We start from the raw sequence: 450,080 nt of genomic DNA on the forward strand, positions 1-450,080 counted from the left end.
CTGTAATGGACCTACATTTGTCTTAGCCAAATGTTTCCTTTTTACGTACCTATAGAAGCTTTTACAGTCCGTTTTTATATGTTTTGCTAGCTTACATTCATATTCTATTCTCCCTTTATCAGTTTCTCCTTTGCTGTATTCTAAAATCCTCCCAATCCTCAGGTTTACTACTATTTCTGGCAATTTTATAGGCCTTTTCTTTTAATCTTATACAATCCTTAACTTCCTTTGTTATCCATAGTTGACTGACTTTTGGGGTTTTTGTGCCTTGAAGGAATGTATTGTTGCTGTAAACTATGTAATATTTCTTTAAAGACTATCCATTGTCTATGTACTGTCATACCTTTTAATATATTTTCCCAATCCACCTCAGCCAATTTGCCCCTCATACCTTCATAATTTACTTTGTTCAAATTTAACACCCTTAACTACCTCACTTTCAAACATAATTTAAAATTCTATCATATTACGGTCACTCGTCCCTAAATGTTCTTTTGCAACATTATTAATTAGTCCTTTCTCATTACATAAAACCAGGGAAGCAACACACCATCCTGGAGTCATGTTTACTGCCGCAGAAAGGCCTGTCTGATCCCATGATTATCGAATCCCCTATCACTATTGCTATTCCACTCTTCCTCCCTTCCTGTGCAGCTGAGCCACCCGTGGTACCACAGACATTGCCCTGGCTGCACTCCCCCGAGGAACCATCTCTCTCACCAGTATCCAAGATGGAAGCCGATTAGCAAGCAAGATAGACTCACTGCCTGCCTGCTTCTCTTAGACTGCCTGGCAGTCACCCATTCCCTCTCTGCCTGCATGCTCCTAACCTGCGGTGAGACCACCTCCCTAAACGTGCTTTCCACGTAGTCCTCTGTCTCGCGGATACACAACAGTGACTCCAGCCACCGCTCGAGTTCTGAAAGCTCAAGCTTCTGCAGCCGGTGACACCTCCTGCAGATGTGTTCATCTAGGATACATGGTGTGTCCATGTCTTCCCACATACCGCAGGATATACATTCCACTTGGCTGAGCTGACCTGCCATAACATAATTTTAAAAACTTTTTATTACAATGAGAAGTAGAATAACTTAGTTACTCATCAATCAGTTTCTTCCCCTGTATCAAAGGGAGGGGCAGCTACTGGAGGCTGAAAAAAGGGTAGGAGAAAGAAAGGAGGCCCTCCCTCACGCACCAAGCTCCCACTTTACACTCTGTGCACTGATATTTATTTTCTTCTTAATTTACAGTTCCCCTCCTTCCCAAACTCCCTCAATTACCAAACTCCCTACTTAACACTCTGTGCCCTCCAGCAGCACTCAGTACAGATAAGCAGCAGAGAGTCCCCTGAATTTATATTCTGAAAACAACGCTGTGTCAGCTCTGCTAGAGCTCTGCTACAGCTCAGAAACCAGTTTAAGCTAGCTACCTAATTAATTAGCTACAGATACTCAGAGTGTTCGTATACCCCTGTTTAAAACTGCAAGAAACCTAACTTACCTCTGAACTGAAACAGGAATTTCAATTAATCGCTACCTGTAAACAAAACAAAAACTAGTCTTGAGAGATTAACCCTTAAAATTCACTCACTTACCAAACTCCCTTCTTCACACTCAGTGCAGTGCAGTTGCTACTTTTATTCCATGAGCAACAAGTTTGCTCATAAGTCTGTTGTGTGGCACTGTATCAAATGCCTTTTGAAAGTCCATGTACACCACATCAACACTCTATGTTAATTCCTCAAAAAAACTCCAGCAAGTTTGTTAAACATGATTTTCCTTAAGAAATCCGTGCTGGCTTTCCTTAATTAACCCACATTTGTTCAGGTGACTATTAATTTTGTCCCAAATTATTTTTTCTAGAAGTTTCCCCACTACCGAAGTTAAACTGACTGGCCTGTATTTGCTGGGCTTATCTTTACACAACTTTTTTCCCATCTTTATTTTGTAACGAAAGTGCTTCTTGTTAATTTTTTTTGAGGACTTGGGTTTTAAAAGTGAAAAGGATTCCATAAATGCTGGACTTTGTTTTTTTTTTTAAAAGGTCATTGGAAGGTCTTTTGGACTTGGTTTGTAAACAACCCTTACTGGAAGTCATCTGTCTTCATACAAGTACCCAGCAGGGGCTTTTTAACCTGGGGAGGAAGTTTACAGAGAAGTGACAGGTCAAGATTTATAGGGGTCAGGAGGCTTAACTCCTGAGTTACTGTTTTTGGTTTCACTTTGGACAGTGAGTGGGGCATGGACAGTGTTTTGAAAGGAGTTTAAGAATCAACCCGCCGAGGACAAAACCCCAGCTTAGCCTTTTCCATCTCTTTGATAAGCTCTTAGAATCGAGTGTAAGAAATAGAGAAATTGATGCTGCATTTCTCCTGAAAGGCCTGCCAGAAACCCCTGCTGCCACATTTCTCTGGGAAAACCTGCCAAACTGATCTTCAACATCGCCGAAAAGAACTGTTCTAGAAAGACTCCAGTGATTGCTGTCTACACGTATTTGGGACGTCAGAATAAAGGGACAACTGACATCTTTCCACATTGTTTTCTTCTTCAAGCATTAGCAAACATTTGGCCAAAGTTTTTTTTGTCTTCTTTATGTAACAGAGCTCTAAAGAGAAAATCTCTTTCAGTTAACTGGTGCGTGTGTGTGTGAGGGGCCAACGTAAAAGGGAACTTTCATATTTCAATCTGTGTGTTAATGCTTTGCTTCCTTACTGATGAAGTTTTGTTTTATAATAAACTTATAATTTTGTTGTTTATTAAAGAAACCTGGTTGATGTATTTCATTCTGGGTTAAAAATAGAGTCGATAATTGACCGTATCGGTAACTGGGTACCCATTTAAACATATGTTGTGACCTGTGCAGAAGTAGAACTAGGAAAAACAGTGCACTCCTCCCACCTCAGTCGTAACATATAATTGGGGTCTCTGTGTGGGATAACCCAACGCTGAGTACCTACAATTGTAAGTGAGGTAATAATAATTGAAAAGAGAAAAAAACAGGTTTCTAGTGCATTTAAGTAAGGTAAACACTACCAAAATGTCTTTGTCAGTTGCTACAACAATCTTTTTTTTATTCATTCATGGGCGACGCTGACCAGGCCAGCATTTATTGCCCATCCCTAATTGCCCTTGAGAAGGTGGTGGTGAGCTGCCTTCTTGAGCCACTGCAGTCCATGTGGGGTAGGTACATCCACAGTGCTGTTAGGAAGGGAGTTCCAGGATTTTGACCCAGCGACAGTGAAGGAACGGCGATATAGTTCCAAGTCAGGATGGTGTGTGACTTGGAGGGGAACTTGCAGGTGGTGGCGTTCCCAGGTATTTGCTGCCCTTGTCCTTCTAGTTGGCAGAGGTCGCGGGGAAGGAAGTGTATCCTTGAGTGATTTGAGAAACTGAACCAAGGCTCGGCAAAAGGATTTGGCAGAATTGTTGGTGTTAGAGTTAAAACCAGGATCTAAGAAAGCAGACATAATTGCAGTAATAGCACAGCACTTGCAATTAGAAGGCAAACCACATGGACATACAGTTGAATTAGCTAAAATTCAGTTGCAGATGAGGCTGCTTGAACTTGAGAAATAAAAATATCATTGGAAAACCTTAAGCTTGAATTTTAAAGAGAAAGTGGAAGAGAAGGAAGGGAATTTGAATTTAAACAGATGGAACTAAAATGAAGTGGTGGTCTTGACTCCAGTGAAAATTTTGGTGGGATAAGATCTGACTCCAGCCCAGGACCCAGTGGAGAGCTGTTTAAAGTTGTACAAGTCCTCCCAAAATTTGAGGAAAAGGATGTAGAGGCAGTTTTCATTTCTTTTGAAAATATAGCCAGAGAGATGAAGTGGCCAAACGAAAGCTGGACACTGCTTATGCAAAGCAGGTTGAGGGGCAGAGCTCACGACATTTATGCCATGCTTCCTGATGAGGCTTCTGCAGATCAAGAGATGGCAAAAAAGGCTATTCTCGCTGCGTATGAGTTGATCCCTGAAGCTTACCGGTTGAAATTTCAGAACTTCCGGATACAGTCTGCGCAGACTTATATAGAATTTGAGAGAGTAAAGCAAATTAATTTTGATCACTGGATGTGGGGGCACTAAAGGTAGAGGCCACGTATGAGAACCTTAGGGAACTAATTCTCTTGGAAGAATTTAAAAATTCGCTCCCTCCGTTAGTAAGAACCCATGTAGAGAACTAGAAAGTTTCAACTGCCAGACAGGTAGCAGAAATCGCTGATGATTATGAGCTTGTTTATAAGCCCAAACCCTTTGTCCATCACCCCCACAAACCCGAGAAGGTTAGAAGGTGGGAGGGTGAAAGGAAGGCAAGTAAGTGGAGACAAGAAGGGACAGTTGGGAACACCCCGGGATCTCCTCCTCGGGCCTGAAAGGAAGCTGCTGAGGGTGGAATTGAAGTTCGCAAGCCGAAGTGTTGCCATTGTCACAAAGAGGGACACCTTCATGCAGAATGCTGAAAGTTGCAGGGTAAACCCATGAGACCTATTGGATGCACAATGTCAATGTAGAGAAAGGAGCCTGGACCGAGAGTACGACAGATCAGGTTGTAGCTTTGACTGCCTCTGTAAGGCCAAGTACAAAAAACGCTGAGAGTGTGGGGGACGTGAACAAGATACCTGAGAATTATAGGGAATTTAAAAGGAAAAGTAACTCCCTATCCCTGAAGTGAGGCAGGTAACCCTATAGTTGTACTTGAGGATACAGAAGCCACCCAAACTCTTTTGCTGAGAAAAGGCATAACTTTTCCACCAGAGAACATATTGAATGCCAAGGTTTTAGTGAAAGGTATTGGCAGAGAGTATATACTCATACCTTTGCATCGGGTGTACTCAGAGTGTGACCTAATATCTGGAAAGGTAACTGTAGGAGTTGTTCATAGTTTTCCAGTAGACAGAGTTGACCTACTCCTGGGGAATGATTTGGCCAGAGCGAAGGTAGTAGCTTCTCCAGCAGTCACGGAAAAACCAAGTGAAGTCAAAGAGACAGAACAGTGGCAAGAAAAGGTTCCAGGAATTTTTCTTTCATGTGCAGTGACCCAAGCAATGGCTTCCATTGTCGGTGGTAAAATTGGCACTGCAGTCGGATAGTCGAATATTTGAAACTTTCTCTGGGGATTTGGATAATCCGAAGGAAATGTTTAATAAGTCTTCTCTGCTCACAGCTCAGCAAGCCGATCCAGAGTTAAATAAAGTGGCAAAATCAGTTCTAACTGAAGCTGAGGCAAAGGGAGTTCCAGAAGGCTACTATATTAAAAATGGGATTCTGATGAGGAAGTGGAGACCTCCTCGCAGACCGAGGGATGAAGAATGGATGGTGGTTCACCAGATAGTGGCACCACCCAAGTATCGCCAGGAACTATTAAGGAAAGCCCATGAAATTCCTATAGTGGGACATGTGGGGATCCGGAAGACCCAATCACGTATAGTGTGTCGGACATTGTGTCGTTTTGTAAAACATGCCATATGTGCTAGATTGTGGGAAAACCGCAGCCTGCCATAAAACCGGCACCTCCAATTCTCATTCCAGTTTTTGGGGAACCATTAGTAGGATCTTAGTAGACTGTGTAGCACTGTTACCGAAACCAAAAGCGGGACACCAATATATACTCACTATCATGGATATGACTACTTGGTTCCCAGAGGCCATTCCCTTGAGAACAATTTATACTAAAGTAATTGTAGAGAAGTTAACCCAGTTCTTCACGAGATATGGATTACCGATTGAGATTCAGTCGGATCAAGGTTCCAATATTATGTATAAAATTTTTCAGAAAGTTATGGGTAATTTTGGTATAACACAGTTAAAGTCTTCAGTATACCACTCAGACACAGGGGGCTTTAGAAAGGTACCATCAGACCCTCAAAACAATGATCAGGGCATATTGTCATGAATATCCCCATGCTTGGGATAAAGGGCTAGAATTTATTTTGTTTGCCACTAGGGATTCACCTAATGAGTCTACAGGTTTTAGTCCTTTTGAATTAGTTTATGGACATGAGATAAGAGGTCCTCTAAATTAATTCAAGAAAGTTTTTTTTGGAACAGAGGGATAAATCTTCCATGTTAGATTATGTATCCGTGTTCCGGGACTGGCTCCCGAGAGCCTGCAAAGTGGCTCAGGAACACCTGAAAGCTTCCCAAACAACCATGAAGAAATGGGCAGACAAGCATGTCAAGACCCGAACATTTCAACCAGGGGATGAGGTGTTAGTATTACTGCCTTTACAGGGTGAACTGTTGAAAGCACAGTTCAGTGGTCCATATAAAGTGGTCAAAAGAGTTGGTAAAGTAAATTATTTGATTGACACCCAAGATCGGCAGAAAAAGAATTGGCTGAGTCATATCAATATCTTGAAACAATATCATCACCGGGAGCAGGATAAGCAAGCACAGGTATGTCAGGTAGTACGGACAGTGAAGAATGAAAGGGATAGTGAGGATGAGGCAGAAGGAAACCTAGACAATTCTGAAATTGAACCTCCTACTATCTGGTTAGCTAATACTGAATTGTTAGGGAGATTAGACATTATGCTTTCATATTTAGATGCAGAACAACGGAGAAGACCTAACAAGGCTACTCATAGCATTTAAAAGAGTCTGTAGGGATAAACCAGGATGTCCAACCTTAGCCATACATGATGTGGTTGTAGGGGAATCCTTTCCCAGAGAAACAGGCCCGGGTGAAAGCAGAAATCCAATACGTTTTGGAAAACCACCTAATTGAAGCCAGTCAAAGCAGCTGGAGTTCACCAGTGGTATTAGTGCTTAAACCTCATGATTCAACTAGATTCTGCATGGACTACAGAAACGTTAATGCAGTAACAAAGGCAGACTCCTACCTAATCCCTCGCTTTGAAGACTGTATTGACAGAGTGGGCAGTGCCACATTTCTTACAAAAATAGATTTGTTAAAGGGATACTGGCAGGTTCCTTTAACACCCCGAGCTAAAGAAATGTCAGCCTTTGTCACACCAGACAGTCTTTTCCAGTGCCATTCGGGCTAAAAAAATGCCCCAGCAACTTTTTAGAGACTGATGAACCAAGTGGTAGCCAGTGTTCCTAACTGTGTAGTTTACCTTGATGATGTGCTGGTATACAGTGCTGGCAGCGCAGTGGTTAGCACCGCAGCCTCACAGCTCCAGGGACCCGGGTTCAATTCTGGGTACTGCCTGTGCGGAGTTTGCAAGTTCTCCCTGTGACCACATGGGTTTTCGCCGGGTGCTCGGGTTTTCGCCGGGTGCTCCGGTTTCCTCCCACAGCCAAAGACTTGTAGGTGATAGGTAAATTGGCCCTAGTGTAGGTAGGTGGTAGGGAATATGGGATTACTGTAGGGTTAGTACAAATGGGTGCTAGTCGGTCGGCATAGACTCGGTGGGCCGAAGGGCCTGTTTCAGTGCTGTATCTCTAAATAATAATAATAATTTTAAAAAACAGTGACACTTGGAAGGACCACTTGAAACAAGAAGAAGCTCTGTTTAGAAAATTATAATCGGCTGATAAGTGATAAACCTTGCCAAAAGTGAATTTGCAAAAGCGGGAGTAACCTACCTTGGTCATATAGTAGGGCAAGGACAAGTGTTGCCAAGAATAGCAAACGTACAAGCTTTGTTGGAGTTCCCTATCCCGAAGACTAAGCGAGACATCATGAGCTTTTTGGGCATGTGTGGTTTCTACTGTTAAGTTTGTACCAAATTTTAGTACTATAGCTGCAGATTTGCTACAAAAAAAAAACCACGGTAATGTTGTCAGGGGAGTGCCAAACATCTTTTGAGAAGCTGAAAGCCATTTTGATTAATAAACCAGTGTTGGCTGCTCCAAATTTCACTAAGCCCTTCAAGGTAGCAATTGATGCTCGTGACCAGGGGTCGGTGCAGTCCTGTTACAAGATGTTGAATCGGGCATAGAAAGACCAGTGGGATACTTTTCCAAAAAGCTAAATCGACACCAAAAAAAATATTCAACAGTGGAAAAAGAAACCCTAGGTTTATTCCAAGCTCTTAAGCATTTTGAAGTCTATGTCTGCCACAACTACAGAGAGACACTGGTACATACTGATCCTAATTCCCTAGTCTTTGTGGAAAAATTCAAAAACCAGAATGCCAGATTATCGCTATTGAGTTTACTATTGCAACCTTTTCACTTAATGATAATTCACATTGAGGGAAAAAATAATGTAATTGCAGATGCTTTGTCTAGAATCTAACTTTGCTTTGAGCTATTTGAGTGCAAAGATGGTACAAAGCAGAACTGTATTAGCTATGGGTAAAGAGTGTGTGAATGTGTTTTAATGTTTTTCATCCTCTGTTTTTTTTCCATACTTTGTAATGAAAAGTATTTGAAAATGGCATTCCATTCCTCCATGGATGAAGTGTTATGGAAGTCCTTCCATTTTTTGAGGGCTTTTTTATTTATTTAATTTTTATTTTTTGAGCTATAAAACTGAAAAGAATTCCACACATGGTGGACTTTGTGTTTTTTTTTTTTAAAAGAGTTCATCAGAAGGTCTTTTGGACTTGGTTTGTAAACAACCCTTACTGGAAGTCATCTGTCTTCATACAAGTACCCAGCAGGGGCTTTTTGACCTAGGGAGGATGTTTACAGAGAAGTGACAGGTCAAGATTTATAGGGGTCAGGAGGCTTAACTCTTGAGATATTGTTTTTGGTTTCACTTTGGACAGTGAGTGGGATATGGACAGTGTTAAAACCAACCTGCCGAGGACAAAATCCCAGCTCAGCTTTTTCCATCTTTTTGAGAAGCTCTTAGAAGCGAGTGCAAGAAATAGAGAAATTGGTGCTGCATTTCTCCTGGAAAACTTGCCAAACTGATCTTCAACGTCACCTAAAAAGAATTGTTCTAGAAAGATCCCAGTGACAGCCGTCTACGTGTATTTGGGACGCTAGAATAAAGGGACAACTGACATCTTTCCACATCTTTTTTTTCTTCAAGAATTAACAAGTATTTGGTCAAAGTATTCTTTTTTGTCACAGAGCTCTAAAGAGAAAATCTCTATTTTTCGGTTAACCAGCGTGTGTGTGTGTGAGAGAGAGGGGCTAAGGTAAAAGGGAACTTTCATATTTCAATCTGTGTGTTAATGCTTTGCTTCATTACTGGCTAAGTCTTGTTTTATAATAAACTGATAATTTTGTTGTTTATTAAACAATCCTGGTTGGTATGTTTTATTCTGGGATAAAAATAGAGTCTATGATTGGCTGTATCGGTAACAGTGTAAACATTTAAATATATGTTGTGACCTGTGGAGAAGTGGAACTAGGAAAAACAGTGCACTCCTCCCACTTCAGTTGTAGCAATTTTTTAAAGTCATCCTTTGTTTGTTTCTAAAAATTTCCCAATCCTCTGGCCTACCACTAATCTTCGCAACATTCAAATTTTGTTTCCAAGCATCTTGAGACATTGTTAACTCTGTTAAATGTGCTATAGAAATGCAGGTTGTTGTTGACTGCTGGGCTGGTTGGAGATTGATTATTCTGTTTAAATAAGATCAATTGAAGTAGGAAGTAGCACTGTTTGTTACACTACAATTGATGTTCACATAATGTTTGAACTAAGGGGCACTGATAGTATCTGAACATTATGGAATAAAGCAGTTTACAATTTGATCGACACTTTCCTGGTCCAGTTTAACTCAGTCTTTCTCTGAAGAGATTTAGGAAATTCAATTAAAAATAAAAATGATATACAATTCAGATCATAAAGAGATGTTATTGGCCTGGACTTTGCGGTGATAATGACAGTGAAAATGTCACCATTCGCTGTTATTACTCCATTGAAACTGACAGCAACTTCAGGAATCTGAGAGATCCACAAGTTATTAGTAGTGATTCTATGTTCCTAATGAGGCTGCACTGTTAAAATCCTGCCAGACTGCAATCCCTAAGCAATCAGTGAATTGATGACATTTTCCACTCTGTTACTCTCATTATAAAAACCCTTGAAAAAGTTACACCTCCTCTACATTACCACAAACTGGGAGCAGTTCACTGCAAATTCTCTGCATATTACTTACAAACTACTTAAACTCTGCATATTTCAAATTACTTACACTGTCTATTACTTACAAACTGCATATTACTTACAAATTATGGTGTATTACTTACAAACTCTGCATATTACAAATTCTGCATATTACAAATTACTACACTATATTACTTAGAAACTCTGCATATTAATTACAAATGAATTACACTGCATATTACTTTCAAATTACTTACAAAACTGTATATTACATACACACTCTCCTTCATATTACTACAAACTCTGCATATTACTTACAAATTACTTACAAACTCTATATTACATACACACTCTCCTTCATATTACTTCAAACTCTGTATATTACAAACTCTGCATATTACTTACAAATTACTTACAAACTCTATATTACATACAAACTCTCCTTCATATTACTTCAAACTCTGTATATTACAAACTCTGCATATTACAAACTCTGCATATTACATACAAACTCTATATTACATACACACTCTATATTACATACACACTCTCCTTCATATTACTTCAAACTCTGCATATTACAAACTCTGCATATTACTTACAAATTACTTACAAACTCTATATTACATACACACTCTCCTTCATATTACTTCAAACTCTGCATATTACAAACTCTGCATATTACTTACAAATTACTTACAAACTCTATATTACATACACACTCTCCTTCATATTACTTCAAACTCTGCATATTACAAACTCTGCATATTACTTACAAATTACTTACAAACTCTATATTACATACAAACTCTCCTTCATATTACTTCAAACTCTGTATATTACAAACTCTGCATATTACTTAATTACTTACAAACTCTATATTACATACACACTCTCCTTCATATTACTTCAAACTCTGCATATTACAAACTCTGCATATTACTTACAAATTACTTACAAACTCTATATTACATACACACTCTCCTTCATATTACTTCAAACTCTGCATATTACAAACTCTGCATATTACTTACAAATTACTTACAAACTCTATATTACATACACACTCTCCTTCATATTACTTCAAACTCTGCATATTACAAACTCTGCATATTACTTACAAATTACTTACAAACTCTATATTACATACACACTCTCCTTCATATTACTTCAAACTCTGCATATTACAAACTCTGCATATTACTTACAAATTACTTACAAACTCTATATTACATACACACTCTCCTTCATATTACTTCAAACTCTGCATATTACTTACAAATTACTTACAAACTCTATATTACATACACACTCTCCTTCATATTACTACAAACTCTGCATATTACTTACAAATTACTTACAAACTCTATATTACATACACACTCTCCTTCATATTACTTCAAACTCTGTATATTACAAACTCTGCATATTACTTACAAATTACTTGCAAACTCTGCATATTACACATAAACTCTCTAAACTTTACAGCAAACTTTTCTCCAGGAAAAGTTTCGCCGCCTCACACCTCCTGGCGCGGGAGACACGCGGATTCCCGGGCGGAGCCGCCGATTGGCCGAGCCCAGAGGGGGCGGGGCTGGACCCGGAAGCAGGCGGAGCCGCCGATTGGCGGAGCCCAGCGGGGGCGGAGCTGGACCCGGAAGCGCGTGTCTCCCGGAGCCCCAGGAGTGGGGAGGGTTCGGAGGTTGTAGTCACGGAGGGGATTGTGCGGTGGCGGAGTTTGCATCCTCACCCTGCAGTAATGCAGAGCTTCTTCCCCGTCCTCCTGCTCGCCCTGGCCGGCTCCAGCCCCGCTTTGCGCACCCGGCTGCCTCGGGAAGATGCTGCAGGGAAGCTGGAGCCGGCGAGTCTCCGGGAGATGTTCCAGGAGTTGGAGGAGCTGATGGAGGATACCCAGCTGAAGTTGCAAGGAGCAGCTCGGCAGGTAAACGGCCTCATTTCAGCTATACATCAAATGCACCCTTTACCAGGGCAATGCTGCCCGTGTATTCTGTCATTGCCGAATTTATAGATATTTGCAGTTTCTAAATTACATTGTGTTACAATCCATTAGCTACATAAAGCAGTCCTGACTGCATTGAGATATATGTGAGATATCATTGCAACTGAACTAAGTTGCAAAATGTGATCTTCATTTTACATGAAGAAGGAAAGGAATGGAACCAATTGTCCAATGTGTATTTACATCCCAGGTTTTAATTGTCAAATTCATCTTTTTGGTAATAAGTTCGCAGTAAAAGATCTGCAACAAGAAACCCAGTGCAGTTTAAAGTGGGGGAATTCTATCTCACTATTTGTTTTGCCCTCTGCTCACTTTATATCTTTGGCTTTCTCCGAAACAAGTTTACTCAATTCTGTGTGTATGGATTGTAGCCATAAAGACGGGGCTAAAGTCGGGGCGAGTCGAAGAAACTTAGTAGTTGGCAGGAAAAAAGACAGAAGCGCAAGGGGAGAGCCAACTGTGTAACAGCCCCGACAACCAATTTTATCTGCAGCACCTGTGGAAGAGTCTATCACTCTAGAATTGGCCTTTATAGCCACTCCAGGCGCTGCTTCACAAACCACTGACCACCTCCAGGCGCTTACCCATTGTCTCTCGAGATAAGGAGGCCAAAGAAGGATTGTAGAGAGAAGGGGGATTCATGCAAGGATTTGGGAAGCAGTTGGGTTAACTCGAAAGAGTAAGATTTTCCCCCCTCTTTTTGGTTTTGGTATCTTTCCAGCTGGTGTTATCCCGAATCCTCTTAAATCCTCCGAAGTTTCTTTTAAACAAGTTTGATTATCTATTGGACTTACTCGAAGCCAGGAAATGCTTTAACAAGGAGAGTTGTATTGTTGGCATTCTGAGTGAATGAGATTAGTTATTTAAAACCTAATCTTGAAAGTGTAGTTCGTTGTCTGAAAAAAGGAAAGATGTCTTAAGATTAATGTACAAATGCTGTGTGTGTTGATGTGGACCAGCTCTTTATCCTCCTGTTCAAATACCTCCATTGGTTCACCCCCTCCCTACAACCCTCTGAGATCTCTGCACTCGTCCAATTCTGGCCTCTTGGGCATTCCTCATTTTCGCTGCTCTGCCCTGGGTGGCTGTGCCTTCAGCTGTCTCAGTCCTAACCTCTGGAATTCCCTCTCCAAGCCTCTTCCACCTCCTTTAAGATGCTGCTTAAAACCAACCTCTTTGACCAAGCTTCTGGTCACCTGTCCTAATATCTCTTTATGTTGCTCAGTGTTATAATTTGTTTAACATTCTTGTGAAACGCCTTGGGATCTTTTACTATATTAAAAGCACTATATAAATTCAAGTTGTTGTTGAAACTGATTTCAAATGGTAAGGATGCCATGGTGTCACCTGTAGCTGAGTGGGTAGCACCCTCTCCTCAGAAGGTCCGGGCCCACTCCACAGAGACTTGAATATGCAAACTCGAGGCTGACACTTTAGCACCAAGCCACTTTAGGAGATATTGGGTGACAGGTAAATAAAAGGATGAGATATTTAGGGAAGGAATTCCAGAGCTTGGGACCTGAGCAGCTGAATGTATGGGTGCCGATGGTGCAGCGCTGGAAATCGGAGATGTTGCAGAGACCAGAATTGGAAAAACGTGGAGGTGTTGGAGGAAGTTACTGAGAGATTTCAGTAATCATGATCTTTGTTCCTGCTCATTATTCCACTATTAACACACTCTCTCTGGACTAATGCTTTGTCTTTCAACACGAGCATTAACACACTCTTTGCCTTTGTGCCCGGACAGCTTTGTTATTTACTGCGCTCTGTCCTATCACACACCTCCCCTTTTGTTCTCTTTCCCACCATTTCCCCCTCTCCACCCCACCCCCTTCACTTGCTTAAAACCTATTACATTTCTAATATCTGCCAGTTCTGATGAAGGGTCACTGACCTGAAACATTAACTCTGTTTCTCTCTCCACCGATGCTGCCAGACCTGCTGAGTATTTCCAGCGCTTTCTGTTTTTATTACCTTTGTACCTGTGTTTTGTGCAACTGTTTCTTAAAAACCCCAAATTCTTGGGAGTTTTAATATTGATCTTTTGAACTTGCTTTTAAACTTACAAATAATTCTAGATATTTTTGAACTGGGCATTAGAAATGATTAACAAGAGTAGGAGTCATTAAAAGTGACGTCCAACATCCTGTCTCAGTTGACTGTTACATTTACTTACAGAAGGTGATACTAAAGTTCTAGATCGATGTAATTACTTATAGTTGAATCAAATGATGAAATTCTAGCTGCATTTCAAGTTGAATGAAATGCTGCAGTTACAAAGTGCAGATTAAGTTGTCATTTTGAAATAATGATACAGTGTACCTGTCTGCGGTGAGCATTGGCTGTCAGCTCGGACCATAATTTTAGCGAGAGGTTAAAATCAGTGTCGCTGTCTACCTTTTCATGATTCCTGTAAACGTAATTCATTCACAGACACGTGTCACTGTATCACAGAACTGATTTGTTTCTCTAATGCAAAGTAATTTCCACATAGAGAAGTGTGAGGTGGTGTATTTTTGGTAGGAGAAATGGGAAGGCAATGTACTCCTTGGAAAATAAGGGTCTGAATGGAATAGAGGAGCAGGGGGATTGGGTGGGGGGGGGTTACAGATACACAAGTCACTAAACAATAAGGCCATAAAAAATGAACAAAGCACTTGGGGTTTATTTCTAGAGGAATAGAATTAAAAAGCAGGGATGTTATGTTAAACCTGTTTAGAACCTTGGTTAGACTTCACTTGGAGCACTGTGCACAGTTCTGTTCTCCATATTACGAAAACAGCATAAATACACTGGAGAAGGTGTTAAAAAAAAAATTACAGGGATGATCGTGGAATTGAGAAGTTATACCTATCAGGAACAACTGAACAGGCTGGGCTCTTTCAAAAATAGAAGTCTTGAGGGCAGAACTAATAGAGGTCTTTAAAGGTTAACATAGAGGAGATGTTGCCAATTTTTTTATTCTTCCGCAGGATGGGGGCATCACTGGCTAGGCTGTTAGTAAGGGAGTTCCAGGATTTTGACCCAGCGACAGTGAAGGAATGGCAATATAGTTCCAAGTCAGGATGGTGTGTGACTTGGAAAGGGACTTGCAGGGGTGGCGTTCCCATGCTGTCCTTGTCCTTCTAGTGTAAAGGTCGTGGGTTTGGAAGGTGCTGTTGAAGGAGCCTTGGTGAGTTGCTGCAGTGCATCTTGTAGATGGTACACACTGCTGCCACTGTGCGTCAGTGGTGGAGGGCTGCTTTATCCTGGATGGTGTCAAGCTTCTTGAGTGTTGTTGGAGCTGCACTCATCCAGGCAAGTGGAGAGTATTCCATCACACTCCTGACTTGTGCCTTGCAGATGGTGGACAGGCTTTGCGGAGTCAGGAGGTGAGTTATTCACCACGGGATTCCCAGCCTCTGACCTGCTCTTTTAGCCAGATATTTATTTGGCTACTCCAGTTCAGTTTCTGGTCAATGGTAACCCCCAGGATCTTGATAGTGGGGGATTCAGCGATGGTAATGCCATTGAATGTCAAGGGGAGATGGTTAGATTCTCTCTTGTTAGAGATGGTCATTGCCTGGCACTTTTTTGGCACGATAACTTGCCACTTATAAGCCCAAGCCTGAATGTTGTGCAGGTCTTGCTGCATTTGTACACGGACTGCCTCAGTATATGAGGAGTTGCGAATGGTGCTGAACATTGTGCAATCATCAGCGAACATCCCCACATCTGACCTTATGATTGAGGGAAGGTCATTGATGAAGCAGCTGAGCTCCTGCAGTGATGTTCTGGGATTGAGACGATTGACCTCTAACAACCAGAACCATCTTTCCCTGCGCTAGGTATGACTCCAACCAGTGGAGAGTTTTTCCCCTGATTCCCATTGACTCCAGTTTTGCTCGGGCCATTTGATACCATACTCGGTCGAATGATGCCTTGATGACGAGGGCAGTCACTCTCACCTCACTTGTGAGGGGAGCCCAGAACAAGGTGCCATCATATTCGTGTACACTAATAAATCCAATCGGGAGTTCAGGAGAAACTTCTTCACCCAGACAGTGGTGAGAATGTGGAACTCGCTATCACAGGGAGTGGTTGAGGTGAATAGTATCGATGTATTTAAGGGGAAACTGGATAAACACACGAGGGCGAAAGGAATAGAAGGATATGCTGATGGGGTGAGAAGAAGAGGGGTGGGAGGAGGCTCGTGTGGAGCAGATGGACCGAATGGCCTGTTTCTGTGCCATGAATATCGTGTAACAGCTATAGTCATTTTTGAGCATTGGTTTTAAAACTGAATGAACTGTTATTAAATGTATAATGGAACAGGAGGTGGAAAAAGTTAACCCAACTTGCGTCAGTCAGGAATGTTCATGTATACAAAGAGACATCTTTTCAACAGAGGACTTGCTGAAACTCCAGGCAGCAAGCCAGAATATTCTGGAAGAAATTTCACACCACAGGGGACCAGGGTGAAGTGTAAACATAGCTCACCGTCTATATTTCATTAAGCTGTTCAACGTAGAGATGATGCTTGAAATGGAAAAAGAGAGAACTTGCATTTATATAGCACCTTGCAGATCATCACATCCCCAAAGCACTTTACAGCCAATGAAGTACTTTTTGAAGTGTTGTAATTTAGGCAAGTACAGCAAGATCCCACAAACAGCAGTGAGATAATGACCACGCAATCTGTTTGTGATGTTGGTTAAGGGATAAATATTGGTCAGGACAGCGGGGAGAGATCTCTTACTCTTCAAAACAGTGCCATGAGATCTTTTACCTCCACCTTTGGGGTTTCTGTGTATCGATGTGTAGGCTCTTGGAGATGAGGTCTGATGTGCTATCCACCCTTTCCTGTGCCCCATCCCCTTTTTTCCTTCGACCCTTCCCCCTCGCCCAATCCCTTACTGCTCGCTGACTGCTTTAGTTCATTACATTTACACAGAAGGAAGATGTTGTTGTATTCCACTTGAAATACAGCTTGACAGGGTGAGACAGGTTAGTTGCTAAACATTGCAACTGTCCTCCAGATCCTAGACTACCGACAGACAACAACATGAGAGATCCACTAGTCTCTTGATTTAAAAATCAAAAGCGTTTTTTCACCTTTAACTGTATTGAGGTAGTAAGTGAGTACTTTGCATCTGTCTTTAGTAAGAAGAAGATGCTGCCCAAGTCATAGTGAAATAGGTCATTAAGACACTGGTTGGGCTAAAAATTGACAGAGGAGATATTAGATAGGCTGCACTTAAAGTTGATAAGTCACCAGGACCAGACGCGATACATCAGAGGATACTGAGGGAAGTATGGGTGAAAATTGCAGAGGCACTGGCCATAATTTTCCAATCCTCCTGAGATACAGGGGTGGTGCCAGAGGACTGGAGAATTGCAAATGTTACATCCTTGTTCAAAAAAGGCTATAAGGATAAACCCAGCAACTACAGGCCAGTCAGTTTAACCTTGGTGGTGGGAAAGCTTTTAGAAACAATAATCTGGGACAAAATTAACAGTCACTTGGACAAATGTGGATTAATTAAGGAAAGCCAGCATGGATTTGTTGAGAGCAAATTGTGTTTAACGAAACTGAAAGTGTTTTTTGATGAGGTAAGAGAGGGCTGATGAGGGTTGATGTGTTGTACATGAACGTTCAAAAGGCGTTTTAGGGCGGCGCAGTGGTTAGCACCGCAGCCTCACAGCTCCAGCGACCCGGGTTCAATTCTGGTTACTGCCTGTGTGGAGTTTGCAAGTTCTCCCTGTGTCTGCGTGGGTTTCCTCCGGGTGCTCCGGTTTCCTCCCACATGCCAAAGACTTGCAGGTTGATAGGTAAATTGGCCATTATAAATTGCCCCTAGTATAGGTAGGTGGTAGGGAAATATAGGGACAGGTGGGGATGTGGTAGGAATATGGAATTAGTGCAGGATTAGTTTAAATGGGTGGTTGATGGTCGGCACAGACTCGGTGGGCCGAAGGGCCTGTTTCAGTGCTGTATCTCTGAACAGAACTAATAACAGCTTGTCAGCAAAGTTGAAGCCTATGGAATAAATGGGACAGTGGCAGCATGGGTACAAAGTTGTTTGAGTGACAAGAAACAGGGTGTAGTGGTGAATGGTTGTTTTGCAGATTGGAGGAAGGTATACTGTGGGGTTCCCTAGGGGTCGGTGTTAGGATCCCTGTTTTTCTTAATATATATTAATGAGCTAGACTTGGGGTGTGCAGGACACAATTACACAATTTGCAGATGACACACAACTTGGAAGTGTGATAAACTGTGAAGAGGTTAGTGATAGATGTCAAGAGGACAGAGACAGGTTGGTGGAATGGGCAGACATGTGGCAGATGAAATTTAATGCAGAGAAGCGTGAAGTGATTCAGTTTGGTAGAAAGAACAAGGAGAGGCAATATAAATTAAAGGTTACAATTCTAAAGGGGGTGCAGGAGCAGAGGGACCAGGGAGTATATCTGCACAAATCAATGAAGGTGGCAGGGCAGGTTGAGAAAGCAGTTAATAAAGCATATGGGATCCTGGGCTTTGTAAATAGGGGCATAGAGTACAAGAACAAGGAAGTTATGATAAACCTGGATAAAACACTGGTTCGGCCTCAGCTGGAATATTGTGTTCAGTTCTGGGCACCACCACCTTCTTTGGCCCCCCTTATCTCGAGAGACAATGGGTAAGTGCCTAGAGGTGGTCAGTGGTTTGTGAAGCAGCGCCTGGAGTGGCTATAAAGGCCAATTTTAGAGTGACAGACTCTTCCACAGGTGCTGCAGATAAAATTGGTTGTCGGGGCTGTTACACAGTTGGCTCTCTCCTTGCGCTTCTGTCTTTTTTCCTGCCAACTGCTAAGTCTCTTCACATCGCCACACTTTAGCCCTGCCTTTATGACTGCCCGCCAGCTCTGGCGATCGCTGGCAACTGACTCCCACGACTTGTGATCAATATCACAGGACTTCATGTCGCGTTTGCAGACGTCTTGAAAGTGGAGACATAGACGGCCGGTGGGTCTGATACCAGTGGCGAGCTCGCTGTACAATATGTCCTTGGGGATCCTGCCATCTTCCATGCGGCTCACATGGCTAAGCCATCTCAAGCACCGCTGACTCAGTAGGGTGTATATGCTGGGGATGTTGGCCACCTCAAGGACTTCTGCGTTGGAGATACGGTCCTGCCACCTGATGCCAAGGAGGTAGCGAAGATGGCATGAATTGAGACGTCGCTCTTGGCTGACATATGTTGTCCAGGCCTCGCTGTCGTAGAGCAAGGTCCTGAGGAAACAGGCTTGATACACTCGGACTTTTGTGTTCTGTGTCAATGCGCCATTTTCCCACACACTCTTGGCCAGTCTGGACATAGCAGTGGAAGCCTTTCCCATGCTCTTGTTGATTTCTGCATCGGGGGACAGGTTACTGGTGATAGTTGAGCCTCGGTAGGCGAACTCTTGAACCACTTCCAGAGCGTGGTCGCTGATATTGATGGATGGAGCATTTCTGACATCCTGTCCCATGATGTTTGTTTTCTTGAGGCTGATGGTTAGGCCAAATTTGTTGCAGGCAGCCGCAATCCTGTCGATGAGTCTCTGCAGACACTCTTCAGTGTGAGATGTTAATGCAGCATTGTCAGCAAAGAGGAGTTCCCTGATGAGGACTTTCTGTACTTTGGTCTTTGCTCAAAGATGGGCAAGGTTGAACAACCTGCCACCTGATCTTGTGTGGAGGAAAATTCCTTCTTCTGAAGATGTGAACGCAGGGAGAAGAAGATCCCGAACAGTGTAGGTGTGAGAACACAGCCCTGTTTCACGCCACTCTGGATAGGAAACGTCTCTGATGAGGCACCACTATACTGAATTGTGCCTTTCATACTGTCATGGAATGAGGTGATACTTCATAGCTTTGGTGGACATCCGATCTTTTCTAGTATTCTGAAGAGACCACGTCTGCTGACGAGGTCAAAGGCTTTGGTGAGATCAATGAAAGCAACATAGAGGGGCATCTGTTGTTCGCGGCATTTCTCCTGTAGCTGGGGAAGGGAGAACAGCATGTCAATGGTGGATCTCTCTGCTTGAAAGCCACACTGTGCCTCAGGGTAGACACACTCAGCCAGCTTCAGGAGTCTGTTTAAAATGACTCGAGCGAAGACTTTCCCCACTATGCTGAGCAGGGAGATTCCACGGTATTTGTTGTGGTCACCCTGGTTCTTATATTGATGATATTGGCATCGTGCATGTCCTGTGGTACTGCTCCCTCATCCCAGCACAGGCAAAGCAGTTCATGGAGTGCAGAGAGTATAGCAGGCTTGGCACTTGATTATTTTAGGGGTAATGCCGTCCTTTCCAGGGGCTTTTCCGCTGGCTGGAGAATCAATGGCATCACTGAGTTCCGATTTTGTTGGCTGTTCATCCAGCTCATCCATGTTTGGCAGAGACTGGGCTGCATTGAGGGCGGTATCAGTGACAACATTTTCCCTGGAGTACAGTTCTAGGTAGTGCTCCACCCAGTGGTCCATTTGCTTGCGTTGGTCAGTAATTGTGTCCCCTGATTTAGACTTGAGGGGGGCGATCTTTTTGATAGTTGGCCCAAAAGCGCTCTCAATGCCATCATACATTCCTCTGATGTTTCCAGTGTCAGAGGCCAGCTGAATACGACTGCACAGGTGTTGCCAGTGGTCATTTGAACAGCGCCTGGCTGTTCTTTGTGCAGTGCTTCTGGCTACTTTAAGTGCTACGGATGTTAACTCGCTGGGGGCTTTCTTGTAGTTCAACAGTGCAATGCACTTAACGGCTATGACAGGTTCCAGCTCTTCAAAGTGAGATTGAAACCAGTCTGCATTCCGCTTCACATGTTTGCCAAAGGTGGTCATTGCTGAGTCATAGATGGCGTCTCTGATGTGGGCCCACTTGGTCTCTGCATCTCCTGTAGGAGTGTTTTGAAGGACTTTTTCAAGTGAATTTCGAAACTTATGTAACAGCTGTGGATGAGAAATTCTGTTCGTGTTGATGCACGGGTGGCCCTTCTGCTTGGAGTGATGCAGCTTCTTTGGTTTGAGTCTAACCTTGCTGCACACCAGGGAGTGGTCGGTGTCGCAGTCCGCACTGTGGAAGCTGCGTGTGATTTGGACACTGTTTATAGAGGCTCGCCTTGTGACGATTAGGTCCAGCTGGTGCCAATGACGTGATCTTGGGTGCCTCCAAGAAACCTGGTGACAAGGTTCAGTATGAAAGAATGAGTTGGTGATGCAGAGGTTGTGATAGGTACAAAACACAAGCAGTCTCTGTCCATTCTCATTCATCCTTCCAATGCCATAGTGATCTCAGGATTACTGCCAGTGCCACGTGCTAGTCAGAGTAGAAATAGCAGGGTATATCGGATGGATAAGTGGCTGACGAGATGTTGTGAGGGGGAGGGTTTTAGATTCCTGGGACATTGGGACCGGTTCTGGGGGAGGTGAGACCTGTACACACTGGACGGGTTACACCTGGGCAGGACCGGGACTGATGTCCGAGGGGGAGTATTTGCTAGAGTATTTGGGGAGGATTTAAACTAAAATGGCAGGGGGATGGGAACCTTTGCAAGGAGTCAGAGGAGGGGGAATCAAAGACAAGAACAAAAGACAGTAAGGGGAATAAGAAAAGTGATAGGCAGAGAAAGCAACGGCCAGAATCAAACAGGGCCACAGTGAAAAATAGTGGGAAGGGGACAAGTAATGTTAAAAAGACAAGCCTTAAGGTTTTGTGCCTTAACGCGCGGAGCATTCACAATAAAGTGGATGAATTAATCACGCAAATAGATGTAAATGGGTATGATATAGTCGGGATTACGGAGACATGGCTGCAAGGTGACCAGGGATGGGAAATGAACATCCAGGGATATTCAGTATTTAGGAAGGACAGACAAAAAGTAAAAGGCGGTGGAGTTGCATTGCTGGTTAAAGAGGAAATTAACGCAATAGTGAGGAAGGATATTATCTCTGACGATCTGGAATCTGTATTGGTAGAGCTGAGAAACACTAAGGGGCAAAAAACGTTAGTGGGGGTTGTATATAGACCCTAAAACTGTAGTGGTGATGTTAGGAATGGCATTAAACAGGAAATTAGAGATGCATGTGATAAAGTAACATCTGTAGTTATGGGTGCATTTAATCTGCATATAGATTGGGCAAATCAAATTAGTCACAATACCATAGAGGAGGAATTCTTGGAGTGCATATGGGATGGTTTTCTGGACCAATATGTTGAGGAACCAACTAGAGAACAGGCCATCCTAGACTGAGTATTGTGTAATGAGAGAGGAATAATTGACAATCTAGTGGTGCGAGGCCCCTTGGGGATGAGCGACCATAATATGATAGAATTCTTCATCAAGATGGCGAGTGACGTAGTTGATTCTGAGACAAGTGTCCTGAATCTTAGTAAAGGAAACTACGAAGATATGAGGCGCGAGTTGGCCATGACAGATTGGGAAACGTTACTTAAAGGGATGACGGTGGATTGGCAATAGCAAACATTTAAAGAGCACATGGATGAACTGCAACAACTGTTTATCCTTGTCTGGCGCAAAAGTAAAATGGGAAAGGCAGCGAAACCCTGGCTTACAAGGGAAATTAGAGATAGCATTAGATCCAAGGAAGAGGCATATACATTCGCCAGAAAAAACAACATACCTGAGGATTGGGACCAGTTTAGAATTCAGCAAAGGAGAACCAAGGGATTGATTAAGAAGGGGAAAATAGAGTATGAGAGCAAGCTTGTGAGGAACATAAAAACTGACTGTAAACGTTTCTATAGGTATGTGAAGAGAAAAAGACTGGGAAAGACAAATGTAGGTCCCTTACAGTCAGAAACAGGGGAATTTATGGGGAATAAAGAAATGGCTGACCAACTAAATGCATACTTTGGTTCTGTCTTCACAAAGGAGGACACAAATATCATACCAGAAATGTTGGGAAACACAGGGCTTAGTGAGAGAGAGGAACTGAAGGAAATCAGTATTAGTAGAGAAATGGTGTTGGGGAAATTGATGGGATTGAAGGCCGATAAATCCCCAGGGCCTGATAATCTACATCCCAGAGTACTTAAGGAAATGGCCCGAGAAATAGTGGATGCATTGGTGGTCATCTTCCAAGATTCTCATTAAAGCCTTGGTTCAAACATGGACAAAAGGGCTGAACTCAAGAGGTGAGGTGAGAGTGACTGCCCTTGACATCAAGGCAGCATTTGACCGAGTATGGCATCAAGGAGCCCTCGCAAAACTAAGGTCAATGGGAATCGGGGAAAACCCTCTGCTGGCTGGAGTCATACCTAGCGCAAAGGAAGATGGTTGTGGTTGTTGGAGGTCAATCATCTGAGTTCCAGGACATCACTGCAGGAGTTCCTCAGGGTAGTGTCCGAGGCCCAACCATCTTCAGCTGCTTCATCAGTGACCTTCCGTCAATCATAAGGTCAGAAGTGGGGATGTTCGCTGATTGTACAATGTTCAGCACCATTCGTCACTCCTCAGATACTGAAGCAGTCCGTGAAGAAATGCAGCAAGACTTGGACAATGTCCAGGCTTGGGCTGATAAGTGGCAAGTAACATTCGTGCCACACAAGTGCCAGGCAATGACCATCTCCAACAAGAGAGAATCTAACTATCTCCCCTTGACATTCAACAGCATTACCATCGCTGAATCCCCCACTATCAACACCTAAGGGTCACCATTGACCAGAAACTGAACTGGAGTAGCCATATAAATACCATGGCTACAAGAGCAGGTCAGAGGCTAGGAATCCTGAGGCGAGTAACTCACCTCCTAACTCCCCAAAGCCTGTCCACCATCTACAAGGCACAAGTCAGGAGTGTGATGGAATACTCTCCACTTGCCTGGATGGGTGCAGCTCCAACAACACTCAATAAGCTCAACACCATCCAGGACAAAGCAGCCCGCTTGATTGGCACCCCATCCACAAACATTCACTCCCTCCACCACCTACGCACAGTGGCAGCAGTGTGTACCATTCACAGGATGCACTGCAGCAATGCACCAAGGCTCCTTAGACAGCACTTTCCAAACCCGCGACCTCTACCAACTAGAAGGACAAGGGCAGCAAATACATGGGAACACCACCACCTGCAAGTTCCTCTCCAAGTCACACACCATCCTGACTTGGAACTATATCGCCGTTCCTTCACTGTCACTGGGTCAAAATCCTAGAACTCCCTTCCTAACGGCACTGTGGGTGTACCTACCCCACATGGACTGCAGCGGTTCAAGAAGGCAGCTCACCACCACCACCTCAAGGGCAATTAGAGATGGGCAATAAATGCTGGCCTGGCCAGCGATGCCCACATCCCATGAATGAAAAAAATAAATTCTATAGACTCTGGAACAGTTCCTACAGATTAGAGGGTAGCTAATGTAACCCCACTATTTAAAAAGGGAGGTAGAGAGAAAGCAGGGAATTATAGACCAGTCAGCCTGACATTGGTAGTGGGGAAAATTCTCGAGTCCATTATCAATGATTTTATAGCAGAGCACTTAGAGAACAGTGGTAGAATCGGGCAGAGTCAGCATAGATTTACGAAAGGGAAATCATGCTCGACAAATCTTCTAGAATTCTTCGAGGATGTAACTTGTAGAGTTGATGAGGGGGAGCCAGTGGATGTGGTTTATTTGGACTTTCAGAAGGCTTTCGGCAAAGTCCCACATAAGAGATTAGCGTGTAAAATTAAAGTGCATGGGATTGAGGGTAGTGTATTGCGATGGATAGAAAATTGGTTGGCGGACTGGAAACCAAGAGTAAGGATAAATGGGTCTTTTTCCAAATGGCAGGCAGTGACTAGTGAGGTACCGCAGGGATTGGTGCTAGGACCCCAGCTATTCACAATATATATTAATGATTTAGATGAGGGAACTAAATGTAATATCTCCAAATTTGCAGATGACACAAACTGGGTGGGAGGGTGAGTTGTGAGGAAGATGCAGAGAGGTTTCAGGGTGATTTGGACAAGTTGAGTGAGTGGGCAAATACATGGCAGATGCAGTATAATGTGGATAAATGTAAGGTTATCCACTTTGGTGGCAAAAACAGGAAGGCAGATTATTATCTGAACGGCTATAAACTGAGAGAGGGGAATATGCAGTGAGACCTGGGTGTTCTCGTACACCAGTCGCTGAAGGTAAGAATGCAGGTGCAACAGGCGGTAAAAAAGGCAAATGGTATGTTGGCCTTCATAGCGAGAGGATTCGAGTACAGGAGCAGGGAGGTCTTGCTGCAATTATACAGGGCCTTGGTGAGGCCACACCTGGAATATTATGTGCAGTTTTGGTCTCCTTATATGAGGAAGGATGTTCTTGCTATAGAGGGAGTGCAGCGAAGGTTTACCAGACTGATTCCTGGGATGGTGGGACTGACGTATGAGGAGAGATTGAGTCGGTTAGGATTATATTCGCTGGAGTTCAGAAGAGTGAGGGGGGATCTCACAGAAACCTATAAAATTCTAACAGGACTTGACAGGGTAGATGCAGGAAGGATGTTCCTGATGGTGGGGGAGTCCAGAACCAGGGGTCATAGTCTAAGGATACGGGGTAAACCTTTCAGGACTGAGATGAGGAGAAATTTCTTCACCCAGAGAGTGGTGAGCCTGTGGAATTCGCTACCACAGAAAGCAGTTGAGGCCAAAACACTGAATGTTTTCAAGAAGGAGTTAGATATAGCTCTTGGGTCTAAAGGGATCAAAGAGTATGGGGCGAAAGCGGGAACAGGTTACTGAGTTGGATGATCAGCCATGATCATAATGAATGGCGGAGCAGGCTCGAAAGGCCGAATGGCCTACTCCTGCTCCAATTGTTCCCCAGCATCCATAGCTTTTTGAGGGAGTCTCTGCTTTCCATTGCCCTTCTGTGTGGAAAACATCTTTTCTAATTTCACTCCTGAACAGCTGAGCTTTAATTGTAAGGATTCCGCTTCGCCTCCGCCCATCCCCAGCTTGTTCTGGACTCTCCACCAATGGAAATAGAGAGAAAAACGTATCAATTCCATTATCATTTTCAAAACCTTGATTAGTTTACCCTCCATCTTCTGAACTCAAGGGAATCTAAGGTCTAACTGAACTGTCTAGATTATTAAGGAGTCATTCTTTCCATTCTCAAACCGGTTATGTCCAACAGTTCTCTAAGATCTCTGCTCCTCGAATTCTGGCCTCTTGCACATCCCTGATTTTAATCGCTCCACCATTAGCAGCCGTGCTTTCAGCTTCCTGGGCCCCAAGCTTGGGAATTTCTTCCCTAAACCCCTCTCTCCTCCTTTTAAGATGCTCTTTAAAACCTACCTGTTTGACCAAATATTTGTCCAACTCTAATCTGCGAATGTGACTGGTGTCAAATTGTATTTGGTGACACTCGTGTGAAGTGCCTTGGGATGTTTTGTTGTGCTAAAGGTGCAATGTAAAATGCAGGTTGTTGTTAAACACAACTTGTATTAGACCAGCACCTTTCAGTGTGGGAAGTTGGTCTTGATGGGTGAAGCAGCATCATCCCTCAGCCTTTCAAACTCGAGAGAATAGAAGCCAGGTGTGTGTAACCTTTCCTCATCACTAACTTTGATCGACTGAAAAGAATAATTTGTTTTCTAAATGTAACCACAGATGGAGTCGAAGCAAGGGAGGCAATCGCGTGATCTGGAGAGATTGTCCGACAATGACAAGAAATTCAACGCACAATCCATGGAAAGAATCTTGACCATCCATTCTTGGCAGGAAATGGAGAAGGTAAGCTAACCATTACATTTTTACCTCGCTGGGACAGAGCTCCAGGGACAGTCATAGTTTTAAATTGCTAGATTTGGTCGTAAGGCTCTTTTGTTGAGGTCTGATTTCCCTTCTACATAAGGATCTCCTTTTGCATGAGCTTTGGCGATTTGAGGCAGAGCTGTGAACTGGAGGCCATTTGGCCCATCATTTGTGCCATCTCTTTGAAAGAGATATCCAATCAGTCCCACTCCTCTGCTCTTTCCCCATAACCCTGCAGACTTCTCCCCTTCCAATATTTATCCAATTTCCTTTTGAAAGTTACTATTGAATCTGCTTCCACCGCCCTTTCAGGCAGCGCGTTCCAGATCACAACAACTCGCTGTTTTTAAAAAATGTTTCTTCATCTCCCCTCTGGCTCTTTTGCCAGTTATCTAAAATCTGTGTCCCCTGGTTACCGAACCTCCTGCCACTGGAAACAGTTTTTCCTTATTTACGCTATCAAAATCCTTCATGATTTTGAACACCTCGATTAAATCTCCCTGAATCTCATCTGATTTAAGGAGAACAACCCCAGCTTCTGCAGTCTCTCCTTAGCAATGAAACGAATCAGCAGTTACTCACTGTTTTGAAAGTGTTTAAGTGAGGGATGTTGATCAGGACATTGAACTCCTTACCTGTCTTCCTGTAGCATCATGGGAACATCGATCTTGCCCTGAACCGACAGGTCTGGCCTTGATTTAATCTTTTATTCCAAAGGTATAGCACCTCTGACAGCACGGTGCTCCCTCGGCACTGCCCCCCCCCCCCCCCCCCCCCCGCTTGACGGAACAGCCCTGTCCCTCCTCAGCAGCACAGGGACATTGGCCGAGATTGTGCTCAAGTCTGTGCAGTGAAGCTTGAACCCACTGCTTCCAGAATCAGGCCAGAGCCTCACGCTTCCCTCACGCTTCAATCTTGATGTATCCAATAATTAAAGGCCTTTCAAGATGTAGAAAGAACTTATATTTCTATAGCAACTTTCGCATCTTCAGGATGTCCCAGATGGCTTTATTGACGTAATTTTGAAGTGTAGTCACTGACATTAGCAGTGTCGGTCTAGATATTGTGGCCAAGTGCCTGAAGTTGGACTTGAACCCACAACCTTCTGACTCAGTGACCTGACAGTCTACCTTGGCTCTTGTTTATACTGTTATTTAGTAAATCGGACTCTGGCCAATTGACAGCTCGTCATGGATCTTTCGGAGCAGTGTCACAGTTCATCTGTACAATTGGCTTCAGGTTCATCCAGGACAAAACCAAAATTGTTGGCGTTAGTCTTGCTTTTGTCCTTTCTCTGCATCTGTTAATAAAGCCCAGGATCCCGCCAGCCTGTTTACCACCCTTCTGAACTTGCCCTTCCACCTTCAATGATTTGTGTGCTGACACCCTCAGGTCTCTCTGTTCCTGCATCCCCTTTAAAATTGTACCATTTAGTTTATATTGTCTCGCCTCAGTCTTCCCGCCAGAATGTATCACTTCACACTTCTCTGTGTTAAACTGCATCTGCCGTGTGTTTGCCCATTTCACCAGCCTGTCTGTGTCCTTCTCAACTCTGTTATTATCCTCCTCACTGTTTCCGACATTTGCAAGTATTATGCCATCGACAGACATAAGCAAGTCCAGCTCATTAATATATAACAAAAAGAGCAGTGGTCCCAGCACTGAGCCCTGTATTGGTGAGGTTTTCGATAAATTCTACGGCTGGTTGCAAAATATCCAAAATGTTTCTCTCCCCTTCAACCCTAAATGACTCCGTTTATTTTTCCATCCCTGTAACATGCGGTAACTGCACAAACTAACCCAGGATGTATCTTGTTGGCCCGAGCTGAAGTGCCGATATAGTTTATCATCCTTTTTCCCTGTTTGTCATCACCAGTACAGACTTCTGATGTGCGTAACGCTTTGTTTATATTCAGTGTGTTTCTCATTGTTAGCACACTGAGTCAGGAGGTCGTGGCTTCAAGGCCCTTTCAGACGCCTGAACGCATAATCCAAGCTGACACTCGCAGTGCAGTTACCGGGAGAGTGTCGTGCTGAAGGAGGGGCAGTTACTGGGAGAGTGTCGTTTTGAAGGAGGGGCAGTTACTGGGAGAGTGTCGTTTTGAAGGAGGGGCAGTTACTGGGAGAGTGTCGTGCTGAAGGAGGGGCAGTTACTGGGAGAGTGTCGTGCTGAAGGAGGGGCAGTTACCGGGAGAGTGTCGTTTTGAAGGAGGGGCAGTTACTGGGAGAGTGTCGTGCTGAAGGAGGGGCAGTTACCGGGAGAGTGTCGTGCTGAAGGAGGGGCAGTTACTGGGAGAGTGTCGTGCTGAAGGAGGGGCAGTTACTGGGAGAGTGTCGTGCTGAAGGAGGGGCAGTTACTGGGAGAGTGTCGTGCTGAAGGAGGGGCAGTTACCGGGAGAGTGTCGTGCTGAAGGAGGGGCAGTTACCGGGAGAGTGTCGTTTTGAAGGAGGGGCAGTTACTGGGAGAGTGTCGTTTTGAAGGAGGGGCAGTTACTGGGAGAGTGTCGTTTTGAAGGAGGGGCAGTTACTGGGAGAGTGTCGTGCTGAAGGAGGGGCAGTTACTGGGAGAGTGTCGTGCTGAAGGAGGGGCAGTTACCGGGAGAGTGTCGTGCTGTCTTTCAAATGAGACCTTCAAAGATCCCACAGCCATTATTTTGAAGAAGAGCAGGGGAGTTCTCCCATGTTGTGGGGCCAATATTTATCCCTGAACCAAGCAATTGCTAAAAACAGATTATCTGGTCATTTTCATGTTACTTGTGGGATCTTGCTGTGTGCAGATTGGCTCCTGCGTTTCCTCCATTGTGACTTTAAAATTATATCATTGGTTGTAAACGACTTCACGATGGTCTGAGGCTATAAACAGAACTATAGAAATGTACGTTTTTGTGAGAAAAAAAGCACAAAGTCAAAACACTTTGGGATTCATGATGCTGACAGTTCCACTCAGACAGTGTGTTCTCAGACGAGAGCAAGATTGCAGGAGAGGATTGATGGCTTCTGTGGTCACTGACCTGCTTTCTGTAGTTGGCCTGAGGCTAGGTTTTACTTTATTATTGGAACTAAACCATGGTGAGCTGAATCAGGTTTTTGCAGACGTGAGCAGTACATAGTTGAGGTTGGAAAACATGTTGCACAGTCTGGCAGAGAAATAAAACTTTGGAAGCTCCTCCTACTCCTGAGTGTTTCCACTGTCAGATGATGGATCACCTGCCGTGTGAAAGCAAGAACCAAAGTTACTCTGGGGAGCAAGGAGTTTGAAGAATGTTTTGGAAATTGTTAAAATTCACTCATAAATGAGAAGAAGCAAGGAACTTGCATTTCTGTAGCGCCTGTCACAACCTCAGGATGTCTCTCAACACTTCACAGCCAATGAAGCAATTTTTGAAGCGTAATCACTGCTCTAATGTGGGAAAGTGGCAGCCAATCCGTGCACAGCAAGATCCCACAAACAGCAATGAGGTGATGAGCAGATAATCTGGTTTAATGGTGTTGGTTGAGGGATAAATATTGGGAGAACTCCGTTTTTCAAAATAGTGCCCATGGGATCGTTACATCCACCTGAGGGCAGATGGGGTTTTGGTTTAACGTATCATTCGAACAATGGCACCTCTGATAGTGCAGCACTCCCCCAGCGTGGCGTTTCCCCAGTGCTGCCCCCTCTGACGGTGCGGCGCTCCCCCGGTGCTGCCCCCTCTGACGGTGCGGCGCTCCCCCGGTGCTGCCCCCTCTGACGGTGCGGCGCTCCCCCGGTGCTGCCCCCTCTGACGGTGCGGCGCTCCCCCGGTGCTGCCCCCTCTGACGGTGCGGCGCTCCCCCGGTGCTGCCCCCTCTGACGGTGCGGCGCTCCCCCGGTGCTGCCCCCTCTGACGGTGCGGCGCTCCCCCGGTGCTGCCCCCTCTGACGGTGCGGCGCTCCCCCGGTGCTGCCCCCTCTGACGGTGCGGCGCTCCCCCGGTGCTGCCCCCTCTGACGGTGCGGCGCTCCCCCGGTGCTGCCCCCTCTGACGGTGCGGCGCTCCCCCGGTGCTGCCCCCTCTGACGGTGCGGCGCTCCCCCGGTGCTGCCCCCTCTGACGGTGCGGCGCTCCCCCGGTGCTGCCCCCTCTGACGGTGCGGCGCTCCCCCGGTGCTGCCCCCTCTGACGGTGCGGCGCTCCCCCGGTGCTGCCCCCTCTGACGGTGCGGCGCTCCCCCGGTGCTGCCCCCTCTGACGGTGCGGCGCTCCCCCGGTGCTGCCCCCTCTGACGGTGCGGCGCTCCCCCGGTGCTGCCCCCTCTGACGGTGCGGCGCTCCCCCGGTGCTGCCCCCTCTGACGGTGCGGCGCTCCCCCGGTGCTGCCCCCTCTGACGGTGCGGCGCTCCCCCGGTGCTGCCCCCTCTGACGGTGCGGCGCTCCCCCGGTGCTGCCCCCTCTGACGGTGCGGCGCTCCCCCGGTGCTGCCCCCTCTGACGGTGCGGCGCTCCCCCGGTGCTGCCCCCTCTGACGGTGCGGCGCTCCCCCGGTGCTGCCCCCTCTGACGGTGCGGCGCTCCCCCGGTGCTGCCCCCTCTGACGGTGCGGCGCTCCCCCGGTGCTGCCCCCTCTGACGGTGCGGCGCTCCCCCGGTGCTGCCCCCTCTGACGGTGCGGCGCTCCCCCGGTGCTGCCCCCTCTGACGGTGCGGCGCTCCCCCGGTGCTGCCCCCTCTGACGGTGCGATACTAGGAGTGTCAGCCTGAATCCTGTGCACAAGGCTCGAGTGGAATTTCAGCCTAGAGCCTTGGTACTTCAACCCACAATGTCCTGGAACTTAGTCTCATTTCAATTTCTTCGTCAGTGGTTTGTTCTTTTTGTATTTGAATCTTATGTTCCCACAGGTTTGGAAAGGGCTGTTCCTCATGCTGTCACCTGACCAGTGGACACTTCCCAAATCACAACACTGGAGCCTGTTCATCTCAGCAACTTTGGATGGTAATTAACAGGAACATCCATTCAGCCCCTCGAGCCTATCCCACCATTAGATCCTGGCTGATCTATAACTCAACTACACTAATACAAAAGCAAAATACTGTGGATGCTGGAAATATTTGCACCTGCGCACAAGCTTTGTGATGGTTGTACGAAGACACCCAAATCCCATTGCTCTTCCACAGCTCCGAGTCTCTCCCTAATAAAAACACAATCAAACCAAACCTATCGCTCAGTTCAAAGTGATGGCCTTGAGCCTCTTCATATTACACTCCATCTGCCCTAGTTTTGCCCTCTCAGTTCGACTTCCTGTGTCTCTTCGTAATCTCGTGCTCTGATGCAATGTTTGGCGAAGCTACATTTAAGTTGTTCCCTCAGAAAGAGCAGTCTTCAACATAGTTACAGAGACATTATAGCTCAGAAGGAGGCCATTTGACCCATCAAGTCCATGCTGGCTCTCTGAAGAGCAATCCAGTCAGTCCCATTCCTCTGCTCTATTCCCGTAGCCCTGTAAGTTTATTTCTCTCAACTGCCCATCCAATTTCTTTTTGAAATCATTGATTGTCTCCGCTTCCACCACCCTCGTGGGCAGCGAGTTCCAGGTCTTTACCACCCGCCACGTAAAAAAGTTGTTCTTCCCTTCCCCCCTGCATCTCTTGCCCAAATCCTTAAATGTGTGTCCCCTAATCCTTGTACAATCAGCTCATGGGAACAGCTTTTCTTTGTCTACCCTATCTAAACCTATCAGAATCTTGTACACGTCTGTCAAAACTCCCAGCAATCAATTTCCTTTGCTCCAAGGGAGAACAACCGCAGCTTCTCCAACCTAACCTTGTAACTAAAATCCCCCATCCCATGTTGCAGACTCTCTGACCAAACTTCAACCCTTCGATTAGCATTGATTTAACTGAGAAGGAGAAGGCCATGGAAGTTTGTCTCCTTGATTTGCTAACGTGCAAAAAAGAGTGAATGTTCAAAGTGAACTAGTCACAACAGCAGTAAACTGCAATTGAAAAAAAAACACCCGAAGCACCCACTGGCAGAAATCTGAAATGAAACAACACAGATTAACCTTTTTGAATAGTTGAATGGCTTTTGGAAGTTGCATGTTTGTAAACTGTCAAAAATGATTTGTCTGCACAAACTCACTGTGCCTGCTAACTTAGTGTCATCTGCAAAATTGGATATCAAACTCTATTTAAACTTTATGGTTGGCTCCATGGGGTCACTGTCCAATCACCAATAACAAATAACCTGGAACACTCACCCAATAATATGTTTGAACAACAGAGTAAATTTTCAGGACTATTTTGTGGTGAACACAGTACTTTCACATTCCAATTTGTTTTCCCTTCTTTCGTTCTGGGAACAATAATCTGTGGCTTGTCACGGTACATGTCTTGTGTCAGCACCTTGTTCCAATGTGTAGTTTTATGATTTATAGCCTGGGGGCTGAGGGTCCCTGTTTGATATGGGCCCCACACAGTAGTAACCAGAGGATTGGGACATTCATCCCATCCGTCTAGACTGGATTGGAAGTCATGTCCTAGGGAATTCTGCACAAACACTCCTCAGCAAACATTTCCCAGTGCCTCACATTTGAGCTAACTCATTGTTTAATGCTGTTAGAATAACAGAAAATGCTGGTTATACATTTCCAGTAGGTAAATCACGATCTATTTGCTGTCTGTTAAGTCGGCCATTTAGCCCTACCAGCCCACTCCACTATTCAACAAGATCATGGCCGATCTTCTACCTCAACTCCACCTTCCCACACTATCCCCATATCCCTTAATTCCTTTTGTAAGAAGATAACGTAAAGGGAAATATCCCCTGATGGGCCAGATGTGACCAGTAATTCTCTCCAGGGTTCTGTACAGGAGCCTCAGCTTTTCACTGTGTTTATTAACTTGGATGAAGGAATAGAGAGTTGTATGTCCAGGTTTGCAGGTAACACGAAGTTAGGAGAGACCGCAGTGGAGATGGGAGCAGGAAGGTACTTTGACAGATGAAGTGAGTGGGCAAAACTATGGCAGATGACATTCAATGTGAGAACATCCACTTTTAACCTAAAATATAAACTGGAGTATTTTCCAAATGGTGAGAAACTAGGGACTGCAGAGAAGCAGAAAGATTGGGGAACCCAGTTTGTGTCTGACTGTCTGTCTGTCCCTCTCACTCTCTAGCACTCTCTGTCTGTCTCTCACGCAGTGATTTCAGTTCTTGTGCGCAGCCTTGGAGAGAATAGGTTCCACTGTAATTATATGAAGCATGGCTTCCTTTTGAATATGTGAACAGTTTTCTCATCATTGTCCTATTGAACTATTTAACAGCAAGAGAATTTTGTTCTTCTAACAACATGTTTGACAGGATTTTTGTGCACTTGGCAAAGATGGCTGCTTTCAAATTTTTTTTAAATGTGGGATTAAACTTTCATGCAAGGCTGCCAGTTATTTGCTGTTTTACTTTACCACAAGAATTTATCCACAGTCTCTCAGTCTGAGGCTGTTGCCATGGAGCTGGCTGCTGATCTGCTTGGATCCCTCCATTTAAATCCTGCCTTCAGTCTGGCCACTGAGTTGTAAAGGAAACATCCAGATACCGGAGACGGTGCAGAGAAAGGCTATGACATTGAAGCCTGGTGTAGGGTTCCCATCTCGGCACATATTCCTGGAGGTTTCATAACCTGACCTCCTCCCTTCAACTGCCTCTCACCCCCCACCCACACTCCCAGCAGTTCAGAGAAGGTTCACTCAATATTCTGGGGATAAAGGACTTATGAAGAAAGGTTAACAGGTTGGGCCTATATCTGTTGGAGTTTAGAAGAATGAGAGGTGATCTTATTGAAACATATAGGACTTGGTGAAGTGCAGCTCACCACCACCTTCTTGAGCAATTAGGGATGGGAAATAAATGCTGGCCTAGCCAGCGACGCCCACATCCCATGAAAGAATAAGAAAAGATACTGGGATGATGTTTCCTCTTGGGGAGACTAGAACTAGGGGGCACAGTTTAAGAGTAAGACGGAGATGAGGAGACATTTTTTTTCTCAAAGGGTCGTTAGTCTGTGGAATTCTGTTCCCCAGAAAGCAGTGGGGAGTGGGTTATTGAATTTATTCAAGGCTGAGTTAGATAGATTTTTGATAGACATGGGAGTCGAAGGATATGAGGGGCAGGCAGGAAAGTGGAGTTAAGACCACAACCAGATCAGCCATGATCTTGTCAACTAGTGGAGTGGGCTCGAGGGGCCGAATGGCCTACTGATGCTCCTGTGTTCCCGCAATTGGTTTCCCGATACGTCCATCCTCACAGCACCCCACCTTCCTGAAGCCAATCAGAAAGCGCACAGCCTCTTCATTTACCTTATTGGTTGATTCTTGACGCTTGAGTCACACAGATCTTTCCCCATCTCCAATACTTTTATAACGAACAGAGGGTTCAATGAAAATAAAAATATCCATTTGTTTTAATTTCACCCTCTGGTGTTCTGCTTGCAGCGGAGTCGCGGAGATTAATCTACAATTCCTGCAGCATTGGCAAAGGGACTGAGTTACGAGAAAATGTCGGGGGAAAAAAGGTTAATAAGTAGTAGAAAATGATCATTATTTGTGTTACGACCGAGGCGGGAGGAGTGCACAGTCTTTCTCTAGTTCCACTTCTCCGCAGTCACAACGTATATTTAAATGTTTACCCAGTTACCGATATGGCCAATCATGTACTCTATTTTTATTCCAGAATAATATACATTAACCAGGTTTCTTTAACTGATTTTGTTAATTATAAACATGTATGTAAAACAAGACTTATCTAGTAAAGATGTAAAGCATTAACACACAGTTTGAAATATGAATGACTTTTGATGGAAGAAATCCTACAGTAACTTCTAAAAAACCAGCAGCCAAGATGACCGCAATTTGGTGCATTGCTGCAGTGCATCTTGTAGATGGTACACGCTGCTGCCACTGTACGTCGGTGGTGGAGAGAGTGAATGTTTGTGGATGGGGCGCCAATCAAGCAGGCTGCTTTGTCCTGGACGGTGTCGAGCTTCTTGAGTAGTGTTGGAGCTGCACCCATCCAGGCAAGTGAAAAGTATTCCATCACATTCTTGACTTGCTCCTTGCAGATGGTGGACAAGCTTTGGGGAGTCAGGAGGTGAGTTACTCGCCGCAGGATTCTTAGCCTCTGACCTGCTCTTGTAGCCATGGTATTTATATGGCTACTCCAGTTCAGTTTCTGGTCAATGGTAACCCCTAGGATGTTGATAGGGGATTTAGCGATGGTAATGCTATTTGAGATGGCCATTGCCTGGCACTTGTGTGGGTGAATGTTACTTGCCACTTAGCAGACCAAGCCTGGATGTTGTCCAGGTCTTGCTGCATTTCTACACAGACTGCTTCAGTATCTGAGGAGTCGCGAATGATGCTGAACATTGTGCAATCAGCAAGTGCCGCTTGATAGCACTGTCAATGACACCTTCCATCACTTTACTGATGATTGAGGGTAGAGTGACAGGGCTGTAATTGGCCGGATTGGATTTGTCCTGCTTTTTGTGTACATGACATACCTGGGTAATTTTCCACATTGCAGGGTAGATGCCAGTGTTGTAGCTGTACTGGAACAGCTTGGCTAGAGGCGTGGCAAGTTCTGGAGCACAGGTCTTCAGTACTATTGTCGGAATATTGTCAGGGCCCATAGCCTTTGCAGTATCCAGTGCCTTCAGTCGTTTCTTGATATCACGCGGAGTGAATTGAATTGGCTGAAGTCTGGCATCTGTGATGCTGGGGACTTCAGGAGGAGGCCGAGACGGATCATCAATTCGGCACTTCTAGCTGAAGATTGTTGCAAATGCTTCAGCCTTATCTTTCGCACTGATGTGCTGGGCTCCCCCATCATTGAGGATGGGGATATTTGTGGAGCCACCTCCTCCTGTCAGTTGTTTAATTGTTTACCACCATTCACGACTGGATGTGGCAGGACTGCAGAGCTTAGATCTGATCTGCTGGTTATGGGCTCACTTAGCTCTGTCTATTGCATGCTGCTTACGTAGTTTGGCATGCAGATAGTCCTGTGTTGTAGCTTCACCAGGTTGACACCTCATTTTGAGGTATGCCTGGTGCTGCTGCTGACATGGCCTCCTGCATTCATCATTGAGACACACTTGGTCCCCCGGCTTAATGGCAATGGTAGAGTGGGGGATATGCCGGGCAATGAGGTTACAGATTGTGGTTGAGTACAATTCTGCTGCTGCTGATGGCCCACAGCACCTCATGGATGCCCAGTTTTGTATTGCTAGATCTGTTTGAAATCTATCCCATTTAGCATGGTGGTAGCCCTCAAGCTGCCAGAAGCGCGGCTACTGGCAACACCGATGCAGTCATATTCAGCTGGCCTCTTACACAGGAAATATCAGAGGAATGTATGATGGCATTGAGAGCTTTTGGACCAACCATCAAGAAGATTGCCCCCCTCAAATCTAAGTCAGGGGACATAATCACTGACCAATGCAAGCAAATCGACCACTGGGTGGAGCACTACCTAGAACTGTACTCCAGGGAGAATGCTGTCACTGAGACTGCCCTCAATGCAGCCCAGCCTCTACCAGTCATGGATGAGCTGGACATACAGCATCGGAACTCAGTGATGCCATTGATTCTCTAGCCAGCAGAAAAGCCCCTGGGAAGGACAGCATTACCCCTGAAATCAAGAGTGCCAAGCCTGCTATGCCTGTGCTGGGACGAGGGAGCAGTACCACAGGACATGCGCGATGCCAATATCATCACCCTCCATAAGAACAAGGGTGACCACGGTGACTGCAACAACTACCGCGGAATCTCCCTGCTCAGCACACTGGGGAAAGTCTTCGCTCGTGTCTCCTTAAACAGACTCCAGAAACTGGCTGAGCACATCTACCCTAAGGCACAGTGTGGCTTTCGAGCAAAGAGGTCCACCATTGACATGCTGTTCTTCGCCAACTATAGGAGAAATGCCACGAACAACAGATGCCCCTCTACGTTGCTTTCATTGATCTTACCAAAGCCTTTGACCTCGTCAGCAGACGTGGTCTCTTCAGACTACTAGAAAAGATTGGATGTCCACCAAAGCTAAGTATCATCACCTCATTCCATGAGATTAAAGGCATAGCGGCACCTCATCAGACCCCTTTCCAATCCTGAGTGGCGTAAAACAGGGCTGTGTTCTCGCACCTACACTGTTTGGGATCATCTTCTCTCAGCCACGTTCAAGTCTTCAGAAGAAGGAATTTTCCTCCACACAAGATCAGGTGGCAGGTTGTTCAACCTTGTCTGTCTAAGAGCGAAGACCAAAGTACGGAAAGTCCTCATCAGGGAACTCCTCCTTGCTGACGATGCTGCATTAACATCCCACACAGAAGAGTGTCTGCAGAGTCTCAGACAGGTTTGTGGCTGCCTGCAACGAATTTGGCCTAACCATCAGCCTCAAGAAAACGAACATCATGGGGCAGGATGTCAGAAATGCTCCATCCATCAATATTGGCGAACACACTCTGGAAGTGGTTCAATGGTTCACCTACCTAGGCTCAACTATCACCTGTCTCTCGATGCAGAAATCAACAAGCGCATGGGAAAGGCTTCCACTGCTATGTCCAGACTGGCCAAGAGAGTGTGGGAAAATGGCGCACTGACACTGAACACAAAAGTCCGAGTGTATCAGGCCTGTGTCCTGAGTACCTTGCTCTATGGCAGCGAGGCCTGGACAACGTATGTCAGCCAAGAGCGACGTCTCAATTCATTCCATCTTCGCTGCCTCCGGAGAATACTTGGCATCAGGTGGCAGGACCATATCTCCAACACAGAAGTCCTCGAGGCGGCCAACATCCCCAGCTTGTACACACTACTGAGTCAGCGGCGCTTGAGATGGCTTGGCCATGTGAGCCGCATGGAAGATGGCAGGATCCCCAAAGACACATTGTACAGCGAGCTCGCCACTGGTATCAGACCTACCGGCCGTCCATGTCTCCGCTTTAAAGACGTCTGCAAACGCGACATGAAATCCTGTGACATTGATCACAAATTGTGGGAGTCAGTTGCCAGCGTTCGCCAGAGCTGGCGGGCAGCCATAAAGACTGGGCTAAAATGTGGCGAGTCGAAGAGACTTAGTAGTTGGCAGGAAAAAAGACAGAGGCGCAAGGGGAGAGCCAACTGTGTAATAGCCCCGACAAACAAATTTCTCTGCAGCATCTGTGGAAGAGTCTGTCACTCTAGAATTGGCCTTTATAGCCACTCCAGGCGCTGCTTCACAAACCACTGACCACCTCCAGGCGCGTATCCATTGTCTCTCGAGATAAGGAGGCCCAAAAGAAAAGAAAAAGAAGAATATAAAATAAATAAATACTTATTAAATCATTACTAAATTGTTATAATTAACTATATGGTCCCTAGTGCTGGATTCCTACTATAAATATTAAATGCTAACTAAATACAGTAATTTCCTCCCTCTGGTTTAGTTACTCTAGTTATTCATTAGTTAATTAGTGTTTTAATGAATTTTTACCAATGTTTTATTTTCAAATTCAGTACAAATTCCCTACCAGCCAATCAGGTCACAGCTTTCCTGTGATGTCACTTTTCAGGTTTTTATATTTACCGGTCTGGAACTCCGCCCTCCGAGTCTTTTCCGTGAATGTCGCAACACTTTATTAACCCCCGGAATAAAATACACCAAACCAGGTATCTTTAAACAACAAATTAACCATTAATAAACCAAATCTTAAACATTATTGCGATACATTTATGTCTGAAGACCTTATAACTTATTTATCCTAACCCCCCATGCGCACATACATACATTCAAAAATCAAGGGTTAACTGGTTTTAAAATGGTGTTTTTTTTTTAAAAAAGAACTGTTTCTTAGAAATAAATAGCTGGGTTGTAAGTGCTGCTGAGTTATGTTCCCAATTGGTGAGGTGTCCCAGAGTAGAATAATCAGATTCCACTCGAAGTCTTCCGTCAAATTCGACGAATAGTTTTTAAGGAATATGAATTCAAAGTACAGGCATCACACTGTTTTTTTCAACGAGGAGTATAGCAACTATTTGGATTTTTAAATTGGCAGTCTTTCTGTAGAAACTTTACTGATAATTCCAGCAAACACAAACCGACAGAGTGTCAGTCCTGAAGCAGAGACTTCTTTAGAGGTTTGAAGTAAAACAGAATTTACTACCTCCGACAATGAAAATGTTCTTTCCAGCATTTTTTTTCCTCCTTGGGCAAATACAGTCTGAGCTCAATGTAGACCCTACACTGTTAAATTGATGCATTTACAGAGCATGGCTTGTCTCTCCTGCTGTTGCCTAGGAAACAGGCTTGTTGCGAGCACACTATCCTCAAATAACCTAAAATCTTCTCTCTCTCTGCCTTAAAGGCACCCTATTTCTAACAGAGGAGAAAAAAACGTTCCTGACATCTTTCACATCCTCAGGATGTCCCAAAGTGCTTTACAGCCAATGAAGTACTTTTTGAAGTGTAGTCACTGTTGTAGGAAACGCAGCATCCAATTTGCACGCAGCAAGCTCCCACAACCAGTAATGTGGTAAATAACCAGATAAGCTTTGAGTGATATTGATTGGGGCACAAATATTGATGAGGACACTTTTAATAGTACACAGGATCTTTTTACACCTGAGAGGGCAGATGGGGCCTCATCTGAAAGACAGTTCCAACACTGCAGCACTCCCTCAGTACTGCCCCCTCCGACACTGCAGTATTCCTTCAGTACTGACCCTCTGCCAGTGCAGCGCTCCCTCAATACTACCTCCACCAGTACAGCGCTCCCTTAGTACTGACACACCGCCCCCCCCCAAGGGTGCAGCACTCCCTCGTCTGCCTGGATTTTGTGCTCAATGTCCCTGGAGTGGAATTTGAACTCACAACCTTATGATTCGGAGGTGAGAAGACAACCCACTGAGTCATGATTGACCCAAGTAAAGAACTGAACACAGCTGAAGGCGACTGAACACGGATTGAAGACCAAGAATAGTCATCAGGAATCGCAGTTAAGAGGGTGTAGGGCAATTGGACCAGGCTGGGCAAACGTAATTCAGACCTCATTTTAAAGTCATACAATCTGTCCTAATTTTCATATTTCCAGTGAATTTCTGCCAATTTATATTGAAACAGCCAATGTAAACTTGTTACACTAATTACAGCAGTGAAGGCTATTCAGGTGGATGTGAAATATCCCACAACACTATATTGAAGAGCAGGGGAGTTCTTCCTGGTGTCCTGGGCCAATATTGAATCCCTCACTTACATCACTAAAACATAGATTATCTGGTTATTTCTCTCATCGCTGCTTATAGGACCTTACTATGGGCACATTGGTTTTTATGTTTGCTTGCTAAACCACAGTGACAGTGAATCTCACTGGCCATGAAGTACTTTGTGAGGACATGTAGATGATGTGAAAGGTGGTTTAATATATTCAAGCTCTTTCTAAGAATAGTTACAGATGTGATACTGAGATTCAAACAATGAAGGGATCAGTTCCTCACCATACACCGACTTAATTGTTAACATCGTGGAACCGTTTTCATTTGTAGCCCAGATCTTGTCAGAAACCTAGTTAAATAAACTGAACAACCAATGTTCCATGACCTGGAGCATAATGTTTTGCTGCAGTCTGTGAATGTTCTGTACTGAGAGCTGACTCTCACATTTCAACAAGTTGCATTTACTGCTGCCCTCCCACCCCTGCCCTGTAAACACTGTGAATCTTACAAATTCATCATCCCCTTGATTGAGAACATAAAAATTAGGAGCAGGAGTAGGCCACTGGCCCCTCAAGCCTACTCCGCCATTCAACAAGATCAAAGAACAAAGAACAGTAGAGCACAGGAACAGGCCATTCGGCCCTCCAAGCCTGCACCGATCTTGATGCCTGCCTAAACTAAAACCTTCTGCACTTCCGGGGACCGTATCCCTCAATTCCCATCCTATTCATGTATTTGTCAAGATGTCTCTTAAACATCGCTATCGTACCTGCTTCCACCACCTCCCCCGGCAGCAAGTTCCAGGCACTCACCACCCTCTGTGTAAAGAACTTGCCTCGCACATCCCCTCTAAACTTTGCCCCTCGCACCTTAAACCTATGTCCCCTAGTAACTGACTTCCACCCTGGGAAAAAGCTTCTGACTCTCCACTCTGTCCATGCCGCTCATAACTTTGTAAACCATGGCTGATCTGATTGTAACCTCAACTCCACCTTCCCGCCTACTCCCAATAACCTTTTGCCCTTTTGCTTATCAAGAATCTATCTACCTCTGCCTTAAAAATATTCAAAGACTCTGCTTCCACCATCTTTTTTTTTTAGATTAGAGATACAGCACTGAAACAGGCCCTTCGGCCCACCGAGTCTGTGCCGAACATCAACCACCCATTTATACTAATCCTACACTAATCCCATATTCCTACCAAACATCCCCACCTGTCCCTATATTTCCCTACCACCTACCTATACTAGTGACAATTTATAATGGCCAATTTACCTATCAACCTGCAAGTCTTTTGGCTTGTGGGAGGAAACCGGAGCACCCGGAGAAAACCCACGCAGACACAGGGAGAACTTGCAAACTCCACACAGGCAGTACCCGGAATCGAACCCGGGTCCCTGGAGCTGTGAGGCTGCGGTGCTAACCACTGCGCCACTGTGCCGCCCTTTTGAGGAAAGAGTTCCAAAGACTCACGACCCTCAGAGAAAAAATTTCTCATAGAACCATAGAAAAACTATGGCACAGAAGGAGGCCGGCCAAAAAAACTAGCCGCTCAATCGAATCCCACCTTCCAGCACTTGGTCCGTAGCCTTGCAGGTTACAGCACTTCAGGTGCATGTCCAGGTACCTTTTAAAAGAATTACAAGATTAAAGAATCATCATCTCTGTCTTAAATAGGCGACCCCTTATTTTTAATCAGTAACCCCTCACTCTAGATTCTCCCACAAGAGGAAACATCCACCCTGTCAAGCCCCTTCAGGATCTTATATGTTTCAATCAAGTCGCCTCTTACTCTCTTAAACTCCAGCGGATATAAACCTAGTCTGTCCAATCTTTTCTCATAAGACAAACCCGCCCATTCCAGATATTAGTCTAGTAAACCTTCTCCGAACTCAGTCCAACAGCAAACCGGTCTAATTATTTCACTGCTTCTGTGCGGACACCCCTACATATAGAAGCTTGTAATAGTTACGTACACACTAATACTTCTATAACATAGTATTCTGGTGCTCTACTGTTCAACCTCCCATCTTAATAAGTTGAGTTATTCCTAAACTCTACTGCTTGTGTCCTAACTCGCACAAAGTCCCGTTCACCTCTCACCTCTGTGTGCACTGACCACTATTGGCTCCCAGTGCAGCAATGCCTCGATTTTAAAATTCTCATCCTGGTTTTCAAATCCCTCTGGGGCCTCACCACTCCCTACCTCTGTAATCTCCTCCAGCTCCACAATCCTCCTCTAATTCTACTCTCTTGAACATCCCCAATTTTAATCGTTCCACCATTGGTGGCTGTGCCTTCAGTTGCCTAGGCCCCAAGCTCTGGAATTCCCTCCCTAAACCTCTCCATCTATCTCTCCTCCTTTAAGACGCTCCTTAAAACCACCGCCTTTGACCAAGTTTTTGGCCACCTGTTTTAATATTGCCTGATGTGGCTCGGGGTCAAATTTTGTTTAATAATTGCTCCTGTGAAGTGCCTTGGGATGTTTTCCTATGTTAAAGGTGCTATAGAAATGCAAGTTGTTGGCCTACGAAAGTGTGTTCTGCTGTCATCAGTGATTCCTGGGCTATAAACAGTAGGACGAGTTTGTACCTTTTGGCTGTAGTTAATTAATGTCACAATGAGTGGAATTGTATACCTGCAGGAATGTATTGTTGATGAGGATTGCAAGGAGGACCATTTCTGCCAGGTAGACATTTTGGAATCAAAGTGCCTTTTACGGAGAGCACAGGAGGAGGCAAGTACTGTCAATGATTGTGATTCTTTTAAATTCATTCTCGGGACGTGGGTGTCATTGGTAAGGTCGTTATTAATTACCCTTCCCCAGTAGCCTCAAGTGATGGGTGTTCTTGAACTGCTGGTAGCGGGCTAGATACCACTGAGGGGTTTGTTAGGCTACTTCAGAGGGCAGTCAAGAGTCAACGATGTTGGTGTGGGACTGGAGTCACATGTAGGCCAGACAGGGTAAGGACAGCAGATTTCCTTCCCTAAAGGTACATTCTTGGCTTTTATGACAATCTGGTAATTTCATAGTCACTTTCCTTTCAGATATTTTAAACCGTCCTGGGCTCATGTTCTGTGGATTACTGGCCCAGTCACATACTACTATGCTACATAAAGTACACAGCAATGAAACAGGCCATTTGGGGTTTATACATGACACAAGTCTCCTCCCATTCCATCTACCTCATCTCAGCCTTTCAGCATCTCTTTCTATTCCCTTTTCTCTCATGTAATCATTTAGTTTCCTTTTGAAATAGTTGTGGCATTGCCAATATCACCCACATCCCAAAAATAAATTCTTAATGATTTGTCATCAATATTAATACTGTTTCCTTTGTTCTAGAAGCTTTCTAATTGTGTGTGAGCCGTCAATTTGTTCTGAATTTTCTTAGAATTGCACTCGAGATGGAGAATGTTACTTGGATCATTTGTGTATCTGGGGACAATGCAGAGCTACTGCAGAGAAGGGACAAACTGGCTCCATCTGCGAGCAGCAACGTGACTGCAGTGCGGACCTATGCTGTGCCTTGCACACCTGTGAGTTACACACACAAAAACCCAATGATTCTATTTCAACTCCCCCCTGCTTACACAACTTCCAAAATGTGAAAATACTGAGCATAATTGTCAGCTCTAGCAAGCATCAGTTTAAGAAATTATACAATATCCAACATGCAGATTTAGCTCAGATAATGTTCCTGTTACCAGGTGTACCTATTAATCAGTCTGAGGTAACGAGGTTACTTATTATTTATTGGTGTGTGGTTACCAGGTGTGACTCTCGAATGGGTCTGTCTCTATTATAGAAGAATAATGCCATTTAAAACTATTTGCTTTCCAGACCTGGAGATGGAATTTTTTAAGCAGCTGACAATCTACAAAGTTCCCACTCCAAAGAGCAATTAGACTCCGATTGGCCTCTGGCTATGCCAGCTTACAGCAATTAAACTCTGATTGGCCTCTGGCTATGCCAGCTTACAGCAATTAGACTCTGATTGGTCTCTAGCTATGTCAGCTTACAGCAATTAGACTCTGATTGGCCTCTAGCTATGCCAGCTTACAGCAATTAGACTCTGGCCTCTAGCTATGCCAGCTTACAGCAATTAGACTCTGATTGGCCTCTAGCTATGCCATCTTACAGCAATTAGACTGATTGGTCTCTAGCTATGCCATCTTACAGCAATTAGACTCTGATTGGCCTCTGTATGCCATCTTACAGCAATTAGACTCTGATTGGCCTCTAGCTATGCCATCTTACAGCAATTAGACTCTGATTGGCCTCTAGCTATGCCATCTTACAGCAATTAGACTCTGGCCTCTAGCTATGCCAGCTTACAGCAATTAGACTATGATTGGCCTCTGGCAATGCCAGCTTACAACAATTAAACTGATTGGCCTCTGGCTATGCCAGTTTACAACAATTAAACTCCGATTGGCCTCTGGCTGCGTCAGCTTCCAGTAGTTAAACTTAGTTTTAGTAAAGGAACAGGCCAACCCCCCAAGATACATTATATGTTGTATGATATATAATGCTTTTGTCCTCATAAACCTGCTCAACATCTAACCTGGCATGAACAACAAATGGGATCTGTTTGTAAATATGCATCTCCTTTAGTAATTGTGAAAAGTTTATACGTTAGATGGTTGTGTTGCGAGCGGTTTGAGTATTTGTTAAATAACCTGAATCATCACTGACGTTGCGATCACAGTGATGCTGTCACAAAGTCTCTGTTAATTTTGCTCAGATCTCTTGTTTCCTGTGTGCACCCCATTGCCCACTAAGGGCCAACCCTGCCATGATCCCACGCATCGATTGTTCGATCTCGTCACTTGGGAGTTGGAGCCGGAAGGAGCTTTAGACCGCTGTCCATGCTCCAAGGGGCTGATGTGTCAACCTGAAGGGTAGGTGGCTCTGCGTCCAGGATTGGTTCAGAGTTTGTACAGAGAGAATGGGCCTGTTTTAACTCACTCAAAACACATTCACTTACATGGGGTGAAAGCATTATGGGGTTTGTCTCCTACTTTTGGCACATAAACAGAGACGAGCTTGAAGATTGTATATTGAATAAGCAAGAAGTGACCATAATCACTATATTCACCTTCAACAACCTGCTGTCTGTCGGTATCAAATCTGCTTCCCTCATGTTCCTTTTGGGCTGTAGCTGTAAAATCTGTTAATCCTGAACATTACTTTCTTTTAAAATCATGCTTTTGCCCTCTGAGAGACTTTTAAGTTGCACGTGATATAGTATTAACATCAGGCTGCTTATCAACTGTAAAGGCAAGATAATTTTTGACATACTGCATAACATTCAACACAGTTAAAACTGGGCCCAATATCTGTCAGCTATGGCTCAATGGGTAGCACTCTGACCTCTGAGACAGAATGTCATGGGTTCAAGTCCGACTCCAGAGATTTAAACACATAATCCAGGCTGACACTCCCAGTGTAGTAGTGAGGGAGCACTGCACTGTCAGAGGGGCAGTACCGAGAGAGCGTCACACTGTCGGAGGGGCTGTACCAAGATAGCGATGCACTGTTGTGGGGGCTGTACTGAGAGAGCACTGCACTACTGGAGGTTTGATACGGAGGGAGTGCTTCACTGTTGGAGGTGCCTTCTTTTGGATCCCACCGTGCAATATGAAAATTCGAATTAAAAAAAAAAATCTGAAAATAAAAAGCTGGGATCAGTAAAAGCGACCATGAAGCTGTCAGATTGTTGTTAAAGCTCATCTGGTTCACTAATGCCTTTCAGGAAGGAAATCTGCCACCCTTATCCGGTCTGGCCTGTAAGTGACTCCAGACCTACTCCAATTTGGTTGACTCTTAACTGCCCTCTGAAATGGCCTAGCAAGCTACTCAGTGGCACGAGGCTGGGTGTTAAATGCTGGCCTTGCCAGCATTACCAACATCCTGAGAATGAATGTTTAAAAATGACCACAAAACTCCTTAAGGTAACAGACCTCAGAAAATAAAAAATAGATTTAATCATTTAACTAAATTCCCCCTAAAGTTTCACACTGATCAAACACCAAATTCATTCCAAATTCTGACAATTGAGCTATTCACTCAACAAAATTACACTAGACGGATGTTTAAAAGCATTTGCCAAACATTTCAACCCTGGCTGGTGATTGAAAACTTGTACATTTTCGACAACATCTTGCATTTACATAGCGTCTTTAACAGAAATGTGTCTTGAGGCGCTTTACAAAGGTGAACAACAGTAACTGTTTATAAACTCTCAGTCACACCACACTTTTATGAGGGCCAATGAGAGGGTGCAGAGATTTACCAGAATGGTTCTGGGGATGGGGGATTTTAGTTACAAGGTCGGGTTGGAGAAGATGGGGTTGTTCTCCTTGGAGTAAAGGAGTTTGAGGGGAGATTTGATTGATGTGTACAAGATTATGACAGGCTTAGATATATTTGACAAGAAAAAACTGTTCCCATTAACTGTTGGTACAAGGGCTAAGGAACACAGATTTAAGGTTATGGCCAATGGATGCAGATGGAATGTAAGAACGAACGTTTTTATGCAGTGGGTGGTAATGACATGGAACTGGCTGCCCATGTGGGTGGTGGAAGCAGAGACAATGATTTCAAAAGGAAATCGGATGGGCACTTGAATAAACTTGCAGGGCTATGGGGATCAAGTGTGGGGGTGGGACTGTCTGGATTGCTCTGCGGAGAGCTGGTCTGCACTTGATGAGCATAGTGGCCTCCTTCCATGTTGTAAATGACTTTATGATTTGAACAGTTGTTGCTACCTGTAATTTCAGTGACATTTATTGTGGAGAATTTGTATCTTTAGCTGGGAAATGGGATATTTGTTGAGTTGCCATCCAGCAATATAGAGCAGCCAGATGTAGAGGAGGTAGCTCTGCCCTTCCATTCCGATCGAGAGATCTTTGTTGGGCAAGGGTATCAAGGGATATGGAACAAAGATGGGTAGAGCTGAGGTTGCAGATCAGCTATGATCTGATTGAATGGAGAAACACACTGGAGGGGCAGAATGGCCTCCCATTCCTGTGTTCATGTTTTGGGGTGTCTCATATGTGGGGAGATGGTGGCGTAATGGTAATGTCACTGAATTAGTAACCCGGAGGCCCAGGCTAATGTCCTGTGGATACCGGTTCCAATCCCACTATGGCAGCTGGTGGAATTTAAATTCAATTAATTAATGAAAATCTGGAATTGAAAGCTAGTCTCAATAATGGTGCCATGAAACTATCATGGATGGTTGTAAAAAGCCATCTGGTTCACTAATGCCCTTTAGGGAAGAAAATCTGCCGTCCGAACCTGGTCTGACGTACACTTGACTCCAGCCGCACAGCAATGTGGTTGACTCTTAACTGCCCGCTGAAATTGCCTAGCAAGACACTCAGTTGTCAAGAGAAGTTAGGGATGCGCAACAAATGCTGGCCTTTCCAACGACAACCTCATCCCATGCAGAAATAAAAAAAAGCACTATGTATATTTTGTATATAAAAAGTTTGTGTACATTATGCAGAGGTTGGTTAACTTTTTTTTCTTTCACACTCTCTCCCTCAGTAAAGCCTTGCTATCCGTGTGTAAAGACTCTGACATTGAGCAGGGGGTGTTCACTACAGACCCCCCTCAGTACATGGAAGAGCTGCCGTTCCTTCGACTCGTAGCCATGGAGGATCCTGAGGATGGGGAGAGTCACACCTATGCGATGCCAGATATGGAAGAATTGTGGGCTGTAGACAGCGCTGCAATAGATTCAGTTAAAGGTCTCTAAACAAGAGGACCCCATAACAATATGAGTATCGAGTGGAACATTCTGCGGGAACCTGAGGGTGAGGGAAGAGAATAGGATCTGATTGACACAGGCAACATTGCTCTTCAGTTCAAAGCAGGTTTCTGTCAACCTCTCACTCACGATGACCTTTCTATAATCAGCCTTTCCGTGCAATAAGAAAAGCAAGAAGCTTAGAGGCTTAATAATGGTTTATTTTTACAATCTATTGAAAAAACTGTATTCTATTTGGGATTCTTTCCGCCCTTTACTCTTTGTAACTTCTCTCTTTAGTCACATGGGCTGTAACTCTGCCCCATCTGAGTTAATAAGGTGAGCTAGAATTCTTTAAAGTAGCACAACAAATACCAGCATTGGACAATGTCATATTTGGAGCATCGCAGAATATCAGCAGCTTTCCTTTGCAAGAATTTAACACTGATCAGTCATCTCCATTTCTCCAAATATATTTCCAAAAACAGCATCAAGTTGCCAACAAATTGCTGCTTTTCCTAAAGAAAATATTTTGAGAGAGTCTGTAACAGTTGCATTAATCAATAAAAGGCCACCTTTCAGCTTTGACATTGGATGATGCCCTGGTGTTTTACTGATAGAATAAACACAAACGAACCATTTGGCCCAACAGTCCTGTGCTGGTGTTTATGCTCCACGCGAGCTTCTTCCCATCCCTCTTCATCTCATCCTATCACCATTCTCCCTCATGTGTTTATCTAGCTTCCCCTTAAATATATCTATTTGTCTCAACCACTCCTTGTGGTAGCAAGTTCCACATTCTTACTACTCTCAGGGTAAAGAAGTTTTTCCTAAATTCACTATTGGATTTATTAGTGACTATTTTACATTGATGGCCCTAGTTTTGGTCTCCCTCATAAAGTGAAAACATTTTTTCTACATTTACCCCATCAAAGCCCTTCATAATTTCAAAGACCTTGATCGGGTCACCCCTCAGTCCTTGCTTTCTTTAAAAAAAAAGTTCAAGAAAGCCTGTCAATCTAACCCCTCAGTTCCAGTATTTTTTTTTTTTTGCATCTTCTCCAGTGCCTCTATATCCTTTTACTAATTTGGAGACTAGAGCTGTTCACAGACTCCAAGCGTGGTCTAACCAAGGTTCTATACAGGTTTAACATTCCATCCCTCTAAAAATGAAGCCTAAAACTTTGCTTTCTTTAATAGCCTTATTAACCTGAATTGCCACTTTGTGAATCTGATCAAATTTTATTATACATAGAAAGCAGAGTTCAATTGAACAATCTGATTAAAAAATTGGTTAATGACCAGTGTAAGAGACCGGTTTGGGCCCCCAGATTAACGTCTCACCTCCACCAGTGCTGGACTCCGCAGGACAGGAGCCAGAGTGTGGACCCACAGTGTGAGCTCCAATCAGAGAATGAAACTCGAACCTGCAACTCCCAGAGCCCACCAAACAAGGCAAGCTAAATACCAGTACGTGGCAAACTGGAGAGAATCTCAGACTACTCTGCTATCCTTTTTGTTCCTTCTACTTGTCTCTCTGTTTACTTCCTAATTCCTTAAGGCACTGGTGCACGTTGTGGCAATTGGCTGGCATAGGTGGGCACTCAAATAATAGCAAACGTAGCTCAGTGGGAACCCCATTACCCCTCAGTCAGAAGTCGTAGGTTCAAGTCGCACTCCAGGGAACTTGAACACATAATCCAGGCTAACCGTCCAGGGTCACGCCATTTATCATCTTGCATCCATCCACGAGTACAGACTGTGTTAGTTTAAGGTCTCATCCGACAGACAACACCTTTGATAGTGCAGCTTTCTTTCAGTCCCATTCCAGAGAGTTGAGCACAAGTGGACGTATTGCACTTAGATTTCCAGAAGGCATTTGATAAGGCACCACATCAAAGGTTATTGCAGAAAATAAAAGCTCATGGTGTAGGGGGTAACATATTGGCATGGATAGAAGATTGGCTAGCTAACAGGAAACAGAGTAGGCATAAATGGGTCATTTTCTGGTTGGCAAGATGTAATGAGTGGTGTGCCACAGGGATCTGTGCTGGGGCCTCAACTTTTTACAATTTATATAAATGACTTAGATGAAGGGACTAAAGGGATGGTTGCTAAATTTGCTGATGACACAAAGATAGGTCGGAAAGTAACTTGTGAAGAGGACATAAGGGGACTACATAGAAAAAGTGAGTGGGCAAAGATCTGGCAAATGGAGTATAATGTGGGACAGTGTGAAATTGTCCACTTTGGCAGGAAGAATAAAAAAGCATATTATCTAAATGGTGAAAGATTGTAGAGAGCTTGAGATGCAGAAGGATCTGGGTGTCCTAGTGCATGAGTTGCAAAAGGTTAGTATGCAGGTACAGCACGTAATTAGGAAAGCTAATAGAATGTTATTGTTTATCACAAGGGGAATTGAATACAAAAGTAGGGAGGTTATGCTTCAGCTATACAGGGCATTGGTGACACCACATCTGGAGTACTGTGTACAGTATTGGTTGTCTCATTTAAGGAAGGATGTAAATGCATTGGAGGCAGTACAGAGAAGGTTTACTAGACTAATACCTGGAATGGGCAGGCTGTCTTACGAGGAAATTCAAATCACAAGAAGTTTATTAGAACAAGTAGCTCTTGAGACAGAAACTATAAAATCATTTAATTTGGGAATGGAAGAGGAGATGGGGAAAGACAACGATTGGGTAGCTGAAGTTGCAAAGGGCACAGGTGGACAATGCAAATGGTGCCACTGTATAGGAGCAGCAGCAGCATCAATAGTAACTTTCAAAAGGAAATTGGAGAAATTTGCAGGACTGAAGAAAGCAGTGGAGTGGGACTAATTGGATATCGTTGCTTGGCAGTTTAGAACTTGAGTATTGCTAAAAGAAAAATGCTGTCTAAGCTTTTTAAATTGCACTCATCAGGACAGACACAAAAATGCCAAATTTCAAAGGGAGCAACAATTTATTCTGCATGAGAAAAGGGTGCTGATTGGTCGAGGCATTGCTATGGAGAATGCACCAGGGAACTATTGCTCCTATGCTTTTATTTAATTCAAAAATGGTGCAACGCCTGGACGTGTGTCTTTTGCCTGCAGAGGACAGATCCCTGTGTATGAATATATGTAGTTTCTAGCAAACATATGTGAGCCACATTGCAAGCCCACCTGATAATCTTAAATTAGTTGTTAGTGTAATTCTTAGTACACTCAGGATTGTTCAGTAAGTGCTGACCAATCGCGAAATCACATCTAACGTTAGACACTGCAGTCAGACTTTTGCAAGTATGGGCTGGCTGAGCATAGTCAATACTCTACCCATTGCAAACAGCCGAAGGGATGCGTTGTTTGATACAATTCACCAGTTGTTGGGACGTATGGGCTTTGTACCTGGAATCACACCAGCACTGCAAGTCATATACCACATTACTGATTGTGTGGTAGGCAAAACGTTTTTTTGGCTTGACAGCAGCATCCTAATTGGATAGCTCTTTCAAAGGGCTAGCAGAGGCACGATGGAACAAATGGCCTCCTTGATTGTAATCTGTGTTCTCTCCCCATTGTTAAAGGGTTTGCTCTTTGAGAGGAGCTAGAAAATGCCTGTTGTTGCCCTTGTTTCAATCCAGTGATTTCGTCTTCTGTCACAGGTACATGGTTGGTGTCAGGTTGAGCGCGAGGAAACGGACCTTTTATCAAAGTTTCCACTGACTAAAACAGAGAGTAACAAAACTAAATAACAATTGATCCCACATAGGAGGAAACAGTGACACTGAAATTCATGTCATATCATCCGTCTGTGTTCTGTTCATTTCTCAGTACCTACCATACACCTTTTAATGTCTTTTTTATTTGATGGACCATTAACAGATCCGTCTAAACACGCAGCAGCATTGAACCAACTCTCCCTTCTGATGCATCTCTTTCCCATCTCAGAGTCCTTCATCTCTACCAGCTCCACCTGCACTTATCCTGACATCTATTTGTATTGTTAAAATTAGCTCCCAACGCCCCCACCCCCCACAACTTGCTCTTCTCCGCCAGGCTAAGCTTTCACACCCAGCCATCCTGCACCCGACCCCCACAAACCGGCACCAACCCTGCCCCAACTCCAGACTCAGTTCGGCATTGCTGGGGGGTAACTGCACTGGTACTGGATAGAGTCCAATCCTTACAGTCAGCTCTGACTGATGTCAGCTGAGGGTCCACCTTGAGACTGAACAGGAAAGTCTTTGTGGGGTGGGGGAGGTGGTGGGAGACACTCCAGTGTTGCCTCAATGGTGTAGGGTGGAACAGGCTGGTAAAGTCGTCAGCCCCTCTGGTGACACCAACACCTTCAGGGGAATCGAACCCACACAGTCACCTATGTTGCGGGTGATTTCCACTTTGGTGAGAGGAGTCACAGGTTCTGTATGCTTTTTATACGTGTCTCACCCTCACCACCACTCTTGAGATTTGAGGGCCATCCAGGTTCCAAGGACTCACTGACAGGAAGAGTGCATCTGCCTCAGTAACTCCTTGCAATTGGCGAGAGCTCACGTGTCAATCGGCCATTGTATTCATGAGATTGTAGCTGACATAGCCACCCTCATCTCTGTTCCCAGGGTTTCACTATCAATTTTCCCTGTTGAGCCTGAGAAAGTTTCCCGGATGCTTTCCACCTTCAGAAGCCATGTTGGGGAACCTGTCGGACACAACCTCCAGTTGTTGAGGCTTTCTCGTGTATTCAACACAAGGGTGACCTCGAGTCTGAAACTGTGGATTCCAGAAATCCCTTCTACCCATCCAGTAATGGCCAAGGTAGAGAACATCCAGAGTGCGCCCGCCACCCAGCTTCACACTTCCCTCATTGGCCTGTGGACGGGTGAATGCCCCCCCCCCCCCACCCCAAACCCGGTAAAATACCAGCTGAGGCGTGTAGGTGATAGGCATGGCCCCCACCCCATCTGATTTTATGCCATTCCCACCCCCGGGAGATATAAAATTCTGGACAGTGTGCTCCTAGGGTTGCTGTTAGCCACGTTCAGGATGGATGCAGAATGCTGAAATGAAGATGCTCCCTTGTAACTCCTCTTCAAGTGACAAGGCATTTTCCACTCACCTGGTTGTCTCCTGGGCTTTGTGGAGAGCATTTCGTTTGTTTCTTTTCCTTATTCCGGGGGGTCTTTGGGTGTCAACAAACTGAGTTCTGAAGTATGCCAAAAGTTAACACTGCTCAGGAGCAGGGGAAAGGCATGTGGGCGTGCACTGCAAAGTTAGGTCATCTAAAAACTGTCTTAAAAGGGAGGTTATGCCTCAATATTTTCCCAGAAAACTTGTGCCGATGCATCCCGATAATTAGGTCCACATGCGCACCACCCCCCCACCCCTCCCAATTCGACCCATCAATGTTTAGGAATTGACTTCTTATCCAATCATTTTTGGCTCAGTCACTAAATTCCAATCTACTGAGCACAGCACAGCCTAAATGAATGGATCAGCTCCCTACAAATTAAAAGGGGTCACAGTTAGCGCTGTTGCGAGACTGGGGGCCATTTTCGTTCAAGCTGCAACAACATAGAATTAGGAACGCTGGACAAACCACCAATAAAGTTACAAGTCATGGTCAAATGTTGGGGTTGTGGCTGCCGGTACAGAGCTGAACTGGACAGCATTGGACACTGGGCTCCGAGGCCCTGCGTTCAGATAAAATCTACACAGCAGAAGTGGAAAAGCAGTCACCTTGGAATTATCAGAGCCTGAGTGAACTCCTGGACTAGTTCTGATTGACAAAGGAGGTCAGGAAGGAATTTCCTGGATTTTTATTTCCCCAAATTGGCCTGGATTTTAGAAATGCGTTTTACACCACCTCTCTCAAGGTGGGGAGTCTATATATTGTGATGGTCAAGGCAACACAGTTGAGAAAGACTGGCTGGATGGACCAGAGAATGCTCCCTTGTCCACATTTTTTGTATGTTTTAAGAGTCATGTTATTTCAATGACTTAAATTTGGTAAATTTAACATATGAAAATAAATGAATATGAACAAACTTACTGTGTGTTTCCTTATTTGTTAACGGATCATAGCAAGGAACAGAAAGGGGAAAAGTGAGCTGTGCGATAGGGAGTGCAAACTGGGGAACTAAGGTTCCCCTTTTAAAGGGCTGTAGTGACCCCACACCAATCACACCTTCCGCACATTTGTTTCAGAGGGTGATGATTCTGACAAGTCAGAATAACATAGCACAAAAGGAGGCTATTCAGCCCATTATGCCTATACTGGCTCTTTGAAAGAGCTATCCATTTAATTACGGTTCCTCCCTGTAGCCTGGCTTATTTTCCCCTTTTCCTCTGCAGCCCAGAGCTGGATGAATCACTCAACAGAGTGAGTTTCTAAACAGAAGGAAGATGGAAAGAGGTGCTAATTAATGAAATATTTCAATAAATAATCGCAGAGAATTAAGTAGATCTAGGAGTGTAAAAGTAACAAAGTAGAGGATACCAATATTAAAATGATCTAAGCTGCATTAAATACATACAAATCTGGTATACATAAATAATAAATAGGAATTAGAGTATTGCTGAAAATAGAGACATGATGTTGAAGCTTTTGGTCTTGCACTCATCAGGACAATGCGCAAGAATAACCAATGTAAGGGAAAACACCAACTTATACTCAATGAGAAGAGTGTGCTGATTGGTTGGCAAGTAAACTCTGATTGATAGAGGCATTGCCATGGAGAATGCACCAGTTTACGGTGACTGACAGTTAACTGTCAAGCTTGTTTGAAATTTAAACCAGGCAGCTTGACGCTGGTCACGGCCCTACCCTGAAGAATGAACCAGCGAATGGCTGTCACTTATTCTGTTTAGCTGAAACAGGTGCAATGTTTGTACATATTCTGTCTGCAAAGAACAGGGCCCCGTGTATTAATATATGTAGCTTTCAGTATGCATAAATGCGCCACACTGCGAGCAGCACTGACAATCTTAAATTAGATCAATCAACATTGGATGTGATTCCATGATTGGACAACGTGTGCTAAGAATTACACTGACAACGAATTTAAGATTTCTTCCAAAGAAAACAACCCCAGCCTATCCAATCTTCCCTCAGCTAAAATTCTCCATTCCTAACGACATTCTCGTAAATCTCCCTTGTACCCTCTCTAGTGTGATCACCCTTCCTGTAATGCCATAGCCAGAACTGTACACAGTACTCAAGTTGTGGCTTAACTAGTGTTTTATACAGTTCCAGTATAGCCTCCATACTCTTCTTACAATCTAATTCTCAGCTAATAAAGGAAAGTATCCCATATGTCTTCTCCAAGAACAATCCCAGCTTCTCCAGTCTCTCCACATTACTGTAGTCCCTCATCCCTGGTACGATTCTAGTTAATCTCCTCCAGACCCTCTCTAAGGCCTTGACATCCTTCCTAAAGTGTGGTGCCCAGAATTAAACACAATACTCCAGCTGAGGCCTAACCAGCGTTTTATAAAAGTGATTTAATGAATTTTTTTTTTCTTATCCAAATTGGAAATAACTGGTCCATTTACAATGAGTGTATATGCTTGGGGCTGCAGTTACATTAAATCCCAAATTTTCAGTTCAAAATCTAATACTTATATAGGGATAATTAAACAGAGTATTGTGGCTTTTCACAATATCCAAATACTAGCAACAAAAAAAACTCAAAGGCAGCTTGAATCTGCCACCATAAAATGTAAACTTCAGAATCAAAATAGAATGAATAAATGCTTTATTGGCATGTTACTCAATTGTGAACAGCATTGGGCATGAAAAAATATTTTCAGCAAGAAAAATCTTTTGATGATCTGTCTCATTAAAAATTGAGACATCTCCTGGAAAATCCTAGAGGGAGAAATGGCGATGGAGTTGTGCAGCGGTTGAAGTTTCCACTTCCTAATGCAATTCGGTTAAGTGTGTGAAGTGAATCTAGCCATGAAACAAGCTCATCATTCCAAGTGCTTTCTTTTAATTTTTTTTTTGAATGGTTGAAAATAAATTCACACTTAAGAGGACCTATTATGCCAAGTGAATTAAATACAGCAGAAAATTAAAATCATTCTGTGCTTCTTCATGGAACAAGATTCACGCAACAATGAAACCTTTAGATACAGGGTCACAAAAGTACAATATACATAATTAGAACCAAGACGCCTTTAAAGTTGGTAAAAAACCAAAATTCTTAACAAAGGCATAAAAATTATTGATGCCCAAATACCAACTGAACAGATGAGAAAAAAAGCACCTAAAAATGCAACAGTTTAAGCAGCCCTCTAACACGGTGTGCCTGTGTGTGGCATGCCTGTGGTGTGTGCGCATGTGATATGCATGTGGCGTGCATGCTTGGTGTGTGTGGCTTGTTTGCGTGTGGCGTGCATCATGCCCGTCATGTCTGTGTGGTGTACCTATGTGCACATGTTCGCATACACCCAAGGCAAATAATATTCAATGTCTCCACCCCACACCTAGTAACTCACGCCAAGCTGCAGCTATTGTCGCATTCTGTACATTCACTGAAACGATAGGAGTGCTGGAACCTCAAAATCCACGACCTGGGAGACAAAAGTAAATCAGTTACAGTTATTAGGCCTCTGGCAAAATAAGTGGCGCAGACTTAGAAATCACACGCATAGAATTTCAGGCCAAGTAAAAGTTGCTGACAACATTCATTCATTCGATTTATAATCAAGAATTGCATCTTTACTGCAATTCTGATGGCACTCCATCCCCATCAATTAACCATCAATACCTTCCCTCTCTATCCCATATATAGTACGCCTTCTTAAAAATTCATCAATGAGGTATGTGCACACTTATACGAATAAAATAAATGACGAATTCTTAGGACTGTGCACAGCTTTTATTTAGCTACAAAATCCCCTTTAGGTAGAGGGGTCTAGCATTTCCAGCAAATAAGTGCAGAGTCCACATTATCTTCAATCGTTTTAACCCTATTTTTTTCCCATATCCCTTTAAACTTTACAGTACAATAGACTATAGTGCACAACATGATTCAAAGTCAGACAGTGATCCCCGACTGGGCACTGGGCTTCTGATTGGTGGGCAATAAGCCAATCAGTGCTGGTGTCATTAGGTACGCCTAATGATAAATGGGACAGCCACAGGAGTTCTACACAGCAGTGGTGAATCAGGTTTCACTTCCAGGGACGACCTGAGCTGGGCCAGGTCTCAGTCCTGGCAGGAGTCTTTGGTGGGACCGCCATCCAGATAGATCTTCAGTGCTTTCTCTTTGCGAGGCGAGTAGTTCACACGGTGGCCTGATTTTTGCAGCCGGCTGCTTTCTTTCTTCAGTAGCCCATTGCGCTGTTCCTCGGACATCTCCATCTGCGCCTCAGTCTTGTCCCTGCAGCAGGAGTGGTGCAGAGAAACTAATCAAAAGGCTGCCAGAAATAACTTTAAATTAGAACGATGGACCTTGAGGCTTCATTTTCTTTTCTATGCACCTCAAAAAAGAAACTGTGCAAAGAATTTAGAGCAATTTAATTCTAAATCACTCAACCCAAACACACTAAATGTTTAATCTGGTATTACTACAAACAGCTAAATCAAAACCTGATGGGACAACTGAAACATTCAGCAGCCATCTTCCATCCAAATCCTCAACACATTCTAATTCAAATTCAAAGAAGGTTATGCGTTCAAGTCGTACTCCAGAGACTTGAGCACAAAAATCCAGATTCCCACTCCAGTACTGAGGGAGTGCTGCACTGTCGGAGGTGCCATCATTCAGATGAGGCATTATACCTGTCTGCCTCTCGGGTGAAGGTAAAAGATCCCACGGCACTATTTTGAAGAACAGCAGGGAAGTTCTTCCCAGTGCCCTGGCCAATATTTATCCCTCAATTAACATCTAGTCATTATCAGACCGCTGTTTATAGGAGTTTTCCATGTGCAAATTGGCTGCCGCGTTTTCTACATTACAACAGCGACCATACTGCAGAAGTACTTCATCGGCTGTGAAGCGTTTTGGGACATCCTGAGGTTGTGAAAGATGCTACATAAATGCAAGTCTGTCTTTTTGTATAAAACCAGACAAGGATTATTTCAACAGATTAGTTGTAAGTTGTAGAATTGACGAAATAAGACCACCATGCCATGTTGCTCAGTTTAGTGAATCCATTTACCTGTAAAAGATGACTGCTCCATCATCACAGATGTAAAGCGGCCAGACATTCAGAGTTGAGACTTTAGGATTCCAGTCTAAATCCTGGTGAATTTCCAGCACTGAAATGTCACAGGGAAACGTCCCCCTGCCCTGCACAACACAAGACATGAAGTGGCATTAATGGATTATCAGTGATGTTCGTTCATGTTCCCTTATGTTGATAGAAGTCATTAAACCAAACCGCTAATTTACAAAACTGCAGTTCGTGGAAGCAGCTTATTGAGGCAGAAGACTGGGGATTGGGAGGTGGGAGGCAGATATTTACAAATAACTCATGTCTACTTTTTCCACTAGAAGTAACATGTTACAGCATGACCTCGCAGAGTGAAAACCTGAAAGACAAGGAACCGATGCAATAATGCATCAATATATGATATTCTGATAGGGTGGGATGAAGTAGGGTGGGAGGAGGCTTATGGCAGCACAGGCCTGTTGGGCTGCATGACCTGTTTGTGCTGTAAAATTCTGTGCAATATAATAAGTGACACCATGACCTATAATGAATTGTGTACCAGAATATTTGAATGATTACCTTGAGCCATTCTTTTTAAAAACTACTCACCTTAGCAAATTCTATGTTTTCAATGGGAATTTCACTTATTGCGTGTAACTGTTGAAAACAAAAATCACACATAAAAGATCCTCAGTAAAACACAAGTGGTGCACAAATACTACAGAAGTTTCACCCCACAACTGGCTTAGTCAACTGCACTGATTACCTTCTCCCATTGGGGATTAGATTTAAATGCTGAAGTACTTGCACCAGGTGTCATCAGAATTTGAAAAGGAACAGTTATTAAACAGTGCAGATACAAAATGGACCTTTTTTCCCTTCTAGTAATTTGGGTTTATATAATCTGTATATGTATAACTCTGGAGTACCAGTGGCCACAACGGACAGGTGAATTCCAGAATATCTCAATTTCACACCGCAGGTCAATCAACCAGCCCACTGCACCCAAACCAGACTTCTGAGGCTTATCTTAGCTCCATTCTCTAACCTTTCTGCATTCGGCCTATCAGGCCTGTGCTGGTTCTTTGAAAGAGCCATCTGTTTAGTCCCATTCCCCTGCCCTTAACCAGTTTTAATTCTTTATTTTTCAAAATATTCATCACTTCCCTTTTAAGGGTTCATCATTTTCCTTCAATTACAAACTTGTTTTTGTATCTTCGCAGTCTCCTCTTGAAGAATAATGGGACGATACTGCCTCTAATTCCCTGTGAACCTGTATCAAAGTTTCCTTTGGTTTTCTGATTCACTATACTTTCATATAATCTGCAAATTTCACATCCCTCCATCTAAACATTTGTCTTTTCTAAAGTCCATGTACATTGCAGCGGATTCACTGCATTCCCCCCTCTACCACGTCTGTTACCATCTCAAAGAATCTTACAAGATTTGTCAAACAAGATTGTCCCTTTTGAAATCCATGCTGGCTTCTATTTTCTCTTTAGATACGTGGCAAATTCACTGTGTATTAGAGAGTCTAAAATCTTTCCTACTATAGATGTTAAAATGGCCATAAATTACCCAAATTATCTCTTTTAAAAGCATGCATTAGATTGGCCACTCTCCTGTTCTCCATCCCACATCCACTCTCAAGAGAGCTCCAAAATATCATTTCTAAGGCCTCTGTAATTTCCTCCCTTATCTTGTCACTGCAGAAAAATATCTTGAAACATATTGCAGGAGAAATCTGGAGATTAAATGGACTTTGGCTTCATGTATGAAAGCAGCAAAAATATTTCCAAGCACTTTGGGACTTCTTCGCCATCTTAAAGGCGCTGAATAAAAGCAAGTCGCAGTTGAGTGTACAGATATCGCCCTCCTCCCCCAAACCCACGGCCCACCGGTCCAATACCAAATTCTAACCATCATAACCACGGCTTATAACCTTTCACAACAACCTTTTTTTTTTCAAATTCTTTCATGGGATGTGGGCGTCACTGCCAAGGTCAGCATTTGTTGCTCAACCTTAATTGCCCTTGACTACTGAGTGGCTAGTTAGGCCATTTCAGAGGGCAATTAAGAGCCAACCACAACATTGCTGTGGGTCTGGAGTTGCATGTAGGCCAGACCAGGTAAATACAACAGATTTCCTTCCCCAAAGGACATCAGTGAACCAGATGGGTTTTTACAATAATTGATGATAGTTCATGGAATCATTACTGAGACTAGCTTTCAATTCCAAATTTTTATTTATTAATCGAATTTAAATTCCACCATCTGACATTAGCCTGGGCCTTTGGATTACTAGTTCAATGACATTACCATACACCACCGTCCCCACTAATCAGTGCAATTACTTTCCTTAAAGGACCAGTATAATTCATTTTCCAATTTGTCCAGTGCAAGAATGAAACACAATGCGGCATAAATTGCTGGGAATGAGTGCTGATAGAACACAGTCAACGACAGCAGCAACAGTTTATCGCCTTAACCAATGAGAATAAAGGATTGAGAAAGAAACAAAAGAATGATGGAGGATTAATTAGCGTTAAACCAGGTACAGAAAATGAAATAAAGAGAGGGAAATAAAGATTGGATTGAGAGAGAGAGAAAAAGAGACAGAAAGGAAAAATAAGAAAAATGTAAAAACATTTTAAATTTGACTTTTTGAAATCCCTAACAATTGACTACCTGCAAAAAAATGAGACTGAACAGTTAAATTAACAACTTCCTGGGCCAAAGAGGTTAACTGGCATCACTAACAATTATCACTCGTTAAAAGGGTTAATTACATTGTTAATTATAAGCCTTAATTTTCTGCGGCAGGTTTAACAGGGATTTAAAATGTAAATCCAGCAAGTTCTTAACAGGGCAATGGGCGATATGCTGTTTATATGAAGCTAACAGAGGAGTGGCGTAAATCAACCAGAAAGTTCTGAAGATTCACAACTCATGTCGTATCTCTTCATCCCCTGAACACACTGGCCGACTTGCGAATTAATAAAAGCATGCGTCATTAACCATTATTCTTCCAGCAAGATTCGGCCCATTATCACAGGAGCTCTGCCGTTGGAAAATATTTCAGTATCTAATAAAGCATCGTTACATTCAGAAGGATGTATTCTCAAAACAATGAGGATGACTGCTTGAAGTGACTGACCTTCTCTTTCAGCTCCTCGACGCTGCTGCTCTCCAGGACAATTTCTTGGAAGGGCTCCAGCTTCATGTAGGATGGCCTCCACTGCCTGGTCAGCACTGCCAACTGTGACAGGGACTTCATCTTCTCGGGTTCTGAGGGAAAGACCGAAAGAATATCAGAGAAACTGTAACAGGGGCCTGGTTACCACTCTTCTGTGCTTCAAATTAGAGCGGCACATTATTTAAGTGGTAGAATACTCACCGACAGATCGGTGCCCCTGCAACTGGCCTCGCTATCCACCGACCTCTCACTCACCACCAGTAAACTGTGGGTGTAGCATGTTCTACCCGCAGCACTGCAGCTACTCCCCCAGGCTTACCTCAACAACATCGCCCAGCCTGACACAACTCACCAAGGACAAGTGCAGCAAGACCACGGGAACACTGGCACCTCCAAGTTTCCCCTCTAAGTTGCACATCCTGACCACTCATATAGCACTGTTCCTTCATTGGCAGAGAGTCAAAACCTAGGAATTTCCAACCTCACACCATTGTGGGAGCACCATTACAAGCTTAGCAGCAGTTCAAGAGGGCGGCTCACTACCACTTTTTCAAGGGTCAACAAGAGATAGGCAACAAATGCTGGCCTTTCCAGCGAGGCCCACATCCCAAGAATGAATTTTTAAAACATAACAATGCAATTTCTTAGAGTACTGATTTCTATTTTACTACTGTGCTTATTACAGTTTGCATTTCTCTCCCCATATGCATCTTTATTGACTTATTTTAAAATTTCTTTACAGCATTCACTCCTTTCTTTTCCCAACAGGACAGATGAAGAATGCTCTCTCTCTCTCACTCGAATAATGAGCTATTGATAACAAGTAGTAGCTGAACACCATCACCTCCAAGTTGATCCAGAGGGTTGTGGATGGTCAGTTGTTGACTATATTTAAGGCTGTGATAGATTTTTGATCTCTCAGGGAATCAAGGGATATGAAGCGGGCAGGAAAGTGGAGTTGAGGCAGATCAACCATGATCGTATTGAATGGCAGAGCAGGCTCGAGGCGCCGAATGGTCTACTCCTGCTCCTATTTCTTATGTTCTTAAATCACGCACCACTGTGACTTGAACTCCCTCCCTAACAGCACTGTAGGAGCACCTTCGTCACACAAACTGCAGCGATTCAAGAAGGTGGTTCACCACCACCACGAGGGCAACTAGGAATGGGCAATACACCCACACCCCAAAATGAATTAAAAGATGATTAAAAAGGCCCCGTTATATCGGATTGCCCCAGATGCTGTCATCATTTCCTCACCTGAAGGCTGCACTGACATTTCAGCATCATGTCAAAAACAAGTTAAAGCAAGCAATATTTGCAATGTCAGCACAAACATAGGGCTGATATTAAAAACCAAGTGGGTCAATCAAATCCGGACCAGATGTGAAGCACACACAAAACTGAAAGACTTTTAAAGCAGAAAATAATTTTGCAAGTAGTTACAATTAGATTGGCCCACAGAATTACTGCCCATGATATCTCTAACCAGCCCTAAGTGCCAGTCACCCTACACCCCTGTTCATGTTGACCTGCAGTGGCCCCTGGTTCCCCAAAGCCTTAAGTTTAAAATTCCTATTCCAGTGTTTAAATCCCATCATGGCCTTGTTACTCCCCATTCTAGTAACCTCCTCCAGCCCTACACTACCCTCCACCTAACACTCTTCTACAGCACAGGGCTGACGTGGCGAATTCGGAGATGTGGGGGCAGAAAGAGTTGAGCCATCATCCCACTAATGAAGCCTGTTCCCATGTCCCATCACTTTTTCAAATCATTTTAGAAAATCATTAAATATTGGGAGACCAAAGCTATCATCTTCAGTACCCACCATAAACTCGGTTTCCTAGCCTCTGACTCCATCTCTTTTCATGGTCACTGGATTGAGGCTGAACCTGACTGCTGGCAATTTCAGCATGCTATTTGACCTTGAGCTGAGCTTCCGATCCCATAACCTCTTCATCACCAGGACTGCCTACGTCCACCTCAATAACAATCGCTTGTCTTTGTTACTTTAGACTCAACTATTCCAATGCTTTCGTGGCCGGTCTCCCATCTGGCACCATCAGTAAACTTGTGTTCGTCCAAAATTCTGTTGCCTGTATCGTAACTTGTGCAAAGTACCTGATTACCTGCTGTGCTCGCTGACCTACAGTGGCTCCCAGTCGCCACATCCTTTGATTTTAAAATGCTCATTCTTGGTCAAGTCTCTCCATGGACTCACCGCTCCCTACCTCAGTAGCCTCTTCCAGCCCTGCAACCCTCTGAAATATCTGCGCTCTTCCAATTCTGGCCTCTAGTGCATCCACAATTTCCATTGCCCACCATTGGTGCGGTGCCTTCAGAGCCTGTAAAACGCCTGGGGATTTTTTAAAAAACTACTTTAAAGGTGCTATATAAATTTGTTTATAACAATATAAGTTATTGTTAAAGAAATATTACCATTAAGTGCCTCAAGAAAAACCTCCCAGTTACTGGAGATGTTGATGTCTTCCTCATAGATGTGATAGTCCAGAAAGATTGTTCCAGGATTTTTCCAGGTTTTCTTCCTCAGTCTAAACCTGTAAAAACACAATAGAGATTGTCAACCACAGGAAGCCTGCTTTGCTAGAGAAGATCTATTGCTTCAAGGCATCAACAGAGTAGTAACGTGAAGGCAGCCTGTAAAGCCAACAGATTAATTAAAAAGCGCTCTCTATCAGCGCAGTGAGTCCTGCACTACAGTCTTAATTTACTGGCATATGATCCTTATAAGAAAACTGTCAAGAATGAGGCACCTTAATTTTGTCACATGGACATTAAACTTAAAATTGTTGCTGGGAAGAAAGGGCCCTCGCCGGAAAGACATTTTTTGCATACTAATGGACAGTGTTGGAACAAAGATACCAGTCCCTGCTCCCCCAATACACAGACACACACGGTCAGACCAGTTTAGTCACATGACTAACTGGCCGTTGGAGTTTTTTGAATTTGAACTCAGAAAGCTGTTTGCTCCTGGACTGAAAAGACCTCTCTCCTCTCTGCTCTCATCTCTCTCACCAGCTTCGGAAACCATTGAAGACATATGAACCCCAAGAGAGAAAAGTCTCCTACAGTGAACAAGGTTTAAGAATACTGGGCCCCAACAAAAAGCAAGATTACCGACAAGCAAGGTCTACAGCGAGCTCGAAGCACAGTAACAAAAACCCCTCTTCAGAGATTGCCTCAAACCTTTCTACTTTATTTTTTCTTCTGCCCTTTTCTGTCTCTATTTGCATGTGCGTATCGCGTATGCATCCTAGCGTGGGGCGCAGCGTGTATCCGTAGGCATTAACCAAATTAAAGTTTTAATAAATTTCACTTTTCTTCTTTAAACCTTAAGAAAGCCATTTTGTGATCATTTCTTTGCCTTATAATTGGAAAGCGGTGAACAAGGATTCACAAAGGGGTAGCTCAAAACACTGTTTAATAATTTAATCTGGTTACAAAAAGAACAGGTGAAGGCTGAAAAGAGACCCAGAGACACCTTTCTCACCTGGTCGTAACAAAACAAACAGAATCGCTTTGTTGTCATGTAATTCATTCATATTATCGCAAGATTGCTTGAGGTAATCTTTAATTTTGTTAGTCATGTCTAAGTGGGTAGCACACTTGTGTCTGAGTCACTCCAGGGACTTGAGCAAGTAATACACGCTGACACTTGCGGTGCAGTACTGAGGGAGTGCTGCACTGTAAAAGATGCCATCTTTCAGTAAACCAAAGCCCCGTCTGCCCTCTCAGGTGGAAGTAAAAGACTCCATGGTTCTGTTTTGAAGAACAGCAGGAGAGGAAGTACTTGCCAGTTATGGGTTCTGTCAAAAATGGTGTTCAACGAAGCGGCACATACATTCTGGCCGTTGATGTTGGCTCCACATCCATCAGGTGCCACGTGTATACCCCCACTGCCAAGATCAAAGGCTTCAGTAGTAGGCCGAAAAAGTTGTTGTAACCTGGTGTCCTGGGCTAATATTTATCCCTCAATCAAAAACACTAAAAAACAGATTATCTAATCATTAAACACATTGCTACTTGTGCAAGCTTGCTGTGCACAAATTGGCTGTCCCATTTCCCTACATTACAACAGTGCCTACAATTTAGAAATACTTCATTGGTTGTGAAGCACTCTGCGATGCCCTGAGGTCGTGAAAGTTCGTAGAATCACAGAATAATACAGTGCAGAAGAGGCCCTTCGGCCCATTGAGTCTGCACCGATGCATTAAAGGCACCTGACCTGTCTACCTAATCCCATTTGCCAGCACTTGGCCCATAGCCTTGAATGTTATGACGTGCCAAGTGCTCATCCAGGTACTTTTTAAAGGATGTGAGGCAACCCGCCTCTACCACCCTCCCAGGCAGTGCATTCCAGACCATCACCACACTCTGGGTAAAAAAGTTCTTCCTCAAATCCCCCTTAAACCTCCCGCCCCTCACCTTAAACTTGTGTCCCCTCGTAACTGACCCTTCAACTAAGGGGAACAGTTGCTCCCTATCCACCCTGTCCATGTCCCTCATAATCTTGTACACCTTGATCAGGTCACCCCTCAGTCTTCTCGGCTCCAGCGAAAACAACCCAAGCCTATCCAACCTCTCTTCATAGCTTAAATGTTCCATTCCAGGCAACATCCTGGTGAATCGCCTCTGCACCCCCTCCAGTGCAATCACATCCTTCCAATAATGTGGTGACCAGAATTGCACACAGTACTCCAGCTGTGGCCTTACCAAAGTTCTATACAACTCCACCATGATCTCCCTGCTTTTGTAATCTATGCCTCGATTGATAAAGGCAAGTGTCCCATATGCCTTTTTCACCACCCTATTAACCTGCCCTTCTGCCTTCAGAGATGTATGGACAAACACGCCAAGGTCCCTTTGTTCCTCAGAACTTCCCAGTGTCAGGCCATTCATTGAAGTTGCTACAGAAATGCAAATTTCTCTTCTTCTAATAATTTTTTCAGCGTGCAACTTCTGGTTTGCATGTCCAGACCACAGACTATGGGAGTTCCCCCTTTCCAAAACACAGTGTTCTGCCTTCTGTGCGAAACATTTGGCTCCGTCAACAGAAGTGACTCACTGTGGGACTGAAACATGTCACCAATCTAGTGCTCAATGATTACTGCATTTGCAAAAGACATGTTGTGAAAAGGAAAGAAATTCCAGAAACTAGCCACTTTCACAAGACTTTTCCTTCAGAATTGAGTATGGTCAAGGGAAAAAAACATCAAAATGCCAGCAGCTGTTTAACATGCTACTGAGAATGGAGGGAGGTCAGGCTTTTACAAAATCTGAGGTTGCAGAATTGGGAGGCTGTAGCTCATGGCGTTCTTCAACCCCCTGGCAGAGATACAAAGCAGTTAAATACAAGAGTGACTGATAGGGGCCAGAGGTAAAGTTTTTTATATATATATATAACGAGGGCTGTTCCCCTGCTGTGTTTTCAGAACCAAACTTGCACACTGACCTAAATGAAAAGTAGAGCCTGAAAGGCAAAGGGATAGAAAGAAGTGAGGCAAAGTTTTGCAGATGAGTGAATGTAGTATTGATTGGTGTCAGCAAGTCTATTACAAGAATAAATCATTTGTTCCAATATTTTCGATGTTTGAGACTATGAAACTGAATTCAGCAACAGTGAGTGAGGATGATGCTCTAATTGAGGCAGGATTGCACGTACAAAGCCTCACGTTTTAGCTCAACGTTGAATTCTCCACAATAATGCATTAAGAACTCGAAGTGGAGAATTGGATCTGTATACCACTGTTTTATAACGCTCCCAATCTTCCAGTGATAACATTTGACATTTAGATTAGTTATACCTGAATTGCTAATAAACCTTATTTATCTTCCAGATCATTTACCATCAAAAAAAAACTTTAAAAATATTAATCCAACCAGTGATACTTATTCTCCATATTCTCAGCCAGGAATGACAGAAGGAATTACAAGTTATTTGTAAGAACTTCCCTTCTTTGGAAACCCCTTTGCCAGATCAAACAGAAAATTTCAGCCTTGCTGGTATAGCAGAACTCATTTTAATATAATGTTCACTGTTAAAGATCTTGATGTAAATCTGGCAAAGTAGCAAGAGAAGGATAATATGCTGGAAAAGATATCCATCCAGGCGGTGATCTCCTCTAAAAACAAGTCCTGATAGGCATCCCACTCCTTCAACTGATTACAACATAGGTTAATCCCAATTCCTACCTGTCGATGCTGAGATCTAGCCCACACTGCTCTCTCAGCTGAGGCAGGAGTTCCTCCTTTGATTGCAGCACCGTCATGCCTTTAGCAAACACAGCATCGAGCAGAAATTTACAGGGCTGCAATACAAGAGCATACGTACAGTATACACAACAGTCTTTTATTCAAACACTATTCCGGTGTTGGAATTTCATTAAAGCCTAAAAGTATTCAATAGCCCAGGTTTTTCAGTGATCACAAGATATTTACAAGGTCGTCAGGTATATCCAAAATTACCTCAACAGGACAGAAAAGTCAGACTTTAGAAATATATTTGCTGGTGGGATACCGGTAACAGTATTTATTGCCCATCCCTAGTTGACCAGAGGCATGAAGAGTCAGCCAGTGAGGAACAGGAAGCAGTTACAGAAAAAAAGTCCCCTTTATGAGAGGAAATTAGTGAACCAGTTGGAGTCTTTTCACAACACCCCAACAGCTTTTCACGATCAATCTCTAGGTGCATGTTCACAAGTTACCAGATCTACTGATGAGATTTGAAAACTTGCACTTTGCTAACCAGCGCCAAACCCATTAACTAGCTGCTGTGTCCCCTTGCAATTTGCTTGTTACAACAGGTCATAATTCCATTCTGTAAACATGCCATGCTCGGTGAATCAGAGTGAAAGATTAGTGGCGAGGGAATCATGATTTGCCTTCCTTGGAAAAGATTTACAGCACAGGAGGTGGTCACACAGCCTATCGTGTCCGTACTGGTACTCCCACAATCTCCTTTACTTTTGATCCAACTGTAAGTTAACAATTTTTGCGGCTGCCTGCTGACAAAGATGTAACAGATAGAGCTCACAGGAAGCCACCCAGTTCTGCTAAGTTTTAATTTCTGTGTGCTACTTGGCAGTGTCATGAACTATTACACACAGTATTTTACAGTAGTCTTAAGTAATCAGTGGCACTGGAATGTAATTTTACAGGGGGACGTGAGACTCCCAAATGGCACTGAGAAACGAAAATTGTGAAAACCTCCACCACTTCCTAGGAAAGTGCTTTATGTACTTATATCGCAATTTACTTCAGCTCAATTCTTCATTTTAATACCCTAGTGGGTATTTTAAAATGAAACAGTTGAGGTTGCATTCGCATAATTGAAAGACGCAGATTAAATTTCACTGCAGTTCAGAAAATTTTAGACATAGTTTATGAGGCACTTTGAAGACCGCCAAGTATAGCAAAAAAAACCATGATACAACACAGAAACCATATATCTTTACCAGCTTCTTCTAACATACAACCTTACATGATCAATTGCAGAGATAATTAAAACAACTGCAATGCTTTAATGGAAGTTTTTTTTTAAAGAAAGAGAAAATTACTTCACATAAATTTAATTGCCTTAAGGAATCAGCCATGGCTTAGTGGGTAGCACTCTTGCCCAAGTCAAAAGGTCGTGGTACAGACTTGAGCACAAAATCTAAGCCTCACATTCCTAGTGCTTTCACAGGTTTAAGACAAAATGCAAACTTAATCACATTCACTCAGTGTAACAAAGTCAAAGCAACCAGCCTTACTTACCTCTGGATCATTCACCAGTAGTTGGTACACTTTAACACGATATTCCCCTTTCCTCAGAGCTCTTCCAAGTCTAATAGTCACCTATAGATTTATTTTTAAACATTTCATTAATTTCGGCTCTTAAAACAAAAATTCCACAGCAAATGCTCGTGCCTTGATGTAACTGACTGCCTATGAGAAGCATAACAAGCAAAGACTGGCCTCGCTTCTGTTGTCCTCATTGCAGAACACAACATATGTAACTTCAGACAGTACATCTCCGTGCATGAACACATGCAGCGCTGCCATTTCGGCCTCTGGTAGAAAGAAAATCACTGTCCCAGTGATATAATCCATAATTTTGACTTGATAAACATTCCGTTGCAAAATGCCAAGTTGTGGGGGATAGGTAACTCCTGTTTCAGTTGAAAACTCTGCCGCCTGTATTTTAATTCACACCAAGTCCTGCCCATCCATCACCACCATGTTCGCTAACCTACAGTGTGCCCCATTCCGGCAAAGCCTTGATTTTAAAATTCTCATCCTTGTACTTAAATCTCTCCATGAGCTCACCCCTTCATATCTCCCCTAGCCCTATAACCTCAGATCTCTGTCCTGCTCCAAGCCTGGCCTCTTGCACATCCTCAATTTTCATTGCTATGCCACTGGCAGCCATGCTTTCAGCTGCCTGGACCCTAAGCTCTGGAATTCCCTCCCTAAACCTCTCCGCCTCTCTCCCCTCCTTTAAGACACTGCTTAAAACCAACTTCTGTGACCAAGCTTTTGGTCACCTGTTTTAATACCTCCTTATGCAGCTTCATGCCAAATTTTGTTTGGTAATGCTCCTGTGAAGCACCTTGGGACATTTTACAAATTGTTGTTGAGTGAGGCTGGATGGTTGGAAGTTGTGTTTTTCCTGATGGTGGTGGACATATGCAGCAGTGTTTCAGAGGCAGGAGTAGGGACTGAACTCCTTCAAGGTGTTTACGGCTCTTCTGAAAAACTATGAAACTGTGACAAAAGGAGACACAGGATTTTGGTAAGCATCGGCAGGTTTCTTCTGGATTTCCCCAACTGTCTGGTGTGTCAGTAGGGCAATTTTGACAGAGGTTTCCTCAATTGACTACAGGTCTCTGACTTCTAGCCTTTTGTGTTAGGAGCATGTTGAGAAGGGTGGAAATGTGGAGATGGTGCCGGTAAGGAGTGAAGGAAGTGCTAATGGGCAAGGTAGCCTTTTCTCAACCTAGGTGTATAATCTAACATAAAAGGCAATATCTGCCAGATTCTCTGAATTACAAACCAAGCTATGCACATTTTCGATACCAGTACCACTGCCTATGACATAAGTGACTGTTTCCCATTCATCGTTATCTTACAGAAATAGGGTATTAATACGGGTTGTTAACACAATAAAAAAAAGTAGATTTAGCCTAGTTTTAGCACAAATCTTTAGCAATTTAAAAAGAAACAGCATTTTAAGGTGAAAGCAGAAATAAGTTTCTAGACTGCGTGAATTTATCAGTACAGCCACTCTGCATTCTTGGTTTTATGACAAGTGCGGAATATCTAAGCAATAGTGAATCAAACAGCAACCCACGTGACTTTTTTTTGCAAAGGCAAAACTATTCTCTTCACAGTATTTACATTTATTCTCTCCCTTTTTGAACATTTCCCCTTCCCACACACTACTTACAGGTCAGGGGGTGTCGACAACTTACAGGCGTCTGCTGGCACCTCCCTGCAAAAGCAGGACTGAGATCAGGAAGTGAGTGTGCAGGGAACAGAACGAACAATTTTCAAGAACACTAAAAAGGTTAAGAAGTGACTAACAGAGGTTTTCAAGATGAGCAGTTTTGATGAGTAAATAGGGAAAAAATATTCCCTCTGGTGAGTGAGTCATGGATTCCAAATCATTGGAAAAAGTGCCAGAGGGAAAGTGAGGAGAAATCTTTTGCTGAAAATTGTCAAGATATGGAACGCTCGACCTGAAAAGATGGTGGAAGCTGATTCCATAAATAATTTGAAAGGAGAGTTGGACAAATACCTCAAGATGAGGAACTTAGCACTTTTATCGTAATGAATTGTCCCAAGGCAGCAGCATTATAAAGCAAAATTTGACACTGAGCCACATACAGCAATATTAGTGTAAATGGCCAAAGAGGTAGGTTTTAAGGACTATCTTAAAGAAAGAAAGTAGAGGCAGGGAGGTTTAGGAAGGATATTCCAGAGCCTGACTGCTCTTTCAAACAGCCAGCACAGACACAACAGGCCAAAAGGCCTCCTTCTGTGCTGTAAATTTCATAGATTCTATAAACACTATTTACTGCTTCTAGAAACACTGGTGATTGTAGTACCCAAGGTGGAAAAAGTGGAGTTTAGGCACAGAGCAGCCATGATCTAAGGGAGTGATGGAACAAGCTTGAGGGGCTGAATGATCTGATGCTGATCCTATGTCCCTAGTTCCCATATTAAGAATGTAAACAGAACTTCAAAACACTAACCTACAGTATATCACTGGTTAATAGAATAGCAGCACTGGTGAATTTGGGCAATGTCACTCAGAAAATTTCAATCAGTTTGTTACAATCATTAGTCTTACAAAATACTGTAATGTACTGTATCACCTATAATTATGCTTGAGTATTTATAAACTAAATGCATTAGGAGGAACATATATTTAAAACCCATAGTTCAGAACCCTTACTATGAGAAGCTTGTCTTTGTATCATATGCCAGATTAGGCACTGGAACACAGAGATGCTACACTCAACTTTCCAACAACCCCCTCACCATGGACCAAGAGCAGAGGAGCAGCAGGCGATGCTCGGAGAGATCAGAATCTGTTGACCCTAAAGGAAAGAACAGTGGCTCTGATCGGAGGGCAACTGGGCATCTGGGGCCTCAGTGAACAATGGGACCAATAGTCTAACCCCTTTAAAGGCCTGCTACCCGACCTGAACCACACAGGACCCGACGGGTTCGGGTTGGGCTGGACACACACGGTAAGTGCTCTGCTGGTATGTATTAAAATCTTACCTGAGCTGGGAGTCCAGGATGTCAAGTGGGGAAACTAAGTCTGCGCAGTGAGCAAGTGACATCTCTATGATGTCACCACACACCCGCTGCAGCTTCCTGGAGGTTCCGAGTCGGAAGGTAAGTAAAGGGACGGTCGGGGTCGGGTTGGGCGCGGGGTAAAATTGGAGGGGGTCGGGCTCGGGTCCGCTGTAGTCCGTTCGGTTTCTTTTTCCCCAACCTGAGCAGGTCTTCAATCCCCTTAACCAATCTCTAGGCTAGCCTTCCAAGAGTTTAAACTTTTTTCCTTAAAGAAAACTTCTAAAACTTCCAGTTCTGATAAATGATCATAGACCTGAAGCATTAACTGCTTCGCTTTCCACAGATGCTGAGCATTTTCTGTTTTTATTTCAGATTTCCAGCAGTGTATTTTGCTTTATAAATAAACAAACTTGGAAACACGTTTTTATTTAATAAAAGTGATTTATGACTGAGGATAAAGTCATTTTGGAGCCCTGCAGCACTTCTTTAAGATTACTTAATTCACTAGATGTAAAACAGTTAATGTATAATGACCTTTGTCACTGCACTTAACTGAACAGATTTAGTGGGTAACTTGCATTTCTCACCTTGTTGTCATCGGAGAATGATGAAAGAGTCTCGTTTAATCGAACACTCTCAAACTCCTGGTTGTTAGCATAGACCCGGAAGACTTTAAACTGGGGCGATGGAACTCCAATATATGGCTCTAACTGCTGCTTGAAGGCAGCCAGCGTGATGCGCTTATCAACAAACACCACCAAACCTGGAAAAATAAAGTTAGCATAAAAACCTGGCAAAGAAACATAATTCACTGCATTGCATTAAGCAATTTTAGCCCATTTGTTCAAACCATTTGCTTTCATTTACAACGTTATGTAGACATTGCGATTAGTCAGAATCCCAATGGCATAGCACATTGCTACATAGCTGCTGTATTTTGACAGGGATTCCTCATCACTGAAGACACTTTTAACCTTGCTGACTCTGCTGGTCTACATCATTCAGCAGTCAGCAACAACACCAAAGTAAACTTGCCAGATTTGTAATGGCAATGACCAGGAAAACCCAGTTTAACAAAAACGCATTGATCCAGATTTTGCTGCAGTGGGCATCTTGCACGTGCCCTATTAGTTAGATTTTTTCCTGCAACCTTCAGCTCAAAAACATTTTGTCCTGTAAGTTGCTGATAACAGCACAGTGAGGGTAACAGGGCATCTGGGACCTCAGTGAATGGTGGGATCAACAGTCTATCTCCTTAACAAATGACATTTAAAAATTGAGGGGGAAAAGAAGAATGACAGAGAAGAAAATTGGGTGAATTAGAACCAAATAAGGTCCAGAAAGAGAAACAGAGAGAAAGGTTAGATTGAGATGGAAAAAAACAGAAAGGAAAATTAAGAAAAAATATTTAACAATTTACTACCTACAGGAATGAGACTCCAGAGTTTCAATTGTTCCCTTTCTAGACTGGAGAGATTGAGGGGCATTGCAGGAATAAATCTCATTTAAGAACTTATCCTAACTTTTTGCAGTGTAGTTTAATGGGCCATTGATGCACAAATGCATCAACTTAATTAAACTCTCAGGATGTTGTGGGCAAGCTGCCATTTTCTTGAAGCTAATGGCAGAGAAGCACAGATGAGCTTGATTGGCACCCCATCCAGCACCTTCAACATACACTCCCTTCACTACCAACACACAGTGGCAGCAGTGTGTACCATCTACAAGATGCACTGCAGCAACTCACCAAGGTTCTTTCGACAGCACCTTCTAAACCCACAACCTGTACCACCTAGAAGGACAAGGGCAGGGGATGCATGGGAACACCACCACCTGCAAATTCCCCTCCATCCTGACTTGGAACTATATCGCCGTTCCTTCACTGTCACTGGGCCAAAATCCTGGAACTCCCTCCTTAACAGCACTGTGGGTGTACCTACAGCGATTCAAGGTAGCAGCTCAACACCACCTTCTCAAAGACAATTAGGGATGGGGCAAGAAATGCTGGCCTAGCCAGCAATGCCCACATTCCGTGAAGGAATAAAAAGAATTGCCCAGTCATGAGTGGTGATTCGCAATTCACAGATTATCTCTTCCTCATCACAACTTGCCGATTTACACAGTAATAACAGCGAGCGCCATTTAACTCATTGTTTTTTGGCAGCAACACCTGGGCCATTAACGCACTGACTGTCTGCATGATAACTGGTTCCATGGTCTCATCTGGTTTATTGGGAGGCTGCATTTAAATTGCACTAATGTACGATGCATGGATTTCCTGCAACTGGCAGCATTAGTGCTTTTACCACAGCTGTGTGATACTTGCATGCAAGGGACTGGTGGTGCTAACACACAATTAAAGTGACTCGAGATTGAAGCAAAGTGCGTCCACCAACATATCTCTCTCACACAGTCCTCAGCATGGCTGGTTCTAAAATGACCTGCAGAGTAACAGTTATAAAATGAGAACAAATAAAACACATGGATGTAGACAAAGTCATTCTGAAAATTTGTCAGAAGCAACAAGGCCAAATTTTCTCAATGCTATTCCCTCCTCACAAGAATTTATTCAATTTAGTTAGACTTCCAGTTAGTCTTTGAGACACTGAAATATTTAACCTGAAAAACATATCACTTTTTAAAACATTCACTTTTCATTCAAGTGTATTGAATATAGACATAGCTAAAATTTCTAGCATACATATAAAAACCACCAGCATAATACACACTGCCAACAATAAAGCATTTAAAAAATGTCATTTGGCTACAGCCAATCACAGAACTGAAAGATTAGATTAGAAGACCAAGGCACATTCTATTTGCTACATTAAAAAAACTCCTTTCCTCCATTTAATCACAGCTTGTGGGTGTTACTGGCAAGGCCAAGGAACATGCATAGTATCACTGGAATTTATGGATTTTTTTTGCAAACAGCAGGAACAATAAAGGTAAACATACAGAATTATATTGAATTTACAGCACAGAAACATGTCATTTAGCCCAACAGGTCAATGCTGGGAATAAAAGCAAAATACAGCAGATTCTGGAAATCTGAAATAAAAACAAAAAGTGCTGGAAATACTCAACAGGTCTGGCAGCATCTGTGGAGAGAGAAGCAGAGTTAATGTTTCAGGTCAGTGACCTTTCATCAGAATTGGCAAAGGTTAGAAACGTAATAGGTTTTAAGCAAATCTGAGTTGCAAATGTCTTTCTCGTCATCTTTTCAGAAAAGTCCCTCATATCACTCCCTTATAAGGTGTATTTAGGGGAAGAAAAATGTACTCACCTGGTTTTGTTCGAATTTTAGAAGTATTAAAAGAGTCCCCAGTTACTCAGGTAAGGACATCATATTAAAGGCTATTACGTTGTAATCAACTCTAGATGTAATTAAGGTTTGGCACTCATGCAGATGAAAAGAAGCTTTCATTATTGCCTTTAAGAGCGTTGTTGAAACATTTTATAAATTATTTACTGGGCCGTTTGGGTACCTGCTAGATAATCCTGCTCGATAACTCAATTGTGTAGTATCAATAGTTACTAACTAAAGAGGCCACGATCCAGAAAATACACCTGCAAATTGTGTTCTCCAATCAGTTACAGAATTTACTTTCTCTAGCTGCCCTGTTTAGAAAATGATCATGCATCTAAATCATGGTCAAGTCACTGTACCAGATCATATAACATCAAACATCCCACAATTCAATGGAAACAGCAGCGATGGGCAAATACTTGAGGAACTGAGGGAGGGGGGGGGGGGGGGGGGAGTAGGGGGAGGGGTTAAAAACAACGTTGTGAACCCTTTAGAATTTTACAGCACAGGAGGCGGCCATTCACCCCATCGTGCCAATGCCAGCTCTTTGAATCAGTTATCCAATCAGACCCATTGCCCTGCAAATCTTTCCTTTTCAAGTATTTATCCAATTCCCTCTTGAAAGTTACTATCAAATTTTGCTTCCACCACATTTTAAACAGCACATTCCCAATCATCACAACCTGCTGCAGAAAAACAATTCTCATATCCCCTCTGGATTTTTTGCCAATTCTCTTAAATCTATTTTTTTCTGGTTACCAACCCTCCTGTCAGTGTAAATAGTTTCTCCCTATCCACTCTGGCAAAACCCCTCCACATACAATTTATATAAATTGCAAACATATTCTCAACTGCCTTGTTGACTCATACTTTTTAGTTTTCGAGGTGTCATTGCGTGGCAGCCAAGAGTACAATGGGTACAATACTCCGATAGTATAGGAGAAATGTAGAGGGAATAATGAATTGGCTTTACTAATAAAGGAATAGAGTACAAAAGCAATGAAGTTATACTTTTTTTCTTCTTCTTTGGCCTCCTTTTCTCGAGAGACAATGGGTAAGCGCCTGGGGGTGGTCAGTGGTTTGTGAAGCAGCGTCTGGAGTGGCTATAAAGGCCAACTCTAGAATGACAGACTCTTCCACAGGCACTGCAGATAAAATTGGTTATCAGGGCTGTTACACAGTTGGCTCTCTCCTTGCACTTGTGTCTTTTTTCCTGCCAACAGCTAAGTCTCTTCGACTTGCAGTTTTTAGCCCTGCCTTTATTGCTGTCCGCCAGCTGTGGCGATCACTGGCTTGTGGTCAATGTCACAGGACTTCATGTCGCGTCTGCAGACATCTTTAAAGCGGAGGCATGGACGATCGGTGGGTCTGATACCAGTGACAAGCTCGCTGTACAATGTGTCCTTGAGAATCCTGCCATCTTCCATGCGGCTCACATGGCCAAGCCATCTCAAGCGCCGCTGGCTCAGTAGGGCGTATATGCTGGGGATGTTGGCCGCCTCGAGGAGAAGTTATACTAAACCTTTATAAAGCACTGGTTATGACTCAGTTGGAGTATTGTATTCAATTCTGGGCACCACACTTTCGATACGGTGTCAAGGCCTGCGAGAGGGTGCACAAGAGAATTGCTAGAATGGCATCAGGGATGAGGGGTGTCAGTTACATGGAGAGACTGGAGAAGCAGGGATTTATCTCCACAGCTCAGAGAAGATTAAGAAGTTCTGAAGAAGGGTCAACTGACCTGAAACGTTAACTCTGCTTCTCTCTCCACAGATGCTGCCAGACCTGCTGAGTGTTTCCAGCATTTCTTGTTTTTATTTCAGATTTCCAGTATTTTGCTTTTAAGATTAAGAGGAGATTTAATACAGGTGTTCAAAATCATGAACGGTTTTAACAGAGTAAATAAGGAGAAACTGCTTCCAGTAGCAGAAGGGTCAGTAAGCAGGACACAGATTTAAGGTGATTGGCAAAATAACCCAATAATTTTTTTAAGCAGCAAGTTATGATGATCTAGAATGCACTGCCTGAAAGGGTGGCCGAAGCGGATTCAAAAGTAAACTTCAAAAGGGAATTGGATAAACACTCGAAGGGAAAGAATTTACAAAACTATGGGGGGAAAGAGCAGGGGGTAGTTAGACTAATTGGACAGCTCTTTCAAAGAGCCGGCACAGGCACGATGAACCCAGTGGCCTTCTTCCGTGCTGTATCATTCCATGATTCGCTATGAATGTGCAAATCTTTCCGGAAATACTGTCTTCTAATCCCATCATAGACTGTTCCCTCTTAAAAGAGTTTCCAATCCTATCAATGAGTGTTTACGAGCATTGGACAGCATTTACCACTTGCAAAATAAAAAAGTAAGATTAAATATAGGTTTGCACAAGATTTCAGAGTGATCAGGGCTCTATAACAAAAACACGGAATTCTTCAGTTTCGGTTGTCTTCTCACAGATTAGCTTGTTTGCAGATGCCAGTCCATAACATTAAGTATACTAGTTGATTTCCCTCGTGATTACGATGGATGCACTGTTTCGCAAGGACAGAAATCTCATCATGTAATACACAAAGTATTATTCGGCTGCTATGGTGATGCTGTGACTATAAAAGCTAAATTGCTGTTAAGTAACCACTGGCTGAGGCCTGTGTTTACATTGCTAGTCAGGATCCAAATCAGAATCAAGGTTTGTTTTCTTTTGCAAAGTGTGATTGGTAAGGTCAGTCAGAAACTGCAGATATTCTGCCTCCTGTGCCAACTGAAGCATCTCAACTGCTGGGAGTTTGCCTAATTGGAAATTCCCAACTCACCACCAAGCGTCAAGCAAGCACCCACTCCCCACCACCCCACCCCCCCACCCCCGGCACATTTTCAAAAGCCCCCTCCACGCGCTGTTCACCCCCATCTCTGCAACCTCCCCCAGCCCCATGACACAGATCAAATCCTACACTCCCGCAGCTCCAGGCTCCTGTTTGCCCCTCCTTCACACCCCTGCAGCAAAGTCTTCAGCTGTCTTGGCCCAGTACTCTTACCGAATTTTACTCTCCAATATCACTCCCCAACTTCAAAACTCTCCTTACCATCAGCCACACTACAAGTGCAGTATGAATGCAAACTGCTGCTGTCATGGACAGGGTAGTTTGGTTGGTGAGTAGTGATCATGTGTTTACTGGGGGAGCAGATTAATTTTGGAAAAATTCCGAGGATTCAACTTTTAAATAGGAAAGCTATTTAAGTAGCGGAGTTAAGCAGCAGAGGGGATCTCATAGAAACCTATGAAATTCTAACAGGGCTGGACAGGCCTGATGGCTGGGGAGTCCAGAACCAGGGGTCACAGTCTCAGGGTACGGGGTATGCCATTTAGAACAGAGATGAGGAGAAATTTCTTCACTCAGAGGGTGGTGAATCTGTGGAATTCTCTACTGCAGAAGGCAGTGGAGGCCAAGTCATTAAATATATTCAAGGAGATAGATATATTTCTTAATGCCAAAGGGATCACGGGATATGGGGAGAAAGCGGGAACAGGGTGCTGAATTAGACGATCAGCCATGACCTTTTTTGAATGGCGGAGCAGGCCCAAAGGGCCAATTGGCCTACTCCTGCTCCTATTTTCTATGTTTCTATACCGCAATGATGAAACAAACGGACATCATCTTTCCTTAGTCCAATTTTTCAGTAATTCTGGTATTTTGCTATTACCTAGCACAACTCTTGTTACATTACTCATGGTAAATTTTGAGGGCAGGAGCTCTATATAAAGTGTAATCCACTGTCAAGATGTGGAATCTGGCCTGTCTCTTTAAGGCCACAGGGTCGGTCGCGAATAGGCAGATTTGAGACTAAAAGGGTACTTTCTGTTGTTGGGAGAGTTCTCTCGAGATGGATGGCTGCTTTTAAATCTTCAACTCCTAACTGACATGAGAAACCAGTAGGAAATAACCAGCTTTATTTTCTCTTCAATTCTTTTTAACATCCATGCTGTGATGGGCATGCCAGATATTTATATTGACAGATAGGCAATAACTGTGTTAAAGCAAAATCTCAGGTTTCTCAAGGCATGGTTTATAATTTCCCCATCTGTACTATGCTTTGACATAATTACAAAGGTAAAAAGGTGTTGCTCCTTTCTATAGCACCGGTTAGGAGGCAGATAAGTCCTACAGTCCATCAGCTACTCCGTTAAATGTCCCAGGAAGTCATGGACACTCTCAGACCTATACTACACATTTCCTGCGGTTTAGTAAATTAGAGATTTACATTGCTGGCTACTTGCAACAGCTGCCATTAGTTTTGTGGCTGGTTTATAGTATTCTGTACCTTTGAGAAATGCTGCAAGAATTTTAATTCAATGGAATTAAGGATAACGGAAAGCATTGGAAATCGTGATCATTCTGAATGGAATGTGATCTCTGTAAGGCAGTTTCAATCATGGCCCCTCAACTGATATATGGTTTCTACACTCTGGCTTCTGATGCTCCAAATTCATCCTCACATACGGTACAGTAACTTTAGAGATCTGCTGCAATAACAGAATTTGCATACGAGCAATAACTCAAAAGGTATAATTGCAATCCTAACCACAGACTGTAGCACCTTACAGCAAGTGCATCATTCTCAGAGGCAGGGAACAAAACCCACCTCGAGGAGCAGCCTCCCCTGCCTCTGGAGGCTAGTACTACAGCTCTACACCCAAGGGTGAGGTGTTGCTGTATCAAAGTCGCAGAAAACAAAGGGAATAATGGCAGTTTAATGGGTAAAACCCTCAAAGAACCAGACATTCAGGGGATGCAAAGGGAGAAGCGGGATGTGCCGCTATGCTTGTGATAGCACCCTCCAATTGACTGATCTCAGCCATCCCATTGTGGGGATGTGCAAGTCAAGGATGCAAACTCTAAGTAGACATTATACACTCAGCCCCTCATGTAAGCACCATTCATTCAGTACCAACGGCATAGCTTGCTTGGCTGGGAATGAACAACCTGAGGAAGAAATACAAACTAAACCTTTTTTTTTTAAAGCGACTGGCATATATTTTTCAAAAGCATTAAAGGAACTGTAATGATTTTTAGTGAACACTTAAAGTACTATCACTCCTTACTGAGCAGAGCTTTCAAATAAAGTCAAATTTAATTTGAAATGATTTTGAAAATTAAGTCTCTAGTCCAACTTGGTCCATCAGGATTTGGAGGCTGTCACTGAGAAACTGACTGCATTTAAAATAAACCTGCAGAATGGACATATATTGAAGTTAATTTTCCAATTACAAGAGTGATGTGGTGCATTTTGGTAGGAAGAATAAGGAGGCCACATACTTCTTGAAAAATAAACATCTAAATGGAGTAGAGGAACAGAGCAATCTGGCAATACAGATATACAAATCACAAAGTAGCACACAGATTAATAAAGCCTTAAAAAAGAAAACAAAGCAATGAGATTCATTTCTAGACGGATACAACTGAAAAACAGAGAAGTTACGTTAAACTTGTATAGATTCTTGGTTAGATCACACTTGGATTGTGAATTGTGAACAGTTCTGGTCTCCATATTATAAAAAGGATATAGTGCCACTGGGGAAGGTTTAAAAAAGATTTTGGAATCATACCAGAACTGAGAGCTTATAACGATCAGGAAGCATTGAACAAGCTGGGGGCTCTTTTCTCTAGATGACCCAATAGAGGTCTTTAAGATTATGAAAGGGTTTGACAGGACAGATGTAGAGAAGACTTTTCTACTTATTGCGAGACTGAAACAAGGGGCCATAAATATAATACAGTACCAATAAATCCAATTGGGAATTCAGAAGAAACATCTTTATCCAGAGGGTGGTGAGAATGTGGAACTCACTACCAAACGGAGTAGTCGAGATGAATATCACAGATATATTTATGGGGAACATAAGAAATAGGAGCAGTAGGCCGTTCGGCCTTCTAGTTCACTCCATCATTCACAAAAATCATGGCTAATCTACTGCCTCAAATTCACCTTCCTGCACAATCCCTATATTCCTCCATTCCTGAGTATCCAAAAATCTATCAACCGCTATCCTGAATATACTCAGCAACCGACAGCTCTCTGGAGTAGAGAATTCCAGAGTCACTACTGCACCTGAACAGAGCCGGGACTTGAGACGTTTTGCTAGTGCTGTTGGGAGGGTTTAAACTACTTTGGCAAGGGGATGGGGACCTGAGGATAGACTCAGTTGGGACAAAATCAGAAATGTAAATGGAAGGCAGAAAATTAATGGATGAATCTGGAAGACAAAGGTTAGAAAATTAAAAAAAAAGAGTATGGCAGAGCTCAAGGGTTATCTATTTCAATGCAAGGAGTATAGAAAATAAAGCATATGAGCTGAGGGCACAGATAGACACATGGCAGTATATCACAGCTGTTACAGAAACATGGCTTAAGGAGGGGCAGGGATGACAGCTCAACGTTCCTGATTACAGGGTTTTCAGACGCCAGAGGGAGGGGAATGACAATTTTGGTCAAAAACTATTGTAGCTGTGAGGAGGGATGATATGTTGGAAGGTTCATCAAATGAGGCCATGTGGATCGAGCTGAGGAAGCAAAAAGGGGCAATCACAGTGCCGGAAATGTACTATAGGCCCCCGAAGAGTCAGAGGGAGAGAGAAAAGCAGATATGTAGGAAAATTTCTGAGAAGTGCAAGAACAATACAGCAGTAATAGTCGGGGATCTTAACTACCCCAATATTAACTGGCATAGTTTTAATGTGAAAGGAATCGAGGGAGCAGAATTCTTGAGGTGCATTCAGGAGAACTTTTTTGCCCAGTATGTAGTAAGTCCAACAAGCGAGGACACATTTTTAGACTTTGTTTTAGGAGATGAAGATGGGCAAATGGAAGGAATGACAGTGGGAGAGCATTTTGGTGGTAGCGATCATAATTCAGTCAGTTTTAACATAATTATGGAAAAGGACAGAGATAGAACAGGAGTTAGAGTTCTCAATTGGGGCAAGGCCAATTTTACTAAACTGAGGAGTGATTTCGCGAAAGTGGACTGGAAACAGCTACTTAAAGGTAAATCAGTGTCAGAACAGTGGGAGGCATTGAAAGGGGAGATTCAAGGGATTCAGAGTAAACATGCTCCCACAAAGAAAAAGGGTGAAACGGCCAAATCTACAGCCCGATGGATGTCAAGGAGCCTACAGGGTAAGATAAGGCAGAAAAGGAAAGTTTATGTCCGACACAGAGAACTCAATACTACAGAAAGCCGAGAGGAGTACAGAAAGTAAGTGGAGGGGTGAAATCAAAAAGGAAATTAGGAAAGCAAAGAGAGGGCATGAAAGAATATTGGCAAGAAAAATCAAGGTGAACCCAAAGATGATTTATCAATACATTAAGAGTAAGAGGAAAACTAAGGAGTGAGTAGGGCCCATAAAAGACCAGAAAGGTAACCTATGTGTAGGGGCGGAAGATGTTGGTATGGTTCATAATGAATACTTTGCGTCAGTCTTCACAAAAAAGGGGGATGATGCAGATATTGTAGTTAAGGAAGAGGGGTGTGACATATTGGATGTAATCAACATAGGAAGAGTAGTAGTATTAATGGGATTAGCATCTTTGAAAGTTGATAAATCACTGGGGCCGGATGAAATACACCCCAGGTTATTAAAAGCAAGAGAGGAAATAGTGGAAGGTCTGACCATCATTTTCCAGTCCTCACTGGATACAGGTGTGGTGCTGGAGGATTGGAGAATTGCTAACATTGTACCTCTGTTTAAAAAGGGAGCGTAAGATTGACCGAATAATTACAGGCCCATCAGTCTAACCTCAGTAGTGGGCAAATTATTGGAATCTATTCAGAGAGACAGGATAAATTGTCACTACGGCACAGCTTAATTAAGAATAGTCAGCATAGATTTGTTAAGGGAAGATCTTGTCTGATAACTTGATCAAATTTTTTGACGTAGTAACAAGCAAGATAGATGAGGGTAGTGCAGTTGATGTGGTCTACATGGATTTTAGCAAGGCTTTTGGCAAGGTCCCACATGGCAGACAGGTTTAAAAAAAAAATAAAATCCCATGGGATTCAGGGAATTGCAGCAAGGTGGAGGGCTGTTTCCAGTGGCGTTCCGCAGGTCTCAGTACTGGGTCCCCTGCTTTTTGTGGTATATATATTAACAATTTGGACGTAAATGTAGAGGGCATGATCCAGAAGTTCGCAGACGACACAAAGATTGGCTGTGTGATAGATAGCAAGGAGGATAGCTGTAGGCTGCATAAAGATATTGATGGTCTGGTCAGATAGGCAGAAAAGTGGCAAATGGAATTCAACCTGGAGAAGTGTGAGGTGATGCATTTGGGGAGGTCAAACAAGGCAAAGGAATTAATGGGAAAATACTGAGGAGTGTAGAGGAAGTGAGGGACCTTGGGAGTAAATGTCCACAGATCCCTGAAGGTAGCAGGACAGGTCGATAAGATGTTAAGAAGGCATATGGAATCCTTTCCTTTATTAGCCGAGGTATAGAATACAAGAGCAGGGAGGTTATGCTGGAACTGTATAACTCATTGGTTAGGCCACAACTTGAGTACTGTGTGCAGTTCTGGTCACCTCATTACAGAAAGGATGTAATTGCACTAGAGAGGGTACAGAGGAGATTTACGAGGATGTTGCCAGGACTGGAAAAATGCAGCTATGAGGAATGATTGACTAGGATGGGGTTGTTCTCCTTGGAACAGAGAAGGTCTGATTGAAATGTACAAAATTTTGAGGGGCCTGGATAGACTCTAAGTGAAGGGCCTATTTACCTTAGCAGAGAGGTCAGTGACTAGGGGGCATAGATTTAAAGTGATTGGTAGAAGAATTAGAGGGGAGTTCAGGAAAAAGATTTTCACCCAGAGGGTGGTGGGGGTCTGGAACTCACGGCCTGAAAGGGTAGTTGAAGCAGAAACCCTCATTCAAAAGGAGTCTGGATATGCACCTCAAGTGCTATAATCTGCAGAACTACAGACCAAATGCTGGGAGGTGGGATTAGAACGGGTAGATCGTTTTTTTGGCCGGCACAGGTATGATGGGCCAAGTGGCCTCTTGCTGTGCCTTAAACTTTCTTTGATTCTAACTCTTTGAATGAAGAAATTTCTCATCTCAGTCCTAAATGGCTGACCCCTTATTCTGAGACTGTAACCCCAATTTCTACATTCTCCAGCCAGAGGCAATAGCTTCTCAGCTGTCAAGCTCCTTAAGAATTTTGTGTTTCAACAAGGTTACCTCTCATTCTTCTAAACTCTAGGGAATATAGGGAAGCTCGATAAACACATGTGAAAGAAAGGAATAGTAGGATATTGTGATGGGTTATATGAAGAGGGATGGGAGGAGGCTCATGTGGAGCATAAACACCAGCATGGACCAGCTGGGCTGAATGGCCTGTTTCTGTGTGTGTGTGCAGATATAAAAAGACTACATGGGGTGCAGCTGTTGGAACAGGAAAGCAGCAGGATGCCCACATGTTAGTTCAGGGTCTACAGGAGTACTTTCACTTGTTTGAAGTCAAACTATCCATTATTTACAAGGTTGATGGTGATAGAAAGTACATGGCTAGCAATTCTACCACCAACGAAATATGTATTAAAGTTCCTTTAGTATGCACCCAACACAAAACAGAACATACTTTTCTGTCCATCACCTGATCCATCCTCAGAAGTGCAGTGTTCTGCTTTGAAGAACATGTACCGTGCCAATCCTCTGCACTTCCCGTTCTCGTCATATTCGCTGTCCGTCCCAGAATCTTCTTCTGCTGTGTCCCACGTTTCCTTCTTCCCTTCATTGGCCTTTGAGCGGCGGCTATACGTGATGCTGTGAGAGTCCAGCCCATTGGCCAGGGGGATAGGGGCTGTGTCTGCATTGCACAAAGTGTCGCTGCTATGGCTGGAGCTGAGGATGTCACTGTCCACGGAGCTTGTGCTGCGGTCGTTGTTTATGTCAGAATCTGACCGCTCTTCCGACTGGAGTGGGGTCTCCAGATCGGATGAGGGAATCCGGTTTTCCAGTTCCCTGTTGTCCAAGGAGGCCGACGAGTCCGCCTCTTGTGATGACGACTCGATGGTTTCAAAGTCACTGCCTTCCCCGCTTTTGAGACCATCACCATTTTCTCCCGGAATGCAGGATGACTGCTGTTGTTGCAGCAGTGACAGGTTCTTCAGTTTCTCTGTGCTCTCCTCCAAAATGGCTTCCACAGGTTTCCTCTGCGTCGAGGATCCTTTTGCGCACTCGTAGCTTTCCTCCTGGCTGCCTGGATCCCCTGCGGCTTTTTGGTGAAGATACCTTAGTCCTTGGGACCCCGGCGATTGTTCTGGCAATGAAACATATAGCCGAATGGTATTGGCATGCTGGTCTAGTAGATGCCACAACTGAGACTCGGTGAAAGTCGCTTGATTATCCTGGCTGACTGAGCTTTCAACAAATATCTAGAACACATTAAAACTCTGATTAGCATGGATTTAAATCACTGTTCTGCAGATTCATTGAAAATAAATCAGAAAGCTGTACTACTGCAATACAAATGATCACAAAACCCGTAAAATCTTTTTTTTTTTAAATGCTTGTCAAGTTCCATGTGCTTTACAAAGAATGTCACTTGATAGTCACGCTACTGAGTCAGGAGGTTGTGGGCTCAAGCCTTGCTCTGGAGATCTGAGCAAAAAATCCAGGCCGACACTCCCAATATCAGTACTGAGGGTGTGCTGCATTGACTGAGGTGCTGACTTTCAGATGAGATGTTAAACCAAGGCCCTGCCTACCCTCTCAGGTGGATGTAAAAGATCCCACGTCACTATTTTGAAGGGGAGCAGAGGAGTTCTTCCCTGGCTGATATTAATCCCTCAATCATCATCACAAACGGATTATCTAGTCCTTATTACATTGCTGAATGGGACGCTGTGCGCAAATTGGCTGCTGCGTTTCCTACAATGCAACAGCGATTACATTCAAGAGTACTTCATAGGCCGTAAAGTGCTTTGGGTGTCCTGAGGTCATGAAAGGCGCTTTGGAAATGCAATTCCTTCTTTACATGTTTTCAACAGGATTTTGCAGCTTGTCTGTGGTAACATAGAACAGTACAGCACAGTACAGGCCCTTCGGCCCACGATGTTGTGCCGAACCTTTAACCTACTCTAAGATCAAACTAACTACCGACATACCCTTCATTCTACTATCATCCATGTACCTATCCAAGAGTCGCTTAAATGCCCCTAATGTATCTGCTTCTACTACCACCGCTGGCAGCGCATTCCACGCACCCACCACTCTCTGTGTAAAGAACCTACCTCTGACATCTCCCCGAAACCTTCCTCCAATCACCTTAAAATTATGCCCCCTGGTGATAGCCCTTTCCACCCTGGGAAAAAGTCTCTGGCTATCCACTCTATCTATGCCTCTCATCATCTTGTACCCCTCTATCAAGTCACCTCTCATCCTTCTTCGCTCCAATGAGAAAAGCCCTAGTTCCCTCAATCTTTCTTCGTAGGACATGCCCTCCAGTCCAGGCAGCATCCTGGTAAATCTCCTCTGCACCCTCTCTAAAGCTTCCACATCCTTTCTAAAATGAGGCGACCAGAACTGAACACAATATTCCAAGTGTGGTCGAACCAGGACCTTATAAAGCTGCAGCATAACCTCACGGCTCTTAAACTCAATCCCCCTGTTAATGAAAGCCAACACACCATACGCCTTCTTAACAACCCTATCAACTTGGGTGGCAACTTTGAGCGATCTATGGACATGGACCCCAAGATCCCTCTGTTCCTCCACACTCCCAAGAATCCTGTCTTTAAGCCTGTATTCCGCATTCAAATTCGACCTTCCAAAATGAATCACTTCACACTATTCCAAGTTGAGCTCCATCTGCCACTTCTCAGCCCAGCTCTGCATCCTGTCAATGTCCCGTTGCAACCTACAACAGCCTTCCACACTATCCACAACTCCAGCAACCTTCGTGTCATCGGCAAACTTGCTAACCCAGCCTTCCACTTCCTCATCCAAGTCATTTATAAAAATCACAAAGAGCAGAGGTCCCAGAACAGATCCCTGCGGAACACCACTGGTCACCGAGCTCCAGGCTGAATACTTTCCATCTACTACCACCCTCTGTCTTCTATGGGCCAGCCAATTCTGTATCCAGACAGCCAACTTTCCCTGTATCCCATGCCTCCTTACTTTCTGAATGAGCCTACCATGGGGAACCTTATCAAACGCCTTGCTAAAATCCATATACACCACATCCACTGCTTTGAATTTCCTTGATCTACAAAACATGTAAAAACATATGATAAATCTCTATCTTTTCCAACGCATCCAATTTGAGGTACAAGAGCTTGACTGATGGCTTCCCCAATAGAAATGTGTAATTTGAACTGAAGTGCATCATGTTACATTAACTAATTCAGTACTTGCTATATGGAACTAGCTATCACCCAACTTAATCTCAAATGGGATTACACAAAACACATCACACATTAGTTTAAAAGTATTATTTTCCTTTAGCAAGACAGCATTTTATAATCTGTATTTAATTACTTCATTGTACCATTAATTTTATTTAATTTCACACTCAAACCATGTTACTGTACCCGTCCTGCTGGTATTAAATTGGAATGCCTTACAAATTCTGATTCATCACCCAGAACGGCTGCAGCAATCCAGCTCCCTCCAGTTAGCTCTGCAAAATATTGTCCATCCATTAATTGCAACATTCATATTACCAGCTCACCTTATTGCTCCTGAAGAACCCTTCAGCCTTCAATGTTTTGTTGGGTACAGAGAGTAGCCGCAGGTCATTGCAGCAACGCTCCAGTACAATACGCATAGTCTCAGCAGAGAGTCCTGTGGTCTGGAATAAAAACAGAGAACAGTGCATGATCTCCATCAGGCAACGGCTTTTCAAAAATGTACTTTCTTTTAAAGCTGAGGAAAATCCCGCAAGCTCTTGTTATAATTCTTCAGTATGGGGGTAACAAGAGTGATATTATTCGAAGGATCAACAGGGTAACAGAGGAGCTCGATTGTTACCCTATGCCATCCACCCACTAAAATAGGGGTTGAGGACTATTGAGACCTCATACAAGTTGGTGTATGATTTGCAAACTTAGTCATTTACTCCTACACAATTTGTAATGCAGTAATACACTAGGAAACTATAGTGTATGCTCTAACTGACTTCATGGAATGTGAACAGCTATACTCACAATAGTGCATATTTAACAGAAAATGAAATTGACTATGACTATGACCTATGAAACTGATACTATACCACTGCTGTGTACTATGCTCAAAAGTCAGAGTCATTTAACAGCACAGAAGGAGGCCGTTCAGCCCATCGAGTCCATGCTGGCTCTCCACAGAGCTATTCATTCAGTCCCACTCCCCCACATGATCCCCATAGCCATGCAAGTCTATTTTCTTCAAAGTGGCCATCCAATTGCCTTTTGAAGTAATTGACTGAGTGCATTCAACCATGAATTTCACATCATGAAACTATTAAGCTTTAGAGCAATTCTTTAGAAAATTAACTACTTCTGAGGTGTGAAAATGACTAATTATCTGGTAATGGAAAGTCAAAAACATTCAAAATTCATGTAGTTGCACCTTAATAATGGGAAATTAAATGACATTTCAAGGCCACAATTAATTTGGCATTCCTGGTTTCATCTCGCTCACTATTCCAACAGTTGGATGAAAAGTTTACTGCTAGACAGTGATAACTGTATGATAAACATTCATTGTTTTTGCAAGTTTTTAAAGTATGCTCACTTTACACAACAAACTTCAATCAGACTGACAAAACTGTGGAGTTAAGAACACCTCTGTTTCCACAATTTTTCCAATATAATAGCTTACGTTAACATGTAAGGCATGTTGAAGCAGGGTTAAGTAAATTACCTTCAAAACACTGGATAAATTGTTTTGTTCGATTTTAAATTAATGATGTGAAGGCTTACAGCGCCACTCTCTGGACAAATATCGCTATAGCAAAATACCAAAACAAGCAGAACAGACTGCTCTGGAACTGGCACCTCACAAATTACACCCTAAACTAAAAGTGTGGTTACCCACAAGTGATGTCATAAAATTACAGAACGCAGTTGGTGGTGGTGACAGGGGTGGGGGGAGAAGAGGGGCAGGAAGGAGACAGCTTCCTTGAAAATTAAACTGAAAAACCACACTAGCCCAAACTCACATGGCACTGGGAAATGAGCAGGCAGGGCTTAGTGCAACCTTCAGTTCAAGCCAGGTTAGAGAGTGGGGGGTAACTGGGCTGAGGTGGGGGGGGGGGGGGGTGGTGGTTAGCACGAGAGGGGGAGCAGGAAGCAGGGGGTCGGAGAAGGAGCCCCAGCAGTTCAGGGGAGGTGGGAGAAGAGAGTATCTTTCAGCAGAGCGGGTTTTCTAGCCATGGACAGAGCTCCTGAGGGAAAAGGTTCTGGTGAGGGAGCCTTGGTAAACTCTTGATCAGGTCAGGGGAAGGAGGGAATGGCTGTGGGCTGGGGAGGTGGGTCTGGAGAAGGAGGAAATTATTATGGCTCAAGTTAGGTAACTGCAGTTTTAGAGTTATCAATACTTCTCAAATGACCTTTCAAAAATTAAAACAAAGGTAGCTGACGGATCAAATTTAATAAATCAAGCTCTCTGTTCCAGCTACATACATTCAAAAGCACATGGTGGAAGCAGCGTATAATGTAACAGCTCCTGTGAGAAAAAACATTATTTTTTCATTTATTTAGAGGTACAGCACTGAAACAGGCCCTTCAGCCCACCGAGTCTGTGCCGATCATCAACCACCCATTTATACTAATCCTACATTAATCCCATATTCCTACCACATCCCCACCTTCCCTCAATTTCAACCAGTCATCTCTGTAAATGCTCAGTGCTAACTGACTGGACAACGGAACTTGACAATTTCCATCAGGAAATCAAGGAGGAATAAAAATGGAAGATGAAAAATTCATTTTTCTGTTCATGAATACTATACATTTAACACTCGCAGCTTTGACTCTGAATTTGAGTTGTCTTTGTATATACAGATCACTCAATCTTTACATCAGGTCAGGTTAGCACATGGAATAGGAGGTGAATGTTTCAGCTATCCACCTTGGTCAGAACTGAAAATAAAAACAAGAAATTTGTTCAAGTGTTCAAGCAGCAAAAGGGGATAGCAGGTATTGGAACTGCAAAGGCAACATTAATGGGCTAAATGCTCAGTGTTTTGGCCTGTATTTTCCCCCTCTTGGTACCAATGAACAATCTGAGTTTCCAGCACTTCCTTTCCTTCCAGGGTTTCTGTACTTACAGTTTTGGTTTGGTCTTTTCCCTTAGTTGGGTGTCCCTCTTTTGCCTTTTTAATCACCTTATCTGTTTTGATGTTCTTTATATTTGGCTCACCAAGATGTGCTTTTACACCATTTACCAGGTTCCTGTTTCTCTACTCAGCAGTTCACACAGAGTCCATTCAACCCCCGGCCAACAACTTGTGATTGCAACACCCATATTTTGGCCTTCACTCGAGGAGCTTTCTCATCCTTCAATTCTGATGAAGTCGGCACATGAAACAATGCTGCTCGTTTTCAGTATTTCCTTTTTCTATGTTCATAAACTTAATATGTTTGCATAATGCAGTTATAAAATTAGAACCCATCCCCTGCTTTCTTTACATCAGATCAATGGATTAATGGGTGTTAATTTTAAAAACAAAACTTCAACTGATTCAAACTGAAAGTTTGTTCAATATTATGATTTTAGATTTAGAGATACAGCATTGAAACAGGCCCTTCGGCCCACCAAGTCTGTGCCGACCATTAACCACCCATTTATACTAATCCTACACTAATCCCATATTTCTACCACATCCTCACCTGTCCCTATATTCCCCTACCACCTATCTATACTAGTGGCAATTTATAATGGCCAATTTACCTATCAACCTGCAAGTCTTTTGGCTGTGGGAGGAAACCGAAGCACCCGGAGGAAACCCACGCAGACACAGGGAGAACTTGCAAACTCCACACAGGCAGGACCCAGAATTGAACCCGGGTCGCTGGAGCTGTGAGGCTGCGGTGCTAACCACTGCGCCACTGTGCCGCCCATTATATTTAACCTTTCTGAACAAAATCTTTGTCCAATTTGATGTCCTACAGTCAATATTCCTTACCTATGCCTTCACAATCTGGGCATGTGGGCCATCTGATTAAATCTAATTGCCAATAGTATGTTGGTCATGTATCAGAAGCACTTCTGCTGTAAACCAGATTAAGACTTGCTAAACCTTCCTGTTTTGCAACCAGTCAAGATAGTTCAAAAATCTACATTCAGCTCACTGTGGCAACATCGTTTTCAATACTCTTCAAATTCAAAAGAGCTCACAAAAACAGACAAATGAATTAACCAAATGGCCTGCAGCTCCTACCTGGGAAATGAGCTGTTTGAACTCTGCCACTGTTTGATTAAGGTAGGCACGTACGCTGACAGGCGGAACCATACTTTCTGTCTTCAGGTCTACCACGTGCACTTTCACCATCACTTCTAAAGAAAATGAAATGGATCAATGTGAAATGGGCAAAATGACGGCATTATTGTTCTGGTACCGATGTTGATCAGCACCGTTTTGAGGCCTAGATGCCTAGTAATGGACAGTTGGCAACACACATGCCTGTGTCAGGCGGCTTTGGGTTCATTACAGACTCAATCACATAACCCAGGCCAACGTGTCAGAGCAGCAGCGCCGATGGAGCGCTGCAGGGTGGGAGGGTCGGCGCCGAGGGAGCGCTGCACGGTCGGAGGGTCGGCGCCGAGGGAGCGCTGCACGGTCGGAGGGTCGGCGCCGAGGGAGCGCTGCACGGTCGGAGGGTCGGCGCCGAGGGAGCGTTTTGTCAGCGGAAACGTACGAGAGTGAAAATGGAGTTTTAACTAAGAACAGTCACGGGTTCCAAATAAATTCTCAGCTATTATTTTTGAAACTAAAACAATAACGTGATTTTCCTGGCACTGATGAAAGAAACTTACCCCCCGATTTATACGGTTGAAAAGCTTGATCGGGTTGTCTCGTTTCCAGTAGCAAGTCGAACATATAAGATGACTTAACTCCACCCAGAAGCAGCCCCACTGGGGTATCTTCCTCTCCCTCATATGAGCGTTCCAAGTAATCGTGGAACTCGTCATACTTGACCAAGCGGCAGCAGTCAGGTGGAATTGCCTCTTCTAAATCCATGAGCTTCAAATGAAAGGGACAGAAAGGGATGCTGTCACTAACTATTAATGCACAATTAATTCCAGCAGTGTAGTATAATACAATCTGGTCAGAGATTGATCCTGAAGAACGAAAACAAACTTTAGAAATATACAGCTGAGCAAGAGGCCTGACATGCCTGTGATGGCTCTTTGAAAGTGCAGTTGTGCTTTGACCCACTTTTTATCAGTCACCCTCTACTCTCATCCTCAAATACCAACTCCTTTTAAAATTCTTTATGGAATCAGCTTCCACCATCTTTTCAGCTCAAGCGTTCCAGATCCCAACAACTCAGCGAAAAAATCTTCCTCACCCGCCTCCCAATCTTTCTCCAATGATTTTGAATCCATGACCTCTACTTATTGACTCAGTCACCAAAGGGAACTTTTTTTTTCTTCCCCTATTTACTCTATCAAAACCACTGGTCACCTTGAAAACCTCCTTCCTCAAGTCCACATACCTTGTATGCTATCTCCACAGCTTCCTGTAACGTTTTGTCCTTGTGAACCTCCAGCTTGTTTTCCATCATTATCTGCCTCACGGGATGCATGCAGAACAGCTTGATCTGCAATAGAGAACAGTTTTGAATTCCCTCCTTAAAAATCACACAAACGGTTTAAGAATTAGCCAACATTCTAAGGTTGCTTTTATTTTGGGAAATCTTTGATCTGTGTTGTCCACCGAAAGGTGAGCAGTTGTTACACCGTTACAGCCACATGCAGTAATTTTAGTTAAAAAACCCTTAGATACACACACACACACACACACACAACAGGTAAAAATATTCTTCACACATATATATTTACTTATAAATATCCCCGACACCATTCAGTAACCAAGGAAGTGAAACTACCTTGCTCTCCTCCTTCAAGACGTTCCTTAAATCCTAACTCTTTGGTCAAGCTTCTGATCACCTGTGCTAATATCTCCTTACCTGATTTGGTGTCAAATTTTGTTTGATAACGCTCCTGTGAAGCGCATTGGGATGTTTTGCTAGTTTAAAGGCACTATATAAATGCAAGTTGTTGATGTTGCAATGACCAGAACACATTTGCACATTCTGCTTTTCACCAACACACACACATCTGGATTCCTCATCTGCCACACACAGCTGGTGGCTAAAGTATTGGAAAATGCTGCAATAGAAACACTGAAATACTCAATGGCTCCATTCATTCCAGTTTGCCATAATCGCTTGATAAAATACAATTTCCGTTTAAGTTTTGAAATTTAAATTTTAAAACTTTGTCACCATTTCCTTTTTTTAAAAAAAAAATCAATTGTTTCTTGCAATTATAGCTGAATTGCAAAATTAATCTGCACTCAAAGTGGCACTGTGCAGATTTTCTTCCTAAACTGGCTGTCTCACTGTCTGCTTATCTCGGTTCCCTTGCCACAGACTCCATCCCACTCCCTGGTAACAGTCAGAGGCTGAACCAGACTGTCTGTAATTTTGGTGCCATAACTGACCCTCAAACCACATACCCACACCATCAGAAAGACCACCTATTTCCACATCTGTAACACTGCTTAACCCCTTCCCTGCCTCCATTCATGTGCTGCTGCTGAAACCCTCACCTGTGCCTTAGACTTGACTATTCCAACACACACCTGGCCATCCTCCCAACTTCCATCCTCAAACATCAGCTCATCCAGAACTCTGCTGCCTGTGTCACTACTCACACCCAATCCTATTCACCCATCATTCCTGGTGCTCGCTGATCTACACTGGCTCCCAAGTAAGCAACACCTCAATTTTAAAATTCTTATCCTTGTTTTCAAATCTCTTCATGGCTTTTCCCCTCCCCATCTTTGTAAGCCCCTCCACCCATAACCCTCCGAGGCCTCTGCACTCCTCTACTTTGGCCTCAAGCTCCCCCAATTTTAAATTGCTCTACCATTGGCGGATGTGACTTCAGCTGCTGAAGCTCTGGAATTTCCTCCCTAAACCTCTTTGTCTCTCTCTCCTTTATGACACTCCTTAAAACCTACCCCTTTGACCAAGCTGCCCTACTATCTCTTTATGCAGCCCTGTGTCATATTATGTTTTATAAAGCCCTTGTGGGACTTTTGTGTTAAAGGCACTATATAAATACAAGTTGCTGTTGCAAAATGTTCTGACTCACACTTCACCTTTCTCACCCATGTTTTCTTTACAGTCTTCCAATTTTGGCCTCTTATGTGGCACAACAATCCCCAGATGAGGGGTGACCAGCACACCTATCACCAGGGCTCTTCCATTCTTCATCCAGGCAGCATCAAGGTACATAAACACCATGGGGAAGGGTTTAACCTCAACTGACACTTTAACCAACATTTCAGCAATTCATAGTTTGGACAACGGCATCTTTTTGCTTTTTTTGGTTGGTTTGTTAATTTTCTCAGGTTGTACAACTAAACCTCTAAACCAACTAATCCTATCACAACCTCTGCATCACCAACTCGTTCTTTCATACTAAACCCTGTCACCAGGTTTCATGGAGACACCCAAGATTACGTCATTGGCAACAGCTGGACCTCATCGTCACAAGGCGAGCCTCCATAAACAGTGTCCAAATTACACGCAGCTTCCACAGTGCGGACTGCGACACCGACCACTCCCTGGTGTGCAGCAAAGTTAGACTCAAACCAAAGAAGCTGCATCACTCCAAGCAGAAGGGCCGCCTGCGCATCAAAACTAACAGAACTTCTTATCCACAGCTGTTATATAAGTTTCTAAATTCACTTGAAAAAGCCCTTCAAAACACTCCTGCAGGGTATGCAAAGACGAAGTGGGCCCACACCAGAGATGCAATCTATGACTCAGCAATGACTACCTTTGGCAAACGTGAGAAGCAGAATGCAGACTGGTTTCAATCTCACTTTGAAAAGCTGGAACCTGTCATAGCAGCTAAGCACATTGCACTGTTGAACTACAAGAAAGCCCCCAGCGAGTTAACATCCGTAACACTTAATGTAGCCAGAAACGCTGCACAAAGAACAGCCAGGCGCTGTGCAAATGACTACTGGCAGCACCTAAGCAGTCGTATTCAGCTGGCCTCCGACACCGGAAACATCAGAGGAATGTACGATGGCATTAAGAGAGCTTTTGGGCCAACCATCAAGAAGATCACCCTCAAGTCTAAACCAGGGGACACTGACCAACGCAAGCAAATGGACCGCTGGGTGGAGCACTACCTAGAACTGTACTCCAGGGAGAATGTTGTCACTGAGACCGCCCTCAATGCAGCCCAGACTCTGCCAGTCATGGATAAGCTGGACGAACAGCCAACAAAATCAGAACTCAGTGATGCCATCGATTCTCTAGCCCCTGGAAAGGACGGCATTACCCCTGAAATAATCAAGACTGCTAATCCTGCTATACTCTCAGCATTCCATGAACTGCTTTGCCTGTGCTGGGATGAGGTAGTACCACCAAAGGACATGCGCGATGCCAATATCACCCTCTATAAGAACAAGGGTGACCGCCGTGACTGCAACAACTACCGTGGCATCTTTCTGCTCAGCATAGTGGGGAAAGTCTTCACTCGAGTCGTTTTAAACAGACTCCAGAAGCTGGCTGAGCGTGTCTACCCTGAGGCACAGTGTGGCTTTCGAGCAGAGAGATCCACCATTGACATGCTGTTCTCCCTTCGACAGCTATAGGAGAAATGTCACGAACAGATGCCCCTCTACGTTGCTTTCATAGATCTCACCAAAGCCTTTGACCTCGTCAGCAGACGTGGTCTCTTCAGACTACTAGCAAAGATCGGATGTCCACCAAAGCTACTAAGTATCATCACTTCATTCCATGACAATATGAAAGGCACAATTCAGCATAGCGGTGCCTCATCAGACCCCTTTCCTATCCTGAGTGGCGTGAAACAGGGCTGTGTTCTCGCACCTACACTGTTTGGGATCTTCTTCTCATTGCTGCTCTCACATGCGTTCACATCTTCAGAAGAAGGAATTTTCCTCCACACAAGATCAGATGGTAGGTTGTTCAACCTTGCCCGTCTTAGAGCGAAGACCAAAGAATGGAAAGTCCTCATCAGGGAACTCCTCTTTGCTGACGATGCTGCATTAACATCTCACACTGAAGAGTGTCTGCAGAGACTCAGACAAGATTGCGGCTACCTGCAACGAATTTGGCCTAACCATCAGCCTCAAGAAAACGATCATCATGGGACAGGACGTCAGAAATGCTCCATCCATCAATATCTGCGACCATGCTCTGGAAGTGGTTCAAAGGTTCACCTACCTAGGTTCAACTATCACCAGTAACCTGTCTCTCGATGCAGAAATCAACAAGCGCATGGGAAAGGCGTCCGCTGCTATGTCCAGACTGGCCAATAGAGTGTGGGAAAATGGCGCACTGACACGGAACACAAAAGTCCAAGTGTATCAAGCCTGTGTCCTCAGTACCTTGCTCTACAGCAGCGAGGCCTGGACAACATACGTCAGCCAAGGGCGATGTCTCAACTCATTCCATCTTTGCTGCCTCTGGAGAATCCTAGGCATCGGGTGGCAGGATTGTATCTCCAACACAGAAGTCCTCCATGCGGCCAACATCCCCAGCATATACACCCTACTGAGCCAGCGACACTTGAGATGGCTTGGTCATGTGAGCCGCATGGAAGATGGCAGGATCCCCAAGGACATATTGTACAGCGAGCTCGTCACTGGTATCAGACCCACCAGCCATCCAAGTCTCCGCTTTAAAGACGTCTGCAAACATGACATGAAGTCCTGTGACATTGACCACGAGTCGTGGGAGTCGGTTCCAGTGATTACCAGAGCTGGCGGACAGCCATAAAGGCGGGGCTAAAGAGTGGAGAGTCGAAGAGACTTAGCTGTTGGCAGGAAAATAGACAGAAGCGCAAGGAGAGAGCCAACTGTGTAACAGCCCCCACAACCAATTTTATCTGCAGCGCCTGTGGAACAGTCACTCTAGAATTGGCCTTTATAGCCACTCCAGGTGCTGCTTCACACTTACCCATTGTCTCTCGAGACAAGGAGGCCAACGAATACGACAACGAAACACTTTTTAGTTCATTAATCAAGGAAAAACTGAAAAGTTTTGAAATTAAGTTAATGGATCATTGACTAAAAGAAACAGAGCAGTGAGCCTATATGTAACTCCGGTCCCACACCGACATGGTTTGGCTAATAACTGCTTGTGAAGTGGCAAAGCAAGTCACCAGTTCTATCAAACGGTGGGCAACTATGCATAGGCAATAAATACTGGCCTTGCAGGCACAATTCCAGCCACTGATTATAAAAAAATTCAGTTACAAATTCTAGAACTTGGGTAAAAGCTTGCATGAGGCATGGTTTACAGTTATGTTTGAAATATGTTTTAAGGACTTCTAGTGGAATTATGGACATAGATTCATCTGGAATCTTGACGAGATGCTGAACTTTGTGTTTTTTTTTTAAAAGTCACCAGAAGGTTCCTGGATTTGGCTTGTAAACAAGTCTTACTGGAAGTCTGTGGATAATCACCCAACAGGGGTTGTTTTTGACTTGGGGAAATGTTTACAAAGAAGTGACAGGTCAAGATTTACAGAGGTCAGGAGGCTTGACTTCTGGAACGTTTTTAGTTTCAGCTTGAACTGTTACAACAGACAGTTGGTTTTTGCCAACCAGAAGACGACCCAGCTCATTTCTCTCTCTTGAAAAGAAATCCTGCATTTCCAGTGTGTCAATTTCCTAGTTCCAACTGCACTTGAAGAAACCCCGCGTATCGAATGTGTGGGAACTGAAACCCCTGTTGCTGCATTTCTGCTGTAAGGCCTATCTGAAGGCTCTGTAGCTGCATTTCTTGGAAAGCCTACCCAAACTGATTTTCAACATCGCCTGGAAAGAACTGTCTTAGGAAGATCCCAGTGACAGCCATCGATACGCATTTGGGACGCCAAAACCAAGGACAAGTATTCCGCCCAACTTTGCTTTTTTTGATAACAGCGCTAAACAAAAATTCCTTTTATTTTTCCGGTTAACCGTTGTGTGTATGTGTGTATATGAGGGGCTCAGATAAATAAGGGGCTTTAATATTTCAACTTGTGTATGTTTTACTTCATTATTGGTTAAGACTTGTTTTATAATAAACTGATAATTTTGTTGTTTATTAAAGAAACCTGGTTGGTGTCTTTGATTCGGGGAAAAATAGACCATATGGTTGACTGTATTGGTAAGTTGGCAAATTTAAATATATAATAAAAACAAGAAATGCTGGAACCACTCAGCAGGTCTGGCAGCATCTGTGGAAAGAGAAGCAGAGTTAACGTTTCGGGTCAGAGACCCTTCTTCGGAACTTAAATATATGTTGTGACCTGTGGAGAAGTGGGACTAGAATAAACAGTGCACTCCTCCCGCCTTGGTCGTAATACAGCGAAGGTGTGAAATGGACTGCCGGGGTTCAGGGAACAGATCATTTTTTTTACTCTTTCACAGGATGCGGGCATCACTGGCCAGGCCAGCATTTATTGCCCATCCTTAATTGCCCTTGAGCAGGTGGTGGTGAGCCGTCTTCTTGAACCGCTGCAGTCCATGTGGTGTAAGTATACCCACAGTGCTGTTAGGCAGGGAGCTCCAGGTTTTTGACCCAGTGACAGTGAAGGAACGGCGATACAGTTTCAAGTCAACATGGCGTGTTACTTGGCAGGGAACTTGCAGGCGGTGGCGATCCAATGGGTCAGCTGCTCTCGTCTTTCTAGATGCTAAAGATCACAGATTTGGAAGGTGCTGCTGAAAGAGGCTTGGTGAGTTGCTGCAGTGCATCTTGTAGATGGTAAGCACTGCAGCCACTGTGTGCCAGTGGTGGAGGAAGTGATTGTTTAAGGTGATGGATGGTGTGCCGATCAAGCGGGCTGCTTTGTCTTGGATGGTAGCCAGCTTCTTGAGCATTGTTGGAGCTGCATTTATCCAGGCAAGTGCAGAGTATTCCATCACTCCTAACTTGTGTCTTATAGATGGTGGAAAGGCTTTTGGGCGTCAGGAGATGAGTTACTCGCTGCAGAACTTGCAGCCTCTGACCTGCTCTTGTAGCCACAGTATTTATATGGCTGGTCCAGTTAAGTTTCTGGTCAATGACCTTATGATGGGAGGGAAGGTTATTGATGAAGCAGCTGAGATGACTGGCCTCCAACAATCACAGCCATCATCTTTTGTGCTAGGTATGACTGCAACTAGTCATCTGTGATGTTGGGGATCTCAGAAGCTTGTCGAGATGGTTGAAGGTGGCTGTAAATGTTTCAGCCTTGTCTTTTGCATTGAAGTGCTGAGCTCCCCCATCATTGAGGCTGGGAATACTTATGGACCCTCCTCTCTGGTTAGTTGTTTAACAGTCCACCACCATTCACAACTGGCTGTGGCAGCACTGCACAGCTTTGATCTGATCTGCGGGATTGATTGTGGGAATTATTCAAACGAGAATCAATGCTATTGCAGAGAACGGCAATGGAGGGGTTGTTTTTTCTGGGCTGCTGCTGCCACTGGACAGTAGGAACCTGTAACCTCCTCCAGCCCTACAACCCTTGAGATCTCTGTGCCCTTCCAATTCCAGCATCTTGCATTTTCCCGATTTTAATCAATCCACTATCGGCGATCGTGCTTTCAATTGTTCAAGCCTTAAAGTCCGAAATTCCCTCCCTGAACCTCTCCCTCCTCCTTAAAGGTGACCCGAAAAGCCATCTCTTTGACCAAGCTTTTGGTTATCTGCCCTAATATCACAGTATGTGGCTTAGCGTCAACTTTTGTTTGATGAAGCTCCTGTGAAGTGTGTTGGGATGCTTTACTATGTTAAAGGTGCTATATAAATTCAAGTAGTTGTTGTATTTAACTTTGTTTACATGGTTCAAACCACAACACCACAAATGAATAACTACAAACTATAAAATGCAATTTTATTAACTAAAGAGCAATCCATTCCTTTAGCATATAAAACTGCACAATATGACATCTTTATTTTGAACTAAAGGGGATGTTAAATTTGGACCTGACTACACATCATACCTTGCACGTATTACGTTCAATTTCCCGCTGCCTTTTCTCTTGTTCTTCTGTTTCTTTCTCCTTCTGGACCAGTTGTTTGATGTGCTCAGGAAATTCATGGACCTGCAAGAACTCTATCAATGAAGAAAAATTATGTTCTATACCTCAAAAGAAAAACAGAAAGCTGGAGATTTACTGGCCTTTTTCTTAGCTCATAGTTTCACATTCTGCATGACCAATGTAAGAATTTAAATCAAGTTAATGGATTTCTCACTGAAAATAGTGCAGCGTGGAACAGCAGGAAGTTAACGGGGCCTGGGGCATATGGCCAGAGGGATGAAGCACAAGTCCAAGGAGGTGATAATGGACCTGGTACAACCACAAAAAGAAAGAAAATCTTGCATTTATAGAGTTTTTTTCATGATCTCAGGATATCCAAAATGCTTTACAGCCAATGAAGTATTTTTGAAGTGCAGTCACTGCTGTAATGTAGGAAATATGGCAGCCAATTGTGCACAGCAAACTATATTTGACCAAGCTTTTGGACACCTGTCCTAACACTCCTTATGTGGCTCTGTGCCAAATTTTGTTTTATTATGCCCCTGTGAAGCACCCGGGACATTTTACTATGTTAAAGGCGCTATATAAATACAAGTTGTTGCTGTCATATATGGATTACACCGAGTTCAATTCTGGCCTTACAGTCCTGGAGGCAGTGCTGGAAAGGAAAATAAACTAATATCCAGCTTAATCGGAGTTACAAGGCGAGGACAATGAGTCCGAGATGGTTTACACTGAACAGAAGGTTCAGTGGAGAGGTTATTCACATATTGAAGATCCAAAGGGAATGGAAAAACTGAACTCTGATAATTCCAGAACCAGGAGACACAGACAAAAGCTTAGTAAAAGCAAAGTGCATGGTCTAGTCCTAACTGCTTTGCGCAGAGGGGGTGAATGCATTGAATGGACTCCCCAGAGTCAGATAGTGTGAGAAAAAAACTATGGTAAAATATCTGTGGAAGGGTTGATTACAGACACATTAGATTTTTGTGCCGACTAGATGGATAGTCTTTTCTGATCCTGTTCTTTCCAAGTTCAAATCTCAGTGACTGTTTATAGCTGAAAGACGTTACAGTGAATAAAAATCGACAGGTGTTCTTTTTATCCATGATGCTGCTTGAATAGCATGGCAGAGTGCTTATGGAGCTCAGTTCTGCATCTTTCATCTCGATTCCTATCTGCACAAACCTTCTAAGTTGGAATCGAAAGATCAGAAGTTGCAAATTGACTATAACACTATGAATATTAGCACCTCATGTCAGAGTTCAAGCTCCAGTTTTGACTGGTGTTTATGTCAAGATTTTGCACCAATCAACACTAAGGCAGATGGGAAACTAAAAGGAAATACTTGCATTTATATAGTGCCTTTCCTGACCACAGGACAATTCAAAGTGCTTTACAGCCAAAGAAGTACTTTTTGAAATGCAGTCACTGTTGTCATGTAGGAAGCGCAGCAGTCAATTTGTACAAAGCAAGTTCCTTCTCACAGCACTGAGATACTGATCAAATAATTTTTTTAAGCAATGTTAGTTGAGGATAAATATTGGCCAAGATACCAAAGAATATCCCTGCTCTTCTTGAAGTAGTGGCACAAAACCCTTAATGTCCAGCTGACAGGGCAGACAGGACCTCGGTTTAACTTCTCATCCGAAAGACATCCAGTCATGAATAATTCAGGCATAAATTGTTGCAGGTAGGCTAGGATGTCCCATAATTCAGGGTTCCATTCTTACGGATTAACTAATGAATGACATAATGAAAATTCCATGGGATCATGCTATCCTGATGAAGGATAGCACGAATGTTGGTGGCTGACTACAAGCAGAGAACATAACCTTCATGCAAACCAATGTGATGATCATGCCAAACTGTTGAAGAATATTTATCTTCTTGACGCAAACAACAGAAAAGCAACACTGACCCTGTGGTAAAACTTTTAAACGTACTTAAAATAAATTCACTCACTTGCATTTCTCGTAGATTCCTTTTGTCTGTAAATTAACATATACGCATTGGTGGAGCTGGTTAAGAGAAAAAGTTCAGTTGTTAACTACATAATCACAGCTTTATTCTTACCTATGAATTTGCTGCATTAGATATCATTTAGATTTCCAGTTCCAAACACCTACTGAATTAATATGTGCACCCAAAAACACCTACCATTTCAAACATTCAAGCAATCTGGAAATCTACACCGTCATAGAAACATAGAAAATAGGAGCAGGAGTAGGCCATTCGGCCCTTCGAGCCTGCTCCATCATTCATTATGATCATGACTGATCATCCAACTCAGTAACCTGTTCCCGCTTTCCCCCGTATCCTTTGATCCCTTTCGCCCCAAGAACTATATCTAACTCCTTCTTGAAAACATTCAGTGTTTTGGCCTCAACTGCTTTCTGTGGTAGCGAATTCCACAGGCTCACCACTCTCTGGGTGAAGTAATTTCTCCTCACCTCAGTCCCAAAAGATTTACCCCGTATCCTTAGGCTATGACCCCTGGTTCTGGACTCCCCCCTCCATCGGGAACATCCTTCCTGCATCGACCCTGTCAAGTCCTGTCAGAATGTCATAGGTTTCTATGAGATCACCCCTCACTCTTCTGAACTCCAGCGAATATAATCCTAACCGAATCAATCTCTCCTCATACGTCAGTCCCACCATCCCAGGAATCAGTCTGGTAAACCTTCGCTGCACTCCCTCTATAGTAAGAACATCCTTTCTCAGATAAGGAGACCAAAACAGCACACGATATTCGAGGTGTGGCGTCACCAAGGCCCTGTATAATTGCAGCAAGACATCCCTGCTCCTGTACTCGAATCCTTTTGCTATGAAGAGCAACATACCATTTGCGTTTTTTACCACCTGTTGCACCTGCATGCTTACCTTCAGCGACTGGTGTACGAGAACACCCAGGTCTCGCTGCATAGTCCCCTCTCTCAGTTTACAGCCGTTCAGATAATAATCTGCCTTCCTGTTTTTGCTACCAAAGTGGATAACTTCACATTTATTCACATTATACTGCATCTGCCATACATTTGCCCACTCACTCAACTTGTCCAAATCACCCGGAAGCCTCTCTGCATCCTCCTCACAACTCACCCTATCACCCAGTTTTGTGCCATCTGCAAATTTGGAGATATTACATTTAGTTCCCTCATCCAAATCATTAACGTATATTGTGAATAGCTGGGGTCCTAGCACCGATCCCTGCGGTACCAAACTAGTCACTGCCTGCCGTTCAGAAAAAGACCCATTTATTCCTATTCTTTGTTTCTTGTCTGCCAACCAATTTTCTATCCATCGCAATACATTACCCCCAATCCCATGCGCTTTAATTTTACACGCTAATCTCTTTTGTGAGACTTTTGTCAAAAGCCTTCTGAAAGTCCAAATAAACCATCAACCGGTTCCCCCTCATCAACTCTACTAGTTACATCCTCGAAGAATTCTAGTAGATTTGTCAAGCATGATTTCCCTTTCGTAAATCCATGCTGACTCTGTCCAATTCTACCACTGTTCTCTAAGTACTTTTTTTTTAGATTAGAGATACAGCACTGAAACAGGCCCTTCGGCCCACCGAGTCTGTGCCGAACATCAACCACCCATTTATACTAATCCTACACTAATCCCATATTCCTACCAAACATCCCCACCTGTTCCTATATTTCCCTACCACCTACCTATACTAGTGACAATTTATAATGGCCAATTTACCTATCAACCTGCAAGTCTTTTGGCTTGTGGGAGGAAACCGGAGCACCCGGAGAAAACCCACGCAGACACAGGGAGAACTTGCAAACTCTGCTATAAAATCTTTGATAATGGACTCCAGAATTTTCCCCACTGCTGACGTCAGGCTGACTGGTCTATAAATTCCCTGTTTTCTCTCTACCTCCCTTTTTAAATAGTGAGGTTACAATAGTTATTCTTCAATCTGCAGCAACTGTTCCAGAGACTATAGAATCTTGGAAGATGACCACCAATGCATCCACTATTTTAGGGCCACTTCCTTAAGTACTCTGGGATGTAGCTTATCAGGCCCTGGGGATTTATCGGCCTTCAATCCCATCAATTTCCCCAACACCATTTCGCTACTAACACTGATTTCCTTCAGTTCCTCCCTCTCACTAAACCCTGTGTGGGGACAGAACAATGGGGACATTTAAGGTGAAATAATCAATCAATTATAGACTACTAACAAACTAACCTTGGAGCTACAAAGACAGCTTATCAGAAATAATAAAGTAACTTCAGTGCTGCACAGACAGCTTATCAGTAGAAGCAGACTAACAAGCAGAAACTAACAGGACAGCTGCAGACTGTTTAATAGTAGCCTATTGTATAGCAATCAGCCTAACGGTCCAAGGAGACAGGGGGATGAGAAACTGCTAGAGTAAGGAGGTGAAACAAATAGACAAGGCAGTACCCCAATCAGGACCTGACACCAAGAAACTGCAAAGTTTGTAAACAAATTGGGAACAGAAAGGGGGTGTCACTGATTTGCATGAAGAACTATAAGAAAGCCCTGATTTGGTGAGGAAGGTGGAGGCAGAGGTGTATGCTCGCTTTACTGATGTAACCATTAAGTACTGCAATAAAGTTTCTTAAAGTTATAGTCGGACTTTGTCTCTCTTTGTGCAACTAATGGGATCTAACACCCTGTGTTCCCCAACCTTTCAGGTATGATATTTCTGTCCTCCTTTGTCAAGACAGAACCAAAATATGCATTTAGCTGATCAGCCATTTCTTTGTTCTCCATAATAAATTCCCCTGTTTCTGACTGTCATGGCAGAATAAGAATAGGGAAAAAAATTCGGCTCACAGAAAGGAAGCTAAATAGTGTCAAATGACTAGCGCTGTAAAATCTGACTTTTCAGTTGTGGATTACAATATATAGGGAACTAAAGACTGCTATGGTTATTAGTTGTAATCAACATGAGAGTTCAGATCTGATAAGGATGCAACAGAGGGGTCCAAATTCTGAATGGTTTCGAGCAAATAAATCAGGAGGAACTGTGTCAACTAGCCAGTGAGCAAGAACTAGAGGGCATAAGTTTAAGATAGTCAATAGAATGAAAGAGAAGATTAATAATCTTTTTTTTAGGGACATGGAATGCCTGATCAGAAGCAGAATCTATAATAACAGCTTTTAAAAGGGAAGTAGCTAAACATTTGAAAAGGAAATATTTAAAAGGATATGGGAAAAGGGCAGGGTAATAGGTTCAAGTGGATAGCTCTTTTAGACCAAACAACATCTTTTTGTGCTGTGAGATTAACACAAGTAAAGCCTACATCAAGAAGAGGTAAAAACGCTCTCATTGTCACATTGGAGAGCAGATGTTAATGCCACCTTATCTGTATCACCACATACAGTCGCAAACACCCATTCACTTGTACTTGTTCTTTGAAGGAAACAATCACTGGGGCTATTTACTTACTCAGCTTTATTGAAAGCTTTTTCATGAGAAAGTGCCATTTGAAGGGCTTCACCTTGTGGACAGGAAATTGAAGAGGACTACCATAAAGCAGCCCCTCAACTCAGGAACAAATATTTTGATTTGTATGTTTTTCTAGCACAAACACGGATAGAAATTGTAGCTCTCAACCACTGAAAAATTAGTAAAATTCCATGTAACAAAACTGGAAATTGACTGTTCAGACATCACTAATGAGCACATTTGCTCATCAATTTCATCACAGCCCAAGAACAACCAGCCTCAGTTACTCATGTCAATTACCTTGAATCGGTGTCCTCTGGTTACCAACATTTCTGCCACTGGAAATAGTTGTACTTTATTTACCCCATCAAAACCATTCATGATTATGAATAACTCTATCAAATCTCCCTTCAACCTTCTCTCCTCTAAGGAGAACAATCCCAGCTTCACCAGTTCCTCCATTTAACTTGGGTCTCTCATCCCTGGTGTCATTCTAGTAAATCTCTTCGGCAACCTCTCTATGGCCTTGACTTCCTTCTGAAAGTGTGGTGCCCAGAATTGGACACCATACTCCAGCGGATATCTAACCAGTGACTTATAAAGGTTTCATTTTGTATTCTATTTATAGAGTCAAGAATCTCATGTGCGTTTTTAAACAGGCTTCTCAACTTGTCCTGCCACCTTGAAAGATTATGCGCATATACACCCCAGGTCTCTCAGTTCCTGCAGCCCCTTTAAAATTTTTATCATATAACTTATATTGCCTCCCCTCATTCTTTCCATCAAAATGCATCACTTCACATTTTTCTGCACTAAATTTTATCTGCTGTGACCAGGTGCCTTCCCATTTCACCTGTCTATGTCTTCCTGAATTTAGGATATGTGACAGCCAATATACAAGCAGCAAAAACCCACAAACAGCAATGTGACAATGACCAGATAACCAGTTTTATAGATACTAGTTGAGGGATAAAAATTGGCTGGGACACTGGGCAGAACACCACTGCTTTTCGAATAGTGCCATGGGAATTTTTTACATCGGCCTGAGGGGGTAGACACAGCCTTGGTTTAACAACTGATCTGAAAAAGGGCACCTCCGATAGTTTAGTACTCCCTCAGTGCTGACCTACAACAGTGCAGCACTCCCTCATTACTGAGCCCCGGACAGTGCAGCGCTCCCTCAGTACTGAACCCCGGACAGTGCAGCGCTCCCTCAGTACTGACCCTCGGACAACGCAGCGGTCCCTCAGTACTACTCTGGAGTTTCAGCCTGGATTCTGGCTACTTCAATATATGTTTAAAAAATGGGTATTTAAATATAGAAGCATTTGATTTTATTAAATTCTTTGATCTATATTGTACAGAAGCCTGAGTCTAGCAGACCCTACTGTTTAACCTGTGATATCGTAACACAGCTAAAGACTCTCATGCAAGCTTGCAGCTTGATTAACACAAGCAAAGATATCTAGTTCTATTTAAATATACTCAACTATGAGCAGAAGCATGAGGGCATCAATTTACAGGCCAGGTGTGAGGTTATTTACTTTGACCTGAAGAAAGATTGATCAGAGTGTTTTCTGAATGACAAGACGCTGGGAACTGGGGAGGAGCAGAGATTTAGGGATCCAAGTACAGAAATCACAAAGCTAGTGAACAGATACAAAAAGGGTTAATGGAATGTTGGCCTTTATCTCAAGGGAACTGGAACACGTTACAGCTGTACAGAGCTCTAGTTAGAGCCCATCTGGAGCACTGTGTTCAGTTCTGAGTACACCACAGGAAGGACATACTGGCCTCGGAGGGGTTAGAGTGGAAATTCATAAGAATGATACTGGGCTAAAACTGTTAAATTGTGAGGACAAGCTTCATAGCTAGGCTTGTATTCTCGACTATAGAAGATTAAGGGGTGATTTAGATGTGTTTAAAATGGTTAAAGAATTTGATAGGTTAGGTGGAGAGAAACTATTTTGTCTGGTGGGAGAGCTCAGAACAAGGCAGCATAACTTTAAAATTAGAGCCAGGCCATTCAGGGGTGATGTCAGGAAGCACTTTTTCCACACAAAGAATAGTGGAAATCTGGAACGCTCTCCCCCAAAGAGCTTATAAGGAATTGAAAATTTCAAAATGGAGATTGATAGATTGTTGTTAGGCAAGAATATTTAGGGTTCTGGATCCAAGACCTCGAGGCGGAATAGCTCCTGTTCTTATTGTCCCGAGGGTTACAGAAACAAAACTTTCGTACGGTACTTGAAAACGGAACCCAAGGCAAATAGTTTATATCTAATAGTCCCAAAGGTCCTCAGTGAATAATGTTTAGTGTAGTTACCTAGCAAAAGCACTGGAGTAATAGCCTCTGGTCACTGAAGAGCCACCATACGTTTTCCTAATATCATCTTGAGTAATCTGAAAGGAACACAGTTATTTTCTTACTTCCATTAAAAAGTAGGAGCTATCAAAGTTGCACAAAAATCTTTGGCTGTAAATAGTTAAGTAATTGATCATTACATAGTTAACAGTTAAATCCAGAAAGTGTTTGCTTTGTTAAGCCAAGTTTTTTCAACATAGAGGCGAAGTATTTTAAGAACTCTTGCATGGAGTGGTTGCGGTGGAAGTAAAACCATATTTCACCAGCTACAGCTCCACCAGACAACCTGCTGAGAAAGTACTCAAATTCACAATCACTTTCTCCTGTGTAGATTTTCTGTGAACAAATGAACTTCAAGCATCAGGAACATAGAAACAATTAAACTGATTTCTTAGTTCTCTTTATCTATGTGAATTTGTGTGCATACAGCTGTTTTTTTAAATATCTAGAATTTATAACTTACTATTTACTCAAGTTGTTTCCCATCCTTTTACTTTGCTCCTGCTCACTGTTCTTTCTCTTTCACTGTCACTTGCTCCTCTCACCACCAGGTCTGATATTCCTCAGCCCTATCACACCGGCTTGATTATTCCTCTTCTGCCTCTGTTAAATGTCAGCTAGCTCCAGCTGTCACAGCAAGTGTCAGGAAATACAGCCAAGGTGGGCTGTCCTGCAGTGACAATACTCCAGGATCTCACTGTCCATGTGTGAGCTGGAACATCGAGTATTTGATGGTGGAGGATCAACACAGTCACAAGAGACTCAAACAGGCCAACGTGCACAGTGAATACATGCTCCAGAGATTTAAAGAAGGGAGATTACAGATAACACAATAGTTAGATGGGACAGATGGATCAGGGGTGGTGAGTTTTTTTCAAAAATCCATTCAGGGGACATGGTTGTCACTGGAAAGGCCAGCATTTATTGCTCATCGCTAACTGCCCATGAGGAGGTGGTGGTGAGCCACCTTCTTGAACTGCTGCAGTCCATGTGGGGTAGGTACACCCACAGTGCTGTTAGAGAGAGTGTACCAGGACTTTGTCCTAGTGACAATGGAGGAACAGCTATATAGTTCCAAGTCAGGATAGTGAGAGACTTGGAGGGGAACTTACAGGTGGTGGTGTTCCCATGCGTCTGCTGCCCTTGTCCTTCTAGGTGGTAGAGGTCACGAGTTTAGAAGGTGCTGTCGAAGAAGCCGTGGCAAGTTACTGCAGTGTATCCTGTATATGGTACCACCATCAGTAGTGGAGGGAGAGAATGCTGAAGGTGGTGAATGGAGTGCTAATCAAGCGGGTGGCCTTGTCTGGGATGGTATCAAGCTTTTTGAGGTTTTTGAAGTTGCATTCGTCCAAGCAAATAGAGAGTACTTTCTTTTAAATCTGCGTCAGTTAAATACAGTTCCACATCTAAACTATTAGGTGAAAACTGGCTAACTCCAAAAAGACCCTCAAAGCTTGGGGCTGCACCAGGGCCCAGGGAGCCGGAGCTCGAGGCAGCACAGAGGCCCAGGGAGCCAGAGCCCGGGGCTGCAGCGGGGCCCTGGGAGCCGAAGCCGGAGCCCGGGGCTGCAGCGGGGCCCAGGGAGCAAGAGCTCGGGGCTGCAGTGCAGCACTGCTACTCATATTAGCACCTCTACACAGGATTCCTACTCCTGTTTGCACTCTGGAAACCCATGCGAGGATGTCCCGAATGTGAGAAACTGTCCCCGATTGTGTTCTTCTCCACAGCCTGTGAATGTTACATCTGAGCTCAGTTGTGAAAAACGGCGAATTGAACAAGCTACCGGAGTATGGCTAATGTGCAATGTGAGCCTCCAGTTTTATATGAAACCTGAACAGTACAAGGGGCATAGACAACTAAATTCCTTCAAGATCTTTATTCATCAAATATAGAATTGTTACATATTTCCATTGGAGGAAATGTCAGCCATTGGACTGAAAATATATGATCCTAAACCACACTTAGGAAGAATATTCCATTTATAAATCAAGTTGGAATAATACATAAACTACACCGTGAGATACATATCAAATACTTGCATACCCTGCTGACGTGCTGGTCATTGAAACTGTACCACTGTCTGTCACTGAATGATTTAATACAGGCATAGTAATGTCCGCCAGCGGCGCTCCCTGAATGAACCATAACTGAGAAGAGCTCGTAAATCCAGGTACCCTGAAAAAAAAGAACAGTGATCAACAAACTGGGTAGGGGGAGAAAAGAACCAAAAACTTGTATTTATGTAGCGCCTTTAACACAGTATAACATCTCAATGCACTTCACAGGAGCGTTACTGAAAAGAAAATTTCACATAGAGCCACATAAGGTAGTATTAGGACAGGAGACCAAAAGCTTGATCAAAGAGGTAGGTTTTAAGGAGCTTCTTACAGGAGGAGAGGCTTAGGGAGGGAGTTCCAGAACTCAGAGTGCAGGCAGCTGAAGACAAAGGCCACCAACGGTCATATGATAAAAATCAGGGATGTGCAAGAAGTCAGAACTGGAGGAGCATGAAGCTCTTGGAAGACTGTAGGGCTGGAGGTGGTACAGAAATGGAGCGAGAGGCTATGGAGGAATTTGAAAACTAGGTATTTCTGGAACATTTTACTGCATATTTTAGCAGCTATTGTAATTTTTAAATAAATATAGGGCAAGAGGGTGGACTTCCAATGCTGGGACTATTTAAACTAGTGCAGAGAAAGCCAAGTGGAGATTTAACAGAGGTTTTGTAAATTGATGAGAGTTTTGATAGAGCAGATATCGAAAGAGCAAAGTGCTTTTGGTCGATTAGAGGAAAGCAGTTGACAAATTATATTTTCAACTTGAGTCAAATTAGATTACTTAGAACTAAATTTCAAGTTAACAAAGCTTTCTTTGCTATTCACACAGCAGAGTAATGATTGGAAGTGGGAATAGACATAAACCTGTCGGAATTTGATCACACAAAGGCGGAGTGGGGTGGGTGGTTTACAGGTTGATCAGGGAATTGAAATTGGGAAGTTGGGCTGAGAATGACACATGAAAATTGCTAAGTGAGCATAGAGCAGTGATAAATAAGCCAAACAGGATTTTGGGTTGTACAGTGCATGGAATAGAACACAAATCTCAGGACGTGATTCTGAGCCTATTCAGGGATTAGGTTTATCTCCATGTAGAGTCGTGGGCATCAGGGGACTGGAAAAGGTGCAATGAAGGGCTGCCGTCTGATACCTGGCTTAGACATCTGAGCCATAAGGCAAGGCAATAGAACCCAGGTTTGTTTACACAACTTGCATTTATGTAGCAGCTCCATAGAACCACACAATGATACAACAGCATAGAAGGTGGCCAATCAGCCATCGTGCCTGCTCTTTGAAAGAGCTATCCAATTAGCCCTGTAAATGTTTCCACTTCCAGTATTTATCCAATTCCCTTTTGAAAGTTACTATTGAAACTGCTTCCACCACTGTTTCAGGCAGTACATTCCAGATCACAACAATTTGATGAGGAAACTTTTTTTTTTATAAACACGTCACATCCTTTAGCTGTCAATCACCTTAAATCTGTATACTCTAGTGCCGCTGGAAAGAGTGTGCTCTCATTATTCCGTCAAAATCCTTTAAGGTAGAAAAAAATCCCAAAGTGTTTCCCAGATGCAAAATCAAAAAAATGGATGCGGGAAAAGATCCATGAGGTAGGAGCATAAGGAAATTATAGTGACTCATCTGTGAACAAGTGATTCTCAAATGCTTTTCTTTCAGATTGGCCTCTGCAAACAATGATACATTCCTAGGGTCCTTTGTTGATGTTGACACGCTCCCTGGATGCTGAGAGAAGCAGCTACTCAAAGGCAAGTCATGCCAGTGATGCCAGAAAGATTATTTTAATGAAGCAACAGAAATAATGCACTAGTAAATGAACAAATACAGTAACAGAGGCCCAGATTTTGCAGTATTAATGATGGTGAAACTGGTAACTGTCAGCGTTCGCCGTCATTACTTTTGTAAAATTGACAACAACCTCTGGAGACTGCATGTGCGTAGTAAAATGCGGAAACCCAGATGTTGCTGTCAGCAACTCTGTTTCTTCATAGAGTGCACTATAAAGGTCCCCAGAGAATGCAATCGATTAGAAAACATTGAACTGATGAGAACCTGTCTTTTCATGTATTAGTTCCACTAAAATAAAACTTGAAAAAGTTACAACTTGTTGAATGAAGTGTAACTGGGTTTTTAAACAGCATACGAACTTCGAAATTACTGTTAAACATCCTCACTGGCCCTGAAAAACTCATTTTATATTTGTGTAGTGTAAAATTTCTCCATTATGAAGGAAAAAATACATATTTTTAATATTTTTTCAGAAAATATTAGTTTATGCTATTTCAGCTTCGACCACAATCCCATTTGTACATCCCAATCATTCATTGTGCTTTGCAAAATCTTAGTTAAAAATTCAGTGCATTTTGCTTCCTGGTTTGCTGTCTGAGAATACTTCATTGGGATTGGCTGCTTACCCAACTTGCTGACATCATTGTTGCTGGACTCCTGGAGATCCCCTTGACTTGCTGCCAGATCACAAGATCTTTGTGGGCAGCTTTGTTCAAGGTCAGCGACGAGCGCCTTGGCTTCACTGCTGAACATGAAATCCAGCCAACAATACAAGAGATTTCTTGGAATACTGCGCTCACTATAATGGTATGTTTGGCCCCATGCCACAATGTAAGGACCTCTAGATGACATTTTGAAAATCATTGCTAAGTACTGTGTTAAGTTGTCAAAATTTTACAAACAGATGAGATACCAAATATGTAACGCCCACCATAATGGAGCCTGAAGCATTCAAATCATAAAAGCACCATCAGTTCTGGATGTCAGTTGTGGCTCAGTGGGTAGCACTCTTGCCTCTGAGTCAGAAGGTTGTGGGTTTAAGTCTCACTCCAGAAACCTAAGTACAAAATCGAGACTGACACTCCCATTGCAGTACTGAGGGAGTGCTGAGCCATAGGAGGTATCGTCTTTTGGATGAGGCTTTAAACTGAGGGTCCTATTGGGCTGATGTAAAACATTCTCACGCTTTATTGCAAAGAAGAACAGGAAACTTCTCCCCAGTGTACTCGCGAACATTTATCCCTCAACCAACACTAAAAGAGATTTAGCTGGTCATCATCATGTTGCTGGCTGTAAGTCTGCAGCATTTCACTTTCAACAGTGACTACACTCCAAAAAATACTTAATTGGCTGGAAAGCGCTTTGGGACGTCCAGAAGTCATGAAAGGCACTTTAGAAATGCAAGTCTGTCTTTCTTTTAAATAGTTACAATTCAAGTGCAAGAGTCTGGGGCAGCACTTTTGAAGGAAAGTCACTCTGGAAATCTGTATAGTGCACACCATGAGCAAGTAAGAAGTTTGGCCAGACACAAAACCTTTCACTTTTCACATCCGCATTCCTCTGGGAGAGAAAATCACCAGCACAAACTCCATGGGTCGAGGGGTCGAGTGGTCTATTTCTGTGCTGGAACAATCTAGGATTCTGCTGGACTAAACGTGGAGCAGGAATGTTTAGTTTAAAAAAAAGTCACCAGGGCACAAAGTGACTTTTGCACTTATTTACCACTTTTTCATAAATATTTAGAAAGGACAGGAATTTCCCTCCCATTGAAGTAAATCCCACAGCAAGATTGCTGATCATACCATGTACCTTTTCGTTCCCTGCCTTTGAGGTTTTTTCACCCCCACTGTTATTCTCCAGGCAGATCCCTTCATCCACAACATCATCATTTGAGAAGTCATTGCTCATCTGGTCACTGTGACAACTGCCTTCATTCTCAGCTCCGCTATCTGTGCAGCTCTCAGTCTGCGGAGACTTCTGTGGAAACAAAATGTCTTGCATAAATCTAATGGAATTAGCCTGTTAGCCTCCTGTGCCGCCTCAGCCTTCACTGGTGGCCATGCGTTCAGCGTCTTAGGTTATGCAATACAGAATTTCCTTAGACCTCCCTGGTTCCTCACCCTTTCTCTGTTTGAGACTCCGTTCGAAAGCTCACCTTTTGGTCAGCTCTCTTCCAATACCTTCTCCTTTGGCTCAGCACTCATTCTTAAATTATTACACTTCTGTGAAGTGCCTTGGGAAGTATTTCTCCATTCAGCGTGCTATATAAATGCAGGTTATTGTGCATGCAGGAAATGTGGTCAGGTTGGGTGGGTCACACAGGATCATAATGCATGTTAGTATGTTCACCAAAAAAGTTACCGCATTATCCCAAGAAAAGCATGTGGTGCTGGACTGGTTATCCAGAGGTCATCAGTTGGGTGGCAAGTTGTGGAACTCAAATCAATAAATCTTGTATTTTGTGGACTGGCATCAGGAGAAAACGACCACAAAAGCTGCCAGGTTGTCATAAAAATCCAAATGGTTCACACCCCACCCAGTCTGGGCTACATGTGAAGCTCCTGATCTGCATGTGACTTATTGAATAATATGGCACAGAAGTGGGCCAGTCAGCCCGATATAGTCTGAGCTAGCTCTTTTATCTAATTAGTCCCACTCCCCCTGCTCTTTCCCCTACAGCCCTGCAAATCTTTTCCCCTTCAAGTATTTATCCAATTCCCTTTTGAAAGTTATTATTGAATCTGCTTCCACCACCCGTTTAGGCACTTTTTTGTCACTCCGAAGTGAGCTAGCATGCCACTCAATGCTTAGGATAACTAAGTCCGAGCAATAAACGTGGCCTTGTCAAGAATCGCCCACATCCTGAACAGAAGGGTGGAGAGTTTGGTTGGTGCACTAATCTAACCACAGTCACAAAATATCAGTTTGTAAAATGTGGTGTGTTTTTGAAGGAAACAGCTAAGAAAGTAACTCAACAATGAGGTGCCTGAACATTCCATCAATGGTCCAGTTTGTGAGGCTTTTGCTGACAGGAATGTGTGGGGATAGGTTTGACTAATACCATTTGTTTTCTGAAGCCCGAAGACTAATATTTGTACTATCTGGACACCTAATTGTTTGTTTTGCTGCTCTGTCTTTCTGAATGCAATGCAGTAGAATCACAGTCAAAAAAATTTTAAAACCATGTCAGCTGTTAGTATATGGGACTGGCTGATATAGAATAGAAGCAGCAACTTAAAGTTGCTACATTATTGATGGATAATTACAGTCTAGCTTATGTACTAATTGGAGTATAGTTATGATGGCAGGAATGAAAACAGAAAATTCCAGAAACACTCAGCATTTGTGGGGAGAGAAACATAATTAACACTTCAGGTCAGAACAGTTCTGATGAAAGCTCACCGAGCTGAAAAGTTGGGCTGGATTTTCCCGTGGGCTTCAGGCCCCAATGTCGGGACAGAATAGGAATCCCAAGCCCCCACGTCGGCAGCGAGACCGGCTCAGCAATCTACCAGGATGCTCACTGTCATATGAAGGACAGTGGGCGTGCCCCGTTGTTGCAGACCCAGAGGGTCGGCAGCCCCACCGAGAGGAGGGTGCTGCTGAGGCAGACTGGGCCTGCGAGGGCGCCCAAATATGGAGCTGCCCTCATAGGGGTGGATTCAGATCAATAATTATGAGGGCTGAAGTCATTAGGGCCCCAGAGGGGATTAAAACCCCTCTGGTAGAATCGTTTGGGCTGGTGTGGCCTTTCCTGCCCAATGTCCCATCACTGGGGCATGGAACCTCTGGTTCCACGGTTTGCCACCTCCACTGAGCTGATGCCTATGCATGTTTGGGGGTGGGTGGGGGTGGGGGGTGGGGGGGGGGGGGGGGGAAGACAGACACTCCACTGCTGGCAAAATGGCAGCAAGGCCACAAAATTGCCCCTTATTGGGGCCTTAACAATCTTAATTGGCTGCCCACCTCCATGGAGCAGGCAACCGATCTTATTCCCAACCGGCCCTGGGTAAGTTCCCTGGTGGTGGGAAGGTGTCCGGGAGTCATTCCAACGCAGCTCCCTCCTATTTTCCCAGCCCTCTGCCTCCAAGCCTGCCACGACAGGGCTGGGAAAATTCAGCCTGTTAACTGTTTTTCTTTCTCTACAGATGCTACCTGATGTACTGAGTGTTTCCAGCATTTTTAATTTCAGATTTCCAGCCTCTGCAGTATTTTGCTTTTGGTGTGATGGCAGGTCCTTATAAGCCCCCTGTGCAGGTAAACTCTACCTCAATCCATGGGACAGTTCAGAACATGAAGTATGTCACATCAGAACAGAATGCACAGCACAGAAGCAGGTCATTCAGCCAAGCAGGTCCAAGATTTTTTTTTTTACATTCTGCACAAGTCTCCTCCCACCCCTCTTCATCTCACCCTATCCTTCCATTCCTTTCTCCCTTATGTGTTTATCTAGCATCTTTTTAAATGCACCTATGTCATTCACCACAACCAGTCCTTGCGGTAGCATGTACCATATTCACACCACTCTGGGTAAAGAAAGCATCCAACAAATAGCACTTTACATGCTTGCAAAGACTGAACTAAGTTTAAGCCCTCCCAAAGTTCTGTTAAAAATTCGACAAACACTTTTTCCAAGGTTTTCATGAAGCAAGCAGATATCTTGGCATCTGTTAGATGCAAAACCATCTAATATGGTCTCTTCAAGATAAAAGGACTACACAGTATACGGGATCTCTTAACAGTCTGGATGCTCTCATCATTGGGATCTTTAAATGTCCCTTTTTTTGTGGAAGTTTCATTCAACATCACAAACAGATTATCTTGTCGCTGCTTGTAGGATCTTACTGCACGTGGCACAGTGGCTAGCACCGCAGCCTCACAGCTCCAGCGACCTGGGTTCAATTCTGGGTACTGCCTGTGTGGAGTTTGCAAGTTCTCCCTGTGTCTGCGTGGGTTTTCTCCGGGTGCTCCGGTTTCCTCCCACAAGCCAAAAGACTTGCAGGTTGGTAGGTAAATTGGCCATTATAAATTGCCCCTAGTATAGGTAGCTGGTAGGGAAATATAGAGACAGGTGGGGATGTGGTAGGAATATGGGAAAAGTGTATTAGTATATATGGGTGGCTGATGGTCGGCACAGACTCGGTGGGCCGAAGGGCCTGTTTCAGTGCTGTATCTCTAAAAACTAAAACTAAAAATTGGCTTCTAAGTTTCTAACATTACAACAGTGACAACACTTCAAAAGTACTTCATTGGCTGTAAAACGCTTTGGGATGTTCTGAGGTCGTGAAAGAAACTATAGAAATACAAATTCTTTCTATCTTTAGTTCCTTTACTTCTATGTTTTTTGTTCTTTCTAATTAGAGCTGCTGCTGTTGGCATCTGAGCTGTGTCACTGGGAAGGATCAGGGCTTTGAAACTGTTGAACTGCATCGAATAACTGGGCTTTCAGCATTATTGCACATACCTCCTCTTCCACATCTATGAAAGGACTCATGTCGAGCTCAGCTGGAAAGGTCATTCTGTCATTCAGCTTGATCCTGTGCATCGTGGTATAATCAAAGTCAAAGCGCTTCAGCTGCAGGGTCAGTAAGTATGGGAAGTGCAGGAACTTAAGCCCCTATAAAAAAGAGATAGTAAGTTAAAATCTGTGTACATTTCTTTCTGAAAGCACGCTGGACAGTTTTCATCACTTTGAAACTATTTACCTTACGTGCATCACATTTTTTCTTGCAGCGTTCACAGAAATATTGGTTGGGACCGTCCAAGGTTTCAGGCTGGACAAACGCTTGCAAAGCTTCTTCCTAGTATGTGAGAAGCAAAAAATAAATAAATACAACACTATGGGACCCTACCAGTTGTAAACCTTCTTGCATAGCCTTCAAATCAAATATTCTTTCACCAATAAATTGAGGTTTATATGACGAAGGGAATATGATTGTGTTCATGTAGAGAGCCTGTTTCAATTAATCTGGTTAAGGATAACCAGAGGTCTCAATTTTAAGTTGTGTAAGAGTTGCATAAGGCCAGATCTAGGTTAGATGTAAAGAGGCGGTTCTTTTCAGAGAGAATAGCGGATGTCTGAACAGGCTGCCAGCTCGGGTGGTAAACACCGATTCGCTGAATTCCTACACAGGAGCCGGGCCTGTATCTGGCTGGGATGGACACCACTAGAGGGAGGTACTGAAGAGAATTCTGGACTAGTTTTAGTTTTAGTTTTTTTTTTAAAAAGAGATACAGCACTGAAACAGGCCCTTCAGCCCGAGACTGTGCCAACCATCAACCACCCATTTATACTAATCCTACACTAATTCCATATTCCGACCACATCCCCACCTGTCCCTATATTTCCCTACCACCTACCTATACTAGGGGCAATTGCTAATGGCCAATTTACCTATCAACCTGCAAGTCTTTGGGCATGTGGGAGGAAACCGGAGCACCCGGAGGAAACCCACGCAGACACAGGGAGAACTTGCAAACTCCACACAGCCAGTACCCAGATTTGAACCCGGGTTGCTGGAGCTGTGAGACTGCGGTGCTAACCACTGCACCACTTTTTTGATCACCTAAGTGGGTCAAGAGGACTTTCCGAGATTTCTTTTCCCTAATTGCCCTGGAATCTTATCTGGTTTTTCACCACTATGAGATCACATAGTCTCAGGTGAGGTGTGAAATGTATATATGTAAAAATATATATATATAATATATATATATATATATATAGTGATGCACAAGGTGTCACCACTATGTTGGACAGGCTGGATGGAGCAGGGGCCTTTACCTCTCAGTCATTGTTCATATGTTTGTATTGATCAACCAAAGGTAATATCAGGCCTGAACAATTCTCCTGTGATTCTCATGTTTGATTCTTGGTGGACTCAGAGCAGAATATCTCTCAGCTTGGTTGATATGATCCATTGACTATACTGTTACCTCTAGACTTAATATTCTAATGCACTCCTGGCCGATCTCCCACATTTTATCCTTCGTCGACTAAAGGTCATCCAAAACTCTGCTCCCCACATTCTAACTCGCATCAAGTCCCATTCATGCATCACTCTTGCTTTTTTCCATTAGTTTCATGGGATGTGGGTGTCGCTGGCCAACCCAGCATATATTGCCCATCCCTAATTGCCTTTGAGAAGGTGGTGGGGAGCTGCCTTTTAGAACCGCTGCACTCCATGTGAGGTTGGGACACGCAAAGTGCTATTAGGAAGGGAGTTCCAGTATTCTGACCCGGCAACTGTGAAGGAACTGTGATATTGTTCCAAGTCAGGATGGTGAGAGACTTGGAGGTGATCTTACAGGTAGTGGTGTTAACATGCATTTGCTGCCCTTGTCCTTCTAGGTGGTGGGTTTGGAAGGTGCTGCCTGAGTAACCTTGGTGCGTTGCTGCAGTGCATCTTGTAGATGGTACACACTGCTGCCACTGTGCGTCGGTGGTGGAGGGAGTGAATGTTTGCGGATGGGGTGCCAATCAAGCTGGCTGCTTTGTCTTGGATGCTGTTGAGCTTCTTGAGTGTTGTTGGAGCTGCACCCATCCAGGCAAGTGGAGAGTATTCCATCACAATCCTGACTTGTGCCTTGTCCATGGTGAACAGGCTTTGGGGAGTCAGGAGGTGAGTTACACGCTGCAGGATTCCCAGCCTCTGACCTGCCCTTGTAGCCACAGTATTTATATGGCTACTCCAGTTCAGTTTCTGGTCAATGGTAACCCCCAGAATGTTGATTATGTGGGATTCAGCGATGGTAATACCATTGAATGTCAAGGGGAGATTGTTAGATTCTCTCTTGTTGGAAATGGACATTGCCTGGCACTTGTGTGGCACAAATGTTATTTGCCACTTATCAGCCCAAGCATGGATATTGTCCAGGTCTTGCTGCAGTTCTACACGGACTGCTTCAGTATCTGAGGAGTTGCGAATGGTGCTGAACATTGTGCAATCATCAGCGAACATCCCCACTTCTGGCCTTATGATTGAAAGTAGGTCATTGATGAAGCAGCTGAAGATGGTTGGGCCTAGGAAGCTACCCTGAGAAACTCCTGCAGTGATGCCTGACCTCCAGAAACCACAACCATCTTCCTTTGCGCTAGGTACGATTCCAACCAGCGGAGAGTTTTCCCCGATTCCCATTGACTCCAGTTTTGCTAGGGCTCCTTGATGCCATACTCGGTCAAATGCTGCCTTGATGTCAAGGACAGTCACTCTCACCTCACCTCGAGTTGACTGTGCTCAATGAACTACACTGGCTCCCAGTTAAGCAACGTCTCAATTTTAAAATTCTCAACCATGCTTTCAAAACTTTCCTGGCCTCACCCCTCCCTATCTCTACAATCTCCCCCAGCCAACAATGCTCTGAGATATCTATGCTCCTCTAATCCTGGCCTCTCGAGCACCCCCAATTTTAATCGTTCCAGCATTGGTGGCCATGCCTTCAGCTGCCAAGGTCCGAAGCTCTGGAATTCCCTCCCTTCACCTCTCCGTCTCTCTACCTCACTCTACTCCTTTAAGACGCTCCTTAAAACCTACCTCTTTGATCAAGCTTTTGGTCAGCTGCCCTAATAGCTCCTTATGTGGCTCATGTCATATTTTGTTTGATAATGCTCCTGTGAAGAACCATTGGGACGTTTTTGTTAAGCTAAAGGCACTATACAAATACAAGTTATTGTTCTAAGTGTCAATCAGCTCAGTTAGTGGCTTTTGTGCAACTAATAGGTTGTGGGTTCTAGCCCACTGCAGCACTTGAGCTCATATTCTAGGCTGACGCTCCAGTGCAGTGCCATAGGAATGCTCATTCTCTGAAGTGCCATCTTTTGGATACGTTAAACCAAGGACCTGTTTTTCTGCTCAATTCAATGTAAAACTCCAATGACATTATTTAAGAGCAGGATAGTTTTCCCAATGTACGAGTAACATTTATCCCTCAACCAACATCACCAAAACAGATTATCTGATCATTTATCTCACTGTTTTTGGGAGATCTTGCTGTGTGCATGTAGCTGACATGTTTGCCCAAATAATAGTGAGTACATTTAGTAACAAAAATAATTTATTTGCTGGGACATCGTGACGACATTGACATTATATAAATGCAAACCTGCCTTTCTTTTATTGTTGATTGTCTTGCATACATGTTGTAGTCCACATTCTACAATATTCATCAACACTATTGATTTTTGGTGAATATTTTGCTTACCAATAGTAAACCTTCCTATTTTAGGCATGTAGTATCAGCATAAAACAAGTGCAGAAAAAGTCACTGTTTGGAAATTATACAATTAGACACCGAATTCCCAAGTGAAAAAAGCAGCTTCATTCAGGAATTTCATTAATCCAACCTTGTTGCACAGCCTTATTAGCAAGCGACACTTTTGGGCAACAGAAGTGAAACACCCACCACGCTGTTAAATGCCAGGTTGGAGCCATACGGTCTGATAACCAATGGGATGTCAAGGTATGTATCAATTCTCCAGCTCTCATAGCCACACTCTAGACACTTGACGTAGTCCTTCAATTTTCCTTGGTACAGCTGGTTAATGAGGTCAGCCTGAAACAGGAAGCGGAACTTAAGATTCCTTGTAATAAACACTGAAGCACAGCTGAAATTTAGTGAGATGTAGCTACACTTGCACACATTCTTTAACTTGTCTTCAATTCTACAACAGCAAATTGCAGTGGGAGGTGTGAGATTAATGCTTTTCCCCTCATACCCGCCAATATTAATTAACTAAGAGTCAGGAATCCTACAAGACTGGCTTCACGGAACGTTTATTTAAAAGACAGGTCTCAGAAAGACAGTTTCCAGAAGGATGACGTCAACTAACATTTGTATTTTAAAAACTTATTTCCTCCTCAGGCTTCAGTGGTAACAGATGAAGAAAACAGATTTTGAAAATGGAAAACTTAAAAGGAGGAAAAACACCTTAAAAAAAAACCTGAATAAATAGAAGACGACATTTCTACAAAGCAGCAACCCATTGAAATATTTTTTCCAAAATTCCGCTTCCTTATTTAGCATAGGAACATAAACTGATGTCAGCCGTGACTCAGCAGGTAGCACTCTTGCCCAAGAGTCAGAAGGTTACGGGTTCAGATAACACTCCAGAGACTTCAGCACATAATCTAGGCTGACAGTCCTGCTGCAGTACTGAGGGGGTGTTGCATTGTCAGATGATGCTGACTTATGGGTGAGCCCAAGGCCCCACCTGCCCTCACAGGTGGATAAAAAAGAACCCAGAACAATGAGTCAAAGAGCTGCAAGGGAGTCCTCTGGGTGTCCTGGCCAATATTTATCACTCAACAGACATCACTAAAACAGATTGTGGAACCTAGCTGTGCACAAAACAGTGCTGTGTTTCCTACATTACAACACTTCCAAATGACTTAATTAACTGTGAAGTGATTTGAAATGTCCTGTGGTTGTGAAAGGCGCTATATAAATGTAAATTCTTTCTTTACTGGAATGTTAGAAATCATGCATATCCTTCTGGTTTTCAAAAATACATAACCCAAAAAAGTTTGTTAAAAGTCAAATAAAACTAAATCATACTTTCAAAGCTAAATTAAAGGTTAGTTTGATGGATGACAGCAATTTGCTTTAACTCGATACAGCAATTTCTAACAGCAGTGCTACAACGTACAAAGTCACACCACGGCTGTGCCACAGTTTTTAAACTGCAATTACACTAAATATTAGTAAGAATTTGACGTCACAATAGAAACAGTGTGGAAGATTTTTAAAAATGTTCATCCTCGTCTCCTCCATAGGAACGCAAGAGCAGCAGTAGGCCATTCAGCCCGTCGAGCCTGCTCTGCCATTCAATTAGATCATGGCTGATCATCTACCTCAACACTACTTTCTGCGTGATCACCATAGCCCTTGATGTCATTAGTATCCAGATATCTATCGAGTTCTGTCTTGAACATGCTCAATGATTGAGCTTCCACAGCCCTCTGGGGTACAGAATTCCAAAGATTCACCACCCTCTGAGTGAAGAAATTCCTCCTCATCTCAGTCTTAAATGACCTGCCCCTAATTCTGAGACTGTGTCCCCTGGTTCTAGACTCACCCACCAGGGGGAACACCCTATCCACATCCATCATGTCACGCCCTGTAAGAATTTTGTAAGTTTCAATGAGATCACCTCTCATTCTTCAAAACTCTAGAGAATACAGGCCCAGTTTCCTCAATCTCTCTTCAAAAGACAATTCCATCATCCCAGGATTAGTCTGGTCATCCTCCTTTGCACTACCTCTATGGCAAGTATAACCTTCCTTAAATGACAAGACCAAAATTTTACACAATACTCCAGGTGCAGTCTCATCAAGGCTCCATACAATTGCAGCAAGACTTGTTTACTCCTTACTTAAAACCCATGATGATGGCCAACATACCATTTGCCTTCCCAATTGCTTGCTGCACCTGCAGGCTAGCTTTTAGTGACTCATGAACAAGGATACCCAAGTCCCTTTGGACATCAACACTTCCCAACCTCTCACCATTTAGGAAATACTCTGCCTTTCGGTTTTTTTCGACCAAAGTAGATCACTTCACACTTATTCACATTATATTCCATCTGCCATGTTTTTGCCCATTCAATTAGCCTGTCCAGGTCCCCTTGAAGCCTCCTTCAACTCAGCATTCCCACCGAGTTTTGTGTCATCAGCAAATTTGGAAATATTACATTTGGCCCCCACATCCAAATCATTTACATAGGTGGTGAACAGCTGTGGCCCCTGCACTGATCCTTGCGGTACCCAACTAGTAACAGCGAGCCATCCTGAGAATGACCTGTTTATTCCTACTCTCTGTTTTCTGTTAACCAGTTCTCAATCCAGACCAGTATATTACCCTCAATCCCATGTGGTCTAATTTTGTTTGCTAACCCCGTGTGGGACGTTATCAAAAGCCTTCTGAAAATCCAAATACAACACATCCACTGGTTCTCCTTCATCTATGCTACAAATAACATCCTCAAAAAATTCCAACAGGTTTGTCAAACATGATTTTCCTTTCATAAATCCATATTGACTCTGCCCAATTATATAATTATTTTCTAAGTGTCTAGCTATCCCATCCTTTATAATAGATTCTAACATTTTCCCTACTACTGATGTCAAACTAACAGGTCTGTAATTCCAAGTAAGGCTGGATGTTTCAGATGATAATCAATTAAAATGAATGTGGAATTACCTGTTCAGTTTGCTTCCATTTCTGTTCCAATGCATCAAACATGACCCTGCACAACTCTTGAACATCGTGCTGCTGCCAGGCTAGTAAGAGGGTAACGGTAGTAATTAGACCTTAATAAACCACATTAAAAGTATATTTGTCCCTTACAGCTCACACCTAAAGAGAAAATTAGCCCCAAAATCCGCTAACCTTCACTGCTATCCCAGCCAAAGCTTCGGGTCACATCTGTTGTTTCCACTGCTCTTTTCTTACTAGTTTGTAACAAGACGAACAATCTTTGGAGTTGATACGGAATGCTGATCACTGGATCTTCCTCGCATTCTTCAAACTCCCACCTGTAAATACATTGATACAGGAATAATTCATAATGTACTGGAACAAAACTCCATACATCCAATAGAAAATTAACAGTTAAAAATTACAAGGCCAAAATATTCAGGGCTCAGAGCTCATCCTCTTATGAGACAGCAGCCAAGGAACTCCACAATACTGCTAGCTGAAGGGTTACTGATAAAAGATACAGTTCTAGGTAAGTGCTGATCAAGTATAATTATGACATTCACGTTAACCATAAATACAGTTTGATCAATAAATTTGTTGAGACAGAATAAATACATGCTGCTTTATGAGATGATGCAGTCTGGTGTGGTCATCTCTGGGTCCAAGCTAGGATTACGGCTGAGACTTGGTCTCGCAGGATCCAATATTATAAATTTAACAATTACATGCCCTCAAAAGGTAGTAGAACACAGCAGTTTTCCTCCTTTCTTCCTCTTCCAGACAGTTTACTGGACATTGATAAATGGTCAGTTTAAAGCAGGGATATCAAAACTGCATGTTGTCGGGCATCTCTGGTCCCACGGCCCTGAAAACTGGCCATTATAGCCCAAATAAGATTGTTCTATTTGCCTGTCTAAACTAAAACCTTCTGCACTTCCGGGGACCGTATCCCTCTATTCCCATCCTATTCATGTATTTGTCAAGATGCCTCTTAAACGTCGCTATCGTACTTGCTTCCACCACCTCCCCTAGCAGCAAGTTCCAGGCACTCAGTACCCTCTGTGTAAAAAACTTGCCTCGCACATCCCCTCTAAACTTCGCCCCTCACACCTTAAACCTATGTCCCCTAGTAACTGACTCTTCCACCCTGGGAAAAAGCTTCTGACTATCCACTCTGTCCATGCCACTCATAACTTTGTAAACCTCTATCATGTCGCCCCTCCACCTGCGTGGTTCCAGTGAAAACAATCTGAGTTTATCCAACCTCTCCTCATAGCTAATGCCCTCCAGACCAGGCAACATCCTGGTAAACCTCTCCTGTACCCTCTCCAAAGCCTCCACGTCCTTCTGGTAGTGTGGCGACCAGAATTGCACGCAATATTCTAAGTGTGGCCTAACTAAGGTTCTGTACAGCTGCAGCATGACTTGCCAATTTTTATACTCTATGCCCCGACCGATGAAGGCAAGCATGCCGAATGCCTTCTTGACTACCTTATCCACCTGCGTTGCCACTTTCAGTGACCTGTGGACCTGTACGCCCAGATCTTTCTGCCTGTCAATACTCCTAAGGGTTCTGCCATTTACTGGATACTTCCCACCTGCATTAGACCTTCCAAAATGCATTACCTCACATTTGTCCGGATTAAACTCCATCTGCCATTTCTCCGCCCAAGTCTCCAACCGATCTATATCCTGCTGTATCCTCTGACAATCCTCATCTCCACCAACATTTGTGTCGTCCGCAAACTTACTAATCAGACCAGCTACATTTTCCTCCAAATCATTTATATACACTACAAACAGCAAAGGTCCCAGCACTGATCCCTGCAGAACACCACTAGTCACAGCCCTCCATTCAGAAAAGCACGTATTCAAGGAGCTCACGATGATTAAAGCTGGGGTACACTCTGTTCCAAACAAAGTCCAAATGCAAACCTTGATTACTAATTTGAGATACAAATCAGTGTCGTCAAAGTCTCTCGTGTTATAGCTACGGCACTGCCTCATGCTCTAACTTAGAAAGGGCTGATCACATTCTGCTTCTGGTGATGTATACAGGAATAATCAAGTGGCTCATTACCTGTACAGTGCATTCCTAAACTCAGGAGTCATGAAAAGCGTCTGCAACAAGCTGTTCAGGTAGCAGGTCATAGCTTGATTTACCAATCCAACATATCCTAGAAGAAACAGAATTTCATCAGTCATGCTTGAAATATTATTTCAACTTAACTCACTAAAAATAACTTTTCCCACAATATTTTTTTGAATTCATTCTTGGGATATTGGCATCGCCAGCAAGGCCAGCATTTATTGCCCATCTTCTTCTCCTTGTCTCGAGAGACAATGGGTAAGCACCTGGAGGTGGTCAGTGGTTTGTGGGGCAGCGCCAGGAGTGGCTATAAAGGCCAATTCTAGACTGACAGACTCTTCCACAGGTGCTGCAGATAAAATTTGTTTGTCGGGGCTGTTACACAGTTGGCTCTCCCCTTGCGCTTTTGTCTTTTTTCCTGCCAACTGCTAAGTCTCTTTGACTCGCCACACCATTGCCATATTGCCCATCACCATTACTAAAATTTTGATTGTGCACAATTGAAACATAAATCTACTTTACTAAAAACAGGTCAGGTCATTACTGCATTGTTGGCTGTGGGAGCTTGCTGTGCGCAGATTGGCTGCCACGTTTCTTAGATTACAACAGTGACTACATTTCAAAGGTAGTTAATTAGTTGCAAAGCACTTTGGGATGTCCAGAGGTTGTGAGAGGCGCCATATAAATGTAAGTCCCTCTGTCTTTCACTAAAAATTGAGACTGCTGAGTTAAACCTTAGAGAGATTGCATTTAAGAGGCAGATTTTTGACTAGTACTTTTGTTCAAAGTACTCTGCCATTTTTCGTTTTAAAATACAGACCTAGTGGCCAATTTGAAGTATTTTCTACAATTTGAAATACTAAAAATATCAAATGGGATAGTTGTCTCTCCATCTTCCTCTTCAGCCAGTCCAGTGATACAATTAATAGGATGCACGCGTTACAAAGCACATCATCGACTTCTGTGGGATTTTGAAATGGTCTGAGATTATTTCAGGGCTGCTCAATCTTGGAAAGTCATTCAACAGCTTAATATGTCGCAGTTAGTAGTTGGAAAGAATCATCTGGACTGCCAATAGCACTACCTTGCACAAATACAGACATAGCACATCCAGGCCACACAGAGACCTTCGCCGTGACACTAATTTCCACAGCAGAGAAGCCTGAGGAGCGCAATGGCAGCCGAGGGGAAAACAAAAATAATCTTGAACAACAAAGTTATTCAGAACCAGGAACTATTGATGTTGGCATTGGGGGTACAGGGGGTGGAAAGGAGAATGTAGGGCGGACTTTGAAGGAAACATGCATCCCTGCCCAGACATCCGTTCTGCTACAACTTCAGATGTACCATTTTTGTTGGGATTTTTCAAGCTCTCCGCCAATCTCGGCGGCAACCTTCAAGAACAGTATGGCACACTCGCGAGATGTGCACCGCACAGCCGCCGCAATATTTAGTGCAGCGACTCGTTTACATGGAGGAGGGGGCAGACCACCTGCCCCTGATGAGAGGGGGGGGGGCAGGCGCTCCATCCCCGGCAACGGCATCTTGCACCACCGCGATTTTTAAAGGGCTTCAAGCCTTACAAGTCTTTTCAAGTTTTAAAGAGAAATGTATGTTAGTTACATTTAAAAATCTAATAAAAAGATCGAAGGCCCTCTTCCACCCCACAATGACCAAACAATTTGTTTATTGCCGGCTCCCCCCAAAAAAAACTTTTCTTCCCATTCTGAACTTCTCCCCTCATCCCAAACTTTATTAACTTTGTCCTTCAACCCCTTCCCACCATCCTCTCAGCCAATAGTAAGAATTTTCCCCGCTCCTCCCCCTCCCCACCAGTGTTTCGCCTCGGATCTCCAAATGGAGATCCGAAGGCACGGGACTTCAGGCAACTGGCCGGAATATCGGCATGGGACAGCCGTCATGAAAAGGTGAGTAATTATTCAGTGATTAACATTTATTTAAATTCAGTTTCTGTCGCCAAGCTGTAGGTGGGCCATTACGAGGCCTCGCCATTGCTGGTAATATAGGCGGGGCCCTCCCAGCATCGCAGCCCATCGCGCGCCTCTCTCGGAAGTATTTTCCGGCCCTCCCCCTTTCCCCGCCACAAGCCCACATCGAGGAGCTGGTAAAATCCAGCCCATTGCATCCAGATTTGTCATTTCAGTGGATTTATACAGAAGTTAAGTTCAAATGTATCTCTGGACATACACATTAATGGCTCAGGCATCAGAGGATGAAATGTTTAGGGGCAAAACTGTTTTTCCTCATCAGGAATGCAATGTCATTTGCAATGGATGAAGGTTCTATGGATTCAAAAAAATAACTTTTTAACTTGAGGGGGTTCAAGAAACTCGTAACTATGTGGGTTCTTAGTTTTAACAGCCAAACACTAGATGCTTGCAATTATCCAATAGGTAAATCAATTATATTTTTTTAAGCCTTCTAGCTTTGGGGCCTTCCTCGGTTTAACAACTCATCCGTAAGCAGAAAACGTTTTTTTCACATTATTTGACTTTATGCAATATCCCAAGTGGAAACACGTATACACAGGAGAGAATATAACTTTTTTTATTAAATGATCACATGCAGCAAAACCCTTCCACCACCAGATGATGCTCATACTTTATAAATGAGACACTATGCAATTTCCATCAAGAGCACTACAGAAGTGTCTGTCAGTGCTTTTACTGGCACTAATTTTATTTGCATTACTGAATGGAAATGTCAACCTGCTGCAACTTGGAACCTTGGCATCTCTTTGCACTGAAACCAAATAGTCACCAAGTCACATGATGCATCATCCAACTACAGCTGGGTCTGGGTGTTCAGCATGCTACACTTGGATTTAAATAACTTTGTAAAGAAAATACTTGCATTTATACAGCAGCTTTCACAACTGCAAAGCACTTCACAGGCAATGACTAACGTAATTTTTGAAGTTCAGCCATTGTTGTAACGTAGGAAACGTGGCAGCCAATTGTGCACAGCAAGATCCCACAAACAGCAATATAATAATGACCAGATAATCTGTTTTTGTGATGTTGGTCAGGAGAATACGCAGAACTCCCCTTCTCTTCTTCGAAATAGTAGCCATGAATCTTTTATGCCCACCTGAAGGGGCAGAAGGGGCCTTGGTTTAACAATTTATCGGTAAGCAGAAAAAGTCTTTTTCACATGATTTGACTTTATGCAATATACCAAGTGGGAACTCTTGTATACACAGGAGAAAATAGAACCATATTAACGAAGCTTTGCAGTGTTGCATTATCAGAGCTGCCGTCTTTCAGAGGAGATATTAAACCAATGTCTGTTCAAGTGGGCATATATGATCCCACGGCACTATATGAACAGCAGGAAGTTCTTCACTCACTCCCTCCCCATCCCATGTTCTGTCCAGTATTCATCTTTCAGTCACTGCTGCCAAAATAGCTTAACTGGTCATTTATTTTATTGCTGCTCATGAATATAGCTGTTGACTGTGTGTCAAGAGTAATTTATTAGCTGTGAAGCATTTTGGGATGGCCCAAGGATGTGAAAGTTGTTATATTAAGGAATTTTTTTTTTTAAAGTCATGTGCCTCCTGGAGAATGTCACTCAAACACAGACATGGTGTTTTCTAAGCAGTGCTGTCCCAATATGACTTCATCAGGAAGCTGCAGATCCATACTGATCCAGTTAGAGGTTTAATGGGGTGAAGATTCCTCTTCCTCACTTCCAATTGCTGCTCTTGAATCCCTGTGAAAGTTAACTCCTGGATATTGCATCTTTCGATCTTGCTTCATTGTACTGACATACAGCATGCTACCCACTCACAGTATGGAAAAACCTGGCGCAGGTGGTGCTTCTGAAACAGAGTAAGAAGCTCTTTCCTATAAAGTAAAGTGAAGTTCACTGAATGTTGTAATCAAACAGCAGTATTAATAAGTCAAGGTTTCAGCTATGGAAATCAAGGCAGCATTAGGTGGAAAATATAAAGTAAATTTCTGCTTTGAAGTGAGCAAAGGTACCACACACTCATGTAGGCACATACAAAAAAAACTTGCCGATGATCCTGGTTTGTTATTTAAAACAGATCGAGAAGCAGAAAGTAGTTGAGACTGTGTATTAGGCAATGGGAAATTGTATAATTCTGCTGTTGGTACTTCATCTCCAGTCACAGCACGCCATCCAGGAACAGAACACAATCGTCAGGCTATCGTTAGGAAATAACTTCACCCACTTTCGGTACTAATAGAACCTGGCACAGGTGCAAACTGAATCTCTCTTTTCATGCCAATAACAATAATATATATCTAGCTGAAGAAACTTTAATAAATAAAGTTTTCCACGTACATGGTTGAATTTAAATGAACCAAACAATCACTTTACATGGAAGCATACCCAAGCGATGAGAATAAATATTTAACAGCTGAGAAAATATGGTCTTCCATGATTGAATTGCACCAGAAACTCAAGGTTTCTGGGAATATTCATATGGATAACCCTGATTGTTTCAAGCCCCATACCTTCATTAAAATATATAATTTTAAGCAGGATTTTCATCTAATCAGAATTGCTGAAGTCCATTTAAATATTCACGTTATTGTTCAAATTTCTTCTAAGTAACTTTTCAAAAAAGTTTGGGGCGGCACAGTGGCGTAGTGGTTAGCACCGCAGCCTCACAGCTCCAGCGACCCGGATTCAATTCTGGTTACTGCCTGTGTGGAGTTTGCAAGTTCTCCCTGTGTCTGCGTGGGTTTCCTCCGGGTGCTCCGGTTTCCTCCCACATGCCAAAGACTTGCAGGTTCATAGGTTAATTGGCCATTATAAATTGCCCCTAGTATAGGTAGGTGGTAGGGAAATATCGGGACAGGTGGGGATGTGGTAGGAATATGGAATTAGTGTAGGATTAGTATAAATGGGTGGTTGATGGTCGGCACAGACTCGGTGGGCCAAAGGGCCTGTTTCAGTGCTGTATCTCTAAAAAAAAACATACTGTGAAATAAAGGTTTTCAGACAGAGGAAGTTAGCTGTCCAAAACTCATTCACTTACCAGTTTCTGACTTTCCCAGGACAGGAGAGTACGAGTAGTTCTGACTACTATATTCTCCACAGCCCACAGTGCTTTCCCTCAGCTGAGGGCCAATAAGCCTTTCCTGAGTGCTGTCATCATGTCCACTACTTTCTGCTGTACCAGATTCATCCTGTAGAGATATAGTACACTCAAGTGACATATCTTCCTTCTGGCCTACAAATGATTAAGACTGTCAACAATGAAACAGAAGAGGAAGCATAATAATAATTAAATTATAGAAAGTAAACCATCACTGAATAAAATCAAATTGAAGATTTATTTTTAGTAATGTTTGGTTTTTACATTTTTCCATTTCATAATTAATATTTAAAACAAAGCAGTAATTCAGAAGTAAAGTTGCTGTCTTTTATCAGGTACACTCTGTTCTCCAGGCAAATGAAAGACCATACCAGTTTTAATGGAGTAGCTTTGATGCCAAGGGGACTAGGTAAAGCACTAGTTATAAATCATGTGCCTCTAACCAATAACTGCACTTTTTGATCCTCTTGTGGAATTCTTTTTCCCAGAACACGGGTATTCAAGAAAACAGTAGTTGCCAAGTAAATCTTCCCTCAGTCTCTTCCCCCAATACACACAATCTTTAACAACATAGGCAAGCTCAGAAAACATCTCACTGGGTTTCAGTGATATCGGCAATCTGCACAATTAGGTCTCTCAAGCTCTCAAAAAGCTACACATACAATGAATATTTTGAAGTCTTCGTAAGATTTCTTTGTTCGTATCAGTAGTCACAAAAACTCCAATTATATGAAGACCGTTGTTTTTTTTCCCCCCAAGAGGAGTCTACAGTAACTGGAAAAGCTGAACAAAATTCTAAAAGTTAGTCAGCTAGGAATTAAGCACTGGTGAAAGAGCAAGTCTGCCTACCGATGCAAACTGGGGCTGTTCACCATCTTTATCTGTAAGATGAAGGAAGTTTTTCTTTCCTGGTTCAAATCCAGAATCAGTGAGAGATTTTTCACTAGTGTAATCCAAGGGGCTCTGAAACAGGACAAAATAAAGTTTAGTTTAGAAAATACATGTTAAATGGTAGAACCTTAAAGGGCATGCAAGACCAGAGAGACCTAGAGGTAAATAAAAGCAAAATACTGCGGATGCTGGAAATCTGAAACAAAAACAAGAAATGCTGGAGTCACTCAGCAGGTCTGGCAGCATCTGTGGAAAGAGAAGCAGAGTTAACGTTTCGGGTCAGTGACCCTTCTTCGGAACTCCTAGAGGTACTTGTGAACAAATTTTTGAAAGTGGCACAACAGGTTAAAGCAGTTAAAGTATATAAGACAGATTACAAATTTACAAATAAAGACAGAGTACAAAAGCCAGGAAATGCTAAACCTATATAAAGCACTAGTTCGGCTCCAGCTGGAATATTGTGTCCAATTCTTTTGGAAGGACATGAAGACTTTAGAATGAGTACAGAAGATATTTTCAAGATTGGTCCTCGGGATAAGAGTTATGTGGATATATGGGAGAAGCTGGAGCTGTTCTCATTACAGCAGAAAAGGCTAAGAGGGGATTTAATAGAGGTATTTAAAATCATGAAGAGTTTAGATAGAGTAAATAAAAACTGTTTCCTACAGCTGAAGGGTCAATAACCAGAGGAGACAGATTTAAGGTAACTGGCAAAAGAACCAGAGGCTACATGAGGGAAAAACTTTTTTATACAATGAGTGGCTGAGTTTTGAAATAAGAACATTAGAAATGGTAATGTGACCTTAAATGGGTTGAAGCTTTATTTACACACAGACTGCTTGTTAGTGACTCATCGACTTAATGGCAGTACGCTTAAAAAGTCAACACTTTGAAAATCTAACTTATGTACTGTATCTACACATTCTGTTGAAACTGTGCTATCAATTCTTAAATCCATATCAAATGTTCATCTAGATATGTGAACAGATAATTGTAAGGAGGCTTGAGAAAGAACTGACTTATAAAACTGTCACATGATGGTGTTTTAAAATGAGGAGGTGATGTACTTTAAAAGGTTGCCTATGCAGTGACTGAAACACGAACAGGTTTTGATAAAATGGATACAAAGAGAATGTTTCCACTTATCGGGAAGAGCAAAACTAGAGGCCATCAATACAAGGCAATTTATAAGAAATTTTAGCTGAAGAATGGTGACAATGTGGACCACACCACCACAGGGAGTGGTTGAAGCAAACAGTATAAGATGCAGCATTTAACACAGCTCACCAATGCTCAGTTTCTGGTCCGTCAGGGCCACTCAGCTCCTGATCACATTACAGCCTTGGTCCAAACATGAGCAAAAGAGCTAAACTCAAGAGGTGAGGTGAGAGTGACTGCCCTTGATATCAAAGCAGCATTTGACCAAGTGTGGCATCAAGGAGCCCTAGCAAAATTGAAGTCAATGAGAATCAGGGAAGAAAACTCTCCACTGGTCGTAGTCATACCTTGTACAAAGGAAGATGGCTGTGGCTGTGGCTGTTGGAAGCCAAATATTTCAGCCCAAAGACTGCACAATGTTCAGCACCATTTGTGACTCCTCAGATACTGAAGCAGCACATGCCCAGATTAAGCGAGACCCGGACAACAGTGCTGTTAGGAAGCGAGTGCCAGGATTTTGCCCCAGCGTTGTGAAGGAACGGTGACATAGTTCCAAGTCAGGGTGATGTGTTGTTTGGAGGGGAACTTGCAGGTGGTGATGTTCCCATGCTCCTGCTGCCCTGTCCTTCTCGGTGGTAGAGGTCGCGGGTTTGGAAGATGCTGTCAAAGGAACCTTGGTGAGTTGCTGCAATGCCTCCTATAGATGGTACACACTGCTCCATTGTGCATCAGTGGCAAAAGGAGTGAATGTTGAAAGTGGTGGATGTGGTGCCTTGTCTTGGATGGTGTCGAGCTTGAGTGCTATTTGAGCTGCACCCAGCCAGGCAAGTGGAGAGTATTCCATCACAGTCCTGACTTGTGCCTTGTAGATGGTGGACAGGCATTGGGGGATAGGAAGCAAGTTGCTCGCTGTAGAATTCCTAGCCTCTGACCTGCTCTTGTAGCCACAGTATATGCGTCCAGTTCAGCTTCTGGTTAATAATAACTCCCAACATGTTGATAGTGTGGAATTCTTAACTGGAAGACCGGAGAGGCAGTGGACGTGGGAGGAATCGCACTGAGAGAGGCACCTATAAATCAAGACCTGGGCTCGAGGCCCACACTTGGCTGGAAGACCGGAGAGGCAGTGGACCTGGGAGGAATTGCACCAGGAGAGGCACCTATAAATCAAGACTGGCGCTCAAGGCCCATACTCACCTGGAAGACCAGAGAGACAGGCTGGCTGGAGGTCGGCACGTACTAGGTTTGAAGGAAGAGTGGAAAAAAAAAATCTAACAGTGACATCACAGGAAAGCCGTAAGCTGATTGGTTGGTGAGTAACTGCTGTTACAGTGCCTGTAAATAGCTGGAAAATCAGAAAAATAAGTAGTTCCTGTTTTAACCCTCAAATAGCTATTTAGAAGTGATAAGGTTAGTATTACTAAGGTTTTTAGTTAGTGTAATTTATTACTAATTAGAAATTGCTGCTTGGACAAAGTGTGAAGCTGAGAGTTTGGTGTGTAAGGGAGTTCAGTGACAATGGGAAGGAGGCGCTCCTTTGTCTCTTTTCCTTTTTTTGCCTTTTCAGGCTCCACTATTTGGTTCTAACGTAGGTAGAGGGGAAGAAGCTGATTGGTGAGTAACTGGTAAGCCATTCTACTTATTATAAATACACTAACAATAATTAGTTTATAAAGTTAAGGTATGGCAGGGCCGAGTGGAATGTGCCTGCTGTGGTATGTGAGAAGTCGTGGACACACCATGTGTCCTTGACAAACACATCTGCAGGAAGTGCCACCAATTGCAGAAGCTTGAACTCTGAGTTCTGGAACTCAAGCGGGGGCTGGAGTCACTGTGGTGCATCCGCGAGGCAGAGAACCACGTGGATAGCACATTCGGGGGGGGCGCGGTCACACCACAGGCAGAGGGAACAGGTGACTGCCAGGCAGTCTAAGAGAACCAGGCAGGTAGTGCAGGAGTTCCCTGAGTCAGTCAATCTCGCTTGCTAACCGTTTTTCATTTTGAACACTGGTGAGAGCGATGGTTCCTCAGAGGAGAGCAGCAAGAGCTAAATCCTTGCACCACAGGTGGCTTAGCTGCAGAGGAGGGGAAAGAGAGTGGAAGGGCAATAGTGATAGTTGATGCGTTAGTTAAAGCAACAAGGTGTTTCTGCAGCCACAGACGTGACACCAGGATGGCATGCTGCCACTTGGTGCCAGGGTCAATGATGTCACAGGACATGCTTCTGGGGGAGGGTGCACAGCCAGAGGTCGTAGTCCACATTGGTACCAACGACATAGGTAAGAGAAGGGATGAGGTCCTGAAAACAGAGTTTAAGGAGTTAGGAAAGAAATTAAAAAAGGGACCTCAAAAGCAGTAATTTCAGGATTACACCCAGTGCCACGTGCTAGTGAGCATCGGAATAGCAGGATTAAGCAATTTAACACGTAGCTGGAGAATTGGTGCAGGAGGGAGGGCATTAGATTTCTGAGCCATTGGTATCAGTCTGGGGTAGGTCGGAACTGTACAAGATGGACAGGTTGCACCTTAGCATGACCGGGACCAACACAGGAAGATTCCTTGCAGGAAGATTTGCTAGTGCTGTTGGAGAGGGTTTAAACTAAATTGTCAGGGGGTTGGGAAACTAAGAGGGAGCTCAGATTGGAGGAAAGTAAAACTGGTAACAGGAAGTAGAAAAGTAGTAAGCGAAATTGGAAGGCAGACAAGATGAAGGCAAACCTCAATTAGGATCGGAATAAGGAATAATGTTAATACAAGGTTAAGGGCACTCTATCTGAATGTACGTTGCATTCGCAATAAGGTAGATGATCTGAAGGCGCAAAGAGAGGTAAATGGGTATGATTTAATTGCCATTATGGAGACGTGGTTACAGGGTGACCAGGACTGGGAACTGAATATTCAAGAATATTCGTCATTTAGGAGGGATAGGCGGAGGGGAAAAGGAGGTGGGGTAGCACTGTTAATAAGGGATGAGAACAGTACATTAGTGAGAGAGGATCTTTGATCGAAGGGGCAATATGTAGAATCAGTTTGGGTGCAGTTAAGAAACAGCAAGAACCAGAGCACACTGATTTAAGGCGATTGTCTGAAAAAGTAAAGGGGACATGAAGAAAAACTTTTTTACGCGAGTGGTTAGGATCTGGAATGCATTGCATGAGTGTGCGCTGGAGGCAGATTCAATCAGGGACTTCAAAAGAGAATTAGACAATTATCGGAAGGAAAAAAATTTGCAGGGCTACAGGAAAAAGGCAGGGAAGTGGGACTAGGTGAATTGCTCTTGCAGAAAGCTGGCATAGACACGACGTGCTGAATGGCCTCCTTCTGTACTGTAATTATTCTATAATTCTAAGCAAGGGGCAGCAAACATTGGTGAGAGTTGTTCATAGGCCATCAAACTGTAGTGGTAGTGTTGGGCACGGTATAAATCAGGAAATTAGAGCTGCATGTAGCAGAGGCAAGACGGTAATAATGGGCAGCTTTAATTTACATATAGATTAGATAACCTTAACTAGCACTAATGCTGCGGAGGATGAATTCCTGGAGTGTGTATGAGATGGGTTTCTGGAGCAGTACGTTGAAGAACCAACTAGGGACCGGGCTATTTTAGATTTAGTATTATGTAATGAGAAAGGGCTAATTAATAACCTTGCTGTAAAGGAACCGTTAGGAAATAGTGACCACAATATGATAGAATTCCATATTAAGTTTGAAAGAGATATAGTTCATTCTGAAACTAGGGTCGTAAATCTGAACAAAGGAAACGGTGAAGGTATGACTGGCAAGCTGGTGATGGTGGACTGGGAAAATACATTACAAGATTTGACAGTAGACAGGCAATGGATAGTATTTAAAGTAATATTACATGGTTTACAACAAATATACGTTCCTCTACAACACAAAAACCCAACAGGAAAGGTGAATCAACCATGGCTAATAAAAGTTAAAGATTGTATTAGGTCAAAGGAAGTGACTTATAAGGTCACCAGAAAAAGTGGTAAGCCTAAGGATTGGGAGCAATTTAGAGTCCAACAAAGGAGGACCAAGAGACTGATAAAGAAAGGGAAAAGTCATTGAATCATAGAGAGATACAGCACCCTTCGGCCCAATGAGTCGGCGCCGACCAGCAACCACCCATTTATACTAATCCTACATTAATCCCATTTTTCCCTCTCACATCCCCACCTTCCCTCAATTCTCCTACTACCTACCTCCACTAGGGGCAATTTTTACAATGGTCAATTTACCTATCAACCCGCAAGTCTTTGGCATGTGGGAGGAAACCGGAGCACCCGGAGGGAACCCACGTGGTCACAGGGAGAACTTGCAAACTCCGCACAGACAGTACCCAGAACCGAACCCGGGTCACTGGAGCTGTGAGGCTGCGGTGCTAACCACTGCGCTGCTGTGCACCCATTCATAAGAGATTATGAATGCAAGCTAGCTGGGAACATAAAGGAGGACTGTAAAAGCTTCTTTAGGTATGTGAAAAGGTAAAAATGAGCAAGGAGGAATGTGGGTCCAGTGCAGGCGGAGACAGGAGAGTTTGTGGTGGTAAAGGAGGAAATGGAGGAGAGACAAAACAATTACTTTGTGTCTGGCTTCATGGAGGAAGACACAGAAAATCTCCCAGAATTACTAGGGAACAGAGGGACTTATAAAAAAGGTGATCTGAAAGTAATTCGTATCAATAAAGATGGAGTACTCGAAAAATTAATTGGATTGAAAGTTGATAAATCCCCTGGACCAGATGAGCTACATCCCAGAGTATTGAAGGAGGTGGCTATAGAAATAGTGGATGCATTGGTGGTTATCTTTCAGAATTCTATAGATTCTGGAAGGGTTCCTGCAGACTGGAAAGTAGCAAATGTAACCCCACGTTTTAAGAAGGGAGCGAGAGAGAAAACGGAGAACTACAGAACTGTTGGTTTGACATCAATAGTAGGGAAAAAGTTAGAATCTATTATAAAGGATACTGGACATGGAAAATAATGATATGATTGGGCAGAGTCAACATGGATTTGCGAAAGGGAAACCATGTTTGACGAACCTGTTGGGAGTTTTTTGAGAATGTTACTTGTAGCATAAAGGAGAACCAGTTGATGTGGTGTATTTGGATTTTCAGAAGGCTTTTGAGAAGGTCCCACAAAGGAAGTTAGTGAACAAAATTAGAGCACATGGAATTGGGGGTAATATACTGGCATGGATTAAGGATTGGTTAACAGGCAAAAAACAGAGTAGGAATAAACGGGACATTCTCGCATTGGCAGGTTGTGACCAGTGGGGTACTGCAAGAATCAGTACTTGAGCCCCAGCTGTTCACAATATATATCAATGATTTGGATGTGGGGCCAAATGTAATATTTCCAAGTTCACGGATAACACAAAACTAGGCGGGAATGTATGTTGTGAGGAAGATGCAAAGCAGCTTCAAGACGATTTGGATAGACTTAGTGAGATGGCAAGAATGTGGCAGATGGAATATAATGCGGAAAAGTGTGAGGTTATCCATTTTGCTGGGAGGAACAGATGTGCAGAGTATTTCTTAAATGGTAAGAGATTAGAAAGTGTAGATGTACAAACGGACCTGGATGCCCTCGTCAATAAATCATTGAAAGCTAATATGCAGTGCAGCAAGCAATTAAGGAGGCTAATGGTATGTTAGCCTTTATCGTAAGACATTTGAGTAGAGGAATATTGAAGTCTTGCTTCAGGTATATAGAACCTTGGTTAGACCGCACTTGGAATACTGTGTACAGTTTTGGTCCCTTACCTTCGGAAGGATATTATTGCCATGGAGGGAGTGCAATGAAGGTTCATCAGACTTGTTCCCAGGATGGCAGGACTGTCCTATGAAGAGAGATTGGGGAAACTGGGCCTGTATTCTCTAGAGTTTCGAAGCACGAGAGGTGATCTCATTGAAACCTTCAAAATACTTAAAGGGATAGACAGGGTAGATGTGAATAGGATGGTTCTTCTGGTTGGTGAGTTTAGAACAAGAGGACACAGTCTCAGAATAAGGGGTAGGCCATTTAAGACTGAGAAGATGAGGAATTTCTTTACTCAGAGGATGGTGAATTCGTGGAATTCTCTATCCCAGAGCCATGTAGAAGCTCAATCATTGAGCATGTTCAAGACAGAAATCGATAGATATCTGGATCCCAATGACATCTAGGGATATGGGTTTAGCGGGGAAAATAGCTTAGTGGTAGATGATCAGCCTGATCTGTTTGTTTAGCGATGCAGGCTTGATGGGCCAAATGGCCTATTCCTGCGCCTATTTCCTATGATCCAGCGATGGTAATGCCATTGAACATCAAGGGCAGATGGTTAGATTCTCTACTGTTTGAGATGGTCATTGCCTGGCACTTGTGTGGCGCAAATGTTACTTGCCACTTATCAACCCAAGCCTAAATGTTGTCCAGGTCTTGCTGCATATGGACACAGGCTGCTTCAGTATCTGAGGAGTCGCAAATGGTACTGAACATTGTGCAATCATCAGTGAACATCCCCACTTCTGATCTTATGATGGAGGGAAGGTCATTGATGAAGCAGCTGAAGGTGGTTGGGTCTAGGACACTACCATGATGAATTCCTGCAATGATGTCCTGGGACTGAGAATTTTGACCACCAACAACCTCCAAGAACTGACTACGATGAATTGGGTAGATTAAAAGATATGGTGGTAAATGAACAGTGGGAAACCTTTAAAGAAACAATACAAAATTTTCAACAAAAACTCAGCCAGAAAGACCCATCCGTAGCTCACCTAGGAAGTTAAGAATAGTATTAGCCTAAAAGAAAAGACGTACAATGTTGCAAAACAAAGTAGCAAGTTTAAGGATTGGGAGTTTTCGAAACCAAAGGGCCACCAAAAAGTTGATTTTAAAAAAAGGAAAAAAATAGAATGAAAGTAAACTAGCCAGTAACATAAAAACAGATAGTAAGAGCTTTCATAGGTATATCAAAAGGAAGAGAGTAGCTAAAGTAAACATTGGTCCCTCAGAAACAGAGATAGAGACAGAAGAAATCATCATGGGGAATGAGGAAATGGCAGAGTCACTGAACAAATATTTTGTGTCTGTCTTCACAGTAGAAGACACAAGTTCCAAACCAGAAATAGACAGTAACCTATGGGCTAAAAAGAATGAGGAAATTAAGGAAATTAATAGAGAAAAAGTATTGGAGAAATTTAAGGGACTAAAATGTGACAAATCTCCAGGACCTGATGGCCTACATCCTAGGGTTCTAAAAGAGGTAGCTGCAAATATAATGGATAAGCTAGCTATGATTTTCCAAAATTCCTTGAATTTGGAAATGGTCCCATCAGATTGTAAGTTGGCAAATGTTACACCGCTTTTACAGAAAGGAGGGAGAGAGAAAACAAGGACCTACAGGCAAGTTAGCCTATCAGTCGTTGGGAAAATGCTGGAATCTATTAAGTCTTAATGCAATTAGAAAAGCACACTATGATTATAACAAGTCAAATCCTGTTTGACAAACTGATTAGAGTTTTTTTTGAGGATGTAACTGGTAGGGTAGATAAAGGGGAACCAGTAGATGAAGTATACCTGGATTTCCAAAAGACATTCGATAAGGTGCAAAACAAAAGGTTAATTGGCAAGATAAGGGCTCATGGAGTTGGGGGTGATATATTAGCATGTATAGAGGATTGGTTAACAGACAGGAAGCAACGAGTGGGCATAAACAAAGAATTTTCCAGTTGGCAGGCCATAAATAGTGGAGTGCTGCAAGGACCATTGCTGGTGCCTCAGCTTTTGAAATCTATATCAATGACTTAGATGAAGAGACAGAGAGTAATGCACTTAAGTTTGCTGATGATACAAAGGTAGGTGGAAAGGTAAGCTGTGGGGAGGACACAGAGAGGTTGCAAAGAGACACAAGAGCAAAATACTGCGGATGCTGCAACGACAGCAGGAAGTGCCAGATATACTCAGCAGGTCTAGCAGCATCTGTGTGGAGAGAAACAGAGTTAATGTTTCAGGTCTGTGACCCTTCATCAGAACTGGCAAAAGTTAGAAACGTAACAGTCTTTGAGCAAGCGAAAGAGGAGAGCAGGGGAAGAACAACATGAAGGACTGTGATAGGACGGAGGGGGGAGAGATTAAATGACAGATGTCATGGAACAGATTGCAAACAGAGTGCTAAATAGTTGCAGTGAAAGACAAAGCACGAGACCAGAGAGCTGTTCATTATTCTCAAAGCAGAATAATGAACAGCTCTGTCCAAAAGAAAAAACATGAAAAATCAGTTTAAGACTAGCACATGGTTAAAAAGTAATTTTAAAAAAGAAATATATATATATAAATAAATGAATAAAATAAAGAGAGACAAAAAATAATGGAGCTCATGGTCTGAAATTATTGAACACAATATTGAGTCCAGAAGGCTGTAGAGTGACTAGTTAAAAGATGAGGTGCTGTTGTTCGAGCTTGCGCTGATGTTCACTGGAACACTGCAGCAGGCCGAGGACAGTAATGTGGGCATGAGAACAAGATGGTGAATTAAAATGGCAAGAAAACGGAAGCTCAAGATCATGCTTGTGGACTGAGTTGAGGTGTTCTGCAATGTGGACACCCAATCTGCATTTGGTCTCCCCAATGTAGAGGAGATCTCACTGTCAGTAGCGAATACAGTATACTAAATTGAAAGTAGTACAAATAAATCGCTGCTTCACCCGGAAGGAGTGTTTGGGGCCTTGGATGGTGAGGAGAGAGGAGGTAAATGGGCAGCTATTACACCTCCTGCGATTGCATGGGAAGGTGCCATGGGAAAGGGACGAGGGGTCGGGGGTAATGGAGGAGTGGACCAGGGTGTCGCGGAGGGAGCAGTCCCTTTGGAATGCTGACAGGGAGCGGAGGGGAAGATGTGTTTGGTGGTGGCATCACGCTGGAAGTGGTGGAAATGGCGGAGGATGATACTTTAGATGTGGAGGCTGGTGGGGTGGAAACGAGAAGGGGAACCCTGTCACAGTTCTGGGAGGGAGGACAAGGGGTGAGGGCAGAAGTGTGGGAAATAGGTCGGACACTGTCAAGGGCCCCATCAACAACAGAGTGGGGAAATTCTCAGTTGAGGTAAAAGGAAGACGTATCGGAGGTGCTGTCGTGGAAAGTTGCATCAGAACAGATGCGCGGAGATGGAAAAACTGGAAGAATGGAATGGAATTCTTACAGGAGACAGGGTGCAAGGAAGTGTAGTCAAGGTAATCGTGCAAATCGGTGGGCTTATAATAAATAGTAGTGGATAGCCTATCCCCAGAGATGGAGACAGAGAATTCAAGGAAGGGAAGTGTTGGAGATGGACAATGAGAAGATGAGAGAAGGGTGGAAACTGGAAGCAAAGTTGAAGTAGTTTTCCAGCTCGGAGCAAGAGCAGGAAACGACACTGATACAATCAATGTACCAGAAAAAGAGTTGGGGAAGGGGGTCTGAGTAGGACTGGAACAAGGAACGTTTGACATACCCAACAAAAAGACAGGCATAACTAGGACCCGTACGGGTACCCATAGCAACGCCATTTATTTGGAGAAAGTGAGTAGAGTAGCAGGAGAAGTTATTCAGTTTGAGAACAAGTTCAGCCAGGCAGAGGAGGGTGGTGATGGATGGGGACTGGTTGGGCCTCTGTTCAAGGGAGAAGCAGAGAGCCCTCCAACTGTCCTAGTAGGGGATGGCGGTGCAGAGAGATCGGATGTCCACAATAAAGAGGCGGCGGGCGGTTCAGGACAGGAAACTGTTAAAATGACATAGGGCATCAAGAGTCGCGGAGGTGGGGTGGGGGGGGAGGGTGGAGAGAAGAGACTGGACAAAGGGAGAAAACAAAAAAGAATCAAGATAGGAGGAAATAAGTTCAGTGGGGCAGGAACAAGCTAAAACAATGGATCTACCAGGACAGTCCTGTTTGTGGACTTTGGGAACAAGATAGAACCGGGCTATCCCGGGTTGCAGGGCTATGAGGTTGGAAGCTGCAGAGGGAAGATCTCCAGAGGAGATGAGGTCAGTGACAGTCCTGGAGACATACTAACATACGAATTAGGAGAAGGAGCTAGCCGTTCAATACGGCTGAACATCAAATGGCTGTAACTGATTACTCCACATTTCCACCTACCCGATAACCTTCCATCCCCTTGCTCATCAAGAATCTACCTACCTCATTTAACCTATCTATATCTCTTTGAAGCCTCCTTGTGCCCTCTTCACAACTTACTTTCCTACCTATCTTTGTCTCATCAGCAAATTTAGCAACCTTCGGTCCCTTCATCCAAATCATTTATATAAATTGTAAAAGGTTGAGCCACCAGCACTGATCCCTGCAGCACACCACTCGTTCCATCTTGCCAATCAGAAAATCACCCATTTATGCTTACTCTGTTTCCTGTTAGCTAGCTAATCTTCTATCCATGCCAATATGTTACCCCCTACACCATGAACTTTTATTTTCTGCATTAACCTTTGATGTAGCACCTTATCAAATGCCTTCTGGAAATCTAAGTACAGTACATTCACTAGTTCCCCTTTATCCACAACACGTTACTTCTTCAAAGAACTCCAATAAATTGGTTACACCTGATTCCCCTTTCACAAAACCATGTTGACTCTGCCTGATTAACTTGAAAATTTCTAAGTGCCCTGCTATAACGTCTTTCGTTACAGCTTTTAACATTTCCCCTAAGACAGACGTTAAGCTAACTGGCCTGTAGTTTCCTGCTTTCTGTCTCCTTCCCTTTTTGAATAAAGGAGTTACATTCGCTATTTTCCAATCTAATGGAATCTTCCCCGAATCTAGGGAATGTTGGAAAATTAGAACCAATGCATCGACCATCTCACTAGCCACTTCTTTCAGGACCCTAGGATGACGTCCATCAGGACCTGGGCATTTGTCAGCCTGCAGCTATTTTTGGGTTGTTATTTGTATCCTCTAAAGTGAAGACCAATGCAAAATACCTGTTCAATTCATCTGCCATCTCCTTATTTTCCCTCAATTCCCCAGACATTCTTTCTATAGGACCAATGTTCACTTTAACTCTTTTCTTCAAATATCTATAGAAACTCTTACTGTTTTTATACTTCTCACAAGCTTTCTCTCATACTCTAATTTTTCCCTCATCAATCTTTTAACCATTCTTTGCTGTTTTTCATATTCTGTCCCATCTTCTGACCTGCCACCTATCTTTGCACAATTATATGCTTTTTCTTTAAGTTTGGTGCTATCCTTAACTGTTTTAGTTAATCACGGATGGTGGGTCCCACCCTTGGAATTTTTCTCTCATTGAAATGCGTCTATTCTGAAATATCCCCTTAAATGTTTAACACTGCATCTATATTGGCCTATCCCTTAACCTGATTTTCCAGTTCACTTTAGCTAGCTCTGCTTTCATGCCTTTTTTAAGTTCAAAATACTAGTCTTGGACCCATTCTTCTCTCTCTCAAAATGAATGCAAATTGCAATCGTATTATGATCGCTGCTACCGAGGAGTGCCTTCACTACGAGGTCATCAATTAATCCTATCTTCTTGCACAATACCAGGTCTAGCATAGCCGGCTCTCTGGTTGGCTCCAGAACGTGCTGTTCTAAGAGCATTACGGAGATGGAGCTGCGGGTGAATTCACTGTGGAGCATCCACGATGCTGAGGACGTCGTGGATAGCACGTTTAGTGTGGTGGTCACACCGCAGGTAATGGCTGCACAGGCAGAAAAGGGATGGGTGACCACCAGACGGATTTGTAGGCGTAGGCAGGTAGTGCCGGAATCCCCTGTGGCTATTCCCCTCTCAAACAGATATACCGCTTTGGATACTGTTGGGTGGGGAGGGATGATCTCCCAGGGGAAAGCAGCAACAGCCAAGTTTGTGGCACCACGGAGGGCTCTGCTGCACAGCAGAGGAGGAAAAGGGATGGAAGAGCTATAGTGATAGGGGATTCTATCGTAAGGGGAGCTTCTGTGGCCGCAAACGAGACTCCAAGATGGTATGTTGCCTCCCTGGTGCTAGGGTCAAAGATGTCTCGGAGCGACTGCATTCTGAAAGGGGAGGGTGAGCAGCCAGAGATCGTGGTCCATATTGGTACTAATGGCATAGGCAGGAAGAGGGATGAGGTCCTGCAAAGTGAATAGAGGGAGTTAGGCAGAAAGTTAAAAAGGCAGGGCCTCTAGGGTTGTAATCTCAGGATTACTCCTTGCGCCACATGCTAGTGAGGGCAAGAATAGTAGGATAAGGCAAATGAATGCATGGCTGAAAAGCTGGTGTCAGCGGGAGGGCTTCAGCTACTTGGATCATTGGGATCTCTTCTGGTGCAGAGGTGACCTGTACAAGAAGGACGGGTTGCATCTGGAATGGAAGGGAACCAATATCCTTGCGGGAAGGTTTGCTAGTACTATTCGGGAGGGTTTAAATTAGTCTGGCAGAGGGGTGGGACCCAAAGTAGTAGTCCCTCCGATGAGATAGTTGAAGCAAATGTAGAGGTTAAAGCAATCAAGTCCATGAGGCAGGCCGGGCAGGGGCAGGACAGGGAGCATGGACGGTCTGGTAAGCTAAACTGCATTTACTTTAATGCAAGAAGCCTTACAGGTAAGGCAGATGAACTCAGAGCATGGATCGGTACATGGAATTGTGATAGTATAGCTATTACGGAGGGATGGGCAGGACTAGCAGTTCAATGTTCTGGGGTACCGATGCTTCCGGTGTGACAGAGGTGGAGGTAAGAGAGGAGGGGGAGTTGCACTATTGATTAGGGAGGACATCACGGCAGTACTTAGAGAGGATATCCCGGGGGGAACATCCAGCGAGGTCATATGAGTAGAACTTAGAAATAAGAAAGGGGTGATCACTTTGATGGGATTATGCTAAAGGCCCCCCAATAGTCAAGAGGAAATTGGAGGAATATATATATATATATATATATATATATATATATATGGAAATCACAGATTGGTGTAGGACTGGGACTGCCTTAGTGCTAAGGGATCAGATGGGGAAGAATTTGTTCACTGTGTCCAGGATAGTTGACTGAAGCAGTATGTGGACGGCCCTACAAAGGGCTACACTTGACCTCCTCTGAGCAAATGAGGATGAGCAGGTGGTTGGTGTGTCAGTAGGGGAGCACTTTGGGACCGGTGACCATAACTCTATTAGCTTCAAGATAGTTATGGAAAAGGATAGGACTGGTCCTCAAGTTGAAGTCCTAAATTGGGGGAAGGCTAATTTCAATGGTTTCAGACAGGAACTCAAAAGTTGAATGGGAGAGGCTGTTTACAGGTAAAGGGACGTCTGGCAAGTGGGAGGCTTTTAAAAGTGAGATAGGAAGAGTTCAAGGCCGGCATGTTCCTGTTAGATGGAAGGGCAAAGCTGATAAGTTTAGGGAACCTTGGTTGACGAGAAATGTTGAGGGTCTGGTCAGGACAAAGAAGGAGGCATATGTCAGGTATAGGCAGTTGGGATCAAGTGAGTCCCTCGAGGAGTTAGGAGGGCGAAAAGGGGCCATGAGATTTCCCTGGCAGATAAGATAAAGGAGAATCCTAAAAGATTCTATAAGTATATTAAAAGGGTAGCTAGGGAAAGTGTAGGTCCCTTTAAGGATCAGTGTGGTAATCTACGTGTGGAGACACGGGAAATGGGTGAGGTCTTAAATGAATACTCATCTGTATTTACCGTGGAGAAGGTCCTGGAAGCTAGTGAGTTCAAGGGAGGGAACACCGATATCCTGGAGCATATCAACATTACAAAGGAGGTGGTGTTGGAGGTTTTGAAGCACATTAAGATGGATAAATCCCCAGGGCCTGACCAGGTGTATCCCAGGATGCTATCGGAAGCAAGGAAGGAGATTGCTGGGGCCCTGGCAGAGATTTTTGTATCATCGTTAGCTGCGGGTGAGGTACCGGAAGACTGCAGGATAGCTAATGTTGTGCCTTTATTTAAGAAGGGCAGCAGGGATAAGCCAGGGAACTACAGGCCGGTGAGCCTTACATCAGTGGCGGGAAAGTTATTGGAAGAGATTCTGAGAGACAGGATTTATATGCATTTGGAAAGACAGCATGGCTTTGTGCCTGGGAAATTATGTCTCACGAATTTGATTGAGTTTTTCGAGGAGGTGACCAAGAGGATTGACGAGGGCAGGGCGATGGACGTCGTCTACATGGACTTTAGCAAGGCCTTTGACAAGGTCCCGCATGATAGGCTGGTCCAGAAGGTTCGAACACGAGATCCAGGGTGAGCTAGCCAATTGGATACAAAATTGGCTTGGTGATAGGACGCAGAGGGTGGTAGCGGAGGGTTGTTTTTCAGAATGGAGGCCGGTGACCAGTGGTGTGCCGCAGGGATCGGTGCTGGGCCCTCTGTTGTTTGTCATATATATTAATGACTTGGATGTGAATGTAGGGGGCATGATTAGTAAGTTTGCAGATGACTGCAAAATTGGTGGTCTAGTGGACAGTGAAGAAGGTTGTCTAAGGTTACAACAGGATATAGATCAACTGGGAAAGTGGACAAGGGATTGGCAAATGGAATTTAATGCAGACAAATGCGAAGAGATGCATTTTGGGAAGTTAAACCAGGGCAGGACATATACAGTGAATGGCAGGGCCCTGGGGAGTGTTGTTGAGCAGAGAGACCTTGGGGTGCAAGTACATAGTTCCCTGAAAGTGGCAACACAGGTAGAGAGGGTGGTGAAGGCGGCGTATGCATGCTTGCCTTCATTGGCCGAGGCACTGAGTACAAGAGTTGGGACGTCATGTTACAGTTGTACATAACATTGATTAGGCCGCATTTGGTGTACTGTGTGCAGTTCTGGCCGCCGCACAACAGGAAAGATGTGATTAAGCTCGAGAGGGTGCAGAAAAGATTCACAAGGATGTTGCCTGGTTTGGAGGGCTGGAGTTATAAAGAGAGATTGGATAGGCTGGGTCTGTTTTCCCTGGAGTGAAGGAGGCTGAGAGGGGACATGAGGAGGCATAGATAGGCTAGATAGCCAGCGTCTGTTTCCCATGCTAAGAGTGACTAAAACTAGAGGGCATAGATTTAAGGTGAGAGGGAGGAGGTTTAAAGGGAATCAAAGGGGTAAATTTTTCACACAAATAATAGTGGGTATCTGGAATGAGCTGCCTGAGGAGGTGGTGGAGGCAGGAACAGTATCAACATTTAAGAGGCATCTGGACAGGTACTTGAATGAGCAAGGCATAGAGGGATATGGAATTAATGCAGACAGGTGGGATTAGTATATATAGGCATTATGGTCGGCATGGACGTGGTGGGCCAAAGGGCCTGTTTCTATGCTGTACGACTCTATGACTCTATAAGAAACTATCCCAAAAACATTCTATGAACTCATCTAGGCTACTTTTGCCCATCTGATTCTTCCAGTCTATATGTAGATTAAAATCCCCCATGATTATCGCCGTACCTTTCCAAACATCTCCCATTATTTCTTCCTTTATACTCTGTCCTACCATGTGGTTACTGTTAGGGGGCCTGCACACCAGTCCCACGAGTGACTTCTTACCTTTATCATTTCTATTCTCGACACAAACTGCTTCTACACCCTGGTTTCTTGAACTTAGGTCATCTCTCTCTAATGTGCTAATACCATCATTAATTAAAGCCACCTCTCCACCTTTTCCTAGCTTTCTGTCCTTCCTAAAGGTCATGTACCCTTAAATATTCAGGTCCCAATCTAAGTCATCCTGCAACATGTCTCTAATGGCTATTAGATCATACTTATTTATTTCTATTTGCGCTATCAGTTCATGTGTTTTGTTTCGAATGCTATGTGTAGATACAGAGCCTTTATTTTTGTCCTTTTATTATTTTTGTAACTTCCAGCCTTGACTGCTGATTTATGCTTAGATTTGTACTCTCTGTCCCTTCCTGTCATGGTCAGTTTATCTGTTCCCATATTCATACCTTGCTCTCTTGCCTTGTCTCTCCTCTTCGATTTACCACATCTTCCCAAATTTGATCCCTTGTCGCCACTATTTAGTTCAAAACCCTCTCTACTTCCCTAGTTATGTGGCTCGCTAGAATACCAGCCCCAGCACGGTTCAGGTGTAGCCTGCCCCAACGATACAGCCCCCATTTTCCCCAGTACTGGTGCCAGTGCCCCACGAACAGGAACCAACTTCAACCACACCAGTCTTTGAGCCACACATTCATTCCTGCGATCTTATTTTCCCAATGCCAAATTTCACATAACTCAGGTAATAATCCAGAGATTATCTCTGAGGTTCTGCTTAATCTGGTGCCCAGCTCCTCATACTGACTATGCAGAGCCTTCTTCCTTGTCCTGCTTATGTCATTTGTACCTACGTGGACCATGATGACTGGATCCTCCCCCCTCCCACAGCCTCCCCAGAAGAAAGCAGATTATTAGTCTTACATCATAAACCAAGACTGCTACATTTCAAAGAACCATAAGCAAAAACAGATTCAACATCTTGTACATATGGGAACTAAGCCATTACAAATCACCTTGTTCCTAAACAAAGCTTATCCTACGTTATTAATGAAGCTTATTCAACATTGAATTCAATTTTGAGTATCAAATGAGGATGTTACACATGCACAAAGCAAACAGTGTACACTTCACAGTTTCTAGAAATGCGACAGAAAACAGAACGGCTTAACAGCAGTTTCTTAACTGGATCTTAACTAAGCTGTCTAATGAGTGCTCCTTCAGGAGGGGAATTTCTTCTGAAGCTTTACGTAGCAGAATTGTAAACCCATTTAAAAAAGAATCAAACCCCAATCTCACCAGGCAGTGAAATAAATAACACCTGGAATAAAAAGCTAATATCAGTAATGGTGACCATGAAACTACCGGATTGTCATAAAAACCCATCTGGTTCACTAATGTCCTTTAGGGAACAAAACATACCCAGTCTAGCCTATGAGTTCAGACTCTCAGCAACGTGGCTGGCTCTTAAATGTTTTCTGAAATAGCCGAACAAGCCACTCAGTTGTGCCAAAGTGTAAAAAGCACCACACAGATTGCAGCAGTTCAAAAAGGTAGCGGTGCAATTAGGGAAAATAAATGCTGGCCTTGCCAGCAACATCTACACCCTGTGAAAGAATTTTTAAAAAAATTACGCTACAAAAATATTTCAGGAGAGAAAAAAAGAGCTGCTGCAAGTGCATTTTATTATAAAACCACTTGTCACACACAGAGGATAAAACTTGAGGATCTGATGTCCCCTTCAGAAATTCCAGAAAAGAAAGTTTTAAATGGAAAGAGTTAAGTTCATTACATGGTTAGATTGGAAAACCTGGGGCTGTTCTCCTTAGAACAAAGGAGATTGAGGGGAGCTTAAAAGAAATGTACAATATTATGACAGGCTTAGTTAGGTTAGACAAGGAAAAACCGTTCCCATTAACTAATGGTAGAAGGACTAGGGCAGATTGAAAGTTTTGGGTAAGAGATGCAGGGAGAATATGAGGAAGCACGTTTTTCCGTAGCGGGTGGTAATGACATGGAACACGCTACCCACAAGGGTGGTGGAAGCAGAGACGATCAAAGACTTCAAAAGGAAAACAGATGGCCACTTGAAGGAAATGGACTTGCAGGGCTAGGGGGATCAAGTGAGGCAGTGAAAATGACTGAATAGCTCCGTGGAGAGCTGGCATGGACTGACTCTATGACTTCATGCCCCTCAAAATGCAGAGGAGGAGAAAAGGGACTATGGTATAGCCTGCAAAGATAAAGAGCACATGGAAAGTTAGGAAGCACCGTAACTCAAAATAAATAGGGCAATTAAAGAAGAATTTATTACCCTGCTGTGTAAATATATTATAAAAGGTGAGGTATGCACATACAACAGCCTGTGGCTGGGTTGGCGGTGTCATGAGTGTGGCCATCAGCTTGCAACACAGACAGCTTCCACTTGAGCTCGTTTCACTGGTGTTTCCCAATTGTGATTGAGCCTGTCTGTCTCACTGTTTGAGCCATTGTACATCAAATGCAACAAGGACCAACAGTTTTGATACCCATTGTCCTAAGTTTAACTTTCAAACGCACCTGGTCAGCGTTGTTCAGACCATTGCTCCAGACTAACTCGAAGGTACCATTGACGTAGCCTGCTTTAGACGAGATGTCGTCAAACAGCCGTTTAAGTGGAGTTGATGCAGGAAGGTTTAGGGTGAGCCGCTGAGTGACCGCCTTGGCATTGGTGGTGTCCTGAACAATGCACAGCACCCGTGGTTCATCTGCTGCAGTCTCTGACTACGGAGAAATTTTCAAAAAAGATGCAGCCTTTACAAATCACAGTAGAGAATCGAAAATTCATGACACATTATATCTGTAGCATTTGACAGCATAATACCTAAACAAATGGCAATGATAAAGTTAGCTGAAACAGAAAATATGAGTTCATCACTATCAAATTTTATAAATACTAACAGGCTTGCAATAAAAATTCTGAACAAGCAAAAGAAATCCATTTCAACTACCAGTTCTTTAGAACTGAAGGCAGATTAGAAACCTTGGAGAAATTGTAGAATCACAGTATCACACAGCACAGGTGGTGGCAATTTGGCCCATCATACCTGTGCTGGCTCTTTGAAAGAGCTATACAATTAGTCCCACTCCCCATTCTTTCCCCATAGCCCTGCAAGTATTTTTCAAGTATTTATCCAGTTCCTTTTGAAAGTTACTATTGAATCTGCATCCATTGCTTTTTCAGGCAGCACATTCCACATCAACTCGATGAGTAAAAAATGTTTCCTCATGGTACCTCTGGTTCTTTTGCCAACCGTTTTAAATCTGTGTCCTCCCTTCTGCCATTGGAAACAGTTTCTCCTTATTTACTCTATCAATGCCTCCGGTAAATCTCACCTTAATTAATGTATCCCCTTAGTCGCTCACTTACAAAGATTCTTCACCTTGGTCCACCCACCTGGAGTGCTTGATATTCAAGAAGGGAATCTCCATCACCAGTTTTCCCACCCAAACCCAGATGACACAACAAACAGCAAACTTTATACACAGACTAGTGATTTGCTTCAGTATTATTTGGGAATGAAATATAGATGGATATAGTTCCACGTGTCTCATTAACTAGCGATGGAGACACTGGATCCAGATCTCATTACAAATCCCCAAAACCTGTACTTCTCTCTGATATCAGTTAGGATCTCCACCCAGACACTCAAAATACAACATCCCCACCCCCATCACCCTTGTCCTGTATCTACTCCCCCCCCCGTGGTCAGTGGCCCGACTCTCCTCTTGCTGACTGATAGCCTTGGCTGCAGCTTATCGGAAACAATCTTAAGCACAAGGCAACTCCCCCCTCCCAGGGACTTATGTCTCACAAACCACCTTGTGTCCCCACCCCACCCATAAACATCATTCTCTCGTTCTCCTTGCAGGCAACAGGGTTTTGTCAGTCACACCTCCCCTGCAACCCCCAGTGAACATATCTGTCAGTCTCTCTCTCTCTCAAGTCGTCATCACAAAAATGGCTCTGGCTCTTTCTTAACCCAACAGGGTGCTTCTCAGTTGTTCCTAACAGGGTCTGTGTTCCTTTCTCCCTCTCCGTACAACATTACATACGTGCTCTCTGGAAAGAGACAACGTGGTTTTTGTCGAGATTCATTCCGAGCAGCTCCGTGACACATGACGCTGTACTCTATGGGCTGTTCTCAGGGATGCACACTGAGGCAAACCAACTGCTGCTAGAGGACCATCAGCTTGGTGAAATCGCTCTTTGGTCTGCCTGAAACTTGTTGATTTTCCAGTGCAAAGAGTTGTCCACGCCCAAGTGTTGCAGATGGGCACATTCCAAAGTCCAGGACTACATGCTGAGGGACGCACTGAAGCTTAGGGCAGCCACCGCAAAGGCTCAATGGGGAAAGGCCACAATCTAAACCCTGCCTGCCATACTATACCGAGGGGCTGGTAACTGTAAAACCCCTCTAGCTATATGATTCACATGAAATGCATGTGGTAAATATCATACGTAACTGCAATTGCATTGAGGCATTTCAGAGCACCACAGGCTGTGTGGAAAGAACGAACCATATTACTTTCTGTAATGAGCAATTTGAAATGTTATGGAATGTACTTAGGGATTGCATGAATAAAGCATATTTTCACTAAAATACGTGCTCTCTCCCCTTCCAAAGATTGTCTCTCTTTCCCTTCCGCACAACACTCACTCTCTCTTCCCCTCTGACCTCCGCAAGAGTTTATTTTAAGTGAGATTGTTACCCAGTCACCTCCTGTCACATCGGTCCTCCTTCTCATGCAAATAGGGATGATAAGAATCGACAGCTGTAGCAGTCAAATTCTTGTGTGACTGAAAGCTGGCAGATGGCACAACTGTATAGGGAGCTCAAAGCCCGGCACTGGGCAATGGTAAGGATTGGGAATGGTCACAGAGATTTGCGCCTCTGTCATATTTCTAAATGATTGATTTGGGTTCCATTGAAAAACAAGATTAAAAATCCCCAATGCAATAGCAAATCCTTGACTATGTTCAATTATTTGGTCTCACCTAGCCTGGTCTTAGCTTCAACTACGGAATCAAATCACATTGTACTGCAACAACAAATGGGCATATTTTCAGCAGTAACACAATTAACAGAAGAATATCACTAACCTTACTAGACGTAAACCCATAAATCCTGCAACAAGGGATTTGAGGCTTAAGTGACTTTTACCACAGGTATTTAATTATATGTGACTTTAACTTATTACAATTAGTGCAATTAAAACAAAAGAATTCACACCAACAGTAACTTTAGAATTGGAACAATTATCCAGTACAATACAAGTGCTTTTGCAAACAAACTACGCAGCAGGCAGAGATCTTGTTTACCTTGGACAAGCTCCAGTGTAAACTTTGTGATTGTGACTTATGGCCTTTAGGATGGTGAAGCGGAATAACAGATTGTATACATTTTCAAAGGTCCCCACACCTGCTCTGAATCATGATACAGGCTGCCTTTTCAATACGTTAGCCATTCTGCAACAGCATTGCAAACACTAGAAAATTAGACTGTCCTTTTATAGAAAGATAAACATAACATACTTTTGACACCAATAGTCCACTTAAAACCTGCACTCAGTGTAAGGAACTGTCAGCACGAAGATCGCTGATTTTGAGCAGAAAACCACTTTCCATTATGAAGCTATTGTTGGTGTGAATCCATTTAGTTTAGTTTAGAGATACAGCACTGAAACAGGCCCTTCGGCCCACCGAGTCTGTGCCGACCATCAACCACCCATTTATACTAATCCTACACTAATCCCATATTCCTACCACATCCTCACCTGTCCCTATATTTCCCTACCACCTACCTATACTTGGGGCAATTTATAATGGCCAATTAACCTATCAACCTGCAAGTCTTTGGCATGTGGGAGGAAACCGGAGCACCCGGAGGAAACCCACGCAGACACAGAGAGAACTTGCAAACTCCACACAGGCAGTACCCAGAATTGAACCCGGGTCGCTGGAGCTGTGAGGCTGCGGTGCTAACCACTGCGCCACTGTGCCGCCCCTTTACTTCAATTAGGCTATTCTAAGTCATAAAATCAGCAACGACTTTGTAAAAATCATCAATAAACAGCTAGGTAGGACTGCCTGAAAAGCAAACATCAACTCTGCTGGAAGTCATATTGGACATCTACCAGCATTTCCTTCGAACATTTTCTAACATGCACTTTTGGATGTGTCTGATGTAGTGCTATTTATAGATTAGGGAGAATGTGGAACAGCTACAGATACGATGGTTACACAGCAAGTGAATACACTGTACTTAAATCTCTGCGAGCCGCTTGGCCTAGGGACGCGCAATTGGTTTTCTGTTGTTGTCAATGTCAGTTGGATTCACTGCTCCCAGTCTTGCCCGACAATGTGTTCAATCCGCACTCCAGGACTTGGGCTGACTGTGAAGTACCAAGAGACAGCTGCATCTCTTTAGAAGTTTTGGAACATGTTAGATGGTGTATCTGTTCAGGTGGATATGAATGATCCAGTTATATTATTTGAAGAGGAGCACAGAGGTCTCCCACTGTCCTGGCCAACATCGTCCCCTCAATCAACGTCATCAAACATGCCATCAAAATATTTACTGGTCCTTCACTTAATTGCTGTTTGTGGAATCTTCCTGTGTATAAACTGGCTGCTGCTTTTGTCTACACAACAGAGACGACACTTCCAAATGTGAAGTGCCTGGAGATATCTGTCCAGAGATGTAATCAGGCTTGATCTATGTGCAAGCTTTTCCCTTTTGTAACATAATTGGTAGATTCCACGATTCTCAGAGGAACACACTGAATGAACACTGAAAAATTATTAGCACATTTCAATAGTGTGGCAAATGTGATTGAAACAAATTAAAGATTTTGTCACAAGTGGAATAACTTTAGTACATGGATTGCAGACCCGAGAGGGAAATATTTTCTCTCCAACATACCACATTCCTATGTGACCAGACTGGAGACAAGGAGGCCAAAGAAGAAGACTGGCAGGTATAAGTTTCCAAGCTTCACTCTCTTCAAACATTAGGTGTGAGAGAGTAACCCAAATCATCTGGACCTCACTAGGATGGGAAACACCACACCTCCTTTTTCCCATCCCTGAAGCGAACACTAATAACACTGCAGGGAATAGGATACAGAGTGGAGGTACAGTAGGGGGTGATGCATAGCCAAATATAGAAGAGAAACTTAGTTAGTCTGGAAGGCAGAACAAATATAGACCAGTTAAGGCACAAGCGAATAATGCAAGGCTGGATTGCATCTATTTTAACGCAAGGAATCTTACAAGGCAGATGAATTGAAGGCGTCGATTAACACATGGGAAAGTGATATTATTGCTATCAGAGACATGATTGAGGGAAGGGCAGGACTGGCAGCTCAATATTCTAGGGTATAGAATCTTCAGACGTGACAGGGAGGGGTGTAAAAGAGGAGGTGGCATTGTAGTACGCATCAAGGAGTCAATTACTGCAGTAAGAAGTGCAAAAGGCTTAAAGGGGGTGGAATTCTTAAAATTCATACAGGAGAGCTTTTTGAGCTACCACATACAAAGTCCTACAAGAGAAGGGGCGGTATTGGACCTAATCTTAGGGAATGAAGCCGGACAAATGGGAGAGTGTCAGTGGGGGAGCATTTCGGGGACAGTGACCATAACTCTAAGATTTAAGGTAGTTATGGAAAAGGGCAAAGATGGACTGGAAATAAAGGTACTGAATTGGGGGAAGGACGATTTCAATATGATAAAACAGGATCTGGCCAAAGTGGACTGGGAGCAGCTACTTGTAGGAAAGTCTACATCAGACCAGTGGCAGTCATTCAAAAAGGAGTGTGTTCAGGGCCAACATGTTCCAGTTAAGGTGAAGGGTAGGACCAACAAGTCCAGGGAACCCTGGATGTCAAGGAATATAGAGGATTGGATAAAGAAAATAAAAAGGAGGCTTATGGAAGATTCAAAGGGCTGAAAACAGCAGAGGCCCTGGAGGAGTATAGAAAGTGTAGGGGGTATTTTAAAAAAAGTAATTAGGAGAGCGAAGAAGGGGCATGAAAAACACTGGTGGACAGGATAAAGGAAGGCTATTGATAAGGTCCCGGTGGGAGATTGGTTCAGAAGCTAAGAGCCCATGGGAGCCAGGGCAATTTGGCAAACTGGATCCAAAATTGGCTTAGTGGCAGGAGGCAGAGGGTGATGGTCGAGAGTTGTTTTGCGATTGGAAGCCTGTGACCAGTGGTGTGCTGCAGGTGTCGGTGCTGGGACCCTTGCTGTTTGTAGTGTACATTAATGATTTAGACGTGAATATAGGAGGTATGATCAGTAAGTTCGCAGATGACATGAAAATTGGTGTCGTAAATAGTGAGGAGGAAAGCCTTAGATTACAGGATGATATAGATGGGCTGGTAAGATGGACAGAGCAGTGGCAGATGGAATTTAATCCTGAGAAGTGTGAGGTGATGCATTTTGGGAGGACTAACAAGGCAAGGGAATATACAATGGAAGATAGGATCCTTGGAAGTACAGAAGGTCAGAGGGACCTTGGTGTACTTGTCCACAGATCACTGAAGGCAGCAGCACAGGTAGATAAGGTGGTTAGGAAGGCATATGGGATACTTGCCTTTATTAGCCGAGGCACAGAATATAAGAGCAGGGAGGTTATGATGGAGCGATATAAAACGCTAGTTAGGCCACAGTTGGAGTACTGTGTACAGTTCTGGGCACCACACTGTAGGAAGGATGTGATTGCACTGGAGAGGGTGCAGAGGAGATTCACCAGGATGTTGCCTGGGCTGGAGCATTTCAGCTATGAAGAGAGACTGGATAGGCTGGGGTCGTTTTCCTTAGAGCAGAGAAGACTGAGGGGGGACCCGATTGAGGTATACAAAATTATGAGGGACATAGATAGGGTAAATAGGAAGAAACTTTTTCTCTTAGCGGAGGAGTCAATAACCAGGGGGCATAGATTTAAGGCAAGGGGCAGAAGGTTCAGAGGGGATTTAAGGAAAATGTTTTCACCCAGAGGGTGGTTGGAATCTGGAATATACTGCCTGAAGGGGTGGTAGAGGCAGGTATCCTCACAACATTTTAGTATTTAGATGAGCACTTGAAACGCCATAGCATACAAGGCTATGGGCCAAGTGCTGGAAAATGAGATCAGGATAGATGCCTGATGGTCGGCACGGACACAATGGGCTGAAGGGCCTGTTTCTGTGCTGTATAACTCTATGACTGCAAAGCACTGCAAGCTGATCAACTGTTCCTGCATTAGGTGGCACAACATCAATGCGATTTTTAAGTACCATAGATTATTACAGTGCATGCTGAATGAATAGATTAGGGAGGACAAAGGTCACAATTTTAAGTTGTGTAAGGCCAGAAGGGAAGATGTTGGTCTGCAGAGTGGGAAACCTCCATGCTTCTCCAAAATATTATGGGATCTAGATTAGTTGTCAGGAGATGGTCCTTCTCCCAGGGAATAGCACATCTCTGGAGCAGGCTGCCAGCTTGTGCAGCGGACGCTGATCTGCTTAATTCCTTCTCACGAGAGCTGGGTGTGTTTCTGGCTAGGGTGGACATCACATCCTACAAAAGACTGATCTCAATCGCCTAGATGTGTGACAGGAATTCCACCCCCCAAAATGGCCTGAGTTTTTAAATGTGATTTTGCACCTCTCCCAGTTTTTGGGTGGGTTGGGGAGTGTATCGTGATCCACCAGGTATCACAATTGTACAGGACTGGCTGGATGGACCAGAGGGTTTTTACCCAACCATCATCGTTCACCTGCTCGCATCTAATTCACAATTCCTTTTCCCTCAATGTCTAACTCTCATCCTGTTAAGCTGTAACAGCCATAACAGAGAAATCTGAGCAGTGGATTTACTTTATTGTTTCTTTTTTTAAGTTCTGCATTTTAGGCAACCCTGACACAATGTAGGTTTATTGCTCCACTCAGGGCTCCAGATATTCGAGGCATTGAGGAAGGAAAATGAAAAAGGCAAGTCCCCGTAAAGACTCTCGTGCAAGCATCCTTCCAGTCGCCTGTCTGCCCTTTCAGATATACGAAAGTGCGTGACTGAAAATGGACCAATATAGGCCAGTAAAAGATAAACTTTGATTGTAGTGCAGGGCAGGGCCAGGAGAAACGGGCAGAGATGGTCATGCATCCTAAAAATAATTATTTTAATAAAACCTTTCATGGAAACAATGTTTTTCAAATGATTATCTGACCAAAACAAACTGCTGAGAGTATATAGGCTGAAAGGAAATTTTGTAACATGGGAGGCAAGAGACATCTGTAGCCGACATGATAAAACAAAGGCTGGTTCATAAATCTATTTACAGTAGGAAGGAGCATGAACCTGCACTGAACATGGAAAAACTTTCTTAAATGTGATTTTCTCCAGGTGAATGTGGGACATATGTGCAAAATAGCTTGGCTTAAACAGTTTGGTAAAATTCAAGGGGGACTTCATATTATTATACTGTCTACTGAATTCAAGCAATGGTGGGAAGCACCCACCAAATAAGCGGAATGGAATTAATATGGATTCTGAGATCCTCAACAGCTGGATAGTAGCAGGGAGAAGTTCATCCCAGCAGCCATTTTAGTGGTCCCCTATTTAGTTTTGACTTGCTTAGAAGAACTAACAATCTCAAATTGGCAATATCTCCTGGGATCTGTAATATAGAAATTTAAAAAAAAACTCTTGCACTTCCACAATGTAAATCTGGTTAGTGTAGCAGCAAATGAATAAGGGAAGAGTTGGGAAATAAAGTGCAGCAGGTAGTTTTTCCAGCTAAAGGCTGGCACAAAAGGAAATATAACAGGAAGTTAATTGTCCGTTGGGAGAGCATAGCATCTTTTGGTCAGTTTGCGTTGTTACAGGAAGCATTGTTGGAAGTTTGAAATGATTTGCAATTGCTACTATTGTGCATTCACATGCATGCTGCAAAATAAACCAGCTTATTTGTCATCACCCTCATACACTAAAGTGTAGTTCGGTTTTGCCCAAAGAGACTGGGGAAACACACATTGGGAGCGAGGGGGTGGGGTGGAAAATTGCATAAGTGTGCAGCATCCAGTTTGTATGATGGGGAAGGACACACTGTTTAAGTTCCCTAGGTTACACCATCATATAGGCAGATACTGGGCACTGAATGCCTGCTCAAACATGGAAGGTGCATGGGATCTGCTTATGGCAGTGAATAAACTATGTTAGGCACTAAGCCAAGAGACACCCCATGAGCAATGTTAGAGAAACTTCCAAGCCTTTTTGTGAAGAAGACACTGAGACTAGGATGCTTTGGTGGAGACTGTGTATTGCTTGCCACAGAACTTACTTCTCTACTAACACCCAGCCAGTGCTGGCTTCTTTATATATACATCTGAGTACAATTAACTAATCAACACCCAACACCTGCTCACGCTATTACCTTCAATTATTAAGTATTTACATCCATTAACAGAACTTATTAGACACTAACAAGTGAGACACCCAATACACTTGCTGTCCTCTGCATGACTGGCATACATGAATAAATCTGCAGAACAAAGCCTAGATACGATATTTTATCTTAATTTGTGATCTCCTTGCTCAAGTCTGGGTCAATGGCATACAGCTGAGGTACTTTGCAATTACCAAGTCTGGGCCCAGGGATGAAGTTGAAATACCCAGCTCTGCAATTACTGTGTCCGAGTCAAGAGTCTAATTCCCTTCCCGTCACACCTACCGAGTATCTCCAGTATTTATCAAGACTGCTTGAGAGCAGAAGGTCTCATCATTCTTTTTAAAAAGTTAAACCTGTCTTTTGTTTGCCCTGAAGGAGGGCAGATTATACTTGAACTGAAGGTTGCTGGGCTTTGAGCCTATTGCAGATTCAAAATGACTCGTGCACTTCCAGGTAAGAAGCGGACGCCAACAGGAACACAACTTAAAAGCAGCTAAAAGGCACCAAAACACTATAAACGATCAAAAGGTACACTATAACCTTCCTTTAAAATGTTGCGGGGCGGGGCGGGGGGTGTCTGGCACTAGCAAGTCAGGAGTACACAATGCTTGGAACAGAGAATCTTCCAAAGGTGTGGAGGGAACGAGTGGAGATTAGTGTGCAAACCTTTGGGGCTTTATACAAAACAGGAGCAGTAAATTATACAAATAGAAGCAAGGCATCACTGTTCACCCTGATAGCTTGTTTTTAAATGGGGATACTGCACACAGTCTTGGCTTTTCTAATCAAATTTGAGCTTGTTTCTACACATGAAAAATTATTCATAAATTTAACAGGAAGCAGAAGCCTTTTTGTTAGTATTGTTTAAGATTATCACAGCAACCGTGAAATCTAGGCCATGCCTATCATAGTCAAAATAACGTTGCAGCATGCCGATCATTCACAACCGGTTTACATTTTCCATTCAATGCAACTCCAATACTACCTGGGAGAATTTCTTCCTCATTTCATCAAAGATACTTTGTCTGCAACTCCAGAACATCCCCTAAGATACACAACAGATGAAATTGCAAATTTTGAACTTGAAATGAAATAAAAGTTTAGGTTTTTTTGAAAGGTATGTGTTTGGGAAGAATGAAAGAAACAGGAACTTTCAAAGTAAGCAGAGATCACATTATAGAATGTAATTTTACAAAGTAAAGTTGCAGTAATAAAATTTGACCATTTTCTACAGATAGTAGCTAATAATTTTGCTGCACTAAACTGTCATAGTGAAACTCATTCAACTGCAATACAATTAACCTTGCAATTTATTTTGAATGTTCAAATGCAGTTCGACGAAGTCAAGGTACAAGTTAAAAACTTGGTAACGATAAAATAAGGATTAGAAATGGCCAAACATCATGACACACTGATCAGAATTATCTTACCAGTACAAATTTTGAGATTCACCTACAGCATTATATTTTATGCTTTAATAAATTAATAGGATATATTGTCAAACCACCAAGAATTCAGTATAAAATCTTTGAAATTGGAAAATCTGCATGTCAGAGGTCCAACCTTTGGGAACAGTCATATTTGTCTTATTTCCATTGGAAATCCTTGCATTGAATTTAGTGGCAGCCCAGTAAATGGGAAAGTGTTTAGATTGGTGAATTGGTATTTAAACTCTGCATAAAATGTGTCTGCGTGGGTTTCCTCCGGGTGCTCCGGTTTCCTCCCACAGCCAAAAGACTTGCAGGTTGATAGGTAAATTGGCCATTATAAATTGCTCCTAGTATAGGTAGGTGGTAGGGGAATATAGGGACAGGTGAGGATGTGGTAGGAATATGGGATTAGTGTAGGATTAGTATAAATGGGTGGTTAATGGTTGGCACAGACTCGGTGAGCCGAAGGGCCTGTTTCAGTGCTGTATCTCTAAATCTAAAAAATCTAAAATCTAAAATAATTCATAAGCAAATGTGTCTGCACCTGCAATTTAAATTGGAAAATTTCAATGTTCTTTTTGTTTTATTCCTCTTCAAACCAAACACAAAGTATTTGGATGAAAGCAGGGAATGAATTGTAACAGATGTAAAAAATCCTCTCAACTGACGACTGGCCCTCAAATCTTACCCTGAGCTGATGGTTAAAGAATCCAGTCCAGGTCACATTTGAGCAATTTCAACCTATTAACCTGGGCGAGAGTCAACACTTCAAAATTGTTAACATTCCCAAATAAGTTGTCAACCTCATTCGTTGAAGCTTCATGAACGTGTAAAAGGGGAGAATTTACATAGGTGCTGTTCATATATCCTGCAGTCACAGCACAGTGAGCTCTATATTGCCTAAAGAAAAAACCTTATTAACACTATCATGGATTAAAATGGATTCTTAAAAGCCAGTTTGTCATCCACTCATCTCCCGAATGTAGAATACAAAACCAAACCATACGAAACCTTGAGACTTATCACCACTTTTAATATTGATTTAAGATAAAAACATCAGTGCAAAAGATAAGGCTGAAGCATTTGTAACAATCTTCAGCCAGAAGTGCCAAGTTGATGATCCATCTAGGCCTCATGTCCCCAGCATCACAGATGCCAGACTTCAACCAATTCGATTCACTCCGCGTGATATCAAGAAACAACTGAAGGCACTGGGTACTGCAAAAGCTATGGGCCCCGACAATATTCCGGCAATAGTACTGAAGACCTGAGCTCCAGAACTTGCCGCGCCCCTAGCCAAGCTGTTCCAGTACAGCTACAACACTGGCATCTACCCTACAATGTGGAAAATTTCTCAGGTATGTCCTGTACACAAAAAGCAGGACAAGTTCAACCCGGCCAATTACCGCACTACCAGCCTACTCTCAATCATCAGTAAAGTGATGGAAGGTGTCATCAACAGTGCCATCCAAGCGGCACTTGCTGAGTAATAACCAGCGAATGGCTGTCACTTATTTTGTTTAGCTGGAATTTCTATGTCCACATTTACGTTGGAAACTGCCCCTGCAGAACTTTGTCAAGCTGTGATTAAACCACCGCCCCCAACCTTTCACAGTGGAGGCACTGCAGCGCCATCACTGGCGGGAAGGTGTAATTACAGTGTGACAAGTTTACATAGGCTGTTTCCTTTATAAATGTGACACAGGAATTGATAATAGGAATACTAAAAGAACAGGATGTTTCACTTTTAATTGGCGATTGAGTTGTATCTGCATGGCCTGATCTAACATTTCCCCCTCCACACAAAAAACCCACTTCACCTGAACACTACGCCAGTCTCGACTCATCGGGCGGCAGTGGCTCGCACTGCAGCCTCACAGCTCCAGCGACCCGGGTTCGGTTCTGGGTACTGCCTGTGCGGAGTTTGCAAGTTCTCCCTGTAGCCGCGTGGGTTTCCTCCGGGTGCTCCGGTTTCCTCCCACATGCCAAAGACTCACGGGTTGATAGGTAAATTTGGCCATTGTAAAAAAAAAAAAATTTCCCCTAGTGTAGGTAGGTGGTAGGAGAATTGAGGGAAGGTGGGGATGTGAGAGGGGAAAAATAGGATTAATGTAGGATTAGTATAAATGGGTGGTTGATGGTTGGCACAGACTCGGTGGGCCGAAGGGCCTGTTTCGGTGATGTATCTCTCTATGACTCATCAAAATGGAAGAAATTGATTAAGGATGTGTAAAAGCCTTTATTGCTACATAAATGATTTGAAAGTGAGAACAGAAATAGAATTAACTTTACTAGCAATGGAAAATGAAGGAGTGCTGCAAACAAGGAACTAGCAAACTAAATACAGAAATATGAACAGTTTAGGGAGGAGAAATGGAAACAGAAATTGCTGAAAACACTGAGCAGTTCAGGCAGCATCTGTAGTGAGAGAAGACAGAATTATCATTTCAGATCAATGACCCTCCTCTTCTCTCCAGAGGAGCTGTCAGAGATGCCAAGCTTTCCCAGCATTGTCTGTTTGCATTTCAGATTTCCAACATGCATAGTATTTTGCTTTTTGCAAAAATTGGGAAGGAGGTCAGGCCCACAAGTGGTAAATGTTTACTATAGGTTAACACAAGTTATGGAGACTGGGTTGAAGGAAATAAGCAGAGTGGAATATGAAAAATATATAACAGGAAACACACAGGCGAGGAATCAGAGCTACTACTGCATAGCTCCTTGAAGTGCTAAGTGCAGTCTCCAGTGAAGAAGCCCTGTTATCTCAGCAGAAGTGATAGTGCGGTTCCCAATCATGCAGTACCCCGTTTACACTTACTGATTGAAACAACAATTTTATCCAGCAGTGTTCTGCACTTGCAAATTCCTCTCCCAACAATTGAAATTTAAATGCTTCAGAAGGACCAGCCCTCTAAATATTTTAAACTGAAGGGGCAGGTTCAAAAACTATTCAGGTGGTTCAAGGAACCTCACTCCCCCCACACTCCTCTGCCTACTCAAGTGGCCTGTCTTGAACCTAATCTGACATCATATGGCATTACGCAGTGTAAGACTGACTGCTCCAGCAAGTTCCACACTGCCCTGAGGTCAAATCATGCACTTGACTCCATTTATACTGTTGTAAGGTAAGCTTACACTTATCGTGTACAGGCAAAGGGATAGAACACTAGCCCCTGGGTATGACAGTGAGCTTGTATGAAGCAGTGGTTCCGCAGCACTGTAGAAAATCCTCATCAGCAGTCAACGATGAGGACACCCCGACATTGGCAAGAGCATAGAGAGTAAACTGACGAGGGACTGGAACCTGAGCTACAAGGAGATACCCAGAAAACTGCAGGCATGGGATTAGAAAGGCATATTTCTTCCAATGGACCACGCAAAATATGCTAACATAAGCTCTCTTTACTTTGGTGGTTCATCCAGGCTTTAATTAAGTCTACTGTTGTTTGCCTGAACTGACATGCAGCATCAAGCTATATCTTCTGAAGCAATCTGCCTCACAATATCAAGTGAGCTGCACCTCTTAACTATCAGTACACAACTAACTGAAAAATACTTCATTGTCTGTAAAGCACTTTGGGATGTCCTGAGGTCATAAAAGAGGCAACACAAATGCATCTTTTTGTTTTTCGTTCATTGACTTTTCCAATTTTTGCAGACAGTGTAGGTCTCAAAAAGATCATAATCTGCGAGGAATCTCACACCAGCTTCCTTCAGTGCATGATTCAGATTGATGCATGTAGAAATATCCCCAAAAATTCATTTTAATAAGGAGCTTCGCAAAACAATGCTTGCTGGGTATATGGATCAGAAGTGAGAATCACACAGCAGCTACTTGGGAAATTCTCAGTCGTCTTTTGACCCAATCTCTTACATTGCCTGCCAAAAGAAAATCACTAACGGTACCTACACTGTACAGCAGGGGTTGCCAACATCTCGATTGCGGGCTACTGATAGCTCACGTCAGCCTTTGAGTAGCTTGCATAAAGCTCCTGATTGCTCACTTCATCCTGCCAGCATTAATCCAAGCATCTGCATCCTGACATCACCACGTAGTGACGTCACAATGGGAAAAGCAAGAGGCAGGGGGGGTCCCAGCGGCCAATGCTAAGGGTGCAGCAAACCCAGCAGCGAATGTCAGGGGAGTGAGTGGTGAGCCCAGCGGCCAACTCCGAGGGAACAGCGAAAGGCGGGGGTGGGGGGGAGGTGAAAAGAAGCAACTATAAGTGAAGGGATTCCAACTGCAGTTTCACCCATCATGCTTTGAAACCACCCAGGATCACAGGTATCTCCGAGAAATACAACGTTCCTCGGACTGCTACTCTCGCCGCATCCTGAGATCCACACTCAGTGCTATGCACCGCCATATGCACACACTGGACCTCTCTCTCCAGCAGCACCGTCTCACCTGATCTCAAATCTGTTCTACTCCGCAGTTTCATCTCATCTTACGTCTCATCCGACGCATTAACAAAAAACTTTTTTTCTTCCTTTCAGGTGTTAAGGAACGCAAGCTCCAGCAGCTGATGGGGACTAATGCCCCTCCAGATCCTCCTTCCGCTTCACTTCCCTCTGACCCCACCCCTTCTGATCTGACCCCTTGCCGTGTATTCACTATACCCTCTGACCTCTCCCTCTCTGATGCTGAGCGTTCTGTACTCAGCAAAGGTCTCAGTTTTATCCCCTTACGCCCCCACCTCAATGAATTTCGCGCTCGACATGATGTTGAGCTCTTCTTCCGTCGCCTCCGCCTCCGGGCTCACTTCTTCGACCAGGAGTCCTCCCCCCGACCAGCAGACCCATTCACCTGCCTCCAGCATTCTCCCTCTACCTGGACCCCTCACCCTGGCCTCTTACCCGCTCTTGATCTCTTCATTGAAAACTGTCGGCGAGACATTGGTCGTCTCAATTTCTCTGCCCCCCTCACTCACTCTAACCTGTCCCCCTCTGAACTTGAGGCACTCCGTTCTCTCAGGTCTAACCCCGACATGGTCATCAAACCTGCAGACAAGGGTGGTGCTGTTGTTGTATGGCGTACCGACCTCTACCTTGCAGAAGCTCAACGCCAACTCACAGACACCTCTTCCTACCTCCCTCTGGACCATGACCCCACCACAGAACATCAAGCCACCGTCCAAAGGACTGTCACTGACCTCATCTCCTCTGGAGATCTTCCCTCTACAGCTTCCAACCTCATAGTCCCGCAACCCCGGACAGCCCGCTTCTACCTCCTTCCCAAAATCCACAAACGGGACTGTCCCGGCAGACCCATTGTGTCAGCGTGCTCCTGCCCCACTGAACTTATTCCTTCCTATCTAGACTCTATCCTTTCTCCGCTGGTCCAGTCTCTTCCCACCTACATCCGTGACTCTTCTGACGCCCTACGTCATTTTGACAATTTCCAGTTTCCTGGTCCCAACCGCCTCCTCTTCACTATGGACGTCCAATCGCTCTACACCTCCATCCCCCACCAGGATGGTTTGAGAGCTCTCCGCTTCTTCCTGGAACAGAGGCCCAACCAGTCCCCATCCACCAACACCCTCCTCCGCCTGGCTGAACTTGTTCTCACATTGAACAACTTCTCCTTCAACTCCATGCATTTCTTTCAAGTAAAAGGTGTCGCTATGGGTACCCGCATGGGTCCTAGTTATGCCTGTCTTTTTGTGGGATATGTCGAGCATTCTTTGTTCCAGTCCTACTCAGGCCCCCTCCCCCAACTCTTTTTCCGGTACATTGATGACTGTATCGGTGCCGTTTCCTGCTCCCGCCCCGAACTAGAAAACTTTATCAACTTTGCTTCCAATTTCCACCCTTCTCTCACCTTTACATGGTCCATCTCTGACACTTCCCTTCCCTTCCTCGACTTCTCTGTCTCCATCTCTGGGGATAGGTTGTCTACCAATATCCATTATAAGCCCACTGACTCCCACAGCTACCTCGACTACACTTCTTCACACCCTACCTCCTGTAAGGACTCCATTCCATTCTCCCAGTTTCTCCGTCTCCGACACATCTGCTCTGATGATGCTACCTTCCATGACGGTGCTTCTGATATGACCTCCTTTTTCCTCAACCGAGGATTTCCCCCCACTGTGGTTGACAGGGCCCTCAACCGTGTCCGACCCATTCCCCGCACCTCTACCCTCACCCCTTCCCCTCCCTCCCAGAACCGTGACAGGGTTCCCCTTGTCCTCACTTTTCATCCCACCAGCCTCCATATCCAAAGGATCATCCTCCGCCATTTTCGCCACCTCCAGCGTGATGCCACTACCAGTCGCATCTTCCCCTCCCTTCCCCTGTCAGCATTCCGAAGGGATCGTTCCCTCCGCGACACCCTGGTCCACTCCTCCATTACCCCCACCACCTCGTCCCCGTCCCAGGGCACCTTCCCTTGCAATCGCAGGAGGTGTAATACCTGCCCATTTACCTCCTCTCTCCTCACTATCCAAGGCCCCAAACACTCCTTTCAGGTGAAGCAGCGATTTACTTGTACTTCTTTCAACGTAGTATACTGTATTCGCTGCTCACAGTGTGGTCTCCTCTACATTGGGGAGACCAAGCGCAGACTGGGTGACCGCTTTGCGGAACATCTCCGCTCAGTCCGCAAGCAGGACCCTGAGCTTCCGGTTGCTTGCCATTTCAACACTCCCCCCTGCTCTCATGCTCACATCTCTGTCCTGGGATTGCTGCGGTGTTCCAGTGAACATCAACGCAAGCTCGAGGAACAGAATCTCATCTACCGATTAGGCACACTACAGCCTGCCGGACTGAACATTGAGTTCAATAATTTCAGAGCATGACAGCCCCCCACTTTACTTTCATTTTTAGTTATTTTTTCTTCCTTTTTTTTGCATTCCTTTTTACATTTTTTACAATCTTTTTTTGCATTTATTTCATTTCATCTTAGTTTGTTCAATTTGCTTACCCACTGTTTTTTTCAGGTTGTTTTTCTTCAGGTTTGCACTTGATGTTCAATATTCAGTATATTCACACCTAATCTGTACTAATGCTTTGTCTTTCAACACACCATTAACATATTGTTTGCCTTTGCTCCGTGACCTTTTGGTCAGCTATGTGGCCTGGTCCAATCTGCACCTTCTCCTTTGTTATCTCTTGCCCAACCCCCACCTCACTTGTTTATAATCTGTGACTTTTCTAATATTGGTCAGTTCCAAAGAAGGGTCACTGACCCGAAACGTTAACTCTGCTTCTCTTTCCACAGATGCTGCCAGACCTGCTGAGTGAATCCAGCATTTCTTGTTTTTGTATAAGTGAAGGGGGTTTGCTTGCCTTTTGTGCCAAATTGAGCAGCGCCATCTTTATTACTGGCAGCTTCCTGAGATGTCACAATGCGTTCTTCTCCTTTATCAGAAGTAGCTCTCACTTGGGAAAAGGTTGACGACCCTGGTGTACAGATTAGGGCGACTGGACAATATAGCTTCCCATTTGTAACGGACATCTAGTAAACAGGATAAATCAGGTCAGAACAGATCAGACTGCTATAAGCAGCTTGCATTGTGCATAGTTATCAAAGGGAGCTGGCTAATCATCAGTGCATTTGATCAGAGGATAATTCATATATCCACAACTCAATGGGCAAAATGTTATTTTAAGCTGGTCTCAAATTTTTGTCCTCCAGGTCCAAGATGCAAGTTGAATAATCAGCTTACATTTAAATTGTGCATATCTCTTGTCTTAAAGATCTGAGCAATATTTCCTGTTTCTCAAATGAGAACAAATTACTCTGTCATTCTTCCCTCATGTAATGATAGTTTTGAAGGTAGGGTGGCAAAGCTACATTGTGCTCTAAATGGGTCTGATCAATGAGTTGAACAGCATTAAAATAACCTACTTCAACTTACAACCAAATGACTTTGAAACACTTGGTTAGCTTGCTGTTAGCAGCCTCAAAGCTGCTTAGAAACTTTCAGTGAGCAATTAATCATATCTAAATCTTTTTCAGTTTTGCCCACGGATATTCATTAATGTGTCTGTTTTAATCATTCTATGTGGATTACTTTACATGTATCTTTCTTATCCACAGCTGTTACATAAGTTTCTAAATTCACTTGAAAAAGTCCTTCAAAACACTCCTGCAGGGGATGCAGAGACCAAGTGGGCCCACATCAGAGAGACCATCTATGACTCAGCAATGACCACCTTTGGCAAACATGAGAAGCAGAATGCAGACTGGTTTCAATCTCACTTTGAAGAGCTGGAACCTGTCATAGCCACTAAGCCCACTGCACTGCTGAACTACAAGAAAGCCCCAGCAAGTTAACATCCGTAGCACTTAAAGTAGCCAGAAGCGCTGCACAAAGAACAGCCAGGCGCTGTGCAAATGACTACTGGCAACACCTATGCAGTCGTATTCAGCTGGCCTCCAACACCGGGAACATCAGAGGAATGTATGATGGCATTGAGAGCGCTTTTGGGCCAACCAACAAGTACGCTCCGCCCCCCCCCCCCCCCCCCCTTCAAGTCTAAATCAGGGGACATGATCACTGACCAATGCAAGCAAATGGACTGCTGGGTGGAGCACTACCTAGAACTGTACTTCAGGGAAAATGTTGTCACTGATACCGCCCTCAATGCAGCCCAGTCTCTGCCAGTCATGGATGAGCTGGACGAACAGCCAACAAAATTGGAACTCAGTGATGCCACTGATTTTCTAGCTAGTGGAAAAGCCCCTGGAAAGGACATCATTATCCCTGAAACAATCAAGAGTGCCAAGCTAGCTACACTCTCAGCATTCCATGAACTGCTTTGCCTGTGCTGGGATGAGGGAGCAGTACCACAGGATATACGCGATGCCAATATCAAACCAGCGGTGACTGCAACAACTACCCTGGATTCTCCCTGCTCAGCATAGTGGGGAACGTCTTTGCTCGAGTCGCTTTAAATAGGCTCCAGAAGCTGGCTGAGTGTGTCTACCCTGAGGCACAGTGCAGCTTTCGAGCAGAGAGATCCACCATTGACATGCTGTTCTCCCTTCGCCAACTATAGGAGAAATGCCGCGAACAGATGCCCCTCTACGTTGCTTTCATAGATCTCACCAAAGCCTTTGACCTATTCAGCAAACGTGATCTCTTCAGACTACTAGCAAAGATCAGATGTCCACCAAAGCTACTATCACCACCTCATTCCATGACAATATGAAAGGCACAATTCAGCACAGCGGTGCCTCATCAAACTCCTTTCCTACCCTGAGTGGCGTGAAACAGGGTTGTGTTCTCGCACCTACACTGTTTGGGATCTTCTTCTCACTGCTGCTTTCACATGCGTTCAAGTCTTAAGAAGGAATTTTCCTGCACACAAGATCAGATGGCAGGTTGTTCAATCTTGCCCGGCTAGAGCGAAGGCCAAAGTACGGAAAGTCCTCATCAGGGAACTCCTCTTTGCTGACGATGCTGCAGAGACTCATCGACAGGATTACAGCTGCCTGCAACGAATTTGGCCTCAAGAAAACGATCATGGGACAGGACGTCAGAAATGCTCCAACATCAATGTCGGCGACCACGCTCTGGAAATGGTGCAAGAGTTCACCTATGTCGGCTCAACTATCACCAGTAACCTGCCTCTCAGAGTCAGATAGAGATACAGCACCGAAACAGGCCCTTCGGCCCACCGAGTCCGTACCAACCATCAACCACCCATTTATACTAATCCTACATTAATCCCATTTTTCCCTCTCACATCCCCACCTTCCCTCAATTCTCCTACCACCTACCTACACTAGGGGCAATTTTTTACAATGGCCAATTTACCTATCAACCCACAAGTCTTTGGCATGCGGGAGGAAATCGGAGCACCCGGAGGAAACCCACGCGGTCACAGGGAGAACTTGCAAACTCCGCACAGGCAGTACCGAGAACCAAACCCGGGTCGCTGGAGTTGTGAGGCTGCGGTGCTAACCACTGCGCCGCCCCTCTCGATGCAGAAATCAACAAGCGCATGGGAAAGGTGTCCGCTGCTATATCCAGACTGGCCAAGAGGGTGTGGGAAAATGGCGCACTGACACGGAACATAAAAGTCCGAGTGTATCAAGCCTGTGTCCTCAGTACCTTGCTCTACGGCAGCGAGGCCTGGACAACGTATGTCAGCCAAGAGCGACGTCTCAACTCATTCCATCTTCGCTACCTCCAGAGAATCCTTGGCTTCAGGTGGCAGGACTGTATCTCCAACGCAGAAGTCCTCGAGGCGGCCAACATGCCCAGCATATACACCCTACTGAGTCAGCGGCGCTTGAGATGGCTTAGCCATGTGAGTCGCATGGAAGATGGCAGGATCCCCAAGGACACATTGTACAGCGAGCTGGTCACTGGTATCAGACCCACTGGCCATCCATGTCTCCGCTTTAAAGACATCTGCAAACGCGACATGAAGTCCTGTGACAATGACCACTACTCGTGGGAGTCAGCTGCCAGTGATCGCCAGAGTTGACACACAGCCATAAAGGCGGGCTAAAGAGTGACGAGTCGAAGAGACTTAGCAGCTGACAGGAAAAAAGACAGAAGTGCAAGGAGACAGCCAACTGTGCAACAGCCCCAACAACCAACTTTATCTGCAGCGCCTGTGGAAGAGAGTCACTCTACAAGTGGTCTTTATAGCCACTCCAGGCGCTGCTCCACAAACCACTGACCACCTCTTGGCACTAACCCACTGTCTCTCGAGAGAAGGAGGCCAAAGAAGGATCCACAATAATCTCCCATTCTTTGACCCAACCACTTAATTCGTCCTGGTCTTTTGAATATTATTAATCACCCATTTGTTGATTAATTAGCAACGAGGCTCAATACCATCAGCAGTTTCTACAATATTAGAAGACACTTACATTTCTGGAGTACTTACTACAACTGTACATCAGGGGACCCAGAGCATACTTTTGGTAAACAGCAGTCGCCATTGCCAATTTGCACCAACTGCTTTCGAGTACCAAGGTGATCAATCTTAACCTTTAATTCTAGCATGCTGCTTCTTCTGCATTTAAAGCTTTTTGGAACATATTCAAATACATTCTGGAACTTCAGAATTACATCCACTGGATAATTCTTATGTTGGAGTAAAATATCTCAGCAAGATTTGTAAGACTATTCTAAAATCAGAAATCTATGAAATACGTTAGTGGACCATAATTCCCCAATTCAGGTCTCTTTTTGCATATCAGAATTAGATTTGTCATCCACCAGTTCTCAGGTGAAGTCACTGTATTTTTTTTTATAAAACAGTTCAATTTCTCTTCGCCTCAGCAGACTTCATATATACAGTTCCAAAACCAAATGAGTAAACACTTCCACTTCATACAAAATTATGTATTGTTGCCAGGTTACTTTCTTACTGAAGCCACACATTGCTAAACCCAGTGACAATACACAAACTCCAGGCTGAAATCTTGGCATCTCTCAATCTCTATATTGAGGAGTTGGATGAAGAGACAGAGAGTAATGTACCTAAGTTTGATGATACAAAGCTAGGTGGAAAGGTAAGCTGCGGGGAGGACAGAGAGGCTACAAAGAAATATAGACAAGTTAAGTGAGTGGGCAACAAGATGGCAAATGGAGCATAATGTAGGGAAGTGTGAAGTTGTTCACTTCGGTCATAAAAACAGAAAAGCAGAATTTTTTTTTTAAAGGTGTGAAAATGGTAAGTGTTGATGTTCAGAGACACTTGAGTGTACTCGTACAAGGAATGCAAAAAGTTGACATACAGGTGCAGCAGGCTATTAAGGCGGAAAATGGCATGGCCTTTATTGCAAGGGGATTGGAGTACAGGAATAAAGTCGTCTTACTTTGGTGAGACCGCACCTGGAATACAGTGTGCAGTTTTGGTCTCCAACTATATTCTCTAGAAGTTGAAAGAATGAGAGGCAATCTAATTGAGACATACAAGATTCTGAAAGAGATTGATAGGGTAGAAGCTGAGAGATTGTTTCCGCTGGTCAGGGAGTCCAGAACATAAGGGCACAGTCTCAGGATAAGGGGCTAATCATTCAGGACTGAGATGAGGAGAAATTACTGCACTCAAAGGGTTGTGAATCTTTGGAATTCTCTACCCCAGAGGGTTGTGGATGCTCCATCGTTGAATACATTTAAGGCTGGGATAGATAGATTTCTGGTCTCGCAGGGAATCGAGGGATATGGGAAGCTGCAGGAAAGTGGAACTGAAGCCCAAGATCAGCCATGATTGTATTGAATGGTGGAGCAGGCTCGATGGGCCATATGGTCTACTTCTGCTCCTATTTCTTGTGTACCTAGCATCAACTACAATGCAGAATCAGTCCAACAAAATGATAGCAGCTCTCACTTGCTTGAAAATGAGTCTTTGCTGCCCAGCTGTATCTAGCAGATGTTTTTCCTAAACTGCTAAATTTTCCAGATTCCAGCACCCTGCCTTCCATTACTCTTGACTCCTAACAGAAATCAACAACAGCCAGAGTGACCCAATTTTAACCATGGCTTCACCAAGACGACGAGAGACACCTTCATGACAATGACATGGGTGCTGCTCTTTTGCTTTTAAGTAGCTTGTACTGCAGAAACGTTAATCAGGACGTCACTTAGGCTTCAACCAGAGGTCGGCCTGGAGGATGAAGGACACAATATTCACAATTATCACATTTGCTAGAATCTTCAGTATTTCCATTCTCAACACCATGACACAGGTACAAAGTAGTCCAGTCATGCAGTTCTCAAGTAGTTCAAATAACCAATCAAATCACTAAAACTACAGACTACTTTAATCAGCTTTCTAAAAATAACTGCATTACATTAAAAGTATTTCAGCTTTGCTGACAGCTTTAATTCTCACATCGGAAATTTGGCAGTATTATCAGATTAGGTATATTTTTAACAACAGATAATGGTTATGTATTGAAGCAGGCACTACGTAACTCCAACACCTGCTCACTTGTTTGTTGGGCAGAGTTCTCACCTCCATCAACATATTGTATACGAACAAAAAGCTTTTTTTTATTCATTCATGGGATGTGGGCGTCGCTGGCCAGGCCAGCATTCATTGCCCATCCTTAATTGCCCTCGAGAAGGTGATGGTGAGCTGCCTTCTTGAACCGCTGCAGTCCATGTGAGGTAGGTACACCCACAGTGCTGTTAGGAAGGGAGTTCCAGGATTTTGACACAGCGACAGTGAAGGAACGGCGAGCTAGTTGCAAGTCAGGATGGTGTGTGACTTGGAGGGGAGCTTGCAGGTGGTGGTGTTCCCATGCTTTTGCTGCCCTTGTCCTTCTAGTTGGTAGAGGTCGCGGGTTTGGAAGGTGCTGTCTAAGGATCTTTGATGCGTAGCTGCAGTGCATCTTGTAGATGGTACATACTGCTGCCAGTGTGTGTCAGTGGTGGAGGAGTGAATGTTTGTGCATTGGGTGCCAATCAAGCGGGCTGCTTTGTCCTGGATGGTGTCGAGCTTCTTGAGTGTTGTTGGAGCTGCACCCATCCAGGCTAGTGGAGAGTATGCCATTACACTCCTGACTTGTGCCTTGTAGATGGTGGACGGGCTTTGGGGAGTCAGGAGGTGAGTTACTTGCCTCAGGATTCCCAGCCTCTGACCTGCCCATGTAGCCACGGTATTTATATGGCTACTCCAGCTCAGTTTCTGGTCAATGGTAGCCCCTAGGATGTTGATAGCAGGGGATTCAGCGATGGTAATGCCATTGAATGTCAAGAGGAGATGGTTAGATTCTCTCTTGTTGGAGATGGTCATTGCCTGGCACTTGTGTGGCGTGAATATTACTTGCCACTTATCAGACCAAGCCTGGATGTTGTCCAAGTCTTGCTGCATTTCTACACGGACTGCTTCAGTATCTGAGGAGTTGCGAATGGTGCTGAACATTGTGCAATCATCAGCGAACATCCCCACTTCTGACCTTATGATTGAAGGAAGGTCATTGATGAAGCAGCTGAAGATGGTTGGGCCTAGGACACTACCCTGAGGAACTCCTGCAGTGAGGTCCTGGAACTCAGATGATTGACCTCCAACAACCACAACCATCTTCCTTTGCACCAACCAGCGGAGAGTTTTCTCACCAATTCTCACTGACCTCAGTTTTGCTAGGGCTCCTTGATGCCATACTCGGTCAAATGCTGCCTTGATGTCAAGGGCAGTCACTCTCACCTCACCTCTTGAGTTCAGCTCTTTTGTCCATGTTTGAACCAAGGCTGTAATGAGGTCAGGAGCTGAGTGGCCCTGGCAGAACCCAAACTGAGCGTCACTGACCAGGTTCTTGCTAAGCAAGTGCCGCTTGATGGCACTGTTGATGACACCTTCCATAACACTACTACATGATTGAGAGTAGGCTGACGGGATGGTAATTGGCTGGGTTGGACGTGTCCTGCTTTGTGTGTGCAGGACATACCTGGGCCATTTTCCACATTGCCAGTGTTGTAGCTGTACTGGAACAGCTTGGCTAGGGGCGCAGCAAGTTCTGGAGCACAGTTCTTCAGTACTATTGCTGGAATATTGTCAGGGCCCATAGCCTTTGCAGTATCCATTGCCTTCAGTCGTTACTTGATATCAGGCGGAGTGAATCGAATTGGATTAAGTCGGGCATCTGTGATGCTGGGGACTTCAGGAGGAGGCCGAGATGGATCATCAACACGGCACTTCTGGCCTAAGATTGTTGCAAATGCTTCAGCCTTATTTTTCGCACTGATGTGCTGGGCTCCCTCATCATTGAGGATGGGGATTTTTGTGGAGCCATCTCCTCCGGTTAGTTGTTTAATTGTCCGCCACCATTCACGGCTGGATGTGGCAAGACTGCAGAGCTTAGATCTGATCCGTTGGTTATGGGATCGCTTAGCTCTGGCTATCGCATGCTGCCTCCGCAGTTTGTCACGCAGATAGTCCATTGTTGTAGCTTCACCAGGTTGACACCTCATTTTGAGGTATGCCTGGTGCTGGTCCTGGCATGCCCTCCTGCACTCATCATTGAACCAGGATTGGTCTCCTGGCTTGATGGTAATGGTAGAGTGGGGGATATGCCAGGCCATGAGGTTCCAGATTGTGGTTGAGTACAATTCTGCTGCTGCTGATGGGCCACAGCGCCTCATGGATGCCCAGTTTTGCATTGCTAGATCTGTTCGAAATCTATCCCATTTAGCACAGTGGTAGTGCCACACAACACGATGGAGTGTATCCTCAATGTGAAGGCGGGACTGGGTTTGCCATTGTTGTTTCCGGTGCCTAAGTCGATGCCGGGTGGTCTGTCCGGTTTCATTCTTTTTTATTGACTTCGTAGCAGTTAGATACAACTGAGTGGCTTGCTAGGCCATTTCAGAGGGCATTTAAGAGTCAACCATATTGCTGTGGGTCTGGAGTCACATGTAGGCCAGACCAGGTAAGGACAGCAGATTTCTTTCCCTAATGGACATTCTCCTTTTATGAAATGCACCTCTGGCTGCAGAACTACAATACAACTGCCACTACAAACTAAATCCAATAAATAAAAATCTCAGTAAAACTTTTAGTTTAGCTAAAAGGCTGCAGAGAAAGCAGCATCTATTGCAGTGGATATTCATGGATCTTCTAGTTGCGAGTCCCCTGGCAATCACTGAGCACATTTACAACAACCTGAATTTATAACGCGCCTTTAACGTACTAAAAACTTCTCAAGGCACTGCACAGGAGTAGAATCAGACAAAATTTGACACTGAGCTATATCAAAAATATATTAGGGCAATGACCAAAACCGTGGTCAAAGAGGTAGGTTTTAACTAAATTTTAATTGCAAAATTGAGTACATCAAATTTAGAATTTTGTGCACAGTTCTGATCTCCATATTACAAAAATGATTGCAGGCCTGGAGAAGGTAGAGAAATAATTTACAAGTATGATACGAGAACTGAGAGGTCATACCCATCAGGAAAGGCTCAACAGGCTGGGGCTCTCTTCTCTAGACATAAAGCGGAGGGGTGATGTAATTGAGATCTTTACGATTACAAAGGGGTTTGACAGGGTAGGAAGTCAGATGTTTCCACTTGTGGAGGAATTCAAAATTAGGGATCATAAATATATGACTAATAAATACAATAGGGAATTCAGGAGAAACTTCTTTACATAGAGAATCGGCAGAATGTGGAACTGACTTCCACAGGAGTAGCTGAAGTGAATGGCATTGATGCACTTAAGGGCAAGCTAATAAAGTTAGATAAAATAGAGCGGGAGGCGGCTGATGTGGAGCATAAACACAGACATGAGCCAGATGTGTCAAATGGCCTGTTTCTGTGCTGTGGGTTCTATGCAAGATCAGCACTTGCACAATTTCAGACCACATGAACAAGCTGAACTGTGTCCCAGGATTGCATTCATGACGAAACTCCTCAATAGAGGTAGATTTTGAAATTTAAGATTTTATCTACGAATGCAATACCAAAATAACAGCGACAGCCATACGTGAGCCAAAGGTGTGGTTTTTCCCGATTTGTGCTGTGACCAAGGCCACCAGTGCTGTGCAAATACGTTTTGCCAAAAACTCTTGATTGGCAAAACTGAAAGGTGACCAGATTTCAGCCTCCAAAATCACATTTTGGTTAAAAGAGAACAAAAACTACAAAACACAACTTTCCCAACACAACAGAGGGAAATTATTAAGTTTTACATATATGGAAATGAGGTCTGATTTTTAAAAAAAGCAAACGCTAACATTGACAGTCGACATTCAAATCAAGGAACGGTTCCCAGTGACCTCTGGTACTATTGATCCCATTCAGCTCCTCACAAAATTAAAACGGAATCTGTTAAACAGCACCAAGATACACTGCTTCAAAAGATGTGCGCTATCCAGACACAACCAGCCCAACTCAGCATGTCCAGAAAGGAACCAAATCACGTCTGCAACCTCAGCATTCTGACTCTTCACAGAAATAGAAGGTGCATCCTCAATTTCATATTTCTTCAGTTCAGCAATCACTTTCCAACACCAACTCACGTTAAACAATCTGTACAACTGACAGATCTGAAGTGACCTTGACTTTGCTGTTCAATTGCGATCCATGTGTTATTCTGTATTGCCCAGTGCCAGTAATTAGCAACATAGCAAAATGAAATAAGTATAATTCATGCACAGAGAATGTTTCTATTTGTGGGAGAATCCAAAACTAGGGGTCATAAATACTTGTTGCCCACCCCTAATTGCCCTCAAGAAGGCAGTGGTGAGCCGCATTCTTGAACCGCTACAATCCTTGTGGTGTAGTTACACCCACAGTGTTGTGAGGGAGTTCCAGGATTTTGACCCAGCAACAGTGATATATTTCCAAGTCAGAATGGTGTGTAGCTTGGAGGGGAACTTGCAGGTGGTGGTGTTCCCATGCATCTGTTGCCCTTTTTCTTCCAGGCGGTAGAAGTCGTGGGTTTGGAAGGTGCTTTCAAAGGAGCTTTGTTGAGTTACAGCAGTGCATCTTGTAGATGGTGTATACTGCTGCCACTGTGCATCGGTGGTGCAGGGAGTGAATGTTTAAGATGGTGGATGGGGTGATCAAGCGGGCTGCTTTGTCTTGGATGGTGTCAAGCTGCTTGCGTCTTGGACCTGAACTCATCCGGGCAAATGGAGTGTATTCCATCACACTCCTGACTTGTGCCTTGTAGATGTTGCACAGGCTTTGGAGAGTCAGGAGGTGAGTTACTTGCTGCAGAATTCCCAGCCTCTGACTTGCTCTTGTAGTCAGAGTACTTATATGGCTAATCAATGGTGATCCCCAGGATGTTGATGGTGGGGGATTCAATGATGGTAATGCTGTTGAACATTAAGGGGAGATGGTTAGATTCTCTCTTGTTGGAGATGGTCATTGCCTAGAACTTGTGGTGCGAACATTACTTGCCACTTATCAGCCCAAGCCTGAATGTTGTCCAGGTCTTGCTGTATGCGGGTACGAACTGCTTCACTACCTGAGGAGTTGCAAATGACACTGAACACTGAAATCATCAGTGAACATCCCCACTTCTGACCTTCTGATGGAGGGAAGGTCATTGATGAAGCAGCTGAAGATGGTTGGACCTTGGACGCTACTCTGAGGAACTCCTGCAGTGATGTTCTGGGACTGAAATGATTGGCCTCCAACAACCACAACTATCTTCCTTTGTGCTAGGTATGACTCCAACCAGTGGAGAGGTTTCCCCTGGTTCCATGACTTCAATTTTGTTAAGACTCCTTGATACCACACTGCATCAAATGCTACCTTGATGTCAAGGGCAATCACTTTCACATCACCTCTGGAATTCAGCTCTTTTAACCATGTTTGGATGTATAGAAGTCAGGAGCTGAGTGGCCCTGATGCAACCCAAATTGAGCATTGGTGAGCAGATTATTGATGAGTAAGTGCCACTTGATAGCAATGTCCATGACTTTCCATGACCTTCCATCACTTTGCCGATGATTGAAAGTAGACTGATGGCGCGGTATTTGGTCGGATTGAATTCGTGCCGCATTTTGCGGACAGGACATACTTGGGGAATTTTTTACACTGTCAAATGTCAGTGTTGTAACTGTACTGGGACAGCTTGGCTAGGGGTGTGGCTGGTTCTGGAGCACAAGTCTTCAGTGCTACAGCCAGGATGTTGTCAAGGCTCATGGCCTTTGCTGTATCCAGTGTCTCCAGCCGTTTCTTAATTTTTATTAGTTCGTGGGATGTGGGCGTTGCTGGCTAGGCCAGCATTTATTGCCCATCCCTAATTGCCCTTGAGGTGGTGGTGGTGGTGAGCTCCTTCTTGAACCGCTGCAGTCTTTGAGGATTAGGTACACCCACAGTGCTGTTCGAGTGGAGTGAATCAAATTGGCTAAAGACTGCCATCAGTGATACTGGGGAGCCAAGGAGGAAGCCAGGATAGATCTTCCACTTGGTACTTATGGCTGAAGATGGTTGCAAATGATACAGCTTATTCTTTTGTACTAACGTGCTGGGCTCCCCCATCAAACATGAGGATGTTTATGTCATCTCCTCCTCTGATTAGTTGTTTAACTGTCCACCACCATTCACGACTGGATGTGACAGCACTGCTGAACTTTGATCTGATCCGTTGATTGTGGGATCGCTTAGCTCTGCCTTTAGCATGCTACTTCCACTGTTTAGCATGCACATAGTCCTGTGTTGTAGCTTCACCAGGTTGGCACCTCATTTTTAGGTATGCCTGGTGCTGCTCCCGGCATGCTTTCCTACATTCATTGAACCATGGTTGGTCCCCTGGTTTGATGGTAATGGTAGAGTGAAGGATATGCTGACCAATGAGGTTGCAGATTGTGGTTGAATACAAATCTGCTGCTGCTGATGGCCTATGGCACTTCATAGATGCCCAGTATTGAGCTGCTAGATCTGTTCTGAATCTATTTATTTTGCAGTGGTCGTGCCGCACAACACAATAGAACATGTCTTCAATGTGAAGACCTGACTTTGTCTCCACAAGGACTGTGAAGTGGTCCCAACATAAGAAATAGAAGGAGTGGGCCTTTCGGCCCCTCAAGCCTGCCACGCCATTCAATAAGATCATGGTTGATCTGCCCCAGACCTCAACTCCTCTTTCGTGCCAGCTCCTCAAAGCCCTCAACTCCCCAAGATTTCAAAAATCTATCTACCTCCTCTTTAAATACTTGCAGTGATCTAGCCCCCACAACTCCCTGGTTTAGAGAATTCCAGACATTCACTACCCTCAGAGAAGAAATTCCTTGGCATCTCAATTTTAAAATGAGTGTCCCCATATTCTGTAACTATGTCCCCTAGTTTGAGATTCCCCCACTAGTGGAAACATCTTCTCAACATCTACCCTGTCAAGCCCCCTCTTGTACGTTTCAATCAGATCACCCCGCATTCTTCTAAACTCTAATGAATAAAGGCCTAACCTATTTAGCCGTTCTTGATAAGTCAACCCCTTCATCCCAGGAATCAGCCTAGTGAATCTCTTTTGAACTGCTTCCAATGCCAGTATATCCTTTCTTAAATATGGGGACCAAAACTGTACACAGTACTCCAGGTGCGGCCTCACCAACACCCTGTACAGTTGTAACAAGACTTCCCAATTTTTAAACTCCAACCCCATGGCAATAAAGGACAAAATTCCATTTGCCTTCTTAACTACTTGCTGCACCTGCATGCTAACTTTTTGTGTTTCATGCACAAGAACACCCAGATCCCTCCGTGCTGCACTTTTTTGAAGTCTCTCTCCATTTAAATAGTCTGCCTTTTGATTCTTCCTACCAAAGTGCATGACCTCACACTTTCCTACATTAAACTCCATCTGCCAAGTTTTTGCCCACTTACTCAACCTATCTATATCCGCTTGCAGATTCCTTATGTCCTCATCACAACATGCCTCCCACCTATTTTTGTATCAACAAATTTGGATATATTACACTCTGCCACCTCCTCCAAGTCATTAACATAGATAGTAAATAATTGAGGCCCTAGGACTGATCCTTGTGGCACTCCACTAGTTATGTCTTTCCAGCCTGAAAAAGACCCATTAATCCCATCTCTGTCTTCTGTGAGTTAACCAATCCTCAATCCATGTTAATACATCACCCCCAATACCGTGAGCTCCTATCTTATGCAATAAACTTTCATGTGGCGCCTTATCGAATGCCAATACAGTCAAGGGCAGATTCATCTACGATAGGTATATTGGTGAGGATGCAATCAAGTAGGTTTTTCCCTCGTTGGTTCTCTCACCATCTGCCGCAGGCCATCTAGCTGATATGTCCTTCAGGACTCGGCCAGCTTCGTCAGTAGTTATGCTACCAAGCTACTCTTGGTAATGGACACACCCAGAGTACATTCTGTGCCCTTGCTACCCTCAGCACTTCTTCCAAGTGGTGTTCAACATGGTTGATTCATCAGCTGAGGGCAGCAGGTGGTAATCAGCAGGAGGTTTCCATGTTTGACCTGATGCCATGAGATTTTATTGGGTCCGGAGTCATGTTGAGGACTTCCATGGCCACTTCCTCCTGGTTGGGATGGTGGGTCTGTTCTGCTGGTGGGACAGGACATACCTTGGGATGGTGATAGTGGAATCTGGAACCTTGACTGAAGGTATGATTCGGTGAGTGAGAGTATGTCAAGCTATTGCTTAACTAGACTGTGGGGCAGCTCTCCCAATTTTGGCACAAATCCACAGATGATAGCAAGGAGGACTTGGCAGGGTCGACCGGGCAGGGTGCGTCATTGTTGTTTCCAGTGCCTATGTCGATGTCAGGTGGTCCAGCTGCTTTTATTATTTAACTTTTCTGTAGCGGTTTGATACAACTAAGTGACTTGCTGGACCATTTCAGAGGGCAGTTAAGAGTCAACCACATTGCTGTGGGTCTGGAGTCACATGTAGACCAGACCAGGTAAGGACAGCAGACTTCCTTCCCTGAAGGATTTTACTGAATCAGATGGGTTTTTATGACAATCTGTTAGTTTCATGGTTGTCATTTCCAAGACTAGCTTTTTATTCCAGATTTATTAATTAATAAAACTTAAATTCCCCTAGCTGCTGTGGTGGATTTTGAACATGCGTCTTTGGAGCATTAGACCAGGCCTCTGGATTACTAGTCCAGTAACATTACCATTCCCATAGATCTCTGCACTCTTCCAATTCCTGCATCTTGAACATCCCCAATTTTAATTACTTCACCATTGGCAGCAGTGCCTTCAACTGCCTGGGCCCGAAGCTCTGGAATTCCCCAACAAACCTCTCTGCCTTTCTCCCTTTAAGATTTGCCTTAAAATCTACCACTTGATCAAGATTTTGGTTATATAATTCAGTGTCAAATTGTTTGATAATGTTGTGAAGCGCCTTGAGATGCTGTACTACGTTAAAGGCACTATATAAATGATAGTTGTTATATACAGAGATTTAATAGAGGTGTCCAAAATCATTAAGGGTTTTGCTAAAATAATTATGGAGAAACTCTTTTCACTGGCAGGAGGGTCAATAACCAAAGGACACTGATTTAAGATAACTGACCAAAGTACCAGAGGGCTAGATGAATATCTTTTTTTAACCTGAGTTATGATACTCTGCCTAAGAGGGCAGTGGAAACATTCAATTGCATCTTTCAAAAGGCAATTAGATAAATCCTTAGAACCAGAGAAAAATTACAGCACAGAAGGAGGCCATTCAGCCCGTCGTGTCTATGCTGGCCAAAAAAACTAGCCGCCCAATCTAATTCCACCTTCCAGCACCTGGTCCATTGCCTTACAGGTTGCAGCATTTCAGGTACCTTTTAAAAGAACTGAGGGTTTCTGCCTCCACCACCGTTCCTGGCAGTGAATTCCAGACGCCCACCACACTCTGGGTGAAAAAGTTTTTCCCCATGTCCCCTCTAATCCTTCTACCAATCACCTTAAATCTGTGCCTCCTTGTAATTGACCTCTCTGCTAGGGGAAACAGGTCCTTCCTGTCTACTCTATCTAGGCCCCTCATAATTTTGTACACCTCAATGAAGTCACCCCTCAGCCTCCTGTTCTAAGAAAAACAACCCTAGCCAATCCAATCTTTCCTCATAGCTGCAACATTCGAGCCCTCAACATTCTTGTAAATTTCCTCTACACTCCAGAGTAACTATGTCCTTCCTGTAATGTGGCGACCAGAACTGTACACAATACTCCAACAGTGGCTGAACCATCATTTTATACAGTTGCAGCATTACAACCCTGCGTTTGTATTCTAGACCCCAGCCAATAAAGGAAATTATTCCATATGCCTTCTTCACTACTTTAACTACTTGTCCTGTCACCTTTAGGAACCTGTGGACATGCACTCCAAGGTCTCTCAATCTCTTCTTCTATCCCTCTCAATATCCTTCCGTTTATTGCATATTCCCTCACTTTATTTGCCCTCTCCAAGTGCATTACCTCACACTTCTCCAGACTTAATTCCATTTGCCACTTTCCCACCCACTCAACCAAACCATTGATACCATTCTGGAGTCTACAGCCATCTCTTCACGATCAACTACACGACCAATTTTTGTGTCATCAGCAAATTTCCCAATCATGCCTCCCACATTTAAGTCCAAATCATTAATATATACCACAAAGAGCAAGGGAACCAACACTGAGCCCTGTGGAATGCCATTGGAAACAGCTTTCCATTCACAAAAACATCCATCGAATACTACCCTTTGCTTCCCGTCACTGAGCCAATTTTGGATCCAATCTGCCTTAAAAAGGAGAATTTTGCAGGGCTATGGAGAAAAAGCAAGGGGAGTGGGACTAATTGGATAGCTCTTTCAAAGTGCCAGCACAGGCACAATTGACCGAATGGGCTCCTTCTGTGCTGCATGATTCTATGACTTGTTTCTTTTTCACACTACCTAAATGGAACATCCACTGGATGATGAAGCATAGAGATCAACACAAGTAGAAACCGATTCCAACAAAATTAGTCAACTGACGTAAAAGGTCATCCTTCAGGCAAATATTTGTAACCTCAGTCGGCAATGCCAAGATGCTCCACAGTGCTTTAGCAATGTAGATACTAAAATACACAAACCATTACTTTTAGAAACCACATAAAGTGCATGTTTTAAGATTGTTTGCAGGTCCATTTGGACCAAATTCTTGATTATAAATTGTAAGATACAAGACTACGTACTCCTCAGGCCAACACGGTTTTCAGCGCATACGCAGTGATGTTTGGATGTTGAGTCAAGAGAGTTGAGGAGCAACTAAAAGCTTGAATAAAGAGCTGCGTTTTAAGGAAGGTCTTCAAGGAAGAGGGAGATAGAAAGACAGACCAATTTCCAAAATGTTGGGCCTAGGAGAAGGCAAAGCTGCCAATGTGGGGTGAACTCCAGGGTGGGGTGAAGAGAAATGGATGTTTAACAAGTCATCTGACAGCACAGATGCAGTGCAGAGAATGAGCTAGATGTCGTTAACGTACATGTGGAAGCTAATCCCATCTATGTAGACACGTAGATGAGGAAGAGGGGGCCAAGTGTGGATTCCTTCTGGAAGTGATGGTGTGGGATGTGAAGAGAAATCATTGATAGAGATGCTCTAGCTAGAGTTGGACAGACAACAGCAGAATCAAATTAGGCCGTCTGCCGAGCTGGACATCAGAAGAGAGGGAGTTGCATTGGGACTTTCATTCAGGCCATTTCAGTACTGCAGGAGGAATGTACTTAAAGTATTCAAACAAGTTGCAGGAAAGATGGGCATGGATCTGGGAGACTACAACCTAATAATATTGAGAAGTCATGCGTCACTAATTACTGAGTGATGCAAAGAAGTCTATTAAATATAAATATAACCTCAAGCTCTCTTCATGTGTGTGGACTATCAATTGATTTTAACTGTTGCATCATGCACCTTGGCTAAGTGTGATACTCAAAGTGCTAGCTCATGGTTCTGGTTCTGCCCAGCAACGGCCATAGCCCTGGTAGGAGGCCATCCTGAAGGGCACCACAACCAGAATATAGACCAAGTCCAACTATGCTGTTGAAAACTCAAATGAACTCCATTCAATGCCACTAACCCTAGATCAACTCCTGTTGAGTGTAAGCCACCCATCCCTCAGGAAATGTTCAACAGCATACAAGTTGGGGAGGCGGTGGCGTACTGGTATTGTCACTAGACTAGTAACCCAGAGACTCAGGTATTGCTTTGGGGACATGGGTTCGAATCCCACCACAGCAGAAGGTGGAATTTGAATTCAATTAATAAATATCTGGAATTAAAAAGCTAGTCTAATGATGGCCATGAAACCATTGTTGATTGTTGTAAAAACCCATCTGGTTCACTAATGTCCTTTAGGGAAGGAAATCTGCTGTTCTTACCTGGTCTGGCCTACATGTGACTCCAGACCCACAGCAGTGTGGTTGACTCTTACATGCCCTCGAAATGGCCTAGCAAGCCACTCAGTTCAAGGGCAATTAGGGATGGGCAATAAATGCTGGCCTGGCCTGCGACGCCCACATCCCATGAATGAATAAAAAAAAAGTAAAGATGACTGGAGGATATCTCATATATTTCTAACAACTGGGAAACCATTGGCACAAAACTGCTAGCTTTGGGCACCTGATGAACAGACTTGCAAAGGGAACTAGAAGCTCCATTTCTCCCACATGCCAAAGACTTGCGGGTTGACTGGTAAATTGGCCATTGTAAATTGCCCCTACTATAGGTAGGAGGTAGGAGAATTGAGAGAAGATGGGGATGAGAGAGGGAAATGGGATTAACGTAGGGGTAGTATAAATGGGTGGTTGATGGTCGGCACAGACTCGGTGGGCCGAAGGGCCTGTTTCAGTGCTGTATGACTCTATGACTCTAATGCTGTTACCATCTGACTGAGCACACAAAAATAGTACTCTGTGATAAGGAGCTCAAGACCTAGTCATACAGATGAGCTGCAACAATGGAACAAGCACTTTGAGAACATTCTGGTGAAACAGTAAAGGGAAGGATCTTTTACTGGACGTTGCAACTCTGAAAGGTGGCCCTTCGAGCCCAAGTGTAACTGCAATGTGATAGTAAGCACACTAAATGGTGATACCAATAGACTGAAGGGAAAATTACAACTAATTTGATGCTGTACCAAAATGTCGCATGTGATGCTCTTAAATCAAATTGCTTGCACCATTACCACTTCATCCTAGTGTGAGATGGTTAAGTCAATCCTAATTTAGAAGAACAAAAATGTGCTAATTTGGCCTATATTTACGAACACTGGAACAGGAGGTGGTCATTCAGCAATTCGAGACGGCTTTGCCATTCAATTAGATCATGGCTGATCTGTATCTTAACTCAATAGGGCGGCACAGTGGCGCAGTGGTTAGCACCGCAGCCTCACAGCTCCAGCTGCCCGGGTTCAATTCTGGGTACTGCCTGTGCGGAGTTTGCAAGTTCTCCCTGTGACCGCGTGGGTTTTCGCCGGGTGCTCCGGTTTCCTCCCACAGCTAAAGACTTGCAGGTTGATAGGTAAATTGGCCATTACAAATTGCCCCTAGTATAGGTAGGTGGTAGGGGAATATAGGGAAGGTGGAGATGTGGTAGGAATATGGGATTAGTGTAGGATTAGTATAAATGGGTGGTTGATGGTCGGCACAGACTCGGTGGACTGAAGGGCCTGTTTCAGTGCTGTATCTCTAAATAAATAAAATATCCACTTTAGTTCACTTGCCTAACAAAAATCTATGTTTCACTTTTGACATTTTCAGTTCAGCTAGCCTCAGCAGCCTTATTTGGTGGCAGAGGGTGGGGAGTGGGGAGAAAGACCCATGCAAGATCATGGTGAAAGTTTCAATGTTCTTGCCTTCCATCAGTAAATATCTCACATAATGTTATATTCTATGCACCGTAGCATGTATAGAAGAGGAAAGGAAAATGATCCAGTTCACATTTGATGAAATTCTCCAACTCACATTCAGTTTTATTTAAGATTTCCTAATCCGAATTAGATCTACAAGGAATCTAAACACTTTACAAACACATCGGCCGGCACGTATTGCAAGTCCAGTTGAACATATCTGGGAACTGCCAACAGGCCAAGAGTGACCATTTCCGAACCGAATCCAACATTTAGCTTTCCTTATAAAAGCTACCAACAGAAAACAAATTGGCGAAACGTGGGATACAATGCATTACATTTGAGTTAATTGGACCAATTCAGGCCCTTGCCCTGCCCCTAATACACTTACTAGAGAATCCGGAGCACGACCCTTCTTTCCCTTGATTCTGAATGACATTAACACATCCCCAAAGATCTTGAACATCAGTAGTCCACAGTGAGTTTCCTTATGGATTCCCCACACTGCCAAGACAAGAGGAGCTATGACCTACAAGTCTTTCACACCATAGAGAAGGCCTGGATTACTGTTGAAGGTCACAACAGAGTCTCCACAGTTGGATGGCATCAGCAGCAATTTTCAGCAGCAATATAATGAAGAAACGGTGCAGGAATGCCACAAACCAGCTTTTGGATTCAACGTTTGCAAGACCTAATAAACGTCCATTTTCTTTTTCAGCAGCACTGTTAAGGGAAGCGATACTAGAAGTTTGTAGGAAATTATAAACAGAAAGTTGAAGCAGCTGCCAGACTGGTTCACCTTAAGAAAACTAAAGCCACAGTACTTAATTAACTTCCTTGTTTCATACCATAGATTGTTGTTCCGGCCACTTCCTGGCTCACAAGCCAATAGAATTTAATTTCATTTGCATACTGCCGATCAAAATGTAAACCTTGCCTATTTCAGCATCAGCCTTTGCTCACTTTAACTAAATTGTTATTTGTAAAACAAGGAAATAACCTAAAACTTAGCTTGCAGTGCACGAGGTGACAGCATAGCTCAGTAATAGTACTCTTGCTTCAGTCAGAAAATTATGGGTTCAAGCCCCACTCCAGACAATCTAAGCTGACACTCCCAATGCAGTACTGTGGGAGCGCTGCACTGTGGGAGGGGCAGTACTGAGGGAGCGCTGCACTGTGGGAGGGGCAGTACTGAGGGAGCGCTGCACTGTGGGAGGGGCCGTATTTTGGGTAAGACTTTAAACCAAGGTCATGCCTGCCGGTTACGTGGACAAAAGATTCTACAGCACTATTCCAAGAGCAGAGGGGCTCTTAGAATCCTAAAATGAGAGCTCGGTCATTTAGGAGTGAAATGAGGAGACAGGTTCTACACGAAGGGAAGCAGAAATTTGGAATTCCACACGCTCCCCCACCCTAAACAAGGCTTGGGATGCTGGGTCAATTGATGCATTCAAGAATGAATGAATGCAAACAAGAAAGTGAGAGGGAAAGCAAGGAGAGATTTGTTAGCTATAGGTATCAGGGGATATGGAGCTAAGATACAGATCAGACATGATCTGATTAAATGGCAGTGCAGGCTCCAGGGGCCACTATTTATCACTCAATCAACATTATTAACAATACATAAATTGGTTTATACTGTCCATGGGACCACTCTGTGTAAAAGCTGGATGCTACATTAGTAAAGCACTTAAGGGCATCTTGAGAACATGAACGGTAGCGTATTATTGGAACAGAAATACTCAGCAGGTCTGGCAGCATTTGTGCAGACAGAAACAGAGTTAACATTTCAGGTCTGCGACCTGGTCTCTGTTTCTTAACTCGGTTTCTCGCCACACAGATGCTGCCAGACCTGCTGAGTATTTCTGACACTTACTGTTCTCATTTCAGAGTTCCAGCATCCGCAGCATTTTGCTCTTATTTTAGATTATTGGAAGTTGTTTCTCTTCCTTCTACGTGTTTCAACACAATAAAGGTGCAGGATTAAATGCCTTTGCTGTGCAGTCTCTGCACTATTGATGCACTTGTTATTAGTAGTTTGTTTGTATCCAATTTCTGGTACACAAATAAATATCACAACATGTGACACTTCCCTGGAACAGGAAGAAGATTAAATTGTAACCAACTTTCAGTGATCACATCAGTAACTTAAGGTTTCCACGAAAAAGTCATCACAAATCAGCTGACTGGAATGCACTCCAGTCCTGGCAAGGACACACGTGAGAAAATAAGAAAGCACCCTAAATAATGGGCACTCCACCCACCCCTACTGACTATGAATAATGAGGGAAATTAGAGGGTTCTTAATACAGCTCATTATCTACTGATATCGCAGTATGCTAAGACAGAACAGTGATCCCACAACCAACAGATCAGATATAAGCTCTGCAGTCCTGTCACAACCAGTCGCGTATGGTGGTGGAGAATTAAACAACTAACAGAAGGAGGAGATTCCGCAAACATCCCATCCTCAAAGATGGCAGAGCGCTGCACGAGTGCAAAAAAACAAGGCTGAAGCATTCGCAACCATCTTCAGCCAGAAGTGGCAGATGCCAGTCTACAGCCAACACAATTCACTCCGTGTGATATCAAAAATACAGTAGAAACAGCAAAGGCTATGGGCCCTAATAATAGCAAGGCTGTAGTGAAGACTACTGCTCCAGAACTAGCCACACCCCTAGTCAATTTCTTCCAGTACAGGTACAATGTCTATGTGACAATGTGGAAAATTGCCGAGGTATGTCCTGTCCACAAAAATGGACAATTCAATCCTGTCAAAATTACCGCCCTATCAGTCTACTCTCAATCATCAGCAAAATGATGGAAGGTGTCGTTGACATTACTATCAAGTGGCACTTATTCAGCAACAACCTGCTCACCAATGCTCAGTTTGGGTTCTGCCAAGGCCACTCAGCTCTTGACCTCATTACAGCCTTGGTCCAAACATGGATGAAAGAGCTGAATTCCAAAAGTGAGGGGAGAGTGACTACCCTGAACATCAAGGTAGCATTTGACTGAGTGCGTCATAAAGGAGCTCTGGCAAAATTGAAATCAATGCAAGTCAGGGAAAAAAACTCTCCACTTGGTGTCATAGCTAGCACAAGGGAAGATGGTTGTGGTCATTGGAGGCTAATCATCTGAGTCTCAGGACATCTCTGCAGGAGCTCCTCAGCGCAGTGTCCTGACCTTCCCCCCATAAGTTCAGAAGTGGGGATGGTTACTGTTGATTACACAGTTCCATTTGTGACTCCTCAGATACTGAAGCAGTCCATGCCCACATACAGCAAAATCTGGGCAACATTCAGGCTTGGGCTGATAAGTGGCAAGTAACATTCATGCCACACAAATGCCAGGCAATAACCATCTCCAACAAGAGAGAATCTAACCACCTCCACTTGGCATTCAACAGTATTAACATTGATGAATTCCCCACTATCAATATACTAGGGGTTACCATGGACCAGAAACTGAACTGGACCAGCCACATAAAGTGTGGCTACAAAAGCAGGTTCAAAGGCTGGGAATTCTGTGGTGAGTAACTCACCTTCAGACACCACCCCACCCCACCCCCCCAAAGCCTGTCCACCATCGACAAGACACAAGTCAGGAGTGTGATGGAATACACTCTACTTGCCTGGGTGAAAGCAGGTTCAACACCACTCAAAACATTCAACACCATCCAGGACAAAGCAGTCTGCTTGATTGGCATCCCACCCACCACTTTAAACATTCACTCCCTCCACCACTGACACACAGTGGCAGCAGTGTGTACCATCTACAAGATGCACTGTGGCAACTCGCCACAAGTCCTTTAACAGCACCTTCCAAACCCACGATCTCTACAATCTAGAAGGGCAAGGGCAACAGATGTATGAGAATACCATCTGCAAATTTCCCTCCAACTCACTAACCATCCTGACTTGCAACTATAATCCCCATTCCTTCACTGACGCTCACTCAAAATCCTGGAACTGCCTTTTTAATAGCACCGTAGACATACTGCACCAATTGAAGAAGATGGCTCACCACCAGGGCAGTCAGGGTTGGGCAATAGATTCTTGCTTTACCAGCAATGCTCACATATCATGACCAAATAAAAAGATTCCTGCTGGATGTGATGTTGAGAACTGGGGAAGGGGGAATTAACTTGATTGTGAAAGCCCACGCAGTTGAATAGCCCTATGATTTTATATGCACTGTCTTTACAATGTGTGGCCACTTGGACATAGCGTTGGATACGTCGCTACTATTAGAACTGTACCCCAGCATGAGATGCTGTCTTTTGAAAGGCTAAGTAAAAAGCATAGCAAGTTTAAAACAAAAGTTGCTGGATGTGTAAATCGCCTGGTCAAAAGTCTGGTGCCTAAGATCTAAGATTGTCCATCTGTAACCAACCCCCACTTTTGGAACATCAGATCCACAGCCAACTTGTTCAGGGCTATTCTTGTATCAAATGAGGGCAGGAGGAAACATGTTTTTACACAGCGAGTTGTTGTGATCTTGAATGCACTGCCTGAAAGGGCAGTGGAAGCAGATTTAATAGCAACTTTAAAGAGAGAATTGGATAAATACTTTCAAGGAAAGAATTTGCAGGGCTATGGTGAAGGAGAAGGGGGCTGGGGCTAATTGGATAGCTCTACCAAAGAGCCAGCAGAGGCACGATGAGCCAAATGATCTCCTGTGTCATTCTATGATTCTAAATGCAATGGATTCAAGATGATTTTTTTTTAATGTATACCTCAAGGAATGGCATCTGCAATAACAGAGACAGCAAGAACTTGAATGGTTGGAACATAGTTTAGGTTAATACTTATAGCCTCACTATTAAATATCGCTATTTTCTGGACTGCCCCTAAACCTATGCTAGAATTTGAAGGTTGCAAATTCATCAGCCACTAAAAGCGTAACCTATTCAGGTGCCTAGCAACTACAAGCTCACTCATGTTTTCTCCAGCATAATTGACAGAACTCATCTACTGGCTGAAATCTAAGAGGTTTTCTGAATGAAAGATTAAAAACGTGCGGATGGACGATTTTGAGCGTGAGCAAAAAAAAAGGCAGGAAGGTAGAGGTCAAATCCTATCTGGGTTCCCTGTGAACACACCATTCTTTCATAAAAATATAAACTATAAAGAAAAATATGAAAAGATGACTTTGTTGCACCATTGCAATTGACCATTTTAGGTATGAGGGTGGTAGTGGTGATCAGGAGAGGGGGAGGGAAAATAAGTTATCGAGGCAAGAGAAGATTGCAACCATTTTGTCCCAGGCTGCTTAATCAGCATCCTGCCACTGAATATCACTCTACAATCAACCTGCTCACCACCACACTTTGCCACAGAATGTACTGTCCAAAGAAACACACCAAGCTTACTTTGACAACACCTCCCAGCCCCACGACCTCTACCACCAAAGAACCAAAGCAGAAATATCATGGGAACACCATGAACTGTAAGTCATGTACCCATCGTGTTTCCTTCATTGTCACAGGATGAAAATGCTGGAATTCTCTACCTAACACCAACGTGGGAGCACCATCAGTACAAGCACTACAACACTTCAGAGAGAGAGAAGGCCCACCACCACCACATCAGCTAGGAGCGGCAATAAATGAAGCCTTGCAAGTGACCCATAAACAAATAAAGAAAAAGTAATGCCTGACTGTGCAAGCCTTATCACCCTTTCGTATGCTTCCTTCAAGGCTTTGGCTTTTAGAAATACTTTGCACAAGTGGTACAATTGCTGGGATTCTTAAAATATTTGGTGATAAAACCAAGGAAATCAATGTGAACAAATTTTAAACACTACCTAACTTTGTTTTTGCAGCAGAATCACATTTGGCATCATTCTGAAGGGCAGAATATCCAGATATCCAGTCATCCAGTTATGAAGGACATGGATTTGTCGCAAACTGAACTGTAGTGAGCTGGAACAGAAATTACAAGCTGACTGGCATCAAACCAATGAAGCTACCTCAACCAACACAGAGCTTATGTATCTATCAAACATTTTTATATGGTCCTCAGTTGATTAGGGGAAAAGATTTTGGGTTAAAACAGCTGTGAACGCACATTGCAGCCTTCACAAAAACCTAACCATGCTAAAATGGAAGATATTAAGAGGGGATTGAATGATATTGAGTTAGCAAAACTGTTCCTTCACACCTGGGACACGGATTCAAATTCAGCCCACATTAGTGGGATGAACTTCCTTTTGTTGACTGCAAAAGTGTTTTTAAAAAAAAGAGTCTCACTTCAAACCCAGTTCCTACTGAGTGCAGGCTACTCGCATAAACCGCTCATAACTGAATCGCATTTAAAAGAGCCAAAGGATGAAATGCCACAGATGCACTTCTGAGGTTGGAGCCAAAGCACACTCATTTCGGGGGCAATGAATCCTGTCAGCTCATATTACTAACGCTGTGCCCAAAAAGATGTTGCATTTTCCAACATCAACAATCGTCACCTTAACCAGCGCAGAAGAAAAGCATGAAGTTTAAGCAGTTTTCATAACATTTTACATACCTCAGTTGCATAAACTCATTGAATGAGCAACAGACTAACAGTATCTGGCCTGGAAACTTTACTAACTCTTATACTGATGGATAACAGCAGCTAAAACCACAAGGTTTCCAAAACACATCAGAAATCCACTACTCTTCAGTTTAGGCATATAAAGCTCACATTTTGTGGAATAATTTTACAGGACGCCATCCCAGTAACTTTAGTGCGGTCTGTGATGTGCCTTTTACTTTTATTTTACACAGCACAGAAGCAGCCCATTCAACACAACTGGTCTATGCTGGTGTTTATGCTCCTTGCAAGCTTCCTAGCATCCCTCTTCATCTCACCCTATCAATCTATCTTTCTTATTTCTTCCTCCCTCCTGTGCTGATCCATCTTTCCCTCAAATGCATCAATGCTATTTGCCTTAACTACTCCTTATGGTACCAAGTTCTCAGCACTCTCTGGGTGAAGACAGTTTTCCTAAATTCCCCATTGGATTTATTGGTCACTATCTTACATACATCATAGTTTTGGTCTTCCCTATTGCAGTAACTGAAAGCATCTTTATTGTACACACTGGTAGAACATCCTTTACTAAGCAAAAACCATCATATCAATGTAAGCTTGGACAGATTTACATAAAGTTCTCAGAAAACTTGATATCACTCCCTCAATTTAGGTTTTACCATCATAATATTCCAAAAATTCAAGGGCATCACTTCCTCTCCCCAGATCAATCGTATCGTGCAAAAACACATCCTGTCACTATGTGCAGCCCACAAGGTTCAGGCAACTCAGTTTTAGTTGCATTATAACACCCTGGTTTCTTCTGTTTGAATTTCATGGGCATAGCGATTTGACAAGAACAATCCTTACACTGGCAGAAAAATCCTAAATCAGTTAGTACCCACAGCTAAAGATGTATGCAAAGTAAACACAGATTTAATCTTAATACATGGCCCACACAGTGTGCATCTAAGTGGCCATGAGAGATAGACACCCCCGCCTTAATGTATCTCAAGCTAATCAGAAACAGATAATGATTGTTAAAATCTACACATTTAACATGAAGAAAAATCTGAAATACAAGCAATAGTGATGTTAGACACTCTTTAAAATCTACCTTAACATCTCATGTGGCTCAGTGTCACATTTTGTCTGATTAAGCTTCTATGAAGTGCCTTGGGACATTTTACTACATTAAAGATGCTATAAAAATGCAAGTTGTTGTTCTTGTTAGCAACCACCTTCCCCAAATTCAAAGTGGTCATTCAGAAGTCAGAAACTCATTATGTGCCAAAAAAATATTTGCATGGATATGGTGAATGACAATTTTAAATAGGAAGATTTTGTTCCAACCACTTTAATCATCTAGTGAAGACAACCTGGAAATAAGTAAGGAATTGGTAGATGGCTAAGAAGCAGCAGGTAGCTGTCAGGTGGTGAATGGGAGGGTTGAAGAGGTACTGTGACCCAGGAATTGGTGGTGTGGCCACTACTGTTCCTAATTTAGATTAACTTAGATTCCAAAGTTCAATGCAAACGAGATAAATTCTCGATGATACCAAAACAGGAGGGGCATTTTAAGGAAGTAGGACAAAATATGTAACAGAACGGAACAGTGGTAGATGAAATTTCATATGGGCAAGTGTAAAGTGATGCACACAGGAAAAGAAATGTGCAACATAAGTACTTTATAAATAGGGCCGAAATAGCCAGGTCGAATTTGAAACAGATCTCAGGGTGTTCAGGACTCAGCATGTCCTTACGCTGCACAGCAGCAAACAAAGCAAATAGAATACTGAGCTGCACAGCCAAGGAATAAAGCACCTTTAATATAGTAAAATGTTTCAAGATGCTGCACAGGAGCATGAACAAAATTAACAAGCCACATAAAGATATTAGAACAGGTAACCAAAAGCTTGGTCAAACAGTTGATTTTATTGAGCGTGTTAAAGGAGAGGGGAAGGGGGAAAGAGAGAGAGAGACACACACACACACACAAAAAGGTTTAGGAAGGGAATTCCAGGGACTAGGTAGCTGGAGGCACGGCTGCCAAAGGTGCGGCAATGGAAATCAGGGATGTGCAATGAGCCAGAATTAGAAAAGTGCAGAGATCTTGGAGGGTTTGCAGGGCTGGTGGAGGTTACAGAGATATGGAGGAATGAAGCCATGGAGGGATTTATAAACAAGGATGAAAATTTTTAAAAAGTGTTGCCGGATGGGAGCCCACGTAGGGCAGCAAGGACAGGGTGATGAGTAATTTAGACTTACTGCATGTTAGGATATGGCGCATCAAGAGTTTTGGATGAGCTCAAGTTTACAGAAGGTGCAAGGAGAAAGAACTAGCCAGGAGAACACTGAACTAATTGAATTTGGTGGTAACAAAGACATGGAGCAGCAGATGGTGTACCTACACCCCAAGAACTGCAGCAGTTCAAGAAGGCAGCTCACCACCACCTTCTCAAGGGCAATTAGGGATGGGCAATGAATGCTGGCCTAGCCAGCGATGCCCAAATCCCACGAATGAATTAAAAAAATGGAATGAGACAGGGGCAGAGACAGGCGATGTTAGATGATGCCATGCTTAAACTGCACAGTAACTTATTCAGATCTGATGGCACAGTTTGCTCAATTCTGCTCAATGAGTGATCATGGTAACAATCTTAGATCAATGAAAAGCTGGGCCACTACTAGAAGTTAGAAGCCAAATTTTAGCATAAAGGAGCTGGGTCACAGACGCTGGTCTCCTGGGATTCAAACTAAAACCCCACTAATATAAAAGTAGCTACTGATGCTAAATAATTGATTTCAAATTGTTGTTTATGTTGTGAATGGTGACTGAAACAATTGAAAAAAACGAGGAAATCAAAGGGCTGAAGCCGGAGAGCCATCTTGGCCTGAAAGAGGAAGTAACTACTGAAGAGCTCCATTCTAAACTAAGCAAGCCAAAAACATATTGTAATTTTAGGAGCAGCTAATGTACCGTCCACATTGTTAATCTGCAGAATAGGTTGCCACTTAGCACTATTACTGAATTTTTTGAAGTGTTCAAAAGGGAAACAGACAAAAGAGGTTCCTCATTCCACAAGTTGAAGGATCTGTAATTTACACTGGAGCAGAAGGAAATTAAAATAGTCTGCAAACACTTTGTATTAAGAAGGGTCTCATAAGGAGACAGCAGGATTGATGGTGTCAGAATATCACAAAATCTTCAGGCAGCCATTCGGACCGTTGTGTCTGTGCTAATTTGAATGGCCTTTCTGATGATTTTAACAATGGGCGCGGATACTACGTACCTTAAAGTACAAAAAGGAATTGTTTTTCCTAAAGAATTAAGACCTTCTTTCAAGGCACAAAGGAAAATATCCACGCCACAGCTGTAGGACCTCTGCAGTTACGACTAGCATGTGGCATGAGAGCTGTGGTTTCAATTCCTACTACATATTTGACCAATGCTGATAATTTCAAGACATTTAGCAAAACCAGATAGGATTCCTTTATTTATCGCTCTGGGCTAATTTATCGATTTTGTTCCTCATATCCACATCTGTTGAAGAGGATTTCAGCAGATATGAACAGGTTGTTGAGAGGCTGAACTTTCCCCAATGAATATTTTGCCTACTGTTTAGAGAAGATGCTTTCTGCAATGGTATTGGAACTGTTCTTGGACACAATCCTGCTTTGCTATCAAGATGATCAGGACTTTCAACTTTTCCATAGTCTGTTTTATGTACCAACAGCTCTTCTGCATCTTTCAATTCTACTTGAAACCACACAGCACAAGTCATGACTGGATGATTAACCTTCTCATGGACTGCCCTTCACTCGGTGTCTCCCAAGTAGTATGGCAACACAGGAAATAGAACGTGCAGCCCTTGCTGCCACAGTACAGAGCATTAAAGCAGGGGTTTCCACCTTGAACCCTGGCAATTTGCCTTTCGAAATTAAGAATTTCCATTTCTATGGCACTTTTCACAACCTCTGGGCATGCCAAAGCACTTTACAGCCAATCAAGCATCTCCAATGAGAGATTCTAACCATCTCCTCTTGATGTTCAACGGCGTCAACCATTGCTGAATCCCCCCACCATCAACATCCTGGGGATTACCATTGATCAGAAACTTAAGTGGACCAAGAGCAAGTCAGAGGCTGGGAATTCTGCATCAAGTAACTCACCTCCTGACTCCCCAAATTCTGTCCACTATTTGCAAGCCACAAGTCGGGAGTGCGATAGAATACCCCTCACTCAGGAAACTCAACACTATCCAGGACAAAACAGTATGATTGATTGGCACCCCAACCACCACCGATGCACTGCAGCAACTTGCTAAGCCTCGTTCGACAGCGCCTTCCAAACTCACTACCTCTATCACCTGAAAAGACAAGTGCAGCAGACACCTGGGAACACCACCTGCAAGTTCCTCTCCAAGCTACACACCATCCTGACTTGGAACTATATTGGTCATTCCTTCACTGTTGCTGGGTCAAAATCCTGGAGCTCCCTCCCAAACAGCACTGTGGGTGCATCTACACCACGTGGTCTGCAGTGGTCCAAGGTAGCAGCTCACCACCACCTTCTCGAGGTTAATTAGAGATGGGCAACAAAGACTGGCCTTGCCAGAGACACACACATCTTGTGAATTAATTTTTTAAAAAGTACTTTTGAAGTGTAGTCACTGTTGTAAACTAAGAAATATATCAGCCATTTGGTGCATAGCAAGGTCCCACAGACAGCAATGAGATACATGACCATTTAATCTTTCAGCGAAGTTCAAGAAACTCAACCCTCTTTGTACCACAAATTCTTACTTTCTGGTTTGTTTGAACTTTGCAGACCTGGAGATTTCTTAGTGATGCTGCCTCCCTAATGGATACATCCTAAAATCAGGTCCTCTAACAACAACTTGAGATATACACAAATTAATGGGAAAGTAGAAATAATTTTTACCAACTTCACCTATGATCTATGAAGCTACCTAGGTGATGCACAAACACTCGCTATTGCACTGCCTGATTAATCACCCATTTTATAGCTTTTTTTTAAAAAAAAAATTGATACACAAAACTACAGTGCATTCAGAGAGAAACACAGCAGGAGCAGAGCTTTAAAAAGCGCTCCAAGAACTCTGAGACCAGAGAGAGAGAGCGAAAACACAGCAGGAGCAGAGGCAAGGGGGAAAAAAAATGGAAAAGTGCCATCAGAGTGACGTCACATTCAACAGTGAGAGCAAGGAAACAGAAAGCAGCTGGGGTCAGTATTCAGGTAAGCTTTTAATTTAATTGAAATCAAATATAGGATAAGACCTGATCGATTTATTAGTATATAAACTAAAAACTAAAGCAAATTAAGAAACTAAAGACCAGTCGGAAATTTAAAAAACAAATTAAAATCTAATTATATAAAATAGAGATGCAGGGCCAGGCGATGTGTTGTACCTGCATGATGTGGGAGCTGGTGGACCCCATTGTGGTTCCTAGTGACCACATCTGTAGCAAGTGTTGGTTGCTCGAGGAACTCCGGCTCAGAGTTGATGAGCTGGAGTCTGAGCTTCGGACGCTGCGACACATCAGGGAGGGGGAGTGTTACCTGGACGCTGTGTTTCAGGAGACAGTCACACCCCTTAGATTAATTACCTTGAATTCGGCCAGTGGTCAGGGACAGGAGGGTGAGTGAGAAAGGTAGAGGGATCCAAGAGGTAGTGCTGCAGCTGCCTCAGCCCTTGTCCTTGTCCAACAGGTTTGAGATTCTTGCTCCGTGTGGACGAGAGCAGGAACTGTAGGGAGGGTGAGCAAACTGACCATAACACCGCGGTACAAGGAGCCATTCAAGTGGGGGGGGGGGGGGGGGGGGGAGAAAAGAGAAATGTAGTTGTAATCGGGGATAGTATAGTTAGGGGCATAGACACTGTTCTCTGTGGCCAGGATCCAGAGTCCCGAAGGCGGTGTTGCCTACCTGGTGCCAGGGTTCAGGATATCTCATCTGGGCTGCAGAGGAACTTGGAGTGGGAGGGGAAAGATCCAGTTGTCATGGTCCACGAAGGTACCAATATAGGTAGAACGAGGATAGAGGTTCTGCTGAGGGAATATGAGCAGCTAGGGGCTAAATTAAAAAGCAGAACCAGAAAGGTAATAATCTCCAGTTTACTACTTGAGCCACGAGCAAATTGGCACAAGGTCAATAAGGTTAAAGAGGTAAGTGCGTGGCTCATAGATTGGTGTGGGAGAAATGAGTTCGAATTCATGGGACATTGGCATCAGTACTGGGGAAGAAGGGAGCTGTTCCGATGGGACGGGCTTCATCTGAATCATGCTGGGACTGGAGTCCTGGCGAATCGCATAACTAGGGCTTTGACAGGGCTTTAAACTAAATAGTGGGGGGGGGGGGGGGGTTGTGGGAGAGGGTTCAGTTGCATGGAAAATTAGGAAGTCAAAGTTAAAGGAGAAGGTAGGAGTGCAGGTTAGTGATGAGGCTGATTGTTACCAGAAAATAAAAGGAAGGGACAGAACGTGTGAACTTCATATTGCACCAAGGAATCATACAAGAGTAGGGAAATTTGATAATAGAACAAACATAAAGGCTTTGCATCTGAATGCACAAAGCATTCGGAATAAAATAAATGAGTTAACAGCGCAAATAGAGACGAATGGGTATGATTTAGTGGCAATTACTGAGACGTGGTTCGCAGGGAAACCTGGTTTGGGAACTGAATATCCAAGGGTTCTCAGTATTTCGGAAGGATAGGCAGGATGGAAAAGGAGGTGGTGTAGCTTTGTTAGTAAAGGAAGAGATCAGTGCTGTAGTGAGAAATGATAGAGGCACTGGAGATCAAGACATAGAATCAGTCTGGGAAGAAATAGCAAGGGAAAGAAGTCCCTGGTGGGAGTAATCTATAGGTCCCCAAACAGTAGTTCTGCAGTGGGGCACAGTATAAACCAGGAAATACTGGGGGTTTGTAAGAAAGGTACTGCAATAATCATGGGTGATTTTAATATGCATATAGACTGGATTAATCAACTGGCAAGGGCAGCCTCGAGGGAGAGTTCATTGAATGCATTAGAGATTGCTTTTTGCAGCAATATGTTGTGGAACCAATCAGGGAGCAGGCTATTCTAGATTTGGTATTGTGTAATGAGGTGGGATTAATTAATGATCTCACAGTTAAGAATCCTCTAGGGAAGAGTGATCATAGCATGCTAGAATTTCAAATTCAGTTTGAGGGCGAGAAACTGGAGTCCCACACTAGCGTTCTGGAGTTAAACAAAGGTAATTACATAGGCATGCGGACAGATTTGGCCCTAGTGGCCTGGGCAGGATGACTAAAAGGTACAACAGTTGATGAGCAGCGGCGGATGCTAGAGATATTCAATTTCTCCCAACTAAAATAAATTCCAGAGAGGAAGAAAGATTTTAAGAGGGGGAAAAAACATCCATGGCTGAGGAAGGAAGTTAAGGATAACAAAGACAAAAACTAAGGCATACCATATTGCAAAGGTCAGTGGCAGGCTGGAAGATTGGGAATCTTTTAAAGATCAACAAAGGGTTACTAAAAAATAAAAAGAGCAACGGTAAATTAAGAAAACTAGTGCATAATATAAAAACGGATAGCAAAAGCTTTTATAAGTATAGAAAAGAGAAGAGAGCAGCTAATGTGAATGTTGGTCCCTTGAAGGATGAGACTGGGGAGTTAATAGAAGGGAACACAGAAATGGTGGAGACAATAAATCAGTATTTTGCCTCCGTTATCACGGTGGACAACACTAGTACCATCCCAATAGTAACAGGTAATACAGAAGTTATGGAAAGGGAGGAACTTAGAACAACCATCACTAGGGGAAAGGTACTGAACAAACTATTGGGATTGAAGGCAGACAAGTCCCCAGGGCCTGATAGCATACATCCTAGGGTCTTAAAGGAATTGGCAGCGGAGATAGTGGATCCATTGATTACAATATTCCAAAATTCCCTGGATGCGGGAAAAGTTCCAGTGGATTGGAAAAATGCTAATATAACGCCCTTATTCAAAAAGGGAGGGAGGCAGAAAATAGGAAACTATCGAACAGTTAATTTAACATCTGTCGTTGGGAAATTGTCAGAATCCATTATTAAGAAGTGAGAACAGGACATTTAGAAAGTCAAAACGCAGTCCATCAGAGTCAGCATGGTATTATGAAGGGTAAATCATGTTTGAATAATTTGCTAGAGTTCTTTGAAGATGTAACAAGAAAAGTGGATAATGGGGATCCTGTAGATGTAGTATATCTGGACTTCCAGAAGGCATTTGATAAGGTTCCGCACAAAAGGTTAATACACAAGGTAAGATCACATGGGGTTAGGGGCAATTTATCGGCTTGGATAGAGGATTTGCTAACCAACAGAACAGAGTGTCGGGATAAATGGGTCTTTTTCTGGTCGGCGGGATGTAACGAGTGGGGTGCCATAGGGTTCGGTCCTCGTGCCCCAACTATTTACAATCTACATTAATGACTTGAATGCAGGGATAGAAGATACTATAGCCAAATTTGCAGATGACACTAAAATAGGTGGGATAGTAAGTTGCAATAAAGAATTAAGAAATTTACAAATGGATATGGATAGGTTAGGTGAATGGGCCAAAATTTGGCAGATGGAATTTAACATGGATAAGTGTGAGGTTATCCATTTTGATCGGAAGAACAGAAAGGCAAATTACCCAATGAAGAGAAACTTCAGAGTGCTTCGGTGCAGAGGGATCTGGGTGTCCCTGTGCACGAATCACAGAAAACTAGTATGCAAGTACAGCAGGTAATAAGGAAGACAAATGGAATTTTGGCATTTATTGATAAAGGAGTAGAGTATAAAAGTAGGGAAGTGCTGCTGCAACTGTACAAGGCATTAGTGAGACCGCACCTGGAGTATTGTGTACAGTTTTGGTTCCCTTACTTGAGGGGGGATATAGTTGCATTGGCGGAAGTTCAGAGGAAGTTCACTAGATTGATTCCAGAGATGAGGGGTTTGTCTTATGAAGAGAGATTGATCAGTTTAGGCCTTTACACTCTAGAGTTTAGAAGGATGAGAGGAGATCTAATTGAGGTATATATGATGATTAAGGGGATTGACAAAGTAGACATAGAGAGGATGATTCCTCTTGTGGGGTAATCTAGAACTAGAGGTCATAGTTTTAGGATAAGGGGTAGCAGATTTAAAACAGAGATCAGGAGAAATTACTTCTCTCAAAGGGTCGAGAGTCTGTGGAATTCACTACCCCAGAGTGCAGTGGATGCCGGGACATTGAGTAAATTTGAGGAGACAGATTTTTAATTAGTAATGGGTTGAAGCGTTATGGAGAACGGGCAGGAAAGTGGAGTTGAGGTCGAGATGAGATTAGCCATGATCGTATTGAGCAGACTTGAGGGGCTGAATTGCCTACTCCTGCTCCTAGTTCTTATGTTCTTATTCACACTCTGCAAGAGTAGCATCTGTGCAAAGCCAATACCACTATGCGCCACACTAGACTTGGAGTGTAAGATAGGTGTGAAGGCTCAAATGGACTGATGCACAGTGGAACAAGACACTCTCATTCAGAGAGTCTCTCTCTCTTTCTGCTTCGTTGTGTCAGGTCAGATCCCTACACTGGATTCAGGCTGTATTACACTATAACTGCAGCATCAATATGAAGAAAAGGTACTTCATAATAGAGCTATGGTGTGAATGCACTCTTGATGCATCAGGAATAAAAATCTCATTGATAGGAAAAATATGGACTACAGTTCCCTCAATACTTTTATGTCCTTCCTTTAGCCATCATATCTTTTCCAACTAGCATTGCAAACTTCATGATCAGCTGTTAAAACTCAACCTCAGTATGCATTAAAATACTTTTATAAGCTTTGGTGCCCTAATATAAAATACATGATGAAAATTTTAGTGGCTTGATATGACTCACTGAAATGGATTATGGGATAGGCAGAAAATGTTAGAATACAATCTCTGAATATTTCTCATCAGCCAAAACTATGTTCAGTGAGCCATCAGGACCGTGAATTTCTGATTTACGTCTGAAAAGAACAAAATATCCAAACATTTGATAGCCGGAAACAAGTGCACCAACTCCCAGAAAGACTGATCTATACAACAGAAATCTGACAATTGAATGAATAGTAGCAAAATATAGATCACATTATTGCGTGGGTCCAATTAATGAGGTTTATTCAGAACACATTGTCATTAACCACTGTGCAGGATGGAACAACCAAAAAGACCGAGAATAAGTAGCAATGGGACAGGGAGATCATTAGAACATAGAACGTAGAACAGTACAGCACAGTACAGGCCCTTCGGCCCACGATGTTGTGCCGAACCTTTAACCTACTCTAAGATCAAACTAACTACCTACCCTTCATTCTACTATCATCCATGTACCTATCCAAGAGTCGCTTAAATGCCCCTAATGTATCTGCTTCTACTACCACCGCTGGCAGTGCATTCCACGCACCCACCACTCTCTGTGTGAAGAACCTACCTCTGACATCTCCCCAAAACCTTCCTCCAATTACCTTAAAATAATGCCCCCTGGTGATAGCCCTTTCCAACCTGGGAAAAAGTCTCTGGCTATCCACTCTATCTATGCCTCTCATCATCTTGTACCCCTCTATCAAGTCACCTCTCATCCTTCTTCGCTCCAATGAGAAAAGCCCCAGCTCCCTCAACCTTTCTTCGTAAAACATGCCCTCCAGTCCAGGCAGCATCCTGGTAAATCTCCTCTGCACCCTATCTAAAGCTTCCACATCCTTCCTATAATGAGGCGACCAGAACTGAACACAATATTCCAAGTGTGGTCGAACCAGGGCCTTATAGAGCTGCAGCATAACCTCGTGGCTCTTAAACTCAATCCTCCTGTTAATGAAAGCCAACACACCATACGCCTTCCTAACAACCCTATCAACTTGGGTGGCAACTTTGAGCGATCTATGGACATGGACCCCAAGATCCCTCTGTTCCTCCACACTCCCAAGAATCCTGTGTTTAAGCCTGTATTCCGCATTCAAATTCGACCTTCCAAAATGAATCACTTCACACTATTCCAAGTTGAACTCCATCTGCCACTTCTCAGTCCAGCTCTGCATCCTGTCAATGTCCCGTTGCAACCTACAACAGCCTTCCACACTATCCACAACTCCAGCAACCTTCGTGTCATCGGCAAACTTGCTAACCCAACCTTCCACTTCCTCATCCAAGTCATTTATAAAAATCACAAAGAGCAGAGGTCCCAGAACAGATCTTTGTGGAACACCACTGGTCACCGAGCTCCATGCTGAATACTTTCCATCTACTAGCACCCTCTGTCTTCTATGGGCCAGCCAATTTTGTATCCAGACAGCCAACTTTCCCTGAATCCCATGCCTCCTTACTTTCTGAATGAGCCTACCATGGGGAACCTTATCAAACGCCTTGCTAAAATCCATGTACACCACATCCACTGCTCTTCCTTCATCAATGTGTTTTGTCACATCTTCAAAGAATTCAATAAGGCTTGTGAGGCATGACCTGCCCCTCACAAAGCCATGCTGACTGTCTCTAATCAAACCATGCTTTTCCAAATAATCATAAATCCTGTCTCTCAGAATCCTCTCCAATAATTTGCCCACTACCGACGTAAGACTGACTGGTCTAGAATTCCCAGGGTTATCCCTATTCCCTTTCTTGAACAAGGGAACAACATTTTCCACCCTCCAATCATCCGGTACTACTCCAGTGGACAGTGAGGACGCAAAGAGCATCGCCAAAGGCGCAGCAATCTCTTCCCTCGCTTCCCATAATATCCTTGGGTATATCCCGTCTGGCCCCGGGAACTTATCTGTCCTCATATCATTAAAAATTTCCAGCACATCCTCCCTCTTAACCTCAACCTGTTCCATGCTGTCCTCACAAACGACCAGGTCCCTCTCACTAGTGAATACTGAAGCAAAGTATTCACTTAGGACCTCCCCTACCTCCTCCGACTCCAGGCACAAGTTCCCTCCACTATCCCTGATCGGCCCTACCCTCACTCTGGCCATCCTCTTGTTCCTCACATAAGTGTAGAACGCCTTGGGATTTTCCTTAATCCTACCCGCCAAGACTTTTTCATGTCCCCTTCTAGCTCTAAGTCCATTCTTCAGTTCCATCCTGGCTACCTTGTAACCCTCTAGAGCCCTGTCTGATCCTTGCTTCCTCAACCTTAAGTAAGCTTCCTTCTTCCTCTTGACTAGCTGTTCCACATCTCATCATCCAAGTTTCCTTCACCCTACCATCCCTTCCCTGCCTCATCGGGACAGTCGCAGCAAGTGCTCCCTAAACAACCTCCACATTTCTGTCGTGCATTTCCCCGAGAACATCTGTTCCCAATTTATGCTCCCCAGTTCCTGCCTAATAGCATTGTAATTCCCCCTCCCCCAATTAAATATTTTCCCATCCCGTCTGCTCCTGTCCCTCTCCATGACTATAGTAAAGGTCAGGGAGTTGTGATCACTATCACCGAAATGCTCTCCCACTGATAGATCTGCCACCTGGCCTGGTTCGTTGCCAAGCACCAAGTCCAACATAGTCTCCCCTCTAGTCGGCCTATCTACATATTGAGTCAGGAAATCTTCCTGGACACACCTGACAAAAACTGCTCCATCCAAACTATTTGCACGAAGGAGGTTCCAATCAATATTAGGGAAGTTGAAGTCACCCATGACAACAACCCTGTTACTTCTGCACCTTTCCAAAATCTGCCTCCCAATCTGTTCCTCCATGTCTCTGTTGCTATTGGGGGGTCTATAGAAAACTCCCAACAAAGTGACTGCTCCTTTATCATTAATAAAACCATGACAGCAACTGTGACATTAAAGGCAACATCTAGTCAAACTTCAGGCTGGGCAAATACAGTGCATCAAACCACAGCAAGGAAATGCATACAACACTGAGGCTAACAGCAAAGAATTCTCGGTAGCCGTGGAGTGTCGATTTAGTGGTAGATCTGTGTTTTCTCCCAAGTGATAAAACTGGACGGGTAGGTGAGCTATAATCAGAGAGATCAACACTCAAAGCATTGGTATTCTGTTGACAAACAGTGACGAGAAAGCCAAGGGTCGCTGCCTAAAGCACAATAATTGGGAAGGGAGATGACAAATCGGCAACAAGTCTAACACATTTCACCGCAGAACCTGAAAAAAATTAGAGAACAAATGAAGGAGGATCAGATAATATAACCATTGAGCAAAGAGTGATGGGTGAGGAGATAAATTCCACAAAAACAAATTTTAAAATACACATTTACAGCATTCCCAAAATATAAACTTGCGCAATTTCTAATTGCCTAAAGAGTTAACTTTCATAATCTGTAGATCCAGTTTCATAACAGCTGCACTACTAATTAATGCTCTCTAGGACTACTTTAAGTAACTTGAACACTGTGTCCATAGAGCATTCTAGCTCATTGCAATATACAGTGCAACTGTCAAATGTCTTTAATTTTCACCAGCAGGTGTTTATTCCCATTAAATTAAGTGATCAAAACTGATCAACCACTATCGCACTTGTTTTTGAAACACAAACGCACTATACCAGAGAGTGGTGTGAATCAGGTCCTTGGCCTTCATCCCTCCACACAACACTCGGAACATTGTTTGAAAATATCAAAAGAGTCACCCCAAAATCTCTCACACATACCCCTCCAAGTGACCAAAGTAGCAATGGGAGAAGGGCTGAAAGCAATTTGGTCATACTTTTGACATGGGATGTTGTGTGGACAATTCCATACTTAGACAAACACACACACACGAGAATATATGAGAAATTCAAGTTATCAGACACAAAAAAAATCCTTCCCAATGGACAAAGTATAAATTATGCTTTTATTTTTATGGTGGTGGGCGGTACAGTTACTATTTGGCAATGTATTCAAGGGGTTAAAATGACGACACACTCCATATGAGCAATTATCTCAATCCCAAGATCTGCTTTTTCTTTGCTACACACTCTATAGTCTTTATTAGAAAAATAGATGGGAGCAATTTATACTTTTGGCTGTTTATAGAAAAATAATAAATGCATTCTTCACACACGTTAAATTTTTCTATGAATAGTCAACAAAGGTAACCTTCCCACGTAGTGATTGATGGACTTGACCTGCGCTGAGATAACCATTTGTCCTTATTTGGCAACAAGCGCGTCACAGCAAACAGCACCAGAAGGCAGATTCTAATCAGTATTTTGCATCTCATGTGAAGCTGCCAAGTTATGTGTGCCCTGACTGCTATCTGAGACACCAAACCAGTGACTGAATCTTCTAATCAACAGTTCACAATTCGTTTCGTTCATAAAATACTCTTTTTGCATTGGTGGAATAAGAATGGCAATAGTGAAAAAGGAAAAGAATGGAAAATCAAATTTGCAGGGGTGCTGATGAAATGGACTGCTTTGTCCAAAATGGTGTGGAGCTTCTGGAGTGCTGTTTTGGCTGTAATCATTCAAGCAAATGGCAAACGTTCCATCACCCTGCTGATTTGAGCTTTGAAAAAGCTGGTGATATTTGTGGGTCTTTTGTAGCATTCTAAGCAGTAACCTTAATAGAAGTTGCTTAGAACTAGGCTTATAATTGTTTTAATAAACCAGGTTTTGTTTTAACAACTCTGATGAGTTTGCAGAGTTTCTTTACAAGTTTACAAATCAGTAACAAATGACATGCACTAATCAGGATCAAGTGATTAAATTTTAAATTGCCCCTCCCCAGCACAAATGAGGTTTTGATCGTAATATGGTTATGTTTAAGCTTTTGAAGAGGATGTCAAATGACAGGACAGCAAAGCAGGAGTGAGAACTAGCATACAGCCTGCAGAAACTACAGACAAGTATAAAACACATTCATTATTGTGTAAGCATATATTTCAATTTTAAATTAGGTTAGTATTACAGGTTATAGTTAACAGGGTGGAAGGATAATGTTTCACATCTACAATTCCCCAAGTTAAGTTTGAAATCTCACCAAAGAGTAGGGTAGTGGAATTTGTTTGGGATTGGTACAGGGCTATGGGGAGGGAGTGGGGCAGTGGGATTCATTTGGGTTTGATGCAGGGCTATGGGGAGGGACTGAGGCAGTGGGATTAGTTTAGAATTGGTACAAGGCTATGGGGAAGAGGGAGGCAGCAGGATTGGTTTTGGATAGCACTAGCACAAACACAATGGATCGAATAGCCTCTTTGTGGGCTGTGAATCTATTGTTCTGATACAGGACTATAATTCAGTGGTAAATTAAACTTGAACAAAAGTTTTAAGTAGTACCATACTTTATGTACTACCAATATTACAACGACCTAGCTGAGTAAAATGCTTCACTGTTGTGAAGCAAGCTCATGAAAATGAATTGTGTCAGCTCTTTCCTGAAAAATTACCCAATTTAAAACTTTTTCTACAATGTTTACAAAACTTTGACCTGGAACTTTCCTATCCAAATGCACTTTTTTTGCCAAACAATGTTTAAACAAATGATTGAATTGTTCATCCTAAGGTCTTAAAGGAAGTGGCAGCGGAGATAGTGGATCCATTGGTTATAATATTCCAAAATTCCCTGGATGCGGGAAAGGTTCCAGTGGATTGGAAAAATGCTAATATAACGCCCTTATTCAAAAAGGGAGGGAGGCAGAAAGTAGGAAACTATAGAACAGTTAATTTAACATCTGCCTTTGGGAAATTGTTAGAATCCATTATTAAGGAAGTAATAACAGGTCATTTAGAAAGTCAAAACGCAATCATCAGAGTCAGCACGGTTTTATGAAGGGTAAATAGTGTTTGACTAATTTGCTAGAGTTCTTCGAAGACGTAACAAGAAAAGTGGATAATGGGGATCCTGTAGATGTAGTATATCTGGACATCCAGAAGGCATTTGATAAAGGTGCCGCACAAAAGGTTAATACACAAGGTAAGATCACATGGGGTTAGGGGCAAGTTATTGGCTTGGATAGAGGATTGGCTAACCAACAGAAAACAGAGGCAGGATAAATGGGTCTTTTACTGCTTTGCAAGATGTAACTAGCGGGGTGCCACAGGGTTCGGTCCTCAGGCCCCAATTACTTACAATCTATATTAATGACTGAGATGCAGGGATACGATAGGTATGACAGCCAAATTTGCAGATGACACTAAAATAGGTGGGATAGTAAGTTACAAGAAAGAAATAAAAAATTTACAAATGGATATGGATAGGTTAGGTGAATGGGCCAAAATGTGGCAGATGGAGTTTAACGTGGATAAGTGTGAGGTTATCCATTTTGGTCAGAATAATAGAAAGGAAAATTATTACCCAATGGAGAGAAACTTCAGAGTGCTTCAGTGCAGAGGGATCTGGGTGTCCTTGTGCATGAATCACAGAAAACTAGTATGCAAGTACAGCAGGTAATAAGGAAGGCAAATGGAATTTTGGCATTTATTGAAAAAGGAATAGAGTATAAAAGTAGGGAAGTGTTGCTGCACTGTGGCGTAGTGGTATTGTCACTGGACTAGTAACCCAGATATTGCTCTGGGGCCATGGGTTCGAATCCCACCACAGCAGAAGGTGGAATTTGAATTCAATTAATAAATCTGGATTTAAAAAGCTAGTCTAATGATGGCCATGAAACCATTGTCGATTGTTGTAAAAACCCATCTGGTTCACTAATGTTCTTTAGGGAAGGAAATCTGCTGTCTGTACCTGATCTGGCCTACATGTGACTCCAGACCCACAACAATGTGGTTGACTCTTACATGCCCTCTGAAATGACCGAGCAAGCCACTCAGTTGTATCTAACTGCTACGAAGTCAATAAAAAGGAATGAAACTGGACGGACCACCTGGCATCGACCTAGGCACCGGAAACGACAACAGCAACCCCTGCCCTGTCGACCCTGCAAAGTCCTTCTTACTAACATCTGGGGGCTTGTGCCAAAGTTGGAACAGCTGTCCCACAGACTAGTCAAGCAACAGCCTGACATAGTCATACTCACGGAATCATACCTGACCCAGACAATGTCCCAGACACTGCCATCACCATCCCCGGGTATGTCCTGTCCCACTGGCGCCACCAGAGGTGGCGGCACAGTGGTATACAGTAGGGAGGAAGTTGCCCTGGGAGGAGTCCTCAACATCGACTCTGGACCCCATGAAGTCTCATGGCATCAGGTCAAACATGGACAAGGAAACCTTCTGCTGATTACCACCTACCGCCCTCCCTCAGCTGAAGAGTCAGTACTCTTCCATGTTGAACAGCACTTGGAGGAAGCACTGAGGGTGGCGAGGGCACAGAATGTACTCTGGATGGGGGACTTCAATGTCCATCACCAAGAGTGGCTCGGTAGCACCACTACAGACTGAGCTGGCAGAGTCCTAAAGGACATAGCTGCTAGACTGGGTATGCGGCAGGTGGTGAGGGAACCAACAAGAGGGAAAAACATACTTGACCTCGTCCTCACCAAACTGCCTGCTGCAGATGCATCTGTCCATGGCAGTATTAGTAGGAGTGACCACCGCATAGTTGTTGTGGAGACGAAGACCCGCCTTCACATTGAGGATACCCTCCATCGTGTTGTGTGGCACTACCACTGTGCTAAATGGGATAGATTTAGAACAGATATAGCAATGCAAAAGAGGGCATCCATGAGGCGCTGTGGGCCATCAGAAGCAGCAGAATTGTACTCAACGACAATCTGTAACCTCATGGCCTGGCATATCCCAACTCTACCATTACCATCAAGCCAGGAGACCAATCCTGGTTCAATGAAGAGTGCTGGAGGGCATGCCAGGAGCAGCACCAGGCATACCTCAAAATGAGGTGTCAACCTGGTGAAGCTACAACACAGGACTATCTGCGTGCCAAACTGCGTAAGCAGCATGCGATGGACAGAGCTAAGCAATCCCATAACCAATGGATCAGATCTAAGCTCTGCAGTCCTGCCACATCCAGCCGTGAATGGTGGTGGACAATTAAACAACTAACTGGAGGAGGTGGCTCCACAAATATCCCCATCCTCAATGATGGGGTGCCCAGCACATCAGTGCGAAAGATAAGGCTGAAGCATTTGCAACAATCTTCAGCCAGAAGTGCTGAGTTGATGATCCATCTCGGCCTCCTCCTGAAGACCCCAGCATCATAGATGCCAGACATCAGCCAACTCCATTCACTCTGCGTGACAGCAAGAAACGACTGAAGGCACTGGATACTGCAAAGACAGGTCTACATCTGAACCAGAGGGGGACTAACATCCTTGCTGGCGGGTTTGCTAGTGCTGTTGGGAGGAGTTTAAACTAATTTGGCAGGGGAAGGGGACGCAGACTCCTAGCAGAATAGGGACACAGCTAAAAACAGGAAAGCAAGCAAGTCAGAGGGAATACAGCGGAAGAAAGTTTCAAGACCTCTCCTTTAATGCCAGGAGTATTACAGGTAAAACGGATGAGTTAAGGGAAGGATTGACAACGTGAAATTGTGATATATTAGCCATCACGGAGACATGGTTGAGGGAGGGGCAGGATTGGCAGCTCATTATCCCGGGATATAGAATCTTCAGGTGACACAGAGGAGAGGGTAAAAGAGGAGGGGGCATTGCAATATTAGTTAAGGAGTCAGTTACTACAGTAAGGAGAGATGATACCTTGGAGGGGGCATCAAATGAAGCTTTATAGGTAGAGTTTAGGAATTAAAAAGTGACAGCCGCATTGCTAGGTGTTTATTATAGACCCCCAGATAGTCAGCGGGAAATTGAGGAGCAAATATGTGCGCAATTCGCAAAGGTGTGTAAAAATAATAGGGTAATTATACGAGGTGATTTCAACTTTCCCAACATTGGGATAGTCATCGTGTTAAGGGCTTAGATGGAGTGGAGTTCTTAAAATGTATACAGGAGAACTTTTTAGCTCAATATGCAGAGGGTCCAACAAGAGAGGGTGCAGTGCTGGACCTAATTCTGGGGAATGAAGCCGGACAGGTGGTTGATGTGTTGGTGGGGGAACATTTTGGTGATAGCGACCACAACATGCTACAATTTAAGCTAGTTATGGAGAAATAGACAAGGTGCAAAAAAAGGTTTTGGATTGGGGGAGAGCGAATTTTAGTAAAAGAAGGCAGGATTTGGCCAAGGTAGACTGGAAAGAGTTACTTGTCGGGAAATATACAGAAGAGCAGTGGGGGGCACTCAAAAAGGAAATGGGGAGGGTACAGGCCCAACATGTTCCCTCTAGGGTAATAGGTAGGAGCAACAAGCCCAGAGAACCATGGATGACCAGAAACATTCAGGGTACGATGAGAAGGAACAGAGAGGCTTTCAGCAAATACAAGGATAGCAAATCAACGGAAGCATTAGTGGAGTACAGAAAGTGTAGGATGGAGCTTAAGAAAGCAATTAGGAGAGCAAAGAGGGGATATGAGAAAGTTCTGGCTGGTAAAAGTAGGGAAAATCCCAAGATATTCTATAAGTATGTCAATGGGAAGAGGATAACCAGGGAAAGAGTAAGACCCATTAGGGACCAAGGGGGAAATCTGTGGGTGGAGCCAGAGGACATTGGGAGGGTGTTGAACGAATACTTCACATCTGTCTTCACCCAAGAGAATGAGGATGTAGATATGGAACTTAGAGAGAGAGAGAGACTGTGAGGTTCTTGAGCAAATTGTCAAAGGGAGTGACAAGGTATTGGAAGTTCTGGCAGGCTTAAAAGTGGACAAATCTCCAGGTCCAGATGATTTGAGTCCCAGGATGCTGTAGGAGGCGAGGGTGGAGATTGCAGGGGCTCTACCCAAATTTTTAATTCCTCTCTGGCCAGGGGGGGAAGTGCCAGAGGACTGGAGAACAGCTAATGTGGTCCCACTATTTAAGAAAGTTGCAGAGATAAGCCAGGGAACTACAAACCAGTGAGTCTCTCGTCAGTGGTGGGGAAACTATTGGAGAAAATTATGAAGGAGAGAATCTATCTCCACTTGGAGAGGCAAAATTTGATTCAGAATAGTCAGCGTGGCTTTGTCAGAGGGAAGTCATGCCTAACAAATTTGATTGAATTCAAGAAAGCAAATGCACATGGGATACAGGGTAACTTGATAAGGTGGATTCAAAATTGGCTTAGCTGTAGGAGACAGAGAGTGATGACAGACGGCTGTTTTAGTGACTGGAAGCCAGTGTCCAGTGGCGTACCACAGGGATCTGTGCTGGGTCCCCTATTGTTTTTTCATTTATATAAACGACATAGATGACTATGTGGAGGGTAGGATCAGTAAGTTCGCGGATGACACAAAGATTGGCCAAGTGGTTAACAGTGAGGTTGAGTGTCTCGGGTTACAGGAAGATATAGACGGGATGGTCAAATGGGCAGAAAAGTGGCAGATGGAATTTAACCCTGAAAAGTGTGAGGTGATACACTTTGGAAGGGGTAATGTGACATGGAAGTATTCAATGAATGGCCTGACACTGGGAAGTTCTGAGGAACAAAGGGACCTTGGCGTGTTTGTCCATAGATCTCTGAAGGCAGAAGGGCAGGTTAATAGGGTGGTGAAAAAGGCATATGGGACACTTGCCTTTATCAATCGAGGCATAGATTACAAAAGCAGGGAGGTCATGGTGGAGTTGTATAGAACTTTGATAAGGCCACAGCTGGAGTACTGTGTGCAATTCTGGTCGCCACATTATAGGAAGGATGTGATTGCACTGGAGAGGGTGCAGAGGCGATTCACCAGGATGTTGCCTGGGATGGAACATTTAAGCTATGAAGAGAGGTTGGATAGGCTTGGGTTGTTTTTGCTGGAGCAAAGAAAACTGAGGGATGACTTTATCGAGGTGTACAAGATTATGAGGGGCATGGACAGGGTGGATAGGGAGCAGCTGTTCCCTTAGTTGAAGGGTCAGTTACAAGGGGACACTAGTTTAAGGTGAGGGCAGGAGGTTTAAGGGGGATTTGAGGAAGAACTTTTTTACCCAGAGGGTGGTGATGGTCTGGAATGTACTACCTGGGAGGGTGGTAGAGGCGGGTTGCCTCACATTCTTTAAAAAGTACCTGGATGAGCACTTGGCACGTCATAACATTCAAGGCTATGGGCCAAGTGCTGGCAAATAGGATTAGGCAGACAGGTCAGGTGTCTTTAATGCATCAGTGCAGACTCGATGGACCGAAGGGCCTCTTCTGCACTGTATCATTCTGTGATTCTATGGGCCCTGACAACATTCTGGCAACAGTACTGAAGACCTGTGCTCCAGAACTTGCCGCGCCCCTAGCCAAGCTGTTCCAGTACAGCTGCAACACTGGTATCTACCCGGCAATGTGGAAAATTGCCCAGGTATGTCCTGTACACAAAAAGCAGGACACTGCAACCCGGCCAATTACCACCCTATCAGCCTGCTCTCAATCATTAGTAAAGTGATGGAAGGTATCAACAGTGCCATCAAGCAGCACTTGCTTAGCAATAATCTGCTCAGTGACGCTCAGTATGGGTTCCGCCAGGGCCACTCAGCTCCTGACTTCATTAGAGCCTTGGTTCAAACATGGACAAAAGAGTTGAACTCCAGAGGTGATGCGAGAGTGACTGCCCTTGACATCAAGGCAGCATTTGATCGAGTATGGCCAAGGAGCCCTTGCAAAACTGAGGTCAATGGGAATCAGGGGGGAAACCCTCTGCTGGCTGGAGTCATAGCCAGCGCAAAGGAAGATGGCTGTGGTTGTTGGAGGTCAATCATCTGGGACATCACTACAGGAGTTCCTCAGGGTAGTGTCCTAGACCCAACCATCTTCAGTTGCTTCATCAATGACCTTCCTTCAATCATAAAGTCAGAAGTGGGGATGTTCGCTGATGATTGCACAATGTTCAGCACCATTCGTGACTCCTCAGATACTGAAGCAGTCAGTGTAGAAATGCAGCAAGACTTGGACAATATCCAGGCTTGGGCTGATAAGTGGCAAGTAACATTCGCGCCACACAAGTGCCAGGCAATGACCATCTCCAACAAGAGAGGATCTAACCATCTCCCCTTGACATTCAATGGAATTACCATCGCTAAAGCCCCCACTATCAACATCCTAGGGGCTACCACTGACCAGAAACTGAACTGGAGTAGCCATATAAATACCGTGGCTACAAGATCAGGTCAGAGGCTAGGAATCCTGAGGCGAGTAACTCACCTCCTGACTCCCCAAAGCCTGCCCACCATCTACAAGGCACAAGTCAGGAGTGTGATGGAATATTCTCCACTTGCCTGGATGGCTGCAGCTCCAACAAGAAGCTCGACACCATCCAGGACAAAGCAGCCCGCTTGATTGGCACCCCATCTACAAACATTCACTCCCTCCACCACCGACGCACAGTGGCGTCGTAGGTACACAGTGTGTACCATCTACAAGATCACTGCAACAACGCACCAAGGCCCCTTAGACAGCACCTTCTAAACCCGCGACCTCTACCCCTTCAAAGGACCAGAGCAGCAGATGCGTGGGAACACCACCACCTGCAAGTTCCCCTCCAAGTCACACACCATCCTGACTTGAAACTATACCGCCGTTCCTTCACTGTCACTGGGTCAAAATCCTGGAACTCCCTTCCTAACAGTACTACCCCAAATGGACTGTAGCGGTTCAAGAAGGCAGCTCACGACCACCTTCTCAAGGGCAATTAGGGATGGGCAATAAATGCTGGCCTGGCCAGCAACGCCCACATCCCATGAATGTATAAAAAAAATGTACAAGGCATTAGTGAGTTGCACCTGGAGTATTGTGTACAGTTTTTGTCCCCTTACTTGAGGAGGGATTTAGATTTTTTAGATTTAGATTTAGAGATACAGCACTGAAACAGGCCCTTCGGCCCACCACGTCTGTGCCGACCATTAACCGCCCATTTATACTAATCCTACACTAATCCATATTCCTACCACATCCTCACCTGTCCCTATATTCCCCTACCACCTACCTATACTAGGGGCAATTTATAATGGCCAATTTACCTATCAACCTGCAAGTCTTTTGGCTGTGGGAGGAAACCGGAGCACCCGGAGGAAACCCATGCAGACACAGGGAGAACTTGCAAACTCCACACAGGCAGTACCCAGAATTGAACCCAGGTCGCTGGAGCTGTGAGGCTGCGGTGCTAACCACTGCGCCACTGTGCCGCTGCACTGTGTGTAGTTGCATTGGAGGCAGTTCAGAGGAAGTTCACTAGATTGATTCCAGAGATGAGGGGTTTGCCTTATGAAGAGAGATTGAGCAGTTTAGGCCTTTACTCTCTCGAGTTTAGAAGGATGAGAGGAGATCTAATTGAGGTATATATGATGATTAAGGGGATTGACAAAGTAGACACAGAGAGGATGTTTCCTCTTGTGGGGCAATCTAGAACGAGAGGTCATAGTTTTAGGATAAGGGGTAGCAGATTTAAAACAGAGATGATGAGAAATTACTTCTCTCAAAGGGTCGTCAGTCTGTGGAATTCACTACCCCAGAGTGCAGTGGATGCCGGGACATTGAGTAAATTTGAGCAGGAGATAGATTTTTAATTAGTAATGGGTTGAAGGGTTATGGAGAACGGGCAGGAAAGTGGAGTTGAGGCCGAGATGAGATCAGCCATGATTGTCTGGAATGGCGGAGCAGGCCCGAGGGGCTGAATTGCCTACTCCTGCTCCTAGTTCTTGTGCTCTTACCAAAAGATAAAGCCTGGCTTGGGTATAAAATTAAAACCCAACCTAGGCCTGACCTGACAAGACAACAGCCAACCCGAACCCGACCCGGGCCCCCAGTCCTTTAATTTTTTTTTTTAAAGGCCCGACCTGACCCGAACCCAACATCTGTAGTCGGTTTTGGTCGGGTAGCCAGGCTTTACTGCAGAATGCGGAGTCCGGACTGCACGTTTCCCACCTTGATGTCCTGACTTTTCATTTGAAGATTACTTCCCGGAGCAAGGCAGCACTGTCCAGCCCAACCCAACCCGAGCACAAATGCTGGACCCAGAAAAGAGACCCAACCCCGACGCATGTCATCGGGTCTAGTCGGGTTCGGGTCAGGTAGCCAGCTTTACCATAAGATACCGGGCAGCTGCAGAAACATCCCTGTCTACAGTGCAGTTAATATACACCAGACACCTACTTTTCACCTACAATTCTTCTATACGTTGCATATACATCGTAAAAAGCAGAATAGCATTAGCACTTACTGTTGTTTTCTTTTCTACTATAAACGTGCGACACAAACTGATGGTGCATACGTCCATGAAAATACCACATGCAAACTCCATACCAATCTTTGCAACACCTGCTCTGCAGCTCAACTTAATCTGCAAATTTTCAGTGTCAAACTGATCTTTTGCCTAACCTCAAGGCACTTGTATGATTTCACAGGAAAAAATATTTTTAACTTCCAGAATAAATGCTCTTTGCATATTGTTTGAAAAGCTTGCCTTGTGGAACAGCAGTTAATGGAAAATTAACTACTTGTGTTACGGTTCAAGAAATTAACTTCAGGCTTGTGGCATCCGTATTTATTTTCTGCAGACCATCTGTCGCCTGTGTATTTTTGATAGTGTACTCTGCTTTACCATAAACCTAGATTCCTTATTTCTGTACCCTCCTCCAGCACTATCCCTACATCCCCTCCAGCACTATCCCTACATCCCCTCCACTTCAAACTCTCTTTTCCTACGACACTGATTTTTTTATGCAGCACCTCCCTCCCTTCACCCCACTATGATGGCTGTGCTTTCAGTCATCTAGACGCCATGTTCTGGAATTCCATCTCTTAAACCCTCCACTTCCCTGATCTCATTTAAGGCTCCTCTTAAAACCCACCTATTCAGCCAAGCTTTTGATCACTTCTCCCCATATTTCCTTTTGTGGCTTGGTGTCATTTTCTTGTCTGAATACGACTCTGAAATGTTTTGGAACATTGGCCTATGTTGAAAGTGCTATATAAATGCAAGTCGCTCTTGTCAGCCATGAAAAGAGACAACAGAGGTGATCTTAGAGAGAAATATAAATAACTGGCATTTATATCGCACTTTTTATGTCCTTGGACCTCCCAAGGCACTTCACAATCAAAGAGGTACTTCTGAAGTCTAGTCACTGTTGTAATGTAAGAAATGCAGCGGCCAATTGTACACAGCAAGATCCCACAAGGAGTACTAGATAAATGATCTCCACCAAAGACTAGATGCCCAAATAAAAATTTATTTCCTCAAAATGTAACAGCAGGGTCGTTCAAAAACAAGTGCCAATTTCTTAGCTTGGCCAATTTGCAGTAAAGCAATGACCCACATGTTAAAATTAAACACTGTACATGTATTGATCTCATACAGTCTCCACCACTTAAAAAGCACCCACATTTAAAACAGACAGTTAACCAAACTGGTTAAAAAAGCGCTAACCATGATCCACTTCCAAGGACTAATTTCAAAGTTTCCGGTTATGGCTTCTTAAACACTGTGTATTTTGGGCAGAAACAGCTGCACTAAGGGTTCCCTGCTAATTTATTAGAAGACAAAAACCCGAGAGAAAAAAAAAACTTGGCCAATTTCATTAAATCTCTGAAAATTTCCTCTCCCAAGACACTCAAGCAAGCTCCAGAAGACAATTTTGCTTTGCATTACTTCCTCTCATGGAAATTATTAGGGTGTCCAATGGATTCACTGCCCATCCCACATGTCTCAATGAATTCAAGAAACCAGTTTACACACAATCAGGAAAGACAAGTGATAGTCATTGCTTGCGTTTGATATACCATATCAAAAGGTGTAGCCCCTACCAAAAAAGGCAACTTGCTCTACAGACCTCTGTGCTGCATCTGCAGAGAGTGATCAACATTGCAGTAGCGCATGGAAACATTTAGTATTGGATTCAAACAGCTAAGTATTCTCTTTTTGAAACAAAAACTGGTTTATCACAGAATATCACAACACTGCCTTAGAAACATTTCTTTTACATTTTTTCAAAAAATACTCAAGGTAATCATTAGCCTGTGGCACTTTAGACTTATGTCAGATTGCGTCAAATGCAGCAATGAATCAATTTGTGATGCTGATTATAGTCAGCGAAACAAGTCAGGCTGTACATCAAGGTGGAAAAGCATTTGGCAAAGTCTTTCTCCCCTCGCGGATATATTTAAGACTGCTTCTTCTCAGACCCCTTCCCACTGAAAAAAAAGTAAATCAGAAAGATTATATTAAGATATTACTATGCTTTTTAAAAAAAAATGTTTTAAAACATTTAGTTTTAAAGGAAGTGTTGACCAAACCTACAACTTGCCTTTGGCATGCACGGAAGGAGCCGTGAAGAAATATACAATGAAATGGAAGAATTCTGAATTTAAAAAAAAATCAACTGTTAAACAAAACCACAAGAACATGACCACTTGTACCACGGTCAAAATGGAGTAACGGTCATGTGACCACTCCTGTACTGGAAATCAACAAACCTGTCTACAAGAATGGAACTCATTAATCTCATCTGAAATAGCTTTGGGGAGACAAAAACAAGAAATGCTGGAATCACTCAGCAGGTCTGGCAGCATCTGTGGAAAGAGAAGCAGAGTTAACGTTTCGGGTCAGTGACCCTTCTTCGGAATCTTCAGCTTTGGGGAGAACCTCTTTGAAACTGAGAAGAGTACTATTGCATTAATGACCCATCACCATGAACGAACTAACAAAGGATTCTAGAGACTGACGGACTCACTGCACAACCCAAAATTGAATAGGTGTGAAATAGCACCACATTCACAGAAGGGTCCCCATTCAGACATTAATTAATAGCCATGGTCTCCACATCCTGGTCCATTGTGTGATCACACCAGGCGAGCGAGCCACATGTCTCCCAACAGAAACTCTGATGAATTTTTACCTTAAAAAGGTAACACTCTGGAGAGAGAGGGTGAGATCAACCAATACCTTCAGAAAGCACTCCAATCAGGGGCTGTGAAAGTGATCCAGCCAAGCAAGGAAGAAGCCCTGCTAATTGTACACTTCAACTTGCTGCAGTAGAGAATTTAAAGTGACCAACACTTCCAGTCTGAAGTTTTAAACACCAGAAAATCTACAACACCTCAACAAGTGCAAGACTACAAACACCCAGGCTTGCACCTTTAAAAGAGACCTTCTTCCTGAGAAAATTCAACAGGTTTACTGTAAACCACAAACACCTACCTCACTTTGAACTTTAAACTACTTAGCCTTTTTCTACCTATTCTTGTATATGCGTGTGTGAATGAATGTATGCATGGGTGAGGTTACGACTATTCCGAGAATTGCATAAAAAGTTATTTTTTTTAAACCTACGGGAAAACCTGTCATTTGTCTGTTTATTTGACCCTAAAAATACTCAGGGACTAACTAATTCATAATTTTTAACAAACCATGATCACTGTCAGTTGGAAGGTAAACAGTGGAAACCATCAACACCCCTTTCTACCTGCCCGTAACACATTCATATAACACCTTTAACATAGTGAAACATTCCAAGGCACTTCACAACAGCTTTATCAGGCACCATTTGACACCCAGCCACATAAGGAGATTATAGGACAGCTGATTAAAAGCTTGGTGGAAGAGGTAGCTTTTAAGGAACGTCTTAAAGGAGGAGATAGAAGTAGAAAGGTTTAGGTGGGAATTTCCAGAGTTTAGGTTCTGGGCTGCTGAAGACACAGCTGTCAATGGCAGAGTGAAGAAAATTAAGGAGACATGCAAGAGGCCAGTATCTTACCAACATGTAAAATTGCCAGAATATGGAATCAAATGTTATGCTAATATATGACAAGCATCAGTTGTACCAAATGACATACACCTGGCATCTATCCAACAACTTCAATCTCCCATAACTTGTAAGTATTAAACACTGCCATCTTGCCAGCTCCTGGGAAAAACATTTACGATAAATCTCCAAAACAGTGGGAATAGAAATGGTGTGACATGCCAGAAAATAGAAGCAACTTTGAAATGGCTGTACACACCACAAATTTCAGGGTGTTCCACTGCTAAGCCAAACCTAAGTCTAGATACAGCACCAACAAAATTTGGCCCATTTACCAAACCATTTCCAGTAATAAAGCATGAAATTTGCAGTTTAAAAAATTTGCATTTATATAGTGCCGTTCATATCTACAGGCAATCCCAAATTGCTGCAGCGCCAATAAATTACTGCTTAAGTGTAACTGCTGTCGCTACGCCCACACACAGCACTTTCTCACAAACAGCAATGCGACATGATCAACTGACCGGTTTCTTGTGGTGTTGAATGACAAATGCTGGCCAGGGTACCGACAGAACTCTCAAACTGTTTCCAATGATACCAAAGGATCTTTAACAGCCACCCGAACAGTCAGTCCAGGCATGTGAAAGATAGTATTTGCGACGATACAGAACTCGCTCAGTACTACACTCTAGTATCATCCTAGATGGCGTCCTCAAATTCTGATGAGCTTGAACCGAAGACTTATTACAGAACAGAGTGCCACCCACTGTGCCAACCACATTTATCTGCATTAAATTGTGGGTTCAGAGCTTTATTTTTCAAATTTTTTGCAGAGAGATGGGCAGCCGGAAATGAAAGAATGTGGTCAATTTTTAACCAAGCATGTAGCATCTTCACATTTACCCACAATCAACTTCTATGGAATAAATGAAGCAAACTTTAGGTCATAAAAGTTTATTTCACAATCTGATGTACACTAAACTCATCTTTCAATTCCAACTACACGCTCGGTGTGGGAGAACAAGAGACGTATACCGGGAATGATTTGCAGAACATGAATGACCATAAAATATTATGAATCTGAAAAGAAAATAGTCATACTGCAGGTCTGTTGACCCCACAAGAACACTGCTACATTGTCACCAGTGGCTAATGTGTGAGGAAACAAATAACTTGCTGGCGGCAATGCTTGGAAGCATTAGTAGTGCAGCAAGCAAACTCACATAAAAGTGATGTTTTGACTAGCGGGCGAGACCAGAACTGAGGGCCATAAATATAAGATAGTCACTAATAAATCCAAAAGGGAATTCAGCAGAATTACCCAAAGAGTGGTGAGAATGTGGAATTCAGTACCACAGGGAGCAGTTGAGCTGAAAAGCATAGATACATTCAAGGCGATGCTAGATAAACACGAAAGAGAAATTAATAGAAGGATATGCTGATATGGAGAGGTTAAAAGCAATGGGAGGCGGCTCATGGGGAACAAACACCAGCATGGATCTGCTGGAAACTTGCATGAACATGGGTTTGGCAGCACGTTCGCTGGCATGTCAAACTTTATGGGAAAATTATTTCCACTTTTAAACCTTCCAAAATTTCAAACACTACCATATCCCCTGCATCTTTTTTCAAGAGAAGAATGTCCCAGGGTTGTCAATCTTTCCTCGTATATTATTCCTTAAGTTCGAGGATTAACTATGTACCCCAATAATTATATCCTTTTTGAAATAGGCAAGTCAAAACTGCATGCACTACAAGTGTTGTGGAAATTGACATCTTTCCCACATACCTTTTATTCCTACGTTCATGGGATGTGGGTGTCACTGGCTAGGCCAGCATTTATTGCCCATCCCTAATTGCCCTTGAGAGGTGGCTGTGAGCTGCCTTCTCGAACTGTGCAGTCCTTGGGGTGTAGGTACACCCACTGTGTTGTTAGTAAGGGAGTTCCAGGATTTTGACCCAGCAACAGTGAAGGAACGGTGATATAGTTCCAAGTCAGGATGGTATGTGGCTTGGAGAGGAACTTGCAGGTGGTGGTGTTCCCATGCAGTTGCTGCCCTTGTCCTTCTAGGTGGTAGAGGTCACGGGTTTGGAAGGTGCTGTCGAAGGAGCCTAGGTGAGTTACTGCAATGCATCTTGTAGATGGCAAACACTGCTGCCACACTGTCAGTGGTGAAGGGAGTGAATGTTAAAGGTGGTGGATGGGGTGCCAGTCAAGCGGCTTCTTCGCCCTGTTTGGTGTCCAGCTTCTTGAATGTTGCTGGAGCGGCACCCATCCAGGCAAGTGGAGAGTATTCCATCACACTGCTGACTTGTGCCTCAGTGTTTATGTGGCTACTCCAGTTCAGGTTCTGGTCAATGGTAATCCCCAAGATGTTGATAATAGGGGATTCAGCAATGGTAATGCCATTGAACATCAAGGGGAGATGGTTAGATTCTCTCTCGTTTGAGATGGTCATTGCCTGGCACTTGTGTGGTGCAAATGTTACCACTTATCAGCCCATGCCTACATGTTATCCAGATCTTGCTGCATCTGGACACGGACTGCTTCATTATCTGGAGAATCGTGAATGGTGAACACTGTGCAATCATCAGCCAACATCCTCACTTCTCTTCTAACCTTATGATGGAGGGAAGATGATTCATGGAGCAGCTGAAGATGGTTGGGCTGAGGAACTCCTGCAATGATGTCCTGGGACTGAGTTGATTGATTTTCAACAACCACAATCATCTTCCTTTTTGCTAGGTTTGACTCCAAAAAGTGGAGTGTTTTCGCCCGAATTCCCATTTACTTCAATTCTGCTAGGGCTCCTTGATGCCACACTCGGCCAAATGCTGCCTGGATGTCACTCTCACCTCACCTCTTGAGTTCAGCTCTTTTGTCCATGTTTGGACCAAGGCTGTAATGAGGTCAGGAGCTGAGTGGCCCTGGCGGAACCCAAACTGGGAGTCAGTGAGCAGGTTATTGCTGAGCAAGTGCCGCTTGATAGCACAGTCGAACGACCCCTTCCATCACTCTGCTGATGATTGAGAGTAGACTGATTGGGCAGTAATTTGTCCTGCTTTTTGTGTACAGGACATACTTGGGCAATTTTCCACATTGCCAGGTAGATGCCAGTGTTGTAGCTGTACTGGAACAGGGGCATGGCTGGTTCTGGAGCACAAGGTCTTCAGTCCTATTGCCGGAACGTTGTCAGGGCCAATAGCCTTTGCAGTATCCAGTGCCTTCAGTCGTTTCTTGATATCATGTAGAGTGAATTGGATTGGCTGAAGACTGGCATCTGTGATGCTGGGGCCCTTAGGAGGAGGCAGAGATGGATCATCCACTCGACACTTCTTGCCGAAGATGGATGCAAATGCTTCAACCTTGTCTTTTGCATTGATATACTGGGATCACCCATCGTTGAGGATGGGGATATTTGAGGAGACCTCTCCTGTCAGTCGTTTAATTGTCCACCACCATTCATGACTGGATTTGGCAGGACTGCAGAGCTTAGATCTGATCTGTTGATTGTGGGATCACTTAGCCCTGTCTATCACATGCTTTTTCCACTGTCTGGCATGCAAGTAGTTCTGTGTTGTAGTTTCACCAGGCTGACGCCTCATTTTTAGGTATGCCTGGTGCTGCTCCTGGCATTCCCTCCTGCACTCTTCATTGAACCAGGGTTGGTCCCCCAGCTTGATGATAATGGTTGGGGGAGGGGGGGGGGGGGGGGGGAAAGAGAGGAGAATATGCCAGGCCTTGAGCTTACAGATCGTGGTTGAATACAATTCTGCTGCTGCTGATGGCCCACAGCACCTCATGGTTTTGAGCTGCTCAATCTGTTCGAAATCTAACTCATTTAGCACAGTGGTAGTGCCATACAACACAGCGGTGGGTATCCTCAATGTGAAGATGGGACTGTGTCTCCACAAGGACCGTGCGGTGGTCACTCCTACCAATACTCTCATGGACAGATACATCTGTGACAGGCAGATTGGTGAGGACGAGGTCAAGTATGTTTTTTCCCTCTTGTTGGTTCCCTCATCACCTGCCGCAGACCCAGTCTAGTAGCTATGTCCTTTTGTACTCGGCCAGCTTGGTCAGTAATGGTGTTACCAAGCCACTCTGTGATGGACATTGAAATCCCTACCCAGAGTACACTCTGTGCCCTTGCTACCCTCCGTGCTTCTTCCAATTGGTGTCCAACATGGAGAAGCAATGATTCATCAACTGAGGGGGAGCGGTAGGTGGTAATCAGCAGGAGGTTTCCTTGCCCATGTTTGACTTGATGCCATGAGACTTCATGGGGTCCAAAATCAATGTTGAGGACTCCCAGGGCAACTCCCTACCAACTGTATACCACTGTGCTGCCATCTCTGGTGGGCCTGTCCTGTCGATGGGACAGGACACACCCGGGCATGGCGATGGTGGTGTCAGGGACACTGTCTATAACGTGTGATTCAGTGACTATGAGTACCTGACTAGTCTGTGGGACAGCTCCCCTAATTTTGGCACAAGCCCCCAGATGCTAGTAATGAGGACTTGACAGGGTCAGGTTTGACAGTCATTTCCAGTGCCTAAGTCCATCTGGGTGGTCCATCCGGTTTCATTCTTTTCCTTACACTGTGTAGCGGTTTAATACAACTCAGTGACTTGCTGGGCCATTTCAGAGGACGTTTAAAAATGAACCACATTGCTGTGGGTCTGGAGTCAAATATAAGCCAGACCAGGTAAGGACTGCAGATTACCTTCCCTAACAGACATTAGTAAACCAGATGGCTTTTTACAACAATCGACAATTGAACATCAAGGGGACGGCTGTCATTAGACGAGCTTTTAATTCCAGATTTATTAATTGAATTCAAATTTCACCATCTGCCATGGTGGGATTCGAACCCATGTCCCCAGACCCTTAGCCTAGGCATCTAGATTACTAGTCCAGTGACCTTAGCACATGGCATCTTATTTCTTATACCGAGGTGGCAATGCCTGACCCCTGCGGTACAAATTCATATACTCAGCCATTCTTTTATGTCAGAACAGTTTTTGGATAGTCTTGGGTATGCACTGGGTACAAAAACATCTTCATAGTAAAATTGTAATCTGTTTGCACCTAACATTTACTGTATAAGCAGCTTTTAATCCAGAATACTGAAATATCAGAAATGTTCTGCATGATCATCATACTATTAACTTCTCATTTTATTCCTGCAAATTACTACCAAATATTTTAAAATAACTCACCACCATTTTCCTTCCAATATCTTCCCACCCTGCAGCAAGCAGAATTGAGTGCACAAATACATCACATTTCACGTAATCTCAAATAACTCAAACATTAACTTGATGAAGGGTCACTGACCTGAAACGTTGGCTCTGCTTCTCTCTCCACAGATGCTGCCAGACCTACTGAGTATTTCCAGCATTTCTTGTTTTTATTTCAGATTTCCAGCATCTGCAGTATTTTGCTTTTATTAACTTAATATCATTTTCCCACCTGGTTCACACCATACTGAAACATCCTACTGTGTTTTCTGGCAAAGACACATACTGGCAGAATAACAGTCAAGTTCTGTAAGACCTTGCTATCACATTCTCCCTGTGTGTTATGACAATTAATAATCTAAATGAATTGCAGCGCGTGTTAAATATAGAGGTCGCAGTACATTTTCTTGCCATTGTAACTATTGCCAACAGAACTTCGCATAATGTTACTCCATCCTCACAAGCTGTTTGTAACAAACTGTCTTTTCCCAGTGGATTAACACACCACAACAGGCTTACAGCCAGCTCTCAGTTTTAAAATTGAGGTCACTAAATAGAACAAAGGAACACAAGGGAAAAATGCACGGACATAAAATATGGTCACGAACTGGTCACTTTGAAATTAACTACCAACATTACCAGTGTTCTAGCAATAAGCAGTATTTGGATCAACTAAAAGAAAAATAATTAAAAGTTTTTAAACAAAATTGCTTATTTATTAAAATAAACCCTACAATCACTGTTAAGGACTTCTGACCTATTAACTAGCTTATGTAGTCAATGCACATTAACCAGGTACAAACAAATATAGTGCAATAATACAAGAATCGGTAATTGCTGAAGTTTCCAGCCTCAAGCTCAGAATGAAGCTGAGGCAGCCATGAGTGAAGGGTACATAAAGTTGGGATAAGGTTTATATGACTATTACTTTAATAATATTTAAGGGAAAGCTAGGCGTTTTTTTAAATTAGTTTATGGGATCTGGGTGTCACTGGATAGGACAGCATTTATTGCCCATCCCTAATTGCCCTTGAGAAGGTGGCGGTGAGCCGCCGTCTTGAACTGCTGCAGTCCTTGGGGTGTAAGTAAACCAGCAGTGCTGTTAGGAAGGGAGTTCCAGGATTTTGACCCAGCGTCAGTGAAGGAACGGCAATATAGTTCCAAGTCAGGAAGGTGTGTGGCTTGGAGGGAAACTTGCAGCTGGTGGTTTTTCCATGCGTCTGCTGCACTAGTCCTTCTGGGGGGGGGGGGGGAGGTAAGAGGTCACAGGGTTTGGAAAGTGCAGTCAAAGGAGTCTTGGTGCATTGCTGCAGTGCATCTTGTAGATGGTACACACTGCTGCCACTGTACGCCAGTGGATGAGGGAACGAATGTTGAAGGTGGTGGATGGGGCGCGAGTCAAGTGGGCTGCTTTGTCCTGGACGGTGTCGAGCTTCTTGAATGTTGTTGGAGCTGCACCCATCCAGGCAGGTGTAGGGTATTCCATCACACTCCTGACTTGTGCCTTGTAGATAGTGGACAGGCATTGGGGAGACAGGAGGTGAGTTAATCGCCGCAGAATTCCTAGCTCTGACCTACTCTTGTAGCCACAGTATTTATGTGGCTGGTCCAGTTCAGTTTCTGGTCAATGGTAACCCCCAGGATATTGATAGTTGGGGATTCAGCAATTGTAATGCCATTGAACATCAATGGGAGATGGTTAGATTCTCTCTTGTTTGAGGTGGTCATTGCCTGGCACTTGTTTGGCGCCAATGTTATTTGCCACTTATCAGCCCAAGCCTGGATGTTGTCTAGATCTTACTGCATCTAGACATGGGCTGCTTCAGTATCTGAGGAGTCGCGCATGGTGCTGAATATTGTGCAATCAGCGAACATCCCCACTTCTGACCTTATGATGGAGGGAAGGTCATTGATGAAGCAGCTGAAGATGGTTGGGCCTAGGATACTGCCCTGAGGAACTCCTGTAGTAATGTCCAGGGACTGAGATGACTGACCTCCAACAACCACAACCATCTTCCTTTGTGCTAGAAAAACTCTCCGCTGATTGGAGTTTTCCCCCCGATTCCCATTTACTCCAGTTTTGCTACAGCTCCTTGATGCCATACTCAGTCAAATGCTGCCCTGATGTCAAGGGCAGTCACTCTCACCTCAGCTCTTGAGTTCATCTCTTTTATCCATGTCTGGACCAAGGCTGTAATGAGGTCAGGAGCTTAGTGGCCCTGGTGGAACCCAAACTGAGAGTCAGCGAGCAGGTTATTGCTGAGCAAGTGCCGTTTGACAGTACTGTCAATGACCTCTTCCATCACTTTGCTGATGATCAAGAGTAGTAGGCTGGTAATTGGCCAGGTTGGATTTGTCTTTCATTTTGTGGACAGGACATACCTGGGCAATTTTCCACATTGCTGGATAGATGCCAGTGTTGAAGCTGTACTGGAACAGCTTGGCTAGGGGCACGGCTAGTTCTTCTAGGAGCACAAGTCTTCAGTACTATTGCCGGAATGTTGTCAGGGCCCATAGCCTTTGCAGTATCCAGTGCCTTCAGCCGTTTCTAGATATCACGTGGAGTGAATGTGATTGGCTGAAGACTGGCATCTGTTTGCTGGGGACCTCAGCAGGAGGCCAGGATGGATCATCCACTCATCAGCTTTGGCTGAAGATAAATGCGAATGCTTCAGCTTATTCTTCTGCACTGTACAAAAGACAGAAACTAACAGAAGATATGCTGATAAGGTGGAATGAAGTACGGTGGGAGGAGGCTCGTGTGGAGCATAAACACACAGATCAGTTGGGCCAAATAGCCTGTTTCTCTGCTGTAAATTCTTTCATTCTATGGAATACAACTTTTTTTTGAAATATTGAAATTTTTACGATCAAATCAATCCAAGTAGATTTAATGACTTAGAATCAGAGAGCTTTACAGTACAGGAGGTGCTCACTTAGTTCATCAATTCTGTACTGGCTATTTGCTGGAGCAATTTAAAACTAATCCCACTGCCCACACTCTCCCCACAGTCCTGTTTTCAAGTGCTTGAAATATTTAGATTAGATTAGATTTAGATTAGAGATACAGCACTGAAACAGGCCCTTCGGCCCACCGAGTCTGTGCCGACCATCAACCACCCATTTATACTAATCCTACACTAATCCCATATTCCTACCAAACATCCCCACCTGTCCCTATATTTCCCTACCACCTACCTATACTAGTGACAATTTACAATGGCCAATTTACCTATCAACCTGCAAGTCTTTTGGCTTGTGGGAGGAAACCGGAGCACCCGGAGAAAACCCACGCAGACACAGGGAGAACTTGCAAACTCCACACAGGCAGTACCCGGAATCGAACCCGGGTCCCTGGAGCTGTGAGGCTGCGGTGCTAACCGCTACCATTTCTAAAAGGTGCAATTGTCTCCGTCTCAATCATTACTTGTGGCAATGCATTCCATGCTTATAGCAAAAAAATCCTAAGCACACTCCTTACTCTTAATAAATTGATGATCCCTCATCCTTACATTACAACAGTGGCTACAATTCAAAAGTAATTCATTCACTGTAAAGTGCTTTAAATGTCCAGTGGTCATGAAAAGCACTATATATAAATGCAAATCTTTCTTTTTTCACAGACTCACCAATCAGAGGAAAAGCGCCTTTCCCGATTCAGTATCAAACCCCTTCAGGATTTTATAAATTTTGGTTAAATTTCCTCATAGCCTTCTCTGCTCTAGTGGAAATAGTTCTAGTATTTTAAGTTTCTCCTCAAAACTGTAGTTTCCCATGCCTGGTAACTTCTTGGTGAATTTATGCTATGGGTTTAATGTCCTTTCGCCTCAACATTGATGAAATGGAAGTTTTAGTTAAGCTAAAGAAGTACAAAACAAATAAAATGGATTGCATTTTTCTTATATTAACAGATACAGGATGGCAGTTTTCATGACGGAACCAACGAATGGGAGGGAATTTCAGCTGAATTGGAAATAAGCAAGTGTGGTATCTATTTTGAAAAAGCTGACAAAGCAGAGCCATTGTGTCTCACATCAATAATGCGTATAATAAATTGTGAAGTGCTTTACAATGTTTGGCAACTTTAAAAATCTATGTAGTTACCAAGTAAACTTGGGAATTACCCATACAATCATCTAATAAACATTAGCTAACATGGCTTCAAAAGGGTAAGATCCCATCTGAGCAACATGTTTATGATTTGTGACACTGACAACCCAGTGGTCAGCCATACATAACTGACCTCAGCTTCCAAAAAGCTATACTTCAGCTTCCTGCTGCAGGAATTCAAAGACACTAAGAACGTGGATGAGGGGCTGACGGGTATAAATCAGTGAGTTTGGTCGGGGGGGGAGGGGGGCGCGGGTGGTGGTGGGGTGGTGCAGTGGTGGTCGTGTCCGGATGGAGAGATAGTGAAAGCAATGAGTGAAGTGCTCCAAGTATACATAGACCATAGCAACAGGCGGAGGCCATTCAGCCCCTCAAGCCTGTTGCACTATTCAATGAGATTATGGCTGATCCATACCTTAACTCCCCAACGGCATATTGTACAGCGAGCTCGTCACTGGTATCAGACCCACCGGCTGACCAGGTCTCCGCTTTAAAGACGTCTGCAAACGTGACATGAAGTCCTGTGACATTGATCACAAGTCGAGAGAGCTAGTTGCCAGTGATCGCCAGAGCTCGCGGACAGCTACAAAGGTGTGGCTAAAGATAGGTGAGTTGAAGAGACTCAGCAGTTGGCAGGAAGAGAGACCTCAGCATAAGCAGAAAGCCAAATGTGTAACAACCCCGACAACCAACTTTACCTGCAGCGCCTGTGGAAGAGTCTGTCACTCTAGAATTGGCCTTTATAGCCACTCCAGGTGCTGCTCCACAAACCACTGACAACCTCTAGGCGCTTACTCATTGTCTCTCGAGACAAGGAGACAAAAAAGGAAAGGAATATCTCAACTCCATCCGCCCACCTTGTCTTTATCCTTCTGTAGCTCATGCAATTCTGAACATATATTAATGACCTGAATGCAAAAGAACTCAATGCAAACCAGTCAGCTTAACTGACAAGCTAATGAAGAGTCAAATTTGAAGAGGCAGTCAAGGACATACAAGGAGCAGCTGCACGCAAGATACATAAGTAGACTGACCAGTGACAAATAAAATTCAAAATTCCTAAGTGGATATAAAAGTGGGTGGCATCCAAATACTGTAGAAATAGCAAAGGGTACAGGCTGTTAATGGACTCAGTCCCCATGTTAACTAGAAGCTGAGCACTAGACTTAGTGAAACTCAGGTACTTTGCCAACACCAACTGGATTTAGAGATTAAATTAACACCAGCCTTTATGTGTTATGATTTATCTCTTGCGCACAGTGAAAGAAATAGTGGTAGGCTGGCAATGTTTGGAGACACAAAAGCAGTGATAGACATTTGTGTGCATAAAAAATTAATGCCCCTCATGAGAGAAAACTGGAAGAGGGGCATCAAGGTCAGGCAGACCAAAGATGGAAAATAATGTACAGGGAAAAATGACAATGTATTTTTAAAATGCAGCCCTTGCACATAACTAACTCTGGGCTTCTAAATAGACTTCAGCATAGTTAGCAAATAATGAATCACTATGGAATTGCAACTAGTCAAAAGGGCCAGTGAATTCATTGCAGTTCCAATGCATCCTTGCAGTGCTCAGACTTTTAAAAACACAAATCATACAGAAAACCTATTCCTAGTAAGTACTTTTACTTTCTTTCATGTTTGCAGAACTGTAGTTTATACTGTAGGTCAGAAGCTCCAGTTAACTCATTATACACACCTCTCCTTAGTAAAAGACTCACTGACAGGTACAATGGGCCAAGTGGCCTCCTTCTGTGTTGTAACCATTCTATGACTTGAGAAATTAAGACCAGGTCATTAATACATGTTCATAATAGTATGAGCTAGAGAAGGGTAATGACAAGGTGGGTGAATGGAGTTAAGTTATGGATCAGTCATGATTTCATTGAATAGTGCAACAGCCTTGAGGGGCTGAATGGCCTCTGCCTGTTCCTATGGTCTATGTATACTTGGAGCACTTCACTCATTGCTTTCACTATCTCCGCATCCGGACACGACCACCACTGCACCACCCGCACCCCCCCCCCCCCCCCCTCCCCGACCAAACTCACTGATTTATACCCGTCAGCCCCTCATCCACATTCTTAGTTTGTCTTTGAATTCCTGCAGCAGGAAGCTGAAGTATAGGTTTCTGGAAGCTGAGGTCAGTTATGTATGGCTGTCCACTGACCACTGGGTCGTCAGTGTCTCAAATCATAAACATGTTGCTTAGATGGGATCTTCCCCTTTTGAAGCCATGTTAGCTAATGTTCATTAGATTGTTACAACCAGGTGAGAAAGGTGTCTAGGGGTTCCTTTCAGCCTTCACCTGGTCTTACTGTAACAGGGTTTAATTTTAAACACACCGTGTTTTGAGCTCCCCCTTGGTGAATCCTTGTTCACCGCTTTCCAATTATAAGGCAAAGAAATGAGTACAAACAGGCTTAGGTTTAAAGAAGCGAAATTTATTAAAACTTAAATTCCAATTTAGTTAACACCTACAGATACACACTGCGCCCCACTCTCGCATGCATACACAATACGCACAGGCAAATAGAGACAGAAAAGAGAAGAAAAATAAAGTGGAGAGGTTTGAGGCAATCTCTGAAGAGTTTCTTGTTGCTGTGCTTCAAGCTCACTGTAGAGTCCTTGCTTGTAGGTAATTCTTGCTTTTCGTTGGGGCCCAGTATTCTTCTTAAACCTTGTTCAATGTAAGAGACTTTTCTCTCTTGGGGTTCATGTATCTTCATTGAGTTTCAGTTCTCTGAGAAAGAGATGGAAGCAGATAGGAGAGGCTGCGGCGAGCCAGCCACCAGGGGTCTTTTCAGTCCAGGAGCAAACAGCTTTCTCCCAGTTCAAATTCAAAAAACTCAGGTTGCCCAGCAGGTTAGTCATGTGACTAGTGGGTGTGACCACGTCTGTATATTCGGCCATCTTTGCAGTCAACCTGGAATGCAAGCTCCTCCACCCTCAACGGCTAGAAATCAGAAGTCCATTGTGGATCAAATTGGAACAGGGAGTAGCCCCTTTGTCCTTTCCAAGTATTGTTAATAATATGCAAAAATGTCCTTCCTGCCAGGGGCTTGGCAACCCCTTGTAATAGGCCTTTTCTGCCCAGCAACAATTTTAAAATTTAATGTCCATGTGGCGAAATTAATGTGCCTGATTCTTGGCAGGTGGGGACCTGCATGACAAAATGATTATATAGGTAATTACAGGTTTTACTTTAGGGTAGCTGGTTGGCATCCTTCCATCTATGAAAGATGATGGACAATCCATTTAAGTGGGGTGTCTTTTCTTGGTGCACCTTTGCTGATGGCTGTGAAGGCCAATCCTCGAGAGGCAGGTTCTGCCACTGCTGCTGCTCGTGAAGCTGCCAAGTGACAGAGAGTTGTGAGGGTGGCTACATTTGGGGAATTCGGATAGGGGAGGGGCAGCATATATGTTTATATTTGCAGATAGTGTTCCACACAATAAAGTTTGAAAGCACTAACCTGGAGGAAGGGCAACACCAAGACCAGTGCTTGGAAGATAATGTTACAGTTAATCCCTCTGAGAGAAATAAATTCATTAGTTCAGAACTGACAAACACTTGCAATCACCATTCATTTCATTATAAATTAATGTGCTCAGACTACCCCACTCTCAGATAAAAGGATGCAATGATTTGGGGGAAGAGGGTGGAACAAATAAATTTTCTGCAAGTGTTAACAGATGCAACAACAGAGGATTTTGTATTATGAATAGAGCCTTCTATTTGTTAGGGCAAGCAAACCATGTTGTTCTGGACAGTGTGAAATTGATGCCTTGTAATAAACCCATCGGAACATAAAAGCTGGAGTAGGCCATTCGCCCCCTCAAGGCTGCACTGCCATTCGATAAAATCGTGGCTGATCTGGTTGTGGTCTCAACTCCACTTTCCTGTCTGCTCCCCATAACTTTTGACTCCCTTGTCTATCAAAAATCTATCCAACTCAACCTTGAATAAATTCAATGATCCAACCTCCACTGCTTTCTGGGGAACAAAATTCCACAGGCTAAGGATCCTTTGAGAAAAAAAATTCTCATCTCCGCCTTAAAAAGGAGACCTCTTATCCTTAAACTGTGTCCCCTAGTTCTAAGTCTCTCCCACAAGAGGAAGCATCCTCCCAGTATCCACTCCATCGAGTCCCCTCAGGATTTTATATATTTCAATAAGATCACCTCTCATTTTCCTAAACTCCAATGGGTATAGGCCATTTTTGAAGTGATCTGAAAAAAGTTCCTATTTGCAGCTAAGAGTGTAGTCCAATCAAATTTGTCAACATACAGACGATACAATGATCAAGCCTCTCCTGTCCAATTTATCCACACAATACACAGGTCAACATCCAGCTAACATTCCAACAACTTGGAAAATGTAACGAAGAACAGCCAGATGAAATGCTTCAATGTATTTTGAATGGGTTAATGACAGGAATATAATTAAAACTATTAAAGGCAGAATGTTAAAAGACAGATTGACTGATCCAAACAGCACAAAAATCCAATATCATAGGTCAGCAGCATCAACACAAAATCTGTCCATACAGCATGTTCGTGTAGAATGTAATGCACCAATTGAAAGGGAGGCATGCTAATCACATTGAGAGCTACTTCCACTCAAATGTTAAATTCAGAGAAGGAATTACATGGTGCACAAACCTATACATACATCAACCCAATAAATCTAGTTCTGATGAAAGGTCACAGACCTGAAATGTTAACGCGGCTTCTCTCTCCACAGATACTGCCTGACTCAAGAATTTCCAGCACTTAGTTTTTATTTCAATTAATCTGGTCATTGAGCTACAAAAATACAGAAGTTTAATTCACACCAAGAATAGGGTTTAATTTAGAATTGATTATGTGCCCCAAAATTGAACGAGCACACAATGTAACCTGGGAATTCCAGACTGGAGGGGGGCGCCATAAAAATGTAAATAGTTTGTCATAATACTAACCTTAAACAGCAACATTTGTGGTTGTCAAAATTCATTTGGAATGCATACAATATTTTTGAACTTTATGAAACTATAGCCTCAGTTCAAGAGCAGGCTGCAGAAGCACTAATATAATGAGCATAAACAGAAGTAACCCAAAAGCACTCTCTCCACAGGTGCTTTTTATAGTTGATCGGTAAGGCGACATCAGAGAAACGAGTACACAAGTATCCCCAAAGGAAGCACAACTAATGGAATAATTAATGACGTCTGACTTAAACATAAAGGAAACTCAAAAAATTAATATCGCACGTATTTATCACACACTAATCCCTGCAGTGCCCACCGGTTGCACAAGGAAACTGACTCACTGAATCCTTCCAGCATTGTTTCTATTTCAGATTTATAGCATTTTCCTTTTAGTTAACCACAACCTACATAGAAGTGGGCTGAGGGTGCCACACCTGCCAAAAAGGACTTATCTACTTTAAGTAGAACACCAATCTACAACATCACCACATTCTGAGGGGCTGCCTCTGTCTAACCTGTGCATTCCCAGAGTAGGGCTTGCTGTTGGAGTTGGTGAGCAGCAATTTTATCTATACGACCATAACTCCTACCTGCATTTGATTTTGCACCAGATATCTGGGAATGGGGAATTAGCAGACACAATGGGCCAAATGGCCTCTTTCTGTGGCTATAAATAGCACAAGCAGATTGCAGCTGTGTGCCTCTACCAGGTTCCCCTTTACAGATAGGCGATGACACCTAAACCAGCAGCTTGCCACTGCATCGGTCAGGGGACCGGAAGGGAAGTGATATGACCAGTTGAGAATGATGCACAATTGGGTTGGAGGATAGAACATAGAACAGTACAGCACAGTACAGGCCCTTCGGCCCACGATGTTGTGCCGAACCTTTAACCAACTCTAAGATCAAACTAACTACCTACCCTTCATTCTACTATCATCCATGTACCTATCCAAGAGTCGCTTAAATGTCCCTAATGTATCTGCTTCTACCACCACCGCTGGCAGCGCATTCCACGCAACCACCACTCTGTGTAAAGAACCTACCTCTGACATCTCCCCGAAACCTTCCTCCAATCACCTTAAAATTATGCCCCCTGGTGATAGCCCTTTCCATCCTGGGAAAAAGTCTCTGACTATCCACTCTATCTATGCCTCTCATCATCTTGTACCCCTCTATCAAGTCACCTCTCATCCTTCTTCGCTCCAATGAGAAAAGCCCTAGTTCCCTCAATCTTTCTTCGTAAAACATGCCCTCCAGTCCAGGCAGCATCCTGGTAAATCTCCTCTGCACCCTCTCTAAAGCTTCCACATCCTTCCTATAATGAGGCGACCAGAACTGAACACAATATTCCAAGTGTGGTCGAACCAGGGCCTTATAGAGCTGCAGCAAAACCTCGCGGCTCTTAAACTCAATCCCCCTGTTAATGAAAGCCAACACACCATACGCCTTCTTAACAACCCTATCAACTTGGGTGGCAACTTTGGGCGATCTATGGACATGGACCCCAAGATCTCTCTGTTCCTCCACACTACCAAGAATCCTGTCTTTAAGCCTGTATTCCGCATTCAAATTCGACCTTCCAAAATGAATCACTTCACACTTTTCCAGGTTGAACTCCATCTGCCACTTCTCAGCCCAGCTCTGCATCCTGTCAATGTCCCGTTGCAACCTACAACAGCCTTCCACACTATCCACAACTCCAGCAACCTTCGTGTCATCGGCAAACTTGCTAACCCAACCTTCCACTTCCTCATCCAAGTCATTTATAAAAATCACAAAGAGCAAAGGTCCCAGAACAGATCCTTGTGGAACACCACTGGTCACCGAGCTCCATGCTGAATACTTGCCAACTACTACTACCCTCTGGCTTCTATGGGCCAGCCAATTTTGTATCCAGACAGCCAACTTTCCCTGAATCCCATGCCTCCTTACTTTCTGAATGAGCCTACCATGGGGAATCTTATCAAACTCCTTGCTAAAATCCATATACACCACATCCACTGCTCTTACTTCATCAATGTGTTTTGTCACATCTTCAAAGAATTCAATAAGGCTTGTGAGGCATGACCTGCCCCTCACAAAGCCATGCTGACTGTCTCTAATCAAACCATGCTTTTCCAAATAATCATAAATCCGGTCTCTCAGAATCCTCTCCAATAATTTGCCCACTACCGACGTAAGACTGACTGGTCTATAATTCCCAGGGTTATCCCTATTCCCTTTCTTGAACAAGTGAACAACATTTTCCACCCTCCAATCATCCGGTACTACTCCAGTGGACAGTGAAGACGCAAAGATCATCGCCAAAGGCGCAGCAATCTCTTCCCTCGCTTCCCGTAATATTCTTGGGTATATCCCGTCTGGCCCCGGGGACTTATCTGTCCTCATATCATTCAAAATTTCCAGCACATCCTCCCTCTTAACCTCAACCTGTTCCATGCTGTCCTCACAAACGACAAGGTCCCTCTCACTAGTGAATACTGAAGCAAAGTATTCACTTAGGACCTCCCCTACCTCCTCCGACTCCAGGCACAAGTTCCCTCCACTATCCCTGATCGGCCCTACCCTCACTCTGGCCATCCTCTTGTTCCTCACATAAGTGTAGAACGCCTTGGGATTTTCCTTAATCCTACCCGCCAAGACTTTTTCATGTCCCCTTCTAGCTCTAAGTCCATTCTTCAGTTCCTTCCTGGCTACCTTGTAACCCTCTAGAGCCCTGTCTGATCCTTGCCTCCTCAACCTTAAGTAAGCTTCCTTCTTCCTCTTGACTAGCTGTTCCACATCTCTTGTCATCCAAGGTTCCTTCACCCTACCATCCCTTCCTTGCCTCATCGGGACAAACCTATCCACCAGTCGCAGCAAGTGCTCCCTAAACAACCTCCACATTTCTGTCGTGCATTTCCCCGAGAACATCTGTTCCCAATTTATGCTCCCCAGTTCCTGCCTAATAGCATTGTAATTCCCCCTCCCCCAATTAAATATTTTCCCATCCCGTCTGCTCCTGTCCCTCTCCATGACTATAGCAAAGGTCAGGGAGTTGTGATCACTATCACCGAAATGCTCTCCCACCGAGAGATCTACCACCTGGCCTGGTTCGTTGCCAAGCACCAAGTCCAATATAGTCTCCCCTCTAGTCGGCCTATCTACATATTGAGTCAGGAAACCTTCCTGGACACACCTGACAAAAACTGCTCCATCCAAACTATTTGCACTAAGGAGGTTCCAATCAATATTAGGGAAGTTGAAGTCACCCATGACAACAACCCTGTTACTTCTGCACCTTTCCAAAATCTGCCTCCCAATCTGTTCCTCCATGTCTCTGTTGCTATTGGGGGGGGGTCTATAGAAAACTCCCAACAAAGTGACTGCTCCTTTCCTGTTTCTGACTTCCACCCATAATGACTCAGTAGACAAACCCTCCTCGACGACCTCCCTTTCTGCAGCTGTGATGTTAGTTTTATTTCCACACCTTCGTGTCATCGGCAAACTTGCTAACCCAACCTTCCACTTCCTCATCCAAGTCATTTATAAAAATCACAAAGAGCAGAGGTCCACCTAGGTCTTCTCAATCTCAGTAAAAAAAAAATTTGGTCAGAAACATTAATGGAAGAGATTATTATGAAATGAAAATGGAGTCAATGTGGCAGCAGCTGGTCAAGAAACATTTCCTGGCACATATAGGTGCTGTAATGAATCAGCAAGGAGCTGCAAGAAATAACAAAAGGGATTGTTTTCCTTGTAAGTGAAAGCGCGAACAACAAATTATATATTTCACTCAACTGAAACAAAGTAGAAAACGAAATCTGTATTTAAGTGTTACTATTTAATTCTGAAGTTACAAAGCAGTAAACATCTTTGTGTACAGCACACTAACAGCGAGACTAATGAATTATGCATAGATACTGTGCAAAGGACGAGGCTTTTGATAAACACAAAACATGAAAGGTGCCTGAACACTGCCAAGGCTACATTGTACTTGTATTCCTTCAGTTTCAATGTGGCAAGAAATAAACTACACTGGAATTTATAGTCAGCAGCACTTTGCACTGTAATGGGTAGCAAAATCCAAGGAGCGTTAGCAATGACTCAACAAATAATGCAAATATCAGAAGCACCCGTGGAAGACTCTCATCAACACTGATAACATTACAAACCGGCCGGAACAAACAGAACACGACACATTGCAGCTTTATTCTAGCAAACACGTCTGAGGCTGTTCGCAAATGGAAACATTATCCGACACAAGGGCTCTGCCACATGACAAGAGAGCCTGTGCTCCCCGGCACCCACAGAATAAAGTGCGCAGTAAGGGACCTGCCAACCACATGGCTCGTGTCAATCAATCAACTGCAGACTACAGGCCATTTGGCTTTTTTTTTAGATATCTATATATAGATATGTCTATGTATATATGCATACATATATAAATACACACACATATATAGATAAGAGAGAGAAGCAGAGACTGTCACTCCTCTTTGTAATAATGCTATCATACTGCATTGCCCACAGGTGTGGAGAAAGTTCACTCACACTAATACATACACAATTAAAAGTACAGACAGCAGCACAGCCTCCTCCTATACCCAGGAGGCACAGCATAGCCCCCTCCTACACATTGGGGGGGGGGGGGCAGAAGCCCTCCTATACCTGGGGGAAGCAGTGTAGTTCCCTCCAACACCTGGGTTGGTGAGCGTAACACCCCGCTTACACCCAGAAAAGGGGAGGGGGGCAGCGTAGCCCCTCCACATACTCAGGGGCGAACAGCGTAGCCCCTCTCCCTTACACCCAGGGGAGAACAGCATAGCACCCCCACCCCCAGGAGCTACTTGTCACCAATAGTATCCGCCCTCAAGTAGGCATGAGGTCGGGGGAGGGGGGGGTGGTGGTGTCCTACCTTGTTCCCCACAACACAACAATACAGCATTTATATAGCGCCTTTAAGATAGTACAACGTCCCCCAAAGCCACTTTGTCACAGCTGTCAGGGCCTCACCTCTGTGGGTAGCAGTTGGTTCTCCTCACTGGGCACCATCTCTCGGGGGGGGGAAGGGGAGGGGGGGTAAAGGGGGAAAACAACCCAGGGAGGGGGAGTGGGTGGCGGAGCCGGGCCTCTCAGGTCGGACACATCATTCCGAGACTCGGGGTTACGGCGAGGTGGAGTGGGGGGGGGGGAAGTGGGCCGAAAATAAAATAAAAGCAAGTGACCCACTCAGTGAGAGAACACAGGCCTCACTCACTCCGTCCGGGCGTCCGGGCAACAAGCAAAATGGCGGACACGGGCCAGGGCGCGCTGCGTCAGCCGCCTGACGTCAGTTACGTCACCACGCCGCGCTCCGCCCACCTCCAGGGGCGGTGCTGGCGCATGCGTACAACCTCTGTCCTTCCTCCCACTGACACTCCCTGTTCGGCCCAGGTTCGAGCACAGGGACTTCCACTGGTCTTACTCCACAGGGATTGCACAGCAATATTTGCAAACGGAGAAATGCATAAGGGATGGATGGTTGCACTCACATGTACACTGATGGCACCCAGCTCACCGCCAACCCTCCACTGTCTCTAAATTATTAACCTGCTTGTTGAACATCCAGTACTGGATGCGCAGAAATTTCCTCCAATTAAATTTGGGGAAAACCGAAGTCATTGCCTCTGGTCCCCAGCACAAATTCTGTTGCCTAGCCACCGACTCCATTCTTCTCCCTGGCAACTGTCTGAGACCAAAACAGTCTGTGCGCCACCTTGATGTCATATTCGATCCCCAAGATGAGCTTGCAAACATATATCTGTGCCATTACTAAGATGCCTATTTCCACCTCCGTAATGTTGCCCAATGTGGCTCCTGACTCAGCTCTTCCTCTTCTAAACCTTCATCCATGTCTTTGTTAGCTTGGCTATTTCGACATACCCCCACCTGGTCTCCCACATTCCACCCTCCGTAAACTTGAGCTCATCCAAAACTCTGCTGCCCATGTCTTAACTTGCATCAAGTCCCATTCCCTTATCGCCCCTGTACTTGCTGACCTACATTGGCTCCAGGTCCAGCAACACCTCAATTTCAAAATTCTCATCCTTGTTTAATAAACCTGTTTGAAATCTTCAACAACTTGGACTCTATGATTCTCATTTATGTTGCATCAGGCAACATAAAAAACTTCTCATTACATGGTGGCAGCTGTGGTGAGAAGACAAAATCCAAGATTGAAGACCAAAAGAAAACAGCTTTTAAAACTACCGACAGCTAAAAAAGAGAAAGTTAAAAAAAACAGTGGCCCAAACAGTATTAAGAAAAAAAACTCACCTCCAGCTGTCGAAGACAGAGCTGAACAACAGGCTGCAAATCAATCACTGTGAGTGGGTGAGTCAGTGTGCCTTCGGTAGAGGTACCAAGTTTTAAAAAAAGAGAGAAGCCTTGTAGTCCTTAAAAGACTGACTTTTTTGTCTCTCAAAGGCTCACTGGGGGAGAGTAAAAAATGCAGGGAAGACCCAACTCCTCTCCCAGGCTGATCAGGTCGGCGCCATTACAGGAAGCATCCAACAGCAAAAAGCACCAGAATCCTTCATTCATGCAGCTCACAGCTAGAGCTATAAATGGAAATCATCAAATCATTCCAGCCTGAACAGCTTTCATTCACTCAGCTGAAGTTTGATAAAAAGAATCTCATAAAACCACTCAACTGTGAAGAATTGCCTATAGAACGGCTGCATAAACAAACTCTCCCAAAAAAACCACTTGAAAAATGCTTATTGCACAGCTGGATAAACAGACAGACCAGAGTGCTGGAAGCTAGATAAACAGACAAGCACTGCTAAATACCTGCTGTTGTCAATCAAAACAGCCAGTTTAGAAAACTGAGAATTTTTTCAAGGGAAGGCAGTACAGAATCACAGAACCAAGTTTTAAAGCAAGTTATAAAGCAAAATAACAGCAGGAAGATGGATACCAAACTTCCCAGCATGAACTGGAAGGCCATTGATGTCTTAACTGAGTTCCAATTGCAGTTATGCTTCACAGACCAAGCAATTACAGACCCAGAAAAGCAAGCTGTAAAAATAATGATAGTAATTAGAAATGAGGGATTACACAGAATGAATACCTCAGGCATATCTGAAGAGAACCAGAAAGATCCCACAAAGATATGGAAAGTGCTGGAAGATCAACCCAGTTAAGGGTGAATTTTAGAATTCACTGCCTAGATTTGATGTCCTACAGGCGACAGCCACAGGAATCAATAGACCAGTTCATCAGCAGATGCCATAGTAAAGGCAACAAATGCGACTTCTCAGAAACTGAGCTGGCAGACTGAATAATGGAATTAGTAATTGTATCAACAGCCAATGAAGCATTTCAGAAAGACCTCTTGGGGAAAAAGAAAGATCAGAGCATTGATGCACTGCTGCAAGATGGCAGGAACTACAAAGCCATTGTATCTGGACCACAGCACCTGCAAGCACTAGGTGCAGCCAACAGTATTAGCATGATAAACAGGTCGAAAAGAGGATAACTAAGAAGAGAATAGGGCCCATAAAAGACCAAAAAGGTAACCTATGTGGAGGAGCAGAATAATTTGTGTCTGTCTTCACAAAAGAGGGGGACAATGCAGATATTGTAATTCAGGAGGAAGATAGAGTGTGAAGTATTGGATGTGATAAACATAGGGAGAGAAGATGTATTCATGGGGTTAGTATCCTTGAAAGTTGATAAATCACCAGGGCCAGATGAAATGTACCCTAGGCTGTTAAAAGAAGCAAGAGAAGAAATAGTGGTGGGTCTGACCATCATTTCCCAGTCCTCACCGGATACACATGTGGTGCCGGAGCATTGGAAAACTGCTAACGTTGTACCTCTGTTTAAAAAGGGAGTGAAAGATAGACCGAATAATTACAGGCCAGTCAGTCTAACCTCAGTAGTGGGCAAATTATTGGAATCTATTCTGAGAGACAGGATAAACTGTCACTTAGAATGGCACAGGTTAATCAAGGATAGTCAGCATGGATTTGTTAAGGAAAGATCTTGTTTGACCAACATGATCAAATTTTTTGAAGAAGTAACAAGGAAGATAGATGAGGGTAGTGCAGTTGATGTAGTTTACATGGATTTTAGCAAGGCTTTTGACAAGGTCCCACATGGCAGACTGGTTAAAAAAATAAAATCCCATGGGATTCAGGGAAATGCAGCAAAGTAGATACAAAATTGGCTCAGTGACAGGAAACAAAGGGTAATTGTTGATGTGTTTTTGCGACTGGAGGGCTGTTTCCAGTGGTGTTCTGCAGGGCACAGTACTGGGTCCCCTGCTTTTTGTGGTGTATATTAACAATTTGGACGTAGGGGGCACGATCAAGAAGTTTGTGGATGACACAAAGATTGGCCGTGTGGTAGATAGCGAGGAGGATAGCTGAAGGCTGCAGGAAGATATTGATGGTCTGATCAGATGGGCAGAAATGTGGCAAATGGAATTCAACCTGGAGAAGTGTGAGGTGACGCATTTGGGGAGGTCAAACAAGGCAAAGGAATACACAATTAATGGTAAAATATTGAGAAGCGTAGAGAAGTGAGGGACCTTGAAGTGAATGTCCACAGATCTCTGAAGGTAACAGGACAGGTCGATAAGATGGTTAAGAAGGTATATGGAATCCTTTCCTTTACTAGCCGAGGTATAGAATATAAGAGCAGGGAGGTTATGCTGGAACTGTATAAATAAGTGGTTAGGCCACAACTTGAGTACTGTGTGCAGTTCTGGTCACCTCATTACAGAAAAGATACAATTGCACTAGAGAGGGTACAGAGGAGATTTATGAGGATGTTGCCAGGACTGGAAAGATACAGTTTTGAGGAAAGATTGGATAGGCTGGGGTTGTTCTCCTTGGAACAGAGAAGGCTGAGAGGAGATCTGATTGAAATGCACAAAATTTTGAGGGGCCTAGATAGAGTGGAGGTGAAGGGTCTATTCACCTTAGCAGAGAGGTCAGTGACTAGGGGCCATAGATTTAAAGTGATTGGTAGAAAAATTTGAGGGGAAATGAGGAAAAACCTTTTCACCCAGAGGGTGTTGCGGGTCTGGAACTCACTGTCTGAAAGGATAGTTGAGGCAGAGACCCTCAACTCATGCAAAAGGAGTCTGGATATGTACCTCAAGAGCCGTAAGCTGCAGGGCTACGGACCTAATGCTGGAAGGTGGGATTAGAATAGGTGGATCGTTTTTCGGCTGACACAGACACGATTTGCCAAGTGGCCTCTTTCTGTGCCTTAAACATCCTATGATTCTATGAAGACAGGCACTGCAACATGGCAACAGCAACAAAGAAAGCACCGGAGACCTGTGCAAAAGCAAGCCGATACACAGGAAAACAGACCTGAGACAAGACTCAGAGAGAAGTCGTTCTCAGACAAAAGACGAACAGGCATTCCACATTGTGAACCTGACACATCATGTTGATGACGTACAACAACTGGAAGCTTTCGCCAGTATTAACATCATGTGCCCAAAGAAAGCTGGCAAACATACACTCAAGGCCAAGATTGACATTGGTGCTGGTGCAAATATCCTACCAGTCCGAATACTCAAAGATATGTACCGGAGTCATTGGAAATCAATGATAGAACCGACAACTGCCAAGTTATCTGCATAGAATTGGTCACCCATCCTTTGCAGTGGCACATTAACAATGCAATACCTCGTAGACATGAGTGGACCAGCAGTGGCAGGAGTACCAGGGTGTAAGGACCTCAACATCATAATTATCCATGACAGCATTGTGTTACGACTGCAGCGGAAGCAATGCACTGTCAATTCAGTCCCATCACTCCACAGGTCTCAGCCTATTATTAACGTTTTTCCACCCAACCGAAAAAACAGCCAAATTAAACATTCTAGTAACCCCTGGAATAAAGCAGGTATCTTTAGACAACAACAAATTAACCATTTATTAAAACCACACGGAACCTGCTTGCAAACGGTGCAGTCTGGAAACCCAGCAACAGAACAAATATGTTGTGCCTTCACTTCTGCTCTATAGAGAACCACCAGCAACACAATGGGCCAGAACAGACAGGTACCGCCATGAGACCAAGTATTATTCTCCCAACAAGTTCTTGACCTTGAGCACCAGACCTTCAGACATGGAGGATGAGGAAAGGTGAAGGACACGCAATGTCTTGAGGAGGCAGAGGAGGAATGAGTTGAAGGATTGTCTGTTGACTCTTCGAGATGAGGTGTCGGAACTTTCCAAGAGTGACAAGGCCTCAAAGGTGATCATCCTGAGAAAAGCAGCAGAGTATGTTAGCAGGCTGAAGGCAGAGCAACAGAAACTGAATGCAGAGAGGGAGAAACTTCAGAAAGAACAGCAACAGGTGAGATGCAAATTCCCCAAGCAAGAATTGTCAAACCACTGGGACGATTTATGGACTTTTGAGCCTGTGTATTTGTAAAGTTCATAATCTCTATCCATGTGTAAATAATTTTGATGTTATCAAATTTTATATGATTTTGCTTTTAGCATATGAGACTTATCTTTGGAAAGAAGTGGGGGTAGTGTGTGACTGTCTTTAAGAGCAATGTCCCTTTAAGATCTAAGTATGCAAATGAGCTAAGTGCCAGGACATAATCATGTGACTACTTGCCAGACTCACTCTGCTACTGTAACACCTAGAACAAGTCATGTAAATAGTTAGCTCTGTACTTCATAATAGTTTAGCTGTTTAATAAACCTGTTTGAGATCTTCAGCAGCCTGGACTCCATGCATCTCATTTATGTTGCATCAAACAATATAAAAAGCTTCTCATTACATTATCCCCAGTGAGCTAACCAATATTAATCCCTCAACCAACATGACTAAAACATATAACATTCATGTGAAGTGTTAAATTGTACTATCTGAAATTGGCTATATAAATGCAAGTACCAGTATACCCCTGATACACACGTACCCCTGTTTTCACTATAAATAAGAACAGGATTAGGCCACTTAGGACCTTAAACCTGTTCCACTATTCAGTGAGATCATGGTTGATCTAACTCCATGTACCCGCCTTTGTCCCATATCACTTAATACCTTTGGATAACAAACGTCTATCAATTTCAGATTTAAAATTTACAATTGATCTGGCATCAATTGCCATTTGCGGAAGAGAGTTCCAAACTTCAACCTCCTTTCTGTGTAGAAATGTTACCTAATTCTACTCCAGAAAGGTTTGGCTGTCATTTTTAGACTCTGTCCCCTAGCCCTAGACTCCCCTACTGGAAGAAATAGCTTCTTTCTATCTACCCTTTCTGTTCCCCTTAATATCTTGAAAACTTTGATCAAATCATCTCTTAACCTTCTAAATTCTAGGAAATACAACCCTAGTTTGTGTAATCTCTCCTCGTAATTTAACCCTTAGAGTCCAGGTATCATTCTGGTAAATCTACACTGCACTCCCTCCAAGGCCAATATATCCTTCCTAAGGTGTGGTGCCCAGAACTGCTCCCAGTAACTCCAGGTGTGGTCTAACCAAGGGCTAAAGCATGGCTTCTACCCCCTTGTATTCTGGTCTGCTGGATCTTAAGGCCAGCATTCCGTTAGAATTTTTGATTATTTTCTGTACCTGTTCATGATATTTTAATGATTTATGTGCCTGGATCCCAGGACTCTTTGAACCTCCACTGTTTCTACCTTTTCACCATTTAGAAAGTACCCTGTTCTATCCTTTTTAAATCCAAAGTGGATGACCTCACATTTTATTTTGAAAAAGCTCCAAAACCTACCATATAAGTGATAACGTTAGTACGTCTAAAGTGTGTTTTTTTTTAATTAGTGTAATTTATTAAGGACTTTAAATTGTATTGGGTGGTGTTTGGAGTAGAACAAGACCCCTAGCGTAATTAGTATTTTTTAATTAAAGGGAGTAACTAAGTAATCTAAAGGTAAGTCATGACAGGAGAGCTCAGCCCCGTGATATGCTCCTCCTGCGCTATGTGGGAAATCAGGGACGCTTCCAGTGTCCCTGACGACCATGTGTGCAGAAAGTGTATCCATCTGCAGCTACTGGCTACCTGCATTACAGAACTGGAGCTGCGGGTGGATTCACTCTGGAGCATCCGCGATGCTGAGATCGTCGTGAATAGCACGGTTAGTGAGGTGGTCACACCGCAAGCAAATGCTGCAAAGGCAGAAAGGGAATGGGTGGAGTAAGGCAGGTAGTGCAGGAATCCCCTGTGGCCATCCCCCTCTCGAACAGATATACCGCTTTGGATATTGTTGGGGGAGATGGCTTAGGGGAAAGCAGCAAGAGCCAAGTTCATGGCACCATGGGTGGCTGTGCTGCACAGGAAGGGAGGAAGAAGAGTGGCAGGGCAAGAGTGATAGGGGATTCAATTGTAAGGGGAACAGACAGGCGTCTCTGCGGCCGCAAAAGAGACTCCAGGATGGTACATTGCCTCCCTGGTGCAAGGGTCAAGGATGTCTCTGAGTGGCTGCAGGGCATTCTGAGGGGGGAGGGCGAGCAGCCAGTTGTTGTGGTACATATCGGTACCAACGACCTAGGTGAAAAAAGGGATGAGGTCCTACAAGCTGATTATTAGCTCATTACAACCTTGGTCCAAACATGGACAAAAGAACTGAACTGCTGAGGCGAGGAAGAGTGACTGCCCTTGACATCAAGGCAGCATTTAACTGAGTATGGCATCAAGGAGCCCAAGTCAATGGGAATCAGGGGGAAAACTCTCCGCTGGTTGCAGTCATACCTAGCACAAGGAAAATGGTTGTGGTTGTTGGAGGTCAATCATCTCAGTCCCAGGAGATCACTGCAGGAATTCCTCAGTTTAGTGTCCCAGGCGCAACCACCTTCAGCTGTTTCATCAATGAGCAGGGCTCTGACACAAATTTTCAAATCCTCTCTGGCCACGGGAGAGGTATCAGAGGACTGGAGGACAGAAAATGTGGTAACATCATTCAAGTAGGTTAGCAGGGATAAACCAGGTAATTACAGGCCGGCGAGTCTAACATCAGTGGTAGGGAAACTGTTGGAAAAAATTCTGAGGGACAGGATTAATCTCCACTTGGAGAGGCAGGGATTAATCAAGGATAGTCAGCATGGCTTTGTCAGGGGGAGATCCTACCTAACAAACTTGATTGAATTTTTCGAGGAGGTGACTAGATGTGTAGATGAGGGTAAAGCAGTTGATGTAGTCTACATGGACTTCAGTAAGGCTTTTGATAAGGTCCCGCATGGGAGATTGGTTAAGGAGGTAAGAGCCCATGGGATCCAGGGCAATTTGGTAAATTAGATCCAAAATTGGCTTAGTGGCAGGAGGCAGAGGGTGATGGTCGAGGGTTGTTTTTGCAAGTGGAAGCCTGTGACCAGTGGTGTACCGCAGGGATCGGTGCTGGGACCCTTGCTGTTGGTAATGTAGATTAATGATTTCGACGTGAATATAGGAGATATGATCAGTAAGTTTGCAGATGACACAAAAATTGGTGGTGTCGTAAATAGGGAGGAGGAAAGCCTTAGATTACAGGACGATATTGATGGGCTGGTAAGATGGGCGGAGCAGTGGCAAATTGAATTTAATCCTGAGAAGTGTGAGGTAATGCATTTTGGGAGGACTAACAAGGCAAGGGAATATACAATGGATGGTAGGACGCTAGGAAGTACAGAGGGTTAGAGGGACCTTGGTGTACTTGTCCATAGATCACTGAAGGCGGCAGCACAGGTAAATATGGTGGTTAGGAAGGCATATGGGATACTTGCCTTTATTAGCCAAGGCATAGAATATAAGAGCAGGGAGGTTATGATGGAGCTGTATAAAACGCTAGTTTGGCCACAGCTGGAGTACTGTGTACAGTTCTGGTCACCACACTATAGGAAGGATGTGATTGCACTAGAGAGGGTGCAGAGGAGATTCACCAGGATGTTGCCTGGGCTGGAGCATTTCAGCTATGAAGAGAGACTGGATAGGCTGGGGTTGTTTCTCTTAGAGCAGAGAAGGCTGAGGAGGGGAACTGATTGAGGTATACAAGATTATGAGGGGCATTGATAAGATAGATAGGAAGAAACGTTTTCCCTTAGCGGAGGGGTCAATAACCGGGGGCATAGATTTAAGGTAAGGGGCAGGATGTTTAGTGGGGATTTGAGGAAAACTTTTTTCACCCAGAGGGTGGTTGGAATCTGGAACACACTGCCTGAAGGGGTGGTAGAGGCAGGAACCCTCACAACATTTAAGAAGTTTTTAGATGAGCACTTGAACCCCCATAGCATACAAGGCTACGGGCCAAGTGTTGGAAAATGGGATTAGAATAGATAGGTGCTTAATGGCCAGCATGGACACGATGGGCCAAAGGGCCTGTTTCCGTGCTGTAGAACTCTATGAATATAGGGAGTTTGGACAAAAATTAAAAAGTAGGACCTCAAAGGTAGTAATCTCAGGATTAGTGCCACGTGCTAGCTAGAGCATAAATAGCAGGATATATCAGATGAATATGTGGCTGGAGAAATGGTGTAGGCAGGAGGGATTCAGACTCCTGGGGCATTGGGACCGGTCTGGGGAAGGTGGGACCTGTACAAGCTGGACGGGTTGTATCTGGGCAGGACAAGGACCAATTTCCTCAGGGGGGGAGGGGGGATATTTGCTAGTGCTGTCGGGGAGGGTTTAAAAATGAATGGCAGGGGGATGGGAATCTGAGCAGGGAGACAGAGGTGAGGGAAACAAGGATAGAAATGAAAGACAGAAAGGTAAGAAGCAAAAGTGGAAGGCAGAGAAAACAAGGGCAAGAAACAAATGGGGCCGTAGTGCAAAATAAAACTAGGATGACTAACAATGTTAAAAAGACAAATCTAATGGCATTGTGTCTTAATGCGCGGAGCATTCACAATAAGGTAGATGAATTAACAGTGCAAATAGATATAAACGGTTATGATTTAGTAGCGATTACAGAGACATGGCTGCAAGGTGACCAAGGATGGGAACTGAACATCCAGGGGTATTCAATATTTAGGAAGGACAGGCAAATAGGAAAAGGAGGAGGGGTAGTGTTGTTAGTAAAGGAGGAAATCAATGCAATAGTGAGGAAGGATATTGGCTCGGAAAATCATGACATGGAATCTGTATGGGTGGAGCTAAGAAACACCAAGGGGCAGAAAACGTTGGTGGAGGTTGTCTGTAGGCCCCCAAACAGTAGTGGAGGTGTAAGGGATGGCATTAAATAGGAAATTAGAGATGCATGCAATAAGGGTACAACTGTAATCATGGGTGACTTTAATCTACATATAGATTGGTCAAACCAAATTAGCAATAATACTGTGGAGGAGGATTTCCTGGAGTGTGGATGTGACGGTTTTTTAGACTAATACATTGAGGAACCAACTAGAGAACAGGCTATACTTGACTGGGTATCGTGCAATGAGAAAGGATTAATTAACAATCTTGTTGCGCGGGGTCCCTTGGGGAGGAGCGACCATAACATGATAGAATTCTACATTAAGATGGAGGGTGAGGTAGTTGAATCTGAGACTAGTGTCCTGAATCTAAATAAAGGAAACTATGAAGGTATGAAGTGCGAGTTGGCTATGGTAGATTGGGAAACTTTACTAAAAGGGTTGACAGTTGATCGACAATGGATAATATTTAAAGAATGTGTGCATGAGGTACAACAATTATTCATTCCTGTCTGGCACAAAAATAAAACCAGAAAGGTGGCTCAACAGTGGCTTACAAAAGAAATTAGGGATCGTATTAGATCCAAAGAGGAAGCATATAAAATTACCAGAAAAAACAGCAAGTCTGTGGATTGGGAGCAGTTTAGAATTCAGCAAAGGAGGACAAAGAGGTTGATTAAGCAGGGGAAAATAGAGTATGAGAGTAAACTTGAAGGGAACATAAAAACTAACAGTAAAAGCTTCTAGAAATACGTGGAGAGAAAAAGATTAGTGAAGACAAATGTAGGTCCCTTACAGTCAGAAACGGGGGAAATTCTAATGGGAAACAAAGAAATGGCAGAACAATTAAACACATACTTCAGTTCTGTCTTCACAAAGGAGGACACAAATAACCTCCCAGAAATGTTAGGGAAACAAGGGTCTAATGAGAGGGAGGAACTAAAGGAAATCAATATTAGTAAAAAAATAGTGCTAGGGAAATTAATGGGGTTAAAGGCTGACAAATCCCCAGGGCCTGATAATCTACATCCCAGAGTATGAAAGGAAGTGGCCCTGGAAATAGGGGATGCATTGGTGGTCATCTTTCAAAATTCTATAGACTCTGGAGCAGTTCCTACGGATTGGAGGGTGGCAAATGTAACCCCACTATTTAAAAAAGGAGGGAGAAAAACAGGGAATTACAGACCAGTTAGCCTTACAATCAGTAGTGGGGAAAATGCTAGAGTCTATTATAAAGGATGTGATAGCAGAACACCTGGAAAGCATAAACGGGATTGGGCAAAGTCAGCATGGGTTTACGAAAGGGAAGTCATGCTTAACAAATCTACTGGAGTTTTTGAGGATGTAACTAGTGGAATAGATAAGGGAGAACCAGTGGATGTGGTGTATGTTGATTTTCAGAAAGCTTTTGATAAGGTCCCACATAAAAGGTTAGTGAGCAAAATTAAAGCACATAGGATTGGGGTAATATACTGGCATGGATTGAGAATTGGTTGACAGACAGGAAACAGAGAGTAGGAATAAACGGGTCTCTTTCCGGGTGGCAGACAGTGACTAGTGGGGTACCGCAGGGATCAGTGCTTGGGCCCCAGCTATTCACAATATATATTAATGACTTGGGTGAAGGAACTAATTTCCAAGTTTGCAGACGACACAAAGCTGGGGGGGAGGGGGGGAAGGTGGGGGTGGGAAGTGATTTGTGAGGAGGATGCAAAGAGGCTCCAATGTGATTTGAACAAATTGGGTGAGTGGGCAAATGCATGGCAGATGTGATATAATGTGGATACATGTGACGTTGCCCACTTTGGTTGTAAAAACAGAAAGGCAGATTATTATCTGAATGGTGATAGATTGGGAAAGGGGAGGTGCAATGAGACATGGGTGTCCTTGTACACCAGTCGCTGAAAGCAAGCATTCAGGTGCAGCAAGCAATTAGGAAGGCGAATGGTATGTTGGCCTTCATTGCAAGAGGATTTGAGTACAGGAGGAAGGATGTCTTACTGCAGTTATACAGGGCCTTGGTGAGACCACATCTGGAGTATTGTGTGCAGTTTTGGTCTCCTTATCTGAGGAAGGATGTTCTTGCCATGGAGGGAGTGCAAAGAAGATTTACTAGGCTGATTCCTGGGATGGCAGGATTGACGTATGAGGAGAGATTGGGTCGACCAGGCCTATATTCACTAGAGTTTAGAAGAATGAGAGGGGATCTCATAGAAACCTATAAAATTCTAACAGGACTAGACAGGCTAGATGCAGGGAGGATGTTCCCGATGGCTGGGGAGTCCAGAACCAGGGGTCACAGTCTCAGGATACGGGGTATGTCATTTAGAACAGAGATGAGGAGAAATTTCTTCACTCAGAGGGTGACGAACCTGTGGAATTCTCTAATGCAGAAGGCAGTGGAGGCCAAGTCATTAAATATTTTAAAGAAGGAGCTAGATATATTTCTTAATGCCAAAGGGATCAAGGGATATGGGGAAAAAGCAGGAACAGGATACTGAATTAAACGATCAGCCATGATCTTTTTTGAATGGTGGAGCAGGCCGGAAGGGCCGAATGGCCTACTCCTGCTGCTATTTTCTATGTTTCTATACCTACATTGAAATCCATTTTCCACAGTTTTGTCCATTCACTTAATCTATTCATATCGCTTTGTAATTGTATGCTTCCATTTACACTGCTTACAATGCTGACTATCTTTGTGTCATCGAAAAACTTGGAAAAGTATTTTTCTATCCCATCATCTAAGTCATCAATAAATACAGTGACTAGTTGAGATCCCAACACTGATCCTTGTGGAACAACTCTAGTCACATTCTGCCAATTAGAGTGCCTGCCCATAATCCCTACTCTCTGTTTCCTGCCACTCGGCCAATTTCCTAATAAGGTCAATAATTAGCCTTCAATTCCATGAGCTTCAACTTTAGCTAACAGTCTGTCATGAGGAACTTTATTGAATGTGTTCTGGAATCATATAAATAACATCCAGAGACATTCCCATCGACTTTAGTCACCTCTTCAAAAAATTCAATCAGATTCAGCAGGCATGACCTTCCCTTTACAAATCCACTGGCTCTTTCTCTGATCAACTGACCCACTGTAACCTTGACCCACTGTATCATAGATCCTACTAATGCCCTATCAGTGCCACTTGCACCATTTCAGTTTGGTAAGGGTAACAGTTTGATTCCCCTCTGAACCAGAAATTTGCCTGAAACTCTCCAGTTCTTCTGACAAACACATTAAAAGGTGTTTCACGTACTCTGGTGTCCTTAAGGTTGTTGAAGGTTCATTTTATTTTCACCTCCTCGCTACAGTTATGGCTTTCAAAGTTCATAGACTTGGTTTTGAAAAATTGATTTACATGTGAAACTCAGACTCAACAACATGTGATGTTTTGTGCCTCCTTCAGCTGAGCCTGTAAGCAGTGTCTGATGTACATTTTATTTGATCTTTCTAGTACATTTATCAAAAGGTAATTTGCATAAGTAATTATCATATTCTTATTTCATATTGTTTAGTTGCTTTCGCATTGGTAGGCTGCCGGTTCTGCACCCACCCCCTCCAGCTACAGCTCTTGGAGTCTTAAAGCTTCCCTCAACTCTCTCACCCTCAACTCCTAAATCCTCTGCATCAACTTGTTTCCTTTGTCCAGCTCAATCAAACCTAAAAGGCTGAATTTTACCGGGCCCTCAATGCCACGGGTCGTGGCGCGGTGGCCGGTAAAATTCTGTTGGGGAGAGGCCCGCCTCCATCTGCGACGGCGAGAAGGGCCCGCCGCATAACACCGGCGGCGTGGGGACCTCGGTGCGCCCCTCCCCCAGCCCCGCACCACCTGGTAGCAGGCCCTTCATCTTCCTATACAGATTGCCATTCAATATATTCAAAATAACTTATTTAACGTCCCATGCCAATTTTATGGCCTCTGTTCGGCCTTCGCGTGCCTTCGGAACGCCACACGGAGTTCCGAAGCGAGAACCTGGTGGGGACGGGGGAGGAATAACATTTTCAGGGTGGGATGGGTGGAGGAGCGGGGAAATCAATTTTTATTGGATGTGGGGATAGTGGGAAGGGCAAAAGATTGAAGGTTGGGGGGAAAACTCTGGGTATTTGAAAAATCAATTGATGGTCATTTCAGGCAATGAAATGACCATTGGAGGAGTTGGGGACGGGCCTTCATCACTTCATCTTATATTTAATAAAAATAAATAATGTTTTGCCTTTAAAAATTAAAAATAATTGTAAGGGCTTAAATCCCTTTAAAAATGGCGCCAGATGCCTTTGCCTGGGATGCGTAGGCCATCCCCTTACGTCATCGGGGGCGGGCGCTCCACCCCCACTATCTAAATGAGCCCCCACGCAAAATATCGTAAGGGCACCTCGCCGGCTGCTGAATGCGGGTCCACCACCAAGTTCAAAGGGTGCCGCCGCAGAGCGCGATACCGGAATAAAATTCAGCCCATAGTGTGTGTTCCTGAGACTTCGAAAGAAAGACTTGCATTTCTGTAGCGCCTTTCATGAGCACAGGATGTCCCTTTGCAGCTGCTGTACAGCCAATGATGTACTTTTGAAGTGCAGTCACTGTTGTAATGTCGGAAACGCAGCAGCTAATTTGCAAACAGCAAATTCCCACAAACAGCAATGCCTTTTAGTGACGTTGCTTGAGGGATAAATATTAGCAGGATACCGAAAAAAAAGACTTGCATTTATATAGCGCCTTTCACAACCACTGGAGGCCTCAAAGCACTTTACAGCCAATTAAGAAGTTTTTGAAGTGCATCACTGTTGTAATGCAGGAAATGTGGCAGCCGGTACATGCACAGCAAGCTCCCACGAGCAGCAACATGATAATGACCAAACAATCTGTTTTTAGTGATGTTATTCAGGACATAACCGGACAACAGGACATCACAAACCACTTTGCATCGGATAATTACTCTTTGTAATCAGTTAGTTACTTTGGAAGCAAACAATACAATACAGTAGCATTGACCCACAGACAGTTCATTGAGCTCATGCAAAAACTGGCAAATTAACATGAATATAGATGAATGTGAGGATAAGCAGGCCACAATCTCCTTGGAAAATAAATGCCGAGGTGAGGAAGAGAAAAGGAAACAAAGCACTGGTGACAATTTCTAGAATTGAAAAGTAGGGAACTTATAATACTGAATCTTGGTTAGCTGACACTGTCAACAGTTCTGGTCTCCATATTATAAAAAGGATATAGAGGCACTGAAGAAGGTAAAAAAAAGATTTATTAGAATGATACCAGAGCTCAGAGATCATACCTACCAGGAAAGATTGAATAGGGTGGGGACTTTTTTCTTTGGAAAAGAGAAGGCTGAGGGGTGACCTGATAGAGGTCTTTAAAATTATGAAAAGGTTTGACAGGGTAGATGTAGAGAAGATACAGTCTTACTATTTACAGCACAAAAACAGGCCATTCGGCCCATCTGCTCTATGCTGGTGTTTATGCACTGCATGAGCCTCCTCCCACCTGACTTCATCTCACCCTATCACCATATCCTTCTATTCCTTTCTCCCTCGTGTTTATCCAGCTTCCCCTTAAATGTATTGATACTATTCACCTCAACCACTCCCTGTGATAGCAAGTTCCACATTCTCACCACTCTCTGGAGAAAGAAGTTTCTCCTGAATTCCCTAATGGATTTATTAGTGACTATCTTACATTTATGGCCCCTAGTTCTGGTGTCCCCCACAAAAAGCCCCAGATCTGCTGGTCCTTATATCACATCTACAACAACAACAATAAATTGCATTTATATAGCAACATTCATGCAATAAAACATCCCAAAATGCTTCACAGGATTATGAAACAAAATTTGACACCAAGTCACATAAGGAGATATTAGGATAAAGAGTTAGGTTTTAAGGAGCATCTTAAAGGAAGAGAGAGAGGCGGAGAGGTTACAGAGGAAATTCCTAAGCTTAGGGCCCAGGCAGCTGAAGGCACGGCAGCCAATGGTGCAGCGATTAAAATTGGGGATGGTCAGTGTAGATGGAGAGGGGGGTTGATGACCAGGACATGTCCATGTGCTACTTGCACCAGCGCCAGGGGATCTTCAAACTCCACTAGACGAGGCAGATTGGGCATCTCAGTTTGCTATCTCACGCAAAAGACAGTGGTCGGAATTTTACACCACCCCAACGAGCCGGATGGTGGCAGGGGGCGGGGGTGGCGTAAAGTGGAGCAGGAGGCTCCGGGAGGCTTTCTACGACCGCTCCCACCTCCGCACCCCTTTATGTACAGCGATAAAAGCAGGTGGCTTCTCAGTGTCCTGGAGGAGGGGCCCTGTTCACCGGACACAGGGTGCCTGATGGAGGGCCGCCCCCGCTACCCCAACCACTCCCAGCACCCAAAATGCCCCCCTTCCACCCCAACCGACCACCCTTGCCTCGCCGAGGCCTGACCGATTACCCATGGCGAGGCAACCAAATCCTACTTGTCTTCCCGGCTCCATGTCCTCGGCTGGGCTGCAGTCCCAGCAGTGGCCATCGTTCCCGGTGGTGCTGCTGGGACTATTAGCTGCCGGCTCGCTGATTGGCTGGCAGTTCAATGAGGCGGAACGTCCACCCTCAAGCGGTGGAAGTCCCACCTCGGAACAATTAAAGCCTTGGGGCCTGAAAAATGCCTAACGTGAAATCCCGGCCTGTACCTCTGACAAAGCAGCACTCAGCCAGCACTGCTACTGTCAGGTGGCATTTTTAGAAAAAATACTTCAACCTCATGCCATTTGACTTTTGGCAAATGCTTCATTTATGTAATTCTAAAGAGTTATGTAACTTTATAGAAAAACTTGCATGTATATAGCACCTTTCACATTCCAAAGTGTTTCAGAGCCAGTTAAATACTTTCAAAGTCTTGTAATGTAGGACACGTGGCAGCCATTTTGCACACAGCAAGCTCCCACAAAATGATCATGACCAGATTATCGTTGGGGATAAATATTGGCCAGGACACCAGAAGAGCTCTCCTGATCTTCAGGTCTGGCAGTGGGATCTTTTATGCTCACCTGAGAAGGCAGACGACGGCATCAGTGTAACATCTCATCCTAAAATGGCACCTCAGTACTGGACTTCCAACAGTGCAGCACTCAAACAGTACTGCCCCTCTGACAGTGCAGCACTCCCTCAGTACTGACCCTCCGACAGTGCAGCACTCCCTCAGCACTGACCCTCCGACAGTGCAGCGCTCCCTCAGCACTGACCCTCTGACAGTGCAGCACTCCCTCAGTACTGCCCCCGACTGCTTTTTTTATTCATTCATGGATGTGGGCTTCGCTGTCTCGGCCAGCAATTACTGCCCATCCCAAATTGAGAAGGTGGTGATGAGCTGCCTTCTTGAACCACTGCAGTCCGTGCAGCAACCCCTCAGTACTGTACTGGAGTACGACACTGAAAAAATATATAAAACTAGAGGAAAGGAATTTAATTGCTTGACTATATAATCAGTCAAGATAAGCAAAATGAATAGGTTACAAACCTTTATGCTGCGAATTTTGTGAGGGTGAATTTTCTCCACTGGAAAATGTCACAATCGTTTTTTCCTCTGACGAACATCTTCATTAGAAGCGAACATAAAAGTGGGAAGAATTTCACTTCTGGTGAGTTGGATAACAGGTATCTTTATTATTGATGAGCTCCGTATGGGTTTCGTGTGAGACCCAATGTATTTAGTCCCAGGTCAGCAATTCGGTAAATATTGGGCTGGATTCTATAAGCCCACCACCGAGATCCGCAGGATGCACGCCAACGAGCCGCCACGATTCCAATGGCGGCAGCGCATTTAAATAGCATGGGGCGGGCGGTCCGTCCCCACGATCACGTGGAGGAGGCTGGCTGTCCGTCCCCCGCGATCACGTGGAGGAGGCTGCCTGTGCACAGACGTGACGATATTTTCAAAAGGCTGTAAGCCCTATCGGAATATTTAAATATTTAAAGGTAGATTTAATTACATTAAAAAATTACATTTCTTTTGCGCCTCTCCCACATCCCCCCAATAACAATTAAATTAATTATTTGCCCTTTCCCCCCAAAATACACCGTTACCTTCACACCTTCCCCCCCCCCCAATCTGCACAAACTTTAAACTACGACCCTTCGCACCATCCCCGACACCCAGGATGTTAATTTGACCCCATTTCCCCCCATCCCCACCGGCACTGAGAAACTTACCTCCTTCCCCCTCCCCAACAGTGTGGTGCCTCGTTTCCCCGGACGGGGATCCAAAGGCCTGGGACTGCCGGCTGCCAGGCCGAAGATCACAGCGGGACATGGGGTGGCGATGTAAGTTTATTTAAATTAATTATTTTAATTGATTTAAATATTCAAATCATTAATATTCAGGGCCGGGCACTGCCGGTGTTGAGGGCCATCTTGGGCCTCATCTGGTTCCAAATTCAGGCCATCGCCCACCCCTACCCCCCCAATCCCCCTCCAGCCACGGATCCTGACATCACGAGCTCCTTAAAATCAAGCCCATTTTTTCCAGTCAAAGGATATATTAACTCAAAGTAATTCTTGACCTCAATCATGTGCTACATTGCACATTCAATGCCATTTCTGTAATCTGAGGGAGTGCTGCACTGTCAGAGGGTCAGTACTGAGGGAGCGCTGCACTGCCAGAGGGTCAGTACTGAGGGAGTGCTGCACTGCCAGAGGGTCAGTACTGAGGGAGCGCTGCACTGTCGGAGGGCCAGTACTGAGGGAGCGCTGCACTGTCGGAAGGCCAGTACTGAGGGAGTGCTGCACTGTCGGAGGGTCAATACTGAGGGAATGCTGCACTGTTGGAGGGTCAGTGCTGAGGGAGCTCTGCACTGTCGGAGGGTCAGTACTGAGGGAGCGCTGCACTATCGGAGGGTCAGTACTGAGGGAGTGCTGCACTGTCGGAGGGTCAGTACTGAGGGAGCGCTGCACTGTCGGAGGGTCAGTACTGAGGGAGTGCTGCACTGTCGGAGGGTCAGTACTGAGGGAGCGCTGCACTGTCGGAGGGTCAGTACTGAGGGAGTGCTGCACTGTCAGAGGGTCAGTACTGAGGGAGAACTGCACTGTCGGAGGGTCAGTACTGAGGGAGAACTGCACTGTCAGAGGGTCAGTACTGAGGGAGCGCTGCACTGTCGGAGGGTCAGTACTGAGGGAGTGCTGCACTGTCAGAGGGTCAGTACTGAGGAATGCTGCACTGTCAGAGGGTCAGTACTGAGGGAGAACTGCACTGTCGGAGGGTCAGTACTGAGGGAGTGCTGCACTGTCAGAGGTTAAACTGTGGCCCTATCTGCCCTCTCAGGTGGGCATAAGAAATTGCATAGTTCTATTTAAATGAAGAGCAGGGGAGTTCTCCCTGGTGTCCTGTGCAACATTTATCCCTAAAAGCAACTTCACTAAAACGGATGAACATAGAACATAGAACATACAGCACAGAACAGGCCCTTCGGCCCACAATGTTGTGCCGATCCTTTGTCCTCTGTCAAGGACAATTTAATCTATACCCCATCATTCTCCTTTATCCATATACCTATCCAAAAGCCTTTTGAAAGTCCCTAAAGTTTCTGACTCAACAACTTCCCCGGGCAAGGCATTCCATGCCTCGACCACTCTCTGGGTAAAGAACCTTCCCCTGACATCCCCCTTATATCTCCCACCCTTCACCTTAAATTTATGACCCCTTGTAACGCTTTGCTCCACCCGGGGAAAAAGTTTCTGACTGTCTACCCTATCTATTCCCCTGATCATCTTATAAACCTCTATCATGTCACCCCTCATCCTTCTCCTTTCTAATGAGAAGAGGCCTAGAATGTTCAGCCTTTCCTCGTAAGACTTATTCTCCATTCCAGGCAACATCCTGGTAAATCTCCTCTGCACCCTCTCCAAGGCTTCCACATCCTTCCTAAAATGAGGCGACCAGAACTGCACACAGTACTCCAAATGAGGCCTTACCAAGGTCCTGTACAGCTGCATCATCACCTCACGGCTCTTAAATTCAATCCCTCTGCTAATGAACGCTAACACCCCATATGCCTTCTTCACAGCCCTATCCACTTGAGTTGCAACTTTCAATGATCTATGCACATAGACCCCAAGGTCTCTCTGCTCCTCCACATGCCCAAGAACCCTACCGTTAACCCAGTATTTTGCATTCATGTTTGTCCTTCCAAAATGGACGACCTCACACTTTTCAGGGTTAAACTCCATCTGCCACTTTTCAGCCCAGCACTGCAACCTATCCAAGTCCCTTTGCAGACGACAATAGCCCTCCTCGGTATCCACAACTCCACCAACCTTTGTATCATCTGCAAATTTACTGACCCACCCTTCGACTTCCTCATCCAAGTCGTTAATAAAAATCACAAACAGGAGAGGACCCAGAACTGATCCCTGCGGCACGCCACTGGTAACTGGGCTCCAGGCTGAGTATTTACCATCTAAGACCACTCTCTGCCTTCTATCAGTTAGCCAATTCTTAATCCAACTGGCCACATTCCCCACTATCCCATGCCTCCTGACTTTCTCCATAAGTCTACCATGGGGGACCTTATCAAATGCCTTACTAAAATCCATGTACACCACATCCACTGGTTTACCCTCATCCACTTGCTTGGTCACCTGCTCAAAGAATTCAATCAGGCTTGTGAGGCAAGACCTACCCCTCACAAAACCGTGCTGACTGTCCCGAATCAAGCAGTGTCTTTCCAGATGCTCAGAAATCCTATCCCTCAGCACCTTTTCCATCAACTTGCCTACCACCGAAGTAAGACTAACTGGCCTGTAATTCCCAGGGTTGTTCCTATTCCCTTTCTTGAACAGGGGCACAACATTTGCCACCCTCCAATCACCTGGTACCACCCCCGTCAGCAGAGAAGATGAAAAGATCATTGCCAGCGGCTCTGCAATTTCATCCCTTGCTTCCCATAACATCCTTGGATATACCCCGTCAGGCCCGGGAGACTTGTCTATCTTCAAGTTATTCAAAAACCCCAACACATCTTCCCTCCTAACGAGCACTTCCTCGAGCTTACCAGTCTGCTTCCCACCGTCCTCTTCAGTAATACACCCCTTCTCATTCGTAAATACCGAAGAGAAGTACTCATTCAAAACCTCACTTATCTCTTCCGGCTCAACACACAGTCTCCCGCTATTGTCCTTGACCGGACCTATGGTCCCCCTAGTCATCCTCATATTTCTGACATACGCGTAAAAGGCCTTGGGGTTTTCTTTTATCCTACCCGCCAAGCATTTTTCATGCCCTCTCTTAGCTCTCCTAATCCCTTTCTTCAGATCCTTCCTGGCCAACTTGTATCCCTCCAGAGCTATGCCTGTGCCCTTTTTCCTCAACTTTATATACGCATCCTTCTTCTTCCTAACAAGACTCTCAACCTCTCTTGTCAACCACGGTTCCCTCACATGACCATCCCTTCCCTGTCTGACAGGGACATGCTTATCAATGGCCCCTACTATCTGCTCCTTGAAAAAGTTCCACATTTCGACCGTGCCCTTCCCTGCCAGCATATGCTCCCAACTTATGCTCCTCAGTTCCTGCCTGACAGCATCATATCTACCCTTCCCCCAATTGTAAACCTTGCCCTGTTGCACATACCTATCCCTCTCCATTACCACAGTGAATGCTACAGAATTGTGATCACTATCTCCAAAGTGCTCGCCCACCAACAGCTCTATCACTTGCCCTGGTTCATTACCTAGTACCAAATCCAATATTGCCTCCCCTCTGGTCGGGCAGTCTACATACTGAGTCAGAAAAGCTTCCTGGACATACTGCACAAACACTACCCCATCCAAACTATTCGATCTAAAGAGTTGCCAATCAATATTTGGGAAGTTGAAATCCCCCATAATTACTACCCTGTGACTTCTGCTCCTTTCCAAAATCTGTTTCCCAATCTGCTCTTCCACCTCCCTGCTGCTATTGGGGGGCCTATAGAAAACTCCCATCAAGGTGACTGCTCCTTTCCTGTTCCTGACCTCAACCCACAGTGCCTCAGTCGGCAGATCCTCCTCGAAAATTCTTTCAGCAGTTGTTACACTATTTCTAACTAACAATGCCACCCCCCCACCTCTTTTACCACCATTCCTAATCTTATGAAAACATCTATAACCAGGTACCTCCAAAAACCATTCCTCCCCCTCACCTATCCACGTTTCAGTGATGGCCACAACATCGTAGTCCCAAGTGCCCATCCACGCCTTCAATTCACTCACCTTATTCCTGATGCTTCTTGCGTTGAAGTATACGCACTTTAACCCTTCTCCGTGCCCATCTGTCCTCTGTGACAGTGCTACCTTCCCCAATACCTCACTACACTCTTTGTCTTTCTGAGTGGACCCACTGGTCCCTGGATTACAAGTCCGGTTCCCATCCCCCTCCCAAACTAGTTTAAACCCTCCCGAACAGTACTAGCAAACCTCCCTCCCAGGATATTGGTGCCCCTCTGGTTCAGATGCAGCCCGTCCTGTTTGAACAGGTCCCATCTTCCCCAGAATGCAGTCCAATTATCCAAGAACTGGAAGCCCTCCCTCCTACACCATTCCTGCAGCCACGTGTTCAGCTGTGCTCTCTCCCTATTCCTAGCCTCACTATCACGTGGCGCCGGCAACAAACCAGAGATAACAACTCTGTCCGTCCGAGCTTTCAGCTTCCAGCCTAACTCCCTAAACTCACTTCTAACATCTGTGCCATCCTTCCTTCCTACGTCGTTGGTGCCAATGTGCACCACGACCTCTGGCTGCTCCCCCTCCCCTTTAAGGATCCTGAAGACGCGATCACAAACATCACGGACCCTGGCACCAGGGAGGCAACAAACCATCCGTGCGTCTCGCCTGCGCCCACAGAACCGCCTGTCCGTACTCCTCACCATCGAGTCCCCGATGACTAGTGCTCTCCCATTCTCCCTCCTTCCCTTCTGAGCCACAGTGCAGGACCCCGTGCCAGAGGCCCGGTCACTGCAGCCTGCCCCCGATAGGCCGTCCCCCCCAACAGTATCTAAAACTGTATACTTGTTGTTGAGGGGAACGACCACAGGAGATCCCTGCACTGACCTCTTCCCACCTCTAACTGTTACCCAGCTGCCTTTGATTTGTGGAGTAACGACCTCCGTGTAGCTTCTATCTATCAACCCCTCAGCTTCCCGAATGATCCTCAGTTCATCCAGCTCCAGCTCCAATTCCCTAACACGGTCTGATAGGAGCTGGAGACGGATGCACTTCCAGCAGGTGAAGTCGGCAGGGCCACCGGAGGTTCCCCTCACCTCGAACATTCTGCAGGAGGAGCAATACACTACACTGGCTGCCATTTCTTTTATTCAATTACCCCTTAGTTAAGTACAACTATAGATATTAACAAAAACAGTAAATAGCTTACCTGCTCAGTCCTTTTTGGTTAGAAGAGGAGGGTAAAAAGGGTCTTATTATTAGGTTAGAGGAGGAGGATGGGTGGGAGACACTACATGTGTAGTGGCTCGGGTTTACTCAGCTCCGCACCTTTAAGGAAAATACCTACCCAGGAGTCCTCGCTGCCGACCAGCTTCCGGTTCCTCTGGCGCCAAAAGAAACTCAAAGACAAGGAAAACAGTAAGTAAAACAGTAAGTACTTACTTTTAAAACACAGCTCCTGATGCCTTCACTCACCCACCGAAGAGTCGCTACCTTCTCCTGCTGCTCCGCCGGGATGATTGAGCCATTTATATCATGCTGTTTATGGGAGCTTGCTGTGCACAAATTGTCTGCTGTTTCCAACATTTCAACAGTGACTACATTTCAAAAGTACTTCATTTGTTGCAAATTGCTTTGGAAAGTCCTAAAGTCATAAAAAATGCGATAGAAATGCAGAAATAAAAGCAAAATGCTGCAGATGCTGGAAATTTGAAATGTAAATTGTAAGTGCTGGAAATAGTCAGCAGGTCTGGCAGCATCTGTGTAGAGAGAAACAGAGTTAACATTTCAGGTCTGTCATCAGAACTGGGGTCGCAGAGCTGAAACATTAACTCTGCTTCTCTCTCCACAGATGCTGCCAGACCTGCTGAGTGTTTCCAGCATTTTCTGTTTTTATTACTATAGAAATGCAGGTCTTTTAATAACTGTGATGGGTTTACTGAGGATGAAATTGCAGCCTGCATCTAACTATACCTATTGAAAATCACGCATCGAACAAGAAGCCCCTACTTTCATCATACTCCTGCTCAGCATGGTCCTATGAGGCTGAATGGCTTGTTTCTGTGCTGCAATTATTACGTTATCCCATATGAGCAGTTAATTCGATTCTTTGGAAGAATCAATGGGGTAGTACGGAGTGGGGAAATGCTTTTATTTCTTTGTGGATTCAGATGAACATTCAATGTCTTTGTATAACTTTCATTCTATAAATAAAACATCTTAAAGAGCTGTGGGTTTGTTTGAACTCTTTCAGCAGTACAATATGAACACTGGCCAGAAGGGATCTGCTTGATTTTCTCTGAACACAGGAATGTGTTAGGGGAGGGTCTAAAAATAGGATATTGTGATATAATAGTGGAGAATATTAATAGTCAGATACACTATCAGTTAGATATTTGACTTGAGGGCAAATCAATTTAAATCTGTTTATAAGCAATTGTTTAAATGATTGATACAAGGCTATGGAGGGGATGGGGGAGAGTGAGGCCATGCATTTACTTTAGGATTGATACGGGGCTATGGGGTAGAGTGCAGAGCAGTGAGATTAGTCTGGGATTGATATGAGGCTATGAGGAGAGAGCAGGACAGTGGGATTAGTCTGGGATTGATACGGGGCTATGAGGAGAGAATGGGGCAGTGGAATCATTTTAGGATTGATACAGGGCTATGAGGAGAGAGCGGGACAGTGGGATTAGCTTGGGATTGACACAGGGCTATAGGGAGAGAGTGGGGCAGTGGGTTTAGATTTGGATTGATACAGGGTTATGGGGAGAGAGTGGGCAGTGGGATTAATTTGGGATTGATACAGGGCTATGGGGAGAGAGTGGGGCAGTGGGTTTAGATTTGGATTGATATAGGGCTATAGGGAAAGAGTGGGGCAGTGGGTTTAGCTTTAGTTTGATACAGCTTCTGTGCTGTAAATCACTGTGGCTCTAACTGAGATAAAGTTTATTTTTCTGTATCACTGTTCCAGCTCCAATGACATCAGTTGGAATATTGGATTGCTGGTTTGACAGATTCCAACATATCATCTTTGTTCGTGCCCGTGTTGTTACGAGTGCTTCCTTTTTTTGTTAAATTTTGAAGATTTGTTTTTTAACACTGAAAAGGAGTCCATGGATTTTTCTTTTACAAGGGTCACTGAGAGGTCTGGATTGTAACAGTTACTGGAAGGCAAGTGTCTTCAAATAATTACCCAGCAGGGGTTGTTTTTGATTTGGTTTACAGAGAAGTGACAGATCAAGATTTATAGGGGTCAGGAGGCTTGACTCTTGCGACTTTGTTTTTTGGTTTCTCTTTGGACCGTGAGTTGAGATATGGACAATGGTTTGAAAAGACAGTTGGAGACAGTTAGAGACTAACACCCAACTCAATCGTTGGAGACAGTTAGAGACTAACACCCAACTCAGTCTGTTGCAGCTCTATGAAAAAGCCTTCCAGTTTTCCAACTCTTTGAGAAGCGAGTGTAAGAAACTGCCTGAAACCCGTTGCTGCATTTTCCCTGGAAAGCCTGCCCAAACTGATTTTCAACATCATCTGACAAGAACTGTTCTAGGAAGATCCCAGTGACAGCCATCTATACAAATTTGGGACGTCAAACCAAAAAGGACTTCTGACATCTTTTCATATCTTTTCTCTTTTTCTTCACCGGTTAGCAGGTATTTTGTCCAATGTATTCTTTTTTGTTTCTTTTGTACTAGAGCTCTAAAGGTTAACTGGTGTGTGTGTGTGTGTGTGTGTGTGTGTGTGTGTGTGTGTGTGTGTGTGTGTGTGTGTGTGTGTGTGTGTGTGTGTGTGTGGCGCTAAGGTAAAAAAGGAACTTTTATATTTAGATTTCTTTTTTGCTTCATTACTGGTTAAGTCTTGTTTTATAATAAACTGACAATTTTTGTTGTTTATTAAAGAAACCTGGTTAGTCTGTTTTATTCTGGGATAAAAATAGAGTATTTGATTGACTGCATTGGTAACTGGGTAAACATTTAAATATATGTTGTGACCTGTGGAGAAGTGGTACTGGAAAAACAGTGCACTCCTCCCGTCTCGGTCCTAACAATATTAAACCCAGTTATGTTATCCCTCAGGTACAGAAACACCTCTCAGCCATTCGTGATGGTGTCACCGGTATTGTTGAAAACTAAATATGTTATTTTCAGAAAAATCAGCTGGGGCCTCAGTTTAACCTCGCATCTGAAATGCAGCACCTCTGACAGAGCAACACTCCCTCAGCACTGTGCTGGGAGTGTCAGCCATTGTCAAAGAGCCACAGTCATCAACTGACACATTTCACCATGTAGTAAATATAAAGGGTTTACTCCATTTATTTTCTGATTCTCAAAGGCTTGAGTTGTGTTATGTTGTGTTTGGGAGCTGACAATCTGTTCCCAGTTGGGAAGATACTCCCTCAGCTAATTACTATCTCTCCTGAGACGGGTATAAAACATTCATATGTTCACTCTCTTCCACCACATTTGCATTTAAGCATCGCCCATAAGTAGAAAGATTTCAACAACAACAACAGCTTGCATTTATATAGCACTTTTAACATAGTAAAACATCCCAAGACACTTCACAGGAACAAGTATCAGACACAATTTGACATAAGAGAGATATTAGGACAGGCAAGCCAAAGCTTGGTCAAAGAGGTAAGTTTTAAGGACCGTCTTAAAGGTGGAAAGAGAGGCACAGAGTTTTAGGGAGGGAATTCCAGAGTTTAGGACTCAAGGCAGCTCAAGGCACGGCTGCCAATGGCACAGTGAAGGAAATCAGGAATGCGCAAGAGGCCAGAATTGGAGGAGTGCAGAGATCTCGGAGGGTTGTGGGGCTGGAGGAGATTACAGAGGTAGGGAGGGGCGAGGCCATGGGGGGATTTGAACACGAGGCTGAGAATTTGAAAATTGAGACCTTGCTGCACCAGAAGCCAATGTAAACGGGTGAACAGGACTTGGTGCTAGTTAGGGTACATGGGCAGCAGATGAGCTCAAGTGTATGCAGGTAAAATCATGGAATATCTTTGCTTTGATTCACTTTTGGGAAATTCATCAGGCAATAATGCATATTAAGCTGCAATAATAGTTTGGAAGTGATGCTTTTATTTAGCCCACAGCTCACACAGTTCTTCCTGCTCGCTCAACAATGTGCTTCTACACAGTGCCTTTAGAATAGCACTGTGTGTAGGTGTGGAGGATGGGTACAATGGTATGTATGGTTTGGGGAAACAACCAAAAGCACAGTCACAGAAAGAAAAAACTTACAGTTATGTAGCATAAAGTGAATCAGAGCTTGTTCATTAGTTTGTGAAGTGTAGTCCCTGTTGTTTTGTAGTTAAGTCCAATTTACATATAACAAGGTCCACAAACAGCAAATTAGATAAATAACCAGATAGTCCGTTTTCACAACACTGGTGACATATTTGACCCTCAGATGAGCTTCTGACCACATATCCGTGCTGTCACTAAGACCGCCTATTTCCATCTTCATAACATCGCCTGACTCTGCCCTTGCCTCAGCTCAGCTTCATTCATGAATGGAACTTTCATTCATACCTTTGTTACCTTTAGACTTGACTATTTCAATGCTATTCTGGCTGGTCTCCCACATTCTACTCTCCATAAACTTGAGGTCATCCAAAACTCTGCTGCCCCTGTTCTAATTCAAGCCAAGTCCCAATCACCCATCACCCCTGTGCTCACTGAGCTACAATGGCTGCCCGTCCATCAACACCTCGTTTTTAAAACTCTCATCCTTGTCTTCAGATCCATCCATAGATTCACCCTCTATCTCGGTAATCTCCTCCAGTCCTGCAACCCTCTGAGATATTTGCACCCCTCTGATTCTGGCCCCTTGCACATCCCCAGTTTTAACCATTGGTGGCTGTGCCTGTTCCAGGGCTCTAAGCTCTGGAATTCCCTCCCTAAACCTTTCCACCTCTCTCCTCCTTTAAGATATTCCTTAAAACCAACCTCTTTGACTAAGTTTTAGTCATTCGCCCTAATATCTCCTTATGTGGTTTGGTGTTAAATTTTATTTGACAATGCTCCTGGGAAGCACCTTGGGACATTTTACAACGTTGACATCATTATATAATTCTAAGTCTTTTTTTGATTGTGTTGTTTGAAGGAGGGATGTTGGCCAACACTCTGGGAGAATTCCCTTGCTCTTCCTCAAATGCCACCATAGAACCTTGTCATCCATATGTTTCGTGAATCATCCATAAAACGGCACCTCCAACAATGCAGCACTCCCATTCTACTACACTGAAATTCCTGATCAATCCCTGAAGTGGGTCTTCAAATCCACAGCCATTCTGACTTAAGAGTCCAGTGTACCATACCACTGAGCCATACTGACACTTGGATACGTTTCAAGGAGGGTTTTGAAGATAGAGAGAGATGGGTTTTAAAAAATTCTTCCATGGGATGTGGGCGTCGCTGGCCAGGCCAGCATTTGCTGCCCATCCCTAATTGCCATTGAGAAGGTGGTGGTGAGCTGCCTTCTTGAACCACTGCAGTACATGTGAAGCAGTGCTGTTAGGGAGGGAGTTCCAGGATTTTGACCCAGCGACAGTGAAGGAACAATGATAAATTTCCAAGTCAGAATGGTGTGTGGCTTGGAGGGGAACTTTCAGGTGGTGGTGCTCACCTGCATCTGCTGCCCTTGTCCTTCTAGGTGGTAGAGGTCGCAGGTTTGGAAGGTGCTGTCGAAGGAACCTTGGCAAGTTGCTGCAGTGCATCTTGTAGGTGGTACACACTGCTACCACTGTGTGTTGGTGGTTAAGGGAGCGAATGTTGAAGGTGGTGGATGGGGTGCCAATCAAGTGGGTTGCTTTATCCTGGATGGTGTTGAACTTCATCAGTATCTTGCAGCTGCACCCACGCAGGCCATTGGAGAATATTCCATCACACTCCTGACTTGTGCCTTGTAGATGGTGGACAGGATTTGGGGAGACAGGAGGTGGGTTACACGCCGTAGAATTCCCAGCCACTGACCTGCTCTTATAAATACTGTGGCTACATGGCTGGTCCAGTTCAGTTTCTGGTCAATGGTAACCCCCCAGGATGTTGATAGTGGGGGTTTCAGCAATCGTAATGCCATTGAACATCAAGGGGAGATGCTTCGATTCTCTCTTGTTGAAGATGGTCATTGCCTGGCACTTGCACGGCACAAATGTTACTTGCCACTTATCAGGTCATGCTGGAATTTTGTTCTGGTCTCTCTGCATATGGACAGGGACTGCAAGATGAAAGGACTTTGTGAGAGAGTCTCAAGATGGCAGAAGATTCTGACCATTTACTGGGCACTCCAATCTTTCTCATCACTGTTGGCTGCTCGTGTTGTTGCATAGAGGCAGTGACAGACTCATAGTTGGGAGATATATAGAGTGAACTGAACTACATAATGGTAAGAAACATCATTTGAATGCACAGCCTGACACTTGTAGATTGGAGTTTTGCATAAAGTGAGATACAGATTGATACCTACAGGTCGGAGATAATCAATTGCATTAGATACCATGTGGGTGAATTTCTTTTGTGCCATAGAGCGAGTGTTTACGATAAATGCTTTTTATTGGTTAGTACTGTTACCTGTTAATAATAACACCTCAATCATTCATTTCTACCCTCCCTGTTTAAATCACTCACAGGCATTAATATCTGTTGCCTGTGATGTTCTTGGGACTAAACAGTAAGATTCCGCCAGAGTTAGTAAGACACACAAAACTTCTGCATGTACTTTTAAAACATGGATTCCTCTTATTCCCTTACAGACACCCTCTGCTGGTATATGTGTGTATGGTAGCCTTAAGTGAACAAAATGCACAATGCAATTCTCAATACACTACGTTGCCCACATTAAAGGTATTTTTTGTTTGAGCTGTTTGTTAATGAGTAATTAACAAGAAATGTGCAAACTCCTTCAGGATTAACTCCATTTGCAATTGAGGGATAATTTACCTCAATTAAAGTTTACGTTAAAAGTAGAGGAAACTGGCAGAGGTCCAACAACAATTAAAGCAGTGGACATCTTCATTAAAAATTCTGCAGGAGTCTTTTATAGTTGGCTTTTGAAAACGTCCTCCAACACTCTGAGATCTCTGTGCTGCTCCAATTCTGATCTCTCATCCATCCTCCACTCCCTTCGCTCTACAATTGTGGGCTTTGCCTTCAACCATCTTGGCCTTAATCTCTGGAATTCCCTCCCTGAACCTCTACAGCCAACCTCAACAGTGCTATCAAGTGGCACATACTCAGCAATAACCTGCTCACCAATGGTCAGTTTGGGTTCTGCCAGGGCCACAGAGCTCCAGCCTTGGTCCAAACATGGATAAAAGAACTGAGTTTCAGAGGTGAGGTGCGAGTGATTGCCCTTGACATCAAGGCAGCATTTGACTGAGTATGGCATCAAGGAGCCCTAGCAAAATTGAAGTCAATGGGAATCAGAGGAAAACTCTCCATTGGTTGGAGTCAGACCTAGCACAAAGGAAGATGGTTGTGGTTGTTGGTCAATCATCTCAACCTCAGGACATCACTGCAGGAGTTCCTCAGGCTAGTGTTCCAGGCCCAACCATCTTCAGCTGCTTCATCAATGACCTTCCCTCCAGCATAAGGTCAGAAGTCGGGATGTTTGCTGATGATTGCACAGTGTTCAGGATCATTCACCACTCCTCAGGTACTGAAATAGTCTGTGCTTGCATGCACAAAGACCTGGACAACATTCAGGCTTGGGCTGATAAGTGGCAAATGACATTCGTGCCACACAAATGCCAGGGCTCTCTGCCTCTCTCTCCTGCATTGAGGCTCTCCTTAAACACCAGTTATTTGACCAAGCTTTTTCCCCGAATATCTCCTTCTTTGGCTCTGTGTCAATTTTGTTGTCTGATTATGGTCCGGTGAACGACTTGGGATGTTTCACTATCTTAAGGATTCTAATAGAAATGCAAGTTTTTAAAGCAACTATTTACATAGAACTTATAGCGGGAATACAGGCCATTTGGCCCAACTGGTCTATGCCAGTTTTTATGCGCCACACAAGCCTCCTCTCACCCCTCTTCCTCTCATCCTATCAGCATTACCTTCTATTTCTTTCTTCTCGTGTACGTATCTAGTTTCTCAATATTAGCCTCTGGTAAAGAACCTAAAATAAAATAAAATTGATTTTTGATTGTCTTTTTAGCCAAGCTGTATTACCTAGTGAGAGAGAGGCTGAAACATCTTTCCATTCCCCACACTGGAGTGCAAAATACTTGCAACTACAATGAAAAATGCACTACAACAACAACTTGCACCTGTACGGTTTCCTAGGTACAACAACAACGTACACCTATAGGGTGCCCACAGCAACAGCAACAACCTGCACAAATAGGGTCTCCCAGTAATAATAACAACAACTTACACCTATAGGGTGCCCCCAGTAACAACAACAACTTGCACTTATGGGTCGTCCCCAGTAACCACAAACATTTGCACCTATCAGGTGTCCCCAGTAACAACAACTTGCACCTATAGGATCTCCCCAGTACCAACAACAACTACTTGCAGCTATCATAGTTAACGTTTCGGGTCAGTGACCCTTCTTCGGAATTCCGAAGAAGTTCCGAAGAAGGGTCACTGACCTGAAACGTTAACTCTGCTTCGCTTTCCACAGATGCTGCCAGACCTGCTGAGTGGTTCCAGCATTTCTTGTTTTTATTTCAGATTTCCAGCATCCGCAGTATTTTGCTTTTATTTACTTGCAGCTTTCAGGTGTCCCTAGTAACAACAACCTGTAGCTATATGATATCCCCAGTAACAATAACAACTTGCATCTATAGGTAGTCCCCAGTAATAACAACTTGGAGTTATTGGGTGTCACCAGTAACAATAACTTGCACCTATTGGGTGTACCCAGTAGCGCCCTTAGCCAAGCTGTTCCAGTACAGCTACAACACTGGCATCTACCCGGCAATGTGGAAAATTGCCCAGGTATGTCCTGTACACAAAAAGCAGGATAGGTCCAACCCGGCCAATTACTGCCCTATCAGTTTACTCCTGATCATCAGTAAAGTGATGGAATGTGTCATCAACAGTGCTATCAACTGGCACTTGCTCAGCAATAACCTGCTCAGTGACACTCAGTTTGGGTTCCGCCAGGGCCACTCAGCTCCTGACCTCATTACAGCCTTGGTTCAGACATGGACAAAAGAGCTGAACTCAAGCGGTGAGGTGAGAGTGACTGCCCTTGACATCAAGGCAGCATTTAACCAAGTATGGCATCAAGGAGCCCGAGCAAAACTGGAGTCAATGGGAATCAGGGAGAAAACTAGCTGCTGGTTGGAGTCATACCTAGCGCAAAGGAAGATGGTTGCGGTTGTTGGAGGTCAATCATCTCAGACCCTGGACATTACTACAGGAGTTTCTCAGGGTAGTGTCCTAGGCCCAACCACCTTCAGCTGCTTCATCAATGACCTTCCCTCCACCATTAGGTCAGAAGTGGAGATGTTTGCTGATGATTGCACAATGTTCAGCACCAAAGCACGTTGATGAAGGAAGAGCAGTGGATGTGGTGTATATGGATTTTAGCAAGACGTTTGATAAGGTTCCCCATGGTAGGCTCATTCAGAAAGTAAGGAGGCATGGGATACAGGGAAAGTTTGCTGTCTGGATACAGAATTGGCTGGCCCATAGAAGACAGAGGGTGGTAGTAGATGGAAAGTATTCAGCCTGGAGCTCGGTGACCAGTGGTGTTCTGCAGGGATCTGTTCTGGGACCTCTGCTCTTTGTGATTTTTATAAATGACTTGGATGAGGAAGTGGAAGGCTGGGTTAGTAAGTTTGCCGATGACACGAAGGTTGCTGGAGTTGTGGATAGTGTGGAAGGCTGTTGTAGGTTGCAACAGGACATTGACAGGATGCAGAGCTGGGCTGAGAAGTGGCAGATGGAGTTCAACCTGGAAAAGTGTGAAGTGATTCATTTTGGAAGGTCGAATTTGAATGCAGAATACAGGCTTAAAGACAGGATTCTTGGGAGTGTGGAGGAACAGAGAGATCTTGGGGTCCATGTCCATAGATCGCTCAAAGTTGCCACCCAAGTTGATAGGGTTGTTAAGAAAGCGTATGGTGTGTTGGCTTTCATTAACAGGGGGATTGAGTTTAAGAGCCGCGAGGTTATGCTGCAGCTCTATAAGGCCCTGGTTAGACCACACTTGGATTATTGTGTTCAGTTCTGGTCGCCTCATTATAGGAAGGCTGTGGAAGCTTAAGATAGGGTGCAGAGGAGATTTACCAGGATGCTGCCTGGACTGGAGGGCATGTTTTACAAAGAAAGGTTGAGGGAGCTAGGGCTTTTCTCATTGGAGCGAAGAAGGATGAGAGGTGACTTGATAGAGGGGTACAAGATGATGAGGGGCATAGATAGAGTGGATAGCCAGAGACTTTTTCCCAGGGTGGAAAGGGCTGTCACCAGGGGGCATAATTTTAAGGTGATTGGAGGAAGGTTTCGGGGAGATGTCAGAGGTAGGTTCTTTACACAGAGAGTGGTGGGTGCTTGGAATGCACTGCCAGTGGTGGTAGTAGAAGCAGATACATTAGGGACATTTAAGCGACTCTTGGATAGGTACATGGATGATAGTAGAATGACGGGTATGTAGGTAGTTTGATCCTAGAATGGGTTAAAGGTTCGGCACAACATCGTGGGCCGAAGGGCCTGTACTGTGCTGTACTGTTCTATGTTCTATTTGCGAAACCTCAGCTACTGAAGCAGTTCGTGTCCACATGCAGCAAGACCTGGACAACATTCAGGCTTGGGCTGATAAGTGGCAAGTTACATTTGCGCCACACAAGTGCCAGGCAATGACCATCTCAAACAAGAGAGTCTCTAACCATCTCCCTTTGACATTCAATGGCATTACAATCGCTAAATCCCTCACTATCAACATCCTGGGGGTCACTATTGACCAGAAACTGAACTGGAGTAGACATACAAGTACTGTGGCTACAAGAGCAGGTCAGAGGCTAGGAATCCTGCGGTGAGTAACTCACCTCGTGACTCCCCAAAGCCTGTCCACCATCTACAAGGCACAAGTCAGGAGTGTGATGGAATACTCTCCACTTGCCTGGATGGGGTGCAGCTCCAACAACACTCAAGAAGCTCGACACCATCCAGAAGAAAGCAGCCGGCTTGATTGGCACCCCATCCACCAGCTTCAACATTCACTCCCATTCAGCGGCAGCAGTGTGCACTATATACAAGATGCACTGCAACAACTCACCAAGGTTTTTTCGGCAGCACCTTCCAAACCCGCGACCTCTACCACCTAGAAGGACAAGACCAGCAGTTGCATGGGAACACCACCTGCAAATTTCCCTCCAAACCACTGATTTGGAACTATATCACCGTTCCTTCACTGCCACTGGGTCAATATCCTGGAACTCCCTTCCTAACAGCACTATTGGTGTGCCGACACCCCAAGGACTGCAGCGGTTAAAGAAGGCAGCTCACCACCACCTTTTCAAGGGCGATTAGGGATGGGCAATAAATGCTGGCCTAGCCAGTAACACCCACATCCCAGAAACAAACAAAAAAAAACTTGCACTTATAGAGTGCCCCAGTAACAACAACAACTTGTACCTATAGAGCTTCCCCAGTAACAAAATTTGCACCTTTAAGTCCCCACAGTAACAACACTTCCACCTATACAGTGCCCCTCAGTAACAACAACTTGCACCTGTCGGGTGTCCCGAGTAATAACTTGCACCTGTAGAGTGTTCCCAGTAACAACAACTTGCACCTATAGAGTGCCTTCAGTAACAACAACTTGCACCTATCGAGTGCCTTCAGTAACAACAACTTGCACCTATAGAGTGCCTTCAGTAACAACAACTTGCACCTATAGAGTGCCTTCAGTAACAACTTGCACCTATAGTGTCCCCAGTAACAACAACAACTTGCGCCTATAGTGTCCCCAGTAACAACAACAACTTGCGCCTATAGTGTCCCCAGTAACAACAACAACTTGTACCTTTGGGGTCCCCACTGTAACTACAACAACTTGCACCTTTAGGATGCCCCCAGTAATGAGTGTGAGGGAAGGGAGATGCTCAGTTAAAGACTCTTCATCTCGCCCCGCCCCCTTTCCTGGGGCAGGCGCAGTGCCGGTGGCCGATGTGCGCATGCTCCAGTGGGCGGGGCTGGGTTTTGGCGGGCTGACTTTGTATCGCGTGTTGGATACAGTAACCCGGAGACCAGGAGCCTGTATTAAAGAGTGATGGTAGGAAACAGGTGGAGTTGTAGCGGTGAAGAGTTATTCTCTCTTGTCTTAGATCGAAATATACAGACTTTTAAAAAGAATTGCCTTGAAAAATTCTTGTATCAAACCGCGTGCTGGCAAGTTGCTGCTCAGCCTGGAGATCCAGGAGCTGTTGCTAACAGCAACTATTTCGCAAACTACATCTTTCCTTTCAGATGCTGCAGACTCATTATTTTAGTCTCGTTCCCGGGGTTAGCTGGCTGGGATAACTTCTTACATTATATCTCATTCCATTTTTAAACACTTCCATTTTAAACACTATATCTTTCTCCATGTTTAAACACTAACATTTTAATGCAGGAGTTGGTACTTATTGAAAGTATGTATATATATATATTTTAAATGATGCTACTTGTTTTTGAACTGCTGTTGCTTCTGTCCTTTTTATTCCATGAGCTATAACTTTGCTCACAAGTCTGTTGTGTGGCGCTGTATCAAACAGTACACCACATCAACAGCATTGCCCTCATCAACCCGCTCTGTTACCTCTTCAAAAAACTCTAGCGAGTTAGTTAAACACGATTTTGCCCTGAACAAATCCATACTGGCTTTCCTTAATTAATCCACATTTGTCCAAGTGATTATTAATTTTGCCCCGAATTATCATTTCAGGAATTTCCCCACCACGGAGGTTAAACTGACTGGCCTGTAGTTACTGGGCTTATCTTTATATCCCGAGCTGGGTTTCTGACCCCACATTCCCCTTAGCACAAAGACCACCAATTTTCACCTGGACATCATCACTGACCTTCTGCTTAGCAGCCAGATCAAATCCTCATCCTTTTCTTTGCCACTTTAGGCTCAGGAAATAAATATTGCCTGTCCTATGTGGCCACACATCCCCTGAGGAAATAAAAAGGACTTGATTACTGCAATGCTCTCCTGGCCGACCTTCCCTCCTTCACCTGCTGAAGCTTCAACACAAACAGAACTCTGCTGCCTGTGTCTTTCCTTTACCAAGGCCCTGTTGACCCACCACCACAATTCTTACTGATCTACATTGGCTCTGTGTCTCCCAGTGCCCCATTTTTAAAATCCTTGTCATTATCTTTAAATCCCTTCATGGACTGAACCTTCTAAAACCCAACAACCCTCTGACAAACTCGGTGTTCCTCTGGCTCCGTACTCTCGGTGTGATCCCCTTTCTTTTGTCCCTGTACCTCTGGCTGTGCCTTCATCTAACAAGGGATTCCCTCTCCGCAATTTTCTCTCTAAACCTCTCTACCTCCTCCTTTTCCCTTAAGACCTTCCATAAATCCCACCTATCTGAACAAGCTTTTGGTCAGCCCCAGCTAATCACTCTTGCTTTAGCTCAGAGTTGGTTTTCCATATTTCTCTGTGAACTGCCCTGAAATGTTCTTCTACATTACCATAGCATCTTACAGCATTGTCGGAGGCCATTTGTCCCATCATGCCTGTGCCAGCTCTTTGAAAGAACAATCAGTATCGATATCTATATAAATGATTTGGATGTGGCAACCAAATGTAATATTTCCAAATTTGCCGATGACAGAACTAAGTGGAAATGTGATTTGTGAGGAGGACGCAAGGGGACTTGGATAGGCTAAGTGAATGGGCAAGAATATGGCAGATGGAATATATTGTGAAGTTATCCATTTTGGTAGGAAAAAAACAGGAAAACAGAGTATTTCTTAAATGATGAGAGGTTGGGAAGTGTTGATGTTCAAAAGGGCCTGGGTGTCCTTGTTCATGAATCACTAAAAGCTAGCATGCAGGTGCAGCAAGTAATTAGGAAGGCAAATGGTATGTTGGCCTTCATTGCAAGGAGATTTGAGTACAGGAGTAAAGATGTCTTGCTGCAATTGTATAGAGCCTTGGTGAGGTCACACCTGGAGTATAGTTTTGGTCTCCTTATCTAAGGAAGGATATACTTGCCATAGAGGGAGTGCAACGGAGGTTCACCAGACTAATCTCTGGGATGGCGGGATTGTCTTATGAGGAGAGACTGCAGAAACTGGGCCTGTATTTTCTAGACTTTCGAAGAATGAGAGGTGATTTCATTGAAACTTACAAAATTCTTACAGGGCGTGACAGGGTGGATGTGGATTGGATGTTTCCTCTGACTGATGAGTCTAGAACCAGGGGACACAGTCTCAGAATTGGGGCAGATCATTTAAAACTGAGATGAGGAAGAATTTCTTCACTCAGAGGGTGGTGAATCTGTGGAATTCTCTACCCAAGAGGGCTGTGGAAGCTCAATCATTGAGCATGTTCAAGACAGAAATTAATAGATATCTGGATACTAATGACATGAAGGGATATGGGGATAGTGGGAAAAATTGCATAGAGGTAGATGATCTGCCATGATCTGTTTGAATGGTGGAGCAGGCTCGACAGGCCGAATGGCCTACTCCTGCTCTTATTTCCTATGATCCCATTAGTCCCATCCTCCCTGTACTTTCCCCATAACCCTTCAAGCATTTATCCAATTCCTTTTGAAAGTTACTATTGAATCTGCTTCTACCACCATTTCCGTACACTCCAGATCACAACAACTCATCAGCCATTAATGGTATTTTATAAATGCGTGTTATTTTTATGGATGTCACTCCTGCTTTGAGCAGATGACAGAATTGTAATTTTGAGAATGATGGGAATGAACCAAGGGTGCACAATTAGAAGTCACACCATGTTTGGTGTTCACCATTCTGGACCAGCCAATGAAAAGCCAACCTTGCCCAGATGTAAGGTTTTGCATTTCTGAAAAATATAATTCTTCTTATTCATTCATGGGATGTGGGCGTCGCTGGCAAGGCCAGCATTTATTGCCCATCCCTAAATACCCTCGAGAAGGTGGTGGTGAACCACCTTAAAGTCATAGACTCCCTTATGGCATAGAAGGAGGCCATTCAGCCCATCAAGTCCATGCCAGCTCTCCATGGAGCAGTCCAGTCAGTCCCACTCTCCCGCCCGATTCCTGTAGCCTGCAAGTTTATTTCCTCCAAGTGACCATCCACTTTCTTTTTGAAGTCATTGATTGTCTCCACTTCCACCTCCCTCATTAGCAGTGAGTTCCAGGTCATTACCACTCACTGTGTAAAAAAGTTCTTCCTCACATTCCCCCTGCATCTCTTGCCAAAAACCTTCAATCTGTGTCCCCTAGTCCTTGTACCATCAGTTAATGGGAACAGTTGTTCCTTGTCTAACTTATCTAAACCTGTCATAATCTTGTACACCTCAATTCAATCTCCCCTCAATCTCCTTTGCTCGAAGGAGAACAACCCCAGCTTCTCCAACCTAACCTTGTAAGTAAAATCCTCCATCCCTGGAGCCACTCTGGTAAATCTCCTCTGCACCCTCTCAAGGACCCTCACATTCTTCCTAAAGTGTGGTCACCAGAACTGGATGCAATACTCTAGTTGGGGCCTAACCAGAGCTTTATAAAGGTTCAGCATAACTTCCCTGCTTTTGTACTCTATGTCTCTATTTATGAAGCCCAAGATCCCATATACTTTACTAAGCACTCTCTCAATATGTCCTGCCACCTTCAAAGATCGATGCACATGTACCCCAGGTCCCTTTGTTCCTGCTCGCTGTTTAGAACTGTGCCGTTAAGTCTATATTATTTATTTAGAGATACAGCACTGAAACAGGCCCTTCGGCCCACCGAGTCTGTGCCGACCAACAACCACCCATTTATACTAATCCTACATTAACCCCATATTCCTACCACATCCCCACAATTTCCCTACCACCTACCTATATTAGGGGCAATTTATAATGGCCAATTTACCTATCAACCTGCAAGTCTTTGGCTGTGGGAGGAAACCAGAGCACCCGACGGAAACCCACAGAGTCACAGGGAGAACTTGCAAACTCCGCACAGGCAGTACCCAGAATTGAACCCGGGTCACTGGAGCTGTGAGGTTGCGGTGCTAACCACTGCGCCACTATGCTGCCCACCTTATCCCTTCTGCCAAAATGCATCATCTCATACTGGTCTGTATTAAATTCCATCTGCCACCTGTCTGCCCATTCTGCTAGCCTACCTATGTCCTGTTGTAGATGGTTTATATCATCCTCACTATTTGCCACTCCTCCAAGTTTGGAGTCATTGGCAAATTTTGAAATTCTACTCTGTATTCCAAGATCCAAGTTATTTATATATAGCAAAAAAAAAAGCAGTGATCCTAGCACTGACCCTTGGGGAACACCACTGTCTACCATCCTCCAGTCTAAAAAACACCCACTTACCTTCTTGAATACTACTGAGTAGGTTGCTAGGCCATTTCAGAGGGCAGTTAAAAGTTAACCACATTGTTGAGTCTGGAGTCACATGTAGGCCAAACTGGTTAAGGACAGCAGATTTCCTTCCTGAAAGGACATTAGTGAACCAGATGGGTTTTTATGACAATCTGATAGATTTATGATCATCATTACTGATACTAACTTTATTTCACATTTATTTAATTAACTGAATTTAAATTCCCCAGCTGCTGTGGTGGGAATTGAACTCATATCTTTGGAGCATTAGTCTAGTAACATAACCACTATGTTACCATTCTCAAGAAAATTATAATTAGTTTTGTTCAATTACTATCAAGGTATCAACTGTGGCTCATTGGGTTGCACTCTTATGTCTGAGTCAGAAGGTTGTGGGTTCATAGTACCACTCTGAGAAACTTGAGCACAGAACCCAGGCTGGCACTTGCAGTGCAGTACTGAGGGAGTACAGCATTGTCAGAGGAGCAGGGGAGTTCTCCCTGATGTCTGACATTTATCCCTCAACCAACATCACTAAAACGGATTGGTCATTTTCAATTTGCTGTTTGTGGGAGTTTTCTGTGCATAAATTAGCTGCTACATTCCCTATATTATAACAGTGATGATGCTTCAAAAGTACTTAATTGTCTTTAAAGCACTTTTAGGATGTCCTGAGATCATGAGAGGCATGACAGAAAAATCTTTGTTAATTTTCCAGCAATATGAATCCAAAGCAGGGGAAAAAGAAGCGAAAAGCTAGTTATGCTTCCGTTGTGACATCTTTATCATGGATCAAGGAGGAAGCTGAAGAAGATTTGGTGAGCTGTGTTTCTTTTCCTTGAATATTTAGAAACATACCTGATTGCTTGTGCAGCAGGTTGGTCCTGAGAGTGAGAACTTGCACCTTCCAGCAGACTGCAATTCTGAATGACAAATATCGAGCAATTTTAAAAATACAGTGGCGTAGATTTTGCAGTTGCAATGACAGAAAAACTGTCAGCGTTCGGCTCATTACTCTATGAAACTGACAGCAACTTTTGAAGTCCGCATAGATGGAGTTAAGTACAGAAATGCAGAAGTTTCTGTCAGTGATTCCCTGCTTTTTCATAGGAGGCACTGTTGAAGACCTCGCAGATGGAATCATTTAATTTGACATGAACTACCACTTTTTACACGAATAGTCTCAACCCTTAAAAAAAATTACTCCTTGTTGAATGAGGTGTCATAATTACTGATGAACAACCTCTCTGGTCCTGAAAAACTAGTTTTATATTTGTGGAATGTCAAATTTGGCCTCGTGAAAAATTCCCATAAATTTTTTAAATGGTAATTTTAAAAAATGTTTATTTCAATTTCTACTCACGCCTATGTCCAAATCTTTATTTGGCCTTCTGTAAAATTATAAAACCCGCTTGTTACTTATTGGTTGCTGTCTGTGAGAACTCTTAAGAGTGATTGGCTAGCCTGCTTGATGGCACCACTGTTGCTAGATGCCAGAATTCCTCTATAGCTGGCGCCAGAATGCACATAACATGAGGAAAGGTGAAACCCATGCTAGAGAACTCACTGGTTCTTTGTGGGTATCTCTCTTCGAGGTCAGCGGTAAGTGCAGTCACGTCACCACTGACTGCAAAATCTGGGCCACTGCTTTTAATCTTTTGGCTGCTTTGCCATCACCATTGTGACTTCCCTTCACTGGAAGGCTGGGGTAGACTAGGCTGCAGAGCTCTCTACCTCCATTGTCCAAAACTGCAAGTTGTATTTGTCAGCAGGAATGAGAACTGCTAACTCAACTGTAAACCCTGTTATTTTTCTAATGCTGGTTATTTTTAACAATAGAAAATCTTTTTGACATGAAAACGTTCAGAATTCAGTCACTGGCAAACAGTAACATTACTGTTGCTTTATTTCATTTTGTAAACGCAAGGTTTTTTTCTTTTGTTTCTTCTATTTTTCTCAGCCCATCTGTTAGTTTCCTGCCCTGTGCATCTTCCCCTGTCAGGATGACCAATATGTGATCGTGCATCTGTCGATTGTGCTATGTCACTGGCAGCAAGTATGCAATAGTAACCCTTAAACACTCCCTTATGCTGGCGAAGCTGCAGGTCCCACATTGCATTTCTCCCTGACAATACAGACAGAAACGTTAAATTGCCACTAGGGCAACACATAACACGGAAACGGGCCATTCAGCCCAACCAGTCTGTGTCGGCCTTTACCCTCCACGCGAGCAGATAGTTCTAATCACATTTACCAGCTCTTTTTCCGTTAACCTATCAACCCCTTTTCCTTCATCTGCCTCTCCAATCTAATCTTCATTGTCAACATAGTTTCTGCCTCAGTCACTAACCCTGGGAGTGAATTCCACATCCTCTCAACTGTCTAGGAAGAAGGGAACTGTGTGTTTAGGGAATGGTAGTATAGTGGTTATGTTACTGTACGAACAATCCAGGGGCCTGGAGTTCAAATCCCACCATAGCAACGGGGGAATTTATATTCAGTTAATTAAATAAATCTGGAATAAAGATCTGGTCTCATTAATGATGATCCTGAAAGTACCAGATTGTTGTAAAAACCCATCTGATTCACTAATGTCCTTTTGGGAAGGAAATCTGCTGTCCTTACCTGGTCTGGCCTACATGTGACTCGAGACCCACAGTAATGTGGTTGACTCTTAACTGCCCTCTGAAATGGCCTAGCAAACCAGTTGTGTATCAAGGGCAATTAGGGATGGGCAACAAATGCTGGCCTTAACAAATCCCATGAATAAATTAAAACAAAGTTTCTTCTGCCCTTTCTTCTAACTCTCTGATTATTTAGTATCGTTTCCATGGCTTCTCCTTCTTAACCTCTTAACTACTGGCAACAGACTGCTTCAGTCCTTCCAAAAACCGCAATGTTCACCTTGCTCGTAATGTCATCATAGAATTCCAAAAGATTTGTCAAGCATGACCTGCCCTTCATGAACCCATGCTGCGTCTGCCCAACGGGACAATTTCTATCGAGATGCCCTGCTATTTCCTCCTTGATAATAGACTCAAGCATCTTCCCCACTACAGAGGTTAAGCTAACCGGTCTATAATTCCCCATCTTTTGTCTACCTCCCTTTTTAAACAGTGGCGTCACATCTGCTGTTTTCCAATCAACTGGGACTACCCCAGAGTCCAGCGAATTTTGGAAAATTACCGTCAGTGCACCTGCTATTTCTCCCGCCATCTCTTTTAGTACCCTGGGATGCATTCCATCAGGGCCAGGAGACTTATCAATCCTTAGCTCCATTAGCTTGCCCAACACTACCTCTTCCGTAATAATTTCTATCATATCACCCCGTAATCTGCATTGTTCTAATGAATGGGGAGCCAACTGGTCAAGTCTTCCTTCGTATTTCTATTTGGGAAAAACTTGCATCCAATCTTTTCCAAACCCACTGATTTCTGAGAATTTGCATTCAAAATTCCTCCCTGATGACTGTGTAAATCACTGCAGGAAGAGGGTTGCAGCCAAGCAGAGCTACAGCGTACCAGGTTTGATCCAGGTGTACGCTGTTAGCTGATCCGAGCTAAGAGTTCTGACGAGCGGACCACAGCGGAAAGTGTCTGTCCTTCCCGCAGAAGCTCCCTTATGCCCTGGGCCTTTCCTGCATTTTCTGGTTTTATTTCAACAACAACAACTTGCATTTATATAGAATCTGTAACCTAGTAAAAGTTCCCAAGGCGCGTCACAGGAGCATTAATCAGGCAAAAAAATGTATCGGAGCCACATGCGGAGATATTAGGACAGGTGACCAAAATCTTGGTCAAAGAGGTAGGTTTTAAGGAGCATCTTAAAGAAGGTAGAGAGGCGGAGAGGTTTAGGGAAAGAATTCCAGAGCTTCGGGCCCAGACAGCTGAAAACATGGCCGCCAATGGTGGAGACACACAGGAGGCCAGACTTGGAGGAGGGCAGAGATCTAGGAGGGTTGTAAGGCTGGAGATGATTACAGAGATGGTGGGGTGGGGTGGGGGGGCCCCCGAGGCCCTGGAGAGATTTGAACACGAGAATGAGAATTTTAAAATTGAGGCATTGCCAGACTGAGAGCAATGGAGATTAATAAGCACAGAGGTGATGGGTGAATGGGACTTGATGTCAGTTAGGATACTTTGGAAGAGGTCACATTTATGGAAGGTGAAAAATGGGAAGCCAGCCAGGCATGTGGTGGAATAGAATAGTTACAGCCGGTATAGCATTGATAGCTGTCGAATCCTTGATGTAGGAGCAGAGGAGCAGGAGGAGGCCATTCAGCCCCTTCAGCCTGCTACGCCATTCAGTGCGATTATAACTGATCTGTATCCTAATTCCATCTATTTACCTTGGCTCTGTATCCCTTAACACCCTTAACAAGCAAAAATCTATTGGTCTGTCATTACTTTGTGGGATCTTGCTGTCCTACATTAAAACAGTGACTACATGTCCAAAAGTACTTTATTGACCGCAAAGCGCTTTGGGATGTCCTGAGGACATGAAAGGTGCTACATAAATGCAAGCCCTTCACAGAATCACAGAATTGTTACAGTGCAGAAGGAGGCCATTCGTCCCATCATGTCCGCACTGGCTCTCTGAAAGAGCAATTCCCTCAGTTCCATTCCCCCACCTTCTCCCCGTAACCTTGCACATTCTTCCTTTTCATATAACTGTCTAATTCCCTTTTGAATGCTTCAATTGAACCTGCCACCACCACTTTCTCAGGCAGTGCGTTCCAGACCTTAACCACTCGCTGCGTGAAAAAGTTTTTCCTCATGTCACTTTTGCTTCTCTTACCAAATACTTTAAATCTGTGCCCTCTCGTTCTCGATCCTTTCACGAGTGGGAACAGTTTCTCTCTGTCTACTCTGTCCAGACCCCTCATGATTTTGAATACCTCTATCAAACCTCCTCTCAACCTTCTCTTCTCCAAGGAAAACAGTCCTAACTTCTCCAATCTATCTTCATAACTGAAATTCCTCATCCCTGGAACCATTCTTTTGAATCTTTTCTGCACCCTCTCTAATGGCTTCATATCCTTCCTAAAGTGCGGTGCCCAGAACTGGACACAATACTCCAGCTGAGGCCGAACTAATGTCTTATAAAAGTTCAACATAACCTCCTTGCTCTTCTACTCCATGCCCCTATTAATAAAGCCCAGGATACTGTTTGCTTTATTGACTGCTCTCTCAACCTGTCCTGCCACCTTCAATGACTTATGCACATATACACCCAGGTCCCTCTGCTCCTGCACCCCCTTTAGAATTGTACCCTTTATTTTCTATTGTCTCTCCATGTTCTTCCTACCAAAATGATTCACCTCACATTTCTGTGCATTGAACTTCATCTGCCACCTGTCTGTCCATTCCACCAACTTGTCTATGTCCTTCTGAAGTTCTGCACTATCCTCCTTCAATGCCATCAACAGTAATTTCTGGTCACTCGCTGTTAAAGGATGAAAATCAGGTGAGGATTAAAATAGGAAGGCTTGAGGTGTTGTGGAATAATATGTGCATATGCACAACATGGTACGGAGTTGAGAAATACAGCATTAACTATACCTTACTAACTCCTGTCTATTCAAACAAGCAATACTTGAAGTCGTGCTCTTTTGATTTTTTTCACATGAGCCAAATTTTGAATCCTTGGAACTAATTGCACAGAAGGTACCTGAGTGTGTACAACTGCTGGACCCTGAGGAGCTCAATCTGGACCAAGGCAACACAAAGGACACAAATTCCAATCACTGTAAAAGAAGCAAAAACTCGAAGCAGGTTCAAATTACATCTCACAACGAAAAAGATGAACCTTCCAAAAGGGTCATGAATTTTCCAATTGAAGAGGTCACTGAAGGCAACAGAGAAAGTTCATCAAAGAAGAAGCACAAGAAAAGCAAAAAGAATAAAGAGAAGTATAAAAATAAAAAGAAATGCGGCCAAAGGGAAGAACTACAAAAGCCAGAGAAGCTTTGGCAGCAATGGACTCCCCGGCCTCTTCCTGTATCCATTATCTCAGCTAAAGCCAAAAGGAAAAAGTGCCTTGTGAGGAACTGTTCTTCAGTCAAAGTGAGCGATGAAAACCTTATGGGAGCAAAGCATGAGGAACAGAGAGAGGAAGACAAAACTCCTCAAGCAGTCAACAATCTTCAGTCTAAAAGTAAAATGGTCCACAAGTTCTTGTGCCTCCCAACTTCTCAGGAAAGTCTTTGCAGTCCAGCAAATGAAAAAGAAATGCAGCAGGATGAAGAGACGTATGCAGATTGGGAAGAAGCTTCGCGTACAGAGAAGATAGCCCAGGACACTTTGAGAAAGGGCAGGTCGGCTGTTGCCATTCATTGTGGAATTCTTAACCCTTTTCATCAATCGTCTGCTACCACTTCCACACCAAAGGCATCACTCGATAAGTCATTGCTCAGACACCTTCGGTGTTTAAAGCCCCCTCATAGCCGTCTGACCGGAGTCTCTGGAAATAGAGGATTCACTTGTGAAGAAAAGCTTAATAACCTTTGTCTCAAGAGTAGCAAAGACGTCCAGGTGATGAAAACAAGTCCTGAATTCACTGAGGATTATAGCAATAGCCAAGACCTCTTCATTACACAAAAGAAATTTTTGCCCTCTGTGCAATCTGACAGTAACAGCAGTTACTCAGTGGAGGAGACAGCAGATGAAGAGCGCGATGAGCAGCTGACGTCCGCAGATGCAAAGCGGTTGCGATTCATCTCACCGTCTCTTCCAGAGCCGACTGATTTATGCCGCTGTGGATTACAATCACCCAAAGGCAGGCCTTGTGAGAAAGGAACACAAACAGCCGACTTCTTCAGCTCACCAGCATTCGCTACGTCTCTTCGCTTCTGCCAAAGGGTGAAAGGGCAGCATTGCTCCGAAGAGCCAATTGACCTTAGTCTTCCTTCCAGAATAAGAGCCAAGAACAGCACCCATGTAAAAAACAGCCCTGATTCTTCACCTGTCCAAGAAGGTAACATCAATCCATCTGATCAACACACTCCAGTACTTCTGTCTTCCCTTGAGGCTCAGAATGTTTGCCAGCTACTGCCATTGTCTGCTCATTCAGATGGAAAGAAACAGGGATTGAAAAGCACCTTTGTCATCTCCCAAAACAGAAGATCTGATGATGGGAAATTTGTGCAGACTTTTCTAAATGAGTCCTATTTCTTTAAGGTCAAAGGTCAGGGGAAGCCCAAAGACCCCAGGATGCCACTGGTGAAAAAAAGAGGTAAAAACAAAAAAACCGAAAAGCGATGTGATTAGTCATAGCTGGAGTTCACAGTGTCTTGAATATTTGACAAACATATGATCTGCTTTGTCAAGAACAGCATTCAAGTTTCTTTCACTCCTTTCTGACTATATGGATTCAGTCAGGCCACTTACCTCTTGAAGAGTAATGGGGGATTTGGTGCAAGTATATTTCAGTGTTAGCTTTAGAGCTGGCCAGTAGATACAGCCTGGTGGTATCGTCTGCTGGAATGTCATTCCTTCGCTATGAGCTGACACCAAACATCCTCCCATAATGACAACACAAGATTGAGATGGGAAACTAATCCGACGGACATGAAACTCTGTAGCGCACCAATTTACATTGACACAGGCTCTCAGAAGGCTGCAATGAGTTTCACGTGAAATTAACTGCAACAGTGAGACTCCATTATTTTATAATTATCAACTGAGGTTAAAAAACAGCCTTTAATTCACTCTCTGACACCTATTAATGTTGTTTATAGAGAATATGGAATTGCCACTGTTAAATGTTTTACATTTATTTGAAAGTTCCTGTGTTTCTTTTTTGCTGTTTTCAAAAGCATTTTGGATATTGTACTGATTCACAGTTGTGGTGTGTCAGTGTGATACAGTGATTGTAATATAGACAGTCAGATCTACATGTTGTTGGGATGTTACACCAGGGCCCACATGGTATTCCGATTGTACAGTGGCCAGCTGATGTTTGTTAAAATTTAGTGAATGTGAAATGTGGTAGCTGTATTTTGTATTCAAGGGAGGAGAAGCATAATCAGGGCAGTGCTGAGTGGGTTGCACTCTCTCTCTCTCTCTCTCTCTCCTCTGAGCTAGAAGGGTTCAAATCCCACTCCAGAGACTGAAGCTGATAATCCAGGCTGACACTCCCAGGGCAGTACTGAGGGAGTGCTGCAGTGTTGGAGGTGCTTTCTTTTAAATGAGACATTAAAACCAAGTCCCTGTCTGCTGTCGAAGGTGAACATAAAAGCACTATTTTCAAAGAAGAGCAGGGGACCTCTCGCTGCTGTCCTGGGCCAATATTTATCCCTCAACCAACATCACTATAACAGATTATCTGTTCATTTATCTCATTACTGTTTGTGGAAGCTTGCTGTGCACAAATTGGCTGTATCGCTTCCTACATTACAACAATGACTGCACTTCAAGAGTACTTCAGTGGCTGTAAAGTGCTTTGGGACTGAGGTTGTGAAAGGCGCTATATAAATGCAAGTCTCTCTCTAGTTATACTGATGGCTGAGGTCAAAGTAACAATATGTTTAACTAGTTTTATGCAAGTTTTGATATGTTTAACTCTGTATTTGAATATTTGATTTTTTTTTTAAAAAGCAAAGCAGCTCCACCAAGGAGCCCTCTGGAGTGGGACTTGAACTCACAAAGCAGCTCCACCAAGGAGCCCTCTGGAGTGGGACTTGAACTCACAAAGCAGCTCCACCAAGGAGCCCTCTGGAGTGGGACTTGAACTCACAAAGCAGCTCCACCAAGGAGCCCTCTGGAGTGGGACTTGAACTCACAAAGCAGCTCCACCAAGGAGCCCTCTGGAGTGGGACTTGAACTCACAACCCTCTGATTTAGGTGTGACAGGACAAGCCATTGAGTACAGCTGACACTTAAAGTTAGAATGTGTACATTTCCAAACAAAAATTCCAAAGTAACAGCAATGAAATGGTTTAAAATTATATTCAGAAATCGGACCTGCATAAATGTATTAATTTTTCATCAGCTAATCTGCCATCAATTAAAAATCATGCCCTGCCCACAACTGGAATGTCACATCGTTTAAGGTTGCCACACAAGTCCGTGAGGCAAATCATTATAACCACTGAAATATATCCGTAAAGTATCTGTTTAATTAAATCTGTGAGGGAGTCTAAGTAGCAAAAAGTAGCAGTGATGAGTAACTGTCAGACTATTGAAAAGTAAAACTACCCAGTCATATCAAACTTACCATTCACCAACCAACAAGGTTCCACAAAATCAATCAGATCTCTGAAATAGTTCTTGGCTTGTGAGCCAATTTATAACAATGTGATCCTGCAGAGGGCCTTTCATAAAAGAACATAAAAGAAATAGGAGCAGGAGTAGGCCATTCAGCCCCTCGTGCCTGTTCCGTCATTCAGTACGATCATAGCTGATCTTCTACGTCAACACCACTCCCACATTATCCCCTTATCCTTTAATGCGTTTAGCACCCAAAAACCTATCAATCTTGTCTTGAATATAATCAACAACTGACCATCCGCAGCTCTCTGGGGTAGAGAGTTCCACAGATACACAACGCGCTGAGTGAAGAAATTTCTCCTCATCTTAGTCCTAAATGGCCAACCCCTTATCCTGAGACTATGACTCCTTCTAAATGCTCCAGCCAGGGTAAACAGCCTCTCAGAATCGACCCTATTGCATTTTATAGATTTCAATCAGACCTCTCTCAGTCTTCTGAACTGCAGAGAGTATATTCTCACTTAGGTTCCGTGATTCCTCAACCCTCAGTTGATTTAATGTCCATTCTTTCCCTCTTTCATTTGGTCCCATTATGTCTTTGCTTCCTTTTAATGATGTGCTGTTAATTTTTGGCCTAAGTCATTGATGTCTCTCTTTTTGTTTTGTTTCTGTGAGCCTTAAAGATGTTCTTCGTGGCTTATGGCGTGTATCAGGCAACTTTTCACCAAATATTTGAGGTGGGTTTCCCTTGCTGGGGATATTGATGAATAAAGTTTATTCCCCCTCAGATTTTTGGTAACTGTGATGCACATAGAGTCATTTACGGCACAGAAGGAGGCCACTCAGCCCATCGAGTTCATGTCTGTTCCCCACGGAGCTATGCATTCAGTCCCACTCCCAGCTCGATCCCTCTAGCCTTGCAAGTCTATTTCTCTCAGGTGGTGTCCAACTTCCTCTTAAAGTCATTGATTGTCTCTGCTCCCCCCACCCTTGTGGGCAGTGAGTTCCAGGTCATTACCACTCACTGTGTAAAAAAAGTGCTTCCTCATATTCCCCCCTGCATCTTTTTCCCAAAACTTTCAATCTATGTCCCTTATTAATGAGAACAGTTTTTCCTTTTCTAACTTATCTAAGCCTGTTATAATCTTGTACATTTCTATTTAATACCCCCTCAATCTCCTTTGTTCCAAGGAGAACAAAGCCAGCTTTTCTAACCTAACCTTATAACTAACCTCCATCCCTGGAACCATTCTGGTAAATCTCCCCTGTAGTATGTTGTAGTATTTTAGCCCAGAGTGCAAGTTTTTATATTTCACAAATTTAACCTTTAGCCTACAGGATATTTGAAAATAGATAGCTTTTTATATCGTTTATTATCTTGCTACACACTGTGAAATTATATGCAGGTTTCACCATTAATGTCCTGGAAATGTTTACATATTAATTATGGTATTAGAGGTATAATTTTCTGGAGAGTTAAATTTATAAAAGGCTGTCTAAGTTGATGCATATCTTCAGGAGCTTTGAATAAAATAAAAATCAGGCTAATTCCAGAACAGATGTTAAAATGGTACAAAGTGTTTTTGATAATAAACATTTAATAATATTACGTAATATTTACAGCACAGAAACAGGCCATTCGGCCCATCTGCTCTATTCTCCACATGAGCCTTCGTTCCCCCCCCCCTCTTCATCCCACCCGATCAGCATATCCTTCTATTCCTTTCCCCCTCATGTGTTTATCCAGCTTCCCCTTAAATGTATCGATAGTATTCACCTCAACCACTCCCTGTGGTAGCGAGTTCCACATTCTCATCACTCTCTGGGTAAAGAATCTTCTCCTGAATTCCCTATTGGATTTATTAGTGACTATTTTATATTTATGGTCCCTAGTTCTGGTTTTGCCAACAAGTGGGAACATTCTTTCTACACCTGTCCTATCAAACCCCTTTCATAATTTTAAAGACTTCTATCAGGTCACCCTTCAGCATTCTCTTTTGCAGAGAAAAGAGCCCCAGTTTTTTCACTCTCTCCTGATATGATTGCTTTTGGAAGTAGCAACAACACCTTGTATTTAAACCTCCCAAGGTGTAGAATAAAAAGTGACATAATATTGAAAATATAGAGGTTTTAAGTCCAGTGACACGCTGTATGTGATGCATTTTGTCACAGATATGAAACAATGTTTTTTACAGCTGTGTTCTTCTGACCTGGAGCCTGAAATTTACAGGTAGTTACAATTGCTCTCTAACTGTCCCCAGCTGTTTACAGGCAGCTGCAATTACCTGGATTCAGCCGTGACCTTAAAGGGACAGAACAGGCTAACAGTTGAACATCACAACCATGCTCCAGATTATCTGTGAGCAAAATCACAAGACAGCCACTTCTTACCCATGATTATACACCATCTTCTGCAAGTAATCGCATCTGCTCTGAGCTTTTATCAATTACAGATAATTATCACACTCTTGGTGAATTTGGTTGTGAGGGAGTAGCACTGGAGATGTTGTAGATTTAAAGTATTAGATCAGTGTCAAAGCAGAGCAGGTTAATTAATTCAAAAATTAATTAAATTCCCATTTGTCAAGCTGTTACTTCACTGGTGTCTAAAGATAAAAATACCTATACAACAGGAGCATGATAAAATAATTTAATAGCAAAATACCCCAGGCTATTGATACAGCCTTTTATTTTGTTCATTCATGGGATGTGGGCGTCGCTGTCTAGGCCAGCATTTATTTGCCCATCCCTAATTGCCCTTGAGAAGGAGATGGTGAGCTGCCACCTTGACTACAACTGAGTGGCTTGATGGGCCATGTCAGCAGGCAGTTACGAGTCAACCAGTCTGGAATCACATGTAGGCCAGACCAGGTAAGGGCAGTAGATTTCCTTCCCTGAAGAACATTAGTGAACCAGATTAACAGTATTTAAATTCCCCAGCTGTTGTGGTGGAATTTGAACTTATTTCTCTGGATCATTAGAATCATAGAATGGTTACTGTTTGAAAGGAGGCCATTTGGCCCATTGAGTCCATGCCAGCTCTCTGCAAGAGCAGTTTAGCAAGTCCCACTCCCCCACCCTTTTCCCGTAGCCTTGCATATTTTTTCTCTTCATTGAAAGCACAGTGGTGCAGTGGTTAGCACCGCAGCCTCACAGCTCCAGCGACCCGGGTTCAGTTCTGGGTACTGCCTGTGTGGAGTTTGCAAGTTCTCCCTGTGACCGCGTGGGTTTTCGCCGGGTGCTCCGGTTTCCTCCCACAGCCTAAGACTTGCAGGTTGATAGGTAAATTGGCCATTATAAATTGCCCCTAGTATAGGTAGGTGGTAGGGGAATTGAGGGAACGTGGGGATGTGGTAGGAATATGGGATTAATGTAGGATTAGTATAAATGGGTGGTTGATGGTCGGCACAGACTCGGTGGGCCGAAGGGCCTGTTTCAGTGCTGTATCTCTAAATAAATAAAATTAAATCTGCCTCCACCACACTCTCAGGCAGTGCATTCCAGATCCGAACCACTCACTGAACTTGCCTCCACCACACTCTCAGACAGTGCATTCCAGATCCTAACCACTCGCTGTGTAAAAAAATCATTTCTTCATTTTGCTTTTTATTGTTTTGCCAATCACCTTAAATTGGTGTCCTCTGGCTCTCGAGCCTTCAGAAAATTGGGAACAGTTTCTCTCTATCTACTCTGTCCAGTTGCCATGATTTTTGCCATAATTTTGAACACCTATCAAATCTCCTCTCAACCTTTTCTAAAGCTAACAGCCCCACCATCTTCAATCTATCCACTTAACTGAAGTCCCTCATCCCTGGAACCATTCTTCCTGAAGTGCAGTGCCCAGAATTGAACACAATACTCCAGTTGAGGCCAAATCAGTGTTTTATGAAGTTTCATCATAATTTCCTTGTTTTTGTACTCTATGTCTCTATTTATAAAGCCCAGGATCCTGTACGCTTTATTAATGAATTTCTCAACTTGCCCTGCCTCCTTCAACAATTTTATGCTCATAAACCCTCAGGTCTCTGCTCCTGCACCCCCCTTAAGAATTGGGCCTGTATCCTTTATTTTATATTGCCTCTCCTTGTTCTTCCTACCAAATGTTGCACTGCAAGTCCAAGCTTCTGTGTTACTAGTTCAGTAACGTAGCCACTTTGCTACTGTTCCAGTATCAAGTTTCCATCAAGTTGATGGAAATTGTATCCCACAACTAAATTCCACTTTTCGTTAGGTGCAACATGAAGTAGAATTCCTGCATTTTTAAAGGAAAAAATAAACTTGCATTTCTATAGCGCCTTTCATGACCTCAGGATGTCCCAAAGCACTTTACAGCCAATGAAGTACATTTGAAGTGTAGTCACTGTTGTAATGTAGGAAATGCAGCAGCCAATTTGCCGAGAGTAAGCTCTCACAAACAGCATTGAGATAATTCGGTTGAGGAGTAAATAGTGGCCAGGACACTCGGGGGAACTGCCCGATTGAATTGCCACAGATCTAACCAAGATTCAAAGGAGACATTTTCCCAGAGCACAAGAAGCAAAATCATTGTACGGAATAACTGAATCTTTAGGGTCCCATCCAGTCAGAAAAGGGAACCCCCATTTTAAAAATAAATTGGAAATAGCAATATTGCTCAGCAGAGTTTGATATTAATGGGAGAAAAATATCCATTTATACTTGCATCTGGAGTAACTGTGTTCAGTTCTGGGCACCACACCTTAGAAAGGATACATTGGCCGTGAAGGGGAATGCAACACAGATTCACCAAAATGATACCAGGGTATAAAGGGTTCAATTAAATTAAGGTTCTTTTGACTCAGCTTCTATTCTCTTGAGTATAGAAGATTAAGGGGTGGTTTAACTGATGTGTTTAAGGTGATAACAGTGTTACAGCCAAGTGAGGAGGCGGTCACAATTGCCCCTCTTGTCCTTTTTTATTTACCACAACAGGATTTATTCCTTTTAAACAGTTGTACTTATTACCTCGGTGAGTGTTTTATCTTTTACCTTTAATGTGATTGTGAAAGAACCAATCGGACAAGTTTTCTTGAATTTAAACAAGAAAGAGGTAAGTTTATTTTACTTAACACTCTAACCCTGATTTTAAAAGTAATTTTAAAAATGCTACACATTCACACGAGAATCACACACACATAAATAGATTACAAAGTGGAAAGTAGTGTTTTTGGTTGGATTAAAGCCCAGAATAAATAAAAGCTAATTACACAGTCTGTGGTTGGATGACTCAGTGATTATTTGGCTGGAGTCCTTGGTTGGTCAAGGTGGGCCTGCTTTACCCAGGGTTTTCTTGAAGGTAGAATTGTCTTTAAATTGGAAAGCAAGCAATAAAACTTAAGGGCCTGTTTCTCCTAGCAGAGAGGTCAGTTACCAGGGGGCACAGATTTAAGGTGATTGGTGGAAGGATTAGAGGGGACATGAAGAAAAACTTTTTCACCCAGAGGGTGGTGGGTGTCTGGAATTCATTGCCCAGATCTGTGGTGGAGGCAGAAACTCAACTCATTTTAAAGGTACCTGGACGTGCACCTGAAGTGCTGTAACCTGCAAGGCTACGGACCAGGTGCTAGAAGGTGGGATTAGATTGGGCGGCTAGTTTTTTTTCAGCCAGCGCAGACACGATGGGCTGAATGGCCTCTTTCTGTGCTGTAACTTTTCTAAGGTTCTATCACTGCATCATCTGCTTCAGATCCCAGGCATCCTATGAACAGCATTACAGAAAAGCGGCCAATATTATTAAAAATAAAAACAAATCTGTATGAATATATATTGAACAAAAAATTTAAATATAGCAAACGTTTCACACCTGTAATTTTTCCACTTCATCACAATCTCTACAATTGGCTAGATATTACACATGTGTGGGCAACTTCATACAGTGAAAAGAACATCAAAGATGAGATTAAATGACAAGCTCCTGATTGGACTGGAGGAATTGGTCTCTTGTTCATTTATTAAGCCAGTTGTCGTCACTGAAACTGGGTTTAAAACACACTTTTTCTATTCTAGTTGGTCATTTTCCAATTAAACTGACTTCCTAAATTATTTTTACTCTTAAAGAAACACTTGCATTTATATAACACCTTTCACATTCTCAGGATGTCCTAAAGTGCCAACAGTGCCGTTGAATCTTTTACATTCACCTGGGAGGGCAAATGGGGCCTTTGTTTAATGTCTCATCCAAATACAAAAAAAAAGCACCTTTGACAGTGCAGCACACCCTCAGTAATGCACTTTGTCAAACAGCATTCCCTGCTCTGGAGTCTGACTTGAACTCCTCAATCAGAGGTGAGTGAGCTGCCTGCTGCACCACAGCTTACATCTACTACTGATATCAACAGAATACATTTTAAAATGACATTTATTATTCATCTCTAATTGCCCTTGAGAAGGTGATGGTGAGCCACCTGGCTTGTTAGGCCATTTCAGAGTCAACCACATTACTGTGGGTCTGGAGTCACATATCAGCCAGACCAGGTAAGGATGGCAGATTTCCTTCCCTAAAGGGTATTAGTGAACCAGATGGGTTTTTGCAACAATCTGGTAGTTTAATGGTCACCATTACTATTATTACATTTTATTCCAGATTTATTTAATGAACTGTATTTGAATAGCCCAGCTGTCATGGTGGGATTTAAACTCACATGTCTGGGTCATTAGTCTGGGGCTTTAGATTACTAATCTAGTAACATAATCGCTGTGTTATCATTCCACACAATTTTTTTTTTATTTCTAGTACTTTAGGTAATCTGGGTTGTATATCAGAACAGGAGCATCCAGTCTGTGGTTCAGGAGAACCTTCAAGATGTGGCAGCCCAGAAAACCAGTTCTATTTTTGCTCCTTTTCCCATTCATTGGTTTGTCGTGTTTGAACTCTGGGTTGGGAAGTTTGGACTTAAAGAATGATACAAGCAAAAAAAGGAGGCCATTCGGCCCATCGTGCTTGTGCTGGCTCTTTGAAAGAGCTATCCAATTAGTCCCACTGCCCCTTCTCTTTCCCCAGAGTCCTGAAATTAGCTTGTGGGGAAGTCCCCAGGACTGTACCAATATTTGTAGCAAATTCTGTCTCCCTAGAACCACCCCCTCAACACAAAAATGTTTTAAAAATTCTGATTTCAAAGCACTATTAGAATTCCTCGGGGTCCTAGTGCCTGCAGACAACATTGGTAGCCAAAGCATTACAGTCATTGGCTCATATGAAAGGAAACAACAGGGTCTCTCTGGCTAAATCTCTGCACCTATTCAACTGAATTCAGCTCATAACTTCTGTTCCCTCTACAAGAAACATTGGGAACAAGTCAAGGCCATTCAGCCCCTCAAGCCTCCTCCACCATTCAATAAGATCATGGCTGAACTTTTACATCAACTCCACTTTCCCACCCATTCCCATAACCCATGATTCCCTTAGAGTCCAGAATCTGTCTATCTCAGCCTTGAATCACAGAATGGTTACAGCGTAGAAGGAGGCCATTCATCCCATCGTGTCTGCACGAATTCTCCAAATGAGCAATTCACTTAGTGACACTTCCCCACCTTCTCCCCATAACCCTGCACATTCTTCCTTTTCATATAACTGTCTAATTCCCTTTTGAATGCTTCAATTGAACCTGCCTCCACCATGTTCTCAGGCAGTGCATTCCAGACCTTAACCACTCGCTGTGTGAAAAAGTTTTTCCTCATGTCGCTTTTGCTTCTTTTAACAATTACTTTAAATTTGTGCCCTCTCGTTCTCGATCCTTTCACAAGTGGGAACAGTTTCTCTCTATCTACTCTGTCCAGACCCCTCATGATTTTGAATACCTCTATCAAATCTCCTCTCAGCCTTCTCGTCTCGAAGGAAAACAGTCCCAACTTCTCCAATCTATCTTCATAACTGAAGTTCCTCATTCCTGGAACCATTCTCGTGAATCTTTTCTGCACCCTCTCTAATGGCTTCATATCCTTCCTGAAGTGCGGTGCCCAGAACTGGATGCAATACTCCAGCTGAGGTCGAACTAGTGTTTTATACAAGTTCAACAAAATCTCCTTGCTCTTGTACTCTATGCCCTTATTAATAAAGCCCAGGAATCTGTATGCTTTATTAACTGCTCTCTCAACCTGTCCTGCCACCTTCAATGACTTATACACATATACACCCAGGTCCCTCTGCTCCTGCACCCCCTTTAGAATTGTACCGTTTATTCTATATTGTCTCTCCATGTTCTTCCTACCAAAATGAATCACTTCACATTTCTCTGTGTTGAACTTCATCTGCCACCTGTCTGCCCATTCCACCAACTTGTCTATGTCCTTTTGAAGTTCTACACTATCCTCCTCACAGTTCCAATGCTTCCAAGTTTTGTATCATCCGTGAACTTTGAAATTGAGCCCTGTTCACCAATGTCTAGGTCATTAATATATATCAGGAAAAACAAGGGTCCCAACACTGACCCCTGGGAAACTGCACTACAAACCTTCCTCCAGCCCGAAAAACATCCATTAACCACTACTCTCTGTTTCCTGTCCCTCAGCCAATTCCATATCCATGTTGCTACTGTCCCGTTTATTCCATGAGCTATAACGTTGCTCACAAGTCTGTTGTGTGGCACTGTATCAAATGCCTTTTGGAAGCCCATGTACACCACATCAACTGCATTGCCCTTATCAACCCTCTCTGTTACCACTTCAAAAAAAACCCAGCAAATTAGTTAAACATGATTTTCCCTTAAGAAATCCCTGCTGATTTTCTTTAATTAACCTGCATTTGTCCATGTGATGATTAATTTTGTCCAAATTAATCTTTCTAGAAGTTTCCCCACCACTGAAGTTAACCGACTGGCCTGTAGTTGCTGGGCTTATCTTTACACCCCTTTTTTAAACAAGGGTGTAATATTTGCAGTTCGCCAATCCTCTGGCACCACCCCCGAGTCTAAGGAAGACTGAAAAATTATGGCCAGTGCCTCTGCAATTCCCACCCTCACTTCCCTCAGTATCCTTGGAATGCACTCAGTGACTGAGCATCCATAACCCTGCGATGGAAAATTCCCAAGATTCACAACTCCCTGAATGCAGAAATATCTCCTCATCTCAGTCCTAAATGGCCGACCCCTTATCCTGAGACTATGGCTATCCAGCCAGGGGGAGCAGCCTCTCTGCATCTACCCTGTTGAGCCCTTTCAGCATTGTATATGTTTCACTGAGATCACCTCTCATTCTTCTAAATTCTAGAGAGTATAGGTCCATTCTACTCAATAGCTCCATGTAGAACAATCCTCTCATCCCAGGCATCAATCTAGTGAACATTTGTTGCACCCCCCTCTAGGGTGAGTATATCCTTCCTTAGGTAAAGAGACCAAAACTGTACACAATACTCCAAGTGTGGTCTCATTAAAGCTTTACGTAATTGCAGTAAGACTTCTTTACTGTTATAGCCCAATCCCCTTGCAATAAAGATTAACATACCTTTCGCCTTCCTAATTTCTTGCCATACCTGCATATTGACTTACTGTGATTCAGGAGTGATATGATCTAGGTGATTGAAGGAAATGATAGGGTAGATAGAGAAAAACTATTTCCTCGGGTGGGAGAGTCCAGAACAAGGGGGGAAAGCCTTGAAATTAGAACCCAGGTGTTCAGGGGTGATGTCAAGAAGCACTTCTTCATACAAAGGGTAGTGAAAATCTGGAACTCACTTCCCCCAAAAAGCTGCTGAGGCTGGGGGTTAACTGAAAATTTCAAAACTAAGAACATAAGACATAGGAGCAGGAGTAGACCATTCGGCCCCTTGAGCCTGATCCTCCATTCAATACAATCATGGCTAAGCTTTGACCTCAACTCTACTTTCCTGCCCGCTCTCCATATCCCTTGATTCCCTGGGAGACCAAAAATCTATTGATCTCAGCCTTAAATATATTCAACGATGGAGCATCCACAACCTTCTGGGGTAGAGAATTCCAAAGATTCACCACCCTCTGAGTGAAATAATTTCTCCTCATCTCAGTCCTAAATGATTAACCCCCTTATCCTGAGACTGTTCCCTGTGTTCTAGAATCCCCAGCCAGGGGAAACAACCTCTCAGTGTCCACACTGTCAAGCCCCTTCAGAATGGTGCATGCTTCAATAGGCTCAAGTTACACAGCCTCATATCTTAGGACAACCCTCTCTTCCCAGGGACCAATCTGGTGAACCTTCGCTGTACCGCCTCCAATGCAAGTATATCCTCCCTTAAATATGGAGACCAAAACTGCACACCGTACTCTGGGTGTGGTCTCAATCAAGATTTACTTATTCCTTTACTACAATCCCCTAGTAATAAAGGCCAACATGCCATTTGCCTTCCTAATTGTTTGCTGGACCTGCATGCTAACTTTCTGTGTTCCTTGTACGAGTACACCCAAGTTCCTTGGAATATCAACATTTAAATATTTCACACCTTTAAAAAAAATTCTGCTTTTCTATTCTTACAACCAAGGTGAATAATCTCATACTTCCCCTACATTCTATTCCATCTGCCACCTTGTTGCCCACTCACTTAACCAATCTATATCTCTTTGCAGCCTCTCTGTGCCCTCCTCCCAGCTTACATTCCCACCTAACTTTGTAGTGTTAGCAAACATAGATACATTACTAGAACACATGAAATAGGAGCAGGAGCAGGAGTAGGTCATTCAGCCCTTCGATCCTGCTCCACCATTCAATGAGATATGGCTGATCTCCTACTTCAACACCATTTCCCTGCACTATCCCCGTAACCCTTGATGTTTTTAATATATAGAAATCTATCGATCTCAGTCTTGAACATACTCAACGGCTGAATCTCTACAGCCCTCTGGGGTAGAGAATTCCAAAGATTCACCATCTGAATGAAGAAATTCCTCCTCATCTCAGTCTTAAATGGCTTACCCCTTATTCTGAGACTGTGGCCCTTGGTTCTGGACTCCCCAGCCTGGGACTCTCAGTTTCATCGTCTAAGGGATTAATATAGATTGTAAATAGCTGAGGCCCCAGCACTGATCCTTGCAGCATTCCACTAGTTACAGCCTGCCAACTTGAAAATGCCTTGTTTATCCCTATTCTCTGCCTCCTCTATCTATACTACTATATTACCCCCAACTCCACGAGCCCTTATCCTGTGTATTAATCTTTTGTGTGGCACCTTATCGAAGGCCTTTTGGAAATCTAAGTATCCTACATCTAGTGGTTCTCCTTTATCAACGCTACTAGTTACATCCTCAAAAAACTCTGATAAATTTGTCAAATACAATTTCCCTTTTGTAAAACAATGTTGATGTCTGATCATACTATATAAAATCATAAAATTTTCTAATATTTGTCAGTTCCGAAGAAGGGTCACTGACCCGAAACGTTAACTCTGCTTCTCTTTCCACAGATGCTGCCAGACCTGCTGAGTGATTCCAGCATTTCTTGTTTTTGTTGTGGTCTGCAGTTAAGTTTTCTCTCTCTCCTTTCTTGAGTAGCAGTTTTACATTTGCTAATTTCCAATCTGCTAGGACCAGTCTAGAATCTGGCGATTTGGGAAAATAATGCCCAGTGCATCCTCTATCTCTGCAGCTACCTCTTTTAGAACACAAGCATGTAGGGCATCAGGTCCCGAGGATTTATCAGCTTTTAGTCCCTTAAGTTTCTCCAATACTTTTTCCTCTGCTGATAATTAATTATCTTAAGTTTCTCACTCTTATTAGCCCCTTGGTTACCCGCTAACTCTATTATGTATTTTGTGTCTTCCACTGTGAAGACAGACACAGAATATTTGTTCAACATCTCTACCATTTCCTCAACTGAGATTGATAGATTTTTGTTGGGTGAGGACTATAAGAGACGTAGAACCAAGGCAGGTAAATGGAATTAAGATAGAGATCTTCAATCTTCTGAATGATGGAACGGGTTCGAAGGGATGAATAGCCTCCTCTTGTTCCTATTCATATGGCTGACATGTACCTCAGTTTCAATTCCCCACCTTTACTCCATATCATTTTCCAGACCAGGTGCATTTTACACCCATTTCACTTAAGCTGAATGCAGTTTATAGAATTGTTACAGCACAGGCAGCCATTGGTGTCCATGCCAGCTCTCTACAATAAAAACTCACCTAGTCCCACTCCCGTGTCTTTTCCCCGTAGCCCTGCTAATTTTTTCTCTTCAGATAATTATCCAGTTCTCTTTTGAAGGCCTCAATTGAATCTGCCTCCACCACTCTCAAGCAGTGCGTTCCAGATCCTAACCACATAAAAAAAATTTTTCCTCATGTCGCGTCTGGTTCGTTTGCCAATCACTTTAAATCGGTGTCCTCTAGTTCTGGATCCTTCGGCCAATGGGAAGTTTCCCTCTATCTACTCCATCCGGATTCCTCATGGTTTTGAAAACCTCTATCAAATCTCCTCTTCTCCAAGGTGAACAGCCCCAGCTTCTCCAACCCATCTACGTAACTAAAGTTCCTCAGCCCTGGAACCATTCTCATGAATCTTTTCTGCTCCCTCTCTAATGTCTTCACATCCTTCCTAAAGTGTGGTGCTCAGAACTGGATACAATACCGCACTTGAGGCCGACCCAGTGTTTTATACAGGTTCTTCATAACTTCTTTGCTTTTGTACTCTATGTCCATATTTATAAAGGCCAGGATCCCATATGCTTTATTAACTACTCTCTCAACCTGTCCTGCCACCTTCAATGATTTGTGCACATATATCTCCAGGTCCCCCTGCTCCTGCACCCCCTTTAGAATTGTTCATTTTATATTACCTCTTGTTCTTCCTACCAAAATGAATCACTTCATACTTCTCTGCCAATTCCACCAGCCTGTCTATGTCCTCGAAGTCCATCACTAACCTCCTCATAGTTCACACTGCTTGTCATCTTCGCTCCATCTTCATTGAAAGAATATGTATAATATCCAAACCTGCACAGAGTCTGGCGATGGAGATGACAGACATTTGCTTCAAACTTTTATTTAAAGTAAATCAAACTACATGAAACAGGAGCAATGATCTGCCATCAATGTGTACAGGAAGTGTAAAGAATTGCTCATTATCAGAAACACAAGTTAGTTACAATGAGGGCTTATTGCAACGCTGTAACAAATCTTTATCAACTTTTTAAACAGAAAAGATTACTTTGTTAATAAAAGCAAAATACTGCGGATGCTGGAAATCTGAAACAAAAACAAGAAATGCTGGAATCACTCAGCAGGTCTGGCAGATTACTTTGTTATCTGTCCCAGTTCGTACTCACTGGCTACCTTGACTGATTGGGCTACAACTGGCTCCCTCTGCTTGGGACCAGTGAAAAAAAGTACTGGATTCGTAAGGCATCGCAGGAAGTCCCGAAATGCATTAGAATTCATGAAGTACTTTTTGAAGTGTAGTCACTGTTCTAAGAAATGTAGCAGCTAATTTGCACACAGCAAGATCCCACAAACAGCAATGTGGTAATGACCAGATAATCTGTTTTTTTAAAAAATGATGTTGGTTGAGGAATTATTTTTGGCCAGGACACTGGGCAGAACTCCCCTGCTCCTCTTCCAGATCGTTCCATGGGATCTTTTACATTCACCTGAGGGCAGTTGGGGCATCAGTTTAATATCTTTTCTGAACTACACCACCTCAGTACTGCACTGGAGCATCAGCTGAAATTATGGGACTTGAACCCACGACTTCTGACTCGGTAAGCGTGCTACTCAGTAAGCCATGGCGGATAGTAATAGTGTATAGAGCAAGGAAGTACACAAGCATTCGATCACACTTACAGTTCACATGGTCAGATGCAGCAATGATGAACTGTTGCTGATAAATGTATTTCCATTGGCTACATTGTACCTGATGTTGTAGAGATAGAGACTGATGTGATCTTGGTTAATGAGTTTCTCAGAGACAGAAGTGAATTGGGCAGCATGAAATGGGCTGCCTGTTACAATCCCCACACTGCAGCCTTTGCTAACCAAGCCAATGGAACGGAATATTGGGTGGGCAGTGTAACTTGTGATGTTGCCTGAGGCACATGATATCCAAGAAGCGAGTGAACCAAAATATCAATTTCCGTCACACCCACAACATAAAGAATCCCCCCCAAATAACATGCACTCAAGGAGCTAAATGCTTCGAAACTAATGAAAACATTCGTTACGGGAACATTACACCCTCACTAACAATAACAAATCCAATTCAAACTCAAACTAGTTATGCCTGAAGAGTTTAATCCCCACCCAGTTCCACAAGTGAAAGAATACGTACACTGGGATGGTAATGGGGAGCAATAGGCTGTAGAAACACAAGCTAGCTGTACTGGTACAGCCCTGTGGAAAATCATGATCAAATGTCGCTGAGTATAGCAGCCCAGCTAAAGAGAACAGAGGAACCAGCACCGTTAGAGTTGACAGGTGGATTATCATCACACTGTTTGCTAAATAAACCGCTCCTCGAACAAAAATAGAATCACAATCTCCCAGATTTCCCCCTCCGCCTCTTGTGGATATTCCAGCAGCAATAAGATCCTTTTACTGCTTTGAACTTTCTTCCTCCTTGGTTCTGTCTTCACATTTCCGAATTAACTTCGCATCCTGAGGGATCATATTGGGAATTCCATCGACAACAGGATAGGCTATTCCCAACTCGTCATTGATCAGCTGATTGGAGGATTCCTCGTACCTGCAGAGGTGACACACACAGCGTTTAAAGAAAAAAGAAAGGGAGCTTGTTCGGAATAAGCTGGAGCTGAAGTTGGCTCCTTTTAATCTGGATGAAAATTGTTAAGAGCTGAAATTGAACACAGATCAACAGCGCCCTTCAAAGTGACCACCCTTCGAGAATTCTCAAAACATTTCAAACTTTAAAAAGTTGGAAAAGAAACAATGCACTTGCATTTACATAGTGGCTTTTCACAAGCTCAAGACATCTCGAAGTGCAAGGTGATAATGACCAGATAACGTGTAATTTTTAAAAAAAGTGATATTGGTTTAGGGATAAATATTGGCCAGGACACCGGGGAGAATTCCCCTGCTCCTCTTCATTATAGTGGCTATGGCATCTTTTCCATCACTCGAGGGCAGACGGGGCCTTGGTTTAACATCGCATCTGCAAGACAGCACCCCCAACAGTGCAGCACTCCCTCAGTACTGCACTGGGAGCGTCAGCCTGGATTATATACTCAAGTCTCTGGAGTGCGACTTGAACCCGCAACACTCTGATTCCGAGGCAAGAGAGCTACCCACTGAAACAAGGCTGAAGCAAAAAAATTAAAAAGGAATATGGGGGAATAATTTTTAATAAAAATATTCAGTTTTATTGCAAGCCCCATCCTCTTGATTCATAAAGATATTTGAGGAATTGATCTGCTCAGTGACTGTATCAGAGACACTAACCCATCTGACTGACCTGATGTGTATTTTCATTCTCACTATTCTTCCCCCTGAAGATGTTTACCCCTTGAAGGGGCAGAGTTCCATGGGCACTACTTGGCCTCAGATACCTAACTCTGGAAACCATTAGAGGGATCCCTCTCCCTCTCCGAGCTGATCCACCTTCCTCACAGAGTCACACTGACCCCCAGATTCCCTCAATGACTCTGAGCCCTCTCTCCTCCACTCTCCAAGTCCGGTCCTGAGGCCAGTTCAACCCTCCTCCTGAACCCTCTCAATACCCTTCACTGACCAACCCCAGCCCTGAATCAGAGTGGCCCCATCCCACAATCCTCAATCCCATTCACACAATAGTGCAGTAAAAGGAGGCCGTTCAGTCCATCAAGTCTGCACTAGTTCCTTTGAACAGCAATCCAAATATTTACAACAACCTCACCTCCTCTCACCCTTCCAATCCCCCTCCCCCAAAGCTCCACCCCCAAATCCCAAACCCCCCCTTCCCCAAACACCCACTACCCCAATCCCCCCTCCACAATCTTCCCCACTCCAAATACCCCTCCACCAATTTCCCCCTTTCCCACAATCTCCCTCAATCCACAATCTTCACCTCCCCAATCCCCCCTTCCCCCCTTCCCCCCCTCAATCCCGACCCCTCCCCCACGCTCTGACCTTGCCCGAGGACGAACCTGAGCTGTTTTCGGGACAGGGGACAGACCAGGTACGGGAGGAGGGTCGGGTCCAGAACGGCCCCCGGTTCCCCGGCCAGGCCGGCCCGGGAGAGGTGCAGCAACCGCCGGGCCGCCCCGCGGCTCCCGGTCCCGCAAACAACCCGAATCATTCCCGCACTCACCGCCCAAACACTTCCGCTTCCGCATCCGGGGCAGAGCGCAGCCCCGCCCACTCACAGTAAAAGGGACAGGCACATCATTCTAACCTTCTTGGCTTGTCAATTCATTCAGATTTACCAACAGAAACTAGATAATAAATGTGCAAGAGCAAGTTTAATTAACAGAAAATTATATGTCAAACTGCAGCAAATTGTGCGCTGATGATTCTCTGCTCCACCTCATCACCATCTCCCCCCTGCGCCACCTCACCACCATGTCTCCCGGCTCCACGTCACCGCCATCTCCCCCTGCTCCACCTCACCGCCATCTCCCCCCGCTCCACCACACCACCATGTCTCCCGGCTCCACGTCACCGCCATGTCCCCCTGCTCCACCTCACCGCCATCTCCCCCCGCTCCACCACACCACCATGTCTCCCGGCTCCACCTCACCGCCACCTCCCCCTGCTCCACCTCACCGCCATCTCCCCCTGCTCCACCTCACCGTCATCTCCCCCTGCTCCACCTCACCGCCATCTCCCCCTGCTCCACCTCACCGCCATCTCCCCCCGCTCCACCACACCACCATGTCTCCCGGCTCCACCTCACCGCCATCTGCCCCTGCTCCACCTCACCGCCATCTCCCCCCGCTCCACCTCACCGCCATCTCCCCCCGCTCCACGTCACCACCATGTCTCCCGGCTCCACCTCACCGCCATCTCCCCCTGCTCCACGTCACCACCATGTCTCCCGGCTCCACCTCACCGCCATCTCCCCCTGCTCCACCTCACCGCCATCTCCCCCCGCTCCACCACACCACCATGTCTCCCGGCTCCACCTCACCGCCACCTCCCCCTGCTCCACCTCACCGCCATCTCCCCCTGCTCCACCTCACCGCCATCTCCCCCTGCTCCACCTCACCGCCATCTCCCCCCGCTCCACCACACCACCATGTCTCCCGGCTCCACCTCACCGCCACCTCCCCCTGCTCCACCTCACCGCCATCTCCCCCTGCTCCACCTCACCGTCATCTCCCCCTGCTCCACCTCACCGCCATCTCCCCCTGCTCCACCTCACCGCCATCTCCCCCCGCTCCACCACACCACCATGTCTCCCGGCTCCACCTCACCGCCATCTGCCCCTGCTCCACCTCACCGCCATCTCCCCCCGCTCCACCTCACCGCCATCTCCCCCCGCTCCACGTCACCACCATGTCTCCCGGCTCCACCTCACCGCCATCTCCCCCTGCTCCACGTCACCACCATGTCTCCCGGCTCCACCTCACCGCCATCTCCCCCTGCTCCACCTCACCGCCATCTCCCCCCGCTCCACCACACCACCATGTCTCCCGGCTCCACCTCACCGCCACCTCCCCCTGCTCCACCTCACCGCCATCTCCCCCTGCTCCACCTCACCGCCATCTCCCCCTGCTCCACCTCACCGCCATCTCCCCCTGCTCCACCTCACCGCCATCTCCCCCCGCTCCACCACACCACCATGTCTCCCGGCTCCACCTCACCGCCACCTCCCCCTGCTCCACCTCACCGCCATCTCCCCCTGCTCCACCTCACCGCCATCTCCCCCTGCTCCACCTCACCGTCATCTCCCCCTGCTCCACCTCACCGCCATCTCCCCCTGCTCCACCTCACCGCCATCTCCCCCCGCTCCACCACACCACCATGTCTCCCGGCTCCATGTCACCACCATGTCTCCCGGCTCCACCTCACCGCCATCTCCCCCTGCTCCACGTCACCACCATGTCTCCTGGCTCCACCTCACCGCCATCTCCCCCTGCTCCACCTCACCGCCATCTCCCCCCGCTCCACCACACCACCATGTCTCCCGGCTCCATGTCACCACCATGTCTCCCGGCTCCACCTCACCGCCATCTCCCCCTGCTCCACGTCACCACCATGTCTCCTGGCTCCACCTCACCGCCATCTCCCCCTGCTCCACCTCACCGCCATCTCCCCCCGCTCCACCTCACCGCCATCTCCCCCTGCTCCACGTCACCGCCATCTCCCCCCCGCTCCACCTCACCGCCATCTCCCCCCGCTCCACCTGACCGCCATCTCCCCCCGCTCCACCTCACCGCCATCTCCCCCCACTCCACCTCACCGCCATCTCCCCCCGCTCCACCTCACCGCCATCTCCCCCTGCTCCACCTCACCGCCATGTCTCTCAACTGGATCTGATTTGTCACAACATCCAGTCCTGGATGAGCCGACATTTCTTCCAGCACAATTTTCAAAAGACTGACAACATTTTCTTCAATATCTGCCACAAATTTCATTCCCTAGCCACTGACTCCATTCTCTTCCTGGCCACTGTCTGAGACTCCTTCAGACTGTTCCCAACTGTGGTGTTGTATTTGACCCTGAGATGAACTCCAACTACATATCCACGCCATCAATAAGACTATCTACTGCCAGCTCCATAACATCTCTGCCCCTGCCTCAGCTCAACACATTCACACATCTGTGCCTTTGTTACCTCTAGGCTTGACTATTCCATCGCATTCCTTGATAGCTTCCTTAATCAACGCTCCATAAACTTGAGCTCATTCAAAATTCTGCTGCCCATATCCTGACTCCCACCAATTCTCATTCACACATCTCCCCTGTGCTCGTTGGCTCCCAGTCTCAAAATTCTCATCCTTCCTTTCAAATCCCTCCATGGTCTCGCCCCCTCCCTACCTCTTTAACCTCCTTCAGCCCCACAACCCTCTGAGATCTCCGCGTTCCTTCAATTCTGGCCTCTTGAGCATCCCCAATTTTAATCACTCCACCATTGGTAGGTGTGCTTTCAGCTGCCTGGGCCCTACACTATGGAATACCCTCCCTAAACCTCTCCGCCTCTCTCTCCTCCTTTAAGATACTCCTCAAAACCTACCTCTTTGACCAAGCTTTTGGTCAGCTGCCCTGATATGCTGTATGGCTCAGTGGGTAGCATGCTTATCTCTGAGTCAGATGTTATGGGTTCAATTCATACTCCAGGACTTGTGCATGATGATCTTGGTTGACAATACAGTCCAGTACCGAGGGAGAGCTGCATCATCAGAGGTGCTGACTTTCAGAGGAGATGTCAAACCAAGGTCTTGTCTGCTCTTTCAGGTGGATGTAAAAGATCCCATGGCACTATTTCCAAGAAGAAAAGCAGACTTCTCCCAGTTGTCCTACCCAATACTTTATCTCTTAATCAACATCACAAAAACAGATTATTTGGTCATTTATCACATTGCTGTTTGTGGGAGCTTATTGCGTGCAAATTAGCTGCAGTGTTTCCTACATTACAACTTGGACTAAACTTCAAAAGTATTTCATTGGTTGTAAAGTGCTTTTGGACATCTGGTGATTGTGAAAGTGCCACAGAAAGTCTTTCTTTTTTATGTATCTCCTTATGTGGCCCAGTGTCAAATATTATACAGTCATAGAGTCATAGTTGTACAGCATAGAAACAGGCCCTTCGGCCCACCGCGTCCATGCCGACCATAATGCCTATCTGTACTAATCCCACCTGCCTGCATTAATTCCATATCCCTCTATGCCTTGCTCATTCAAGTACCTGTCCAGATGCCTCTTAAAGGTCGCTACTATTCCTGCCTCCACCACCTCCTCAGGCAGCTCCTTCCAGATACCACTATTCTTTGTGTGAAAAATTTACCCCTTTGATCCCTTTTAAACCTCCTCCCTCTCACTTTAAATCTATGCCCTCTAGTTTTAGTCACCCCTACCATGGGAAACAGACTCTGGCTATCTACCCTATCTATGCCTCTCATAATTTTATATCCTTCTATCATGTCCCCTCTCAGCCTCCTTCGCTCCAGAGAAAACAGACCCAGCCTATCCAATCTCTCTTTATAACTCAAGCCCTCCAAACCAGGCGACATCCTTGTGAATCTTTTCTGCACCCTCTCTAGCTTAATCACATCTTTCCTGTAGTGCGGCGACCAGAACTGCACACAGTACTCCATGTGCGGCCTAACCAACGTTAGGTAGAATTGTAACATGACGTCCCAACTCTTGTACTCAATGCCTCGGCCGATGAAGGCAAGCATGCCATACGCCTTCTTCACCACCCTGTCTACCTGTGTTGCCACTTTCAGGGAACTATGTACTTGAAACCCAAGGTCTCTCTGCTCAACAACACTCCCCAGGGCCCTGCCATTCACTGTATATGTCCTGCCCTGGTTTAACTTCCCAAAATGCATCACTTCGCACTTGTCTGCATTAAATTCCATTTGCCAATCCCTTGCCCACTTTCCCAGTTGATCTATATCCTGTTGTAACCTTAGGCAACCTTCTTCACTGTCCACTATACCACCAATTTTGCAGTCATCTGCAAACTTACTAATCATGCCCCCTACATTCACATCCAAGTCATTAATATATATGACTAACAACAGAGGGCCCAGCACCGATCCCTGCGGCACACCACTGGTCACCGGCCTCCAAACTGAAAAACAACCCTCCACTACCACCCTCTGCCTCCTATCACCAAGCCAATTTTGTATCCAATTTACTAGCTCACCCTGGATCCCATGTGTTCGAACCTTCTAGACCAGCCTACCATGCGGGACCTTGTCAAAGACCTTGCTAAAGTCCATGTAGACAACGTCCATCGCCCTGCCCTCGTCAATCCTCTTGGTCACCTCCTCGAAAAACTCAATCAAATTCGTGAGACATGATTTCCTACATACAAAGCCATGCTGACTATCCCTAATCAGACCTTGCCTTTCCAGATGCATCTAAATCCTGTCTCACAGAATCCCTTCCAATAACTTTCCACCACTGATGTAAGGCTCACCGGCCTGTAGTTCCCTGGCTTATCCCTGCTGCCCTTCTTAAATAAAGGCACAACATTAGCTATCCTCCAGTCTTCCAGTACCTCACCTGTGGCTAACGATGATACAAAAGTCTCTGCCAGGGCCCCAGCAATCTCCTCCCTTGCTTCCCAGAGCATCCTAGGATACACCTGGTCAGGCCCTGGGGATTTATCTACCTTAATGCGCTTCAAAACCTCCAACACCTCCTCCTTTGTAATGTTGATATGCTCCAGGATATTGCTGTTCCCTCCCTTGAACTCACTAGCTTCCATGACCTTCTGCACGGTAAATACGGACGAGAAATATTCATTTAAGACCTTGCCCATTTCCCGTGGCTCCACACATAGATTGCCACACTGATCCTTAAGGGGACCTACTCTCTCCCTAGCTACCATTTTACTCTTAATATACTTATAGAATCTTTTAGGATTCTCCTTTATCTTATCTGCCAGGGAAATCTCATGGCCCCTTTTCGCCCTCCTAATTTCCTTCTTAAGTGTAATCCTACATCCCCTATACTCCTCGAGCTACTCACTTGATCCCAGCTGCCTATACCTGACATATGCCTCCTTCTTTGTCCTGACCAGACCCTCAATATTCCTCGTCAACCAAGGTTCCCTAAACTTGCCAGCCTTGCCCTTCCATCTAACAGGAACATGCCGGCCCTGAACTCTTCCTATCTCACTTTTAAAAGCCTCCCACTTGCCAGACGTCCCTTTACCTGTAAACAGCCTCTCCCATTCAACTTTTGAGAGTTCCTGTCTGATGTCATTGAAATTCGCCTTCCCCCAATTTAGGACTTCAACCTGAGGACCAGTCCTGTCCTTTTCCATAACTATCTTGAAGCTAATAGAGTTATGGTCACTGGTCCCAAAGTGCTCCCCCACTGACACATCAACCACCTGCCCATCCTCATTTCCTAAGAGGAGATTGAGTGTAGCCCCTTCTCTAGTAGGGCCATCCACATACTGCTTCAGAAAACTATCCTGGACACACTTAACAAATTCTTCCCCATCTGATCCCTTAGCACTAAGGCAGTCCCAGTCAATATTAGGAAAGTTAAAATCACCTACTATTACAACCCTATAATTCCTACACCTATCTGTGATTTCCCTACATATATGCTCCTCCACTTCCCTCTGACTATTGGGGGGCCTATAGTATAATCCCATCAAAGTGATCACCCCTTTCTTATTTCTAAGTTCTACCCATATGGCCTTGCTGGACATTCCCCCCGGGATATCCTCTCTAAGTACTGCCGTGATGTCCTCCCTAATCAATAGTGCAACTCCCCCTCCTCTCTTACCTCCACCTCTGTCATACCGGGAAGGATCTGTACCCCGGAACATTGAGCTGCCAGTCCTGCCCATCCCTCAATCACGTTTCCATAATAGCTATAATATCACAATCCCATGTACCGATCCATGCTCTGAGTTCATCTGCCTTACCTGAAAGGCTTCTTGCATTAAAGTAAATGCAGTTTAGTCTACCAGACCTTCCACGCTCCCTGTCCTGCCCCTGCCCGGCCTGCCTACTGGACTTGCTTACTTTAACCTCTACATTTGCCTCAACTATCTCATTGGAGGGACTACTACTTTGGGTCCCACCCCCTGTCAGACTAGTTTAAACCCTCCCGAGTATTACTAGCAAACCTCCCCACAAGGATATTGGTCCCCTTCCAATTCAGATGCAACCCGTCCTTCTTGTACAGGTCACCTCTGCACCAGAAGAGATCCCAATGATCCAAGCAGCTGAAGCCCTCCCGCCTACACCAGCTCTTCAGCCACACATTCATTTGCCTAATCCTCCTATTCCTACCCTCACTAGCACGTGGCACAGGGAGTAATCCTGAGATTACAACCCTAGAGGTCCTGCTTTTTAACCTTCTGCCTAACTCCCTATCTTCACTTTGCAGGACCTTATCTCTCTTCCTGCCTATGCCATTAGTACCAATCTGGACCACGACCTCTGGCTGCTCACCCTCCCCTTTCAGAATGTCCTGCAGCCGCTCAGAGACATCCTTGACCCAAGCACCAGGGAGGCAACATACCATCCTGGAGTCTCATTTGTAGCCACAGAAATGCCTATCTGCACCACTTATGATAGAATCCCCTACCACTATAGCTCTTCCAACCCTTTTCCTCCCCTGCTGTGCAGCAGAGCCCTCCGTGGTGCCACAAACTTGGCTGTTGCTGCTTTCCCCTGGGAGGTCATCCCCCTCAACAGTATCCAAAGCGGTATATCTGTTTGAGAGGGGGGTGGCTACAGGGGGCTCCTGCACTACCTGCCTGCGCCTACTACTCTGTCTGGTGGTCACCTGTGCAGCCATTACCTGCGGTGTGACCACCTCAATAAACATGCTATTCACAACTTCCTCAGCATTGCGGATGCTCCACAGTGAATCCACCCGCAGCTCCAGCTCCGTAATGCGGGTTGTCAGTAGCTGCAGATGGATACACTTCCTGCACACATGGTCGTCAGGGACACTGGAAGCATACCATGGGGCTGAGCTCTCCTGCCATGACTTACCCTTAGGTTAATTCGTTACTCCCTTATTAAAAAATATTAATTACACTAAGGGCTTTGTTCAACCCACTCCAATTTAAAGTCCTTAATAAGCTACACTGAATTAAAAAAAAACACTTTAGTGGTACTCACCTTATCACCAGAGGGTTTTCAACAAAAAAGAACTTTCCCCTTATTTATTAAAAATATTTAAATGCACTAACAGCGGTGACTCACCAACCAATCACCTTGCAGCTCTCCTCTGACGTCACTGTTGTTTTTTTTTTCAAAACTCCGGTGCGCTGGAAGAGGTCCGCTCCACTCCCGGAGGGTAATTTGGACCGATTTATACTCCCATGAGGTATTTTGGGACATTTATACATAGGATATAAAACACAGAAACAGGCCATTCAGGCCAACTAGTCCATGCCAATGTTTATGCTTCACTCAAGCCTCCCTCCCATCTTTCCTCATCTAACTCGATCAGCATAACCCCTATTCCTTTCTCCCTCATGTGGTTATCTAGCCCTCTCCTTAAATGCATCTGTATTATTTGTGTCAACTACTCCCTGTCTGGTAGCGAGTTCCACATTCTCACCACTCTCTGGTGAGTTTCTTCTAAAGAAGTTTCTTCTGAATTTCCTGTTTGAGCTCTTGGTCACTATCTTATATTGATGCCTCGAGTTTTGCTCATCCCGACAAGAGGAAACACTGGTGGGGAGGCGGTGGGGTAGTGGTAATGTCACTGGACTGGTAGCCCAGATGTCCAGGCTAATGCTCTGGGGACATGGGTTCGAATCCCACCAACGGCAGATGGTGAAATTTGAATTCAATTAATAAATCTGGAATTAAAAAGCTAGTCTAGTGTGACCATGAAACCATTGTCAATTGTTGTAAAAACACATCTGGTTCACTAATGTCCTTGAGGGATGGAAATCTGCCATCCTTACCTGGTCTGGCCTACATGTGACTCCAGACCCACAACAATGTGGTTGACTCTTAAAATGCCCTGTGAAATGGCCACTCAGTTCAAGGGCAATTAGGGATGGGCAATAAATGCTGGCCTAGTCAGCGAGGCCCACATCCCATGAACGAATAAAAAAAAACTCTCACTGTGTCTACTCTATCAAAACATTTCATCATTTTAAAGACCTTAATTAGGTCACCCCTCAGTCTCCTCCTTTCGAGAAAAGAATCCCAGCCTGTTCATCCTCTCCTGATAGGTATAGCCTCACATTTCTGATATCATCCTTGTAAATCCTTTTTGCACCTTCTCCAATGTATCTATATTCTTTCTCTAACATGGCGACCAGAATTATTTGCAGTCCTCCAGCTGTGGTCTGACCAAGGTTCGGTACAAGGTTAGCATAACTTCTTTACTTTTCAATTCTATCCTTCTGGAAATAATCCCCAGTGTTTGTTTGCTTGTTTTATGCCCTTATTAACCTGTGTCGCTATTTTTAGTGATTTGTCCTCCCAAATCCCTTTGCTTCTCTAACCCATTTAGACTCTCATTTTCCAAGTAGTACATCACCTCCTTGTTTCTCTTATCAAGTTTTAATACATCCCACTTAATCCATGGTGAAATTCATTTACCAATTATAGGCCCATTCAGCAAGTTTATTAGTGTTCTCCTTTACTTTGTTGCAGTCCTCCTCAGTATCGCCTATCCTCCCCAACCCCATTCGGTGTCATCAGCAAATTTAGAAATTGCATTTTTGATTCCTTTAGAATAAATTGTGAACAGCAGTGGTCCCAGCACTGATCCTTGTGGAACACCACTTCCCACCCTCTGCCACTCTGAATAACTACCCTTTATTCCCCTCTCTGCATTCTGTCTTGAAGCTAGTTAGCAATCCATTCTCGCACTTGTCTCCTGATTCCACATTCTCTGACCTTATTCACTAGTTTATTATCAAAGGCCTTTTGAAAACCTAGATAAGTTACAGCTACTGCTTAACTGTTGCCAACTCTCTCTGTAACCTCTCCAAAAAGATTCAACAAGTTTGGACAAGCAAGACTCTCACTTACACATTGTTAAAGGCACCGTATAAATGTAAGCTGTTGTTGTTAAAAGGGCAGGATCATTCCCTCCCACATATCTCTTTAATTCTGATTTAAATGACCAAAGCCATCCCTCCCACATTTCTGTCCTGTAGTTGAGATTTAAAGGTGCAGAGTTCTCCCACGCTTATATCTGTCCTGTAGTTTAATTCTGTTTTGAAGTGGTAGGGTGTCTCTATGTGCCTTTCTTTTGAGCCGCACCCCCCCCCCCCCACTCCCATTCTCCAACTCAAAAAAAAATGCACCCAACTGTGCCGTGTTGTGATCTCAGTCGCTGAATTTAACACTCAGTGTGTGATCTTCATGCTGCACAAACTGTCTCGCTGGTTTATAAAGTGGGAACCTGCCCTTCTGATGAAACCCAGCCCTTGTTGGTGTGACTTCCCTTCTAAATCACTCCAGTGACATTCCAGGAATCCCACAATTAGAAATAACAAAAGAAAATTCTGGAAATAAGAAGCAGAACCATCTGAAAAGAGAAAATACAGGTTGAATGACCATTAGGAAGGATTATAGATGCAGGAGGCGGCCCTTTACCCTCTTGAGTCTGTATTGTGATTCAATTACATCATTGCTGATCAGTATCTTAATCCCTTCTTGGTCTGTATCCTTTAATACCCTTACCCAACCAAACATTGCATTAGCTTGTTTTACAGACACTGACTCAACTAAAGCTATGTGCTCTTGCTCCTGTGACAAAAGGCTGTGGGTTCAAATCCCCCTCCAGAAACTTGCAGTGTTACTGCAAGAGTGCTGCACAGTCAGTGGTGCTGCCTTTTGGATGAGATGTTAAACTGAGGGACATCTGTCCTTTCAGGGGAACCTAGAAGATTCTAAAATAGATTATTTGGTTGTTATTGCATTACTATTTGTGGGATCTTGCTTTGTGCAAATTGGTTGTTGTGTTTCTTGCATTGCAACCATGACTACACTTTAGAAGACTTCATTGCTTTTAAAGTGCTTCCTGATGTTGTGAAAGGAGCTTTATAGTGAGACTTGAATCCATTGGAGTGGGAGCAGTTCTGGGCACCACACCTTAGGAAGGATATATTGGCCTTGGAGGGAGGGCAGTGTAGATTTACCAGAATGATACCTGGATTGCAAGTATTAAATTGCAAGGAGAGATTAAACAAACTAGGGTCATATTCCCTGGAATTTAGAAGTTTAAGGAGTGACTTGATCGAAGTTTTCACAATATAAAAGGGAATGGATAGAGTAAATAGAGGGAAATGATTTCCACTGGTTGGGGAGTCTAGGACTAGGGGGCAGAGTCTAAAAATTAGAGAGAGAACTTTCAGGAGTGAAACTAGGAAACACTTCCACACACAAAGAGTGGCAGAAGTAGGAACTCTCTTCTGCAAATGATGCTGGATCAATCATTAATTTTAAATCTAAGATTGGTGGATTTTTGTTAAACAAAGGTATTAATGGATTTGGGGCAAAGCTGGGGATATGGAGTTAGGGCACAGATCAGCCATGATCTCACTGAATGGAGGAACAGGTTCGAAGGGCTGAATGGCCTCCTCCTGTCCCTGTGTTCTGCTACTGCTGCCTCAAAGGCGAGAGCTACCTGCTGAGGTATGGCTGGCATCTGAGCTGTGTTTGTCATTGCTCTGCTCCATGGTAACCCCTCTTGCATGTGTGGTGGTGGGAGGACAGAGTCTGTAATTTATTTAAACCACCAAATGAATCCAGCTGCTTCCTTCAACTTGACCTGACACGCTGCCTCTCCCTCTGCCCCAGGATCTGGCACTCACACTGAACAGCTGCAGACACAGTGAGGGCGAGCAGATTGCTCAAGTGCAGCCTCGAAGATCATCTCAAACAGGCTGAGACGCTGGGCAAGAGGTGTGGGGGAGGGGTCCTGTTTAGCTATTCTGATCTCAAGTCCCCACTGCAGAAACTTGAGCACATAATCCAGTCTGACCCTCCCACTGCAGTACTGAGGGAGTGCTGCACTGTCAGAGGGGCAGTACTGAGGGAGCGCTGCACTGTCGGAGGGTCAGTACTGACGGAGCGCTGCACTGTCCAAGGGTTGATGCTGAGGGAGCGCTGCACTGTCGGAGGGTCAGTACTGAGGGAGTGCTGCACTGTCGGAGGGTCAGTATTGAAGGAGTGCTGCATCGTCGGAGGGTCAGTACTGAGGTAGTTTTTTTTATTCATTCATGGGATGTGGGCGTCGCTGACCAGGCCAGCATTTATTGCCCATCCCTAATTGCCCTTGAGAAGGTGGTGGTGAGATGCCTTCTTGAACCGCTGCAGTCCATGTGGGGTAGGTATACCCACAGCGCTGTTAGGAAGGGAGTTCCAGGATTTTGACCCAGTGATAGTAAAGGAACGGTGATATAGTTCCAAGTCAGGATGGTGCGTGACTTGGAGGGGAACTTGCAGGTGGTGGTGTTCCCATGCATTTGCTGCCCTTGTCCCTCTAGTTGGTAGAGGACGCGGGTTTGGAAGGTGCTGTGTAAGGAGCCTTGGTGCATTGCTGCAGTGCATCTTGTAGATGGTACACACTGCTGCCACTGTGCGTCGTGGTGGAGGGAGTGAATGTTTGTGGATGGGGTGCCAATCAAGTGGGCTGCTTTGATCTGGACAGTGTCGAGCTTCTTGAGTGTTGTTGGAGCTGCACCCATCCAGGCAAGTGGAGAGTGTTCCATCACACTCCTGACTTGTGCCTTGTAGATGGTGGACAGGCTTTGGGGAGTCAGGAGGTGAGTTACTCGCCGTAGGATTTCTAGCCTCTGACCTGCTCTTGTAGCCACGGTATTTATATGGCTACTCCAGTTCAGTTTCTGGTCAATGGTAGCCCCTGGAATGTTGATAGTGGGGGATTCAACGATGGTAATGCCATTGAATGTCAAGGGGAGATGGTTAGATTCTCTCTTGTTGGAGCTGGTCATTGCCTGGCACTTGTGTGGCGCGAATATTACTTGCCACTTATCAGCCCAAACCTGGATATTGTCCAGGTCTTGCTGCATTTCTACACGGACTGCTTCAGTATCTGAGGAGTCACGAATGGTGCTGAACATTGTGCAATCATCAGCGAACATCCCCAATTCTGACCTTATGATTGAAGGGAGGTCATTGATGAAGCAGCTGAAGATGGTTGGGCCTAGGACACTGCCCTGAGGAAATCCTGCAGTGATGTCCTGGAGCTCAGATGATTGACCTCCAACAACCACAACCATCTTCCTTTGCGCTAGGTATGACTCCAGCCAGCGGAGGGTTTTCCCCCTGATTCCCATTGACTTCAGTTTTGCCAGGGCTCCTTGATGCCATACTCAGTCAAATACTGCCTTGATGTCAAGGGCAGTCACTTTCACCTCACCTCTTGAGTTCAGCTCTTTTATCCTTGTTTGAACCAAGGCTGTAATGAGGTCAGGAGCTGAGTGGCCTTGGCGGAACCCAAACTGAGCAGGTTATTGCTAAGCAAGTGCTGCTTTATGGCACTGTTGATGACACCTTCCATCATTTTACTGATGATTGAGAGTAGGCTGATGGGCTGGTAACTGGCTGGGTTAGACTTGTCCTGCTTTTTGTGTACAGGACATACCTGGGCAATTTTCCTCATTGCCGGGTAGATGCCAGTGTTGTAGCTGTACGAGAACAGCTTGGCTAGGGGCGGACAAGTTCTGGAGCACAGGTCTTCAGTACTATTGCTGGAATGTTGTCAAGGCCCATAGCCTTTGCAGTATCCAATGCCTTGATATCACGCAGAGTGAATCGAATAGGCTTAAGTCTGGCATCCGTGAGAAGTCTGCCACCAAAACAGGCCCTTCGGCCCACTGAGTCCACACCATCAACCACCCATTTATACTAATCCTGCATTAATCACATTTTTTCCCTCTTACATCCCCACCTTCCCTCAATTCTCCTACCAATGGCCAATTTACATATCAACCCACAAGTCTGTGGCATGTGGGAGGAAACCGGAGGAAACCCACGTGGTCACAGTGAGAACTTGCAAACTCCACACAGACAGTACCCAGAACTGAACCCGGGTTATTGGGGCTGTGAGGTTGCGGTGCTAACCACTGCGCCACTGTGATGCTGGGGACTTCAGGAGGAGGCTGAGATGGATCATCAACTCAGCACTTCTGGCTGAAGATTGTTGCAAAAGCTTCAGCCTTATCTTTTGCACTGATGTGCTGGGCTCCCCCATCATTGAGGATGGGGATATTTGTGGAGCCACCTCCTCCAGTTAGTTGTTTAATTGTCCACCACCATTCACGGCTGGATATGACAGGACTGCAGAGCTTAGATCTGATCCATTGGTTATGGGATCGCTTAGCTCTGTCCATCGCATGCTGCTTACGCAGTTTGGCACGCAGATAGTCCTGTGTTGTAGCTTCACCAGGTTGACACCTCATTTTGAGGTATGCCTGGTGCTGCTGCTGACATGGCCTCCTGCACTCTTCATTGAGACACACTTGGTCCCCCGGCTTGATGGTAATGGTAGAGTGGGGGATATGCCGGGCCATGAGGTTACAGATTGTGGTGGAGTACAATTCTGCTGCTGATGGCCCACAGCGCCTCATGGATGCCCAGTTTTGCATTGCTATATCTGTTCGAATTCTATCCCATTTAGCACGGTGATAGTGCCACACAACACAAAGGAGGGTATCTTCAATGTGAAGGCAGGACTTTGTCTCCACAACGACTGTGCAGTGGTCACTCCTACCAATACTGTCATGGACAGATGCATCTGCGGCAGGCAGATTGGTGTGGACAAGGTCAAGTATGTTTTCCCCTCTTGTTGGTTCCCTCACCACCTGCCGCATACCCAGTCTAGCAGCTGTGTCCTTTAGGACTCTGCCAGCTCAGTCAATATTGGTGCTACCGAGCCACTCTTGGGTGATGGTCATTGAAGTCCCCCATCCAGAGAACATTCCGTGCCCTCGCCACCCTCAGTGATTCCTCCAAGTGCTGTTCAACATGGAGCAGTACTGATTCATCAGCTGAGGGAGGGCGGTAGGTGGTAATCAGCAGGAGGTTTCCTTGTCCATGTTTGACCTGATGCCATGAGACTTCATGGGATCCGGAGTCGATGTTGAGGACTCCCAGGGCAACTCCCTCCCTACTGTATACCACTCTGCCACCACCTCTGCTGCATATGTCAGAGGGTCAGTACTGAGGGAGCGCTGCACTGTCGGCAGGTCAGTACTGAGGGGGCGCTGCACTGTCGGAGGGTCAGGACTGTGGGAGCGCTGCACTGTCGGAGGGTCAGTACTGAGGGAACACTGCACTGTCGGAGGGTCAGTACTGAGGGAGCGCTGCACTGTCGGAGGGTCAGGACTGTGGGAGCGCTGCACTGTCGGAGGGTCAGTACTGAGGGAACGCTGCACTGTCGGAAGGTCAGTACTGAGGGAGCGCTGCACTGTTGGAGGTTCAGTACTGAGGGAGCGCTGCACTGTCGGAGGGTCAGTACTGAGGGAGCGCTGCACTGTTGGAGGTTCAGTACTGAGGGAGCGCTGAACTGTTGGAGGTTCAGTACTGAGGGAGCGCTGCACTGTCGGAGGGTCAGTACTGAGGGAGTGCTGCACTGTTGGAGGGTCAGTACTGAGGGAGTGCTGCACTGTTGGAGGGTCAGTATTGAGGGAGCGCTGCACTGTCGGAAGGTCAGTACTGAGGGAGCGCTGCACTGTTGGAGGTTCAGTACTGAGGGAGTGCTGCACTGTCGGAGGGTCAGTACTGAGGGAGTCCTGCACTGTTGGAGGGTCAGTACTAAGGGAGTGCTGCACTGTCAGAGGGTCAGTACTGAGGGAGTGCTGCACTGTCGGAAGGTCAGTACTGAGGGAGTGCTGCACTGTCGGAAGGTCAGTACTGAGGGAGTGCTGCACTGTCAGAGGGTCAGTACTGAGGGAGCGCTGCACTGTTGGAGGTTCAGTACTGAGGGAGTGCTGCACTGTCGGAGGGTCAGTACTGAGGGAGTCCTGCACTGTCGGAGGGTCAGTACTAAGGGAGTGCTGCACTGTCAGAGGGTCAGTACTGAGGGAGTGCTGCACTGTCGGAAGGTCAGTACTGAGGGAGTGCTGCACTGTCAGAGGGTCAATACTGAGGGAGTGCTGCACTGTCGGAAGGTCAGTACTGAGGGAGTGCTGCACTGTCAGAGGGTCAGTACTGAGGGAGTGCTGCACTGTCGGAAGATCAGTACTGAGGGAGTGCTGCACTGTCAGAGGGTCAGTACTGTGGCAGCGCTGCACTGTCAGAGGATCAGTACTGAGAGAGTGCTGCACTGTCGGAAGGTCAGTACTGAGGGAGTGCTGCACTGTCAGAGGGTCAGTACTGAGGGAGTGCTGCACTGTCAGAGGGTCAGTACTGAGGGAGCGCTGCACTGTCAGAGGGTCAGTACTGAGGGAGTGCTGCACTGTCAGAGGGTCAGTGCTGAGAGAGTGCTGCACTGTCAGAGGGTCAGTACTGAGGGAGTGCTGCACTGTCGGAGGGTCAGTACTGAGGGAGTGCCGCACTGTCGGAGGGTCAGTACTGAGGGAGTGCTGCACTGTCGGAGGGTCAGTACTGAGGGAGTGCTGCACTGTCGGAGGGTCAGTACTGAGGGAGTGCTGCACTGTCAGAGGGTCAGTACTGAGGGAGCACTGCACTGTCGGAAGGTCAGTACTGAGGGAGCGCTGCACTGTTGGAGGTTCAATACTGAGGGAGTGCTGCACTGTCGGAGGGTCAGTACTGAGGGCGTCCTGCACTGTCGGAGGGTCAGTACTGAGGCAGCGCTGCACTGTCAGAGGATCAGTACTGAGAGAGTGCTGCACTGTCGGAAGGTCAGTACTGAGGGAGTGCTGCACTGTCAGAGGGTCAGTACTGAGGGAGTGCTGCACTGTCAGAGGGTCAGTACTGAGGGAGCGCTGCACTGTCAGAGGGTCAGTACTGAGGGAGTGCTGCACTGTCAGAGGGTCAGTACTGAGAGAGTGCTGCACTGTCAGAGGGTCAGTACTGAGGGAGTGCCGCACTGTCGGAGGGTCAGTACTGAGGGAGTGCTGCACTGTCAGAGGGTCAGTACTGAGGGAGTGCCGCACTGTCGGAGGGTCAGTACTGAGGGAGTGCCGCACTGTCGGAGGGTCAGTACTGAGGGAGTGCTGCACTGTCAGAGGGTCAGTACTGAGGGAGTGCTGCACTGTCAGAGGGTCAGTACTGAGGGAGTGCTGCACTGTCGGAGGGTCAGTACTGAGGGAGTGATGCACTGTCAGAGGGTCAGTGCTGAGGGAGTGCTGCACTGTCAGAGGGTCAGTACTGAGGGAGTGATGCACTGTCAGAGGGTCAGTACTGAGAGAGTGCTGCTGGCTTTCAGATGCGATGTTACGCAGGGCTCCTCCTTCTCTCTCAGGGATGTAACTAATCCCAGTACTGCACTCTGAGTGCCTCCTTTACGATTCACACAAGCTGAGGCGGGATGTGCAAATCTTCTTCCAATTTGTTTCATGGTGAGCAATCTTTTGCCTTCAGTTTCCTCTCTCCCCCACCCCGCCTCATTGGGTCACCCTGTACTCTCGGCCCTGCTATTCACAATGAGTAGCTGGAGGACACAATAGGTGGGCAGACTGAAGAAGCACAGGCTGGAAAATCCTTTCAAGCAGATCGGAAGGAAAGTAAAGATGTGTGTTCCAGTTCCAGGACAGTCCGTTGGCCACTTTAAGCCGTGATTTCTGTCCCTTGGAGAGTGGCCAGGCTGCCTCACCAAGGCAGGAGAGAGTTCCTGAATGCCGCCGGGCTTTAAGACAGAGTAAAGGGAGCATTTTGTTGGTACTCCTGCTTGGCTGAAACAAGTAATTTCAGGGTGGACATTGATGCGCCACTGGCAGTATAACTGAGGGGACTACTATATGCACTGAAGGTCAGCCTAGCACCAGTTTGTGTTTGTAGCTTTTGTTTAATTTGTTCTTTAAAAGTGGACAAGGTTGCATTTATTGCCCATCCCTAATTGCCTTCAGGGCAGTTAAGAGTCAACCACACTCAGAGTTGCCAACTCTGATAGGATGCATTCCTGGAGGTTTCATCACATTGTTACGACCGAGGCAGGAGAAATGTACTGTTAATTCAGTCCCACTTCTCCACAGGTCACAGCCTATCAATACATTTTCCCACCTACCGAAAAATAGCCAATTAGATACTCTACATGTCCCCCAGAATAAAGCACACCAACCAGCTTTCTTTAAGTAGCAACAACAACGTTAACTATTTATTAATAAACTAAGTCTTAAACAATAATGAGATAAATCTATATTTGAAAAGATTTTAAAAACTCCTTATTCTTTCTAACCCTCATGCACACACACATACATTCAAAAACTGGTTAAATGGGGAGGGGGGGAGGATTTTTTTTGGTTTACAGCTGTATTTTAGGAATAAAAAGGAATAATAAAATAATTGGGTTTGTCACGTTCTGATAGAACGGTTTCAGTTTGGTGGGGTGTCCCAAAGTCGAATAGTCAGATGCCACTCGAAGTCTCTCTAGGTGAGATTGATGAACAGTCTGAAATGGGTAGGCATTCAAGGCAATTTGACTACAGCAGGCGTCACATAGGTCTTTCAGCAGGGGTGAAGTAACAGGTCTGTTTAGGTCTCACACCAGCAGTAGAAGCTTTCTTCAGATTTCAGGGTCTCCCAAAATACAGGAGGCAGCAGGAACCACTCTGAATGCAGGGATTCTTCAGAGGCAGGAGGCAATTGGAATCTGCTACCTCTGGCATACAGGGGTTTCTTCTCCAGAGATGAAGTCTTCCTCTACAGAGAGGGTCTTTCTCTTGCTCCAGGCAGGTCACAGCCACATTTCAAATGCCTGCTCTTTGTCCAACTCACTGGTTTTTATAAGTGTCCCAAGTGAAAGCAAAAACCTTTCTGAGCAGATCACATGACCAGACAGAGCGTCTCCCCTTGTCATTCAAAGTTGCTTTGAGGAGTTCAAACCCCTTGCTGGTTTCTTTGAAATGGCTTGCTATCTTGTCCTTGTGTACAATCTCAGCTACTTGCTGGTGCCTTGCAGTCTGTGTACATTTCACTCAGTACAAACCCACAAGAATCAATGGCCACTGAAAAATCCTTCTTTTCAGTTTTTAAAAACACACAGAATTCCAAGGTTTTTAGTACAAAAATAAAACCTCATGTAATAACATGACCACCAACCTTTAATAGTCCTGCCCCTGCACACAATTGGTTAGCTGACATGACAATCATTACAGGGCATTGCCTTCCCACAGCCAATTGGAAGCCACACAAGTTATAAATGACCTGATTGGATGATGCGTGACTCCCAGTACAACAGCCTTTCGATCCCGTCTCCAATATTTAAAAAACTCATAAATGAAAGTGTTGGAAGAAAATGGAAAAAGCATACACCATATTTTTCCTTTCGGATTTTTTACTAGCTGCATTGTTCTGGTGATCATCGTTAATTAAGGAGTCTCCGGCACAATCCTGGAGAGTTGGCAACTTCTGCAATGGCACAGTGTGGGTCTGGAGTCACATATAGGCCCAGAGTGGGTCAGGACAGCAGGTTTCCTTCCCTAAAGGACATTAATGAACCAGTTGGGTTTTTCTGATAATTCAACAGCTTCATGATCATTTTTACTGATGTTACATGGCGCAGTGGTTAGCACCGCAGCCTCACAGCTCCAGGGACCCGGGTTCGATTCCGGGTCCTGCCTGTGTGGAGTTTGCAAGTTCTCCCTGTGTCTGCGTGGGTTTTCTCCGGGTGCTCCGGTTTCCTCCCACAAGCCAAAAGACTTGCAGGTTGATAGGTAAATTGGCCATTATAAATTGTCACTAGTATAGGTAGGTGGTAGGGAAATATAGGGACAGGTGGGGATGTTTGGTAGGAATATGGGATTAGTGTAGGATTAGTATAAATGGGTGGTTGATGTTCGGCACAAACTCGGTGGGCCGAAGGGCCTGTTTCAGTGCTGTATCTCTAATCTAATCAAAAAGTAACAGATTTGTGAACTCAGGTTCAATTTGAAATGATTGAAACTTATGACCTCATTGCTGGTGCTCCACTAAGTGGAATGCACTCTGACCCTAGTTTAGGAGTCATAACAGTACAGCAGGAGGCCATTTGGCCCTTTGAGTCCATGCCAGCTCTCAGTAGAACAATCCAGTCAGTCCCAATCCCTGACTCTATTCCCATAGCCCTGTAAATTTATTTCCTTGAAGTGCCCAATAGAGGAGGAGTTGCCTTTATCACAAAAGCTTTCTCTTCCCCATGTTCTCTCTTCCTGTGGCCCTGGTAGATTACTGCCTCCCATCTTTCTCCAATCAGGAGGTCAGGGTGATGTGAATGTAACACCGGCCTGAAAGCACCACGACAAACAGGGCATGAGTAATTTACTATTTGTACTGGCTAGAAAATCTGCACCTTCAATGTTCCCATTAATTTATTTTTATTCATTCAGGGGATGTGAGCATCAGCACTTATTGCCCATCCCTAATTACCCTTGAGAAGGTGGTGGTGAGCTGCCTTCTTGAACCGCTGCAGTCCATGTGGGGTAGGTACACCCACAGTGCTGTTAGGAAGGGAGTTCCAGGATTTTGACCCAGAGACAGTGAAGGAACGGTGATATAGTTCCAAGTCAGGATGGTGTGTGACTTGGAGGGGAACTTGCAGGTGGTGGTGTTTCCATGCATTTGCTGCCCTTGTCTTTCGAGATGGTAGAGGTCGCAGGTTTGGAAGGTGCTTTCGAAGGAGTCTTGGTGCATTGCTGCAGTGCATCTTAACTCCATATAACTCCTAACTCCATATACCTGCCTTTGGCCCATATCTCTTAATATCTTTGATTAACAAAAATCTATCTATCTCAGATTTAAAATTAACAACTGTTCTAGCTTCAACTGCTGTTTGTGGGAGTGAGTTCCAAACCTCTATCACCCTTTGCGTGAAGAAGTGCTTCCTAACATCTCTCCTGAACGGTCTGCTCCTAATATTTAGACTATGCCCCCTAGTATTTGAATCTCCAACCAGTGGAAATAGTTTATCTTTATCTAGCCTGTCTTTTCCTGTTAATATCTTGAAGACTTCGATCAGATCACCCCTTAACCTTCTAAATTCTAGCGAAAACAGACCTAATTTGTGTCATCTTTCCTCGTAACTTAACCCCTGTAGTCCAGGTATCATTCTTGTAAATCTACATTGCACTCCCTCCAAGGCCAATATATCCCTCCTAAGGTGTGGTGCCCAGAACTGCTCACAGTACTCCAAGTGGGGTCTAACCAGGGTTTTGTACAGCTGCAGCATAACCTCTGTGTCTTTATACTCCAATCCTTTGGATATAAAGGCTAGCATTCCATTAGCCTTTTTGATTATTTTCTGCACTTGCTTGTAGCATTTTAAAGATCTATGCACCTGAACCCCCAAGTCTCTTTGGACATCCACTGTACTTAACCTCTTCCCATTTAGAAAGTACCCTGCTCTTTCCTTTTTTGGTCCAAAATGGATAACCTCACACTTGCCCACAGTGAAATCCATCTGCCACAGTTTTGCCCACTCACCTAGTCTGTCAATATCTCCTTGCAATTTTATGCTATCATCTAGAGTGTCTACAAGGCCGCCTAACTTGTATCATCAGCAAATTTGGATCTATGACTTACTATGCCATCATCCAAGTCATTAATGAATTATGTGAATAATTGAGGTCCCAACACAGATCCCTGTGGGACACCACTAGTCACATCCTGCCAATCGGAGTACTTACCCATTATCCCCACTCTCTGTCGCCTACCACTCAACCAACTTCCTAATCATGTCAATAATTTGCCCTCAACTCCGTGGGCTTCTACCTTAGTTAACAGTCTCTTATGTGGGACTTTATCAAATGCCTTCTGGAAGTCCATATAAATAACATCCATAGACATTCCCCTGTCCACTACCTTAGTCACCTCTTCAAAAAATTCAATGAGATTTGTCAGGCATGACTTTCCCATCATGAATCCATGCTGGCTGTCCCTGATTAACTGAAATTTTTCTAGGTGTTCAGTCACCCTATCCTTGATTATAGACTCCAGCAACTTGCCCACCACAGATGTCAGGCTAACTGGTTTGTAATTTCCTTGGTTCCCCCTTTCACCCTTCTTAAAAAGTGGAGTGACATGTGCAACTTTCCAATCTAGAGGGACCACTCCTGAATCTAGGGAACTCTGAAAGACTGTAGTTAGGGCATCTACAATGTGCTCCCCTACTTCCTTTAACACCCTCGGATGGAAACCATCAGGTCCTGGGGATCTCTCACTCTTTAGTTCCATTAATTTCCTTGTTACTGATGATTTACTTATGTTAATTGTATTAAGTCTCTGTCCCCTATCGGCTATTAATTTTTTCGGGGCTTCTGGCAAGTTATCCTCCTTTTCAACTGTAAATATTGAGGCAAAGTAATTGTTCAACATGTCTGCCATTTCCCCATTATCAATGACAATATCTCCAGTTTCAGCTTTTAGTGGGCCTACATTGCTCTTGACCACCCGCTTTCCCTTTATGTAACTATAAAATTTCTTCTTATTGATTTTGATGTCTCTTGCAAGTTTCCTTTCATAATCTCATTTAGTAGCTCTTATAAGCTGCTTTGTGACCCTTTGCTGGTCTTTGTATCGATCCCATTCGGCCGGATCTGTGCTGCGTTTTGCATTTTTGTAAGCCCTTTCTTTTTGTTTTATGCTATCCCTAATCTCTTTAGTTGTCCATGGCTGTTTTTTCTGTGAAGTGGAGCTTTTTGCTCTCGGGGGTATATACTCCCTCTGTATTTCGTTAAATGTTTCTTCAAATATTCTCCACTGTTCTTCAGTCCTTTGACCCATTAACAGATCTACCCAGTTTACCGTGGACAGTCTCTGTCTCATCCCAGTCAAGTCAGCCTTTACCCAAGTCTAAAATTCTAGTAGCTGATTCGTGCTTTTCACTTTCAAACGCTACCTTGAATTCGATCATGTTGTGATCACTATTTAGTATTTAGCCTTTAGTATGGTTTGCTGCACAACATGCAGACGAATAAACCTAACTCACTAGACAGTGATGCCAGGAACTTAGAAATAACTGGAATGAAAGCTCATTGGGATAAGCGGAACCGACAGATCAAAGTTCCTGAATATCCTCCTGTGTGTTTTGTTTAAAGTCCTTTCCACAACAGGAACCTGCACCTTTAATGGAGTAAAACATCCCCTCCCCCAGTTCACAGGAGCATTATCAATTAAAATTTGACACAGGTCAAATTAGGACAGGTGAGCAAAGCTTGGCCAAAGACGTAGGTTTTAAGGAGGGTTTTGAAGAAGGAGAGAGAGGTAGAGAGGTGGAGAGGTTTAGGGAGGGAATTCCAGAGCTTAGGGCCCAGGCAGTTGAAGGCACGGCCGCCAATGGTGGAGCGATTAAAATCGGAAATACTTGAGGCCAGAATTAGAGAAGCACCGAGACCTTGGAGATTTGTGGGATTGGAGGAGGTGACAAAGATAGGGAGGGGCGAGGCCATGGAGGAATTTGAAAACAGGGATGAGAATTTTAAAATTGTGGTGTTGTCAGACTAGAGCCAATGGAGGTCAGTGAGCAGAGTGGAAAAGCCAACAAGAACAGTAGATGGCACTGCAGGACAGAGCCCAATATCAGATGTGTTCAATCTTACCTGATACCCTCTCGGTTCTGCTATCATCTATTGCAAATGCTTTTTGCACCTTCTGTGTTTCTACAGCCTTTTTAATAATATGGAGACCAAAACTGTAGACAGAACTCCAAGTGTGGTCAAACCAAGGTTCAATACAAGCTCAACAAATGTTCTGTGCTTTTCAATAATATCTCTCTAGAAATGAATCCCATTGCTTGGTTTGTATTTTTATGGCTTGATTAACCTGTGTTGCTAGTATCGGCGACCACGCTCTGGAAGTGGGTCAAGAGTTCACCTACCGAGGCTCAACTACCACCAGTAATCTGTCTCTCGATGCAGAAATCAACAAGCGCATGGGAAAGGCATTCGCTGCGATGTCCAGACTGGCCAAGAGGGTGTGGGAAAATGGCGCACTGACACAGAACACAAAAGTCCGAGTGTATCAGGCCTGTGTCCTCAGTACCTTGCTCTAGGGCAGCGAGGCCTGGACAACGTATGTCAGCCAAGAGCGACGTCTCAATTCATTCCATCTTTGCTGCCTCCGGAGAATCCTTGGCATCAGGTGGCAGGACTGTGTCTCCAACACAGAAGTCCTCGAGGTGGCCAACATCCCCAGCATATACACCCTACTGAGCCAGCGGCGCTTGAGATGGCTTGGCCATGTGAGTCGCATGGAAGATGGCAGGATCCCCAAGGACACATTGTACAGTGAGCTCGTCACTAGTATCAGACCCACCGGCCGTCCATGTCTCCGCTTTAAAGACGTCTGCAAACGCGACATGAAGTCCTGTGACATTTATCACAAGTCGTGGGAGTCAGTTGCCAGTGATCGCCAGAGCTGGCGGACAGTCATAAAGGCGGTGCTAAAGCGTGGCGAGTCGAAGAGATTTAGCAGCTGGCAGGAAAAAAGACAGAAGTGCAAGGAGAGAGCCAACTGTGTAACAGCCCCGACAACCAATTTTATCTGCAGCGCCTGTGGAAGAGTCTGTCACTCTAGAATTGGCCTTTATAGCCACTCCAGGCGCTGCTTCACAAACCACTGACCACCTCCACGCGCTTACTCATTGTCTCTCGAAACAAGGAGGCCAAAGAAGAAGAAGAAGAAGATTGTGATGCTAATGATTTGTGATTTTGTGCCCCAATCCCATTTCTCCTTTACCCCATGTAGATACTCATTTTCCAAGGAGTAAGACTTTAAAAGAACTGATTTGATTGGAAAGCAAGGACCTGTTTCCCCGAGCGGAGAGGTCAATTACCAGGGGGCACAGATCTAAGGTGATTGATGGAAGGATTAGAGGGGAGATAAGGAAAAACTTTTACATCCAGAGGGTGGTGAGTGTCTGGAATTCACTGCCCAGATCAGTGGTGGAGACAGAAACCCTCAACTCATTTATAAGGTACCTGGAGCTGCACCTGAAGTGCTGTAACCTGCAAAGCTATGGAGAAGGTGCTGGAAGGTGGGATTAGATTGGACAGTTAGTTTTTTCAGCTGGCCCAGATACAATGGTCTGAATGGCTTCTTTCTGTGCCATAACTTTTCTATGGTTCTATGATTTACATGAGCTGTCTTGTTCATTTATCTCCTGTTCATGCTAGCAGTTGTGGTTCAGTTGGTAGAAATGTGAGCACAAAAATCTAGGCAGCTGCTCCCAGTGCAGTACAGACGGAGTGCTGCACTGTTGGAGGGTCAGTACTGAGGGAGTGCTGCACTGTCGGAGGGTCAGTACTGAGGGAGTGCTGCACTGTCAGAGGGTCAGTACTGAGGGAGTGCTGCACTGTCAGAGGGTCAGTACTGAAGGAGTGCTGCACTGTCGGAGGGTCAGTACTGAGGGAGTGCTGCACTGTCGGAGGGTCAGTACTGAGGGAGCACTGCACTGTCAGAGGGGCAGTACTGAGGGAGTGCTGCACTGTCAGAGGGTCAGTACTGAGGGAGTTCTGCACTGTCGGAGGGGCAGTACTGAGGGAGTGCTGCACTGTCGGAGGGTCAGTACTGAGGGAGTGCTGCACTGTCAGGGGGCAGTACTGAGGGAGTGCTGCACTGTCGGAGGGGCAGTACTGAGGGAGTGCTGCACTGTCGGAGGGTCAGTACTGAGGGAGTGCTGCACTGTCGGAGGGTCAGTACTGAGGGAGTGCTGCACTGTCAGAGGGGCAGTACTGAGGGAGTGCTGCACTGTCGGAGGGGCAGTACTGAGGGAGTGCTGCACTGTCGGAGGGTCAGTACTGAGGGAGTGCTGCACTGTCAGAGGGGCAGTACTGAGGGAGTGCTGCACTGTCGGAGGGGCAGTACTGAGGGAGTGCTGCACTGTCGGAGGGGCAGTACTGAGGGAGTGCTGCGCTGTCAGGCTGCTGCCTTTCAGAGGAGACGTTAAATCAAGGCCACATCTGTTCTCTCTGGTGGACTTAAATTATTACATGGAACTATTTTGAAGATGTTCTTCCAGGGTCCAACATATATCCCTCAATCAACATCATAAAAACAGATTATTCGGTCATTATCACATTCCTGTTTGTGGGATCTTGCTATGTGCAATTTGGCTGCCACGTTTCCTGCATTGCAACAGTGACTACACTTCAAAAGCACTCCATTGACTGTGAGGTGCTTTGGGATGTCCTAGAATCATAGAATGTTTAAGGCACAGAAAGAGGCCACTTGGCCCATCGTGTCTGTGCCGGCCAAAAAACGATCCACTATTCTAATCCCACGTTCCGGCATTTGGTCCGTAGCCCTGCAGATTACAGCACTTGAGGTGCATATCCAGACTCCTTTTGAATGAGTTGAGCGTCTCTGCCTCAACTACCCTTTCAGGCAGTGAGTTCCAGACCGCCACCACCCTCTGGGTGAAAAAGCTTTTCCTCATCTCTCCTCTGATCTTTCTGCCAATCACTTTAAATCTATGCCCCCTCATCACTGACCTATCTGCTAAGGTGAACAGACCCGTCACCTCCACTCTATTCAGGCCCCTCAAAATTTTGTACATTTTAATCAGATCTCCCCTCAGCTTTCTCTGTTCCAAGGAGAACAACCCCAGCCTACCCAATCTTTCCTCATAGCTGCATTTTTCCAGTCCTGGCAACATCCTCGTAAATCTCCTCTGTACCTTCTCCAGTGCAATTACATCCTTTCTGTAATGAGGTGACCAGAACTGCACACAGTACTCAAGTTGTAGCCTAACCACTCATTTATAAAGTTCCAGTATAACCTCCCTGCTCTTATATTCTATACCTTGGCTAATAAAGGAAAGGATTTCATATGCCTTCGTAACCACCTTATCGACCTGTCCTGTTACCTTCAGGGATCTGTGGACATTCACTCCAAGCTCCCTCACTTCCTCGACACTTCTCAGTATTTTCCCATTAATCGTGTATTCCTTTGCCTTGTTTGACCGCCCCAAATGCATCACCTCACACTTCTCCAAGTTGAATTCCATTTGTCACTTTTCTGCCCATCTGACCAGACCATCAATATCTTCCTGCAGCCTACTGCTATCCTCCTCGCTATCTACCACACGGCCAATCTTTCTGTTGTCCGCAAACTTCTTGATCATGCCCCCTACATTTACGTCCAAATCATTAATATATACCCCAAAAAGCAGGGGACCCAGCACTGAGCCCTACGGAACGCCACTGGAAACAGCCCTCCAGTCGCTAAAACACCCGTCAAAAATTACCCTTTGTTTCCTGTCACTGAGCCAATTTTGTATCCACTTTGCTGCATTTCCCTGGATCCGATGGGATTTTATTTTTAAACCAGTCTTCCATGTGGGACCTTGTCAAAAACCTTGCTAAAATCCATGTAAACTACATCAACTGCATTACCCTCATCTATCTTCCTTGTTACTTCTTCAAAAAATTCAATCAAGTTGGTCAAACAAGATCTTCCCTTAACAAATCCACGCTGATGAGCCTTGATTACCTGTGCCTTTCTAAGTGACAGTTTATCCTGCCTCTCAGAATAGATTCCAATCATTTGCCCACTACTGAGGTTAGACTGATTGGCCTGTAATTATTTGGTCTATCCTTCTCTTCCTTTTTAAATATGTGGCTTCCGAGCATTGACATGCTGTTCTCTCTTCGCCAGCTACAGGAGAAATGCCACGAACAACAGATGCCCCTCTACGTTGCTTTCATTGATCTCACCAAAGCCTTTGACCTCGTCAGCAGACGTGGTCTCTTCAGACTACTAGAAAAGATTGGATGTCCACCAAAGCTACTAAGTATCATCACCTCATTCCATGACAATATGAAAGGCACAATTCAGCATAGCGGTGCCTCATCAGACCCCTTTCCTATCCTGAGTGGCGTGAAACAGGGCTGTGTTCTCGCACCGACACTGTTTGGGATCTTCTTCTCCCTGCTGCTCTCACATGCGTTCAAGTCTTCAGAAGAAGGAATTTTCCTCCACACAAGATCAGGTGGCAGGTTGTTCAACCTTGCCCGCCCAAGAGCGAAGACCAAAGTACGGAAAGTCCTCATCAGGGAGCTCCTCTTTGCTGACGATGCTGCATTAACATCCCACACTGAAGAGTGTCTGCAGAGACTCATCGACAGGATTGTGGCTGCCTGCAACGAATTTGGCCTCACCATCAGCCTCAAGAAAACAAACATCATGGGACAGGATGTCAGAAATGCTCCATCCATCAATATCAGCGACCACGCTCTGGAAGTGGTTCAAGAGTTCACCTACCGAGGCTCAACTATCATCAGTAACCTGTCTCTCGATGCAGAAATCAACAAGTGCATGGGAAAGGCTTCCACTGCTATGTCCAGACTGGCCAAGAGAGTGTGTGGAAAATGGCGCACTGACACGGAACATAAAAGTCCGAGTGTATCAAGCCTGTGTCCTCAGCACCTTGCTGTACGGCAGCGAGGCCTGGACAACGTATGTCAGCCAAGAGCAACGTCTCAATTCATTTCATCTTTGCTGCCTCCGGAGAATCCTTGGCATCGGGTGGCAGGACCGTATCTCCAACGCAGAAGTCCTCGAGGCGGCCAACATCCCCAGCATATGCACCCTACTGAGCCAGCGGCGCTTGAGATGGCTTGGCCATGTGAGCCGCATGGAAGATGGCAGGATCCCCAAGGACACATTGCACAGCGAGCTCGTCACTGGTATCAGACCCACCAGCCGTCCATGTCTCCGCTATAAAGACGTCTGCAAACGCGACATGAAGTCCTGTGACATTTATCACAATTCGTGGGAGTCAGTTGCCAGTGATCGCCAGAGCTGGCGGACAGTCATAAAGGCGGGGCTAAAGTGTGGCGCGTTGAAGAGATTTAGCAGTTGGCAGGAAAAAAGACAGAAGCGCAAGGAGAGAGCCAACTGTGTAACAGCCCCGACAACCAATTTTATCTGCAGCGCCTGTGGAAGAGTCTGTCACTCTAGAATTGGCCTTTATAACCACTCCAGGCGCTGCTTCACAAACCACTGACCACCTCCAGACGCTTACCCATTGTCTCTCGAGACAAGGAGGCCAAAGAAGAAGAAGACAACGTTAGCAGTTCTCCAATCCTCCGGCACCACACCTGTATCCAGTGAGGACTGGAAAATGATGGTCAGACCTTCCGTTATTTCCTCTCTTGCTTCTTTTAACAGCCTGAGGTACATTTCACCTGTCCCTGGTGATTTTTCAACATTCAAGGATGCTAATCCCATTAATACATCCTCTCTCCCTATGTTTATCACATCCAATACTTCACACTCCTCCTCCTTAACTACAGTATCCGTAGTTTGTGAAGACAGATGCAAAGTATTCATGAAGAACAGTCCTGTAGTTGTGCAAGGCACTATATAAATGGAGGTCTTTCTCTTTCTTATCTGAACCATGCTTCAGCTTGATATTAAACCTGGTCTTAATTAAGTGCAGGAAATCAACATGTAATTAAGATGATGTTGACCAGCAAAGCAGTTGAAGATCTTCACTGACCTGATATGTTGTGTTTTAATTTGATGTCAGGCGACCCATGGATTGTTTAACACCAGGTCCGGATAGACGACAGACTTGTTCAGTAAAATTCCTTCTTATGATGTAACTCGTTGAGTTAAAAGAAAGAAAACATTTATGCAACACCTTTCCAGTCCTCAGCACATCTCGATATTCTTCACAGCCAATGAAGTGCTTTGAAGGGTAGACACTATTTTCATGTCGGCAAATGCAGCAGCCAAATTGTACATAGCAAGATCCCACAAAAAGCAGTGAGAGAAATAACTCGATAATCTGTTTCAGTGACATTGATTGAGGGATTAATGTTGATCAGGACACTGGGGAGAACTCCCCTGCTCAGCTTCGGAATACTGGCCATGGGATCTTTAACATCCACCTGGGAGGGCTGACAGGGCCTCAGTATAATGTCTCATCCGAAAGACGGCACCTCCAACAGTGCAGCACTCTCTCAGTACTGACCCTCCGACAGTGCAGCACTCTCTCAGTACTGACCCTCTGACAGTGCAGCACTCCCTCAGTACTGACCCTCTGACAGTGCAGACCTCTCTCAGTACTGACCCTCTGACAGTGCAGCACTCTCTCAGTACTGACCCTCTGACAGTGCAGCACTCCCTCAGTACTGACCCTCTGACAGTGCAGACCTCTCTCAGTACTGACCCTCCAACAGTGCAGCACTCTCTCAGTACTGACCCTCTGACAGTGCAGCACTCTCTCAGTACTGAGCCTCCAACAGTGCAGCACTCTCTCAGTACAGACCCTCTGACAGTGCGGCACTCTCTCAGTACTGACCCTCTGACAGTGCAGCACTCTCTCAGTACTGACCCCCTGACAGTGCAGCACTCCCTCAGTTCTGACCCTCCAACAGTGCAGGACTCTCTCAGTACTGACCCTCTGACAGTGCAGCACTCTCTCAGTACTGACCCTCTGACAGTGCAGAACTCTCTCAGTACTGACCCTCTGACAGTGCAGCACTCTCTCAGTACTGACCCTCTGCCAGTGCAGCACTCCCTCAGTACTGACCCTCCAACAGTGCAGCACTCTCTCAGTACTGACCCTCTGACAGTGCAGCACTCTCTCAGTACTGACCCTCTGACAGTGCAGCACTCTCTCAGTACTGACCCTCTGACAGTGCAGCACTCCCTCAGTACTGACCCTCCAACAGTGCAGCACTCTCTCAGTACTGACCCTTTGACAGTGCAGCGCTCTCTCAGTACTGACCCTCTGACAGTGCATCACTCTCTCAGTACTGACCCTCTGACAGTGCAGCACTCCCTCAGTACTGACCCTCCAACAGTGCAGCACTCTCTCAGTACTGACCCTCTGACAGTGCAGCACTCCCTCAGTACTGACCCTCTGACAGTGCAGCACTCTCTCAGTACTGACCCTCTGACAGTGCATCACTCTCTCAGTACTGACCCTTTGACAGTGCAGCACTCCCTCAGTACTGACACTCCAACAGTGCAGCACTCTCTCAGTACTGACCCTCTGCCAGTGCAGCACTCTCTCAGTACTGACCCTCTGACAGTGCAGCACTCCCTCAGTACTGACACTCCAACAGTGCAGCACTCTCTCAGTACTGACCCTCTGACAGTGCAGCACTCTCTCAGTACTGACCCTCTGACAGTGCAGCACTCTCTCAGTACTGACCCTCTGACAGTGCATCACTCTCTCAGTACTGACCCTTTGACAGTGCAGCACTCCCTCAGTACTGACACTCCAACAGTGCAGCACTCTCTCAGTACTGACCCTCTGCCAGTGCAGCACTCTCTCAGTACTGACCCTCTGACAGTGCAGCACTCCCTCAGTACTGACACTCCAACAGTGCAGCACTCTCTCAGTACTGACCCTCTGACAGTGCAGCACTCTCTCAGTACTGACCCTCTGACAGTGCAGCACTCCCTCAGTTCTGACCCTCCAACAGTGCAGCACTCTCTCAGTACTGACCCTCTGACAGTGCAGCACTCTCTCAGTACTGACCCTCTGACAGTGCAGAACTCTCTCAGTTCTGACCCTCTGACAGTGCAGCACTCTATCAGTACTGACCCTCTGACAGTGCAGCACTCCCTCAGTACTGACCCTCCAACAGTGCAGCACTCTCTCAGTACTGACCCTCTGACAGTGCAGCACTCTCTCAGTACTGACCCTCCAACAGTGCAGCACTCTCTCAGTACTGACCCTCTGGCAGTGCAGCACTCTCTCAGTACTGACCCTCTGACAGTGTAGCACTCTCTCAGTACTGACCCCCTGACAGTGCAGCACTCCCTCAGTTCTGACCCTCCAACAGTGCAGGACTCTCTCAGTACTGACCCTCTGACAGTGCAGCACTCTCTCAGTACTGACCCTCTGACAGTGCAGAACTCTCTCAGTACTGACCCTCTGACAGTGCAGCACTCTCTCAGTACTGACCCTCTGACAGTGCAGCACTCCCTCAGTACTGACCCTCCAACAGTGCAGCACTCTCTCAGTACTGACCCTCCAACAGTGCAGCACTCTCTCAGTACTGACCCTCTGACAGTGCGGCACTCTTTCAGTACTGACCCTCTGCCAGTGCAGCACTCCCTCAGTACTGACCCTCCAACAGTGCAGCACTCTCTCAGTACTGACCCTCTGACAGTGCAGCACTCTCTCAGTACTGACCCTCTGACAGTGCAGCACTCCCTCAGTACTGACCCTCTGAAAGTGCAGAACTCTCTCAGTACTGACCCTCTGACAGTGCATCACTCTCTCAGTACTGACCCTCTGACAGTGCAGCACTCCCTCAGTACTGACCCTCCAACAGTGCAGCACTCTCTCAGTACTGACCCTCTGACAGTGCAGCACTCCCTCAGTACTGACCCTCTGACAGTGCAGTACTCCCTCAGTACTGACCCTCTGACAGTGCAGCACTCTCTCAGTACTGACCCTCTGACAGTGCATCACTCTCTCAGTACTGACCCTTTGACAGTGCAGCACTCCCTCAGTACTGAAACTCCAACAGTGCAGCACTCTCTCAGTACTGACCCTCTGCCAGTGCAGCACTCTCTCAGTACTGACCCTCTGACAGTGCAGCACTCTCTCAGTACTGACCCTCTGACAGTGCAGCACTCTCTCAGTACTGACCCTCTGACAGTGCACCACTCCCTCAGTTCTGACCCTCCAACAGTGCAGCACTCTCTCAGTACTGACCCTCTGACAGTGCAGCACTCTCTCAGTACTGACCCTCTGACAGTGCAGAACTCTCTCAGTACTGACCCTCTGACAGTGCAGCACTCTCTCAGTACTGACCCTCTGACAGTGCAGCACTCCCTCAGTACTGACCCTCCAACAGTGCAGCACTCTCTCAGTACTGACCCTCTGACAGTGCAGCACTCTCTCAGTACTGAGCCTCCAACAGTGCAGCACTCTCTCAGTACAGACCCTCTGACAGTGCGGCACTCTCTCAGTACTGACCCTCTGACAGTGCAGCACTCTCTCTGTACTGACCCCCTGACAGTGCAGCACTCCCTCAGTTCTGACCCTCCAACAGTGCAGGACTCTCTCAGTACTGACCCTCTGACAGTGCAGCACTCTCTCAGTACTGACCCTCTGACAGTGCAGCACTCTCTCAGTACTGACCCTCTGACAGTGCAGCACTCCCTCAGTACTGACCCTCCAACAGTGCAGCACTCTCTCAGTACTGACCCTCTGACAGTGCAGCACTCTCTCAGTACTGACCCTCCAACAGTGCAGCACTCTCTCAGTACTGACCCTCTGACAGTGCGGCACTCTTTCAGTACTGACCCTCTGCCAGTGCAGCACTCCCTCAGTACTGACCCTCCAACAGTGCAGCACTCTGTCAGTACTGACCCTCTGCCAGTGCAGCACTCCCTCAGTACTCACCCTCCGACTGTGCGGCACTCCCTCAGTACTGACCCTCCGACAGTGCAGCACTCCCTCAGTACTGACCCTCTGACAGTGAAGCATTCTCTCAGGACTGACCCTCCGACAGTGCAGCACTCTCTCCGTACTGACCTACTGACAGTGCAACACTCCCTCAGTACTGACCCTCCGACAGTGCAGCACTCTCTCAGTACTGACCCTCTGACAGTGCAGCACTCTCTCAGTACTGACCCTCCGACTGTGCAGCACTCCCTCAGTACTGACCCTCTGACAGTGCAGCATTCTCTCAGTACTGACCCTCTGACAGTGCAGCAATCCCTCAGTACTGACCCTCTGACAGTGCAGCACTCTCTCAGTACTGACCCACTGACAGTGCAGCACTCACTCAGTAGTGACCCTCTGACAGTGCAGCACTCTCTCAGTACTGACCCTCTGACAGTGCAGCACTCTCTCAGGACTGCCCCTCTGCCAGTGCAGCACTCCCTCAGTACTGACCATCCAACAGTGCAGCACTCTCTCAGTACTGACCCTCCAACAGTGCAGCACTCTCTCAGTACTGACCCTCTGACAGTGCAGCACTCTCTCAGTACTGACCCTCTGACAGTGCAGCACTCTCTCAGTACTGACCCTCTGCCAGTGCAGCACTCCCTCAGTACTGACCCTCCAACAGTGCAGCACTCTCTCAGTACTGACCCTCCGACAGTGCAGCACTCTCTCAGTACTGACCCTCTGGCAGTGCAGCACTCACTCAGTACTGACCCTCTGACAGTGCAGCACTCTCTCAGTACTGACCCTCTGCCAGTGCAGCGCTCCCTCAATACTGACCCTCTGACAGTGCAGCACTCCCTCAGTACTGACCCTCCAACAGTGCAGCACTCTCTCAGTACTGAGCCTCTGACAGTGCAGCACTCCCTCAGTACTGACCCTCCAACAGTGCAGCACTCTCTCAGTAGTGACCCTCTGACAGTGCAGAACTCTCTCAGTAGTGACCCTCTGACAGTGCAGCACTCTCTCAGTACTGACCCTCTGACAGTGCAGACTATCTCAGTACTGACCCTCTGACAGTGCAGCACTCTCTCAGTACTGACCCTCTGACATTGCAGCACTCCCTCAGTACTGACCCTCCAACAATGCAGCACTCTCTCAATACTGACCCTCTGACAGTGCAGCACTCACTCAGTACTGACCCTCTGACAGTGCAGCACTCCCTCAGTACTGACCCTCTGACAGTGCAGCATTCTCTCAGGACTGACCCTCCGACAGTGCAGCACTCTCTCAGTACTGACCCTCTGCCTGTGCAGCACTCCCTCAGTACTGACCCTCTGACAGTGCAGCACTCTCTCAGTACTGACCCTCTGACAGTGCAGCAATCCCTCAGTACTGACCCTCTGACAGTGCAGCACTCTCTCAGTACTGACCCTCTGACAGTGCAACACTCCCTCAGTACTGACCCTCCGACAGTGCAGCACTCTCTCAGTACTGACCCTCAGTGCAGCACTCCCTCAGTACTGACCCTCTGACAGTGCAGCACTCCCTCAGTACTGGCCCTCCAACAGTGCAGCACTCTCAGTACTGACCCTCTGACAGTGCAGCACTCCCTCAGTACTGACCCTCCAACAGTGCAGCACTCTCTCAGTAGTGACCCTCTGACAGTGCAGAACTCTCTCAGTAGTGACCCTCTGACAGTGCAGAACTCTCTCAGTAGTGACCCTGTGACAGTGCAGCACTCTCTCAGTACTGACCCTCTGACAGTGCAGACTCTCTCAGTACTGACCCTCTGACAGTGCAGCACTCTCTCAGTACTGACCCTCTGCCAGTGCAGCACTCCCTCAGTACTGACCCTCCAACAGTGCAGCACTCTCTCAGTACTGACCCTCTGACAGTGCAGCACACTCTCAGTACTGACCCTCTGACAGTGCAGCACTCTCTCAGTACTGACCCTCTGACAGTGCAGCACTCTCGCAGTACTGACCCTCCGACAGTGCAGCACTCTCTCAGTACTGACCCTCTGACAGTGCAGCACTCTCTCAGTACTGACCCTCTGCCAGTGCAGCACTCCCTCAGTACTGACCCTCCAACGGTGCAGCACTCTGTCAGTACTGACCCTCTGACAGTGCAGCACTCCTTCAGTACTGACCCTCCGACTGTGCGGCACTCTCTCAGTACTGACCCTCTGACAGTGCAGACTCTCTCAGTACTGACCCTCTGACAGTGCAGCACTCCCTCAGTACTGACCCTCCAACAGTGCAGCACTCCCTCAGTACTGACCCTCCAACAGTGCAGCACTCTCTCAGTACAGACCCTCTGACAGTGCAGCACTCTCTCAGTACTGACCCTCTGACAGTGCAGCACTCTCTCAGTCCTGACCCTCTGACAGTGCAGCACTCTCGCAGTACTGACCCTCCAACAGTGCAGCACTCTCTCAGAACTGAACCTCTGACAGTGCAGCACTCTCTCAGTACTGACCCTCTGCCAGTGCAGCACTCCCTCAGTACTGACCCTCCAACAGTGCAGCACTCTGTCAGTACTGACCCTCTGACAGTGCAGCACTCCCTCAGAACTGACCCTCCGACTGTGCAGCACTCCCTCAGTACTGACCCTCCGACAGTGCAGCACTCCCTCAGTACTGACCCTCTGACAGTGCAGCATTCTCTCAGTACTGACCCTCCGACAGTGCAGCACTCTCTCAGTACTGACCCTCTGCCAGTGCAGCACTCACTCAGTCCTGACCCTCTGACAGTGCAGCACTCTCTCAGTACTGACCCTCTGACAGTGCGGCAATCCCTCAGTACTGACCCTCTGACAGTGAAGCACTCTCTCAGTACTGACCCTCTGACAGTGCAGCACTCCATCAGTACTGACCCTCTTACAGTGCAGAACTCTCTCAGTACTGACCCTCTGACAGTGAATCACTCTCTGAGTACTGACCCTCTGACAGTGCAGCACTCCCTCAGTACTGACCCTCCAACAGTGCAGCACTCTCTCAGTACTGACCCTCTGACAGTGCAGCACTCTCTCAGTACTGACCCTCTGACATTGCAGCACTCTCTCAGTACTGACCCTCCAACAGTGCAGCACTCTCTCAGTACTGACCCTCTGACAGTGCAGCACTCCCTCAGTACTGACCCTCCAACAGTGCAGCACTCTCTCAGTACTGACCCTCTGACAGTGCAGCACTCTCTCAGTACTGACCCTCTGATAGTGCAGAACTCTCTCAGTACAGACCCTCTGACAGTGCAGCACTCTCTCAGTACTGACCCTCTGTCAGTGCAGCACTCCCTCAGTACTGACCCTCCAACAGTGCAGCACTCTCTCAGTACTGACCCTCTGACAGTGCAGCACTCCCTCAGTACTGACCCTCCAACAGTGCAGCACTCTCTCAGTACTGACCCTCTGACAGTGCAGCACTCTCTCAGTACTGACCCTCTGACAGTGCAGCACTCCCTCAGTACTGACCCTCTGACAGTGCAGCACTCTCTCAGTACTGACCCTCCAACAGTGCAGCACTCTCAGTACTGACCCTCTGACAGTGCAGCACTCTCTCAGTACTGACCCTCTGCCAGTGCAGCACTCCCTCAGTACTGACCCTCCAACAGTGCAGCACTCTGTCAGTACTGACCCTCTGACAGTGCAGCACTCCCTCAGTACTAACCCTCCGACAGTGCAGCACTCCCTCAGTACTGACCCTCTGACAGTGCAGCATTCTCTCAGTACTGACCCTCCGACAGTGCAGCACTCTCTCAGTACTGACCCTCGACCAGTGCAGCACTCCCTCAGTACTGACCCTCTGACAGTGCAGCACTCTCTCAGTACTAACCCTCTGACAGTGCAGCAATCCCTCAGTACTGACCCTCTGACAGTGCAGCACTCTCTCAGTACTGACCCTCTGACAGTGCAGCACTCCCTCAGTACTGACCCTCCGACAGTGCAGCACTCTCTCAGTACTGACCCTCTGACAGTGCAGCACTCCCTCAGTACTGACCCTCTGACAGTGCAGACCTCTCTCAGTACTGACCCTCCGACAGTGCAGCACTCTCTCAGTACTGACCCTCCGACAGTGCAGCACGCTCTCAGTACTGACCCTCTGACAGTGCAGCACTCCCTCAGTATTGACCCTCTGACAGTGCAGCACTCCCTCAGTACTGACCCTCTGACCGTGCAGCACTCTCTCAGTACTGACCCTCCGACAGTGCAGCACTCTCTCAATACTGACCCTCTGATAGTGCAGCACTCTCTCAGTACTGACCATCCAACAGTGCAGCACTCTCTCAGTACTGACCCTCCAACAGTGCAGCACTCTCTCAGTACTGACCCTCTGACAGTGCAGCACTCTCTCAGTACTGACCCTCTGACAGTGCAGCACTCCCTCAGTACTGACCCTCCAACAGTGCAGCACTCTCTCAGTACTGACCCTCCGACAGTGCAGCACTCCCTCAGTACTGACCCTCTGACAGTGCAGCACTCTCTCAGTACTGACCCTCTGATAGTGCAGCACTCCCTCAGTACTGACCCTCCGACTGTGTGGCACTCCCTCAGTACTGACCCTCCGACAGTGCAGCACGCTCTCAGTACTGACCCTCTGACAGTGCAGCACTCCCTCAGTACTGACCCTCTGACAGTGCAGCACTCCCTCAGTACTGACCCTCTGACAGTGCAGCACTCCCTCAGTACTGACCCTCTGACATTGCAGCACTCCCTCAGTACTGACCCTCCGACAGTGCAGCACGCTCTCAGTACTGACCCTCTGACAGTGCAGCACTCCCTCAGTACTGACCCTCTGACAGTGCAGCACTCCCTCAGTACTGACCCTCTGACAGTGCAGCACTCTCTCAGTACTGACCCTCTGACAGTGCAGCACTCTCTCAATACTGACCCTCTGATAGTGCAGCACTCTCTCAGTACTGACCCTCTGACAGTGCAGCACTCTCTCAGTACTGACCCTCCGACAGTGCAGCACTCTCTCAATACTGACCCTCTGATAGTGCAGCACTCTCTCAGTACTGACCATCCAACAGTGCAGCACTCTCTCAGTACTGACCCTCCAACAGTGCAGCACTCTCTCAGTACTGACCCTTTGACAGTGCAGTACTCTCTCAGTACTGACCCTCTGACAGTGCAGCACTCCCTCAGTACTGACCCTCCAACAGTGCAGCACTCTCTCAGTACTGACCCTCCGACAGTGCAGCACTCCCTCAGTACTGACCCTCTGACAGTGCAGCACTCTCTCAATACTGACCCTCTGATAGTGCAGCACTCTCTCAGTACTGACCCTCTGACAGTGCAGCACTCCCTCAGTACTGACCCTCCAACAGTGCAGCACTCTCTCAGTACTGACCCTCTGACAGTGCAGCACTCTCTCAGTACTGACCCTCTGACAGTGCAGCACTCTCTCAATACTGACCCTCTGATAGTGCAGCACTCTCTCAGTACTGACCCTCTGACAGTGCAGCACTCTCTCAGTACTGACCCTCCGACAGTGCAGCACTCTCTCAATACTGACCCTCTGATAGTGCAGCACTCTCTCAGTACTGACCATCCAACAGTGCAGCACTCTCTCAGTACTGACCCTCCAACAGTGCAGCACTCTCTCAGTACTGACCCTCCAATAGTGCAGCACTCTCTCAGTACTGACCCTCTGACAGTGCAGCACTCTCTCAGTACTGACCCTCTGACAGTGCATCACTCTCTCAGTACTGACCCTCCAACAGTGCAGCACTCTCTCAGTACTGACCCTCCAATAGTGCAGCACTCTCTCAGTACTGACCCTCTGACAGTGCAGCACTCTCTCAGTACTGACCCTCTGACAGTGCATCACTCTCTCAGTACTGACCCTCCAACAGTGCAGCACTCTCTCAGTACTGACCCTCCAATAGTGCAGCACTCTCTCAGTACTGACCCTCTGACAGTGCAGCACTCTCTCAGTACTGACCCTCTGACAGTGCAGCACTCTCTCAGTACTGACCCTCTGCCAGTGCAGCACTCCCTCAGTACTGACCCTCTGACAGTGCAGCACTCTGTCAGTACTGACCCTCTGACAGTGCAGCACTCCCTCAGTACTGACCCTCCAACTGTGTGGCACTACCTCAGTACTGACCCTCCGACAGTGCAGCACTCTCTCAGTACTGACCCTCTGACAGTGCAGCACTCTCTCAGTACTGACCCTCTGACAGTGCAGCACTCTCTCAATACTGACCCTCTGATAGTGCAGCACTCTCTCAGTACTGACCCTCTGACAGTGCAGCACTCTCTCAGTACTGACCCTCCGACAGTGCAGCACTCTCTCAATACTGACCCTCTGATAGTGCAGCACTCTCTCAGTACTGACCATCCAACAGTGCAGCACTCTCTCAGTACTGACCCTCCAACAGTGCAGCACTCTCTCAGTACTGACCCTCTGACAGTGCAGCACTCTCTCAGTACTGACCCTCTGACAGTGCAGCACTCCCTCAGTACTGACCCTCCAACAGTGCAGCACTCTCTCAGTACTGACCCTCCGACAGTGCAGCACTCCCTCAGTACTGACCCTCTGACAGTTCAGCACTCTCTCAATACTGACCCTCTGATAGTGCAGCACTCTCTCAGTACTGACCCTCTGACAGTGCAGCACTCCCTCAGTACTGACCCTCCAACAGTGCAGCACTCTCTCAGTACTGACCCTCTGACAGTGCAGCACTCTCTCAGTACTGACCCTCTGACAGTGCAGCACTCCCTCAGTACTGACCCTCCGACAGTGCAGCACTCCTTCAGTATTGACCCTCTGACAGTGCAGCATTCTCTCAGTACTGACCCTCCGACAGTGCAGCACTCTCTCAGTACTGTCCCTCTGCCAGTGCAGCACTCCCTCAGTACTGACCCTCTGACATTGCAGCACTCTCTCAGTACTGACCCTCTGACGGTGCAGCACTCTCTCAGTACTGACCCTCCGACATTGCAGCGCTCCCTCAGTACTGACCCTCCGACAGTGCAGCGCTTCCTCAGTATTGACACTCCGACAGTGCAGCACTCTCTCAGTATTGACCCTCTGACATTGCAGCACTCTCTCAGTACTGACCCTCTGACGGTGCAGCACTCCCTCAGTACTGACCCTCCGACATTGCAGCACTCCCTCAGTACTGACCCTCCAACAGTGCAGCACTCTCTCAATACTGACCCTCTGATAGTGCAGCACTCTCTCAGTACTGACCCTCTGACAGTGCAGCACTCTCTCAGTACTGACCCTCCTCAGTGCAGCACTCTCTCAATACTGACCCTCTGATAGTGCAGCACTCTCTCAGTACTGACCATCCAACAGTGCAGCACTCTCTCAGTACTGACCCTCCAACAGTGCAGCACTCTCTCAGTACTGACCCTCCAATAGTGCAGCACTCACTCAGTACTGACCCTCTGACAGTGCAGCACTCTCTCAGTACTGACCCTCTGACAGTGCATCACTCTCTCAGTACTGACCCTCCAACAGTGCAGCACTCTCTCAGTACTGACCCTCTGACAGTGCAGCACTCTCTCAGTACTGACCCTCTGCCAGTGCAGCACTCCCTCAGTACTGGCCCTCTGACAGTGCAGCACTCTGTCAGTACTGACCCTCTGACAGTGCAGCACTCCCTCAGTACTGACCCTCCGACTGTGTGGCACTACCTCAGTACTGACCCTCCGACAGTGCAGCACTCCCTCAGTCCTGACCCTCTGACAGTGCAGCATTCTCTCAGTACAGACCCTCCGACAGTGCAGCACGCTCTCAGTACTGACCCTCTGCCAGTGCAGCACTCCCTCAGTACTGACCCTCCAACAGTGCAGCACTCTCTCAGTACTGACCCTCCAACAGTGCAGCACTCTCTCAGTACTGACCCTCTGACAGTGCAGCACTCTCTCAGTACTGACCCTCTGACAGTGCAGCACTCTCTCAGTACTGACCCTCCAACAGTGCAGCACTCTCTCAGTACTGACCCTCTGCCAGTGCAGCACTCTCTCAGTACTGACCCTCTGCCAGTTCAGCACTCCCTGAGTACTGACCCTCTGACAGTGCAGCACTCTGTCAGTACTGACCCTCTGACAGTGCAGCACTCCCTCAGTCCTGACCCTCCGACTGTGTGGCACTCCCTCAGTACTGACCCACCGACAGTGCAGCACGCTCTCAGTACTGACCCTCTGCCAGTGCAGCACTCCCTCAGTACTGACCCTCTCACAGTGCAGCACTCTCTCAGTACTGACCCTCTGACAGTGCAGCACTCCCTCAGTACTGACCCTCTGACAGTGCAGGCCTCTCTCAGTACTGACCCTCTGACAGTGCAGCACTCTCTCAATACTGACCCTCTGATAGTGCAGCACTCTCTCAGTAGTAACCCTCTGACAGTGCAGCACTCTCTCAGTACTGACCCTCCAACAGTGCAGCACTCTCTCAGTACTGACCCTCTGACAGTGCAGCACTCTCTCAGTACTGACCATCCAACAGTGCAGCACTCTCTCAGTACTGACCCTCCGACAGTGCAGCACTCTCTCAGTACTGACCATCCAACATTGCAGCACTCTCTCAGTACTGACCCTCCAACAGTGCAGCACTCTCTCAGTACTGACCATCCAACAGTGCAGCACTCTCTCAGTACTGACCCTCCAACAGTGCGGCACTCTCTCAGTACTGACCCTCTGACAGTGCAGCACTCTATCAGTACTGACCCTCTGAGTGCAGCACTCCCTCAGTACTGACCCTCCAACAGTGCAGCACTCTCTCAGTACTGACCCTCTGACAGTGCAGCACTCTCTCAGTACTGACCCTCCAACAGTGCAGCACTCTCTCAGTACTGACCCTCCAACAGTGCAGCACTCTCTCAGTACTGACCCTCTGACAGTGCAGCACTCTGTCAGTACTGACCCTCTGACAGTGCAGCACTCCCTCCGTACTGACCCTCCGACTGTGTGGCACTACCTCAGTACTGACCCTCCGACAGTGCAGCACTCCCTCAGTACTGACCCTCTGACAGTGCAGCATTCTCTCAGTACAGACCCTCCGACAGTGCAGCACGCTCTCAGTACTGACCCTCTGCCAGTGCAGCACTCCCTCAGTAATGACCCTCTGACAGTGCAGCACTCTCTCAGTACTGACCCTCTGACAGTGCAGCAATCCCTCAGTACTGACCCTCTGACAGTGCAGCACTCCCTCAGTACTGACCCTCCGACAGTGCAGCACTCTCTCAGTACTGACCCTCTGTCAGTGCAGCACTCCCTCAGTACTGACCCTCTGACAGTGCAGACCTCTCTCAGTATTGACCCTCTGCCAGTGCAGCACTCCCTCAGTACTGACCCTCCAACAATGCAGCACTCTCTCAATACTGACCCTCTGACAGTGCAGCACTCTCTCAGTAGTGACCCTCTGACAGTGCAGCACTCTCTCAGTACTGACGATCTGACAGTGCAGCACTCTCTCAGTACTGACCCTCTGACAGTGCAGCACTCTCTCAGTACTAACCCTCTGCCAGTGCAGCACTCCCTCAGTACTGACCCTCCAACAGTGCAGCACTCTCTCAGTACTGACCCTCCAACAGTGCAGCACTCTCTCAGTACTGACCCTCTGACAGTGCAGCACTCTCTCAGTACTGACCCTCTGACAGTGCAGCACTCCCTGAGTACTGACCCTCTGACAGTGCAGCACTCTGTCAGTACTGACCCTCTGCCAGTGCAGCACTCTCTCAGTACTGACCCTCTGACAGTGCAGCACTCCCTCAGTACTGACCCTCTGACAGTGCAGCACTCTGTTAGTACTGACCCTCTGACAGTGCAGCACTCCCTCAGTACTGACCCTCCGACTGTGTGGCACTCCCTCAGTACTGACCCTCCGACAGTGCAGCACGCTCTCAGTACTGACCCTCCAATAGTGCAGCACTCTCTCAGTACTGACCCTCTGCCAGTGCAGCACTCTCTCAGTACTGACCCTCTGCCAGTGCAGCACTCCCTGAGCACTGACCCTCTGACAGTGCAGCACTCTGTCAGTACTGACCCTCTGACAGTGCAGCACTCCCTCAATACTGACCCTCCGACTGTGTGGCACTCCCTCAGTACTGACCCTCCGACAGTGCAGCACGCTCTCAGTACTGACCCTCTGCCAGTGCAGCACTCCCTCAGTACTGACCCTCTGACAGTGCAGCACTCTCTCAGTACTGACCCTCTGACAGTGCAGCACTCCCTCAGTACTGACCCTCTGACAGTGTAGGCCTCTCTCAGTACTGACCCTCTGACAGTGCAGCACTCTCTCAGTACTGACCCTCCAACAGTGCAGCACTCTCTCAGTACTGACCCTCTGACAGTGCAGCACTCTCTCAGTACTGACCATCCAACAGTGCAGCACTCTCTCAGTACTGACCCTCCAACAGTGCAGCACTCTCTCAGTACTGACCCTCTGACAGTGCAGCACTCTCTCAGTACTGACCCTCTGACAGTGCAGCACTCCCTCAGTTCTGACCCTCCAACAGTGCAGCACTCTCTCAGTACTGACCCTCCAACAGTGCAGCACTCTCTCAGTACTGACCCTCAGACAGTGCATCACTCTCTCAGTACTGACCCTCCAACAGTGCAGCACTCTCTCAGTACTGACCCTCTGACAGTGCAGCACTCTCTCAGTACTGACCCTCTGCCAGTGCAGCACTCCCTCAGTACTGACCCTCTGACAGAGCAGCACTCTGTCAGTACTGACCCTCTGACAGCGCAGCACTCCCTCAGTACTGACCCTCCGACTGTGTGGCACTACCTCAGTACTGACCCTCCGACAGTGCAGCACTCCCTCAGTACTGACCCTCTGACAGTGCAGCATTCTCTCAGTATAGACCCTCCGACAGTGCAGCACGCTCTCAGTACTGACCCTCTGCCAGTGCAGCACTCCCTCAGTACTGACCCTCCAACAGTGCAGCACTCTCTCAGTACTGACCCTCCAACAGTGCAGCACTCTCTCAGTACTGACCCTCTGACAGTGCAGCACTCCCTCAGTACTAACCCTCCGACAGTGCAGCACTCCCTCAGTACTGACCCTCTGACAGTGCAGCATTCTCTCAGTACTGACCCTCCGACAGTGCAGCACTCTCTCAGTACTGACCCTCGACCAGTGCAGCACTCCCTCAGTACTGACCCTCTGACAGTGCAGCACTCTCTCAGTACTAACCCTCTGACAGTGCAGCAATCCCTCAGTACTGACCCTCTGACAGTGCAGCACTCTCTCAGTACTGACCCTCTGACAGTGCAGCACTCCCTCAGTACTGACCCTCCGACAGTGCAGCACTCTCTCAGTACTGACCCTCTGACAGTGCAGCACTCCCTCAGTACTGACCCTCTGACAGTGCAGACCTCTCTCAGTACTGACCCTCCGACAGTGCAGCACTCTCTCAGTACTGACCCTCCGACAGTGCAGCACGCTCTCAGTACTGACCCTCTGACAGTGCAGCACTCCCTCAGTACTGACCCTCTGACAGTGCAGCACTCCCTCAGTACTGACCCTCTGACAGTGCAGCACTCTCTCAGTACTGACCCTCCGACAGTGCAGCACTCTCTCAATACTGACCCTCTGATAGTGCAGCACTCTCTCAGTACTGACCATCCAACAGTGCAGCACTCTCTCAGTACTGACCCTCCAACAGTGCAGCACTCTCTCAGTACTGACCCTCTGACAGTGCAGCACTCTCTCAGTACTGACCCTCTGACAGTGCAGCACTCCCTCAGTACTGACCCTCCAACAGTGCAGCACTCTCTCAGTACTGACCCTCCGACAGTGCAGCACTCCCTCAGTACTGACCCTCTGACAGTGCAGCACTCTCTCAATACTGACCCTCTGATAGTGCAGCACTCTCTCAGTACTGACCCTCTGATAGTGCAGCACTCCCTCAGTACTGACCCTCCGACTGTGTGGCACTCCCTCAGTACTGACCCTCCGACAGTGCAGCACGCTCTCAGTACTGACCCTCTGACAGTGCAGCACTCCCTCAGTACTGACCCTCTGACAGTGCAGCACTCCCTCAGTACTGACCCTCTGACAGTGCAGCACTCCCTCAGTACTGACCCTCTGACATTGCAGCACTCCCTCAGTACTGACCCTCCGACAGTGCAGCACGCTCTCAGTACTGACCCTCGACAGTGCAGCACTCCCTCAGTACTGACCCTCTGACAGTGCAGCACTCCCTCAGTACTGACCCTCTGACAGTGCAGCACTCTCTCAGTACTGACCCTCTGACAGTGCAGCACTCTCTCAATACTGACCCTCTGATAGTGCAGCACTCTCTCAGTACTGACCCTCTGACAGTGCAGCACTCTCTCAGTACTGACCCTCTGACAGTGCAGCACTCTCTCAATACTGACCCTCTGATAGTGCAGCACTCTCTCAGTACTGACCATCCAACAGTGCAGCACTCTCTCAGTACTGACCCTCCAACAGTGCAGCACTCTCTCAGTACTGACCCTCTGACAGTGCAGCACTCTCTCAGTACTGACCCTCTGACAGTGCAGCACTCCCTCAGTACTGACCCTCCAACAGTGCAGCACTCTCTCAGTACTGACCCTCCGACAGTGCAGCACTCCCTCAGTACTGACCCTCTGACAGTGCAGCACTCTCTCAATACTGACCCTCTGATAGTGCAGCACTCTCTCAGTACTGACCCTCTGACAGTGCAGCACTCCCTCAGTACTGACCCTCCAACAGTGCAGCACTCTCTCAGTACTGACCCTCTGACAGTGCAGCACTCTCTCAGTACTGTCCCTCTGACAGTGCAGCACTCTCTCAATACTGACCCTCTGATAGTGCAGCACTCTCTCAGTACTGACCCTCTGACAGTGCAGCACTCTCTCAGTACTGACCCTCCGACAGTGCAGCACTCTCTCAATACTGACCCTCTGATAGTGCAGCACTCTCTCAGTACTGACCATCCAACAGTGCAGCACTCTCTCAGTACTGACCCTCCAACAGTGCAGCACTCTCTCAGTACTGACCCTCCAATAGTGCAGCACTCTCTCAGTACTGACCCTCTGACAGTGCAGCACTCTCTCAGTACTGACCCTCTGACAGTGCATCACTCTCTCAGTACTGACCCTCCAACAGTGCAGCACTCTCTCAGTACTGACCCTCTGACAGTGCAGCACTCTCTCAGTACTGACCCTCTGCCAGTGCAGCACTCCCTCAGTACTGACCCTCTGACAGTGCAGCACTCTGTCAGTACTGACCCTCTGACAGTGCAGCAGTCCCTCAGTACTGACCCTCCGACTGTGTGGCACTACCTCAGTACTGACCCTCCGACAGTGCAGCACTCCCTCAGTACTGACCCTCTGACAGTGCAGCATTATCTCAGTACAGACCCTCCGACAGTGCAGCACGCTCTCAGTACTGACCCTCTGCCAGTGCAGCACTCCCTCAGTACTGACCCTCCAACAGTGCAGCACTCTCTCAGTACTGACCCTCCAACAGTGCAGCACTCTCTCAGTACTGACCCTCTGACAGTGCAGCACTCTCTCAGTACTGACCCTCTGACAGTGCAGCACTCTCTCAGTACTGACCCTCCAACAGTGCAGCACTCTCTCAGTACTGACCCTCTGCCAGTGCAGCACTCTCTCAGTACTGACCCTCTGCCAGTTCAGCACTCCCTGAGTACTGACCCTCTGACAGTGCAGCACTCTGTCAGTACTGACCCTCTGACAGTGCAGCACTCCCTCAGTCCTGACCCTCCGACTGTGTGGCACTCTCTCAGTACTGACCCTCTGACAGTGCAGCACTCTCTCAGTACTGACCCTCTGCCAGTTCAGCACTCCCTGAGTACTGACCCTCTGACAGTGCAGCACTCTGTCAGTACTGACCCTCCAACAGTGCAGCACTCTCTCAGTACTGACCCTCTGCCAGTGCAGCACTCTCTCAGTACTGACCCTCTGCCAGTTCAGCACTCCCTGAGTACTGACCCTCTGACAGTGCAGCACTCTGTCAGTACTGACCCTCTGACAGTGCAGCACTCCCTCAGTCCTGACCCTCCGACTGTGTGGCACTCCCTCAGTACTGACCCACCGACAGTGCAGCACGCTCTCAGTACTGACCCTCTGCCAGTGCAGCACTCCCTCAGTACTGACCCTCTCACAGTGCAGCACTCTCTCAGTACTGACCCTCTGACAGTGCAGCACTCCCTCAGTACTGACCCTCTGACAGTGCAGGCCTCTCTCAGTACTGACCCTCTGACAGTGCAGCACTCTCTCAATACTGACCCTCTGATAGTGCAGCACTCTCTCAGTAGTAACCCTCTGACAGTGCAGCACTCTCTCAGTACTGACCCTCCAACAGTGCAGCACTCTCTCAGTACTGACCCTCTGACAGTGCAGCACTCTCTCAGTACTGACCATCCAACAGTGCAGCACTCTCTCAGTACTGACCCTCCGACAGTGCAGCACTCTCTCAGTACTGACCATCCAACAGTGCAGCACTCTCTCAGTACTGACCCTCCAACAGTGCAGCACTCTCTCAGTACTGACCATCCAACAGTGCACCACTCTCTCAGTACTGACCCTCCAACAGTGCAGCACTCTCTCAGTACTGACCCTCTGACAGTGCAGCACTCTATCAGTACTGACCCTCTGACAGTGCAGCACTCCCTCAGTACTGACCCTCCAACAGTGCAGCACTCTCTCAGTACTGACCCTCTGACAGTGCAGCACTCTCTCAGTACTGACCCTCCAGCAGTGCAGCACTCTCTCAGTACTGACCCTCCAACAGTGCAGCACTCTCTCAGTACTGACCCTCTGACAATGCAGCACTCTGTCAGTACTGACCCTCTGACAGTGCAGCACTCCCTCAGTACTGGCCCTCCGACTGTGTGGCACTACCTCAGTACTGACCCTCCGACAGTGCAGCACTCCCTCAGTACTGACCCTCTGACAGTGCAGCATTCTCTCAGTACAGACCCTCCGACAGTGCAGCACGCTCTCAGTACTGACCCTCTGCCAGTGCAGCACTCCCTCAGTAATGACCCTCTGACAGTGCAGCACTCTCTCAGTACTGACCCTCTGACAGTGCAGCAATCCCTCAGTACTGACCCTCTGACAGTGCAGCACTCCCTCAGTACTGACCCTCCGACAGTGCAGCACTCTCTCAGTACTGACCCTCTGTCAGTGCAGCACTCCCTCAGTACTGACCCTCTGACAGTGCAGACCTCTCTCAGTATTGACCCTCTGCCAGTGCAGCACTCCCTCAGTACTGACCCTCCAACAGTGCAGCACTCTGTCAGTACTGACCCTCTGACAGTGCAGCACTCCCTCAGTACTAACCCTCCGACAGTGCAGCACTCCCTCAGTACTGACCCTCTGACAGTGCAGCATTCTCTCAGTACTGACCCTCCGACAGTGCAGCACTCTCTCAGTACTGACCCTCTGACAGTGCAGCACTCCCTCAGTACTGACCCTCCAACAATGCAGCACTCTCTCAATACTGACCCTCTGACAGTGCAGCACTCTCTCAGTAGTGACCCTCTGACAGTGCAGCACTCTCTCAGTACTGACCCTCTGACAGTGCAGCACTCTCTCAGTACTGACCCTCTGACAGTGCAGCACTCTCTCAGTACTAACCCTCTGCCAGTGCAGCACTCCCTCAGTACTGACCCTCCAACAGTGCAGCACTCTCTCAGTACTGACCCTCCAACAGTGCAGCACTCTCTCAGTACTGACCCTCTGACAGTGCATCACTCTCTCAGTACTGACCCTCCAACAGTGCAGCACTCTCTCAGTACTGACCCTCTGACAGTGCAGCACTCTCTCAGTACTGACCCTCTGCCAGTGCAGCACTCCCTCAGTACTGACCCTCTGACAGTGCAGCACTCTGTCAGTACTGACCCTCTGACAGTGCAGCAGTCCCTCAGTACTGACCCTCCGACTGTGTGGCACTACCTCAGTACTGACCCTCCGACAGTGCAGCACTCCCTCAGTACTGACCCTCTGACAGTGCAGCATTATCTCAGTACAGACCCTCCGACAGTGCAGCACGCTCTCAGTACTGACCCTCTGCCAGTGCAGCACTCCCTCAGTACTGACCCTCCAACAGTGCAGCACTCTCTCAGTACTGACCCTCCAACAGTGCAGCACTCTCTCAGTACTGACCCTCTGACAGTGCAGCACTCTCTCAGTACTGACCCTCTGACAGTGCAGCACTCTCTCAGTACTGACCCTCCAACAGTGCAGCACTCTCTCAGTACTGACCCTCTGCCAGTGCAGCACTCTCTCAGTACTGACCCTCTGCCAGTTCAGCACTCCCTGAGTACTGACCCTCTGACAGTGCAGCACTCTGTCAGTACTGACCCTCTGACAGTGCAGCACTCCCTCAGTCCTGACCCTCCGACTGTGTGGCACTCTCTCAGTACTGACCCTCTGACAGTGCAGCACTCTCTCAGTACTGACCCTCTGCCAGTTCAGCACTCCCTGAGTACTGACCCTCTGACAGTGCAGCACTCTGTCAGTACTGACCCTCCAACAGTGCAGCACTCTCTCAGTACTGACCCTCTGCCAGTGCAGCACTCTCTCAGTACTGACCCTCTGCCAGTTCAGCACTCCCTGAGTACTGACCCTCTGACAGTGCAGCACTCTGTCAGTACTGACCCTCTGACAGTGCAGCACTCCCTCAGTCCTGACCCTCCGACTGTGTGGCACTCCCTCAGTACTGACCCACCGACAGTGCAGCACGCTCTCAGTACTGACCCTCTGCCAGTGCAGCACTCCCTCAGTACTGACCCTCTCACAGTGCAGCACTCTCTCAGTACTGACCCTCTGACAGTGCAGCACTCCCTCAGTACTGACCCTCTGACAGTGCAGGCCTCTCTCAGTACTGACCCTCTGACAGTGCAGCACTCTCTCAATACTGACCCTCTGATAGTGCAGCACTCTCTCAGTAGTAACCCTCTGACAGTGCAGCACTCTCTCAGTACTGACCCTCCAACAGTGCAGCACTCTCTCAGTACTGACCCTCTGACAGTGCAGCACTCTCTCAGTACTGACCATCCAACAGTGCAGCACTCTCTCAGTACTGACCCTCCGACAGTGCAGCACTCTCTCAGTACTGACCATCCAACAGTGCAGCACTCTCTCAGTACTGACCCTCCAACAGTGCAGCACTCTCTCAGTACTGACCATCCAACAGTGCACCACTCTCTCAGTACTGACCCTCCAACAGTGCAGCACTCTCTCAGTACTGACCCTCTGACAGTGCAGCACTCTATCAGTACTGACCCTCTGACAGTGCAGCACTCCCTCAGTACTGACCCTCCAACAGTGCAGCACTCTCTCAGTACTGACCCTCTGACAGTGCAGCACTCTCTCAGTACTGACCCTCCAGCAGTGCAGCACTCTCTCAGTACTGACCCTCCAACAGTGCAGCACTCTCTCAGTACTGACCCTCTGACAATGCAGCACTCTGTCAGTACTGACCCTCTGACAGTGCAGCACTCCCTCAGTACTGGCCCTCCGACTGTGTGGCACTACCTCAGTACTGACCCTCCGACAGTGCAGCACTCCCTCAGTACTGACCCTCTGACAGTGCAGCATTCTCTCAGTACAGACCCTCCGACAGTGCAGCACGCTCTCAGTACTGACCCTCTGCCAGTGCAGCACTCCCTCAGTAATGACCCTCTGACAGTGCAGCACTCTCTCAGTACTGACCCTCTGACAGTGCAGCAATCCCTCAGTACTGACCCTCTGACAGTGCAGCACTCCCTCAGTACTGACCCTCCGACAGTGCAGCACTCTCTCAGTACTGACCCTCTGTCAGTGCAGCACTCCCTCAGTACTGACCCTCTGACAGTGCAGACCTCTCTCAGTATTGACCCTCTGCCAGTGCAGCACTCCCTCAGTACTGACCCTCCAACAGTGCAGCACTCTGTCAGTACTGACCCTCTGACAGTGCAGCACTCCCTCAGTACTAACCCTCCGACAGTGCAGCACTCCCTCAGTACTGACCCTCTGACAGTGCAGCATTCTCTCAGTACTGACCCTCCGACAGTGCAGCACTCTCTCAGTACTGACCCTCTGACAGTGCAGCACTCCCTCAGTACTGACCCTCCAACAATGCAGCACTCTCTCAATACTGACCCTCTGACAGTGCAGCACTCTCTCAGTAGTGACCCTCTGACAGTGCAGCACTCTCTCAGTACTGACCCTCTGACAGTGCAGCACTCTCTCAGTACTGACCCTCTGACAGTGCAGCACTCTCTCAGTACTAACCCTCTGCCAGTGCAGCACTCCCTCAGTACTGACCCTCCAACAGTGCAGCACTCTCTCAGTACTGACCCTCCAACAGTGCAGCACTCTCTCAGTACTGACCCTCTGACAGTGCAGCACTCTCTCAGTACTGACCCTCTGACAGTGCAGCACTCCCTGAGTACTGACCCTCTGACAGTGCAGCACTCTGTCAGTACTGACCCTCTGCCAGTGCAGCACTCTCTCAGTACTGACCCTCTGACAGTGCAGCACTCCCTCAGTACTGACCCTCTGACAGTGCAGCACTCTGTCAGTACTGACCCTCTGACAGTGCAGCACTCCCTCAGTACTGACCCTCCGACTGTGTGGCACTCCCTCAGTACTGACCCTCCGACAGTGCAGCACGCTCTCAGTACTGACCCTCCAATAGTGCAGCACTCTCTCAGTACTGACCCTCTGCCAGTGCAGCACTCTCTCAGTACTGACCCTCTGCCAGTGCAGCACTCCCTGAGTACTGACCCTCTGACAGTGCAGCACTCTGTCAGTACTGACCCTCTGACAGTGCAGCACTCCATCAATACTGACCCTCCGACTGTGTGGCACTCCCTCAGTACATACCCTCCGACAGTGCAGCACGCTCTCAGTACTGACCCTCTGCCAGTGCAGCACTCCCTCAGGACTGACCCTCTGAGTGCAGCATTCTCTCAGTACTGACCCTCTGACAGTGCAGCACTCCCTCAGTACTGACCCTCTGACAGTGCAGGCCTCTCTCAGTACTGACCCTCTGACAGTGCAGCACTCTCTCAGTACTGACCCTCCAACAGTGCAGCACTCTCTCAGTACTGACCCTCTGACAGTGCAGCACTCTCTCAGTACTGACCATCCAACAGTGCAGCACTCTCTCAGTTCTGACCCTCCAACAGTGCAGCACTCTCTCAGTACTGACCCTCTGACAGTGCAGCACTCTCTCAGTACTGACCCTCTGACAGTGCAGCACTCCCTCAGTTCTGACCCTCCAACAGTGCAGCACTCTCTCAGTACTGACCCTCCAACAGTGCAGCACTCTCTCAGTACTGACCCTCTGACAGTGCAGCACTCTCTCAGTACTGACCCTCAGACAGTGCATCACTCTCTCAGTACTGACCCTCCAACAGTGCAGCACTCTCTCAGTACTGACCCTCTGACAGTGCAGCACTCTCTCAGTACTGACCCTCTGCCAGTGCAGCACTCCCTCAGTACTGACCCTCTGACAGTGCAGCACTCTGTCAGTACTGACCCTCTGACAGTGCAGCACTCCCTCAGTACTGACCCTCCGACTGTGTGGCACTACCTCAGTACTGACCCTCCGACAGTGCAGCACTCCCTCAGTACTGACCCTCTGACAGTGCAGCATTCTCTCAGTACAGACCCTCCGACAGTGCAGCACGCTCTCAGTACTAACCCTCTGACAGTGCAGCAATCCCTCAGTACTGACCCTCTGACAGTGCAGCACTCTCTCAGTACTGACCCTCTGACAGTGCAGCACTCCCTCAGTACTGACCCTCCGACAGTGCAGCACTCTCTCAGTACTGACCCTCTGACAGTGCAGCACTCCCTCAGTACTGACCCTCTGACAGTGCAGACCTCTCTCAGTACTGACCCTCCGACAGTGCAGCACTCTCTCAGTACTGACCCTCCGACAGTGCAGCACGCTCTCAGTACTGACCCTCTGACAGTGCAGCACTCCCTCAGTACTGACCCTCTGACAGTGCAGCACTCCCTCAGTACTGACCCTCTGACAGTGCAGCACTCTCTCAGTACTGACCCTCCGACAGTGCAGCACTCTCTCAATACTGACCCTCTGATAGTGCAGCACTCTCTCAGTACTGACCATCCAACAGTGCAGCACTCTCTCAGTACTGACCCTCCAACAGTGCAGCACTCTCTCAGTACTGACCCTCTGACAGTGCAGCACTCTCTCAGTACTGACCCTCTGACAGTGCAGCACTCCCTCAGTACTGACCCTCCAACAGTGCAGCACTCTCTCAGTACTGACCCTCCGACAGTGCAGCACTCCCTCAGTACTGACCCTCTGACAGTGCAGCACTCTCTCAATACTGACCCTCTGATAGTGCAGCACTCTCTCAGTACTGACCCTCTGATAGTGCAGCACTCCCTCAGTACTGACCCTCCGACTGTGTGGCACTCCCTCAGTACTGACCCTCCGACAGTGCAGCACGCTCTCAGTACTGACCCTCTGACAGTGCAGCACTCCCTCAGTACTGACCCTCTGACAGTGCAGCACTCCCTCAGTACTGACCCTCTGACATTGCAGCACTCCCTCAGTAGTGACCCTCCGACAGTGCAGCACGCTCTCAGTACTGACCCTCTGACAGTGCAGCACTCCCTCAGTACTGACCCTCTGACAGTGCAGCACTCCCTCAGTACTGACCCTCTGACAGTGCAGCACTCCCTCAGTACTGACCCTCTGACAGTGCAGCACTCTCTCAGTACTGACCCTCTGACAGTGCAGCACTCTCTCAATACTGACCCTCTGATAGTGCAGCACTCTCTCAGTACTGACCCTGTGACAGTGCAGCACTCTCTCAGTACTGACCCTCCGACAGTGCAGCACTCTCTCAATACTGACCCTCTGATAGTGCAGCACTCTCTCAGTACTGACCATCCAACAGTGCAGCACTCTCTCAGTACTGACCCTCCAACAGTGCAGCACTCTCTCAGTACTGACCCTCTGACAGTGCAGCACTCTCTCAGTACTGACCCTCTGACAGTGCAGCACTCCCTCAGTACTGACCCTCCAACAGTGCAGCACTCTCTCAGTACTGACCCTCCGACAGTGCAGCACTCCCTCAGTACTGACCCTCTGACAGTGCAGCACTCTCTCAATACTGGCCCTCTGATAGTGCAGCACTCTCTCAGTACTGACCCTCTGACAGTGCAGCACTCCCTCAGTACTGACCCTCCAACAGTGCAGCACTCTCTCAGTACTGACCCTCTGACAGTGCAGCACTCTCTCAGTACTGACCCTCTGACAGTGCAGCACTCTCTCAATACTGACCCTCTGATAGTGCAGCACTCTCTGAGTACTGACCCTCTGACAGTGCAGCACTCTCTCAGTACTGACCCTCCGACAGTGCAGCACTCTCTCAATACTGACCCTCTGATAGTGCAGCACTCTCTCAGTACTGACCATCCAACAGTGCAGCACTCTCTCAGTACTGACCCTCCACAGTGCAGCACTCTCTCAGTACTGACCCTCCAATAGTGCAGCACTCTCTCAGTACTGACCCTCTGACAGTGCAGCACTCTCTCAGTACTGACCCTCTGACAGTGCATCACTCTCTCAGTTCTGACCCTCCAACAGTGCAGCACTCTCTCAGTACTGACCCTCTGACAGTGCAGCACTCTCTCAGTACTGACCCTCTGCCAGTGCAGCACTCCCTCAGTACTGACCCTCTGACAGTGCAGCACTCTGTCAGTACTGACCCTCTGACAGTGCAGCACTCCCTCAGTACTGACCCTCCGACTGTGTGGCACTACCTCAGTACTGACCCTCCGACAGTGCAGCACTCCCTCAGTACTGACCCTCTGACAGTGCAGCATTCTCTCAGTACAGACCCTCCGACAGTGCAGCACGCTCTCAGTACTGACCCTCTGCCAGTGCAGCACTCCCTCAGTACTGACCCTCCAACAGTGCAGCACTCTCTCAGTACTGACCCTCCAACAGTGCAGCACTCTCTCAGTACTGACCCTCTGACAGTGCAGCACTCTCTCAGTACTGACCCTCTGACAGTGCAGCACTCTCTCAGTACTGACCCTCTGACAGTGCAGCATTCTCTCAGTACAGACCCTCCGACAGTGCAGCACGCTCTCAGTACTAACCCTCTGACAGTGCAGCAATCCCTCAGTACTGACCCTCTGACAGTGCAGCACTCTCTCAGTACTGACCCTCTGACAGTGCAGCACTCCCTCAGTACTGACCCTCCGACAGTGCAGCACTCTCTCAGTACTGACCCTCTGACAGTGCAGCACTCCCTCAGTACTGACCCTCTGACAGTGCAGACCTCTCTCAGTACTGACCCTCCGACAGTGCAGCACTCTCTCAGTACTGACCCTCCGACAGTGCAGCACGCTCTCAGTACTGACCCTCTGACAGTGCAGCACTCCCTCAGTACTGACCCTCTGACAGTGCAGCACTCCCTCAGTACTGACCCTCTGACAGTGCAGCACTCTCTCAGTACTGACCCTCCGACAGTGCAGCACTCTCTCAATACTGACCCTCTGATAGTGCAGCACTCTCTCAGTACTGACCATCCAACAGTGCAGCACTCTCTCAGTACTGACCCTGCAACAGTGCAGCACTCTCTCAGTACTGACCCTCTGACAGTGCAGCACTCTCTCAGTACTGACCCTCTGACAGTGCAGCACTCCCTCAGTACTGACCCTCCAACAGTGCAGCACTCTCTCAGTACTGACCCTCCGACAGTGCAGCACTCCCTCAGTACTGACCCTCTGACAGTGCAGCACTCTCTCAATACTGACCCTCTGATAGTGCAGCACTCTCTCAGTACTGACCCTCTGATAGTGCAGCACTCCCTCAGTACTGACCCTCCGACTGTGTGGCACTCCCTCAGTACTGACCCTCCGACAGTGCAGCACGCTCTCAGTACTGACCCTCTGACAGTGCAGCACTCCCTCAGTACTGACCCTCTGACAGTGCAGCACTCCCTCAGTACTGACCCTCTGACATTGCAGCACTCCCTCAGTAGTGACCCTCCGACAGTGCAGCACGCTCTCAGTACTGACCCTCTGACAGTGCAGCACTCCCTCAGTACTGACCCTCTGACAGTGCAGCACTCCCTCAGTACTGACCCTCTGACAGTGCAGCACTCCCTCAGTACTGACCCTCTGACAGTGCAACACTCTCTCAGTACTGACCCTCTGACAGTGCAGCACTCTCTCAATACTGACCCTCTGATAGTGCAGCACTCTCTCAGTACTGGCCCTGTGACAGTGCAGCACTCTCTCAGTACTGACCCTCCGACAGTGCAGCACTCTCTCAATACTGACCCTCTGATAGTGCAGCACTCTCTCAGTACTGACCATCCAACAGTGCAGCACTCTCTCAGTACTGACCCTCCAACAGTGCAGCACTCTCTCAGTACTGACCCTCTGACAGTGCAGCACTCTCTCAGTACTGACCCTCTGACAGTGCAGCACTCCCTCAGTACTGACCCTCCAACAGTGCAGCACTCTCTCAGTACTGACCCTCCGACAGTGCAGCACTCCCTCAGTACTGACCCTCTGACAGTGCAGCACTCTCTCAATACTGACCCTCTGATAGTGCAGCACTCTCTCAGTACTGACCCTCTGACAGTGCAGCACTCCCTCAGTACTGACCCTCCAACAGTGCAGCACTCTCTCAGTACTGACCCTCTGACAGTGCAGCACTCTCTCAGTACTGACCCTCTGACAGTGCAGCACTCTCTCAATACTGACCCTCTGATAGTGCAGCACTCTCTCAGTACTGACCCTCTGACAGTGCAGCACTCTCTCAGTACTGACCCTCCGACAGTGCAGCACTCTCTCAATACTGACCCTCTGATAGTGCAGCACTCTCTCAGTACTGACCATCCAACAGTGCAGCACTCTCTCAGTACTGACCCTCCAACAGTGCAGCACTCTCTCAGTACTGACCCTCCAATAGTGCAGCACTCTCTCAGTACTGACCCTCTGACAGTGCAGCACTCTCTCAGTACTGACCCTCTGACAGTGCATCACTCTCTCAGTTCTGACCCTCCAACAGTGCAGCACTCTCTCAGTACTGACCCTCTGACAGTGCAGCACTCTCTCAGTACTGACCCTCTGCCAGTGCAGCACTCCCTCAGTACTGACCCTCTGACAGTGCAGCACTCTGTCAGTACTGACCCTCTGACAGTGCAGCACTCCCTCAGTACTGACCCTCCGACTGTGTGGCACTACCTCAGTACTGACCCTCCGACAGTGCAGCACTCCCTCAGTACTGACCCTCTGACAGTGCAGCATTCTCTCAGTACAGACCCTCCGACAGTGCAGCACGCTCTCAGTACTGACCCTCTGCCAGTGCAGCACTCCCTCAGTACTGACCCTCCAACAGTGCAGCACTCTCTCAGTACTGACCCTCCAACAGTGCAGCACTCTCTCAGTACTGACCCTCTGACAGTGCAGCACTCTCTCAGTACTGACCCTCTGACAGTGCAGCACTCTCTCAGTACTGACCCTCCAACAGTGCAGCACTCTCTCAGTACTGACCCTCTGCCAGTGCAGCACTCTCTCAGTACTGACCCTCTGCCAGTTCAGCACTCCCTGAGTACTGACCCTCTGACAGTGCAGCACTCTGTCAGTACTGACCCTCTGACAGTGCAGCACTCCCTCAGTCCTGACCCTCCGACTGTGTGGCACTCCGTCAGTACTGACCCACCGACAGTGCAGCACGCTCTCAGTACTGACCCTCTGCCAGTGCAGCACTCCCTCAGTACTGACCCTCTCACAGTGCAGCACTCTCTCAGTACTGACCCTCTGACAGTGCAGCACTCCCTCAGTACTGACCCTCTGACAGTGCAGGCCTCTCTCAGTACTGACCCTCTGACAGTGCAGCACTCTCTCAATACTGACCCTCTGATAGTGCAGCACTCTCTCAGTAGTAACCCTCTGACAGTGCAGCACTCTCTCAGTACTGACCATCCAACAGTGCAGCACTCTCTCAGTACTGACCCTCTGACAGTGCAGCACTCTCTCAGTACTGACCATCCAACAGTGCAGCACTCTCTCAGTACTGACCCTCCGACAGTGCAGCACTCTCTCAGTACTGACCATCCAACAGTGCAGCACTCTCTCAGTACTGACCCTCCAACAGTGCAGCACTCTCTCAGTACTGACCATCCAACAGTGCAGCACTCTCTCAGTACTGACCCTCCAACAGTGCAGCACTCTCTCAGTACTGACCCTCTGACAGTGCAGCACTCTATCAGTACTGACCCTCTGACAGTGCAGCACTCCCTCAGTACTGACCCTCCAACAGTGCAGCACTCTCTCAGTACTGACCCTCTGACAGTGCAGCACTCTCTCAGTACTGACCCTCCAACAGTGCAGCACTCTCTCAGTACTGACCCTCCAACAGTGCAGCACTCTCTCAGTACTGACCCTCTGACAGTGCAGCACTCTGTCAGTACTGACCCTCTGACAGTGCAGCACTCCCTCAGTACTGACCCTCCGACTGTGTGGCACTACCTCAGTACTGACCCTCCGACAGTGCAGCACTCCCTCAGTACTGACCCTCTGACAGTGCAGCATTCTCTCAGTACAGACCCTCCGACAGTGCAGCACGCTCTCAGTACTGACCCTCTGCCAGTGCAGCACTCCCTCAGTAATGACCCTCTGACAGTGCAGCACTCTCTCAGTACTGACCCTCTGACAGTGCAGCAATCCCTCAGTACTGACCCTCTGACAGTGCAGCACTCCCTCAGTACTGACCCTCCGACAGTGCAGCACTCTCTCAGTACTGACCCTCTGTCAGTGCAGCACTCCCTCAGTACTGACCCTCTGACAGTGCAGACCTCTCTCAGTATTGACCCTCTGCCAGTGCAGCACTCCCTCAGTACTGACCCTCCAACAGTGCATCACTCTGTCAGTACTGACCCTCTGACAGTGCAGCACTCCCTCAGTACTAACCCTCCGACAGTGCAGCACTCCCTCAGTACTGACCCTCTGACAGTGCAGCATTCTCTCAGTACTGACCCTCCGACAGTGCAGCACTCTCTCAGTACTGACCCTCTGACAGTGCAGCACTCCCTCAGTACTGACCCTCCAACAATGCAGCACTCTCTCAATACTGACCCTCTGACAGTGCAGCACTCTCTCAGTAGTGACCCTCTGACAGTGCAGCACTCTCTCAGTACTGACCCTCTGACAGTGCAGCACTCTCTCAGTACTGACCCTCTGACAGTGCAGCACTCTCTCAGTACTAACCCTCTGCCAGTGCAGCACTCCCTCAGTACTGACCCTCCAACAGTGCAGCACTCTCTCAGTACTGACCCTCCAACAGTGCAGCACTCTCTCAGTACTGACCCTCTGACAGTGCAGCACTCCCTGAGTACTGACCCTCTGACAGTGCAGCACTCTGTCAGTACTGACCCTCTGCCAGTGCAGCACTCTCTCAGTACTGACCCTCTGACAGTGCAGCACTCCCTCAGTACTGACCCTCTGACAGTGCAGCACTCTGTCAGTACTGACCCTCTGACAGTGCAGCACTCCCTCAGTACTGACCCTCCGACTGTGTGGCACTCCCTCAGTACTGACCCTCCGACAGTGCAGCACGCTCTCAGTACTGACCCTCCAATAGTGCAGCACTCTCTCAGTACTGACCCTCTGCCAGTGCAGCACTCTCTCAGTACTGACCCTCTGCCAGTGCAGCACTCCCTGAGTACTGACCCTCTGACAGTGCAGCACTCTGTCAGTACTGACCCTCTGACAGTGCAGCACTCCCTCAATACTGACCCTCCGACTGTGTGGCACTCCCTCAGTACTGACCCTCCGACAGTGCAGCACGCTCTCAGTACTGACCCTCTGCCAGTGCAGCACTCCCTCAGTACTGACCCTCTGACAGTGCAGCACTCTCTCAGTACTGACCCTCTGACAGTGCAGCACTCCCTCAGTACTGACCCTCTGACAGTGCAGGCCTCTCTCAGTACTGACCCTCTGACAGTGCAGCACTCTCTCAGTACTGACCCTCCAACAGTGCAGCACTCTCTCAGTACTGACCCTCTGACAGTGCAGCACTCTCTCAGTACTGACCATCCAACAGTGCAGCACTCTCTCAGTACTGACCCTCCAACAGTGCAGCACTCTCTCAGTACTGACCCTCTGACAGTGCAGCACTCTCTCAGTACTGACCCTCCAACAGTGCAGCACTCTGTCAGTACTGACCCTCTGACAGTGCAGCACTCCCTCAGTACTAACCCTCCGACAGTGCAGCACTCCCTCAGTACTGACCCTCTGACAGTGCAGCATTCTCTCAGTACTGACCCTCCGACAGTGCAGCACTCTCTCAGTACTGACCCTCTGACAGTGCAGCACTCCCTCAGTACTGACCCTCCAACAATGCAGCACTCTCTCAATACTGACCCTCTGACAGTGCAGCACTCTCTCAGTAGTGACCCTCTGACAGTGCAGCACTCTCTCAGTACTGACCCTCTGACAGTGCAGCACTCTCTCAGTACTGACCCTCTGACAGTGCAGCACTCTCTCAGTACTAACCCTCTGCCAGTGCAGCACTCCCTCAGTACTGACCCTCCAACAGTGCAGCACTCTCTCAGTACTGACCCTCCAACAGTGCAGCACTCTCTCAGTACTGACCCTCTGACAGTGCAGCACTCCCTGAGTACTGACCCTCTGACAGTGCAGCACTCTGTCAGTACTGACCCTCTGCCAGTGCAGCACTCTCTCAGTACTGACCCTCTGACAGTGCAGCACTCCCTCAGTACTGACCCTCTGACAGTGCAGCACTCTGTCAGTACTGACCCTCTGACAGTGCAGCACTCCCTCAGTACTGACCCTCCGACTGTGTGGCACTCCCTCAGTACTGACCCTCCGACAGTGCAGCACGCTCTCAGTACTGACCCTCCAATAGTGCAGCACTCTCTCAGTACTGACCCTCTGCCAGTGCAGCACTCTCTCAGTACTGACCCTCTGCCAGTGCAGCACTCCCTGAGTACTGACCCTCTGACAGTGCAGCACTCTGTCAGTACTGACCCTCTGACAGTGCAGCACTCCCTCAATACTGACCCTCCGACTGTGTGGCACTCCCTCAGTACTGACCCTCCGACAGTGCAGCACGCTCTCAGTACTGACCCTCTGCCAGTGCAGCACTCCCTCAGTACTGACCCTCTGACAGTGCAGCACTCTCTCAGTACTGACCCTCTGACAGTGCAGCACTCCCTCAGTACTGACCCTCTGACAGTGCAGGCCTCTCTCAGTACTGACCCTCTGACAGTGCAGCACTCTCTCAGTACTGACCCTCCAACAGTGCAGCACTCTCTCAGTACTGACCCTCTGACAGTGCAGCACTCTCTCAGTACTGACCATCCAACAGTGCAGCACTCTCTCAGTACTGACCCTCCAACAGTGCAGCACTCTCTCAGTACTGACCCTCTGACAGTGCAGCACTCTCTCAGTACTGACCCTCTGACAGTGCAGCACTCCCTCAGTTCTGACCCTCCAACAGTGCAGCACTCTCTCAGTACTGACCCTCCAACAGTGCAGCACTCTCTCAGTACTGACCCTCTGACAGTGCAGCACTCTCTCAGTACTGACCCTCAGACAGTGCATCACTCTCTCAGTACTGACCCTCCAACAGTGCAGCACTCTCTCAGTACTGACCCTCTGACAGTGCAGCACTCTCTCAGTACTGACCCTCTGCCAGTGCAGCACTCCCTCAGTACTGACCCTCTGACAGTGCAGCACTACCTCAGTACTGACCCTCCGACAGTGCAGCACTCCCTCAGTACTGACCCTCTGACAGTGCAGCATTCTCTCAGTACAGACCCTCCGACAGTGCAGCACGCTCTCAGTACTGACCCTCTGCCAGTGCAGCACTCCCTCAGTACTGACCCTCCAACAGTGCAGCACTCTCTCAGTACTGACCCTCCAACAGTGCAGCACTCTCTCAGTACTGACCCTCTGACAGTGCAGCATTCTCTCAGTACTGACCCTCTGACAGTGCAGCACTCTCTCAGTACTGACCCTCCAACAGTGCAGCACTCTCTCAGTACTGACCCTCTGCCAGTGCAGCACTCTCTCAGTACTGACCCTCTGCCAGTTCAGCACTCCCTGAGTACTGACCCTCTGACAGTGCCGCACTCTGTCAGTACTGACCCTCTGACAGTGCAGCACTCCCTCAGTCCTGACCCTCCGACTGTGTGGCACTCCCTCAGTACTGACCCTCTGACAGTGCAGGCCTCTCTCAGTACTGACCCTCTGACAGTGCAGCACTCTCTCAATACTGACCCTCTGATAGTGCAGCACTCTCTCAGTAGTAACCCTCTGACAGTGCAGCACTCTCTCAGTACTGACCCTCCAACAGTGCAGCACTCTCTCAGTACTGACCCTCTGACAGTGCAGCACTCTCTCAGTACTGACCATCCAACAGTGCAGCACTCTCTCAGTACTGACCCTCCAACAGTGCAGCTCTCTCTCACTACTGACCCTCTGACAGTGCAGCACTCTATCAGTACTGACCCTCTGACAGTGCAGCACTCCCTCAGTACTGACCCTCCAACAGTGCAGCACTCTCTCAGTACTGACCCTCCAACAGTGCAGCACTCTCTCAGTACTGACCCTCTGACAGTGCAGCACTCTCTCAGTACTGACCCTCTGACAGTGCAGCACTCTCTCAGTACTGACCCTCCAACAGTGCAGCACTCTCTCAGTACTGACCCTCTGACAGTGCAGCACTCTGTCAGTACTGACCCTCTGACAGTGCAGCACTCCCTCAATACTGACCCTCCGACTGTGTGGCACTCCCTCAGTACTGACCCTCCGACAGTGCAGCACGCTCTCAGTACTGACCCTCTGCCAGTGCAGCACTCCCTCAGTACTGACCCTCTGACAGTGCAGCACTCTCTCAGTACTGACCCTCTGACAGTGCAGCACTCCCTCAGTACTGACCCTCTGACAGTGCAGGCCTCTCTCAGTACTGACCCTCTGACAGTGCAGCACTCTCTCAGTACTGACCCTCCAACAGTGCAGCACTCTCTCAGTACTGACCCTCTGACAGTGCAGCACTCTCTCAGTACTGACCATCCAACAGTGCAGCACTCTCTCAGTACTGACCCTCCAACAGTGCAGCACTCTCTCAGTACTGACCCTCTGACAGTGCAGCACTCTCTCAGTACTGACCCTCCAACAGTGCAGCACTCTGTCAGTACTGACCCTCTGACAGTGCAGCACTCCCTCAGTACTAACCCTCCGACAGTGCAGCACTCCCTCAGTACTGACCCTCTGACAGTGCAGCATTCTCTCAGTACTGACCCTCCGACAGTGCAGCACTCTCTCAGTACTGACCCTCTGACAGTGCAGCACTCCCTCAGTACTGACCCTCCAACAATGCAGCACTCTCTCAATACTGACCCTCTGACAGTGCAGCACTCTCTCAGTAGTGACCCTCTGACAGTGCAGCACTCTCTCAGTACTGACCCTCTGACAGTGCAGCACTCTCTCAGTACTGACCCTCTGACAGTGCAGCACTCTCTCAGTACTAACCCTCTGCCAGTGCAGCACTCCCTCAGTACTGACCCTCCAACAGTGCAGCACTCTCTCAGTACTGACCCTCCAACAGTGCAGCACTCTCTCAGTACTGACCCTCTGACAGTGCAGCACTCCCTGAGTACTGACCCTCTGACAGTGCAGCACTCTGTCAGTACTGACCCTCTGCCAGTGCAGCACTCTCTCAGTACTGACCCTCTGACAGTGCAGCACTCCCTCAGTACTGACCCTCTGACAGTGCAGCACTCTGTCAGTACTGACCCTCTGACAGTGCAGCACTCCCTCAGTACTGACCCTCCGACTGTGTGGCACTCCCTCAGTACTGACCCTCCGACAGTGCAGCACGCTCTCAGTACTGACCCTCTGCCAGTGCAGCACTCCCTCAGTACTGACCCTCCAATAGTGCAGCACTCTCTCAGTACTGACCCTCTGCCAGTGCAGCACTCTCTCAGTACTGACCCTCTGCCAGTGCAGCACTCCCTGAGTACTGACCCTCTGACAGTGCAGCACTCTGTCAGTACTGACCCTCTGACAGTGCAGCACTCCCTCAATACTGACCCTCCGACTGTGTGGCACTCCCTCAGTACTGACCCTCCGACAGTGCAGCACGCTCTCAGTACTGACCCTCTGCCAGTGCAGCACTCCCTCAGTACTGACCCTCTGACAGTGCAGCACTCTCTCAGTACTGACCCTCTGACAGTGCAGCACTCCCTCAGTACTGACCCTCTGACAGTGCAGGCCTCTCTCAGTACTGACCCTCTGACAGTGCAGCACTCTCTCAGTACTGACCCTCCAACAGTGCAGCACTCTCTCAGTACTGACCCTCTGACAGTGCAGCACTCTCTCAGTACTGACCATCCAACAGTGCAGCACTCTCTCAGTACTGACCCTCCAACAGTGCAGCACTCTCTCAGTACTGACCCTCTGACAGTGCAGCACTCTCTCAGTACTGACCCTCTGACAGTGCAGCACTCCCTCAGTTCTGACCCTCCAACAGTGCAGCACTCTCTCAGTACTGACCCTCCAACAGTGCAGCACTCTCTCAGTACTGACCCTCTGACAGTGCAGCACTCTCTCAGTACTGACCCTCAGACAGTGCATCACTCTCTCAGTACTGACCCTCCAACAGTGCAGCACTCTCTCAGTACTGACCCTCTGACAGTGCAGCACTCTCTCAGTACTGACCCTCTGCCAGTGCAGCACTCCCTCAGTACTGACCCTCTGACAGTGCAGCACTACCTCAGTACTGACCCTCCGACAGTGCAGCACTCCCTCAGTACTGACCCTCTGACAGTGCAGCATTCTCTCAGTACAGACCCTCCGACAGTGCAGCACGCTCTCAGTACTGACCCTCTGCCAGTGCAGCACTCCCTCAGTACTGACCCTCCAACAGTGCAGCACTCTCTCAGTACTGACCCTCCAACAGTGCAGCACTCTCTCAGTACTGACCCTCTGACAGTGCAGCATTCTCTCAGTACTGACCCTCTGACAGTGCAGCACTCTCTCAGTACTGACCCTCCAACAGTGCAGCACTCTCTCAGTACTGACCCTCTGCCAGTGCAGCACTCTCTCAGTACTGACCCTCTGCCAGTTCAGCACTCCCTGAGTACTGACCCTCTGACAGTGCCGCACTCTGTCAGTACTGACCCTCTGACAGTGCAGCACTCCCTCAGTCCTGACCCTCCGACTGTGTGGCACTCCCTCAGTACTGACCCTCTGACAGTGCAGGCCTCTCTCAGTACTGACCCTCTGACAGTGCAGCACTCTCTCAATACTGACCCTCTGATAGTGCAGCACTCTCTCAGTAGTAACCCTCTGACAGTGCAGCACTCTCTCAGTACTGACCCTCCAACAGTGCAGCACTCTCTCAGTACTGACCCTCTGACAGTGCAGCACTCTCTCAGTACTGACCATCCAACAGTGCAGCACTCTCTCAGTACTGACCCTCCAACAGTGCAGCTCTCTCTCACTACTGACCCTCTGACAGTGCAGCACTCTATCAGTACTGACCCTCTGACAGTGCAGCACTCCCTCAGTACTGACCCTCCAACAGTGCAGCACTCTCTCAGTACTGACCCTCCAACAGTGCAGCACTCTCTCAGTACTGACCCTCTGACAGTGCAGCACTCTCTCAGTACTGACCCTCTGACAGTGCAGCACTCTCTCAGTACTGACCCTCCAACAGTGCAGCACTCTCTCAGTACTGACCCTCTGACAGTGCAGCACTCTGTCAGTACTGACCCTCTGACAGTGCAGCACTCCCTCAGTACTGACCCTCCGACTGTGTGGCACTACCTCAGTACTGACCCTCCGACAGTGCAGCACTCCCTCAGTACTGACCCTCTGACAGTGCAGCATTCTCTCAGTACAGACCCTCCGACAGTGCAGCACGCTCTCAGTACTGACCCTCTGCCAGTGCAGCACTCCCTCAGTAATGACCCTCTGACAGTGCAGCACTCTCTCAGTACTGACCCTCTGACAGTGCAGCAATCCCTCAGTACTGACCCTCTGACAGTGCAGCACTCCCTCAGTACTGACCCTCCGACAGTGCAGCACTCTCTCAGTACTGACCCTCTGTCAGTGCAGCACTCCCTCAGTACTGACCCTCTGACAGTGCAGACCTCTCTCAGTATTGACCCTCTGCCAGTGCAGCACTCCCTCAGTACTGACCCTCCAACAGTGCAGCACTCTCTCAGTACTGACCCTCCAACAGTGCAGCACTCTCTCAGTACTGACCCTCTGACAGTGCAGCATTCTCTCAGTACTGACCCTCTGACAGTGCAGCACTCTCTCAGTACTGACCCTCCAACAGTGCAGCACTCTCTCAGTACTGACCCTCTGCCAGTGCAGCACTCTCTCAGTACTGACCCTCTGCCAGTTCAGCACTCCCTGAGTACTGACCCTCTGACAGTGCCGCACTCTGTCAGTACTGACCCTCTGACAGTGCAGCACTCCCTCAGTCCTGACCCTCCGACTGTGTGGCACTCCCTCAGTACTGACCCTCTGACAGTGCAGGCCTCTCTCAGTACTGACCCTCTGACAGTGCAGCACTCTCTCAATACTGACCCTCTGATAGTGCAGCACTCTCTCAGTAGTAACCCTCTGACAGTGCAGCACTCTCTCAGTACTGACCATCCAACAGTGCAGCACTCTCTCAGTACTGACCCTCTGACAGTGCAGCACTCTCTCAGTACTGACCATCCAACAGTGCAGCACTCTCTCAGTACTGACCCTCCAACAGTGCAGCTCTCTCTCACTACTGACCCTCTGACAGTGCAGCACTCTATCAGTACTGACCCTCTGACAGTGCAGCACTCCCTCAGTACTGACCCTCCAACAGTGCAGCACTCTCTCAGTACTGACCCTCCAACAGTGCAGCACTCTCTCAGTACTGACCCTCTGACAGTGCAGCACTCTCTCAGTACTGACCCTCTGACAGTGCAGCACTCTCTCAGTACTGACCCTCCAACAGTGCAGCACTCTCTCAGTACTGACCCTCTGACAGTGCAGCACTCTGTCAGTACTGACCCTCTGACAGTGCAGCACTCCCTCAGTACTGACCCTCCGACTGTGTGGCACTACCTCAGTACTGACCCTCCGACAGTGCAGCACTCCCTCAGTACTGACCCTCTGACAGTGCAGCATTCTCTCAGTACAGACCCTCCGACAGTGCAGCACGCTCTCAGTACTGACCCTCTGCCAGTGCAGCACTCCCTCAGTAATGACCCTCTGACAGTGCAGCACTCTCTCAGTACTGACCCTCTGACAGTGCAGCAATCCCTCAGTACTGACCCTCTGACAGTGCAGCACTCCCTCAGTACTGACCCTCCGACAGTGCAGCACTCTCTCAGTACTGACCCTCTGTCAGTGCAGCACTCCCTCAGTACTGACCCTCTGACAGTGCAGACCTCTCTCAGTATTGACCCTCTGCCAGTGCAGCACTCCCTCAGTACTGACCCTCCAACAGTGCAGCACTCTGTCAGTACTGACCCTCTGACAGTGCAGCACTCCCTCAGTACTAACCCTCCGACAGTGCAGCACTCCCTCAGTACTGACCCTCTGACAGTGCCGCATTCTCTCAGTACTGACCCTCCGACAGTGCAGCACTCTCTCAGTACTGACACTCGACCAGTGCAGCACTCCCTCAGTACTGACCCTCTGACAGTGCAGCACTCTCTCAGTACTGACCCTCTGACAGTGCAGCAATCCCTCAGTACTGACCCTCTGACAGTGCAGCACTCTCTCAGTACTGACCCTCTGACAGTGCAGCACTCCCTCAGTACTGACCCTCCGACAGTGCAGCACTCTCTCAGTACTGACCCTCTGACAGTGCAGCACTCCCTCAGTACTGACCCTCTGACAGTGCAGACCTCTCTCAGTACTGACCCTCCGACAGTGCAGCACTCTCTCAGTACTGACCCTCTGACAGTGCAGCACTCCCTCAGTACTGACCCTCCAACAATGCAGCACTCTCTCAATACTGACCCTCTGACAGTGCAGCACTCTCTCAGTAGTGACCCTCTGACAGTGCAGCACTCTCTCAGTACTGACCCTCTGACAGTGCAGCACTCTCTCAGTACTGACCCTCTGCCAGTGCAGCACTCCCTCAGTACTGACCATCCAACAGTGCAGCACTCTCTCAGTACTGACCCTCTGACAGTGCAGCACTCTCTCAGTACTGACCCTCTGCCAGTGCAGCACTCCCTCAGTACTGACCCTCCAACAGTGCAGCACTCTCTCAGTACTGACCCTCCAACAGTGCAGCACTCTCTCAGTACTGACCCTCTGACAGTGCAGCACTCTCTCAGTACTGACCCTCCAACAGTGCAGCACTCTCTCAGTACTAACCCTCCAACAGTGCAGCACTCTCTCAGTACTGACCCTCTGACAGTGCAGCACTCCCTCATTACTGACCCTCCAACAGTGCAGCACTCTCTCAGTACTGACCCTCTGACAGTGCAGCACTCCCTCATTACTGACCCTGCAACAGTGCAGACCTCTCTCAGTACTGACCCTCTGCCAGTGCAGCACTCTCTCAGTACTGACCCTCTGCCAGTGCAGCACTCTCTCAGTACAGACCCTCTGCCAGTGCAGCACTCCCTGAGTACTGACCCTCTGACAGTGCAGCACTCTGTCAGTACTGAACCTCTGCCAGTGCAGCACTCCCTCAGTACTGACCCTCCGACAGTGCAGCACGCTCTCAGTACTGACCCTCTGCCAGTGCAGCACTCCCTCAGTACTGACCCTCTGACAGTGCAGCACTCTCTCAGTACTGACCCTCTGACAGTGCAGCACTCCCTCAGTACTGACCCTCTGACAGTGCAGGCCTCTCTCAGTACTGACCCTCTGACAGTGCAGCACTCTCTCAGTAGTAACCCTCTGACAGTGCAGCACTCTCTCAGTACTGACCCTCCAACAGTGCAGCACTCTCTCAGTACTGACCCTCTGACAGTGCAGCACTCTCTCAGTACTGACCATCCAACAGTGCAGCACTCTCTCAGTACTGACCCTCCAACAGTGCAGCACTCTCTCAGTACTGACCCTCTGACAGTGCAGCACTCCCTCAGTACTGACCCTCCAACAGTGCAGCACTCTCTCAGTACTGACCCTCCGACAGTGCAGCACTCCCTCAGTACTGACCCTCTGAGTGCAGCATTCTCTCAGTACAGACCCTCCGACAGTGCAGCACGCTCTCAGTACTGACCCTCTGCCAGTGCAGCACTCCCTCAGTAATGACCCTCTGACAGTGCAGCACTCTCTCAGTACTGACCCTCTGACAGTGCAGCAATCCCTCAGTACTGACCCTCTGACAGTGCAGCACTCCCTCAGTACTGACCCTCCGACAGTGCAGCACTCTCTCAGTACTGACCCTCTGTCAGTGCAGCACTCCCTCAGTACTGACCCTCTGACAGTGCAGACCTCTCTCAGTATTGACCCTCTGCCAGTGCAGCACTCCCTCAGTACTGACCCTCCAACAGTGCAGCACTCTGTCAGTACTGACCCTCTGACAGTGCAGCACTCCCTCAGTACTAACCCTCCGACAGTGCAGCACTCCCTCAGTACTGACCCTCTGACAGTGCAGCATTCTCTCAGTACTGACCCTCCGACAGTGCAGCACTCTCTCAGTACTGACCCTCTGACAGTGCAGCACTCCCTCAGTACTGACCCTCCAACAATGCAGCACTCTCTCAATACTGACCCTCTGACAGTGCAGCACTCTCTCAGTAGTGACCCTCTGACAGTGCAGCACTCTCTCAATACTGACCCTCTGACAGTGCAGCACTCTCTCAGTACTGACCCTCTGACAGTGCAGCACTCACTCAGTACTGACCCTCTGACAGTGCAGCACTCTCTCAGTACTGACCCTCTGCCAGTGCAGCACTCCCTCAGTACTGACCCTCCAACAGTGCAGCACTCTCTCAGTACTGACCCTCCAATAGTGCAGCACTCTCTCAGTACTGACCCTCTGCCAGTGCAGCACTCTCTCAGTACTGACCCTCTGCCAGTGCAGCACTCCCTGAGTACTGACCCTCTGACAGTGCAGCACTCTGTCAGTACTGACCCTCTGACAGTGCAGCACTCCCTCAGTACTGACCCTCCGACTGTGTGGCACTCCCTCAGTACTGACCCTCCGACAGTGCAGCACGCTCTCAGTACTGACCCTCTGCCAGTGCAGCACTCCCTCAGTACTGACCCTCTGACAGTGCAGCACTCTCTCAGTACTGACCCTCTGACAGTGCAGCACTCCCTCAGTACTGACCCTCTGACAGTGCAGGCCTCTCTCAGTACTGACCCTCTGACAGTGCAGCACTCTCTCAGTACTGACCCTCCAACAGTGCAGCACTCTCTCAGTACTGACCCTCTGACAGTGCAGCACTCTCTCAGTACTGACCATCCAACAGTGCAGCACTCTCTCAGTACTGACCCTCCAACAGTGCAGCACTCTCTCAGTACTGACCCTCTGACAGTGCAGCACTCTCTCAGTACTGACCCTCTGACAGTGCAGCACTCCCTCAGTACTGACCCTCCAACAGTGCAGCACTCTCTCAGTACTGACCCTCCAACAGTGCAGCACTCTCTCAGTACTGACCCTCTGACAGTGCAGCACTCTCTCAGTACTGACCCTCTGACAGTGCATCACTCTCTCAGTACTGACCCTCCAACAGTGCAGCACTCTCTCAGTACTGACCCTCTGACAGTGCAGCACTCTCTCAGTACTGACCCTCTGCCAGTGCAGCACTCCCTCAGTACTGACCCTCTGACAGTGCAGCACTCTGTCAGTACTGACCCTCTGACAGTGCAGCACTCCCTCAGTACTGACCCTCCGACTGTGTGGCACTACCTCAGTACTGACCCTCCGACAGTGCAGCACTCCCTCAGTACTGACCCTCTGACAGTGCAGCATTCTCTCAGTACAGACCCTCCGACAGTGCAGCACGCTCTCAGTACTGACCCTCTGCCAGTGCAGCACTCCCTCAGTACTGACCCTCCAACAGTGCAGCACTCTCTCAGTACTGACCCTCCAACAGTGCAGCACTCTCTCAGTACTGACCCTCTGACAGTGCAGCACTCTCTCAGTACTGACCCTCCAACAGTGCAGCACTCTCTCAGTACTGACCCTCTGCCAGTGCAGCACTCTCTCAGTACTGACCCTCTGCCAGTTCAGCACTCCCTGAGTACTGACCCTCTGACAGTGCAGCACTCTGTCAGTACTGACCCTCTGACAGTGCAGCACTCCCTCAGTCCTGACCCTCCGACTGTGTGGCACTCCCTCAGTACTGACCCTCCGACAGTGCAGCACGCTCTCAGTACTGACCCTCTGCCAGTGCAGCACTCCCTCAGTACTGACCCTCTCACAGTGCAGCACTCTCTCAGTACTGACCCTCTGACAGTGCAGCACTCCCTCAGTACTGACCCTCTGACAGTGCAGGCCTCTCTCAGTACTGACCCTCTGACAGTGCAGCACTCTCTCAATACTGACCCTCTGATAGTGCAGCACTCTCTCAGTAGTAACCCTCTGACAGTGCAGCACTCTCTCAGTACTGACCCTCCAACAGTGCAGCACTCTCTCAGTACTGACCCTCTGACAGTGCAGCACTCTCTCAGTACTGACCATCCAACAGTGCAGCACTCTCTCAGTACTGACCCTCCAACAGTGCAGCACTCTCTCAGTACTGACCCTCTGACAGTGCTGCACTCTATCAGTACTGACCCTCTGACAGTGCAGCAATCCCTCAGTACTGACCCTCCAACAGTGCAGCACTCTCTCAGTACTGACCCTCCAACAGTGCAGCACTCTCTCAGTACTGACCCTCTGACAGTGCAGCACTCTCTCAGTACTGACCCTCTGACAGTGCAGCACTCTCTCAGTACTGACCCTCCAACAGTGCAGCACTCTCTCAGTACTGACCCTCTGACAGTGCAGCACTCTGTCAGTACTGACCCTCTGACAGTGCAGCACTCCCTCAGTACTGACCCTCCGACTGTGTGGCACTACCTCAGTACTGACCCTCCGACAGTGCAGCACTCCCTCAGTACTGACCCTCTGACAGTGCAGCATTCTCTCAGTGCAGACCCTCCGACAGTGCAGCACGCTCTCAGTACTGACCCTCTGCCAGTGCAGCACTCCCTCAGTAATGACCCTCTGACAGTGCAGCACTCTCTCAGTACTGACCCTCTGACAGTGCAGCAATCCCTCAGTACTGACCCTCTGACAGTGCAGCACTCCCTCAGTACTGACCCTCCGACAGTGCAGCACTCTCTCAGTACTGACCCTCTGTCAGTGCAGCACTCCCTCAGTACTGACCCTCTGACAGTGCAGACCTCTCTCAGTATTGACCCTCTGCCAGTGCAGCACTCCCTCAGTACTGACCCTCCAACAGTGCAGCACTCTGTCAGTACTGACCCTCTGACAGTGCAGCACTCCCTCAGTACTAACCCTCCGACAGTGCAGCACTCCCTCAGTACTGACCCTCTGACAGTGCAGCATTCTCTCAGTACTGACCCTCCGACAGTGCAGCACTCTCTCAGTACTGACCCTCGACCAGTGCAGCACTCCCTCAGTACTGACCCTCTGACAGTGCAGCACTCTCTCAGTACTGACCCTCTGACAGTGCAGCAATCCCTCAGTACTGACCCTCTGACAGTGCAGCACTCTCTCAGTACGGACCCTCTGACAGTGCAGCACTCCCTCAGTACTGACCCTCCGACAGTGCAGCACTCTCTCAGTACTGACCCTCTGACAGTGCAGCACTCCCTCAGTACTGACCCTCTGACAGTGCAGACCTCTCTCAGTACTGACCCTCCGACAGTGCAGCACTCTCTCAGTACTGACCCTCTGACAGTGCAGCACTCCCTCAGTACTGACCCTCCAACAATGCAGCACTCTCTCAATACTGACCCTCTGACAGTGCAGCACTCTCTCAGTAGTGACCCTCTGACAGTGCAGCACTCTCTCAGTACTGACCCTCTGACAGTGCAGCACTCTCTCAGTACTGACCCTCTGCCAGTGCAGCACTCCCTCAGTACTGACCATCCAACAGTGCAGCACTCTCTCAGTACTGACCCTCTGACAGTGCAGCACTCTCTCAGTACTGACCCTCTGCCAGTGCAGCACTCCCTCAGTACTGACCCTCCAACAGTGCAGCACTCTCTCAGTACTGACCCTCCAACAGTGCAGCACTCTCTCAGTACTAACCCTCCAACAGTGCAGCACTCTCTCACTACTGACCCTCTGACAGTGCAGCACTCTCTCAGTACTGACCCTCCAACAGTGCAGCACTCTCTCAGTACTAACCCTCCAACAGTGCAGCACTCTCTCAGTACTGACCCTCTGACAGTGCAGCACTCCCTCATTACTGACCCTCAAACAGTGCAGCACTCTCTCAGTACTGACCCTCTGCCAGTGCAGCACTCCCTCATTACTGACCCTCAAACAGTGCAGCACTCTCTCAGTACTGACCCTCTGCCAGTGCAGCACTCTCTCAGTACAGACCCTCTGCCAGTGCAGCACTCCCTGAGTACTGACCCTCTGACAGTGCAGCACTCCCTCAGTACTGACCCTCCGACAGTGCAGCACTCTCTCAGTACTGACCCTCTGTCAGTGCAGCACTCCCTCAGTACTGACCCTCTGACAGTGCAGACCTCTCTCAGTATTGACCCTCTGCCAGTGCAGCACTCCCTCAGTACTGACCCTCCAACAGTGCAGCACTCTGTCAGTACTGACCCTCTGACAGTGCAGCACTCCCTCAGTACTAACCCTCCGACAGTGCAGCACTCCCTCAGTACTGACCCTCTGACAGTGCAGCATTCTCTCAGTACTGACCCTCCAACAGTGCAGCACTCTCTCAGTACTGACCCTCGACCAGTGCAGCACTCCCTCAGTACTGACCCTCTGACAGTGCAGCACTCTCTCAGTACTGACCCTCTGACAGTGCAGCAATCCCTCAGTACTGACCCTCTGACAGTGCAGCACTCTCTCAGTACGGACCCTCTGACAGTGCAGCACTCCCTCAGTACTGACCCTCCGACAGTGCAGCACTCTCTCAGCACTGACCCTCTGACAGTGCAGCACTCCCTCAGTACTGACCCTCTGACAGTGCAGACCTCTCTCAGTACTGACCCTCCGACAGTGCAGCACTCTCTCAGTACTGACCCTCTGACAGTGCAGCACTCCCTCAGTACTGACCCTCCAACAATGCAGCACTCTCTCAATACTGACCCTCTGACAGTGCAGCACTCTCTCAGTAGTGACCCTCTGACAGTGCAGCACTCTCTCAGTACTGACCCTCTGACAGTGCAGCACTCTCTCAGTACTGACCCTCTGCCAGTGCAGCACTCCCTCAGTACTGACCATCCAACAGTGCAGCACTCTCTCAGTACTGACCCTCTGACAGTGCAGCACTCTCTCAGTACTGACCCTCTGCCAGTGCAGCACTCCCTCAGTACTGACCCTCCAACAGTGCAGCACTCTCTCAGTACTGACCCTCCAACAGTGCAGCACTCTCTCAGTACTAACCCTCCAACAGTGCAGCACTCTCTCACTACTGACCCTCTGACAGTGCAGCACTCTCTCAGTACTGACCCTCCAACAGTGCAGCACTCTCTCAGTACTAACCCTCCAACAGTGCAGCACTCTCTCAGTACTGACCCTCTGACAGTGCAGCACTCCCTCATTACTGACCCTCAAACAGTGCAGCACTCTCTCAGTACTGACCCTCTGCCAGTGCAGCACTCCCTCATTACTGACCCTCAAACAGTGCAGCACTCTCTCAGTACTGACCCTCTGCCAGTGCAGCACTCTCTCAGTACAGACCCTCTGCCAGTGCAGCACTCCCTGAGTACTGACCCTCTGACAGTGCAGCACTCTGTCAGTACTGACCCTCTGCCAGTGCAGCACTCCCTCAGTACTGACCCTCCGACAGTGCAGCACGCTCTCAGTACTGACCCTCTGCCAGTGCAGCACTCCCTCAGTACTGACCCTCTGACAGTGCAGCACTCTCTCAGTCCTGACCCTCTGACAGTGCAGCACTCCCTCAGTACTGACCCTCTGTCAGTGCAGGCCTCTCTCAGTACTGACCCTCTGACAGTGCAGCACTCTCTCAGTAGTAACCCTCTGACAGTGCAGCACTCTCTCAGTACTGACCCTCCAACAGTGCAGCACTCTCTCAGTACTGACCCTCTGACAGTGCAGCACTCTCTCAGTACTGACCATCCAACAGTGCAGCACTCTCTCAGTACTGACCCTCCAACAGTGCAGCACTCTCTCAGTACTGACCCTCTGACAGTGCAGCACTCTCTCAGTACTGACCCTCTGACAGTGCAGCACTCCCTCAGTACTGACCCTCCAACAGTGCAGCACTCTCTCAGTACTGACCCTCCAACAGTGCAGCACTCTCTCAGTACTGACCCTCTGACAGTGCAGCACTCTCTCAGTACTGACCCTCTGACAGTGCATCACTCTCTCAGTACTGACCCTCCAACAGTGCAGCACTCTCTCAGTACTGACCCTCTGACAGTGCAGCACTCTCTCAGTACTGACCCTCTGCCAGTGCAGCACTCCCTCAGTACTGACCCTCTGACAGTGCAGCACTCTGTCAGTACTGACCCTCTGACAGTGCAGCACTCCCTCAGTACTGACCCTCCGACTGTGTGGCACTACCTCAGTACTGACCCTCCGACAGTGCAGCACTCCCTCAGTACTGACCCTGTGACAGTGCAGCATTCTCTCAGTACAGACCCTCCGACAGTGCAGCACGCTCTCAGTACTGACCCTCTGCCAGTGCAGCACTCCCTCAGTACTGACCCTCCAACAGTGCAGCACTCTCTCAGTACTGACCCTCCAACAGTGCAGCACTCTCTCAGTACTGACCCTCTGACAGTGCAGCACTCTCTCAGTACTGACCCTCTGACAGTGCAGCACTCTCTCAGTACTGACCCTCCAACAGTGCAGCACTCTCTCAGTACTGACCCTCTGACAGTGCAGCACTCTCTCAGTACTGACCCTCTGCCAGTTCAGCACTCCCTCAGTACTGACCCTCTGACAGTGCAGCACCCTGTCAGTACTGACCCTCTGACAGTGCAGCACTCCCTCAGTACTGACCCTCCGACTGTGTGGCACTACCTCAGTACTGACCCTCCGACAGTGCAGCACTCCCTCAGTACTGACCCTCTGACAGTGCAGCATTCTCTCAGTACAGACCCTCCGACAGTGCAGCACGCTCTCAGTACTGACCCTCTGACAGTGCAGCACTCCCTCAGTACTGACCCTCCAACAGTGCAGCACTTTCTCAGTGCTGACCCTCCAACAGTGCAGCACTCTCTCAGTACTGACCCTCTGACAGTGCAGCACTTTCTCAGTACTGACCCTCTGACAGTGCAGCACTCTCTCAGTACTGACCCTCCAACAGTGCAGCACTCTCTCAGTACTGACCGTCTGCCAGTGCAGCACTCTCTCAGTACTGACCCTCTGCCAGTTCAGCACTCCCTGAGTACTGACCCTCTGACAGTGCAGCACTCTGTCAGTACTGACCCTCTGACAGTGCAGCACTCCCTCAGTCCTGACACTCCGACTGTGTGGCACTCCCTCAGTACTGACCCTCCGACAGTGCAGCACTCTCTCAGTACTGACCCTCTGCCAGTGCAGCACTCCCTCAGTACTGACCCTCTGACAGTGCAGCACTCTCTCAGTCCTGACCCTCTGACAGTGCAGCACTCCCTCAGTACTGACCCTCTGTCAGTGCAGGCCTCTCTCAGTACTGACCCTCTGACAGTGCAGCACTCTCTCAGTAGTAACCCTCTGACAGTGCAGCACTCTCTCAGTACTGACCCTCCAACAGTGCAGCACTCTCTCAGTACTGACCCTCTGACAGTGCAGCACTCTCTCAGTACTGACCATCCAACAGTGCAGCACTCTCTCAGTACTGACCCTCCAACAGTGCAGCACTCTCTCAGTACTGACCCTCTGACAGTGCAGCACTCTCTCAGTACTGACCCTCTGACAGTGCAGCACTCCCTCAGTACTGACCCTCCAACAGTGCAGCACTCTCTCAGTACTGACCCTCCAACAGTGCAGCACTCTCTCAGTACTGACCCTCTGACAGTGCAGCACTCTCTCAGTACTGACCCTCTGACAGTGCATCACTCTCTCAGTACTGACCCTCCAACAGTGCAGCACTCTCTCAGTACTGACCCTCTGACAGTGCAGCACTCTCTCAGTACTGACCCTCTGCCAGTGCAGCACTCCCTCAGTACTGACCCTCTGACAGTGCAGCACTCTGTCAGTACTGACCCTCTGACAGTGCAGCACTCCCTCAGTACTGACCCTCCGACTGTGTGGCACTACCTCAGTACTGACCCTCCGACAGTGCAGCACTCCCTCAGTACTGACCCTGTGACAGTGCAGCATTCTCTCAGTACAGACCCTCCGACAGTGCAGCACGCTCTCAGTACTGACCCTCTGCCAGTGCAGCACTCCCTCAGTACTGACCCTCCAACAGTGCAGCACTCTCTCAGTACTGACCCTCCAACAGTGCAGCACTCTCTCAGTACTGACCCTCTGACAGTGCAGCACTCTCTCAGTACTGACCCTCTGACAGTGCAGCACTCTCTCAGTACTGACCCTCCAACAGTGCAGCACTCTCTCAGTACTGACCCTCTGACAGTGCAGCACTCTCTCAGTACTGACCCTCTGCCAGTTCAGCACTCCCTCAGTACTGACCCTCTGACAGTACAGCACCCTGTCAGTACTGACCCTCTGACAGTGCAGCACTCCCTCAGTACTGACCCTCCGACTGTGTGGCACTACCTCAGTACTGACCATCCGACAGTGCAGCACTCCCTCAGTACTGACCCTCTGACAGTGCAGCATTCTCTCAGTACAGACCCTCCGACAGTGCAGCACGCTCTCAGTACTGACCCTCTGACAGTGCAGCACTCCCTCAGTACTGACCCTCCAACAGTGCAGCACTTTCTCAGTGCTGACCCTCCAACAGTGCAGCACTCTCTCAGTACTGACCCTCTGACAGTGCAGCACTTTCTCAGTACTGACCCTCTGACAGTGCAGCACTCTCTCAGTACTGACCCTCCAACAGTGCAGCACTCTCTCAGTACTGACCCTCTGCCAGTGCAGCACTCTCTCAGTACTGACCCTCTGCCAGTTCAGCACTCCCTGAGTACTGACCCTCTGACAGTGCAGCACTCTGTCAGTACTGACCCTCTGACAGTGCAGCACTCCCTCAGTCCTGACACTCCGACTGTGTGGCACTCCCTCAGTACTGACCCTCCGACAGTGCAGCACGCTCTCAGTACTGACCCTCTGCCAGTGCAGCACTCCCTCAGTACTGACCCTCTCACAGTGCAGCACTCTCTCAGTACTGACCCTCTGACAGTGCAGCACTCCCTCAGTACTGACCCTCTGACAGTGCAGGCCTCTCTCAGTACTGACCCTCTGACAGTGCAGCACTCTCTCAATACTGACCCTCTGATAGTGCAGCACTCTCTCAGTAGTAACCCTCTGACAGTGCAGCACTCTCTCAGTACTGACCCTCCAACAGTGCAGCACTCTCTCAGTACTGACCCTCTGACAGTGCAGCACTATCTCAGTACTGACCATCCAACAGTGCAGCACTCTCTCAGTACTGACCCTCCAACAGTGCAGCACTCTCTCAGTACTGACCCTCTGACAGTGCAGCACTCTATCAGTACTGACCCTCTGACAGTGCAGCACTCCCTCAGTACTGACCCTCCAACAGTGCAGCACTCTCTCAGTACTGACCCTCCAACAGTGCAGCACTCTCTCAGTACTGACCCTCTGACAGTGCAGCACTCTCTCAGTACTGACCCTCTGACAGTGCAGCACTCTCTCAGTACTGACCCTCCAACAGTGCAGCACTCTCTCAGTACTGACCCTCTGACAGTGCAGCACTCTGTCAGTACTGACCCTCTGACAGTGCAGCACTCCCTCAGTACTGACCCTCCGACTGTGTGGCACTACCTCAGTACTGACCCTCCGACAGTGCAGCACTCCCTCAGTACTGACCCTCTGACAGTGCAGCATTCTCTCAGTACAGACCCTCCGACAGTGCAGCACGCTCTCAGTACTGACCCTCTGCCAGTGCAGCACTCCCTCAGTAATGACCCTCTGACAGTGCAGCACTCTCTCAGTACTGACCCTCTGACAGTGCAGCAATCCCTCAGTACTGACCCTCTGACAGTGCAGCACTCCCTCAGTACTGACCCTCCGACAGTGCAGCACTCTCTCAGTACTGACCCTCTGTCAGTGCAGCACTCCCTCAGTACTGACCCTCTGACAGTGCAGACCTCTCTCAGTATTGACCCTCTGACAGTGCAGCACTCTCTCAGTACTGACCCTCTGACAGTGCAGCACTCCCTCAGTACTGACCCTCCAACAATGCAGCACTCTATCAATACTGACCCTCTGACAGTGCAGCACTCTCTCAGTAGTGACCCTCTGACAGTGCAGCACTCTCTCAGTACTGACCCTCTGACAGTGCAGCACTCTCTCAGTACTGACCCTCTGCCAGTGCAGCACTGCCTCAGTACTGACCATCCAACAGTGCAGCACTCTCTCAGTACTGACCCTCCAACAGTGCCGCACTCTCTCAGTACTGACCCTCTGGCAGTGCAGCACTCTCTCAGTACTGACCCTCTGACAGTGCTGCACTCCCTCAGTACTGAACCTCCAACAGTGCAGCACTCTCTCAGTACTGACCCTCTGATAGTGCCGCACTCTCTCAGTAGTAACCCTCTGACAGTGCAGCACTCTCTCAGTACTGACCCTCTGACAGTGCAGCACTCCCTCAGTACTGACCCTCCAACAATGCAGCACTCTGTCAATACTGACCCTCTGACAGTGCAGCACTCTCTCAGTAGTGACCCTCTGACAGTGCAGCACTCTCTCAGTACTGACCCTCTGACAGTGCAGCACTGCTTCAGTACTGACCATCCAACAGTGCAGCACTCTCTCAGTACTGACCCTCCAACAGTGCAGCATTCTCTCAGTACTGACCCTCTGGCAGTGCAGCACTCTCTCAGTACTGACCCTCTGACAGTGCAGCACTCTCTCAGTACTGACCCTCTGCCAGTGCAGCACTCCCTCAGTACTGACCCTCCAACAGTGCAGCACTCTCTCAATACTGACCCTCTGATGGTGCAGCAATCTCTCAGTAGTAACCCTCTGACAGTGCAGCACTCTCTCAGTACTGACCCTCCAACAGTGCAGCACTCTCTCAGTACTGACCCTCCAACAGTGCAGCACTCTCTCAGTACTGACCCTCTGACAGTGCAGCACTCTCTCAGTACTGACCCTCTGACAGTGCAGCACTCCCTCAGTACTGACCCTCCAACAATGCAGCACTCTCTCAATACTGACCCTCTGACAGTGCAGCACTCTCTCAGTAGTGACCCTCTGACAGTGCAGCACTCGCTCAGTACTGACCCTCCAACAATGCAGCACTCTCTCAAGACTGACCCTCTGACAGTGCAGCAATCTCTCAGTACTGACCCTCTGCCAGTGCAGCACTGCCTCAGTACTGACCTTCCAACAGTGCAGCACTCTCTCAGTACTGACCCTCCAACAGTGCAGCACTCTCTCAGTACTGACCCTCTGGCAGTGCAGCCCTCTCTCAATACTGACCCTCTGACAGTGCAGCACTCTCTCAGTACTGACCCTCTGCCAGTGCAGCACTCCCTCAGTAGTGACCCTCCAACAGTGCAGCACTCTCTCTGTACTGACCCTCCAACAGTGCAGCACTCTCTCAGTACTGACCCTCTGACAGTGCAGCACTCTCTCAGTACTGACCATCCAACAGTGCAGCACTCTCTCAGTACTGACCCTCCAACAGTGCAGCACTCTCTCAGTACTGACCCTCTGACAGTGCAGCACTCTCTCAGTACTGACCCTCTGACAGTGCAGCACTCCCTCAGTACTGACCCTCCAACAGTGCAGCACTCTCTCAGTACTGACCCTCCAACAGTGCAGCACTCTCTCAGTACTGACCCTCTGACAGTGCAGCACTCTCTCAGTACTGACCCTGCAACAGTGCAGCACTCTCTCAGTACTGACCCTCTGACAGTGCAGCACTCTCTCAGTACTGACCCTCTGCCAGTGCAGCACTCCCTCAGTACTGACCCTCTGACAGTGCAGCACTCTGTCAGTACTGACCCTCTGACAGTGCAGCACTCCCTCAGTACTGACCCTCCGACTGTGTGGCACTCCCTCAGTACTGACCCTCCGACAGTGCAGCACTCCCTCAGTACTGACCCTCTGACAGTGCAGCATTCTCTCAGTACAGACCCTCCGACAGTGCAGCACGCTCTCAGTACTAACCCTCTGCCAGTGCAGCACTCCCTCAGTACTGACCCTCTGACAGTGCAGCACTCTCTCAGTACTGACCCTCTGTCAGTGCAGCACTCCCTCAGTACTGACCCTCTGACAGTGCAGCACTCTCTCAGTACTGACCCTCAGACAGTGCAGCACTCTCTCAGTAGTGACCCTCTGACAGTGCAGCACTCTCTCAGTACTGACCCTCTGACAGTGCAGCACTCTCTCAGTACTGACCCTCTGCCAGTGCAGCACTGCCTCAGTACTGACCATCCAACAGTGCAGCACTCTCTCAGTACTGACCCTCCAACAGTGCCGCACTCTCTCAGTACTGACCCTCTGGCAGTGCAGCACTCTCTCAGTACTGACCCTCTGACAGTGCTGCACTCCCTCAGTACTGAACCTCCAACAGTGCAGCACTCTCTCAGTACTGACCCTCTGATAGTGCCGCACTCTCTCAGTAGTAACCCTCTGACAGTGCAGCACTCTCTCAGTACTGACCCTCTGACAGTGCAGCACTCCCTCAGTACTGACCCTCCAACAATGCAGCACTCTGTCAATACTGACCCTCTGACAGTGCAGCACTCTCTCAGTAGTGACCCTCTGACAGTGCAGCACTCTCTCAGTACTGACCCTCTGACAGTGCAGCACTGCTTCAGTACTGACCATCCAACAGTGCAGCACTCTCTCAGTACTGACCCTCCAACAGTGCAGCATTCTCTCAGTACTGACCCTCTGGCAGTGCAGCACTCTCTCAGTACTGACCCTCTGACAGTGCAGCACTCTCTCAGTACTGACCCTCTGCCAGTGCAGCACTCCCTCAGTACTGACCCTCCAACAGTGCAGCACTCTCTCAATACTGACCCTCTGATGGTGCAGCAATCTCTCAGTAGTAACCCTCTGACAGTGCAGCACTCTCTCAGTACTGACCCTCCAACAGTGCAGCACTCTCTCAGTACTGACCCTCCAACAGTGCAGCACTCTCTCAGTACTGACCCTCTGACAGTGCAGCACTCTCTCAGTACTGACCCTCTGACAGTGCAGCACTCCCTCAGTACTGACCCTCCAACAATGCAGCACTCTCTCAATACTGACCCTCTGACAGTGCAGCACTCTCTCAGTAGTGACCCTCTGACAGTGCAGCACTCGCTCAGTACTGACCCTCCAACAATGCAGCACTCTCTCAAGACTGACCCTCTGACAGTGCAGCAATCTCTCAGTACTGACCCTCTGCCAGTGCAGCACTGCCTCAGTACTGACCTTCCAACAGTGCAGCACTCTCTCAGTACTGACCCTCCAACAGTGCAGCACTCTCTCAGTACTGACCCTCTGGCAGTGCAGCCCTCTCTCAATACTGACCCTCTGACAGTGCAGCACTCTCTCAGTACTGACCCTCTGCCAGTGCAGCACTCCCTCAGTAGTGACCCTCCAACAGTGCAGCACTCTCTCTGTACTGACCCTCCAACAGTGCAGCACTCTCTCAGTACTGACCCTCTGACAGTGCAGCACTCTCTCAGTACTGACCATCCAACAGTGCAGCACTCTCTCAGTACTGACCCTCCAACAGTGCAGCACTCTCTCAGTACTGACCCTCTGACAGTGCAGCACTCTCTCAGTACTGACCCTCTGACAGTGCAGCACTCCCTCAGTACTGACCCTCCAACAGTGCAGCACTCTCTCAGTACTGACCCTCCAACAGTGCAGCACTCTCTCAGTACTGACCCTCTGACAGTGCAGCACTCTCTCAGTACTGACCCTGCAACAGTGCAGCACTCTCTCAGTACTGACCCTCTGACAGTGCAGCACTCTCTCAGTACTGACCCTCTGCCAGTGCAGCACTCCCTCAGTACTGACCCTCTGACAGTGCAGCACTCTGTCAGTACTGACCCTCTGACAGTGCAGCACTCCCTCAGTACTGACCCTCCGACTGTGTGGCACTCCCTCAGTACTGACCCTCCGACAGTGCAGCACTCCCTCAGTACTGACCCTCTGACAGTGCAGCATTCTCTCAGTACAGACCCTCCGACAGTGCAGCACGCTCTCAGTACTAACCCTCTGCCAGTGCAGCACTCCCTCAGTACTGACCCTCTGACAGTGCAGCACTCTCTCAGTACTGACCCTCTGTCAGTGCAGCACTCCCTCAGTACTGACCCTCTGACAGTGCAGCACTCTCTCAGTACTGACCCTCAGACAGTGCAGCACTCTCTCAGTAGTGACCCTCTGACAGTGCAGCACTCTCTCAGTACTGACCCTCTGACAGTGCAGCACTCTCTCAGTACTGACCCTCTGCCAGTGCAGCACTGCCTCAGTACTGACCATCCAACAGTGCAGCACTCTCTCAGTACTGACCCTCCAACAGTGCAGCACGCTCTCAGTACTGACCTTCTGGCAGTGCAGAACTCTCTCAGTACTGACCCTCTGACAGTGCAGCACTCTCTCAGTACTGACCCTCTGCCAGTGCAGCACTCCCTCAGTACTGACCCTCCAACAGTGCAGCACTCTCTCAGTACTGACCCTCCAACAGTGCAGCACTCTTTCAGTACTGACCCTCTGACAGTGCAGCACTCTCTCTGTACTGACCCTCTGACAGTGCAGCACTCTCTCAGTACTGACCCTCCAACAGTGCAGCACTCTCTCAGTACTGACCCTCTGACAGTGCAGCACTCTGTCAGTACTGACCCTCTGATAGTGCAGCACTCCCTCAGTACTGACCCTCCGACTGTGCGGCACTCCCTCAGTACTGACCCTCCGACAGTGCAGCACTCCTTCAGTATTGACCCTCTGACAGTGCAGCATTCTCTCAGTACTGACCCTCCGACAGTGCAGCACTCTCTCAGTACTGTCCCTCTGCCAGTGCAGCACTCCCTCAGTACTGACCCTCTGACATTGCAGCACTCTCTCAGTACTGACCCTCTGACGGTGCAGCACTCTCTCAGTACTGACCCTCCGACATTGCAGCGCTCCCTCAGTACTGACCCTCCGACAGTGCAGCGCTTCCTCAGTATTGACACTCCGACAGTGCAGCACTCTCTCAGTACTGACCCTCTGACATTGCAGCACTCTCTCAGTACTGACCCTCTGACGGTGCAGCACTCCCTCAGTACTGACCCTCCGACATTGCAGCACTCCCTCAGTACTGACCCTCTGACAATGCAGCACTCTCTCAGTACTGAACCTTTAACATTGCAGCACTCTCTCAGTACTGACCCTCTGACAGTGCAGCACTCTCTCAGTACTGACCCTCCGACATTGCAGCACTCCCTCAGTACTGACCCTCTGACAATGCAGCACTCTCTCAGAACTGACCCTTTAAAATTGCAGCACTCTCTCAGTACTGACCCTCTGACAGTGCAGCATTCTCTCAGTACTGACCCTCCGACAGTGCAGCACTCTCTCAGTACTGTCCCTCTGCCAGTGCAGCACTCCCTCAGTACTGACCCTCTGACATTGCAGCACTCTCTCAGTACTGACCCTCTGACGGTGCAGCACTCTCTCAGTACTGACCCTCCGACATTGCAGCGCTCCCTCAGTACTGACCCTCCGACAGTGCAGCGCTTCCTCAGTATTGACACTCCGACAGTGCAGCACTCTCTCAGTACTGACCCTCTGACATTGTAGCACTCTCTCAGTACTGACCCTCTGACGGTGCAGCACTCCCTCAGTACTGACCCTCCGACATTGCAGCACTCCCTCAGTACTGACCCTCCAACAGTGCAGCACTCTCTCAGTACTGACCCTCTGACAGTGCAGCACTCTCTCAGTACTGACCATCCAACAGTGCAGCACTCTCTCAGTACTGACCCTCCAACAGTGCAGCACTCTCTCAGTACTGACCCTCTGACAGTGCAGCACTCTCTCAGTACTGACCCTCTGACAGTGCAGCACTCCCTCGGTACTGACCCTCCAACAGTGCAGCACTCTCTCAGTACTGACCCTCCAACAGTGCAGCACTCTCTCAGTACTGACCCTCTGACAGTGCAGCACTCTCTCAGTACTGACCCTGCAACAGTGCAGCACTCTGTCAGTACTGACCCTCTGACAGTGCAGCACTCTCTCAGTACTGACCCTCTGACAGTGCAGCACTCGCTCAGTACTGACCCTCCAACAATGCAGCACTCTCTCAAGACTGACCCTCTGACAGTGCAGCAATCTCTCAGTACTGACCCTCTCCCAGTGCAGCACTGCCTCAGTACTGACCTTCCAACAGTGCAGCACTCTCTCAGTACTGACCCTCCAACAGTGCAGCACTCTCTCAGTACTGACCCTCTGGCAGTGCAGCCCTCTCTCAATACTGACCCTCTGACAGTGCAGCACTCTCTCAGTACTGACCCTCTGCCAGTGCAGCACTCCCTCAGTAGTGACCCTCCAACAGTGCAGCACTCTCTCAGTACTGACCCTCCAACAGTGCAGCACTCTCTCAGTACTGACCCTCTGACAGTGCAGCACTCTCTCAGTACTGACCATCCAACAGTGCAGCACTCTCTCAGTACTGACCCTCCAACAGTGCAGCACTCTCTCAGTACTGACCCTCTGACAGTGCAGCACTCTCTCAGTACTGACCCTCTGACAGTGCAGCACTCCCTCAGTACTGACCCTCCAACAGTGCAGCACTCTCTCAGTACTGACCCTCCAACAGTGCAGCACTCTCTCAGTACTGACCCTCTGACAGTGCAGCACTCTCTCAGTACTGACCCTGCAACAGTGCAGCACTCTCTCAGTACTGACCCTCTGACAGTGCAGCACTCTCTCAGTACTGACCCTCTGACAGTGCAGCACTCCCTCAGTACTGACCCTCTGACAGTGCAGCACTCTGTCAGTACTGACCCTCTGACAGTGCAGCACTCCCTCAGTACTGACCCTCCGACTGTGTGGCACTCCCTCAGTACTGACCCTCCGACAGTGCAGCACTCCCTCAGTACTGACCCTCTGACAGTGCAGCATTCTCTCAGTACAGACCCTCCGACAGTGCAGCACGCTCTCAGTACTAACCCTCTGCCAGTGCAGCACTCCCTCAGTACTGACCCTCTGACAGTGCAGCACTCTCTCAGTGCTGACCCTCTGACAGTGCAGCACTCCCTCAGTACTGACCCTCCGACAGTGCAGCACTCTCTCAGTACTGACCCTCTGTCAGTGCAGCACTCCCTCAGTACTGACCCTCTGACAGTGCAGCACTCTCTCAGTACTGACCCTCAGACAGTGCAGCACTCTCTCAGTAGTGACCCTCTGACAGTGCAGCACTCTCTCAGTACTGACCCTCTGACAGTGCAGCACTCTCTCAGTACTGACCCTCTGCCAGTGCAGCACTGCCTCAGTACTGACCATCCAACAGTGCAGCACTCTCTCAGTACTGACCCTCCAACAGTGCAGCACGCTCTCAGTACTGACCTTCTGGCAGTGCAGAACTCTCTCAGTACTGACCTTCTGACAGTGCAGCACTCTCTCAGTACTGACCCTCTGCCAGTGCAGCACTCCCTCAGTACTGACCCTCCAACAGTGCAGCACTCTCTCAGTACTGACCCTCCAACAGTGCAGCACTCTTTCAGTACTGACCCTCTGACAGTGCAGCACTCTCTCTGTACTGACCCTCTGACAGTGCAGCACTCTCTCAGTACTGACCCTCCAACAGTGCAGCACTCTCTCAGTACTGACCCTCTGACAGTGCAGCACTCTGTCAGTACTGACCCTCTGATAGTGCAGCACTCCCTCAGTACTGACCCTCCGACTGTGCGGCACTCCCTCAGTACTGACCCTCCGACAGTGCAGCACTCCTTCAGTATTGACCCTCTGACAGTGCAGCATTCTCTCAGTACTGACCCTCCGACAGTGCAGCACTCTCTCAGTACTGTCCCTCTGCCAGTGCAGCACTCCCTCAGTACTGACCCTCTGACATTGCAGCACTCTCTCAGTACTGACCCTCTGACGGTGCAGCACTCTCTCAGTACTGACCCTCCGACATTGCAGCGCTCCCTCAGTACTGACCCTCCGACAGTGCAGCGCTTCCTCAGTATTGACACTCCGACAGTGCAGCACTCTCTCAGTACTGACCCTCTGACATTGCAGCACTCTCTCAGTACTGACCCTCTGACGGTGCAGCACTCCCTCAGTACTGACCCTCCGACATTGCAGCACTCCCTCAGTACTGACCCTCTGACAATGCAGCACTCTCTCAGTACTGAACCTTTAACATTGCAGCACTCTCTCAGTACTGACCCTCTGACAGTGCAGCACTCTCTCAGTACTGACCCTCCGACATTGCAGCACTCCCTCAGTACTGACCCTCTGACAATGCAGCACTCTCTCAGTACTGACCCTTTAAAATTGCAGCACTCTCTCAGTACTGACCCTCTGACAGTGCAGCATTCTCTCAGTACTGACCCTCCGACAGTGCAGCACTCCCTCAGTACTGACCCTCTGACAATGCAGCACTCTCTCAGTACTGACCCTTTAAAATTGCAGCACTCTCTCAGTACTGACCCTCAGACAGTGCAGCACTCTCTCAGTAGTGACCCTCTGACAGTGCAGCACTCTCTCAGTACTGACCCTCTGACAGTGCAGCACTCTCTCAGTACTGACCCTCTGCCAGTGCAGCACTGCCTCAGTACTGACCATCCAACAGTGCAGCACTCTCTCAGTACTGACCCTCCAACAGTGCAGCACGCTCTCAGTACTGACCTTCTGGCAGTGCAGCACTCTCTCAGTACTGACCCTCTGCCAGTGCAGCACTCCCTCAGTACTGACCCTCCAACAGTGCAGCACTCTCTCAGTACTGACCCTCCAACAGTGCAGCACTCTTTCAGTACTGACCCTCTGACAGTGCAGCACTCTCTCTGTACTGACCCTCTGACAGTGCAGCACTCTCTCAGTACTGACCCTCCAACAGTGCAGCACTCTCTCAGTACTGACCCTCTGACAGTGCAGCACTCTGTCAGTACTGACCCTCTGATAGTGCAGCACTCCCTCAGTACTGACCCTCCGACTGTGCGGCACTCCCTCAGTACTGACCCTCCGACAGTGCAGCACTCCTTCAGTATTGACCCTCTGACAGTGCAGCATTCTCTCAGTACTGACCCTCCGACAGTGCAGCACTCTCTCAGTACTGTCCCTCTGCCAGTGCAGCACTCCCTCAGTACTGACCCTCTGACATTGCAGCACTCTCTCAGTACTGACCCTCTGACGGTGCAGCACTCTCTCAGTACTGACCCTCCGACATTGCAGCGCTCCCTCAGTACTGACCCTCCGACAGTGCAGCGCTTCCTCAGTATTGACACTCCGACAGTGCAGCACTCTCTCAGTACTGACCCTCTGACATTGCAGCACTCTCTCAGTACTGACCCTCTGACGGTGCAGCACTCCCTCAGTACTGACCCTCCGACATTGCAGCACTCCCTCAGTACTGACCCTCTGACAATGCAGCACTCTCTCAGTACTGAACCTTTAACATTGCAGCACTCTCTCAGTACTGACCCTCTGACAGTGCAGCACTCTCTCAGTACTGACCCTCCGACATTGCAGCACTCCCTCAGTACTGACCCTCTGACAATGCAGCACTCTCTCAGAACTGACCCTTTAAAATTGCAGCACTCTCTCAGTACTGACCCTCTGACAGTGCAGCATTCTCTCAGTACTGACCCTCCGACAGTGCAGCACTCTCAGTACTGTCCCTCTGCCAGTGCAGCACTCCCTCAGTACTGACCCTCTGATCAGCTCTCAGTACTGACCCTACGTCCCCTACCCCCTCCCACCACCCCCCCCCCCCCCCCCCCCCCCCCCCCCCCCCCCCCCCCCCCCCCCCCCCCCCCCCCCCCCCCCCCCCCCCCCCCCCCCCCCCCCCCCCCCCCCCCCCCCCCCCCCCCCCCCCCCCCCCCCCCCCCCCCCCCCCCCCCCCCCCCCCCCCCCCCCCCCCCCCCCCCCCCCCCCCCCCCCCCCCCCCCCCCCCCCCCCCCCCCCCCTCCCCCCCCCCCCCCCCCCCCCCCCCCCCCCCCCCCCCCCCCCCCCCCCCCCCCCCCCCCCCCCCCCCCCCCCCCCCCCCCCCCCCCCCCCCCCCCCCCCCCCCCTCCGACAGTGCAGCACTCTCTCAGTACTGACCCTCTGACATTGTAGCACTCTCTCAGTACTGACCCTCTGACGGTGCAGCACTCCCTCAGTACTGACCCTCCGACATTGCAGCACTCCCTCAGTACTGACCCTCCAACAGTGCAGCACTCTCTCAGTACTGACCCTCTGACAGTGCAGCACTCTCTCAGTACTGACCATCCAACAGTGCAGCACTCTCTCAGTACTGACCCTCCAACAGTGCAGCACTCTCTCAGTACTGACCCTCTGACAGTGCAGCACTCTCTCAGTACTGACCCTCTGACAGTGCAGCACTCCCTCGGTACTGACCCTCCAACAGTGCAGCACTCTCTCAGTACTGACCCTCCAACAGTGCAGCACTCTCTCAGTACTGACCCTCTGACAGTGCAGCACTCTCTCAGTACTGACCCTGCAACAGTGCAGCACTCTGTCAGTACTGACCCTCTGACAGTGCAGCACTCTCTCAGTACTGACCCTCTGACAGTGCAGCACTCGCTCAGTACTGACCCTCCAACAATGCAGCACCAGCCCTCTCTCAATACTGACCCTCTGACAGTGCAGCACTCTCTCAGTACTGACCCTCTGCCAGTGCAGCACTCCCTCAGTAGTGACCCTCCAACAGTGCAGCACTCTCTCAGTACTGACCCTCCAACAGTGCAGCACTCTCTCAGTACTGACCCTCTGACAGTGCAGCACTCTCTCAGTACTGACCATCCAACAGTGCAGCACTCTCTCAGTACTGACCCTCCAACAGTGCAGCACTCTCTCAGTACTGACCCTCTGACAGTGCAGCACTCTCTCAGTACTGACCCTCTGACAGTGCAGCACTCCCTCAGTACTGACCCTCCAACAGTGCAGCACTCTCTCAGTACTGACCCTCCAACAGTGCAGCACTCTCTCAGTACTGACCCTCTGACAGTGCAGCACTCTCTCAGTACTGACCCTGCAACAGTGCAGCACTCTCTCAGTACTGACCCTCTGACAGTGCAGCACTCTCTCAGTACTGACCCTCTGACAGTGCAGCACTCCCTCAGTACTGACCCTCTGACAGTGCAGCACTCTGTCAGTACTGACCCTCTGACAGTGCAGCACTCCCTCAGTACTGACCCTCCGACTGTGTGGCACTCCCTCAGTACTGACCCTCCGACAGTGCAGCACTCCCTCAGTACTGACCCTCTGACAGTGCAGCATTCTCTCAGTACAGACCCTCCGACAGTGCAGCACGCTCTCAGTACTAACCCTCTGCCAGTGCAGCACTCCCTCAGTACTGACCCTCTGACAGTGCAGCACTCTCTCAGTGCTGACCCTCTGACAGTGCAGCACTCCCTCAGTACTGACCCTCCGACAGTGCAGCACTCTCTCAGTACTGACCCTCTGTCAGTGCAGCACTCCCTCAGTACTGACCCTCTGACAGTGCAGCACTCTCTCAGTACTGACCCTCAGACAGTGCAGCACTCTCTCAGTAGTGACCCTCTGACAGTGCAGCACTCTCTCAGTACTGACCCTCTGACAGTGCAGCACTCTCTCAGTACTGACCCTCTGCCAGTGCAGCACTGCCTCAGTACTGACCATCCAACAGTGCAGCACTCTCTCAGTACTGACCCTCCAACAGTGCAGCACGCTCTCAGTACTGACCTTCTGGCAGTGCAGAACTCTCTCAGTACTGACCTTCTGACAGTGCAGCACTCTCTCAGTACTGACCCTCTGCCAGTGCAGCACTCCCTCAGTACTGACCCTCCAACAGTGCAGCACTCTCTCAGTACTGACCCTCCAACAGTGCAGCACTCTTTCAGTACTGACCCTCTGACAGTGCAGCACTCTCTCTGTACTGACCCTCTGACAGTGCAGCACTCTCTCAGTACTGACCCTCCAACAGTGCAGCACTCTCTCAGTACTGACCCTCTGACAGTGCAGCACTCTGTCAGTACTGACCCTCTGATAGTGCAGCACTCCCTCAGTACTGACCCTCCGACTGTGCGGCACTCCCTCAGTACTGACCCTCCGACAGTGCAGCACTCCTTCAGTATTGACCCTCTGACAGTGCAGCATTCTCTCAGTACTGACCCTCCGACAGTGCAGCACTCTCTCAGTACTGTCCCTCTGCCAGTGCAGCACTCCCTCAGTACTGACCCTCTGACATTGCAGCACTCTCTCAGTACTGACCCTCTGACGGTGCAGCACTCTCTCAGTACTGACCCTCCGACATTGCAGCGCTCCCTCAGTACTGACCCTCCGACAGTGCAGCGCTTCCTCAGTATTGACACTCCGACAGTGCAGCACTCTCTCAGTACTGACCCTCTGACATTGCAGCACTCTCTCAGTACTGACCCTCTGACGGTGCAGCACTCCCTCAGTACTGACCCTCCGACATTGCAGCACTCCCTCAGTACTGACCCTCTGACAATGCAGCACTCTCTCAGTACTGAACCTTTAACATTGCAGCACTCTCTCAGTACTGACCCTCTGACAGTGCAGCACTCTCTCAGTACTGACCCTCCGACATTGCAGCACTCCCTCAGTACTGACCCTCTGACAATGCAGCACTCTCTCAGTACTGACCCTTTAAAATTGCAGCACTCTCTCAGTACTGACCCTCTGACAGTGCAGCATTCTCTCAGTACTGACCCTCCGACAGTGCAGCACTCTCTCAGTACTGTCCCTCTGCCAGTGCAGCACTCCCTCAGTACTGACCCTCTGACATTGCAGCACTCTCTCAGTACTGACCCTCTGACGGTGCAGCACTCTCTCAGTACTGACCCTCCGACATTGCAGCGCTCCCTCAGTACTGACCCTCCGACAGTGCAGCGCTTCCTCAGTATTGACACTCCGACAGTGCAGCACTCTCTCAGTACTGACCCTCTGACATTGTAGCACTCTCTCAGTACTGACCCTCTGACGGTGCAGCACTCCCTCAGTACTGACCCTCCGACATTGCAGCACTCCCTCAGTACTGACCCTCCAACAGTGCAGCACTCTCTCAGTACTGACCCTCTGACAGTGCAGCACTCTCTCAGTACTGACCATCCAACAGTGCAGCACTCTCTCAGTACTGACCCTCCAACAGTGCAGCACTCTCTCAGTACTGACCCTCTGACAGTGCAGCACTCTCTCAGTACTGACCCTCTGACAGTGCAGCACTCCCTCGGTACTGACCCTCCAACAGTGCAGCACTCTCTCAGTACTGACCCTCCAACAGTGCAGCACTCTCTCAGTACTGACCCTCTGACAGTGCAGCACTCTCTCAGTACTGACCCTGCAACAGTGCAGCACTCTCTCAGTACTGACCCTCTGACAGTGCAGCACTCTCTCAGTACTGACCCTCTGCCAGTGCAGCACTCCCTCAGTACTGACCCTCTGACAGTGCAGCACTCTGTCAGTACTGACCCTCTGACAGTGCAGCACTCCCTCAGTACTGACCCTCCGACTGTGTGGCACTCCCTCAGTACTGACCCTCCGACAGTGCAGCACTCCCTCAGTACTGACCCTCTGACAGTGCAGCATTCTCTCAGTACAGACCCTCCGACAGTGCAGCACGCTCTCAGTACTAACCCTCTGCCAGTGCAGCACTCCCTCAGTACTGACCCTCTGACAGTGCAGCACTCTCTCAGTGCTGACCCTCTGACAGTGCAGCACTCCCTCAGTACTGACCCTCCGACAGTGCAGCACTCTCTCAGTACTGACCCTCTGTCAGTGCAGCACTCCCTCAGTACTGACCCTCTGACAGTGCAGCACTCTCTCAGTACTGACCCTCAGACAGTGCAGCACTCTCTCAGTAGTGACCCTCTGACAGTGCAGCACTCTCTCAGTACTGACCCTCTGACAGTGCAGCACTCTCTCAGTACTGACCCTCTGCCAGTGCAGCACTGCCTCAGTACTGACCATCCAACAGTGCAGCACTCTCTCAGTACTGACCCTCCAACAGTGCAGCACGCTCTCAGTACTGACCCTCTGGCAGTGCAGAACTCTCTCAGTACTGACCCTCTGACAGTGCAGCACTCTCTCAGTACTGACCCTCTGCCAGTGCAGCACTCCCTCAGTACTGACCCTCCAACAGTGCAGCACTCTCTCAGTACTGACCCTCCAACAGTGCAGCACTCTTTCAGTACTGACACTCTGACAGTGCAGCACTCTCTCTGTACTGACCCTCTGACAGTGCAGCACTCTCTCAGTACTGACCCTCCAACAGTGCAGCACTCTCTCAGTACTGACCCTCTGACAGTGCAGCACTCTGTCAGTACTGACCCTCTGATAGTGCAGCACTCCCTCAGTACTGACCCTCCGACTGTGCGGCACTCCCTCAGTACTGACCCTCCGACAGTGCAGCACTCCTTCAGTATTGACCCTCTGACAGTGCAGCATTCTCTCAGTACTGACCGTCCGACAGTGCAGCACTCTCTCAGTACTGTCCCTCTGCCAGTGCAGCACTCCCTCAGTACTGACCCTCTGACATTGCAGCACTCTCTCAGTACTGACCCTCTGACGGTGCAGCACTCTCTCAGTACTGACCCTCCGACATTGCAGCGCTCCCTCAGTACTGACCCTCCGACAGTGCAGCGCTTCCTCAGTATTGACACTCCGACAGTGCAGCACTCTCTCAGTACTGACCCTCTGACATTGCAGCACTCTCTCAGTACTGACCCTCTGACGGTGCAGCACTCCCTCAGTACTGACCCTCCGACATTGCAGCACTCCCTCAGTACTGACCCTCTGCCAGTGCAGCACTCCCTCAGTACTGACCCTCCAACAGTGCAGCACTCTCTCAGTACTGACCCTCCAACAGTGCAGCACTCTTTCAGTACTGACCCTCTGACAGTGCAGCACTCTCTCTGTACTGACCCTCTGACAGTGCAGCACTCTCTCAGTACTGACCCTCCAACAGTGCAGCACTCTCTCAGTACTGACCCTCTGACAGTGCAGCACTCTGTCAGTACTGACCCTCTGATAGTGCAGCACTCCCTCAGTACTGACCCTCCGACTGTGCGGCACTCCCTCAGTACTGACCCTCCGACAGTGCAGCACTCCTTCAGTATTGACCCTCTGACAGTGCAGCATTCTCTCAGTACTGACCCTCCGACAGTGCAGCACTCTCTCAGTACTGTCCCTCTGCCAGTGCAGCACTCCCTCAGTACTGACCCTCTGACATTGCAGCACTCTCTCAGTACTGACCCTCTGACGGTGCAGCACTCTCTCAGTACTGACCCTCCGACATTGCAGCGCTCCCTCAGTACTGACCCTCCGACAGTGCAGCGCTTCCTCAGTATTGACACTCCGACAGTGCAGCACTCTCTCAGTACTGACCCTCTGACATTGCAGCACTCTCTCAGTACTGACCCTCTGACGGTGCAGCACTCCCTCAGTACTGACCCTCCGACATTGCAGCACTCCCTCAGTACTGACCCTCTGACAATGCAGCACTCTCTCAGTACTGAACCTTTAGCATTGCAGCACTCTCTCAGTACTGACCCTCTGACAGTGCAGCACTCTCTCAGTACTGACCCTCCGACATTGCAGCACTCCCTCAGTACTGACCCTCTGACAATGCAGCACTCTCTCAGTACTGACCCTTTAAAATTGCAGCACTCTCTCAGTACTGACCCTCTGACAGTGCAGCATTCTCTCAGTACTGACCCTCCGACAGTGCAGCACTCTCTCAGTACTGTCCCTCTGCCAGTGCAGCACTCCCTCAGTACTGACCCTCTGACATTGCAGCACTCTCTCAGTACTGACCCTCTGACGGTGCAGCACTCTCTCAGTACTGACCCTCCGACATTGCAGCGCTCCCTCAGTACTGACCCTCCGACAGTGCAGCGCTTCCTCAGTATTGACACTCCGACAGTGCAGCACTCTCTCAGTACTGACCCTCTGACATTGTAGCACTCTCTCAGTACTGACCCTCTGACGGTGCAGCACTCCCTCAGTACTGACCCTCCGACATTGCAGCACTCCCTCAGTACTGACCCTCCAACAGTGCAGCACTCTCTCAGTACTGACCCTCTGACAGTGCAGCACTCTCTCAGTACTGACCATCCAACAGTGCAGCACTCTCTCAGTACTGACCCTCCAACAGTGCAGCACTCTCTCAGTACTGACCCTCTGACAGTGCAGCACTCTCTCAGTACTGACCCTCTGACAGTGCAGCACTCCCTCGGTACTGACCCTCCAACAGTGCAGCACTCTCTCAGTACTGACCCTCCAACAGTGCAGCACTCTCTCAGTACTGACCCTCTGACAGTGCAGCACTCTCTCAGTACTGACCCTGCAACAGTGCAGCACTCTCTCAGTACTGACCCTCTGACAGTGCAGCACTCTCTCAGTACTGACCCTCTGCCAGTGCAGCACTCCCTCAGTACTGACCCTCTGACAGTGCAGCACTCTGTCAGTACTGACCCTCTGACAGTGCAGCACTCCCTCAGTACTGACCCTCCGACTGTGTGGCACTCCCTCAGTACTGACCCTCCGACAGTGCAGCACTCCCTCAGTACTGACCCTCTGACAGTGCAGCATTCTCTCAGTACAGACCCTCCGACAGTGCAGCACGCTCTCAGTACTAACCCTCTGCCAGTGCAGCACTCCCTCAGTACTGACCCTCTGACAGTGCAGCACTCTCTCAGTGCTGACCCTCTGACAGTGCAGCACTCCCTCAGTACTGACCCTCCGACAGTGCAGCACTCTCTCAGTACTGACCCTCTGTCAGTGCAGCACTCCCTCAGTACTGACCCTCTGACAGTGCAGCACTCTCTCAGTACTGACCCTCAGACAGTGCAGCACTCTCTCAGTAGTGACCCTCTGACAGTGCAGCACTCTCTCAGTACTGACCCTCTGACAGTGCAGCACTCTCTCAGTACTGACCCTCTGCCAGTGCAGCACTGCCTCAGTACTGACCATCCAACAGTGCAGCACTCTCTCAGTACTGACCCTCCAACAGTGCAGCACGCTCTCAGTACTGACCCTCTGGCAGTGCAGAACTCTCTCAGTACTGACCCTCTGACAGTGCAGCACTCTCTCAGTACTGACCCTCTGCCAGTGCAGCACTCCCTCAGTACTGACCCTCCAACAGTGCAGCACTCTCTCAGTACTGACCCTCCAACAGTGCAGCACTCTTTCAGTACTGACCCTCTGACAGTGCAGCACTCTCTCTGTACTGACCCTCTGACAGTGCAGCACTCTCTCAGTACTGACCCTCCAACAGTGCAGCACTCTCTCAGTACTGACCCTCTGACAGTGCAGCACTCTGTCAGTACTGACCCTCTGATAGTGCAGCACTCCCTCAGTACTGACCCTCCGACTGTGCGGCACTCCCTCAGTACTGACCCTCCGACAGTGCAGCACTCCTTCAGTATTGACCCTCTGACAGTGCAGCATTCTCTCAGTACTGACCCTCCGACAGTGCAGCACTCTCTCAGTACTGTCCCTCTGCCAGTGCAGCACTCCCTCAGTACTGACCCTCTGACATTGCAGCACTCTCTCAGTACTGACCCTCTGACGGTGCAGCACTCTCTCAGTACTGACCCTCCGACATTGCAGCGCTCCCTCAGTACTGACCCTCCGACAGTGCAGCGCTTCCTCAGTATTGACACTCCGACAGTGCAGCACTCTCTCAGTACTGACCCTCTGACATTGCAGCACTCTCTCAGTACTGACCCTCTGACGGTGCAGCACTCCCTCAGTACTGACCCTCCGACATTGCAGCACTCCCTCAGTACTGACCCTCTGACAATGCAGCACTCTCTCAGTACTGAACCTTTAACATTGCAGCACTCTCTCAGTACTGACCCTCTGACAGTGCAGCACTCTCTCAGTACTGACCCTCCGACATTGCAGCACTCCCTCAGTACTGACCCTCTGACAATGCAGCACTCTCTCAGTACTGACCCTTTAAAATTGCAGCACTCTCTCAGTACTGACCCTCTGACAGTGCAGCATTCTCTCAGTACTGACCCTCCGACAGTGCAGCACTCTCTCAGTACTGTCCCTCTGCCAGTGCAGCACTCCCTCAGTACTGACCCTCTGACATTGCAGCACTCTCTCAGTACTGACCCTCTGACGGTGCAGCACTCTCTCAGTACTGACCCTCCGACATTGCAGCGCTCCCTCAGTACTGACCCTCCGACAGTGCAGCACTTCCTCAGTATTGACACTCCGACAGTGCAGCACTCTCTCAGTACTGACCCTCTGACATTGCAGCACTCTCTCAGTACTGACCCTCTGACGGTGCAGCACTCCCTCAGTACTGACCCTCCGACATTGCAGCACTCCCTCAGTACTGACCCTCTGACAATGCAGCACTCTCTCAGTACTGAACCTTTAACATTGCAGCACTCTCTCAGTCCTGACCCTCTGACAGTGCAGCACTCTCTCAGTACTGACCCTCCGACATTGCAGCACTCCCTCAGTACTGACCCTCTGACAATGCAGCACTCTCTCAGTACTGACCCTTTAAAATTGCAGCACTCTCTCAGTACTGACCCTCCGACATTGCAGCACTCCCTCAGTACTGACCCTCTGACAGTGCAGCAATCCCTCAGTACTGACCCTCCGACAGTGCAGCACTTGCTCAGTACTGACCCTCTGACAGTGCAGCAATCCCTTAGTACTGACCCTCCGACAGTGCAGCACTCCCTCAGTACTGTCCCTCCAACAGTGCAGCACTCCCTCAGCACTGACCCTCCGACATTGCAGCGCTCCCTCAGTACTGACCCTCCGACAGTGCAGCGCTTCCTCAGTAGTGACCCTCCAACAGTGCAGCACTCTCTCAGTACTGACCCTCCAACAGTGCAGCACTCTCTCAGTACTGACCCTCTGACAGTGCAGCACTCTCTCAGTACTGACCATCCAACAGTGCAGCACTCTCTCAGTACTGACCCTCCAACAGTGCAGCACTCTCTCAGTACTGACCCTCTGACAGTGCAGCACTCTCTCAGTACTGACCCTCTGACAGTGCAGCACTCCCTCAGTACTGACCCTCCAACAGTGCAGCACTCTCTCAGTACTGACCCTCCAACAGTGCAGCACTCTCTCAGTACTGACCCTCTGACAGTGCAGCACTCTCTCAGTACTGACCCTGCAACAGTGCAGCACTCTCTCAGTACTGACCCTCTGACAGTGCAGCACTCTCTCAGTACTGACCCTCTGCCAGTGCAGCACTCCCTCAGTACTGACCCTCTGACAGTGCAGCACTCTGTCAGTACTGACCCTCTGACAGTGCAGCACTCCCTCAGTACTGACCCTCCGACTGTGTGGCACTCCCTCAGTACTGACCCTCCGACAGTGCAGCACTCCCTCAGTACTGACCCTCTGACAGTGCAGCATTCTCTCAGTACAGACCCTCCGACAGTGCAGCACGCTCTCAGTACTAACCCTCTGCCAGTGCAGCACTCCCTCAGTACTGACCCTCTGACAGTGCAGCACTCTCTCAGTGCTGACCCTCTGACAGTGCAGCACTCCCTCAGTACTGACCCTCCGACAGTGCAGCACTCTCTCAGTACTGACCCTCTGTCAGTGCAGCACTCCCTCAGTACTGACCCTCTGACAGTGCAGCACTCTCTCAGTACTGACCCTCAGACAGTGCAGCACTCTCTCAGTAGTGACCCTCTGACAGTGCAGCACTCTCTCAGTACTGACCCTCTGACAGTGCAGCACTCTCTCAGTACTGACCCTCTGCCAGTGCAGCACTGCCTCAGTACTGACCATCCAACAGTGCAGCACTCTCTCAGTACTGACCCTCCAACAGTGCAGCACGCTCTCAGTACTGACCTTCTGGCAGTGCAGAACTCTCTCAGTACTGACCTTCTGACAGTGCAGCACTCTCTCAGTACTGACCCTCTGCCAGTGCAGCACTCCCTCAGTACTGACCCTCCAACAGTGCAGCACTCTCTCAGTACTGACCCTCCAACAGTGCAGCACTCTTTCAGTACTGACCCTCTGACAGTGCAGCACTCTCTCTGTACTGACCCTCTGACAGTGCAGCACTCTCTCAGTACTGACCCTCCAACAGTGCAGCACTCTCTCAGTACTGACCCTCTGACAGTGCAGCACTCTGTCAGTACTGACCCTCTGATAGTGCAGCACTCCCTCAGTACTGACCCTCCGACTGTGCGGCACTCCCTCAGTACTGACCCTCCGACAGTGCAGCACTCCTTCAGTATTGACCCTCTGACAGTGCAGCATTCTCTCAGTACTGACCCTCCGACAGTGCAGCACTCTCTCAGTACTGTCCCTCTGCCAGTGCAGCACTCCCTCAGTACTGACCCTCTGACATTGCAGCACTCTCTCAGTACTGACCCTCTGACGGTGCAGCACTCTCTCAGTACTGACCCTCCGACATTGCAGCGCTCCCTCAGTACTGACCCTCCGACAGTGCAGCGCTTCCTCAGTATTGACACTCCGACAGTGCAGCACTCTCTCAGTACTGACCCTCTGACATTGCAGCACTCTCTCAGTACTGACCCTCTGACGGTGCAGCACTCCCTCAGTACTGACCCTCCGACATTGCAGCACTCCCTCAGTACTGACCCTCTGACAATGCAGCACTCTCTCAGTACTGAACCTTTAACATTGCAGCACTCTCTCAGTACTGACCCTCTGACAGTGCAGCACTCTCTCAGTACTGACCCTCCGACATTGCAGCACTCCCTCAGTACTGACCCTCTGACAATGCAGCACTCTCTCAGTACTGACCCTTTAAAATTGCAGCACTCTCTCAGTACTGACCCTCTGACAGTGCAGCATTCTCTCAGTACTGACCCTCCGACAGTGCAGCACTCTCTCAGTACTGTCCCTCTGCCAGTGCAGCACTCCCTCAGTACTGACCCTCTGACATTGCAGCACTCTCTCAGTACTGACCCTCTGACGGTGCAGCACTCTCTCAGTACTGACCCTCCGACATTGCAGCGCTCCCTCAGTACTGACCCTCCGACAGTGCAGCGCTTCCTCAGTATTGACACTCCGACAGTGCAGCACTCTCTCAGTACTGACCCTCTGACATTGTAGCACTCTCTCAGTACTGACCCTCTGACGGTGCAGCACTCCCTCAGTACTGACCCTCCGACATTGCAGCACTCCCTCAGTACTGACCCTCCAACAGTGCAGCACTCTCTCAGTACTGACCCTCTGACAGTGCAGCACTCTCTCAGTACTGACCATCCAACAGTGCAGCACTCTCTCAGTACTGACCCTCCAACAGTGCAGCACTCTCTCAGTACTGACCCTCTGACAGTGCAGCACTCTCTCAGTACTGACCCTCTGACAGTGCAGCACTCCCTCGGTACTGACCCTCCAACAGTGCAGCACTCTCTCAGTACTGACCCTCCAACAGTGCAGCACTCTCTCAGTACTGACCCTCTGACAGTGCAGCACTCTCTCAGTACTGACCCTGCAACAGTGCAGCACTCTCTCAGTACTGACCCTCTGACAGTGCAGCACTCTCTCAGTACTGACCCTCTGCCAGTGCAGCACTCCCTCAGTACTGACCCTCTGACAGTGCAGCACTCTGTCAGTACTGACCCTCTGACAGTGCAGCACTCCCTCAGTACTGACCCTCCGACTGTGTGGCACTCCCTCAGTACTGACCCTCCGACAGTGCAGCACTCCCTCAGTACTGACCCTCTGACAGTGCAGCATTCTCTCAGTACAGACCCTCCGACAGTGCAGCACGCTCTCAGTACTAACCCTCTGCCAGTGCAGCACTCCCTCAGTACTGACCCTCTGACAGTGCAGCACTCTCTCAGTGCTGACCCTCTGACAGTGCAGCACTCCCTCAGTACTGACCCTCCGACAGTGCAGCACTCTCTCAGTACTGACCCTCTGTCAGTGCAGCACTCCCTCAGTACTGACCCTCTGACAGTGCAGCACTCTCTCAGTACTGACCCTCAGACAGTGCAGCACTCTCTCAGTAGTGACCCTCTGACAGTGCAGCACTCTCTCAGTACTGACCCTCTGACAGTGCAGCACTCTCTCAGTACTGACCCTCTGCCAGTGCAGCACTGCCTCAGTACTGACCATCCAACAGTGCAGCACTCTCTCAGTACTGACCCTCCAACAGTGCAGCACGCTCTCAGTACTGACCCTCTGGCAGTGCAGAACTCTCTCAGTACTGACCCTCTGACAGTGCAGCACTCTCTCAGTACTGACCCTCTGCCAGTGCAGCACTCCCTCAGTACTGACCCTCCAACAGTGCAGCACTCTCTCAGTACTGACCCTCCAACAGTGCAGCACTCTTTCAGTACTGACCCTCTGACAGTGCAGCACTCTCTCTGTACTGACCCTCTGACAGTGCAGCACTCTCTCAGTACTGACCCTCCAACAGTGCAGCACTCTCTCAGTACTGACCCTCTGACAGTGCAGCACTCTGTCAGTACTGACCCTCTGATAGTGCAGCACTCCCTCAGTACTGACCCTCCGACTGTGCGGCACTCCCTCAGTACTGACCCTCCGACAGTGCAGCACTCCTTCAGTATTGACCCTCTGACAGTGCAGCATTCTCTCAGTACTGACCCTCCGACAGTGCAGCACTCTCTCAGTACTGTCCCTCTGCCAGTGCAGCACTCCCTCAGTACTGACCCTCTGACATTGCAGCACTCTCTCAGTACTGACCCTCTGACGGTGCAGCACTCTCTCAGTACTGACCCTCCGACATTGCAGCGCTCCCTCAGTACTGACCCTCCGACAGTGCAGCGCTTCCTCAGTATTGACACTCCGACAGTGCAGCACTCTCTCAGTACTGACCCTCTGACATTGCAGCACTCTCTCAGTACTGACCCTCTGACGGTGCAGCACTCCCTCAGTACTGACCCTCCGACATTGCAGCACTCCCTCAGTACTGACCCTCTGACAATGCAGCACTCTCTCAGTACTGAACCTTTAACATTGCAGCACTCTCTCAGTACTGACCCTCTGACAGTGCAGCACTCTCTCAGTACTGACCCTCCGACATTGCAGCACTCCCTCAGTACTGACCCTCTGACAATGCAGCACTCTCTCAGTACTGACCCTTTAAAATTGCAGCACTCTCTCAGTACTGACCCTCTGACAGTGCAGCATTCTCTCAGTACTGACCCTCCGACAGTGCAGCACTCTCTCAGTACTGTCCCTCTGCCAGTGCAGCACTCCCTCAGTACTGACCCTCTGACATTGCAGCACTCTCTCAGTACTGACCCTCTGACGGTGCAGCACTCTCTCAGTACTGACCCTCCGACATTGCAGCGCTCCCTCAGTACTGACCCTCCGACAGTGCAGCACTTCCTCAGTATTGACACTCCGACAGTGCAGCACTCTCTCAGTACTGACCCTCTGACATTGCAGCACTCTCTCAGTACTGACCCTCTGACGGTGCAGCACTCCCTCAGTACTGACCCTCCGACATTGCAGCACTCCCTCAGTACTGACCCTCTGACAATGCAGCACTCTCTCAGTACTGAACCTTTAACATTGCAGCACTCTCTCAGTCCTGACCCTCTGACAGTGCAGCACTCTCTCAGTACTGACCCTCCGACATTGCAGCACTCCCTCAGTACTGACCCTCTGACAATGCAGCACTCTCTCAGTACTGACCCTTTAAAATTGCAGCACTCTCTCAGTACTGACCCTCCGACATTGCAGCACTCCCTCAGTACTGACCCTCTGACAGTGCAGCAATCCCTCAGTACTGACCCTCCGACAGTGCAGCACTTGCTCAGTACTGACCCTCTGACAGTGCAGCAATCCCTTAGTACTGACCCTCCGACAGTGCAGCACTCCCTCAGTACTGTCCCTCCAACAGTGCAGCACTCCCTCAGCACTGACCCTCCGACATTGCAGCGCTCCCTCAGTACTGACCCTCCGACAGTGCAGCGCTTCCTCAGTATTGACACTCCGACAGTGCAGCACTCCCTCAGTACTGACCCTCCGACATTGCAGCGCTCCCTCAGTACTGACCCTCCCACAGTGCAGCACTCCCTCAGTACTGTCCCTCCGACATTGCAGCTCCCTCTCAGTACTTACCCTCCGACATTGCAGCACTCCCTCAGTATTGACACTCCGACAGTGCAGCGCTCACTCAGTACTGACCCTCTGCCAGTGCAGCACTGCCTCAGTACTGACCTTCCAACAGTGCAGCACTCTCTCAGTACTGACCCTCCAACAGTGCAGCATTCTCTCAGTACTGACCCTCTGGCAGTGCAGCCCTCTCTCAGTACTGACCCTCCAACAGTGCAGCACTCTCTCAATACTGACCCTCTGATAGTGCAGCACTCTCTCAGTAGTAACCCTCTGACAGTGCAGCACTCTCTCAGTACTGACCCTCCAACAGTGCAGCACTCTCTCAGTACTGACCCTCTGACAGTGCAGCACTCTCTCAGTACTGACCATCCAACAGTGCAGCACTCTCTCAGTACTGACCCTCCAACAGTGCAGCACTCTCTCAGTACTGACCCTCTGACAGTGCAGCACTCTCTCAGTACTGACCCTCTGACAGTGCAGCACTCCCTCAGTACTGACCCTCCAACAGTGCAGCACTCTCTCAGTACTGACCCTCCAACAGTGCAGCACTCTCTCAGTACTGACCCTCTGACAGTGCAGCACTCTCTCAGTACTGACCCTCTGACAGTGCAGCACTCTCTCAGTACTGACCCTCCAACAGTGCAGCACTCTCTCAGTACTGACCCTCTGACAGTGCAGCACTCTCTCAGTACTGACCCTCTGCCAGTGCAGCACTCCCTCAGTACTGACCCTCTGACAGTGCAGCACTCTGTCAGCACTGACCCTCTGACAGTGCAGCACTCCCTCAGTACTGACCCTCCGACTGTGTGGCACTCCCTCAGTACTGACCCTCTGCCAGTGCAGCACTGCCTCAGTACTGACCATCCAACAGTGCAGCACTCTCTCAGTACTGACCCTCCAACAGTGCAGCACTCTCTCAGTACTGACCCTCTGGCAGTGCAGAACTCTCTCAGTACTGACGCTCTGACAGTGCAGCACTCTCTCAGTACTGACCCTCTGCCAGTGCAGCACTCCCTCAGTACTGACCCTCCAACAGTGCAGCACTCTCTCAGTACTGACCCTCCAACAGTGCAGCACTCTCTCAGTACTGACCCTCTGACAGTGCTGCACTCTCTCAGTACTGACCCTCTGACAGTGCAGCACTCTCTCAGTACTGACCCTCCAACAGTGCAGCACTCTCTCAGTACTGACCCTCTGACAGTGCAGCACTCCATCAGTACTGACCCTCTGACAGTGCAGCACTCCCTCAGTACTGACCCTCCGACTGTGCGGCACTCTCTCAGTACTGACCCTCTGACAGTGCAGCACTCTCTCAGTACTGACCCTCCGACATTGCAGCACTCCCTCAGTACTGACCCTCTGACAATGCAGCACTCTCTCAGTACTGACCCTCCGACATTGCAGCACTCCCTCAGTACTGACCCTCTGACAGTGCAGCACTCTCTCAGTGCTGACCCTCTGACAGTGCGGCAATCCCTCAGTACTGACCCTCCGACAGTGCAGCACTCCCTCAGTACTGTCCCTCCGACAGTGCAGCGCTCCCTCAGTACTGACCCTCTGACAGTGCAGCACTCTCTCAGTACTGTCCCTCTGACAGTGCAGCAATCCCTCAGTACTGACCCTCCGACAGTGCAGCACTCCCTCAGTACTGTCCCTCCAACAGTGCAGCACTCCCTCAGTTCTGACCCTCCGACAGTGCAGCGCTCCCTCAGTTCTGTCCCTCCGACATTGCAGCGCTCCCTCAGTCCTGTCCCTCCGACAGTGCAGCGCTTACTCAGTATTGACACCGACAGTGCAGCACTCCCTCAGTACTGTCCCTCCGACATTGCAGCACTCCCTCAGTATTGACACTCCGGCAGTGCAGCACTCCCTCAGTACTGACCCTCCGACAGTGCCGCACTCCCTCAGTATTGAGACTCCGACAGTGCAGCACTCCTTCAGTACTGACCCTCTGACAGTGCAGCACTCCCTCGGTACTGACCCTCCTACAGTGCAGCTCTCCCTCAGTACTGACATACCGACACTGCAGCACTCCCTCAGTACTGACCCTCCGACAGTGCAGCACTCCCTCAGTACTGACATACCGACACTGCAGCACTCCCTCAGTACTGACCCTCTGACAGTGCAGCAGTCCCTCAGTGCTGACCCTCTGACAGTGCAGCACTCTCTCAGTACTGACCCTCCGACATTGCAGCACTCCCTCAGTACTGACCCTCTGACAATGCAGCACTCTCTCAGTACTGACCCTTTAACATTGCAGCACTCTCTCAGTACTGAACCTCTGACAGTGCAGCACTCTCTCAGTACTGACCCTCTGACAGTGCAGCACTCCCTCAGTACTGACCCTCCGACAGTGCAGCACTCCCTCAGTACTGTCCCTCCGACAGTGCAGCGCTCCCTCAGTACTGACCCTCTGACAGTGCAGCAGTCTCTCAGTACTGTCCCTCTGACAGTGCAGCAATCCCTCAGTACTGACCCTCCGACAGTGCAGCACTCCCTCAGTACTGTCCCTCCAACAGTGCAGCACTCCCTCAGTACTGACCCTCTGACAGTGCAGCAGTCCCTCAGTGCTGACCCTCTGACAGTGCAGCACTCTCTCAGTACTGACCCTCCGACAGTGCGGCCTGGATTATGTCCTCTAATCTTTGGACTGGGACTGGAACTCACATTCTTCGGTCTCAGAAATGAGGGTGCTACTCAGGCAGTATCTCAGCTTACTGTGTGCAAATAACGTCCACATTTCCAACGTTATAACAGTGACTACACTTCAAAAATACTTCATTCGCTGTAAAATGCTTTGGGACCCCGTGAAGTTGTGATTCATGCTATAGAAATGCAATCTGAACACACCTTGTCTCAAAAGAATCTGGCGTGTAAAGAAAATTAATAGGATTATAATCCTCTGAACAGGTGTACAGATTGATTAACTATTTAGAATCACAGCATCATTCCAATACAGAAAGAGGCCATTCAGCCCATCAAATGCATGCCAGCTCTCCGTGGGGCAATTCAGTCTGCCCCATTCCCCCGCTCTATCCCTGTCACCCTGCAAGTGACCATTCAGTTAATTTCCTTTTGAAATCATTCCTTGTTTCCACTTCCACCACCCTCGTTGGCAGTGAGTTCCACTGGCTGTGTACTTGCTGTGTGTTTAATGAGTTCCAGCTCTTTCTTTTGCATTCGTTTATTGTGAGTCTTCCTGACTGTTTTAATATTTTTTGATCTGACTATATTGTCCATCATACACTTCCCCAGTTCCCTGTCCGCCAGCTCACACTGCGTTAAATCCTCCCTTGTCGATTTCAGGTGTGACTTGTAGCACACTGGGAAGAGAGGGAGGAACAGTGACATTGTGTTGCTGTGGAGATCTGGAGACATTTGAATGTTATTTTTCTCCAGTGAATCTAAACAGAACAACAACACTGATATAAAGTATTGGAATCTGTTAAAAAAAATCTCAGGTGATCATTTCTGACAAATCACTGCTAATCTTCATCTTATTCATGTCAAATTGACTTGATAACAGAGTCAAATATGTCAGGTATTGTGTGAATAAATTCTAGGATAGTAACACTTGGAGGGGGAGTTCGGGATATATTCTGGGCCCCTGCAGAGTATGAAATGGTTAACATGACCTTCGAAAGAATTTTAACTCACTGCACCCTACAGTCCTGGAACAGAAAGCAATATTTAAACTGGCTACAGAAGAGACACATTGTTAAATGTTATTATTTGCACAGAGCAGATGTGAGTGTTTTCCTCATTTTAGCGCAAATCTGGAGCATTTCATTTACTGTTTATATATCAGCTCCTGAACCCATCACTCCCATTCCCATCCCTCCGAGTCCCTCACTCCCATTCCCATCCCTCCGAGTCCCTCACTCCCATTCCCATCCCTCCGAGCCCCTCACTCCCATTCCCATCCCTCCGAGTCCCTCACTCCTATTCCCAACCCTCCGAGTCCCTCACTCCCATTCCCATCCCTCCGAGTCCCTCACTCCCATTCCCATCCCTCCAAGTCCCTCACTCCTATTCCCAACCTTCCGAGTCCCTCACTCCCATTCCCATCCCTCCGAGTCCCTCACTCCTATTCCCATCCATCCGAGCCCCTCACTCCCATTCCCATCACTCCGAGTCCCTCACTCCCATTCCCATCCCTCCGAGCCCCTCACTCCCATTCCCATCCCTCCGAGCCCCTCACCTATTCCCATCATTCCGAGTCCCTCACTCCCATTCCCATCCCTTCGAGTCCCTCACTCCCATTCCCATCCCTCCGAGTCCCTCACTCCCATTCCCAACCCTCCGAGTCCCTCACTCCCATTCCCAACCCTCCGAGTCCCTCACTCGCATTGCTCTGAGTGTAGTTGGTTCCAGAGTGGGTTGAGTTGCGGATGGAGGGTCCCTGGCTCTGCTCTCCTGGGTAAATAGCCCATTCTGCCCGCAGATGGAGCCAGTTAAGCAGCCGGAGAGCCTGAGGGAGAGAGAGGGGGAGAGGAGAAGGAGGGAAGGGGGTGGCCTGGAGGGAGGAGGGAAGCTGGAGGGGGTTGGGGGGTCTCTGTGCACATCTGCAACGACTCCAGTTGCCTCAGTGAGGACGGTGCAGGAGCGGAGTTAATCCGATTTGCAGCGGATTGAAGGTGATCTGGAATTTGCAGACATGTCCCCGCGGCAGTTTGTTGCTATTTGGGAATTTCCTGCTGCTGAAAGTGACCTGAGAAATTGCAGGGCTCCGGGATTGTAGAGAGAAGAGGGAGAGGGAGAGGGAGAGGCTGCTCCCGCTCCGCATTGTCGCAAACATGCCTTATTGTAGCAGGAAAACTCAAACTTTCCTCTCCACTTGTGTGATCCTGAGCGGACTCAGTAATCTCCTGTGTCTCATCTACATCGCCTGGGTCACCAACTACCTGGGCAGCGGATACATCAAAGTGCAGCCGCCTTTACCCGAACTTCACTTGCAGGAAGACAAGAGGGAGACTCTCAGGCTGAGGGAAAGGTTAGAGCGGCTGGAGAATGTTGTAAATCAGCATTTACAAGGTAAGAGACAGAGCCATCTCTCCAGCTGTGTTTTCACAAAGAGTATTCCACCTGTAATCTCCCTCCTCCCTATTCCCAACGCTGCTCCTGCCCCTTTGTTCAGTCCAGATGTCAAGACAACTCGAATCTTATTCCAATATTTTAATATCGGATGCTCCTTTTTAAAACAAAGCTTCACTGATCATTTTTAAAGGCACAGGTTGTGTTGTTAATCCTGGGATAGGGTTAATGCCCCATCAGGCCCCCTAATGCCCCATCAGTCTGTCCCTCTAATGCCCCATCAGTCTGTCTAATGCCCCATCAGTCCCCCTAATGCCCCATCAGGCCCCCTAATGCCCCATCAGTCTGTCCCTCTAATGCCCCATCAGTCCCTCTAATGCCCCATCAGTCCCCCTAATGCCCCATCAGTCTGTCCCTCTAATGCCCCATCAGTCCGTCTAATGCCCCATCAGTCCCCCTAATGCCCCATCAGGCCCCCTAATGCCCCATCAGTCTGTCCCTCTAATGCCCCATCAGTCCGTCTAATGCCCCATCAGTCCCCCTAATGCCCCATCAGGCCCCCTAATGCCCCATCAGTCTGTCCCTCTAATGCCCCATCAGTCCCTCTAATGCCCCATCAGTCCCCCTAATGCCCCATCAGTCTGTCCCTCTAATGCCCCATCAGTCCCTCTAATGCCCCATCAGTCCCCCTAATGCCCCATCAGTCTGTCCCTCTAATGCCCCATCAGTCCCTCTAATGCCCCATCAGTCCCCCTAATGCCCCATCAGTCCCCCTAATGCCCCATCAGTCTGTCCCTCTAAAGCCCCATCAGTCCCTCTAATGCCCCATCAGTCCCCCTAATGCCCCATCAGCCTGTCCCTCTAATGCCCCATCAGTCCCCCTAATGCCCCATCAGTCTGTCCCTCTAATGCCCCATCAGTCCCCCTAATGCCCCATCAGTCTGTCCCTCTAATGCCCCATCAGTCTGTCCCTCTAATGCCCCATCTGTCCCCCTAATGCCCCATCAGTCTGTCCCTCTAATGCCCCATCAGTCCCTCTAATGCCCCATCAGTCCCCTTAATGCCCCATCAGTCCCCCTAATGCCCCATCAGTCTGCCCCTCTAATGCCCCATCAGTCCCCCTAATGCCCCATCAGTCCCCCTAATGCCCCATCAGGCCCCCTAATGCCCCATCAGTCTGTCCCTCTAATGCCCCATCAGTCCCTCTAATGCCCCATCAGTCCCCCTAATGCCCCATCAGTCCCCCTAATGCCCCATCAGTCTGTCCCTCTAAAGCCCCATCAGTCCCTCTAATGCCCCATCAGTCCCCCTAATGCCCCATCAGCCTGTCCCTCTAATGCCCCATCAGTCCCCCTAATGCCCCATCAGTCTGTCCCTCTAATGCCCCATCAGTCCCCCTAATGCCCCATCAGTCTGTCCCTCTAATGCCCCATCAGTCTGTCCCTCTAATGCCCCATCACCCTCTAATGCCCCATCAGTCTGTCCCTCTATTGCCCCATCAGTCTGTCCCTCTAATGCCCCATCTGTCCCCCTAATGCCCCATCAGCCTGTCCCTCTAATGCCCCATCTGTCCCCCTAATGCCCCATCAGTTTGTCCCTCTAATGCCCCATCAGTCCCCCTAATGCCCCATCACTGTCCCTCTAATGCCCCATCAGTCCCTCTAATGCCCCCAGTCCCCCTAATGCCCCATCAGTCTGTCCCTCTAATGCCCAATCAGTCCCTCTAATGCCCCATCAGTCCCCCTAATGCCCCATCAGTCGGTCTCTCTAATGCCCCATCAGCCTGTCCTTCTAATGCCCCATCAGCCTGTCCCTCTAATGCCCCATCAGTCTGTCCCTCTAATGCCCCATCAGTCCCCCTAATGCCCCATCAGTCTGTCCCTCTAATGCCCCATCAGTCTGTCCCCCTAAAGCCCCATCAGTCTGTTCCCCTAATACCCCCTCAGTCTGTCCCTCAGTGCTCCATCAGTTTTCCCCCTAATGCCCCATCAGTTTTCCCCCAATGCTCCATCAGTCGCCCCCCCTAATGCCCCATCAGTCTGTTCCCCTAATACCCCCTCAGTCAGTCCCTCAGTGCCCCATCAGTTTCCCCCCCAATACCCCATCAGTCTGTCCCCCTAATGCTCCATCAGTCTGTCCCCCTAATGCCCCCTCAGTCTGTCCCCCTAATGCCCCCTCAGTCTGTGCCTCTAAAGCCCCATCAGTTTCCCCCTAATACCCCCTCAGCCTGTCCCCCTAATATCCGATCAGTCTGTGCCCCTAATGCCCCCTCAGTCTGTGCCCCTAATGCCCCCTCAGTCTGTCCCCCTAATGCCCCATCAGTTTTTCCCCCAATACCCCCTCAGCCTGTCCCCCTAATATCCGATCAGTCTGTGCCCCTAATGCCCCCTCAGACTGTGCCCCTAATGTCCCATCAGTTTTTCCCCCTAATGCTCCCTCAGTTTATCATCACAGAGTCGAGGTGCCAGTTGTGACTGAAGAGTGAGCAATCACTCTGCTGAAGAATGTTACTGTTTTTATTCGCACAGAATTGATAAAATCTAACATAGACTGCGAGGTTTAGTAACGCTAACCCTAGTAATATCGGCCAGGGCAGGAAGTCTGTTTCTCGCCCAGGGTGAATTTCAAACGGGGCTAATTCACCCCAAGGGGGGATAGAATCAAACACAAAACTAGTTCATCAAACTACATATGTTTGAGTGCACTGATGGAATTATTTATAAATGGAATCTAAACTCTCTCTGAGTAAATGGGTTTGGAGTTTGAAAGCTGGCTATAATATCGATTTAGTCGAAGGAAACCAAGATATTGGACAGTGAAAAGTTCTAAAAGTTCTTTTGTTATGCTGTGGCGGAGAATCATTAGTGTTGTTGCTTAAGCAGCTCTACCAGACTTTCACCATACATTGTTTATCGCAAACATTTCTTCTCACAGTAGCGAGTTGCTGAGAAACTCAGTGGAGACTGGAAGATTCCGCTGAGGTTTAGAGGTTGCAGTGTGCTCTCGATGATGTGCAATGTTGGCTGATACAAGGCTTTTAGTCCATTTTTGTCACTGTCAGACCTGATTCTTTATATATGAAAAATAGGAGTAAGCCATTCAGCCCCTCGAGCCTGCCTGATCAATAAGATCATGGCTGATCTTGGACTTCAAATCCACTTTCCCGCCTGCTCCCCATATTCCCTGAGCCCCTTAGTGTCCAAAACTCTATTGATCTCAGTCTTGAATATACTCAATGACTGAGCGTCCAAAGTTCTCTCAGGTAATAAATTCCAAAGATTTACAACCCTCTGAGTGAAGGCATTTCTCCTCATCTCAGTCCTAAATGTCCGACCACTTATTCTAGGACCATGACTGCTAGTTCCAGACTTCCTTCTGTGCAATACAGCAGAGAAGGAGGACATTTGACCCATTGTGTCAGTTCTTTGAAAGAGCTTCCAATTAGTCCTACACCTCTTGCTCTTTTCCCATAGCCCTGCAAAGGGCAGTGGAAGTAGATTCAATAATAACTTTCAAAAAGGCAATTGGATAAATACTTGAAAAGGAAAATGATTACAGGGTTATAGGGAAAGATCGAGGGAGTGGAACTAATTGAATAGTTCTTTCAAAGAGCTGGCACAGGCGTGATGGGCTGAATGGCCTCCTTCTGTGCTATATGATTCTATGGGCTGAAATTTAACTGGCAGGACCAGGTGGGTTTAGGAGTGGGTGGGAGATTAAAACAGGTGAAATTGAAAGTACATTGAGAAGCTGGCTGCAATCATCTCCTTCTGTGTTAGGCTGCACTCAAGATTCCCCCTTGTGAGAGTTTTTTTTTATTTATTCATTTCACAGGATGTGGGCATCGCTGGCTAGGCCAGCATTTATTGCCCTTCCTATTTGCCCTTGAGAAGGTGGTGGTGAGCTGCCTTCTTGAACCGCTGCAGTCCATGTGGGGTAGGTACACCCACAGTGCTGTTAGGAAGGGAGTTCCAGGATTTTGACCCAGCGACAGTGAAGGAATGGCGATATAGTTCCAAGGCAGGATGGTGTGTGACTTGGAGGGGAACTTGCAGGTGGTGGAGTTCCCATGTATTTGCTGCCCTTGTCCTTCTAGTTGGTAGAGGTTGTGGGTTTGGAAGGTGCTGTCTAAGGAGCCTTGGTGCATTGCTGCAGTGCATCTTGTAGATGGTACACACTGCTGCCACTGTGTGTCAATGGTGAAGAGAGTGAATGTTGAAGGTGGTGGATGGGGTGCCAATCAAGTGGGTTGTTTTGTCCTGTATGGTGTCGAGCTTCTTGAGCGTTGTTGGAGCTGCACCCATCCAGGCTAGTGGAGAGTATTCCATCACACTCCCGACTTGTGCCTTGTAGATGGTGGACAGGCTTTAGGGAGTCAGGAGGTGAGTTACTCGCCACAGGATTCCTAGCCTCTGACCTGCTCTTGTAGCCATGGTATTTATATGGCTATTCCAGTTCAGTTGCTGGTCAATGGTAGCCCCTAGGATGTTGATAGTGGGGGATTCAGCGATGGTAATGCCATTGAATGTCAAGGGGGAGATGGTTAGATTCTCTCTTGTTGGAGATGTTCATTGCCTGGCACTTGTGTGGCGCGAATGTTACTTGCCATTTATCAGCCCAAGCCTGGATATTGTCCAGGTCTTGCTGCATTTCTACACGGACTGCTTCAGTATCTGAGGAATCACGAATGGTGCTGAACATTGTGCAATCATTAGCGAACATCCCCATTTCTGACCTTATAATTGAAGGAAGGTCATTGATGAAGCAGCTGAAGATGGTTCGGCCTAGGACGCTACCCTGAGGAACTCCTGCAGTGATGTCCTGGAGCTCAGATGATTGACTTCCAACAAACACAACCATCTTCCTTCGTGCTAGGTATGACTCCAACCAGCGGAGAGTTTTCCCCCTGATTCCCTTTGACCTCAGTTTTGCTAGGGCTCCTTGATGCCATACTCGGTTAAATGCTGCTTTGATGTCAAGGGCAGTCACTCTTACCTCACCTCTGGAGTTCAGCTCTTTTGTCCATGTTTGAACGAAGACTGTAATGAGGTCAGGAGCTGAGTGGCCAATTTCAATATGATAATCGCTCAGTTGCGGGGATATTACCCTGACCTTTGCAATTTAGCTGGTTTCCTGGGCTTCCTGGAACTCAGCAGTGAAAACACAGGTGAGAACGCAGGTGAGAACGCAGCAGCAACTGAGGGGACTACAGACATGACAGGGAAATCTGTCAACAAGTACTGAAACCTTAACAGCTGCTTTCTTGCATGTTTATGGGAAAGACTTTGTTCACAGGCCTTATGCTGAGAGGTGACTTTCACAACATTGGAGGTTATTTTGACAACTTTGGACGTGTGTACGTCTGATCTCCACTTTGGAGTTCTGATCTTTCAGATTCGCATGGGTGCTGCTTATGCTGTTTCCCTTTGACCTCAGATAAAGACCAAGATGAGCAATCGCATTGGGGAGATGGTGGTGTACTGTCACTGAACTAGTAATTGAGAGGCCCGGGCTAATGCCCTGGGGGCATGGGTTCAAATCTCATCATGGCAGCTGGTGGAATTTAAATCTAATTTATCAATTAATAAATATCTGGAATTGAAATCAAGTCTCAGTAATGGTGCCATAAAACTATCATCAATTGTCAGAAAAAAAACATCTTGTACAATAATGTCCTTTAGGGAAGGAAATCTGCTATCCTTACCTGGTCTGGCCTACATGTGACTCCAGACCCACAGCAATGTGGTTGACTCTTAACTGCCCTCTGAAACGGCCAAGCAAGATGCTCAGTTGTCAAGGGCAATTAGGGATGGGCAACAAATGCTGGCCTTGCCAGTGACGCCCACATCCCATGAAAGAATATAAAAACCAGCAGCAACAGCCAGCTCCTGACAGACCTGCAGCTGCACAAGAGAGAGGGGAGCAGCAGAGAGATGCAGCTTGCAGGAGTTCATACCTGTAACCCAGGATCTGCAGGCAAAGGGTCCACGTCCTCAACATGTTGGAACACCAGTGGCTCAGGGTGTTATGTCAGTTGGTGATAGCCTGCTAGAACAAGACATGCTGCCAAATGGACTGAGTGGCAGGATATTGCCTGGTCTGGAGGGCATTAGCTGTGAGGAGAGGTTGGATAAACTCGTATTGTTTTCACTGGAACGACGGAGGTGGAGGGGCGACATGATAGAGGTTTACAAAGTTATGAGCGGCATGGACAGAGTGGATAGTCAGAAGCTTTTTCCCAGGGTGGAAGAGTCAGTTATTTGGGGACATAGGTTTAAGGTGCGAGGGGCAAAGTTTAGAGGGGATGTGCGAGGCAAGTTCTTTACACAAAGGGTGGTGAGTGCCTGGAACTTGCTGCTGGGGGAAGTGGTGGAAGCAGGTACGATAGGGACGTTTAAGAGGCATCTTGACAAATCCATGAATAGGATGGGAATAGAGGGATACGGTCCCCGGAAGTGCAGAAGGTTTTAGTTTAGACAGGCATCAAGATCGGCGCAGGCTTGGAGGGCCGAATGGCCTGTTCCTGTGCTGTACTGTTTTTTGTTCTTTGTTCTGGCCATACTTCGCCAGTGGCTGTCAAAGTCACCACTGCCCACAACTTCTTTGCCTCTGGTTCCTAGCAGAGTTCTGTCAGATCTCACAGTTTCTAGCCCACAAATGTATCAGACAGATGACTGATGGATTGTTTTCCAGGGCAGGCAATTTTGTCAACATTGCCACTGATGCAAGTCAGAACGAGTGTTCAGTTGGATTTGTGGCTTCGGCTACCTTTCCACAGGTGCAGGGTGTCATTGAATGCACACGTGGCAATTAAGGCAGATCATCCAGGAGTGTTCCTCAATGTGCAGCTGGCATGTAACCACGAATCAATCATTGTGCAGGTGTGAGCAAGATTGCTGGGAAGCTGCCAAGATGGTTATGTCCTGTGGCAGTTCACCCTCGCTAATCACGTTGCACCTTGAACTGGACTTAACGCCTGGCTCTAAAAAAATAAAGAGTGGTGATATTGGGGGACTTTAATATCAATTGGGATAATGTTAGAGTAAGGGGAAAGAGGGGGAGAAATTTCTGAAATGTGTTCAGGAGAACTTCCTTAATCAGGATGTTCTTGGCACAACTAGAAAGGAGGCATTTCTGGATCTGGTGCTGGGGAATGAGGTGCACCAAGTGGACCAAGTGTCTGTGGGGGAGCACCTGGATAAGAGTGATCATTGTATCATAAGGTTTAGACGAGTAATGGAGAAAAGCAAGGAACAAAATAAGGTAGAACGTCTAGATTGCAAGAGGGCTAATTTCAAAGTGATGAGAAAGGACCTCGCCAGCATATAATGGAACCAAAGACTGACAGGAAAATCTGTAATGAAACAATGGGTTATCTTTAAGGAAGAGATGCTTCGGGTACAGGCTAGGGACATTCCAACAAGGGCAAAAGGTAGATGAACCAAGAACAGGGCTCCTTGGATGACGAGGGAGATAGAGATTATGATAAAACAAAAAAGAGGGTGTATGGTGCATATCAGGTGAATTCTTCAAACAAGAACCAGGTTAAATACAATAAGTTGAGAGGGGAGGAGAAGAGGAAAATAAGACTGGCAAAGAGAGAATATGAGAATAGAATGACAGTCCACCGGCATGTAAATAGGAAGTGGATAGTAAGAGGTGGAGTGGGGCCAATCAGAGACAAAGAGGGTAATATATGCTTAGAGGCACAGGGCAAGGCTCGAATACTTAATGAGTACTTTGTGTCGGTGTTCCTAGCGATGAAGAATCTGACAAAATATTGGTAGAAGTGGAGAAAGTAGAGGCAATGGATAGGGTAAAAATTAACCGTGAAGAGGTACTAAAAAGGCTGGCTATGCTTAGAATGGATAAGTCACTTGGTCCGATGGTTTGCATCCCAGGTTGCTAAAGGAAGTGGGAATGGAGATAATGGAAGGACTTGCCATAATCTTCCAATCTTCCCTGGATACGGGGAAGGCGCCAGAGGATTGGAGAGTGGCAAATGTAACACCCTTATTCAAGAAAGGGTGTAAGGACAGTCCTAGTAATTAAAGGCCAGTTAGTTTAACATCGGTTGTGGGTAAGGTTTTACAAACAATAATCAGGGAAAAGGTCAATGGGAACTTGGAGAGATTTGAGTTAATTAAGGAGAGCCAACATGGATTTGTAAAAGGCAGATCATACTTGATTAATCTAAATGAAATTTTTAGGAACATAGGAACAGGAGTAGGCCATTCGGTCCTTTGAGGATGTTCTGCCATTCGATAAAGTAATGGCTGATCTGGTTGTGGTCTTAACTCCACTTTCCTGTCTGCCCCCCAGAACTCTTGACTCACTTGTCTATCAAACAGCTATCCAACTCAACCTTGAATAAATTCAATGACCCCGCCTCCACTGCTTTCTGGTGAAGAAGATTCCACAGACTAACAACCCTTTGAGAAAAAAAATTCTCCTCAACCCATCTTAAGGGAGAGCTCTTATTTTTAAACTGTGTCCCCTGGTTCTAGTCTCCCCCACAAGAGGAAACATCTTCCCGGCAGCCACCCTATCAAGTTCCCTCAGGATGTTATATGTTTCAACAAGATCACCTCTCATTCTTCTAAACTCCAATGGGTAAAAACCCAACCTCCTCAGCCTTTCCTCATAAGTCCTTCAACCCAGGAATGAGTCGAGTGACCCTTCTCTGAACTGCCTCTAATGCAGTTATATCCTTTTTCAAATAAGAAGACCAAAAGTGAACACAGTACTCCAAATGTGGTCTCACCAAGGCCCTGTACAGCTGCTGTAAAATTTTCCTACTTTTATTATTTTTTTTAGAACATTACAGTGCAGTACAGGCCCTTCGGCCCCATTCCCCTTGCAATAAACACTAACATCCCATTTGCCTTCCTAATCACATGCTGTACCTCCATGCTAACCTATTGTGATTCATGTACCAGGACACCCAGATCCCTCTGTACCTCAGAGTTCTGCAGTCTCTCTCCATTTAAATAGTATACAGCTTTCCTATTCTTCCTACCAAAGTGGACAAGTTCACATTTTCCCACATTAAAATCCATCTGCCAAATGTTAGCCCACTCACTTAACCTATCTATATCCCTTTCTAGCCTCTTTACTTCCTCTTGACAACTTACTTTCCTACATCTCTTGGTGTCATCAACAAATTTAGCTACTATACATTCAGTCCCTTCATCCAAGTCATTGATATAGATTGGAAATAGTTGAAGCCCCAGCACCGATCCCTGTGGCACTTCACTAGTTACAGCTTGCCAACCTGAAAATGACCCATTTATCCTGATCTCTGCTTCCTGTAAGCTAACCAATCCCTTATCAATGCTCATATGTTACCCCTTTACCATGCTCTTTTATTTAGTGTAAGAATCTTTGATGTGGCACCTTATCAAATGCCTTTTGAAAATCCAAGTACGCCACATCTACAGGTTCCCCTTTATCCACCTTGCTTGTTATTTCCTCAAAGAACTCTAATGAATTGATTAAACATGATTTCCCTTTCACAAAACCATGTTTTGCCTGAACCCATTATGATTTTCTAAGTATCCTGCTATAACCTCCTTAATAATGGATTCTAGCAATTTCCCTATGACAGATGTTAAGCTAAACTGACCTATAGTTTCCTTCTTTCTGTCTCCCTCCTTTCTTGAATAAAGGTGTTAAATTTGCGATTTTTCAACCCACTCAGACCCTTTCAGAATCAGATTATAACCAATGATGGAAATTGGGATTGGAATAGATAGGTGCTTAATGGCTAGCACAGACACGATGGGCCGAAGGGCCTGTTTCTGTGCTGTATAACTCTATGACTCTATGACCTCTACTATCTCTGCAGCCATTTCTTTTCAAACCCTAGAATGCAAGGTCCTGGGGACTTGTCAACCTCCCTGGTGGTGGTGATTGTTTTAAGTTCCTCCCTCCCTTTCGCCTCTTGATTTTCAAGTATCTTTGGAAGGTTTTCTATGTCTTCTACAGTGAAAACAGACACAAAATACCAGTTCTGTGCTTCTGCCAGTTATGCGTTTTTCAAGTGGGCGGCACAGTGGTGCAGTGGTTAGCACCGCAGCCTCACAGCTCCAGCGACCCGGGTTCAATTCTGGGTACTGCCTGTGTGGAGTTTGCAAGTTCTCCCTGTGACCGTGTGGGTTTTCATCAGGTGCTCTGGTTTCCTCCCACAGCCAAAGACTTGCAGGTTGATAGGTAAATTGGCCATTATAAATTGCCCCTAGTATAGGTAGGTGGTCGGGGAATATAGGAAAGGTGGGGATGTGGTAGGGATGTAGGATTAGTATGAATGGGTGGTTGATGGTTGGCACAGAGTCAGTGGGCCGAAGGGCCTGTTTCAGTGCTTGTATCAATAAATGCTAATTCCCCAGACTGTCTCTCCAGAGGACCAACACTAGCTTTAGTTACTCTTTTCCTTTTTAAAATACTTGTAGAAACTCTTACTATCTGTTTTCATATTTCTAGCTAGCTTTCTCATACTCTAATTTCTCCCTCTTTTATTTAGTCATCCTTTTCTGGTTCTTTAAATCTATCCAATCTTCTGAGTTGCCACTAATGTTCACAGAATTGTACAGTGTTTCTTTCAGTTTGATACTATCCTTGTAGTGTGTGTGAGTCCCCTGTGGAGTCTCACTTAGGTTCGGGGCCTTACTCTGGACGTAACAGGAATGAGTGACTCGACGCCAAATCGTCTGTTAAAACAGTAATTTTATTGAGTAATTATTAAGTAAATATTGAAGAATTATGAATGATAAAAATAGGAAAGAAAGATAACTTTATTATAAAGGAAGGAAAAGAGTATAGAAAGACAAAAAATCTTATAGCACACTGCTATAACCCCAAATTAGTCTGTTCACAACAGGTCCCTAAAATGGTACCTTTCCCCCTTGGTACATACATTACCAAGACTCCAGAGAACCTTGACGGGGGTGAACTGTCTTGGTCAGTCACTCCGTTGATGTCCCTTTTTCCGTAGTCTTCAGTGGATGACGAGTCCACTCCCACTGCAGCCCTGACTGTTGGATGCTGTGCCCCTCTAAGTCCAATTTCTGTCTCCATTCCAGCTGTCCGAGGCCTCCATCAGACTTTCTCAAAACAAGAGTCTGACAACTATGAGTCCTTATCGAATTCTTCTCACAAGCACAACGAAGCTCATCAGGCTGTTGATATATCCTTTGAAGGTGTCTCTCACTGCCATCAATTAGGCTATACTATCCATCAATTAAACTCCATCTTCTGACTTCACACCCTAGTGAGAAGGAAGAGTAAGACCCATTAGGACCAAGGGGGAAATCTGTGGGTGGAGCCAGAGGACATTGGTAGGGTGTTGAATGAATACTTCACATCTGTCTTCACCCAAGAGAATGAGGATGTAGATATGGAACTCAGAGAGAGAGACTGTGAGGTTCTTGAGCAAATTGTCATAGGGAGTGACAAGGTATTGGAGGTTTTGGCAGGCTTAAAAGTGGACAAATCTCCAGGTCCGGACGATTTGTGTCCCAGGATGCTGTGGGAGGCGAGGGTGGAGATTGCAGGGGCTCTGACCCAAATTTTTAATTCCTCTCTGGCCACGGGGGAGGGGCCAGAGGACTGGAGAACAGCTAATGTGGTCCCACTATTTAAGAAAGGTTGTAGAGATAAGCCAGGGAACTACAGACCAGTGAGTCTCACGTCAGTGGTAGGGAAACTATTGGAGAAAATTCTGAAGGAAAGAATCTATCTCCACTTGGAGAGGCAAAATTTGATCAGGAATAGTCAACATGGCTTTATCAGAGGGAGGTCATGCCTAACAAATTTGATTGAATTTTTTGAGCATGTGACCAGGTGTGTAGATGAGGGTAGTGCAGTTGATGTAGTTTACATGGATTTCAGCAAAGCCTTTGACAAGGGCCCACATGGGAGACTTATCAAGAAAGTAAATGCACATGGGATACAGGGTAACTCGATAAGGTGGATTCAAAATTGGCTGAGCTCTAGGAGACAGAGAGTGATGACAGACGGCTGTTTTAGTGACTGGAAGCCAGTGTCCAGTGGCGTACCACAGGGATCTGTGCTGGTCCACTATTGTTTTTTCATTTATATAAACGACATAGATGACTATGTGGGGGGTAGGATCAGTAAGTTTGCGAATGACGCAAAGATTGGCCGAGTGGTTAACAATGAGGTTGAGTTACAACTTCCTCGGGTTACAGGAAGATATAGACGGGATGGTCAAATAGGCAGAAAAGTGGCAGATGGAATTTAATGCTGAAAAGCGTGAGGTGATACACTTTGGAAGGAGTAATGTGACACGGAAGTATTCAATGAATGGCCTGACACTGGGAAGTTCCGAGGAACAAAGGGACCTTGGCGTGTTTGTCCATAGATCTCTGAAGGCAGAAGGGCAGGTTAATAGGGTGGTGAAAAAGGCATATGGGACACTTGCCTTTATCAATCGAGGCATAGATTACAAAAGCAGGTAGGTCATGTTGGAGTTGTACAGAACTTTGGTAAGGCCACAGCTGGAGTACTGTGTGCAATTCTGGTCGCCACATTATAGCAAGGATGTGATTGCACTGGATGGGGTGCAGAGGCGATTCACTAGGATGTTGTCTGGGATGGAACATTTAAGCTATGAAGAGAGGTTGGATAGGCTTGGGTTGTTTTCACTGGAGCAGAGAAGACTGAGGGGTGACCTGATCGAGGTGTACAAGATTATGAGGGGCATGGACAGGGTGGATAGGGAGCAGCTGTTCCCCTTAGTTAAAGGGTCAGTTACTAGGGGACACAAGTTTAAGGTGAGGGGCAGGAGGTTTAAGGGGGATTTGAGGAAGATCTTTTTTACCCAGAGGGTGGTGACAGTCTGCAATGCCCTGCCTGGGAGGGTGGTAGAGGCAGGTTGCCTCACATCCTTTAAAAAGTACCTGGGTGAGCACTTGGCACGTCATAACATTCAAGGCTATGGGCCAAGTGCTGGCAAATGGGATTAGGTAGACAGGTCAGGTGTCTTTAATGCATCGGTGCAGACTCGATGGGCCAAAGGGCCTCTTCTGCACTGTTTTATTCTGTGATTTTGTGATTCTGATGCTGATGCCAACTTTAAGGGCATTTAAGTGGTCATTGGATAGACATATGGATGAAAATAGAATAGTGTAGGTCAGATGGGCGGCGCAACATCGAGGGCCGAAGGGCCTGTACTGCGCTGTAATGTTCTAATTCTAATTCTAATCTTCAGACAATTCAGAAGAGGAGGAAGTGGAAGGTGATGTGGCAGATACATCACGGGCGGAGCTTGTTGCTGCCGGCGATGAATTCATTATTTATTTAGGTTCATTTAGGTTCCACCAGTTTCACCCATCCGACAGCCACATGCAAAAGCCACGTTTTCCCCTGCCCTCCTTTCCCCCAAAACAAAGCAGTCCTCACAAACAACCAAGCACCCCCTTCACATGCTGCAACTGCTCGAGGCCAATTCATGTCCGCAGTAATCACAAGTGAAAAGGCCACTTGCCAGGCAGCAAGCAAGAATGGGCAACATGGCACAGTGGTGGACTTAGCTAATATTTAAGTGGCTCAAAAATAAAACAGAAATTTAATAATCTAACGCTGTGTAACACATCCGGGTGCAACTTCAAACCTTTAGTCTTCCTATTCCTGGTACTTCTCTTTTGTGTAAGCCCTGTGACTGAGGCAGGGCTGGAGGCAAACTGCTCATTCCCTGCTCTCACTGCTCAGATGCTCTTGACTGACGTTGTCTGGATTTTGGAACATGTCAGGGCCCTGCCAAAGACAGCTCTACCCAACTCGACCATTGAGATATGAGGCACCATGTGGGGTCTGGACTGAGAGGGGGAGGGGCAATGGGGGAGAGGTGGTAGCACTTTGAGTTGAGTCACCACTTCCATGTTCCCTTTCACCGTCATTCCCCTCATGGCCCAAGCACACTGCCCTGTTAGCAATCAGCTGGAGAACATATTACTGCAGATCAGTGGGGAGATGAATGGCCAGGGTTGGGACTTCTTCAATTCTATTTAAGGTGACATTCAGAGTGTGCATGTCATTGGTGAATGCCAGTGTCGGCCCGTTTGATTGCCTGCTGCTTGCAGGTGGCCATTCTTTCCAGGACGGAAGACGTTGGCTGGAATTTTCCAGCCCCATGGAAATGGTGGGGGTAGGGGGAGGGGGGGGGGCGGTGGGATTTTCTGAAATAAACTCGTCGAACCGGCTCCTCAATGTTTTTCTGTCTCCGAGTGCTTTATGTGGAAGCAGGATTTCTTCAGCTACCACCAGCAGCAGGAAACCAGTGAAGATATTAAAAGTTCAATTATCCCCTGTTTCGGCCCTTGAGTGTTAAATTTCAAATGTTGCGTGGGCCCCCTGCTGTGTCTCCAGCTTGTCTCTTCACATGAGATGAGAATAGTACAGGAGGTTTGAGTGACATGACAGACAGATGCTGAGGATACTCTAAAGGAGACAAATCATTTTTTGTGGCACATCCACTGGGAAATGCTTTTGTTTGGATGCATTTCCTCTGGAGCGTGAGTTGAGTGGCTTGTACTGGGCGTCCGGTTGTGGCTGCCAGTTCCAGCTTTGGTATCATTGCTCCATTTTGCGTTGCCCTTTCTCCCGCACACCTGAGTAATACACAACGTTCTTAGTGGAGCTGCTGGCCACTGTTTGCTTCAGTTGCTCTGATTGGTCTGCTCGTGTCTGGTGCCCTCCCACCATCCCTAATTGGGCGACGCACACAGAGGTGGCCTGTTAATTGGTCGTCTCCTATAAAATGGCACTGAGGGCACACCTCAACATGAGTGGGGTGGGGACCCGGAAATGGACCCAATCCACGAAAACTTTTAAAGTTGGGGCTACGAGGATTGAGCGAAGGAATGGTACTGACTGGATTGCTCGGAAGAGAGCAGGCATGGACTTGATGGGCCGAATGGCCTCCTTCTATGCCATAAATGACTATTTGGAGAAAATTCTGGCCATTATCTCATAGGTCTGTAACGTGATACCACTCATCCTTGAGACAGGCTCCTGCAGTCTCTCTGGAAAGCCTGCCAGTACGTTGCATATTCTTTACTGCTGCTCCACAAGTATCCGCTTTGTCGATAGCCCCTGAGATTCGGCATCTGCGTACAGCTGAGCAGAGCTTGGAGCATCCCACACCCTCCGATGTGGACTCTCCGCTGCTCTCCCTGTCTCCACCATGTGAGGTGTGAAAACCCAACTCTCTGCCTTATTGGTCCCACCAAAGTGTGAGTGGCTAAGTTGGTATATGGTGCTGAGTTTTGTGATGGTGCAGCCTCAGAGTGAGTGACCTCCTCTGAGGAGTCATTGTCCTCCTGTAGCACCTCCTGTGGGACGCTTAAAGACCCTGTAAGAGATTGAAGACATGAAATAGAACTGCATAGTAAGAATGATTTAATTGCCATGATTTAATGACCATTGGCTGCTGACATCAGGCCAACATAAGCAAGTGTTGTATGTCATGGGCTGGATTTTACGTTGGGGGGACGGGAGCTGGTCACCGTCATAAAAGTCGGTGGCGAACCCACTTCCATAGAGCCCGGGGATCTGTCCCGCATTTTACGGGTCCCCAGGCTTTAATCGTCCCGAGGCGGGACTTCCACCCGCTTGAGGGAGGAAGTCCCGCCTCATTGAGCTGCCGGCCAATCATCGGGCCGGCAGCTCTTAGTCCCAGCAACGCCACCAGGAGCGGTGGCCACTGCTGGGACTGCAGCCCAGCTGAGGACATGGAGCCAGGAGTCCAGGTAAGTTTGGTTTGCCTCGCCGGTGTGATCAGTCGCATCCCGGCGAGGCAAGGGTGCTCGTGTGGGGGGATGAGGGGCGTCTCAGGTCCTGAGGGTGGTTGGGGAAGCAGGGGCAGCCTTCAATTGGGCACCCTGTGCCCGTTTATCATGGCCCCCCCGGGTGCACTGAGAGGCCGCCAGGTTTCACTGGGCGGCCTTTTACATCTCCCAGACACCCGCTTGCCACGGGTAAAATCCAGGTGGAGGCTGGCGAAGGCCCTTAAGTGACCGTTAAGTAGCCACTTAAGAGCCTTGGTTGGCCTGGGGCGGGTGGCCTGCTTCTCACAACCCCCCGCCCCCAATTCGGCCCACATAATGTGGGGTGGAGGCGGGAGTGGGTTGGAAAGGCCTCCCGGAGCCTTTCGCTCAATTTTACGCCATCCCCCACCATCATCCATCTCGTTGGGGTGGCGTAAAATTCCAGCCCATGTGTGTAGACAATATTTAATTCTACCAGCAGGTAGCTGGGAGGCCTCCATCTCCCCATCTCTGACACCCAGGCTTGATGCTGACATCCAAGACTTCCTTCTTTGTTGCTGTCTGTTGCGAGATGGCTGGACAGCTCCCTTCAGTTCCCTGTCTCTCCACGGTGTTCTGTGCTGAAGGGACAGGGAAGACCGATGAGTGAGAGTAAAGTCTTGTGTCGAACAGATGGATGGAGAACATTTGGTGAGGGTGATAATGAGGGAGGGGCATGACATTGCATTAAGATGAGGGTGAGTGTCAGTGGTGCATGGGCAGATGGGGATGTGAGGAAGCGCACAGACGGAGAGGGGTGGGTGTACCTGCAAGGTAAATTGGTGTGAGGAGTGATGTACTGGAGTAGGCTTGAGAAAGCAGAGTGAGGCGGTTAGGGTGACACATATCAGGATGTAGATGAATTCGCTACAGTGCTTACCTTTCCTGCCCTGATTAGGTCATTAAACTGCTTTCAACATTGAATCCATTAGCGTGGCACCACATTCCTGCTACTGACCTCCTCAGCAGCCTCCAAGTACGTCACCTTGGTTTCAGTAGCAGACTTCTTTCTCCTGTCAGTAAGGGACAGGATCTCCCTGAGGGCCCTTACTGCCCCCAGCATCGCACCCAGGGGGGTGTCACTAAAACATGGTGCAGCCTTTGAAGTGTGTGCACTCCATTCTGCCACTTTGTTCTGTTCTGCTCCCAACTCCAGAATCCATCAAATTTCATGTTTGCAATGTCCCTTAAAGTACTGGAGTTGGTGCCACACCCACTCATGCTAATTGGTTGGGAAACTCGTCGATAATACAGTAATGCGGTGTCTGGGTTACAAACATACGAATTAGGAGCAGGAGTAGGCCACTCGGCCCTTCGAGCCTGCTCTACCATTCAATAAGTTCATGGCTGAACTGATTACTCCACATTTCCACCTACCCCCAATAACCTTCCTCCCACTTGCTTATCAAGAACCTATCTATCTCTGTGTTACAAATATTCAAAGACTCTGCTTCCACTGCCTTTTGAGGAAGAGAATTCCAAAGACTCACAACCCTCTGAGAAATAAATTCTCCTCATCTCTGTCTTAAATGGGTGACCCCTTATTTTTAAACAGTGAGTCCTGGTTTGAGATTCTCCCACAAGGGGAAACATCCTTTCCACATCCACCCTGTCAAGACCCCTCAGGATCGAATATGTTTCAATCAAGTCGCCTCTTACTCTTCTAAATTCCGGTGGATACACTGACAGACACACATTTTGGGGTGTCCTGTGCACTGTTGAAGCCCCATCCGCTGGATTCCCAACTCCTCGTGCATTGGGAGCTTAAAATCTGGGTTCTATAATTCTAACCCTTTAGATGTTTCATGCCAAACAGCGATAGAAAATTCCTCCGCAACCTTTGATGGATTTACGGTAAGATTGAGGAGGCAGGGAGGAGAAAGGATTGGGATTTCCATTCAGCAGTACTTTGCCCAAAGAATTCAGATCAGGGTGAATATAGTTTAAAAAAAAGCCTGAGTAAAATTATACAAAACTGCAGGGTGTTTTGCTACAGATCTTGTGTTCCTTAGAGATGGTCTCTACATCACAAATAAAGAACTTACATTTATATTACATCTTTTACCACCTCAGGATGTCCCAAAGTGCTTTACAGCCAATTAATTACTTTTTGAAGTGTAGCGACTGTTGTAATGTAGGAAATGCAGCAGCTCGTGCTGTTAAGTGGCAAGTAACATTCGCGCCACACAAGTGCCAGGCAATGACCATCTCCAACAAGAGAGAATCTAACCATCTCCCCTTGACATTCAATGGTATTACGATCACTGAATCCCCCACTATCAACATCCTAGGGGCTACCATTGACCAGAAACTGAACTGGAGTAGCCACATAAATACCGTGGCTACAAGAGCAGGTCAGAGGCTGGGAATCCTGTGGTGAGTAACTCACCTCCTGACTCCCCAAAGCCTGTCCACCATCTACAAGGCACAAGTCAGGAGTGTGATGGAATACTCTCCATTTGCCTGGATGGGTGCAGCTCCAACAACACTCAAGAAGCTCGACACCATCCAGGACAAAGCAGCCCGCTTGATTGGCACCCCGTCTACAACCATTCACTCCCTCCACCACCGACACACAGTGGCAGCAGTGTGTACCATCTACAAGATGCACTGCAGCAATGCACCAAGGCTCCTTAGACAGCACCTTCCAAACCCGCGACCTCTACCAACTAGAAGGACAAGGGCAGCAAATACATGGGAACTCCACCACCTGCAAGTTCCCCTCCATGTCACACACCATCCTGACTTAGAACTATATCGCCGTTCCTTCACTGTCACTGGGTCAAAATCCTGGAACTCCCTTCCTAACAGCACTGTGGGTGTACCTACCCCCCATGGACTACAGCGGTTCAAGAAGGCAGCTCACCACCACCTTCTCAAGGGCAATTGGAGATGGACAATAAATGCTGGACTGGCCAGAAGCGCCCACATCCCATGAATGAATTTAAAAAAAGCCAATTTGGACACAGCAAGATCCCACAAACAGCAATATGATAATGTCCAGATAATCTGTGTTAGGGATGTTGGTTGAGAGATAAATATTGGCCAGGAAACCAGGGAGAACTCCCCTGCTCTTGTAAATAGTTCCTTTGGAACTTTAACATTTACAGGAGAGGGCAAACGGGGCCTCGATTTAACGTCTGATCTGAAAAATGGCACCTCCAACAGTGCAGCACTCCCTCAGTATTGCCCTGGGAGTGTCAGCTGAGATTTTATGTTCAAGTGTCTGGAGTGGGACTTGGACCCATGACTTTCTGAGAGTGCTACCCATTGAGACACAGAATTTCTCCTGTGTTTCATCACCACTCGCAGACGCATCTCCATGCTCACTTCCAATGAATTATTTTGAAGTCCTCGGAGGTCGAAGGCTGAGAAAATCTATTTGTGTTGGTTGAAGGCACTGGGAGAATTTCTTGCTCTGCTTCTTGAGCAACACTGTGTCATTTCATCAACAAAACACATCCTTAAATACAAATACAGCAGGGAAACATGCCATTCGGCCCAACCAGTCCATGCTAGCCTTTACCCTCCACAGGAGCAAATAGTTCTAATCACGTTTACCTGCTCTATTCTCATATATTATCAACTCATTTTCCCTCATCCACCTCTCGAATCCAATCCTGAACGTTGACACAGTTTCTGCCTCAAGCACTAACCCTGGGAGTGAATCTCACATCCTCACAACTCTCTGTGTGTAGAAGTTGCTCCTGTCCTTGCTTCTAAATCTCTTACACTTAATCTTCTATCAATGGCTTGTTAATTGTATTTTTAAAAATTCTTTCAGGGGATGTGGGCGTTGCTGGCAAGGCCAGCACTTGTTGCCCATTCTGAAGATCCCTTGACAACGGAGTGTCTTGCTAGGCTATTTCAGAAGCAGTGAAGAGCTGACATTGCTGTGGGTCAGGGGTCAGCAGTGTGCCCAGTGTCCGTGATAAAAGATTTTGCGGTCCATGACTGGTAATTTCAGAGATGAGAAATTTCCCTTTGGCTTCAGTCCGGCTTTAAAATAAATCACAACCCAGTTTCACAGCTGATGGTTGCTGAGAGCGGGAACTTCGGACAGATTGGGGTTTTCTGGCGGGTTCCGATTTTTTGTTTAAAACCCTGAATCTGTCCGAAGTTCAGAAACTGCTGTTCCGGCTCTCAGCAGCGGTCAGCGAGAGAGAGGGGGCTGGGGGGGGTAGTGTAGTGGAGAGAGGGGGGGAGGTGTGATAGAGAGAGAGGGAGAGGGGAGAGAGGGGAGGAAGGAGAATGGAAGAGAGGAGAGAGGGAGAGGGGAGAGAGAGAGGAAGGGGGGTGGGAGAGAGAGAGAGGGGAGAGATGGATACAGAGAGGGGAGAGAGAGGTGAGAGAGAGGGAGAGGGGACAGAGAGGGAGAGGGGTCAGAGGGAGAGGGGACAGAGGGAGAGAGAGGGGAGAGAGGTGAGAGAGGGAGAGGGGACAGAGAGGGTGGGGGGACAGAGAGAGAGGGGACAGAGGGAGAGAGAAGGGAGAGAGAGGTGAGAGTGAGGGAGAGGGGACAGAGAGAGAGGGGACAGAGAGAGAGGGGACAGAGGGAGAGGGGACAGAGGGAGAGAGAGGGGGGAGAGAGAGGGGAGAGAGGTGAGGGAGAGGGGACAGAGAGAGAGAGGGCAGAGGGAGAGGGGACAGAGGGAGAGAGAGGGGAGAGAGAGGTGAGAGTGAGGGAGAGGGGACAGAGAGAGAGGGGACAGAGAGAGAGGGGACAGAGGGAGAGGGGACAGAGGGGAGAGAGAGAGGGGAGAGAGATGGACACAGAGAGAGGATATGGATTGACACAGGGAGAAAGGGAGAGAGTGAGAGGGGAGAGAAACAGACCAAGATCACTCCTGACAGATGGACATCTATCTGGATTCTCCACATCACTACATCAAGTGTACGGGCAAATATTGACTTGTGCAAGCAAAAACAATGCCAAATATCTCACTAAATAGGGAGAAATGTGTTTTAAATGGGACTGTGTTTTATTGGCATTAGGTTGGCTATACACTTTATATACATATTAATTGCACCCATGTCCCTGGCTGAGTCAATAATTTTGTCAAACGTCTGTGGTGCAACATGTTGTTGCCTATCCCCGCCGTGGGTTTGGAGTCACACGTAGGCCAGACCAAGTAAGGACAGCAGATTTCCTTCCCTAAAGGACATTAGTGAACCAGATGGGCTTTTACAACAATTTATGATAGTTTCATGGCACCATTATGAGACTAGCTTTCAATTCCAGATTTTTATTAATTAATTGAATTTAATTTCCACCAGCTGCCATGGTGGGATTTGAACCAGTGTCCCCAGGGAATTAGCCTGGACCTCTGGATTATTAATTTAGTTACATTACCATTATGCCATCGTCTTCCCATTAATTGAATGTTTAATTGTATTCAGGTGATGGGCATTAACTACGGATTCACTTGTGTTCCTAAAGGTAGAAGTAAACTGAAACTGTGGTTGTTGGTTTAGTGTTCATTAATGATTTAGACGTGAATATAGGAGGTATGATCAGTAAGTTCGCAGATGACATGAAAATTGGTGGTGTTGTAAATAGTGAGGAGGAAAGCCTTAGATTACAGGACGATATAGATGGGCTGGTAAGATGGGCAGAGCAATGGCAAATGGAATTTAATCCTGAGAAGTGTGAGGTGATGCATTTTGGGAGGACTAACAGGGCAAGGGAATATACAATGGATGGTAGGACCCTAGGAAGTACAGAGGGTCAGAGGGACCTTGGTGTGCTTGTCCATAGATCACTGAAGGCAGCAGCACAGGTAGATAAGGTGGTTAGGAAGGCATATGGGATACTTGCCTTTATTAGCCGAGGCATAGAATATAAGAGCAGGGAGGTTATGATGGAGCTGTATAAAATGCTAGTTAGGCCACAGCTGGAGTACTGTGTACAGTTCTGGTCACCACACTATAGGAAGGATGTGATTGCACTAGAGAGGGTGCAGAGGAGATTCACCAGGATGTTGCCTGGGCTGGAGCATTTCAGCTATGAAGAGAGACTGAAAAGGCTCGGGTTGTCTTCTTTAGAGCAGAGAAGGCTGAGGGGAGACATGATTGAGGTATACAAAATTATGAGGGGCATTGATAGGATAGATAGGAAGAAACTTTTTCCCTTAGCAGAGGGGTCAATAACCAGGGGGCATAGATTTAAGGTAAGGGGCAGGAGGTTTAGAGGGGATTTGAGGAAAAAATTTTTCTCCCAGAGGGCGGTTGGAATCTGGAACACACTGCCTGAAGGGGTGGTAGAGGCAGAAACCCTCACAACATTTAAGAAGTATTTAGATGAGCACTTGAAACGCCATAGCATACAAGGCTACGGGCCAAGTGCTGGAAAATGGGATTGGAATAGATAGGTGCTTGATGGTTGGCATGGACACGATGGGCCGAAGGGCCTGTTTCTGTGCTGTATAACTCTATGACTGTAGGAGGTGCATGTTTGTAAGATGTGTCTCTGTAAATAAAAAAATGCTTCTAAGCGTGTTAAAGATTAGGCTCCAGTTCTATCCTTCACTGCCTGGCTATAGTTTAGTTTAGAGATACAGCACTGAAACAGCCCCTTCGGCCCACTGAGTCTGTGCCGACCATCAACCACTCATTTATACTAATCCTACACTAATCCTATATTCCTACCACATCCTCACCTGTCACTATATTCCCCTACCACCTACCTATACGAGGGGCAATTTATAATGGCCAATTAACCTACCAACCTGCAAGTCTTTGGCATGTGGGAGGAAACTGGAGCACCCGGAGGAAACCCACGCAGACACAGGGAGAACTTGCAAACTCCGCACAGGCAGTACCCAGAATTGAACCCAGGTCGCTGGAGCTGTGAGGCTGCGGTGCTAACCACTGCACCACTGTGCCGCCCAAATATCTCAAATAGAACATGGTTAGCTACAAAACAGAGAGTAAGGGTTAAGGGCAACTAGACAGACTGACAAAAGGTGTTCCACAAGGAGGTTTCAAAGAGACATAATAATAAAAAATCTGCAGCGTTCTAGCCATGTGGCGTTGCATGGCTTTGCTCTCCGTCTATTTGAATGGCCTAGACTTTAGGTGATCAGTTCGGGTTCAGTGAGGTTGGGGGGAGAAATTCACCAGCAAAGCCTTGAATTATTATCCCATATTCTCTTCTCACCACTGCTAATTGGCCCATGTAGGGATCCAGTCCTATATGGGTTGGCAGTGCCCCAGTGTCTCATGCAAATACCCTTTGAAGCTATAGTGACACAACAGTCACGTTTCCGGACGAGTAATCCACAGAATGTGTGTTTAAATCCCACCATGAATTCAGCTTTTTATATTAAAAAAAGTCTGGAAATAAATAAACAACCAATTATCAATAAAAACGGCTATGAAGCTGGCTTAGCGAGACACTCCAGTGTATCAAACCTTTAATGGTTTGAGAAGTCTCACCCACCTTCTCGAGGGCAACTAGTAGTGGGCAATGACTGCCAGCCTTGCCAGGGTTGCCCATATCCCATGAACGAGTAATAAATCATTTCTGGCTGTGAAAGTCTAGCTGATTGTGAGTGATTCCCTGATCCTGCCTGGGTCTGAATCTGCCCCTCTCTGAATATTCATGGTGCAGACAGCTCGGTAATCAACAGTCGAGTTCAGGAGATTCTGAAACGTTTGAGACAAAGTGTTGCATTTTTCAACATAAGGGAGTTGAGTAAACAAAGAGAAACCGTTTCCAGTGGCAGAAAGGTCAGTAACCAGAGGACACAGAGTTAAGGTTGGCAAATGAACCAGAGGTGACATGAGGAAAAGATTTTTTACACAGTGAGTTGTTGTGATCTGGAACGCGCTGCCTGAAAGGGCGGTGGAAGCAGTTTCAATAGTAACTTTCAAAAGGGGAATTGGATAAGTACTGGAAGGGGAAAAATTTGCAGGGATATGGGGGAAAGAGGGAGTGGAATTAATTGGCTAACTCTTTCAAAGAGCCAGCACAGGCATGATGGGCCGAATGGCCTCCTTCCGTGCTGGCTCATTCTATGATTGACGTGGTTTTAAGAAAGACTGGAATGATTTTCCCAGCACCCCAAAATACTAAAGGAGCTGTCAGGGACATGAAGGAAAAGGGCGAATCTGTGAGTGAGGTAGCTTTAAGTAAGTAAGCCCTTTATTCAAAGCCAAAAAGAGTCCGTGGGATTAATTCCTCACTTCCTTCATTAGCTGAAGCTCAACATATTTTGCATTACAGCCATAGACATCAGTATGAGGGGAGAATAGTTAAGCAGGCTGTATCTAGACAGCCACAAATAAGCCCCAGGTGTCAATCACAATGAATATTATTAACATAGCCATCTTTAATGCACAGGATAAAGTCTATTCTCTTTGGCATTTTGAGAACCTTCGGAATGTGTGTAAAATTAATTTGTGACGGATCATTTCGCTATTCCTGATAAATACTGTGCTGGGCGTAAGGGTAAGGAAGGAAATTTAGAGCTTTGAATGATAGATTAGTCTTCGAGTGCTGAATAAAGCCACTTCAATCATGATTACAAGAGGCACAGCTCACTGGCCTGTAAGTGGAACTCAGAAGATTCTACATTGCTGCCTAGGAATTGTATTAAGATGCTACACAGATTTGCTTGCGAGTGACGCACAGGTTACACTTCAATTACTGTCTGCATTCCAATGGAGCAAAGATGTTGCATCTGCTCTGTAATATAACAAGCAGATAGAAGGGAAGTGAGAGCAGAAACCTCTCTCTCACTCTTAAAGAAAGGAATGGAATGGATTGTAAATGCATTCATCTGTGTGTGAGCCTGCTGGGCTTGTGTGCAGGTTTAATTGCTGTAACTGAAATGGGAAGTGATGTGTTGTCAGGTCCTGGTACTGGGGAGGGGGCTGGGGCGGAGAAGTAGGGTCTGGGGAGATGGGGGGATGAATGCTGAAGACACAATGAGACGGAGATGCTGGAACCACGCACTGGATGTATAAATCCACTGGTTTACTGATTTAACAGGTCGAAACCTCCCAGCAGACTGATGCTTTTGTAAGTCCTGTTCCAATGTGACAGCACTTTGTAAGAACCTTCAGCGCACAAACACAAGCCCTCCAGCAATTCCCTCTCACCACCGCCTGCTGCAGTTCAATGTGGGTTTTGTTTGGTAACTTTTGTAGCATAAGTTCTTACAAATCATATTATGGTCTAGCTAAGGCAATGAAGTTAATGCGTGAGAATAATTTGATTAGAAAGTTCAGCTTTTTGTCTACAGAATTGGCAAGTGTGGGCAATTAAATCAGTGCATGTTAACTTTCTATTTTCACGTATATAAATATATGTGATTCTTCTTCTTCTTTGGCCTCCTTGTCTCGAGAGACAATGGGTAAGGTGATTCAGTTTGATTAATTATAATGAAGTGGCAAAGTGCCAACAGCTGCAATGTTTGACAAAGCATTACCAGCCTTTGCAGTCCAAAACTGAGAGTAAGATGACCCTTACTGATTTCCCCCAAGTGCGAAAGATTTATTATCCCAGGTAATTTCATTTAAAATTGTTAAATAAAATGACAACAACTTATTCTTAAAGCCTAGTGTGTTAGCACTCCTTTGTTAAATCACTTGATTCAGAAGAAAGATGTATAACTGGGTGTTAAAGGTGGGATGGTATCTCTGAACTCTATCTTTTCAATATATCCATAAAGAATGTGACCAGACAGTGCTCCAGTGACCTTTAAATACAGCCAGACCATCTGCAAGGATAATCCAGGAAGAGTTTAAATATTTGGAATGTAGCACGGAATCAGCCCTGCCCCAATATTGCCCACAGGCTTCCTGCTTGAGTCTGAACTGCTCTACTCTCTGCACACAGAGTGCTGTACTTTTTTCTCATTCATTCTGGGGATGTGAGCATCAATGGCTAGGCCAGCATTTATTGCCCATCTTTAACTGACCTTGGGAATGTGGTGGTGAGCTGCCTTCTTGAACCTGTGCAGTCCATGTGGTGTAGGTCCACCCTCAGTATTTTTCCTGTAGTGCTTTGATACAACCAAATGGCTTGCTAGGCCATTTTAGAGGGCAGTTAAGAGTCAACATTGCTGTGTGTCTGGAGTCACATGTAGGCCAGATCAGGTAAGGAACATAGGAACGTAGGAACAGGAGTAGGCTCAACCAGTCGAGCCTGCTCCGCCAGTCAGTGAGATCATGGCCGATCTTCTATCTCAACGCCATTTTCCTGCACTATCCCCATATCCCTTGATGTCAATAGTATCCAGATATCTATTGATTTCTGTCTTGAAAATGCTCAATGATTTGAGCCTCCACAGCCCTCTGAGGTAGAGAATTCCAAAGATTCACCACCCTCTTAGTGAAGAATTTCCTCCTCATCTCAGTCTTAAATGGCCTGCCCCTTATTCTGAGACGTGTCCCCTTGTTCTAGACTCACCTTCTTTCTTTTGGGCCTCCTTATCTCGAGAGACAATGGATACGCGCCTGGAGGTGGTCAGTGGTTTGTGAAGCAGCGCCTGGAGTGGCTATAAAGGCCAATTCTGGAGTGACAGGCTCTTCCACAGGTGCTGCAGAGAAATTTGTTTGTTGGGGCTGTTGCACAGTTGGCTCTCCCCTTGCGCCTCTGTCTTTTTTCCTGCCAACTACTAAGTCTCTTCGACTCGCCACAATTTAGCCCTGTCTTTATGGCTGCCCGCCAGCTCTGGCGAATGCTGGCAACTGACTCCCACGACTTGTGATCAATGTCACACGATTTCATGTCGCGTTTGCAGACGTCTTTATAACGGAGACATGGACGGCCGGTGGGTCTGATACCAGTGGCGAGCTCGCTGTACAATGTGTCTTTGGGGATCCTGCCATCTTCCATGCGGCTCACATGGCCAAGCCATCTCAAGCGCCGCTGACTCAGTAGTGTGTATAAGCTGGGGATGTTGGCCGCTTCAAGGACTTCTGTGTTGGAGATATAGTCCTGCCACCTGATGCCAAGTATTCTCCGAAGGCAGCGAAGATGGAATGAATTGAGACGTCGCTCTTGGCTGGCATACGTTGTCCAGGCCTCGCTGCCGTAGAGCAAGGTACTGAGGACACAGGCCTGATACACTCGGACTTTTGTGTTCCGTGTCAGTGCGCCATTTTCCCACACTCTCTTGGCCAGTCTGAACATAGCAGTGGAAGCCTTACCCATGCGCTTGTTGATTTCTGCATCTAGAGACAGGTTACTGGTGATAGTTGAGCCTAGGTAGGTGAACTCTTGAACCACTTCCAGAGCGTGGTCGCCAATATTGATGGATGGAGCATTTCTGACATCCTGCCCCATGATGTTCGTTTTCTTGAGGCTGATGGTTAGGCCAAATTCATTGCAGGCAGACGCAAACCTGTCGATGAGACTCTGCAGGCATTCTTCAGTGTGAGATGTTAAAGCAGCATCGTCAGCAAAGAGGAGTTCTCTGATGAGGACTTTCCGTACTTTGGACTTCGCTCTTAGACGGGCAAGGTTGAACAACCTGCCCCCTGATCTTGTGTGGAGGAAAATTCCTTCTTCAGAGGATTTGAACGCATGTGAAAGCAGCAGGGAGAAGAAAATCCCAAAAAGTGTGGGTGCGAGAACACAGCCCTGTTTCACACCACTCAGGATAGGAAAGGGCTCTGATGAGGAGCCACCATGTTGAATTGTGCCTTTCATATTGTCATGGAATGAGGTGATGATACTTAGTAGCTTTGGTGGACATCCGATCTTTTCTAGTAGTCTGAAGAGACCACGTCTGCTGACGAGGTCAAAGGCTTTGGTGAGATCAATGAAAGCAATGTAGAGGGGCATCTGCTGTTCACGGCATTTCTCCTGTATCTGACGAAGGGAGAACAGCATGTCAATAGTCGATCTCTCTGCACGAAAGCCACACTGTGCCTCAGGGTAGACGCGCTCGGCCAGCTTCTGGAGCCTGTTCAGAGCGACTCGAGCAAAGACTTTCCCCACTATGCTGAGCAGGGAGATTCCACGGTAGTTGTTGCAGTCACCGCGGTCACCTTTGTTTTTATAGAGGGTGATGATGTTGGCATCGCGCATGTCCTGGGGTACTGCTCCCTCGTCCCAGCACAGGCATAGCAGTTCATGTAGTGCTGAGAGTATAGCAGGCTTGGCACTCTTGATTATTTCAGGGGTAATGCTGTCCTTCCCAGGGGCTTTTCCGCTGGCTAGGGAATCAATGGCATCACTGAGTTCCGATTTGGTTGGCTGTATGTCCAGCTCATCCATGACTGGTAGAGGCTGGGCTGCATTGAGGGCAGTCTCAGTGACAGCATTCTCCCTGGAGTACAGTTCTAGGTAGTGCTCAACCCAGCGGTCCATCTGTTTGCGTTGGTCAGTGATTATGTCCCCCGATTTAGATTTGAGGGGGGTGATCTTCTTGATGGTTGGCCCAAGAGCTCTCTTCATGCCATCATACATTCCTCTGATGTTTCCGGTGTCTGAGGCCAGCTGAATATGACTGCATAGGTGTTGCCAGTAGTCGTTTGCGCAACGCCTAGCTGTTCTTTGTGCAGTACTTCTGGCTGCTTTAAGTGCTGCGGATGTTAAATCGCTGGGGGCTTTCTTGTAGTTCAAAAGTGCAATGCGCTTAGCGGCTATGACAGGTTCCAGCTCTTCATTATGAGATTGAAACCAGTCTGCATTTCTCTTCGCACTTTTGCCATAGGTGGTCAAAGCTGACTCATAGATGGCGTCTCTGATGTGGGCCCACTTGGTCTCAGCATCCCCTGTGGGAGTGTTTTGAAGGGCTGTTACAAGTGAATTTAGAAATTTTTGTAACAGCTGTGGGTGAGAAATTCTGCTCGTGTTGATGCGCGGGTGGCCCTTCTGCTTGGAATGATGCAACTTCTTTGGTCTGAGTCTAACCTTGCTGCACACCAGGGAGTGGTCGGTGTCACAGTCCGCACTGTGGAAGCTGCGTGTGATTTGAACACTGTTTAAGGCGGCTCGCCTTGTGACAATGAGGTCTAGCTGGTGCCAACGACGTGATCTTGGGTGCCTCCATGAAACCTGGTGACAGGGTTTAGTGTGAAAGAACGAGTTGGTGATGCAGAGGTTATGATAGGTACACAACTCAAGCAGTCTCTGCCCGTTCTCATTCATCCTTCCAACGCCATAGCGCCCAAGGCAGGAGGGCCATGAGTCATGGTCGGCCCCAACCCTGGCATTAAAGTCCCCCAGCAGGAATAGGTGTTCGGTGTTGGGGATGCTGCTAATGATGTTATGGAGTTGTTCATAGAACTGGTCTTTAGCTTCAGGTGCGGAACAGAGTGTTGGAGCATAGATGCTGAGTAGGTGTACTGGACCAGAGGTGGTGAGCAGTCGGATGGACAGTATGCGTTCCGAGCCATTTGAGGGAGGCTCTATCATGCTGAGCAAGGAGTTTCTGATGGCGAAGCCCACTCCATGCTGTCTTGGTTCTTCAGGATCCCTGCCCTGCCAGAAGAAGGTGTAGTCTTGCTCTGCTAGAGAGCCACTCGCGGGGAGGCGAGTCTCCTGAAGTGCTGCAATGTCCACATTGAGTCTACTGAGCTCGTTGTTAATGATGGCGGTCTTCCGAGAATCGTTGATTTGTGTAAGGTCTTCCGACAGGCCAGGACACATAGTTCTGACGTTCCAGCTTGCAAAGCGAAGGGCTAGGGGGAAACACCCTATCCACATTTACCCTATCACGTCCTGTAAGAATTATGTAAGTTTCAATGAGATCACTTCTCATTCTTTGAAACTCTAGAGAATACAGGCCCAGTTTCCTCAATCTCTCTTCATAAGCCAATCCCACCATCCCAGGGATTAGTCTGGTGAACCTCCGTTGCACTCCCTTTATGGCAAGTATATCCTTCCTTAGATAAGGCGTCCAAAAGTGTACACAATACTCCAGGTGTGGTCTCACCAAGGCTCTATACAATTGCAGCAAGACTTCTTTACTCCTGTACTCAAATCCCCTTGCAATGAAGGCCAACATACCATTTGCCTTCCTAATTACTTGCTGCACCTGATCTGGCCTACATGTGACTCCAAACCCACAGCAATGTTGACTCTTAACTGCCCTCTAAAATGGCCTAGCAAGCCATTTGGTTGTATCAAAGCACTACAGGAAAAATACTGTGCTAGCTTTTAGTGACTCATGAACAAGGACACCCAGGTCCCTTTGGATATCAACACTTCCCAACCTCTCACCATTTAAGAAATACTTTGCCTTTCTGTTTCTTCTACCAAAGTGGATCACTTCACACAGTCTGCAGGAACCTTTCCAGAATCTATAGAATTCTGAAAGATAATGACCAATGCATCTACTATCTCTACAGCCACCTCCTTCAATACTCTGGGATGTAGCTCATCTGGTCCAGGATATTTATCAAAAGTGTTAATTTTTCGAGTACTACCTCTTTATTAATACTAATTTCTTTCAGTTCCTCATTTTCACTAGTCACTTGTTTCCCTAGTACTTATGGGAGATTTTCTGTATCTTTCTCTGTGAAAACAGACACAAAGGCTGGAATTACACGAGTGGGCTGGTGGTGGGGTTGGGGGGGGGCGGCCGTAAAATGACTGGGGGGTGGGGGAAGTGCCATTCCCGACACCTTCCCGCCCCTACTGCAGTCTTACACGGGGTGGCAGCAGCAACAGTTGGCCCGCCTGCCCCAGGCCAATCAAGGCCCTTAAGTAGCCAATTAACTCCACTTAAGGACCTCCTCTCACCGCCGCTGGTATTTTACCAGCAGCAGCCGGGCAACAGAGGCCCCCAGAACGCTGCCTAGTTTTACCTGGTGGCCTTCTTGCGCCCTCATGATCAGGCGCCCCACAGAGGCCCCCCCTCCATAGCACAACCACCCCTACTGGACCACCCCCCCCCCCCCCCACCGACCACCAAGCAAACTCCCTTGTCTTGCCGGGGCCCAGCCGATTGGCGCCGGTGAGGCCCCAAAAACTTACCTTAGTTCCGGGGCCGTCCTTCCTCTGTTTAGTTTCTCTGCCATTTCCCTATTCTCCATTATAAATTCTCCTGTCTCTTCCTCCAATGGACCCACATTTGTCCTTGCTAATCTTTTTCTTTTCACATACCTAAAGAAGTTTTTACAGTCTGCCTTTATGTTTCTCGCTAGCTTGCATTCATAATCTCTTTTTCCTTTCTTTATCAGTTTCTTGGTCCTCCTTTGTTGGATTCTAAATTGCTCTCAATCCTCAAGCTTCCCACTTTTTCTGGTGACTTTATAAGCCACTTCCTTTGATTTAATGCAATCTTTAACTTCTTTTTTTTGCCACAGTTGATTCACCTTTCCTGTTGGGTTTTTGTGTCTTAGAGAAATGTATATTTGTTGTAAACCATGCAATACTTCTTTATATACTGTCGAATCTTTTAATATATTTCCCCAATTCACCATAGCCAACTTGCCCCTCTTACCTTCATAGATTCCTTTGTTCAGATTTAAGACCCTAATCTTAAGGGTCCCTCCCCTGAAGGTCATTACTGAACAAGATGGGTTTTTACAACAATCCAGCAGTTTCCTGATCATTATTAATGAGAAGAGCATTTTATTCCAGATTTATTAATTCATTGAATTTGAATTGCTCCAGCTGCTGTGGTGGAATTGTGAACTCATGTCTCTACAGCATTAATCCAGGCCTCTGGATTACTACTCCACTGTGCTATGTCCCCCTCTCAAATGCTCAGAGTATAGTTAGAATTAGAACATTACAGAGCAGTACAGGCCCTTCGGCCCTCGATGTTGCGCCGACCTGTGAAACCATCTGACCATTGTGTGTGCAGTGTCAGCCACATTCTTCAGAGGGGGACAATGGTGTGGCTTCTACTTTGGAACGTACAACCTGTGAGTGTGCAGGCACTTGTATGCACGCAAGGGTAAACGGGCGCCTGTGCGGGCAATTGTGCATGCACATGTTTGTGTACATGTCTGTGTGTGCATGTCTGTGTATGTGTGCGCATGTGTGCTTAAATGTGCCCTTACACCTGAAATAATTTTTTAAAAATAAGCATGTTTTCTGCTGCTTGTAGTAAATTGGATGATACGGTGGGCGGCACAGTGGCGCAGTGGTTAGCACCGCAGCCTCACAGCTCCAGGGACCCGGGTTTGATTCTGGGTACTGCCTGTGCAGAGTTTGCAAGTTCTCCCTGTGACCGCGTGGGTTTTCGCCGGGTGCTCCAGTTTCCTCCCACAGCCAAAGAGTTGCAGGTTGATAGGTAAATTGGCCATTGTAAATTGCCCCTAGTGTAGGTAGGTGGTAGGAGAATTGGGAGAAGGTGGGGATGTGGTAGGAATATGGGATTAATGTAGGATTAGTATAAATGGGTGGTTGATGGCTGGCACAGGCTCGGTGGGCTGAAGGGCCTGTTTCAGTGCTGTATCACTCTATGATATGATATTTTATATTGACTTGAGAACAGCATTTAAGTCTTGCATCAAAGAAGAACAATTTTGTGTTCCTTTTTATATGACTTTAGATAGTCAGAGTAAATGTAATTTCAAAAAATACTGGATGATGAGCATTCAACCATGGTTCAGTTTTTCATGTTCAAGTTTCTGTTCTTGTTACAGTTTGTGGAATTGATACTTGTACTCCATGAAGTGGGCAAGATTATCATGTCACCAACAAAAAAACATGAAAGTCTTTGAAAGATTATTTCTTCCAAAAGTCTTGCAGGCTGTTGGACTGTGTAAAGGAAATAAGATCTGAAGATCTTTTGTGATCCACTTCAATCTTTCATTGTTTTCTAAGTATGTGTACTATTGTTAAATGTGCAGTATTTTTCTGCTTCTGTGTTATCTTATTTGTAAATACACTCAGCTATTGGTTTTAGCCTGAAATTAAAGGCCTCTTGCAGTAGATAGGAGATGGTTGTGGGCATCCAATGTGTTCTTGCTGCATTTATACTGTAAATAAAGTGTCATCATTAGTTCTGTGGCATATTATCCCATTCGAGGAATCTAAAAAAAAGGTGCAAATTTCAGTTCATGAGAGACTCAAGCTGCTTACAGAAACTGACTTTCATGAACTTCAGTTAAATGTGTAGTGAGAAGGTCAGAATTGTAAAATCCACGGATTTAACATAATTAGTTAAGGAACTGAAGGGAAAATGAGGAAAAATGATCTCACAATGAAGATAGTTAGGCTCTGGAATGCACTACCTGAAAGTGTGGTGGAAGCAGATTTCATAGAAATTTTCAAAAATGGGTGGGTACTCAAAGAGGACGAATTTACAGGGTATGGGTAAATGCTGAGGTGTAAGACTAATTGGATAGCTCTTTCACCGAGGCGACAGAGGAACGATGGGTCGAATGGCCTCCTTCAGTGCTGTAAGATTCTAGGATTCGATGATCATGCAACGCTCATTGTATTATTCCGCTGCTAAAATGGAATTGTGTTTAAAATTGCCGGTCCTTTTTAAGATCTAATTAAACCCCTGCCCAAGGTTAATGATTATGTAATTGCTGTTTAGTAGGCAACGTTTGCAACTTGGAAGGAAAATTTTCAGAAAAATAAGATAACTGAGTCTAGAACGAATAGTGCTGGATTACGGCAGCCGATCAATAGATAGTTTTATTGTAAAGAGAAGCGATATTGTTATTTCAGAAAGGCTGATTGTGGTAGAAACTCAGTCTTCAAACGTTTCAAAGGGTATTATATAAACATAACTTACAAACTCAGACCTTGAAGTTAACAATGTTCTTCCAAACCAAGGCCAGTAAATTCATCAGATTGACATTTTGATAAACCTGCTTTCATAAATTCTTTTTTAAAGGAGCAGACAACATAGGGTGAGTTCACACTAAAGCTGGGATGGTAGAGTTGCTCTGTATTGATGCTGTGGCTCAATGTGTTGTACTGATATCACTAAATCAAAGTGTTGTGAGGTCAAGTTCTACTCCAGAGACTTGAGCACAAAATCTAGGCTGACAATCCTGAGGGAGTGCTGCACTGTCAGAGGGTCAGTACTGAGGGAGTGCTGCACTGTCGAAGGGTCAGTACTGAGGGAGTGCTGCACTGTCGGAGGGTCAGTACTGAGGTAGTGTTGCACTGTCAGGGGGTCAGTACTGAGGTAGTGTTGCACTGTCAGGGGGTCAGTACTGAGGGAGTGCTGCACTGTCAGAGGGTCAGTACTGAGGGAGTGCTGCACTGTCAGGGGGTCAGTACTGAGGGAGTGCTGCACTGTCAGAGGGTCAGTACTGAGGGAGTGCTGCACTGTCAGAGGGTCAGTACTGAGGGAGTGCTGCACTGTCAGAGGGTCAGTACTGAGGGAGTGCTGC

At 46.4% G+C, this 450,080-nt stretch overlaps 5 protein-coding genes across 10 annotated transcripts in view; 2 read left to right on the forward strand and 3 right to left on the reverse strand.

Moving 5' to 3' along the window:
• The first annotated feature begins 11,646 nt into the window (after positions 1–11,646).
• Positions 11,647–54,685, forward strand: dkk3b (dickkopf WNT signaling pathway inhibitor 3b). Of its 2 annotated transcripts, XM_068046690.1 has the most exons (8): positions 11,647–11,919; positions 26,602–26,724; positions 31,595–31,688; positions 35,183–35,262; positions 43,578–43,670; positions 44,329–44,473; positions 45,682–45,838; positions 48,492–54,685. In XM_068046690.1, the coding sequence occupies exons 1-8, from the start codon at positions 11,737–11,739 to the stop codon at positions 48,700–48,702; spliced, it is 1,086 nt and encodes a 361-aa protein (XP_067902791.1). In that variant the 5' UTR covers positions 11,647–11,736; the 3' UTR covers positions 48,703–54,685. The 2 variants fall into 2 exon arrangements, with proteins under 2 accessions (XP_067902791.1, XP_067902792.1); XM_068046691.1 differs by lacking the exons at positions 31,595–31,688; positions 35,183–35,262.
• A 1,956-nt stretch (positions 54,686–56,641) lies between these two features.
• usp47 (ubiquitin specific peptidase 47) lies at positions 56,642–242,873 on the reverse strand. Of its 5 annotated transcripts, XM_068046695.1 has the most exons (29): positions 242,585–242,873; positions 170,154–170,322; positions 152,522–152,725; positions 133,308–133,421; positions 132,399–132,549; positions 127,358–127,454; positions 125,467–125,612; positions 125,278–125,357; positions 122,482–122,631; positions 118,788–118,883; positions 118,547–118,699; positions 114,892–115,059; positions 111,260–111,391; positions 109,178–109,254; positions 103,379–103,434; positions 101,375–101,487; positions 93,840–93,944; positions 93,157–93,364; positions 92,561–92,676; positions 88,871–88,990; positions 85,775–86,570; positions 73,428–73,603; positions 69,808–69,888; positions 68,245–68,360; positions 64,471–64,589; positions 61,992–62,122; positions 59,444–59,491; positions 58,841–58,971; positions 56,642–58,059 (listed from the first exon to the last, which is right to left on the reverse strand). In XM_068046695.1, exons 2-29 carry the CDS (start codon positions 170,178–170,180, stop codon positions 57,885–57,887), a joined length of 4,086 nt encoding a protein of 1,361 aa, XP_067902796.1. In that variant the 5' UTR covers positions 170,181–170,322; positions 242,585–242,873; the 3' UTR covers positions 56,642–57,884. The 5 variants fall into 5 exon arrangements, with proteins under 5 accessions (XP_067902796.1, XP_067902795.1, XP_067902794.1 ...); XM_068046694.1 differs by lacking the exon at positions 170,154–170,322; XM_068046693.1 differs by lacking the exons at positions 170,154–170,322; positions 242,585–242,873 and adding an exon at positions 189,481–189,746 and having other exon boundaries at positions 85,790–86,570.
• Positions 242,874–304,559: 61,686 nt separating this feature from the next.
• Positions 304,560–306,107, reverse strand: LOC137377202 (phosphatidylinositol N-acetylglucosaminyltransferase subunit Y-like). Its single transcript, XM_068046699.1, has one exon. It carries the CDS (start codon positions 306,012–306,014, stop codon positions 305,799–305,801), a length of 216 nt encoding a protein of 71 aa, XP_067902800.1. The 5' UTR covers positions 306,015–306,107; the 3' UTR covers positions 304,560–305,798.
• Positions 305,925–307,855, reverse strand: LOC137377201 (protein preY, mitochondrial-like). The gene is given in 3 exon segments (XM_068046697.1): positions 305,925–306,270; positions 307,667–307,825; positions 307,827–307,855. Coding segments are annotated over 3 exon segments (339 nt in total). The 3' UTR covers positions 305,925–306,119.
• Positions 307,856–415,502: 107,647 nt separating this feature from the next.
• galnt18b (UDP-N-acetyl-alpha-D-galactosamine:polypeptide N-acetylgalactosaminyltransferase 18b) overlaps positions 415,503–450,080 on the forward strand; it is a 472,052-nt gene continuing 437,474 nt past the window's right edge. The window contains exon 1 of the mRNA XM_068046700.1: positions 415,503–415,983. Within this exon, the coding sequence (XP_067902801.1) occupies positions 415,746–415,983 (238 nt within the window). The 5' untranslated portion in view covers positions 415,503–415,745. The remainder of the gene's footprint in view (positions 415,984–450,080) is intronic.

This window comes from Heterodontus francisci, chromosome 14, assembly GCF_036365525.1.
Source record: "Heterodontus francisci isolate sHetFra1 chromosome 14, sHetFra1.hap1, whole genome shotgun sequence".
NCBI classification, from domain to species: domain Eukaryota; kingdom Metazoa; phylum Chordata; class Chondrichthyes; order Heterodontiformes; family Heterodontidae; genus Heterodontus; species Heterodontus francisci.

Excerpts from the sequence above, each read along its gene's own strand:
- LOC137377202 (XM_068046699.1), bottom strand. The coding sequence starts at position 306,014 with ATGATAATCCACCTGTCAACTCTAACGGTGCTGGTTCCTCTGTTCTCT.
- dkk3b (XM_068046690.1), top strand. The coding sequence starts at position 11,737 with ATGCAGAGCTTCTTCCCCGTCCTCCTGCTCGCCCTGGCCGGCTCCAGC. Across the intron at positions 26,725-31,594 it reads CTTGGCAGGAAATGGAGAAG|GTTTGGAAAGGGCTGTTCCT; the intron begins GTAAGCTAACCA and ends ATGTTCCCACAG. Across the intron at positions 35,263-43,577 it reads AAAATGTCGGGGGAAAAAAG|GAATGTATTGTTGATGAGGA; the intron begins GTTAATAAGTAG and ends GTATACCTGCAG.
- usp47 (XM_068046692.1), bottom strand. The coding sequence starts at position 189,555 with ATGTTCAAGATCTTTGGGGATGTGTTAATGTCATTCAGAATCAAGGGA. Across the intron at positions 73,604-85,774 it reads ATCAGGTGATGGACAGAAAA|GTTTGGTGGTGTTTGTTGAT; the intron begins GTATGTTCTGTT and ends TTATTTTTCCAG. Across the intron at positions 58,060-58,840 it reads GGAGCAGTCATCTTTTACAG|GGACAAGACTGAGGCGCAGA; the intron begins GTAAATGGATTC and ends CTCCTGCTGCAG.